Source organism: Vicugna pacos, chromosome 26 (assembly GCF_048564905.1).
Source record: "Vicugna pacos chromosome 26, VicPac4, whole genome shotgun sequence".
NCBI classification, from domain to species: Eukaryota; Metazoa; Chordata; class Mammalia; order Artiodactyla; family Camelidae; genus Vicugna; species Vicugna pacos.
The window spans coordinates 8,282,231-8,858,946 of NC_133012.1; the positions used below are offsets into that span (position 1 = coordinate 8,282,231).

The 576,716-nt window shown below is 41.5% G+C and overlaps 4 protein-coding genes and 1 non-coding gene across 9 annotated transcripts in view; 3 read left to right on the top strand and 2 right to left on the bottom strand.

Moving 5' to 3' along the window:
* Nucleotides 1-520,825: 520,825 nt before the first annotated feature.
* Nucleotides 520,826-526,615, top strand: DUSP26 (dual specificity phosphatase 26). Its single transcript, XM_072950614.1, has 4 exons — nucleotides 520,826-521,068; nucleotides 523,032-523,312; nucleotides 524,699-524,913; nucleotides 525,816-526,615. The coding sequence occupies exons 1-4, from the start codon at nucleotides 520,943-520,945 to the stop codon at nucleotides 526,013-526,015; spliced, it is 822 nt and encodes a 273-aa protein (XP_072806715.1). The 5' UTR covers nucleotides 520,826-520,942; the 3' UTR covers nucleotides 526,016-526,615.
* Nucleotides 526,616-538,066: 11,451 nt separating this feature from the next.
* On the top strand, nucleotides 538,067-552,649 carry RNF122 (ring finger protein 122). Of its 2 annotated transcripts, none has more exons than XM_031691513.2 (6): nucleotides 538,067-538,493; nucleotides 543,691-543,847; nucleotides 548,686-548,731; nucleotides 548,998-549,039; nucleotides 550,455-550,537; nucleotides 551,578-552,649. In XM_031691513.2, exons 1-6 carry the CDS (start codon nucleotides 538,469-538,471, stop codon nucleotides 551,690-551,692), a joined length of 468 nt encoding a protein of 155 aa, XP_031547373.1. In that variant the 5' UTR covers nucleotides 538,067-538,468; the 3' UTR covers nucleotides 551,693-552,649. The 2 variants fall into 2 exon arrangements, with proteins under 2 accessions (XP_031547373.1, XP_031547374.1); XM_031691514.2 differs by having other exon boundaries at nucleotides 550,458-550,537.
* A 14,203-nt stretch (nucleotides 552,650-566,852) lies between these two features.
* On the bottom strand, nucleotides 566,853-566,956 carry LOC116285761 (small nucleolar RNA U13). Its single transcript, XR_004195460.1, has one exon. It is a non-coding gene; the product is annotated as a small nucleolar RNA U13 (small nucleolar RNA).
* A 16-nt stretch (nucleotides 566,957-566,972) lies between these two features.
* TTI2 (TELO2 interacting protein 2) overlaps nucleotides 566,973-576,716 on the top strand; it is a 10,740-nt gene continuing 996 nt past the window's right edge. The window contains exons 1-9 of one of the 4 annotated variants that reach the window (XR_004195416.2): nucleotides 567,191-567,358; nucleotides 567,656-568,368; nucleotides 569,472-569,658; nucleotides 570,238-570,330; nucleotides 571,734-571,921; nucleotides 572,000-572,143; nucleotides 573,855-574,017; nucleotides 574,765-574,947; nucleotides 576,585-576,716. The exon at nucleotides 576,585-576,716 is cut by the window's right edge and continues 996 nt beyond it. Coding sequence is in view for 2 of the 4 variants with exons in the window: in XM_072950295.1 (XP_072806396.1) it covers nucleotides 567,722-568,368; nucleotides 569,472-569,658; nucleotides 570,238-570,330; nucleotides 571,734-571,921; nucleotides 572,000-572,143; nucleotides 573,855-574,017; nucleotides 574,765-574,869 (1,527 nt within the window). In the remaining 2 variants the exon portion in view is untranslated. Of the gene's footprint in view, nucleotides 566,988-567,190; nucleotides 568,369-569,471; nucleotides 569,659-570,237; nucleotides 570,331-571,733; nucleotides 571,922-571,999; nucleotides 572,144-573,854; nucleotides 574,018-574,764; nucleotides 575,100-576,584 lie in introns of those variants that run through there. The other 3 variants (XR_012064407.1, XM_072950295.1, XM_072950294.1) reach the window with 3 other exon arrangements.
* Nucleotides 575,321-576,716, bottom strand: part of MAK16 (MAK16 homolog) — an 8,986-nt gene continuing 7,590 nt past the window's right edge. The window contains exons 8-10 of the mRNA XM_006201139.4: nucleotides 576,556-576,666; nucleotides 575,749-575,814; nucleotides 575,321-575,597 (exon numbers count right to left, since the gene is read on the bottom strand). Of these exons, the coding sequence (XP_006201201.1) occupies nucleotides 575,403-575,597; nucleotides 575,749-575,814; nucleotides 576,556-576,666 (372 nt within the window). The 3' untranslated portion in view covers nucleotides 575,321-575,402. The remainder of the gene's footprint in view (nucleotides 575,598-575,748; nucleotides 575,815-576,555; nucleotides 576,667-576,716) is intronic.

Consider the following 576,716-nt stretch of genomic DNA (forward strand, 5'->3'; position numbering starts at 1 on the left):
AAAGAAACAGCTATGTCTGATTAATGCATAAGATACTGCACCACGGTTCTGCCAAAACCTCATTTCAAGACTCAGTATTGTACGTTTGCAGGGAGCAAACATTCAGTACAGCTGTCCTCTTTGTAACTTGTCATACAAAAGAATCAACAAAGTCCATGACTGTCGGGAAGGCTGTAAGCTGAGATAATTGCTCTCCTTTGCACCCGCCTCAACCCCTGCCATCACTGTGCAGCGGGAAGGGCTAAATATTGTGATTTACTTCCGTGACAGTGTGTCTTTTCAAAACGATTCCCTTTTATGCTCACCTGAAGGGCTTGAACATTTCAGCAGAGGCTGAGGAGTGGTGGAGGCATCTAAGGAGAAGTCCTTCATGCCACTGAAGTCCTAGGATCAGCAATGCACACCTGACACTATGGAAGGTCCTTCATGGAGAGCTGCAGTTTAATACTCTAACACGGAGACAAGCGTTTTCATTCCTCTCTCTTTTCCTGAATGAAGGAGAGGCGATAGGTGACTGCTGGGGTACACAGACGCAGAGGGAAAATGACCGCACCACTTACAATAAGAAGAAGTGTGGAGGACGGGCAGCATGGTTCAAAGTGACTCATTCAATTTGGACATAAGGTATTTAAGGACAAAAAAAAGTACATGAAAAGTTGGGTTTAGCTAGGTTTGGAGAGTTCAGAGTTAGTGTGCCCCAAAAGACAAAGGGGTATTCTATGTAACCAAGTGTGTACTAGAAATGACTGATGTAGCAATTAGACAAGAAATTAAAAATTACTGGGTCTGATTCCTTATCTATAAACCACTTGAGGACCATGGGGTTCCTCTTTTCTGTCATTTCTAGGCTGAATTCAGAGATCCTTTCCAGAGTTGTTGACAGGACATATACCAAGTTCCAACTCTGATGTCCAACTTATGTTTCTAATACATACAGAATATTTGTTGAAGGAAACAAAGTCCTGGAGTTCTCTTCCAAGTCCATACTTCTCAAACGGGAAATGAAAGGAAAAGGCTTTTTTCAGAAGCTGCCCAGATAGATATTAAGTTCTTGCATTTATGTTGCTGACCTACATTCCTGAAATACACGGACACCCAAGAAACAGAGGCTTTTCCTCTGAGTCTCTGTTTTTCAAATTGGGGTTCAGAGGGTTCTCAATCTAAATATGACCACTAAAGAATAAATCTCAATAATCTCTAGTGTACTACAATGGCAGCCACCCTGCAAAGCAGATAGCCATGCAATCTTCTAAGTCTAAAAGGAAAAAGGTGAATCAAGTTAAACAACGAGAATGTAGTATATATGTTAACTACTGTGTAAGGAAGTCTCTGTTTCAGCCAGTTATCTTGGTTCTCTTTGGACAACAGCCTGGTCTCATCCCTGGTCCCTGCTGGCTTCTGGGGGTGCAGCTGGCTAAGTACAAGCCAATACTTGATTATGAAGCAGTGCCTGGCAGTTGATTAACTCCAGGGAGTGTTTGTGGCTTCTCTGACCCTCTAGGATGCAAAACTTTCCATCCACAAGTTTATTGGGTTTCGTTTCTTGATTCACTTCTAAACAGTGCTTTCACTGAGGAGTCTCGGTTGGCGGAGGTAGGGATGAGCTAGCAAAACTCCAGCAGCTGAAATTACATCCCACACAAGCACATGCGACACTGTGATATGTACAGCATATACATACAGGGCAAGGGTCCTCAGCATCAAATGCTACACAGGACCCGTGGCCTGGGACTTGGAGGACCTATGGACAGATCTCAAGTTTACATCACTAAAGAAATCCCTGCTCAATGTAGTTTGTTAAATAGTCGTTTCCTCATGTTGTAAGTTAATCTGTATCAATGCAAATGATTTATAAAATACAACAGCAGATAATAATATTAACCTATAACCCAACCATTGAACACTGATGATTATTACTCCATTCTTTATTCTAGGTCAGAATTTCCAAAAGTGAGTTGTATGAATCTAGTATCCTGATGGATGTAAGTAGGCATTATGGATTAATAAGCGCTATAGAAAGAAATTAAGTGGGTAAGTACGCTTAGAAAATGTCAAGTTACACAAAAAGTAAACTGATCCTTAATAGATTAACACATTTTATAATTTCCCAAAGGTAAATCAAGTAGGCTTGGGAGAATATATACATATTCTTTTTCCCAGACCTGTTTGATCATATATATCTGACTGGACTAGTGTTTCACAGAGATGGGCCTTTGTGGGGGATGGGGTGGTGAATAGAAAAAAATATGCTATGGCTCTCTGTTGGTATGTAGGGATTTTGTGTGTGCACGTATGTGTGTGTGCGGGGGGGTGGTGTTCTTGAAATTATTCTGAATATAAGTGGATCTTCTTCAAATGCAAAGTGACACACTTGTTTTCATAAATAAGGAAAAAATGTATTCCATAAATGTATTTGCAAATTGCTGTAACTTTTTTTCCTTATCGCCTTCTGACCGAATCTTCAAGAAGAGTAGGAAGCAAGTTGATGTCTCAAGACAGTTGTCTCAGGATTGCACAAGTTTCACTTCCAAACCATAAAATAAAATCTGAGAACTCTTCACTATAGGCAATGATTCAGTTTTGCAGGTAAAGTATATAGTATGGAAATCAAAGTTCAAAGCTTTACTAGAATCAGTAAAAATCAGAGTGAGAAGCAAGGATGATATGAAGTAAGATTATTTTTAAACTTCTCTTTAGTCAAATAAATCCCCATCTATACTTACATTTTTATATATAGATCTATAATTTTAAAAACAACCTGCTTAATATATAAATGAAAGGATATATATATATATATATTATATATATATATAAATTTATCAAAGGAGCATCACATAATTCCACAGGAATTGCAAAAATTCTTAAAGTTAAAATAAGGGGGGAAAAAAGGAAAAAGAGAGGAAGGGAAAGAGAGAGAAAGAAGGAAAGGGTAAGAGAAAAACACACTACAGTTGGTGAAACAGAAGACAGAAGAGAATTCTTGATGAAGTATAAATTGGCCGGCTTCTAGTGAACATTGCAAACCAAATAGCCCTTTAAATGCTCCTCAAGATTCCTTTAGCTTCAGATTCTAAATCAGCCTGAACACGGTGTTCTGGAAACAAGCCTGCTCCTGCTGATGTGTTCTCTTGCATCTGGTTTTACTTCCTTATCTGGAGCAAGAACAAACAAACAAACCACTTAATCTCCATCCCCTGAGTATCATTATTCAGCTTTCTGTAGAATGGATCAAAAAGTGTTGCCAATTCCATCTTTCTTTCCACTGTTCCTTAACTGCAGATGCTTCAGTCTCATCATGAGGAGCTCCCTTATGGCTCCAAACCAGTCCGTCGTCAAGTACCAACCAAAGCAATACAGAAAATGGGTAGAAACACCTGTTTTGTGGGTCTATTTTGATTTGCAGAAGTATCTTACAGAAGGAAGTAACTAGCATATTGTGATGTCAGAGCAACAGGATAATTCATTCAATTCCCAAATGTAGCCCGTGAAGGCTTGCTGAAGACCTAAATTATATTGTTGAAAATTTATTCCTTCAGTTTGATTTTTTTAAAATCCCTGATGCACCACGATTACCTTAAAAGCTAGTGTAGTTAAAAAGACACACTGTGTAGTGAATGGGGGACATGTGTCCCATCTTCAGTTGGACCAGCATATAACTATGTAATCTTAACTTTTTTCTCACTGAATCTCACTAATTTCTTTTCACTGAATCTCACTAATTTCTTCTCTGTGTATTATAAGGATTAGATTTCATGATTTCAAACTTTGACATTCTGAGAAGATACTAAATCTCAAATTATTTTTAGTCAGTTATGCTTTGGTGTATGGATGAGTATCAGGTTCATTGTTGAAAAAAAAAAGATTTATCGAGGCAGGAAGAACTAGAATTTTGTATGTTTCGTGTGAGGACTGGGGACAAAGGTACAAGTGACAAAACTGAGGGCACTGAGGCAAGTTTTACAGCATCGTTTTGTTTTTACTGATGATACAACTTAGAAAAAAAAATTTTTAAGTTCAATTAAGTCTTTCATTGCAAACTCTTAGTTCTTTACCAAATTGGCCAATTTCATTACATTCTGTGACATGCTTTGAGATGGGAGTGGGAGGAATTTATTACCAAGATTCAAATTTATAAAACTGTATCATTGCTTTGTTGTGTGCTTTGCCTTGTTTTACTAATGTTTCTCCCAAGTTTCCTATCTAAAGGAACAGGCCCCAAAAAGCCACATGTCACCTCTTTCTTCCATAGAATTTCCTGACTATAAATTTGCCTATTTAAGTTTTTGTTGCTATGCCTCTGAAAGTTATGGAACCTTAAGCTGATCTAATTCAAACCCCACCTAAATTAAAAAACAAATCTCTTCTGCTACCTTCATGACAGGTCCATGCTGGGTAAAAAGTCTCACTGCATCCATTTAGTCCTGGAAACTAAGGGCTTATTATATTGCAAAGTGGTCTATTCTCATTTTGGGTATTTTTACAGTGTTAATTCTTTCTCTCACTAAGTTGAAGAGGGGGTTCAACCTTTACGTTTGTGGATCCCATCCCCTACAAGAACATGATTATAAAGCTAGTCTCTGTTCCCATCACTATTATTTCAATATGTGAAGTCATCTATCATACTTAACCTAATTTTCCCCCCTAAACCTGCACTGTCCAATACAGTAGCCACCAGTCCATGTGGCTATGATGGCTAGTTTAATGTGTCAACTTACTTAGGCTTTTGTCCCCAGTTATATAATCAAATACTAATGTAGGTGTTGCTGGGAAGGTATTTTGCAGATGTGGTTAACCGCTACAATCAGCTGAATTTAGTAAAGGCGGTTATCCTTGTTAATATCGGTGGATCTTATGCAATCAGTCGAAAGATTTTTAACCCTGAACCCTGAACAAGAAGAGATTCTGCCTGTGGAACTTTATCTCCTGCTCAAGGTTTGCCCAGGAGTTTCCAGGCAGCCCTCCCCAACGGGTTTCGGACTTGCCTAGCAAGACCCCATCATCATGTAAGCCAATTCATTGCAATAAATTAGTTTTTCTCTATGTATACATATACATGTAACCAGTTCTGTTTCTCTGGTGGAATCCTGATTAATACAGTAGCTAGTTACATTTTAATTTAAATGAATTAAAATTAAATAAGATTTAAAGGTCAAAGTGGCCACATTTCACATTTCAGGTGTTCCACACCCATTTGAGACTAAGGTCTACTGTACTGGACAGCACAGAACATTTCCATCATGGCAGAAGGCTCTGATACACTGCACTTGCCTAAACCAAGATTTTTTCAGTTCCTTCAATCGTTTCTATTTAACATGCTGACTTAATATCACACTACATTATCTTATCATAGTTTTAATATCGCTGTTAAAATATTATACTGGCAATTGAACATTATATCCTCCAAATGAAATCTGATCAGCTCAGCATATAGGGGAATCCCCATCCCTTAAACTGGATATTATGGAAATGGTTCCCAAAGCCATCTACATCTAGACAGTCATGCGTGCTTTCCCATCCATTACAGAAACATTTGTTCCACATGTCCCTCTACCTTACCCGTAAACAATTTTATTGTGTAAATAAAACTGATCAATACAGAGGAGGCAGAGGAGAGAATACTTAACTTCAACAGCTGCAGTGCTGAGATATTTGCATTGGAAGATTAAGACTGACTCATAAACACAGAATAATAATAATAATAATAATGATGTAAGAGTAAGAAAGAAGAGAAAGAATTAAGGGAAACATTGAAGACTACAGAGTAAAAAACAGAGAAGAGAATGAGGGTGAGAGATGGAAGGAAGAGAATCTTCTAAGCAAGTTAAGACTCTAAGAAGGCTGGAGAGAGAGGGGAATTAAGGGGAAGAAGACTATAGGAGGGTGGTGGTTGCTTTTTGACATAAATCCTCTTTAATGTTGACCTAGAAATGTATGTAAGGACTGGGCTTATTTTAAATCACTTCTAATTGTTTAAGTATTTTTATTTTTTAAATTTGCTTTTTAATGAAATATTGCCCTCTCCCTGAATTATGGACACTGAGAATTTATTCTATATGTATTATATTCCCATTATTCTGGTCTTAGATTATAGTTGAATTTATAGCAGTTGCATCTCTTTGCTCATTTATATTGAGTCTGTAGTCAATAAAAATGCTTTTACCATGAAATGCTATTAAGTCTGGTCACTCCCTCCTTTACTTAGGTAACTGATTGCCAGTGTATATATAGAAATTTACATTTTCTGTTAAATTTGCTACTATGAATTTTGTCCAATAATACCAGTGTGTCAAGAAATTTTTAGCAGTTTCTCTGATAGCTCATATTTCATTTCTCTCTCACAATTAGAATGCCTTTAGCTTCAAGTAACAGCTACCCATCTGAAATTTACTTGAACAAGGAAAATTACTCATTCGTGTATCATTAAAGTAGAGATAGAGTTGACTTCAAAGATCATTGACCCAGGGGTTATACAATGTCATCAGTGTTTCAGGTCTGTCCTTTCTTTCCCATATGCTTTCTATAGCTTCATCATGAAACAATGCACCTTCATGGTCACATAGTGGCTTCCAGGCACGTTCAGAGCTACTGTTTTCTTGATCACATTAAACAGGGTAAGTGTAGCTCTCATGGAGCTTCTATTTTAATAGGGGAAGCACTGATTCAATAAATGAGTTCAGGTTGTAGCATATTCGATTGTGATACATATGGGGGAAATAAAGCAAGGAAGAAGAAGAGAAAGTATCAGGATGTAGTGGGGTGATTATGACTTAAACAGGATGGTAAGAAAAAAACCTCAGTGGGTAGGAAGCAACCATCTGAAGGGGTAAGATAGAAAGGTATGGGAGGAACTCTCATTCCACACCTAGGGAACAACACAGCAGAGGGAAGAGTTCAGAAAGCAGAAAGGAGGCTTGTGTGGGTGGAGCTAAGTTAGAATGATGAGGGAGGGAGGTCAGAGACAGTGCCAAGGGAGAAGGGAGCAATCGCGGTGGGCTAAGATAATGGACCATTTTAATGGTCTTGAATTGTATTCTGATAGACATGAGAAACACTGGAGAATCCAAGGCTGTGAAGTGAAATAGTTTAAATTATGTCTTCAAAAATATTTTTCTGGCTACTGTGTTTGACAGTAACTTTTAGAAGGATGAAGGAAGAAGTTGGAAACCACTCTGAAGACCATTGTTGAAGACCATTGTGAGAATTCAGGCGAGAAACAGTGGTAGAAACAGAATGGTGATGGTGTGTGTGTTGTGAAGAGGCCAGATTCTGGATACATTTTGGAGGCAGCAATCACAAGATCTGCTGGCCGATTCGATGTGGATGTTAGGAGAAAAGGAAGCCTGCACACCTAGAATGACTGAGATGCTACTTGCCAAAAAGAGAAGGAACACAGGAAATTTAGGTTTAGGGGAAAAAGCAAAAGTGTGGTTTTGGGCACACTGAGTTTGAGATATCTATTAGACACTAAAACAGAGGTACCTATAAGTAACATAACATGCAAGCCTGCAATTCAGAGGAGTGATCCATAGAGATAAAAATTGGGGAATTCATCAGAGTATAGATTGGATAAGATCACCAAGTGCAGACAGAAGGGAAAAGCAACCCAAGGTCTGAGACCTGCAAGCACACTTAATTTTAGAGGTTAGGGACCTGAAGAGGAGCCAGTGAAGGAGACTGAGAAGAGGTGGTGGTAGAGGAGGAAACTGGGGGGCAGTTGTGCACCGGAAGGCAAAGAGAACGGTTTCCCGGGGGAAAGGAGGAATTAGGTTTGCCAAATACTCTGATAGGTCAGGCTGATGAACAGATCTGGTCTGCTCATCAGAAAGGATGATGATCCGATGAAAGTCTGCCTGGAATATGTTCCAGAGGAGAACAGATGAGAAAGAACCGAAGGCAATGAGTTTAGACAACTCTTGTCAACAGTACTGCTGAAAGGGAAGCAGAGAAAGGGGGCAGCAGCTGAAGGGAGCAGAGTCAAGAATGCATTGTTGTTGTTCTCACTTCCCCTCTTAGTCCCCAAGTCCTCTGTTGCCCCCCCCACCTCCCTCTCCCCACTGGGAACCACTAGTTTGTTCTCCGGATCTGTGAGTCTGCTTCTTTTCTGTTGTATTCACTAGTTTGTTGTATTTTTTTAGATTCCACATATAAGTGATATAATTCAGTTTTTGCTTTTCTCTGACTTAATTATTTTTAAATTGTCTGCTATACATCCTTTATACTATTATAACCCATATTAGTAAATTTGATTATATATAGATATATATATCTCCCCAGAAATCAGACTGTTACGTATTCACCAGGGTACCACTAACTCTAGGCCCAAGATGTAATTCTGGATGAGAAGACCTGGGAGCGGGTCCTGACTCAGCCACTGGTTTATGGAATTTGGAAAATCACTTAACTTCTTGGTTTCAGGTATCCCTTCCATTAAACGAAGATATCAGTCTGATACTCCTGCTTGCTAGGGTTGCTGTGGGGAACAAGTGAAGAAATGGAGGTAAATGTTCTTTCAAAATTAGAGTGGACAGGGAATCCACAGTCCTTGGCTTGGTGGAGCTTCCATTTCTGTGCATTCAGTGAAGGTTCTTGGAGTGTGTCAGCAGGAGGCCATCCAGAGGGTCCTAATCCAAGCCCTTCACTTTACAAATAATGAGAGAAAACCACTGCATCAGTCGTCTGGGTCTGTGCGTGAGTGTGGGCCTGGGGTGTGTATATACCCATTTTTGCATTTTGAGCCTCATTAACTTCTAGAGCTCATTCAATAATATAAAATAATTGATAAAATAGCATATTCCAACTATTCAACATATAAACCAAGAAACAGCAGCCTGGCACATCACAGGCTGGGTGCTCTATTTAGCTAAGAGTATTTAAGAAATAACTTCACTAATAGAACTTTTTAAAAGTTAAGACAGTAGGGTTGCTCTTTCACGATCTTGGACACCAGAAAAATTTAATATTTCAATGATAAGAAACAAAGTGCACATAAGAGTTATTTGATTCAAGGTAAATCTCTCTTCCCAACTTCAGTCTGAATATTAAAATCTCTTTCAATTTTAGGATTCAACACTCATAGTGATTTAGCTTGTCTGATTCAAAAGATTTTTCTTTGTCTTTGCCTTGTAAAAGTCTTTTACCCTCTACAATTTTGCAAGTAGACATTAATTCTTAGGTGCACAATAATTCAGTGCCTGCTTGAAAGGGAAAAAAATCTGCATCGACCAGCCGATGTACATTGTATGACTTTGCACCTGATGCGTCCTGAATTTTGCTGCAATCTTTTTAAACACCTCGACTATGAGGCTACTCGATCTCACTGAAATACAGGCACATCCATACCTCACAGAGACTACATTATCTCCTGGTCAGCACGGATTGATGAATGAATTAAATGTGTGTGAATATGAATGAGCTAACTGATGATGTTAAAAAAAAAAAAGCTTCCTGCTGCTTTTGCATGGTTCATTTCAATAGTTACACACACACACACACACACACACACACACACACACACACACACACACACACACACACACACACACACACACACACACACACAACTGGCATAAATCCCAGAGTTGCTACTTTGTCCAAAGTAACAAACTCCTCAGACTAGTAGTCATAAATTCTCTTGTTATTAGTAAGTGATTTTCATTAGCCATCTATCCAATTCTTTAAAGAAGGATTGCCCCACAAACCCCTCCCCGCCCCCTGCCAAATAAAAACCACATCTAGTGTCGTTTCCTGCTTATTTAATTTCTTTTGCCTATTTGGAGCTAAGAGTCTAGTCATTGCATGAACATGCTGGGAGCTGATTACACTACAGGCTTTCTTCTCCTCTAATGATTTCAGGTAATATAGAGGCAGGAGAGAGTATGATTAATGACAGAGAATCATTTCAACACTTCAGAGTTTATTAATCAAGTGTTTGATGCACTGGGGCTGTAACCGGAATGCCAAATTGCAGGTGCTCCTGTGCCATTTCTTAATGAATCTTAACACACGTAAATCCGCCGTACGTGAAGATGTAATTATAAAATGATGATAGAATGACTCAGGGCCAATTTGAGGTCTGCTCATTGGCTGTCAGAGTTTATTCCTCATTCGCTCAGGCTTCACTCAGCGCTGGGGCCCTGGGAAAAGAGCTAATCCGTGTTCAAGCTCCTGGGAAGTTTCCCATCTTGTTTGTGTTTTCCCCCTTTAACCTGAGTCATGGAGGAATACTGGCACTCAAACCAAACTGAGTGCAGAGCAAGTAGTGAGGGTAGTGGAAAGTAAGTCACAAGGAGGAGATTATGATTAAATAATTTGCCTTCTTGTTCATGGACTTGCTCTTGTCAGTAAGAAAAATTTATAAATCTGTGACAGTTCCATCATGTATGCTAAAGTACTCCCATGGAAAAAGGTCTCCCCAGGGGATCTCCCCATCTGTCTCCAACCAAGCTATTTTCAGTTTATTCGATTTTGTGGTGATCGGGGTAGATATGCTCAAATCCCTTGTTATTTCACATCACAGAAAAGTAATTTTGAATTTCCATTGATTTTCCCAATTGTGGGGAGTAAAAATATCATAAAGCCCCAGTCTTCACAAGTCTTGCCTCATCTAACCCTAGAGACGATGCCAGCTTCACTGTAGGGGAAGCCAGTTTAAAGATGCTCAAATCTCAAAGCAAAAATCAAGTTTCACTCTAAGACTGTCTTAACCCAATATATTTGCTGGATTTCCAATATTATCAGAATTTTCTTTTCCTTCTTTAGTTTGCAGGTGTGGGTGGAGGGGATAGGAGCAGCAAATTTCTACCCAAATATTTTTGTTTGAAAAAAGTAAAACTGAAGTTCTGACCTAAGACTACACCTGAAGCTCATAATAAAATGTCCCATTACTTTACATCCTTTGCAGGAATACCTGATCAATGACAATAGACTTTGATGCTTCAACTATGAATAGTCTCAAAATTAAAAATCAGATGTCACTACAGCATGCTATACCTGCAGATAAATTTAGCTTCTCTGGTGAACTGGTTACTAAGAAAATGCCTGCCTCTGTAGCGGACCATGATGTGTCTGGAGTTCCATTCTGTACAGGGATAGAAAGAGATCCTACAGAGTCTTGGAATACAGGGTTACGGATTTTCAGGGTTTCAGTTCCATACGTAGGTTGAGGATGTCCAAATAGCTGACAACATAATAAGGCAGGGGGAAAAAATTTAATGAAATCAGCTGTTTATTTATTATAATTTGAAAAGAAAAGCTTGTCTTGCTCTTAGCATTAAGTCTCTACACCATCCCTATTTCCTCGGTAGCCCTATTCTTCTCAAGCTGTTACAAAAGGATCTTTCCTTGGCAGGTGCCGGCAAAGACACCTTCTATCTGTACCAGTCCTTAAGAAGAACTCAGGCCAGGTTCCCAGCATCCAGTATTTGCCATTGAGCTTCCATTGTGTCCGTCAGACACAAAGTGAGACTGAGCTTACTCCCAAGAGTTGTCTGAATTCCTCTTGTAAACAGATCCCTGATGGATCTATAAATCCTTTAGAAGAGTGGTATCCGAATTTTTTAATTATAAATTCCTAACTGCAAAAAGTTTTAAGCATTCAGTGTATGTGTATATTTATTTGCTTATTTATAAATGATATAAATACATTGTTGAAAATGTACATTAAAATACACTGTAAGGTAGAAATTTAGTGGAATGAGATTGAAGGTACCTGCAAATAGCAGGTGTAGTGTCTTGCTCCTGTTTCCCTCCCTCACAGTGGACCATCGGGGTGGCCCCAGGGTGATAATCCTGCATGTGGAGACCCTCAACACAGCGCACATTTTGGAGCAGAGAGCCCTGCGAAAACAGAACTGAGCCAAGAGCACTGCAAGGGAGACACTCCTTTCAGTTAATGTCGGGTTTGCTGCTTTAGAAATATGACTGTTGCTCTCTGTATGTGCTTCCTTTCCTGAGTGTACTTTTCTTCCCACACGGTCTGTTTGTCTCATCTTTACCCCTTCCCACCTAAATATCCAGTGCAAATACACAGAATCCCTTCCCTTGGAAAGCCAAGTTACGCTCAGCCCCTGTACCTCTGCGTCAGGAGCCCTGAGGACCGCACTTCCTTTTTGGCCGACTTAACAACATAAACACCCCTTTAATTCACACCGAGCTCCTGTAGGAGGTGATAAAAAGGAAGATGTGCGACATCTGCCTGGGCTTCCCAGCTGAACCTCACGAGCAGCTGTTGCAGCAGGGCTGGAAGGACCGCTTCTGAACAAAAGTGCTGTGAACAGCATTTCTACAGCCCCTCGGAGACCGTGGAGGTGGTGTGCCAGCACTGGCTATTTCATGGCTGCATTATCCAGTGTGAGAATTATTCAGTTTCACGATTCCTTTTCTCTCCTGTTGCCTCCCTCACGTCACTTACATTTTCCCCTTACCAACGGGTGGCTGGAGGATGGGAAATAAAATCCTAATCAGACAGTGTGACTGCTTTGCATTACCTGAGAAAGTCTAATCTTAAGCCGCTCATTCGCAGTGTGTGCAAAACTCTGTGCTAAATTATATGCTTAATTTGCCTAATAAAAATTAAGTAGAATAATCACAAAAATGTGTGATGCACACCTAGGCTACATTAAGAAAGATGTACCTGAAAAAAAAATGAGTTTCTCCCATAGATAAGAACTAGGAAAACCACTTTAACAGAAACTTAACTTGGTTAACGATTTCACTGGATGCAGAGATTTACTTCAAACAATGCAAATTTCTTAAACTATTTTTTGGTCGACAAGTAGGTCCCTTGATGGTTTGCAGGAGACCTGCGGCCTCTGGTCTTCTTGCTTGGGTATCTTTCCTTTCTCTCCTCTTTATCCTCATCTTTCAGCAGCAAAAACAAAAACCTCTCCCTTCTTTCTTGAGAGTAATTTTGTTCTTTTTACCACTTAGCCCCACACTTGGGTAGCTGATGACTCTGTTAAAGCTCTGCTACTTCAATGTGGAAAAAACTCACCAAGTCGAAACCAGAGAGACCCCAGAGTTTCACGGTTTCTCCTCCAGATCTCCCTCCTCCCCATCTCGCCTGTGGCCATCACCATGGTGGCTTCTCAGAGGCTCTGCTGAGGACAAGCCCAGGGCCACTGGAGTAGCTTTTGATTGTCTTCTTTTTTATGGATCAACAAGTGACAACGTTCTCTTCTTCATCATCTTGACCTTCTGCATCATGGCCCATGTGCTGGAACTTTGCTGTGTACTGTAGTAGATATGTGTGTGATCTATTCGGTGAGAATCCACTTATTTTGTTCTACTTCATTCACATACTCTGGCCACTTCTTCAGTCTGAAGTGAGACAAGAGGGTGTGTGGACAATTCAACTTAAACCTCCGGTGCTTTGCTGAAAGGTGTTCCAGGATGACACCACCACACATTTATCTGTGTTCAAAACTGTGTCTAGACTTTACCAAATGTCTTTTTCACATTTCCAATTTTCCATAAAATTTAATCATATAATCTATACAATAATCCTGTCAGGGAAAGGTTATTTCTTTCCCCAGTCCACTGATTAAAAATCATGTTATCAGGAAACTTAAGCTACATAATACATCATGGAATTCATAAGTAATTATACCAGGGCCCGAGTCCAGATTTCCCCCCTTTATTTGTTAATACTATACTATTCTGCAAACGTAACCCCAATCTCTAACTCCACCTTTTTTCTTCAGGTAACTCACTCTGCCATCCCAAACTTTGGGAAGAAAGAAGAATGAATTCCCAAGTCAGACATAAACTGAACGCAGGAATAAACAAGTCAAAGCTACCTAAGTGATGAAGCCCCGCCTTCGGGGCTGATTAGATCAACAACGGCACGAGAAAGGCTCAGGCTATGAGGGCTCGCCCAGGGCTGGGCTCTTCCTCAAGCCACCTTTCTGTGTTAAAACAGGACATTCATGGAACAGGTTTTAGCGAGTCAGCTCAACCGCAGTGCCCGGGACGGAATCTGTGTCCCTGTGATGAAGCATCAGCTTGAGTGGGGCACCGCAGGTGGGCGCCTGCAGCCCCTGCGGGAGCGTGAAGCTATGCTGTCTCCTGATGGCCTCTCTCCAGTCTCACAGCAACCCCCAGAGAACAGACTCGTGTATGTGGGGGTGTCCTGCCAAGCACCAAGGCTTGGTAGCAATCACACAGACATCTTTTTAGAGGGGTGTGAATTCTCAGGGGGAAATCAGAGCAGTTGGTTAGTGCACAGAAGGAACTGGGGGGGGGGGAATGGAAAGGATAACATTTGTCAGAGCTCAGAGAATCCTCGGATTCTCCTTTTTATGAGCCAGAGTGAGGAATCTGCACAGAATGAAGCAAAAATCAATGCTGTGCTGTTAACTCACAGCCAGACTTGAGCTGTGTAGAGTCAGGAAGCAGGGGAATCTGAATCATTTCTGCTCTTTTTGATATCCTCAGCTGCCAAAGCGGGTCACTACTGATCTCATCCTCACTTCCATTTGTAGGTACTCTGAAGATTAATGTTTATCAAAACATGAGTGAGCTCACGCTGGGAAGACGACCTTTTTAAAAGAATGCATCGTATTAGCACTTGGCTGAAATTATCACACGTTTTTCAAAATTTATGAAATTACTTTTTAAAAATGCATTTGCATTATTCTTAGATTCTGAAGCCTCTTATATCCTAGTCACTGTGAGTGACTCTTCTATTTGGTCTCTCAGTTACCTTGTTATCAGTGAGCTTCATTACCCGACCTCAAATATTAAAATGGCTGGTGTACAGAGCTCTGTGTGCTAATAGTATGTCAGTGTTTTAACGGAATACCTTCTAAGTAAGACAAAGAAAAATTGATGCAGTATTTTACCAAGTGAAAAGTTAATCTCTCCTTAGAGTTGACATGGCCAGAAAATGAAAATAGATTCAAGATGCTTTGGCTCAATGGTGTTCACATTGTGTTTCTCATGGTCCTAGGTTTTCTTGAAAATGCCGTTGGGATTTCCTTACATGTGAAGAATGAGGTTAAGAAGTCAGGAATGCTAATCTCATTTCAAAACAAATATATTCTTACTTTTACCAGTCTACAGAAATGGGTCCTTTGAAAGGTTTCAATTGGTAAAATGAGTTCCAACGCTTAACAAAGTTGAAAACACCAATATGGCTAAATCCCTCCATGACAGCTACACAAAGAACCAAAAGGAAGCTAATTCATTGTCTTTGTCATCGTCGGTTTCTGATGCAAAACCTTTGATAGCTCTATATTGCCTAATTAATTAGGCTCAAGTTTCCAATGAAAGCTTTCAAAGATATTCACTGCCTCTTCAACTCTATCTACCATGTTCCCTTACCCTTATCTTCCCACCGGCCTGGGCTTCTCACCACTGGGCTTCTTATTGACCCACTTCCCTCTTTCTGTCTTTACTCATATTCCTATATTTCCTCAGCTTGCAAAGGACCGCCAGGGAGGTGTCTCTGCTGGTCAGCCTCCAGCTCTTCCTTTATTCCCAGTTTCCATGTTACTTCTGCATCATACTTGTCTGCACATTTCCAGCAAGCTGCATTCCTTCCTCCCACTGAACTTCTGCAGCATTCTTCACATCTTCAATGGCATCTCATAATCTGTTGTATTAATCTTTTTTTTTAATTTGTCTTATTTTTAACTCATTCTTTTTTCATTCATTTATTTTATTTCAATTCATTTCATCCACTTCAAAATTAGTCTCTGCTTCACTATATGTCTCCCAGAACCTTGCACACAAATGGTGCTCAGCCAATTTAGGTTGAAATTAAGGCATAATATTGGCCTGGGTGGATCATTTTTTTGCAGGATTGAATTTGGCTTTCCTTCTATCATTGAGAAAATTTAATATTTCCCGATTATGCAGCCACTTATCAGTCTTCTTGATACAACGAATGTTCTCTTTCTACTTTCACTGGAATTGCAATGCCACTCATATAGGAACTAGAAATAATCATTATCTATAAATACATACTCATCTCCTACTATTCTCAGCCACCCTCACTGTTCTGGACACCCTGGCCTCATTGCTATTCTGTGAACGGAAACACAAAACATTTATTTTTGCCTCAGGGCCTTTGCAATTTTCCTCTCTGCGTGGTTGTTTTTCACCCCCAGTTCAGCCAAATCACCGCTCTTGCAACACAGCCTCCAAGAGGCTTTTGCTAACACCTTATTTCAAAAGACACCTTGTTATTCTCCATCCCCATTATGCTGGCTTCTTTTACTTAACCTTATACGATATCATATGCTTATACTGATTTATTGTCCGACCTAGCTAGAACTTAAGCTCCATGAAGGCAAGGACTCAGCCTTGTTTACTGACAGAACTTCAGCACCTGACATAAAAGGAGAACTCCATGAATATTTATTAAGTAAATGGAGAACTAAAGAAATGAACAGACGCAGACCACCAGAGGGGTGGTGTGCTTTTGCAGAACCCTAGACTAGAAGAGAGAAGATCTGAATTCCAGTCCCTGTCCTGTCATTAACTAAAAAGTGAACTAAGTTCATGCTCTCATTTTACTCTTTTAAAAATTATATTTCCTTTTATAAACACTGAGACAATTAGACCAAATTAGATAAAAAAATTTTTTTCAAATCTAATTTTCTATTCGTTTGCTATCAATTGCTGCTGCTTCAGCTAGGTTCACAATGAAAACTTGGAGGCTGCTGGCGTACACCGGGGGAAGTCATCTTTCAGAAAGAATTGTGACGTAGACAAGAAGTGACCAGAATTCACCCAGGGGCTGTTGATATGTGTGGAGCAGCTTAATGAAATGACAGCTCTTGTTTTCTAAAGCAGCTAATGGACTTGACAAGAATCACGGTTTCCACGCAAGGACACTAGCAGTCCAAATAACGACTCTTCAACGCACTGGCCAGGACTGTCATATCCTTCAAACGCATTTGTTAGGAGCTACATTGGGTCAAATGTTGAATAAATTCAATAATCTTTTCACTAAGTGCATTAGTAGTGCCCAGCTATGATCCTGCTGGATTGTATTAGTTGCGCTTAAGCAATTAGAAATAGGGCAATTGTTTCAAGAAAGTGGGAGGGAATGGGAAACTGGAACTAACTGGTTGCTTTTCTGGACTGGGATGGGGTAACTGAACTAACTGGGATGCAAAGCCAATTACAAAATCCATTTAAGTGTAACAAATGAAGGTCTGAGAGACTACACTACTAATTAAGGTCAGGGACATTAAATTTAAAACGGCGACCATTTAGCCTTAGCCCAGCGATGCATATCTGTTGCCAAGTAAATTGGCAATAGAATTTTGGGAAGAAGACCTTGCTAGAACTCTGAAGCACTAACATGAGGCTAGAGCAGGAAGCGTGAAACCAAGGAGTCTAACTTTCCATGGCTTCTTGACTTCCTGGCTGATTCTCAGCATCAGGGATTTCTGACCACGCACGTTACTACTGGCTATAGGTCAAGGACTTGAAAGAAAGCAGACACCAAGCAAAGCAGAATTAAATAAGAACTGGAATCCAGACTCAGGGCTGGCTCTGTGTTTTCAGGATCCTGGGGTATTGCTACCAGGCTTCAAGGTACAAGGTTTCTAAATATGGCTAACTTGATTTCCAAATCTCTTTCCTGTGAGCATCGAACCTTACTCAGCACACACTGTTCTGCTGCTCTGAATTTCGTCTTCTTGGCACTCCGAGACATCACACATTCTCTAGGGACCACAGAGTCACATGCTATAACAGCTTCCTACCCTCCAAATAACTAACACTTCTCCCATCCTTTCCCTACTGTATCCTCACCCATTCTATTTACTTATAGATTACTATGAGTGAATGGGTATGTTACTGTAGGTAATAGATTACTTCCCCATTCTATTCCATTTGCTCAAGAGGCAAACGGAGGCTCTTTCTTCTGTGATGGCACGACACTAATATGCAGATATGAGTCCTGATAATTTGTGAGACGTTAATATGTTTTTTAGGGAGACAAACACAAAGCCTTAATACAAATAACATCAAACACATATCAAACTTCATGGCAAGAGGCAAATGAGAAGGCCATTTATTCTAGAACCTTCTTTGTTACCCATCATTAAGTCTGAAGCCCAAAAATACAGTTATTCTGACCATTGTGAGACAGTGCTCTTTCCTGTAACTCATACTGACACTTGACCAACACAGAATAGCAGACGTTTAGAATATTAGATTTTTAGACTTCCTGGCAGGGTTGAGGGAAGAGCAAACGTTTCAGTGCCCCTCAGATCACCTTCATTGCCTGTGTTAATCTGTGGTAAGAACAACACTATCACTGGCACCCAGAAGCATGAGATATGGGAAACAGTTACACATCATTACAAGCATAGTCTTCTTAAAGACTTCACATGCCTCAAGTCACACCAGACGTCTAGCAGGAAAGCAACCTGCTAGAAGGAAGTATGGCTTTGGGGATCAGCTGGCCCCTTACACGCTGGCCTCATCCTTCTCTTGAACAGCTGTTTATTCTTGGTTTCTTTATATGTGGTGATAATAATACCTGAATTTCAGCAATGTTGTGAGAATTAAAGATTTTATATATATACAGGCATACTTACAAACACAGGTATTTGACAATGATTCTGGCATGTAAGTAGGTAGTCAGGGAAGTAGTTACTGCTTTTTATTTTTCTTAACGTACAAGGAGAGTGCTTTCTTATTTATCATGAAGGGTAAATTATCTGAGTAGCCACCAAACTAAAAATGCAGCCTTTTCCAGGTCACATACTTGCACCGTATCACAATAACTTAGTGAAAAGTTCAGTCTGTGAGAATTTGGACCTGCCAGAAAAGATACTAACGCTTCGAATGGCACTCGGTGCCAAATCAGGTGCTCTTTCCACCACGCACGTATGTGCGCATGCATACACACACACACAGAAATTTTAAGTCCTAAGATTTTGCAAATTGGAGAGAAACGCAACATGCCCCTCCTCAACCACGTGTAGGAGTAACTTCACTCCACGGCTCCAGAGGACCCTCCAGGATGGTTCTCCCAGCTGCACAGCCCTCTGCTGCCAGTTAGCATCCGAAGTTTCTCCTTTCACGAGCACCAGACTACAGGTTGATGGGGGAGAGGCAGGGTTTCCATTTCTGTTTCCATAATTTTATTCCCCACTACACGACCATGCAAGGCTGTGTGGGTACCAATGACTATACTGAAGAATTGGGGTGACCTGGGTGAACTGTGACGAAGAAGGAAAATTCAAACTGTTTGCCATGCTTTTCTCTTGGTTCAAAGAAAACACCTGAGAAGCTGACGCCTTGCTGGGGTGTTCTCCTGAGTACAGCCATCATACAGTGTTCTCAGGCAATTTGTCCCAGGACCCCCTGAGGATACCAAACACCACAAGTCCCACATATAAGATGGTGTGGTACAGTTGGCCGTCCGTATCTGCAGGTTCCACACCCACGGGTCAACCCTGCACTCAAAACTCGAGAATCCAGAGGGTGGATTGTACACTCATCTCCCTAACCTGGCTCCCTGGCTCTAAGGAGTCCCTTCTCTCTGAGAGCGGTTCCTCCTTTTAATCTGCACCATGCAAATTAATACTCATCTTCTGGGAATTCTATCCCTTATCCAGAGGGTACTGATGGATCCCCCAGGTTTGGGTTAGTAAGTCAAGGTAATTAACTGGGGGAAGTCAGGCTTCATGTTTTGTCATAGCTGGCATAGCTCAAGCCTCCAGAACGGCTCAGAGGAGAGCCTTGCCCTGTTCAGTGGCCCCAGCACACTCTAGGCTTGACACAGAAACACTGAGTCTGATCCTCCACTGACATCTCTTCACCTGTCTGAGTTGTGGGCACACCTTTTCATCTTCCTAACTGTCCAGTGAGTAACTAAGTCAAGTGCAAAGGCATGCCAACAAAGACACACGCGGTTCCCAGAATACATAGTAGTTATCAGTGAAATAGTAATTATCAGTAATATATATGTCTTTGTAACTGTCATACGTTTCCAGGTGCCTCTCTACACAATGGTGTGAATATTTCACGTATTTGTGCACAAATAATTTCACCCTTTAAGACTTCTGTGCCTTACTTCTCCCAATAGCCACTCCTTTGGGTACAAAAGACCTAGTCAAAGATTTGAAATTATTCCCTGATAGGTTTATATTACGCTCTTTGCCATGGACATGCATGAACTTCAATTTCCGTTTTGCATAAGGGTGAAGAGATTTTTTTTCAGTTGGAGGAGTACTTAAAGAAGTGAGTTTCCTTTCAAAAATCTGCTTACATGACCTTTTCTCTCTAGGTTGACTTCTTCTTATAGACTCTTCTCTAGAAAATTGCTTTTTCCAGATCTAGGATCTAGCTCAAAGCCAACCTGTTGCTTACACTGAAATCTTTTCCCTTTAAATGTTATTGGTATGCACATTGGAATAAGCTACAGCAGAAAATAAAGCAGAGTCTTTGTCCTATAAGGGACCAAGCTTTTAGTCAAAGACTGAAAGAAATAAAGGGGTTTCCTGGCTTGTTTAAAATGGGCCCCACAATATCTAGCTCAAATGCCTTCCAAATCCCCTTTGAGTGCTTTTTAATCCCTACTAACGTGCAGCACCAAATCAAAGATTATACATCTTCTTCCATCTACCTATTTGCCTGGCCCATCGCCCTGGATGCCCTAGGTACTATTCGAGTCAGAGCTATTAGAGGGGGACAGCCATCTGAGCAGCAGTCAGGAGGGTGGGGGAGACACTTAGCCTAATGCTTGTCTTCTAGACGTGAAGCCCTGACTTCTGCAGTTAACAAGACAGACGGTTGTATTGAGCAAGGAGGAGAACGCTTTCCAATTCAGTTAAACATCTATTTCCACAACATATATAATTGAATTACATATCTGATTAAATCAGAAAATGGGAAAATCTTTGCATATACAGCACCCTGTGCTGACTACCTTCATGTGAGCTCACTTGCTACCTCACTGCCAGCTTTAATATGGCAATTAGTGCTGGCAAAACTCTATTTGCTTATAGACCTAATTAGAGATCAAGAGAGTGGCTCACTTCTGATAATTGCATGGCTGTGGCCCATCTATCAGCCATTGTTAAATTGTTGTTATATTAATGTAAAGCTTATAATCACTGCTGTTCCAAATTGAATAAAATGTTCTTGCCAATTCTCCAAAGCAATTAATTTACATAAAAGCCTCTGGAACCAAAATTAAAATGATATACATCTTTGCAAAGTCTTCCGTTAAAACAAAGCTAAGTAATAAGGAACTCATACATCTTGTTCCCCTGCATTTTTGTTTACTGGAGTTAATGGCCAAACAATCATTAAAATGTGTCTCAAACTAATTAAAATTGTTATGCTCATACCTCATTTACTATGTACTCTAATTTATTACTCAGAGCATTAATATTTTAAATTCCCGTGCCAGAGTCCAAGGAGATTCTAGGCAGCAGAACAGGTCAGCAGTCCCTCTTCCTTCCAGGAATCTGCACAGAAATCACATTAATCTCATGCAGAACTGATGATATAGGTAAACTTGCCTGTTTTGTTCCTTCTGCTTAGACTAAATAAATAAAATAAAACACAGCCATGCATCATCAGAAGATCTACAAGGACTGCAAGCAAGAAATAGTCCATGATAGATGCTACACTTATATCAATTCCAAAATAGGGAAAAACAGAATTTGTTACATGCTGTGTGCTAGGCACCTCCCCATGAAGACGAGCAGAGGCAGATAGACTGGAGTGATTTTAGGGGTCTTCAGAGCTTCGTCATAAATACACAGCTGGAGTGATCATTTACAGCAGAGTCAGGTAAGAGAATTAAGTCTGTGCTGTGTGACAGCAAGAAGTCATATTAATAATGCAATGCACTCTGATAATTTATCATTATTAGTCCAGTTATGTTGTTACTCAGTTACTAATATCTGCCATTTATTTAGAGACTACTCTGAGGCAGTGTCTCTTACATAATTTACCTACTTTATACAACAATACTGTTATTGCTGCCATTTTAATGTTTGATGAGGAACCAAAGCTCTGACATATTAAGTAGCTGGCCCAAGGTCACAACCGTAGGTGACAGAACAGGAAATTAAACATGTGTGTGTTATGTTTCTAACATCCATGTTCTTTCCATTAGACCCCGAGGGTCATTCTAAATAACTTTGTTTCTTCTGGCGCTGATGGGTAAGTATTTCTTCCTCACATATCTCCTGCATGACTCACATCCACAGTTTGTGTTCTTTAGTTTTTTTCTCGTTATCTCTGTACCATCACATCACCGTAATGCAGATCTGAAACTGGCCCCTTGAACAGATCGAACAGAAGCAGAAATCTTCCACTGTGAAAATAGCTGCTAGGAACCCGAGCCTGTTAAAAGCAGACTATTTAGTAAATTCCTCACTTACCTTGCAGTCAAGTTTCACTGCTCAGTGGACTGAGTAGTATTTCAGACTAACTTAAGGGAAAATAAAATACTGGTTATTTTGGCAAGATGGGGGATAAAAGGCACATTCTTTTTGAAACTTATTTCTGATTTTTGACCTTTCGACTTTTGTACTAAGTAGCAGTCTGAATGGGAACAAATCAATCCCTCTTAGGGCCTATTTTCATCATCTGTGAAAAAACAGGATGCTGCACAGGAAATTCAAAAAGCATCCTTGCGGCTCTATTATCTGTGATTTTATTTAGAAGAACCTGAATCTAGACAATGACCATAACTTGGAGCTCACAAGTTGAAAAAGGCATCATAAATGTGCTCTGGAGTGTAGTTCAAAGGATATTGGAAACTGAAAATTCCTGTGCTAATGGGCAGCCATATATATATTTTTTTAATATCTTTAAGAACACAATCATTTGGTCAAAGAAAAGGTGTCCCTGTATGTGTGTGCACGTGCCTGGGTGTGCACACACGTATGCGTGTGTAATCCCAGCACATCGGACAGGTCTAACACAAATAGGTGTGGGGGCTAGGCTGTCCAAGTGGAGAGGATCTGGGAGTTCCATTCCCTTGACTCCCCCCTTATCTCTACAACATGAAACTCTGCAGAAACCCACGTCTCTGAAGACCACAGCTTAAAAAACACTTCAGTGGCAAATTATTCCAATGGGAGGGGGGAAAAGGGAGGCATCTAAAGAAATAGAAATGTCTGAAGCTCCTTCAGGAGCTCTCTGTAAGTTCAGGTTACCAAAAAAATGAAAGAAGTGAAAAGAGTAATTTAAATGAAACCAAGGAGAAATAGAAACAAGTGATATAGTGCTGTAACAAGGGAGTCAAACATGAAGTGCACCAGGACCGAAGACAACATAACTGACTTTGTATACAGTGCTCAGAGAGGGAATGAAAGGGAGAACTCACCGCTGGTGGGGGATGGACACTTTGGAGGAATGCTATGGTTGTTCAGAAAAAGAGAGGATATTTCCAAGTGTGGCAAATCTGTGACGAGAATCAGAATAAAACCAAGCACTGGTTGCTTGAAAAGACACTGAAAAGTAGCCATGGACAAAATAACCTTTGTGAAGAGATACAAAGAGTTTACGAGATTTGGCCTTGCAGAGACTTAGGGAAGCGATGAAAGGTGTTCCAGGCAACAGAAAAGGCTGCCAAAGGAAAGAAAGAAAGAGAAAGAAGATAATGTGCATCTGGGAACAGCATAGCTCTGTTTCTTTGAAGCAAAAGCTGAAAAGAAGTGGCAGGTATATTTATTCATTCAACAATTAAGTCCTGTAACACCTCCTATGCGTTCTAGGTATTGGGGATACACTAGTGGACTAACAGACAAAGGCCACTGACATTATTATTCTGTGAGGTGACAGATATTAAGCAAGATGCTACACAAGATAAAAATACAGATTATAGTAAAATAAAGAAAGAGAACTAAAAAATAGAAACATGAAAAGTTGGGGTGAGAGTTGAACGGGAGCCTCATTGAGAAGGTGAATTTTGAATCAAAATCTGAACTGTACACATATTGGATATGTGAGTTAAAAGCATCCTCATCAGAGGGAGGAAAAAAAAACCACCTGTGCCAAGGTCCTAGAATGAGAGCAAGACAGAAGTAGGAGGATAATATGATTGGACAGTGAGTGAAGGGGAGCTTAGTATGAGATGAGAGGAACAAAGTGACCAGAGACCAATTCATGTAGGGCCTGTGGAAGGCAGCAAGTGCACTAATTTTTACTTTGAGACAAGTAAGAAGCCATTGGATGGTTTTAACCAGAAGAGTTTGAATCAGTCTGTGTTTTCAAATGATAGATCTACTGTGTTGAGAAAAGATAGCAGGAGACAAGAACTGAAACAGGGAGATCAGGTAGGAAGCTAGACCAATAATCCAAAAGAGAAACTATGGTGAATGGGCCAAGACGATGGTGGGGAAGGAAGTGATCAGATTTCAGATGTATGCTGGAGGTGAAATGTGCAAAAGAAGAAAGGTATCAAATTGGACTCCTATGTTTTTAGCGTTGGCAACAAAAAGAAAGATGAACAAGTGACACGGGAACACAGAGAGAGGAACCACTTTTTGTTTCATGTTGCTATGCTTTTTGACGGGAAATACCAGGAACTCAACTTTGGATGTATTAATTTTTATGTGAGTATGAGACATCAAGCAGAGGTGTTAACCAGCCAGTTAGCTATATCAGACTGAAGTTTAGGGAGAGGTCTAGATTTGAGATGTAAATGCAATATAAGTGGTTTGTAAAACCATGAAATTGTAGGTGTAAGTGGAGAAGAAAAGTGGAGAAGAAAAGAGAGCAAAGACTCAGGCCTGGAGCTCTCCACCATCTGGAAGCTGGAGACAAAGAAACACCAGTGAAAATAATCTAAGAAAGAGAGACCAGAAACATGGAAGAAAAATCAGTAGAGTGTAGAAGCCAACAGAAGAATGTGTTTCAAGAAGGAGGAAGTAGTCAACTATTTCCAATACTTTTGACAGATCAAGTTAAATGAATACTGAAAAGTGACCACAGCATCTAGCAATGCAAGTGTGGTGACATGGTTGGGCAAAAACCTGACTGGGGTGTGCTCAAGAGAACGTGTGAAGAGAAAAATAGGGACAATGCATGTAGACCCTTTTAAGAGGGTCCAGAAGGAAGAGAAGTAATGGGGCAGTTGCTGGAAGAGGAAGTGGGATCCAAATATGATTTTCCTTCTTTTTTTTTTTTTTTACATTTCCTAAGGTGAAAAAATATAAGCATCTTCATGTGGGGATGAGAATCACTCAAAGCATGATTAGAAGGAGAAGACAAAACCAAGTTGAGAAGATATTAAGTATTAGGCTGATACTTTCGAGTCTTGTATCATATAGGAAGTGAGGATACACTGAAGTCAGTAGGCATAGTATGTTGAAAACTGATGCAAAATCAGAAATGTTAAAAGTCAAGTCAGTGGGTATTATGGCCTAAATTAGATTCAAAGTAAAGAAAACGCAGAGATGGAAGGTGATTTAAATGATGTTACAAAACCAGAATCCAGCAGAGACAACAATAATGCGAGCTGGGAGTAAAAAAGAGTGAAAAGTTCAAGTGAAGTGAAAATTTTCATTTCCAAGTGATTAAGAGAAGAACAGTAGTATTCACTGAAACAGGGAAATTGGGGGAAAGTGGGGCAAGGACCGGGTTACCTGGCTAAGCTAGGCAAGTATTGCTTTGCTCACAGGACACAGTGGAAAATAAAGACTGTGTTGAAGAGAATTAACTTAAGAAAACTCTTGGGCTGTTCTGAATGTTGAAAAATCATAAAAGGTTAATAAACCAAATTAAAATAAAAATATAGCCAATATTTTGGGCTCATTTCCTTTTAATGTGATTTTGAAGGCAATGAGTGATGAGCAGGAGCTCAAGAATCCTTGAATACGTTCTTAACAAGCTAAGTCATTACACAGAAAACAACATAATACTTTCTTAACATCCTGCAATATCATCTAAGAAGTAAAAATATGCCATAACTGAAAACGTTGGAGAATTTATACCTTGACATTTTGATTCCAGTAGATACAACCAGTTTTATTGTGTCTGAGATATGAAGAAGCCATTATCAGAAACGAGAGAGTAATCAAGACGACCTGAAACCTTGAGAAGTCTCAGACAACAGGTGTAAATTATCACTACCCAAGACTTGCTCCTGCATGCCTTCGCCTCAGGCCTGTGTCCACCCCTGACCCATGGTTCCTGTCTACCACTAATACCTCTGCCAGGCACTGAGCACCTCCTTCTCTCTACCCCAACTACTTTCATTTAGTCTTTCCCAGCCCACTGAGTCTGGGTACCAGCCTGGCTGGTCATCTTTAACCCCATGGAGGGATGGTTTCACATGAGTTTAGGCAGTTCCCTATATTCTTCTTTTCTTATTTGTATGAATATTCCTGTTCAGATTTGTAAGTGCCTTCATTTTGTTTGGGCTGAACTTAAATGTTTCCTAGGGCTGAAACAGTTATTGCTTGATTATCTCTTGTGTATAATTCCCCACCACCACCACCTTTTTCTCTTTTCTCTACTTGCCTTTCTCAGTAGGGACTTCTAGGGAGCTAAACTGTGTTTGCCTTAAGTGTGACTGGCTCCAGTTAAGACTTCACAGGACCCCCTGATGTTCACTCACTTTCACCTGGTGCCTCTAAATCATTCTGAGTGACCTTTGGTACAACTTCCGTCCCCTGCTCTAGTCTCATCCAAGAAGACAGCAGCGTCAGCTCTCCAGGTGTCAGCCCGCAGTTCAATAACACAGATCAACTTCTACTGCAGCTCAATCGTCTCCATATGTATAAATACAAACGAAGAAGAACTGCGGCCACCTCTCCTTAACATGCTCACTCCTGACCTTTCACGTTTTCACAAGTCAACATTTGCAAAGGCAATAGTACAAAAGGAAGAAAAAATAGGAGGGAAGAAAGTATAACCTAGCATTTTCCCTTCGCCAGAGAAGTATAATTACTTACAGGAACAGCTGACCTTTCTCAAGAAGGACATCTTCAGACAGGTGGTGTTCCTGTTAATCATGAATCATCATTCTGCGCCTAGCTTCCAGCCTTCCCTCCTCACAAGTATGAAGGTAACACAGTAACACAGGGACATGCCAAATTCTCTTAGAATTGTTGGATGCTAGCGCTGAACAAGCATTTAGAGGTCATCCCGTGCACAGAGTTACTCATTTCAATAACAAACATGACTTGAGAACCTTTATGTGTGTGTGTTTGTGGGCGAGGGAGGGGATCTGCCTGGCAATGTGCTAGAGGATGTGAATATACAGATGAAAAAAAATGTTCTGTCCTCTTGAATACATACTATCTGGAGAGGTTAAGTGACTCAGTGGAGGTTGTATGTTTAGTGGCTGTCCTATGAGATACCCTGATCCCTAGTGTTTCACACTCCACATCCTTCTTCCTTCAAGACGGATCTATTACCCTTCCAACTCCAAGGGGACTAATAACGTCTTCTCCGATGCTCCTACTGAATCATCATTACATCATCCTTACTCATCCTTGTGCCTGCCACTGGCTGCAGTGTCATGAACATGGCACATGTTTATACTTCTTGTTAAATATGCGTATGTTTCCCCTGGGTGTAGACACAACATAACCTATGTTGATGGACTTGTGTATATGGCGACAGTGGGGATGGAGGAAATATGTCATTATGGAGGATTGGTGTACTGTTCCCAGTGATTTCAGGGTTCAGTGATTCAGAGGTCAGAAAAGGTTAAAACTGAGTCATTGACACACCAACAAAAGATAGTCTTTTCAAACTTGCTTGGTCCCCGTCTGCTTTGTGGCTTTTAACCAACTAATATTTGCATCGCTTCTCAAACCATATAGGAAAGTAAATAATGTTTGAGAAGCACTGTTTTCTTGGCTCACAGATCGAATACATTTTCCCATACCACTTATGATACTGACAGATAAAAAAGACAGTTTTAGCCTCCTTATTATAAAGGTATATAAGGTTTCCTACACACGTATTTATGGAATTTAAAGTGTAGCAAAAATAAGTGACCAAAGATAATCAGAAACCATCGAGAACACAAACATGGATAGTTCTGATTGATAACAATTTCACTCAACTTTTAAGGTTTTCATCAAGAAAGTTTGGTGAAAACATAAATGATTTTATTTTCTATAAGTGAGACTATCATAGCTTAAAAGAGTTTGTCAGGATGTTCACCACAAATCAAACTAGTTTTCAGGGAGTACAGTTGCTAATAAAAGTAGAAGAGTATAACTTACTAAAAACACACAGAAATACAAAATTCTGAAGATTTTTTAATAGAAAAAATTAGATTAAAAATGAAACCCTCAGAAAGATATCTTAAGCAAATTCTATATGCTTATTGTGGTAGTTAAAATAAATAGAATCTAGGCCTAACAGAATGTTGCTGTTTTGAGCCATCTGAGATTCATTTGTCCTTTTTTTTTAAATGTAGAGTATCTTACTTTTAATCTAAATCCCCATCTTTCCCACATGAAGCCTATGCACCTCAAGACCAAGTAATTTTGATATTTCCGCTTCTTGGTTCAGAGACATTCATACAACCTAAACTGGTTCAATGGGATGGAAACGACCTTCCATGGAAATTTTCTCTCTTCCCTGCAGGAGACAGTGAGGGAGCAGCTTCCTATGTAGCTATTTTAAGAAAACCACAGGGAAAGGCTGAAGAGAATGGTATCAACTTCTGGGAGCAGAACTAATACTAGGGAACAGACCAGCCAAGTCCCGGTAAGTTTGTGGAGAAGCCACATTAAGATTCCCCTGAAGTCAGACCTATCCCCTCAGTTATTAGGTATATTTGAGTCCCAGACTATTGATTGATTGATTAAGTCAAACTGAGATGTACTTTCTGATGCTTGCCAAAGTATTATTACTAATGCTTAGGGTCACCTCAGCCTAAAAGCTGGCCCTTGGCATGTCTAAAACTCAGTTTTATCCTAGTACCTAGAGGTAATAAATTCTTAGAGAATTTTAAATTAGAATTACAATGAATTGTTTCTCAATAATAAATTATCAAAAGCAGCAGATGTCTGTTCCTTAGGGAATGACATTTCCTCCCTGTCCAGTCCCCGAGCTGTTGGCGTGTGCCTGGGGGGCTCTGGCGGGAGGGCTGGACCTGGAGTGAGCAGGGACCTGAAGTGAGCAGGGGCTGCGCTGGCAGCTGCTGCCTGGGTGGGAGGTGGGGCTGCACCCGGAGAGACTAGAACCAGAGCCCAGGGTGAGCCAGGGCTGCTGCTTTGCTCAGTGGCTGTCACGACCCTATCTGAGGTTGGGGTGAGGCCGGAGGGGTGGAGCAGAAGCCCTGAGAGTGCTGGGTTTCTCCCTGGGTGTGTTGGCGATTTCCGCCATGGTTGGGGGTGGGTATGGTGAAGCCCAGTGGCCTGGGGCTGCGCTTAGCGTGGGTTTCACGTTTTCCCCAGGTTTGCACCTTGGTTAGAGACTGACTTGGTGCTCGCTAGACCTTAGAAGGAAGCAGTGCCAGAGCAAGAGAGGCTGGGGCAGGAGCCCGGTGCAGGCTGGGGGGCATGCTGGCATGGTTCTGGCCCTCCTGCCAAACCACCAGGCAGTGTTCAACCTGTTGCCTCTATGCCGTGGCTGGGAGAAAGCAAGTCTGTGCACGAGCCCTTCAAGAGTGGAGTCTTGGTTTCCTACAGCTTCTGGTAAGCCCTGCTGGTTCTTCCTCTTCCAGTGTTGGACCCCAGAGCGGGGGTACCTACTATGTGACCCAAATCCCTTGCTCCCCAGGGAGGACGCCTGATCCTGTGATAGCCCCTCCTATTCTGGGCTCCCCACTAGGGATGTGGGTCCTGACTTGATCACTTCTCCTCCCTTCCTACCAGACTCAGGGATCTTTCTTTACCACCTTGGTTGTAGAAGAGCTGCCCTGCTAGTCTTCAGCTCACCGTCAGAGCGCTGTTCTATATGCAGTTGTGGTTTGATGTGTTCCTGGAGGTAGGAGAGCGCAGCCTCTTCCTCCTCAGCCATCTTGATCCTGTCCCTCAATCCTGTTTGTCTTGATTTATCATTTTTCCCCCTAAAGCATCTTTACAGGTTAATTTTAAAATGGGTTATTTTTCCAGAGACATAAGCTCACTCATGACATGACTTTTTAAAAAATAATTTAATTTTCTGAATATAGTTTTAATTAATGCTCGGGCTACTTTGCTGATATAATAGTTCCACATACAGACCATGCTTTTTCACTGACTACAATTAAAAAATTTTTACATACTCTCAGTTCACAGGCAGTACACGTCTTGTCTGACACACAGCTTTGTAAGTAGAACCTGGCATTTTTGTGAGCAGAACTGGAGTCGAGCCCTGTCTTGCATGTGTTATTTCAACTGCTTATGTCTTAAGTTTTTTCACTGGGAAATAATCAATAATAAAAAAATTACCTTACAGTCCTTTTAGGAAGACTAAATGCAGTAAGGCATTCAAAGTGCTTAGCTTAGTCCTCAACATACGGTAAACATTCACATGGGAAATTTTCACTCTTAGTGTCACACCTGGGACTGATTATTATGCATCGATACTTAATCAGAGATTCTTGATGAAAAAAGTATGCTGGTTCAATATGATTGTTTATATTCTATGAAGCAAAGCAATTATTCTAATATAAATGAACTTAACATACAGCCACAGCGACAACCCACAGATAAAAACGGAGCGTAGCAATTGCGCTCCTACAGATTCCGTAACCGGAAATACTTCTCAAAGCCAAACCCTGAAACTGGACTGATAATCATTCTTAGAGGCACTAGGAATAGCGCCTTATTTTCTGTTTCTGGTTGTAAAAAGCAACCAAAAGAAATGATGAAAAAACAACACTGGAAACAACAGTGTTTTTCACGCATGTAGGATGTGGCCTGGATTCAAATCCAAGTCCTGTAGCTTTTCACATGTGTGATATTAAACACTTTCTTCCCTTCTTTGTACCCCACTTCCTTCAGTTACAAAACAGAGAAATATCAGTATCTATATCATCACAATGTTATGAAACTTAAATGAGTTATTCCTAACAAAGCATCCTCAATGAGCCCAGAGAGTATTAAATGTCACTAGTTACTATTAACTTTCACAACAATTGTTTTAAATACTGAAAACAAGCATTATAATTGTCACTTTATAGAAAAAGAAACTGACTTTAGAGTAACTTCTTTACCAAAATTGCAGTACTTATTTTGTGATGGTGCTAGGATTCGAATACAAACCTTCAAACTCCTAAACCAGTAATGTTAATGCAGTAATATATTGTCTATCCGTTGGTGTAAAAAAAAAAAAAAAGGCACTGAGAACAGAGCTAATGGGTAGAGAACTTATTCAGGGTTTACCACCACGTACCAGAGTGCCACAGCCATTGTTAAAAATAATGAAATACTTCCACACTGGTTGATAAATAGCCACTGTCCTGAGCTCCTCCAGTGGCCTCCCCAGCCCTGCCTCTCAGAGACCCTGAGCCTTTCACAGTCAGAATTAAAGGATGAATGTCTACTAGGGGAGCCTTTACATGCTGTTTGCTGCCTCCTCCTCTGTTCTGATTATTTGGTGCAGGCTCCTGTTTTTAATATTTTTAAAATCATCACTGGATGTTAAAGTCCTCGCAGAAATATTATGAGGACCAAAGGCAGTTACATTTACGATGGTGACGACAAACTAGAAAGATGCAGGAAAGAAAGATGAGCTCCCTTGATCTAGTCTAGACAAAGAGCCACAGTCTCATCACACAAGCCTGAGCATCCCTGAAGGGTATGCTAGTGTTAACTTCAACTCTTTATATTACAATACCACTTGGGTTATCTTTAGAGATCATCAAAAGTTTTCATGAACTTGAAGTCAACTGAGAATAAAATTATCACTCTACAATTCCTGTCAACATTCCATCTATCTATCTACCTATCTATCTATCTATCTACCTACCTACCTACCTGCTTACCTATCTAACCATCAGGTCAATTTCTCTCCGTCCCAGTGTCCAGAAATGAGCAGCCTGGTGATAGTGCAGCAAATAAATGCCTGCCTGATAGAGAAGGTGAGGGCAGGGTGGCTTCAAGTTAGAAATAAGTTGTTAACGTCAAGGTGCTTAAAAGAGGTGCTATGGGGTAGGGAGATGCCAGAGAACACATTACTCTCCTTTTCAGAGACCAAGACAGAGTTCGAGGCTTTATAGTTGAATTCAATGAATTTGGTTTTGAAGACATCACCTCTCCTCAAGAATCATAATGCAGAATTATCTGCGTTACATTTCTAGGCAATTTCCATGATAGAGAGAAATATTTTTTTTGTTGACAGATTAAAAAAATAAACTACAGAGCATTCTATCTATAGTAAAATGCTTTTTTCCAAAGCTCCAAATTTTGTTCTGTTATTTATATTTCTAATTTCATTTTTCCATTTTAACATGTTTAACCATATGACATCTTTGCCTCACTAAAGAATGGAGTAAAATATAGAAAAATACAGCATAGTAATGCAGGAAAACGCATAGTTCTCGTAACTAAGAAAACAGGTCACTTAAAACGTAATTCAGTGCGCAGTATACCAGAGACACGCTGGGTGTCGGCTGCAATGTGCGCACTGCAGTTCACCCATACCCGTTAGAGTTCATTCAAATCTAACTATCTTTCCCTTAAATATAATTATTGTTCTACTTTAGAAAGAAAACAACATAAACATTTTGGAAACTGGGTCCTTTGTCAAACTTTTAAAGGTTTTAATGTGAAAGGCTGTGCTTCAGGAAATGGTAAGAAAACAGAAAAGAGATTAAAATCCTTGTGAGGAATGGAGAAGAGAAACTGAATGTGCATAAAACTACATACTTGAAAGTCTGTATTGACCACCTTCTGTATTATATTTCATTATATACAATAGAATAAATTTGTCTTAGGCTATGCTGACATAGCACAAACACCACTAGCTCAACAGCAAATATTATTGAGATTTTTTCCACGTACACATAACTGTTTGATAACGTTTATTGAATTAACTAGTTACTTTAGTATTGTGTAGACAAAAGCTTCATGGCACAGACATGGAGACATGATTTTCAACTTGTGTTAGTGGTGTTTGATGACAAGAAGCAGAGGCAAATTAAAAAAAAAAAAACTTGCCATTATATACACATCCAATCATCAGCCCTTCATGGCGGAATCTGTTTTCCTCAAACCTAATAGGACATGAGGATCCTAGAAACAGGAACCGGCAGACATCTATTTCTAGTATCTAAAGGGCTACGCCGAAGTCCACGGAAGCTGTTTACAGTCTTTGGGGAAATGATGAGTAGGGCAAACAGGCAGTCTGCTGCTGACGGCACAACCCATTACCACCAAGGCCGCCTTACAATGACACGGTTCAAAAGCAGCAGACCAACCTCTTCCGAAAGAAAACAGGTGTGGCTACATAATGTGGTCAACAGATAAACTGAGCACAGTAGACTTTAATCATATTGTTTCATCTCTACCTCTGTAGAGTCATTTGAAATAGGAGCAAGAGCAAAACCACTCCTGGCTTTTGTAGACGACATCCCAATATGCACACGTATCATGCTGCTAAATGCATGCCAGGTTCTTTAGAGGCCAGTGTATTTGCAAACTCATTTTCTTCCCGACTCTGACTTCACAGTAGGAAGTGCAATTTTCGTATACAATGCAGGAGACATTGGAACTATAATTTAGAAGATTTTCAAAACGGGGCACAATGTCACCTGTCTCAGATAATTTCCTCTTAAGAAGCAAATCCCATTTTTTTGAGTAATTCATCCCTGTTTCCTTTTCTTCTTGAGTAAATGAAAAAGGTGGAAATAAAGCACATTATCTCCCCATCTGCCTCAACCCTGTCAATCTTGCCACCCGCTACAATTGCTTTTCACACCACCCTACATGCACTAGAGGGACAGCCATTAAGACACGGCCACACGTTGGAAGCCAAGGCTGCTCCAGCCCACAGCTGAACTTAATAAAACTGTTAATGTCAGAGCCTGCCGGCCAGCTTCCCAGGAATACCACTTGCTCAGAATCCTTCCATTCCAGCCATGCATGTGGCATTTCATTCTTCTCCCCATGCAGAACCATGCCATCTGCTATGAGACACAGATACACCACATGCCAGGTGACATTTTCCTTTAAATTTCTTCCCTCTTTTTTTTTTTAATTTACAGAGAGCAAGGCAGAGAGCAAGAAGAGATCTGAGTACTACCTAGGCATCCCCCCTACCCCCCAATCTCTTGATATTTATTATATTCTGGCTCTGCGTTTGAACGGTTGGTGAGTAATTTATGGGCAGGCTTCCTTAGAAATAAGTCTGTAAGATATGTAATACAAAGCTCTGAGCACTGGCACTCTAATAAACCAAGGGGTAACTGTGGAGTTGAATTTTTAAAAAAAAAAGGAAGAGGAAAGAGTCATTAAATCAATAATACTGAGGTCTGATAGAGCTGTACGCAGTCAATAACATCATAAACTTTTATACTGACTTCAGCATGGGAACATGCTAGTATTATCTGTGGCAAGTGATGGCAGAAGAATTTAGATCTGATACATTTGATCTAACAGAAAAAGAGATGGGAGGTTTTGGAGATGCATCATACTTTTTGTCCATTTTAGATAAGGACTGGATTTTACGTGCTTAGAGGGCAATGCATTTAAAGTCACTCACAGACTGTGGTGGGGGTCAAAGGAAAATATGGAAGAGTTTACTTGTTTAAAAACTAGAGATTAATCCTTTTCTCCACGTTCAAATCATGGCTATAATACGTTGTTCCTTTTAGGGGCTTCTATAAAGAAATCTTAAACTATAGATTTGGAGTGTTTGTATATACCAGAGAAGTAAACTACAAGATTCACACGTAGGATGCCAGTAGCTTCCCTTGTGGAAGGAAGCATGTTCAGTGAGGCACCTGGACCCGTCTTAAGAGTCAGATCAGCTACACTGTGACCCATGTTATTTGGTGCCTACCGTAAGACTAGCTCACTATTATTTGGTCTAGCTAGGAATGCTGGCAGTAGGACATCCAGACAACTTCAGATTGAAGTACATGCAATGAGCATGGCACTCAAGCCTCAATACAATCAGAATTTTCTCCATACACAGTTATCTGGTCAATTGTTTAAACATACACAAACTATTTCACAGTTTACTACTCCTGAAATTGACCAATAAATAATAGAGCTATACTTAATAGGTTCTTAATTATGTCATATGTCCTTTTATTAACTATTAATTCCCTCCTTGACTTCATACATTCAGTCACTCATTCACCTCACTTACTAAAATTCACCCTAAAGCTACTGACGACCTCCTGTAACTAAATTCCATAAAGTTGACTTTGGCAAACAGATGGATTCCTTGAAGACATCAAGCTGCTCATGTCACTGCTAACTGACTCCTGCCTTCTCCTGTCCTCCACCTTCCATCCCGGGCTAAATACTCACACACTGATGTCTTACGATTTTTGCCTCTGGTCTACACACAACCCTCCAGCCCACCTCCCATCAGAGGACCTCTTGCTCCTCCTGCTCAACACTCTAGTCTCACCAGCCTCCCCTCATTTCCTTGTGTTTGTCATGGTCCCTCCACCTTTGCACATGTGTCTCCTCTTCTGACTTCATTTCGTTTTCTCCTTCTGACAAGGTGCCCTCATGGCTTCTGTTACTTCTTAGCTGTAGCATTTATCGCATCTTTAGATTTGTACTAATTCTTTGGTAATTGAAGAAACTTGTTCTTTTGAACTAGTCTACACTTTCTGAAGACCTGAAAGAAATCTATTTCTCTGACCTTTGAGTCTCTAGCATCTAGCACAACATTTGGTACACACTAAGTACATAACAAAAATCTGCTCCATGAATGAATGGAGATGAATCTGCTTTGCTCCTTCTGGACTCTTATTCCACTACTGTTCATTAAGTGCTGCAAGGAAGTTTAGAGAATGGACTTGAGATCAGGATGCAGAAAAAAATAGCTTTTGACTCTCCCATAAAAATGTATATTTTGCCTTTTCCAAAAAGAGGTTAACAAGACAGTTATGGTCACTATACTCAAAGAATGTAGGTTCTAACATGATGATAGACAATATTTGAACAAGTAAAGGCAAAATAAGGTAAACAAAATTAGAGATGGTGATAGGTGCCAAAGAGGAAAAATCATAAGAGAATGAGATGAAGAAGACCAGAAGAGTCCTTGGGGTGGTCAGGGAAAGCATCTCTGAGAGATCTCTGACAAGAGCAAGCTGAGACACTCAGGAGGAAGAGAAATGATCTGCACAGAGAACGAAGTGGGAGAGCACCCCAGGCAGAAAGAACAGCATATGTATAGGCCCTAAAGTAACAACTGACCCGCCATCTTCCAGAAATAGAAAGAGGTTTAATAAACTAAGCATAGTGTGGCAAAATGAGATCGAAGATGGTCAGGGCTCTGCAGACCACCAGAAGGAGTTTAGATTTTGTTTTAAATACAATGATGGCTATTGTAGGGTTTTAAACAGGCAGTGCCATCCTCTGGTTTATATATTGCTTTGGCATGAAGAATGGATTGGAGTGGGCAAAAGCAGATAAAACAGGCCAACTAGAAGGTCGAGGAGTTGCTGAAATGACATAGTGTGGAGGAGGAGATGGCAACAGAGACGGTATAATGTGGACAAATTTGAAATATATATTAAAGGTAGAAATAAGAGGACTTGCTAATGGCTATTCGTGTTGGGAGGCACAAAGCACGCAATTAAGGATGACACAAGGTTTCCAGCTTCAACACCTGGCTATTTGCTGAGATGGGAAGCTTGCAGGAGAGAAGGAGGGGAGGAAGACCAAGTAAGACAGATGAGAGTAGGAATTAGGGGGTCAGTCTTTTCTGAAAAAGATACTTTGCCTTTCTGCTCATAAACGTCTCTACAAAGCTGTCACTATGCATTTGTATCATCCAGTTAAAATTACAGATCTTTATCCTATCTTAGTTACTGGAAAATGGGATTTTTACCTTTCTCAAGGTTGACTATGTCATCGGTAGAGTCTAAACCTCATACGAACACTGGATTCAGTGAAGTTCTCTCAACATAAAAGGTCAGTGTCTGCCCCAAGTCTGAAACACCTGCAGGAAACATCACTGTAACAGGCCCACTGGAGGGAGGAGTGGAAAGCTAGCAGGTAAAAGATGGGAGGTGTCCTCCACTAATTAAAAAAGAGAGTCCATTTAGTGATGGAGCAGAGAAGCGAGCTCCAGCTGACCAAAGCTTGTAGCATCGAAAGAGCGTCCTAAGTTTTCTGTAAGATGAACATGGGCTGTAATAGCATCTAGTCAATATAATTCAATTACAGAAAAAGGGCTCCAACAGGGTAGCAGTGCATGAAGAGCACTGGTGCAAATGTTTGAAAGACAAAAGCAATGGCAAAACTAGAAGTCTAGAAATGCAATGCCCCTTGTATAAAAAACAAACAAAAAAACAAAAACAAACAAACAAAACACCAGAATCAGAAAAAGCCCCTTTGAAAAGCACAAACTAAAGACATCACCATTTCCCACAGCTGTTGTTTGCAACCCAATGGGGAGGACACAGGAGACAGCAGGTGAGTATTCCGCCTTCCTTTTGACTAATGCCTTCTCACTTTCTCCTGTCAAAACAGAGGCCCTCGAGTAATTAACTGAATCCACAATATAATAAATTTTAGACAGCAGTTACTCTTTTAAGACCAATTGCTTTTGATTTTTGATAAGACACAGAGCCCTTTTAAAAGGCAATGAAACCAGGGACTCTCTCCTCAGGAAAAATGCATTTAGAATTACACACATTTACTTATGTGCAATTTCTGGGTCCTCACAGCACTCCTTCCTTCCTCCAGATTGATCTTGCAGGAATATAAGGATATCAGGTCAAGAGCTCCTCTGGTTTTAACTTAAATGAAAATGATTTGATAATAAAAATTGGGATCTGAGGTCAGTCTGGTAACAATATGTAGGTTTCCTCTGTTGAGTTAGCAGCTAGGGCAGACCCTCCTCAGCTCTTCTGTGGCTGTAAAAGGCAAAGTGTTTCCTCAGGTCTCTTTCAGTCTCTGGGCTTCCCAATATTTCAAGAATTTTCTGATGCTGCTGCAAATGAAGTTTGGTCTCAATAGCCATCATACTACCTTTCCAAGTATAATCACAACTAGCATTTATCACACGCTTCCTGTGGTTGGGCAAACTCACACCAACCTATGAAGTAAGTAGTGCTTTTCGCTCCACCTTACAGCTGAAGAAACTTCAGTAAAAGAACTTTCCCCAGTGTTAACCATGTAATATTCTCCTCAGAACACAGAAGACTATAATTTCCAGTATCCTGGCATGTTGCTTGGGTCATTTTTCTGGTTCTGTTGAATGGAATGTGAATGGAATCATGTTCTTCCCTTGTCCCTAAAATGTTCCGTGTGATGTTTTACGTTTTGCTACACAACTCATCAGTGAGATGAATGCAGATATTCAGCAGAGCACCTACGTGATGCCAGAAGTCATTACATGGAAGAGGCACGGATCCCTTAGTCACACCTGGGGTAAAGACACCCTGGAAAGCCACCCAATCAGGAACATCTGAGCTGGATTTTATACGAGGTAGAAAAAAAATACACTTTTATTGTGTTAAGCTACTAAAACTGTAAGGGGATTGGTTACAGCAGTGTATATTAATAGCCCTGATTAAAATAATTATACAAAATCATTTGACAGAATGAGATTAAAATCCAAGTTATCTTACTTCAAAGCACTCAAGTTTAATGGCAACACGATGCAGAACCCTAAGTGTTAAGCACTTAGGCGTTTGATAAAGACACAATAATTGATTAGTTGCTTAAGAACCACAGATTTTTAAGGAGAGCTAAGAAGCACCTGTTCTGGAAATTTGTGAGTAGAATAAAATAGCAGAATATTTGGGCAATGTGAGCTTAGAAGTGAAAGGACAAAGAATGCTTTGAGAGTGTTTGCCCAGCCCCTGTCGTAATCATAAGACGTGTTGGCTGTAAAATCCCCTCTTATACTTAGCTGGAAAACTGCAAACAAAACAAATTGAAAGCTTGAAAAGAAATCGTGATCATTTCCACAGAACGGGTCTCTGAACCTTTAGGATAAAAAGAGCTTTCTGTGAGAATTAAGATAATTACTGAAGGAAGATTGACAGAAATTGTTACACCAGCATGAGTGAAATCTGGAGCTGTGTTAATGAGAACTGGGACCTGGAAAGATAGGGAAGAAAATCTTGATGGTATATAAGAGAAATAAGTGGCTATCACTTCAGATGGAATGCTATTAGGTCCTGGACTCTTCAAGGAGGTTTAAAAAAAAGTATGAAAAAAAAAAAGAAGTTGTCTGAATAAAAGGAAAGAGGAAAAAAAATAAAGGATCTGGGGTTGAACTCTACTCTGTATCCTGGGAAACGGAAAATGAACAGATGGCCATAAAAATTGCAGAGATTTACAAATATGAGAAAAACAAAGAATTTTATGACTATAAAATGGATCAAGTTGGCTCTTCATACTGAGAGATGTTAAAACAGAATGATTCAAGAGAACAGTTGGCAGTGAAAGGAATAGTAGGTAACCTCTGTGTTAATAGCTAAAGTCTAGTTCCAGATGACAAAATGATTCTGGTTTTCTACATTAGATCAGTGAAACATACTGTTAGAATGATTTCTTTGTACATTGGTCAAAAAGAGAATGGAGCGATGACATTATAGCCTCCTCTTTGCTGAGAAGGTAAAGCAATTTCTACTGAAAATGGGCTCTATTCTTACCTTAGAGACTGGTCAACACATGGGAAGGAGAGACCAAAGGCCTCCCTCCAGTACCCTTCTGCTGTTACCCTCTGCTCCAAGTTAGTCTTGGAGAGGGAGGCAGTGTTATCATGTATTACTTGTTAGCTCTTTCTTCAGAGATGAATCTCTTGTGAAATTATGTATTTCCTCTTGTTTTTAAGATTCTCTCCTTATTTTAACTTTTGACACTTTACCTATTACGTGTCACATTGTGGGTCCCTTTGGCTTCATCTTTCATGATACTTTTTGGGTTTCCTGGATCTGGGTGTCTGTTTCTTTCCTCAAGTTAGGTTAGTGAAGTTTTCAGACATTATTTCTTCAGAGAAGCTTTCTGCCTTTTTCTCTTTCTCTTCTCCTCTTGGGACCTCTACACTGTGAATTCTGGTACAGTTAAGGGTGTCCCATAATTCCCTTAAGAAATCTTCACTATTTTTCACTCTGTTTTCTTTTTGCTCCTCTGCATGAATTCCACTGTGTCGTCTTCAAGTTCATTGATCCTTTCTCCCACTTGATCTAGTCTATAAAAATTCTATTGAATCTTTCAGTTTAGGTGTATTTTTCAGATCTGTGATTTCTGCTTGACATTTCAACCGCATGGAGGGTTGATGCTTCTAACCCCTGTGTTGTTCAAGGGTCAACTTATACACACATACATGTATGTAAGATGTAGTTACTGATTGTCTCTCCTGCTTAGATTCCAAGGAAATGAGATTTACATGTTATTAGGAAATAGAACACTGATGACCAAGGGACACAGCATTGACACAGTTATTAACTGTTTCCTGAGGTGATATCATCTGGGAGGAAGTACCTATTAAAGGAAGCTTTAGCACTAGACTGCTATTGACAATTCAAAATAAAGTGCTTTTATCTGTGTTTAAAAGAAAAGATTATAATAAGCTAAAATTTTGGAATTCTTGTGTTAAGCCCACCAGCTGGTCAAACACCAGCAAACTATAAAATACTTTCTTCTCTTTAATAGCCAAAGGCTAATGCAGTAAAAAAAAACAAAAAACAAAAAACAAAAAAAACCCCACAGATTCAAAATCTCATCATTGGGTTGCTGAATTATACAGTGAGTTGAATTCACAGTCTCACTAGCCCTCTTATCTAAATATGAGAGAGCATTAGTTGCCAAAGAATGCAATACTAAAACTTGGTTTGGGGTTATGTGGTTAGATTCAGATGACTCTGGATTACTCAAATCCTATGAAATTATAATATCCAAGGACCATTCCTTGACGGAAGAACTAGCCCGCATCTATTCTCCTGACTTAGTGAGAGACCATGAAATACGCCCACAAGAGGCAAGAGCATACTGACAGTTCCAAAACCCCATCTTTATCAACTCTCTTTGCTCCCAGATGTATCTATAACTCAAGACAGGTCTCCAACTGGAAAATATCTAATAGGTCTTCATAATCATAATGGGAAGATATAGGGAGTTAACATCAAGAAGAAACTATTTTAGGCATTTTTCACTTTTTTAAATAGAAGTATAGTTGATTTACAATATTGTGTTAATTTTTCATTTTTTAAGTCACCTATTCATTTGAGACGTATTACTGAGTGCCTACTCTGTGTTAGGTAGTGTTCTAAACACCTGGCATAGGGAAGTAAATGAGATGAACACAATCCTTGTTCTCTACTTGAAGAGAGCAGCCCATAAGAAGATCTGGAGGAAGAGCATCTTGGCAGAGGGAGAATTTACAGAGGTCCAGAAATGGAAATTAACTTCGCTCTATTAGGAAGGCCAATGTGTCTAGGACAGAAAGGACCCAGCTGAGAGTAATAGAAAACAGAATCAGAGAAGTAGGAAAGACTTCAGGCAATACAGGACTTTGTGGATCATCATAAAGACTTTGGATTTTGTGCAATCATAATATGACAACGATGGCTATTGATTATGTGAGAGTATGCTTTACAATCTCATAATTAACATAACTATAACTACAACTATACGGGGCTTTTTATGTGTAAATCAATAAAAGAAACAGCCCTGATTACAAATACAAGAATGTCTGAGCCCACCCCAGAATCTCCAGGAATGAGGTTTGCCATTAGTATCTTTCATCAGCTCTGCAGGTAATTCTAATATGTAGCCATGGTTGAGAAACATTCCCACAGAGAAAATATGATGAAGTATCTGAAGAATATCTTTTTCATAGACTGGAGAAGAAGGAATAGCTCCTGATTTCCATTCCCAGCCTCGACACTAACAACCTGGTTCGGTTTATCTCTGAGACCAAGTGTTTCAGTCATCTTACAAATGGGCACTACTGCCACAGTGGCCTGTTGATACTGAAATGACAACTAATAAACCCCTTGCTCTTGGCAATTAGTTCCTGGGGTTTCTAAAATATTTATAAAGCATGTATCATTTCTTGATGTTATACATAATAGAGTATTTGCCCTAAAGGAACTTACATCCCAAAATAGATAAATTTAATAAGAAGCTCAAAAACTCCAGGGAAGTATTTTCATTATTTATTAGAATCGCAGTTTTCTTTTCCTCCAAAGAGCTTAAGGTGCATTACCTATTCTCTTACTTGGTGAGAGGATGGACAAACCATTCTTGATGACTAATTTTAAGTAATTTGTTTATATTTACATTTAGGATCTACCTGCTTTTCTTCTTTCTTTTTCCTTCTTCATTTTTTTTTTTTTTTGGCCTGGAGTGCCTAAAAATTCTCACTTAACTATTATTTCAATTAAGTTGAAGAAGCAGAACTTTGACAATGGCTTAATTTTCATGGCCGTCAAATCCTCAGGCATTAGAAATGAGATTCTGCAACTCTAGGATATAGACTTGAAGCTGACTTCTGGTTGGAAGATTACAATATGTCTGCATGTAATGCTCAGCATTTATACTAATATTACCTAGAAGACAATGCTGCTTTTTCTGTCTCCCTAAGAGTCACTGGGAGAGAAAACGTCTTTTTTTCTAACTTATAATCTCGGAACACAATAAAAATCCTCACTATTCTGTTTCACTACCAGAGAGAAGTTAAAAACATCTAGAAGATCTTTCTTTGCCCTGATTTAAGTAGAATCAACCAAATGTAACTGCATTGAGAAGGAGATGAGGTGTGTCTTGCTCACTATTCTAGCCCTCAGCACCAGCAATTTATGAGCCAAAAATAAGGCTCCCCATAGGTTTCAGTTGAAAAAATAGGAGCAGTTTAACAGACATTTTAATGTATGCCTTGAGGAAATTAATGCCGTCTCAACAACAGATTCATATACCCTGGTAAAAAAAAAAATCAGTTATACAAAGGCATGAATCCAAGAAAACAATGTGGAATATGGACAAGATCATGGCTTGAGCACAGTGTGTGTAGCAGGGAAAAGCCTGAAGATATGACTGCAAGGAAAGGCAACGACTTAAGCATTTGGGCCATTGTAGATAATCTGCATTCTATTCCACAGATCAAAGACGATCGTTAGAGCATTTTAAGGTTGGAGTGACCAAGATTACACTTACATTTTAGAAGGATCACTCCTGTTAACTCTCTGGAAGGATAAACTGAACCAGGACATAGGGAAACTACCAGGAGATAAAAGATGAGCCTGACTAAAGACAGCATGCGTGGGATATTAGACATATTCAAGAGATATGAAGGTGTTAGCACAAAATGGTTTAGTTACTGTTTGCATGTAAACATTTGGGGGACAAGAGGAAGTCTCGGATGACCATTAGACTTACAGCATATAAGGGAAGGGGCCGGAGTTGCCATAATTCTAAAAAGGAAAAAGATGAGAAGCAGCAGACACAGGTGGGGGAGGCATATGGTAAATTAAACCTCAACTATATGCCCACGTGGTGTCTACATAGCACACTGCAGTAAGCAAATGGAAGTGACTACCATTATGGAAAGCCTATCAGACACCAAGCATTACTCTATTGTGAATCCTACCTAATTTATACCTTATAATTAATCATGATAAAATTATTCCCTCAGGGCCAGTGCTCTCAGTTTTTAAATATTTAATTAAGGCCAGTGCAAAAATAATGTTGAATGTCAGAGTCACAATAAGAATTCACATCTATCTGAATCTAAATCCCATATTTCTACTCCTTTCCAATGCTTCCATGAAATTTAGGAGATAGGTCAAGATTGGAAATATTTATTTGGGAATAACCCAGCTATATGCAGTAGTTACAGCCACAGAATAAGTATTTTATGCAGGAGAATCCGTACAGTGACACTCGTACTGGTTAATTACTGGTGAGACCAAAATGTCTGTGACATTGTCGTCCTCACCTTTTCCTGTGATCCCCTGTATCTCAGTACTATTTCTTCTCTCCCGATCCATTCTCACTGCTTGCTAGATTAATTTTTCTAAAGTACGAACCAAATCACGCCACACACTGGCTTAAGTATCCATTTATTCAACAGCTATTTGATGATCCACGGTAGACCTTCTAGATAAAAAGTCAAAATTTCTGCCCTCAAGGAGGTCACAGTCTATTGGGGAAAACATCCAAGCAAGAGGGCAATTTAAACATAGTGTAACTGTCAAAACAGAGGTTAAGTCCATGGCTCTACAGCAGCACATAAAAAAAGTATCTAAACCACGCTGTCATTGTAAGGGTGGACGTCTCGGGGGGAAAGGTGCTCTATGAGCTCTGTTTAGAAAGACAGGGAGGACATAGGCAGAGAGGACTTAACTGCAAAGCAAGGAAGTACGATGCCTTTAATAAACTTAAGAAATTGACAGACTAGGTAGTGAAAAAGGAAATAAGCTGTGGACGAAATCAACTGACAGATCATAAAGGGTCTTATGAGGTTAGCTCAGGAGTTTGCATTTTATCCTGAAAGAAATGAGAAACTGTAGGAAGTTGTGTAACAGAGTGTTTTGAACAGATCTACATTTCAGAAAACTAAACTCACTCAGATGAGTAGGAAAGCGTTAGATGAGCCTAGGGACAAGGGTGTCAGTCAGGGGCTACAGAAACAGTCCCAGTAGAAACTGATGACATTGATGATTGCTCCAAACGAATTCCTTAGCCTAGAATTCAACATACCCGACATTCTGGCTCTAATCCACCTTCCCAACCTTCTGTCCTCTTTCCAATAGACTATGCTTCCATTAAAAACCATCTGGGTATCATGCTCTGTATTCTTAACCCTAGACCCCAGTTCACACTATCTTTATGGCCTAGCATGCTGTACGGAAGGTTGCTGATGATCAACACACATTGAGAGGATTAATTTTTTTTTTAAGTAGATACTTCTAAAATTAGGTTCAGATACTACTTTGGCTATAAAATACAGCCAAAGTAACATCTGAACTTGAAATCTTACCCAAGTGTTTTCAGAATTCTTTCCCTAAAAGCTAAAATAGTTTGAGAATTTAATTGCTGTGTTCAACCTTTTTAAAAGTGACATCAATGAACTGGTGGTACTCTAGTCACCATTGGACAAATAAATTTCTTTGCTTCCTACTAACTGGTGGAAGTGTCAAAAATGATGCCAATTCTGGTTAAATGTCATGAATAAATTCATGAAGTGTGACTGTCTTTCTGATTCCCGCACATCAAATTCCCACTAATTGTGAAGTCAGACTACTCTCTCAGCTCTTGCAGCTACAGGATTATTATTTTCCAATTTCTTGTCAGATATCAATATGACTTAGCAAACTCCAGCAATCGGTGCACTGTTTGGCCCTTTTAAATGATCTTTGAGATTCAAGGTGGTTAAGAGGAACTTCAAAACGAGGGTACAAATTGAAAGTGTTTTGAGGAAATGGTTCAGAGATATGTTTTATGCCGGGAAGTAATAAATACATGGATAAACAAACAAACAAACAAATAAATCTTTCCAAGACCAAACTTCATTTTCATATGGCTGCAGAAATTATAGCATAGCTAATAAAATGAGGGTGCCATACACCTACTACAATATAGTACAAATCATGAATTATACAGCAGCCAAAAATGAGAAACTGCAATGTAATCACACCTATACGGAAATAAATAAAACATACAAGCAAAGTAGCAATCATGTTGTTTCTATTAATAAAATGGGCATGCACAGGGGGCTCCTCAGAAAATGAATGTAGTATGTGAACAGTAATTATTATTTTAGAACTTCACTGCAACTATGAAATAACTGCTAATTAACAAGTAATTAGAGCTGCAAGTTCTTTGCAAGGTAAAGCAGTGTTTGTAAAATACTCATATACACTGAATGAGTCTCTTAGAATGAAAGGGTAAATTGGATCTTAATAGACTTTTTTTTTGGATTGGATATAGTAGCACTTTTTAGAGTTTCTCTTTATCAGAATTCTTGATGGAAGAAAGTCTGATGTTTTGTTAGGGTTTTGTATGTCTGTGCATCTGTTTATATTATTGAGGGTGAAGGATAAGGGTGTGTGATTTTTGTGATTTTTATATAATAAATATACACTTGATCTTAGTCTTGATTCTGGCACAGTGCCCCTAAAACCCTTGAAATTTCCTAAGTGATAAGAGTTACAAAAGTGGTTTGCAATTCATCACAACCCGCTTTCAACCATTACTGAGTTTATGTTAATGAGGTGACTTTCAGAAAGCCCCTAAGTATGGGTGCTGAACGCCAGGGGAACCATGTGATTAGAAGGTTGAAACTTTCATCAGAGCTGGAGATTGAATTTAATCACCAATGGTCAATGATGTGATCAATCGTGCCTATGTAATGAAGCCCCCATAAAACCCAAAAGGATGAGTTTTAGAGAGCTTCTGGGTTGCTGCACATGTGGAGGTGCTGGGACAGTGGTGCACTCAGAAAGGACATGGAAGTTCAGTGTCCTTTTCCCCACACCTTGCCCCATGCATCTCCTTCATCTGGCTGTTTCTGAGCTATATCCTTTTACAGTAAGTCAGTAATATAGTAAGTAAACTGTTTTCCTGAGTTCTGTGAGCCATTCTAGCAAATCAAACCCAAGAAGGGGGTGGATTTTTATAGCCCACTGGCTATAAGCACAGGTGACCCCCTGGATTGGGACTGGCACCTGAAGTGGAAAGGGGAGGATTAGCCTTGTAGACACTGATGCTACCTCCAGGTAGATGGTGTCAGAACTGAGTTAAACTGCAGGACACCCAGCTGGTGACATGGAATTTCTTGGTGTGGGGAAACATACACGCACACATATCTGGTGATGAAAAGTGTCAGAAGTATTGAGTGTGAGCAATAAAGGAAACACAGGAGGATGTGAGGTTTCCTTTACCAGGTGTAAACTGGAAATGTTAAAAACATTTTTTTTCTCGAGAAATCAGGCAAAGTTCACTTCGTCTTATCTTCCATCCTTTTGGGGCATCCATTTGTTAAGGAAGATGGTTTCATGTGATGAATAATAATTGCCTTACATATATGGCTCACCTCTTGCCTTTAGGGTCCTTAAAAACAATGCAAAGAGCCTGCTGCTGTTTGATGTGATGAATGATATGCCCTACATTTTTCCTTATGCCCAACCACCCTACCCAACCCAAAAATCAACTTTGGAATTGTATATTTAAAATACTTCGGTCAAAAACGTTTTAGAAATGGAGGCGTTCAACTGGAATCTGGAAAAGACAAGAGTTATCAACCCTCCAGCACTACATCCAAAAGTCTATCCCTGATGGGCTGTATACTGCAGCCAAATCTTGTCTCTGTGATTTCCCTTGTGGTCAAAATATTTCAATGGCTTCTGAAACAATCAATGCACCACTTATGTGACTCACTTTTCACCTTTATTAATCTGTCCCACAAGTAAGGGCAGGGTTGGGCTAAAGGAACTTATTACATTTATTGGCCAGAATTAAATTAGTCACTGAGACTTTTAAAGAGGCCACAATATTTTGTGATCCATGATGACCAGACCAGATTTCAGTTCTTAAAAAGTATGGCTGTCTGGGAGAAAAAGCAGTGAAGGCACTTTATCCCAAAGGCTTTCTGGAAACATGGAGTTTGTTCCTTCAGATCTCAGCGTTTAGACTTAAAGTCCTTTTGTCTACCACCCAACTGATAACGTGGCAACTGTCATGCAGTAACTTGCATAGTAGTTCCATCAGTTTAATTAGATGCAAACCAGGAAGCAGTGTCAGTACAGTCTCACTGTCTGATAAATAGATTATTATTTTTTTATATGTCTCACATCTTCTTCTCACAGTATTTTGCAAACAATATAAAGAATTGCTTGCAAATTCCCTAAGGATCTACTCAAAATGTCCAGCTCAATGACTAGTTAGCAGCTAGAGATCTATGTCTTTTAATCCACATAAATTCTAAATAATGTGCTCTAAAAATCTGGTATTTTCAGCAGATCTGCTGGAATTAAGATCATCTTAAACATTAGTATTGTTTTTATGCCTTGATCTACCTACCCTAGGCTCTAAAGTCACCCAGAAATTAATAGACAATTAGGCTTTATTAAGCAAGGTTTGACATTTGTTAAGAAAATATTTTACTGAAATTAAATATCCTGCATCGTAAGTGTACAATTTGGTATATTTTCCAAAATTAATTACAATGATGTATTCAGAGCAAAGATTCAAAAAGAGGAGTCTATGACCGTTTCCCAGTCATTAAACTCCTTAAGATGACTGATACCATGACTTTCATCATCATGGATTAGTTTTGCCTGTTTTTGAATGTTGTATCCATATTATATTTTCTCTTTTGTGTCTGAAGTTTTCCAGTCTATGTGATGCTTGTAAGATTCATCTGTGTTGATGTATACAGTAGTTCATTCATTCTCATTGCTGAATTCTTAAATATCCCATTGGAGGAATGGGCAATAATATTGTATATTTTGCTGATGATGAAAATCCACCAGTTCAGTGGGCGGGAGGTGTTACTGCCTGGTAATCAACGCTCAAGCTTGTCATTTTGTTCATGTATGTATGTGTTTCTAAAAGTATACACTTGGGATTGGAATTGCCAGGTGATAGTGTTTGCGTATGTTTAGTGATAACAGACACTGACAGTTTTCCAAAGTGATTGTACCAATTTACACTCTAGCTAGAGTGTTCTTTCGTAGTGTGACATCTTTGTTACCTAACTGTAGTGTTTAGTTCATTTGCACTTACTGTAATTAGTGATACATGAGAGTATATATCTACTATCTGCTTCCCTTTGCTCTTCTTTCTTGCCTCCTTTTGGGTTAATCGTTTCTGTTAATTACTCAACTTTTCCTCTGTACCAGCTTATTAATTATATAACAGCTTAAAATATGTATATTTTATTGCAAGCTAATATAAATTTAAGATTTTTATCAGTTTAGTTATTTAGAGCACATTGTAAAAGAGCTAGTTTTCCTATTTGAGCCTTACTTTTGTCAATTAGCTTTCCCCAGCTCTTACTTCGGTTTCACAGGTAGCACCATTTAATCTTATTTAGTTGTCTCACAAAACCATGGCCATGAAAACCAATTAAAGAAAAGTATATTCATTGATAAGCAAAGTGCAGTCAGCCCTCGGTATCTGCAGGTTCCACACCTGTGGATCCAGCCAACCCCAGATTGCAGACACGGAGAGCCACCTGTAAGGGACTTGAGCACCCACAGATTTTGGTATCCAAGGGGAGTCCTGGAACTAACCCCTGCACATACCAAAGAATGACAGGCATCTCTAGGACAAAAAAGAATAACCTCAAAATGTGAAGCCAGTAGATGTGTCTGTGAATTAATATATTTTTAAGATTCAAGCATGAAAACCTGTGAAAAGCATATTTCAATTCTCTTTATTTTCTTTATGGGCACAGGGCTTCAATCAAAAGGAAGATTAGGATATAAGTAAAAAGATCTTCTTTATTGTCATTAAAATTATCTATTTCCTCACCCAATGTTTCCTTCTTTACTATTATTTCCTTGACACCTCTCCTCTTTTTCCCTTACAGATACATTTTTGTTTATCTCTCACATAACTTGAATTTGTTTCTCCTTAATGTGTATTAGAATTACACTCATCTTGCAAAATCTGGCTCGAATTCTTAATCATTCCAACTTAAAGATATTATTCTCACATCTGAATTTTGAACCTATTTACTATCTGCAACACACTTGTTAATAATCACATACTGCCTTTACATCTGACTCTCTTCTTCCCCAGATGTACTCTGACTGATGGGAAAACAGCTAATATTTAATGTTTCCTTTGTTCATCCTCACACATCTCACAGAATGCAGGGAACACCAACAGGGACTTATTAAACATTAGAAGTGTTTGAATGACTTTGTATCTATCAAAAAGAATCAGCAAAAGTTCAGAACTTCAGAACTACAAAGCACCTGAAGGTGCACATTTCATCTGAAGGCCTATTAATAAGATCAGTCTTACCAATATTTACCAACACTATTTCCCTCCTTCTAAGATTTTGATTAGTATTCTCTGTTAATTATAATGTTTGTGTTGTTTTCTGAACAACTTTTATATCCTATGTTAATTTTTATATCCCTGATTTATTATTTTTTATGGTCATTTAAAAAAAATTAAGTTATTTATCCAGCTTTGTTCTCATGTGGAAACAGAAATTCTTTGGGTAACTTTTAACTGAAATCACCATGACTCTCTGCATGCTGCTTTCACTTTGTTTACCTTTGTCTTTTTTTTCTCTCCTAAGAATCATTTAGCTCAAACACAATTTTTAATTTCCCAGGAGCTTGTGCTTGTTTTCATTTCCTGTTTTTCTCTTTTTGCATCTCTGTGAATGGAAAGAGAAATGACCTGACAAAGACTGTTCAGTGCAGAAGAGTGAAACAGCCCTAAAATGTCAGAGGTGGGGGAAGGACATTTGTTTCAGGAAATAGTAGCAACTTAGCTATAAGGCTTTAAGAAGAATTTCCCAAGGAACCAGAAGGTAAGACACAGAGGATCTCGACCAGCCCCAACATCACGGCAACACCTTTACCTGCAGCTGTCATGGTTCATTAGAATGCACTTTAACAGGCACATTCTCTCTGTTTATTTGGGGATGGAGGTAAGTGAACCTGTGTAAAATATGGCCTTTATTTTCTAAAACACATACAGTATGAGTTACTTACTAGGGTTTTTCTAAGAAGAAAATACATCAGTGTGGAGTGAACTAAAAATTGCTACATAGTCAGTAGAAAAAAAGACGTTCATTTGTGTAGAATCTGCCTCTCACTGCTTATTTCAAGGGTCTCGGAGAGTAAGCCACCAATATTAATAGCTTTAAAGAGCAGAAAAAAGAAACAGAAAATATCTCTCATTTGATTCCATAAACATTGCTATGGAAGCTGTTCCTCTGTCTTTAGTCTCATAAGGTATTTTCTTTTGCAACTTTTTTTTTCTATATTCTATTGCATCCTATCCAACCTTCCGCTATGTATTCAGAAAGAAAACTATTTCAGAACTAGTTTTCTTTGAGAAGAAATAGGGAAAGAATATGATTGAGGTTGGAAGAAAGCAGTAGTCAGGAAAAAGAGAAGGAGAAGGATGAAAGAGAAAGCAAGTAAGAGTGAGGAGAGATGGGAGGATTCCAGGAACGATGGATGCCTCTCAGAAGTCCAGGAAAGACAGCAGGATGAGAGGCACCAGAACACCTGGTCACAGACTCCAGCAAAGCCTCTCTCCACGCTCCCCTTAAGGAATTAGGAATCAGGCATCCTGGGTTCTCCAGCAATCACAGGTGTTGAAATCCGAATGCAAGTTATTTCTACTGCAGATACAGTGCATTTATCCTACAGTAGTCTACCTCCTGTAACGTAGTATTGGTCCAAAGAAATAAAGGGTACCAGTGTGGTTTCAAAAACAAGAAGTGGATGCCTTTGGAAATATGTCAAAGGAAACTCTAATGCAGTAAAAAGTCAAATAAATAGCAAATTCAAAGAATTCATGACTAACAGGATTTCAGAGCCTGTACATAGTCAGAAAAATGTCAAATTATTTCAAGAAGAAAATTTGTTGCAGCTAAAATTTCTAACCGATACTGTAAAATAACTTTAAAATAAAATAGAACATACAACTTTTTATATTCCTTCATTATTTCATTGAATTATTTTTCAACCTCCAATGTGGAGGTTTCCCCTTAGTTGTGAACATTTCCCCAGCATGTTTTCTACTTCAGCAATTACGGTGAAGGGGAGGGGCCTACGGACCCAAGTATCTGATACTAATACAGAAATGGGATGTTGTAACTTTAACTTGATGTTAGGGTCTTAGGATATTCTATTACAGACTCCTGTGAAGAAATGACTTTAGGAAAACTGTCTATGAAATTAACAAATCAGGACATTCTTTTCTTCTTAATAAATGATCAAGGACATTACACAAAGAGTTAATGATCTCCATCCACACTTGACAAGCACACAAGTGCTTTCCAGAACTTGATCAGGTTCTCAGAGAAAGAAAAAAAACAGCCAAAGTTAAGACCTGATATTTAATTCCTCTTAACAAATTCTTTTCATACTTGTTAAAAGGTCCGGTAATAGAATCTTTCTAAAACTTCATGAATAAAAAAAAGTACCCCAAGAAACTGAGGAATGAAATGTTTGAGGGTGACACGCTTAGGAATAAGCAACATTCTTGGGTGCATGAAGATAAGTGTGGTCATACAATCCTCTGGACCTTTACAGAAAATGGAATCCCTTTAACTCTGGAACCCAGATGTCCTGGCAACTGCCCCAAGAGCTCCAGAAAATTCAGCCAAGCATGACAGAAGAGGTAGTCTCCTAGCAATGTCTTGACAAACAGCTAAATAAAGCAACAGTCTGAGCTCACTGGCAACAGGGTGGTCAACCCATTGCTCAGTTCTACCCTGGTTTTAGCACTGAACTTCAGCAAGAAATCCTGGTATTCAGAGATAGGTTCAAACATTTGTGGGGTGGGAAATACAAACAAAAGTGGACATTTCAAAAAGTAGGGGCTGAAAGCAATACTGTTTTTACTGCCAAATGAATAAAGTATAGACTACCTTCTGCAGTCGCTGTCACTCATTTTTCCTCTGACTGGTGATGTTGGCACTCATGCTGTGTCATTCCGAGTGATATGACTTAAGTGTGCAGCTTAAGTATGTTGTAATCGTGAAAATTAACAGTCCATCTTTGACTTCGCCTGAGGACAAACTGTTCTGCTTTTTATCCAGATGGTGCTAGTTTAATTTTTAACACTGTAAAAATTGTGACCACATTTTCGAAGAGGTCAGATAATGACAATGAAAATAATGACAATATCAATGCTAGCACGACCTAGACGTCACCAGAAAAGAGGGTTAAATAGCTGTGTTAACTTAACGACAGGTTAAAGGATTAGGAAGGGAAATAATCAAAAACAAAGCATTCTGTCAGTATGCCAAAAAGAATTTTGGATTGGGCATGGTGGGGAAAGCCATATGAAAGCAAATATGGAGACTGAATCTCTTAGGTTAAGCATAACATAGGCAGGTATTTCTGAATCAATACATTTTAAAATCACCCCAAATAAAACCAATGCTGTCTTGAAAGTAGCAGACCCTTGATGATCTTGGGCGCACCACAGGGATGCATGCACAATATCCTGTCATTCCCTTAATTTCTCCATGAAACTGAGTAAAGTTACAGTTCCTGATTCAGATATTGCAACTAATATGTGCACAAACAACTGCCAAAATTTTGATACAGAAGTGTTAGCCCCTTACAGTGTGGAGGTGGTTCTGTCAGATCTTACCAACCATCACATTTTATGCCACATATCAAGGAAAAACTGAATCACAGCAATGACGAAAACAAAATGTTCTCTCTACCTCTTGAGCAACATGTTTTGAAAAACCGAGTCTCAAATACACTTGACTTCTCTGAAGAAACATAAGAATATCCTATAATTGGCAGAGAGAAATACGTATCTTTTAAAAAATTAAATATTGATAACATGTGTAATTAGTCTTGCTGTCCTATTTTTAAAATATATGAAAAATAAGCCATGAAACCAGGGGATAAAAAGAAACATTATAAAATATTGTTACGATCTTTCACACACAGATTTAATTAATCATACCATTAATTGTGCTAATTATCACTGTTAAATATTCCCTTTTTTGTTTAAATAAAAGCATTGATATAACAGAAAAGCAAATAATACAGTATAATATAAATTTCATATGAACACCTATTTTACATAAATTTACAATGGAGTCATAACTTACATGTATATAATTATTTATTACATATTATATCACTTGTTTGTTTGGTATGGCTATCTCCCAGGTTGGCTTTCTGAAAAGCTGGTCACCTTATTGGTAGAGAAATGGAATCCAGGTTTGAAGGAAAAGAAGATGCATCAGTCAGCTTTTGCAATGTGAACAAACAATCCCAAAATATCAATGGCTTAGAATAACAAAGGTTTACCCCCTGCAGGCCTTAACCAATGTGCTTTGGCTGAATCTCTGCTGTCCCTTCCTCTTCATTCTGGAGACAAGGCTGATGAAACAGCTCCCACCCAGACATGCTGCTCTGGTTACGACAGAAAGACAGTAAGATGTGACATGCACCCCCTTGTGCTGACGTTTTATTGGCTAAGCTGGTCATGTTGCACTAGCAAATCACATGACTAAACTAGATACCAATGGACTGGGAGTGTATAATCCTCCCATAGGGTGAAGCAGAGTACTTGAGAAAATTAACACGATTTCCTAAGCATTCTCACTTGGTCACAAGTATTTCCTTCCCTCCTTCTCCTTCCAAAAGACACTAACCCCTTCCCAAGGTAAACAACATCTAGCACCAACTAGATAGCTCTGCTCTTTGCCTTCTTTACTTTGAGACTGAGGCTGAAAGAGAAGCCCATATATGGGGCCAGCTGCTCTTCTGATAGAGCATTGGTAGAACGATGCTATGGCTTTCAAACCTTCTGCTTACATATGACATGTATCACCCTGCTTGCATTTTACTGACCAGTCCACGTCCCATCACTGCACCTGACATGAGCTGGGGGATGGTACCATCCCCTTGGTTACCAAGCAGGGCAACAGATACATGGAAATGATAGATAACCTTCCCAGTAGGAGAAAGGGAGACCACAAGGCAGAAGGAAAGAATCTGCAATAGAGTAGAAGACAGAATATAGTGTGATCCTACGAGCCACTGGAGCAACAGCCCTTTTACCAGGTGCTTGAAGTTTTGGTTTTAGGTGGAGAAAGGATTGATCAAGACAGCCGTGAGTTTAAAACAGAGTTTCCATCAAAACATCCCAGACATTAGAGCAACAGGCACACCTCAAATCAATATTGTCTGTACAGTGCCTGTAATTCACAAGCTGCTTTTCTTCCTAAGACTGAACAGAGTTTTACGAGTATTATCTCATTTATTTTTTCAAGGTTATTTAAAATAATATGTGCAGATAATTGATAAATTTAAACATCCTTAATGAGAGCAGCACAGAACTCTACGAATACGAGGATACCTTTAAGCATTACAAAGAATGTGTCTTTTAGGTCCACAGTGAGTGTAACAATAAATAACAAGCATTAAAAGCTTGCCCACAAATGCCATAAACTATTTGAATCAATCAGGGATGCTTTGTTACCTCCATTACTAAATGTTTTCTGAAATTTATCCTCCATACATGAAAATCTGACACAGGATTTTAAAATAAGTGTTTGAAACGAGGTTTGAAATAAATGTTAAAAGGACAAAGCTCATGATAGGCTATACCAGATAAATATTTAAAAATCAATAATTTCTTATATACCTATAGCTAGAAGATGGAATTGGAAAAATAATATTCCATTTGCAAAACCATTATAAACTATAAGGAGAGACTGAACATTAAATGTATTGTCAAATGGAACTGACTTGTATCCCAATTCTGCCACTTACAGTGTGTCTCTTATCAAAATATTAAGCTTTCTATGTTTCAATTTCCCTCACTTGTAAAATGCAGATAACACTAGTACTTATTTTATAAGATTGCTGCAGGGAATAAGTACCAAAACTTCCAGAAAGCTTGCTGTCTGTACAGTACAATTCAAAGGAACTGGTATGTGTCATCGCAATAAATCCTAACGATGGCTCTAGAAGGTAGATAATATCATCAATGCTTTTTTCTTCACATAAGTAGTATGAGACCACAGAATGCCAAGTAGCTTGCAAAGGGTCACTTGCGGTAGGATGTTAACCTGGGCTATCTGACTCAAGAACACTGACAACTGCATACCATTCACTGACATTTATTGAGGGGTTACTGCGATCTTGGGCTACATCACTGAACAAAATAAAGACCTATGATCTCAAGGACGTCACATGCTAGCCAGCGGAAGGAGATACAAAACATAAACAATACATGGGTGATACAGCATACTGGAAGTCAAAAGTGCTACGGAAAAAACTGAAAAGATAGACTCAAGAGGAAAGAGAGAATGGCAGGAGGTGTGGAATAAGCCTCACTGAGAAGCTGAGATTTGAGAAAAGACTTAAAAAATATGAGGACTTAGCAAAGCAGACACTGGAGGAAGAGCATTCTAGGCAAAGGGGACTAGAGCAGAGGGCCTGTGGAAGGGTCACACTGACAGCAGGGACAAGGACAGACGTGGCAAAAGTGGGCTGAGCGAGCAGGACGGTAGTGGGAGACGGAGACGCAAGCCTAGAAGAGCCAGTTCTTGATGAGCTTTTACACGTATTTTGACTTTTACTCTAAAATGGAGAGGCATGGCAGTATGTTAAACAAAGAATGACAAAGATCTAACTTCTATTTTAAAATTTCACGCCAGTTGCTGTGTTGAGAAGGGATTATAGGGGAGCAGCCCCAAAGAGTTCTGGGGAAATAGTATCCAAAACAAGGGGAAAAACAAGTCAAATGCGCTGAATCAGAGAGGAGTGGGTTGTGTTGGGGGCCAGAGAAAGGCTGGTGTGTCCGGGTTCAGTGAGGTGAAGCCTGAGAGACCCTGTTAGCCCTGGGCAGGGAGTCTGGATGTTTCTCAGAGGGTTGGCTACAAGCTCTGGTGACTCTCACCATTTGGGGTGAACAGTTGGGGTGCAAAATGGGTTGCAGGGAGGCCAGTTAGGAAGCCGCTGCAATGATCTGGGTAAAAAGCAGTGTTGCCTAGGACCAGGCTTACAGCAAGGATGACAAAAACAAGTGGCAGGATCTCAGGCATATTTTAGAGGACTTGTTAGAGGAGTGGGTGAATGAAGAGAATGCCTGTGAAAGATGTAGAACACTTAGAATGTCTGACCTCAGAAAGGTGCTGAGAGAAGAAGGGAAATAAGAGACTTGGGGAAGGTCAGAAGACAACCGAAACTAATACGTTTTATGAGCATGCCAGTTTTTAGATGCATAATAGACTTTGTGCAGAAATGTTGGGGAGGCAGTCGGATATTCAACCTGGAAGCCAGAAGAAAAATTACAGCTACAGCTTAAGATTTGTGAGTAGGGTTTCCAGGTTTAGTAACCCAGAAACTAAAACAGAACAGAATGTCCAGTTAGTTTTGAATTTCAGATTTATTTCACAATCAATCAATATTTTCTTATTAGAATCAGTATTTTCACAATCAGTATTTTCTTAGTAGAAGTGTCTCATGTAATATTTGGGACATACTCATAATAAAAAATATTTGTGGCTTTTCTGAAATTCAAATTTAACTGAATGTCCTGTACTTAGTCTCACAATCTCTCTGTGAGTCATTAGTATATATTTATTTGCTTAATAGTATTATACTTATTTTTGTCTTAAAACACCTTCAAGAGAAATTATGGTACTGATACGGACAGAAAGTTGAAAAAAAAAAGATGCTGATAATTTAAAATCTTAAAACTTTTGAGGATTCAAAGACATTGAATTTTTTAAAGATATATTTTTGCCCATTAAAAAGTTAAAAATCATTTACTGTCATCAGGGGCTTGGGTGATGGAAACCTATATATCTGGTTAATATGACCATATTAAATATTCCTAAGAGTAATTTGGAAATATGTATCAAAATCAGTTGAAAGCTGTTAGGAATTCCAGAAGAGTCTACCTCAAATGAAAATTTTATCTGATATAAAAGGACTTGACTTGCCACCGGCATTCAATAAGGTGCAAATATCACTGGGGAAAGCAATACAAAAGTGGTATTGTCCTGTGATAACCATTTTCCAGAATGGCCAGTTAATAACAGCATCCCATAGGTTAATGACATGATACATATGTTTTAATAAAGAAAGCAGCCCTGAGAACAGTTTGGAGAACAAATCCTATCAGGGTCAAGAGGATGCTTTGTAACCAAGGAAGTGTGAGGAGGACCAGCACACCCAGATGCATGGGCTAGCAACGAACAGGACAACAAAACAGAATGGGCGGAACATTTTGAAATGTAGATGCCACCACAACCTTGGCTTCTGATCATCCCACTTCGAAGAAAAATAAGAAAGAAAACTGTACCTCAAAGGAAGAGGGCATGACTGAGAAAAGGCATCCAGTTCAATCCAGGCAGGTCACCAAGGTGACGTGGGAAGGGCTTTCCATCTCTACCCGCTCTGGAATTTGCGCTCCAGCTCTCGGTACCAACCGCACAATAATGAAAACATTGGTTGAGCTGATGTTCAGCAGAACTCAATAGCAGATGCAATCAAGGAAGGGGCCCAGGGGAGAACCCACCTAGGACCTCCTGTTCTCACATCTGTTAATATGATAAATGAGTTTTTGGCATCAGTTCCTTCTTTTTCCCTTCACACTCCACAATACATCCAGAAGAATTTCCTAATTGCCTCTGTACATTAGATCTTTCTAATGATAACAGCATTAACTCAGGCTCACTTTTATTTGGGGCCAAATTATCATCATTGTACCATACGGAATTAATTAAAATGTGGCCAGAAAGACTGCTGTGAACGACAGAGGCAGAGTTTTGATTCTAAAAACCTGCAGGATTCATCAGCGAGATGGGAAGAGCAGCCTTCAGTCGCGCATCGGAGCCCTGGCTGATATTTCAAGTGCTGTTTGTACAGGAGGGCACAGTGGGCTAGGGGAAGGGGACAGTGAAGACAGAGGAAACGTGGGTAAGAAATTGAGATAACAGTTTTAGAAACAAGCTTGGGCTGTTCAAGTTGGGAGCATCATTTGCTGTAATTGCATATGTTCGGCATTTAATATCTCTAGAGAGGTTTAGCTTCAGTTGCGACTTCTCAAATTTAATGAAGCGAAACTCTCTCAGGCCACTGCAAGACATATCGAAGGATGAAAGCCAGTAATTTACGGCTTTAGTGACCTTATTACGGTGTACTTCGTGCTTGGCTGCTCTTCACTCTTCTCTGGGCCGTTATCAAAGGCTCGGTGGAATACTGGCCATTAGCTACATGCAGACCAAGGGGCTTTGCCTTCAAGGGCTGGGAGCGGTGGGTGAGGGAGAGATTGAATATTTTATCCTAACTCCTAAGGGAAAATCAAAATAACAACAGGCTCTTTGAAACACTAATATGCATGTGAATGGTGGTGATGAGGCAAAGTCTCCAATAACAAACAAGTCTTGGTGCAAAGGCTTCTCAAAGATGAGCTAATTACACTGACAGCCCAAATAACAATGACTATTCTCCACAAGCTGATGAATAGCTCCTGATTTTGAGATGCCTAACCTACATCTGTGCTATGGAGATGGAAATAACAACGGGACAGAAAACACCGTCATGTTTGCCAGATGCCAGCGGCTCACAGTTGGAGGATGGAGGCGGTCAGGTTCTCTCACATGGGTGGGTCTTATTGCCAGAAATTAGCTCCATGGAAGAAGACGCACTTCAACACAGGTGCAAGCAGGCACACATTCACTCACCAGATAGATACACAGAGTCCCTGCCGCGTGCTGGGCAAATTTCTAGATCAGGAGTTGGCAAACTTTTTCTGTAAAGGGCCAGATAGTAAATATTTTAGGTTTTGTGGATCACCTATGGTGTCTGTCACATATTCTTTAGTTTTTTATTTTTTAACATTTTAAAAATATGAAAACAATTCTTAATTTCAGAGATCAAGCAAAAATGATAAGCTACAGTCTGCTGATTCTTGTTCTGGGTCCTTGACCAAAACTCCATAACCAAAATAAAACAGCCACAGAAAAATAACCCTGTCCTCTAGAGGCATGGAGGAAGGAATGCAACAGAAACACATCGTTAATATCATAAAACATAGACTAAAAGGTGATCAGTGCGAGAGCACAAAGGAAAAAGTAGACCTGGGTGTGGTGGGAGGATGATATTAGGGAAAAAGAAATACTTGGAAGAAAAAGACTTTCTTTGAGTTGAGATTTCATGATTTGAGTTCTTGATGAGGAGAGTACCCGTATCTGAATTTTCGTGCTTCAGAAGAGGTGATATGGTTCATGGAAATCTCAGGTATTTTAGAGCCAACGAGCTTGAATTTAATGTCTCTGTCACTTAGGAGTGCTATGACCATGAGAAAGCGGTTTAGCACTGTTGGACTTTTGTCTCCACATTTGGAAAGTGGGAGCCTTCGTGTACGTTCTGCCATCTTGCAAGTTTGCTGTGATGCTCGACTGAGCTAAGTGTGACAGTGCTTTGTCAGTGGTCAAGCAAAAGACAGATTCTCGTGACATCCTTATCAGAGCTGCAGCTACTACAAAGGTAGGGTTTTTGTTGTTCTTTATTTTTTTTTTTTTGCTTATGAATTTCATGGAAATAGTTTGGAACAAATGATAAGAATATAGTTTTATGTTTCTATGATAAAGACAAGGCTATAAGAAAAGAGTGGCTCATGAGTTAACAGAAAAGGTGTTCTACGTGAACTGATTTGAGTGACGCCATCTAATAGTCCCATTTAACATAAAATATTCTTTTACAAGGACTATTAAAGTGCCCACAATCCGAAGTGTTAATCACATTCCCTCGACTGAGTGGAGTCATGTGAAATCATGAAGGCTCCCATAAACATGAAGAATCTGGCTTGTGATGGTTAATGCTGCGTATTGCGATCTGTTGTTAGAGAACAATCAACTTCTTAACTAAAGCAGGGCTGGCCTCCTGGAAAGAAGATTCATCCAAGCATGGCACATTGGGTTGGAAGACAGAAGCTCAGGGACATCCAACAGAGTGTTTGCACAATTGGGTGTAAGAATTAGCAGGGCAGCAATGTAAGCACTGTGGGCAAGACCGGAAGTTCACTGGGCACCCTTGGCTAGTGATAGAGGCAGGAAGGTGGATACCAAAAGGAATGCATATAGACTCCAGACATGGCTGTGACCTTTTATCTATTTTTCATGTAATGCCAGTCTTGGGAACCTAGCAAAAATAAGGTGTGAGTTAAAGAAAAACCTGCTGTAGGCTTCATGGAATTTTGTTAACTCTTAATCACCCATATAACCCTTGAAACTGAAAAATAAACAGATGTTGTATCTTCTTCCTTCCATTTAGCAGGTAATACAGAGTTTTCCTGTGTAGACTCTGCTAGCTTTATCTTAAAAGATTAACAAAGACAGACTCTAAAAGATAAAATGCTTTAAAGTCATTTTCCTTGAGGGGGTCCCTATGATGGACTCCACAGTCCATTTGAAGGGGAGAAAAATCTACCACCAAATTCATTAACGGCAAGCACACCCTATAAATGCCACGGCATCCATGACCTGAGGGCATGTTAAAAGGAACAGCTTTCTGAAAGGACACTGAAAGAGCATACCTGAAACTCAGCCTACAATGAAGCCATTAAATAAATAAGGATCTCTTCTTTGCAGTTAATCAAAAGAGACCTCTCTCCTCTACATCACACACACACACACACACACACACACACACACACACACACACACACACACAGAAAAAAAAAACTGACTTAAAAGCTATTCTTTTAAGAAGCAATGAAAGATAAGGTTTACTTTCAGAGACTTCCTCTGACAACCTGTTACAAAACTATTCCCTTTAACTCTGCCTGAGGCAATTTCATTTCTAAAGATTTCTTCCTATATAATTAAAGAACCACTGCCACTCTCTGGCAAGCTCTACCAAATGTACTGAAAAAAAAAAAACCCATAAAAGAAACCCCCAAAATTTCTAACTCCATTTTAACTGGCATTTGGCTATGTTTCCTCTCTTGTCATCACTGACTAGCAGGATATTTCCATGTAAACAGAAGCTGTCTAGGTTCTAATCAGCCTGCCCCCTCCCTGTGGTGACTCACTAAGATACACCAGCACCATGATGAATCCTCTCTGCTCTGCTGTGTCCCAGGCTCTCCTGTGGCCACAGCTGTGAAGCTGGGTTGTCTAAAGAGAGGGCTGGTGAAGGGCAGGTCCTTGGCCTCATCTTTGAATCCACTGGCCAACAAACTACGGCAGGGTCACAGACTTTGAACATATTTTTGAAATTACAATATCCAGGGGGAGGGTATAACTCTAGTGGTAGAGAGCATACCTAGCATGTATGAGGTCCTGGGTTCAATCCCCAGTACTTCCATTAAAATAAATAAGTAAATAAATAAACCTAATTACTTTCCCCCACAAAAAATTTTTAATGAAATTACAATATCCATTTGAAACAGCTCCTCTTATCCACTTTCTAGTGTTCATACAGTCTTTGGCACGTTGAAAGAAACCAACAAGCATGTATTGAATAAATATTAAGTGATCTGTTTCTTTTTGATTTGGGAACTCAAGTTCAGCAAGGTTAACCAACTTAATATCAGATGAAAACAGATCTGGGCATTTATGTTCAACCCAACCTGTATCATAGACTACATCTGGTGAAAGGTTTTAGTTAACAAAGAAAATGGATTTATTAAATACACTCACTTGCCAATGGATTTGTCAAATACATACTTTAGATATCAGAGATATAAAACTGCCAAAGGAATCTGCATAAAATAATCAGCTTTACCAGATAGAATTGACATACTTTCAGTCAAAACAAGAAATCTGAGATTTAGTTGGCCTGTGCAGCTAATTACAGCAGGAGAATATCTCAAATAATAAGAGCCCACAAGCCCAACTTGTTATGAGGATCCAGAGAACTTGGATGGGGACTCAACAGCTAAATAAAATTCTTATGAATCTGTCAGTTGTCATTGGGAATAAAGACTTGTAAGTGATCACGCAGCTTCCTGGTGAAGAGGCAGCATCATTTGTGGATATGAGGGAAAACAGAGTGAAAAGTCAATGAGTCAGTAGATCTAGATTTCTAATTATAACTTGACTGCTAACCAACCAGTGAACTCAGGTCACTTCGCAGCTGTGATTGCTTTTCTTCAGTTTTCTCGGGCAAGTAGGTATGTTTGTTCTGGGGACAACATAAAAGCAAGTCTATGAAATCATTTTTAAGCTTTTAAAAGTATCGTATTAGCTTAGGTGCTGTAAAAGAGTGTGATTATTTAGTAAAGGTCTGGGAGGAAAGGCTGAATTTTATTACAGACTTCATCTATCATGCCTCCCAGCTTTGCCTGCTAGAAGTAGGGGCAGCCAAGGGGAGACGGTCAGTGGCGCTGCGCTCTTCCTTGACGCGACTGAGTCATCTGCACAAAGATCTGATGAACCATGGGTACCATGGCAATGGGGAAAATGGGTTATATTGACTGATTCCTAATTTTAAAAAGAACAAAAATATTTGACTGCCATTACATTTGATAGCTTCTAGTCAAAGGTACTATGGAATACTGATTATTCTTTCCATAATGAGGCTTCCTCTCAGCACTGGCAGCTGAAAGGTGAAGAAGGGAAGAATCTGATTAACAGTCTTGAGTGACCACTGTGTGTATGATTTCAGGCTGTGGCTGGCGGGGGGCGGGGCTGAAGAAATGCACACATCAGAAACAAAAATGACACATTTTTCCAAATAATCTAGAAAATTTTTTTTCTCAGTGAGAAAATGTGTCAGCTTTGATTTTTAAGTAATTTCTTAGCTGACCAGGTACATTTAAAAAAAACACAACATTCTGCTTCCTCTTCCTCCTAAAGTCAACTTCTCATTTTAAATACCAGTACTCTATCCAGATGCCCAGACTGGGATTCACCACAATTTCTCCCTCTCCTTCAGCCCTTTCTTCAGCTGTATCATACAATCTAGCTGAATATACCTCCAGATTACGCCTTAATCTAGACCTGCTTTTTGTCTACAGAGCCTTAGGTAAGGTCTTCATTACGGACAATAGCCTGCAGGTTGTCCTGCCTTTTATTCATCCTCAATGTAGGAAATTTTCTTCATTGACTTGTCATAGAATTTAGTTTTCTCATACATAATTTTTATCAATCAATTCCCAGCTTATAACTATATAAGCAGAGTTTTTCTATTTAAAATACAGAAAGCTGAAATCAGACTTCAAAGAAAGCCAGATACAAAATCCCAGCTTTTCTAGAGTGAATCAGAAACTGCATCACAGAATCACCAAGTAACCTAACAAAGTGCTTAGTGCAGAAACACCTAGGACTTCATTAGACGCTTGTTGATCACATTCTTTGAAAATGAGGGTTGTGCCCACGTTGCCAGTGAAGGCTCTACTCTACCTCTTTGTTAACTCACAGCCAGAACTTTGGTTCTGTGGTTAAAGCAATATGTCCTTATGTTTAAAGGATTGAAAACTCTGTGCATTCAAGGACAAAGCAAGTAAAGCAAAAGAAGAAAGCCGCTGGGAACAGGGAGGAGACTGTGGAGCACTGGTTAATCCACGCCCTCTGTAAAGGCTTTCGCTGCTACATGCTATGTGAGAGTGCACACAGTAACCGCTGTCCGTTCTTCTGCTTTTTTCCATAGGAACCGGAAGTTCCTCATTTTGGGTGAAATCTCCAAATCTGAAATGTTGACAATTACCTTTATTTTTTTTTAAACTCCTGTGGAAACAAAACCCTGATCCCTGTTCCAAAGTTTACGTATCTTACTTAAAATAAGAACTGAAATCAGGGATGACAATAGCTGCACATTGCACAATGCATGTTTCCTCAAAAAAATAAAAAAGCATGTAGATCAAATACATATAATCAAATCAAATTCTAAGTGCATCAGAGACATTTGTGATTTAAAGGAATCCTGTGATTAATCTTTTTTGTCTTATAAAGCATTATTCCCAATTTTGTTCTGATAAATTATTATTGAAAGAATAGAAAGAGACAAAGAAAAAAGGCAATGGAGTCATAAAAATACGTATCATATAGTAGTTTTGCTATATATGATTTTTTTGGACAAAATCATCTATATCTGTTCCTACTTTATAACATTTTTGCAAAAATTACATCAGGTAATGTATTTAATGCAGTTTAAGTGAAAAATTAAAGAATATAAACATTTAGAGAAACGCTTGATTAAAGGTAGATATTACTCTTATAAAATAGGGCAATTCTGTGGTTTGTACAAGGAATATTTTATATAAACTTTAATAAATTTCAATTTTAGGGAGATTTGAGCACAAGAGAAAAGACAGCTTAGGTATATTATTACTGTTTTTAGATACTGAAGTATGCACAAAGCTGACAATTTCTTTCAACTTAATTCTGTTCCCCAGTCTTGATCTTGAGGCTATGAGAAGATTGTCAGAGTTTAGTCAAACATAACTAATGTCCTTGATCTAAAGGTTATTAAATACCATAGCAGGTCATCACTGTCTCGAGAGACCTTTAAAAATTGGATGGACAATTTCGTCTTGTAGGAATTAGGTGTTGACTGACCAAGACAGGACAAAGACAAGCCAGCTGCCCTCCTATGATTCCTTCCTTCTGATGATTTTGATTGACCACTACAAGATCTTGAACAAAAACACCTGGCACTTCTGTGACTTCATCTGACTTCTCAGCAGCAAAGAGGGACTGATAATGCACTATTACTTGTAACCTCATAGGAATTAGAAGACAGAGAAAAGACATGAAATGACTTCATAAGAGGCCCTAGAGCACTTTGGAGATGGGTACCTTGACAACACAGTGTCATGCCATCCAAAATGAATGTTGGTATTGAATCACAGAATTCTGGCTACTGTTATGTGAAACTTAGTCTGTGGCACTAAAACAGTTCCTTAGCTCATAGACATGTAAAAACTCTTCTCATAGCTTTTAAAGATATTCATAGCAGTTTTTTGTTCTAATTTACATGTTTATGTATTGTCTTGACTACTTGACTGTGTTTATTAAGGAAAGTGTGTACATTCAGGGTCATAAAATACATTGACAGTTTTGTAAAATATCTTTACAAGACAAATGTGCTTATATCCATATGTATATAGCTAAAATCAGGTGATAAGAGGAAAAGAACTGGCTTAGGATTTCCTAAATAAGAACTACACATCAAACTTCTGCTTCTCTATAGGATAAAAATATCACAAGAGAATGTACTATAAGCCAAATAAGCTACAAAAACATAAACCATTGATGTTTGAACCCCACTAGAAAGTTGAGGTGCAATCATCAGAGAATGCAAATCAAAACCACAATGAGATACCATCTCACCACTGTTGGAATGGCTATTCTCAAAAAGAGAAAAGATAAGTCTTGATGAGACTGTGAAGAAAAGGAACACTTGGGTACTGTTGGTACCAATGTAAATTGATGCCCCCACTATGGAAAACAGTATGAAGGTTTCTCAAAAGATTAAAAGTGAAACTACCATGTGATCCACTTTTGGGTTTATATCTAAAGGAAATGAAACCAAGATCTCAAAGAGGTATTTTCACCTCCATATTTATCACAATAGCCAAGACAGGGAAACAACCTAAATGTCCATTGATAGATGGAAACTTAAAGAAAATGTGATATACATGCATACAATAGACTATTATCCAGCCATGAGAAAGGATGAAATCTTGCCGTCTGTGACAACATGGATGACCTTAAGGGTGTTATGCTAAGTGAAATAAGTCAAACAGAAAAAGACAAGCACTGTATGATCTCACTTATATGTGAAATATAACAAAGCCAAACTCATGGAAACAGAGTAGAATGATGGTTGTCAGGGGCGGGGTGGGGAAACTGGGCAGATGTTGATCAAAGACACCAACTTTTAGTTTTAAGATGAAGAAGTCTAGGGGCTCCTACATAAAGCATAGTGACTATAGTTAACAATACTGCATTATATATTATATACTTGAAAGTTGCTAAGAGGGTAAAACTTAAATGTTCTCACCAATGGAGGGGGTACTATAACATGTGAGGCAATGCATGAGTTAACCAACCTTACTTTGGTAATCATTTCACATGTATATATGTATGTATACATATATGTGTGTGTGTATCAAATCATGTTGTACACTTTAAACTTACACAATGTTATATCTCTATTATATCTCAATAAAGCTGGGGGAAAATAAAAATGCTAAAAAACACATCAGAAACTTAAAGTTCCTTCAATGTGTTTAAAGCACACTCAACACAGCAGAAGAAAGAATGAACTTAAAGAAAGGGCAATAGAAATTAGCCAAACTAACACATAAAAAGAAAGAATAAAACAATCAGAAGAAAGCATCAGAAATCAGTGGGACAATATCAAATAGTCCAATCCATCAAAGCACATATATATATATATATTTGATGTATTAGAAAGAGAGAAAAGAAAGGATGGTACGCTAGTGATAACTGAAGAGATAATGACTGAGCATTTTCAAAAATTGTCAAAAGGTATCAATACACAAAGTAAGATAAGTAAATGAAGCAGGACAAATATAAAGAAAAAGACATTTTTTAAAATAAAACATAAATACAAAACAGAAACAGACTCATAGACATAGAATACAAACTTCTGGTTGCCAAGGGGGCATGGGGTGGGAAGGGACAGACTGGGATTTCAAAATTTGACAGGCATATGTAGAATAGATAAACAAGATTATACTGTATAGCACAGGAAAATATATACAAGATCTTGTGGTAGCTCACAGCAGAAAAAAAATGTGACAATGAATATATGTATGTTCATGTATAACTGAAAAATTGTGCTCTACATTGAAATTTGACACAACATTGTAAAATGACTATAATTCAATAAAAAAGTTGTAAAATAAAATAAATTTTCCAGAAAAAAAAATTGAATAAATAAATAAATAAAAGTATTTACAATCCTTAAAAAAAAAGACACTTAGGCACATCAGAGTCAAACTGCAGAAAACCAAAGAAAAAAGAAAATCTGAAGAAAAAGGCAGTTAAGACAAACAGGTGAACAAATACATACAGTTAACATACAGTGAACCAAGATATGAATAATTGTTGACTCCTTTTCAGAAGCAGTGGAGGACAGAAGAAAAATATGACATCTCTAAGATATTGGAGAATTCTTCTAACTCAAAATTCTGTATGCAAAAAAAGGGCCCTCAAAAATCAAAGCTGAATGAAAATGTATTCAGAAAGTCAATGGCTGACAGATCTGTCTCCTGTAGACCTGCACTACAAGAAATGCTAGCAGATCTCCAGGCCCAAGGGAAGTAACAACAGATGAAAGTCTGAATCTGTAGGAAGTAATGAAGAGATCTAGTATGTACATTAAATATAAAACACATTTCTCATTCTCTGCACAGATAGATACATACATACATAAATTGATACACAGATACTTTGACACATTGATAAGTACATAGCTGCATAGATTAATCCTTGTAACTAAATTCTTAAATTTATTTAAAAAGCCATTAACCATTTAAAGCAAAAATGAAAACAACATGTAATGTTGTTTGTAGTAGGTATGTAGAAGTAACATATAGGGCAACAAAAGTATAAATGGCTAAAAAGTTTATACTATTGAAGTGGTAAATGGTATAAGAAAATTTATTTGATCAAAAAAGGTAAAAGGAAAGGTGTCACAGAGGAACAAAGAACGGATAAGACAAATATAAAGCAAATATCCAGATGGTGGACTTAAATTTAACTGTGTCAAAAACTGCATTAAATATCAAGGTACTAATTGCTCCTATTGAAAGTCAAAGATTGACAGACTGAATGAAAAAAAAGAGAAATAACCAAGCATATGCTGTTTACAGTAAGCACACCTTAAATATGAGACAGATTGAATTACAGGGTGGAAAAATATGTACAATGCTAGTTCTAAGCCTATTACCAAGACAGAAGAAGCTACCAGACAGAAGGAGGGACTTTCTATAATGGTAAAGGGGAATATTCATCAAAAATACATGACAATTATAATTGTTGATGCACCAAATAACGGAGCTTTAAAATCAATAAAGCAGAACTGACAAATCTAAAGAGAGAAGTAGGTGAATCCACAATTTTACTCGAAGACTTTAACATTATTGAGTAACTGATAAAACAAGAAGAAACACAAAACAGTAAAAATATGGAGAATTTGAACAACATAGTCAACCAATTAGATCTAGTTGATATTTATAGAAGATCACACCCACTAACTTCAAAATAATCGTATATTGCAAGTGGAGCATTAACCATAATATTCTGGACCATTAAGAAGCCTCAATATTTTTCAAAGAATCAGTTATTTGAAAAATTTCCAAATATTTGGAAATTGATCAAAAACACTTTTGAATAATCTATAGATCAAAAAATCCCAACAAAAATTTTAAAATATTTTGAACTGAATGAAAATGAAAGTACAACATACTGAAGTTTATAGACAGCTAAAGCAGCTCCTAGAAGAAAAATTTTACCTTTAGGAGCATATATAATTAAAGAAGACAGGTAGAAAAATCATGGAAATGTGACTTAAAAAAAAAAACACCTAGAACTAAAAACAAATCAAAACCACAGTAGAAAATGAAAAGGATACAAGTGTAAATAATTGAAATAGAAAATCTGCAAACAACAGAGAAAATTGGCAAAGTAAAAACTAGCCTAACAAGATTGATCAATAAAAAAGAAAAGAAAAATTAAGAACCAGGAATAAAAAAGGGTCTATCACACAAAGTACCACAGATATTATACATAAGATATGAGCATTTATAAACAACTTTTTGCCAGTAAATTTGAAAACTTAAATAAAATGAACATTTAACTAACCAAAACTAAAATAAAAGTAAAAATCTTAACACTCTATCAAAGAAATTATATATATAATAAAGAAAACTCTAGATGTCTTTACATATTAAATTCTAAAAAAATATATAAATGAGAAATAATGCACAAACGTAAAAGAAAGAATGATGATACAGTTCCTGACTCACTTAATAAGCCAAGCATAAATCGAATGCCATTAGAAGGAAAGAAAATTGCAGATAAATACCTCTCATTAAATAATAGAAAATAAAGTCCAGCAGTTACTGAAAAACTAATACATCATGATCAATGAGATGTATCGCAGGAATGCTTATTTGGTTTAACATCTGCAAATTAGTCAATGTAAATTACTGCGCTAAAAGAATAAAAGAGATTGTGATCTTCAGAAGTGATGGGGAAAAAATCATTTGGCCAAATTCAATTACCGTTCATGATAAAAACTCTCAGCCAACTAAAAATAGAAGAGGATTTCTTTAATCTTATAAGATGTACCTACAAGAAACTTAACAGTTAATATCAAAATTAATGGTGAAACAATCAACAATTCTTCTCTAAGACTGAGAATAAGACAAGGATGTCTACTCTGACTGCTTCTATTTAACCCTGTGGGGCAGGCCCTAGCCAGTGCAATAAGCCAAGTTAAGAAATAAATGTCATAAAGATTGAAAAGAAGTGGAATTGTCTTTATTCTCAGATGAAATTTTTGCATACATGCAAAACAGAATGGAATTTAATTACACAATCATTTCCAACACTAATACGGAAACTTAGCAAGTAAACAGGATACGAAGGCAATATTAAATAAAATTATATTCCTACATATTGGCAACACAGAACTGAAAGTGAAATTTAAAAAGTAATGCTATTTGTAATATAGTCAAAGAACATTAAACACTTTGGAATAAATACAATGAAATATTTATGACCTCCACACTGACAATGATAATAGCTGCTAGAAGAAAATAAAGAAACCTGACATAAATAAAAAGGATGTATCATATCATATGTTAGAAGACTCAGTGTTGGCAAAATACTCATTCTTCTCAAAATGATCTTTCAATTCAGTGCAATTCCAATCAAAATTCTGTACTAGAATTCTTTTGGAAAAGAACACAAAGTCTGAACAGAACAGAGTTGGAGGATTTTCAATATCCAATTTCATGACTAACTATAAAGTTACAGTAATCAAAACAGTGTTGTATCAGCATAAATTATTCTGATTAATCAAAGGAAGACAATAGAGTCCAGATAGGCTCACTAATATTAATTGATTCCAACCAAAGTAGTGGGTCATTTCAGTAGGACAAGACCATTTTTTCAGCAAATAGTGCTAGAGCAATGGAATATTTTTAAGGGAAAAAAATGGACTTTAAATATATTTCAACTGTTAAAGGATAATTAATTTTTTTATGGACAATAGAGCTAAATATAAAAGCTAGAACCACAAACCTTCCAGAAGAAAATACAGAATACCCTTGTGACCTTAGGTTGGGAAAATATCCTGTAGGTAAGTCACAAAATACTAACCACAAAAGAAAAAAAATGATAATTTGGACTTCTCCAAAATTAAAAATTTCTTCTCATCAAAGACATTGTTAGAAAATGAATAAGCAACCCCGGGTCCAGCTCATGTGGGACAACGGCAGTCACATCCTCTCAATTACCTCCTCCAACAGTGAAAAAACCAGGAAATCTCAACTAGGTTATCTGGGGTGCAGAATCATTCAAATCAATTGAAAATTGTTCAGCAGTTTCTCATAAACAAACAGCTACCATATGACCTAGCAATTCAACTCCTAGGTAAACATAAAAGAAATTACAACATAAGTTTTGTATACAAACATCTTGTAAATAGACTTTATACACAATAGTTCCAAACTGTAAACAACCCCAATATCCACCAATAAAGAAAAGGACTGACAAATTGCTGCATAATCATAGAATAAAATACTATGAAGCAAAAAAAAAAAAAAAAGAACATTACTTACACACACAACATGGATGAATCTGAAAATGTTATGTTCAGCAACCAAACCCAAGCACAATAGAAGACATACTGTTATGCATCTGTTTAAATTACAACCATGAACAGGTAAAATAATTCACGGAGACATCAGAAAGTGGTTGCCTCTGGGTTGGGAGAAGCGGAAACAGAGAGACAATGTTAGGCAAATTAACTAAAAACAGGCACAAAGGGCCTTCTGGGGATGATGGGAACCTTCTATACCTTGTCTGGTGCAGTAATTTCATGGGTGTATACTTTACGGTACATACAGTTGTCAAAATCATCAAACTGAACACTGATTATCTGGGCACTTTTCGTATGGAACTTGTATCTCAATAAATACACAGAAATAAACCTGAAGGAAAGAAAGAATTCTGATGAAATTGAAGAAATTCAGGAGTAGCGATACCCTCAGATAATATTATTCATACCACCCCGTGGAAAAGTGAACTCTCACACATAAACACTCATCTGCTCTGTGGGAGGCTTGCAGTGGGAGAACATATTGTACAGACAGGCTTGCAAGCGGCTGTGTTTATTTTCGGTTTAAGACAATGAGACAATAACAGGCTGTGAATCTCAGATGAGGAAAATTATTGTGGGAAGAGCTGTTAGGTATGTGAGAAATGGTAAGTGGGACGGGCTTCCAGAAATGAACAGTCTGAGTGTCTCTGCAACATAAGGGGACAGGGGTCCAATGGTCTTTTGAGCACATGTCGATTTGCACGATCCACAGATTCAAGCTCCATCCTCTGAATAAGCTTAAACAATACTTGGGCCAAACTTCCTGTGCACGGGGAAGAGAAACCTCCCTGGAACATACATTCACCCCACCTGATGGAGCTGTAAACTCCGGGATGGCCAGTTGTAACATGAAGAAAAATGACATTTACAGTCATCAGCATTTGCATTCATTATCAGTAGAAGAAGTATAGTCCTGGTGTTACTAGCTAGACCAACCAGCAATTTGGGGGAACCACTGAGATTTAAGCATTTTTTAAATATAAAGAGATCAAGCCATCAGTGAACTGTGGCCAACTTGCTGTGATGATGTCCTGTGTCAAATAAAAGAACTGATCAATGGTTTAGAAAACTAACACTGAACCCTTCTGCTACTTTTTATGGAAAGACAAGAAATCATATACTTTAGTCAATAATCAATTATACTATTTAAAAAATTTTTAAGTGCATTTATATTTTTCCAGTTTTACTGAGGTATAATTAACATACAACACTGTGTAAGTTTAGGGTGTACAAGGTAATGATTTGACTTACACCATCAAGACCACCACAGTAAGTGAACATCCATTCTCTCATACAGACACAAAACAGAAGAAAAAGAAAATGATTCCTTGTAATGAGAACTCAGTATTTACTCTATTATCAACTTTTATATGTACCATAAGCCATATTAGTTATATGTATTATGTTGTACATTACATCCCTGGTACTAATTTATCTAATAACTGGGAGTTATACCTTTTGATCGCCTTTTGTCTAATTCCCTCACCCCCAACCCCACCTCTGGTAACCACAAACCTGATATTTTTTCTCTATGAGCTTGTTTGTGTGTTTGTTTTTGAATTATAATTGACCTACAACACTGTATTAGTTTCTGTTATACAACATAGTGATTCGACATTTCTCTACATTTCAAATTGAAAACCACTATAAGTCTAGTTATGATCTGTCACCCTACAAACACATTACATAGTTATGGACTATGTTCCCCACACTGTACTTTTCATACCTATGACTCATTTACTCTGCAGAAGTGCTTATATATTATTATCTCAGTTTTTCTTATTCCAAATCTCTGAGGAGTATAGAATTTGAACAGGCCTGAGCTTTGGTCTTCTCACTCATGAATGGAGATGAAAGGTTTGTCCAGCTCACACAGTAGCCTATGGAGCCCTAAACCCTACTGCCTCCCAATACTATAACTCAACTGATGTCATTCCATTCTTATCTATAGATTTTTTTTAATAGAAATCCAGCCCCAAGGGTGGGGTAAAGTACAAACTCTTAGCATCAATGCTAGTAGAGACAAGTGCTTAGAAGAACCTTCTATAATCTCACCAAAAAACTGTATGTAGCCAGAGATGTAAAGAAAGCAGCAGCCTGCAATTTCAGACCATCCATCAAAAAGAAAAAAAAAATCATGTTTGTGGGGAAAGTAGATGACTGAAAGGATCATAACTCACTGAATGAGATTCAGGACTTGATTCCAGGAAGAAATACTCCTGTCACACTGTGGGTGGTACTGACAGCCATTTGCGGCGTCATTAGGCTCAGTTTGACCCTAACGTTTTTGTCTCATTCTCTCTGGGCGGAACATAAAATCGTAACTTTTATTGTTAGTTATTTATTTTGAATTTATTTTGGATTTTCCTTCCTGGAAAAAATCCTTCCAAGTTTACATCCATAAAGAATTCAAGAGAATAGATCTTTGTAAACACGGCAGACGCTTGCTAGGACACGGGGCAAGACTTTGTGGGCAGGAAAAGTGCATGACAAGCAGTAGGGAGCCCAAGGTCGTTCTGATGGGGTATGTCCAGGTGGGGCATCCAGTGGGGGGGCTGTGTGCAGCCTAGACAAAGGGGTGCATATTTGCAGTGGTAGAAGCCTAGATGGAAAGTCTATGGAAAGGGGACAGCTAGGCAGCCCAGGAGGATAATTTCAGGTGAGGAACTAACATATGAATTCTACAAATCTTTATGGAAAATACAGCGTGTGCCAGACACAGAGCTTGGTGCTAGAAAAGCAGTTGTGAAGAGGGCCAACACGAAGTATGAATGATCACATTTGACTTCATAATTTGAGAGATAAATGGACATGCTGGGAGTGTGGACATGTAGAAACACGGAGATAGGAGCTTATATACTTTTTTTTTCCTTTTTAAAATTTTCTCTGTTCTGGGTTTTTCTGTTTGGCTTAGTTTTAATTTCAGAAACTCTGAATGACTCTATTGAAATTCTATTTTGAAAATCCGTATCACCTGTCCCTAATTTCAGAATACCATCCATCTGTTTCTTTAAGAAACATGAAAAAACATTAGTTTAATTACATGCTGCTTCCTTCAGCAATTTTCTTTAGCGGTACGTGGGATTAGAACTATTTTTTCCTGCTGCTCTGTAGCATTCTTCATACTATTGTACCCGCCTCACGTCCAGAGGTCCCATCTCATTAGATGCTACAGCTCTGTGTGCAGCGTTGGCATTATTATGATTGGAACATTATTTATTCCTATTAAACAAAAGGTGGTTTTTATGTAAGTGTTAAAACATTATTGCTTTTTGACTCCCTGGATCCATCAAACACCAGCTTGCACTATATGGCCTGGCAGGAAGGAATCATACGTTACCATTCAGCCCTGATGTACACGGAAAATGAAACTGGTACTGGTTGTCTTTAAATACAGAAACATGCTCCTTTGTCATGGCTGCTTTGTTTTGTTTTTTACCCCCCAGAACACCAGCTAGAAGGAAGTAAACAGAGAGATTTCCTAAATCCCGTGCATGGAAGGAAAGTGGACAAAAAGCTCTCAGAAACCTAAGCCTCACTCTACAGCCCTGAGACAGCAGGTCAGGAGACAGAACTTGTGGGCTTTGCAAAGGCTTTGGAAAAATCTAAGAAAGAAAGAAAAAAAAAGATGTTGAATTAATATCAATAGGACATGGCCAGAGAGGAGCAGAAGAGGTCTGTCTCTAATCCTCAGTCCAAGCAAACTGGTTGTCTTCCCCTGACCCCAAAGATAACTTCAAAGGAGCGAGGGCATCATTTTCCCTCGGGTTTTCCTTGGGGTTTTTTTCCCTTAAATGTAATTCTAAAAACAACCAACCAGTTTTCATGGTCTTTTTGTTATTTATATATGTTTATCTGGTTGTCAGGAATAACTAATCCTGTCACAAATAACTACAGAAAGCAGCCTTAGTGTAGTGCCATCAGGAGACGGATCAGTCTTCCTGTGCCACTGAATGACATCCAGTGTGACATTATGTGGTCCCCAATCACAGCATCAGCTCAGCTGGGACAATGCAAATTCTCAGGCCCTAGAACTACTGCATCAGAATCTCTAGAAGGGGGTCCAACATTTAACACTTTGTCCTGTAGGTATTCTGCTAAAAGTTCAAGTATGAGGACCACCGACGTAAGCAATAGATGTCTTTTGTGACTCAGTTTCCTTACCTACAAAATAATGGAATTCATCTAGATGACATTTTAGGTGAATCTTACTCTAATACAAGTTGGTTTATCCAGTTAAAAATATTATGATTTTGTAATATTTTTAACTGGATAAAGATCTTTATTTTTCTGTGTGCCTAGGCAGCCTGCTACCTAAAAAGTTCTGGGTTTTTTTTGTTTTTGTTTTTGTTTTTAATCTGTATCTCTGCATTCTACTCCCACACACCCCAAGAAATCAGTCCTGGAGGGAGACTGACGATTCAGGAAAAGGAGCAGTGCGTTCCATTACTGCTTCCCTGAAGAACTACTGTAATTTAGATCTCCCTTTCTGATTTCTTATCACCATTTGAATAAATTTATCCTGGCTTCTTTTTAAAGGAAAAAAAAGTGGTATTTTCTCCAGTTTTTAGAGAAGTACCTACTGATTATAAAGTGCTGAGAAAATTCAGAGGAGCAGGCACACACACATATGCATATAAAACTCATCCATAATTACAATTTTATCTCTCAGAATTAACCACTGCTAACATTTTGGCGTTTATGCTACCAGACATCTTACATAGACACACACACACACAAAATCACCCCTTATGCCATCATGTAATCACTTAGACTTAATCACTGTTATAATTAAAAATAGAATTTGTACAATTCTACATGCATACACACACACTTTATGAAACTTGAAAGCATACTCAAAATATTAAGTTGCTACTTACTTTTTTCCACTTACAACATACTATGAACATGTTCTAAAGCCTTTATGAGTTTCCTTAAGAAAAATGATGTAAACAGAATGCAATTTAATTTCCTGTTGTCTTCAGTTTTTCACTATTATTACTATCGCTGTGATTAACATTTTTAACAAGTTATTTGCACACTCAAATGTCTTTCTTAGCATGAAATCCAGATATTGGATTACTGGTTAAAGTTATGCACATTTAAAATGCATTTGAACAAAAGTGCATTCTGAATAAAATGTATCAATATATATTCCTAACAAAAATTAGAATTTCATTTTCCCCACTCTAACACCAGGTATTTTCTTTCTTCTTCTACTCTTGAATAACTGATAATTGAAAACATATAAAATTGTAGTTTAAATTGCATTTAAAGAATTACTAGTGAGATTATGCTTTTTGCCCAAATTTTTCATTGTTGCTTTGTATTTCTTCTTTGATAAATTGCCTTTTCACGTCCCTGCAGTATGACCCAGTTTTACTTTATTTTTCATGGTTAATTTTGTTACACAAACTAACAAAATATTGGTAGCAATAAACATAGCTCTATGAGACAAAAAGACTTAACAGTTAATGGACCATCTAGGAACCTACTTTCTACCTTTGAATGAGGGACTTGGGGCTCCTCTGCCTACTTGGTGTCATAGATGGGTGAAAAGAAACGAGTTTTAAAGTTTCTACTAGAGAAAATGGCATTTAGGGATTTCTATTCTAATACTTTAAACTGAGTATATTTTCTTATTTTCTATTAGAGGGTAGCTCTCTAATCTTTCCTCCAGCAAACAAGCAAACATGACCTAGAACCTCTTGGGAAACACTCTAGAAATCTCAATTCCTGAGTTCTGTTTGTTTCATGCTGTTCCCTTAACATTTTCAGGTTGCCTATCTAGCTCCTTTCCTTTTGAGAATATGTGTTCATGGACATACTGTACCCAAAAGGGAGAGATGAGAAGAAGTGAAGATGATTTTTCCCTCTCCTTGTACTATGCTTCTGCTATTTCTCATTCTTGAATTATGGTGCAGTTGTGCCATGAGAAGTGATTCCTGGTTCCATTTTTTTCTTGGATTTCCTTATCACAAGACTACGGGATCAAATATTTAAGGCCCTGTATATTGCATGAATAATAGCACAGTCGATGAGATACAATGACCTTTTCAGTATTCTGTATTGTGACTAGCTATAGTCAATCCATTCATTTCACTCTTTTACGGCCTCCCTGGGCTTGAGAGCCAAGAGTGAATGGCCATCCGAATCAAAATATGATGTGCCAAAAGGTCAAAATAGTAAAGTACACTAGTATATTTCATAGAATATATTAAGGCATTAAAATCCTAATATCTTGCCCTAGTGCCAGAATCTGTAATGGGAAAAGAAAATGACAGTTTAGGAATTTGCCCTTGTGAGAACTGGCACAAATCCAAATGTGTAATGACTATTTCTCATCTTAATTACAGGGAAATTTTATTTCCTATATTCAAAAGCCTATATATGCTATTACATTTTTAAAAGCATATGTGTTAGGGGTTTGTTGACACATATAATCTCACCACAGAAGGTGAGAGAGCTTGTCTCCTCTGTAGCTCCTGCCATCTGGTACATTATTTTCTACAGTTGCCCACATCTTTCTAATTTCATCTCACTCTTTAAAAAAAAAAAAAAAGCATGCATATGTGTACCTGAAGATAGATAAACAAAGATAGGTAGAAAGAACGATAGATGACACCATTGCCTTTTGCCTTTCTTATTTCTTTCCTTCGCTTTTTATATATGGTAAAAAGGTTTAAACTTAAGTTCACAAATGGTACTTGTATACTATGCCCTAAGGTCAGAATACTAGCTTAAGGATATTGTTGTTTTTATTTCTTTTTTCTAATCAGGTGAAAATTGAAATCTCAGCATGGGTTTTATTTTTTCACTTTTTTTGGGGGGGAAGGGGTTAGGTTTATTTATTTTATTATTTAGAGGAGGTACTGGGGAAGGAACCCAGGACCTCCTGCATGCTAAGCATGCGCTCTACCACTAGAGCTATACCCTCCCGGCTTCAACATGTTTTTCTATAGAATTATTTCAACCAAAAATGTTGTCAAGTTTTGAGCCAATTCTACAATAGTTTAAGAAAAAAATTATCTTTCAAGTTGATTTATAAAATTAACTCAGAACAAAAAATTTGCTACCAGATTTCATGCTGAAACTTATATTGGATCAGGAAAGTATGGTTGCTAGCTGTGTGTGTGTGTGTGTGTGTGTGTGTGTGTGTGTGTGTGTGTGTGTGTGTGTGTGTGTGTTCTTCCCCTTAACACAATGGGAAAAAATTTTTATTAATGAGAAGAAATATACTTGCTTTATTTTTTTCTTTAGAGTCAAATGTTCATGTACTGAATTCCATTTGAAATAGCAAGGGAGGGCAGAGGAAAGAGATTCAAAATTATAATTAAAAAAGGAAAATACTATTCAGCTTTTCCTACCCAGACTCAAGGTCAGTATTCTGCTTAAATAATCTATAATTAAAGGATTATGCCTAGTTTCAAATTTTAATTTTTAAGTTCCATCAACTTTGAAGCTACTATGGGAAATACTAGTCTGAACCAAGATTATGTCAAGAACTAGATAAACTATGTTTTTTCTAACACATTTAATAAAGAACTTGTTTATTGATAATAAATTTTAAAACTCAGAGCTTTTACTATGTACATACGTAAGAACAGAAGAAAAATAAACATCTTTAGGTTGTTAAGATAAGATCATGAGCTTTTTTCTTGATGCCATTTAGAGTGTTTTGAAGAACAGCAAGCATTTATTATCACTAAGGACAATATCAAATTATCCAGCTGCCCTGAGCTTTCCCAACTTCTCTTTGCAGTCCCTTCTCACTCTCAACTGTATAGTTAATTAGCCCATTTTCTGCTGTCATCCTTGTTGCCGACCACTTGCTTGCTCCCTTGGAAACTGAGCAAAGAAAAAGGTAGTGGAAAAAGTACTTCAGTTTTGTTACTTTCCCTAGCATATACAGATGAAGCTGCACAGAAATGCCATATGTTTCCACAGTTGGCCTTTTCTTAGAATGTGTATGCTAACTTACCTAACAGTGAAGTGACAGTGACCGCAGCAGGAGAAAAGAAAAAAAAAGGAGGAGGAGGAAAAGAAGAAGAGAAATAAATATGAAATCCTCAAGGATAAGCCTAAACTCCACATTTCTGAAAAGGAATATAGGAATTTAAAATAGTTGCCAACTCTTCAACAATGCTCCCAAAGTGGGTCCTTGTGGTTTATCATGTGACCTCATATAATTTATTTTGTACTGTTAGGAAATAGGATAATAAAAATTTTCAGATAACTGATGAATACTCCTTGATTACCACACATAAAAAAATCATCTTGCATGAAATCTTTAGATAAACTCACTTCAGTTTCCAATCCTTTAAACAAATTATTCTTTGAACAATGACTTTTTTTTTAAACTTAAAATGGTCCCTGTGAACAAGTAGTGAGGCAATAATACCTTTGGGGAGTATTTTTAAATGATCCCAGACTTCTGGATTTTGAAGTTCTCATACTTGAGATTTATAGAGATACTATCTTCCTACTTAAACTCACTAAAGGGGACGTTTTCTTCCACCATATGGTTGACGTCCTCTCATTTTCTTTACCTCTTTGGTCTTGGTTCTCTGCCAGTGATTGAGTCTCTGATATACAGACTTGTGAAGAATTACCATACAGTCCAAACTTCCAGGTAGACATATAATTTAATATCTCTTAAAGTGTGTTCCTTAAGTATTTGTTCAACATTTGTCTAGACAGCTGCCAGACGATGCCTTTGGGGAGGACAGAGAAAGTAAAATGCTGATAGCAGAGCTCATCTCTTTCTTCCAGTATCCTTACCCGTTCAGTTTGCCCCCACCCCCAATTTTTGTACCTCATTCAGCAAATATTTTTCTTTTGCTTTTTATAATAGAAAAATGGGGCAAATTACATGTCCAGATATCCATTCTTTACATTTAACAACTGTTAACATTTTGCCATATTTGCATCCTCTCTTTTATTTGCTGATGAATTTTTAAAGCAAATCACAGACAGTCGGCCATTTTAGTTCTGTATATTTTGACATGAACCTTCATAAAATAAGGACATTTCCCTGTGCAAACACAAAGCCATTATTACACATAAGATGATTAAAAATATTTTTAAATGTCACATGACAGCTTGTACTTAATCAGACCCATGTTCCTTAGATGGTAGCTTGGATCATCTGTTTTCACTCGAGCTCACAGTTTAAAATGTTTCTCTAATGCCAGTTCAAGCCTCTCAGATTTGTCCTCTCAACCACATGGAGTGCTTCTTCTGAGAATAATTCTGATGAATGAGACTCTCTATTACATTAGATCCCCAATAATATTTCAGTGTAGCAGTCACCCTTGACCTTTGTCTTTGTTATTCCAGACTCTGGAGGTTTTAAAGGAGAAGCCCTAATTGTGCCTTGGGGTGAGAAATCATCAGAACTCAGCACCACAGCTGGAGTTCAGGAGACTAAGAAACGAAGCAAGGGTGAAGACAAACATTGTGCTCGAGCTTGTAAAGTTGGAAGAAAGCTAAGCCATTTAATATCAGTGAAAGTGACTCTTGCACATGAAATTCAAGGCTTTGTAATTCCACTGCTTAAATAAACTACAATATGGATCTTAGATTTTTGGTAAAAATGACTTTAGCATCCTCTGTTTTTTTGAGCAATTTGCTCTTCCATTCTTTCTCTTTGGCAGTAGTTTCAGTGTTTTTACTGGAGTTGAACCCTTGTGCACCAAATGCTAACTGTAGGCATTAAAAGCAGCCATGAATCAAGGCTGAGACGGAACATATCTTCAGGGCTCTGCCCCCTAAGATGTGCGGTGGGAATGAAAATTGCAGTTATTACACACACTTCTTCCCGAAGGGAACATGAATCTGGAGGAGCAGAAACTGCCACCAAGACTCACAAGTAGAAGATAAAATGTCTTTTTCATCTACAGGACAAAAGCTGATGTTCAGACTAAAGATTTCCAAGAGGTCTGCTAATCAAAATAACTATAGAACTATAAGCATTTGTGGTGATGATATTAAAGCCTATGTTTTACTGATGACAAATAGGAGATATTTTTCCTTTGAGAATTAAATACTCCACTGTGCTGATTTTCAACCACAGGGTTACCTTATTTACCAAAGATCAGTGGAAAAGGAATTGTGAGAGGAAGGGGTAATACATCTAGATGGCAGAATATTGAACATAATTTGCAGCCTGACTTAAACAGTGCAGAAGCCAAAATAAATGAATGACCACTATGATGAGGATGCATGCCCTCATGAACATTGCCCCATCAGAAAAGTCAAGATGAAAAATCCATTGTGTATTATTCTACAGAAATTCAAACGGGATCAGCATTGCCCTGACTGTGTTCAAAACTAGTTGTGTAAAATTGAAAAAGTTACTAAAACTTTCTAAAATTTCAGCTTTGTCATTTATAAAATGTGAATACTACCAAAAAAGTGGTTGTGAGGATTAAGTAAATGTAAGCGAAGGTCTTTAATAATACATTAGCTGCTATCCACATGGTTTCTTTTTGGGGGGTAGGAGTGGGGGTAAATTTGATATTTTAGCACTGAAACAAACATACCTTAATGCCTCACTGTGGCAGCCAGCCTCCAAGATGATGCTAATGACTCCTACCTTCTGGTGACCACGGCCTTGTGTAGCCACTTCCACAATGAGTGAAGTCACTGTATAACCACTAGGACATTGTGGAAATGGTAGTGTATGACTCCCAAGGCTAGATCATAAAAGACATCATGGCTTCTACCTTATTTTCCCTTGAATCACTCTGGGAAGGTCAAGTACCATATTGTGAGGATGCTCAAGCAGCCCTATGGAGAGACCCAGGTGGCAAGGAATTAAGACCTCTTCCTGACACCATGTGAGCAAGTCATCTTGGAAGTGAATCTCTCACACCCTAGTCACACCTTCAGATGACTGCACCCTGGGTCAAATTTCTGAGTAAAATTCCATTAAAGACTCTGATCCAAATTCACACAACTAAGCCACTCCTAAGTTCCTGACTCACAGAAATTGCAAGATAATAAATGTTTGTTGTTTTAAATCACTATGTTGGAGTAATTTGTTCAGTAGGAATAAGTAACTAACATACCGCCAACCTTATGCTAGACTGGAAATGAATAAGATCCATGTGATCTTGTTATAATACAGTCAAAATTGTGTATCAAGATGTGTTCAGGTTCATCGAGTCCCAGTTTCATTAAAGGAGATTCTGATTAATACATGGTAGGACCCTTTTAGGAATAAACTATCAAATTTAAGTAGAGGAAGTAGGAGGACTGAGATCTAGGAACGTACAGGGATTGGAAGTAAGTAAAGCTGAAAGATAATGCAGGAAAGAATCTGGAAAATAACTGATTAGTAAAAATTTTAATGACAAGATTCCTTCCTATTAGAGCCTATGATGTCATATATAGGCTAGGCAACCAAATTCATCCATTTAAGAGGATTCTGCGACAAAGGATAAGACAAAGTTTACACGTGGCTTAGTGAAGTGACATGTCCTCATTGACTCTGCTCCCTTTGGGATATGTTCCATGTTTCTGCAACTCTGCCTGGGCACCAGACAAACCAGTGGGCTCCACCCACTACTGATACTGAACGAAGGCAGCCTGTGCATCTTCTGCAGAGTCCCTCCCTTATCCCAATACTCTGTCAAGTGAAAGACCAGAATGACACTCTCTCTTTACCCATGAGCTAAGACACCTGGAGGCTCATAGGAGTTTAAGTGCATTGGACACCAGTTAGTTGACTAAAAGAGATTTTTTTTTTTAAAAGACTTTACGTTTTAAAGCAGTTTTAAATTCACAGGAAAATTGAGAGGAAGGTACGGAGCTTTCCCATTTATCCCCTACCCTGACACATGCATAGCTTCCCCCATTATCAACAGTCCCCACCAGAGTGATACAGTATTTGATCGTATCATTGTTCCTTTTTTGGCCATTCTAATAGGTGTATAGTGGTATCGCTGTTGTTTTAATTTGCATTTCCCTGAATGACAGACGATAGGAAGCATCTTTTCATATGCTTATTTGCCGTCTGTGTATCTCCTTCGGCGAGGTGTCTGGTAAGGTCTTTGGATCATTTTTTAATTGGATTGTTGGCTTTCTTATTGTTGAGTTTTAAGAGTTCATTGTCTATTTTCAGTACAGTCCTTTATCAGATGTGTTTTTTGCAAATACTTTCTCCCAGTCCGCAGTTTGTCTTCTCATTCTCTTGACACTCTGTTTTGCAGATCAAAAGTTTTTCATTTTAATAAAGTCCAGCTTATCAATTATTTCTTCCATTGATTTTGTCTTTGGTGTTAAAACTAAAAACCATCACCATATCCATGGTTATCTAGATTTTCTCACATGTTATCTTCCAGGAGATTAACAGTTTTGCATGTTACATTTAGATCAAGATCCACTTGAGTGAATTTTGGTGATGCATGTAAGGTCTGTGTCTAAATTAGTTTTCTTTTCTTTTTTTTTTTTTGAATGTTGATGTCCAGTTGTTCCAACACCACTTGTTGAGGACATGGTCTTTGCTCCTTTGTCAAGTATCAGTTTACTACACTTATGGATATGGAGGGCCAACTATAGACTTGAGGCCCATACATGTATCATTATATTAGGAAATTGCCCTTGGAAGTTCTTTTAGTGCCGTTTAGGTACTTACTCAAAGGCAAGTTCAGTGCTACAGGGAAACAGTAAAAGATTCTTGATACTTCAGTGCAGTTTACTAAATTTCACCAGGGCTCTTGCTGGTAATGAATCACATAGGTATTACTTAGCAACTGGAATCAATCAAATTAGAGAATGGACGAGCAAAGATACTCAGTGGCTCTTGAAACTTCGCGTGAAAGTCAAAGCAATTTGCCTGCTAACTTATTGCTGATTTATAAGGAGAACAGCTTCTCAATATTCTTTATCAACTCAGTTTTAACCAAACACACGCCAGTAAATTTAATAGTCCCCAGGGTTTAAATATCTGTCTGATAAGCCAATAGTAAAGTAGCACCTTTGCAGCTTTAAGTCTGTAAACACAGTTATATGAGAAAATATTGCCTTTAATTTTTAAAAATTATGATATTGAAACAGCTGTCATTTTAACACCATAATACTGTATGACTTGTTCCTTGCCTCTTCTTCCTGTCCCTCCCTCTCTCTCTTTTTCCACTAAATATGGTGTTTAATATATTTAAATATGATGGTTCGATCAGCCTATCATAAGCAGAATTATGATTTCAGACTAATTTTGCATTAACCCCCCAAAGCCCAGTAAAGTAAGTAAGTAGACATTAGGTAGACAGATACATAAGTAAGTAGGTAGCCAGGTAGGTAGACAGACAAAAGCAAGCAAAATGCTTCCCTCCTTCTCTACCCCATAGTAGCAGTGCCTGTGCACAACTAGACCCTGCTATCTGTCTTACACAGATGAGAATCAAGTGGACATAGTGAGCATCTTGCAGCTCCCTCCCTTGCACTGGCTTGTTTTACCCAGGACTCCCCAGGTATCACAGTCCTGACTAACATTACCACGACATAGCACCATCACTTCAGTGTCTTTCAAATTTGTCAGAAGGAAAAAAAAAAATCTTGGTTATTTGTTAAAAATTATAAATTCTGGTCCCCAAACAGAATCTACTACATAAGATTTTTTTTTAGGGTAAATTTTTATAATCTGTATGTGTGACAGAAATTCCAGATAATTCTAATTTTTCAGGAAAGATTGGGAAATGTTGATTAATTGTTTCATTTTATTTAAAATACATCTAAACATCTATCTGAACTAGGAGTTATGAGCTAGAAAACACCTCAATTATTACAAATGAGAAAACTGAGACTTAAGAGACATTAAATGACTTGGTGAAGGTCACGCAGCTTGAACCCATGTATTCTGGTTCCATTTTTGTCGTACTTCTCCACCAAATACTTCCTTCCTCCACTACTGGCCACATGACTGGTAGTCAAGAAAAACATTCTGGATAAAACCAAAAGTAAAAAATAACCTTTTCTTATAACCCACTGAGTCTCTCTGCTACCTCCTAGGACCTCCATTTCTTGCACAGATTTCTTGAGACTTCTGAGTTGCTGAAGCCTTCTTCTGCAGTCTCCTACTATAACTACCTTGCCTTCCTCTTGAAGGGTCCAGGCTCAATATTGTCCCTTCTTGCCAGGCTTCTCCATCCCTTAAAACCATTTTTTAGCAACTATGGTCAATGACTTCAGATGGCCAACAAGCCAGTATTTCAAGGCTGAGATAAAGGATCTGAAACTCTCTGAGCATGTAATGAAACCAGAGCTAGAAAACTGGACTCTCATGGTCTGAGAAAAAAACATTTCATCTATTTCAGTTTCCCACGTGAATTACTTTAATCTGATCAGAGATTCTAGAGATAGAAGAACTTAGACAATCTGATCAAGCCCTCGAGGAGGAAGGGAAATAAAATACTAAAAGGTAATTTAGTAATTCAAGTGAAATTGTACAAGTGAAATACATAAAGAAATATGTTTAAGGGTATGATGCCTTTTTTGTCCCTTGCCAAAGTTGGACTCTCCCTTTCCTAGCCCATGCAGACCAGGAAGTAGCTAACTTTCTTTTTTGTACAAATTCTATGACAAACTTTGACTGAGTGCTTTATATAAATTATATTTTATTGAACCTCAAAACAACCTTTCAAACTAAATATAGCAATCTCCAAATGCTTCATGAGGAAACTGACTCACAGGTTAAAAGCCTGTTACTTTTTGCAAAAAAAAAAAAAAAAAAAAGAAAAAGAATAGAAAAGAAAACTCACATTTAGAGTTTTTTTTTAAATTACAAAATATACCCTTGGCCCCTTCTCAAGAAGTTGTCACTTTACAGCCCCACTTTTCAAAATGTACAAATGCCTCTAAAAAACACTTGGAACAAACAGATGCTAGAAAACAGAGCGCATTTGTATACAAAGCTAAGAAGAGCTAATAAGGAAGGTAGTAACAGATAAAGGGTGAGAGATTCATATACAAAGACAGTTCAAGAGGCCAGAACAATGACCAGAATCCCAGAGTGAAATGCTGACCTATCTTAAAAATACACTTAGAAAGTAGCACAGCAGATGCACAAATGCTAGATAAGGAAATACTTGTCAGTCAAAACGTACAGAGTGTTTATTACTTGCCAGGTACATGTATAGGCCCTGGGAATACAGCACCTAACATTTGCAGGACCTTATATTTTAGTGGGGAGTGTGGGGGTAAAAAATGCAATAAACACATAGAATAAAAAAAAAAGCTAATTTCAGGAACTGATGAGGACAATAAAAAAACATAAAATAGGGTCATGTGATAACAAGTGCCTGAGAGAGCCCCTAGGGTGATGAGGGAAGACATCTGATGAAGAGGTAATATTTGCATTGAGTCTTGAATAAGAAGCAGGCAGATGTGCAAAAATACAGGAAGAAGAAGGTGGTCCTGGAAGAAGAAACTGTTAAGTGCACAGGCTGAGACAAAAGATCTTGGAAACACAAGGAACAGAAATTGTGTCACTGTGGATGCTGTATCATACACAACGGAGAGAATGAATACAGGTACAGTTGAAGACGTATTCAGAGGCTAGATCATGTAGAGCCTTGTAGCTCACAGCAAAATTTTATTCTAGATATAGTGAAATGCCCTTGCAAGGTTTTATATTCAGTAAGAACATGCACTGATTTACTTTTGAAAATACCACCAAGGCTGTTTTGTGGAGAGGATCTATAGGGAGATGAGAGTGGACCTGGGAGAGATGTAAGACAGCTCCTGCTAGATTTCTGTAGGGACACTTCCTATCTTGCAGTAGAAATGAAAAGTGGCAAAATTTCAGTTACATTTTGGCAGGAGCACTAGCAGGACTTAACCCACAGACTGGGTCTAGAATAATTAAAGAAGAGAAGAATCAAGAATTACTAACTCCTAGACTTACAAGGGTTGGGTGTATCGTCTAATTGCATAAGGAAATCTCAAAAAGTCCTAGCTGTGGAGAGGGAGGCAGCAGCTAGATGTCCTATGAAAGGTGTGTGTGTGGGGGGGAAACAGATGTCAATATATGACAGCAATGGAAATGAGAGCTAAAAAAGTCTGATGAGTTGAATCTGAAAAAGGCTATTGCTTTTATGGCAGAAGGAGAAGAAATGGTTTCCAAGTAACAACAGGGAATAGGAAAAACACTTGAGTTGTGTGGAGTGTAAAAGAAAAAGGTCTCCATTCAAGGGGTGCCAGAGATGCAGTATCTTCAGTGCAGTCGTGTTTCAGTTTAGCAAGAGGATAAAAGGACCCTTCAAAGAAGGAGTTGAGAATAGAATGGAGTGTGCTTGTGATTGAGACTCCAAAAGATGCTGAAGAATTTGAGCAGGATGAGGAGTTAGGATCAGATGAGTGAAGGTAAACAAATGCAGGGGCATAACCACTTGTATCATGGTGCTTGGTACTGAAACCTGGATTTCTGTGGACTCCCAAGCGATGTAGATATAGTGGATTAATTCTGGAAATCAGAAAACGGATCAAAGACTTTGAAGCAGGTGCTCACGGCCCTTGGGGGAAGATCAGCTCAGCAAAACATGAAATAACTTCAGACTGAGAATCTGGCTTTGCCCCTGAGTAGATGGGCTGACTCACCGATGAATAGAGGCAACTGGATGATACAATTTAATTTGAGAAATATGTGAAAGTATGAAGGTTTTGACTAACTACTATACCAATAAAAGCTGAAAAATGACTTCACAAAAGAGGAAAAAGTGCATTCTTTGCATCAATAAAAATTTACTGTCCAGAAAAATTCTAATACCCACTAGTAGTAGAATGTATCTGGAGCAACACAGCTAATTCTAGGCCCATCCTTAAAGAGTAACATTAGTGATGGAAGTCTATCCCCAGATCCCTAAGGTCTGGTGGAAAGGAGGAAGCAGTTGTGAACATGATGAATGATAAAGAGATTGTCACAGTCCTGAACAAGCCATGTATCAATCAATAAAAATTACAACTTCAGTGGATACAGGCATCCAGGCTCCTCTGGACATAACAGTACCCTTTAAGAAAGTAAAGGACAGATTGCTTGGGAAATCTGATCTCTCCTTCTAAAATTATCTTTCTAAAAATATAACCTATGGGTCTTGTGTTTCAGAATAACCTAGGAAGGTTATTAAAAGTGTATGTGCCCAAGTCTCATGCCAGACCCATTTAATCAAAATCACTGAGACTGGATCCAGAAATCTGTACATTTTAACATGCTATTATCTCCTCTCCCTCAATTTAATCCCAGGAAGGTTCAAAAAGATCATTAAAATGCTAGTAGGAGATGTCTGACAGGTGGTAGACTTGGTTCACTGTGATACACTGGATAAAAGTTAAGCTTATCTTGACTCACTGATGGATCCAGTACCCAAACAGCGCCTGCACAGAATGCGTGCTCAGTAAATCTCTGGTGAATTAATGACTGAAGGAATGAATGGTCTCCCTAGTCTACATTTAAGCCCTCTGTCCCCTCAATTCCAAATTGGTATATTACTATTGATTAAACACCTGTTTCTCAGTCTCTACCCAGAGATTTCCCAGCCAAACCAACCTGTTCTAGAAAGGAGCTTCCCTGTGACTGAGCTCCTGCCCACTTAACCTTCCCTCAACCTACTTTTATATTTGATGTCTGACCTTATTATTCTAAGCTGACTGACTAAGAAAGGGTCAGCCCTTTTAACTGATTGTCCAAACTCCATGCCTATCCAAATCGCTGGTCTGGGATTTAGCCAGTCATAAATTGGTCAGGACAGCGTCACCTGGCCTGAGAAATCCTCAGGGCTTCAATAAAACCATGGTTAAACACGGCCAAGTCATGCCCACCTACAGCAAAAGCATAAGCACAATTTGCCAAGGCTTAATGCGGTCATTCATTTCAAATAGCTGAAAAACCACCCCATGAGAAAGAAAATAGTTATTCTGAGTTTTCCTAAGGACAGATTTAGGACTAGTGGGAATAAGTTACAGAAAGAATATTTTGATTCTAAATAAAGGAGAGCAATCTAAAATTAATCTCCTTATTACAGCATCAGTATTTAACTGTCTTAAAGTAGCCAGCTCCCTTTTACTAAGAGAATTCACAGAGAAGCAAAATAATTTATCTAGAACAGAATTATAAGGCTTGAAAAGACTATAGAGCTCAATTTAATTTACTATTCCAACCTCATCCTTTCATAAGTGTGGAACCTACGGTCTAGAAAAATTGAGATCTGTCTAAATCTTTATAGCTTATTAAACTTAGCAGTATGAACATAACCTAACCTTAGAGCTTTGTCCACATATCTCTTCAAATTGTAGAAGCGGTACCTGATTTGCTTTATATGATTCCAAATGTCTTAGCTAAATTCTAACACTAATAACCCTATATTTTGAACTCGTCCTTTTTCCTTTTGTTTATATCCAGAATTTTATACTTAATTAATTTTACATGGAAATGAAGTGAATCATGACTCTCGATTTGCATATTTACAAATTGAAAAAAAAATCGAAAACAAGTCTGCCTGAAAACAGCTCATGACAACCTGTTATTTACTGACAAAGAAGTAGCTCTCTCTTTTTGGCAGGTGAAACAAATTAAATGGCATCCACCTTCTTGTTGTGTTGAATAGGATCCTCCCCTTGGGCCTGAGAATATGATTTTCCCAACAACAGAAAAAGGAAATAACATTTACGGAATGTCTGCTTGTAGGTGCTTTGTATGTGTAATCGCATCTAATTTCATTTAATCCATACAATATCTCTATGAAATGGATATTACAGCCATTTTACAGATGAGGAAATTGTATCTCAAAATGGTTTTATGCTGTATTCAAAGCCCTATCGCTGATATATGGTAGAAGAAAATTTGAAATGAGGCCTTAGTTAGGGACACCAACTGTTCCAATCTGCTCAGGACTGGGGACTTTCCCAGGATGTGGGACTTACATCGTTAAAGCTAGGAAAGTCCCAGGCAAACAGAGACAGTTGCTCACCCCAGTTAGTCCAAAACCCAGTGAAAGGAGAAGGAAGTTCCTAACCAAGCTCATCAAACGCCCATGACTCAACTGAGGGTCAGGGAGGGATGGAGTTATGATAGAGCATGTTACACATACAGATTTCTGGATCCAGTCTCTGTGATTTTGATTGAGTGGGTCTGGAATCCTAAATTATCCTGATACACATGGTTCGTAAATTACGTTTTGGGAAACATCATCCTAGAAGGAAGGATGAGACTTCCTAAGCAATCCATCCTTCATCCACTTGAAGGGTCCTATTATATACGAGCCTGGACACCTATATTTTCTGGCATCGTGAGTAATGTTTGATTTAAAGATCATCATCACCCAGAAAGTCTCTGCTCCAGTTGTGTTTGGCAGTAAGTGGATAAATACAGCCTTCTCCTGAGGAAAAGATGGAAAAAAGATGGAAAGTCACTCTGTGGTCTTCGCAGCCAAAGACCAAGGTTGAGAGACACCAGATACTCACAAAAGCCATTAATGAAACATCACAGTGATCCCTTCAGGCTTCATGTGTATAAGCAGCACGGTGGGGATCAAACATAACACGCACATTCTCATATCCTACAGCCTGAGAGTCTGGTTTAACTGGTCTGAGGTAAGTAAGGCCCAGTGTGATGGTTAATTTTGTGTGTCACTTTGACTGTGCCTCAGGGTTCCCAGAATAAACATTATTTCTGGCATGTCTGTGAGAGTATTTCTGCATGAGATTAGTGTCTGAATCAGTCAACTGAGTAGACTGTCCTCCCTGATGTCGGTGGGCATCACCCAATCCACTGAGGACCTGAACAGGAAGGAAAGGGAACACTGACTCTCTCTTCATGAACACACGGGTTGAGAGATCAGTCTTCTGCCCTTGGACTGGGGCTTACAACATCAGTGCTCCTGGCTCTCAGACCTTGGGACTCATACGGGAATTTTTCATCACTGGCTTTCCTCGGTCTCCATCTCACAGACAGTAAATCATGGGTCGTCTCAGCCTCCACAACAAAATAAGCCAACTCCTTATAATAAATCTCACATGTTACATAATTTATATAGAATAATGTAAATGTATACATGTATTTTATATGTGTGTGTGTATACACACACACACACACACGTATATATTCTTACTGGTTCTACTCCTCTGAAGAACCTTGATTAATACATTTAATACACCCCAAAATATTTGTTTTATATGCCCCTTCGTCCCCCAACTAGTTGATTCTGATGCCTTCTTGATTTCCTGAGCTAAACCATAACCTTCATTCTTTGCTTTTTCTGTACCTAACATTATACTAGACACTGGCTGGGTGAGGGGAGTTTGGATAATACCAGATTTTATAAACGCAGATTGTAAACAAGTTAAAGACATCTTTAACCTAGATGACTAAAGATTCAGTCCTGTGCCTATTTTGTTGTTGTTGGTGGTGGTGAAAAACTTCATTCTGAAATTGTCTCAAAAGAAAAGTATCTGGATGGGAAAGAAAAATTTAGATTAGGCATTCTACTGATTTCTTCTCCTTGTCATTTGTATTTTAGTGCTAACTTTCTAAAGTCTTTTACACAAAACAGTTTTAAATTCCATACAAGGCAAATTGAGCAAATTTCATTTCAGAATTGCAGTTATGTTGACACACCGTAATCTTATTAGCAATAAAAGGATATTACCTATAATTGAATAGCTCTGCAATTAGCAAATTTCAGAGCCAGGGAACACCGTCATTCTTCAGTTTTACATTTGTTTTTACCCACAGCAGGAAATGTCTGAATTAGCAACAAAACTATTACCATGTTCTTGCTCCACTAAATGAAAAAATAACTTAATAAAAAATTGCTTCACCCAGAATAAATATTAACTACAGTTCATGCAGATAAGCTTAATTTTAGCAATTAGGACTGTGTTATACTCATCCTTTGATAAATAATGTATGCATTTATTTCAAGCAACATAACATATGTCACCCCAAAATCTGATTGGGTAAAATCCTGTGTTGACAATAAAGGTAGAGCTTCCATTTATTTAAACAAATATATCTATGGGAAAAATAATTAAAGTATTCATCCAGAGAAGTTATATTTGATGTCTCCATGACAGCTGTATAATTGGGTCATTCTAATATTGTAACACAGACACATACAACTGTTTCTTTTAAAGTGGATTTAGTTATGTTCCAGGGCTCAACATCACCCATGGAACAAATTACATTAAAATTACAATTAACTTCTGCTCAACTGTCAGCAGAAATCGATGTTGCTGTGTACATACTGCCTTTTCCTCACTTTTATTAAGCCCCTTTCAATTATGAGGAAACATAAATTGGAAGGATGTCGCTATGTCATCTACAGTATTAAAATGTACGAGGAACATTGACCCTGGCCTCCAGAGATTATGAGAAAAGCCATTTATATGCACAGCTGTACAAATTGCCTGAGTTTAATGCTAAATTCCGTGGAAAATCATCTTTGCTGCTGTGCATCTGAGGAAGGACAAGGTTTAAATATTTAATGTGTTCCCTTACCAGACAAGCCCAGTCAGCAGTGAATTAGTGAACCGGCCAGGACAGGGAGCTCCTTTTGGGAGTGACAGGGTTTGCCTTTAAATGCAAGGAGTGACCTGAGTTCACACTTGGCTGGAAACAGCAGCCAGGGGAGAGCCAGCAGGGTTAGTCACCTTGCCCTCACCCACGCTGTCGCCTCTAACATGACTCCCACGACTCTGAGCTGATTCCTCAGATCCTATCGCCAATCGCTTCCTGAAGGTTGGCTACAGCAGCATCGCTTCATCTCCACCAAACCTGTCTTCATAGACGTGATCTGGTCTTGAAAACCTATTTTGGGCATATCACTGAAAGAGCACTACTTCATATTAAAAACAAAAACAAAACAAATGAACCTGGCCATGCATGGAAGTCTTATGTCAGAATGTGGCTGTGGGGGTGCCTGATATGGCTTGAGTTCCGCTGGACCATTTACTGGCTGACTCTGTCAGTTTACTTACCTTCCACGTGCCTCATCTTCCTCACATCTAAATTAGGGAAATAGCCTTTTTATTTGACGAGAGGAGATGATCATCATCTCTTCACAGGCTTGTTTTGAGGTAAAAGGTTTAGTAAATCAAATATAGTAAGTATGAAAAAAAAATTAGCTATTTTCAAGAGACATTATAACTTAAAGTTGGGATCTGTTGTTTAATTACCACACACTGTCCTCTTTGTATTGAGCTGAAATCTGTCTCCTTGTCAACTTTACCTCTTACCCCACTGCAGATTCTCCAAAGACAAAATTAGATGCCAAGGAGTTAGTGAGTCTCCTGTCATAAAATGTGTTCAAGCAGAAGCTTGTATTAATGTTGCAGGGAGTATTTAAGCTCTGAAGGTACAGTTGCACCAAGTCAGCTCCTAAATGGAAGGGCAAAAGGACATAAGAAAAATGGAGGTGGGGTGGAGTGTGTGCAAGTACCGGACAGGTATCAGAATCACTAGGCAACATTTTCAAAACGTTCCCCCAAGGTCTCATCTTGGGAGACAGGGAGAGGGGTGAAAAAGTGAGAAGACAAACTAGCCCTCTTCTCCAACCCTGTTTTGAAAATTACAAGACCAACGGTAATTCTGAATTACTCAGGCTGAGTGACATCCTGAGTCAGGACTGGAGACGTTTTATCTAAATTGGTGAGTCTCAACCCTGTACACATTAAAGCCACCTGGGGAGCTTTTTAAAAGTACTAATGATCAGGCCTCACCCCAGATCAGTTCAATCAAAATATCTGGGAGATGGGCCAAGGCACTGAAGCTTTTAAAAAGCTCCCCAGGTAATTCTAATGTGCAGCCAAAGTTGAGAACCAATGTTGTATAGAAACTACCCAGATAACCTTAAATGTTCCGTTTTAATCTGCAAACCTATGACTTGTAGCATTTCAAAACTAAACAAATGCAAATCTCCAAAATAGTAATTATTATATAGATTGGGATATGTATTGAGATGCTGCATCATCATCATCATCATCATCAAATGTCAGTTTTCACTTGAATAGTGAATAAGCTCATTTAACTCTAAACAGTCCTAACGGCTGTGTTTCGGGAAGGTTAGCTGACTTGAGCAAGATTCCACAGTTAATAAGAGGCCATGCTGGAACTCAAGTCCAGTTCTTCACATTCTTGACTTAGGTCTGTTTTCATTTTTCACCATCAGCTAGTTTCCCAGGTCCTCTAGTGCCTAATTCTGTTTACATGAACAGATCATACTCCTCGACAGAAGTGTTACTATCGGTTATCACTCTAAATCCATCTCTAGTTTCTAATATATACTTTCAAACCAAACACCCTTTATGTTTACTTTTGTTGACAAACTGTGGTCTCACAGGATGGCGACTAGTTAAGAGTTCAGTGAATCAAGGCTTTGATTCTCCTTACAGTAATTTCGTATGCAATAATTTTTAATGCAATGCAGTAATCAACCTACCTGTTTTTTTTTTCAGCAAGAAGCAACACTCTCTTATTCCAACACACATAGATCAGACTTTTTTTTTAATATAGCGGATAATGAGAATTTCAATAGCCAAGTCATGGTGCTAAAATTGAGTTTTACATTTCTCAATTGCTTGTATCAGTAATTAAAGTGGTTACAACCCTTAAAAACATACAGAACATCCATGTCCAGGATGATGGAGTAGATGAACTTTCCCTTATTCCTCCCACTAAGTACAACTAAAATCCTTGATTATAAGTACAACAAATAGAGAAGATTCTGAAAGGTAAAGAGCAGGATGAAGACTGGCTAGGGGACTTGGGACCTGATGAATGAGTAACACAGTGGTGAACTCCTGGGTTTTCTTTTTGCCTCATATATCCCAGCTTGAAGCTAAAGAAGCCAGTGGCTGGAAACACCTACAGGCACAGACCAAAAAAGACAAAGCAAAGGCTAATCTCTTCAGCCAGAAGACCAGGAAATGGGCAGTGCACAGGACAAGAAGTGGGCAAAATAACTGCCCTGCTCTCCCAATACCCTGGAAAACAAAGCCGTGCCCTCCTCCCACCCGTACCAGGAAAGGCCACCCACACCAAACTGTAATCACACATTCCACTCCCCACCCCCAGGATGACATCAGCAAGGCCAAAGAAGGAAGAAGGGACCTTGGTCCCCACTAGATGACAACAAGGGCCCCACCACTGCAGTGTCAGCGGAGACCACATGGGGAGCCTGGACATCCACCCTCATGTGGCAGTGACAAGATGACCCTCACCTCTTTGCTCAGGTGTCATCAGAGGAGACCTAGTAGAGACAGGACAACCCTATAACCCAGTAGCAACAAGGCCACACCTCCCCACGATCTCTGGGGTCTCTTACTACATAGCTGCAGTCATCAAAACCATGTTATTGGTCAAGACATACATATATATAAATTAATGGAACAGAAGGGAGAACATAGAAATGAACCCACACAAATATACGCTACTGATTTCAACAAGGATGCAAAGAAATTCAATGGAGAAAAGACAACCTTTTCAAAAAATGGTGGTGGAGCAACTAGACATTCACAGGGAAAATATACTCAGTCTAAGACTTATATCTTATACAAAGATTAACTCAAAATGGATGATGAACTCAAATGTAAAATGTTATATTACAAAACTTTCAGGGAAACAACATTGGAGAAAATCTTTGGAATCCATGACAAACAAAGAGTTCTTAGACTTGGCAGCAAAAGCATGATTGATATAAAGAAAAACCAGTACGTTTGACCTCATGCAAATTAAAAATTTTGCTCTGCAAAAGATCTTGTTAAAAGGATGAAAAGACAAGGTACACTCTGGAAAAAAATATTTGAAAACTATATCCAACAAAGACCAGCATCTACAATATATAAAGAGCTGTCAAAACTGAACATTAAAAACAAACGTTCCAATTAGACTTTGTTGGAAAGATACAAACAGACATGTCTCTAAAGAAGATATACAGATATTCATGTCAAACAAGCACTTGAAAAGATGTTCATCATTATCCATGAGGGAAATGCAAATTAAAACCATAATGAGATATCTACTACACACATACCAAAATAGCTAAAACAAAATATGCTGATAATTTGGAAAAACTGGATCCCTCATACATTGCTAATGGGAATGTAATACAGTAGAACCAGTTTGGGAGACAGTTTGAAGGTTTCTTAAAAAACAAAATATACAACTATAAAATGATCCAACAATTGCACCCTGGAGTATTTGTACCCCTGGGTATTTTTCCCAAATAAAAAACAATGTTCACACAAAAATCTGTATGTGAATGTTCACAGTAGTTGTAATCCCCCTAAGCTGGAAACAATCCAGATATTCCTTAAAGGATGGATGGTTAAACAGACTGTAATACACTCAACAAAAAGGAAAAAACTATTGATCCACGTCACCTGGATGAAACTCCAGAGAATTGGGCTAAGTTAACAACAGTCTCAAAACCTTACATATTGTATGAGTCCATTATTTAACATTCCCCAAAGTATGTAAGTGTAAAAATGGAGAACAGATATAGAAATGGCTGTCATGGGTTATAAAGATGGCTAAGGTTGGGGGGGAGAGGGAGTGTGGCTTTAAAAAGCAACAGGAGGGACACCTGTGGTGACAGAAACATTCTGAATCTTGGCAGCATCAGTATCAATATGCTGCTTATGTTATATACCACAGTTTTGTAAGATGTTAGCATTGGGGAAACTTCTAAAAGGATACACGATGTTTCTCTATGTTGTTTCTTAGAGCTGCATATGAACGTATAATGATCTCAAAATACATAGTTCAACTGAGTTATATAAATTTTTCCTCAATTTGAGCTTCATATTGAATTAATCAACCTTGAATTTATAGTTCATGTGTATAATGTTTCAAAACTGATAAAGATATGAAAACTTCTATAGTGTTTACTGTATCTGTCCCACTATTTGGCAGCCTGGGATGAAACATCTTCATGTTCAGTGGGTCTTGGGGATTGCAAGAAATATTTAACACTGCTCAAACCAAGAAAGCAAAGCAAAACAAAATAGCTACTCACGTCACTGCCATTTTTTTTCTCTAGTGGCAATTCTCACCCTTTTCCTTCAAGTGCTGAGTCTTACAATCATACTAACAGATTGCAAAAGGGACAAATATTTACCTCGACATTTACTGAGTTTATACTATAGTTAAGGAACTGAACTTGGTTCTGTGTCTGTAAAAAGAAGGATCACATAAGGATCCATTCAGAACCTACACAGAATCAATGAAATTTTCTAGGCTGGCATAATGTTCAGAATTCTGTTTTCATATTTTCTATTTTTGTAAAAATATAATGGTATTGAGTTAATGTTTATTGAGCTATTTCTGTATGTCAAGTATCACTTTAATTGCTTTACAAGTATTAATCATTCAACCCTATAAGCAACTCTAAAGATGAAACTATTTTTATAAACATTTTACAGCTAATGAAAGTGAGACATAGAGGGATTATTAACTTGCCTAGGATCATACAGCTAATAAACTTAAAAGCATAATTATAATCCAAAACTATCTGGTCCCAAAGACTACACTATTAACCACTAATAATGTATAATATTTATCAAATCACAACATAATATAAGATTTTTGCCATATCTGTAAGAATCAAAAAACAATCTTAAAAGATAATTATAAGCTGTTGAAGTGATATTACCCATCAGTCTGTTGCATACAGGTTAACCATCTTAAATCAGAGTCACTAGGGAGGGATATGAAAACCTTAGGAAAAAATAAGTAAAATGAGCCACAGTTTTTTCACTGGTAATATGAGCTAACAGAAACATATAATCCAAGCTCCAAATGGTTAATAGCTTGGAAAACTGGTGGCCAAACTGGAACTCAACGTGGGTCTTTTCTGTTCCTAATGTGTTTCTGTTAAGCCAGTATTCCTCTCCTAGCAAAGGAAATGTGACACAGTGGAATGACTACTGTTAGGGCATCTGGCACTGGACACTCCACCTTGTCCCTTAAAGCCGTAAGGTATCAAAGCTGAAAGGTGGACCACGATTACACTGGGAAAGAGGAGTATACCTTTTTGTGATACTATGTGCAAGGGTCTAGGAATAGTACACTTGTGCCCCAAAGTAATACAAAGATTAGGAAAACGTCATTTGATTCCTCTTTAAGACTATGTCTATCCCTAATCTTGCTTCCCCCAGGTGAGTTTGTCCAAGAGGTTTTTAGGGCCTCATGCAAATGAGCTTCTGCCCTGGCTGCTCCTTCAGTGCACCAGACACGTGAAGTCAGTGCTGATTACCAGACTTAAGCTGCACACTGTCAATGTCATGTCCCAAAACTGTAAGACGAACATGTTCAGTGTATCATGAAAAGTCTGTCTATCTATTTTGCCATCCATCTACAAAACTAAAAGTTCTAACATCTTGACTTACAGCCTTCTGAATTATTATGAATCCTAAAGAAAATCTACAGAAAAAAAACACAAGGCAAACTTGTTATATTCAATTCAATGTATATGAATATACATATATATGTCTGAGATTTCATTTTCTCTCACATTTCATTTATTGTCTAAAATATTAGTATGTTGAACTTAATTTTTTTGTAAAAAAAAAAGAGAAAAGGGTCAAGAACTCAGAGATCCAAGCAAAATTCATAATGAGACTTTTGCATAATGAAATCTGTAATTCCAGGAGACAGTGATTTGCAGAGATAGGGAGCTATGCATCTTATGCTGTGGGCGTTTTTCTTTCATGTATTGGGCTATGTACAGGCAGATACAAATTCATTGTTCTGCAGGTCAGAGATGAGATTCTTGCAGAATGCATCCTGATTAAAAATGAAGTGTTGAACTGACAATCATTGAGCTGCCCAGATAGTCTTCACCAGTTTCTCCTGGAACACAGAGGTCCCGTTTAGTCAGTACCTAAACTTACTGACTTCATAATCGAGATCCATTTCAATTTTTCAAAGCCTTTCTGAGAAGGAGGCCCACTCACCACCTTTATCTTTGTAATGACATTGCTCAGTGCTAACAGAGACCCATGGAAGACTGGACCTTGGTTAAGATCAGCCTGGATCAGCATGATTATACTGGTCAGTATCAAGCATTAATGAGAGGTGCAAAGATCAGACTGCCCATGCAACAGCCCTGGTCACTAGTTGAACATAAACAAAGCACCACAGCTCAATCTGAACTATAAAACTGTTACTGTGCCATGTTTGGCTCCGATCCTGGCTCTCTACTAAGGCTGGAATAGCTCATGAAAGCTAGTTACCATTAAATGTTAAGCCCTCACTGTCCAGGGCAAGAATAGACTATTTCAACATGAGAGTCACTAGGTAGTTTCCCTTGACAATGAAAATGAATGCCTTATTCCAAATTTCTAGAGCAGTTACTTAATTAAATGCAGCTCCAACAAAGAACCAGGGAACCCATAGAGAGGAACACTTCTCAGACTTATATTGTCAGCACACACCTCCCTTCAATCGTGATTTAATCACATTCCAAAGCATTTCTTTTTAATTTGTATACCGAGAGATACGATATATGAAACAAATAACTCAAGGCTGAGTACAATATTCCAAGACCCAATGTAATTTATACAGAAAGCTGGATATTTATTACTGATGCTAGAGGTTATTAAGTTATCTGAAAAGTGTAGACTTTATTTCTGTTTTCAAGAAATAGAGATTTATATTGCTTATTTATTCCCAGCTGTTGAATATCTGAGTTGTGCTCAGAAAAGAGATTAAAAATATTTGATGATACCACTGGCCGACATAGCAGCAACCTGGGGAATTTCACCCAATTTTTATACAGAAAATGTTTCTGAGTGAGTGTGTATATGTACATACTTGTATTTATACGTCTGATTGTGAGTGTCAGACCCAATAAAAGACATGTCTTGACAGCCTATCATGAAATATTCCATTGTTTCATTTTCTTTTTGAACTATGAAAAACTCAGTGTTTCAAGATACTTTAATTTTTTTTCCATTGGAACAGTACAAATCCTCATAGAAGCCCTGACCACTGGACTGTCCCTGGGCACAGACTGCCTTACAGCCTTGCTATAAACTATCTGTGTGCTCTTAACATTGGTATCTCTATTTTCTCATTTGTAAAAATGAGAAGTTGGACTTTCAGAATCTCATTATCCCATGTTTATAAATTGAACTATAACAGATTGGGAGTCATTCCTGCATAGCCTTCCTTTCAGACATGGAGAAGGTGTATTTGAAAGACTGGTACCCATTCCATGTATCAGGTTTCTCATTAACACATACAATTAATCACTTCACAGAATTCTAAATACAAGACCTACTAAGGTTGCTTGTTGGTGTGCCTGTGCAATCTCGGGAATCACAGACCTGACAATGACTAAAACCAAAAGACAGTTTTACAACATGTATTTATTCTTGAAATGGAAAGAGCTCCAGGTTATACATCAATCTTTTCAATCTCTTGGGTAGTAACACTGCCAGCACAGGATTATGGAAATAATGATATATACTATAAGGATAGATCACTGTCTGTAGACAGAGACAGGCATCTATATTTCTGTCCAAAACTTGACTTGAGCGTGCTTAAAGATGTTTGGAAACACCTGAGAGGATGAGCATGTGTTCAGAAGTCTTGGCAGAGATTTAATCTTGCCTCTGGTTTGTGCTGTGACTGCAGGTAAGCTATGTCCTCACTTAGAGTGCCCATAACCAGAAAAGTAAAGGGGTCCTGAGGGTGTGGAAAGAGCCCAGGGTCAAGAGCCAGAGGTCTTGGGATCTAGTCCCAAATCTAACACAAACAAGTTCTATGCTGAAGAGCAAGTCATTATACATTCTTTAACCACAGAATTAGGTGAAAATGTGGTATATTCATTTTCAAACTAAAATTAGATTATCTCAAATACTGTCTGATATATCCTCTTTTGTACCATCATTGTCTCTTATGTGTGAGGTCTTGCAAAGATTAATGGGTTGAGTCCTATAAAAAATGTCTCTAAAGTGGATTCTAAACCAAAGTACAGAGAACAACTATTGCTTCCAGATCCTCCCCTTCTCCTTGCAGGGCCCATTTTGCTTGATGTCTTCCTTACTTTTTGGGCCACTTCACCACTCTAGGCCTGCTCAGGCCAGTGGTGCATGAACGCTTCAGGACTTCCCAACCCCTTCCTCTAAAAAAGTTTACTTTTCCACTTTTCATTATATAGGTTCAATGTTTAGTGAACAAAGCCAGTTACATAAACTAATTCCTCATATATTTCAGGAGGGGCCCTCTGAAGTCAGTATCTTAAACAAAGAGAAAGGGTCAAAGAAGGGGACTTTCAGACAATATTAAGAACTAGCAAAGTATATATGCTGATGCTTTTTCATGTCCCTTAATTTAACTGTAACTTCATATTATGTACAGCATTTTACTATTTAAAAGTGTTTTTACATATATTACCCATTAGTTAAACAAGTTATTTCCTAATATGTACTTATTACTAGAAATGACTGAGGCTGAGGAAGATTATGACTTGCCCATTTTCCTACAACCACTGAGAATAAAAAGTTACATTCCGGTTGGTTCTGTTTTATCTTGATCTCATGTGTTTTCCTTGAAATATTGCTGCTTCTCTGATAAGAAGGTGCTGGGAACATCCAGGTCAAGGATACAGAGAATATTTTTTTAAAACCTCACTCCTCTTCAGGATCAAGATGGCAGAATAGATGGATGTGGAGCTCATCTCCCCTCACAAATATATCAAAAATACATCTACATGTGGACCAGTTCTCACAGAATACCTACTGAACTCTGGCAGGAGATCTCATACAATCAAAACTACAAGAAGGATCACCACATAACTGGGTAGGACAGGAGGAAAAAAAAAAAGAGAATTGGGACTGGACCAGTACCCTGGGAGGAAGCTGTCAAAGAGGAAAGGTTCCCTCACCCTGGGAAGTCCCTTCACCAGCGGGTAGATCAGCTGGGACAGAAAGGAGCTTCAGAGACTCAGAGGAGAGCACAGAAGCCGGGTTTTGGTAGGCAGAACAAAGAGAGACTGGCACAGAGGATCCACGACATCTTGTTGCACTCCCCAGCCCAAGACGCGTGCCTGCTGGTGTGAGAAGCGGCTGAGTACTGAAACTTGGGCTTCAGAGGACAGAAACAAGGAGAGGACTGGGGTTGGTTACATAGAGACAGCCTGAAAAGGCTGGAGTGTGGTACAGATCGCAACTGGGAGTATGTGCAAAAAAGCCCCATTGTTAATGCAGTGAAGGGAGGGGTGGGACCCCTGGCATAGCAGACCCCCTCTCAGTGTGCTCACAGCCAGCGCAGCTCCACCTCTAAGAGCTCTAGGAGTGCTCAAGTGCTGGCAGGCTGCCCCCGAGTGGAGGCAGGGCTAAAATTGAGCCCATTTCCAGGCTCACATTGACTGGCAGATTGACACTGCCTGTGCTTTTGTAAGCTCAGTGCCTTCAGGACATCCAAGCAGATTACTGGTGTGCAACTGGGGCAGGTGTGGCATTAGCAGTGAGCATGTGCATGCAGTAGTGCTGCAGTCTGGGATGACTCCAGAGCTCCCATGGAGGCACAGTGGATCCCAAACAAGATGAACCTAAACAGACCTACACCAAGACATATTATAATTAAAATGGCCAAAGTTGAAGATAAAGAGAAGATTCTAAGAGCAGCAAGAGAAAAACAAAGACTTAGTTACAAGGGAACACCCATAAGGCTATCAGCTGATTTCTCTACAGAAACATTGCTGGCCAGAAGGAAGTGGCAAAATACATTCAAAGTCCTGAAAGAGAAAAACTTGCAGCCTAGGATACTCCACCCAGCAAGATTATCATTTAGAATAGGAGAGATAAAGAATTTCTCAGACAGCAGAAACTAAAATAATATAGCAAAGCTAAACCTAACCTAAAATAAATATTGAAAGACCTTCTCCAAATAGAAAAGAATCTATATAAAAAAGAAAATCAGTTGGAAATGTGATGATAACTACACTAAACAGCAAAAGAATAAACATGAAGATGTAAAAGAGGACAACAAAATCATAAAATGTGAGGGAAGGGAGTAGGAAAATGTAGGGGTTTTTTTTTGTTTGTTTTTTGTTTTTGACAGAATCTGTTGGAGCCTATACAACTGCCAGTCTAAACAAGCAGATACAGTCATGGGTTAACATACCTGGAAAACAGTAAAACCACAAATCAGAGACATACAATACAGTCACAAAGACTAAAACGAAAAGAACTCAAGCATTATACAAAAGGAAATCATCAAGCCACAAGAGGAAAAGCAAACAAACAAAAGGAACAGAGCAATCCACAATTAAAAAAAAAAAGGACCCTGGAAACAGAGCCATTTTCCCCTTTCCTAGTAGCCATGGAGGCTACATGGATGGACATAATTCATAAGGGTATGGAAACACTAAAATATGATCATGTAATGAACATCCAAACTTTGTTCAGTAGACTATCATGGGCTTTACCCTTCAGTCATTCATAACCTCCTGGCCCCCTGTAACTTGTGCCTTCTTCATAAAATAATCAGAACTTTCTATTTTCAGAATATTCTTATTGAGCAAAGTGTTAGCTTTAACACTCAGTAATCTTAGGTGAAGGCCAGAATGGTGCATTGGATGCCCTAATATGAGAGGCAGTATTTTCAGATAATATCTGACTCTTTAACCAACTCTTAACTGTTCTCTGTCTTTGGTGACAGTGGAAGAGAGTAGTAGTGTGAACTTTGGGCTCTAGAAAAAAAAACTAGTTTTCAAATCTCTTTTCTGCCATTTATTTACAAACTCGGCTACCATGGACAAGTTACATAATACCTTTATGTCCAAATACTTTAGACAATAACCTTTGTCCTCATTACAGATGTTACAAGATTCTAATGAGTTGGTAAACAATGAAATGTTTATAATAATCTACAAAATATACAAAAATATAAAGTTTTGATAGACCTGGAGCACAAATATCATGATGATGACAGTAACACCCCATGACGGGGCCATTTGCCATTTGACAGATAGTAGATTTTCAACCCTCCCTATTATTTAGAATAATTCTGAACCTGACCCATTTAGAAAGCATATTGTCTATGACATGGTATTTCATGCTGTGTGTCTCACTCCTGCTGAAATAAAAATAAATGAAGTAGGAAACAGGAAGCTATGGGAGGGATTTTCCCCCTAAATTTCTTATTTTTCTTTATTTTCTTCTGAATTGTTTCTCACTCATACTAAGACCTAATTTCCCTATCAGTGCTGATGGCTTAAGTATATTGATTCTGACTCTCCTCTGGTGTCTACTGAGATACAACTCAAACAGATCTAGAGGAATGCGAAAATGATTCCCCAAACTGAAATCAGCAAAACATTCATAGCAGTAAAAAGAAAGCTGGTGGGAGAAAAAAAGAAAACAAACATAATTGAGGCAGGGAAATAAGGAATTGTCCCTTTCCCCTATTTTAGTCCTGCCTTCATAATTCTGTCCAATGGATGGATAAATGCCTATAAATATATATATATATTATATATAGTGTTTAATAAACATACACTTAATGCATATACAAATAAACTTAAAACTTACTTTATGCAAAATGGCTGTTTGTATATCTAATCTTTCTGATACTGAAAATTGGAGGAGTAAAGGATTATTTTTTTGCAGCATGATTCAAAACAAAAATAAATTAGGGCTAGATAGTTAGCTCAGGGATTTGAAGAAAGTCTGTTTGTATGGTTATTAATGCTGTGGTTGGTTTCTACCATAGTATTGCTTGTGATTATTTTATTTTAATTATTCAGCTTCCCAGATATTTTGGAAAGGCTTCATAAATAAGTGAATATATTTTCCATTTTAGCCTTTGATACTGTCCTTGGAAATAGGGAAAGTCTTGATTCACAAAGTCGCCTAACAATCTCCCACCATTCTTTGTACCTTAAGATATCCCATAAGTTTAACGCCTTTTATTCCATCTCATCAAAGGTGTAAGTGGTATTTTGCTGGGTCACAGAGACGATGTCCCTATTATGTTCTCTCATCAGATCACTGACACCATAAACTATAACGGCTTCTTCAGATCTATTAATGGATCTGGCATCAGCGTATATTGGGGAAGTCCTTAATCCTATAAATGGTTGCTAATAACTTACATTTACACAGATCATTTTCATCTCAATCTTACTGTGATATATACACAGAAAGTGTGGATCCATCTACTGCTGCAACGACAGTCGTTTCTAAAATGGAATGTGACAGCTGGATAGCTACTGCTCTGTCAAAGGGCCAGAGGTGAGCACTGTATTTAACATGAGCTGAATTAGGTGTCGGAAACAGCTCTCACTTTTAAGCGAGAATTAAAACAGGTCAGTGTGACCAATATTTCTTATTTTTATAAGGCAACTGAATTTGCCATTCCCCATTTTTCTGGTGCCTTTCTTGGGCCTGGGGTGATGCCTGAAAAAAATGCTGTATCAGACAGCAAGAACTTTCATCTACAGCATCTAGAAGCAATGTCATCAAAGAGTTAAGAGAGTGAAAGTTGAGAAACAAAGCCAGAATTCTAAACCATAGAACAGAACCAACCATCAGGAGGACAGAGCAGGCAAGAGTCAATCCAGGAAAAGAAAACAGCTCAGAAAGTTTTAATTTGCAGGAGGTCAAGGTGAAGAGTTTAGGATGCCAGTCATGAACAAGAGAGCATGAGACTTTGCTGGCTGCTCGTTCTATGGTGCCTGAATACAACAGTGCTCCTTCTGTGACCTGCAGCCATAAATAACAGAGACATTCACCTGAACGGATAAATCAGATGGTCAATGATTAGTTTCTAATTTTAGCATGGCTACTGTGTTTGATGTGACGAAAATACACTGACATCAATGTATCCTAGTAATCAATTTATATGAACTACGCATAGTTAAATTTTTCACTTATAAATAAATATGCAGTGGTTATTCTAATCTCCTCTATGAGCACAGAGAAAACGTCAGACCTCTGATTAAAATCAAATACAAACATACCTTGAGTTTTCTAAACATATTACAGCTAACCCACAACAATGCTTCTCTGTAAAGAACACTGGACTTGAAAGAAGAAGACTGGATTTTGAGCCTCAGCCCTCTCATTTCACAGCTATGTGATTTGCACTGTGATTTTAGGACTCAACATTCTCATATGCAAAGTGAAGACATCAATATCTAACAGATTATTAAATCAGCAATCAAATGAATTAATGTGCATAAAAGATCTCTGGAAAAATTAAGACACCATGTAAGTGGCTTGACTAGGGACATATTCCTTTACCTCACCTCAGAGAATTGACATATATGACCTTAAATACTAGAAAGAACCTGAAGTAGAATAAGTAGATAAGCCGCTTCTGAATTATCAAAAGAAAAGTACTTTCTTGAATATGCTCTTTACTGGTGGGATCCTTTAATATTTATACTACCAATCTTGAAAGATTAAATTACTGATATATACCACATAACGTTTTAGAGCTGGAATACATGTGAGACCTCTTGACCTTTAAAAATTTATATGAATGCTAGTGAGAATATTTAAAATATATAATGGTCTATTATAAAACTACTTGGTCTATCTTCCTGTCTGATTCATTAAGCAGATGTTGACCGAAAAGAGATCAAGCTCAAGGGATATTATTCTGATTAACAATATTAACAATAAGAAAGGTTCTCAAGGATTGATTACTTAGAAAGTTCTAGGACAAAACTGTATAAACAATGGAAATTTCCAACATTGAGAACTCTTACAATATAGTGAGCTTCTATCCACCTACTTAATTGCATTTCCTTTCATAATCCTTTTATGTTGAAGACTCTCCCTCCATCCAGCATAACTTAATGGGGTTATGTCCTGAGGAGCAAGTGCAGCTCAAGCACTAACTTCATTAGTTGCCTGACTCTACCTGTCAGGAGTTCTGGCTCCAGACCAATTCAAGGTAAATTTATACTGGGAAATAAGGCTACAAATAAGGTTACAAGTAAACATATTTGGAGAAGAGACTGGTGTCTAAAGCTCTTTTATATGAAAATGTGATCATACATGATTGTTTTGAGGGTTCTTAAGCATCCATAAAATTCTTAATCAACTATATACCCAAACTAGCTTGGCAATTGCTCTGGGAGATAAGATAAATAAGCTTTCTTCTTCCTTACCAAAAACACAGAGGTGAGCAGGCATAAAGAACTCCTACTAACTCACCCCACAACACAATACCCTCTGTCAAAGTTCACCTAATCACGGTCATAATAACATCAGCCTTGGGAACTACACAAGAGCCAGTTCTAATACAGTCTATAATTTTGTTCCTAAGAACCACATCTACATTGCACATTTAAATTTTATACTGATGGATAACTGATTGTGAACTGTTTTTTTCTTAGCTGATCATTATTATCTCTCATTTTTCGTAGTGAATTATTTTGAATACAAGAAGATATACACAAAAATCAGAGATGACATATGTTAGGATGGCACTCAGTCATTGCTCATACAGTACACCTTTGAGAATGTAAGGGCAACAGTCATGAACTGAGATTGTGCGGACACCTAGGGAAGTCGGTGTAGGTGTCCCTGGTGCTAACAAGTTCAGCTCCAAAGACTTAATGCGCACCTAAAAACTATCTCATTGCACAGCCATACAGTGTCCATATCTATATCATCTATATCTATATTGTATATATCAACAAGGCAATTCAAAGGCTTTTTTAAAAATACAACCTGTCTAATGACTCAAAATCTTATATACACTGCGAAATCAAATGTTCACCATGTACTGCCCATAATAGACAATATGAAGTGTCGTAGAGTTTTCCATTTTTTGGTTCTGATGGGCTTTTAATGAGTATATTTGTAAAATAAATTCTCAGATTCATTTACTTGCTTGGAATTATTTTTTTTGGTAAAGTATTCATTTGAGGAACAATGATGACTTACTTCTAAAGAGCCTAAATCCTTCTCTCCTGAAAGCGTAATGCTGCATTTTAAAAATCAATCTCAGAAGGTTGTACAAATAAGAAGAATAATGTTTCTTCCACTTTTGATGGTATCCCCTCCTACTGAATAAAACAGGCAATCATAAGCTAAAAGAAATGAAGCAAATCTATTGGACAAGGTAATTATCGTCTTTGTATCCACATTTCTGTTTCTGTAAGGATGGTTAATATTAAGAACATCCGTAAGGATTATAAGGGTATGTGAGTTATAAAAACACCTTCCACATAAGGTACTTGTGAAGACTGAGGCTCGTGTCTTTTTTTTTTTCAGTGAAGTATAGTTGATTTACAACATTGTGTTAATTTCTGTCATGTCTTTTTCATTTTATTGCAATAAAATATACATAACGTTTACCACTTTAACCATTTTTAAGTAGATAACTTAGCGGCATTCAGTACATTCACCATGTTGGGTAACCATCAACCTATCCATTTTCAGAACTCATGTCTCTTTTGATGCTTAACTATCCTTATGCATTGAACTGAGCAAAGCCCATGATTTTCAGGGTCCCCATGTTCAAACCCAGCCTTCTTAGATTTGCGACAGAAAATGATCAGCATCATGATCATCATCACAATGATTGTCACCTGAAGTCATCCCAGAAGTGACAGAAGTGGGTACAGAATGTAGATCTTACAATATTCAGTCCTCTTGTTTCTCTACAGCTCCTTACTTTACTATAGCTATCCTCGCTGTAACAGCTTGTCACAGAGGCTTTAAATTCAGCTGGGAGAGAAGTAATCTGAAGGTCTGACCAATTGCTTTAATGCCCAAAGCACTTTTTAAGTAAATATTCTTTCCTGAGAAGAGTGTTGAGAAAGGAGAAACAAAAGGGACCTCAATCACTGAGAATTCTGGTTTTCATCTAAGAGAGAAATACATTTAAATAGTGAATACTCTGTAAAATTTAATTCCATGAAGAAATATCAGGCTACTTTCCTAAAAGACATGTGTATAATAAAAGCACAGTTTATTCATGGCTTCTGGGTCCCTGTCAGTGTGGTACCGCTTAAAGCCAGATGTGTTACCTTCACACGGGTGCACGGGAGCTGAGAAGAACCTCGCTATACTTAACATTAGCAGCACAGACTTGTCTTCCAAATAACCCCTGTGTTTTATGAATTCACTTGTGTTTTTCTCTCCTCTGATATCTTTTCTTATTCTCTTTGACCTAACTCTAGTACTTTATTATAGTCTGACTAAAGAAATATTGATTCATTTTTTAATCAATTGTAAAAATATAAAAAGCATTTCTCAGCATTTCAGACAAGTTACAGTATACTGCAAATATGAGCGTTTAATCCTGTATCATTTTAAAATAGACTTATTTTATTATTTTCTTAAATTTACAAATAGTGAGATTCATCCTTTTTTGGCATATAGTTCCATGAGTTTCCATGCATGCGTAGACTTTTTATAACCGCCACTACAGACAGGAGAGAGAGTATTTCCAACACCCCAAAGAATTCCACATGCTCCCCTTTGTATTCAGAGCCTCTCCCAACTCTTCATTCTGACAGCCACTGACTTGCTTTCTCTCCCTACATTTTGCCTTTTCCCAAATGTAAGTGGATTCATTTTTAATAAAAAGAGTACAATATTTTATTTACTAAAACATTTCACTAAAAGGGTGACACCACTTAAAAATTTCCTATAATCTGTAATACATCTTGCTCAATAATGAATAATGAATGGGTGATACTTTGGTCAGATATTAAATCTATTTTTGTTTATTTATACTAAATTTTTTAAAAATAATAATTATCGGACATTAGAATGGAAACAAGCTTTTGGTGTCTCTGGCACTAATTCTGAGTATTCGTTTTTAAATCAGCCTGGAATTTCAAAGTAATTTTTGTATGAAGTTTATTTTCAATGCCTATCAGATGCAAAAATAATTCTGGCGGTACAAGGGCAACTTTTCATAGTGACAATTATTACGAGCACAGACTTGTGATTATTAAACCTCAAAATGAAAAAAAAAATGGGATGCTCTATACGTACCAGTCTCTTTGTGTTACTCTGTCATGAATTCATGGGAGGAAGTTTAGATATGGGAACCATCTGATCTCCACCAATAAGTAAGTTCTTCACAGCTACCTATTTCCAGAAATACCTTATCACATGTAAATTCAGAATTTTAATTAGACAATCCAATCCAAAATAATGTCTAGTTGAAATACTATGTCCTAATTCCCTGGTCAGAATGTTTTTTTGTGAATCCTTGTGCTACTTTGATAATGACCACCTCATGGATTTCCTTTAAAATGATTTCATTAAAATCATTTATTAAATTTTTGCCTGGTAGTGTATATACACACTGAGGTCAGGAAGTATCTTGCTCATTATTATGTCTTCAAATTGTAAATGTGGATAAATTACTGAATGAAAGAATACCAAAACTAAATGAGGTTGTCACAGAACACTGCAGTTGATGTGGAGTTGCCAAAATTATATAATATAACTCAGGCCAACAGGAGTTAAAAATGATCCAAGAACCCACGGGAATGCCTTCAAGGCCAGGAAGAGAAGGAAACAAAGGTCAATTTACTCTAGAAAAGCTCACTGCAATCCAAGCTGAGCAAAGCACAAAACACAGTCCTAAATTCCACAGACTGAATGTTTGTGAATTTGGATCAACCGAGATTCTAAGAAAGATGTGTTATTCTCTTAAGTCTTAAAGAACAAGATAGCAAAGCAAAGCAGGAACTCTTCCTCCTAGGGGAGAATCTGAAATGAGCATGCCTGTCCTTTGAAGGATTGTCCTTCCCAACTCTATGGAAATATTAAAATACACCAAAATGTTTGAAAACCTTTTTTCAAATTAGAAAATTTCATTAGTGGTCACTTTTAAAGAAATTATTTTCTTTTCTGTGATAACATAAATAAATTTTTTTAAGTTTCTCTCCTTTTATATAAAAAGAAAATGTGAAATAGAAACTTTATTATATGGTAGCTAACTCTTCCAAAGCCAAGTATTTGACTTAAAATCTGGGAAACTGCCTAATAAGTATGTTGGAGGAATATATATTGTCACTCTCCTGAATTCAAATAGTTTCCAACATCACTGAAGGGCTGGCAGTATTCAATGTCCCTTTCTGCTATGTTTTTTTTTTTTTCTATTTCTCTGGGGAACATCTCCACTCATAACTTAAAGAAAGTTTGAGAATGTTCAAGAAGGAGTGAATAAATAAATAAATAAATCTGCAATATTATTTCAGAGAAGAGTGACTGGTAGAACTGGCATTGAAGCATTCCATATTTATTTCATAGCAAATTTGCAAGTCAAACATAGTTGACTTTCTTTTTTTTTACCCTTGCCATTTCTGTTGCTGGAAAACCACTTGGGATTCAGAACTCCATCTGTGTTCTTCCAGTTTCCTTCATTGTCATTGGTAATGAAGAGTTTGCAATAATTTTTCAGGAGGACTACTTTGTTCACTGATTTGTGAAATAGAATGGAATCTAGATCCGTTTACGCCCGGCTACCTGGATCTTCAGGGGCTATAATGTAACAAACATATTAAAACCTGCTTATGATAGTAAAAATAAAAAAAGAATGATATTCAGACAGAAGCTACTTCTGAGTGAGATGGAATCACTCTGACAACTTTCTTCTCTTTGACAATGGAAGGGAGAAATTTTCCTTAGTATTAATACACACTAATAAAAAAGTGTTCAGGTTCACATCCATGATTCTGAAATATGTCCATCTTAGACACAAATGCCAAAAGAACGGATGACACTGTTTTGTTCTTGCCTTAGTTCGTCTTTCAAAATGAAAGACAGGTTTTATTACAAAGCACGAAAAAGAGATCCCATCTTTAAACATGATTAAAAATGAGAGCTGGGCTTAATATATTCACGGGGGTCAGCCGAGCCCTCATAACTTTATTTCCCAGCAATGTTTTCATAGGTTCACTATATCCTAGGGTTTACAGCAGAGATCTAAGCAGGAAAGCCTTTGAATTCAGAATGAGCACTCTCTGTTCAGAGGTGAGGCTGCTCACAGGGGTTCGGTGACCCTGCAAACTAATTCCTCAGCAGCAAACCTTTCTAAAGGAAGCCTGTGATTAAATTGATGGAATGGCAATTGGTGGTTTGATTAAAGTGGGAGGGCAGGGGGGAAAGAGGAGACTCTGTCTCTTGAAACAGAGAAAAATTCTCTAATTCTAATTGACCCAGTCTTTGCTCAAAAGCTGGGCACTTTATTCTTTATGTGAAGAGACTGAGATTCAGTGACAGAGAACCAATTACCTGTCTCTCCCATCCATATAGAAGGACAGAGAGAACAGAGAGCATGTAAATGGTTTTTTCATATGGCTTTCTTGGAAATCATAAAATGAGACACCAATACAAAAAAAATCTAACTACCTCCCCTCTCATCTGTACCTACATGTATCTATGTATTCCACCAAAGTTACCTGTAATCTTGGCTCAGTGAATCACAGCTCCAGCTACACCTTAGAACTATCTGAGAAGCATTGTAAAATTCCACAACCCAATCGCCATACCCGGAGGTTCTGATCTAATTGCTCTCGGGTGACGTGAGATATCAGTGTGTGTGTATGTGCACATATGCACATACACACAGGTTTTTAAGGCTCCTCGTGTGTTTAAAAAACAAGCAGCCAAATCTTATATCCAGCAGGCTTCATTCAAGCCCTTACTACAATTTTATCCACCTCTACACTAAAAATAAGAGACAACTTCTGTCCTGGTGAATAGTACCACCTGTGAGTTCCTTGAAGTCTGTGGTGTCTTTTTCATCTAAATGCCTCCCGCAGTATCTTAGCCAGAAGCTGAAACAATTTTTTCAATAAATAAAAATGTATCATCAAGTAGGGAGGGGCAACATGGGGGTAGGGGATTAAGAGGTACAAACTATTAGATATAAAATAAGCTACAAGGATATACTGTACAACATGGGAAAGACAGCCCATATTTTACAATAACAATAAATGAGAGTACAACCTTTAAAAATTTTTTGAAATAAAAATGTGTCATTTTTTCAATAGGCCAAGTAACTCTCTAATAATGGATTTATACTAGACAAAAATACCTAAACCAGTTTGGATTTTTTTAATGGGACGTCTTCCCCAAATGGACCATATTATTTATATTTTTCAATAAAAATCATCAATTCTTGTGTTTACCACTTAAATTTTTTTTTAAGTGGCTTTGGAGAATATAAGGCTGCCGGCAAATGCGCTGCTGATACAAATTATCTGCCGGCAGAACCCCAACTCATCTTCAGTCCATCAATACCAAGAGCCTTCAGCAACTTAGCAAGGTGGTCTCCAATACTCAATGCAGACAGCAGGTGGACTATTAAACCAACACGAGTAATCCATGCACATCCTCAGTGTGGCTTGTGCTTGTGAGGTACACTGCTGCTATATCTAGTATTCCTTCAGAGACAACGCGCTTAAGCCATCTTTCCATAAAAAGAACCCAAACTCCCTAAGCAAATACCATGCCCTATAAACTGCATTATAAAATAATGACAGTAATTATCATTATCCTAACAGTGACCTTTGATTTTTCACGGTAGAATAAAGTCATGCGTGTCCCCTGTCCCCTGCGAGAATCATTCATCTTCAAACAACAATCATAACAGACACAGAAGTGAAACCTTTCTATTCAGTGAATTTATTCAATGAACTAATGGACAGATATCAGTAACACGGAAGCACAATAAATGAGAATGGGATGCTGTTAGAAAGAGACAATAAACGAATCATCGGGGGCTGATAACTATAGAACATACAAATATGGAGATAGCAGGTTGTTAGCTTTTAGTCATTTTTCCTCATAGAAATCCCCAAAGGCTGAGAAGCTACAATCACTGAGAGCACTGAAGGGGGCAGACAAGGCTGGGCGTTAAAGAGCTGGGTCTGGTTCAACAGACTACAAGAGAGCTGCTGAATATCCAGCCTTTCAACTCCACTTGGAGCAGACAGGCAATCATGCCTGCATTATCTTCCTAGGAAACAGGGGGAGTTATTTCCTGAAAAAAATTAGACTAGAGAGATTTCAGACTTGGAGCTACAGGCAGAAAATGGTACAGAAGAGATGCTGGCCTGAAGACAGAATGATTAAGGGAAAGCCTGTATATTTAATGGTGAGGTCCTCAGCTTTCTTTCCCCACCAAGTTCCAGGAGAGCCACAGCCTGGTTTAAACTTTCCCTCCTCCCACAGTGCCCCCAGGCAGAGTTTGGAGAACTCATCTGAAGAAACTAAATAATTAAGTTTTATCCAGCTCAAGAAAGCTGAATCTAAGTCAATAGCTGGGAAAGCCAGGCAACAAGTCATTTTATGCTAATGAACCCCAACAAGGCTGCAAAATTGAGGCCTGGTTGTCTCAGATAGTGAGGGTACAGTATGAAGGAATAAGAAGATTCATGGAAGGTGTATGTGAAGCAGTTGGATACCCCAAAATCCCCCTACTCTACTGTGGTTGGCAGAATCCTAAAATGGCCCCCCAGAGCCTCATTCTGTGGGATACATGCCCTATATAATCCTTTCCTCTTGAGTTTGGGAAGAACTCCTTGATGGTGTCACTTTATATGGTAAAGGTCACTCTAGTGATGATATTTTATTATTTAAGACTCCACAATCACTAACTGGAGAGAGGTCCTCTGCTGGCTTGAAGAAGCAGCTGTCACATTATGAGAAGGCCCTGAGGCTAGAACTTGCAGGTGGCCTCTAAGAGCTGAGAGTAACCCCCTTCCCAGGTAACAGCCAACAAGGAAACAGGACACATCCAAACTAGGTAATTACAGAGATTTCAATACAATGGCCAGTTAAAAACATGTGGACATTAGAGAAATGAACAAAGGACAGGGCAGTACTCCAGGGCTGGCAACAGTCGTGAGGCACGGCCACTCATAGCACTAAGGGGAGGGAGTGGACATCGGATCTCTGAGGGTAGATGTATAAAAACGGTCTGGGAGGAGCCTTGGCCTTCAGTGGAAGGATGCAGTCAACCTGAGACAAGCCAGCATGGAAAGATCCTGGAGAACGTAAACTCAGACCTCATTCTTCTCTCTCCTCCAAATCTCCTGATAGTATCTGCCACAGAGTGACACTGAGAGCCAGAGGTGAAAGATGTTTACTGGTGTAAACATACAGGTCAGCTTTCTAGGAAAGCTGTCAGGAAGGAAAAGGTAGAATGGGATATTGAGGGACAGACTGAACACATCCAGCAAAGTCCACAGCGTGTCCCTAAGCATATTTGCCCCCTGCCCAGGTGACAGATGTGTCCTCCTTATGCAGGGGATAGGCAAAGTCCTGACAGATTCTGTGTCATCATAGCATGATACAACTTTGGGTACATTCCTACGATTGTATTCTTAAATAAGTCAGTAGGTGAAAAGGGGAAAAAGAAATAATTAATAAGCATAGCCGTCCCTATTTCTAGAACAAATCACAAGGTCTAAGTTGATTATCACAGATAATTATTTCCCCACCCTTTTCACCATCTACGGGCAATATTTTCAAAGGGTAATGGGAACATTTCCGTAACTTAAGCACACAGTCCACTCATTTACAACAACTATTAAGTAAAGATTTTATTCCGGGTAATCTCGTATCCAGCTAAAATTTAAGTGTGCTGCTGAGAAAGGGAGGGAAAATAAATATCTTTCCTAATATCATTATATTTGGACTCTCAACAGGATTGTGTTACAGTATTTATCTGATTAAAAAAAAAAAAAGGAAAAAAAGCAATATCCTGAAGCACCTGGCCCTCAGGCAAGGACCATGCCACCACGACGCGCCAGCCCAGCGGCCGGGGTAAACTCACCACCACCGCCCCCTGGCGGGCTGACCCTTGACTCTGCGACGCCGGGCCCAGCAACAGGGGAAGCGCGCGCGCAGCCGCCGCCGCCGCCATCTTGCTGGCTGACCCTTGACCCTGAGCGAGCGCCGGCGCTCCGAGCGCGGACGCATGCGCAAGGCTCAGTATATACGTGATTCAGATCTTGTTGTTTTGAACTGGGTAAAAACTGACCCTAAAAGATTTAGTGAAAGGATGGATGCCCAAGATAAACTAGGTAAACTATTGAAAAGGAAGGAGAATGAAGGGGAAGTCATCTTATCAGATAGCAGAACTTAGTATAAAGCCGTTAAAATAACACAGTTATGGTATTGGCGGAGGCATAGGGAAGCTGTCAGTAGACCAGAACAGAAAATCCAGAAGTAGCTCCTAGTATTTTTTTAATTAAAGTATAGTTGATTTATAATATTGTGTTAGTTTCAGGTATAGTACAAAGTGATTCAGTTATATATATTTTTCATATTATTTTCCATTATAGGTTATTGCAAGATATTGAATATAGTTCCCTGTGTTATACAGTAAATCCTCATTGCTTGTCTATTTTATATATAATAGTGAGTAGTGTGTATCTGTCAATCTCTCATTCCTGCTTTATCTCTTCCCTCCTCCCTTTTCCCTTTGGTAACCATGAGTTGTTTATTTTCTTTCCCCATGTCTGTGAATCTGTTTCTGTTTTGTATATAGGTTAATTTGTATTATTTTTTAGATTCCACATATAAGTGATATCATAATATTTCCCTTTCTCTGCCTGACTTACTTTTTAAAATTTAATATATGACAAAGTTTGTAGTTTATCTTAGAGGTTTTAGGGTATATTATTTAATAAATGGTACTTCTACAAATGTCTACACAAGCATAAAAAATATATTTGGATTTTATTTTACATTATAGGTAAAAATAAACTCCAGAAAGGATTATGAAATAATGCACAAACTAAAATGTTATGAGCAATTAGAAAGCTACATGAGCCACCTAAGTGCATAAGAGGCCTCCTTAACGAAGACCAGACACTCAGAAGCTCTATAAAAAAGAAAAGATATATTCAACTGCATAGAAGTGGAATAAAAATGTTGCAAGATATATCAGAGACAAGATCAATAGAAAATTGATCCATTGGAAAAAATATATTTGTAACCTCAGATGACAGAGGATTGTCTCTATTTACTTAAATAAATACATATATGAATGCCTATTTATATGTTTGAAAATGAGCTATAAAAACTGCAAGGATACATGCTGAACTCTTAACAGTAGTAACCTCTGTGGGGAATAAAATTTTGTGCTATTGATACACACACGCTAAATATATATCAGTGTGTAAATCTGAGTTGAGTTTTTCATAAGGAGAATAGATGCATACTTTAAATTACCTGCATATTAAAATAATAATAATAATAATAACAACAACAACAACATAAGAAATGACATACCGAGTTCTTAAAATGCACAAGATATTTTGTATTGGTGTCAGCAGAATAATGCCCTGCCCTCTGTTCCCTGAAAGATGTTCACATACTAAAGACTGAAATCTGTGAATATATTGTTACATGACAAAGGGAAATTAGGTTGCTAATCTTCTGACTTTAAAGTAAGGAGAGTTTTGTGGATTATCTTGGTGAGGCATGGGGGCGGGGCAATATAATCAGGATGGTCCTTAAAATCAGGAGGTAGAAGACTTAATGTCAGAACCATGCCATGTGAAAAGACTCAACTTGCCATTTCTGGCTCTGAAGATGGTGAGAGGGGCCATGAGCCAGGAAATGTGGATGTCCTCCAGAAGCTGGAAAAGGCAAGGAAGCAGATTCTCTGATAGATGTTCTAGAAGAAATGTAGCCCTGCTGACATCTTGATTTTAGCCAGCAGGACCCATTTCAGACTTCTGAACTATAAGATAATCAGTGTGGGTTGTTTTAAGCCACTAAGTTTGTGGTAATTTGTTCCAGCAATAAGGAAGTTGTGCAATATGCATTGCCTCATTTAGAATTTACAGGAACCCTAGAAGACATATACAACCGTGGGACTTAGTTTACATAGGAGGAAACCACAGCTCAGAAGACCTGTTTAAGGTAACACAGCAGGTAAGAGCTGTGGACAAGACTTGAATTAGTCCCATAGGAATCTAGAGTTTGTGCTTCTCTCTGCCATTTTGTGTTCTCTGTCCTTTAATATCTCTCTCTCTCTCTTTCTCTCTCTCTCTCTCTCCCTGTCTCTCTCCTCCTCTCTCTAACCTATCACCCAATGCACTGGCTGGGGACTTGGCCACCGCAGATATTTAGTACGTCAGTAAAAGTACAGGTTTGAGGTCAGACAAATCTTCACTTGAATCCAATTACTAGCTGTGTGGATGAAAACAAATTATTCAATTTGAGCCTGTTTCCTTATCTATAAAAGAGGAGAAATAATTTCTGCCTTGTAGAGTAAGTATTCAGTGAAATAATGTATGAAAAATGTCCAACAAAGAGCCTTGTATAGATTTTGTTTTTAATAAATATTATTTATAGTTGGTAAGGACTATTACTTTGTTCTAATGACTCTGGGAAGCCTGTTTTTTTCCTCTAGATGAGGTTTTAAGTTTTGTTTATACCTTTTTCATATCTGTCAGCTCCTGATGCAGAGATGGTGGTTAGTGCCTGTGGCACAGAATTATAACTACAAACTAGGGAACTATTAACTGAGTACAAGTGTAGGAGAAGTGACTTTTAGTGGGGTGCGCACCAGTGATCCATAATATGAACTCAGTCAGTAGCAGAGGTGAACTGTTAGTAATATATATGCATCCCATGGGATCATATCACAGAGGAACAAAAGAACAACCAAAACCTCCTTCTATTTAAATCTGGTCACTATGCTGTGGGAACTTAGAAAAGGGGGCATCTCTATCAGAATCCAGATTATGTTGGCCTTTATCTTCTGATTATGGGCCCTCAGACTGCGTTTTCTCATACTATCATTTATCTTTCATTCAATCAACATACTCTATTGGTCTAGATCCCTTCATAAGCTTCAGAGTCTCTTAAAAAATTCCCTTCAGTTTTTAAAAACAGAATTTTTTTTTTCAAAAATTTCCAAAATGTTTCTAATCTTTTTCTTTTCAAATAGCTATTTTCAAATATAATTCTTGATGATTCTCAGCAAAAGATCATTGATATTTCTTTTAGGGGGTCCCTCCAGTTCTGGGTTATCCAGTACGATATCCGATGCCAAGACACAGTCAATCTGGATTCACTGAATGAATGAACTGTCAAGTAAGGGTGGGGCAACAGTTGTTGTTATCAGCAGCTCTTTCATGGAAATAGACTCCTCCCATAGTTGAAAGGGAAGTAAGTCAGTTGAGTACCTGTCCCCAAGGGACCTCATCCTAAGTGGTCCAACAGTCTTAGACGGTCTTAGCCATTTGTACAGATGCCCACAAAGCCTTATAAGAGAAAACTGAGACAGGAAATAAAAAACCTCCCTGGGAATTTTGATCCATTCTAAAAGACTCAGAGGTACTAAGATGTTCGCATTGCTAATGGCTTTTTCAAAATGTGTTGACACCCGAGTAGGTTTAGAAGAACAGCGTTTACATGTGGGAAATACCATTACTACTTAGCTACTGTGATTCTGGGTTTTTTTTCCTGTGGTATTTGTACTTGTATCACCCCTCATTCAAACAGCCTTTGTCCTGCTTCTTGTTTCAGATTTTCTGAACCAGCTGCAGAGACAGCAGAAGAAGCAGGATAACTGAGTAGAATGGAATATTTATAGTGATAACGATTTGTTAAGATCATCATTATTAACCATAACATGGGGCTTTCTTAATCACACCAATGACTGCTGTAATTCCTAATGATACAGTATCATTTGTAGTCTAACACTCTAGAGTGCTTCCTACATGTCTCAAAGCTAAGAAAACACAAATCTACAGAGGCGTTTATGACATGTTCCTCATCTTTGTGTAGTTCAAGCTGCATTTACCCACATTTTAAAATCTGCTGTACAAAATGTATGAATGAACACAGAATCATAGCTTTGAAGAAGACTTCCAAAAAAAAATTTTATCCAGTCCACCACTTTAAATAGTTAAACACCCAAACCATCAAAGACCTATGACCGTAATTTCCATTTAAAAAGTCACCAGGGTTGGAGTCTCCACAACACCTTAAATAGACTGTTTTGGTACTTGATCACCATTTGGCCATCGAGTTTTGCTATAAGTCGAGTGAGTTAGAAGAAATGACACACACACACATATTATTCAGTAGTATATCCATTCCTTTGTGAGGATTAAAAAAAATATTTCATATCCCCTTCATCCCACTGAAACCACATAACAGAATTCACTTTTTGAGACAACACAGGACTTTCTCAACTGCCTTAACTCTTTCTCACAATATGATCACTGACTTTAAATCCTTTGGAGATTCTTTGGTCCCTAAGTGCAAATTCCATTATTTGCATTTAAGGGCAAAGGCAACAAATCAGATACTGGGAAAGGAGAAATAGAAATGAGGAATTCTACCCACAACTGTAGTTTAGTTCTATTGATTCTCAAACATTAAGCAGGTACTACTGCTTAAATTCAGAATCATTTCATACACCAAATCTTGAACAGGAAGGTGAGCTTGTAATTAACCTGAATGTTATTAACCTTCATTTTTTTTCTTTAACTGAAAGTTCATCAACAGAATAATGTTTCACCAAAGAAACCTGAAAGAGCCTGAGGCATTTAGGTAACCTCATGAAAAACAAACACATGAACTACAGAAACAGGAAAAAGACAGAGTAAAAACTAAACTGGTCCAACCTCATGGAGAACTGGGATTGCATCATTACTCTCCAGTAGCTCTACTTGAGTATCTTGCCCATACAAAGACTGGCCCATAAGAATAATTTCTTACTCAAGAGGCTTCTCCTTATGTGTGACTCAGTGTCTCTGTATTTCTTCTTCTGTCCTTATCCCAATTTTCTCTCCACTTCTCCAGTGTTTCTATGGCCACTTTCTACAATCTCCACTGCTTTTCTCCTCTATTCAAAATTCCACCAAAAAGAATACCCAACTGAATCAGTAGACACCATCCAGTAAGGAGGAGTACTATTCCCGTGCCGCACACCTCGCAGACCCAGCTTTTCCATACGTCCCAGACTCCTCTTCCAAAACTGTGGTTAGAGTAGCAGAATCACATGACAGACAGGACACCCTAGGTGTCAGGACTATGACCTCTTATCTCAAATGCAGTTGTAAGTGTGACAAGCACTTGGTGCCATCAAGTGCCCAGTAAAAAAGAAAAATCTTCTTACCAACTTAAATAAAATCTTTCTGAGCATAGTGACTTCTGTAGTCCTGTGTGATATACCATGGAGGATGCAACACATTAATGTACTTGCAATGCACCAGTATGTTCTACTGCATTTTGTATAGAGCTTTACCAGAGCATAGTCATTTTATTTAATAACCTTAGGGATGACCTATAAAGAACACTTTGCTGAGTCCTGTGTGAAGGTGATCGTGAGAAAGGGCGATGTAAAAAAATAAGGAATATTGGTATCTGTCCTTACCCCAAAAGCAGCTCATTACACAGTCAGTTAGACACAAATATCATGCAAATATAAATAATGTAAGGGAGTTAATAGCATTGGGAAAGAAAAGAAGTGCAGACTCTCTGGCAGCTTCCAAAGCTTCTACTGTGCTGACGTTCCGACTGGAGCTGTTGTCGGGAGCAGGGGTGGTGGCAGTGAGTGCTGCTCTACAATTGAAAGCCATTTCCAGCTTCAAGGGACAAAACCTTCCAATGCTAAGGTCTGAAAGGTGGAGGGATGAACCTGCTGTAGAGTAGACCAGGTAAAAGCACTGGGGCTGATTTTCAATCACCACCTGGATCTCTACCTGTTGGTAAAGTGTCCTCTTCGGTCTGGAAAAGTCTCTCCAGGTGGAGAGAACGTTTTTAAACCACATGAAAAGATTCATGCTTTCAAGATGTGGAAATTTTCAGTGGTTGCCATTCATTTATGTATTTACTTGTTCAACTAACTTTCATTGCAGATCTAATACATGTTGAATTATATAAAAGGTGAATCATATGTAATCTTTGCCCTACAAGATGTATAAAAAGATAATTGCAGCACATTTTATTATATTTTTATATATAGCAATATAATGAAATTTTTATTCAAAATGCTACAGACACTCAGAGGAGGAGGCTGTGTTGCTGGGTAAGAATATCAGGAAAAGTGGGAAAGTCAACCTTCACAGATAAGTAAAAGTGCTATAGATAAGAGTCAGTGAAGAGCTTATTGTGGGAAGAGGCAACAGACTGCAAAAAATGTACACTCGTGAAAATATGATGGTTTTAAGATTATTGAGCTTTTCTCTGAGATCAGAGGGTCAGAAGAGACAGCTAGACTGAAGAAATGAATCAGTAATCACCACAGAATGCTCTAAATAATGCTCCCATAGGCAAATTAACTGATTGTATTTATCTTGTATATATCTTGATCATTATATTTTAATGTGAATTTTATTTTCCAAAAATACATTTTTACTGCACTCCAACTAACATAGTGTGTAGAACTACTTGATAGTAAGACTTTTGATCTCACTGAAATTTCAGCCTTTTCATTTACTAGCTGACTAATATTAGCAAGTTACTTAACGTTTTTAAGGCGGTTTCATAGAGAGAGAGGATCATAAGACTACATAAGGCTGTTTTAAAGATTAAATTGATAATACGCATGATTATTGGTTATGTGGTAAGTACTCAGTGAATGTGGCTATAATGAAGTTTCTAGGGTAGTGGTTTTCCAGGTTAGCCATGAAAGTTTCCTCAAATTTTAGACGCCCCTTATGTAAGATGGATGAACTAAGCTGCTCTGTTTGAAGCAGAAGTGGAGCGCTGAAGCCTGCCTGGTCCCACACTCTCCCAACCTCACTTCCGCCCAGGTAACCCCTGAAGGGCTCTTCAGATCACAACGTGAAACCTACTGTACCGTCATACAGCTGCCTTTCTTCAAACCAGATTATTGAGTAAACAGATGAATTGATCTCTATCCAGAGTTCTCTTTTCTAAGATTTATTTTCCTTTATCTGTGCTTTTGAGCATCAGCATCCAAAACATCAAAACATTCTTTTCTCTTTAATGTAGGCACAGTGTGTCACTGAAATCCTACGGTGAGTCTCAGGCTTTCCTACTTTATGTTCCTTAAATCAGTCATTGTGATAAAGTATCATTCAAGTATTTTAATTGCATATACATTCATGATACTTTCAAGCAAGTCAGAAAAGCCTTCCCCTTGTGTGGACCTCCTTTGGGAGGAAATGTTCCCATGACATTGCGGCTTGGCAAGCCAATGGCACCTATAAGCAGATTAGAAAAGGCAGTTCTTTGCCTGACAAACCCAGACCTGAGCTGTGCATGACTTGGTGGACTGAGCAGTGGGGTTCAGTCCTCATCTGGCCTCTTGGCTGGGGTCTTGGTTTAGTGAACTCCTCACATGATGACCCATGAAAGCCCTATTTACATGTTGCTATTTCTAGTTCCAAGTCTAATTTATCCAAAGATATTTTGCAAATAAGAGTTCAAATTTATTCTCAAGCCGCATTTTTTAGATTCCAAGCATAGGCAATGTTTTAAAGCTATTTTTGTGCCATTGATGATTATATTAGGGGCTTCCTCATGTATCCATTTTTCCCTTGAAACAACCTCAGTAGTATCATTTCAAATCCCAAACAACGGCTTGGTCCAGAGGCTAAGCAATGAAGTACCAACATTGGTAGGCAGAGGGAGAGAAATACACTTCTTAGTGCTAACTCTGCTTTATAAGACTAAGCTTTGCAATTGTTGAGCATTGGCTATTTTCAGGCTTACCTTTAGGAAAGATGTCCCATTACTGTAGGTACAAACATATGAGAAAATAGAAAATAGTCTCTGCATAACAAATGAATATGAGACCTTTGATAGTGGAAAGCTTTAAAATTCTATTTTCCAGAGGTTTGTGAGCCTGAAGCATTAGAATAGGAATGGCAGCTAACAGTAGTTAAGGCTCTCACTAGGCACGATCGAGATCCGGGTTTGAAAACACAGGTTAGACCAAAGTTCGCCATCTGAATTCAAACTGCCTGGGCCCTGGTATCCTCATTTGTAAAATAAAGATGTTAGCTCCCTCACCCAATTGTTATGGGGAATAAATAAGATAACCTGTATGACAGTGCCTACAGCTGAAGAAATATAGCTTCTTTCTAAATAATTTATTATTTAGAATAATTTAATCTAAATTTCATCTTTATTCACTTTGTAGCCTGGAGCACCTGATCTGGAACAGTGCTGCCCGACACAATTTTCTGCAGTGTTGGAAATATTCTGTGTCCGCGCTATCCAATATGGCAGGCACACTGCCTGGGGCTACTGGATGTGCGAAACGTGGTCCGTATGACTAGGAACTGAATTTTTTAATTGCTTAATTTTAATTAATTGAAATTCAAATTTCAATAGACACAAGTGGTTACGAGCTACTGTTTGGGACAGAGCAACCCTGGAACAGAATTTGACCCCAACAGAGTGGCCTCATTATAGCTTAGTAATTTTTTTAGCAGTAAGTTTCTAAAAAGGATATTTATTTCTGCAAACACTTTTAGGGCAGGAGGTTCTTAAACTGGAATCAAAGGGCAACACGAACACCTAAAATTACATGATCATCATGTTAAGTGCAAAGTGCATTTTTCTGGGAAGAGGATTCATACCTACCATTGGATCTAGACAGAGGATGTCTCATGGAAAATGTAATAATACTACTACTAGTAATTTGGTAACATATATCAACAGTCATGAAAATGTTAATAAATTGCAAATAACTCGTGCACATACTGCAGGACTTTTTTTCTTCATTTAAACAATTTCTTTTAGCTAAATTCCTAGAGGTAGGATTTTTGAATTTAGGTTGATCATAGGAGCACTGAGATAATGAAAGCATAAAAGTAACTAAGACATAGACATTATTATACTTATAATTAGACAATTAGGTTTGATAAAATCTGACATGTCAATCGACTGAAATATAATGAAGCTGTTAAAAATTAATCAGTATAGTGATGTGGAATTCCTGAGCCAATCTGAATTTTTTTTTTCTAATATAAAGCCTTTTCTGTTCTCTTCTATGTTTTTATGGAACTCTGTCCCTCTATTCTAACATTTATCAAGAAGCAGCTTGTTTATTATTTTCCTCTCTAGATATCAAGGTCTCCAGAGCTAGATGATGTCTTTTCTTTTCTTTTTTTTTTTTGATATAAAATTCATGTTTTCTTACTTAAAATGTATTTATCCATTTCTTCAAGAAAAAATAGAAAATAAAATGGCATGCAGACCCCAAATATAATTATATAAAATTATATAAGTATGTTGATCCAGGTTAGATGGGAACAAAGAAATAAAAATAATTCTTACAGCATAATCAGAGCCTTATGGATGCTGTTTCAAATGATTTTCTTACAAGGAAGTGTTTTTTCATGCAAAATGGTATAAATGAGATTTAGATGATCCATATTTCTTCCACATAAAGATAAGCATTGTTAATGTGGTCTATTTTCAAACTTTTCTTTGCCTTTTTAAAAAACATTGTTGAGATTATTACACCTATAATAATTGTTTATTTTCCCCACATTTTTCACTTTAACGTTACCTTTTAACAGTTTATTACTAGATCCACATAAACAGTCTCACCTGAGTGATTTGTCGCATTGAAGAGAGGGGAGCAGGGCAAATCAAACTCCTAGAAGAGATAAGGGACCAAGAACAAGGATCTTGTTCATGGAGAGAACAAAGAGGTGATAGCCTCTTTCAAGCAGCTGAATTTGTTTTGTTCTTTGGTTTTGTTTTGTTTTCAAGCAAAATGGCCAGTCCCTAAGCCAGACACACACATGTAGGTAGAAGGACAGAAAACAAATAGCTGGGTTGGAAATCAGAAGTTTTAGACAGAACTCCTGAAAGACAACTCTTGGGAAAAGAGGAGGCGGAACAACCTAGAGGGTGTGTAGTGTTTGTTGTCTAAGCCAACCTGACCGTGTTAAGGAAAAAGGTGACGAACCATGATTTCATCTATGTCCATAAATCACAAGTACAAAATACACTTATGGCAGGGGTGGGGTGTCTCACTAAACTACAGAGTAAGATAATTTCTAACAAATGGAGAAAAAAACATCAAGAGGTTTTGGCCTTCCCAGGAGAAAAAAATAAATCCCCTAATTAAGAGATAGATTCTTGTACCAGAAAACTCCTTTGTGATCTGCTCTTTCCATATTTGGGAAAAAAGGTTTCCTACTCTCATCCCCGCCCACAAAGACCTCAATTCAAATGAAGACATGGAGCTCCTTTACATGGTACCAAGGGAAATTCCCATTTAGATGAAGTCAGCTATTTCCTCTGATATGGTTGCTTCAAAGACATAAAAACTAGAATACTCTGTCCCCAGACAGAGTGCTCTGAACAACCATAGAAAAATGGCATTCCGTTGGTGCTATTCAGTGCATTTTCCATGATGAGAGGTTTAGTCTACACCTGTCCTGCCCATACAGTAGCCCCCTAACCACTTACGGCTCCTGAACACTTTATATGAGGCTCATGTGTTCAGGAACGGAATTTTTAAAACTTAAGTTGAATTTAAATTAAATTTAAACAGTCACATGTGACCAGCGGCCACCATATTGGACAGCACAACTGTAACCAGTGCCTTTGTGCTTATTACTGAAGCTGCGGCTTTCTCTGATCTAAGTCAGAACAGACCCAGGTATACTGATCCAGTCAAATCCGAGCCCATGATAAATAACGGCCTTTAACCAGTCTTACCCACTGCTGAGGCTCGCATGTGTGAACAGCATAATGACTGTGCCTGATGTAAGTAGACATCATACTGCTAAAATCCAGGCATGCATCAGCTCTGTGCATAGAGCTTTCATGTTTGAAAACAGAAATTCTCAGAACCATAGGACCTTTCCCCAACTTCCCTTCCCTAGGTTGGGCATATAGTCACTAATACTGAAGACAAATTATTTGGTCTTTGACTCCTATTGTTCAATATAGCTAATGAGAAATATATATTATGAGACATAAGTATGAATTTTGTATCTGAAAAGAGAAACTGAAGTCTTAAATCACGTCTGAGTTTTCAACTGCAAATAGTTTGGTAACCTAGGAACAAGTATTTTAAGTATACTCATAAACCCAAGACCACTCTTTTTTTTTTTTTTATTTCGCAGCTCTAGCTGATCAGCCCTGTTAAGCAGTCTCTCATGATAAGACACATTATTTGCTTTCTGCTTGTCTTTCTTCCTTGGCTTAACCATCAGAATAAATGGAATAAAAGATTCAGGGTGATGAAATCAGTGAGATGAAACTAAAATGTGCTGTGAGTTACTAAGTAGAAAGGATGAACTTCAGGAAAACACTTGAATAGATGAGAAATTAAGAAGGTCAAATTAAGCTTATTGAAAGATGTATCTACAGAGTCATTGCTTCCTCGTCTCATAACTACTGGCTCTAAGGAAAATTCAGCCCAGGGATCTTTTTCTTCCTTTGGCTTCTTGCTATCTGCCTTCCAACAGAACTAGCTCAGCTCTGAATGATGCCAGGGCTTTTGTGGATGAAGGAGAGCTTTTGGAAGGCTGCATTTTTTAAAATGTGGTTTTCCTAGAACCTGAACCGATTAGGGAAGTAAATGAGAGACAAACTGCTGCAGGGCTCTGAATAGGAAATGATCTGTGAGTAAATTGAACAAGCTGGGAGACAGTAAATAGGCAATTAACATTCATTTTGGCAAATCTGCACCTGTTGGAGACAAAACTACAAAGGGAAACATGAAGGAGAATGACGGAGAAGACCTGTCAAACATCATGGTATCGAAAGATGCTAAATCCTGAGCTTCATGAAATCAAGAGTGTAAATTATATGAAGCTGCAAATTTGGCCAGGAATCAAGAAAGATTTAATCCACAGTGAAATCTCGTCTTAGCCAACTTTTCTCTGCCTAAATGTGCCTGAAAAGTTGTAGTGGATTCAGTGCAGCTGATGGTATTGTTTTAGATGACTGCTATCCTTGGGGGTTCAGGAAGTCTTGACAGATCTTGTTCGGCACAGGATTGTTCACAGAGAAAGTTATTTAAGGACTCCCTTCATTCTCTTTCCCATCTACTGTCTCCTTTCCATTTGGGAAGACCTCTACCATCATCCTGCAAAGACTCACTGCCCGACAGGAGCCTGTATGGCCAGGCCATACAAGATGGCTTTTCTCTTGTTCTCTGTATATCCCCTGCTCAGCCAGTCCCTGCTTGACTCACGTAACTACCCAATTCTCTTTATCACAGAGCTTAATCAGTAACTACCTACAAACTTGTTCCATGCCCCAGCCGCTGGTGTCCGTGGTAACTGATGAGCCAACCTGACGTCAATTCCGCCTATAAATGGTAGCCTGCTTCTCCCTGAGTAGTGAAGGCTACTGTCATGCCATGCTTGTCATATGCTGCGCATGGTGGGGTCCTGCTCCAGGACCTTTTGCTTCAGATGTGAAAGATCCCCTGTCCAAAAAACCACTGATGTCTTTGTCACTGTCTCCAAGCTCCTTCTTTGGTCTTGAGGCTGGGCAGGTGCAGGGCTTGCAGGCCTGCGTAACGCAGCCCAGCACAGCCCTCTGGAAATGTTAGGGTCATGCTTTGGAGTCCACTAACTCTGCTTCCCTGGGAAGTGTGCCATGTCCCACATCTGTATGTCCTTTCTCTTAGAATTCTTTGTTTACCACCTAAATTTTAAATGTCTCTAATAAATCCAACCCTGGGATCTGTAAGTCTTGGCTCCATTTTAACTGGGCCTTCTGGAAATGATCCCCTAAGACAAACATAAAATAAATTGTTGGAAGTCTATTCCCCATGGCTGGCCTTTGAAAAAGATATTCTTATGCAGGTGCATGTTTGGCTTTTGTTAATTACATGGATTAGGGAAGCAACTGCCTTTGCATGAGGAAGTCATGTGATGGAGGCATCCTAACTGTGAAGGACCCAAGATAATAAGATGGTTTATTAGGAATTGTCTCATGTAGAGACAATTTAGACAACTGAACATCTTTCTAATTCTGAAATTATTGAAGATGCAGAGAAGGAAAAAAAAGAAAGACAAAAAAGAGGCAGAGGAATGAGCTGGAATTACTTTCGATGACTTTGTTTTAATATCAAATATCTCAAGCTATTTTCAATAGAATATTGACATCCTGGGAGATGCTAGCAGGTATTCTCCACAATCAACTAACTTTCAGGAAGTTGTCTATGCTATCCTTGAGAATTCATAGTGCATAGCCCAGTGAAATTCATTAAAACTACACCATATCTCAACACTATTAGCTTCACAAAAGACTTCATTGTTCCACAGAGCACAGTTTGGATAATTCTGATTTAATTCATAGTTTGGGGCACAATTTTATCCACTCTCTTGCTGGGGCATCAAATTGAGTGTCTCCAAAAAAAAAAAGCAACTAAACACTTTAGCCCAAATCTTGGCTACTTTAAATACTAAATGCCTGCTCTCTTTTACCCCAATAAGCAACTCCATTTCTAGCCTGAGCAGTGTTTCTATATCTTTGTGTCTTTGTGTAGCTGTCTTCTTGCAAAGACACACAAAGGGACCGGCCCTACCCCAGTATGACATCATCAAAAGAATTACATCTGCAACAACTCAACCCTATGTCTAGATAAGGTCACATTCTGAGTTACTGTGAGTCGGGACTTCAGCATATCGCTTTACGGCGGACACAAGCCAACACCTCCCTCCGGTCAAGATTCTTCAATGACTCCCACTGCACTTAGGATAAAATCCAAACCCTTTTGCCCCTTTCTGTCTCTCCAGCCTCATCTCCCACCCACACTCTGAATTTCAGTTGTAAAGAACTGCCTATTCTTTCTCCGCATATGTTGTATTATCTCTTGCTTTGTCACATGCTGTAATAACTACAAGTTCCATTTATATTACACTGCTGCATGTCAGGTACATGTTAGTATAACAATTTTTTACAATAACACTGTAAAGTAGGTAATTCCATTTGTTCCCATTTTTCAGAGGAGGAAATTACACTCAGAGAAATTAAGTAAATTACCCAAGGCCACAGGGATGAGAATCCAGGTAACCTGAAACCAGACGCCTAGTTATTAATACTGCTCTATATGATCTTTCTGGTAGAAGGCAGAGGGAGAGCCCACCAAAGGAAGCACCCTGCTCATGCTTCAGTATTCAGCTCAGTAGTTCCTTCTTTCAGTTGCTTCTTCTCCCTCCAAAATCCCTGTCTGCCCTTCACCTACTTCCCATCTGATTTGACCTCTGATGTCTGACCCCCAATCACACTCGGCAACCGTCTACCCTCAACAGTTCCCGGGCCCCACGTTATTCAGTCTCTGCATGGAGTACCTTTAAAAAAACACAGCCCCACAACCCAAAGTAATTAAAAACAAACTCCATTTTTCACTTGTGACTTGTGAAGAACACAAAAGCAGATCCAATTAATAACCCACAATCCTGCAATGCCTCCATCCTGAACAACCTCCGTCTCTCGTTTCCCAGAGCAATGGTAGGGCCACTCATTCAATTCCCCAATTAAAAAGAAAGAAAAAAAAAAGAAAAACCCAGTACCCAGAGCACATGACTTATTTTCTCTTTGTTCACCGCATTTTATCTTTATCCATATTTTATCTTGCTGGTTTTCTGGTGTTTGTTTATGTTTCTACTGCAGACAGGAATTCTTCAAGGGATCAGTGTCATGTTAATAAATCCTATTCCACCACACCTCTCCTAAAGCACTTGGCATTTATATATTATCTGCCACGACCCAAGCATCCTTTATTCCAATACTTTCCCTCATGTGGGAAAACTCAAATGACCATTAACTCTCTTCATAATTAATTTTAAAACTGCAGTGTTTCAGTCAATGCAAATCTAAGCCCAAGTATCAAGCTGGTAATATTGATAATAACACACTTATAATTACTTATTTAAGTTGGCTATAAAATCTATTATCACACTAATAAAATGTATAAAACTCCTTAACCAATCAGGAACGTGGAGCAGCTGCAATCTCTGCACCTGCCATTTCACAGTTGTTCAGAGACTCTGTAAATTAAACGTGTAAAAGGAGTTACACCAAGGGCTGGGGAGCTATATTTGCATAAAATCATGGTGTATTTTTAGATTAAGCACTAAGTTTTCATGCAAGGCCTTGGGATACAAGGACAGAAGTAGAGATCCATTCCTCCAAACCAGTGTTTAGCACAAACACATAGCGGGAAGACTGAATCACTGCCTGATAATGACCTGCTCATCAGCTCTTAATTCACAGGTATTACTCCCCACCCCTACCCCGATCATGTGCACCTCACAGAACTGGACGTCCACGTTCTATGTCATATAAATAGTGATATTTATAAGGATAGTACTCCTTTGGGGGAGGGGATAAGTATCTCGTATCACTGGATAAAGCACATGAGGCAAAGCCTGATACAAAGTCATCACTATATTATTAGAATGAATAAACCCACATGTCTATCCAAGACAGAAGGAAAGAGATTCCAAGAACAACAAAGGAGGAAGGAGACGCCAAGCCCAGAGTCAGGGAAGGGCCTCAGTGAATCTGGGAGGAAGATTCAAGTGCGGACAGGAGCCAGCTGAGCATCCTGGTCCCCAGGTTGTGCTGATGGGCGATAAGGGGGCAGCCTCTGAGCTGAAGCTCTGAGCAGAATCTCTGTTCTTGCTCTTTCTAGTCCTCACTGGCTCCCTTTGGGGGCCAAATGGCCAAATGGGGTGGTTAAAAGGCCAGTATTGCCTGAATCTTAGTCCCGCTTGGGCCACCCAAACCCCCTCACCTACCCCCCTGTGCTCCTGCATCCTTCCCTCTGCACACATCATTGCTCTGCATCAATTATCTACCCCTTGCTCACTCTGTTCTGAATGCCTTCACTCTGGCTTCTTTCATTCCCCACTACCACCATCTGTTCCTGGATTCTGACTTTTCTTCCACCCATTTTCCTTATCCATCCATATAAATTTCTTGTTTATCACAGATTACCGATTAAGCAGAACTTCTGTGTAGCAATTTTTCTTATCATTTGCATGCGAAATGGTCACATTTTATTTGAGAGATGAAATCCTGAAGGCCACACTTAATTTGAAATATGCATTTGTGAAACTAATCCTGTCAAGTGATGGCAAATAGCTCTGTTTACCAGCAAAAGTGGCACTGCCATGTGGCAGTCACAATGTCAAGACAGCTTGTTCTGCCTGCCAACTTTGGAATTTTGTGATTCTGGAAAAAAAATTTCAATTCAAGGCATTTGCATAATTTGGTATTATGTTCACAAAAGTCAGACTTCATTCATATTTTAATTTCACAACTTTGGATTTGCATTTTTCACAATTACATTTATCTGACTATACATTGCATGGTGAAAGGGCTATTCATTTCAGAGGTAAATTAAAGGGGTAAAATGGAGCCTTCAACAAACATCCAGAAAGTCTAAGAAAGATGAGAGCTCACGGCTGTCTGTCCAGTTATCTGAGATGGGCAAGCTGTTGTTTTATGCAGAGACCAATTACATGGCTCTGGGAGTGACTCAGCAAACAAGTGAGAAACAAGTACCTACCAACCTGCAGGATGACACCCAGAAGAGCAGGCAGTGTGACTCCTGAGAGAAACAGTCCCTATTTTTATGTAAAAAAAAAAAAAATCAATAGAAATTTTCTGCAATTTCAAAATTTCTATGGGCTCAAATGAATAAAAAATTCCTTTCAAAAACAACAAGAATTAAGCTTTTGAAATAAGCAAACTACTCCTATCCTGGTCTAAAAAAAAAAAAAGGAAGGAGAGAAACAAACAAAACAGTGGTTTGTGATCTCAGCAGGATAATCATTCAGCTTTTGCATAAGGAGCAAAGGACTCTTCTATTACTTTTTAAATTATTCTTCCAAAGTTATCAACAATCGTCACAATTAAATTTGAGACTTATGAAACCAAAGGAGTCTTTTCCTCCCTTCTTTCCTGCTCAGAAGTAACACAGTCAATTCAAAAGTTAGAACCACACAAGCAATAATGACCCTGTCTTCTTAGCCTCCAATCATTGCTAATTTTTATCCAACTATTTTTATAGGTTCTGTGGTATTCAAAGATGAGCAGGGCATTCTCCTGGTTATAAATAATCTATGCAAACATATATAACTGTAGTATACAACTAAGTTCCTATATTTTAAGATACTACTTTGTACCTCTCACCTCATTCAGTACAGAAAAAGTTAAGAGGGATAGAGGGAATAGAAGAAACCCAAGAAGGAATTTAGAAACATTAGGAGGAAAATTTAGAAAGCTGAGCCAGAAATTTTAGTATACAATTTATAAAACAGTTTCACATCATTACATCAAATTTATTTTCACTATAAATCTTGAGAGAAATAGAATGGTAGGATTTTACATTTTAACTGTAAAATTGGGAGCGACTTTGCCAAACTCATGGGACGAGAAGAACAGAGGTCAGATTCAAATCCAAAGCTGAACTTCAAACTCCATTCTCCTTTGTTACTTTGTACAGGTCTTTTAGGACAACGGCAATGTGGGGCAAGGAAGCAGAAGGACTTGGGCCATTTATGATGGAAGAAACCGAATTTCCAAAGGTGTAGGGATTTCTAACACGTGGGCAATTTGGCGAGATGAAGGAACTGAAGATGAGCCTGGAAAGGTAAGTCAGGACCAAGTCACAGTTATCCATTTAATTTCACTTGGTAAGCAAGAGCAGGTGTTCCATCCACAAACATACAACATCAGTGTTGTGGGGTAACCTATTACATGTCAGAAATCATATTAGGCATGAGAGACATGGAGGAAAAATACTTGATCCTTGTCATCAAGATGCTAATAGAATAGTGGAGAGATATATCTAGAAATATTTACAATACTGAGTAAATTTCCATAATGAGCACAACTATAAGGTGTGAAAAGAGCCCAGGGACATGATCTGCTAAATCTATCTTAAAATGTTGAAATTTTTTGAACAAAAGATATTAACCTGGTCATAATGTGTGAAAAACAAAACACAGATGGCACACTAGTGACCTATATACTGGCGTTTAATTTAGTCCAGGGAAGGTTTATGGAGGACCTGGGAAGAGTTGGGGGGGGGAGTAGAGAATTGAAAAGAAGAAATAGATCTGAGACTGTCAAGAAAAAACCTAAAGCATTTGGAGCCATCTGTGAGTAGAGCAACAGGGAAAAAACTGGAAGGTCCCAGGGAAAAACAGAATCTCAGAAAAGAGCAGAATCAACGGAAGAAATAAAGAGTTTGCTTCTGAATATTGTTGAGCTTGAGGCAGGAATTCCTTGCAGGGATTTCCATGGGACATTTGGAAATGCTGATGCAGAGTGCAGGAGGGAAGTTCAAAGTGCAGGTGTCCATGTGAGTGTCCCCCTTAAACTGTAAAATGGAATGTTACCATCAAGGGAGACCTTGCAAAGAAAATACGCTGAGAACAGAAACCGAAGTAAGAACGGACGTCAGCAACAGGAATGAAAACCACGTTCAGTATTTTCTGAGACAGTAGGTATATTTCAAACCAGAGGTGACCAACTTTTTCAAATATTATGGTGATGCCAGACATGTAAGACAAGTTTCAAAAGTAATGTAATTTAGTGAGTACAGGGCTATAAATGACCTATTTATAGAAAGGCAGTTTCAGCTGAACCATGGGAGCCAGATACCGAGGGATGAAAGACCCAAGGGTAGGGGAAAAAACCAGCTGCTCTTAAGTGAAATAAAAATAGCCCTAAACCATGCATACTGACTATACGTTTCTCAAGACATGCAGGAAAAAACAACAATAAAAGAGTTGCTTCCACACCACTGGATATCACGGGAGAGAAGGACCCAAAGCAAGAAGGCCACCTGTCTATGGCCAGGTCTTCATTCCACCAGAGTCCACGGACAAGGGGCTGAGCCAGTGGCAGACGGAAGCTAAAAAATGGCTAGAGAAGTAGTGAGGGAATTTTGCTAGAGAAGAATTTTTACCTTTGCATTTTTAAAAAAAAATCTATTCCTAAAATATTGTGCCCCCCAAATTTTAGTTTCCTGGTGAATAGCTCTGGTGGCTTGACCTTATTTTTTTTTTTATGGGTAGTTTGAATGGGTAATAAATTAAAGAATAGTCTTGTTCTGTTGTTGTTTTTCATTTGTTTTGTTGTTGTTTGAGGGGAGAACTGTCTCTTTGTTTTTGGAGACTAAGAGGAAGTGACCTTTGTTAGTAGGAGGGGAGGGTCTTTGAAGAATGAACTGTTCAAGATTAAAGAGAAGGGAAAAGTGGTGCGTTGAGGCCAGCAAGAGAGCAAGCTGGAGGGAATGGAATTAAATGTATGAAGGAAGGTGTCCAACTCTGAAGAGAGGAAGCAAGAAGAAAACAAGAAAAATGATGTGAAGATACTGGGAGATTTGATACAGAGAACAAAGTTGCAGGGATGTGTATCAAGAAACCTTAATGTTGGTCCTGGAAGAGTCAAGACTGACTGCAACATTATCTGACATACATTTCAAAAATTTTCTCCTAGAAGAAATAAAAGCAAGAATAAACAAATGGGACCTAATGAAACTTACAAGCTTCTGCAGAGCAAAGGAAACCAGAGATAAAACAAGAAGAAAACCTACGGAATGGGAGAAAATTTTTGCAAGTGAAACCGACAAAGGCTTGATCTCCAAACTATATAAGCAGCTCATACGACTCAATAAGAAAAAAATTAACAACCCAATCCAAAAATGGGCAGAAGACCTAAACAAGCAATTCGCCAAGGAAGACATACAAATGATCAAAAAACACATGAAAAAATGTTCAATATCACTAATTATCAGAGAAATGCAAATCAAAACTACAATGAGGTATCACCTCACACCAGTCAGAATGGCCGTCATTCAAAAATCCAAAAATGACAAATGCTGGAGAGGCTGTGGAGAAAGGGGAACCCTCCTACACTGCTGGTGGGAATGCAGTTTGGTGCAGCCACTATGGAAAACAGTGTGGAGATTCCTCAAAAGACTAGGAATAGACTTACCATATGACCCAGGAATCCCACTCCTGGGCTTGTACCCAGAAGGAAATCTACTTCAGGATGACACCTGCACCCCAATGTTCATAGCAGCACTATTTACAATAGCCAAAACATGGAAACAACCTAAATGTCCATCAACAGGTGACTGGATAAAGAAGATGTGGTATATTTATACAATGGAATACTACTCAGCCATAAAAACCGACAACATAATGCCATTTGCAGCAACATGGATGCTCCTAGAGAATGTCATTCTAAGTGAAGTAAGCCAGAAAGAGAAAGAAAAATACCATATGAGATCGCTCATATGTGGAATCTAAAAAACAGAAACAAACAAACAAACAAAAACAAAGCATAAATACAGGACAGAAATGGACTCATGGACAGAGAATACAGACTTGTGGTTACCGGGGGGGGCGGGGTAGAGGGTGGGAAGGGATAGACTGGGATTTCAAAATTGTAGAACAGATAAACAAGATTACACTGTATAGCACAGGGAAATATACACAAAATGTTATGATAAATCACAGAGAAAAAAATGTGACAATGAGTGTGTATATGTCCATGTATGACTGAAAAATTGTACTGAACACTGGAATTTGACACAACACTGTAAAATGATTATGAATCAATAAAAATGTAAAAAAAAAAAAAAAAAAAAAAAAAAAAAGAGCTCCTGGCAAGACTGACTGCAAAGAGATCGAGTAACAGTGAAAAGTCAGGGCTTGAGGTCTTCAAAGAGGTTTAAGACCGTCACTGAAGTGAGGCCAGAGCAGCATCGAGGGCCCTTAGAAGAGGCTCAGTTGAGTCTCTGATTGCACTCTTCAGCTGAAGGCGAAGAGATAAAGAATCAATGTACCACGTTCTGAATCCCAGGAATTTTGTGATTTGTTTATTCTGTCCTGTTTTTTTCTCCCCCCAGAATCTTCAGGGACCTAATATTTTAAAGCCCATATCAGACTTCCAATACAAAGTAATCCAACAAAACACTCTTGCATCTGTGTTGCAAATTTTTGTTTCCCTACAGAACTCATTCAGAAAGGCAGTGGTAACTAATGATAGAGTTGCTCGACACAAGGTTCCCATAAATCTTCATTTTTTCAAAAACATAGTATCTGCAAAGCATAACATCGAGACATAGTAAAACGAGGTCTGCCTGTACAGGCATTTGAATTGTGAAGTCATACATTTCACATCCATGGTAAAGAAAGCGAGTGAAAAGTGCAGGTGAGGAAGGCATCTGATTTTATTTCAAACATCTGTATACTGACAGAAATTTAATCGATAATGTTTATTCAGGAACTGGGTATCAGGTTGGAAGAGCAGTTTAAATTTAAGAAATTGTACGTTTTACCATTTATACCTATCTGTTCTTGATGAGAAATAGAGATCTGTTCTGTAAGCAAGAGAAATGTGATGATGGGTAACTACATCAAGGACCAAATTTTAAAATGTATACCTTGTCACTTGTCCAGCATAAAAACTATCCATTGGATTCATTAGAAATTTGTACTTAGATGCTGGATGAAAAAAATAAACTAAAATATAGAGGTGAGTGGGAAACATACTAAAAGTCAGTGGTTTTACATACATACTCGTTTAATCCTTAAAATTTATGTTTCATAATCTTTCTCAGATCTTACAAAGTGCCATCTATTTTTCTAAACTACAAGAATAGCTACCTCTGTAGGACAACACTGTAAGACAACGACATGATTTATGTTTCTCTCCTCAATCCTTACTCCTACCTCCTTCTTCCTAGTATATCACAGTCAACAAAAAATCTTAAGTAAATACTTTTGGCTAGAAAGAAAAAACACATAGACACACACACACACATATAAATATATGAAAAAAATTAGAAAAACAAAGAACCATGAGAAAAAAAATTAGAAAAAAATATGATTAGGAAATTTACAAAAAAAGAAATACAATTCAGGCACTAAACACTTAAAAAATTCAATTTTACTAGTAATTAGGGATATAATATAAAATGACAAGAGGCAACATTTTTCCATTCTAGTTTAGCAAATATATTTATAATATCCAGTATTGGCAAGTATGTGGGAAAAATGGTATTCTAAACTGTGGAAGAACAATTACACATACATGCATACAGTATACTATAATGTGTATAATAACATACTGTTTACTTTAAAAAACTAAACTATGTATGCATGTTTGTATATAATACATAGATGTGAATTTATCTAAATGTGTATGAAAAGTATGGAGTGAGAGACATTGTATGCTTATATGGCTAAATATATTAATGAAGTGAGTCCTGAGACGGTTGAGGTGACGGGAGGGGAGGGCGAGCTAAAATGACAATTTATTGTTTTCTACATATCAGAGTGCTGGAATTTTTAACAGGCAGATACCCATGTACTACACGTAATATCTGAGAAAATTGTATCTTAAAAAATAATTTGATGGGGACACACAGAGAGAACTGAAACCCAGAGACTGTTCAAATGAATAGCCAGTTCTGCCCTCGCTGCCTTGAGTAAGCAAACCTTCTCTCTCCTTGCTGATCTGCTTAATTAGAACGGGAGGCGACAGCAAGAGGAAGGGAGGTTTGCTCTCTACATGGGTCACACAGTAGGAATTACTGTTTGGAGGCACCAACAAACAGAATGGTCCTGAATCCTAAGAGGTCCATGGTGCTGGAACCATGTGATTTATTATTCAGTTAAAACCTCTAAAGAGGGAAATAAGACCTCGTTGTCAACTCTGATTTATATTCTCTCATTTTGCAATTCAATGAGCGAGTCAGGTGGGTTGCCAAAAACTGGTTATGGATTTCACCCAAAGACGTGTAATTGTATTTGTATTCAGAGTTTCAGCTTCATGCGCTTTGTATGATTTTATTTTTAGCCCTTTTCTTTTATTTAATTTTTATGTATGCATTTTCTTCACCCACTCAGACCAGAATGACAGGAGGTAGCTGCTTAATATTTAAGCCATTTTTCATGCATCCCTTTGGTTCAGCGCCGGGGCCTCCCCGGCACTGCTCTAGAAACAGGGGAGCTGCTTGTAATTCCCACGCTCTCCTTAACACCAAATCCATGCTGAGCTACTCAGCCACTGCCAGTCTCATCCATAGAAGGTACATTTTTACTCCCTACATCTGGTAACAAGGGAAGTAAAGATCAGAACATATTTGACTTTAGATGTAATTTAGATTTTACTTTTTTCTTTTTTTAACAAACAGAATGATTCAGTCTTCTGCTAGAATTACACTGCCTGCAGGGATGATTTCCTCAAGTTCCGCATCAGCACTGATGCTCTGTATCCTTCGGAAGGAGTGTTGGTGAAGGGACCTGGGGACTAGGAAGTGGGAATGTAGAAGGATGCGCTGGCGAAACCAAAAAGTCTACATCTTCTTGAGAAATAGGTCCCCACGAAATATATTTAACAATGCAAATCTTCATACCCTTTTACCAGTAAAGCTATTCTGTAAATTCTTTACAAAAGGGGAAAAAAATGTGGGAAATAAATCATGCACTAAGATGACCATCAGGCAGTATTTATAATAAAGAACTGGAAACCATAAAGCTGTCCAATAGTAGGATGATGATTTCATAAAATGTTTATGTTTAGTCTTACGGTGCTACATTGAGATTAAAATGAATGGTAATGAAAAAGATTTAGCAACATGAAAAACAGTTATGTTAACAGTGAGAAAGGAAGATACACTGTGATTAAAGCCCTCCCCACCCCACCTCCCCGAATGTATGGGAAAGAGACCAAGGGGAAATGGAATAATAACAATAAGAGGAAAAAGAAAAAACACCGTAATCTTATTTTTCAGATTTTTATTGTATGCCTATACTTTTTGATTAAAAACATTTATAAACTAAGAAGACATATGTATTTTAAAATGTTTAGTTTCTTTTAAGCAAGCAGGAAGCTGGAGTAAGGTCCAAATATCCTTATAGCAAATCTATAAAAATTCTATACAACTCCATATCCCCATTCTCCCTGCTCCTGTCTCCAACACACACACACACACACACACACACACACACACACACACACACACACACACATACACACCCCTCCTGAACAGGAAGATAGGAACTGCAGGCATCTGGGTGTCTTTCTAGTCGGTGGGTGCATTTCTGGTGGGGGGACATCCATTAAGAGATCTTACGCTTCCATACCCCTTTTTTCAGAAATAATCACCTCTCACAGCCTTACTCTTACTGGCAAAATCCAGCATTATAACCATGTGAAGTGGTGACGCCAATGTATATATTTTCACTCTAAAAAAAAAAAAAAAAAACACAAACAAACAGTAAACCAGGACCAGCCAAGGTATTTTCTTATCAGCAGACCTTGAATCATCTATCAAAAGGCACTAAAATGTTTATAAGATTATAGAGACTAATCCATGGGTTTCAAGGTTGCTCAAATGTCCACCAAAGGTAATCCTTTGCCCTTTTGAATCTTTATTGAGAAAGATGCTATACCAACCTCTCCATCACCACACACACACACATGCATGCACACTCCCCATTCAAAGTTTCCTGAGTAACCTGAATAATGGGGCGGCTAAGAGACTCTCCCCAGCTCTTAATTAAAAATAAAAGTGGTACCAACAACTGGAAACTAAAACGGACGACTGTGAGCAGTAGTGCACTGAATGAATACGCAACTGTCCTCATTTTCTTGGATCCCCGCATCAATTATGTGAGTGAGGAACTACTTTATAAACCTGATTTTACTGCTGGAGAAACTGAGATTTAGAAAAGATAATTAAGTATAAGGCCCCATCACTGTGAAATGTCGTAGGTGTGATTCACAGGAACCTACAGCTCAGGCACCATCCCTGCCCTAACTGCCCTTCACTCCCACTAAGTTACGCTCTTTATCAGAGCTGTCATGTTTCATTCGGCAGGTTGTACACTGCACAACTCTAAGAAGCGTAATTTGCTTTACGGTCTGTGTGAATGATACTCCCCAGGGCTGGGCAGTGCACGGCCTGCACAATTTTATGTGCTCCTATATGATCCATCCCTCTGTATGCTTCTCTTTCATTGCCTATCAGCTCAGCGCATCACTTTCAAAGAGTTTTCTCCAACTACTCCAATGCATGCCATGCTTTTCTTCTAAGAGGTCAGTTGACATGGACACAATAAAATGAATTTTGAGCTCTTGGTCAGCAGAGGTTTTCTTATATCTCTTTAGTAGCATCTTCAATAGCAAACCCAGTACTGGCCACAGAACAGGGACTTAATAAATGCATGTTAACTGATTATATGGTCTTCTAGGAAAACTGTAAATCACAGAAAGGAATCTTCAGGAGGACATTAGGAAATGTTTTGTAATAGGTGTTAAACATATTTTAGACCATAAATTGGAATGCAGCATAGTAGGTGGCTGTTCTGCAAATGAGCAAGGGCACCTACTTAGTATCTTTGCTGATGAAAATTTGAACTAAAGTTCATTTGCTCCAGGTCTGTAGAGAAGAAGAAATGAAATGATTTGCACTTATATGAATATTCAATTTTGCGATCTCCTGGCCCAACCATGATGCAAATTACTGACAGTTTTAGAAATGATTTAAGAGTATGATTATCAAAATTCCTAGAATAAATCAAACACAGCGAGAAGAATAAAAATAAGATTGTAAATTCTGCTTGCTGCTTTCATATCGTTGCTTTTTTCTTTGCAGATCTCTGCCCAATTCAATGTACCTGTAAATGTGAGTCCCCATATACAGGTGGTAAAACTAAGATTCAGAGAGAGGTGATTTGTTCAAGATGAGTGGTGAAATAGCGGGGAGAACACTGTAATTCAGCTTTTTGTGACTCTGAAGCAGATGTTTTGAAAAGAAATGAAATGAGGGGTGTGATACATCTAGGTTCTCCCATTTTCTCTTAGCACAGTGGCCGAGGCTAAGCCCATTGCAAGAGGAACAGAATATACAGAATATAATCACTACTGCCGAGAAGTGAAAAATACATCCTTTGTTGCATGCATCACTGTACACGCACCCACGCACATACACACACTAACACAAGCACGCATTCACACCCAAACTCATTAAAACAAGAAGTAGAGTAGTTAAGATGTACCAGCCAATACATACAGCCTTCCAACTAACAACTGGCTTCACTTAAGAAAATTAATGGATGTAAAGCCCCGCATTTATCTCCAGGACACGAGCTCGCAGTCCAGACATTGCACGCCACTACGCTAGACGCCAAGAAGGAGAGGAAGGGTGAGAGCAGAAGACATGGCCACAGCTCTACACTTCCCTGTGGCAAACTACAGCTCTTAAAGATCTGTGTGGCAAGTGTGCCCTTCCCAGGAGCAGGTAAGTCTGAGCCCTGCAAGCCTGCTTCTTCGGTTTCCATAACTTTCCCACCGCTCAGAGCATTACGGCTGTTAATGAAGGAAAGAGACTTCTGGAACCAGCGCAAATCATTTCGTTGGAGATAGTATAACTACCAGTAATTTTCAGATCAATTTACATGATATTCCACTTATTTTATGCAGCTCCTCATGGCTCATCCACTCAACTGCACTCATAACATGGGCCCTTACAAGTAAAAGTTTTCATGTTCTCGGAGCTCATATTTCCAATGGGGATATATGGAGACATCCTATGGGGTCAAATGCTTAACCGCCCTTTTGCTGCAACCGAGTGTCCCACTGAGAGTCTTCACTTCAGATGGGGCATAAGACAGGTATGGACACAGACCCAGTCTTTTCTTGCCACCTCAGTTTTACCTCCATATAATTAACATTTCTTCTGTAAACCTCGGCCACAGCCCTGTGATCTAGGCAAGAAATGGAATCACGAGTACTGCTGGATTCTAAATAAGGAAGCCTTTTTCAAGCTTTGCCTTTTGAAACACCAGTGGAAATCCAGGAGCCAATGCATTTGTGGCAAAAAACTGTTTTGCTACTTACAGTTGAGATTTGTTTTATTGATTCATTTATTCATTTAATAGATATTAAGAATACTTTACTGGGTTCTAGGCTAACTCTTGCAGGTAGGAAGATAAAAGGCACTGTGTTCTACTTCATGAAGTGACCATGCAAAGGAGATGTGATCTGTGATCAAGATTAAGACACGAAGCACTCATGAACAGGCAATGCCTCCTGGCCATGAGCAAAGAAAGCCATAATTTATGCAATTTCCACTATTCTGTTCCAATTGTCTTTCCTATATTATTCTTCAAAAAAATGTATATAAAGTAGATATCTCCATATTATACATGACAACAAAAGCAAATCTTCCAACATTACACATATAATACCAGACATGGGGTCCAAATATGAAAATATATTACTCTAACACCATTGCCATTTCCAGAATTTTTCCTCCAGTTTAAGTGTCATATGATCACTTTTCTCCATCCTTTATTTCCTGATACATTATCATATCCTTTCTGCTTACTTGCTGAAGATTTTCCAGTTAAGCTGAGTCTGATTAGGGCTGGGGGGCAGGGTCATAGTGAGAAGAGGCAGAGGAGAATGAAGCTTGAGGAATGAGGTGTAGATCTAAAAACTAACCTGGGTTTCCAGGGCTTATTTCTAATCAGTCCAGGATCATTCGTCTGACAATGAAAAAACACCTGTCTTTCCATTTCTTCTTTAGCACTGGATTCCTTGTCCATTTCACACTCGTGCTCTTGTGGGCATATATCAGTTCTCTGTTGCCACAAGCCTCTCCAGACCTTAGAGGCTTAAACCTCATGGGTCGTAACTTAGGCTGGGCTCCACAGGCTCCCCCAGCGTTTGGTAATTGGCTGACCTAGGATGACCTCATCCGAGATGCGGGGATGACTTGGCTTGACTCCTTGTGACTCATCCTCCGACACGCTGACTTGAAGGTCCCCCCAGCTAAGGGAGAGGAGCAAGAGCAGAAGGGGAAAAGGGCAAGCCCTTCTTCAAGCCCCTGCTTTCACTGCAGCTGTTAACGTCCTGTTGGTCAAAGCAAGTCACGTGGCCAAACTCAGAATAAAGAGGAGGCGAAAACTCTGCCTCTTAATAGAAGGAAATACAGTCACGTTGCAAAGGGCATGGATGCAAAGAGGGAAGATTTGGGGCCGCCTACCCCAGGGGTAAACAAATGACCTTCTGACCAGGAAGGTATACATTTTCTAGGTTTCGTGAATTTGTTAAATTGAGCAAATATTCTTTTTCTGTGCTCAAGGAAAGCAGAATAAAAGGAAACTTGAAGAGAATATAGTGTACTCTGTCATTCTACTGATCAACCTCTCCTTGAAATTCCACATCAATGTTTTGATTTATTATCATGGAACCGTCATTCTCTGTTTTACCCAAGAAGTTAAACCAAAGGTTCAGTTACCAAACTTTTGCAATTCTTTAAACACAACGTATCTTAAAGAATAACATAATTATAAATAAATAATCATATAAGTATAATTGATAGTGTAAATAAATATTATTAATATAGTTATTAAGCAATTCATTATAATTAGGTATTAAATAATTTATTGCAATTTATTAAGTCCTTACTATATGCCAAACCCTATAAGTGACATTTTCTTATTTAGTGAAGTACACATTAGTTTCCCAATTTTACAGATGAAGAAGCCGAAACACAAAGCTAAGTTTAAACTCAAGCCTGTGTAATTCCAAAGCACCTTCTCCAGTTGATGTATTTTCTTTTTACCCTTGACTCCACCAAATTCCTCACATTAAAGTTCGGGCAGTGTCATCCTGTTGTTATTCATTTAGTCTTTCATTTTTCTAAACCAACTCACGTAACAGCCCCTAGATTGATGGGAGACAACTGATATGTCTGATGATCAGTCTCCTGCACTTGATCCAAGAATGGCTCCCTACCCCTGTGGCTTTGTTCCAGATTTTACAAGTGATGGTTTGAAGTCTCAGGAACTTCCCAGGTGAAATTTGAAACTGGCCCTCATACAAGGAGGGCACAGAGAGAGACTGGAGAAAGAGGCAGACCACTCAGGACTGACGGGTGGCAGATTTAATAAACTAAGGAGCTTACAGACGAGGCTTGTTTTGGGTGGCCGCAAGACAAGTCAACCTCTGCACCTGCTAGAATCTTCAGAGTCTATATAGAAGACATAACGGGGTTAAGTCACATGTCCCATCCAGATGGTCTCAGTAACACATTGCTCTCTCAAGGTTGAGTCCCTGAAACAGCTGCTAATTCAGGAACAGTCGGCAGAAGGTACTTTCCAAGGACCAGGGAGTGGGTGAGGAGTCTCCGACTGCCTGTGTCCACATATCAGTTCAAAGAGCAGTCACATTCTTTCAATGACCTCTTCCAACAAGGCATTTTATTCCTTCCCCAAAATCATCATCTTAACTATAAATCTCCCCTATCCCTAAGATCCAAACTGAAAAATATCCATTCAGATATTATTTCACTCCATACCGCTCACCATCCTATCAGGGTTTTTCTTGAATTACTCTTTGCCCATCTTCTTTTTCCCATAAGGATACTGTCCTCTGAAAAGCCCTACCTATCTTTCAGGGCATATTTTACGAAGAACATTCTGATCTATTTTTATGGCTTAGACTCACAGAAAATCAGTTTGAACCTTATCAGGAAGCACTGAGTACTGATAAATAGTCCAGGTCAAGAATGATTCAGTCCACTTACGGAACATCGCAGCTCCTCTACAAGGTGTAAAAAAAAAAAAAATGGAAGAGGAAAGGACACGAGAAAAAAGTTTCGTGAATCATCTCTGCATAAGTGGTTGGATATGGCAAAACAGAGTTTTATTTTTCCTTTGAAATGTCTCTTTATTCAAAGATAGAGGGCCCAGCAGCCTGTCACCCTTTTCCAAAATGAGTCGACAGGAAAGAGAAGAGTCAGGGGAAGTCTCTAATGGTGTCCCAAATTAGCACCAGGGAAAAACAAACAGGTCCTCTTGTTATGAATTGTTAATGGCCTGTTTACTGCTGAAGCTGTCACAGAAAATAAGAAAGTCTGGTAAGTCAATAATTTATTTCAGACTGTGGGATTAATTAGGAGGACAATTAAATAATTGTGCGAAAGCAAAAAATATGTTGGGACATTTTGTTTCCAGAACTCGGGAGGTTTATGTGGGCTTGGATACGGCATGAGGGAAAAAAGAAGTTAAAGGCGGAAAGGGAGTAAACTTTCTAGGTGTTTCTTTATTATAAGATGTTGATAAAGTTCACTTTCCATCAATTTCTTCAAGGAAATATCAATCAAACAGGAGGCAGCAGTAAGCTGCCTTAATCCCTAAGAATATTTGAATGCTTTTACATTTCATGTACGATTAGGTGGGCAAATATGCAGTGGCTGCAATTTGTTTTTGCTCCATTTTGAAATTACACGATGAATAAGTGATCCTTCATTTTCCCATCTGCCACATGAATCTAGCAACAGTAGATTGAAATGAAAAGTAAAACTATTTTAAGTATATTTTAAAGCAACTGTCTAAATTTAGAGACTTCAAGTCAGTTCACAGACTTTTTTATTTTCAGGAATAATAAGATTTAAATGGAAATATTGCTCTGTTACTGCCTGCTCTTGTGGAGAAGAATCCAGAAAAAGAAGTCAGCCCTAGAAAGTCCTTCATGCTGAGACACGATTTGGATACTTTTAAAGACAAAAAAAGCAAAATCACCACCATCACCATCATCATCAGGGAAGGAAATCTTCGACTTTCCTATTGCTGCCTGTCTACAACTCTGGATTTTTTTCACTGGTCACCCCTCAAGCGCAAGAGCAGAAGAGGTCTCCAGCTGCTGGTACGGGCACTCACAAGAGGACCTCAGGACTAGAGGAACGCTGAGGAAACAGGCAAAAGAGAAACGCAGTTCTTCAAACTGATGTGATGCTTGTTTCCCATTTCCTCAGCACATGGTGGGCATGAGGCTGGCAGGGAAGGAAACTGGAGTTCAAATGCCAGGCAGGTGCCATGATAGGCTCAGACTCCCTCCTGAGCAGGATGGTCTTGGCAACTGGAAAGCTGAGAAGTAAGGCTACTACTGCTCATAGGATCCAGAAACCCCAGCTGTGAGATGAGAAGGATACAGAGACTAGGAGCCTACAAGCTTGGAGAGGGTCCCTGGCCCATCCTGAACATACACTTTAACATACACTTCTGGACCAGTTCCTCTTCTCTTCTTTAAATGATTGATAGATAGACAGACAGACAGATGAATTTATATCTTTATATACACATATATAAAGATACACACATGCATAATGTATTTACAGATGCAAATCCTCTTCGTTAGGCTGACAGAGTGTTTTTTCCTCATAAATTACTACTGGATTATTTCCATTATTATCTACACAAGTTGAAGAAACAAATATTTGCTGAAAGTCAGTCAACAATGAGAGAGAGAGAGAGAGAGTCAGGAGCTGTTTTCTGAGTTCGGTTCTTTCTTTGTCAGGCTCTGGTGGGGAAATGGGATGGAGACGGGAACTTTCCACAAGGCCAGCTGTCTGCTGAGCCCTCCCCCTGAGCACTGGAAGCATCAGGGCACTTAAGAGGGATCAAATCAGCTGGAAGCCACCCAGCAAAACTGCATGATTTAGAGTTTCACTTGCCTGAAGTGACTGGACCGGATGATCTTTCTCACTCCCCTTAAGGCTCTGCTTCTGTAGTCACTGACGTTGCCTGCTTTGGAATCCAGCACGTCCTTAGGCCTGGCCCATTTTGGTAGGAGCCATGTCCATTCAGCAGAGCTCACAGCTGTAGTTTTATGAGCTGGTAGCTCTTGGAAGTTTGCTGGCAGGTGCGTGCTGGTCTGTGATGTAAGTTATCATCAGTCTTTTCTGAGAAGACTAACAATTATTTTAGATTATTTCCTTCTTTCTTATTTTTGCATTGAGAAGCCCTTTCTTGTATTAAGAACACCTTTTGATAGACTACTTTAGGCTATTCATTGTTATTTTTCAAAAATCCATATTTAACAATTATAGAATGGCACCACTGGTTCTAGCACTCCTATCTTTCTTTCTTTTTTCTTTCTTTTTTTTTAATGCATTTGGTCTGTGATGTTTCAAAGATTCGGAACCACTTTGCAGGGAGACTTCTGTGGTTACTCGGATTAAAAACAAGAACAGAGACTGTTGCTGATGCGTTCATTCAAAAGCACTCACTGATCATCTGCTACACGTCAGTCACTGTTCTGGGCATTTGAGATCCATCAGTTACCAGAATGTCAGATAAAAAGACCTGTGGTCTTAGAGTGTATCTTCTTATTGGGAAGAGATAGATAATAAACAGCAAATATGATTTTTAAATAATTAGGCTGTACATTACAGGAACCAGAGGTTGTTCTACCTGGATCCAATCCATTTTGGACTCAGCCCCTCCCTCTGCCAGACTCTGGCTCCCTAGGCTCAATTAATTTGGGGTGAATAAGGCAAAGCTCAATTCTTTAATATGTTCTTTTATAATACAGAAGATAAAACAGGATGTTATTTCCTTCTCTAGGTTACGAGTTCTTAGCTTATAAGAACTAAAAAACAGGTTTTTTTTTTTTTTAACTCTTTTAAGTTTTCGTAACAGAGGTGTTGAAATGCACTTGTTTTGCAGCCTCTGTACTTAGGGCATCCGTGTTTCCCTTTTTTCCTTTTCCCTGACTATGGTAAACTTAGCCCCACACCTAGAGCTTGGTCCTCTCATCCCACAGTCCAGTCCAAGCAGCTGACTTACCACGAACCAGGGAGCAGCTCTGAGACCGTGTGGACCTGACAACACACAGACCAGCAAGCTGCAGCATGGGCACCACCAAACTGCTCGGCTCAGTCCAAGAGTATGAGCACTTTAAAGCTTCCCTTGGTTTTCAGAGACCACGAAGGGGGCTCTGGACATGCATATTAAGAACCCAGTTCAAAGTCCAAGTGGAAGAATGTTTAGGAAATAGATGAGCTCTCCTTGGATCCGGTTCTGTTCCTGAGTCAAGTTTTCGGAGGTGCATAAATGGTTATGCTTTCCTCTCAGATTGCTGCACAGGTGGGAGATCACAGAGAGAGGATGCAAATGAGCTGGCAGTTTAGAGCAAATTAAAAACCAGTGTCAGATATTAACATGCAAAATGCCAATACTGCATATGTACAACGATGAACGGAATACTGAACGGGGTTGTTATTTGTATTTGACTGTCAGCTCATGTCAGTGGGCATCTCACAAGCTGGGACAGGAGAGGAGACAATAAGGGATGCTATTCCCATTGTTGGGCCCATGAAACCCATCAGGTTCCTGCTTCTGGTGCAGACAGATTATAGGTTAGAAAGAGAAGCAGCACCACTGAAGGAGACCTTAACAAACGGAAAAGGGGGAGAGCCAGATTTCACATGCAAGGGGCGCTTGGGGGAAATAAAACCTTCTGGCAGTTTGGTTGTGTTTATTCCAAAATGTTTGCGGGGAAAACAGAGTGTATTTGCATTTTGTAAGCGAATGATGATAATAATAGGTTTCTGAAAGATATAAATCAGGGAAGATTCAATAAAAACAGAAAAATTTGAATATGCATGTTCTGACCCTCTCCCACGCTCAGAAGCAGCTGCTCCCGGATGACCCGAGTGAGTAGGGTAGGGAAGAGTGTGTAGTATTTTCAAGTTCTATGCAGGGAATGACCAGGGCCCCCGCCTGTTGCCAGGTTGGCTTTCTGGCTGGGGAGAGCAGAGATCTCTGATGCTGTCCATGAGGCCGCCCTCCCCCTCCGCCCTCCCCCTCCGCCCTCCTTGGCTTCCCAGTCTCTCCAGCTGCCTGACCACCGCTTGGACACGTGATGACGGGGCTCTTGCACACCCTCCTCCCCGGCTCCCACCACCCAGGCAAAGAACAGAGCTTACTAGTCCGTAAACCTCAGCTAGCTCTCAAACATGATGTGGATATAATAACTACTCTGTATCGACTTGAGTCAATAAACCTACCATTATTCCAGTCAATCTGTTGATCCAGTTTGATCAAAATGACGTACAGGCACTTCTAGAAAATTCTTTGACATAGATTGAGATTTCTCTGACCTCTCAAAAGGAAAATGTTTACAAAAGCTGGTTTGGTTCACTGATTCTTTAAGTCCACAAATATTTATTAAATGTGCAGGCACTACCCCAGGTGAACAATCTCTCTTTTTCTCACCTAAGTTAGCTGTAATGACTCACAGTTGCTTGAAAATAGTCCATTTCCCCCAAACAAACCGACCGGGACCATGTATTGCTCTTTGATCTTCGGTAGTTTTATACACTGATAATCTCCCCACCCCCTCATGGGTGGTCACCAGACAATGAGATTCTGTCCGATAGTAAGTATACACGGGCCTCAGGACTTGCCGCTGGCGTGGGTACAGACAGTAAGTCCAGCAGCTTCATTTGGAAGGAGATCACGGATGTGTCATTGTTCAAACGCCTCTTAAAAATTTGCTTTAAATAAGTTTTTGTGTTTTTGTTCAAAGTAATACGTAAACACAGTTTGAAAAATAAAATCATAATGAAGGTTCACCTAATGAAAATCAACCATCCGTTGCCACTGCCTTTCCCATTCTGAGTCCTGCTCCCCAGAGAACCGTTTTTATCTGTCTCTGCGTTTCCTTTATGTGCTGGTGCTCCCTGACACGAATCTAAATAGCATGTCTGGATGGCTCTTTTCACTCACTCACTCGTTCATTCTAGAAGCACGTGTTCATCGTGTGCCAGCACTTTTCTAGGACTAGACATTAAGAAGTGTTTAAAATATCACACTCATTTGATCCATTTTTGAAAATAAATTACATCCTCTTATCTACTGATGAAATTCTGCTCATTCTCTTTGTTATAAAGGATTTGTCCCTTTTTGTAGAAAAATACAACTTTAAGGGGCTCTGAAGAAAGAGAACAGATGAGCATTGCACTCAGTTTACTTCCTCCAACAGAGATGTCCTAACCTTCTCTTTATGGAAACTCCTTGGATGCATACGAACGTGGACAGAGATGAGCTCACTTTATGCTCCAGGAACCAGGGCGAGGTTGCCTCAGCTGTGCTGAAGAAAACACAGCATGGTGGGAAAGCACTGGGCTGGGAGCCGGGAAACCTGGGCTCCAACCCCTCATCTCACGTCAACAACCACGACATTCACAGTCCTCGGCAAACAGAGCACGCTAACGTGGCTGTTTGTTTGTTTGTTTGTTTATTGAAGTGTAGTTGATTTACAATACTGTGTTAGTTTCAGGGGTACTGCAATGTGATTCAGATATATATATATATTCACTTTCAGATTCTTTTCCATTACAGGTTACTACAAGATTTTGAATACAGTTCCCTGCGCTACACAGTAAATCTTTGTTGTTTATCTATTTTATATACAGTAGTGTGTATCTGTTAACCCCAAACTCCTAACGTATCCCTCCCCTGCCCTTCCCCCTTTGGTAACCATAAGTTTGTTTTCTATGTCTGTGGGTCTGCATCTGTTTTGTAAACAAGCTCATTTGCATTCTATTTAGACTCCACATGTAAGTGATGCACGACGTAGCTCACTTAGTAGAACATGGTTATTTATCACTGTCTTCAATGCAGTTAACACGTATTTAGCTCATTCTCTTTGCCAAACGCTGTGGATGCTGGACAGATTTTCTCATTTAAAGTGGGCACTAATTAACATCACCCCATTTTTCAGATGAAAGAAGTGAGGCCTAGAGACGCAGTATAACTCTTCCAAGGTTTCAGAAGAGAACTGGGACTTAAACCCAAGCCTGTTTCTAGAACCCGTGTTTCTCTATTCTCCTCTTAGTTAAGTCAGTTTGATAAACATTACTTAAATGTCGCTGTTTGCCAGGCCCTGTGCTCTGCTACCAGGTCCTCGACACGGAGATGAATGAGGCACATCAGATGTTCACATCCTCAGGGCCTCACGTCTGATTCAAGCCCCATCTGCTGGAGACTTCCAGGTGGGCTCCAACTCCCGACTCACGACTTGCAGACAGCTTCTCCCCTCAGGCACATGCCCTGTCCCCTGACACTGAATGTTGTCCTTGCTTGTAGGAGGCTGGGTCATGTGGGAGTTCCCATCCAGGACACCCTTCAACCGCTGGAGGGCAGAAGCTGACAATTCTGGGAGGCTTCATGTAGGCTTCTCAGGAGGTCCCTGGGGAGTCGGACCCCCATTGTCCACAGCAGCAACCTCTAAATCACATTCTTAGACTGGCTTTTTCTTTTTTTCTGTTTCACTCTCCTCTGCCCCTTATTCCTGTTCCCTGGGATCACCTTTGTCTAAGGATCACTTTCAAGGAAATCCGAGTCAAGCTGTATGCCAGGGGTAACCCAGTATATTGTAGTAAGTGCTAAGATCAGAGTGAGGTGGAAACATAAAGTGAGGGGTACTCGGCCAAGTGAAGACGGACGGCAGTCAGAGGAGCCTACTGGGGGAGGTGGCGCTGGGGGAGAAATGCAGTTACCTATTCTCCTCCAAGTAGAACAAAATGGGCAGAACAGAACAGAGTGTGACACGTGGGCATTCACGTATGTTTTCACGATGATTTACTGGATAACACACATGCTAGGGACACAGCGTTAAAAAAAAAACAACGGCCCTGTCCTGGCGGGGCTCATAGGAGGACACACAGTCTAAGGTATAGGTTTCCCCTCAACACACACACACATCACTAAGAAATTATCCAACACCAGCTGGATGTCCTACCATCCAGCTCAATTCTGACACATCTACCTGGAGACAGAGTCAGATTTCACAGGTCGGAGGCTCAGTCCCACAAGCCCATTCCCACTGCAGATGCCAATTAAAAGCCCTGATGGTTACCTGGGCTTCTGAGTAACTGTTTAAATTAGAAGTTCCCATGACCCACTTCTTGGGTTCAATTAATTTGCTAGAGCAGCTCACAGAACTCCTGAAACTAGGTAACTTACTAGATTACTGGCTGATTACAAAGAACATCAAAAATAATGGGACCTGTAGGACAAGGTCCCCAAACAAAGGGGCTTCTGCCCTTGTGGAGTTTGGGGATCAGCAGCACATGGAGGCATCCTGCTTCACCAACCCTAAAGCTCTATGAACCCTGGTCCTGCTGGGTTTTCATGGAGGCTTCACTACACAGGCACAACTGGTTAAGTCATTGGCCAGTGCTGGTTGTACTCGGCCTCCTCCCCTCCCTGAAAATCAGGGACTGGAAGTTTCAGCCGTCTGTTCATGGTTGGTTCCCCTGGTGACCAGTCCCCATTTTCAGGGGATTTTTGAAAGTCACCTCATTAGCAGAAACCCAGTTGTGGTGGAAAGGGGCTTGTAGAGAATAACAAAGCATCCATTTCACCTTTTGGCTCTGAAACAATTTCAGGAACTGAGGACAAGGAGACCAAATATCATCACAACAGGGGCTCCCACCATGGCTCTAATAACTCAGGACAGGCCACAGGTCTGGGGAGCTGTGAGCCAGGAGGCATGGAGGAAGATGAAATATGCATTTCTTTGAGTCACAAAATGACAAGGGCAGAGAAGGCTGAGGATGCTGTTTCGGAGAAGCTGGTCCAAGACGGCATCTCCAAGGAAGAGTATTTGATTTAAGAGCCAGATGAAGCGAGGGCACCAATGCATTCCTGGGGGAAGGGTGTGGTGGGCGGCCAGGACCATGGGAGGCGTGTGCAGGAAATGCAGTCGGCTTGGAGCACAGCCAGCGAGGAGAGAGAAGGACAGTCAGCCAAGACTTGGTAGGGCCTTCAAGTTCACCTAAGGTCACTGTCCATGCTAAGGGCTTTAACATAATACTTTGTCACTCGTTCTGAGATTGAGTTCCCTCATAAATCTAGGACGTTGTAAGTTTACAAGGTCCTTTACAATTCTGACATCCCACGCACCTACATTTAAGCCCCAGGTCGGCAAAATGGAAATAAGCTTTTCATGACATCCAGGCCTGACTCCTGGCCCTGCCACTCCCTGGCCCTCCCTGGAGGGACCATAACATCGGCACATCAGGTCTGCCGTCTGTTACACTGGAGATAGTAACAGTCATCTTATGTGACTGTTCTAAGTATCACAACAATTGCATGTAAAAATGTCTGGGCCTGTTTTTTAAAAAGGCAGATTCTGCTATTATTATCATCAATGATGAAAATACTCAGTACTGTGTTTTCATTTGGATAAAGAAAAAAATTTTTGACCCTGAGAAAAACCTCCTCTTTGAGATCTGCCTGCCTACAGGACCACAGCGCCTGAGAATCTAGGGTCTCTCCCATGGATGTATATTCTTCTTCCTTCGGCTTGAAGTTTTAAGCTGCTTACAACATGTGGAATTCAAAGCTGCAGGCACACGACTGTCAGAACTGTCAGGAAGATTAACAACAGGTATTTGAAAAGAAAACAACAGGCATTTAAGGAGCTGTTCTTGGAGTATGATTTATGAAGGTTTTCATGACAGGACCATGGTTTTGATGAGAAAACAGTACGCATTCCATGAAACTCCACTACATGGGTGTTTTGATAAACAAGTTGCTTTGGACCAGTAAATGCTATTCGTACACCTGAAGCATCCTTGAGCATCAACAGTCAAAGGAAACACCAGCGATGTGGAGGCAGCCCCGAGGTCCACTCTAACAGAATAAACTTTTTGTGTCCCCCATTTTATATGTCATTTAAACCCCAGGTGACCCTTCATTTATGTTTTACAGAGATTATCAATTTATCAGCCTCAAGCCATGCCTTGTAGAAAGTACCCAGTTATTTTATTAAGTGTGGCTGTAAAATAATTGATATATTAAAGATAAAAAAGCCTCATAAAATCGCATTTAATATATGAAGGCACAAGAAAAAGAAACGCTTTAGAGTTACAGTTCACCACGATGATCCTAAGAGTTACTCAGTCATTAGAAAGGCTTAGGTCCCACCAGATTCTCTTCAGGATATATTTCACATGACAATGACTTGGTGCCATTAGGAGGAATTACACGCACAAATCTATAATTTGCACAGTATTTGATGCTGGTGGTAATTGTTGACAGCTACCTCACTCTTTCATTTTTACTTCTTCTTTGAGCTCTGTTTTATTTTGTTTTGCTTTTTTTCTGAGAGCCTTATGGGTAATCAGCCAACTTGAACCAATCTGGAGATGGTGTGCTGTGGCAAGAGGTTTATCCATCATTCTTTTCCACCACATAGCACTGCATTTCCATCAAGAGCTTACCTTACCCGAGCCTAAGGCTTCAGCTGTCCTCTGGTTCTGCCATTTTATTCATCTCCTACCTTCCGCTCCAGAGAAGCAGTTACAACATAAACCAGGTGCGCCCGCTGGAATAACTTGATTGAGAAGATTATATCTAAACAAGGATCAGCTATTATGTTTCATCAAGCCACATTTTTGCTCTATTTCATAGAAACAGCAGGTGAGTTAGACTGGTTGCTCGCTAAAGAAAAACACATTAAGAAGGCTTAAACCTCAAGCAAGCTTGGCTATGCAAGTGTCGTGGTGATAAAAATCTAACCCGTAGGACATTTCCACAGCTATAATCTAGATGATTGAAATGAACATTACTATTTTAGGTTTAACACAGAGGATTTCGAGCCTCGAGAGATGCTTTTGAATCCCCCAGACAGTACCCAGAACCACTGAAAAATGTCTCTACACGTTGTGTAGCTACATGGAATCCGATGAAAATATTTAGAACATACGTCTTCTGCAGTGGGTTTTTGGCTGCTGCAGATACATCAAAATGACTGTGCTTGGGCAAAATGGGAGAAAAGAAGGGAAGTGACAGTTTAAAGAAGATTAAAAAACCTACCAACTTTTAGGAAGATTAAAAAAGAGAGAGCCAGGAGGATCATTTATAAAAGGAAGGATGTAAATTCTTTACAACCTGATTGGTTTTCCCTGGAATTTGCTTGCTTTAATGAAACTGTTATTCCTGAAGGACTGAAAGCCCTTTTTTCAAATGTGAATAAAGCAGTACTGGGGGCTGACATATTGTTAGTCTTTGGCCTCAGGAGACTATCTCTGAAGACCTAATTAGGTTACAAACATGTGAAATGAGTTTAGTAATCCCTGCGAGGGAGGTTTCAGGGTGGCTGATTTCTGAGTGCTGGGATGGCGAACACTTCCCAGAGCGTTCTTTGTGAACTCTATAAATCACGGCTTCTCTGCCTTTCATACAACAACTAAGTTATCATCAAAGACTTGTTTTAATCAGATGACCTTTTCTACAGTGAAAAAATTAAAGACGTCTTGGGGTTTTCATTGACTTACTTTACGATAGAGTTAACTGACAAAGTCTGCACACTTCCTAAGTCTCTTTTTTTAAATAATTTTCCTGTCAAATGGAATAACGAGCCTGATTTATGTTTTTTTAAATCAATCATCCGAAGGAATTAAAGAGCAAACTCTTTAATTTAATGAAATGCTGTTTGAGCTTTCTGAACCAAAGCTTTGCTTGCTAGCAGTCTATAGTGGTGAACTGAGGATCGCCCGTTATCAGCTCAATAAAGTCAGAGGTAGCATGAGAGACAGAAAACAGAATGGCCTTGGGGGATCACAGGGGAGCAAGCCACAAACTTTTTGAGTTTGTCGTAACTGTGCAGTGGAAATTATAATATGTAGCTCATTTTGTGGTTTCTCAAATTAAATGAGATAGCATAAGAGAAACCATTTTGTCAAAGAGAAAGCATTACACAAGTAGAAGGTATTGTCATATGTACAAAGCCATACAAATTCCTCAATGGCCAGTACATATATTATTAGTAGTTAAATAATTCACTAAAGTATTGACTGATAAGATCACAGATTTTATTACAATTGGATCAATTATAGGCAGAAAGAGAGCATTTGATACTGGCCACCCAGGTTCAAATGCATGTCCTCATTCACCAGGAAATGAGAGTATAGCCACCACTGGAAACCCCTGTAGTGAAAGGGGTGTGGTCTGCTCATAACAGGTGCAGCGCAGCAGCCCAGCTGGTCACATGACTCAGTATTACAAATAAGAGAAATGTTCTGACAGAGTTGGTGTTCACATGAACACTCAGAAAAACTGGACCATAAGCTTCAGAAGGACAGGCATCTTTGTCTATTTTATTTACTATTTAACCCCAATAGCCTGGAAAATTTCATATATATACACATATGTGTTGTATACAGATATGTTGATTGTGAGAGTGAAATAAAGAAAAAAAATGGACTGAAATCATCTCATAACTTCAGACTGAATTTCACTTGTCTAGATCTTTGGAAGCAAAGAGACTTCAAAAAGCCAGCTCAGTGGTGTTCCAGGTAGGAACCAGAGCTGGGTAATCCACACTGAATTCATCCTTCCTCTGATTGGATTGAGTTGGGTCCACTGTAAGGCAAGTTCCTGTTCTGTGCAGGGTTCCAGTTGGTCCCCTCAGAAGCAGCTCTGCCAGCACAGATATATTTGCATTCCTGCTCAAGAAATTCCCGGTATATTCTGCTATAGCACAGCTGACCATGGACTCTACTTCCCTGGCCAAGCTCATTTCTGAACAAGAACAGAAGTAGTTCTTTGGAGCAGGGAAACGTGGTTAAGGAAACTTCCTTTAAAAGGCAGCTGGTACCTATTATGCAGAGGTTTCAAATCCACCTAATAGATTGTGTCGATGAGAAAGTCAATCAAAAAAATGAATGATGCACCAATTGGGTGCAAGACACACCACTGGACCCCGTGTATTCAAACAGAAGACAGAGCCCCTGCATTTTAAGGAGCTTAAAACTTTCACTGGATAGATACTCTCTGTACAGCCGGCACCTCCTGATAATAGATGTATAAGAGAAGGCAGTGGGGGTTACGTGGGGCTCAGTTTGTCAGGTAAGACTTCAAGACAGACATGGAATTTCAGCTGTCTCTGAAAGATGGGGAAGAGGAACGGAAAGTACATTCTACTAAAGGAGAATATAATAAACAGAGACAAAAAAGGTGGAAAAGTACGAGATGCATTTGGTAAGGTACAAGAACAATCCATGGAATCAGGGACTATAAGAAAACACAGCCAGAGACAAGGCTGGGAAAAATCTGAATTAACATGCTTTTGACTTGAAGCATTATAGCAAAATGCATGTACGTACCAGGCAGGGACACAAATCTCTGAATAAGGCAAAAAACAGGGTGTGGCAACCTTCAAGGAACTGGACAGGGCGTTTCCAAATTAATACAATGAATGAAAGTTTTAAAATCTATTTTTAAAGTGCTGAATTGCACCCCCCCTCAAATTAGGTCTTCCTAACAGCCACCATTTTGCAACCAGTAAGTAAAGAACAAGAACTATACATAAAAAGAAGCAGGTTGAAATAAATAAAATAGAAATGTTTAGTATAATAAGAGTTAACGTGTATATTTACACAAATCAAAGCAAGTCCCCTCTGTTACCAGAAAAAGGAAGTACAAATCCATTTTCCAGCAATAAAGTTATTAGTTTAGGTAGACATACCTAGGTCCCTAGACTTTTAGTAAGCTGGAGAGCTGTGGCCTGCAGTTTAGCATGCAAGGGAGTCACCAGGAGAGCCTAGTAAAACACAGAGGGCTCAGCACCATCGCCAGAGTTTCTGACTTAGTAGCTCTAAGGTGGGGCGTGAGAACTTGGATTTGAAGCCAGTTTCCAGGGGTACTGATGCTCTGGGATGGAGATTACACTTTGAGAACCGGTGGTCTAGAACAAGCCACAGCATCCAGGCACTACTGCTACTGTAATTTGCCTTCTCAGGGGCACCAGCAAATAACATTTCTCAAACCTGAGTGTTCCTTGGATGACTTCCAGATATTGTTCTTTTGTGGTAGAGTCACAACTTCGGTTAGACCTCCTTTATGTATGAGGACTGGAGACACATTCTAAGGAGAACACTGGACTTGGCAAGTGGAAGCAGAAAGCCCTCTCTCCCAGGGCACATCCCATTAAGTGGATTTTCACAACATAAAAATCTTACCCCCAGCTTGGCTGCTCTTAAAGCACATTGTTTAGATTTATTTGGCAACATAGAACAGCTACACTCGAGGTATCTGCCAGATAGTTCAGTCTTAACCTCACTCAATATCTGTTTTTAGAAAGCGGAAAGAAATGATTATCTTCCAGCGTTGTCTGACGGAGATGCAGTCCACACATTCCTCTCTAGCTAATGTGTACGTTGGTGGCAATAGTGGGATGTTACTGTCAAGTGTGGAATATACTGGAAGTTATTTATTAGTAATGAGAGTTAAGAGTGAAATTTGCAAATGATTTATTTAAAACAAATAATTAGAGCAGATGCAGGGTTATTCCTCCAACATCATTCTCACTAATTTGTATTCTGAAATGTTCTTTCAAGTGAGAGACGAAGCCTGGGGATTTCTGAAAATTAATTTACATGCATCTTCAGCAGTGGATCCATCATGAATGTATCATCTGCCCAGTATCAAAAGAAAAAGTTCAAACTATCACCTAGGTGCTCTTAAATATGTCCCTCACTGGAATCACTTGGAATGCTTGTTAAGATGTGGGTTCCATTCAAGACTTCTTGAATAAGAATCTCTTGGGAAGGTGGGGTCTGGGTATCTGCACATCATGAGCTATTCAGTTGCTCCTAAAGTCCATTAAAGTATGAGAACACTCCTACCTGGACCCCCCAAGTCTGGGCCCCGACCGAGCTGCACAAGAGACATCCTCGTCCTACTTTGCAGGCCTTTCCGAGAAATAGCTGGTTGATCAACCTTTGCGTCTACTCTAAAGCAGCTGAGAAGGAGTCCTGTGTGATAGTAAATATTATATCACTCACTTGTGATGATCCTCAGGAAAATAAAAAGTTCTATTTTAAGTATTAATGATTGTTATTCTCTTGCTTTGCATTTGCTTAACGACAATAAATCATAGTACAAAAGAAGGGTTCTCCCTATATCCTGTATTTTATTTTGGAAATCAAAAAAGAGAGAGAGAGAGAGAGATTTAACTGTTGAGAAACTCTATAGCCAGAAAAGTAAAACAATTCTAAAAATGTTAAAAGAAAAATAAATGTTTCTGGCAATATATGCGTCTATACATAACCAGTACAGAATTTCTGAAACTGACCTCCCCTTTCTTAATACCCACCCTCCTGAATATGTACATATGATACTGCAAGAAAAATTTAGCTGTTGTGGCCAAACTTCCAGCTGCCTTAGACAAAAAGAACTGATTTGAGAACTGATCTTTCCAGGAAGTAGGAAAAGGCCAATACTGCAGGAATGGGCTGCAGTACTAAATTTGCCTCGAGGCATGGACCAGAGAAAAGACAAAATTTCAAGACTAAAACTCTTTTTTTTCTGGCAAATGTTTAAATAAAGAAGCTGAAGTAGCCAAGAGGACTTAGGAGTGAAGCTTTCATAGGGGAGGTAGGACAATCATGGCACATGTTCCTGGAGTGGGTTATCATGAGGACAGAATGAGTTGACAAGTGAAGTGATTTTTAAAAATCTGCTGTCCACTAGTGTAACCTCACCTGTGAGTAGTTCAGAAGCAGCTTTGCTGAAGGCTCTTAGTTTGTAAGAGATAACAGTAAACAGTGATCTCTTGTTTCAGACTCAGTGGTCTGATCCTAATACACCCTTCCACATCAAACGGCGGCATTATTAGAAGTCATTGTACCCCACGTCTATTCCTGATCTGAGCAACTTCCACATTTCTCTCACTTTTTTGTCTGTAAAAGAGAGTACAGTTGTCACCGGGATTTAGATTTGACCTATGTGCAATCAATATATAATTAAAAAGTAGAACAAAAGAGTAAAATCTTTAAAAACATTAAGGTAGGGGTATGGTAATCAAAGGATTACCAACAATTAGGCTAAAAGGAAATAATGTTGATATATATATATGATTAGGGTTTTTACATCATTTAGAAAGTTGGGTAATTGAAAGGGTTTGCCCAAGTTTTTGACTGTTAGGATTAAAATACCCTTTAAATTGAAATTAAATATTGATTTGGCTTAATAGTAATTGCTAAATTCCCTACTTCAGTTTGACTTTATACAATTTATGACCACCATCTCTGCCTCAAATTTCCTTCTAATGAAGTGAGAGCAATAATTTACAACACGAGTCTTTAAGGTCTCTCCTAGCTGTGTGATCACACACATTTCAAGCACAGGTACATGATTCCGTGTGATTCATAAATAGAAATATTAAAATCAGGATTTCCCTGTTGTTAATATGCCAAGTCTGCATATTATATGCTTACATATTTATTATTTCTACTCCCTTCCTGTCAACACACACTAGAATGGATGCAGCTATAAGAACAGGGACTTTAACCATCCTGTTTAACTGCTAAATCACCAGTGCCCAGAATAGTACCTGGGCATGAAAGATACTCTATAAATATTTCTTGAATAAATTAGTAAGAAGCAGGCAGAGCACGTATAAATCAGACTGTAGTGCTGTTGGCAGTGAGTGAAATCCAGGAAATAAAGAACAAGGAACTAGAAGAAGCTGAGGAAGGGAGCCAAGGAGACAAGTGCCAATCGTAGCTTATTACCCTATTAGAATAGAATTCCTCAATAATTGAGAATTAGTAATATGTCTAAGAATATTGGTCATCGGACTCTTAACTTTGCTGAATTTCACACGGAAGGAACAGAACAACAAAATCGATTCCTGACAGGCATCCCTAATACATTTTCTCAAATTATTTTCCCCACCTCTCTTCTTGACGCTGACACAATCCATCAGTGACATTTAGTGAGCATCACCCCCCTCTTGCTTTGCCGGGCTCTTCTACCCCATCTCTGGCTGTCGCTTCTACTGAATGAGAAGCACAGGGGAGAGGACTCTCTGAGGAGCCGCCTGTCAGAACTGTCCATTGGGGCATCAGTTTTGAAGACTGAAGGCAAAGGCTGAAGGAAAATGCTAACAGAAGGTGTGAGATAAGGCTGAGTTTTCTCAATCTCAAATCAATGCTGTAGAATATGAACTATCTTTAAAATCAAACACTGGAATCCAACTGGTTAAGACCTTAAGAAATATTGTCAGAAGTTTCTGGAACTCATTCTCTAGATCACTCCTCCTTTGCACCCCTTCTTTGGAGCTTTCTTTGTCTTGGGAGAGAAACATACATTTTCCTTTATCAGTCCCTACATTAATTAGGTAATGGTAAACCAGAATAAATAACAAAATAAATAAAAAGTATCCCTTCCCCATGTTTCACAGCACTAAAAACACAGGCTAAGTCTGTGTCATATGTTAAACTTTATCTAATAATTCTGCATTATTTACTAGAGTTACAAAGCAGAGAGAGATTATATGGCTATGATTATTAAACCCACCAAAAGACCAAAATGATAACTTCGAACAAAAGTCAAAATATCTGCCGTCGCTAGCACATGCACTCTAAAAACAGCTAGCCATCACTCAACGTAACATTAAAAAAATCATAAGCTGGGGTATATTCTGCATGAGAAAGGGAATTCGAGGGAAACTCCTATCCCCCAGGAGCAAGGGTCGTCAAGAAGTCCTGAGCTTAAAGTGGAACTTGCCCACGGTCCTCTTAGCCTACTTTAGGAAGATAGAGAAGGAGCCACTTATCTTCCCCTTCCATCCCCCAAAACTCAGAATCTCTGTTTACCTACCTGCCTAGAACCACTAGGATTAATCTCATTGTGCCCTTTATTGTGGCTTAGGCCAGAGATCACACGGAGTATAAGAAATTTTAGGTCCCTATTTCTCCCTACTCTAATCCTCCTATGACTCCACACTCCTACATTCTGGCCCCATCTTGAGTGCCTCACCATGTCTGAAATTCTTCCACCTTTGCCCTCTAGAACTCACAATTTCTCAAAAGGAAGAACTGCATTCTTAAATTCTTCTATGAAAATTCCTTTCATCTTCTTGCTTAAAAAGAAGACTGATTCTCTCCTGCAAATATTGCTTCTCCAAAGCCCCCTGAACTAGTAAAACCCCAGCCCCAATCCTTTACCATCAGTCATACTATTCATACTCTTCCTTGTTTCAACCATCTTTGGGTCACCCATCCTCACTGTGTTGGTCCAGCCTGGGTATAACACTCTCCAACATCATTCCTATCTTCTATCAAGGGGATACTTAGATGATTCCTCCCCAGTTCTAGCCTCTTGTGATTTCTTCAGGAAACTTCTTCTTTCAGGCACCAAATTACATCCTATCTCTTTTGCGTAAAGACACGGCTCCAGAAAAAAAAAATCCCTTCTGTCTTGCCTGGATCAATACATCTATCTTTACTAGCCGATCACCAACAACCTACAAATATCAAGCTTTCTAAAAATCTGCTCTTTACTTCCAATTACCTTTCCATCTGCTGCCCCATCCCTCTACTCTAATTTAGAGCAAAACTTGTCTTGTATGGTCTATACCTGAAATATGTAATTTTTCTTATTTTCCCTTTTATTTAATCCAAGTAGGTTTTTATCCCGTCACTGAAAGTGCTCACGTCATGGTCACCAGTGACCTCAATATTGTTAAATTCAAAGATCAAAATTCACTTTTGAGCTTATTATACCTACTAGAACATTTGGTCCAAGTCATTATCCCCTCATCCTTGAACATTTCTCGTTGGCTTCCTGGACTACATCACTCTTGTTTTTCCCTCTCATCTCATCAGTCACTCCTATAGAGGATCTGCTGGTTCCTCCACAGAGTTCTGCCCTTTTGTGTGACTTTGGCTTAATCCCTAACCCCCTTCTTTTATCTGCTTACATTCCCTCCCTCAGTGATCCAACTCTCTCGTGTATACTCTGAAGACTCTCTAATTAATGTCTTGAGGCTAGACCTCTCCACTAAGCTTCTGAACTCCGGATTTATGTTTCTCACAGCCTACTCAACACCTTCAACAGGATATCTATTAAGTAAATTAACTTCAACATGTGCGCAAATGAAAAATGAACCCCTGGCCTTGTTCACTCGCTTTCCAGATCCCCTGACACTCTACTCCTCCCCCACGCCCGTGAACTGTTATTCTTCCAGTTGCTTGAACCAAAAAATGTATTATTTTCCTGACCTCTCTTTCTCTCAACCGCACATCATATCTGTTAGCAAATTCTCTTGCTTCTATGGAGCAAATTAATGATACACTGCGCTACATTAAAATAAAGAAATTCTCTTTACGGAATGCATCACTAAGAGAGTGAAAGGCAAATCACATAGGGGAAGAAGACATCTGTAATATTTATCTGACAAAAGATTCATAGTTAGAAAATATAAAGAACTCCTACAAATCAATACGAGAAAGATACATAACAAAACAGAAAAAAAAGGGACAGGCTTGATCAAGCCCTTCAGAAAAGGGTATCAAAATGGCCAATCGCTGTTGAAAGATGTTCTCTTGTTGCTGATCAAGGAAATGTAAGTTAAAACCAAATGAAATCCCACTAAGTAGTCAGTGGAAAAGCTTAAAAACAAACAAACAAATTACCATTAAAAAGTGTGGGGAGGATATAAACCACTGGGAACCTTAATGCTAGTAAGAGTGTGATTTAGTAAACACTTTAGAAGTTGTTTGGAAGTGTTCCCTAAAGTATGACAAATGTATTGTGTTAGAAATCAGGATTATATCTTACAGTGGGGAGAGGAGGTGGGTAGTGATGGGTAGGGCGTGTACCTGAATGCTGGCAATGTTCAATCTCTTTTGACTGAAAGTTACAGAAATGTGTCCACTTGTGCGAAATTGCATCAGCTATATACCTACAATTTCCGGGATTTCTGTGTTTATACTGGAATAAAATTATTTAATTTAGAATATTTATATTATCAAAAAGCAGAAACCCAAACAGTAAGTGTAATAGATGAGAGAAGAGGGAACATATGACTGTGGCCATACTAAAAACTCCAACGTGGCTGGCTTATTTCTTTACGTTTCGTTTTGTTTTTTGTTGTTTTTTATTCAGAAGAAAGATCCATGGAACTTTCGCTCCATGTTTAATGTTCTATCAGTTTATCTTCCTACAGAGATTTTCATAAAAATATGATTTGACCTGATATTATCTACAACTGTCTAGAACATATTTTTTTACAGTACTTGAATTTTAGCTTACCATAGATGTGAGACATAATCTTAGATTCCATGATTTGTAACTGATATCCAGCCAATAAGAGAAAAACATCTATGTTACAAGTCATGTTTATCTGAACGTAAAGCATGCCAAGTTTTCTTAGGATCCAATTAAACTAGAAGTGCTGTCAGGGATTGTTTTAGAAATTACTTACCCTGTATCACTTACTTTTTTAAAGTTATTTAAGTTATACAAAAGAATTTCAAACAATTTATGAGTTTATAAAGCAAAAAAGTCCATTTCTAAATGTATTTATTCAAAAATGTATCTTTATTTTTACATTTATTTTTAACATTTGCCTTTATTTATTATTTACATAACAAGATTCTACTGGAGTCAAGGCATTGTTCTGAAACTTGGTTTTTGTCACTTAACAATATGGCTTAATGATTTTGTCAGTACGTAACTCGATCTCATTCTAACTATTGCGCACTGGTTCAGGGTTTTTGCCTTTTAAGCTTTAGTAGGTAACACCAAACTGTTCTCTGAAATTTACTCCACTAGCCCATTTTCCAACTAAGATTGTGAGAGCCTCTGAGATGGCTGTCCGCGATCCTCTCTGTATCCTGGTAGTCACTCACGTGTGTAATCCTCTCCCTGTGGGCTGGACTTACTGACTCCCTTTCAACAAATAGAACATTCCAGTAATGGGGTGTTATAAACGACTGTGATTTCCATATTGCCCTCTCACTCTCTCGCCTTCTCTCTGTCTTTTCTGCTGGGAGAATCAAGACACCATTTCCCCCTTTGGGGACAACCATGTACCTTGGCAAGGAACTGAGACCCTCAGTCCAATAATTCACAGGGGATTGAAGGGCCTTAACCATGTGAGTGAGAACTGAATCCTTCAGTCCACTTAAGACTTGTTCAGTTTTGAGATGACTGTAGCCCCGGCCAACAGTTGAGAAACTCATGAGAGACCTTGAGCCACAAACAACCATCAAGCACCTCCCAGATTCCTAACCACAGAAACTACGTAGTAATAAATGTCTCTTGTTTAAAATGGCTAAGTTTTAGGACAATTTGTTACATACTAAGCTTTAATTATAACACCTTGCTGGCCCTTGATTTTCATTTAGTTTTCTGATAATCGAACGTGACCGCTAGTGATGCTGGCGTCTATATTCGTGTGTATGAGCATGTGTGCATGCAAATTGCTTCTTCGAGTCCTTTGCTCATTTCTCTATTAACCTGTTTGTCTTTCCTTGTTGATTTGTAAGATTTCTAATGTGTTAAATGATTAATACTTTGTTTTTCTTAGATGGCACATGTATTTTTTTCTATCCTTGTAACAATATATAATTTATAATTCATGTGCAGTCAACGATACAGATTATTTCCCTTGTCACTTCTGCATTTGTTTTATAATTAGAAAATCATTGCAGTTCCAATTTTTTTTTTAACATTTCCTGCATTTTCTTCTAAAAGCTTTAGGATCTGTTCTTTATTTAGCTCTTGAACCCATCTGCAGAAAGCTGTGTTTTAATGAGGTTATGGAGAGAGCTAAATGAAATTTTCCAAATGGATAACCAGTTGTCAAAGTATCAGTGTGAAGTATTTCATTGTTTACCTCCTAGTTCATATGTCAAATTTTGGATAAGTTGAATCCTCATAAAAACATAAATATTTCTGAACTTCATATTCTGTACCATCATTTATATTACTGCTTCCTATAATAACCAATCTGTTTAAATTGCTGTAATTCTATAGTATGTTTTGATATTTGGTAGGATTAGTCTCTAGTTGGTCTTCTCTTCAAATATTATCTTAACTTTTTGTGCACAGCTTTTCCATAATACATTTACAAATCATCATAGATTTTAATTTTCAGATTAATCTTAATATGAAGAGTAATTTGGGGAGAGTTTAACTATTTCAAATACTAATTCCTTCACCAGAGACATAATGTAACTTTCTCCTTTTTTGAGGGGATGCTTTATGACCTTCGGTAAATTTCTATAGTTTTTTAAAATAGGTTTTATGAGTTTCTTGCCACACCTAATCATAAGTATTTAATGAGTTCTATGGCTATTCTAAATGGGATCCATTTTTCTATTACATTTTAAATTGGTCATTGCTAGTGTATAAGAAAGCTATTGATTTTTCAATATTGATTTTTTTATCTGGCTAATTTTCTGGACTCTTACTGGTTCTGATAGTTTTTCCATTGATTCTTGTTGATTTTTTGGGGGGTAGACAATCAATTTGTCTTTTGTTTTATATATACATATGTGTGTGTGTGTGTATATATATATACACACACACATACATACACACACACAGACATAATATTCTTTTACTTTTGTTTCATTGCATAGTCTGTTATCTCCAAAAATATCAATATTAGTTGAATTCCTGGGACTCTTTTCTAATTTTTGAATTACTGTAGATTCATTTTTGCATTAGTTTTCTTGGTGTGACTGTGACAAATGACCACACACTTTGTGACGTAAAACATGAATGCATTATTGTACAGTTCTGGAGGTCAGGTACCGAATGAGTCTTGCAAGGTACTGGTAGGGCTGGTTCCTTCTGGAGGCTCCAAGGGAAAATCTGCTTGTTGCCTCCACTGGCCTCTGCAGGCTGCCTGCATCCCTCGGCTCAAGGCTCCATGTCGCTCAAAGCTCTTGCTTCCATCATCACACTGTCTTCTCTCTTTAACCTCCTATCACCCAGATCACTCAGGATAATCTTCCCATCTCAAGATTCTTAACTTAATTACATCTGCAGAGTCACTTTTACCATGTAAGGTAACATATTCACAGGTTGCAGGGGTTATTTTCTTGTTTTGGAGGGAGGTATATTATTCAAGCTATCGCACTTAAAATATTTCACTATTATCTATGACGTTTTCTTAAGGCTTCTGGTAGGTTTTTAAAGCCAAGTTTTTAAAGTTTATTTCTATAATTAGCTTACTAAGAAGTTTTTTTTTTCTGAGTCAATAACTACTATTATAATGAATCAAATGATTTATCCATTCATAGTGAGATGTTTATTCACTTTTCTCCTTTAATTTGTTAATGTTCTAATTACATTAATGCACATGCCTCATAATTTGAAATATTTCTGCATTCTCAGCATACACCTTTTGAGCATAATGTATTAGTAGTCTGCTAATACATTCCTGAAATTAATTTGGTAATAGTTTATTTATGACTTTGTGTATCTGTTTTCATCAATTTTTTTCTATGCACTATTTTTGTTTAATTTTGTTATCAGAGTTGTATTACATCTATAGAACACTTTGAAAAAGATTCTATTACTTTCTGTTAATCAAAAAAACACATATTACAAGGAAATTATATCTTCCTTATGGGTGTAGTTAGCCTCACCTAGACTCTGACCCTTTTTCACTTTGTCATGATGTAAGCTTTCCATACTTTTCCCATGTACTAGCAACATTTTCTTCCATTCCTTAGATGAACTTTGATAATTTCTTTCACTAGAAAATGACTTTTATTACGGTGCTTAATTTTTAACATAAACCATATTTAAGTGGGCACTATATTTAGAATGCCACTTATTTTCTCATCCCTACTGTTATTTGTTTGTATTTTTATTGGTGAAAGTTACCCATTTGTCAATTTTATGATAATTTTAAAGTTTATTTTTAGTTTTATTGATCACATCTCCTTTCTTTCTGGTTTCCATGTATTAGTTTCTAATTCTCCTTAACTTTGTTTTGTTCCAACCACTCCTTCCCCTAGCTTCTTACTTTTGTATACATAATTTATTAGTTTCAAATATTTATTTTAAAATATATGCATTGTGTTCTTATTTTTCAGCTCAGTACAATTTGGACAGATACTACAGTTCTTGATTTGTGTTTCTCTTACTGTCTTTAAGCATCAAAATAGTTGTTAATTTCTGTTTAGATTTGTCTTTATTTCACAATTTATTTAGAAGAAATTTTTTTTCAGTTTCACCTGCATAGACCTTTTAAGCTTCTAATTTTATTGCATTAAATTTACAGAATATGGACTGTATTATTTCTGCTTCAGGAATTAATTGGAATTTCTCTTAATGCATGATTCTTGGCCTATTTTTATATGCCCTATTTGTTCTTGAAAAGGCTACGTGTTCCCTATTTTTTCAATGCCAAGTTCCTTTCTTTCTTTCATTGTATCTATTATATCACGCATATTAACTGCATGCATAAATTCTAACATTAAACCTAAAATGTCTATTAAAAGAAAAAAGTTCTCATATCAAATAAAAATGCATAGTCTATAAGAAATGTTAAATTAAAAAGAAGTGGGAAAGATACGCCAGAGAGAGCAAGAAAAAGACAGGGCAGAATGTATAGTATTGATAAAAATAAATAGGATTAAAAAGATTTTATTGAGAAAACATGTATTTCACAAATAAAGATATAAATTTTAGAAATATCTATGCACCTGATAGTACATCATTTAAACACATTCAAAATGTTGTTAATATAAGGGAATTAGAGCTTAACACATTTTTCTTACTTCCTGAAAAAACCAGGAGGTCAATAAACTATAAAAAGATATATTTGGCAAGCTTCAACACTTTTTCAAGACAAACACACACAACAAGGAAGAGAAGAAAACTTCCTCAACATGTTAAGTACAGTGTTAAAAAAAAAAAAACAGCAACAACAAAAAACTACACCTAACATCATGCGTAATGTTGAAAACCAATGAATCCCTAAATTGAAAGTAAGAAAAGGGTATTTACTCTTACTACTTCTATTCAGTAGTGTTTTAAAAGCCCTATTCAGTTCAATAAGGCAAGCCAAACAAATAAAATCACATAGTTGGAAGGAAGGAAGGAAGGAAGGGAATGAAGGAAAGAAGGAGAGAGGGAGTAAGTGTGGAGGAAAGAAGGAAAGAAAAAAAGGAAGAGAAGAAAGAAGAAAATAAAGAGAGAAAAGAAAACATTTTTACTTGCACTTGACATAATTGCCTATGTGGAAAATCTACAGATTTACAATAAAAATTCTATTGAAAGTAATACATGAATTTAGCAACTTTACCAGAACAATACAGAAAAAAATCAATGGATTTCTATATCAGCAACAAATAACTAAAAATGCAGCTTCTAAATGGCATTCATGAGCACTCAAAAAGCAAAAAAATTAAAATGTTTATGAATAACTTTGACAAAATTGGGGAATATCTCTACACTGAAAACTACAAACTACCACTGAGAAGTTAAAGAATATCTAAATAAATAGAGGAAAATGCCATTTTCATAACTGTAAAACAATATTGTTTAGATGTTCATTCTCCCAAAAAATCTATAGATTAACCATAATAACAATCCAACACCAGGAAGATTTTTGCTAGATATTGAAAAGCTGACAGGATCACAGAACAGCCAAAGCAATTTGAAAGCGAAGAATAAAAACAGAGGGTTTTTATTAGTTACCTGATGTAAGGACTTACAATAAAACTCTTGCAATCAACAATATGGTATTGATGTAAAGATAGACTTCTAAATCAATGGAAAAGGAGAGAGGTTCAGAATACACTCGCACATAATGGTGATTGATGTCACCAAAGACATCACCATAACTGAATAATTTTTTCAATAATCTTCAAATGATCTTTTTAATAAATGATGTTGGGAAGATGGGATAAACACATGGAAGAAAATGAACCTTGATGCCAACTTTACATCATACATAAAAATTATTCAGAAGGAAGAAGAAAATCTTTTCTAACCTTTGTGTTGTACTTCAGTAAGCATAGGTCTAAATGTTAAGGGTCACAACTTCAGGCAGTAATAGAACTTATTTTTTATATCAGTCTTTTCCCCTTTGGTTCATTTCTAGCTTAAGAAACCCTAAGTCATTTTGCAGTTCCAGACCATGATGGAACAGATGCATTTGTCCCTCTAAGGACAACTAAAAACCCTGAACAGTATATAGAAACAATCAGAAGACTACTCTGAAAGGTGGAGAGAGGGTGCATACCATTTGCTATCTTAAGACCCAAGGAATGACACAGTGTGAATTTCCCGATTTTTCTTTTGGCCTCATATATCCCAGACTGTGTGTTGTAGAGGCTAGCAATCTGGAAACAGCAACAAAAGCAGAAAACAAGAGCCTGATAAAAAAGCCAGCATTTCAGCCAAAGTATAGGAAAGAGGAAACCTAACGAGACAGAGAAATTTTAGACAATAAGCCACACTACATTTGACACCACATAAGAAAAGCTGCCCCATCCCCACCCCACCAGCAAAGGCCATGTGGTGATCCTAGACTCCCACCCTCTTCAAACTGTAACAGGGTGCTCTAACCCTGCACCGAGATGGTATCAGGCAGAAAAGGCTGACAGGAGCCAAGACATTCATCCTCACCCAGGGAATTACGACTTCCATTCTCACCCAGCAGTAACAAGTCCTCATTGTGGTGGTGTCACTGAGGAGGCCAAGTTGGAAGCTGGAAGTTTCAACATTATCCAGAAGAAGTAAAACTTCCCCTCAACTTACAGTGTCAATAGCGCTTACAGGAGGAACAGCAATGAGGCATCTTTCCTCATCCTCACCAGGGATGTGTCAGGCTAGTGGGGAGCATGAAATCCCACCTCTGGCCAGCAGGAGGCACTCCTCTGTCTCTGGAGATGTCAAAGGAGGTCTAGTAGGGAACCTGGATTTCCACGCCACCTGGAAGTAGTAAGGTGGCACCTCACCTTTCTCCACCATCACGGTGTCAGAAGAAGCTTCCTAAAATGGAAGGTGTAAATGATATCCAGGATCTTACCACAACTCAGATGTCAGGATATCACCCAAAATCACCTCTGCTTTCTAAAACCAGGATAATCGCAAATGAGAAAAGACAAAGATACCAACACCAGATGATACAGATTTTTTAACTACCTAGCATGAATTTTAAAGCATCCATCATAAAAATGCTTCCACAAGCAATTAACTACAAACATGAAACAAATGAAAAGACACATCCCATGTCCTGTATCATTGCTGCATCACTAAGATCAAATTGAGGCATGGCAGAGATGGGGGGTTAGGAAGGAGAAGTAACTTCAGAAAAATCATCCTTGTTTAACTGCTAATGAAGATACATCAGTATTTGTGGCTAAATGAAATGTCTATTGCCTGTTCTCTTTAAGTCTTGCTAAATAAACAAAATGGAATAAGAGAGGAAAAGAAAACTTGGGAATGATGAAATAATATAAAGAAAGCAGAAAATATGAACAGCACAACTTAACACTGGAAGAACAAAGTAAGGATTAGTAAATCATATGTTTTTACTGTTACATTAGTTTTATTTAGTTACAAATTTCATGAATCTTCAAGAGTGTGTTACACTAAAGAGCAGTGTGAAATAGCATCTAAAAATTCTATACCCTTTGAATATTGCAAATCCTGGCACTATATACTGACAGACTTTCGTGTCATTGAAAACTGTAACCACATTATGAAACACTGCTAATTTATCTATCTGTGCAGCTTGGATCTGTGTCTGTTTGATTAATCTTTACCTATTTTAAATTTTTAATTTTTTCCTCACTCTCTGCTTCTTCTCTACCAAACAAACAGAGCCTTCAGCTCCTTACTCCTTTTTGAGTCAATGGGGTCAGAACTAAGAGTAATTAAGAGGTGAAAAAATAACTATTTCTAGACACTATTTGTGAAACCACAGAAATCTCCAAAAGAGAGGAAATTACCAATCAAGGATTTCTCCCAATCTCAGGCTGACTCCATTCAGCTTTGAAATGGTCTGAATTCTGTGACCTCTTTCTTAGGCAGAGTTGGTCCCTTGAAACAGAAATACTTTTTAGGAAAAATCTAAAATTTTATTAAAAGTGCCTGAGGACATGTTTTGATATTCACAAAGAAAGTCGCTATTTAATTTCTTATTTAAAAGTCTCTCACTTGGTTTCTTTTTTCACTTGTAAGAAAGATGGGACGGGGGATGTAAGTTCTGGTCAGCTGATGCAGAGATGCAGCCGATCCCTTAGAAGCGTGACCGTACAAGTGCTTACTCCAGGCACCTCATCTTGGGGGCTATATTCTAAAAAGATTCTCATAACGATTAAAGAATGACATGAAAGGCAGTTAAGCTCCTTCTCCTGCCTTTTGTCCCTCTTGCAGTGATGACACCACCCCCAACCTAGTTGTCCTAGACAAAAACCTGGTTTTTCAATCACCAAGTTGTTGGATCCACTTCTGATACATCCTTCAATGTTTCTTCTCCCAACACTGTTCCCCCTGTCAATAATCTCTTACTTAAAATACATCCTCACTGTGATCTCCGCACCCTCGGTTCACTAGCTCACCCCAGTTCAGTCTTCACTGCAGCCAGAGTAACCCTTCTGAAACGTGTGCATTATGTCTCCACTAAAAATGACCCAAGGCTCCCCTGTGCCAAAAATACAAAGTCCAAATTCTTATGTATGCCTTTTGCAATTTATTTTCCTGAAGACAGAAAGAAGTTAAACTTCTCTCTGAAATTTTACATAAGTAGGAAAAAACAAGGACTCTATAATTTCCTATCATTTTAACCTTCATTAAAGCCATTGACATCATGAGATGGTACATTCACAACTACATGGATAAACACACTCCAGGAACTCCAGAAGACAAAGGATTTGAAAATATAAACTAAATCCTCTTCCAAACATCTTTAAAAGTCAGGTCCTCCACACTCCATATACACATTTCTTTCATCTCAATGACTACTCTACCAAAATCTCGGAAGAGTAACATCTCTGAGTTGTATGCTGACAGAAACCATTTCACTAGATGAGAAGAAATCCTCCCAAACTCTCAAGCTTCATACAGTGTTTAGTTTTGCAAATTGTATGTTTATTACAGTCAGAAATTACACATATAAAGTTATGCAGTCGTGAATAAGTTTATGCCACACCATCGATATGCTGCCCTGTTCCTCTTTAAGTAACTGCAATTCAACAAGTAGAATATTTATTTCTACCTATGCATTCACCAGAAAGAAAAAAAAACTATGTTTAAATTTCCACAGCATAGAACTGTTGCTATTATGTGCAACTCTAAACATGCTCCCAGGACTCAAGTATAAAGGACATTGCTTTCCGAGTTTCTACAGAGGTGGAAGAATTTGTATAGGATACTTGTTACTAATATCTATGCGGGAACTCCCCACCCAATAATTTAATTCTTCCCTTTCAAAGACCACAGTGTCCACCAACACATACCTTACTTCCAAAGCACATGGCATCCCATTTACAAGGACTAAGATGAGAAACGTCTTGCAAATATTTGATGAGTAGACAGAAGGAAACCTCCCTTTTTCCTCTTGGTCAGTAAACAAACCCAGAGAGAATAGCTTTCCAGCAGGTTGAAGATTCTCTGGCAGATCATTAATCCCAGAAAAATCTCTCCAAACTTACTGATGCGTGGATTCCATTTTCAAATTTCTCATTAGTTCCTCTTTATGGATTAAATGCTGATGTTCACGAATGAATGCACACAGCTTCAGCTGATGGATGTAATTGGGTTGTAATGGATTTTAGCTGCTGTTCCTTCTGATCTAGCCAATTTGAAATGCAGTACCAATGTATTCTCCCCACCTCTCGGTAGGGAATGAGAAATTGAAACCTACAAGATGAAATTTATCAACTTTCATAAAGTCAGCTTCAACCATCATAAAACTGTTAAACTTCTCATTATCATTCTACCGCCGTTACTTCTCGAACTCTGGTCTGGCAGTCAAAATATTAAAGTGTATTTGGAATAAGTAGAGTTGATCCTCCAATGTTCTGTGTGTCCTCAACATTGATTTAGGTGTTGTAAATATTACCAAGTGAAGATGACATTAACACAGCAAAATTTAACACCAGACACGTAAAATGACAAGAAAAGATTTAAAGGTTGCAAAACCTTATGCAATTTCATATTTAAAAACATGATTTGCAGCTACACTAGGTTCAATAACAGAGATTACATGTTTCAAAGTCTCAAAAATTGCTACTGAGCTCTGCTTCTGGTGTTGTATTCCTGCGTGTTTTAGTGCTGGGACATCTAGTGATGAATGAGACCCAGACTGGGGAGAACCCAAGTTGTTAGCGGTCACAGTCACCTTCATTCTACACTGTTTATATGTGTGTGTGTTTTTCAAGTCCCAATCAGCATTTTCCTGTGGTTATGTACTCATGAGCACTACAGAACTTAACCGAGCCCAAAGAGAGTGAACTTTCCTCTTATCACTAATAGTGTAAAATGGAAGACAGAGTGAAACAGCTATTCTATTAAGAATTTTCAGTGAAGAGTATTACGGAAAAACAATCCTCTCTTCCTGTCTTTCTCAAATCCTCCGTTTAAATGAATGCAGAAATTCAAGGTTCTCATACAATTCTAAAGTTTACTTAAATAATGCAAATAACACTGTAAAACACGGCCAGACATTTACACACCACTTCTATTTTATTCTACAGAGACAACTTATCACTGATAAAACCAGAGGACATAGGCTAGAGAGAGAAAAATATATTATCTGCTTCTTATGAGCTATGTCTCTGAACATTTTCTTTGTACTTATGAAGCCATAAAAATACAACTATTCTTTGGGTTCATAAAAGTTAGCCAGCTGAAGTGGCATACCTGGGAGCAAACAGCAATCGTTAATGTCTTATTTGCTTTTCATAAATAATACTAATTAGCATATACATGTCACTTAGCACCTTCAAAACACTTGACAAACATTAAGTAATTAATTAATTAAAGAGAGAAATCATGATCAGCTTAATTGGAATCTCCCCAAGGACACTCAATACTTCTTGTTTCAAACAGGTTTTGAAATAACAAGAATAACCTTTCTTGTGATATTTGACTGCCAGTTCCAGCCCGGAAAGTACCAGGGTGCATGACAATTAGATGTTTTTAAAAAGGTCAATTGGATTTTGTGTAACCTCCAAAATGAGAGGTAAATTTTTTTCTGATATTTCTCTCTCTCTCTCTCTCTCTTTCTCAATTCCTTTCCCTCCTTATACACACACACACACACACACACAACTAGTTTAATCTGCCAAACAAAAATCCTGTCTCCCTCTCAAAAGACCATATCCAGAACCAACTTTATGACTAATGATGTTATATTAACAGCCAACCAAACCTACATAGGAAGGCATCATTTTGAAGAAAAAATAATTGTATTCCCTCCTGTAAATTAATACTAAAACCAGTAATTACCTTTGAAGACAACCTCTTCCTTTTCTCCCCAGAGAAGAAGAATGAACTCAGACCAGTAATTTGCTTTTCTGCAAAGGGGAGGCCTTTCTACTGACAAAAAGTAGAATTCAATTTCTTGATCATTCATTGTTTTTATTTGTACCTGAGCTAAAGATTTAAAAGGGAATAATCTTTCTTACTGATAAGAACCTCATTTTGAACATGATAAAATCTCAAAGAAAAAATGATATATGAATTTTTATAGCCATTCTATAAACCTTATGTTGGTGAACTGCCCTAGTGTCGTCTCAGCTCCACCAGGCGACTCACTGAAGCAGTGCACAAGAAAGGTGAACCCATCAGCACCGTCTTCCCTTCATTCTAGACTCTTCCCTCTCATCAACAAAAGACTTGAAAGAGAAGAGAGTACAGTAGGTCTGTGATGCATGTAACCAGCATTCTTTAATCCAATCATCATTCAGACACGGTTAGGAATTGCCTTTGTAGGCAGTATTTTCACTACTGAGAAAAAAAAAAAACCAATTCAATACTAAATATTCACCAATTATTTTTTATTAAAAAACTAGTATTAGCTAGCTTGACCACCCATCCCATTATTGACACTTGGTGAAACTGGTCTTGACTACTTCTGAAAATCAACTCCCTTGCTCAGAAGGTGAATGTGCATTATAATTAGGTTAAAATGATTAGAAGAAAAATGTGCCCAGCGCTCTGAGAACAATTCCAAAAGAGGATTTCAAAAACAAACTGATAATATATAGTATTTTGACATGCTTATATTTTGGTAATTTCATTAAAAAAGGAACTAAGTCATTTAGAGAGGTTGCATATATACTTACAATAATAATGCTTTCTTTCAAAAGGTCATATAATTTTATTTCTCAAGCTGATAATCTACAATTTGCACGTTATTTCTGTCATACGTGATTCCGTTTCACCTCTGAGATGACGAGGTTTGTTTTACACAAACCGGTTCCACATACAAGGCTTTAGGCCACATAAAGAATCACTTACCCCGAATCTCATCACCCAGTTGCCTGGGTCAGGAGAGGTGAGGAGAGACTCCACACCTTTTATCTGGAGCTTTAAAAACAAAGCTAGTTTACTAAGTTCATTACATGGAAAATGCAACTCAATTCTATTTGATTTTTCTAAATTTAAAAATAGATCTGGAGTGGTCTGTTTAGGTTTCCAGGGTGCTTTCTGCATCCTTTAAAAGTAGCAATGCAAAAAGAAAGGAAGGAAGGAAGGAAGGAAGGAAGGAAGGAAGGAAGGAAGGAAGGAAGGAAGGAAGAAAGGAAGAAAGGAAGAAAGAAAGAAAGGAAGAAAGAAAGGAAGAAAGGAAGGAAGGAAGGAAGGAAGGAAGGAAGGAAGGAAGGAAGGAAGAAAGAAAGAAAGAAAGAAAGAAAGAAAGAAAGAAAGAAAGAAAGAAAGAAAGAAAGAAAGAAAGAAAGAAAGAAAAAAGACTTATCTCCAGTCCATTATAGATGTACCTTAACAAAGAATATAAAGCTGAGGTATAAAGGTAGAGATAAAAGTGATGGTGAGTCTACAGGGGTCAACGTATCAAACAGAGATGTTCCTAATGTTTTCATCAATGATTTGAACTTGAAATGGTCAATGTTATTAAGATAAATTATTAGGAAAATGGTAAGGAGCACTAAGAGCAAAGGGAAAGAACAGAAAAGGAAGATCTGACATAACTAGCATGGTTTTTCGTTGTTGTTTTGTCTTTGTTTTCAATCTTTCAAACCTCTTTTGAGCATAACCATAAAATTGTTCAAAGAATGAAATAAGAGGAAAGATGGATGAGTGCATTCAAAAAGTTAACAACGGTAAGTGAGAATAACATATTATATGCTTTTTTCCCTGACTTTTTTTTGTTCTTCTATTTTCTAAAGACAGATTGTTTTATGTTGGATAGGTTTCTCTACTTTGTAACTAATCTGTTAATCCAGACTTGACCAATCTCTGCACAACAGTGGTTAGTATTTCCTGAGTATCCAGTGAATACTCACCCATCTGTATAGACTAAATTGTTAGCTTGTATTGCTGGGAATCAGGTCTTCATTTTTTTTTCTGCTCCCAAATTTGTAATGTAAGAAATCCTAAAATTAATTACCTTATTTCATCCAATACAGTGTCTAACTTTCATAGCTTTATTATCTTTATTATAAGGCTCTTCAATTCCACTTCAAAGGCTGTTAAAAGATTGGCATCAATACTTAATTGCACAGCAAGGACAGTGGATTAAACTCTTTTCATGCTCCTCAGCACTGAACCAGATTTTATCTGTCCAGATTATGCAAAATTAATCAAGTCTTTGAGATAGCAGTGAGATGCTGTTTCCTTCAGTGGAGAAGAATGATTCAAAGGAACAGCACTGATCTTTTACTGTATTTATAGAGTGAAAATGTAAGGAGAATCCAGAGGGGCAGCAGAATCCCTCACTCTCCTTCCTCCTGCCTTTCTATTGATTTGTGGACAATCTCTAAGAAAAACCTTTTATAGGCAGGAACAAGCAGAATCTCATTCAGGTTTCAAGAAAGTTCTCAAAGTAATACAGCACCAATAGTGAGAACACTGTTTGGTGACTGCACTGGACAATTCAGTTGCTTGCATCATGTTTGCCACCACGTACGTCGCTGTGCCTGATAAACATATTATACATCTAGTAGCACCTGGCCAATGCAACCTCTCACACCTTTTCCAACGAATGCCATCCCCTCAATCTCTTTCCCTTTCTCTCTCTTACACACACACTCACATACACATTCACACTGTAAACGAAAAATGCTGCAAACCATATCAGTAAACAAAGAATGCTGAAGCCATCAAGTCATCAGCTGCTGCCGCCACCCCCCAGTGAAGACAAGCCTGCAGCCCGGCCTCTGCATCCACTCACAATGGTGCACTCTGAGGGGACTCAGAATAAGAAAGGACAGGATACTGGCCCTAGAGAGCTAGGTGCTCGTCAAAGGAGTGAATTCAATGAACCCAAATGTCTGCTTCCTCCCATACATAGAAAAGCGCTAAATTCTTTAACTTGAGATGCGGGTTTTCTTTAGTGAACAAGTAATCTTTTAATGTTCCAACTACCTGGTCTTTGTTGTAAAGCTCCTATACATCCTGGCTCCTCCCCTACCTCTTCGGAGGAGTCCCTCAGTGCAATCTGAGAGGCCGTCATCCTGGGCTCGAAGGGGTTCGAGTCCTCAGGAATGTCTGCCAAATAAAACATAACTCTCAACTTTTAGGCTGTGCATTTATTTCAGTTGACAACACACACTCACACAACACAATTCCACTCTTCATATTGAGCTGCAACTCTCATTTCCTGAACTACTAAGATATTGATTGATAGACAGACAGACAGATAGAGTGATTATGATTAGAGAAGAAAGGAAAACTCACCAAAAGACACAAGCAAAAGTGCTTGGCATTATTGTTTTCATTGTATATTATTAATTTAATTGTCTGCTTTATTCTTGACCCCTTAACATATGGCTGCCTTTAATCCAGAATGCCAGTCAGTACAGAAACTTAGAGGAAGGGATTGGAGCATTTTGGTCCAAATCCTGTCTTCAGAATCAGAGAATGCCAATGTACAGCAAACTGATCTGTTCTCATGAAGATTATTTTCTAGTGAGGGAAGACAGAGAACAATCACTAAAGAAAATAAATAAAGTAAAAAATCTAAATGTGTAGGAAAACAGAACAAGTAAAGGGGATTGGGAGTGCCAAGTGCTGCCTCATGAGAAAATGCCAGTGTGTGGTCCTGCAAAAAAAGTCAAAGAGGGAGCCATTGGATATTTGAGGGGAGCAAACTGTGGGCAGCAGGTCTGCCACGGAGAGTTGTGCATGTTTGGTGCACGACCTGAACAACCCGACACAGGATTTCTGAGGCTGAGAAGGCAGCAAGTGCACACTGGGTGGGAGGTGGGGTGTGGAAAAGCACACCTCACAGGTTCATGAGAAGAAATATCACTGCGGCTGGAAGAGAGAGGGCTAAATGGATAATAGAGAGGCACAAGATGAGAGAGGGAATAGGAGCCCAAGTGAATCTGGGTTTCCCTTTTATAATCCATCCTGACTGGTTTTACATGAGGACCTCGTGGGTAGTAGGCATGCTTAGAAATAAAGCTTATCTAGAGGGGATCTCGCTGACAGCCCATCACGGGGCTCACAGTCGTCATCAGTTTTTTACAGGTACATTCATGACTCCAGAAGATCAAAAGACAACGGAATGGTGTGAAATGAGCACATAGTTTTATATCAGACTGTTTTGAATTTGACTCCATCATTTACTAGATACAGAACTACAGGTTAATTTCTTAATTTGCTGTCAACTCAATTCAGTAAACACATCAGTTCTTACTGATTAATCTAATCTAACAGGACTCCCTCCCCCAAAAAGTGTTTAAGCTCAAGCAAGCAGCTTACTGTCTAAATCAGGAGTCGGCAGACTTTTTCTATAAAGGATCAGACAGTACATATTTTAGACTCAGTGGGCCATTTGGTCTTTTTTGGAACGACCTAACTCTGCCACTGTAGCGCAAAAGCAGACAGAGACAATATGAAATGAACAGGCATTGCTGTCTTCCAACAAAACTTAATCTACAGAAACAGGCAAAGGGTGGATTTTGCCCATGTTGTGTAGTTTTCAACCCCTGATCTGGAGCGTCATTATCCATACAATTTTCTGTGATGATGGAAGTGTTCTACACCTGCATTGTCTGACACAGCAGCCAACAGCCTTATGCGGCTCTTTAACTCATGACATGTGACGAGCTGACTGAGGAACTACATTTAGGTATTATTTAATTTTAATTAATTTTAATTTAAATAGCCACATGACACTAATGGCTACTATACTGAACAGTGCTGGTCTAAAGGAAAAGACAGGCATAGGAAAATACAAAGACTATGTTAAAAATGACAAAAGTCCTACTGCTTGCAAGGAAGAAGTAAATAGCGCTGACTGGGAGTTTAATTGAAGGCTTCATACACTAAGTGGCATTTCAAATGAGTCTTGAGAAATGAGACTTTTTTGGTAGACTTTCTTTCCTAATCTTGCTTACGAAACCAAAATAGAAATAACAAAAGCAGCCATGGGGACTCTTTCCAACATAATTCTGCTTCTAGCAAAGAAACTTCCTAATTGAGAAGTCTCTTCTACTTACAGACAGTTGTTAGGCACTCTTCTGTTTTCCAAGATTACCATGGTACAACGGAAGAGTGCAGGCTTTTGGGACTGGGCAGAACTGATTTGTTCTGGATCTAACTATCATGTGAGTTCAGATCACCCCTTTCTCATTTTAAGCAGCAGTCTTCTCATCTTCAAGATGGAAAAGATACTATTGACTCTTCGGTCATTTGCAAAATTAAAGATGATTCAATTATAGTGCTTAAGATCATGCTAAGAACTTGGGATCTGGTTACTGAGTTATTATTTAATTATTGTTACACCATAAATATCATTTCAATCAATTCTCACAACTCTGTATGAGTAAGGAAGTGTAGGCATTATCTCCATTTTTTTTTTTAGTGGGAGAGTTATTTCTGTATAACATGGATCTTGCCCAAGACCACATAGCTCATAAATGGTAAAACCAAGTTCAGAAGCCCCAGCATTTCTCATACCTATTCCAGTTTTTTTTCCACTACCTGTTCTTAACCCCATTTTCAAGACAAATCAATGAAATATTCAGAATATTCAGAACGTCAGTTCTGGACAATCTGCTATCTCCATGGGTTATAAGAGATTCAGGCTGATGGGGTTTCATCCAACTGGTCACTTACGTTTACCCCTCAGATTTCCTGTGTTGACATGAACTCTATGCAGACTCCATTTTATTATTTAAATAATATTACAGCATATCGCCATCTGTATAATTGTTCATTAGTGTCATTGTCTAGAGCAATGAATCTTGATATTCAGAAGCATCATGTAAACCAAACCAAACGTGCTAACACCTAGGGTTTTATATCTTAAGCCTTCTTGACATGGGTTCGTGCTATGTCCCGCCCATTCTAACAGCTTATGTTTAATTTTTGTTTTCAAAGTGAAGCCACAAATCGCCCAAAATATAAAGAATTTCATTTTATGCCATCTCTAACCCCACCTTGCATCTTAACATTCATAACCACGGACACTGAGCAACACAATAGTCTTTCATATTTCCAAACAAAAAAGTAATAAAATGACATAGGTAAGTGTGAGCATGTGTTTTCTTTCCTAACATCAAAGCAGAACTTAGATTAATAATGATAAGCACTATAGAACGTACCTATGCTGAAAAGCAGGAAATCTTTGTGTTTGATTATTCTGCCCCTTCATTGTACCCATTTTAAAAGTCTTTGTCAAACAGGATTTTCCAGCTCCAACTCAACCTTGTGCATCCCTCTGAGTGTGTATGAAACGAAACTACCAGGTAATCTCTGAAGTATTTACCTACATCTTACTGAAAATGATGATGTTGCAAGAAGAAGGAAATGATGCCTAGCTCAGGGATCAAACCAATTGTATGACCCTTCTATTTCCAAACTTGACCCCAGAACTCCTCCATTATTTTCCTTCTTGTAACCAGATAAGGTATAGCTACATGTTCCTGCATCTGTCTGATGTTGGCTTGATAACTCTGCATGGGATGTGAGATTGGGACCCAACTCACCATGCCGGAAGAGTCCAACCCACACTGATTTCCCCTTGTACTCAATCCTACATGCGTTAGCCCAAGATGAAGCACTCAGACAGCACATATCAATGCTGGGCTCCCAACCAGACTGCGTTTAACATTCCGCCAGAAGGGACATGAGTCCATGACACATAGCTTCTTCTGGTGCCAAGTTCGGCATAACTTCTCAATTATACATGAATCTGAAGGACTGAATTCGTACTTTGATGACTTTGAAGAGTGGCTGCGCCTTTCCAAATTTCTCTGGAATGCTCCATGTACCTGGATGATTAATCAGGTGGACGAGCCTCAAAGTCTACTCTCGGCGTGAACGCTATTACCTCATTAGTATTCTTACCCCTAAAAGACCTTGCTACATTGAGCTGAGCCAACAGTCTTCACAGACACTGATGTTTCATTCACACGGTAGTTTAGGAGGCTTTGTTTCTCTGTTCATGGCTGAGAATAAAACTTTAAAGGAAAACATCTCCACAGGAAGTCTAGCATTGCTTAGGAATGGCTAATCTGTGGCTGCCAGAAAACATTGCTTGATTATCAGTTTGAATTTTCTTTTGCTCCTTAGTTTCATCCCATTAAGTATTTATTTTATTCCCATGGACCACCCCAGCCTGTTGCTCTCCCTCCTGGCTGCCTCTATCTCTTTCAAATACTGGGCAAGCTTCAGATTTTGATTGATCCCCCTTTTTTTTTCTCCTCCTCAAGTGCTAACTTCTATCTTGAATGGACTCCTGTCTGTTGTTCTTTGAGATTAAATCAATGAATATATTACAAAAGCTAAAGAACTCTTTAACAAGCTCCTCTGCCCCTCCCTTCACCTTCTTTCAAAGGATTTTTTTCCATTTCATCACTTTCCTTCCAAAAGTACCATATACCTTAATTAAATTATTACAATTCTTTTGAGATTATGAATAAATCTTCATTTGTTTTCTTTATTAGCATTCAATCTGCTTCTGTTAATTGTGTAAATGTTCCCCGTAGGCAGCAAAGCAATATAACTCAAATGAAGCAGGGCTTTTTGTTAAGGATAGTCAATTTGATTAACATCACCGTCAATATGACGAATGGAAGCATTTTGGAACAAGTTGCCCAGTCACTTGAAATTGACAATATAATGTGTGTGTCATTAGGACTAGAACAATAAATTCAACAATGCATCACAGCATTGATCAGGAATGCTCCTTGGTTTGGGATAAAATAATGATTCCGTGCATTTACATAATATCATTCATTCTTGGATTCAATGCTTATAAATAGGCTTTATCATCTTGATGCTTAAATGACGTGGAAACAAGTGAACTTCATCAGTGCTGAAGGAGTACAATGGCAATTCTGGGATCTAGATTCAGTGCTTGGAGGGATAGAAATTGATTTCCCCTCTATGGCTAACATGATAAAGTTAATAAGGAAGGATTTATAACAAATATATGTAAATGTTCACAGGAACCACTTAAAATGCAAACCAAGAAACTACAGACTTTCAGCTATAGACTTTCTCTGTGTCAACCAAATGCTTGCCAAGACTCAACAGTGGATAAATGTCTGATTAATAAATTCTCTTGTGAAAAAGGAGAAGTGGATAGAGGAAAATGTACCTAAGGATTGGATTAGGAGTGCTACAAAAATAAACTTTCTTCTGGATCCTACTTTTTATTAATGGATCCCTTATGTCTTCCATAAACTAAGGTACCAGAGCTTAGGAATGCAAAAATAAAGAATAATTTCTGGTTTTGTTCAGTGTTTTTGTGTGTGTGTGGCTGTTGTTGTTTTGTGTAACATTTTTTTAAAAATTTTTTAAACAAGCTTGGGACACAATTTTGTTTCCAGGGAAAGATAAGGTAATTTATAAAGATAAAATGCCATCAAATGAAGCATCAATAAAAGGGAGAGAGACAAAAAGACAAGACGTTTTTGTGAATCATTTATTTACCCGACACAAAGATGAAATTACTATAACTATGGAACAGAGAAGCAGCAACTAAATTAATCTGTTCTTAGTGAAAGAAAAACATTAATATAATAAATATATTCAGACTTTATGTGTGAAATCTAACTACATCTTTCCCAGTTTTCCTACAAATGAGCAAACTGAATCCTTAAAATTAATGAGTTCATATAAATCGACATCACATTATTATCAAGCAATAGCTGTTCTTCATCCAAACTCTCTTGGTTTTATCAGTAATTATTACGACATCCAGATTTCTCCGTTATCATTTTATTTTCACTATATTCTATTCACCACCTCTAGGACTTACTGTTAGACTCTCTGAAGAAACTATCATGTATTTCTGTTTTGATAAACTGCCATATGCAAACCAAATATAGACAACTTACTTTTTAAGAGATCCAGAATTAATGTAAGTTGTAAAAGAAAAAATTCTGTTGTAGACTAAGAAATTGGTTCCAGGCTATAAATTCTAGGAGGTAAATGCAGCTTTTAGTGCGAAGATAAATTATATACAAATGCAGAACAAGCATCTTCTGGGGAAAGAGAAGTTTTAAAGTACTTTGGGGGGAAAAAAAAGTAAAACAACCTAAGTCAAAATCTCGGAATAGTCTTTCTTCTAATCACAAGTTTCCTCAACAGCTACTTTATTTTCCCCCTATTTCTTCAATGGAGTAAAAAAATGCTAAAAATTAAGTAAAATAAATGAACGAATATAACAGAACAGAAACAGATTCATAGATACAGAGAACAAAGCAGTGGTTACCAGAGGGGAGAGGGGTGGGGGGTGGGGCAAGATAAGGAAAGGGATTAAGAGGTACAAACTACTATGTATAAAATAAAGACACAAGACATAATGTATATGTATACAGTGCACAGGAAATACAACCAGTATTTTATAATAACTTTAAAGGGAGTATAAGCTATAAAAATGTTGACTCACCATGCTGTACACCTGAAACTAACATAGTATTAAAAATCAACTCTACTTCAATTTTTAAAAATTGCGGAATATTGTTGAAAAAAAGAGAGAGAGAGAGAGAGAGAGAGGGAGACAAGCCTATCAGAAAAGAAAACAATGTATGTTGAATAGTAGACAAAAGAAGCAAACTTGAAATGTTCCAAGCAAATTTGAAATGATCCCCAAGAATCACTATGCTGTACACCAGAAATTAACACATCGTGAACCAACTAACTTCAATTTAAAAAAAGAAGAAAACAATAAAACTGTGATTCAAAACAGTTCAACACTGATATGCCTATATTCTAAGGTAACCATATTTCTTTATATCTTGTTCTAAATTATATCATCTAAATTACAGGTGATAATAGTCAATATACTTTATGCTATTTTTAAATGCTGTCTTTTTTAAAAAATCTACTTACTTGTTTTACACATTCTTCCAGAGTATGAGACACCTGTGTGATTTTCTTGTTTAATTTTAAAACACATGAAAATACCAAAGTGCATGTCCTCTTTTGATTTACTTAACACTATATATGGAATGAATGAATTGCATATCTATCTATATGGAAGGCATAAATCATCTGATGATGTAAACCAAGACATTGTTTACCTGGTAGCATTGCATCTTTATTTCACCCAGAGTAACTGGGAGAAGAATAAAGGCTATGATTTAACTGGTTTGGGATTGAAAGAGTATCTTTGTAGATGTTAATGCCACAGACTGCATCAGGACTTGATCTGCACTGTTACAATGTTTTCATGTTCCTTGAACGAACTTGGGGCATTATCACTTTTTGCCCCATGCACACATTTGATATCACCCTTGTATGGAACATTTAGAGTTCCTAAGAACAAACACCCCCAAAATGAGCTATCCCTGAAAAGGGAGGGAGAAGAGATCATTTGCCCTGCTTTCTGCATTTCTTTTCACCAAAAACCCCTCTCCCTTGGTGACAGCCTTTACTCTCCACACTCACATAAGTGATGGGACTCAATGCCAAATCTAGGTGTTTTATTACCCCATCCTCCTCCTGGGTTCTTGACCCTTTGCCCTGAACCTCCACCCAGAGGAAGGATAGCAGGCCAGTGATCTTTCCTTTCTGTCTTTTTCAGAAGCTCCTTGCTGTCAGCACACTTGCTCATCTCTTTAGTCCAAATGTGCCCCTTACAAAAATATCCACTGACCCTGACCTTTGAAAAGGGCAAAAAGGGTTTTTAACTAGAGCTAAAGGGAGGAGATGAAAGGCTTGGCAGTCTCCATGGAACCCAAGGATACTCAGATTTCTCAAGGTGCAGCCCCCCTCCCTTCTTTTGCCAAATCATCGTGCTTTTTAAAAAACTAGAGCGAGGAAATCTGAAGCGAAGATAAGGAAAATAGTTCTCAAAGGGTAAATTATAGCCCATAAAGGGGGAAGTAAAACTTGTCACCTTTCAACCTAACTCTCCTTGGCAGAAGTAGCCTTTAAGAATTCCCTTTAAATGAGTTCTGGACTTCTGTGGGCTCTCAGCAATACAGTTTCCTTTGTTCAGGAATGATTAAGTTTCCCAGTTTAGCAAAGGAAAGTTTTTTTCTTAGTATTATTTTTCATGTTTTTCTCTTCTTATCCCTAAAACAAATTCTTTCTTCAAAACCTCACTCTCCAAAGAACTGAACTACTTCCAATAGTGTATTTACGACTACCATGATGCTTACCTAAACTATTTCTCTCTCTCTCTCTCTCTCTCCCACACACACACACACACACAGAAGTCACATATCAATTAAAGAGCATGTTTAACTGCACCTTTCCTTTCAAGATCAGTGCATGACTTTTGATGCAATATTTAATAAGCAGCAATATGGCAAAAGATGGCTGACTTTTAGAAACTGGAAAACCACACACAGGCAGAGTCTCCTTCCCCTCTCATTATCTTTTGCCCGCACGCGTGTGTGTGTGTGTTTAATTAAATACTCCGGGTTTGGATGATCTGCAGATGTTTGACACAATACCCGTTCGTCAGAAACGCCTTACACTTATCACATCTTGAAGATGGACTTATCAGCTCTTTCTTTCCACTGCATGTCTCAGATTAATACGCATTGTGAGAGGACTTATTTGACAGGTTCAGAAGGGTTGAGCGGCAAGGAGATAACATTACGAATCCCACAAGAATTAGTAAAAAGAGGCAGCGTGGCTGCACTAAGTCATAGTCAATAGTTAGTTTGAATGAGTACATGTGCCATTATCTCACAAGCACATAAAAGGAGAGGGGAAAAGATAAGGGAGCTGTATTTCCCACCTGTTGGCACATCTGTGGGCTTATTCTAATCCCCATATCTCTCCATGCCCTTCATGAGAGCTTATTCATTTGGCTCCAGTGGGCCTGCTGAGCATGGGTATTTTATATGACTGCTAATGAGACAGCAATCCTATCTTTTTCAGGTTCACAACAACCCCAGTCCACAAAATATCACAGATGCCCCATGCCATTCGTACTGGGCAGGTGGCAAACCATTTCCCCTCTGGGTCTGTGTTGTCTTTCTCACTTGATAGCTCCATCTGCCCCTGCCGTGGACCTGCCAGGACCACCATGTAGAGCGGTGAGATGGAGAGGCCTCCACCAATCATTGCCACTCCCGTGCGTGCTTTCCCCACCCTCTTCCTACTACAGACGCCGGGCAGGAGAAATCTCCTGAGTCCACCTCCGATCCACACCACCTTCCCACCACCCTTTCTCCGGGCGTCCACACTGTGCCCAGCTGTGTTCAGAGACATCAGAGGAAAGGTTGAGGCAACATCCTAAAACTAATGCAGACAGTAGCGACAGCCTTGGTCAGGGTCATCTAGAGCCACCCTCCATCACTTGCAAAATTTCATTTTCCTCCAAAATGCTTTGCCATTGGTGCTTGCTGAAGAGAGATGCCTTTTTTTTTTTATTTTGGTTTGTTTTTATGAAAAGTGCAAAGTTAACAGAAATGTTTTTTGGAATAGGAAATATGGTACATTTGGCCCTAGAGGAAGAGGAACATAGGCCACCTGCTACATACACTAGAACTATGCCTTTATGATGAATTGGTTTTGGTTTTAAAGGATTGATGGGCAGAGGTCAGGCCACCCCAAATTGTGCCCTATCAATGTATTGGTTATTTTAAGTTAAAGTTACTTAAGAAACTGCTTGTGCCGGAAAGACACCCTGATCCTCCTTTGTCCCCCTGAAGACAGGAAATAAATCTCTCATGTGGAAGGTCCCTTCTCTGCTCCAGGAGGTAGCAAGACATCCTTATCACCAGAGATGGGATTCAGGATCTAGAAGGTTGTACAAACAAATCTTGTTACTGCTTTACTAATTTACTACCCCAAGCTCAAACTTCTTTGTCTTGTCAGTTTTTCACAAATTTATTGTTTCTTTGTCTAAAGTGTATAAAAGCTGATTGCTTTGGTCACTTCTTTGGGCCTCATATCTTTGTATGTGTGAAATTGTATTAAATTTGTTTTTCTCCTGTTAATTTCTTTTTTTTTTTTGATACAGGACTGTCTCAACCAAGAACTGGAAGGGTAGAGGGGAAATTATTTTTCTTGCCCTACAGAGTCAGTGTTTTGTTTTGATTTTCACACAGTTCTGTTTCTAGATTGTGGCCTCTACTATTAGTTTTCTTTATGTTCTGTTCTTTTCTCATTGGAAAAAAGCTATTTTTTATATAAATCAGGGAACTCTAGAATCTACTTTTGTCAGCATGCTAAGATGAAGAACATGAGGTAGAAAAAAGGGAGGCAGAAGCTTCCTATGAAACACTTCAAATGAGAAGTATTCCCTTTGCTCCCTCTTCAGCTAGACTTTTGACCTGACATGTACACTGTCTATCATGACACCGATGCACCATGGATACAAAGGTTGTCATTGACTTATAAGGTCCTTGTCCTTGACCTGTAAGGTCCTACAAGATATGTTGGGGTCTGGTCTCAATGCTCCTCAGGGTTCGTGTTGCATAATTTTTATTTTATCCAAAGAACACAAGAAGATCTTTGGAGGTGAAGGAGTTGTGTGTGTCCTGGGAGATGTCAAGTCATAAGCATGGTGTGTCTGAACCCTTAATGGAAACACTTGGATTCCAGTTGGGAGAACATAGGCAAAGTCATTCTTCACTTCCTTGAAGGTCACACAAACCCAGAGGACGTTTGAACAAGATTCGTTATCAGAAAACTGTCTGTAAAGGGGAAAGAGAGGAGTCACAGAAGATGAGAGAGTACCAGGTATCAAAAGGACAAATGATCCCGTTTTGGAGACTTGGAGTGGTCTGGCAGAGGAGCATGGTACCTGTGACCAGCCCTTCCATGCTGATATTCTCCTTACTTTCTTGTCACTTTTGGGGACAATGCCATCCATTCTTATGCCTCCTCTGTAATCACTATCACAGGGTGACTCTCTGTGCCCTGGAGCAATGGGCAAGTGTTGCATACAGGGGCCAGCAGATATTTGGTCTTGTCCAACATGTGCGTAAGATATTTAATCTACGCCAAAAAGTCTTTGATATTTGGTCCAAAACCATTGGGCATGGACCAAATATGCTCATGGATGTTTTGGATAGGACTAAATTTCAAGGACATCTCAACATGGACCAAACGTCTTAAGGACAGGCGATGGAAGCTGAGTCAGCATTTGAAGGATGAGTAAGACGTAAAGTGTCAAGAAGAATCGCCAACCAGCAATGGAAGCCATGGGCAGCTTTCCTTAAACTAGAATTTACAAGTTTCAACGGGATTTCTTGCTATGTCAGTGATGACTTATCTTAAGAGTTGGAAGAGAAATAATGCCTACTTTGCCATTTTATTTTTACTTTGAAAGTGAATAGGACACCCCTAGTGACCGCAAAATATCTAGATGGTTTCCCTAGCTCAGTTAAGAGCCTCCCCATCCTGGGAAAAAGAAAAGCTAACTGGAGACTTGAGGAGACTGTTATAAAAAAAAATCCACCTGGGGAGAATTTATCCAGCAATGACAGGTTGTGTGAAGATGATGTGAGACTGTCAGACACTTTTATGATCCTTTCCTTCGGTCTGGCTTATGTACCTTTTGAAGGAGCACACGGTTTGATAGGGAGGCAGCCTTGAAATCAACTGGCAGAGCAGAGAAAACATTAATAGGATCTGCAGCCACAGGACACTCTGCTACAGTGAGATTTGTTGTAGGACAGAAGTGACAGCTCTATAACAACATCTTATTGATATGGGTTTCCAGAGCATGGATAGAAAAAAAGAAAAAAGAATAGATACTCTGGCAGAAAGTGTTTGCAGCATGACTTAGGGGCTTTGATGGAACAAACTGGGTTCCCAATAAAGTAGTACAAGAGGGAAAATAAAGATGCTGCGGCAGTAAAGAAAAATCATGGGGCAAACAGCATACCTTGGAGCGTTGCACCTCAACCCCATTTTTAGCAACAGAATAGCTATCACACGCCCAGCACAGCTGAGACTCCTGGTTTTCCCGTCTGAAGCATCAATAGGTGTCTTACGCTAGGGTGACTTTACAGAGATGGTCTGATGCTAACAGATTCATGTGAGATGAAATCTATCTGACTGCACAGGTGAAATTCATAGAAACAAACACGGCACTTAGTCATCCTGCTTACAAGAAGTTTCATAATAATATTAAGTAAAAAATCAGTTTCAAAATTACCGTCAAAATTCATTGATTTGTTATTCTGGAGTGTACAGACTGGTTTTCAGTTGAATTGCTTAATTTCTTTTAAGCCTCAAGTTCACAGATCTTGAAATACTGATCTGATTGTTTCAAAAATGGTGAAACTTTACATAGCACCATCAGGTCAAACTGCATAAATCAATGCAGGATATTTTTCCTAATGAGTTACAATCACTGTTCAGAATAGCCTTGATTTGGTGCATTACTATATGTATTTTTTCACCTCTAGGGACAGTTTGGATGCTAATCTAAATTTTTCAAGGCAGGAAATGAGGTGTCTGGTCTGGTAAAGAGAGTCGTTCATCAGAGTTACAGTTCTTCCTGGCTGAGGATGTAAACGGAAACATCTAAATAGTTTAAGAAAGCTGATCTTCTGATAACCCTGGAAAAGATGTCATAACACTAACATAAACCATCATTGACTCTCCATTCCCAGGACTTAAGTACTTCAGGGTTAGTGATCTCTAGATAGGTTCTAGTTTTATGAAAAGATGTAAAACATTAATGTCTCTTTTGTTCTGATCCCTGATGATGCCTGTGTGTTTGCAGAGAGGGAGAGAGTCCCATTAGGAAAAAAGGCAGCGTCTGGTTCCATTTCTTTCTTGGCTAATCTTTTTCTCATTTGAAGGGTTTTTTTTTTTCCTTTCTTAATGCAGTATATCCTACTTGTCTAGCTTTGAAGGGCGTTGCTAGGTTTAATTTGTGACATCACACTTATTGCTAAATCTTGTGCGCTTCAAACAAGGTAATTCTAGACGCTATAGGAGACAAAAAGAATTACGAGTCTCAGTTGTTATCTTCAAGCAACTTGTCCTAAACTTGAAGAGAAAGCATATGTCATTATTTTACCTCTTGCTTGGGGGTTTTGGCATAGAAAGATAACTAAAAATAAATGTAGTTTATGTACTCTGGAGCCAGACACCCCACTCCGTTACTTACTGTCTGAGTGACCTTGGTCCTGTGCCTTAGCAACCACAACTATGCATGGTGTTAGTTAGTAGTGCAATATACGTTTTTGTAAGTATTAAATTAGTAAATATACATAAAGTGATAAGAATGGCACTTACAGACATACACCCATTAACTATTATTATTCATGTATTTATTCAGCAAATGTGTGTAAGTACCAATTTGTGCTGGGCAGGCAGAAGTGACACGTGATTCCCCTCCCTCATGGAATGTGCAATCTTGAGAAGACAGACTCAGTAAAAATATATGAATAAGGAAGTGTCGGAGTGGCGAGCGCTATGATACAAGCAGGATAATCGGATAGCAAATACCCTAGGAGAGGGCTGCCTTAGGTCAGTCAGCAGAGGATTCCCTGAAGAATTATGTGGAGTGAATGACTCAGAGATGCCAGCCACATGACAGCCACAAGTAAGGTAGGTAACTCAAAAGGAAGGGAGACCTTTGAGACTCGGAATGATCGGATGACGGCTTCCTCCGTGTTTAGAGGAACGTTTAGAGTATCTGAGAGAAGAATGGTTTCTGTAGGTAAAGGAGTGGTGACAAATGTGAAGGTTCAGAGGTGGGCAACTCTAGGCACACAGTGTGCTAAATGGGCTTTACTGTGTCTGTCTGTCTGTCTGTGTCTGTCTGCAACGCATGGTGTGCAGAAGAGGAGGAGATGAGGGGAACAGATAAACTGAACCAGACTATAGAGGGCACTGGACCTCAGAATCGTCTTCAAATGTCACTCTGCATAAAAGTGGGGTTATTCATGGTTTATGAGATGGAGAAATAAATCACTGGACTCTGGTTCAATTGGTCCCCATCTCAGTGACTACCTCCTGGGGTTGGAGGGGGTGGTGCTCTTGTGAAATATTCATTAACTAAGTGACTGATGGATTGGTTGATTGGTTATTTCATTTATTGCACAAGACCTGGAAAACTAAATGCTGAATAAATTTTTAGGGAATAAAAGAACTAAGGGATGATGGCACATAGTAGTGATAACAACAATGTACAAATCCGGAGGCAAGAAAACAGCAGTACTCTGCTAATGTGGAAGGCACCCAAGATGACAAGTGGAAGATGAACGAGGTGTCAAGCCTGAGTGACGAGTTCATAATAACAGGAAAACACCAAGGGGGACTTGGTTTGAAGGAGAAAAGATAAGGATACCTGTTTAAGATGTATCCACATACATTTTATGCATACATATTGTGATGTACAATGTGTTGGAACACAGAACTAAGGTGAGCAGTAGAGCCGAAGTATATAGTATTTGTTTAATCAAAGAAGTAACTATTCATCTCTCTTGATTTCTCTCATCATTATGGATGTGTTATCCATTATCATGATTTTTAAAATTATTCAATTTAACAAATATTTGGTTGAACCACCACTAAACACCATGCTAAGATGAATAAAATATAGTTTCGGCACCTCTCCTAGAAGGGATAGAAGAAAAGGGAACCAACAAAGCACACACGCACATGCACACGCACACACACATGCGCACACGCACGCACACGTGCACACACACACACGCACGCACACACATACACATGCAGTTGGTTAAAGGATCCAGGAAAATCTAATACAATGAAAGTAAAATTTTTCAAGAAAAGCTCTCCCAATCATTTAGCAAAACATTCCATGGAGAATAAAAGTTCAAAAACTCCCTTCAGACTTGTCAATGGGAGATCATCATTGACTGACGGGGCGAATTTAGTGGAATACTGGGGATAGAAGGCAAAGTGCATCTATTGTCGCCTCAGCCTTCACTCTCTTGGGTTTTCAAGAAAATCTATCAGTTGGCAAAAAAAAAATCACGTTAGTTCTTTCTATAAGTGCTGACAATAAATGACTAAACCATATTCATAACCATTAAATTGCCATATTCTACTTTTAAAAAATAAGACAACTAAAAGCATTTAGAAGACAATCAGACAGCTACAGTGGCACCTCCCCCACAAATAAAATAGTGTCAAATAAAACTTCTAAATTCATATAATAATGTGTAATTAACGATATACGACAACTGCATTCTCTGATATCTCACGCCAGTGGAGTTGCTCCAAAAAGATGGAATGAGAAAATAAACTATAGGAGAGTTTTTTAAGGGTAATTTTCATTTACTTTATGTTAAGAGGCAAATTTAATAATAAATAAGAAAGAAAAGGACAAGGGTTATCAGGGTCAAGTTAAACATTTTCCTTTGACAAGATTATTTTGACATGGCTGAATGGATTGGCCACCGGACTCTGAGCAGCCCTGTTAGATGAATCACAGTATCACTGGCAAGAACAAGCCCTATTTGTTAAGCTCCTTTCCTCCTCAAGACTTTAATTCTGCTTGGGATTGAGAAAACGGAGATGGAAAGAAAGCCTAACCTAACCCTGATCACTATATATTTTCTTTTCCTCTTTTTAAATTTTTTTTTCAATTCAGTGAGAAAGTATCCACAGCAAAAATACAAAACAATAAAAAAAAACCCAAAACCTTTCCTCACAGTACCAAAAAAATCAATAATCAATCTTGCTAGAAGAAATCCAACAACATTTTTAGTTCTCTTACAGATTAAAAAGACTGTATGGATAATAAAAAAGCCATGTGCCCAATCTTTTATGTACTCTGGAGGAAAGTATCTTTACTATTGCATAAAGCCTCTTGACCTACTCATGCCCCTTAGCCAAAAAAAATCTCTTCCTTCTCTGACTTCTTTCGAATTTTACATTTCAACTAGAAAGCGAGAACTTCTGGTTAAAAACATGGAGGATTGAATACGTGAGAGGTTTTTCTCTGCTCCTTTCAGAAATCCCACTTACAGGAGAGTAAAGATAAACCCACAACACACAGAGAAAGGGGAGGGAACCATCAGGGGATAAAGACATGTGGACAAATGAATCACACAGCAGAAGTTTCTAAAGGCTTATATAATGGAGTTCTAGATATCAAGGAAGGAAGGCAATTCTTTCAAAACTCTGATGGTAAACGGTTTTCAAACTGTAATTGCAAATGCTGCCAAATTGTCAATTAAACACAAGAGGAGCAGAATAAAACACTTTAATATACCCAAGTTTGAAAAAAAAAAAAACCTCCCTTCCTACTTTTTTTTCAAGGAAGTACTGGTGGGTGTCAAAACAAGAGAGTAAAGAATGAAAAAGGAAGACACTCAACTCAGGAAATAGGGGCTCCAACAAAGAATAAAGGCAAGGGCTTGAAGTCCCAGGGCAAAGGCTGTGTCAGGCTCCAGCATGAGTCTGCCAGGGCGCGGGGGAGGAGAGCTATCTGAGAGGTTTCCTGGAAAGTCGCAGAACTGTCACGACTTGAAGTATCCTAGTATTCGGGGAGGGTGTATTAATTTGCTAGGGCTGGCATAACAAAGGACTAAGGGCTACATGGCTGAAACAAAAAGAGAAAATAATTTTCTTAAAATTGTAGAAGCTAGAAGTCCAAGATCAAGTTGTTGGCAGTGCTGGTTTCTTCTGAGGGCTCCATCTTTGGTCTGCAGACAGCGGCCGGCCGTCTTGCTGCCTCTTCACATGGCCACATCCCTCTGAGCACGTGTGCCCTGATGTCTCTCTTCTTATAAAAACACCAGCTGTATTAACATTAGGGCCCCATCTTAAGGGCTTCATTTTAACTCATTCACCTCTTTAAAGACGTTATCTCCAAATATGGTTACATTCTGAGGTTCTGGAGGTTGGGATTTCAACGCATAAACTTTAGAAGGGCACAACTCAGCCCATAATAGAAGGGTTATAATTCCACTGGGAAATATGGAAAGGGAATGTAATGGAGGTATAATACATCAAACAGCTACAATAAGATAAAAGCTGAGTGTCAATCAAAACAACACTGTCATATAACCACAACGGAGAAGCAGATGAGGAGAATTAGGGAAGAACTAGTCTGTAAAAGAACATCCAGGTCAGAAGAATGATGTTGTTCTGTACTCAGCCTTGTAGTACTATTCGATGACTAAATTCTGCAAATATATTTTCTTGACAAACACCTTGCAATATTCTTTAAGCAGAATGGTAAGTATTATTTAAAAGGGGGGAAGATAGTGATTTGTGTAAACATGTCAGCTTTAATCTTAGATCATCAGCTCTGGAGGGCAGGTTCCAGTCTTCTTCGTCAGCATCTCACTTGTGTTTTTCACACACTACATAGCAAATCCATGACCAGAGCATACTATCACTCAAGAAAAGGTTCTGGAAGCAAAGGATGTAATGGTTTATTTCTCATAAGTCTTAGACCCCATTACCCAGTTAGTAGCTAATTATTGTAAACTGAGTATATTCAGTAAATACTGGCTAAATGAACAAGTTAATCAGAAGGAGAATGCTAGGAGATACTGATAACCATGTAGTAAACACTGTTGCAGCTTTAGTCAATCTCAAGTAGAAAATAATCCAGTGAACGAAAGAGTGAGTGGGAGAGAGGGAGGGGAGAGAGATAGAGAGGAGAGATACATCTATCAGTTTATTTAACAACTACACAACTAACCCAATGCAACAGACTGAACGTTTGTGTCCCTCCAAAATCGTATGTTGAAACCGAATCCCCCAAGAGTGATGGTATTTGGAGATGTGACTTTGGAAAGATGATTAAGTCATGAGGGTGGAGCCCTCATGAATGGGATTAGCGCCCTCCTAAAAGAGACCCCAGAGAGCTCCTTTGCCCCTCTCAACGTATTAAGGACACAGCAAGAAGACGGACATCTGTAAACCAACAAGCAGATTTTCACCAGACACAGAATCAACCAGCATCTTGAACTTGGACTTCCCAGCTTCCAGAACTTTGAGAAACAATTATTTGTTTTTATAATACCCTCCTCAATGGCATTTTATTACAGCAGCCCAAACGAACTAAAACAGCTGGACAATTCGACCTTTACCAAACTAAATCAATTCTCCATCCTTTGCTGTTTTGGTGTTCCTTTTCAGATCGCTTCTCTAGAAAATCAGAGGTCCCTTTGGCTAATAACACCAAAGTGGTACTAAGAATATTTTTACTCATTTAATATTGAAATAAATAGAAGTATCAATTCACTATGTTGTGTAACAGGAACTAACACAGTGTGGTTAGGTCAATTATACTTCAAAAACAACGCAAACAAACAAACTCATAGAAAAAGAGATCAGATGTGTAGTTACCAGAGGCAGGAGGTAGTGGGAGGGGGCATTGAATGAAGGCAGTCGAGGGTACAAACTCCCAGTTATAAGATAAATAAGTACTAGGGATGTAATGGGCAACATGATAAATACAATCGACATTGCGGTAAGTTATATATGATCATTGTTAAGAGTAAATTCTAAGAGTTCTTATCACAAGGAAATTTTTTTTCTATTTCTTTAATTTTGTATCTATATGAGGTGATGAATGTTTACTAAACTGTGATAATCACTTCATGATTCATGTAAGTCAAACCATGCCTCTGCACACCTTAAACTTACATAGTGCTGTATGTCGATAAAACTGGAAGGAAAACTAAATACTTAAAATCAATTTTCAACTAAATATAAAATAGATCCATTTCTGGTTGCTCCTTAACCATATTCCTGCCTCAGAGAAACTAAAACGATTGTCCCCACGTCAATCTGAGAATGCTTCCTGCTGTTTAGATTGCTCCCTTAGTGAAATAAAAAGTCCACGTAAACAGGCTGCTCATCATGGAGAAGACAGGGGAAGTGGGCATGAACTTGGAAAGCACTTGTCAGCTCCAGCTTACTTTGTGGCTGCAGAAAAAAGGCAACTGGGTGCATGGTAAAAGAGCCAAATGTGGACTGAAGACACCTGTCTTAATACTTGGAGGAAGGAAGGAAGAAGCAAAGGAGGGATGGCGGAAAGAAGAAAAGACAGAATCTTGGCAGTGAAGGAAATACCGAATAATCCGAAAAGGAGCACGAGTCAGAGCAGACGAGCAGCGCGCGGGCGGCCTGGCGCTGAGCGCGGAAGGTTTTCCTACAGACCAGGAAGGAGCTGGCTCTAGCAGTGAAGCAGGGCAGATGGCGAAGGCTAGTAAAGAGGCAGGGTTTCTCATCACTAAGATGAATTGCAAACTTCCCTCCTGTTTTTAGAAACTAGCCTCTAAGTTCATTTTTATTTTGAAGGAAAAAAATTAAAAACCCTCCTTTTATAGAGAAATGGCTGACAAGTGGAAAGACCACGGTATCCACCAAATCGAGCAACACATTCATCAATCAAATACACTTAGAAATAAAAACAACATATTAAAGCAAATTCAAGTTTTTCATTATACATAAAACTGGGGTGTTTCAAAGTTTTGGAACTAAAGTCATAATCTAATACTTGGTGTCAAATTAGTTTTTGCCATTATGTTATTAGCCTAAGTGTTCCAATTCATCTACAAAATGAAGGGATGTTTCCCCAAGTAACCTCAAGTCAATCTTCTTTCCATAAGTTGATTATACAACTGGATATGATTTAGCAGTGATCTTACCATAGCTTAAATCTATCCCAAAATACGGCATGCATGAACATTAGAAAATTGATATATTCATTTAAATGAGGAGCATTAATTCCTTAGTATTTATTTAAATAGGAAAAAACTTAGTGGCACACGTGCAGATTAGCGGAAATAGGAAATTATGTCTAAAAAGGCAATCCACATTCTTTCCAGGGATATCAGACCAAGGATTCAGACAAAAACATGATTTATTTTCTTTGTCAGAAATTACAAAATGTGCATTTGTTAGCAGATACTAATTGTACCAATGGGATTTGTCCAAACTGCTCTCATCTGGGATGCGGTTCATTCTTACTACATCAGCACATCTATTCTTTCTCTGAGGCCTAACTAGAAAAGCATATAATAAACTTTATTTCCACCCTTACGTGAAGGGAAGATAATGATACATGGGACTGGTAACATCGTGAGGATCTGTCAAGGAGAGATTATGTTACACTGCGCTATGTAGACAGTGGAGGCAGGTGCCCTGTGCTTGGGAAAATAATTCAAACACTCACGGAACAATTTAAGGGTAAGACAACAGATGATGATCGTATGCCATTTGGGGTAGTAGATGTTGACAATTAGGGAATGAGAAAGCACTCGGGAAGTTAGCAACTATACAATAAATACAAAGCATTTAAAATGAGTTAGAGAATGGAGAGACAAAGGAAAGTAAGGTTTCAAGTTCAAGGTTTAATGAACACTGTTAAGAAAACCCAAGGATGCTCCCTTCTCACCAACTTATCCGTCTATTTATCTGGGACCATACAGCCTTCAAAGATACTAATGACCCCAGAGATTTCCATTCCACTGTACACCTTTTAAAGAACTCTCATGTATGAGTGATAAGTCAGGATGCGTATTATTGTCACTACTGTCCATCCATGGGAAACAAGACACAGTCACATAAGGTGACTTTTTTTAATGGAGGGGCTGGGGATTGAACCAGGACCTCATGCGTGCTAACCACGCACTCTACCACTGAGCTAGAGCCCCCGACAAGGTGACTTTTTTATTTAACAGCACACAAAAGCGAAGTGTAAGGCCTTCTAGGTTCTAGCCATGCCTTGACATCAGCAAATCAAGACAGGGGGCCTAATGAGAGGGCATGAAGCTGACAGGGAAGACGATGTTACAGCACCCGATTGTCAGATGGGCTCCTGGGATGACGGTTAAAATCTTCTTGAAGAGATTATTTGGCATTTGTTCCACTGAGTGACGAGGAAGGGAGGAGGGGAAAGGACTAGGCGGCCAGTTATTAGGAGGGAGCTTCCCTTCTGGTTCAGTGAACGCGGCCTGTCCTAAATGCCATGCGCCTTCTTACGCAGCTACCCTTCTGTGCGGAGTGAATAGGGAGCCCTCCCACAGCTGCCCCACGTGCAAAACGGACAGAAAAGCTGCAAACAAAAACGATCAATTGAGGTGTAAACAACTTGCTTGCATTTATAGTGAGAATATGAAAAGCCAGCTGCCACTTGCGGAATGGTCTAACTGTACGGAGAAAACTGCATTGTGGACACACTTGACAGAGCAGTCACACGCAAGTAGATTGCTCCCCCTGGACCAGATTTTGTCCTAAGTAAAACTGCAAAATAATTTGCATTCATCCTCTTTGTCAGAGGAAACCAGCCAAACTCATAGTGGGAAAGAGTTCCTTTGTAAATGAATAAAATCCCCATTTCAAGAGAGACATGTATTTTTAAAATATAGTCAACCTGGTGGGCCTCTGGGCATCTCCTCTGCCTAAAATTGTCTGGTGTACTCTTCCTTCTGCATTCCATTTGCTGCCAAACAGGGTAAATCCATAAAGAATGCAGATCTGCTGAGAAGAATGGACTACAGTTCTCTCCCATGTGGCTATACTGGATCTGTGGACTCTAATGAGAGATGAAATGTATTTTTCCGTGAGTGAAAGTCACCAAAAATGACTTGAAGATGCACAGGGAACAAATATCCGTGGTAAGAAGATAACATGTTTATCAGGTCACTTTCTGACCATAACTAAGCTTTTTAGGAGAAGGGAAAGCCTGGAAAAACTCAAGGAGACAACTAGGGGTTACAGAATCCACTCATTAGAATACACAGCGTGTCATTTCAGGACCGTTTGCTGCACTCCACAGTGGTAACGCTTTTCCTTCCACCGAACAGATCCATCTCCGGAGCCCTCTTGGAACTGTCAATACGGTCATTATCAATTATGTAATGCAGGGGGGAGCAAAGATTAATAATTCAGAGCTAAGACATCACCATGATTTATACTCTGGCATGTAACTGTCTACAGCTAGCACTTGGAACCTGTCATTAAAAGGCATTAACTTGAGAAAATTAGAGTTCTGTATCGATCACCAAACACATATAGTTTATTGTGAAGTGATGCTTTAATTTATATTCCAAGCAAGGCTCTCGGCGAATATCATTTGTGTAGAGAAGACTGCATCCTGAAGCCACCTGGTACGTGACAGTAGCTCCAGGTAAGCATCCTCTCTAAGTAAGTGTGTTTCAGCAGCACGAGGCAGAAATTGAACCCAACCCTCATATGCAGGGCGGCATATGGTTAAGGCACAATTATTAACCAAGAAGATAAAATGTCAATTTGTCTTGAGTACGCAGAACTTGGATGAGTCAATGACTTGATGGGTGATCTGAAGGGAATATTACTTCTCCGCATTTCCTATCCTTGGGTAGACACACTGCCTCCCTGCTCTTTTGCTGCCCCTACCTCTCTGAAACTTGCCTCCCTTAATAAAATTAGAAGGAAATTATTAAGTTACTCGGCCCAGTCTCTGAGCTTCTGCCAGTGCATACTAAAGGACTGCAGCGGTGTGGTATGATTCCCTGGGGGAACTGGACGTGAGGGCACATTAACTCAGATAATCAGACTGTCAGCGCCAACCTTTAGAGAAAGCATCTGAGAGACCTAAGCTGAACTTCAGAGAAAATAAAAGGGCTTTTACAACCACTGCCTAATAGTAAGTTAGGTGGAAATCTCACAGAATGGAGGTAACAATGGGTTAACAATTGTTTTCAAAACTTAGCTGCATATTATAATTACCTGGGGAGATTTTATATAACATACTGATGTCTGAGTCTCATCTGGAGATTCCAATTTAATTGGTCTGGGATGAGGAACCAGGCAGTGGAAATGTTTTTAAGTTCCCTAAGTGACTCCAATGTGCAACCAATTTTAAGAAACACTGGTTGTGGAGTGTTCAAGTATAAATGAGTAAATTTAAGATAGAAAGAATGAAGCCACTGAAATGGCTAAGATTTGGTGTAAACATAAACACATGGAGAAAAAAATTGACCAGCAACTAGAAAATCAGTATATAACACAGACACATGGGTGCAAAATGTTGGATTGGTATTTATGTCCGTCTTGGCTGGTTGGCAGGAGAGTCCCAGAGGGGATGTGGTGGGAGGAGGAAGCCCCCGCATGCCTCCTCTACATATTCCATACTGTGACACCAAACAGCTGAGGTGAGTGGCGGACATGGGCTGAATTTGGTGGATATTAGACATGTCCTTCCTGGCTGTGAAATATTGGGAGAGGGTATAGGATAAATGTGAGATCAGAAAATCGGATTTTGCCACTCCAGGATTAGAACTGGAAAACCATTCCTCTATAACATCTTTGAGAAGCCAGGGGATTTCTGATGCATGTTTCACAGGGGCTGCTGAGGAAATGTTCACTATGTCCCATTCACCTTTTATCTGTGCACTCAGACCTGGAGGTAAACAAAGAGGAGGGGGTGATATGAGGGGAGCCTGTAGCCAGATACAGTGCAATTCGATAAAGGGACATTAAAAGTGTTTTTAAAGGCTTAAAACCTCAAAGATAAGCATCTGACAAAGAGCATTCAAGGCAAAGAACAATAGATTAGAGAGGTAGCTTTGATAAGTTTTCATGCTGAGAAAACAAGAAGAATAAATAAATAAACCATCTAGAAGGAGCCCAAAGACCTCTCAGCTTATGCATTATTAATAACCAAAGAGGAATAAAAAATAACTCATCTTGACAAATAGAATGATGGCAGCTTTGATGTTTCTTGTGCTAGTCAAGATGAATGAAGAATATGTATCTTCTATATACATAAAAATGCATACATTGGGATAAAATTTTATTAGGCAAGGCATTATTGCTATCTCTAGATCTAAATGGAGTCTAGTTTAAATGTTAGTAAACAATTCTAGGTGGATTTCAGGAAGCCTCTGAGCACTGTTTGTGGTTTAGGGGTTAGTATCACATAGACTTGTTCCTGAATAATATCTTGGGATGGCCGGTCTGATGGAACCTACCAGAAGGTTGAATTTTTCACCTTCCAACCCCATGTTCGGCCAACAGAGAACTTTCAGCACTTGCTAAACCACTGGAAATAAACAGATATCAAACTTTTCTTCACCTTCTCCTTTGGTGATAGTAGTAATGTGTTTGTTTCTTTTTTTAATCCAGAGTCTGTGGAGCCTTATTATCTGGGGGGAAAATGTAATGGAAGAAGAGAAAAGTCATGTCAACATGACCCCATCAAATAAGTACTGGCCATCATTTCTTGCGATTAGATTAAAGAAATCTCAGGGCACCTCAAAGCAATTTATAGAAAAGCACATTCCTATTTACCTGGGGAAAAGTGACTCAGGTTACAACTCCCAGATTCTGGTTTTACTGCCTTAAATTTGATTAATGGGGCATATTGCTTGGTATTAAGCTGCATCAAGGCAGGTGTAATGAGATGTGATTCTGACAGGGGCTTTGCTATTTCGGCAAGCCCTTTCAGAGAGCACTTGTCTGCAAGAAAATGTATTTAGCTTCAATTCCCTTCTAATCCCTTTCTCTTGGAATTGCATAGTTATATTCTCAAGACCCACTTCCACTTTGCGTGTACTTTCCTTTGTCTTCATTGTCAAATAACGTTCTAAATTGGCACCGATCCACTAGTCCAAGAGAGGAAGATCCCAATCTGGATTCTGTTATCATTCTGAAGGGCTTTCTTTGAGATCTGAAACTATTTAAAAGATAACTTCCAAACTTTAGCATTCCCACAGCCAACAGCGTCATGGCTAATATTTATTTATTGGACATATTACGTATCAGAAAAAAATTAAGCTCTTTATGTTCATCATCTTCTTTTATGCTCATGAGACCCCTGTGATAAAGTCTGGTAAGTATTTCTCGTACACTAACAAAACGGAGCTCGGAGAGGTTACATTATCTTGCCCACGGTCCTATAGCTGTTTAACAGTAGAGAGTAGCTTTCAATTTTTCTGTTCAGCACATTGTTCAGGATCTACTATGTGCTGGGAAATGCTCTAATTAGGAGTAAGAAGTACAGCAGTGAGAAAGATACGGAGATATCCTCATGGAGATTTTGGCACAGTGGGAAAGGAGGACATAGCAGAAAAGGTAAACACAAACAAAATATTGATAAATAGTGATGCCACGATGTCGTGGGATAAGTAAGGAATGAGAGGAAGTCCTTCTCCAGAGAAGATGGTCAGGAAAGGCTTTTCTATAGAGATGGCAAATGACCTGAGTCCTGAAGACAGTCAGCCAGCTCTGGAATGAATGGGGAGGGGGCAGAACTGGAACTCACAGGAGGGTGATCACTGCACTGCTCCATCTATGCTTCGACCCCCTTCAGAACAATCTGGGGCATTCACTTTTCTCATCTCACTCTAACCAATCTCCCAACCTCACCCCATATTTAAACGTTGCTCTATCTTCTTCTGCCCACATTAACTTCTCTTCAATCGAGGAAGGGGTGTCATCGTCACTCTTCAGTTTGTCTTCCCAGGGGTTCCACTTCAGCTCACATCCCGTGACTCCCCTGGGACCAAGCTCCTTGGCCCACTTTTTATCATCTGCATCTTCATCCATCCTCTCCTCCTGTCTTGATTCCTTTCTTGCAATGTACAAACATGCACAAGTTTCTCATACCTCAAAACAGCTCTCAGACTCCTCTTGCACATTTGTATTGTTTATTTTTGCACAGATGGATGTCTTGTATGCAGTCAGTAACCTACTCTATTCGGATAAATGCTGTCAGGAGGTTCTTCAGTCTCGAGAAGAAAAATCACCTTTCCTCTTTTCTCTTTTCCACTCACTTCTTTTCTTCATCAGCCTCCCACTTCGCTAGCCCCACCACCCTCCTATCCAGCTCATAAACAGTGTCAGCCATCTCACTCACCCTAGTGGTTGGCAAGGATTTACAATCCGAGTATTTGGGACTTCTTAAACAGGAAAATAAATTCAATTACTATCTTGAGATCCAGGTGGTAGGAAAACTTAAAAACTAATAAATCACAGTATTGTGTCTTTCTTTTCCCTCTCATACTCCTACTTGATTATTATGTCCTAAATTGATAAATTTGCCATCTATCATTGCTCTCAAGTTATAAATTGAGGGTTGCAAAAGCTTTGCACGTCGCCAGCAATCCAGCTTCTCAGAAACAAAGGACAAAAATCTGATTTGGAGAGAAATCTCTAAGGGATTAATTAACTCAGCAAAGACATTTACAGCACTGGGTAAAAGCTGGATGATAGACGGAAGGTTGAGTTCATTCCCTATGTGCCATTGGCGGAAAAAAAAAAGCAGTTAATCTAGTATATTAAGCAAATATTTAGGATGTAAGGAGAAGACAAGTGTTTTGTTTGTTCATTTGTTTTTCACTTTTCAACCAAAAGTTCAGCTTCTGTTTCTCCTTCCATCTGAAAAAAAAGGTAATATCTAAGAAGAGCTTTAAAAGGAGTGGGTTAGTGCTCATGTTGAGTTTGGTGCCTTAAGCTGATGTTCAGTGATTCTGCTCACACTTGCTGAACTGTAAAAACTTTCAATAAACACATGTGCCTTGGACTTCTGAGGATGATGGTATTTTCCTAGGTTACTCAGCCTTCTCAAGGCTGCAAGTAACTGATCTCAGGAGTTGTAAATACTTCCCCACGTTTCACGCCCTTCTCCTCTGAGTGTCTAGATTGTGGAAATTCATATTCAGAGGGGAGCAGAAGAAATTTTTCACATAAAGGAGGTAAATAATATGATGGCACCCATACATCTAGGGAGAGGAATATAAATTTGGTCTCAGAGAACTCATCTCTCCTTTCCTGTTTTTCTATTCATGTGTTATTTTTAAAAAGAAGATATCTTTACTTCCTCATCATTTGATAGTGATAAATATTTTAATTTACCCCCTACTTTTTTCCTTCTTTCAATATTTTCATTTTGACAATCTACAAGCTATCAACATAAAAATATAGGAATAAAACGAAACCTTAACATTTCCGAAAAACCCAATGATTGGCTGTGATGTCCATTTCTTATCATGTACACATGGGTGTGGAGATCTGTTTTAGACAAAAGGTTCATTCATTTTTGCTGCAGGACTATCACTCTAACCCCAAAATATATAATGTACACTATATCTTTGCAAATGCATAATATCTTTGCAAATAATATGCATCATTAAAGAAAACACAAAACAAGTAGGTGCATAGAGCTCCTTTAAAAATCCACTTGGGATGATTTAGAAGTGGTTTAGTCTAAAGTCAGAGGAATGAATGAAATAACCTGTTAATCCACCGACCTTGTTATTGAATTGTAAGACAGAAGAAAATATATTCGGATCACAGAAATGGCATTTTCTTGAGTGGGATGCTCGCCAAAGGGACGAAAGGCATGTTCTGATATTGTTGCAGTAAAATTAACATGTTTTGCTCTAACTTTAAAATCCTAAAGGATATTTTCTTTAAATTACGCTTTGATTATTGATTAGATGTAATATACTTAACAATTGAATGAACTGCTCTAGCAACAGGAGAAAGAAATCCAATCCGTTTGTTTATCTCCACCCTTTAAAACGTCCAATTGTTACTGCCATCTTCTACATCTATTTCATAATGTCCCAGTGACTAGAAAACATCAGAAAATATTTAAGAACGGAGTTTCAAGATGAAGATTTCTTTTTTCTTTAAATTGCCCCTTGAAGACCAGCAAGAATGTGTTTCTGTTCATGCTCTCTGTCTCTGTTTCTCTCCCTTTGTATTTCTCTATCTCTATTTCTGTCTCTGTCTCTCTCTCCTTTCCTCTTCCAGCCCCTCTGTTCCTATCCCTCACTCTCTCTTTGTCTCCACAAAGTATAAAGACTTTGGAGGACTCAAGACAGATTAAGTAGTATAATACAAAGCACTAGAAATAAACATGTGCATGTTTTCCTAATAGTTTTGATATACATAAAACCTTGGAAAATTCAGACGCGCACACACACACACACACACACACACACACGGTTTATGTTATCAAGTAATGGTAACTCAACCACTGGAAAAGTCCCCAGAGCCAATGAAGAGCTGTTTTTAATAATATAAGAAGTTTCCTGTGTATTTCTGTGGCTCAGTGGCCTTCAAGTGGAGCTCTCCACAGTAAATATGATTCAAAAGCTCAATCATTAATTCTATTTAGGCTTAATGTGTCATAATGCTAAGAAAATCAGGCCATTTTCCTCTCTGCTGGGGCACAAAAAGTGTATTAACTATTCCAGCCAGTACTGTGAATGATTTATTAATTCCGTTTTGGAAAGTGAAACTGTCAGCTCACATAAGCACATATTATAAACAGACGATCTCTCCGCACATTCTTATTCCTTCTCTTAGCTAAATGATTGACAATGCACTCCGCTGGTGAGATCTACTTCCCTTTCTCTCTCTCCTCTCTCCCTCCAGGTTCGCAAGCACACGCACGCGTGCAAGCGCACGCACACACACACACACACACACACTCAAATAATCTAGCAATGGCCTACGATCCCCTCTCATACTCGAGATAGTAGAACTATCTGTAAATACAAATTTAAAGCACCTGGAATGAAATGAAGGAATTTTTTCCAAACACAGACCTAAAAATTACTAAGCCAACTGAGATGAGATGTGTTGAAAAGAACATTCCTGTGGGACTCCAGTGAGCTGCATTCTAGGCCAGGATCTTCCAGCAAGCACAAATGGCCTTGGGCGAGTCACTTCACCTTGCCCTTATCTTCAAAGGGGAGGACTAAACGACCGCCACCATCTCTAACTCCCTGGGAACCTCTGTGGTGACAACAGTGGAACCTGATGACATGGTGAGAGGTGAGCCTCAAGCCAGCAGGACGATTCTCTGTGATTCTCCTCCATAGAAGGTGACGTAGTCCCTGACAGGGCTCAGTGCTCAACCCACTCCTCTGCGTAACACCATGGGGCAAACGTGTATTATCTAACCTTAGAATCCTGATGCTGGGCCGACATCAGAAAGAGGGTGTGTGCGTGCGTGTGTGTCCTTGAGGTTAACCCCACAAACCTCTCAGAATCAATTTTTAACCAAGGCTCTTCAGTCCCAGAACACTGCTCGTGTTCTAGGGTTCGGAAACCGCTTTCATTATCTCTTTCTGTAAGCCCTTCAACCCCTTCTTCAACTCATTTTTACATACAGAGAAGCTTGGCTTTATTCTCACAGGAACTCCGAGAATCAAAATACAGAGGTTATTCTAATCATGTGATGGTGATTCACCTCCTAAGATAGTCAATACGTAATAAACAATACATAATATATCAGTGAAATCAAGGGATAATTTTCAAAATCAGACAGCTGTTTGTAATTTTGCATCTTGTGGAAAGTACACTCACCTGTTTCCTAACCAAATTATGCTCAATAGGAAATGTTTATCCTTGCTCCTAACTAAAACTTTTTATAGGAAGTATGCCCGTTTCCGGCTCAGACAAAAACCTCAGGTGTCAAGCAGTTAAAGGTAAGATCAGGAAGGAATGGTGAGGGAAGGGGCAGAACTAAACTGGATTTTATAAAAGCAGAAAAAGAACACAAATGGTTTAATATGTATTCCTAGCAAAAGCTGTACCATGATGTTTTCTGTGCAAAAGATATTTTATAAAATTATGTCCCACAATATCTATTAACATTTTCCTGCCTGGGGCACTCTTTATAGGTCTCGTCCTCAAAACTACTTACATATTTACTTCCCAATATTGCAAATGCAAATAATATAGTCAGTTTCAGTATGACTAAGACCTCTTTTAATAACATAGGAGCTGTGTTAGAATTTAGTTTCCTAAAGTTAAATACAAGATTTTTTACTTTGTGCTTTAAATAGGCTATATTTTTTAAATTAAGGTTATATTTGAATTAATTATTATATCCATGCCTGTTATAGGTAAAAGTACATCTCCCAAAAAATCCATGTGTTGAAGTTTTGCCAGCATCTGTGAATGTGACCTTATCTGGAAATAGGGTCTTTGCAGATGTTCAAGTTAAGATGATGTCATTAGGGTGGGCTCTTATCCAATAGGACTGTGTTCTTATAAAGAGGAAATTTAGACATAAAGACAGATGAGCACGTGGAGAATGCCGCATGCAGATGAAGGCAGAGATGAAGTGATGTATCTACAAGCCAAGGAATACCAAATATTGCCAGCCAACCGCCCAAAGCTAGGAGAGAAACCTGGGACAGATTCTCCCTCACAGCCTTCGGACAGAACCAATCCAGCTGATACCTTGATCTTGGACTTCCAGCCTCCAGAACTGTGAGATAATAAATATCTGTTGTTTAAGCCACCCAGTTTGCAGTATTTTGTTTACAGCGGCTCTAGGAAACTAATTCAATGCCTGTATTTATTATTTGCATGTGGTTTTTTTTTTTTATTCCAACATGAGAAAGCTTCAGATGTTCAAAATGAGAAACACAGCTTGCAGAGACGGGCTTTGATAACTGGCTGAACTTGAGCTGAAATGAAGGGATGTCCCTTTTGTGGGCCACATCTTTTGCTGTTATCTCTATTGCTTTAGGTTCAGCCGATCAAATTGTGATGATAGCATTGTGCCCATGGACTCTAACCAAAAAAATTCAAATGAACTCCCAACTAGAGAATGAACAGATCCCTCCCAATCCATTTTCTTTCCCTCTTTGTTCTCTCCTCCATGCTCTTTCCCTTTTTCAGTTGATCCTTCAAATTCTTTTCTGCTCTAACCAGATTTTGGCAATTTGCTTCAGGAGGAATTAGCCCCAGTGTCTCCCAGGCAGCTGGTCAGTGTCTCAGACACACTGCCACTTTCTCCCAGGCCTAGTGTACAGAATGCAGAATGAGGGAGCGGACGGGCGGAAGGAGGCCTGGGTCTGAGCCCAGCTCTCGATTTGAGCCTTTTCAAATAGGGCGGGTGTTCTTCCTGAATCCCTTGAACCCTCCTCCAGACTGCTTCCTGTTTCAGAGGCTAAGAGAACAGGCCCGCAGGTCACCTGTGTTGTGTTCTCTGTCACTTCCTCAGACACCTGATGGGTGACTCCGTAATAATACCACTGCAGACCCTTCTCTATTCCTCAGACAGAAAACAGATAATTCAACGCATGTTTCTATCATTATTCTCTATGTACACAGGGTTGTGAGTAGTGAATTAACAACCCAAAGATCCCGCTCATAATAAAGAAAAACTGCGTAAGAATTGACTTGTATCTCCTGCCATTGTGCTTAAACTGCTACGTTTTTCTATTTGCTTTTTAGTCTCAGGCAGGAGCAGCCCAGGAAGAGCAAATGAACAGTCTGAAGATGAGAAGATTGTTTTACCCCCAAAGCCTCTGCATCCAGGACCCTGACACACCAAGGTGGACAGATTTGTATGGGTTTTCAGAGCCCCTTCATAATCTGTCTATTCCCTGAAAAGGAAGAAAAATCCCACAAGCCAATAATACATTTTGATTCTCATCTAAACCTACTGGGTCAGCAAAACTGAGCCGTAAATTTCCCTATAACTCTGTCTCAGGAGATTTCCAGTATTTCTGAATGGGCCAGAAATCAGTGCAAATGGCCTCTCTCTTGCCATATTTTGGCATTTGGGCTAAAAGAAAGGGAGGGAGGGAAGCATAGATTTATTTGGAGCTTTTACCACCGTTTTTCATTAAGCTGCACTGGCCTGAGGACCTGATGACATGGGGCTCCTGGGGCTTGGCCTTATGGCCTGTGAACCGTCAGGGAGCTGCAGGAGCTGGGCTCCACCTCCCGGGTCCCCATAACAACCCTGGGCGTGGAGATGGCATCAACTCACCCCCCAGGAAAGTGGGGCCCATCTAACTCCTCTAGAAACAGCTGTAAACGTGACTTCCTAGGGAGAAGATGGGAACACAAAGTTACTGTGCCCCCTCTAAGACTTCTGCACCCTTAGGAAACTTGCTGGAGTCACTTTCCTGGAAAGAATAAGTGACAAGGCTAAAGCTGTCACTGGTATTTACTCTCAAAGAAACAGACCACGGAGGTGGGATAGGCGGGGAGATGCTTTCGCAACGCATCTTTGGGGCAGAGTCCCCTTAGCATACACGGGCAAATATTTTTTGAGTCACCTCAAATCACTGTGTCAGCATCTTTCTGATGGCCCAATTTTCCAAGAAATTAGGTAACTGAAGCGAGAATGATGGGCCATTCAGACCATCTTCCAGGAAGTGATATGTGAATGGCTGCATGAGTCCCAGGGCTCCTCTGGGCATCTGGTTAACTGTTGACCCCGCAGAAGGCTGGAGGATTGAGTGACCCACCTAGAAGGAGTCTGGGCTCATGGTACCTTGCCTGGAAGATACTGCCACCCTGGCAGTTGGAGACTTGGCAGAGGCACTTAGAAAAAGTCATGACAAGAGCTCCAAAGATCTGGAGGGATGAGGGGGGCGGTTCCCAGGCACAGACCAGAATCAGGCTCACTTGCCCACGTCTAACAGGGGTACTGCTTTGGGCTAACCTATTAAAGTGATGTGATTCAAACTTGTGCTGCCCGAAAGAGAATTTTCCAAATAGTGTTTGATTACACGAATCAGCATGATATAATAGTGAAAAAGGGAAAATCACTTTTATTTGTTCAAAATATATTATCTGAGTGTTATTCAAATATTTAAACAGCCATGTTTTTGTACACACCCATATACTGTTTTATTGTTTGAGACAATAACTACTTGCACAAATGACTACACATGATTAGACTCTTTGCAATATGTGCTTCACAAAGTAAAAATGAAATGGCTGAATCATATCAAATATTTGAACAACGTATGTTGATGTGTAAAGTGTTGCTGGAAAATGGGTCATTTTTACAGAAGTTCGAAAATGCTGCAATGGTTCTTTCTGTTGCTACAGTTTCAAAATTGGTTTATAATATTACATGGTCAGTTTTGGTGTTCACATAAACATTTTTGCTTGTCCATTTCAACGGAGAGAGAGAAAATGTAAAGAACTTCCACTTTTAGCACAATGGCCAACTAATATAAAGCAGTGTAAAAGGCTGGAAAATATATGATAGACATCTTTGTAAACACATATTTGAGGAATCAGGACATAAAGGAAATAAAAGACATCTCAGAGGACAAATAAAGAAGATACTGGAAACTGTAAACAGGAGCCTGATAACTCTGCTGGAGTGGAGGAGGGGGCAGTAACAGATTCAGGAACAAGGGGGCTTAAGTTTTAGTGCCCAAGAGTGTCAAGAGGCAGTTTTCTTGAGATTGGGCAAGGCAAAGTGAGAACTGAAACTCTCCCACGGAAAAACCAGGACTGAAGAACTATGCTCTCAATGAAAAGGTGAACTGTGAAAAACAACAACAACAACAACAAAAAAACATGTACTCACCAGCACAGGAAACTGTAAACAAGATTTCCTGCCTTGTCCTGGACACTCAGTGTAAAAACAAACCAAACCAAACCAGAAATTCTTCCAAATGTCTATAACCACAGATTTGCCCTTACGTGAGTACAAGGTTTGAATGATCTTCATTCTTCCTCCCAAACCATCACCCCTGTTTCCTCCCTCGAAGCCTCTCGATTTGGAGTCTCATCAGTACCACATTCACTCATCTCTTCTTTGAGTCATATCCACACTCCGGATTGTCCTGTGATGTCTTAAATATCCTAGCCACTGGCTCACTGTCATGTTCTCCAACAGTGTCAACACCGACCCTAGTTCTTAGTGACTACAAACAAAGCACAGCTAATCTTTCCAATATAATGCCAGTGCAGCAGTACAATTCTTTCATTTTCTTCCTTTAATAATCTTTTCCCTCTACCCTGCCTCAGCCACCAACTCCCATATTCTTATTATATATCGTCTTGTTTGTGAATGAGGAAATGATGCAGACTTCAGAACGAACACAAAGGACTGTAAACGTAACCACTGTAGATTGAAAGGTTTGTGTCCTCCCAGAATTCAAATATTGAAACCTAATCCCTGATGCGATGGTATTTGGATGGAGGTCCTTTGGGAGATAATTCAGCCATGACAGCAGAGCCCTCGTGAATGGGATTAATGCCCTCATAAGAGACTCCAAAGTGTCCCCTCACCACTTTCACCAAATGAGGATGAAGTAAAAGGTGGCTGTTTATGAAAATCAGAAAAGGTGCCTCACCAGATACCAAATCTGCTGGCTCCTTGATCTTGAACTTCCCAGTCTCCAGAACTGGGGGAATAAATTTTTGTTGTTTATAAGCCACCCAATCGATGGTATTTTTATTGTAGTAATCCAGGTGGACTAAGACAGTAACTTAATTCATAGATGCACTGACTCAATGTTATTTAGGTTAGTCTGTAAATTCAATGCCATTCACAATTACAATAGGATTTTTCATGGAAGTTGAGCAACTATGAGGCAAGAAAAATCATGACATAGTAATCCTGCAATTCGGTGAAAAAGCAGCCAGAATAATTTATCTAATGACATATTAAATTATCGTAAAGCTATAATTACTAAGACAATGTAGAATCAGCACAGGAGTATAGAAATAGACTAATGGACTAGAGAATTCAGAATCAAGACCTATACAAACAAAGAGGTGCATGAAAGAGGCAGCAATACAGATTAGTAGAGAAAGGATAGGCTATTCAACAAAAATGTGCCAAGATATTTGGTTAACCACACGGGAGAAAAAATGATTATTTTATCATACCATAAATATATGTAAAATGAAGCCTTAATTGTGAAATGCAAAATTTTAGAAGAAAATGTTGGAGCATATCTTTATATGCTCAGGCTATGGAAGGGAACTGCTTCATTTCGCCTTTCCTTTAAAAGCCTCTGTCTATTGCCAGCAAGTAGGTCATCTTCTACCTCCATTGTTCTTACCAAGTAAACTTTCTAGACTCTTGGCTCTAGACTCATCTGCCTTCTCCCTTCACTCCTTGCATATAAAGAACAGGTTATTTATATATTTTTTTCATGTTCTGTTTTGCATCCGTGAAATACTCATATTCTATTTTCCATCCACACACCCATAAAACAGATTGGATGATAAAGAACCCTCCTTAATTTCCTTGCAATATAAACAGCATAAAGCTTAAAATAAAATTCCACAACTGAAATTTGAAAAAAAAAATTCCCTGACCAAAAAAATCCAAAAAACAGAAAAGTAAACTACTGTAAAGAAATAAACTCATAGCAATAAGACAGAAACAATTGTACATAAGCACCGTACTTTAGTTTATAAGTTGTTTCCCATGGAGACATAGGCTAAAGATTCTGGAATCACTATACAGTACACCATAATTGAACAGCTAAGTCAATGAATGGTAGATGGTGGAGTCCAGATTTCTCACTGTTGGAGGTGAAGTTTTCAGATAAATAAGGGGACAGAGCTTGAACAAACAACGTGAGAATGGATTAGAGTTAGAGACATCAGTATGAACTCATGTTTAACTTAATATAGAGAGAGATAATTACATATAGAAATATTTACAGATATGTGTGTATATGTGTATATATATATAATTATTTGTGTTAGTAAATACACCTTTATTTCCTGGCACAGTCAGCTAAAGGGACCAGAAGCAACAACACCCCAGTAACAGTGAGCACACCTGCCACCCAGATCTTGGTTTCCAGTTCAGTTCTCCAATAACAGTAACCAGGTCTCCTTAGAGAAATCGCTAACTTTAAGACTGTAGCAGAAAATTTACAAGATGAGCCTGGAGCATCTTATAGTGCCAGAAAGTAAGGAGGTGCTCAAAAAATCTATCTACAATGATAGTAGTATGTCAAAGGGACACAAAGAACCAAATGAAAGATCTCCCAACGGCCAGAGCAGAAACAATTTAAGTGACAAAATAAATAAAGGAATAACGTATTATAACTCAAATATGAAATAAGTACCCTTGAGTTCGTGCCAATATAAACGATTGAATAAATCCATAAATGAGAGAGAACAGACAAATATCCCATGTAGAATTCCAAGTAATTTATGTACACACTCCACCCTCAAGGAGACGAAGCATAAATCCTTAGGTGAGGGCTGCACATAGTGACTTCCCTTCAAACAATACACGAAAATCAGCGGCGCGGAGGAGAGCAATTTTACAGTGGGTAAAGCCGACAAGTACTAACCCAGTCAGGTGACCAATGCTACATCAACAGTGATAATTCACTGATAACTCAGGATGCTTGCAAGTACCCTTGATGTGATATAATGAGAATGACACTTTACCTCTGTACTCTACCTCTGAAAGTACCTCTGTACTTTCCAAAAACCCATAACTCCAGCCCAATTGTGAGAAAAATCACCAAATATTAATCTGAGGGCCAAATACATGATCAAAATACATGACCAGTATTCTTCATTAGGTACTAATTGGATAAATGATCTTTAACATCACTTGGAATCATGAAATCACATGACCACAAAAGATGAAACCAAACTACTCACAATCTCACCACAGGAGTGTGATCCTCCAGCAATCTCTTACTCACCTAGGAATACTCAGTCCCAGCCAGCCACACGTCTGCAGTCGTGGGATGTCACAGCTGTATGCGTCCTGGAAGATTATGCAGTGTGCGATCCACATTTCCTAAATAGGATGCATAAATAAGAAATCGTGGACTTTAGTGCCTTGGAGTGATTTTAGGTAAAGAAATATTCATTGTATCAATAATAAGAACCATGCAATTCAGGGGGAGGGTACAGCTCAGTGGTAGAATGTGTGCCTAGAATGTTCAAACCCCAGCATCTCCATTAAAAATAAATAAATAAATAAGCCTGATTACCTCCACCCACCAAAACAAAGAAAAGAAAAAGAAAAGAACCATGCATTTCAATGTGTATTCCTAACCATGAATTCAAGGGGAAAGAAGAGCAAATATTTGCTCTTTATATTTCAGTGTCCATGGCAATACCCAGTACCATATAAACAACAACAACAACAACAAAAACCAAGGAGGGACAAATCTTACAGAATTAAACCACATCAACTCTCTAAGCTCAGTTATGAGATTCTTTCCCTCTGTTTCCTGAGAGAAGAAGTAAGATTTACAAAGAAAATAATTTGACCACTTAAATTTGTCAACTATTGTTGTTATTAGAAATTGTGTTTGTTCACTTAGGTTACAAAATATGTTTTAAAAGAATTAAATTTTCTCACTTAAGCTGTAAAAAGAATTCCCCAGCCTTGTATAAATGTGCCTTCTTCTGTGTATATTATGTGGCTTCTCTTGCTAGCCGAAACAAGCCAGCAGACAACCAAACGAACAAGCCGTTGCATTCTTTCCTTGGAGAATTGCAAACTACAACCAGTTCAAATCCAGACATAATATTAAGTCTTGTGTTTTTTCACCAAAGAGGAAAAAACAGTATTTTCTACATTCATCGAAGGCTTACTATGAGCCAATCACTGTTCTAAGCATTTTATTGCTACTTTTTAAATTTAATCATCACAGCAACTCTATAGAGCAGGTTTGATAATGATTCCTGCATAAAAGTAAATAAACTGGGGAACGGAAAATATAAGTAACTTGTTCTAAGTCATATATCTAGTAAGTGATAGTCAGAACCAGACATTCTAATTCTAAAGAATAAGTCTTGAGACTGTATGTGAATAACTTCTTTGGGCCAGTCCAACTGTAAGGATGAGAAAGCTACATGGGACAAAAACAGAGTCTTGCTGAAGTTTAAGTTCGTGATCCTCCTTGCTTTCTCTTCTCCAAGCAAACACGTCAAACATTGGTGCAACTCTGAATGCACACTCACTTGATGAAATAATATAGTAATGAGCATTATAAACATGGAAAGGAATGAGTAATTTGCTATTGACAAGTTTCTGATGATTAATTGAGACATTTGAAAATAAATGTCTTCTTCCTCCAGTCATCCTATGAGATTTTACCAGATTGATTTTCTTATGGAACAAATTAATCTTAACAGTACCCTAGTCAAATGCCACAGCCTTCCCAGCTTGTTGAAAGGCTACTGAACAAGTGCATCCTTCTTTGTTAAGGATTCAAAATCTCCACATACTGACTCAAATCTACCTCTCGACTGATCACTCACTTATTAGTCGCATTACTGACAATCCAAACTGGGAGTCACTCTCCAAACAAGATTTTCAGTCTCCCATTTCTACTCCATCACTTGTGGCAGACCCTCTATGCAAAATATCTCCTCTTAATTTCCATTTGGAGAAATAGCTTGAGCCCTTCGATGTCCAGTCAGACTTCATGGAGCCTGATTAGATGTCTGAAAACAGAAGTGGTTCCTCCCTCTTCCTAAGTCTCACAGAACTGTGCTCATACTTACTTTATGTCACTTGCGTATTACCCAGATTAAGATATGTGAATATCACCCACCTAGAGACAGGCTCTTTGAAGTAATGAACTGTGGCTATTTATATACCCGGTAGCCCTAAGTTCACTACCTAATTCATTGTAATTGTTCTATAAATATCCATGAGGAAATGGATGCACTATCACTGTCATCTCAATTTATCTGATGAATAATTCTACATTAGGGGCTAGGGAGAGAGACTGAAAAATACGGAATAAAAAAACTGCTGACTGTCTTCATATGCCTTGTAGCATAGTGATAATCTTTCTTTTTCTAAAAAATCAACTTTAAATTAACTACTAATATTGCTCATAGTTGTCAATGTCATTAATTCCCAATGTGAAAATAAGAAAACATGTGAATATAAATTGAAGACAAGTGAGGCTTTCTATAAATAAATGGTAAAATGCAATTGAAGACTAACATATTAGCAGGGGAAAAATAATGCAATTTAAAGTTTTTAGTGGGTCTTACCTTAGGCAGTCTTTCTGCCTTATATTAATATGAAAAGTGTTCAGCCAGTATTTGTAAGTAAACTAGTTTTATTCAGTTAGAGCATATAATACCATCTACTTTTATTGTCATTTTGATTTAAAATTCAGATGGAGTGCTTTGACAGCAGATTTTTTTTTCATCTTACAAGTTCATGTTTATAGTGGAAAAATCAGAAATTGTGAACAAAGAAGTTCAAGAAAAGAAAGGCATCATTGGGCCTATTACACAAAGAGAATTTCTGGACACATTTTATTGTGTATTCATACATTATATATGTATTATGTGTATCATATACGTAAAGACTAGGATCACACTACAAATATGGTTTTGTAAATTGTTTTTCTCACATAACACATGAACATTGTCCCATATTGCTAACATATAGATTGGTATTATAACTCCAATGGCTGAATGTTTACTAATCACTTTTTGTATACTTAAAAGACTCACAGTTTCTATTATAAACAACACAGCAATGAACATCCTGTCTATACATCTTTGCATATTTTTCTAAATATGTCCTTAAGAAAAATAACTTGATGTGGAATTGCTGACTGAGTATATATGAACATTTTAATGACATATTTGAAAGACTGCTAGAGCCCCCTGGAAAGACTGCACTAACTTAACACCCATGAACAGATATAAACTAAGATGGCATAGTAACTCTAAATGCAATATGTGTTTATTGAAAGAAGAAAATAATCTCTCACAGCTACTTTAATTTGGGCACAGTCGTCTAGCCAAGTTAATAGCGTGAGTGCCTCTAATTATGAAGGACAAGGCTTGAATCAGACCCTTCAGCTTCCAAGTCGCAGGAACTGTTGCCAAGTGGCATTTTCATACTTCAACCCAGACTTTAATTAACCCTACCACAAAAGATGCCCTGTTTTTTTTTTAAATCAAATAACAGCAACAAAGCAAGCCACGAACTGGAAGCTTGCCTCACAGCCAATTTCATTTCCATAAGACCAGTGTGAACTCTTTCCCAGTCTTTGTCTGTGTTCTTACACCTTTGTGCTTCTGAGACTTCTTGTTTTACATGAGTCTCATCCTTGGAACTTGCTCTGTCGGAGAGAGGGATATGATTAAAAGAAAACTTGGCCCCTCCATCTTGTTGGCTGTGTACCTTTCCTGGTGATGTCTCTCTACCTCACTTAATGATCTGCTCCTAGCAGGTGGGAGAGGGCATGGATAAGCCATGCCACCGTGGGATTCAAGGAACAGAACCTGTCAATATAATTGGCACCCTATCTGTCAGAGGATCTCTCAGGAACTGACAAGTAAGAGACACATAATTACCAAGCACGATTTTCTCCTTGAAAGTAAAACAGAACTTAATAAACATAATGTCCACAGAGTGCAGAGACAAAAGCAGCTCTCCTGGTGCCCTTCTGAGTATTACACAGCCGCCTGCTGCCCCATGCATCCTGTAATAAAGTGACCTCTCAAACAAGGATGCATGATTTATTACATTTTTCAAGTTGCCATAAAGTAGACTTGCCAGTTGTACCTACTGCTGAGTGGCTAACTGAAGTCTAAATTTGGGGAAGCTAACTATGCATTCATATTTTATTTCTTTTCCTTAAGCTGCAGGCTTTCTTTGGACTCAAACTTACCCCTACACTTCCTAAAATTATAAGAAGGGGAAAAAAAAAAACAGTGGAAATGCTCTATGCAAGGCAGAAGTGGGCATTGACGTATCTTAGTAATGTCCATCGTGGGTAAAAAAAAAAAACTGTATTGAAATAAGCAAGAATTGGTCATTAAAATGTAAACAGGACCAAATTAATGATACATGAAGTCAGATCTAAGTTCCACTTCTTAGCTGTGTGATTTTGGGAAAGTTACTCATCTTTACAATTCAATTTCCTCCTTTGTGAAAAGGAATGATAACAGGTAAAGATTAAGTAAGAAACTAGATGGGGAAAAATATCTGAGTAATTTATGCCAGTCTATATTCACTTATTGTGAACTTCTCTTTGGCTTCTGATGATTGATTCTGTTTTTCTCTTTAATATTAATTTCCCATAGGTTATATATTCACACAGTACAACATGAGAACGCAAAGAGCACACAGTGAAAATTATCTCTCCAGTCCTAAACTCCAGACACCCACTCTTCTTCCTCTTGGTCAACAGAATTTTATCACTTTCTTTTTATATCGTTCCAAAGGCATTTCACACATGTACAAGGAATTAACTCTCTGAATACCCATGCATACATACATTTAATCTTATCCCATGTTACATAACTATTAAGATACCAATGCAATCGTTTGCACCTTGATTTTTTTCAATTATTATGGAGGTCTTTCTGTATCAGGACATAAAAAAATTCTTGTTCCTTGACATCACTGCATAGTATTCCATTGTACCACCATTGATGGGTATTTAGTTTGTTTCTAATATTTTGCTACTTCAGAAAATATTATTTTGTATATAGTTAAATATGTCATTTCATAAATGCAAATTATATTATCTTTATATACATACATTCTTACAGATAGAGCTGTTGGTTCAAAGGGCATTTAGTTATTTTGCATTTGTTACTGAGAGAGCTTTTTTTCAGATTGCTCCCCTCTGGAAATTACAATTTATACTCCTATCCAAAGTATCTGAGAGTGCCTGTTCCCCCAACCTCTTTTCAACAGTGATATATATGCCAAACTGGTGGTGAAACTGGTATCGCAGTGTAATTCTGATTTGTATTTATCATATTATGGGTAAGGTTGGGCATCTCTTCATATATTTGAGTCACTCATATTTCCTTTCTGTGAACTGTCTTTTGCTTGTTTTTTTTCTTTTGGGTTACTGGAGTTTGTTATTAGAAAATCAATATTAGAAAAATTAGTCCCTGCAAGTGTGTTTTCATGATTTGTCACATCTTTTGACTTTTGCATATTGTGGGTTTTGCATCTAGAGGATGGCAGGGATGATGGTAATGTTGATTATCTACTGAGTTTACCAGTCTTTTTCCTTATGGTTTGTTTTATTTTTCATATATAAACGTTCACATATATACTTACATATACATAATTCTTCTATGGTATCTTCTAAAAAATCAAGCTTCAGTTTTTCACATTAAATCTATGATCCATTTGTGAATTTTTGGTGTACGTTGTGAGGTTGAGATCCAAATTCATTTTATTTTTTCCAAATGGCCAAATAACCTCATACCATTAACTGAATCCTAGTTGATTCTAAGGGTTATTTCCCATTTAATACCAATGCACATAGCTTGAATCTGGAAGCGTCTATCAAATAGAAGAAAAGCATACAAAGGTGGACAAAGCAATTGGCTGAGAGCCCCAGACCCCAGGAAATAGGCTTGGTCTTAACTCTGACTTCATTGATTCATCAAGTAGTCTTGTCTCTGCTTTCAGGGTCATACATATATGAATGTTTTAAACACTGAGGCCAGACTGATATTTCTAGAAGACAAAGATGATTATTTTCCTGCCGAAAATCTGCCAATCGTTCCACAACACGTATAGGGTGAAGTCTGGACTTTTAATAGGTAGTCCCCTTCCTGTGCAACCGTTCCAGCCACCTGTTACATTACCTCACTGATACTGAATTTTCAGTTTACATTCTAGCAAACTGAATTATGTACCACATGCCTCCAAGAAGAATACATACTCTCTCAGGGAAAGGGCCAAGGCCTTATCTGCCACAGCTGAATATGTGGTAGGTATTAAAAGATACATTATTGAACTAAAGTTGGTTCTCTTGTTAACAACACATGATAACATTCTGTCCAGCTCTCCTAGCCAACCTCTCTAAGCATCACATTCTATACTTGCAGAAAGGGGTTGGGTAATTCTGCCTGCCTCCTACCTGTCTTACAAGGGAAAATACTGGCTAAAATATTTATTTATAGCCTTGCAGTGTTAAGACAACTACATGAAATTCCAGAATCATACCTAGAGATTAACAAGGAAAGACTGGTCCCTTAGATTTACTTTTAATATCTCATACATATAGTGAGATGATTATTTCTCAGTCTCCTAGTGCTGCATAATACGGACAGAAAGAATCACTTTTCAGATCAGATGAATATGCAGATACCCTCAAATAGACATTATCAGTAGCCTAATGGGTTGCAGAACCACCACAGAAATGTAGCAACTACAACTCAGACATTCTGAACTAAAAATTTGCATGAACTTTCTGGATTGCTGCTTCCAGGCAACCTCAGAAGGATGGGACCTCGTATCCTATCTGCAGGTCATCAGATACCATTCCTTCTTTAGATGAAGAGGCAGGGATGCTGAAGATTTTACCCTCCTGCTGATCTGTGGGCGCTTTTAACTGAAGGACGGGACAGTGTGCAGAGACCCGCTTCTGTAGGACAGATGGCCACATGGTCCCCGCCGGCACAGCTGAGAGCACACGTTACTGCCAGCTAACATGGGCTGCAGGGGAAGTTCATGAGCTGTTATTCCAGGGACTCCTGCTCAAAGGGCTGTCACCTTTTCACTCTATGTCTGGGTTTCCATTCTAGTTACAGCTGCCCGTTAGTGAACTTCTCCACAATTCACCAAATTCGCTTGATATCCACCATCTCCAGTCAGAGAGAAAAACGCTCCAATGATTGAGCTAATACGCTGTGTTTACATCTATTGCCAACTGGCATCAGACTCAACTGACATATGCAGGAAAACCACCAGGCCAGAGGGGCTCCACGCGAGCTTGATTCTTGCCGTAACAAAACCAGTAAGCCAAATCATGGGCTTTCTAGAGGGAAAAGAGGAAGGGAAAGAAAAGGCACAAAAAATTGTTGTGCCATCTTCTTCATAATTATTGCTGATCCTTAATTTAAAATAGTAAAATCCAAAGTTTAAACCTTTAGTTCTTAGATTTCAACTTTTCATCTGGATCAGATTACATCAGTCTCTTAGTGAAGCCTCCTCAATGAGCTCCCATTGCAATTAGATGAAAATGCAAAATCCTCATCATGACTAATTCCCCTAAATGGCCTGCGTCATTTTGAACTCTTCTTCCCATTTCCTGCACTCCAGCACCACTGGAGTATTCCAAGAGTAGGTACTGCTTCCTTCCTCTGTTCCCAGCACCTGTTCCTTGTACTTCCTGTAACTTTTTCTAATAATTCAGGACTCAACTCACATTTCATTTGAGCTTTCTCTGAGCCTCTGTCTAAAAACTGCCCTCTTCCTTGTGTCCCCAGTTGTTCTCTCTCTGTCACTTTCTGTATTTCATGTCCCTAATGCCATTTGTCTCTGTCTCTATCACACACACACACACACACACACACACCACCAGCAGACCCAGAGTGGACACTCACTGATATGAAATCGATGAAATCAATGCATCACTAACAAAAATTTTTGATAATCTTAGACAAACATGGATTTTCAAGATATAAAATAAGTATGCACAGAGTCATGATATATTTGAAAAGGAGAGGAGGGCTCTTTGAAAGAGCACAGAGCCTACTGATTAGAGCTGAAGTGACCACTGCACCCTGCGCCAAGCATCTCACTCCCCTTCTCATCTTTTTAGCTTTCCCTTTCGGAAAGCCCATAACCAAAAAGAAGTTGGTAAGAAACAAAATGCAATAATTAGAGTATTAAATGTATTCTTAAAATATTCAACTTTTTCACAAAGGTCATTGCTCTGAAAAAATAAAAGCTGTATGTAAAAACAAACTGTAGTTTCAAAAATCCAATGTTTTTCTATTCTAACAGTGATTTGTATTCTAATGTCTTCTCATTGTAAAGCATGTCAAACCCTAGCCACTCTTTTTAGTTCCAAGGGTGAAAACAGAGTTCTGCTCTTTCCAATGATGTGTTTGATCACCGTGATTTTGAAAGAGGATTTGTTTTTCAAATTAAATGTAGCAGGTCAGTGAGCCTATAATGTGGTCCTTTAGAAGCCAGAAAGAAAATAGAAACGGACATGTTATTAATGGCTGAAAATTAGGCCATTCTGTCTGTCTGGGGAAATTCCTCTAATTCAAACACTCAAACCCATACTCATATCAGGGTGATAAATCACAGACAGGTCCTGAGAACATGAGGAAGCATCATATCAACAAGCAGTCCATGGAGGAAGGAGGAGCCACGATGACCTGAGCAGGCTCCTGGTTGACTTTGGTCCAGGGTCTTGACGGTTACACTTTACCGTAACATTCTGTCTTCCTTCCTCTCACCAAGGTGTGTAAGTGAGGACAATGACCCCTTGCTATACACATGAGCAGGGACTCTTAAAGAGAAGGCAGAGTAAATCATCAAAACACTGCCAGATGTGAAAGCAGGAGACACGGGTTCAAATCCCGGCTCTAGTCACTAGTAGATGAGCGGCCCAGGGCAAGTGATTTAACTTCAGTCTGTCTCTGCAGATACATATCATGCAGGGTTCTGAAGAGAACGAAATATGAGAATAAAAAATACTTAACACACAGTCTAACAGATAGGTTGTCAATAAAAGTGTAATAGGGAAGAACAAATCTGACTCCATATTGGATCTGCTTCTTTAACTTTAACCTTCGTGTTCTATTGCTTTTGCTGCAAGATAACCACTAAAGGGATGTTGCCTATAGCTTAAAGTTACGTGATGGCCCATGCCCAGAAAGCCTGCCTCCCACGCCTGAACAGTAAGCTAAAATATCTTTGTTTAAGCTCACAGGAAACATCCTGATCAGGCCAACTTATGAATAGTGGCAGGAAAGAAATGAACACAGCCCCTGCAGGGTCTGGCCACAATCAGGGAATATTTGCAACAACTTACTGCCCTTTGAAAAATGTCTCCAAATTGACAACAGGTTTAATGCAATTTTACCAAAATCTCAACAAGATTTTTTGTCTCTAGGTTACTACAAAATATAAACACATGAAAAGGCAAAGAAACTAAAATAACTACAGTAATTTTGAAAAATGAGACTAAGTTCTAGGCAATGAGTCTACCTAATTTAAAGACATTACATTATACAGCCACAGTGATCAAGACTGTGTTTATATTGGCAGAAGGATAGACATATAGACTAACTGAAGACAGAAGTAGACTCATTCAAATAAACCAAACTGAGTTTTTCACAAACTGCAAAAGCAGTTTAATGGATGAAAAAAGGCCTCAAATGGTGCTGGAGTAACTGGAAAGTTTGCCGTTGAGAACATCCACTGAGGGTTTTGTTTTTTTTTTCAAGTTAATGTGTTTTCAGTTCCAAAATTTCCATTTTTAAAAAAAAACATATTTTCTATTTCTTTGCTGAAAATTTTTATTTCTTTGCTGAGACCTATTTTTCATTTGTTTCAAGTGTGTTTGTAATTGTTCACTGATGCATTTTTTATGATGTCGACTTTAAAATCTGTCCGAGAACTCTATCATCTCTATGATCTTGGCATTGGCATCTGTTGGTGATGGTGGTCATGGTATTTTCATTTAGTTTGACATTTTTCTGGTTCTTGGTAAGACAAACGATTTTTCACTGAAACCAGGAGATTTTGAGTATTATGTTATGAGACTCTGGATCTTATTTAAACCTTCTTTCTATTTTATCTGGCTTCCTCTGACATGGCCCCACCAAGGGAACTGGCAGGCCCTGCTTCATCCCTGCCAGGTGGTCATAGAAGTCCAGGTTCCCTACTCAGTTCTCACTGACATCTGTGCTGGGCACTCACCATTACTGCTCGATAAGGCAGGAGTTCTGGCTCCCCAGGGAACCTCCACTGACCCCATGGTTGGGCACAGGGTGGCCTTACTACCCCTTGGTGGTGGTAAAAGGCCTGAGTCTCCACTAGGTATCCTCTGACATACTCCCAGCACATGGGGGCAGAGACACCTCATCACTGCTGGGAGTGAGGGCGATCCAGGCTCCCCACGAGGTCTCTGCTGACATCTGGGGGGAGGGGAGGGCTCGTTATTACCTTGTGGGGATGGAAGTCTCAGCTCAGTCTTCCCAGACACCGCCATGGGGAGTGATTGTGGTTCCTCGTTATAGCCAGATGAGGGTGGAAGTCTAGGATCCCACTCGGCCTTTGTAGATGGGGGAAGATGTGGACACGCCTTTAGTGTGGTGTTTGGCTGGGGCAGAGTTGTTTTATCTAAAAGTGTTCTCTTTTGCTAGACTGCCCCTTTGTTGGCCCTTTGGCTAGAGAGAGCGGCTTTGCTTGGAGCTTTTTCGTCTGTTATCATTGACATTTCCACGTTGCTGACTTCTTCAATCCGAAGTCCGAGTACAGAAGGCAAAAAGAATCTAAGGGAATTCACTAATATGTCAGTCCTTGGGCCCCTAGGACCCTAGCATATCTGCCTTCTTCTTTCCATCTTTCAGAGTTGCCTTATGATATAATATCATATGTATCATATACAATATATCACATATAATAATATGTTATATATGCAATATATTCTCAATATAATATACTATCGTAATACATATCACCGCATATATAATATTATCACAGTACATAATATTATAATATATAATCATATAATATAATGTGTTAAAATAATATTACATTATCTGTACTATATATTTTGGGGGGTTTTTAGTTATCCTTGAAAGGATAAGGAACGTACATGTGCTCCATCTTTCCAGAAGTTTAAGTCTTCACTGAGTTTTTAATTTTTGTTTTTATATTCTGTGCAAACATTTTATTGTCTTTATTTTCTCTAATTGTTAATGACTATTCTTTTCTTGCATTTTTAATCTATTTAAAATTTTTGATTATTTTTAAATTTTTATCTTTTCAGATTATTTTACTCTCTCGAGTCCTTAGAATACTAATCCTGCAGTTCACTGTGTCTGCTGAATCCCTGCATTCTAGTCCATTTCCTCTTCTGGTCTGTAATTTTTGAATGAGTGGTTGTCTTCAGCCTGAGTATTTCTTTCCTGAGTGAATCCCTCTCCTCCCATATGATAAAAGTCGAGAGCAGTTTCGTTTTGCTTCTGTTGGGCACCTCTGAGGATTCACCTGTCCAGCATCAGTATTTACATTTTTAACTCACCAGCTTAGAATTCCTGTCTGTCCGTGGAGCATGAATTGGTATTCCATACCCGGGGATAGTGTGAGCTCCGAGCTTTAGTTCTTAATTGGAGATTTCATGCTGTTGTTCTTACCCAAAACATAAAGGAGGTAGGTGTCCGTGCCGTTTCTTGGGACTTAGGATGTTTTCTTATTCAGCTAACAAACTCAGAAGCTCTTCGGGGAGCCCAGCTTTTTCGCTGGTGCCTGTTTCCAGCAACGAGTCTCATACGGACCTACAGCTACATCTCTTACTCTATATGCACATTAAAATCTCAGCCCCTAGCCACCAAGTCCTACATCTATTCATACACCTTTGGACCAGCTTGACATTCCTTATGTGTCTGGGTGTAAATATTTCTGTCACCTTGGGATTGCGTTAATGTGTGCTGAAGCCAGCTCATACAGGCTGGCAAGAGTTGATGGGTACATTTTCTGAAATTCGTAAGCTGATCATGATAAACATGCTGGTTAAAACAAGCATTTCTAAGTGTTTCTAATGTTAGAGGTTCTCCATTAGTTCAGAATGCCGTGATGCGGAGATGAGAATTTTGTCACTGATTTAACAGTCAGAAATGACGTAGAAAATAATTTCACTTTTCATCCAGGGAAATAGCCTTCCCCCCACCTACCCCACACTCCCACGTCCCACTGACAGAGATGAGAAAACGAAGGCGCCATGAGATTAACTAGCAAGAGTCGGTGCCAGTGTTTTCCTCCCTCTCTCTGACACCACCGCTCTTTCTCCTACTTCATCCTGTGGTCTTGCCTGTACCTGTGTAGGTAAGAGATCATTTCTGCACTTTTCTTTTAAAATAAGCTCCAAAAAAAAAAAATGATGGAGATGCTGTGCCTCCTGCTTCCAGGTGGCAAGGAAATGGAAAGAAAGCACTGCCACGTGCTGCCCAGGCTCTGGTGTCTCCCTGGGGATGCCTCTGGCTGGACCAGTCAGAAAGACATCTTCCCAGACTCCACCAGAAGACACTAACACTTGGCAAGCAGCCCTCATGCCAAAGACAGTTTCTAGAAGTCACCTTCACCAAAGCCAAACAGATGTCGTTTTGAGCCACTTCTGTTTTTTCTCATTTTCTATCTTACCCTCCCCTCTCTCTTCATCTCTTCTTAATTGCACTGTCCCATTATTTTTTATTGTTGTTGTTACTATCACTATTATCATCATCATTATTATTTTGCTAAAGCAGTAACCATTGAAATGCCAATCCAAACGTCCACTACCATGCCACACGAAGCCACTGTTTCCCAAGGGCTATATTTTGTAAAGAAATCGCAGGTTTCTAATTGTTAGCAGGACATGTATCTTACCAAGGAATTAGAAAAGTTAGTGGTGAGACGTATTTGAAGAGCGTACAGTCATCCCTCTTTATCTACAGGACGACAGGTTCTAAGACTCCCAGTGGATGCCTGAAACCGCAGACAGTACTGGTCTATTGCTCACTTTTTTTCCTATACATACATATCCATGATAAAGCTTAACTTGTAAATTAGGCACAGTAAGAGATTAAAAACAATAACAATAAAATAGTAAAAGTATGATCATATACTGTAATAAAAGTGATGCAAATATGGTCTTCCTCTCCTCAAAATATCTTGTAGAATTTATTGCCTTTTCCCTCTTAACTAAGCCCTTATCACTCACTGTGGCCATAACTTCTGCAGTTTGAGGTGCTGTCTCAAAACTAGCACGTATTTTTTTCTGCTTCTTCACGATTTCACAGATGGAAGACTATTTCCTACCATGGGTCTCGGCAACCTTGACTTTTTTTTTTTTTAATTTTCTTAGTAAGTAAAGAACTTTCACCTTTTCACGTAAAGGAAGCATTTTACGGCTTCTCTTTGTCACAGTGAAATTGCCATCATCACGACTCCTGCTCTTTAGGGCTTTTATATATTAATTAAAATTAGGGTCACTTGAACAGAAACACTACAGGAGCAACAGTGGATCTGATACCTGATATGGGCTGCAAAGTGACTAATGGGAGGGATCTGCTGGACAAAGGGATGATTCACAGCCGGGAGGGACAGAGCTGGTGGCGTGAGATTTCATCACACCACTCGGAACAACCCACATTTTAAAATTTCTAAGTTGCTTATTCCTGGGAGTTTCCATTAAATATTTTCAGACCACAGTTGACCGTGGATAACTGAAACCATGGATAAGAGGAGACTCCTGTACAGAAAACCAAAAACCAGAGAAACCGTACCATTGTTAGTGGTACATGGCTATCCTTATTATAGATAAGCCTTAAATAGCTATAGGTTTGTGGCTGCTTTGACCCACAGAGTGAAGGGACGCTATGTGACTTGTGGAGCCAGGTGACAAGAGGCCACACAGTAACCACCTGGTTCTCCTGGAACGTGGAGAGAAGCCAAGGATCAAGTGAGACGCCTGTCTACCCTGAGAATGTCATGCCGCAGAGTCTACCTGTAAGCTCTCTGGTCCACAGCCCCCAGCCAGCAGTCAGGGTCCACGGCTAGTTCACGCGTGAGCCATGCTGTAGGTCTAAACTGGCCAAGGCTTCCAGTGACACTGGCCCCACCTGGCACCTAACTGCGACTGCATGGGAGACCCCAAGTGAAAATTACCCAGTCGAGCCCTCCTCAGATTCCCAACCCACAAAACTGTGAGCAAAATTAAATGATTATTTTTAGCTGCTAAGTTTGGGAATAAATAGTTACACAGCAACAGCACCCAGAACTCCATTATATGGGACTGACACACGGCAAAAAAACCAAGTGGTATGGGTGAGGGGATCTGTTATCCTACTGGTAGATTCTGACATCAAAATGACCCCTTAAAATACATTGGCACAGGTGCAGGGTTATCACAGTCCCGAAGGTGGGAAGTTGCCTGGCCCCTTACCCACAAGCCCACCGTTCCCCAGTGGGATTCTCCCCCACTTCTAAGAAAGCTCCTTTGAATAGCATATTGTACCTTCTCCTTCCGGAGCAAGGCCAAGATTTAGAACCGTACAGACCCTTCTCCAAAGTAACTTGGAGCTGAAGACCCTACAGTAGTATAGAATCTGGTCTCCTCTGATTTGCACTTGTCTTGAAAGTTCTATCTGTTACAGCACCCAAAACAGTTGGATCCCCTAAGCTAGAGTGAAAGGGAATTTTTGATTCACATCCTCAAAGTATCTGGCTTATATTTCCATAAAAATCTATTTGAAGAGTTCTCTTGGGATGCAAGGACCCGTGGAGTAAAAAAGAAAAGACTAAATGTCATGCAGAGATGCACTGATGTTTGCATTTTAAATGTCACCCAATGGAATGAAATTTTGAGACTTCATATTTTTAGGTCACTTTCCCATGACCCAGAGCTACTGGCGACAAAATGACAGAGGTTGAGGACAAAGAACTGGGGCTATTTGGTGTTTCCCCTGCTGCTTTTTCTTGTGTGCTAAGTTCCCCGATCCCTCACTAGGGGATTTCTAAAAGCACTTCGCTAAAGTAACAGATCCATGCTAAACATTCTAATGGCGGGTGATATTTTTGCACATTTTCCCACTAATGGAAGTAACCTTAGCAAAGGACATGTCATCATGGTTTGGACGTATTAATCCTGAAGTGGATGGTGCAGATCATCTATGAGGTCAGGGAGAGCTAGGCTCTAACAGTAACTCAGTAACAGGATTTTGGACAAATTACCTAATTATTTTATGTTCCAGTTTCCTCATCTACAGAATATGAGCAACGCTATTTATCTTGAGGGACCAAAATAAGACAGTGTAGGTAAGAGCATCCCGTACAGTGTTGGACATAGAGTAACTGTTCACTAAATGCGTGCATCAGAGCTGTCATGTAAAACCAATGCCAAGTTTCACATCAGTCTAGTTACGCGTGCAGTCATGGAACAATCATACCCTACTCCTTGCCTTTGTGTAACCAATGATAAAACAAGATTTTAAAGGGTATTATAATTCAAACGCAAAATTAAGTGAAAGCATTTTTTAAATGTAAGGTGCCCTACAAATGGAAAGGGGGCTAATGGTGATAGTGATCTGTGATCATGATCATAACTGTGAAAATTGATGATAATAATGATATTTATTTGGGAATTATTTGGGAATCTTCTACAGGAGTCTCAGCAAGTTTCTTAAATGCCCTTGTGAAGGAAGCCTTTGGGTGCTATGAAATAAAAACATGAAAGCCAGGATCTACTTTGAACAAAAATAAAGAGGCAAAGTTTGTTGTTACATCTGCAGGTACCCAGGCTTCACAAACACACCACCTGCTTTGCTCTATTTTCCCCTTTTCTCACCACGCCCGCTCTGCACCCACACAAGCTCCAAGGCACACACATTTCTCACCATGTTCTAAGGCTCTTCTGCCTGTGTTACACTGGAGTGGAACTTAATTTGTGAATTTCTAGGTGTGATGTAACATGAGACATTGTGGTGCTTTGGTGGTGTGTGAAATTTGTGAGCTGAAGATCCCAAAAGGCACTTTGTTAGCTGGGTATTGAAGTGGAGGGAAGGTGGCAGAAAGTGGAGATGACATTTTGAGACGTTTAGATGAGGAGGAAAAGGGAGAGAGTGGAGAGTAACGGAAGGGAGTCCTTTTCCCGGCGAATGCTGAACAGTCAGTGAAGTAACCCAAGGGGTCCTCCTGAGTCCAATGATGGCAAAACCGTGAACTGCCTGCAAGAATATTTCACCTCTGAGCCTGCATCCTCATCTATGAAACAGGAATAATTATACACAGTGGTGTGTGGATACATGTTAAACAATCAACTCTCTCCAGAAAAAAGCTTTGATTTGTAATTTGTAATTTTGGCAACGTCAGTAGGTTTACAATGACCAATTTCAAGCTGCCTATGTGACTTTATTGAATGCAGAATTGGGAGGAGATGTGCCATCGATAATGTTACATGGTATTTCCACTGTGTGGAAAAATAGCTTTAAACAACCTGGAAAGCATAGATTATAGTAAAGTGTAGTAAAATAACTAGGAAGAGTTTGAGTTTTCATGACCATTGTTTTTAATATAATTTATTTCAAGTGAAGTTTCTATCATTTTTAAGAATGTCTGTATTTCACAACCTGCTCTCAAAATTCTTGAAAATGTAATGACCTGCTCTTGCTAGCTGGTATGGGCCCGTGCCAGCATGTCACTGATTATATTTGCTTAAAGGGCCTTTTTGAGAATTATCATGCCACATTTTAATTTAAACATTAAACAAATCACATTTTAAGTTATTACTTTGTATCTTTCAAATTTAGCAAACTCCGATAACCTTATCAGTGATTCTGGATGATAAAGCAATCGATGCTACTCAGATGCTAATTGTACTGTTAAGTCCCAATGCCTGCCCTGTTATCAGAGATCATGGCAGGAGCTTTAGCAGCTGCAGAGGCCATTGGAAAGTGTGACAGTGGTGGCATCAACAGCAACCAAGGGGTGTCGGGGAGGAATAAATCACGGTGGTCCATATCCAAATTCCATCTGTCGACATATTATACGCTTTGGGTCCTCGTGGGAATCTAAACAAGGAGGGAAAAGAGCTGGCAGTTCTGGTGATCTGGCTGGTGAAATAGAGCTATGAGGTCACTGTGAATGAATTTTTTCCATTGGGTCTAGAAAGGCTTCTAGAGTTCTCTCTCTCAGGCAGGTGGATTGAAGACACCTGTTGTCAAATGTAAGGTGGAAAATAAGAAATAAATCACAGAAATAATGATAAGGAGAAAGAACACGTAAGAAGGGAAGAGAGGACAGACAGAAAGTTGGAGAAAGAGAGAAAGAGACGGAGAGATTGATTTATTTAGTTTCAATCCCGAGCCTAAAATCTGGCTAAGTGTATTAAATGGAAGGAATCTTTTGCAGAAATCGTGTTTCCAGGAACATTCTTCTGAGTTAAATTATATCTTACACAAAAATAAAATATGAAATATGAAAAAAAATAAGCAATAACAAAGATCCAAAAGATAAGGAACAGTGAAAGATACTGAGTAAATTCAGAAGACACCTCTCATCCTTTGCGATTGATTCTAACAGAGAAAGTCTTTCCTTGGGCAGGAAGAGATAATATTCCAATTTTTATATTTTAAGAAACGGACTAAGCCTTTTAAGACAAAAGGCAAAAGCTACGACAAATGTTATAAGCAAGTGTTGAGCAAAAAGTACACGCCAAGTGTTAATGTCAACGTACTCCTTTTCTTACCATCCAGACACTTCCCTGAGTCTTGAAGAACCATAACCTGTATGTTGACGGGTAGGAATATCTCAGGCTAAGTTAACACAGCAGAGCTGCATCACCCAGGCAGCTGGAGGCAGATGGAGTGGATTGTAAAGCTCAGTCCGTGCCTACTTTTATTCCCCACAGAAAATGTGTGCACTTAAATTTAAAGGTCTAGATGGATCCGGAAGACAGGTAAGGCTGGGAAAGAGCAAGAAATGGGAAGACTTAAACATAGAGGGAAACTATATTCTAGAAATTAGGTCCAGGTGACTACTCTTAACGTAGTGTGCATATTCCCACATGTTCGCTTGTTCACATGCTCTCAGGATGCAGTGGTTCAAGCCATCAGTTGGGAGTGGACACACGATGCCTTCCTTTTGGATAATAAAAAGAGAAGACTTCCCTCATTTCTCTGAGTAATGAAAAGCGAGAACATCCCAAGTTGCTCCTGTGTCATGAGGATTGAAGCAGAAGAACTCAAAGTGACTAAAAAATATGGGGGGGGGGAATGTGGTAGAAGCACAGTGTGCTGTTGCCATGAATTATTCTGAGCTATTGCTCTAAGAACATCCCTCCGCTTTTTAAAATCAGTTTTCTTTTGAAATATTAAAAAAATTCATTCAATAACTAACTCCATATACGTGCTGAGAATGATGGCAAAATCTATAACTACAAAAAAGAACTATGTAGGAAGACATACAAATGATCAATAGGCACATGAAAAAATGCTCAATATCACTAATTATCAGAGAAACGCAAATCAAAACTACAATGAGGTTATCACCTCACACCAGTCAGAATGGCCATCATTCAAAAATCCACAAATGACAAATGCTGGAGAGACTGTGGAGAAAGGAAACCCTCCTTCACTGCCGGTGGGAATGCAATTTGGTGCAGCCACTGTGGAAAACAGTATGGAGATTCCTCAAAAGACTAGGAATAGACTTACCGTATGACCCAGGAATCCCACTCCTGGGCATAATTTCCGAAGGAACCCTACTTCAAAATGACACTTGCACCACAATGTTCATAGCAGCACTATTTACAATAGCCAAGACGTGGAGACAGCCTAAATGTCCATCAACAGATGACTGGATAAAGAAGTAGTATATTTATACAATGGAATACTATTCAGCCATAAAAACTGACAACATAACACCATTTGCAGCAATATGGATGCTCCTGGAGAATGTCATTCTAAGTGTAATAAGCCAGAAAGAGAAAGAAAAATCCCATATGAGATTGCTCATATGTGGAATCTAAAAAAAAAACAAAAAACAAAAAAAAAAAACACAAGCAAACAAAAAAATCACATAAATACAAAACAGAAATAGACTCATAGACATAGAATACAAACTTGTGGTTGCCAAGGGGGCAGGGGGTGGGAAGGGATAGACTGGGATTTCAAAATGTAGAATAGATAAGCACGATTCTACTGTATAGCACAGGGAAATATACACAAGGTCTTATGGTAGCTCACAGAGAAAAAAATGTGACAATATATATATGTTCATGTATAACTGAAAAATTGTGCTCTACACTGGAATTTGACACAATGTTGTAAAATTATTATAAATCAATAAAAAATGTTAAAAAACAAAAACAATCCACAAACTTGCAAACAGGAAAAAAAATGTTGACATACAATTCAGAAAAGTTGACTCAAAATAATTAATAATTAATTAATTAAAAAAATAAAAAAGAACTATGTTATGAGGGAGAAATGCGTAAGATAATGAAGAAGAAATGAAGCAATTACTTGTCAAGGGTGTTAAAGGTACAGAGTGTCCACCTACTATGGAGCAGGAGGATCCAAACCTCCAGTGTTTTGGTGTTTGTCCTTTTACTCTGTTCTTAATTTCTCTCCTCTCTCCAAGCTTATACTTCAGAGGCGCCAAGGAGACCACATGCTTTTCTTTCATTTGTGAACAGACATCACCAATGAAGCAAGAATGAGATTATTGTTTCCACACCCCGCCCCACACAACAGCTAGCTTATTTCTAAGCAATAATACCCTCCTGTTTTCTTCTACATTTTTTTTCCTCTCCTGCTTTCACTTTTCAGAAACTTGTAATTTGGTCCCAGTTTTACAACTCTGGCAAACATCAGAACCTAGTGAGTGAAAAGAATCCTCGCTTTGGTCTCTGACTCTGGGTTTAATGTATCATTTCTTCAAAGAAGGGATGGTGGAAGAAACGTGTTACCTTTAGATCACGAGCAAACCGAACCTAGCAAATAATATCTCCAAGAAAGAAAATATTTGGTCAGCTCTGAGTCGGACTCACTAATTACTATAGCGCCGTCCTATAATGATCTAGCTTGTTAAGGCTTACAGTTGGATAAATACTGCAGGGCAAGTCATGTCTCCCAAAATAGAGCTGATTTATACACTAACCAAAGTCTAGCACACTTTTCCCCTTGACTCTGTCTCTTGCTGAATACACACAGTGCATTTGCTGCTGTCCAGGCAAGAATAGAGTGTGGTTCCAGCTCTGTGGGACTTTCCAAGGCTCTCAAGGGTCAGGCTTACCAAACTTGGAAGCTGAACGCAGAAAAGTACCGAGAGAACAGGTTCTTATCAGAGTCTTCGTCCTGAGTCTGACATGCCATCTTCCCTACGGTGATCCTACTCTCCGGTACTGCCAGAGGAAAGAAATTTTTGCAAATATTCCAATATTCTGAATATAATAAAACTGAAGTCTCCAGGTGATGCAGGGGATTCCTGGACCATTCCTGTCTCAATGGGCCACACTTTGGAGAAGGAGTCGTGTCTGAGAGCTTTCTAGTTTGAGCTGGGTCTCTGTGGAGATTAGTGCTCTCAGAGTATACGATTTTAAAGAAGTCTGAGATTTTAAGAGCCAGGAATGTGGAGTTGGCTGACCCTGGTTTCAGTCTCAAATCTAACACCTGGATACTAACTGTATGACCCTGAGCAAATCACTTATTCTTTTGGAACCTCCGTTTTCTCATCCATAGAACAGGAATGATGTTTCCTATCTCATAAGGCTATTTCAAGGGCTGGATGAATCTGTGAGATAATTCATAATTTGCAAAACATTTTCCTTATTGTTATCAGCAAGAACAACAACACTGGAGAAAGCCTGCTATACAGCCGTTGTCAAATGTATTTCTTATTTCAAGCTTTGAGGAGTGGTAACAAATTCCCAGATGGCATGGTATCTGCCTCCAAAAAAAAAAAAAAAAGGTCAGTTAATCAGAATATGGCTGGTGTTCATACCAGCAGAAAGAATGTCTGTTTTTGCCTCCCTGGCTGCCTGATACCGATAATGTCACCATTACAGCTAGCAAAGATCAAAGCCTTAAGCTAGCAGTGCTGCCCAGGGCACCTGCAGATTATTACTCAGTCACACTTTAAGTCGAGCTGGTTTCAGATCCTGTACCAGAGGAAGTGCTGCCGACAGACGTGCAGCAGGGTACGAGGGCCAGAGCCCCCGCCAAGGTGCAGTGAGGACAAAGGATCCTCCAGGCCCCACGAAGTACTGTCCTGAGACACCCAAACTCTTGTCCCAGAGGAGGACGTGAACAGTGACAACCTGGAGGCCATGGAGCCTCGTTCCTGGCCACCCCCACATCCCACAGAGGAGCTGGCCCTGCCCCTGGGACAGCTGAGAAGGTTCCTCAAATGATGACCTCAGCACTTGTGCCCTGAGAGGTTCAGAACAGTCCTGACTGGCTAGGACCCCGGCAGGTGTGAGGCAGAGGACAGAACGCTCAATTAATTAAAAGGTTTTCTCAGCAACCGATCTTTGGGGGCAGAAGCTCTTGCTCTGACCTTGGCCGGGCGGCTGCATTATCAGGCCCTCTTCTTCCCCTGGTGAGGAAGCTACACGGGAGGAGGACCGTCTCTGTCGTCAGAATGGTGCTGTCAGAGCCAGGGCCCAGCCGAGCTGCACTGAAGCCGGAGGCAAAAGAAAAATCAGTAACACTGAGCATGTCTATATTAAAAATTCTGATAATCGGTTCACCTTGGATCTTTCTATACATTAATTTTGCTTTCTAAAACGATTGCATTAAAATATTATTTGACATAAAAACTGGATATTTTTGGCAGCCCCTTGTGAATGCCTCACTCGCCTATCCTGGTCACAGCCCTGACTCAGGCTCTGTCCTCAGGGGAGAAAGCAGGTGATGACACTCAGGCATGGGGACCTCCCACTGCAACTCACTGTGATGGCTAATTTTGCGTGTCACCTTGACTGCACCCTGGGGAGCACAGATTCAGCGTCATTTCTGGTTGTGTCTGTGAGGGTCTTTTTGGATGATATTAGATTTGAGCAGTGGACTCAGTGAAGCAGACTGCCCTCCCCAATACGATCACCCTCCTAATCCCTGTTGAGGGCCTGAGTAGAACAAAAAGCAGAGGAAGGAAGAGTTTGCCCTTTCCCTTCCTGCCTGCCTGCTGGCCCTGAGGCATTGCTCCATCCTGCCTTTGAACTGGGTTTACACCTCTGGTTCCCCTGCTTTTCGGGCCTTCGGACTTGGACTGGAATTACACCGCCAGCTTGCAGACGGCAGACCATGGGACGTCTCAGCCTCCACAAGTGCGGGAGCCAATTTCTCATAGTAAATCTCCTTTTACATATGTATATATAATATTATATTACTTCATATGTTATTTTGTATATATAGGTATATATATATGTATAATTACACATATTATATACATAGTAGTATACATGTATATGTGTGTATTTATGTCTATACTTCCTATTGGTTCTTTTTCTCTGGAGAAGCCTGGCTAATGTAACCACCTTCCAGATTCCAGGGGACAAAGAGCACTTCCTCAAAGGGCCAAACCAGGTTGGAATGACAAGGATGGTGCCCCATCTTGGGGAGAGCAAGGGATTAAACTCAGTCAGTGTTCCAGCCAGACACATGGCCAAGCAAGAAGCCTGAATTCCTCTCACTCCAGCTGGTCCTTGTCCCAGCCATGCCCGAGAGCAGCAGCCTGGTCCTAGGGCTCACTTCATGACAGGAATTAACACACCATATTGCTGTCCCCTTCTAACCACACAGAGGCAGCAAACTGCGAATGAAAAGTATCACTTGAAAGATATACCTTATTTCAAAAACTGCACATGTTGACAAACTCTAATCTCTTCTAGCCCCTGCCAGGAGAAGGGGCTCGGATAATACATGCACAGCCACATCTCTTGCTGTGTTAATTTTCTCATTTCAGAAGCAAAGAAGCGGGCTGCAACAATTCTGGTTTCCTCTAAAGGAGACTCCAAGCCCAGTTCAGCTGTGGAGACAAAACTATTAATGTATCTAAACTATTTAATTCCTTGTACAGACATCCAAGGAGCAGGGGGTGGGGGAAGAAGGAGACTTAGATCCCATCTGGTCCCTTGTCCCAAACCTCTCCTCCCTGACTTTCTCCTTTTTTTTCACTATGTTCTGTCTTTTATTCCTCTCTCTGCAGCTCCAAGAGTCTAATTTGTGGAAAGGCAGAAAGTACACGTTGTACCAGGCTCGGGCACTTGAGCTGCCAGATCTGATTTCCCTGGTAGATGTGGTAGATTGAGGAAAGAACAACTGTGGCTGAAGATTAGATTTATTTTTCTGCGTGTGTTCCAACCCCTGGCACGGTACGCAGCAGTCCACGGCTAAGCGACCATCTCCAGCAGGACAGAGACAATTTTATTGGCTCCCCGAGTGGGGAGACAGAATTTCTCAGAGTCAGGTCAGATCCTCCCTGCTGGCTTGTCAGCTCCTCCAGCACCTCTCACAAGAAGTCCTGTACGTCCTTGAAGAAAACACTGGGAAGAAGGCAGTGGGATATCCCTGGGAGGCAGAACTTGCTGGACAGAGCACAGAAGGACTTCGCCTGAATGTTACCTTGGTTTTCTGTAACTCCTGACTCCATCATCATAGATTCCACTGGCCAAAGGGTTTCACAAGTTAATACAATAGTTACTCTACTCAAGAGCCGCTTTCTAGAAGTAGCCTTCCCATTCTCCATTCCCATCATTTTGCTCTTTAAGAATAATTGTTTTTGGCAGTCAGTAACACATTAGTGTGTGATGCCATACCAACGTCTTCCAGGTTGGAAGGAAAGCAGAATGTGGAATGGAGGAAACAAGGGTGCATTTGGTGCCAAATCAAGTGGAAAGGAGGAGAGAGAATCAGCTTTGTTACTGTTCACCATCAGGCACTGTGCTGGGGGAAAGGGGTAGGGGGCGGCACGTGGCAAAATAAATTAAAAATTTAAAAAAAACGAACAGGGTCCCTCCTCCAGGAGAGACTGAACGTCAAACAGAATTTTTAAAAGAAGAGGAAAAATTTTTAAAGCAAAATCCACTGGAGAGTAAATAAACCTGAGATGGTGTCTGCTCTATGGATCTAGTGTAAGGTCTCCTTTTATTTGCATCTGCTCCTTGATACAAGTTTTCTTGCTAAAATCATCCCCTATTTTGGCTTGTTTATACTCAAATCTTATAATATCTTAGACTTTTCAAAAATCTGAACTCATCCCAGGGGCTTTGGGCCCTGTTTCCTTTCCTGCACCCCCCTGCTCCTTCCAGCAGGAGGGAGGAGCTGCAGCCTGGCTCACAGAAGAATCCCTGCAGTGCCCACTCCTGTCTCTGAATCTGGAGTAGCTTTGCCTCCTGCCAAAGTTAAACTGATTTTGGATCCAGATACTATATCCAAGAATTATACCTGAACACCAACTCCATGGCCCACATTTATCTGATTTGGTACATATCCAAAGGCTGAAGACTAAAGAAAGGACACAGTCCAGAGCCTTAAATACCAAATGCTGTAGCCTATAAATAAAAGGACACAATTATATTGGTTTCAGTATCTCATTTTATAAGTTGAACACGCTTTCCCAGAAGACACAGGGCTTTTTATATACTTTTCCACTATTATTTTATGCATCAGATTTAAACCCAATTTGTGATGCCCGGATTCCTATTCAGTTTCCATCTTTTGAAATCAAATACCCATTAGAGAATTCTCCCATCCCTCCCAAGGGGTTGGAGTGGAAATGGATAAATGAACTTTAAAGATAATTGGCTTCCAAAATGCCCTTCTGTCCCTCCTTCTCTATTTCCTGACAAGCCCTCTGGGGATTGTACGGTAAACAACTTGGGGTTCTTTGGGTACACGATGCGGGTCAGAGAGCCAGCCTGTGGAAACCCATTTCTTGGGAATGAGGTGCCCTGCCACTTGGCTGCTACACGGTGGTAGAAGTTTACTAGCTCTACTCCGATGCCTGCTCCTGACCTTATTCTGCTGAGTTCCTCTCAATCACATTCCGTTGCACCCCGCTGGAGTTGCTCACTCCTGCAGCTTAAACCGTGTATTTGGATGCTCAAGACAAAAGATCTCGCCATCGTTTATTTAGCAGGATGCACGTTCCCACCTGCTGCTGTTTAAGGTGGTGGCGTCAGTCGTTCACAATCCGTTTTCAGGAAACCCCCGGAACACCCAACTTATTCACTTAACAAGTATGTGTTGATCACTAGTAATTGAGGCATCAGTCCAGTGGCTGAGGACGCCGCAGAGTAAAAGCAAATAATACCTGTGCCATTAAAGAGCTTGTATTCTCGCAGAGGGTGTCAGAAAATAACCAAGCCAACAAGGAAATACACAGTAATTTCGGGTTATGCGAAGTGCTGGAACTAAAATGAACGGGGTTCTGTGCTAGATAAGTGTTCTCTGTGAGAGAGAGTAACAGAGGGTCCCATTTCAGATCTGGTCGTGAATGGAGCCCCCTCTGGAAAGGTAAACTTTCAACTGAGATGTAAAACACTTCAAATATACATATAAACCCACGCGTCATGCAACAGCCAGGGGAAGGCAACTTCAGACAAACAAGTGCAAAGGATAAGTGGATAAAGCTAAGAAAAGCTGAGAGTGCCCGGGCAGGACACGTTGGCTTCTCTGGCTGGGCCACTGCGAGCTATAAGAACGCATAGGTAGACAGCGGCTAGGCCCTACAGGGCTTTGCCGTAACGAGCAGTTTGGAAATTATTCTAAATATAATGAGAAAATATTATACCAGATGAGTGACTACCAGCACATTCCCACGTTGGCTGAAAACAGTACTGCAACTCAACGTGTCTATAGCCAGGCCCAGGGGAGCGCCCATCGCAGAGTTCTGGCTTCCTCTCCACCTGCAGGGCTCCCACTGAAATCAGTAAAAGAGGCACAAAAGGGAGAGAAGTTGTGACACATGTGTGTCATTTTCCCTTCCGCCTGTTCAGCCAGCTTGTCAAATGTGGCCAAACGTCTCTAAAACAGCATCATTTTTCAGTGCTGAATATCATAGAGTATCCCCTTAACCTTGACCAATTCTGACTGCTTTAGGGTATGTGTTATTGAATAATATTGTCAATGCTAATAAAAAAAAAAGTTGCTGTTTAATTAGCAGGGAAGAAGCCAGCATTTGCAGTGAGATAATAAAGGAATCGAATAAAAGTTCACGATGACCATAACAGGAGATGGCTGTCCCCAGGTGCTTCCAATTCTAAATACTGCTATCGGCAGGCTGCCAGGTCACTGCCAAGCAAGAGGAAACACACCTCTGCTGGACACCTGGAGGAAAGGCCAGCTACAAACGGAGAGGAGCAGACCTGCAGTAAGAATACATTAAACTTTTTTATTGTAATTTCTACCAGCAGATACTTCCCAGAGGAGAAGGAAAAACAGAAACTGAGTAGCACAGGAGTTGAGTTTGGGCTTTGGACTAAGACAGAACCAGGTCTATGCCCTCACTTCCCCTGCACTTGCTAGCAATGTGACCTTCTCACTTTACATTGCTCATCTTCTCAGCAAAGAGCACCTCCATACTTCCAGGTGGTTGGAGTTACCCTTACTTCCTCCCTTTATATTCCACAAGCAGTCTGTCAATAAATCCTGTTAGGTTGTACCTTTGAAACACACACAGAACCAAGCTATGCACCACCACCTCCACTGCTGCTACCCTCATCCAAGCCGCCAGCATCTCCTGCCAGATTTGTGCAATAGTTTCCTAACTGAGCTCCCATCCAGGCCTTTCTGAGCACCACCGCCAGGACAACCTGGTAAAAGAGTTCAGGGAGGTGTAAATTAATTCACCCTGCTTGGCATGTGGGCTGGACTTACTGACTCACTTCCAAAGAGCAGAGTGGGAAAATGGACAAATCATAACTTTGCAGTGGAGAAACCTGGCAGACACTGCCTTAACCGAGGGATCAAGGCTCACATCACCAAGTGATGACTCGTGTGGATGTCACCTACCCTCTGATACGTCATCACGTGAAGAGCACTTCACCTCTGTGGCACCTTTCCCCCAAAGTCACAAGTGCAGTCAAATCATTAGAAAACACTGGACAATACCAAATTGAAGGACACTCTACAAAAAAACATGACCAGTACTCTTCAAAACTCTCAAGGTCAGGAGAAATGAGCTAAGACTGAGAAACCGTCACAGACTGGGGAGGACTAAAGAGACATGATGACCATGATGACCAAACGCAACATGGTATCCTGGAAGGAATCCTGCAGCAGAAAAGGAACATTAGTGGTGAAATCGGGGAAGTCTAGTTCAAGTCTGTAATTTAGACAATAGTAACTTACGTACCAGTGTTAATGTCCTAGCCAGGGGATGTTAACAACAGGGGAAACAAGGAGAATGGTATGTAGGAACACCGTGCCATCTCTGCAACTTTTCCGTAAATTTTAAATTATTTCAAAATTTAAAAAAAAAATTTTAAAAAACAAAGAAAAGTCGGATCATCATTCCTTTACTCAAAACTCTCAAAAGGCTTCCCCTTTTACTTACTGAATCAGCTGGTCCTCAATCACCTCTCTGACCTGATGAGTTCATTCTCATCACACTGGCCCCTGCATGGTCCTCAGACTCTTCTGACATACTCCCAACTTCAGGACTTGACATTTGCTTTTTCCACTTCCTGAAATGCTCTTCCTCCAGATGTCTGCATGATTGGCCGCCTGTTTCTTTAGGTCTCCATTCTAATGTCACTTTCTTGGTGGGACCTTTCCTGACCACCCACCTAAAACTGCAGTCTCCCTCTGATATTTTCTAACACGCATTCCTGAATAATTTTTCTCCTTAACCCTTACTACATTTACCATACTATACGTTTTATTTATTTTGTTTGCCCTTTGCCTCTCTTACTAAAATGTACGCTCCAAGAGACAGAGACTTCTGACTGCTATGTTCAAAGCTATCTACCCAACCCCTGGCCAGTAACTTCCTACATATCATATTATGATCCTCCATATATATTTTTCTCAGAATTAAAATGACCTTAGGTATTTACTTAACTCAGAGTCTGTTTTCACATATGTAAAATTAGGATAACAGCATAATTCCTGCACAATAGGTTTCTTGTGAGGTATAAGTGTGATAAAGAATCTACTGTTTTGTAAAATGCTTAACATGGAAAATATCCAAGAAATTATACATTATCATTGGTTACATTTCCATTACTGTTATTACTTCTATCCTTAATTACTATTTTCATTTTGATCGTTTCCAAGTACATTGAATTAGGAGTGTCCTGAAGACTGTAACCTGTGTTTACACTTGATGCACACAAGTCCTCTCCTTTGGGAAAAATCCATAGCTCTTTCTTCCCATTAAAATAAATGATTTTCTGTCTATTTCTCTAACAGAAGGTCTACTTTTTATTTGTTTGCATGCTTGCCTGTTTCATTTATTTTTTTTACGTTGGTGAAAAGGACTGAGAAACACAAGTTTTAGGTTGAAACCCTAGGTTTTATTTCTAGATCCGAAAAGAATCTGAGTCATTCTTCACAGGGTATCCTCCCCTAGGAAATCTCTGAGCTCCTTTTCAGAATGGCAATAATAATACCCACTCTGATTTCTGAAAATGAGCTCAAACTAGTTTGTGTCTTTCCACATCTATTTCACACATAACTGCATATTAGGCACTCTCTAGCGTGGAGTGGCTTATAATCCAGTCTAGAGCCATATATGGGTGAAAAAGAGAATAAATTTCATGTTATCATACAAACAAGATGTGACACAGGCTATAGGCGTCTGTCCTGAGAAAAGACAAAAGAAGAAAAATATCACCATGAGAGTCAGAAACACTTTGTGTCTGTGAATCGCTTTTAGGTCCTTGGAAAACAGTCATGTGTGACAGGATGATTGTGATCTCTCTTCTTAGCCCTTGATAATTATGATAATGATAAACATGCTCATTATTAGTATTCTTATTATTAAAGGGCAGGGGTAGAGAAAAATAAATCATTATATTATATCTGTTATTAGTCACAAAATGATTATAGTATTTTATTATTATTATTATTATTATTATTATTATATTATTATTATTATTATTATTATTATTATTATTATTATTATTATTATATTAAAAACTACGCATCAGACCCGGGGCTAATCGCAATGTATGCCATGCTCTCCTGTAACACTCAACAAGGTTATAAGACAGGTACTATTGTGACACTCGTTTTTAAGATAAAGAAACTGGCATTCAGCAGGGTGAAGTAATGTGATGCCCGAGAGAACTGCTAAAAGATGCACAGGCAGCACTAGCACTGGACCCGCTCAGGCTCCCAAGCCTGCTCTCCACCCCTTCCCCTGTGCTGGAGGGTCCGAAGCTGAGACCGAGTGCTTGGAGCACAACTACTTACACATGCTGACTGGGATTAGGCTTACATTTATTCCGCTGAGGTCACAAATCTTATTGTCCAGGTACACACGTCAAGTCTGATCAGGAACAACTGGAGCTTGGAATTGAATTTCCTGTGCTCTTTTGCCCTGAACAGCTTGCAGGTTAAAGCTAAACGTATGTGTTATCCATCTCCGCAGCTGGCCTCCAGGAACATTTATTGGCCAAAAAGTTAAATAGCACAGGAGACATTCTTGTTCAAATCAGACTCTTTTGTCTTCTTTTGTCAGACTCATGGTGACATTCAGGGAACTATGCACCAAGCAAGGTGAAGGTCTCTTTCCAGAGATCTTCTCTGGGAAGGAAGAAAGAGATCTCTAGATAGAAGCATGACCTTATAGCTTTGCTAGTCCTCTTACTGTTTTGGGAGAAGAAACTGAGAAACATGGTGAAACTCATCTGTGGATGGACAGCAGACACAACCAGAATTATGCTGCATGAATGATGAATGTGGGTCTGGAGTTTCCAGCTACCTCCTGCAGAATGGAAATGCTGGTCCACAGCTCCAAGTGCTAGGTGACTGATGGATGAGCCGAGAGAGGCCTCGGGCAGGGTCAAGAGTTAGTTACGGCAGCAGAGTTCTCTGTGTGTGCTCAGGACCGATGATGGTCAGCCCAGAAACCTACACTCTCTGACCCACATTGGCCCCCACTTTTTGAAGACTGATTTCACGCCGGTTAATTTTATCCTTGCGGGTCTAAAGAGAGCACAAGAATGAAGAAGAAATCCTAACAACGAGAGCAAGAGAAACCAGTTATCAGGGCATTCAACACACCATTACATGTCATAAGGATGGCAGAGAGAAGACAGAACGACCTAACTGGCTTCTGCCTTTTCTGTCAAGGTTAATTATTTAAAACCTACAGAAGGTGGGGAAAGAAAACAAGATTGAGAAGAAATTATACCCCAAACTAGAATAATGCCTTGTAACAGGATGTAAGTTGGTCTCATTTCTTGGAGGAACCTCCCAGGGTTTAGATGAGATCCTGGAAATGACGCTGATGACCTCTGTTTACGGCGAACTTCGGCATCAATCCCACATGGCATGACTTTTCCCATAAGTTTTGCACCAATTCTCAGTATGAGATATAAAGACCTAGAAATGTTACGTTATTACTCTATTTCCAGAATAAATATGGCGTTTATTAATGAAGAAGTAAAGTGTGACAGCAGAGGGTGCCTAGGCTGCTTATCGGGAATCATCACCCTTTTCCATAAACACAACCTGTCCAAGTCAAGCCATTCCCTTCTGCTTGGTGGTGGTGGACTTATTACTACAAAACGGTGGCAGGACTTCTGTGTACAAACAAACCTCTTGCTGAGATGAAGAGGAACAGTGTCTCTCAAAATGTTTTTGTGGAAAAGAGAAAGGCACTTGTGAATGATAAATCACTAAGTTAAATTTATTAGCAGATAAATGTCAGCCTGGAATGCCTATGTCTTATTGGGCTCGACGTGGTTTGTGTGTGTGTGTGTGTGGTTTTTCTTTTCCCCCCAAATCAATGGCTTTGAAAAAGGCATCTTTTGTCTAATTTTCATTTGAAACAAAATTGAAAGTTAAATGAATATAAAGTATCGAGAAAAAGTTTCCAGAAGGTCTGACATGTTTGTAAAAAGTAAAATCGTGAATTAAAAAGCAATCATCAAGCTAAGAAAAACATTTATGAGAATTGTAACAGGAAAAAGGGTGATATTCTTCCTAACATGTAAAGTTTTCCTACAAGTTAATAAGAAAAATATGAAAACACCAATAAGCACAAGTGTATAATTCACAAAGAAAAAAGGTAACAAATTTTTTTAAGAAATATGTTCAACCACACCAAGAAAACAGTGAAAACAGCAAAATACTCCATTTACCTACTAAAACAGCAAATCTTGATAAACTAGTGGTTACTAGAAAGGAGGAGAGAGAGGAGGGGGAAAATAGGTGAAGGGGATTAAGAGGTACAGACTACTAGGTATAAAATAAGTCAGTTACAAGGATGCAGTGTACACCACAGGGACTACAGTCGATTGGCCAAACTTTGTCCCATGGGATGTTATCGCCTTCATGTATCTGTGACTGCTGGCTCTTTGAGCAGTCACTGGAGAAGTCAGACCTCATGCCCCATGGCACATCATCTGAGTGGAACCAGAGTCTCTGTTGCCCCAGCTGGGTTGAGTCTGAGTACTGGAGGGGCTGAGTCTTTCGCCATAGTGGGAACAATGGAGGCAGTGCTGGAGACCAGCCTGGACTGGGACAGGCAGAGACAGCTAGACACGTCATGAGATGAGTCAACTGCATCAAGACTCGGTAGAACAAGTGGCAGAGGGACCAGGGAGCAGGTGGAGCCAAGCAAAAACGGAAAGCCATACAACTTGGATATGATACAACTTATGTCATGATTTTGAGATCATAAATCTATTTAACTGCACCAGCTAGAAAGTCTGTGTCCTGGACAAATCACATACTCATCCCTCTGTGACTCACTGAAGTCAAACCGTAGATGGAGCAACGTGTTCAGTTCCAGTCAACCTAATATCAGGGGAGAGATGAGCACAAGACCAGACCATAAAAGGACAAATAGAGCCATAGGGAGGAAGAGTCTGGGAAACATGCTCTTTGAGGAACTTTTGAAGGCACTGTGATTACATGCCAAGGAGAGGAAGGAGGGGTGGGAGGACAATTACTGATCTCTAAATTCTTATCAGCTGCTCTATTACAGGGTCACTCGGATATTCAACTGAGAAGTCTGGAACTATGAATCTAAAGACTGGCTACTTAAATACAAATAAGATCATAACTGAAACTTTGTACCCTTTGACAAACACCTTTTCATTCCCCCCACCTCCCAGGCCCTGGCAACCACCATTCTACTCTCTGCTTTTATGAGTTCAACTTTTGAGATGAGGCTTAATCAGCTTAATTGTGTGGTAATCATTTCACAATATAGACCCGTATCAAAACATCACATTGTACACCTTACTTTTTTATTTGTCAATTATACCTCAATAAAGCTGAAAAAATACAAATAGTATCAACAAAATGTGTTTCTTATTCAGAGATGCTCATAATATTTCTACTATTGCTGTCTGGTTTTGTTGTTTTTTTTTTTAAGCAACAGTTACCTCTGCCAACGTATATTGCCCTTTCCAGAAAAAAAGACAGAAATACTAAAATGGTAAAAATAAAAACACTCATAAATAAGAATAACAACAATAAACAATATGACTGTTTTGCACACATACAGTGTGCTAGAGGTGCAAATAATATTCACAGCCTGTGTTTTCTGGTTTTCACAACAGTCCTGGCTGAAGCAAAAGAGCTGAAACTTGCAGTGACATAAAAAGAATGATTCTGGATTATGAGGATAGCAAAACAGACCACAGCTCAAGAATGAGAAAAGTACAGTCATTACTTGCTTTGTGCTGAGCTTAGAGGCAGCAATTTCTTTCTTCTTGGGTTAAGGGTGAGAACCTCAAATCCTCCATTTCCTGTCCAGCTCTCATCGGCTGTCAGCTGCAATGCCCGTACTGAACAATTAGGTATTTCTCACATTTCTAAGTGACATCAGTCATGTTTGATAGGACGGTGTCTACAGTTTCATTCAGGTACTGGTCATCCATCCCTCCATCTCAGCCATTTTTCTGGCCCCATCAAGACTTGAATTGCTCCTCTTGACAGATCTCCAGAGCTTAGCATCTTATCCACCTCTTGTCTGACGCTTCAGGGGAAATTTTTCCAAATCTGCTTTACCCCAAATTCAGGAGGTGTGGTGTTGGCCAGCCTGGCCTCAAACTTGAATTATTCAAATTAAGCCAATTACCTTTGCTTTCCTTTTTAAGTGATACATGATTATAATGACTGGAGATCACTTAACTCGCCATGTTTAAAATTTTACAAGACATCATCTCCAAGACACGATGTGCTCTGACTAACCTAGGAATAATTGCCTTTAAATACTCGACTCATAGGCCACTACTCAGACACTACCTCTTATTAGGACCCCATTTCTGGAAGGATAACACCCCAAATCATATGCCTGGCACCCCAAGTCTTCCACCATTTGATCCCAGAACTCCTTACTGCTGCTCCTTTATCCGCAGCTTCCACATCACCCAGACTGAAATCTGTCCCTCATCACTAGATTAGCCCTTCCATCCCTGTGCCTGTGTTTGTGCCCTCCCTCTTCCCCACGATGCTGTCTTCCTCCCGTGCTTTCTAAGTTCTACCAATCCTGCAAACATCAGAACTGAAATCTCCTTCAGTTTTCCACACTTGATTCCTTTACCCCACAATGATTTCTCCCTTTTCAGAGATTTTACAACATTTATTCTGGGAGCCATCCATATAATACAATGGTAAAGTTTTGTTTTGTTTTGCAAAGTAATTTTTTTATGTATGTATGTTTCATTTTTGTCCACTACATTAACACGTGTTTCCTTACAATCTTTAGAAACCCTAGCACATATTTGTCATTTGTTATATAGTGTTAAATTTAGAATTATTCAGGTGTTTGCTTATAATTTATGATGCCAAAATTTCATATATATTATATATGTATATTACATATATATATATATATACACATACATACATATATATATATATATATATATATATATATATATATAAGTATATTTAAATATGGAGTAATGAAGGTCTTTGGGAATGAGAGAGAGAGGAAAAATTCCTGGATTGAAAAATTATTTACCAAATAAGCTAGGTCTCATTTATTTCATCTATATCATATTATTTAATTTAACTCCCACTGTAAATCATAGATTTAAATATTAACCTGTTCACACCTCAGTTTCCCCATCTGTAAAATAAAGATAAGCAATCTGTCTCTCATTACATGACCAGTACATGATGGGGCAAAGATCTGAACCAACTGTCCCCACTCTCTCCATTATGTCATTCTGCCTCCCAGGGGACTTAGGAGACCCAAAGTCTAAAACTACATTTGGCCACCAACCTTCTGTGTGACGTGAGTCAAGTCACTTCACATCCTTGACTCTCAGTTTTCTGAGTTCTAAAATAAAGAATTCTAGACAACAACAATGGCTTTAAAAATTTTTAGAACATGGCCAACAGTAAGAAATAATACTTTAAACTGCAACACTATATATACACCTATCCGTATACAAGCACGTATACAAATACATATTTATACGTACATAATAATTTTGTTAACATTTTACTCTGTGAATGGAATCTATGCTCTATTTTTTCACTCTATTTTACTTCACTTTTTTTAAATGCTTATCTACAATCCACTAGACTGATTTCACAACTGGATCAGAACCCAACCATAAAATAAAAGACTCTGAAATCCCTTCTTGCTGAATAGTCTAGACTCTGACCTGCAGCTGAGTGAGAACTGCAGGCTAGAATTCTGGTCCAAGGACTCACCTACCTATAAAAGCACAGGTCAGCTAACTGACGGAGCCTCAGGCCATGAGCTTTTATGCAAGTTCAACTGTCAACATCTCCTATGAACTAGGGCATACCACCTGCATCTAAACCTTTATCTATAAACTGAGAAGAGTGAAAACTCTCACTGACCTCACAGAATAGCCACAGGGAAAACTCAGAATGTCCACACAGCCCTTCTGAAATGCCAGATGACCCCTTTGGAAGTACCTCTTTCAATGCAGCAAGAAATCTATAGCAGAAACCATCATAAAAGCAATATAGAAAAAACACCGTCTGGAGCTCATCAATTTTTGACCTCTGGATCTTTGACAAAATCTGGGAAGATGTTTTTGTAGTACACCTGTCCTCAAAAATACATGATTCCTTTATATTAAATGGAGGGGAGAGGTGGAGAAATGGGGAGAGGTGGTTCTTATTTCAGAAAACATATACAGAATCTCATTAAAAAATATACTATTAAATCGATTATCAATTTTGAAGATCATTCTAATATTTCACAGAAAAGCAGGTAATTTCTTCAGTTTAATTCAGTTTATTGGCTCCAGAGGAAGTGGGCTACAACTGAAGGTAGAGTTTCCTATTATACATGGTGCTCAAGCAAAGGATGGGTAACCACCTGGCTAAGATGTAGTGGAGAGCACCGATGCATGCAGTGGTGAGGGACTAGGTGTTCATTAAGGCCACTGATCCATTTGGCAAAGATGTATTTAACATCGTCTGTCTTATGCCAATCGCAAAGGCAACCCCAATTATTCCCCTTCCTACATTCATTTCTTTTGCCATGTGACTTTGCATCTATTTCCATCAAAGAATAAAGTCTTCCCTCTTCCCACCTCCTTGAATCTGGGCTGGTCTTGTGACTTATTTTTGGCTAGTAGGATATGGTAGATACAACCTTGTACCACTTCTGACCTCAGGTTTCAAGAAATCTTGTTCTCTTGCAACCCTGATCAGCTACCATGAGAAAAACCTGGACCAGCCTGGGTGATGAGTGATAATCACCCATCACACTAGCCAATCATCATCCAGCCACATGACAGGAAACCGAAATCATTCTAGACCAGCCAACCGGTCCCCTCTGGCAGCCGGATGACCACAGACACATGAACAAGACTCATGGAGATCAGCAGAACTTTACCTACACCAGAAGAACTAACAGACTTGGGTACGACTATAAATACAGTTTACCCTTGAACAACAAGGGTTTGAACTGCTTAGATCCACTTACACACAAATTGTTTTCAATTAATATATTGAGAAATTTCTTTGAGACTTGTGACAATTTGAAAAAACTCACAGATGAACCACATAGCCTAGAAACATGGAAAAATTAAGAAACAGTTATGTATATAGATAGTCATATAACATACAGACTATGTGTTAGTCAACTGTCTGTGTTATGAAGGCTTCCAGTCAACAGTAGGCTATTAGTAATGAAGTTTGGGGAGAGCTGAAAGTTATACACAGACCTGCAACTGCGCAGGGTATCGGACCACCTAACCTCCACACTGTTCAAGGGCCAATTGTACTTACTGTTTTAAGCCACTGAGTTTTGGGGATTTTGATAGACAGCAATAGCTACCAAATCAAGACACTGGGCTAGACAACATGGGACCCTAAAGTGCCTTCCTATCCTGAGAGTAAATGATTTTTGTAAATTCCCAGGGCATATCACCTTTTCTGAGAAGGTACCACCAATGTGTGTATATTTATATCTTCACAATTTTTAAATGGATTGAACATGAACTATAGACAGAATATTCATGCATTCTTTCTGCAGACCAGTGAGCATGAGCACCTGCTGTAGAGACCCCAGCTCTGGACGGCTTCAGGCCTTCTGTGTTTCTCCTGTGGTCCCAGCCCCCAGGAAGAGCAGGCTGCCATTTCCTCTCACTCCTCCCCCCAGCCCTGCAGGCTGCTTTACCATCCTGGAGGTTCCTCATCCTCCCTGCTGTGCTGGATTCTGCCAGCTTTGCCTCCACTTAAGAAGCATCAGTGCATGTCCACGCTGCCCTGGAAGGAGCCTGGGGCCGGGAGAGGCAGGTCAGCTGTGGTCAGACTAGTACACTTGAGCCTCGGATGCTGTGTGCTTGGCTCTGAAGGGCTTAGGAAGCTATGCCTTTTAAATCAAACTAGAAATTCACTCTTTTATTCTCCCTATTTTCTGCCCAGCCAGCAACATCAAAATATTCCCCTAAATGGGCTCTGTGCTATGGCAGCAGAGACAGAGCCGTCAATGGGAGACAGAGCCGTCAATGGGAGACAGAAACGAACCTGATGCCCTCTTGAGCTCTCCCACTCAGGCACCGTGAGACAGCGCCAGGGCCCTCAGGCCTCCCTCCTCCTCCTCGTTTCCCGGTTCCTGGCCTCCTAGCATAACCTTATCATCCAGACGCTCTCCAACACTGACTTTTCATGAAATGATGAGGAATTAGATCAATCCTCACTCGGATATAGAAATAGTATCCTTCAGTGAGTCTCCTTGCTATGTCTAAATATGAAAAAATACTTAATATTTTCAGGCAGGGAGAAAGGAGGAAGAAGTGGACAGGATGGACAAATAAACTTTGCACTTTAAATGAATTCAGATCCGCTTGATATGTCTCATATGCTCTGTAAAGGACAGAGCTTGTATGATAAACTTGTTACCAGCCACCTTCCTGCCACTGCCTTTCATGAGTTTGGAAATCAGTCTCAGTGGTATTCTCTGTGTTGAAAGCAGAGTTTCATGCAGTATTTTACAAGCTGAATAGTTCTAAGCTCCTGAATAAAGGCAGGAGAAGTCAAGAGCAATGGGACAGACTATCTGTTCATTCATGCAACAAATAATTGTTAAGCACCAATCACATACAAACACACTGTAAGGGCTATTCACGTCAGAGAACCAAGCTCCAGAAACTGGGAAAAAAGGACCCACCCACTCTCCATTCTCCATGAAGCGAGCTCTTGGCAAGGAATACTTACAATACAGACCAGGAAAGGAGCATATTTCCTCGGCTTAATAGAACCAGTCTTAGTTTACAAGTAAAAATATTAATAATAACCAGAGTAAACATCTATACTGTGTAGCTGTATGACAGGCACTGCTCTAAGAAGTCACATTATGTTTATTAACTAAACATCAGACCTTGTTCTAAATGCTTTTGGTGGATCACTCATGTGACCATGACAACGACTGTATGAGGTATGAGGTAAATCTTCACATCACACACATATAATACACAAGAAACTAAGGTGTGGAGAGGCTAGTAAATTCCCCGTGCCCACCTTCTTGGTGAATTTACGAATGGAGCCAGGTATCTTGCACTCTGCAGCACGCTACATCCCGCAGCCCCCATTCTAGGTCTACTTGACCTGGAGAGAGTCAAAAATGTGGGAATAGGAGAAATACTATTTTTCCTATAGATCGTAAAGAAGGGATTTCAAGAGGAAATTAATCCTCCTCATCCTACCAGTAGAGACACGACTGACTCTAAAGAGTCTAATCAAAAGCCCACAACAGCTTAGAGAAACAGACACTTTCGATTCTCCACCCACTACAACATTCACAAAACCAGAACTAAGTCCCCATCTTCACCTTCCTCCTCGCTCACCTCGGGGGAGTGGCTGACAGGAAGAATGAGTAGAAGCAGTCATTGTGAGGAGGAAAAAAAAAATCGCTGATATCTGCAATGGACGTAGTATTTTGAAAAACTTTTTTTCTGTCCAAGATCCAGTTAGTATGTGTCAGAGCTAGAAATTCTCAGGAGCTCAGAACACTGCACTATGCTGCCTCCCAAACATGAAAATTAAATAAACACCCTTTCCAGCCCAAGAGTTGAGGAGGAGCAAGACACAAGCAGACCAGAGTTAAGAGATTTTCCTGTCTGTGTCCTGGAATGGGGGCGGGGCAGTTACTAAGCAAGGGTCACGCCAGCGTGGAGGAGGAAGGGTCCTCTCCCAGTCCCTGTTGAAGTTTCTTGTCAGTCATCACCTCAAAGGCCTCCCCACACACCAAGCTAGGAGTGTCTTCATCAGGTAAAGAACACTGTGTAAAACAGAGCTGAGAAAAGAGAAGGGATCTGAATCTACCTCCACAGAATCTCCTTCAGCCCGCATATGGTATGGCATCCATGGAATTCAGAAATCCCTGTGTGTTCTTGTCCTCTGGAATGATTCTGAAGGCAGTAAGAGAAAGAAAACACAGCTGCTGAGGTCCAGAACTGAACTGGCGTTCACAACCAGACCTCAGTGTGATCACAAGCTGGTCTGAGTCACAGTCAAGCCAGTTTCTTCTACTTTTGGATACAGATGATCTCCCAGAATATCGTGTCAAGCGAGATGTCTCTGAGACCACGATAAAGCAAGAAAAAACAAAGGTCACTGTACAGCACAAAACACCCAACACCCCCCTGTCGCTAAATGAGCGACTGCCACTCCTTTACCATTGTAGTCTAATGCTTGCTGGTCGTCTCTTTCCTATAGACAAGATTTCCTGCAATACTCAATCACTGGCTTGCCTTTGTTCTCTGACAACACCCAACTAGAAGAAGCCTCTGCTTCCTTAGACTCTCCTCCAAATTACCCAATAAAAAGCCCAATTCCTGTAACAGATTCTTTCAAGCACCCTTTTACTGAGACACTTCATGGTTTCCTCACCACAATGAGAAATATATCCAACTTTTTCATCTACAAGTGCATTCCTGCTTGTGTCTAGCTGACAGACACTGACGGTAGGCAAGGATGGTTGGCAAGATCTCCAGAGAGTTGCCATATTTAGGGGTGAAGTGGTTTATCAGTTACCTTTTGCTATATAACAACATCAAGAAAAAAACACAAAAAAAACCCTCAATGGCACAAAACAGTAAGTGTTTATTGCTCATGAATATGGTGATCAGGTAGACTGCCAAGTTGGGCTGCACTGGCTCAGATTTCTGGGCTAGCCTGACTCTGGCTGACCCAGGCTGGGCTGGGCTGGGCTGGGTTTATTAGTCACTTCAGCTTTGTCCCAAGTATGTCTCATCTCCCAGCAGGCTAGCCTTTCCATCATCTCACGGGGATGACAGGGGCACACTGGAGCAGTAGGAAACACACACGGTCCCTTGAGGGTCTAGGCTCAGCAGAACTGTCACGTCACTCTGCCACAATGAAGAAGAGAACCTGCCTTTACAAGTCTCTAAGACAAGCCACAAAATTATATCAGATTTAGGGAAGAGCTGGGGAGCTGTGGGGAACAGACCCCACCTCCTTAGTGAATCCCAGCGGGCAAGTAACACAAAGCCATAATTCACTAAAGCCAGAAGATGCTTCTCCAAGGATTCAAGCCTTCTATTCTACCCCAAGTCTGTGTACGTCTCTGCCCCGTATTCTTAGGTACTTTCTCACAGTGAGGAGTCCAAGCAACTGAGAGACAAAATATTTATTTTCTAAACAGAATTGGCATTACCTAAGGGAAAGATTTAAATGATTAGTATGGACCAAGTATTATATAGGATTGGAACAAACTTTTCTTTTGTCCACCTTAACCAGCAGTGTGGAATCAAGATAAGGCCTGAATAGGCAACATATGGAAGGCACATTTTCTCTGCACATCAGAGTTACACTGTGTGTAAATTTGTGACTGCTGATACAGTTGACATTAAAAATGGGACTTTTTCATGAAGTCTAAAATGCCTGAGGACATCATCCACAGGACTCTCTACCATATGCACCCCCATCTCTGGCCTAGAAGACGATACTGGAGAATGATGAACATTTTCTCCATCTGTCTGATTGGACACATTTTCTTTAAACTCTGGGATCTGTCCTAGTTTATGGCGTTCTCTCTTTTATTTTTCAAATGAAATTAGTTTATAAATACTTCACAGGCTATTGTGTGAATCAAATTAGATAGCAGATGTGGAAGTATTTTGAAAGTTCAAAATGTTAATAAAACGCAAAGCTATTGGACATGCAGTTTCTATAATAACAATCTGTGTGCTAATAGGCACTGCCTTCTCATTACCGAGGTGACTGGTGAGGTGGAAACAGCATTAGACCCAGTGAGGAGTCTCATGTTCAAATTCCATCTCTGACGCCACCTAACTGCTATGACTGCAAGACCCTCGCCCACTCCAGACCTCGGTACTCTCATTAGTAAAGTAAGGAGGTAGGACTGGATGATTTCTAGGTCCTTTTGAGCTCTAAATAACCTTTCTGGTTAACATATTTTCCAACACAATTTTTAATTATTTGAAGAAGAAAAGTGATTAACTTTATATATATGGAAGCTCCCCTAGAAGCCTGCTTTTCAAGCAATTGCAAAATAATCCTTATTTTAAAGGATCTGTGAGCTCTTCAAGAGACTTAATATATGGATAAGTGATGTCTTAAACTTCACCTTTTTAAACTGAACTACTAATATTTCTTCTCCTCAAATATGTTCCACTCATAGTTATCTCATTTTGATGACTGACAACTTCAGTCTTCAAATTGTTGGTCAAACCATCAATCTATCTTGTCATTTCCTCACAGAAAACCCATATCTAATTCATCAGCAAATCTGTCTACTCCACCTTCAAAAGACACCCCAAGTCTGCCCACTTCTCACCATCCTGATCAAAGTTGCCGTCATGTCTGCCATTCCTACCTCACTGGTTTCCTTGCCCCTGCCCTTGCCCTCCTACACTTTCTTCTCATCACTGAAGTGACGTCTTTATAATATGTCAGATTTTTCCATTCCTCTTCTCCAAATACCATCAGTAAATGTCTGTCTAACCAAGATGAGAAAATCAAAGCCCTTCCAATGTCCTTCAAGTGCCTGCATGATGTGCCCATCCACATTCCTCTCTGGATTCAGCTCTTTTTTACTTTTCCCCAACTCACTGAACTCCAGCCACATTGGCCTTCTTGCTATTTATCAAATAAGCCAGGCATGCTTCCGCCTGAAGGTCTGTGCACTGGCAATTTCCCCTACCTGGAATGCTTTTCCTTCAATAGCCACACGGTACCAAGTGGTTAAGAAATGGTTGAGCGGCAGGAGAGACGGTCAGTAAGGAAACGAGCCCAGAGGGGTTTAGACAATCTGTTACCCATAGCACGGCCGGCAGCGCACACGTGATGCTGACGTCAGTTCCCTTGCTCATCCAAGTCCCAGGAAAGCAATTAGCACAGCATCTGGTTGATGAGTACACACGTGTCTGTGTCACGGATGAGGAACACTCAGTTTAGGAGATGCCTAGCGTTTCATGGGGACTGCTGTAAAATTCGCCTGCTCTCCCCTCCAGGGAGCGATGTTACCTCAGTACTGTGGGATATAAACAAATCTTCTCTGGAGAGAGGAGGAAGACTTTGCTATCCTAGAAATTCTCCACAGAGGGAGATAGTATCCAGATTTACTATGCAGATAAGGAAGTGAATCTGCCCAACTCAGGGGGACAGGCTATCTCTAGCTTCCATGCCTGTTTGCTATTCTAACGTCCTTGAAAAGAAAGTCCAAGGTGTGTGGAAACACCATGCAGAATTTTCTCCCAACACATGGCTCTCCTCTCCTTTGAGTCTATTTCCGAGTATCAACTTCTCAGAGAGATCTACCCCAAACATTCTATTTGCTGCTGCAATACCCACTTGGCACTCTCTATCCCCCTGTGTTATTTCACCCCAGAGGACTTAGCTGCTTCCTAACATGGGGTTGACCCTTGAACAACATGGGTCTGAAATACACGTGTCCACTTAAATGTAGATTATTTCCATAAATATATCGGAAAAAAATTCAGAGACTTAGAATAATTTGAAAAAACTCACAGATGAACCACATGGCCTGGAAATATGGGAAAAAATTAGAAAAAGGTGGGTCATGAATGCATAAAATATATATAGATATACACATGACATACAAAATATGTGTTGATTGACTTTATGTTATCAGGCTTCTGGTCAACAGTAGGCTATCAGTGAAGTTTTGGGAAAGTCAAAAGTTACATACAGATTTTCAACTGCACAAGGAGGCAATGCCCCTAATCCTCATGTTTTTCAAGGGTAATTATATACAGATTTATGACCTGCCTCCTCCCACTTGGAGAATGCACATTCCACGAGAGCAGAAATTTTATGTTTTATTCACTATTATACCCAGCATCTACAACTGCTGACTCCTAATAAGCACTTAATAAATTATTCTCAAATCTGACTCAGACTATAAAGTATTAAGCACATTAGATTAGTCTTCCTTGCAATACTTGGCACAAAATTCCAGCCTTCTGAAGAACTAGAGCCCCAAATTAAAAAGTAGGTTTTAAAGGGAAAAAAAAATCTTAAGTTTACCAATGTCTGGAGGCCCAACCTGCCTTCCAAAGAGCCTACTGCAGGGAAAAGAGACGACTGACAGTAGCCGGCCACCACATCATTAACTTCACTGTGGTGCTCACACTGGGCCATGTTTCCCCTGGGTTGTTCCTCGCCAACCACCGAGAATAATGGAAGACTAGAAGCAGGCAATTCCTGCCCAATGTGGGGTTCCTCTGATGGGCAAATTTGGCTCAGAGACTCCCCATCAGTCTGGGCAAGGTTTTCATAGACCCGCACTGCAATTTGTGGCTTTTTACCCCCTCCCCTCTCCTCTCCCCTTTTCACAGCTGTCACCCCTCCCTATATTGTGCTTGGGGCACTCCTTAATTCCTCCTGTTCCCTCATCCTTTACCCTTCACAGACCTTCGCCAGAAGAAAGCTCTTGCACCTCTAATCCTTTTTTCATGCCTGCTTCTTGAAAGACCCGAACTAGCTCACAAAGACACAACAGGTCTGTCCTTGGTGGGAAAACACCACTCAGGGACAGAGTTGTTTTCATTAGGAAGTGCAGCTAACTAGAGCTGAAGCCTTCATTTATTTGGGGGACTAATTCCAAGCATGGCATTCTTGCTTCCTGACTTTATCACAGGATGCAAAGTGGTTTTTCTTTCTGTCTGTAGTATGTGATGTGATTATTCCTTATCTAATGGGGCAAGGTATAAGTTCTGCTTTCTCAGAAGCAAAAAATACAGATAAAAAGTTCACTGCCCTGGGAACCTGCACACTGGTCCCAACTTACTGTTTAATCAAGACTACAGTCTCTGGCAAATCCACTGAATATATCTAGCCCCCAAATATCAAATGCAAAATCCCCACTGTAAGAGATGGCATATCAAAGGAACCGTTCCCAGTCGATTCTGCAACCTACTAGGAGGCAATGGTAAATTAATCATTTGATGATATCAAGGCCGTATCATTTTGTTTAGCATCCCAAAGGGAAAATAGAAAAAACGTTTTAAAGCAAATTGTCGCAGTGGTCATTTCTACATTGTAGTTCCCTGAAATGCACACACATGAGTCGGGGGGTTGGGGAGGGGGAGGCAGGTATTTCTCAACACAGTTTCCTCTCTGACTCCTAGTGATGCTCATGTGCACAGAAAACCAAGCAGGAAACCCCTGAATTCAGTCATCAAGTGTTCTGACCCCACACCAGCAGATCCTGTCATCGCATTAGGTCTAAACCAGCATTCAAACTGCATTTTCTGTTGAACACCCTCCCAAGCCTCAGTATGAGGCCTTCAGAACCGGTGTACTCAAGCCTTTGTGTGAGCGGGGTTGTCTTTCCTTCCTCATCCAGTCCGCAGTGCACTGTCGGAGTGCATCCTGCTGGCAGCAAGACAGGGGTCCCGAGAGAGGACATGCTGGGCTCTGTATGTTTACCTTCTTATCCTTTGTGTCAACCAGTTATGTTTCTAAAACATTTCCAATCCCCTAGCTTCGCAGAAAACAAATAACTCTGCACAGCCCCCCTCTTCCTTCATCCCCCATAAATAATCACCCAGATGGATGAGGACGGCCGCAAAGACAGAGTCTGAATGCTGACGAGGGCGGTGTGGCCAACTTCAGCTCCACCTGGGAGAAGCATTTTGCAGCTGAGCCAGGAGACTTCTCCCGAGTGATGGGAACAACAGCGAGGCAGCAACACCCCTTCAGGTCAAAGTCCTGACTGGGTCAGGAAGAGCTCAGGGAAGAGCTCAGGGCTTGCTTAGTGTCCGAGCTCAGTGAAATATTTCATGTCTGACTTACAAGAGCTAAGACAACTATCTGCCGGGCCTCAGCGTCTTCGTTTGTTATGAAGCATGCTGGCGTGGTGATTACACGCGTGGCTTTTCAAGCCAACTTGCTTAGTTTTGAATCTGAGTTTTGCTACTCAGTAACCATAACCTTGGATAAATTACTTCATTTCTCTATTAGGCAGCTTATACTTCTTTATGCTGCACAAGGAAGGACCTTCCGAAGTCTCAGTCGCTAGTCAACATGAAGACCTGTTTCTCACTCATGTCACATTGTGGCTGTGGCTCAGCTGTGGTCCTGAGGCTCTGTGGCTCCACTCCATGTGGCTTTCTAATCGAGGGATCCAGGCTGAGATCCAGCCTGTGTCTTGGCCTCACAGCAGATTATAACAAAGCAATGACCAGCCATAGGATGGCTCTTAGAGCAAATAATTGAAAAGAGCCTATGGTCCCTTCCACTGATATTTCGTTGGCCTAAGTGATAATATATCGATGTGCAAAGAAGTCTGTTCCTAACATAGGAAGAACAAGCTAGTCAGGTAGCCAAGAGCAGGGGTCCACAATCCTCTTACACGAAGGGGATAAACAACTGTGTACAGAATATAATCCACCTTCTGCATATCACTTTCTTCACCTGTAAAATAAAACTGATAATAATCATGCTCGTTTCATAAGGCTGTTAGAAAGATTAAACGAGTTTTCCTATGAAAAAACATGTAAAATGGTACCTGGAATAGGGGAAACCCTCATTAAATGTTAGTTATTATGATCTTTCCAAGAGGAATAATATAATTTTTTTTCTCACTCACAGAGATGTTTGAGGATCCTGTCATTAATGGGGTTTTTTAAATAGATACTATGCCAGATAAGGTAAGTCACATTAAACATCATACAAAAGTCAGAAATTTTATTACATCAATTGCAGGCAACAATGTAGATGTGTACCCTCCACTCATCTCCATGGAGACGTTCAGTGAGAGGAGTTCATAGAGGATTATTCACAGCAGCCAGCATATCTCCTGGAGACATCGTCATCATCAGTAGCAGAATGTATCATCCGTGGAGCCCCCATTCTGCATGAAGGATGATACTCAGCACAGGAGGAGCAAAGAGGAATAAGAGCCAGCCCTCCACATGCCTACAGCCCAGCAGGAGAGACCTTCTTTATTTATGCACCTTAACTAAGTGCACCCGGTGGGGGCTCCCTGGATGGTGATGCAAGTCCCAGGTGCCACAGGCGGCTTCGGGGGGGAATGACCCTGAGGCCTGCAGGTTGGGACAGACTTTTCAGAAAAAAAAAATTGAAAAGATACTTGATCTAGGCCTTTCAGAAGAGTAGGATTTGGGTAACCAGACCAGAGAAGGAAAGGAAAAAGAGAAAAGGAAAACAGATGGAAGAGAGAACTTCCCCGTCTTCAGGAGAATCGGAAACCCTGAGACTGTGCAAAAGATGACAGCTGAGACAGTGGCGGGAAAAGGTGAATGAAACCAAAGCAGGCGCCCGGCTGCCAGCAGCAAGTGGGGTTTTCTCCTGGACCCGCGATTCCTTTGGGAACGTTTCACCTTCTGTCCATGTGCTTCATCCCTCTCTCAAGACCTCATCTTTCTCCCTACGTCTGTCTTTATATGAGCTTATGTAACATGTGAAATACATTTTAACGCAGTTGCTTTAATAATACTTATCACGTCAACATCGATAATGTGTCTTTTATAGACACATGAGAATCCTTATGACACCCAGTGAATTATTTAACATGACCCCCAAAATCACCTCTAAAGGGGCCAAGCCAGGACTCAGACCTAGGCATCTTTGCCCCAGAGCTTGCGCTCTTTTCCATAACACTATACACTTTCCCTTTAAAAGTATGTGTGTGTGTGTCCACGTGTGTGTGTCCGTGTGTGTCGACACACGCATGTGCTGGCATGTGTGTACATGGGTCTTTGTATCCACCTGCTTCAGTGTGTGCCTGGTGCCACAGGGAACTGCTTTCAATTGATCACGTGATTCTTCCCACTTGGCAAACGTTTGTGCATCAAATCCTGGTTCCTAGCTCTGTTGGCTGATTACAGGTCAGTTCCTGACCCTGAGGAACACGGGGAACTGTGAGAGCAATTTCCCTCTTAGTTTATTTTAAAGCAACTGATGATTGTGCATCACGGTCACATCTTGGAGCATAATGAGCCTATGGGATGCAGGCAAGGGCAGCGGAGTGCAGGCAGCCTGCGTGGAAGGCAGAGAGAACTGTCAGGCCTCAGGTGTCTCATCAGAGACACCAGTGAATACCCCAATGATACGTGTGTCAGTGGCACAATCTCTCCAGTGAGAGCAGTTTAGTAACAGCCAAGTCATTCTTGCTGTCACACAGCTGCCCTGGGCTCATACCTGGCCCTTTAATATGAACCCAAGATCAGATGGGAGAAGCCCTGAAAGTCGTTTTTAATATGATTCCTTTATTCCCCATCTCCCTCACCAAGTTCTCGGTGCACATAGGTGCACGCACACGCACACACACACACGCAGACACAGTATTCCGTAGATTTCTTCACCTCATGAAGCCAGTAAGGTCATGACTCTGTATGCCCCAGATCTTGTCATACAGCACCTGACTTCTAATTGGAATGCAATGGAAATCTGGGAATGGGAGAAAGCAAAGAGGGGAAAACTACCCAGGCTACAGAATTTGAGAAAAAAATTAAAAATCCAGTGCCTGAGCTACAGTGAGATTTTTAATATAATTTCAAACTCCTCTGCTCACGCAATTTTCTCTCCCTCTCCCTTAGACCACTGCAAACCTGCCCGTTTGTTTTAATTTGGATTAGCATGAAAGCAGAGCCCAGCGCAAGGAGGCCTGAAAGGCAGTGTGTCTGGTAGGTGAACCAACAGAGGCAGAGTGAGAATCTGGAGAGAGTGAACAACACAAAAGGGGGTGAGGCTAATATAAGGATGATATATCAAGGTCACTCCTGTGGGCAACGGGAACTTGATGTTGCTGGGACTTTCTGAGAAATGTGCTTGTATGAAAAGTATCAACCAGAAAGACAATGGAGCTCCATTGTCCCACTGGGTAACAATCGTCCCAAGCGATGTTAACCCTGAAAGCAAGTCCAGGTTTTCAGACAAACCAGAAAGGCTGAGTGGGCTCCTTCCAGCATCCCACATGACAACAGCAGAAAAGTCCTGGGGCAGAAAGCAAGAACTCCACAGTGCAGCTGAAGCTCAGTTAGGTCATATAAGACATAAATTTAGCAAGGAAGTCTATCAAAGACGTCTAACCACAGTCTACCCCTTGAATGACTGGGTTCCACTCATCCCTACATAAGTTACTGCCATTGAAGACCTTCAGGATGGTAGGCAGCAAACTCAACCTTCACAAAAGACTCAAGATGGGAGGGTATAGCTCAGTGGTAGAGTGTGTGTTTAAAATGCCCAAGGTCCTGGGTTCAATCCCTAGTACCACTTATTAAAATTAAAAAAAAGACTCAACATGAAATGGTTAGCAAAACAAGCTACAGTCTTTGCTGCTGCAACTGGTTCCAAATCCATAACACATTCATCGTCTATTTCCACCATCCATTCCAAATATTCCTCACACTCAGCCAGAACATCAAGGGATTTAAGAGTGTTCCTTGTTAGCGTAACACAAACCTTTATTCCTGAGGAATGTCAGCCCTTGATTGCCTTAGATGTACCGGGTCATGATTGCTCCAGTTGCTCATTCATCATTCTCATCAAGCATGGAAACACCAAAGGACACCCCAATGAGCCACGGAGTTTCAGAGTATCCTCTCTGCCACTATATACAGTAACAAGGCTAGGTTCTCTCAATAACCAGGGTCAGTTACATCCCAGTGGAAACCTTCCTCATCCCCTTGTGTAAATGTTTTCTTCAGTGGGAACCAGGACCTCCAAACCAAGAATGTCTAAGAATGCATGGATGGAAAAGACAAATCCCACAAGAGGGTCACTGGGGACGATTGTGAGAGGGACCAGTTCAACTTTTACATCTTGATTCCGTGACCTATGTTTCTAACTACTGGGGACACAGTATCAGGTGCCAGTTGTTTGTTCAGTGCAGATACCGAATCTTGGAGGAGAGCACTCCAACCCCACAGGGTCTGTCCCCAAGCTGTCACCTGAACTGACGTTTTAATAGGTCATTTCATTATTCCATGAGGCCAGTGGATTCTGTTTGATACGGAATACGGTGAGATCAGTGATTTTCATGGTCATGTACACCTGTCACATTCCTGGAACAGGAGAAATGGTTTAAAAAGCCTATCCCTAGGAAAATTAAATGTGGTCAGGTTGAGTATAAGAGAAAGTATGAGTGATCCTAAGAGTATATAATAATCAGATGAAACAGAAACTGGGTCCCTAAATGTATGAATGACACGATAGACTCAGTTAAGTCAAACAACAAAAGCACTTCTGGTATTGGAATGAAGTAAGAGAATAAAAAAGAAATGTTAAAAAAGGCTTTTCAGAGCACACCTAACACCCACATCTTGGTTTCTAGCCCTACTTTCCAATAAAAAGAACCAGGGCACTTTGGAGAAATGGCGAATTTTAGGGCTGCAGCAGAAAATTCACAAGATGATCGGGGAGCATCTTGTAATGTAACACACAAATGTAATGTAACACAGTGATGGAGCTATGTCAGAAAACCCTAGAAAGCAACTGTGAGAGCTCCCAATGGCCAAAGAAGAAACTGTGCAAGAAAAATAAAATAGCATTGGATTGTAACTCAAAGGAGAATAAATATCCCTGAGTCTTTGGTGACATAAATAAATGGTTGAACAAAGAAACAAGTGGGACAGAACAGACAAATCTCCCGTGCAGAAGAACCCCAAGTAACTCATCTAGACACTCTGCCCTCAAGTAGAAAAAGCATAACTCCCCCTTCCTCCCATGCAGCCTGCCCATAAGGACTTCCTTCCAAGGAGTAAAGTACGGAAAGTAGGAAAAAGAGGAACTTCATAGCGGAAAAATCTGATAAAGGAGCCTAAGGCAGTACTGATCACTAAACACATGTGGTGCCCTGGGTGGTATCCTGAAACACAGGCAGACACTGAGGACATCTGAATAAAGGATGGACTTTAGTTAATAATAATGGCCCATGATTGGTTCATTAATGGTAACAAATGCCCCAGATGAGTGTGAGCTGTTAGTAACAGGGGAATCTGGCTGTGGGGTATATGAGAAGTCTCCATACTATACTCAAAAATTTTCTGTAAATCCAAAATTGTTAATAAAATGGTTTCCTTAGTGGGGCGATACAGCTCAGCGGCAGAGAGCGTGCTTAGCATGCATGAGGTCCTGGGTTCATTCCCCAGTACCTCCACTAAAAAATAAAAAAGTTTGTTTACAGAAAATATATTTTTAAGAAGTTTTTCACCAGGGAGGACAGAAATGGGAGGAAAAGCACTTGCATTTGGCAAAGGAGAATAAGTGAGGACAAAATCACCTTTGCTGGGTTTCCCCCTAAAAGCAGAGTGTGGACCAAGACTTATATGACAGCAGTTTATTTGGGAGGTGGTCCTGTGGTGCAGGAGCTAGGCACCGGAGAGAGCGAGGCAGATAAGTAGGAAAAGGAAAAGAAATGTCATAGTGATTGCTGAGAGAACTGCTTTGGGCAATAGAGTCTTCATTCCCAACAAGGACTTCCTGAAAAACATAAGCTCTCACCAAAGTATCTACCTGAGACAGAGACCAAGGGAGTATTTCCCTCCGGTCCCCATCTCCTCTTTGTCAAGTGTTACCAGAGGTGGGATTAATGTTCTCATGCTTCTAGTTCTGCACGTACACCAGAATGGTCCAGGGGAGCCCCTGCAGGCATAAAACATGGTGGTGGTTAAGAATCCCCAGGGGAAAAAGGAGAAGGTTGGCAGTGCAGCGGAAGTGAAATCCTGAAAGTTTACAATGGCAGCAGCTGGTTCCTGCAGCAACAACCAGAGCAAAGACATGGGCCAGGAAGATACAGACAGAGGATTAAAAAAAATTCCAATACACCGGCATTAAAGTTCCAGCTAAAATATCTCTCTTGGTCTCCTGGGCTGTTCAGGGTGTTCAGGGAGCTAGGACATTCTGCCAAGCAGTTCATGAGGGACATTTTCAAGCAGGAGGTGATGGTACCTTCTTTCTCTTGGAGATTTGTTGCTGTTCCGAAGACCACAGGAAAACTCACTCTCTCTTCTTGTTTCAAAGTATCCCATCTTCTTTACTTGCCCCCTGAATTCCTAGTCCCCATGTGAGGATGCCCTTCATGGAACAGAGATAACCAGTAATCAAAGACCCTAATGAAAAACTGAAGGTTTCACCCCAGCTCTGCTTACCACTCTCCTCCCAGGCTCTTTGTGAAAATTTGCCGCTCACAGGCACCTCTCTCCTTCCCTCTTAACTGTTGCACTTCGGCAGTGTGCTTCCTCCAAGAATCCTTTAGGTTTTCCCGTTGCACAATTAATGACCTCTTCAAAATAAAGCCTCAGTCTGGGAATCACAAACATAATTGGTGTACCTTATTACTTGGCTTTTCCAGGCTTCCCAGCTCTGAGAACTTCTGTCTTCACTTAGATCACAGACCTTGGGCTCACCCTGCAAGATCATATGACCCCTTCCAGTGCCAGGCCCTCAGCCTGCCACAGTAACTGCCTTTTGATATCAACAAGGATGATTTTTGGAGGCTCTCACAAGCTTAACTTGGAAAGTTCACTCTTCTTGTGGTTTCTGTAATCATTATACCAAAAAGACAAGCCGCTCTTTAGTTTTCAGTCTCTGCACCATGAAAGCCAAGACTTCCCAAGTTTGAGGTATGTCAGTCAGGGGTCACTTAGAAACCCAACTTAACAAGATTGCTTCCCTCACTGTGTGAGCTATTGAATTCTTTTTAGCTCTGTTCTGCAGCTGACTGATTGGTAGACAGAACTGTTTCAAGGTTATCTCTGAAGGACTGTATATATCCACGTGCAGCATGCTCACTGGAAGTCACATGCGGCAGAATTATGGTTTAGTTTTTCACCCAGGCAGATATGAAAAATGTACGTACCTCTATGTTCTTTGTTTTTTGTTTTTTTTTTTACTTCGGCATCATATGTTTTATATTTTCCACATTGCTATTAATTATGTACCCTGATCTTTTTCGGATTTTTTTTTCTTTAGCTGTTTGCACCTTAAATGCTGGTGTTTTGCAGAGTCATAATTCCTGTTCTGTTTTCTTTCTCCCTTGACTTACCTCCTTTCTCCCTGTATGTGCCCAGATACTTCCATGACTTTAAGTCCCACAATATCTGATGACTCGAAATCATGATCTCCCACCAGACCTCTCTCCTGAGCTATACAGTGGTACCCACCTTCCTAGCTGGATGCTGTATACTCACTGTGCCTCATGTGAAGCCCAGTTTACAATGGACAGAGCACCTTTACACGCTGCGCCGACACTGTACACCAGCCTCGAACACCTCTCCCACCACTGCTGTCACCATCACATTTGTCGGCGTCCCCTGCTCCTCTTATGGTAGCGGGCACACTAGTATTCACCAGTATCTGGTTCTCCTATGGGTCCATGCACGTGGAAGGTCACAGGCCCCCACCCATAAGTGACAAGTATGGCCATGCTATGGAAATGTGAGCAGATTAACGTGTGTCTGCCCCTTCTATGAAAACAGATTCAAGAGCCAGTGTGTGATTCTCCATGTTCTGTAGATGCAGGGTTATGTGGAAATGGTGGCATCACAGTAAACTCACTCAGTCTGGGTTTAAGTGACTAACATGCACAAATCCCCCTGCCAAACTGCCTAGGCAAGAAACAGGCATTTGCTCTTTGAAGCCTCTGTGACTTGGAGGTTTTTGTTAGCACATTACGACCAGCCTTTCCCGACTGATGCACCTTTTCTTGTTAATGGGACCCACTTAGCTGAGCAATCAAGCATCGTTAACTCTTCCCCTTCCTTGATTTTTCTATATCCCGATTGTTAAGCCCCAATAGTTCTCCTCTTAAACAGCCCTTAAATCAGTTTTCGCCTTTTTATTCTATCTGCTACTATCCCTTTACTCACATGTTTACAGAACTTCCTAAATGGGTTTACTGTGTCCCCCAGTTCCCTCCTACACGGATATCCTTCACATGTCTGCTGAGGTACTTCAAAATAAAAATCTGATTTGTCTACCCATATTTTTTTTTAATTCCTGGAAAATCTTTGTTTAGGCTTCCTTTGAATATAGTAATCCAGTTTAAGGAATTAGTTTTTGAGAATATCAGCTTCATTTTGTGAACAGCCATGGCGATCTTAGACGCATCTGAAAGCTTATGCAAAAGACAAGAAACCCAATCCAAGAAGAAGAGCAGCTCCTCCCAGACCAAACACTCCATGAGATAGAACTGCTCATCTCAGGTATCACTTCCGTCAAGAGGTGGGGAGGACAAGCCAAAGGGAACACAGGGCAAGAAGATGATAGGACAGAAACCCTCCCCAGATCGTTCAGTATCTAGGATTTACAAAAATCTTTCCCAGAGTAAGTCTAAAAACCAGTCCCTAAGTCCATCCTCGAAGCTCACTCTGTTTTCCTCATCATTCTTCCGACTCTGTAGTTAACCACTCACTGTGAAAGCAACAAGCCAGTACTATTAACCCTGATTTTTTAAAAGCCTTTTAAAAAAAAATGAGACAGAGAATGACCATTTAACTAGACCAATTCTGCACATCAATAGCCCGGCAAGATCGCTCCCAGGGATTCTGGTTAGCGGCTCATTTCTCCTTCCATGGGGACGGACTCTTGCTGCTCACCATTCATTTTTGATGTAGACCTGTGAGTTTAGAGAAAAGCACTGCCCAAAAATAATCTTACTAAGCACTATTTTTATTAGTTCTTTTATCCCAATGAGAGCTTCCCTAGGGAAACCAGGCTACATTTCGAAGGCACTAATGTGGAATATGCTGTGCCCTCCCCTATCTGCACGGCGCCCCAGGGCCTCCCCTGGAGCTGTGTTTAGGCTCAGATTTACCTCCAGGGGAAACGTCTAATGTTTGGTGCCCTGGGGGATCCACCCACTATTACTCTCACCTTAGACAGAAATAGCCAAGTGACAGGCAAAAGAAAGGAAACTAGTGCTGATGCAGTCTCTGTGTAAACCACAAACTGCTGAGATTGTATTTTTCTAAGAAAAAATCTGATAATAATAAAGTAATATTAATAATTAGTTTATTGTTATTTTAAGGTAAATTCTCCCAAAGTCAAGATGCGCTTAGGCACCTAAAGATGGCTTTTCCGTCCCTTTAATCTAATGATTGAGTAAGTTTTCCAAAGTTGGCAGCCATTGGAATCATACAGATACATTTTTTTCCCAAATGAGTATTTTTGAAGGCATAGATCTTAAAGATAGGGGTCCCCACTGAAAATTTCCCTCAGGAGGAAGGGTTTTTTCTTCCCTAGCTCCCCTCCCTCAACACCTCAACACTTCCCAACCTGTCCTCCCACAGGAACCCCCCAAACACCTGTTTTGGGGGGAGAGAGAGAATTTAAAAGATTAAATCTACCAGGAAAAAAAAAATGCTCTGGGAAGGGCCCTTCAGATGTGCCTCGTTCCTCTGGGACACACAGAGCTAATGGAGGTCACCCGGAAGGCGGCTGCTGCAATCCCAGGAGATGCTCCGGCCCGGCGCCCAGACTCGGGTGCATGGAATCAAAGAGCTCTGGCCAGGGGAGCACAAGCCTCCACAGCCCTGAGCACCACCAGTGACACCCTGTGCTTTAGAAGCCTTTGTCACTGGCTTGTATGACAGACTACCGTCTGAGTGATGAATTGGGGACAAGCTTCTATTACTGATAGGAGAAGGAAATTAACACTCATGTGCCTGTGACGTGCCTCCCTCTAGTCCGCCTTGCCTTTGAGCACTTGGAAAGTGACCACGGCAGCAATGAGGGAGACCTTTCCGTGCTACGGGAAACACTGCACACGCGTCCGGCACACAGGGTCCCCCAGCCACCCCTTAGAGCTCTCTTCTAATCACCAAGTGCCATCTTACGTGCAGTGTCGGCAACGGTTGTTGCCTCTAGTTGCCACTTTGGTCTCATTCCTTTTCTCATGTGTATCTTTGGATGGAACACTAAGGCGGAACAGTGGAAGCTGGCAGCCCACAAGAGATAGAGCCATTTGGAAAATCTGGGCATGAGGAATTTGGAGATAATTACGAAGGAGACGGAGTAGAGGTAAGAGATGAGATGGAGACCTGAGTGATGATAGGTAACTTGGGCAACCCACAGGAGATAAACCCGAGGGCTGAACACCGTCCTGCTGCAACACGGACAGCCCCAGCCTCTCCTCTGCTCGTCCCTCTCCTCCTCTTGTTTACTTCATTGGGCCCCCCTGGCTTTCTCTCGATTTCTTCAATATATACCAAGTCAGTCTCACCTCGGTGTCTCTGCACGTCTGGTTCTCTGTGCTTGAAATGCCCTTGTCCCCACACCTGTGTCATCTCATTTCCACCCATCTTTTGGGTCTCAGATTAAAAGCCACTTCCTCCAAGAGGCCTTCCCTGAACCCCTAATCAGAACAAAACCCCCTCAGGGGCCCTGTGCGTTTTCACAGTCATCACAGCTTAAATGATGCGTGTATCCTCTACCCACAGCCACGCCATCGCACATGTGACGTCCGCCTCCTCACCACCCTACTAGCTGCACGAGGGGAAGGCGATCTGTCTGCTTTGCTAACGACCAGGGCGCTGTAAAAGCGCAGTGCTGGGCATGTGTTAGGGGGAGTCGGGGTCGCTGCTGCAGGAAGGAGGGTAAACACTCAAAGGCGGAACTAATAACCCAGAAAAGCGTCAAAGGGGGCGCTCCTGGCCAGGAAGAGTCGGCAGGCTTGGCTTGCTTAGGATGGTCGCTGTGAGAATACCCCAAGCTATGGGTTTACCCCTTCACTCTTCTCCACTAGGGTAGCGCCTCCGTGTCCTGAGGGCCCCAGGAGGAGGGGGCAGCATGGAGGGCGGGGGCAGGAGAGGGAACTGGCGGCTCATTGACTCAGCTTTTGAGATGCTTGTTGTGTTCATGCTAAGGAGTTATTTTTAGGAACAAAATCCTGCATTTTTGTCACATCTTAGGCTTCCTGACAGGCTATTCTATGCCCTTTTCTGGCACGCTCACACCTGAGACACGATCCTGTTCTGGCTGTAGCTGGATTTTCTTTTTTTCAATGTTTCAGCAATAGGTTTTATAGACTCATTCAAGGTTCACATCCATTCAGCACCACAATGTTGTCTTTACGTTAGCTGGACTGACTCAAAATTAGTCATTTCTGTTCTATCAATACTCAAGTTTTTCAAAACTGTGAAATGACAGAAAAATGATTTAATTAAAAATAAGTAAAAGGCAGGCACATGTGTACCTTATTGCATAAACATAAAACCTGGTTTTGGTTCTTGTAGATTTCCCAATCTGCTAAATCTTAGTCTTGATCATAGACTATGCACTGCATTTTCAACGAGATTGACATTTGATATTTACAACCATTCTATGTATTACGCAGGGCCAGTGCTTCTATGCCTCTTTCAGATTAGCATAATGAACTCAGGATATTTAAAATGTCAGTGGTCACATAGCTAGTCAACAGAACTGAGGAAATACAACTTTGTCCTTCAGATTCTGAACTCAGTGCCTTTTAGACAGCAGTATGTAATCACCGGTGCTAGAATTAAATGATTTCCTTTATCAACACTCTCCTACGCATTTCTTCACGCACCATGTACATCTTAGGCTTTGGCAATACGGCTGGGTGTGTATGGGTGGGAAGAGGCTGTGAGGAGCGAAGGAAGAAATAGAAATAAAAAGGTAAAAGAAGTGGCAATCGTTCTGTAATGTGTAGGAACATGGAATCACTACACGGTGCACTTGGACCAAACGTCGTGTTGTAGGTCAACTATACTTCAGTAAATTAATAATAAATTTTTTTTAATTTTAAAAGGTAAGAGAAGTGAATGGAAGGATGGTGGTTCAGAGACTTAGAATTGGAGAGGAGAATTTAGAGCTTCCAAAAGAAAAAGAGTATGATTGCTGTTCCCCTCAAGTACAGGCAGTACGCACACTAGTTCCAGCAGTATGAGTATTTTACAGGCAGTGGCTTCTTGATATCTTGAGAACTGTTGAAGCTAGAATGTTCCGATGAGCCAAGAATAGCGTACGGCATTTCTGGATCCCGGTTCTTACTCTGTCACTAGACATGTGTATTCCCCTTCTAAGATTTTCTATTTCTAACAAAAAGAAAGGGAAGATCCTTTTTTTTTCCTCCTCAGGTAATGTAGACATTAACAAAATGTTTTGAGCAAAGCTAGCAAGTCTTTAACATCACTATTGTATCAGTGACTTAATACTAAGCCCAAGCCATGAAACCATCAAATTATTCAACCTGTCTTGTGTTCATCTCAAGAGAACTTATCACAAAGTCTGTGATGCCCTTGAAGAGCTTTTCTGTTGAAGTGGGTTGTGCCAATTATCTACTTTTGTCTTTGGAGGCAATTGCTCAGTGAGAGAAAGAGAATGGCGGTGGGAAAAGGTTCCATTTGTCTGTTTTACTGTTTTTGAATTATGAAAACGATAGTTGCCACTGAAAAGGTGTGAGAGGGATACATTAGTGAGAAAATAAAATAAATACAAAACTAACATCAGACTGTACGAAACTGCAGCCATCTTAGTTCATACGCTTCTCAGGAACACTCAGGAGGAGGATTGGTCTAGCGTTAGCGAAGTTCAGAGGTCACCATCACCTTTCCTCTTGGGAAACGCTTTAGAAATAGTCCTGAGGGTGGCTCACAAAGGTTCGTAAGCACGGATTTACAGATGGGAAGTGCACATTCCGTGTTTCTGATCCTTCTGATTTGGGATGAAGGACAAGCCAGAAGGTCCCTCTGGGGAGGTGATCGGACACATCCCTGGAAGAAACCACCCTGGACACACAACTTCTTTCGATAAGCTTTACTTTACAGTATCTGTTGTCCTGTATTGGCCACAGATTTGGTGATGCTATTAAAGAAACTTGTCAACCCAGTGTGTGACTCTAAGCAAAGTAAGGACCACTTGGGATTTATTAATGCTGATTTCACACTGGGCGAGCGAGCTAGCAGGAGGTGTCAACCTGCGTTTGTCTCTATTCCATGACTGGATAAATGTATGTTACTTCCTATTTACAGAAAATGGTACTTGGCCTGCTCCTGTGCTGCTAAAATGGATAAGGATGAGTGGTGCAGACAGCTCTGTCAACGGCACTGGGAGCCATCTAAATGGTTTCTACAAATGCCCACCTACACTGGACAAGGTCAAAAGCATCAAGGAGGTGCCATCTCATTAGGACTGAAACGCACCTGGCTCCAAGCCCCACACAACAGTCCCTGATGCTAAAATTAGTCCTAGAGATGACTGAGTACTTCCTCTTTCCATCTCACATTTGGTCCCATTAAGCCCAGAGGACAGTTAATAAAGGAAGAAAAATTAGTCTAACTGAATTAATTGAGCTCAAGTAGAAGGGAGGATGAACACTGCCATTCATTCCATTTCCTAAAGAACAGTGGGGCTTTTTTTTGCCCGTAATGCTGAGTGCCTGTACTCTTGTTTAATTCTTTCTTAGCCTTCTGGTGCCCTGCCCGCCCTGCCACCAGAGGAGGAAGTGCAGAAGTAGGTTTCTGCTTCCATTCCTTCAAGAGAAACGGGTGCTATGTAGACCTAGCAAATGAAGACAAGCACGAGCGCGAGTGCGTGCGCGCGAGCACACACACACCCGTCACGGTCACGTGAACAGAACCAGGATGGCTAATGGTTCATGAAATGCTATCAATGAAACCTTCATGGTGATTTTCTCTGTAGCGATCGGTTACCAGGCAGTTTTGAGTTAATGTTTATGAGCCCCTCCCCATGCCCCTGCTGTAAAATAGCATTCTCTGAACATACTGTTATCAGAAGAACAAGTTTATCCTCACGCTTACTTAGGATAAGAAAAAAAAACAAAGTTTAGGACTGGAAGAGAATTAGAGACCATTTAGTTCAACTCTTTTTCTGAAAAACCCAGGACCAGTGAGGTTCAGAGACTTACCCAGGCGACCTGCCAATTCTTGACCAAGCACTGGTCAGATTCTAGGTCTTCTGAAAGTTGTAACGTTGCTCTTTTTACTGGACTTCACTCGCTGTATTCGTTGGAGCTCCTCATCGTTCCCCTTAAATACAAAAATACTTCTATAACCCTAGTGTCTATAGTGGGCATAAGAATTATCTAAGGTCATTAATAAAAACTCAGATTCTAGAGATTTGCCCCCCAGATATTCTGATGGAGTAGGTGATACCCCCCTAAAAAAAACTAGTTTAAAAATCTATTTTTAATAAGCCCATGGACGATTCTAATGCAGTCTGACCATGAAACCCACGATGAGAAACACAGTTCTACAAGACTGATTACAACACTGATCAATGGATTGAGAAACAACAAGATTCTTTTTCTATTTTATGAAAGGCACTTAAATAACTTCTCCCTGCATTGACCTCACTACCTGAATAGAAGCATTTTTTTATCTTCTCAATGAAACTATAATTAGAAAGATTTCAAAGGACTTATAGTCCTATCTTGTCTGCTTCTTTCCAGATTCTATGCCGTCAACTCATGCCTATTTTTTTAAGGTCATCTTCTGGTGCTAAAATGAGATTTCAATCTTTATAATCAAATCAAGCTTCCTAAGACACGTATATCTCCTATGACACTTAATACTCTTAACTTTGTGATGAGGCAGCAACAGCACAGATACGTGGCTGCTCAGAGAGGGAAGAATACTCTCAGTCAGGGGAAGACTGCAAAGTGCATCGCAGACACACTGAACTGAGAACACGTCAGGAAGGGCAAAGGGGAAGTCGTGTTTATTGACCGTGTATAATGGATCAGGTAGTATTTTATTTACATAGTAGAAAAAGGGAAACAAAGATGGTAGCACCATTCCTCTGGGAAGAAAGAACATATCTTTGTTTAGCTCCACTGTGTAATGATGAACAATTTAGATAGTGTGAAAACGGTCCACTTGTGCACACTCCAGATAAGCTAGGAGTGAGCTGTCAAGGAAAACTGTGAATGACTTTGAAACAGGAAAAAAAAAAAAAATCAGGGAGAGGAGACCTGTCTGGCATACTCTTCCAGGTTATCTCCTCCTTTTATTGTCTTTGAGGGTTTATTTTTTTTAACTCTGTAATTTGCAGAATATTGACAGTAATGCAAATAATCCTTGCCTATAGACATGTAAATTCTGTGCAGAAGACAGTTTCTTACTGCGCCGTGAATGTTGACCAATGTCACCATTATATACGTGTGATTCTTTGAATTTTCCTTTGAACCAGCTGTAACATGCCTTCCGTGTTACTTGTCTTCCATTAAATCGTGAGATAAATAAACCATTTGTTATGTTGTTTAACTTACTAAAATTGTGATTTTTAACATTAAATATACATATATTCTTTCACAAAACCAAGGAAAGAAAACTGATCTGCATAGGAAAGTAAGATTTTTTTAGTGTCTCGAGGTAGATGGGGGGGGGAGGAGAGGGAGAAAAGAGTCAGAGTTAGTAAATCATGACAAGAAGATAAAGCTTTACGTGAAGGGACCAGCAAACTGTCCCATGGCAGGGATAACCTAGAGACTTAGAGAGTCTGGAAGAGCTAATGCTTTTGATTGGCTGTGCTTTTTTTTCCCCCTCTCCCACTCATTACTCCCAAACCTTTAATACATTCTCCTGCTCACACAGCATGTGTACTGGTCAGGGCCATTTAACAAGAAACAGGGCAGGCAGAGAAGGCAGAGCTGAGGTTGGCAATGCAGCAGAACCAGAGGTTAAAGCCAGAAGAGCCCAGGCAAGACAAGAAAATTCTCCAAAACCTGCAAGATATCTGGAGGGATGCTGGGCTAGCCAACATATGATGGATGGGTGATCCAGTAACATTTATTTGTGTTGTTTTTTAAATTAATAGGCTTTGTTTTTTAAAAGCAGTCTTTGGCTCACAGCGAAATTAAGCAGAGAGCACAGGTCCCCATGCACCTCTGTCTCCTGCACACACAACCTCCCTCACTACGGACAACCTGCACCACACTGGTTTATTTGTTACAACTGATGAACCTACAATGCACATCGTTATCACCCAAGGTCCATAGTTTACCTTAGGGTTCAGTCTTGCTCTTGTACATTCTACAGGTTTTGACAAGTGTATGATGACACATTTTCACCACTGCAGTATTTAATGATGAATTTTAAAGGATGAGTTAATACCAACTGAATGACTTCGCTGACATCCAGGTACCACAGTCCACATCTTCCCTTAAGCAACCAGACAAGGTAGGTCTTATCAACTCTATTTCATACAAGAGGCAGCTGAGGCTCAGGGAAGTCAACTGACTTGCTCAAGCTCCACAGCTAGTAAGTGATGGAGCTGTTTACGTTGGTCTGACTCCAGCATCCCCACTCTTGCCATTATTTTGTGCCACCTCCTGAAGTATCTGAAGTGCTTGTGGAAATGGTACCAGGGAAACTACTTTGTTTTGCTTTACTGAGGTACTAAGCAAGTGAAGCTCCAGCCAAAACACCCAGCAACATCCAGAGGACCAGAGAGAAAGTGCACCTAACGAGTGGGTGAGTCCTCAGTCAGCAGGCTTCAGTCTACAGTGTCGCCGAGGGAAGGTATGTGGGCACATTTTAAGCACTTTTTGGAGCCTTTCAAGGAAAAGAAATGGGTTTATAATTGCAGTGCTCAGGCTCTGAGCTCCTTATATGCAAAGGATTAAGTCCTCACACCTTTCAGGATGAATGACAATTTACCAGTAAAGAGAGACATATTAGACTTGTCATAGGCAGATTTTGTAATAATCAGGGTTGCATTTGCAAGAGAATCAAGGTTCCACATTGTCAGTTTCAGCTTTTCTAGTTAAATTAACTTCTCCGCCAATACATCCTTCTGGGAGGAAGTGAAGGAAGGGTGGGGGAAAGGATATATTCAGATGAAGGAAACGTGCTACTAAATTGATCTGGGTTTATTTGTTATAAGTAAGAATAAAAACACAGATCAAAACACATCTGAACGTATCTGAGAACCCAAGCTCTTCTCTGTTTCTCTTGTAAATTGCTGCCACTGCTCTCTCTCCCTCTCTCACACAATGTCACCCTCCTCTGGTCCAGAAGGATTCTCACTCTTCCCTTTCTGCTTTTTCATCCTTTCCCCTCCAGAGTATCTGTCCAAACAGCAGCGGCCACCTCCTCAAGGAAATCTGCCCTAACCACCTCGCTTAACCTAGACCCGCATTTTTCCCCACAGCTCCTTCTCTTGCATCGCTCGTTGACTCTTTCTTACTTATCTTTATTTTTCTTATCACAGACTAAACTTACATTACATCTGGCTGTGTCTTTTAATGGTCTGTCCCCTGCCCACCCAGCCACAGACACACAAGCACCATGAGGGGCATTTTCTGAGCTGTTCATTGCTATCTGCCCACCATCCAGCACAGCTGCTCAGGCACAGGTAGTGCTCCCTGAGTACTTGTTGAGACAATGAATGACTACAGTACATAAGGACAGGGCTTGAGGAGGCAGAGGCCACGGGTAGAGCTGTCTCTGGTTTTTCCGTTTCCCCAATGCAGTCATCACCCTGGACAAAGCAGCCAGTTTCAAGTCTGCCATACTCACCTGCCCCTAGAAGGACTGTGAGGTCGTGCGTTTGTGATGTCTCATTACACCAACTGAGGTTTGACAAGACTGTTTTTTACCCTTTGACAGACCCACAAGCTACTTTACCTCTGACCAGTTAAGTTTGCTTAGAAACCACTGGCAAACAAAGAAAACACAAGGGTGCCCCCAAAGCCTGTGAGAAATGGATGGGTTTACAAGCAAGGGAAAGCCTTCTTAGTTACAAGTTTTGTAGACTGGAATTCAGAATTACAAAATTGAATTCAGACTACTCAGAACTGTTCTGGCCACAGTCTGTCTTGTCTAAGTTATATCTGTGTTTCCAATCCTTTGAGATTCAGAGGACGTTCTCTCCCTCCCCAAACCCGTTTCCAGCCTTCAGTCAGCACGTAGCACCCTGATGAGTCCTGTTCCAGCTCTGGGCAGTGTTGTTGCACTTCTGTGGGTTATTGCTGTGGACGTACAGATGTACGGTGTCTCAGCACCTTAGAAAGGGGGGTTGGGATGGGGTCTCTTTAGAGACATTGGTGAAACTACCTTGATCCTTCCAATAGGGTTCTCTTGGCCAAGGCATCCATCATATTACCTTCCTTAACCCATTTCTCTCAGTCCCATGTCCAGTGCATGCAAGCAGGTGAGGGAAGGAATGTTACAAACAATGGAGAGTTCATGAACTCTACCATCACAGCCCAGAAATTAAACCATGACTTTGGAAGTTTCTAGATGTGTAGTCTTGAGAAAATTAAATTTTCCAGGTTTTAGGAAATTAATCTCCCATGTTGAAGAAGTGACAATTATATTACAGGATTACAAAAACACATTGATACACATAATAAATTACACATAGTAGTAACTGAAAAAAAATTTTTACATCTTTCCCCAGTGGCTGAAGTTGAATGTGCCTGTTTATGAAACTCACCCCCACCCTCAAAATAGCTTTGAAGTGAGCATCTTGGCTTCCTCTCCCCATATGCTCTCTCTGGGGTAGGTACTATCTTTCCTGAAGCTAGTGGCTATTCAGAAGCCAAAAAGCTATTCAAAAAAGTCAAAAAGATGGTATTTACAAGGTACTTGTCACATGATACGAATTTTTTGGATATTCTCTTGGCTGACCCCAATTTCAGAAGCTAACTTCCAGGAAAGCTGTAATCTATGGGACTCCTATAAACTAATGGAAAAAATTTCCTATTCCTAAACTTCAAAAACTAAAATCTACAAGTCAGACTGCAAACAACTTGCAAGAACTATAACTTCTGCTACAAAATCATGTAGGTCCATTTAAACTCTATCAGAAAAGATTTTAAACAATTATAATAATTATACTTATAGCATTATAGCATACTGACCAAAATAATACTCCCAGTGTTTCTAAAAATAACGTGATGATAATGCCATACGTGTGGTATACAAGATAATCTTCATGATGAGAGCTGCAAGAATACCCTCCTTTTAATTTTGGAGGGGAAAAACATTTCTTAAATGGGATGCACACTGTTTCTACTTATAAATTTCTTGAGAGGTTGTAGAAAGAAAAACACCAAGATTTCAAAAAGGCTTTCAAGACAGAGCATGAAACAGTGTGTTTGGCAAAGTCAGTCCTCAACTAAATACTGAAGGAATGATAAGAGTCAGCAAAAATTTAAGGGCATGACTGCTGAACTATGGAAATGCCTGTGGCATCCTATACCTGGGCCTGATTCCAGTCTGAATACAGAGTAAAACCAGCATTACCTGGACCCACAGGACTCTCATTCTCCTACCCTGCATGCTGCTGCATGTTCATTAAGGCTCCTCGGGGGCTGACAATCTCTAACTCCATGAAATTTCCATAGGAACTTTCAGAATATTGGTAAATATGAATTATTTCTTTTCTCCTCCTTGGACTGAAGGCATATTATGGCTGCAGGCTCCGCCTTTCCTCATCAAATGTTGGTGGAGATTAACTTTTTTTTTAATGTAGATATTATACACTCATAGGGAAAGTGAATGTTCCTGTTTCTCCCTCAAGTTTCCTATAGATAAAATGGAAATATCTTAAAAAATCACTCAATGAGCTTTTTAAATGCTCCCTTCCATATCACAAATTCTAATCTCTCTCTCGTCCTCCAAAACAAGTTTTCTGTTTCTAAAACTCTTTTGTTGTAAAGTTGACCTCGTCATCATCCCCTTCCTGTAAACTGCGTCTCTGCTGAATTCTCTGCCTTGTTTAATAACACCTTTATATCCTAATCACTTGTGCAAATCTGCCAGTGATCTTCAACAGCTTTCTCTTCTTCATCCATTGCGTACAGGGTACTCAACAAGCCCTGATGATTCTGTTCTCTGTAACACTTCTGCTCTGGACTGTACTCTTGGGGGTTTTCTGTTTGCTTGTTTGTTTATTTTTGTTTCAGCTTAGGCTACTTCAATAGCTTCCTAATTAGTCTCACAAACTCTCCACAATTGCCTCTCTTGCCCATCGTATTGTAACTGAGCAGGACCCTGTGGGGCTTTCCCAGGACAGACTCCCTATGCCCTCTGCCTGTCTATTGTTTGTAGAAACCTATAGTCTCCCAGGCCTGCCCTGAGTCACAAAATCCTGTCTCAAGAATTAAATGATTGAAAGGATGTGAACATGTAATGATAAAAATAGCAGTTGGACTAGAAGAACTGGTAAGAATTTAAACAGTAAATCAGCCAGTGGCAGTCACAGAATCTTTATTTCCTCCTTGAAGTACCTAGATAATAGCATCCCATTCACATTTCCTGAGTTGTTTTACAGATGCAAAACCCCCCACCAAACGGAAGAAGTTAACTACTTGAAGACTGTGAGCACACCACCTCCAGATCTACTGGAGCTTGGATTGAAATTGTTAACCCCTGTGACACCTCCCTGTTACCTCATCATCAACCAATCAGAGAATTGTTCATGAGCTGATCACACACCTTGCAACTCCCCTCTCTCATCTGGCCTTTAGAAATGCTTCTCTGAAACCCATTGGGGAACTTAAGTCTTTTAAGCACAACCTGCACCTTGCGTGGCCCTTGCAAAAAAAAACACTTTATATGCTCCAAACTCTGACATTTTTGTCTGTTTGGCCTCATCGTGTGTCAGGCACACAAACTTGGATTTGACAGCTATTTCCCATCCTTTATCAACCAACCATATAAATCAAGATAGTTCATTTCCCTCCTCAAGAACTGCACAGCTTCCTCATTGCCTCTAGAATAAAACCCAAGTTCTTATCATGGGTGTTAAAATATCCGATTGCAAATTATCATTCTAGTCTTGGCCCTCTCTACATAATGCTCTGTGCCCTATGCTCTAATCAGTTTCAAAACGGACCCTTAACTTGTGTGTCTTCGTATTTTTGCTCCTGCTGCATCCTCAATTCTCAAGTCTTTTTTAAAATCCTTCTTATTCTTCAAGACCCAATTCAGTTACCACTATGCCTTTGGATTAGCTAACCCCATGTCAGAAAAAAACTGCCTCTTCATTCGGATGCCTTTAGCTTATTTGTACATTTACTTAGCACTTATTTCTTTCCCCTCCCATGCTATCTACAAAGGCAACAGAAGAGCTTTTAAGAGGCAGATAATGACATTAGAAAGGCATGGGTTACAACAGCAGCTTCACCCTTTTCTAGCTGGGTGACCTTGGGCAACATATTCCATTTAAACTGTCTCAACCTCTTTTCATCATCTCTAAAATGTAGCTAATGGGAGCTACTCCACATAACTATTCTGAGGATTAGAGAAATCTGTATGCTTATAAACATCTGCTACAGTGTAAAGAAGAGGTGTCAGAAAGAAATACTTTCTCCAGATAATTTTCACTAAATAACCTCCTCTAATATTTTCCTTCTGGAGAAATAAAAAGCAGCAACTTCAAAAATCTGAGACAACAACTCAACGACAACACAATTGTCTGAATTTTGTAGATGCGCTGGGTTAGTTCCGCGGATTGTTTCCTCCTTCATTCACGCGGAAGGACACAGGAAATACCCTTCAGGCCCCTTCAGGACGCCCTGAAGGGCACGAGTTTATCTCCTAGCAGAGACTGGTATAAACCTCACACTAGGTGTTTATATATTTATTTACTCTTCCTCACCCTTGCCCTCTGGATTCTAAACTCCTTCAGGATATAAATATTACTTTACTCATTCCTGGATAACCTCAGCGCCTAAATGAAGTTCTGAAGTTAATAATGTTGAACTGAGTTGAATTCAATTTAATGGAACTGAAGCTAATCAAATCTCTGCTAACTAAATGTGGGCATCAGAAAGAGAAAAATATGCTATTTGAGATTCATTTCCTTCCGGCTCTGTTCTATCTCCTTGACCTCCTGCTCTCTGTGTCTATTAGCACAGGTGCACCTCACAGCCTCCCTTTTCCTTTTCTTCCACTAGCGTCCATCTGCTGCTTCAGCTGTATATCACATCCTTCCTGAGAGGAGCTGCTTTCCCTAGTGATTTCGCTTTGGTATACTCTCCTCCTTCATGATGGACGCATTTGTACAATCTGTAGAGCGTTTCATTAGTGAAGATGCGTATCCTAGCAAGGGGGCGTGTTTATTACTCATATTTGTCATCAGGCTGGAACTGCAATCGTTTTTCTCATTTGGGCTCTTCTGTGCCTCCTCAATTTGTCTTCCGTTTACTCATCTCCCTTCAAAAACAGCCTGACTGCAGTAACAATTGTTTGGATTTGTAACAGATGAGTTGGGCCTTCTGATGTCTGCATCATTTCACGAGGAAGGGGAAACATGCACCAGTGCCTCCCAGCCAGTGGACTTCCAATTGTTTCCTCTCCTCTCATCACCAGACAACACCAGGCGCTTCCCAAAATGAGTCCACAGCAGGTTTGCTGACCTATTAAACCATCTCCTGAAAGCAATCATTAAACTCATCCATCTGCTCTGTCAGTATGCATTCCTCTGCCTCCCCCGGTGAAATTAAGAAGATTGAAACCGAGGGTAATTGTAATCCTATTATCAATAACAGCTCTTTCATTACACATTATCGTCAAAGTATTACTTCTGTGATCAGCTTGAAAGTTAGTGGATAGTAGCAGGATTTTTAAAATCATTTTTTCTTAAATCGGTGTCTAAGAACCACCTGAAAAGTCTAACTAGCACACGAAATTCTGATCCTCACCTACCCCAGAATAGAATGGGGCTGGGAATCTGCATCTTAACATATTGTCCAGATGACCCTAAGGCAGGGAGTCTGCATACACTATATATTAACACTGCTAGGAAGTATAAGTATCCACCAGGTGTCAAAACAACTATAAAATGTAGGGGAAAAAAATCATAAGACAGTGGATAAAATGACTGGGTTTTCAGCCAGTTATATGTTAGATTATGAAGACTAGAGTCAGTGTCTGAATTTCAAGACTGTGTAAAGGAGTAGCTGAGACAAATTTTCATTTCTGCATTTTGGTGCTTCAACCACCACCAGTATTAAACAGTGGCTCTGGTATGAGTATCTATTGCTGCATAACAAACTAACCCAAAATGTAGCGGCTTAACATTTGCAGCAACCATGGGTGGACCTAGAGATTATTATACTAAGAAAAGTAAGTCAGACAGGGAAGGCCAAATACCATAAGGTAACACTTACACGTGAAATCTGAAAAATGATACAAAGGAATTTATTTACAAAACAAAAATAGACTCACAGACATAGAAAACAAATTTACAGTTACCAAAGGGGAAGAGGGGTAGGGATAAATTGAGAATTTGGAATCAGAAGATACACACTACTACTATGTATAAAACAGATAGACAAGAACCTACTGTATAGCACAGGGAACAATATTCAATATCTTGTAATAACCTATAATGAGAAAGAATTTGAAATATATATATAAATAAAACTGAATCACTTTGCTGTACACTTGAAACATTATAAATCAACTATATATCAATTTTTAAAAAGGAAGGAAAAAATTCTAAAAAAACGTAGTTGCTTAAAACAACGATTATTTCACAGTTTCTGTGGGTTACGAATTGAGGAAAGATTACAGTGACACAACATTCTAGTTTGCCTAGGACTCAGGGGGTTCCTGGGACATGGGATTTTCAGTGCTAAAACCAAAAAAGTTCTAGGCAAGCCAGGATGAGCTAATCACCTTGGGCTTAGCTAAGTGGTTCAGGCACAATGTGTCTCAGGTAGATGTAGCCAGATTTCAGTAGGGTCTACTGACTGGGGCTAAACGATCTGCTTCCAAGATGGTGCACTTACATCGCTATGGGACAGATGCCTCCAGCTACTGGCAGAAGACTTCAGTTTCTCACTTACATGGTCCTCTCCGTGAGTGGGCACATGATTAGCCTCACAATACGGAAGCTAACATCACCCAGACCCAGCAATAGAAGAAAGGGATCAGGGAGGAAGCTGCAAGCCTTTTTATGACCTCGCCTTCAAAGCCACACATCAGTATTTGTGCTTTATTGGATTTGTTAGAGGACAGTCACTAAGTCCAGCCCACAGTAGAGGGAGATTAAGGGAGGAATGTCAAAGAGTCTTTGACATTTAAATTTTAAACTATATTTAAACTATCACGGCTCCCAATGTTTTCTTCAAATTCAGAACCTTCCTAGGAGCTGATTTAGTAGCTACTCCTGCCATCTAACACCGAAAGACCTTCAAGTTAGAAAAAAATAAACTCCTCTTGACTTTTCTTTTGGTAGCTGTACTACAGCTGACCTTTCTGGCATTAAAAATTATATTCTTGTTGCTTTAATAAAAAAGAATAAACTTTAATGCTATTTTACTCAAAGAAAGCTCATATTTCTAAGGTAAATGCCAGTAGGTTTCCTTCATAGCACAGGTTAAGGTGGAAACTTGGCAAGTTTATAATTAATCCAAACAATGTGTTCAATCAAACCAGAAAATTGCTGTCCCAAATTTACTGTGTCTTATTTTTATTTTCATTTTATTTTTTGTTGAATTAGTAGCTAAGTAGAAAATGGATGCCAGACTTTAACAAATTAGCTATGTGATCATATGCAAATAAGATGAAGAAATTTGTCTAAAAGTTCTTTAAGATCATTTCTGTTTGTAATATTGAAAAACTGTCTGAATCACTAGGAAGTTTGCTAGACATTAAGACAGAATGGACTGAGCCTTTTTCCCTCTCACTTGAACCTGGAAGAGTGGAGCATCTGTTGGTGTGCTAGTCAGTTCCATTCATGAGCTGCTATAACAGTCCATTCGCTCCTTTGGGAAAAACAGTATCTAAGGGATAATTCAATGTCTGATGACTGAATAAGTAATGCATCATCAAAACATATGACTCCAGGGACATAACATTCAAAAAAGCAGACCATCTTTGAAAACAAAAGATCCCTGAGAAGTGTGACACATTCACATATACTAGAAATCTTCCTAGTTATCCAAATCCTGGAGGCTACAGAAAAGCATGCAAAGTACCATCTCCTTTGTCCATTACCCATTTTCCATGCGCAATGTTACCAACTGATCTGTCATACGTATCAACTCAATTCATGAATAAACTTCTCTCCGCATGTTCCCAGACAGTCATAATCTTTACCTAACGGTGAAACTAATAGCCTTAAACATAACTTACTTTCTTCTTCCATTCTTGTTTTCCTTCTCCTTCATGTTTATAAAATTTAACTAATTTAGTACAGTCTACTACAATTAGTTGGGTTTCTTTTTTCCTTTCAATAATTCCTCTAAAAATGCAGTGACTTCTTTTCTCTAACATAAAAGAGCTTTTAATACATACAGATACCAACAAATAGTTCTAAATCATGTCCTAAGATTATAAAATAAACATTCTTATATTTATAATAGGAAATCACTACATTCTGGCAACTGCACTCATTTCATAAAATGCTTTCCCACATGTTGCCTTATTTAAATCCTTACAACAAATCTGAAGCTGATGAGTCAAGTATGTTTATCCCTATTTTACAAATGAAGAAATCGAGGCTCAAGGAATTTCTGATGTCTACCAGGTCACACCATCTTGAGTTTAGAAACTACAGGTACATACTCTAGACTCACTTGAATATGCAACCTTTCTATGTCTTGAGCTCCTTTTCAAAATGCTACGTATACCTACAGTATTTATATCTCATACACAAACACAATTCTTCATAAAAGCAGGGGAACATAAATCCTCTCAACTGCAGATAAAGAACAAATAACTTTGAGAGAGCTGTTACTAAGCAGAGTAACATGAATCAACAGTCAATGACAGAACACGACATATTCTTTTAGCTAATATACAAAAAGGAAGTTCAGAGAAGTCTAATGCAAAAATGAACAGTCCAAGCTGCAAAATATTCCTGGACTCTAATTCCCTAATCCTCCCTACTGTGTTACATCCTTGGCGGTGCGTGGCGGTCTAACTCTTCTGCCTTAATCACAGCGTAACTCAATGTGCTATATCAGTTATCTTCAACATATGCCACACGTACAGGTGCCTCAAGCCCAGGTACTTACAACATGATGATATTTATTCATGCAAATTCAAATATGCAAGGTCAGATAAAAATAACATTTTTAACGACAAGCATGTTTAAACCACACCGTTCAAAACACAAGCGAACCACTTCATCTAGTACAGAAGCTAAAGAAACAGAAATTCATTTCAACACTAGAGGGAAACCCTGGCTGTGCATTGGATTTATTAGGACAGTGTAATCTGCATAGACTCATAGAGTGTGTTCTTTATGGGGAATCTGAGGGATTCTTCTAGGGTAGTTGTAACTACAAATATACATAAACCATGACTTTGGAGCCTAACTACAAAGGGAGAGAACAGGTGACGGGGAAGGGGATGGGCAGACAGTAGTTAGAGACAGTGTCTGCCCTCCTACTAGCTAAGCTTGCCTCTAAGAAACAAATCTAACCTGGCCCCATAAGCAACACAGAAGGAACCCGGGTAGCTCAGACGGGTAATGGCGCCCATCGTCCCAGTTGGATGGACTCTCATAAAGAAGGCTTGACCCTGGTGTATCAACACACACACTTGACTTTGTCTTTTGACAGAACTACCGTCAGCTAGCTTTCTCTTTATTGGGTAGCGGATAAGAAAGGAGCATATGGAGTTACACAGGAGGACTCCAAAAAAACTGCAAAGATCAAGGAGTCATGTTTTCAAAGAGTTTCCTATAAGATATCTTACACACTCTTCTCTTCTCTGCTCCCCACCTCCATCCTATTCCCTTTTGCTTGCTTGAAAAGACAATCATTGCATTAAGTGATTAAGTGTTTCTTTTCTTCTGACTCATAGTTCGGATGACCATGGCATGCATTTCAATTAGCTTTTCTTCCTGTGTGAAAGGAAAAAAAGAAAAACAAAAAGCAGACCTTGGAGAACAGGATTTGAGAAACTTTTCAATGTCAGCATGCAGTTTTTTTCCCCCAACGAGGCCAGGGGGTGGGGGTGGGGGGCAAAACTGCGGAAAATGATGAATGGGTCCAAGATTCAAATGCTCCTTAAATAAGCAGTTTCTATACTAATACCCTCTTTGACATCTTCTGTCAAACTAGATAAACATTCTACATAGAAAGATTATTTGTAGTTAGAAACCTTAGTTCCAAGTTCCAGCTACTAGCTGTGATATTTTGAGCCAATCGCAAAAGACTTTCTAAAGCCCTGTTTCCTCATCTATAAAATGAGGAAATATTAATACTGCCTCGTAAGCTGGCTATGAGGATTAAATGAATTCTGTATATGAAATTGCTTTGTAAACTATAAAATGCTACTTATGAAAGACAATCAAACAGCAGTAAAGACCGGGGATTCCCCAGCTGGGCTGCCTGGGTGGGAGATGTCACTCCACCACTTCCTAGCTGTGTGATTGGGGAATCCTTGACCCCTTAGTGTCTCAATTTCCCTTCTGTAAAATGCAGGCGTCACGATACTGTAACGGTTCACTCACTATTTAGACTAGTGCCTGGCACACTGCAAGCACTACTTACATGACGGCTACTGTTGTTATGCAATTGTTTTTGTTGAGTAAAAATAGTGACAGCAATGTGAGTAAAGAGAAGAGATAAGCGATAGAAAGGAAATGATGGTGCTGCCCAAAGTCAAGTCTCTCTTAAAAAAGGAAATAAACAGTGTGTGTAAATAATCCCACAGACTTGGAATTTAAAAGTAAGGTCCAATTATGTAAAGGACTGCTTTGCAGGAAGGAAGGAATGTTCTCCAGCTAGAGCACAGCCTAGTTCTTTAACACCAATTGTTCAGCATCATTTTCTCCGGAGTACATCTCAGTACCCACTTTGAGGACTGCCTTGTCTCACCAGGGGAGGAAGGACCACAGGACTCTTAGGTTATGCTGATGAGACCAGTGAATGATTGGGTCAATGCACCTCCTGCTACTCAGCACGGGATGGGAGGACGGGCCCCATTTTCATGAGCTGGCAATCTCCAAGAAGCACACGATTTAAAAGGGTGAAGACAACATATATGTAAAGGCTCCCAGGGTGCTTTAGATGTAGATGTTTGTCTTAAGGAGTAAAGAGTTCAACTTTTCCTGCTTCTGAAAATAGGTGATTTCCCCAGCAATTCCTCTCCTGTGCTTTGGGATAAACCTAACCCCAGAGGAAGAAGATGGGTGCTGGGTAATCAGGACACCAGCAGGGGCAGCAGTTGTAATATTTTCATTTATTGTGCTCCTGTGATGTTCCCGCATTATGATAAGTGATTTTTCATGCCTTATCTCATTTAATTCTCCTGAACAGCCCATGGAAACAGGAGTTTAGAACAGAACTAAGGTTTGCAGAAGTAAGCAACTTGTCCAAGGTCACAGAGGTACAAATTATTGAATCCAAGATCCAAGGCCACTTCTACTTGACTCCAGAAAAAAGTCTCTTAAACCCATATTTTACATCAAAGTTAGAAAGTCCTTGTTTCTCACATACAAGAGGCTAATGCAGGCACCATTCTGGTTAGGGAATCAACAACGTGAATTTCATACCCACTGTTGCAAAAATCGGTGGAATGAGTGAGTCCCTATGGGAATCTGTTTTGGTTTTGTGGTTGGTGTTGTTTTTAATTGATAACATGGGGGAGGGGATCATAAATAAATAAATGTTTTCTCCCCTTTGCTGAGAGCTGAAAATCCAAAGATACAAAATGAACATTCAAGGAAGAGAAGACAAGAGAAAGGAAAGCTAAGGCCCTGCTTGCTGCAGGCAGGAACAATCCAAACCGGGTAGGTTGATCCCAACAGCACCCGAGTAAGCCCGGGTCCCTTCAGCAGTGGCCGAGGCCCAAGCTGTGCTGAGGGGCCTGGGCTGCTGCTTCCCCGGCAACTGGCTCTAATGCAGGAAGCGAGTTTCATTAATAATCATTAGCGTGAAGCGTACAGGTGCTACAGCAGATGTTGCCTGGCAGGAAAATTGGCGGCATCTGAGAACACAAACCAGGAGGTAACTTTTCATCATGGGAAAATTCTCAGAAGACGTCCAGCCTAATTCAAAATGCGTTCACTCTCCCAGCTTTCACATGTGCTGGGATCTTTACCTCCTCTGACTCTCTCAGGAGTAAGATGCTCCCAGTACCCTCCAACTTACCCCATCCAACCCTTTATCCCACCATGTTACGTTTGTCTGTTTACATGCAATCCTCTCTTACTAGATTGGTACTCCTTTGAGGACAGGAGGCATGTTTCTTTCATCTTTGAATCTCTAGGACCCAGCACATGATAGCTGCTCCGTTATTGTTGAATGAGTGAGTGAGCAAATGCATGAATAAACCAACAAACGGATGAATGGGTGGATGGGTGGGTGGTGAGGGAGTAGGTGAAAAGAGTAGCATACAAGTATAGTTTTTCGATTAACTTTCACCCTCAGAACCAACACCCTCAAAAATGGCCTTGGGTACCATCTACTTTCACAAGCATATCACCTTACCTTTAGAAGACACTTTATTACTTTGCAATGTGTTTGCATACCCATAACCCAGTTTAATCCTCAAAACAGTCTTTTAGGACACAGTGAGAAAATGTGATTTATCCATTTCAAAAACAAGGGAAACAGCTCACAAAGGATAAGTGACTTTCCCAACGCCAAGCAGTAAGTTACGTGGCAGAGCTGGATTTCAACCCAAGTTTCCTGATGACAACCATGTGGGCTCTTCCCGCCACCACACCCCTCCCCTCCCAGGCATCACTGCCCTGCCACTAGAGAAGCAGCCGTCACTCAGGATGGGGCTCTATTCTCTGTGACCACCAGCCAAGATGTCAAGCTGAACAGACTTCTGTGTATTTACAGCACAGAACACAGACTCCTTAAGCTCTCCTGCCTGTTTGTTCTCTATTACTGTTAGTAGCATTTCTGTTCTCCCAGAATTGGTGACTAGAGACTAAAGCTGAAGACAAAGAGGCAAGCGGTGCCCCATATGGTACTGAGATTCCTCAGTGGTGGGACCAGGCTGTTCCCTGTAAGGGAAAGGAAAGAGGTGTTCTACACTCTTCGGAGCCAAGTGCCCTAGTAAAGATGAGAGGTGACTGCAAGAAGAAGAAAATGGCATGATACCCATTTTCTCATCTCATATAAATAGAGAACTGGTCCTGTTGCTCTACACCTAGTTAAACATGGGAAGCTTCATGGATGGAGATGTCAAGACATCAAGAAGGAACAGGTGTATTGCAGTTACATTCCCACATTTGATACAGTAGGAATGAGAGGGTTCCCTACAGGTCAAGTGGAAAACTAACAAGACAGCCTGGTTTGAGCTATGTAGCTGGACAGAGGGTAAAAGGACTGACAACTAGCACCCACTTGGCAGTTCCTCAAAATGTTAAATGTAGATTTACCCTATGAACTGCCAATTCCATACTTAGGTACATACCCCCAAAACTCAGAACAGAGGCTTAGGCAGATACTTGTGCACCAATGTTCATAACAGAACTATTCACAAAAATCAAAGATGAAAACAAGCCAAGTATCCATCAAGAGACAAGTGGATTAAGTATATAAATACAGTGTAATCATTCAGCCATAAAAAGGAATGGCATTCTGATAGATGCCATGGCATGGAGGAGCCCTTTAAACATTGTGCCAGATGAAATATGCCTGAAACAAAAGGACAAATATTTTATGATTCCACTGACATGAGATGTCCAGAATTAGCAAATTAATGGAGACATAAAGTACAGTAGAGGTACCAGGGGAGAGTTATTGCTTAATGAATGCAGAGCTTCCATATGGAAATGTTTTGAAAATAGTGGTAATGGTTATGAATATAATTAACACCACATTTTTAATGGTGTATTTTGTGTTACATATATTTTATATATAATATATATATATTTTAGCCAGCCTTTGTCAGCTGCCTGGAAAAGAGGCTCATGAGCAAAGTGGCAGAGAGAGAGAGCTATGCGTGGGACCAACAGCAGAGACTCCCACTTACCAAGGCTGATCTAGCTGCTGTCGCCTCTGAATGTCTATCGCGGAAGCAAGAGAGACACAAACTGGGATTGGCACGATTCCTTGAGATCAACTGGCCACATGGTGGCAAGTCGGCTACAATGGGTGCCTTTCAATCTCAAAGAGTCTGTGATACATTCTCACAACAACAGATACTTTCTCTGGATATGGGTTTGCCTTTCCTGCTGGCAGAGCCTCAGCCAGCACCACCATCCAGAGGCAAACAGAATCAGAGCATCATAGAACCACACACAATGTAGCATTAACCAAGGGACCCATGAAGGAGGATCTGGGGAGTGCCATGACCACAGGATTCCCTGGTCGTATCAGACCATCAGGAAGCAGCTGGCTTGACATAGTATTGGAATGTTCTGCCTCCCCACTTCCTACCAACCTGAGTATAAGCCTGACATATAATGATAACAGGGAAATCTTTGAATGAGATATGACAGTCCAGTTCAAAATGGACAGTCTTTTAGTAACTGAAAGTATCTGAAAGTTATGGAATCTGACCAAAATGAATTGGATCTGCTCCCCAGAGGGAAGGGAGATTTGGTACAGAATGGTTGGGACTGGTCATCATAGAAAAATAAAATCATTTCATATTTGTCCCTTTCTTAATTGAGAGTGCTTAACAAGCAGGATGCATTTGTTGTTTTCTACCCATTATCAGCGAGGCTCATTCTGGGGAGGGCACAGATGTTGAGCCCACACTGTACAACTTGGTGTCCACAGATTGACAGTCACCAAAGGTTTCCTTTTTTCCTAATGGCTGCTGAATTATTCACATCCCCAAGTGCTTTCTAAGCCTGGACTGTAATTATTAAGAGTCCTTTCTGCAACACCCATCCTCTCTCCCTCCATAAAGGAACCTTCTTCCCTATTGTCTTCCTCATTTACAATTCATCCTCCTAATCATCACAGCTTTGTCAGGACTCAAGTGCCCTGGACTCTTTCTATATAAATCTCTCTTCAATTATGGGAGAGAGGAGCAGCAGCTGACTCACTTCAAAGATTCACTCTTAAAAAAAAAAAATCATTGTTTCCTGATTGAAAAACACTTTAAATAAAGTGTCCCAAATATACTTAACTGCTCTTTCATTTTAATTTAATACTAGGAGGTCCAGGGGGAAAAAAAACCATAATTGAGCTTTAACAATATGCCTTTGAAAGGTTAGAAATTTTCAAGTAGCTTTATATTGCTAAAGAGTTTGGAAATCTCACTGAATGAGAATTCATTTGTTTGTTATTGTTTCCCACCTTACAGAGAATATCTCTATATATGTATGTATATGTGTGTATATATATATTATATGGACAATCTCTGCATTGTATTATATATACATATATGTATGTTTGTAATACACACTCAAAGAGACATACCTCACAGAAACAAATAAATAAATTTTGAACAAATAATATGAATAAACAGTCTTTGAGCAATCTTCAACCAAAGAAGCCTAGAAAAATCAGCACACATAAACTCTGTCTTCCCTCCTGTTACTATGATCAGGCAGTTCCTGCTTCTCCTTCCACATCTGCACAAGATCCCATCTGCCCCCTCCCACAAGGACATGTAACCTATCTCTTACATCATCCATTTTCACCTCTATTGTATTTTTCCAATTAGCATAAAGCACCTTATTGCTTCTCCAGTAAGAGATAACGACAATAATAAATCTTTTCTTAGTCCCTTCTCCCCTTCCAGCTGCTGTCCCATTTCTCAGCTCCCCTTTACATTAAAAGTCCTTGGAAGAGTTATTTCTATGTTTAATTTGTCTCACTCCACTCTTTCTTAAACTCATTCCACTTAGGCTTTGGACACCAAAACTCCACTGTCAAGGTCACCAGTGACCTCCATATTGTCAGATCTTGGGTCAATGATTAGTTCTCATCTTAATTGACTCACCAGCAGCATTTAACACAGTTGTTCACTACTTCCTCTTAGATACACTTTTTACTTTTAATTTTCTTCCAGGGCATCATATAGTTCTGATTCTTCCCCAGACTCTGACCACACTTTCCTAATATTCTTTGTAAACTCTTGTTTTCTTCCTAACTCTTGGCTTTAAGTTTCATCCAGATGCCGGTCACTCCCAATTATTTCTAAAAGTCTCCAACCTAGTCATCTCTAAACTTTGTATCCTTCACCGACTAGACAGATGCCTACTAGACAGCTCAAACTTAACGTGTCAAGATTTGAAATCCTGATCTTTCCCCCAACACCTGCTCCATCAGCAGTCTTCCCAGCTCAGGTTATGGCAATCCCAACTTTCCACTGCTTGGAATCACCTTTGACTCCTCTCGTTCACATTCCATTGACTATTTCTACCTCCCTGGTCCCAGCCGCCATCATTACTCCCTAGATCATTACCACGGCCTCCTGATTGGTCTTCCTGCTTCCAACTTTTTCCTCTTTAGCATCTGCACTCAACACAGCAGCCAGAGTGACCCTTTTAAGATGTAAGTCAGATCGTTGATGATCAGCTCCAAACCCTCCAGTGGCTTTTCACTGCATCATAGTAAAAGCCAGTCTTCACAGACCTTACAAGATGCACAACTCCCACCTCTCTGACTCACCTCCTCCTACCCTCCCACCTGTCTGTCCTGATCCAGGCACAGAGGCCTCCTTGCTCTTCCCACTCAAGGCCTTCTCACTGCCTAGAACACCCTCCCTTGTGTGTCCACACAGCTCACTCCTTTATTCTTTCAAGTCTTCACCCAAATACCAGACTTTTACTGAAACTCCCCTCTCCAATTTCCTTCCCCTTTATTCTACCTTATTTTCTTACATCAATTATCATCTTCTGATACGTGAAATAATTTACTTTTTAATTATATTATTTGTCTCTTTTTAAATAGAATATAAGCTCTAAGAGAACAAAGAATTTTTTGTTTTGTTTTGTTTCTCTACTATCCTACCTTCAGTGCCTAGAAATGTACCTATCACTTAATAAGTGTTTAAAGAAAATATGCTGAATAAATTAAAGATTCATCTCAACAATCCCTCGCTGAGCACTTACTTTGTGGAAAGCACATGCCAGGCACTGATGAGAAGATATTGGGATGAACAGAACCTGGCCCCAAAGAGTTTCTTATTGTCAAGTATTAATAGAATTAACCATGCAAAGACTTCCCAGGAGGCATGACTGTTAGAGCCCTAAAGAGATTTCTTTTTATCCATTTTACCTCATGTACAAATTTGCTGATGCTTGAAATTTCATAACTAAGGCTCAATCACTCCACAGCTCTGTGACCTTGAGCAAATGATTTGAGATTTACAAGTCTCAGATTTTTCATTTGTAAAGTGGGGTAGCAGCGCCCATCTCATAGGGTTGTTGTGAGGACTAAATGAGACAGTTCTCATAAAAAGGCTCAGTACAGTCCCAAACATGCAGTAAGCATGAGTTTATGTTAGCTATGATATCTGTTCACGTCACTCAAAATCCTTATCCTGCTTAAAAAGCAAAATCTTCTCACAGAAGTACTGAAAAGTTCTGAACACCAAATAGAGCAACTGCTAAAACCACGATACAGAGCTGTCTTTTAGGCAAGAAGAGAGAGAAATAATCATACGCATCATACATATCACCACCCAGAAAAGGGAGGATGTTTGTTCATGACTAAGCTCCACATCAAAGGATTCACCCAGGACCAGAACAGGTGCAAGAAAAGGAAAATCAGAGAAGGAAAGGATCCAGCCTCCCTAGGCAGAAGCATGGCCACTTTCAGATATGTCCTCAGTGACTGCTGTCTCCTACTTCTTTCTCTAAAATTAGGATTAAATGGAAGTAAATAAATACGATAGGCATTACATTACTTTAAAAAAAAAAAAAGCCGATTCTGCAAACATTTTTGAGCCACTAACACGTGCTGGCTTCTTTCATATACTTTATATGATTTCATTCTCAGAACACCTCTGAACGTTCTATATTATCTTTATTTCTGTAGTCGGGGAAATAAAGGCTCAGTGATGTTAAATTGTCCAGAACCATCAAGTTTGAAGTAATGGAGAGATCTGAGATTCAAAGCTAAGATTCTCAGTCTAAACCTTAATACCACTCTATCTTACTTCTAGCAGAGTCAGAGAGCTATAAAGAAAAATGCACAATCCACCCTGGACAAATCCCTTACAAAGGGCCGAGAAAAGATTCACAGTGATTCACAGGAGCCGATCATATGCATCTCTTTCCAACTCCTAGTTCAGCGCCTTTACATGGGTGGCTTGAACTCAGCCATCACGGGAATAGTTATACTACTGAACTCAGCAAAAGCTACAGATCAGGGCTTTCTTTTCCCAGTGAGCCAATTCAGCAGCACACACGGCAGAAAGAACCCGTGGGCACTCATCCCTGGAATCCAAGAATGCCTGATACCAATGTCTGAGAGCCAGCCACAGATTTTAAACGACCAGACATCCACCCAGTCCACACTCAAAGTGTGCCAGGCTCCTCCTGCCCAGTGAAGCTTCCTGCCATCCACATAACGCTGAGAGCAAATACATCAGGTCCCTTCCTGAGATCTGGTCCCAACAGGAACAGGGGACAGAACTGAGGATCCTGGCTTGCTGAGACTCATTTGTGTGGCAAACAGCCTCAAAAGGGGACCCTGGGGCCACAGCTTATCCTGCCTCAGTGCTGCCTGTGGCTGGCTCTGGCCGCACAAATGGCAGTATAGGTAGTCACAGCCTGGTGTGACCTGAGAGGAAGGACCCAAACTCATGCCTCCTACACCTTCATCCAACAGTCCTTTCATTACACCTTTTTTTCTCCTATTTTATCAGTGGAAAAACCAAAGCATGACTAAGCGTATTCACTGAGGCCAATTAAAACACATACAGGTTTAGTCCAAAAAATGGGACATGGTGGTCCCAAAACTTGGAAGTTTCTGGCAAAATGAACCCACTTCACTTTCTCTTCTGGGTAATAGAGGAAATGCTCCTCCCCAACCTAGCAGAAACCTTCTGGCTTTTGCTGGATAAATGAACAGAGAATCTTTTCCAGAGACACTATCCAACCCAGCCTGGAGATACAAACAGAATGTGCTTTGTTGGGTGGGGCAGGGAAGGGACAGGGTTGCAGTTTTCCAAGTTGCTGCTTCTTAAGACACTGAGGGGGAAGTGAGTGTCACAAGAGGTTAGCTGGTTAAAACTGGCTGGGGACGTATTTCTTCCTGACACTGAGTATTATTCAAATGACAGCAGATATGACTGAAGGCATTTATCACACTCCCAGACTTGCCTTAATCTCCTGCAAAGGGAAGCTGTGGCTCAGGGAGCGGGGCAGGGGGGATAACGAGGCAGCAGCCTGGGCTGCTGGAGTGGGGCATTGATTTTAGGTGCCGAAAATAGAACGTGCTACAGTTTCCAGCCGGCTGCCCCGTGTCTAGAAGTGGATTATCGGCCGAACAGCAAGAGCACAGGAGATGTTTCCAGGCAATCAGACTGGCTTACACGTGGGGCATCAATCTCCAGAAATATGCCGTGTTGAGTAATCAAAATGGCTTCGTCTTTGAATAAAGCCTGTGGTCTCTAAGGCAGCATTCGCACTTTCAAAGAGCAATAATGACTTCTGTTTGCAGGACATGTTCCAGGAATTAGCACCTGGCTCGGGTTAATGGTATAAAGCACAGCGTCTCCTAACTGGTCATTAATCCCAAGTAAATACCCAGCAACTCAATTTCTGTGGCTTTAGGATAAACCTGAAATCAAATGAACTAGTCAGACCAAGCAGATTTAAAGCCGGCAAAACTAATGACCACAATGGCCTCCCACTCTGGGTACAGTAGGGCAGAAGCTAATCTAAAAAGCTTTTATCCTTTCACGGTGTTCAAAATGCTGATTTCCAAGTGAGCGCTTGCCTCCCTTACTGAATGGAAGTAAGTCACCCACCTACAGTCAGGGAGGAGTGAGCTGTGAGCTGTTTCTCTAGTTAGTGATGATGGATTTCAAACTGATTCACTCACCTTCTCAGATGACATGCGTCTGTGACCAGGCACTCAGCCAGGTTACCCAGGGGTAGGGGCTGGGTGGGCTCTCGCACTGTGTCCACAAGGTCCACATGGCTACCCACTGAAGCTCAGACAGACACGCTTGATCTTTAAGGAATGCATCCCTTGTAGCTCTGTAACTCTCTGCAGTCACCATGCCTGATAATTTTCAGACTGTATTCTATGACTTTAGGGTTTCCGAGTGGTGCATTTTGGACTTTGGGAGGGTGTGGGGACACAGCACCCAGGGATCTGACTCTGGGTTTATGCTTCAAGGAATCTATGCTTTTGCCTGGTTTACAGACTGAAAGTCTTTATAAAAGTTCTTTAATAAAAATAGTTCTGCTATTAAAACTGCAGTTCAAAAACATTTGATTCTAGTCAACTTTCTCATCTTATGCATGAGGAAATGGCTTCCCCACATTTCATGGTTTTGACAGTCCTCCACGCATGTAAAGTTCAGTCGTGCCCCTCTCTCTCAGTTCCAATCCCTTTTATTACCTGTTACACTCTCTTGGAAATTTATAGCACTGCCTAATTTTGCTAATTGCCATTTTCTCCAAAAAGCTGTATCCTCCTCAAGGGCAGGATAACAATGAACATTTCTTATCCTACTCACACCTAGCTCAATATTTTATACAGATTAAAAATCAATGATCGATGACAACAGTATTGAAGGTGCTGGTGAAAGAAATACAAGCTCTAACAGTAGCTAGTTTTGTTTCGGTTTTTGTTGGCTTGAGGGGTTGTCTACATGCATTGTCTTTTTTTCTTAACGTTGTCACAAAGTATTGAGAAGCTGCTGACATTTGGTAAATGACTTAGGGACCTCAGAATCCATCTCTACTTAATGATCTCAAGGTAGATATCATTGCTCCAGACTTCACATCCAGGCTTACAATTGGCAGGAGGCAGGCAGGAAAGAGAAAAGATGTGTCAAAAAAAGATGTTCCTCTTTTTAAGTTACTCTCCCACCCCTCAAAAAAATTTCTTATAGATCTCTGTCACAAACTGGAAAGGTTTGAAAATTTACCCTACTTATAAACTAACACCTTAACCTGTCAAGGTTCATGGATGTTGGAAGAAAAACATGAGACTCTTGGGTCAGAGATAAAGAACTTCAATGCAGATCAAGGAGCATGAGTGAGTATCAGTATATTTATGCAAGACCCTTTTGTCCCTGTCCCACAGGGGGTGCCACCAATGGGCGCAGACAGATGCCTGCACAAGGCGTTGGTTGTTTTACAAGAAAGGAACCCTGAGATTAAGGGACCCCACTCTTTTGTAATGGGCAGCAAACATGCCCGCATTTGCTCCAGAAGGAAACACTATCTCTACCTTCCAAGAAGAATCACTTTATATTCTTGAAAAAGTAATCCAGAAAAAAAAAAGGGGGGGGGCCACCAGTGTCTCTCTTTCTAAGACATGCAGAACCTTGAGAAACCCCAACTGTCTCTCAGCAAAGTCTCTTAAGCCAAGATCACGACCTATGGCTATAATCTGCCTGTATTTAAACTTGATATAAAATAAAATAATTAACCTTTGATGGCACAAGGGGAATGATATTACATTTAAAAAAGAAATAAATCTGATCTGAGCTCACTGGACAGCTTTGAAGTAAATAACAATTTGCATAGTTATAATAATGTAAATTCTGTTCATTTGTTTTCAACTTTTATGATTAACCCATAGCAAAATCATGAAGACTTCACTGTGGTTACTGGAAAGATAGAAAATGTCACCAACAAGGATCCTTCTGGAATGGTTTACTGAGCTGATGTAGAGATTTACATATACCATCAGTTCAAACCACTTGAGAAAGTTGAATAAAACATAACAATTACAGTTTTAGAAAATATAACCAAACTTGTCACCAAGAAAGGAAAATCCTCAGGTGCTGGAAACAAAAGGAGCTGGAAGTCACAACAGTGAGTATGAACTGAAAACAAAATGTCTCGCAGTATTTTGAAAACTAGAACAGGCCTTCAGAACAAGGGCACGGGATGCTGTCTGACTTTTACAGAGAGGGAAGTCCAGGCTATAACCTTTAAGAGCAGAGGGACTCAGAGCTGCACTACATACTTGAAGCTAAGAGTCACAAAGACGTATCCTATCTGTAAAACAGGGACCACAAGAACCCCACTCGACACTGAGGGACGTGACAAGGAAGACTTCCACCCATTCAGGTCCGTGTTCAGGAAGAGTCTGAATCCAGGCCAGTCCATTTGCAGGAGTGGGATTTGAATTCACACACTCAAAGGATACACGGATTCCAAGAGAAGGAATTCAGATTAAAACCTGATCCAGATCTTATCAGAGACCAGTACAAAACCACACTGTCAAGGTGCATCTAGAGATAAGATTTAGAGCCATCACTTCCATGGAGAACGGCCATCACTGAATCTGGGTTCATGACCAAATATTATAAGTAACATCAGGAAATGAAGTATAATCAGAAACAATCAGGAATGCAAGCAGATGGAAGAACATGCAGCCTAAAAGTTAAAAACAGTGAACCATTATGAAAGAAGCTTTGAAAGTATTATGTTTAAAATGTTTAGAGAGAATAGAAAACTAAGGCAAGTACAGGACAGTATGAAAAAAGTGGCAGACTTCTAAGAACCAAAGGAAATTCCATAAACAAACAGTACAGTCAGTGAACTTACAATAACATAGAAGGATTTAACAGCACAGACAAATGTAAAATTAATGAACGGAAGAAAAATCTCAGAAAATCATCCATAATTCAGCACAGAGAAAAAGAGGTGGAAAATAATAATGATAATTAAGACTTGTTGGCTAGAAAGGTGTAACACACATCAAATAAGCATTCCTAGTAGGATAAAAAATAGAGATAAAGGGAGAACTTGTATTCAAAGAGCTAATTTAAAAGAATTTTCCAGGATTTAAAAAAGATACATTAGAAGAAGCACACCAAATCCTCTGCAGAATAAATAAAAATACACCTATGCCCAGCCAAATTACAGTGAAACTTTGAAGAACATCAAACACAAAGAAAAAAATTGCAAAAACACTGTATTTGTTTTGAAACAGGGTTAGTTGCAAAATAAAGAAAGAAAGATACAATGGCTTTAAAAAGATTGGAATTCATTTTCTTTTCTTATGTAATGGTCTCAATTACCTCTGTCCAAAAGAAGTAAAGTGCAAGCCACATATATAATTTTAAATGTTCTAATCATCACATTTTAAAAAGTGTAAAAAAGGTAATAAGAATGTGTCCTTGAACCAAATCTGGACTATTCACAAGAGAGAGGGGTCACAGCTCTTTAAAATCCTGCCCAAAAGGTTTCAGTGGGAACACAGGAGAGCAGCAATCTGGTTAAAACACAAGAGAATCAGGTACTGAGGGGTGTGTGGCAGCCTGAGAAACAGAACATACCACCTCTGTTTGCGGAGCTGCCAGAACTGTAAGCTCTGCAGAACCGAGAGAGGCAGCTCTAAACACTGGTTGCGCCCTGAGAGCTTGATCGAGCCCAGCCACGTAAGGCTTGCCTTATCCCTTCATCTCTTAGTCCCCTAGGTCCCCAACCAGGGGCCCAAAATAGAATATGTTGCTAGATTGTGAAGGAGGTGAGTGAGAGATAAAGGAAACCAACCTGAAGATGGGCTGCAACCAACTACACACCCAGGGAAAGGAAAGGAGGGCCTTGAATGGAAGACTGAAGAAGACTGGTTCACGTCTTGGGTCAGATGCGTTCCAGTTACCAAGGAAAAGCAGTTTGTGCTTTTTGACTCATGACCATATGACTGTTGGTTACCTAAGAATGAGCAGAAAAATTATGGGATGTGCCAAACTGTCCCTCTAGGGACAAAGAAAAATAACTCACCCATGGGGGGAAAATGTTAACGCATCAGTGTTGATTTAAAATATAGAATTGCGTTTTGATTACATTCTGAGTGCTCTGCATTCACCAGGTATGTTTGCAAAAATCGAGGGATCATCTCTTTGAAGTCCCTAGAATGTTAGAACCCAGAATATCAGCATTACAACTGAGACCATTCAATAGTCATCAGTTTTTCCATAAATGCTGCCTACTTTGGACTGAGTGCTGTATTAGAAGCTTCTACCTATGTTGTGTCTTTTGTCGTCCTGGCAATATGCATTCTCCAGTGATGCGAGAGGCCAGGACCCTTTGGCACACGCAGTCTCACTTAATCCCCTCAAACGCACTGCGATGTAGACAGGGCAGGGTTGTTGTGCCCACATTTATCCAAAGAAAATAAAGCTAGAGGAGTTAGACAAACTTCCCCAAACCACTGCGCTAGTGAACGTCGGAGCCTCCCTTCCCCGTCAGGGCACCTGACCCCCTCTCCTGGGTTCTGTCCAAAACACTCAGCTTCGTTATCGCCCGCTTCACGTGCTTTCTGCCAATGTTCTGTGTGACAAGAGCTGACTGTACTCGTTTCATCTACCTTACGAGCCTTCAGTTCTACCTTTCATCCCTCCTTCTCTGCCTCCTTGTGGCCTGTTTGATCAGCATCAGTGCAGAGGTTCCAGCCCTCATCTGAGAAGTGATTGTGATGAAAAAGTTTGTGGAGACTATATTTTCCTCTTCATTTGGTTATATAAGTGTTTTCTTTGTTTTTTTTCCCCCAACCCATATTTGGATAATAATTATTTCAAAGGACTGCTTTCAAAGAAGGCAGGCATCTAACACAGTGAAAATTCTTAGAAAGTAATCATTTCAATTCTAGGATATGTCAGTCACCTCTGAGCTAGTAAACTCCTCAGCTCTGCATTTTTCCAGTGCATTGTCTGAAATGGATAACGCATTCGTTTGCCTGGGTTGCTTTAACAGAGGATCAAAGACTCGGTGGCTTAAACAGTAGAAACGCGTTTTCGCACAGCGCTGAAGGCGGGACGTCCGAGAGTGAGGTGCCGCTGTCGGAGATCGTTTTTGGTGAGGCCTCTCATCCTGCCATGTAGACGGCCACCTTCTTGCTGTGTCCTGCACAGCCTTTCGTCTGTGCGTGCAGAGACAGAGACAGAGATGGAGGGAGACCTCTTTCATGTCTCTTCCTCTTCTAATAAGGACACGAGCCCTACTGATTAAGGTCCCAGCCTTACAACCTCATTTAACGTTTACTACCTCCTCATGGGCTTGATCTCCAAACATAGTCACGTTGGGAGTTACAACTTCAATATATTAATTTAATGGGGAAACAATTCAGTCATAATAGGTAGCAACTGACCCCCAGTCCCTAATGCATAGTAAAGCCAAGCAAATACACCAAAGATACTCAGAAAACGGGCTCATCAAGGAGGAAAAGGGGTCTCTCTTACATCTGTTTTCAGATACAAGAGAGAGAAAGAGGAGGCCTAAGTGCTTTGGGTACAATCTCACCATAACTCTGTAATACTTCAAACCTCCTTTACTGTCTGGGAAGAGCCTTTCTTCCCTCCAAATCTCTCCAACCCAAATGGCTTCCATTAAAAGACAGAACGACCTCAGAGACAAATAGGTAGACTCTGGACACAAATTTATTACCCACGTTGCAGTCTACTAGGTGCTGCTGCGTAACTGGGACTAGTCACACGATGTCTCTCAGCCTCATTTTTTTCTTCTTTAAGAGGGATGCTGAGGGTATCTATTTGACAGCGCTGGCCGTGAAGACTGAGTCAGTGTGGTTTTCTCTAATCACCTTTCCCACCGTTTCCCCCAGAAACAGTCCTAGAACTGAGTGCCTCTAGCATCACTCTACACTAGTACTTAATTGATCTGCATGGTGATTCTTCTAAAACAATACTTCACACCTCTTGAGGTTCGTAAGATGTTGACTCTGGAAACAGTAAGAAGAGGGAGGAGTGATTCATCATGTGTACCACTCACCACCAACAGAGGGGCGCTTTGCAGAAAATAAACAGAAGCCCCTCTCCAACTAGGATTACTTTATTTCATTAAAAAAAAAAAGTTTCACAAGGGGCAAGAGCTTTTCATATCTTGTTATCATTGTCTCCAGTGCCTAACACAGATTGGAAATATGTTAAAGAAAAAATTCTTGAAGGAAGGAAGGAAGGAGAGAAGAAGGGAGAAAAGTAGGAAGACAGAGATCTTTTTATTTCAGACAGTTCATATCTAACGTAAAATCAAATGAGACACAAAACAGTCAGCCCTGAGTCCCTCATCTAGCTCCCTGTAGATGATGTTCTTTTACCAAACAAATTACTAATTATGTTTAAGTAAGATTTTTTTTTCACCAAGGTGGAGCCATTTTACAAAGTAAGATTTCCAATTTCTGGTCCAACCTGTAAAGTGCTTGGAAATCATTACTCACATTTTCACAACAAGGAAAATTTTAAACAAACTGAAAATCAACAACTCTTCTTAGATCCATCAGAAAATTGAAGTCACAGGGGAAGATGCTGCCCCCGCGAACCGGAGATAGGCAGGCAGATCCAGAGAATCACAGCTCTGCAGAGCAGAAGTCTAGGAGCAGAAGCCACAGCAGAAGCCAGTATTGGTAGGAAACTTTTAAAAAGTGTAACTGACCAATTACTGGAGGCTCAGTACAGACTAATTTGAGAGTCCAGTCAAAGGTAGGCCTCAACACTTTAGTGAGTTTTACCTCCAGGATAGGAGCTGTGTCATGTATTCAGTGATTACAGCCTACGGATCAGTGAAATGAAGGACAGGAATGTTATAAATGACAAGAAGGATATGCTAAGAAAAGAGAGAAAATGGAATCATATAAAATGCTTGATCAAAATCAAGGCAGAGAAAGTGTGGAAGAAATAAAACGAAGATCAAGGGCAACAAACAGAATATAGTACAAATATTGTAGATGTCAAGCCAACTATCTCAGTAGACACTTTAAACATGAATGGTCAAAATACTTCAATTAAAAGACAGAGACTGTCAGAGTAGATTAAAAAAAAAAAGACTCAGCTATATATTGTCTATAGGAAACCCCTTTAAAGATGTAGATAGATTAAAAGTAAATGGGAAATTTTAAAAAAAGTAAATGGATGGAGTAGGGGAAGATATAGCTCAGCGGCAGGATGCGTGCTTGTGCACGAGGTCCTGGGTTCAATCCCTAGTACCTCCATTAAAATAAATAAATAAACCTAATTACCCACAGAAAAAAAATTTTTTTTTAAGTAAAGTGATGGCAAAAGATATACCATGCTGATACTAATCAAATGAAAACTGAAGTATATTAATTCCACACAAAGCAAGATAGTACGAGAAAAGAATTTCACCAGCTTCTATCAGATCATGGTCTAGACCTACTTAAACATCAGACCATTTCAAATTCTAATCCTTAGAAAGAAATTCTAGTGAATTTCATATTAAGATTGTTTTCTTAACCCTACCATGTCCTGATGTTTTTTTTTTTCTGCTCACCTAAAAGTGCTTTTTAGACTCAGAGTGCCAAGACAGACATCCTGGATGGTTTGTACTGATTCCCCATGACATGGATCATCGTTCAATTTCCAAACCAATCAGGATTACAACTTCCAGAAATTTTCCAAAACGTTCCACTTTTCTACCTGGTAAATAGCTAATCCAGGATTAACCAGGAGAAACATGGCTCATATTGCCACCAGGTTGTAACTAACACATAGGCTAGAGTCTCTTTCCCCAGAATCTGAAGCCTGCTCAAAACTTTTAACCTCATGCAACTACTGGGCATCTCAGTCAGCCACATTCAGCTGATGTTCAGAACCTGTCAAGCTGACTACAGAGAAATCAGATCAAGGCTGGGTCCTGGTTTTGTGAGGCTAAAGCTTTTACAACTTTGAAGACCCCTTTCAAGAAAAAAGAACAAAAAATTAGGGTACACAAATATATGGAAAAAGAAATCATAACAAATTACAAATTTTTAAAAACTGGCCAGTGCCAAAAACATGACAAAAATCCAGAAAATAACATATTTTCATGAACTCGTCTTGTGACACACAACTATATTTTCCCCACGATTTTGACTGCTTACTCTTTGATCACCTCTTCATATGATAATAATGTTAGAAAAATAATTTTCTGCAAAGAGAATAGAAAACATAATTGACTCTTTCATTTAGCTTTGCTTGCTCAAAATTTCCTTTGATTACCAATAGCTTAGAAAGATTTCAGCGTCACAACTCGGTATTAGTGATGCCATGCATATTTTAGGATTGCCAAGTATGGAAAGACCTCTTTAGAGATTCTTTCATATTGAATTTGTGAGATCTCAGGACATTTTAAATTTTCCTGTGTAGTGACTAACTTAAATTCTCTTTTAAGTGACAACCCGTCTAATTAACCAGTTTGCCCTGGAGGCAGCACAGAAGGTGGGAGTATTCCTGGAAGCCAGGCTGGCAGTAACTTAACTATGTGTGGAAGGGACAGAAAATCACAGAAATGTAGCTCATTAAGCCCAAACTAAATATATCCTCAACTCAACTTCCCTTAAGGGAGATCCTTAAAATGCCCGAGGGTCACTGGGGAGAGCGGGTCATTGGGAAAGTCAGACTGGAAAAAGGCCAACTGCAGTTTAAAATAGCTTCCTTTTGCAAATCTTACAGAGCCTATAACCATGTGAACACATAGCTGGGACCTCTCTCAGGGCCTTGGCTTTATTAGCTCAACGGTTATCCTCCTCAAGGTCAGAATTCAGGGAAATGTTGTTTTCGTGAAGACGGAATAATGTGGGTGTGTGTTTCTGCATGGTCAAGAGGCTGAGGGTGGGAGTCAGGGACCTGCCTGCAGGGGAGTATCTTTATTTTCTTTAAAACATCCAGGTCTACAGTTTTTTCTTCCTATTCATAACCTTCCCAAACTCTCCCCTTTGGAGTCTTTTGAAATCCTCCCTTCTTGTTTCGCCTTTATTAGAGGAGAGCAATGAGTTTTCTTTTAAAATGTAGACTGTTGATTTCCAACTGATGGGGGTTGGTGGGGGGAGTGCAAACAATGGAAAGAAAAGGTCAAAGAGTCCCTCAGGTGAGCCACAAAGCTATTTACGTGTTTTTTAAACTCCATGTTTAAGAACTGGCTGAAAAGCGACAGTTCAGAATGGTTGAGTGGGAGGGAATGAAAAATTGCAATTCTGTAACAGGGCTCGGGCTTCACACCCTGCCTGTCAGTGATTTACAGAATTAGACAGCAACTCAGAGCGGGAGAAATTGGCAAATCCTGGCACTGAAAAAAGGCAAGATCGCAGTCATGATGGGAAATGACAAACAGGAACCGTGAGATGGAAGGATTCGCAGGGACAGTTATAGATCACAAGTGTGGCCACTGGATGTGAATTGCAGGAGGAAAGGGAGCAGAAAAAGACCTCAAGTTGGAATCCTCCATGGTGGGAGCCAACCAACAGCAAAGAATAAGCAAGAGCCATGCCCTAACTTCTATGTGAGAGAGATGCTCTGGTGGGGAAGAGAGAGGCAGCAAAGCAAAAGACAACGTCTATTCATGAGTGACTACGTTAGCATCCCAGCACAGGAGCGAGGACCCTTGCTGCAAAAAACAAAATAGCTAAAATCAAACCCCCAAGATGCCCATCCTTCCACTGTCACATTCTTCTCAGATTCGGTAAATAAATTCACCTTCCCTAACTTCTGTTTTAATAAATGCTTAATAGCTTTACTGAGATCTGAACTTCACAACAGGTAGACCTCAGAGATACCATGGGTTCAGTTCCACAATAAAGCGAGTATCGCAAAAAAGCCAGTCACCTGGATTTTTTGGTTTCCCAGTGCATAGAAAAGTAGTGCTTACACTATACTGCAGCCTATTACGTGTGCAATAGCATTAGGTCTAAAAAAAAATGTATACTCCCTAGTTAAAAAATACTCAAACTCCTGTGTACAAAAAAAATAAACAACAAGGTTCTACTGTAGAGCACAGGGAACTATATTCAATAGCTTGTAATAACCTATAATGAAAAAGAAAAAAAAATATATATATATATGACTGAATCACTATGCTGTACACCGAAAACTAACACAACATTGTAAATCGACTATACTTCAATTAAAAAAAAAAAACACTTTACTGCTAAAAAAGAAAATGCTATCATCTGAGCCTTCAGTAAGTTGTAATTTTTTTTGGTGAGGAAGGTTTGAAATGTAAGAATAACCAATATGCGACACAGAGACACGAAGTGACCAAACACTGTTGGGAAAATGGTGCTGATAGACTTGCCCAATGCAGGGTTGCCACAGACCTTCAATTTGTGAAAAAAATGCAATCAATATCTGCAAAGCTCAATAAAATGCAGTAGGCTTGTATTCAGTAGACTCCCCAAAGTTACACAATCTATAATCTAGGAAAGATATTTTAATAGTTAAAAAGGCAAGATTTAATGAGGTGGTGATAAGTGTTTTTTTTTTTTCTTTCTCCTCCTTTCCTCCAAGCTTTGTTAGAAGTATGGAGATTCACACTCCAAAGAGAGACTTGTTTCATGGGATGACAATTTTCAGGGTTCTAAAATGAAAAATAAAATTACTTAAGGAGCCTGATTTCAGCATCGTTAAAACCTGCTAGGGAAGGCAATTTAGAAGTTTTCCAGTCACCAAATGCCACACTGACCCAGATTCAGAGTGGAGTAGGCGCCTGTGTGTCACCAGGCAGTTTGAGTGCTGATTGAACAGACTCTTTTTCATTTTTTTAAACTGTCATTTCTTTAAAAAAAAAAAAGCCCCAGGGCATGCAAAGAGTAAAATATACCCATCATTAAAATATTTAAATTCACCAGCAGCAGTGATTAATAAAACATCCCAATGAAACAGTTTACAAAAAGTGGTCTCCACTTGTCTTGCCTAAAATAGCACTCTCAACCCAGCCAGCTCATTTTCCCCAGTCTTCACCCTCCAAAAGTTACCTGCAATTCAACAGAAACATACAAAGCACCTATTCCAGAAAAGGCACTATACAGTTGGAGAGATGATCACATGTAGTTCTCACACTCAGTGTATTTATAATTAATAATAGAGATGTTATATCCTGATCTATATCATTTATTTGTCCCCAAAGTCTATAAGAGTAAAATCATAAACCAGGACCATTAGCCAAACAGGCAGATTTTTGTTTAACCCACTCAGTTTTTCAAAAATATTTGAGCTATTTATTTGCCAATATTGTTAAAACCAAGTAATTTCACACACAAGCGCACACAAACACACACACACACACACACACACACACACACACACGATTGGGCTCATTTCATGCCCAGAACTAAGCAGTAGCTACCTATTAGATGAAGAACTCAGGGGCTTGCCATGGTCTTTTTCGTTCCCATTTTTTTAATACTCAACAGCCTCCTTTATTTAGAGTACCAGGTTGGTTCATGCACATATTTAAATTGGCAAACTGAGCTACAAAGATGCCAACAAAATGCAGCGGGAATCCACAGAATGGACAGGCAGTTGGTGGGCAGGAGGAGATGGGGGCCATATGGGAAAAGCATCATATGAATCAGAAATTGATGGCCAGGCAGGATTGTACAGGTGGAAATAGAGGAAAAGGGCATTCCTAAAAGAATGAACCACATCAGTAACATGATGGAGATAAGGAAAGGCAAAGACTGACCAGGAGTCTGGTATGGTTGTGTGACCCAGAGATTCGATAAGAAAAGAAACGGCTGGAATGGTGGGCATCAGCCAGAGAGGAGAAAGCCTCAGCCACAGCTTGGTAAGTTTTCAGAGCAGAGAAGCTCTGAAATCAGAACTGTGCTTTACGATAACTTTCCTATTAAACTCTCATAACCTACAAGAATCCCTTGAGTTACAGAGACTACCATCCCCAAATAACAGAATCCTGTCCTTAATTGTATTCTGTGTCCCTTCTGCAGTATGAACTCATCAATAACATCACACTCAACCGACAGTTCAGGACGCAAGGAATCACTTTCCTCCAGGGTACGGATGGAATATAGGGGAGGATATTGAACTTCCTGTCAGAAGACCAGGGCTCTCTTATCAAAGCTCTGCCACTTACTATGCGCTCTTGGGCAAATGGCCAACCTTCTGTGACATTTCCTGCAAAATGCTGATAATGGTAACCTTCCTCATAAGGCCACTGTCAGAATTAAATGAAACAAAGAATACAGTACTTGAAAGTACTTGGCAAAGAACACAATGTAATGCAAATAAAAGTTGTGTTATTATTGTAGACATTGGGTTGTCTGGAATCTAATCTTTTCCTAGAGAAATTATTTGCCTTTAGTGCTCCCCAGTAAGACTGTTTGTCTCTTATGCTTTCTGTCCAAGCCTTGGCCCCTTTATTTTATTAGTATGGCCTTTGATGGGTCCTACTGAGTTGGTACTCTTGATGACATCCCAGGATTTGGAAAAACCGCTGGTCTCAGTTGATTTCCAATAACTTAAGCCCATTTTCCTTCCTCCCAATGACGTACCTTTACACTCAAATTCATTCTTTATAAGCGTCTAGTATAATTTAAAATGCAAAGCCGCTCTTTTCTTTATTCCTCTGGTTTTATCAACATAATTCTTGCTATTGTTAGTAGTACTCAAATTTCTCTAACTTATTTTCAGATACCTAAGATAAAGTGCTGGATAAAAACTATTCCAATAAATGAATACACAAAACCACCAAAGATCTGAAAAACAGTTTTTGGAAGACAGAAGGTAAGCAGAGAGATAAGGTGAAGGTCAGGATGCCAGTGCTATATTTGCCCAGAGGGGAGTTCCTGGTGCCACAAACTTTGTGCGTCAGTGGGTAGTGTTGGCCACAGGAAGTGGAGGGTGGCAAAGTAGAGGTGTAGAGCTCAAGGAGGCTTTGGGGTGACCCTCCTCATATACAGCTGGGGCCCCAGATGGTGCTCTGTCAAGTTAAGGGTGAACTAGACCTAAACAGTTCCTATTCTTCCCCTAACCAATGGAGATTCAGAGAGGACTGTCCTGGGGGTGGGCCTGAAGGGGAGAGGAAAAGCAGAAGGCAAAGGAAAGGAAGACCTCTCCAGTGGCTGCCCGGTGGCCTTGGGAAAGCACACAACGATGCTGGGGATGCTGGGTGTCAAACCCGCAGGATGCGGATGCAGAGCCGCCCCACCCCTGAGCCTGGTCCACAGCAGTTGAATCCGGAGGCTCCTACGAGTACCTGGCAGGAACAAAACAAAGCCTCTCTCCTCTCACAAATAACTGTTCAAGAATAAGAAGCAGCAAGCAGTTATATAATTATCATTCATACAGGAAAACAAGACTGCACAAGCATGAACAAAACCACAGACAGAAGAAACAGCCCTAGCAACAATTCTGTATATTTGAACTATCAGTCTAGTAGGGGGTGACATGCACAGACACAACCACACTTCAAAACAGAGCAACTTTCAAACTGAGAGAGGTACAGAATGTCACTTAGGATGGGAGAACACTGCCTTCTATGCAGGGAGACTCTGCACCAAAATCACAGATCCACCATCTGTGTTGTCCCAGGACAGAGGGTGCTAATAGGTCAAATGGCAATAAAAAGAAAGAGAACATTGAGCCAGGTGGAGCTAAGAGGAAGGGTTATGCTCAACCACTTACTAGTGCCATTAATGTTTCTGAGTCTCAGTTTCCTCATCTATAAAAGGGACAATGACTATTTGGGGGGGGCTGAAAATTAAATGAGCTGCCTTAAATAACAGTGACATAATTATACTGAAGTAGAGGTGCTGAATAATTCACTTGCTTTATTAGAATTTTTCAGGCAAGAGTAAAAGCCCATCTCTTAGTGCTATTACATAGGGTGCTGTTTTAAAAAGTGAGGTGAAATAAACCTTCCTGCACCAACTATAAAATCCCACCCAGTTCCTGGAAACCAAAAGAGGACAAACTCAAGATGGCACCCAAGTTATGCAGGAAACACCAAAGAGTACAGTGAAGCTCATAAATTCTAATCTTAGAAACTATGAACAAACCAATTTCCTGGTGGATAGCTTTATACCTAAAAAAAAAAAATGCTTGTGGTAAGAAAAAACAGAAGCAATCTCAGAAAGACTCAAGTCTCTGGCAAGTTTAGGTGGCCAGGAAACTTGCAGAGCACTGAGAGAAGAGTACTCCAAACTGATCAGCCCAACCAAAGTCCAAGCCTTCATCCCAACTGTAGTAACCAATCGGGGGAGGACACAGCCACGTGATGGCAGAGCCTCCTCCACTCATAATCGCCATCACTGTCTGTTGGAGGACAAAGAGTGAGCAGCAATGAAGATAAGGCAGCCTGAGTCACTTCTAGACAGTGCCCTTATAAATATGCTTCAGTTGTCCAGAATAATTGCTTCCAATAAATGCCAAGCATGCAGTTCTGACAGGGATGTCCTTATGAGTTGTAAAGAATAGATGCCTCCTTGTATTTCCATCTTTAAATCAAGCCAACAAGTCAGGTTATTTTTCAGGAAATCATTCCATGTGTTCCCCTCAAAGCCACGTTTGAAAGCCCCAGGGACCGATGGTTTTAATTAAGCTGGCTTCATATTTTCCACCAACAAGGTAGGACTTCCGTCTCCTCCCCTACCCTCTTTCACCCAAAGCCACTCTTCCTTTTGCATTCTTTACCTTGGGAAAAGCCACCACTATTCCTCTGACAGAGCTGGAACCTGAGAGTCATCCTCTAAAATATACTTTGTTCTAAAACATCCACAGGTAACTGGCTACCTCTCCTGACAACCTGGATTCTGAAGATCTTGAATCTGTGACTGTGTCTCCATTGACATGGTCACTGCCCACTCAGGCCATCAGAGGTTCACACCTGGGCTACATACAGAAGTCTCACCACCCTTTAGTCCCACCTTTCCCCAGAGACTGACTATTAGAAGACAGAGATTTGATCAAATCACTTACTTAAAATCGTCTTACTTAAAATATTCCTGGGGCCAAACACCTGCAAGAAGAAATCTAACCTTTTCAGCAATTTATCCAAGAACTTTCACTCATCACTTTGCCCTTTTACCGTCTCTGCCCATATAGATCCTCCAGGTGCTCTGGGCCGATCAAAACACCTGCCAGTCGGTCATGAGGCCAGGATCGGTCATCCTCCAAGTCTGCATGGTTCCTCTCCCTGGAAAGCTTTTCTATGCGTTCCGTTCTCACCAGCCCAGCTGGTCAACGTCTACTCATCCTTCGTGACTCAACTGAAACATCAAATCATTGGGAGGCCTTTTGCCACCTTCCCTCTATCCTCACACAGAATTACGTTGAAACCTCGATGATCCCCCAGGGACCTGTGGTTTTATTTAGGCTGGCTTCATCTTTTCGTTCTTCCTCAGTCTCAGTACTACTGACATTCTGGGCTGGATAATCTAGCCGTGGGGCTGTCCCACACATTGTACAATGTTCAGCAGCATCCATGGCCTCTACCCAGTAGAAACCAGTAGCGCCCCCCAACCCACCAAGTTTTAACAACCAAAAATGTCTCCAGATATTGCCAAATATTCCTTAGGGACCAAAGTCATTTCCACTGAGAACCACTGCTACAGTGTCATACAGACATCGCTCCTCAGCTCTGCTGGAATTGCAGCTTGTTTGACCGTGCTTCCCTAAAACCTCCTTGGTGACAGAAAGTATCTTTTTCTCATCAAGTGTAACACCAGCGGCTTACAACAGTGTCCATCACATAACAGGTGCTGGATGACTATCTGCAGTGAATGAAAATAAATGAATAAGCACATGTCAAACAGTCCTCAGGTGGTACTGCTCTAAATTCTCAGATATACCTCCAAGAAATCCAAGATGAGAGCACGCAGTCATGGGCCAAGAAAACAGTGCTGTAACTGAGAATTCCGAGCTCTCAGAACCACAGACTGAATGGAAAGGGACTTTAGAGATCAATTAGCTCCATCACCAATGTTCTGGATTTGAGAAAATAGAGGCACAGACAGACATAGCGGCTCTGTATCTGCCACAGAGTATATGCAACAGAAACACATGAGTTTCCCATTGACCTAGCAAAGCTCTTTGCTCCTCTGTTCCTACAAACGATCTAACTTGTCATATGAACTTCATCTTGCTAATGTACACAATCTTTCAGCAGGTCTCTGAATCCATCCTGACAGCACAGCTGAGATTTCTCTTTCTGCAGTCATTCTGAGATGTATCTGAAACCTCAGATAAAACTTTAGCTGCCTTGGGGCCGATCACTTCACACTGGTAAACTATTTGATGGCACTCCCATTTCAAACCGTCTTGTTCTGAGTTCTTCTCCCCAACAGCACATCCTAGTTTAAACACGATACTTCAGGATACTGAAGATGAGAGGCAAGCACTGATCATAACTCCATAACCCTTCTCAAGACACTAATGCTCAGCCGGAAGAACATAAACCAATCTAAACAAAGCTGTAAAGTGTCCATTCAACTGGAGATTCCCACCCCCACATCTATAACAATGATCTTCTGCTTTGAGCAGTTCACTTCTCACCGCAAGCTGTGAGAACAGCTCAGTTTCTGCCCTTCCAGTACCCAACACTGCAGACCAAAGCTAGACTGTAAGAGTGATATAGTTTCAAACTTAAAATGGACAGGTAGCACCATTAGGCATTTTCAAGGCCATATAGTTCATATTCTGGTAGCTGTGGGGGTGAGGTGACCCTAGCACTCACAAAGTGCTGAGAACAGAGCCGCTTAACCGAGACATTGGTCCACGGAATGGTGACATCTTTTATTTCATCTCCTCTGGTGTAAAAACTTCCCCTCCTGTGCAACCAAAAAAGACAGAGATTGTCTTTCATTTCTGCTCATACGGGCTCTTTGAAATGGGAGGAGAGGGCTTGTTACCTAGAGGGCTTGACTGAGAGGAGATAACATATTTCCTCTTCTTGATTTTTTGGGAGGAGTGAAAAAAAAGGGTGGACAAGTATGGCTGTAGAAACACAAGTGCCTTCTGAAAAAAGAATATGTAAAGAAATGTGGAACTAAAGGAGACTCTCAGACTCTGCATGGCTCCACGATGTTGAAGACAAAGGCAGGTGATGCGGGACATTTCAAATCACTGGGGTTTTGCCCAAGTCCTGAAGTGAGCCCCATGGCCCTGCTGAGACAAGGCCACCTCAGTCAGCACTCTAGAAAATGTCAGAGAAGGATTCACTAATAGCCATGGTGCACAATAAAGCATACAACTGATCTGGGAGAAGTCCATGGTGTTGATATTTCTGAAACAGTCCCTTTTTTCCAAACATTTGCCATCTTTCTAATATTAATCCTTGTGGTTCTAAAGTTGCCTTTAATTTAAAGGAGATCTCCACCTGTGATGATTTAGTACATGATGCATTTTTATATTCTCATATTTGAAAATCCTTGGAACCACCTGGCATTAGAGCCAATCCTACTGAGGCAGGAAATTAACACCTTAATTAATACCTTAGCAAGATAGAAAGTGAAATATTGCCCATCTCCCAACAGAATGATAGAATTCTGTTAGATGTTTGTTTCCCTTCTTTGGATTAGTCATGCATGTATCATTATATCTTCAGTGTGTTTTTGGTTTATTGATTGACTTTCCCTGATGCTCAGTTATTCTTGCTCAAATGAGGACAAATAGATTGAGATGTGTGTTTGTTGTGTGATATGATTATATAAGATCCTTCTGTAGCATGGCTGATTTAAGCTCAGACTTTAGGTAATTACAAAGCTCAAGTAATTACATTTTATAATACCTGGGAGAGAGGAGTTACTAACCTATTTCTAGGGTTTGAAATCTGAAGAGTAGTGATTATTTATTTGCATGCTTTTATTGTTATTTTACATCCTAATATTGTATATATAATTGTAACTCTAATTTTCTTGCTATGTTCAGCAAGATTACTTTATTTTGTCCAAGGTGATCCTAAGCATTATTTTAGTAGATTGGAGTTCATATCATCATTTCTAAATATCTATGATATTACCTTATCATGCCTTAAAAATTAATTTGTATCCACAGTAATGGGCTCCTCGTCTCTCAGAAGTCTCTATTTTAGGACATGGCTATCTTTGCTTTATTAAAGAATTTAAAACCTTAACTATAGATGTAGGCAGAAGGAGCAAAGTTTTAGACAGGGTAAGATCAGGAGTTCCGTTTCACACATTAAGTGCCTCCTTCTCCAACTTTGCTTTCTTATTCAGCCTCTTCTCTTTCAACTCCACATATCTCCAGGACCTCAGTTATTATCTGTCCACTGATAAGTGCTGAATGTATATTTAAGTTCAGATCTCTTGCTTTTATGTACACACTTCTACATCCCATTTGGATAACCAATGGGCACTTCATAGTCAACATATGTAAAACTAAACACATCTCCTCTTTGGCTTCCAAACTCCCTGTGCTCTGTAGCTCAGCGAATGACATATTAATACACTCACTTGTCCAAAGCAAAAAACTAGGAGTCACCTTTGAGTCATCTTCCCCTTACCCCACACCCAAGAAATCCCAGGTCTTGTCAATTCTCCCTCTTTGATATTTCTCTAATTTATCCTATTTCTATTGCCACTGGGTTCAAGCCACCATCATCTCTTGCCCTATCTGCTAATTGGTTTCCCTTCCTTCACTCTGACAACCTCCAGTTCAGCCTTCGCAGTATAACCAGTCAAATCCCCTAAAAAGCAAATCGAATCTGCCCACTCTACTTCAAATTCCTTCTCTTGTTCTCTGGATAAAGTCCCTTAACAATTCAGACTCTGATTTCCCTCCCTGCCTCAAACATCACCGCTCTCCACCTTTCACTCTATGCCTTAAACATATTGTACCATGCGTAGTTCCCCAAAAACCATGACTCCTCTTTCTTCAGGGTTTATGGACAACTGTTCCCTTCACTTTGAAAACATACAAACAAAAAGGTAGTCTTCAAATAGGCGCAAGAGAACCCCCACGCCCATAGCTCTACATGTGAGCTCAGCACAGAGGAAGCAAGCAACCTGGGAAGGGGTTTGACTGCATACTTTCCCACCTGCTGCCTGAAGGTTCAGCTCCTTAAGAGCCTCTAATCTAGGTTATGACTATGATCCTCCCTAAAGCCCAAAAGAGCCTATGGGCACTTCTCCGACATCCTCCCACAAGCTCATTCCAACAACAAACCACGTCACCAGCATCTCCCTGGAAGAGGCTTGTCCACACGACTAGTGCCCCAACTTTTACGGCTGCTACCTGAGCGATGGTCCCTTGCTTATCTTTGAAAGCCAACAGAGCTTAGCATTCATGAGCCCCAAAGACCACAGTAAATGAAACAAACAAACAAAAAGCAGTTTTCAAATAGGTGTACTTCCTGCAGCTATCCTCCCCAGGTTCAACACAGACAGAGCAAGTGAAAACACCCATCCCCAGTTTCTCCCCAGAAGGGAACTGACTACACGATTTCCCAGCTGCAGCCTGAGGCTGCATCTCCTAATAAGCCTACATGTAGAAGTTATTAGGACCCTCCAGGAGCCTGATAAAACTGGTAGTCAAGTCCCCTGCTGTCTCTGCTCAGCTCCAACAGTAAAACAAAGCCTCTAGCTTCCTCCTGGAAGGAACCTGTCAACATATCTAGCACCCCAACTGTTACAGCTGCCACCCAAGGGACAGGTTCCCAAATCATCTAGCTCTGGGAGCTGACAAGCCTTGGCAATCATGAGTCCCCCAGGACCACATAAAACAAAGAAACAGTTCTAGTTGGGTGCACAAGCACTCCCAATGACTCTTCAATCTAGCTCAGCGCAGAATGAGTAAGCAGAAAAACCCAACTCCTGCTTTGTTCCTGATACAGACTAGACTACAAATCTAACATTCTGACTTTCCCAGCTGCAGCCCGAAACCTGGGCCTCCAATTAGGGAGGTGAAGGGGCAGACAATTAGTAGTCCTCCAGGAGCCTAAACAGACATTTGAGCACTTCCCATGCCTTTGGGATACTGATGGGTCTAGGCACCCCCTCAGCTACTGGGAGACACTAAGAACAAAGAAAGCAGCTTGGACAATCACAAAGTGCTTCAGTCAGGCTGAGTGAGGAGGTTCATCTCCCACACGAGACCAGTCTCTCAATACTGGGATAGGTGACTATTTTTATCAAATGTGCAGAAATTGACACAGAGAGTCAAGCAAAATGAAGAAAGAGAGAATATGTTCCAAATAAGAGAATAAGCTAAATCTTTAAAAGCAACCTTAATGAAACGCTGATAAGTGATTTACCCAACAGAGAGTTCAAAATAATGGTCATAAAAGTGCTCACCAGTTTAGGCCAGCAAGGTAGCAAGGCACAAACAAAGTGAGAACTTAAACAAAGAGATAGGAAATATTTTACAGAAATAAGAAAGCTGACGAATACAATAATTGAGCCAAAAAATTTTTTCCATAGAAGGCTTCAACAGCAGACTAAATCAAGCAGAAGAAATGATCAGCAAACTTGAAAATAGACAAGTGGAATACATCCAATCAGAGGAACAAAAGGGGAAAAGAATGAAAAAGAGGGAAGACCATTTAAGGAACTTATGGGACATCAAAAAGAGGATCAAAACATGCATTATAGGGATCCCAGAAGGAAAAGACAGAGAGGAGCAGAAAGCCTATTCAAAGAAATAATGGCAGAAAATGACTCCAACTTGGGAGAAGAAACAGACATCCAGAAGCAGGAAGCCCAAAGAAGATCAAATAAGATGAATCCATCAGCGCCATTAACCATAAAGAGACACATTATAGTCAAACTGTCAAGTTAAAGACAATAAGAGAATATTAAAAGCAGCAAGAGAAAAATAATTTATTAAGGACAAGGATACCAATATAACCTAGCAATGAAATTTTCAGTAGAAACTTTGCAGTACAGAAGTGGATGGGATGTTATATTCAAGGTGCTGAAAGGAAAAAAAAAAAAATCAACCAAAAAAAAACCCAAAAAATCTACCAGCAGAGTTGCCTTTCAGAATTGAAGGAAAGATAAAGAGTTTCCCAGGTAAACAAAAGCAGAAAGAGTCATCACCATTTTCTGCTTTTATTTATCTCGGAAACTCTTTATCTCTGCAAGAAATGTTAAAAGAAGTCTTTCAAGCTGAAATGAAAGGCTGCTATTTAGTAACATGAAAACGTATGATTGTATAAAACTCACTGGCAAAGGTAAATATGTAGTTAAATTTAGAATTCTCTAATAAGTTCATGGTGGTTGGTAGATCACCTAAAACTCCAGTATAAGGATTAACAGACAAAGCATTAAAAGTAACATAACCACAGTAACTTGTTAATAGACACACAGCATAAAAGATATAAATTGTGACATCAGAAACATAAAATGGGAGGCTGTAAAAATGTAGAGTTTTGTATTGTTCAAAGTTAAGCTGTTATCAGTAAAATACGCTATTATAACTATAAGATGTTCTATGTAAGCTCCACTGTAACTGCAAAGCAAAAGTGTATCATAGATACATAAAAAATACAGAGAAATGTTGATCTAGTAAGATCTTGTGGTAGCTCACAGCAAAAAAAAAAATGTGACAATGAATATATGTATGTTCATGTATAACTGAAAAATTGTGCTCTACACTGGAGTTTGACACAACATTGTAAAATGACTATAACTCAATAGAAAAATGTAAAAAAATTAAGTAAAATAAAGTAAAATCTTTCCCAAAAAAACCAAAAAAACAAAAACAGAGAAATGAATCACGCACATCACCAGGGGGAGCCATCAAATGACAAATGAAGAGAGGAAGAAAGGAACAGAGGGACTACTAAACAGCCAGAAAACACCAAACAAAATGGCAGTAGGTCGTCTATACTCATCAATAATTACTTTAATGTAAATGGATTCATTTCTGCAATCAAATACAAAGAGTGGCTGAATGGATGAAAAAGGAAGACCTAGCTACGTGCTGCCTGTAAGAGATCACTTCAGCAGTAAGGACACACATAGACTGAAAATGAAAGAATGGAAAAAGACATTCCACACAAATGGAAACCAAAAGAAAGCTAAGGTAGCTATATTTATATCGGACAAAATAGAATTTAAGCCAAAAAACTGTAACAAGAGACAAAGCAGGTCATTATATAATGATGAAGGGACCAATTCATCGAGAGTTAACAATTAGAAATATTCATACACCCACTGTCAGAGTACCTAACTATATAAAGCAAATAGTAGAAGATCTGAAGGGAGAAAGAGACAGGAATAAAGTATCATAGGATATCGCAATTTCAACAGTGGATAGATCATTCAGGCAGGAAACCAATAAGAAAACATTGGACTTAAACTATACATGAGACCAGGCAGAACTAACAGATATATTTAGAACATTCCATCCAACAGCAGCAGAGTACACATTCTTCTCAAATACACATGGGGGAGGGTATAGCTCAGTGGTAGAGTGCATGCTTAGCATGCACGAGGTCCTGGATTCAATCCCCACTATCTCCATTAAAAAAAAAAAAGTGAACAAATACACATGAAACATTCTCTGGGAGAGAGCATATGTTAGAACACAGCACGATGCAGCAGTCAATATATTTAAAGGAAACTAAGTCATTATCTCAAAGAGATACACGTACTGCCATGTTCACTGCACCGATACTAACAATAGCCAAGACATGGGAACAGCCTAAGAGTCCATCAAAGGATGAATCAATACAGAAAATGTGGTATATAATGGAATATTAGTCTTCAAAAAAGAAAGAAATCCTACCATTTGAGACAATGTGGATGAACGTGGAGACCACTGTGCTGAGTGAAATAAGCCAGACAGGAAAGACAAAGTGGTCTCACTCACATGTGGAATCTAATTCTTAGAAAGTCAGATTCAGAGTAACACAGAGTAGCATGGAGGTTGTCAGGGACTGAGGGGTGGGGGAAATAGAGACAGTTTAGTAAAACAGTACAAACTTTCAATCAGAAGATGAATAAGGTCTGAGTATAACAAGGTGACTATAGTTCATAATAGTTATAATGTAACTTAAATTTGCTAAGAGAGTAGAACTTGTGTTCTCACCAAAAACAAAACAAAACAAAACAAGTAAACAACATGCGAATATGTGAAGCAGATGGACGTGTTAACTCAATGGTGGGAATCCTCTCACAATGAACACATATATCAAATCACGTACACTTTAAATACATGACAATTTTGTCAATTAACACTTCAGTGAAGAGGAAAAAGAAAAACAAAAAGTAGGCAAACTCTCTCTCCAAACCCCTAAGAAATTCTATTACTTTTGAATGATTTCTTCATTTGAGTTGTGAAATCAATAGTATTTTGATGTCAACTGTCTCCTCTCTGGTCTCTTTCTAAACAGGGATTGTCAATTGTCTTTCACATAAATAACTGGCCTTTTGTCCACATAATTGTTTTTTATTGATATATCAGGAGAGGCAAAACAAAAGGCTGCGTCCAAAACAAAGCTGTAAGAATTTCCCCTCATTCACTTTGCGTAATCCCTAATCAGAAGGTTACATCCTGGTTTTTGCTACAAGCTACTACTAGCTACTCGGGGCTCCACCTCCAAACTCTGAGCTGTGACTTTAGCTGACAGTCGGATTCTCATCCGGGCCGTGTGTTCAGTTGGTTAGAAAGCGCTGATGATAAAGCCAAAGGCCAATTCCTGCAGGAAGCAGAGTTTCACCCAGAGAAATCCCGTTGCACAGTCACAGATGGCAACCTCTCCCTAGCCACTGCTCTCTGAAGTGCCTGTCCCTGCCATCAAGAAGGAGGTCAGGGGGAGGGTACAGCTCAGGGGCAGAGTGTGTGCTTAGCAATGTACCAGGTCCTGGGGTTCAATCCCCAGTACCTCCATTAAAAAAAAAAAAGTAAATTAATAAATAAACCTAATTACCTCCCAACCGAAAAAAAAAAAGGAAGACAAGGGAAATCAGCGTCAGAGTGAAGCACAGCTCCCCATACAAAGCAGAAAGTGCTGGTCATGTCTTCTCAGTCAACAGTGATTATAACAGTCTTCAGCCACTGCAAACTCGCTTTGTGCTAGACGCTGTATTAAACGCTTTTCATATATTATTTTATTTTATCTCCACAACCCTGTGAGGTTATCATCCCAACTTAACCTTAAGAAAACCAAGACGACTTAAGCTGCCAAAGTCAGAATGACAGAGCTGCAAACTGACCCCATGCCTCCCTTGGGCCTCCCAGAACCCACGTGCTTAACCCGCAACACACCCTTTGCAGTATAAGGACCCCAGGGCAGTGGGAAACAAGGAAACTTAGGACTTTATCTCGGTTCTGCTCAGACTTTCTGCGCGACCCGTTGAATGAAGCCTTGTCCATTCAGTTCCAGAGGGGAATGGATCCCACGCTGGGAGCACACTAGGATACCACTGCTTTGGGCATCCACTCACATTGCTGTTTCAGTCCTGATGTCTCTGGTCTCATCTTTTCTCACTCCTGAATATTCTCTTAGGCTTCCTCTGCGTGAAAAACCAACGGGACACGCTTCTCTCTCAATCTGAACTTACCGGTTATCTCCACTTCCACCCAGTCCTGCCCTCCTGCACATCTCATCCTGAGAACAAAGTGGGCAAGACAGTTTCTCCAAGTATCAGTTCGCTTATCTACTGAGTAAGAGATTTGGACGAGATTACCCCAATGCACTTTTGAGCTCCTATGCATTATCATTGAGAAAATGATCACAAGAATTCTTACCAGGGAAGTCTTCCCTTCCCGGGTGAGAATTACACATTTCAGTCCTAACTCTCAGGTTTTACTTGATGCCAGCAGTTGAATATTTGTCTGCCTATCTGTGAAGTACATAGTAAAAATGAAGTTCCAAAAAAGGGACCGATATTCCAACCCACCCAAATCATGTTTTATTTTTTATCCAAATTTTTGAAACAACCCCTATTATTATACTTTAAGGGAATGTCTTCTGCCCTCAGTGAATGCTCCCCAGGAACATAAAATGGAACTAAAAAAATGAAGCAAAGGGAATCAATTTGGAGCAATTCTGATTTTATATGATTGTACTTAATCAATTTTTTTCTACTCATTATTGCACATTCAAGTCAAAGTTTTGGCCAAAAGGGGGAAAATGCTAGAAGGGATTAATTTTCCCTTGTTCTGCTGATGGAACAATTTTCCACTTGTCATTCTGAACGTCTCAAGGGAGGCAGCATTTTCCAATCATAATCAAGCAGAAGCAGAACTGATTGGGGTACAGGGGAAGGGGTACAGGACACCCGCTGTCTCTTCAGACCTCCCCCTTCCACATCACTCTAACTTTCAAGTGCATCTGAGAGACCTGGAGTCCCCTTGGGAACTTCCTCACAGCCGACTGGAGACAGGATCTGGACCTCCTCTTTCAACGTGAGAAGCAGTGACTTTAAAGACACTGACTCTATCAAGCTGCTGGCTGTGTGGGCTTTGTCCAAATGATGTGCTATCACTGAACCTAAGTGTGTGTCTTTAGAACGAGAGTGATGCCGATATGGCAATTAAATGAGATGATGGTCATGGACGTGCTTTACAGGCAGTAAGGCAGAATGGTCAAGAGCCTGGCCGCTGGACTAGCTTCCTAAATTCGACTCCCACCCTTTATAAATTACATATATAAGCTTCAGTGATTTGCCCAAATGCTCTAAGCCACAGGCTCCTTGTCTGTTGGATGGGAGTAAGAGCTGCACCTCCCACTTGGGTAGTTGAGAAGATGGCGTGATGCTGTCAGTGCCCGGCATACAGGCAAAGGTCAGTGAGTGTTAGCTATTATTAATGCCAGCACAGAACTGGGAAATGAGCTCTTAGGACTAGATGAGCCAGTAGGACTTCTGCAGGTGTTTGTGCATCCTTAGCGTGCATATTAAGCAGCAAGGAGGAGAGGAAAAGGGAGAGGGAAGAGAAAATAAGCATATCGTTGGACAGAGCAAAGCAGGAGAAATCCGAAGAGTAAATCGCTCTTAATTGATGTGCTTGGCCAAGGATCAAGAAAATAAAACACTTCTTGTATCTAACGAGGCTCACAGTATCAACTTGTTCATTTCCCACTCCCTGGCCTCGACCTTCTCCCTCTTAGCTCAGTGGATTTTATTCATAGTTCATTCTTGAAAACAATCAACTGAGGAAATTTAGATGGTGTCTCTGTGAGTTTTTAACAGTGCAGCAGGGTCATAAAAACAGAGTGGTTCTATCTATATGGAAATGCAGATTTCAAATATATCCATTCTAATAATCAAATTATAAGGGAAATGGTCCTCTAATAGGGAGCTAATAAAAGTTGATTCTTAAGGCTGCCTGGAGCTGTAAGCAATAAGGAACAGATTTATAACATGAAGCTTCGCTGTTTTCTTCTTCAACAGTGCCCACCCCACCCTCGCCCCGACAACCCACCCATACTATAAGATCCAGGCCAGTAACCAGAAGGACCAAGCTTGGATTAGAAGGAAATTGATTAAGCAGAGTTCTCATTTGACCAAATATTTCCCCACCATCCACCCATACACACACACACACACTCTCTCTCTCTCTCTCTCTCTCTCTCTCTCTCTCTCTCTCACTGTTCAAAAAAAAAAAATTCATGTAAAGGGTTTGCCTAAAGATGCCAAATTGACTTCCCTGTTTGACTGGAATTTTTCCCTTCCTTACATTGCACAAATGTTCCCTGGGGGACTATAGATTAGCCATCGAGACTGTGCCTGGATAATGAGGAGACTGCTAACGGGGTACAGGAAAGCAAATTTGGCATAACCAACCTTTATGTAATACCCGGGAAGGGAGAGGCAGATTTTTTTAACCTCTTCATTATCTAGACGCACTCCCTGAGAATGTGGCATTTTAGACCTAAACTAGCTTAAGAAGCTGTGCATCTGTTGCTGCAGAGAAAGCAAGCATGAGAGGAGAGAGATGAAAATAGATCCCTGTCTCCAGGGTTCTACCGAATTGTTTCCCAGAAGGGGAAAAATAATAACCAGCCACACACCTCTGGCTGTGACCAAACACAGATTTTTCTCACTACTTTATTGTCATGCTGATAGTAAGTCACAACAGCCTGAGTGGCAGTGCATAGCTGGGGCAGGCAAACAGGGACACCAATCAGCCCTGCCACCCAGCTGAGTTTCCTAAATGACCAGGAAAAGATTCTTCCACAAGGCCACCTGGATAAAACCTCGTCAGCCAGGGAAACAGACCTTCCCCGACTCCCACTTGTCACCATGTTCAAACCCCTCATCACAACCAAGGAGGAAAATACCATAGGGGGAAATCCCACAGGATCCTCTGGGGACTGTGTGTTGTAACACATGGCGTAGAGTTAATACACTAACCATGGACTCAAGCAATAATGCTGCGAGCTGTTGTTACCAGGAGGCAGGGATGGCATTCACCATGTAGGGTAAGAACGTTAAGACACTATTATCAATGTACTTAGGCGCCAAAGAGAACACAGGCATATGCGTTGGGTTATTTCGAGGATAATACCGTCCTGATAAATATTTTAGACCGGTACAAAATTTTCTTGTTTTTGGTTTTGAATTTGGGCTGGGCCCACATTTTCCAAATCTCCTGCAGACTCAACCACTTCTTTTATCTCACACCGGGCCAGGTCCACAAACTGATGTTAAGAATTTAGGTTTGAGACCCTGGAAGAGACAGACTACAAGTAGGCATCTTTCCAAGAACAGCTGGTCCTCCATGTTTGTGGGTTCTGCATCTGCAGATTCAACCAGCTGCAGACAGAAAATATTCCGGGAAAAAAAAATTCCATAAAGTTCCAAAAAGCAAAACTTGAATTTGCTGCCCTAAGTAACTATTTACATAGTATTGACATTGTATTTACAACTATTTATAAAGCACTTACATAGTATTAGGCATTGTAAGGAATGTAGAGATGATTGAAGTATGCGGGAGGATGTGTGTAGGTTACACGCAAAGGTTACACTAGTTTATACAACGGACCTGAGCATCTGCGGATTCTGGTATCTGCAGGGGGTCTTGGAAGAACCAACCCCCACAGATACAGAGGGATGACCAGGGGACTGTACATTTAAGACCCGCTCCATCTTCCATTGAAAGCCACTGGTGAAAGATTTAAGATTAGAGATTGCTTTCAACAAGTACAAGAGTAAAGATTAAGGCTGAGTCATCAAAGCCTGAAGCAAGAAGTCATGTGATATCTACAGGTGGACATCCAGGCCTGCACAACAGTAGCCCCTTCGCCCAAGTGGCTTTGGAGCACTTAAAATGTGGCTACTCGAAATAAAGATGTGCTGTAGCACAAAATAAACACACACCAGATTTTAAAGATTTAGTATCCAAAAAATGTAAAATAGCTCATGAATAATCTTTATACAGATTACATGCTGAAATGAAAATATTTGGGGCACACTGGGCTAGCCATAATATATTATTCAAATTAATTTTACCTGTGAATTTTCTTTTTACTGTGGCTACCAGCGAATTTAAAGCTACATTTGTGGTTCACATCATGTTTCCACGGACAGCACTGGTCTAGAGGGAACTTTAACTGCTCCCTTAGGTGCACAGATTTGTTAGTACTTTTTGGAATTTCCTTAGCAAAAAGGAACCAGAGACTCATATCAGTGTATAACTTATAGCTTACAATATATGTGTGTGTGGTTAGCCGCATATAGTAATCAGCATACAGAATGGATTCAGGCATTCTTAAAGAGTTTTTTTTTAATATTCTGCAATTAGTATATGTAGATCCTCCCATTGGATGGACTCTACTGGACTAATTAATTAGTAATCATTACAGAATCCTAACTAACGAAGCTCACTTAATCATCATAGAGGACATGCCATCCTTATTTTTGTGGGTTCTCTGGACACTGACCTCGCAACAGACCTCTGCCCTGGAAACAACCTCCCCCATGACCACTCTGCAGAAGCAACCTTGATGGAAGGGAAGAAGCACTAAACGCCAGTCTGCAGATGGAGGTTGGCATCCCAGCTCTGCACTCTAACCGTGTGGTCCAAGACACCTCAACCGACAGCTCTGAGGCTCAGTGTCTCAAATATAAAAAAAGTTGGGGTGGCAATGTCTACCCCATCAGGATTCTATGAGGATGACAAGGGACAAAGTGTGAGAGGGTGCTTTGTAGACTGCACATTTTTACTTAAGAGCTTGATGTTATTAACATGAGTTGGACGTTTTAGTCACACCTTCCTCTAGAAGCAGAGCCCAGAGCATGCCTGTGATCACAGCCCCCAGATGATAGCACTTCTCTTGCAAGCTGTATGCGCTCTGGCAGCCAGTCTGCAAGACTGTGTCTGCGCACCACCCGACAAAAGCTGCTAAAGAGTTTGAAGCCACTATAAGGTAACCAGTTGTTCTGTCTTCAGTGTCAGACAACTGAAGAGATTCAATTTTTACTGAGTTGGACAATTTTGGAGGCGTTCTCCAGGTTCTGTGGGTTGTTTTGACATCGCTCAGCAAGCCTGCTTGTCCCCATTCAGTGAACCAGAGGATCTGCCTCAGAGTAAAGCACTGCAGACCACGCCACATGCCCTCCTCTCCTGCCTGCTTTCAGTCTTTCCAGCTTTGGCTCTTCTGCTCTATCCCTGTTCTCCAGGCTCCTTCCATTATAAAAAGAAAATCATCGACAGATAATGAGAGGTTGCTCCTTCCCAGCTTCTTTACTGCAAACAGTTGTTTCCTGAGACAGTAAACATCTCTCAGTGGAGATGCAAGGGATTTTATAATTCAAGTTTTTAAAACATAAGGTTTACGTGGGTGCTTCTTGCTGTTTCCTATGTGTCTACTAGTTATAACAAGTTATCCTTTACTGATTATTTTTCTAGATTAATGAATTTATTGTTAACTACATTATTCAAAGCACTCTGACAGACCCCACAAGTCATAAGAAAGAAGCGTGAAGCAGGTCCCTGATCTCTCCCCTGTGGACCCGTGTAGACTCCTCTTTCCCTTCTCTACTGTCATGGCCCTCAACACCTTAAGGACATCAGTTTGATTGCTTGACAGATGATCACTTGCCTCCTACCCATAAACTTATCCAATTACTAATTTTCACGTGTACAGGGATCTTCTGGTGTGGCCACAGGTGTTCCGCTTTTTGGAAGTCTTTCCTGAGCCTTGTAAGAAGCTGGGTAATCTTACACAAGTTACTTAACCTCTCTGTGCCTTCAGATGCTTCGTGAAACAGAGATAGCAGCAGCATCTACCCCCAAAAATTGCTGTGAGAATTAAACATTTCCTAGCCCATTATAAGCATTCAATAAACATCAGACACACCTGCAGTATCAGTGGAATCTACCCCAAAACTCTACCAGACGCCCCTTCTCTACAGCTACTATACTCTGTTTATCTCTAACGTAGCAAGGCTTACTCTATTATAATAGCCTGTATACTTGTCTACCAAATTAAAAATAACATGATTTATTAAGAGCCTGTTATATATCCTAGGGACTTTGCTCATATTAGCTCATTTCATCCACCCCGGGCCCTATGTGGTATAGACAGTCATTGTCATTTATTGAGCTGAAGAAGGTACGACTTAGGCAGAGTCAGATACCCACAGGCAGTCACTGAGTAAACAAGAGAAGTAGGACTTGAGTCCAAAGACCCTGCTCTCAACCACTGACCACAGTCAACCACCTCCCTTAAGAGCCCAGTCCACCATGTCTGTGGGCCACAGTGACTCGCACAAGCCTGACACATAAGTTTGCACTGCTCTCTGAATTCATTAATCTAACACCTTTCCAGGGAAAGGCATAAACATTTTTGTGTTGCAACCAAATGTATTAAGGCACACAAAAATGATGTGACTGTCCTACGGATCTGTGGGTGGCTTTTCAAAGGGTTAAGCGGACCTAGCTCTCTCGTTTTAGAAGTGTTGTCATTTCCTCTTCAGGAAGGAAAAGACATAACAAGAATAAATTGTAGGCAGATGTCTCATTTCTCCAATTTATTATTCTGGGGTGAAAATACTGAGTGACATAATGCATCACAGGACTGTCATGACTCAGCAGAGGACAATACATCAAGCACGCATGGCTCTTAGAAAAACTACCACACAGGCCTTAGCTAATGATGGATTAAGTTATTGGGATGTTTTAAAGTTATTAACATTATGGGGGATGGGAGAAATGATTTAGGGGAGAACATATATTCCTTAGCAGAAAGTAATATGCGTTTCAGATCAGGTTGAGTGTAGGATTCCTGAAAAATCACAGAATAAAGATAACCTGCAACAATAAATGTAATGTGTGGCGGTGGGGGGTGGTTTTTCCCAACAAAGAGTTTCTAAAGTGAAGACTTCAGGGTTTACAGAAGGAAGGGAGCAGCAGACAAACAGGTCCGTGGGCTAGGCGAAGAAAAGTGTGTGAAGGGCCTTGAACAATGTGACAAGGAGTTTGACCTTCATCCAACAGACAGCAGAGAGTCACATCAGCTTTTGAGGGGAGGAACATTACACCACGGTGACACATAATTCTAGATCAAGTAACGGGAGCTGGAAAAAGAAATTTAGAGGCACCGGGAATACAAAGGAGGGAACAGATGTATAGGAGGAAGAAGCAACAGGACGTAAGGGCTGCTTGGATGAAAGAAAAAAGGAGAACAAGACTGCGGATGGAAGACAGGAAGAGAAACAGAAACAGGCTTGAGAGAGAAGGGGAGCTGGTGACGTGCTGGGTCGAGGTGGGAGGTGGGCAGTAGGACCCCAGACAGTGGGAGAAAAGCACTCAGTTACTAGTCCCTAAGTGTGGTAGAGTCTCCAGTCTTAGACTCGGGAAGAAAGATAATCCCTTCAGTCTCTGACCTTGTAAGTTACTTTGCCACATTCATGGCCAGATCAATGAGCATTTGTTGCTGGTGTTGGAGACATTAGACGAGGATTTGGGCACTAATCCGATACTACCTGTTGGTACCATTTGCACCTTTGTGTTCTGTGGTTATTTATTTACTTTTTATTTGTTTAGGGCTTGCTCCCACCAATGAAGTAATCTCCTACAGGCATGGTTGCTTTTTGTATCCCTCAGAGAAAAGGGCATGGCTCCTAGTTTCTGCCAGGTGCTCTGAAAATAACCACTACTTAATTGATTACTTGGTTGACTTACCTTCCCTCTGAGACTCCCCCTCCTCCCACCTCCACCAACTCTCTATCACATCAGCCTCCCCTTGGTCCCTAGATGTCTTTCCTGGAGCCAAGCAGAATTAGCAGATGTGTCAAACTAAATTGCTTTTCTTTCTTTCTTTTTGTCTAATTGAGGTAGCTGTTCTTATTGTTACCAATTTAAAATACTGTTCTATTGTCACACTTTCTGTAACACTAAACACTTACGGCATTCCAAATTGACCCACCAATTTTCTTCTGCAAACCAACAAACAGGCTCTGTGACCTCAGTAGAACATGACTTTAGCATCAAGCTCTGCTGTCCTCAAAAGAAAAATGAACTGCAAAGTTTGGGAACAAGTACCTAACAATCGTCTGCCCTGCTTCAAGTGGAGTAGTGGGCAGGGGGGCAGGAGGGGGGTGAACAAAACCACAGTGGGAGGCAGCCCAGGAATAGACTGTGCGGGATGATCTGAAGGCTTTCTAAATGCTAATTCCCCAGGTTACATCAGACTTGGGGCAATCTGATGCCTTACTCAATCCTCACTGAAATAAAATATCATCTTCCTCTTAAGTCCTCCCTCTGAACTTACATTACACATGTTCTTCAAGGAGAAAAAGAGGCCCTGACAGCAACCCTCTTAAATTCCCCCATTGATGGGAGGCAGTGATGAACAGTATAAAACTTCAAAAAGACTTAGATTCAAATCTCAGCTCTACCAGTGAGGTTTGTGTGAACCTAAACCTCGTTTTTCTAACAGTCAACATGGAGATAAGATCCTTTACCTTCAGAGTTGAGTACCTAATGAGTACCCACATGCTGTCTGACATGGAGCAGGAACCTAAGAATTTAATTTGAATTTTTTTTTAATTGAAGTACAGTCAGTTACAATGTGTCGATTTCTGGTGTACAGCACAGTGTCCCAGTCATGCATATACATATATATATATATATATATATTCATTTTCATATTCTTTTTCATTGAAGGTTATTATAAGATGTTGAATATAGTTCCCTGTGTTATACAACAGAAACTTTTTTTTTAATCTATTTGTATATATAGTGGCTAATATTCGCAAATCTCAAACTCCCTAATTTATCCCTTCCCACCCACGTTCCCTCAATAATTATGATTGTTTACTATGTCTGCAAGTCTATTTCTGTTTTGTAGATGAGTTAACTAGTGTTCTCTTTTTACTGTTTTTAGATTCCACATATGAGGGATTTCATATGGTATTTTTCTTTCTCTTTCTGGCTTACTTCACTTAGAATGATGATCTATAGGTCCATCCATGTTGCTGCAAATGGCATTATTTGCTCTTTCTTATGGCTGAGTAGTATTCCGTTGTATAAATATACCACAACTTCTTTATCCAGTCATCTATCGATGGACATTTAGGTTGCTTCCATGTCTTGGCTATTGTATATAGTGCTGCTATGAACACTGGGATGCATGTGTCTTTTGAAATTAGAGAGGAACCTAAGAATGTAAAACTAAAATCATTATTATCCAGAAGATACTATTATTATCTGAGCATTGAGCAACCAATATCCCCACTGTGCTATAGGGCTGGAAAAGAAATACAGATCTGGAGTCAAGGAAGCAGGGTCTCTCTCTCTCTCTCTCTCTCTCTCTCTCTGTCTCTCTCACTCTGTCCTGGAATAAATAGCCCACTAGAGATGTGTGCTGGGCAATCTGACTAAAGGCATTAAGGCATGGAATCTGCCTGGCATAGGAGGGAAAGCTACTTCTTCCTTCTCTACTTGGGTTTTTCTTGTTGAAATCCAAATTATTAAGGTCACATGGCTCTACTCGAAGGAACACGACTCCTCTCAAGTTATCTTTTCTTGTTTTCTCCTTGTTCTTCCATTAGCTATGGAATCCAATGTTCCACTCAGGGCCAACCTGCTACACTGCTGCTTTCTACAGCCTCTTAGGACTTCTGGTCACCTGCTCTGCCTCGGATGGATACACCTAAGCTGCCTCAGATATCAAGGTCTTATTTTAAAATAATAAAATAGATAAGCTACTTGATACATATTACTGGTAATCATTACAACACTCTGAGACTAAATTATCAGTGTCTCCCTCTTGCCCATGAGGAAGCTGAGACAGAAAGGGCAGGTAACACAGGCTCAAAGAGCTGGACAGCCAGGCAGTGGGGAGCACAGAAGCAAATGCTGTCCACCTGCAGGGATCCCACTCCTTCCACTTGGAGAAGCGGCACATGGCAGCCCGCAGATTGCTTGGTTGAGCTGTACAATCCTGGCCTTATGCTGTTTTTCAACAAATATGAATTCATTTCCAAGATTTTTTAAAAAGGTAGATTTGTTTTAAAAATCTAATTTTTCATTTTCTCTTAAAAAAAAATCATAGGAACTGACAATCCCAGGCTTGTTTTCCTCTGGGTAATGAGTTATCTGTTGGAGCTGAGGAGCGACTACTCCCTTCAGACAGACAGGATGTGCAACTTCCAGCTGGCCACAGTCCCCGCCACTCCCTTATGCCTTCCCACACCTCACTCTCCTCACTCTTTAGGCACCTGGCCCTGGAGACAGCTGACTTTGTCCCCCGTGTTGCCGAGTCCTGTTCCTAGGAGAGAGCACATCTTCCTCTCTGTTGTGGGTCTCAGGAGGCAGCTGGTTTCAATCTCTACACCTGAACCTTGTGTCTCCCTCATCCTTCTTCCTCCTGCTGCAATGTCCTCCTGGTTTTGTCTGTTGATCTGACTTCTGACCCATCCCTGGCCCTAACTCACCATAATGGAGATGTTCTAAGCCTCTTGTTTGCCCACAGTCAGGTTCTAACTCTAACTTGTGTTGATCATCCAGGTGAGACTGAGGTCTGACCTGAATTACTCACTAGGTCCGCTCTCTCATTCAATTTGGACTACTCCCATCCCACCAACCCAGTCCAAGACTTCTCTGCCATTTCGCTCTGTTCTGTCCTACCTGCCCCACACTGTCAGTGAGCCAGTGGCTGGCCGACACAGAAGTACTTTCTATTTGCCATCCATCCATCCATCCTTCCTGCTCCCCTCCCATCATCCTGGCTCTCCCAGCACTGTCCTCACCACAGAGCTGAGAGAGGGGGACATAAAGACAAGAAAGGATTGATCAATGTTCCCTGAATAGTACAAGACGAGGAAATTTTTAAAAAGCCCTCTAGACCTCATGCATCAAGGATATTTCATAGGGAACTTGACAGAGACTTGTAAAATACATTTCATATAAGAAAGAAGTTGAAAAGGGCGAAAAAAAAAAAAAAGCCCACGCTACAACCCTGACAAGGAGAAAAAGAAAAAGGTGTACATACACCGAAATATTAGGACTGAAAACCCTACTGAGAGCAACGCTGGCTCTGACCTTTATGCCTCCCTAAATGAAAAGCAAGCTCCTCCTCCTCCCTCGTCCCCAACTTTGTCAAGCGTGATGGATGACATGACTTTTGCTAAGGACACTGCTGAAATGTTCCCACATATAAAACGAGAGCTCACCAAGCGCTTATCTGCAGAAGAAAAGACACGCTATTGTAAAAGACAGACATCTGGCAATTAAAGAGAGAAAAGTGGAAGGGAACACAGTGGCTGGCAGCATGACCTGCCACCTACCTGATGTCCCCATCATGCTTTACCTGCTTTACCGTGACAGTCCCTGTCTTTAAATTTCTAGGGCAACAGTCAAAGACACCAGGACACTTTCCCCACCACGCTCCAAACAAACTCCCATCTTTAAAAAAGAAGCCAGTCAACTCCTTTTCTAACCTATCCCATCCTGTGTATTCATTTTCCAGCCCTGCATTTCCCCTCCTACCTTACAGCCAACTCCTCATCTTCACCCACCTAAATCCTGCCCAACCACAACTCCGATTCCATGTCATTTCTCAGCTATCCCAACCTACTATGCCTTCTCCCCTCTCTAAATTCTATAACACATACAACCTGCGCCCACATCAGTCACCAACTGGAATGTAAGTATCTTAGAATCAAAGGCCTGCCATTTTATCCCTACCACCATGGCTAACACTTAATAGGTGTTCAATCAATATTGGAAAGAATAGGACACTCTGCTGTATTTTCCCTTACTTATTTCATTTCATATATACTTCTTTTAACTCCAGTAAGATTTTAATTTCCTTGAGGTCAGGGATCATGACTTACTGTATTTCTTTGGCAGTCTAGATGGTACCCATTCCACCGTAGGGAATAAATATTTACTTGACAGAGTTGGTGGATTGATTTAAAGGAACCGAAAGCTTTCAAAACAAGTTACCAGTTGCAGTACCAGAAATCTCTTACTCGAATAGGAAATATCCCTTTATGGCTAAAACAAAAGTGTGCAGGCTATGGACAGTCCCAAAGTTCTCCAGTGTCGTAATTTCACTAAGCTCCAGGGTAAAGCCCCAAGTTTGCCTCTGGGATGTTCAAATATCACGTCAAAATAAGCGACTGGCATCTGAGCAGCCATCCCGTGGCTCTTACTTCAGAGTTCTCCAAGCTTATCCTCAAAGGGAAGGGCTCATCACACTTAATCAGTTCACATGTCAAAAGACAGTTTTGTTTTTTAAATGCTTTTGCTATGAGTTCCACCTGGGACTTGCAAATCCATACGAGATCTTGATTTGCACATCATTGTTGGTTGCAAGAGTCGGATGAGGGCTCAGCTGTCAGCAGGAAGTGAAGCAGGATGTCAGCCTGCTCCTCCTCCCTCCCTCCCCTTCCTCCTGGAACCTCCTGGGCACATTCAGGGGGAAAGCAGTGGAGACAAGCAGATAGGATTTGAAGGCCTGAGATAAAAACGCACGTGGAAAAAGAAAGACTGTCATTAGGTTGTTAGGTTGTTTTCCTGTCTGTAATAAGTGCTCTAAGACCATCAGCTTTAAGTAATAAGTTTTTGAAAACCAAAAATTTTGGAGACAGTTATGTATAAGCAAATCATTTGTGTGCACAAAACTCTGTATTTTCTCGTGCAAACAGCATTTTCACATGCAAATGGGGCTGTGAGAGCGTTAGCTAATTGAGCAGGGCATGGAATTCAATGCGTTTCGCAAGCACAAGTGGGAAGTGATACTGGTATAGCTACAGAGAATCTGGAAGAGAGTGGCTGGCAGTCAGCAGCACCGTTTGCCCACAACTGGATGGCTCCGGCTCCTTGGATGGGTGTACCTCTCTTGAGAGGTGGAGTAGAAAACTGTCTGCACTGAATACACAGTACTTTCAAGCAAGTTACTGGTCAGCTGACCACTGCCAACTGTCCTCACATCCACTAGGTTTACTCCAGGCTCACTCCCACATGCCATCCAGGTTAGCACTTCGGCATGACTTGGAAGAAATGGTCCAATGGGCTGCACTGCTGGGTGCACGTAACTATTCAAAGCCCCTGTGTCATCCTAGAATCTGCATTAAACCGGAAGTCGGTGTCATCCTAGAATCTGCATTAAACCGGAAGTTGGCAGCACACTGTAGCTGGGCACTTGAGGAGAGTGTAATGACAGTGCCATTTACAAAGAAGTGGGCAGGGATCAGGAAGTCAACAAGGGTGTGTGTAGTCCCTTAGGACTAGTGAGTGGCTGCAATCTCCAGACCTGAAGGGACAGGAGAATGCGTCAGTTCACAGAACCTGGACAGACAGCCATACAAAGAGGACCACCTAACAGGAGCTGTGACCTTTCAGCTGATGAAGGCAGCCAGCCCATCATGACCCCCAAGGAGAAAGACAGATGGATCAATACTCTGATTTCATTCCTCCCTCTCCCTCTGATGTCTTGCCAGCATCCCCCATCGACCAAACCCAGCTGGAAGGCAGAAGGCCCGGACATCTCTCCAATCTGGCTGTACTCATCAACCTCCCAGGCACAGGGCAGGGCTTAGGATCGTGGTGGAGGACCAACCAAAGACATCCCGCACAGGTTCCCTGGAGCCAAAGAATCTGCAGGCATCTTCCTTTATCTCAGATTTCAGTACTTCTAGGCCTTGGGCTCCTGGATGTCTCTGAGAGCTACATCACAATTATACCCTGCCTAGCCCTGTTCCCCAGCCTCCATGGAAACGTTCATGATTAACACAGTTGTCTTAAACCTATAAGAATTATCCTTAAGACATCCATAAATTTATGGTTAAGGGACGCATCAGCGGTTGTGGATTTGATCTGCTTAGTTTATTGCCTAATCACAGACCAAAGCCATTGCCTGTGTACAGAAGCCAAATACGAACAGAGAGCTCTTCTAACTCCTCCCCTCTACACGGTAGGCTTTCCAACTACTCCTTTTCTCATTTCACTCCTTTTAAATGTCTGTGTTGAGAATAATCACCATCACACAGCTCAGATTTCAGTGTTCAGCAGTTATTTATTGTGTGCTCCTGTTTCTCCCTCCCTGCCTAAACTACAGGCTCCCTGAAGGCAGAGGATGTATATGATACTTACTCAAACTAACTGCTATATAAAAAATAATCAACAAAGCCCTACTGCACAGCACAGGGAGCTGTATTCAATATCTTGTAATAACCTATAATGAAAAAGAATAAATATATACACATATATATATCACTGAATCACTATGCTGTACACCAGAAACTAACACAACACTGTAAATCAACTATATTTCAACTTTAAAAACCCCTCTATTAGGGCTTCAAAAAGTACTTCTCTAATTTATTAACTCCCGGGAATTTGCAATTCTGGTACACAGGATTTACAGCAGTTTCTTTGCACCTGGAACTCTGACAAATTCTAGGCTACCTGAGAGCAAAAACCAAACGTGTTTCATCTCAGGCCCTTTGGCAAGGCAGAGCACAGGGCTTTTCCACACAGTGGTAATTACTCTTCAAGGTTACTGGGAGGAAGACAGCAGAAAGGAGAGAGGAGGGTTAGCTAAACGTGTTCCTTGTTTGTAAAGACACTCCCTGCATTAGGCACGTGGGTGGCTGTTAGATACAAAGTAAGCAGTTGCTGGAAAGCACCTTGATCCATAGCTGAACCTACATAGATGCTATGAAGATGACTGGCCCCTGGGTATTCAGAATACTGTCTTCATCCTTCGTTTTATAGACGGTTCTGCACATCTTTATGCCAACTGGATTTGGGTGACGCTGTGATTCAGATATGCAAGTCCTAGGAGCCGTAAAGAGATCTCAAATACATCTACAAACCTCTTTGAGAGACTGTGCAATAAAGAAAACTCCCTGACAAATTAGCCACAACCTCAGAATACAAAGCTAACAACACATCAGCTCACCGCTCCACCCAGCAAACACGGGGAGAACAGTGTTAGGCTGAAACTAATCAATCTAACACTTAGGATCTGGAAATTTTAAGGAAAAAAAATGATTTCCTAAGGAAGATAATTTTTTAAAGATTTTCATTAAGACATAGCTTCATCTCTTCATTCCATTTTGGCCCCAGCAATGCAGTCTCTGAACTAAACAGCAGCACTGAGATCTGACTTCTCCTGAGGCACAAGACATGTCAACACAGCCAGTACACCTTCAAGAAAACTATACTTGAAGGCAAAGTTTTTGAGGAGGGTGGCAAAGAACAATTAATACGGCGATCGTTCACCCAGAGACAATCAGCATTTCATGCAACTGTATTCATTTCAATATACTCAATAAATTAACCATACAGCCAAGGGGGCTTTTGTTTGTCTACCTTGGCAAGACTTCATGGAAACAAACTATAAACCAGAAAGCAGACATTTTGGTCAAGCCCATAAGTCATAAGTGATTATTACTCTAACAGAAGGTCCATGCAACCTGAATAGGACACAGACACCGTCACTTCCCACAATTTAACAATGCAAACCGGATGGGCCCCACTCTGTAGGAAGAAATGTTTTCAGTGTTGGGAATGCAAGAGTTAACAAAACGGACAAGGAGCCCCAGAGTTCTTCCTCCAGTCTGCACAGGTGGCTCTGTGTTTCCACACAGCAAGGTTCACAGACCCAAGTGTGCTCATCCTACCTCTGCTCCGTCCACCAGAACCACGGCACCCGCAGCTCTAATCCTCCGAGACAAGCTCCGAGGTGGACCCTCTCTTGCTGCCCACTTTGACAATTCAGTACCAAATCCCCAGTCCTGCTCCATCGCACCCAGGACCTGCAGGGCCCCTGACACAGGCACCAGATCTTGCTGCCCCTTCTGGGCAAGTGTGCAGGTTTATTACGTGAACTGGAAGGCTTCTATTGCTATTGTTTTTGCTGTTGTTGTCTGGAGAAGAGCGACGCAAGGATCAAGGTAATGGGCGAGGCCGCGTGAGCAAACTAAAGCATTAGTCCTGCACTGTCCAGTATGGTAGCCCTTAGCCACATGCGACTATTTAATTTCAACATAAATTAAAATGAGATAAAATATAACATTTAGTTCTTCAGTCGCACTAGCCATGCTTCTGGTCCTGAACAGCCACACATGGCTAGTGGCTGTCCTATGGGACAGCATAGATATAGAACATTTCTATCACCATAGAAAGTTCTTTTAGACAGGGTTACACTCTAGTATGCTAATAACCCTTCTAACAACGTATCCTCCTGGCTCAAATTCCATTGCAATTTATACAGATAACAGTTTATGTTCTGCCTGTCATCTTTTTCCTTCACTGTGTCTCAAAAGACCATCCTGTTTATGAGCAGCTAATGCTTTTACACATTCCTCTGTATGAAGTTTGTTCTTAATATTACCTTGGATACTAATTAAATGAGATTTGAAAGTGAGAACACACTGGCACTGTTAAGGTTAATGGCTTAATCCTTTAGCCCAGGAGACAACTTCAAGAGCTTGTTTGAACGATTTTTATTGAAGCACAGGGAATGCTCTGTTTCATTATCCATGAGCATTGTCTATGCTGCTCCCCTTGGGAAATGTGCCAATATATCCTTTGAGTAACCGATACTCAGAAAATATTCCAGATCTTTGCACTTCTTATTACAAGAGTCAACTGCTAATAAAAGAAAGCCCATTATTCTTCCAGATAATTCTAGAATCATCAAGATCCAGACTTCAGTTTTAATCTTTTTCTTAGAAATTCACTTAAACAGTTAATTATTGTTTATTTAGGAAGAATATAGGTAAAAGATAAAAAAAAGTCCATAGAGCACCAAAAAATAACTTCACTGGTTGCCAGGGGATAGGGGGTAGGGGAAATAGGGACAGCTGGTAAACGGATACAAACTTTCAGTTATAAGATGAATAAGATTTGCAGATCTAACATATAAGATGGTGACTATAGTTAATAACACTGTAGCACACAGCTGAAATTTACTAAGAGAGCAGAACTTCAATACTCACTCACACACACACACTGACACACAAAGATTGTAAACCACCTCAATAATTGCATGGTGAAAAGATTCTATTTAACACATTGGTTAAATGAAATGCTATTAAAATAGTTTAAAAGCAAATTTATAAGTTGATTGTTATAGTAATTGCAACTCTTGCATTTACATGATTCGAAAATTTCCAAACAAAGATTTAAGGGCTCAAGGTAGGCAAGGAGTGTTGGATCAATAGTTCGGCATTAAAAAAGATCTGTTTTTGAGTGTCTTACAATGCCTTCTCTTATTGTTCTTTTCTTTTCAAAACTTTGCTTACACATGGGTATATTAATCATGCTGAAAATCTCAGATGCTTTCTAAGGTATGACTTGTAATATGGACAAGTGCAATGGTCCAGATAGCAGAGAATAGGAAAAACTGAGAATTGTGGTGGATTAGAAGGTGTGTGTCTGAACCAAACATGAATAACCCAAGCTTGCTGCACTGGCTGCCAATTTGTGACCTCTACATCTCAAAGTATCCATTCATTGTCCTGTATGTATCAGTCTTGTTCTGCAATTAATTAGTATCTATGTTTCTTGAAAACAGGCATCACATCTTATCCATCTCTTATAGCCTTCATTGTGTCTAGCAGAGAGATAGGTACATCAAATGCTCACCAAGAATTACTAATTGTTGGTTAACGTCACAGGCAGAATAATGTCCCTCCCAAAGATGTCCATATTCTAAACCCCAGAACCTGTGAACATGTTATGCTACATGGCAAAGGCAAATTAAAGTTGACCTTAAAATAGGCGGATTATCCTGGATTATCCATGTGCCCAATGTAATCACAGAGGTCTTTAAAAGGGGAGGACAGAGAAAGAAAAGGGGTCATAATCAGAGAAGGAGGTTATAGACATAGAAGCAGAGGTACCAGTGATGTCATGTGAGAAATTCTTGACCAGCTGTTAGTGACTTGGAAGATAGAGGAAGAGGACCACAAACTAAGGAATGCAGATGTCCTCTGGAAACTGGAAAAGGCAAGGAAGTGAGTTCTCCTCTGGAGCCTCTGGGAAGGAACAGAGCTCCAATGACATCTAATTTTGGCCCAGTTAAAACTCATGTCGGACTTCAAACCTATAGAATTGTAAGACAGTAAATCTGTGTTGTGTTAAGCCACTGCAACTGTGAGAATTTATTACAGCAGCCATGAAAAACTAATACAGATGAGATGATTTTTTTCTCTTTGACTTTTTAAAGGGGTGAAAGTCAATTCATTATACTTACTGCTCCTTACCACCACCAATATTCAATTGTTTATGATGAGCACAAGGTTGACAGAGATATACGCCAAAAGAAAATCTGGAATTTTATCCAAAGTAAGAGCCACTTCACCATTTTTAAATGATGTCTTGTGTCCTACCTCCAGTGATTTACTTATTTAAGAGAATTAATTGCCCATTTAAAGTTTCCTTGTGGTAGAAACGTGATACCATGTAAACATTTGTTTGTGACCATCTCTCTGCCCAGGCCAAGCACCAGCTTTACACATCAGATTACATCACTGATAATTTTTAGGTAAAATTGGAAAAGCCATAATTAGCAGACTAATTATTGACCAACAGTTCTACTGGATTTGTCCCCAAAGCAAATTTCTCCTCTGCTCTGGGTTCAAGGTAATTAGCCTTTTTTTTTTTTTTAAATTGATCAGAAATCCTTGAAGTGTTTCTGCAGACTCCAAATAGTCACTCACTGGTATGACGATTTTCACTGGAAAGCTGAAATCTCAGAGCAGGGAAGGGAGCTTGGCAGACCTGGTTGTACTATATTATCTTCTTAGCTTTCCTGAAGAGAAGAGGGAACAGATAAACTAAAAGGGAACTGGTTTCCCCCCAAGACAGCTATTTCAAAGAAAGAAAAACCTGATTGTTAAATTCAATACTGAGGAAGGAATGTCCTCACAGGTGGCAGGCATATGGTCCTAGCTGATGTCTAAGATCTCTTGTAGCAGAAAAATTCTTAGGAGACTACCTCTGATCATCAGAAAATAATTCATTTCGTGACATCATTCTAGCAGCCCATACCGTCCCTCCACCTCACCCTCCCACAGCCCTAGCTCTCACCCCATACCTCACCCCATCAGGGCTGGAACCACTTCACATTTCTACTAGTTCAGGAGTCTTATCTTAGTTCCTTTATCCCTGCTCACACTTCTAAATATCACCCCTTCTTTGGATAAAATCTACCAGGCACCTGGCTGATAAAAATCTGTAACCTAAACTCATAGGATTATAATAACTAGCCGGTCCTCTATTACCTGCGTAGATTCCCTCTGGATAACTTCCTCTGGTCTAACCCAATCAGCAGCCAGAAGGCAAGAGAGCTGGGTGACTCAGGCCACAGAAATCAGCCTCCCATAGCAAAGAGCAGGGCAGGAAAGTAATGAATGGATTCAAGAAAGTAGAAATTAAACAAAGAATAACTAGCACAGAATTCCTTTGTCAAGGCAACCAAGAGTCACAAATTTCCACTCTGGATCTCTCCTCAAACCCTAACTGATCTTGGTTAAATTTCTACTGCGTTTGAGGCACATCTTTCTTTGAAATAACAAGAATATAAAGATTCTGCAATTGCCTCCTCTTTTTTTTTTTTTTCTGTTTTTCTTCAAGGCCTTACTGAATGGCTACCTTCTCCTGGATTTCTTAAGTCCTTTTATTTCTACTACATACATAAGCCTGATGCCTCCCTTCATCTATGTAATAGATTCCCCTGCACATCCTGACTGTCTAGCCAACACTGACAGCTACATTTGGAAAATGGTAAGCATGCAATAAATATTAACCTTTCTTATTTTCATTCATTTTCTAAGAAATCCATGTCTGATTAAATAAGAAAAGGCTTTGGGGATAACAAGGACATTTATAGACTTAAAAAAAAGCATATTATCTGGTTAACATAATTAAGATTTTAAACCTAACTCCAGTTTATGGAGAAACAGAGGAGATAGAGAAAAAAGTTAGACAACGTTGTGAAAAAGCAATCAGACAAATTAAGAATGTGGATCACTTTACAGGAAAACTACTTAGCTTTTGTAACAAGTCGGGGTGTGGGGGGTGGCAGGGGGGCCAAAAGGAAATGCAGTAGACTTTCCACAACAGCATTGAGTTAACTTTTTCTATAAAATATCAGATAGTAAGATATTAAGCTTTGGGGGCCATGTTATGTCTGTTGCAACTACTCAACTCCAAAAAAACACAGATAATACTTAAATGAATGGCAGGACCATGTTCTGATAAAATTTATTTACAAAATGGGCTGCAGATCAGACTTGGCCTGCTACTGACCCTTGTTCAAAGAGTATACGTCGGGGAGGATAAAGCTCAGTGATAAAGCACATGCTTAGCAATGCATGAGGTCCTGAGTTCAATCCCCAGTACCTCCTCTAAAAATAAATAATAAAACCTAATTACATCCCCCCTGCCAAAAAAAATATAACAAAGTAATAGAATAATGAATAAAATTTTAAAATAAATAAATAAAGAGTATAAGAAATACAACAATTTAACAAGCAAAAATAAAATGGGCACTTATAATTCAAAAGTTTTCAACAAGGTATGGGAATGGGGAAGGAAAATGAGGGAAGTCAGAGGAGTCAGGGGGACTGGGAAGCCGGCAGAGAAACGAGACCTTGTCGGAGGACGGGCACACATGCACAGTAACACCACCCATTGACTGAATTTTTTTTTTAATTTCTTTGTCTAGTGGTCTTGCTTTTCCACTGCTTTCAAAACTATGATGCCCGCAAGGAAGCAAAGACTGCATTTGAGGGTCTGAAGAGTCACAACTTGGGAGACACAGATTCAGGTAAAACCAAGAGTGTTCCTGGGAAGAGGAAGTCAGGGGCTTGTACTTTGTACGATACTGGGTTTTGGTCCAAACAAAATTGGATCAGAAAAGCCAATAAATTCACTTAAAGAATCCTCCTTTTTTTTTTTTTTTAAGATTTCTAAATCGACTTAGGCAACTTTGAATGATGGTATTTACATAATAAAATTGGAGACAAGACTGAACAAACCACAAAAAAATTTCTAACGCAAAATTAAAATTTCAAGTTCACAGATTTACATTATGCCCAAAAAAGTACAGAAACAAAATTGTATTTATACAAGTTTCATAATAAAATAATGAAAAAGACCATTGGGGGATGTCCCAAAGCCAAAGTCCTCCACTGGAAGAGTCCTGTGATGTTGCCAGAATAAATGTGCCTTCACACCATTGCTGTCCTCCCTGCATACGAACACGGAGCAGCCCACAGAAATGTGGGTTTGACATACATGCGACAGTGGAACAAGAGGGGCAACATCTGGGGGTCACCATTATGCTGCCCAATAAAAGATCTCAGTGGCATGTTTTTACCTTGTTTTCCTCGCTCTTCCCCCAAGACCATCAGCACCACCAAAACACACCGCAGATCTTTGAGATAAGGCAGATGAAGGAAGTATCAGTGAGGTGGCGTTCGAGAGGTGCCTGGAAGACCTTCTTGCACTCATCCAAATGTCTCTAATCATCGACTCGCCTCATGAAACCCCATTAACCCAAGGTGAAAACAGACCTACTTCCACATGAGTAATGGGGATGTGCCGGCCTTCTCTCAGGGCTATTTACTTTTTATGGCCGATCTCTCAGTGAACTAAGGAATAGTCAATGGAGAAGATCTTTCAAAAAGCAATGACTACAGCCCTGGGCTCAGGTCTGCATTGCCACAAAGGCACCACCTGATCTTGGGGGTGTTAAGTAACACCTGCGGGACTCGTCAGGGGCTCAGCGCTGAGTTAACAAAACTAAGTTCCCGGCATCCTGTTCACTTGCGGGGTTAGAGTCACTGCCCTTTGGGAGCTCGGTTGTGATAGAGCTTTGAATCGAGTGTTCTCCATGCTATTCTCAGCTTTAAAATGATATTATTTCACAGCTTTTCTTAAAAATGAATTTTAACTCGTTGCTGGGAAAGCTGTATAGAGCATGTCGCCTTAAATCATCCAGGGATTAGATAATTCTGTAGGTTTTGGGTAATTAAGATTTGTTATCATTAAATCAAGGTTCTCCAGAAATTAGCCATAAATTCTTAAGGAGTAATTAGGTCTTTGTTCATTTCTCACTACTATATACTGAATTGGCTGAAATTTCTAGAACCAGGCTTATATCACCAAGGCTGGAGGGTTCTACCCATCATGGAATGGTTTTCAGCTGGGCCTGAATTCAAGATCTTTCATTTCTTCCCTCTCAAACTTCCCTAACACCTAAGATACTGCCTCTGGCAAGACTTTCCTATCCATACCCAACTGCAGTTCAGCGTGGGGAACGTTCTCACAACCAAGTTACTGCAGCGTGTGGGAAGGTATCCATGCCCCTTCTTTTAACAGTGATTGGGTCTCACTGCCAGCTCCAAAAGCCCATCTTAGGATCTGCCTCCTCATGTAACTCTTGGCATCAACAGTTCAGAAACAGACTCTGACATAAAGATTTGCCGGCAGGAAGCCGACTGGGGAGTGTCCTCAAGGACCAGCACGGGTGGGAGGGAAAGGAGGGAAGAGTGAGGGGCCGCACCCCAGCGCAGTCACAGCAAACCTCACCAATCCAACGGTGAGCTCTAGAGCTGGAAAGGCCCTTCCAAAATGCCCTGTGCTGAGACAAGGGGCCAACAGCGGTACATCCCTGCACCACCCAGGAACTGGCTGTGGGCTGCCTCTGGGAAGGGGCCTTGTGCTTGGGAGTAACGATCCTCTTGGGCTGAGCACAACTCTCAGGGAGGAACTCAGAGGAGAGCTATGAGCTGTCCACACTCCCTGAAGCCGGGGGAATGAATGTCTCATTTCTGCGGGGGATCTAGAAGGTGCCGCAGTATCTAATCCACAGAACCCTGCTGTAGTGCACAAAACAGTGGTCCCCCAAGATGACCCCAGCCCTGGATCTGTGAACATGTGACCATTCATGGCATCAGGTTCTCTACATGTGTGATTAAGGCTAAGAACTCTAAGATGGAAAGATTCTCCTGGATTATCCATCTGGGCCCAACCTAACCATGAGAGCCTTTAAAAGAGCCTTCCCTGGTGGAGGTCAGGGTCAGACCAGTTTTGAAAATGGAGGCAGAGGCGACAAGCCAAAGAATATGAGCAGACTCTAGAAGCTGGCAAAGTCAAGCACTAGATTCTTCCCCAGAGCCTCCAGAAGGAATCACAGCCCTGCCCTGGACTGCAGTCCAGTGATACCTGTGTTGGACTTCCAACCTATGGAATTTTAAGATAAACAAACTTTTGTGGTTTTAGGCCACTAACTTTGTTGCAGCTTTGACTGTAGAGGGCGCCTGACTGTCAGTCTTTGCATAAATACCTCAAGTGTAGAAGGACCTGCTTTGCCAGCAGATTGGAGAACTAGTTTTCATTTCATCTTTTACCCTGTCATCTGGACAAACGGCCCCGTATACAAGATAAATGAAAACACCTTTATCTAATACAACCTTAAGCTATTCAGGGCTCTTGCACAGCCTCTTCCCTAGACCTGGGCACCATGTTTCCATCATAAGGGAGTGCCTTCCTGCCCCCACCCTGCCATCTATCTTTGGACCTAATTTTAGCCTCTGAAAACCACTGTATAAAATACTGGGTGGTAATTATCAAGAAATTGAATCATATTTAATTTTCCAAGGAAATCTACAACAGTAGTGGGATCAAGGATCTAAGTTCACCGTTTATATCCTAGAGCAGAGTTTCTCAATGGCACTAGCGGCATGTTGGGCCAGACAGCTACTGGTTGGGGATGGGGGCACTCCATGCATTGTAGAGTGCCGAGCAGCACCCCTCGCCTCCACCCACAAGACGCCAGCACCAACTTCACAGGCCAGCTCCCCTGCCCCTAGTCACGACAATCAAAGATGTCTCCAGGCATTGCCAAATGTCCCCTGGGGGACAAATTACTCCCCTCCCTTCCTTGTGAACCACTGTCCTACAGAGAGAGAATTATACAATATGGAACTGACAAGGGCTTTAGATATTTTTCACTCATGCAACCTAACTTTTAAGAATAGAAAGCACTTCTGAAAGAGGTCACGTGACTTGCCCAAGTTAGTGGCATAGTCGGTGGCTACATAGAAATCCGTCATCTCCCTGGAGCACTAGAATAGACCATTTGAAAACTAAACATTTTTTATACAAATGTTAATTAGTTTCCAGAGCTTCATTCACATATGCAGACAATTCAAATAAAGCCCCACAAGTTGACCCAGTTTTCTTATCCTTCCGTGTTTTTTAAGGGTTTCATTCTTCAGAACTTTTGTGGCTAAAATTGCCTCTAATAATGGTTGTCAAGAAAGTATTTCTGCTAATTAGCAGGGGTGACATGACAGAGACACATGGAGCCAAGTAGCTAACTCCCACTACACCAATCTCCCTCCCTTCCCTTGGGCTGAAAGCCTTTCTTAGTCTTTGCACACGGGGGATGGAGGATGGGGACCGAGAAGTCTTTCCTTTCTGGGCAAGGAGGTCATTCCTCCAGCTTCCTCAGAGACTGGATCATTCGTAAGCTGTCAGTTGCCAGGGTTTGGTTGGTTTTGTTAATGTGTAGTTCCGTTTTTACTGAATAGACAAGTAACATCAATAGCAGGCAGAGAGATTTCTAGGTGGCTCCGATCTGAATTCTTACTTGTATTTAAAGGCATAACAATGTCAGTAGAATTAATTAAATTGCTTTCACTGTTTCTCCTCCATCACTCACTCATACACTCCTGTGTTAACACACACTGAGATCAGCAGAGTACACATTTACATGTGCACCCACCTACACAGGAAGAAAAATATGCTGATTTTTTTTTCATTCCTATCTTTTATCTGTGGTTTTTGGATCACTTTGAAAGCATATTTAAAGAATACACGGATTGTGAGACAAACCAGGCTTTCTCAAAATGATGAACACTAACTACCCCGAGGGGTCTGCTTCAGTCCTCTAAAAACATGGGAGTTTACTAACTGATTAACCAACAACACAATAATGTTTTGATCTATAATGCAAGAAAACCAGAATGCCACATCCTAATCTATGTATCTGGCATAACTAGCCTCTCACTGGGAGGGGCATCTGATCCCGGGGAGGGACAGCATCATGCAGTGGTACGGCTGGGCTCCTGTTTGAATCAACTTTCCAGGCTCAACAACTGTGTGGCATTAGGCAAGCCTCTACTTATTGAACTGGGCTGAGGAGCTGCTGGGAGACATGTCGTTTCACGTAGCAGGTGTCAGGCGCCCAGGAGACGCCGAGTAACAACGCAACCCCGCGCCGCATTTTCACATTCAGACCCCACTGAAAGGGAAATGCTTGTGAATGATCATATCTAATATATATTGATCACTGACAACATGGCTGCTGTGATGATAAGTGTCTTTCAACTTTTTCATCATTTGATGCTCACAGCGGTGCTATGAGGCAAGGATGGTTATATGTCCTGAGAGAAAGAACACTATTTCTAAAAAGAGGAAACTGGCTATATTTGTCTGAAGGTTGACAACTTATTCTCCAGTTTCTTTATTTTAATCACTCTACACATTAGAAGTATCAGAATCCACAGAGTTTTTAGACCTGTATTCATGGAGCAGAAAGGAACCTCAGAAGGTCCCCTTCTTACCATGGCTCAGCTTTCGATTTTTCAATTTTATGGTGCTGGGAAAAGCTATGCACATTCAGTAGAGACCCTGCTTCGAATTTTGATCTTTTCCCAGACTAGCAACACTCCCGCTTATGGTGCTGGCCAGCTCCCCATCCCGAGAGTGAACACTCACAACCATTCTGTATCCCACTTTGGTACAGCATTCAATCAATGGCATGAGATGTCCAACACTGTATTAGAATACAGGCCTGAGGTCAGGTCATTCCGCCCAGCTGTAGGCTAACCAAGTGTCCTGAGCAGGTCTAAGGGAGGCCAGGCTAAGCTATGATGTCGGTACCTTAGGTGTATCAAATGCATTTTCCACTTATGATATTTTCAACTTAACAATGGTTTATCTGGACATAACCCATCATAAGGAAGATCTGTTAGAGAGGTTAAGTAACCAATACCACTCCACATTTTACAGTGTAGGAATGAGATCCAAATTGCTGGAAAGCTTTCTACATGACCAGAGAGCTGGAGGGACACAGGGCAGGACCCACTCTCAGATTTTCAGTCATCACCTGACCCAGCGCTGTTTCTACGACACCACGCCATCAATCTATAGCCGATACTGGCTTATCTTTCCATCTCTGGTCCCTGTCCCATTCCCACATGGGTGAATCACTGGAATGAGTGTTGGGTGGTGGTGGCATGGGCAGGGCGTTCCTTTTGACATATCCGATGGTTGGTAAAAAGGATTAAGAAGGTTTGAACTCAGAGAAGTGAAAAGGAGCTTTGAAAAAAATAAAATACCTATATCAATAATGTTGTTTTCCACCTATGGGAACTTTCAGAGTCCAACACGAACTCAAATTTGGAACATTTGCACGGGCACTGCGCAACCATAACTGGTCCCCAGGTCCTCTTTCAACCTGAAAACCAGGGATGAGGACTAGAAAAGCCTTTCCTCCTTATGTCCTTTCCTGCCTTTTATGGTTGGGCAACTGGGCTTTCGTCTCTAGCAAATTGGGGAGAGACCCAGAAACTCTCTCAGTGGGAACAAAGGCAGCTAAAGGACAACTAATGAGGCTGCCTTTCACACGACAAGCTTCACATTTCACTTTTCTTTCCCCTTTCTTCACGCTTTGCTTCATCTGGGAAGAAAACCTATTTTTAAAAGCACCAAACCCCCTTTCCGTCAGGGAGCTTAGCTGGATTGATAAATAAGAGGAGTCATCTTAATGGGGGTGCTGTCAGCAAACTCCTTCTTTCAAACAAATACATGTGAGAAAGGGGAGCGTGCGAGAAGCCCCTGGGTTCTGCAAGAGGAAAGAGACAGAAGATCCGTCTCCACAGCAGTGTTGGGCTGGACTCGGCCCAAAGGAACCGCCCTCATTACTGGAAAGGCTTGTTAATTAGCGTATCAGAGCTAATCTGATTGCGTCCCCCTAAAATGCAGAGGGAATGGTTTTCACACGCCTCTGGGCTGTGCCTGGCTGTACCCCGTTCCCAGGCCTTCCCATTTCCTATCTGTTTTCTGCTGGGCTCCAGGTGTTGCCGTCTGCTCCAACACGTCTGGTGACCACACATTTGCTGGGTTTAAATAAGAATCAGACTGCTCGTGTTCATCTTCATGCAGACAGCGCAACTCGTCAAACTCAAAAATGCCCATCGGGTGTAAAGGATTTAGGGAGTGCAGAGGGTTGAGGGAGGGGAACAAGAGGCTGGCGTGGCAGAGGAGCCTCGGAGCGAAACCACTCTGATCAATCAACAGCAAGACAGAACGGGTGCCCACCTCCCCCTCCAACAAAGTGGTGCCCGGCTCGCCTGCTTCCACGGAGGGTGGCCAGGCCACTGAGTCCCACCCAGATAAAAGCAGAAGCCTGGTCTATTCCATCACAAGCAGGAGCGTTACCATTCACTTCCAAACCGGACGCCCTGTGAGCCTGCCTGTAAAGGCTGGATTCCTGGCTCCAGTCTGGTGAGAGACAAAGGCAGCAAGAGTTAAGCCACTAAGACCCTCAGGATGGACTCCTGGGCCAAAGATTTTTCCATTGAACCATCCTTCCTTTTTGAGGTAGTCCTATTACCTCTATTTTACCTGAACCATTTGATAATACATTAGAAAGAGAACAGGTTCTGGAATCTGAGTTCAAATTCCAGCTCAGTTGCTTCCTGGAAGCTGAGATTTCCTTCTCAAATGGAGATAGTAAGACCTACTTCATAAGGATTAAATGTAATTTGTTTCAGCCCTTGGTACAAAGTAGGGAGTCAGTGAAAATCAGGTCCCTCCTTAGCAATGAAGTTTTTGGGTTTTTTTTAATAAGTTGAATGATCTTTACCAGAGTTTTAGAAAATCAACTCTGGTAATAATGTGAAAAATCGATCTGAGAAGCAGAAGTTGGCATCAGAGACCAGTTAAGAGACTATGGCATTAAGGAACAGTGAAGGGTCCTCCCAGAGACACTGGGAAATCTAAATGAACTTAGTGGTAGGAAATTAGATGGACGAGGACATTTGGATTAGCCAACGAATCACCAGAGGGCTAGGCAAAGTCGCACCATGCAAATGTAGATAAAGCTTAATTGTGGTTGGGGAAATTTCTAAATTGAATCACGACTACATATTTCAATTCAGCATGAAAGATTTTCATGGTGGCCACTGCACTTTGCAGTACCAGAGAATCTTAGACTTCCTGTGCTCATTAATATCACTCTCCTGTGGGTACCAGCTGACAGTGACCGATGAGGAGAAAGTCTACGAGACCAGGTTGTATACCATAGCATCGGTAAAACTGAGAATACAGCAAGTAATTGGAAGAATTCAGCTAGATCTGGGTCGTGCAATCCTGTAAGAGACTCCCTAGCTTTAAACCTTCCCAAAGTTTCCAATTACCTACAGAAATGCTTCTCACATGGTGGTTCTTGGATCTCTTGCATCTAAAGCACCTGAAATATTAAAAAGGCATATTCTCATTCAGGCCTCACTCATGGCCCCCTGAACTGTCATCTCAGTGAATAAGACATAGGAGTTAGCACTGTAAACCCTGCCTCCCTCTCCCCAACCCTGTGATCCTGAACCACACTCAAGTTTAAGAACCGCTAGCCTGAAAAACAAACTCCTGCTTCTCAGCACAGTGCTCACAAACTCCGTCGTAAACTTGCCCCAGCTACCTTTTTTCCCTCATTAGTCTTCCCCACCGGGCCTATGTTCTAGCATACGGAATGAATAACCATTTCTGAACCTACCAAACTTCTCCCCAGCCTCACAACTCCACGTTTATGGCTGCCTTTGTCTAGACAGCTTCCTCCCTGACTATCTTGTAACATTCCATTCCTCTCCATAAATGGCAGATCCTACATTAACCTTTGAAAACCATTGAGAAATCAGTATCCAAAGCTTTTGCTGGATCTTTGAAGCGGATCTTCTGGGGATACGTCAGTAAATGCCACACCCCCGAGGGACGAAGAGGGAAAGTGGTTGAGTCTGGCTTGGGCTTCGCGCTATCAGACAGACCCAGCTGTGAGCTAGCAGTCCTGACTCCCCCGAGCAGAATGATAGGGGCTCAACGGCATATGATAGGCTTTCATTAGACGTCTGAATGAATGATTAGACGAGATGAATTGTCTTGATTCCCTCATTTCATTTTGGCTAATCCGAACAGTTTTTGTGCCTGTTCAAATTACAGCCAATTCAGTAAAAAGCCCAAGTCAAACAGTCTAAATGTTTTGAATACTAAACAATGGGTTGATTGAATAGATATTTTCACCCTTCAACTGAGTAGTTTTGCTGGGAAGAGCCATGGCCTAACACAGAATACAAGACTGGCCTTCTGTCTTGGCCAAACAGCCAAAGCAGGTGCAGTCCAGATCGATGGACAGTTCCAAATGGGTCTGGATTATTGATACAGGTGGACTGGCCTACCATGCCCCCAGCCCAGGCAAGCAGGTGAGACCATAAGAAAAACACTGCCTGCACCTGTCCCCATGGTTATGCCACAGTTTTGTGCCCGCCAAATGTGACGAGGCCAAGAGGTAAGGAATTCTGCTCTTTCTCAGAGGATGCTGTCCGAGGGCAAATTTTCTACAGCACACAGGCTGCTGCTGGCATCCCAGGTTTTTAGACACAATGGCAAAACAGAACAATGGGTCTTCAGCACACTTCCTTTATTCTTCCCTGCGGCCGTGGCTTTTACAATGACCACAGGCTTCCCTTCAAGCTCTGCTTTTCCCTGACACTATCTTAGATCCAAAGTTACTTTTGACTTTTACCCATCAGTGAAAACATATCCCTTCAAAGACATAGCTCTCAGGAGACAATCTGATTAGGCTGTTGGTAATGTAAGGCTCTCCCGTATGTGGTCTCTACCCACACTGTCTTAGCGTGAACGTCATCCTCTCATTGAACCTTCCCTGACCACCCCACCTAAGGGTGCTGCACCCTACTCCCACCCTCCATCACGTGCCCTGTTATTTCATGGCCCTTCTACCTTTGTTCAATTGTTTATTTACTTCTTTATTGCTTACCTCTTTCAGTATATTATAAGCTCTGTGAGGAGAGGCAGTATGAGCTACTTACTGCTCTGTTCACAGCTGCTAATATAAATGCCAGGCACACAGAAGGGACTTAGTAAATATTTGCTGACTGACTAGGTGATTGGCATAACTATCTCAAGAAGGACTTATATTTTGGAAAAGTAGCTTCGTAACAACCCAGACCAAGTAATGGTTAATGAGCAAAGGAAATGACCCTCTTTACATCTCTTCCTTTTGCTGTTGTACCTACACCACACATTTGTATAATTTTTTTAGTTTGCACTGTTCACAACCATGGACTTATGCACACACGTGCACACAAACACACAGTCAATGTGAACTAAGTTGCGTCTAGAACAAAGTTCACAGAGCAGGCAGAGGCGAGGTCTATCCAGTGGGCTGCTGGACTGGGCCACAGCTGATCTGTTATTTCCTTTGTCTTCCACCCCACTCCTGTTGTCTGAGCCAGATTAATCACGGAGTGGTCCAAATGGGTTGTAGAGATGGCTGGAACTACTACAAAACTCCTGGTTTGGCCCTTGTACATATCACATAAGTGGACACAAGCGAAAGAGTAATGGGAAAAAACTCCTTTAAGTTCTTACTCTGCCTATTAGTGTTTACTATCATTCAACCCTGATAATACAGAAGTAAAATATTAATGCACCCACTTAACACTAATGTCCACAATGATAATGTACGCCTTTGTAGCCAATTTAGCGCCTGGAGAACTGAAAGTTATAAACATCATTTCTTAGTTTTGTTTTATGATAATTGGTAGCGGTTGGCATTAAATCATAACAACCCAGCTTTAAGACAGCATCGAGAAGCACCAGACCTCAACGAGAGATGTCCTAAGGGTACAAATATGCTGGCGTTACATGATGAAAAACTCATTAAATAAGACAAACCTGCGTCTGCCTCCTCCCCCCGTGTACACACACACACACACACACACACACACACACACACACACACACACAGCTCAGGAAACAGACAACTAAGCGTGTTAAGGAAATCTAAAACCATGGCTAACAATGACAAATCCCAGAGCTATCGTCTTCTGCTCGGCTGGAAATCACCACGCTGTGCGGGGAATAAACAGCCCCATCGCACAGACAGATGAAGAGCCTATCTGGAGCGAACAGCTCAGAAAAACAGAGAAAGGGGGGAACACCGGCAATCTTTATCTCCAGTGAACAAAATGAGCTTCTTAAAGATGGCAGGCAGAAAAAAGAAGCTTCTACGACCAGCCCAGCAGGGAAAAGAGAAAGCGCACCGCGTTTCTCCAGGCCAATCCCTGCCAAGCCCTGGCACAGCCTCGCTCGGCGCCCTCCAGCGGTCAGCCAGGGTATTGGCGCTGGGCTAGGGGCGGTACCCGGAGCTGTGACTCTGGAAGGGTGGTCTCCAGACCTCCAGGGAACTTCTCTGAAATGCAGTTTCTCAGACCCCACCCTGGACTTACAAAATCAGAAATGCTGCTGAGTAATCTGTTTTAACAAGGCCTCCGAGTGATTTTATGCATGCATGCTAGAATGGGAGAAGCACTGCTCTGAGCAGTGGTGGGTGGGTCAGAGGCCTGCTTCTCCACCCCCCACCCCCCGACTCCCCACTCCCCATAACTCCAAGAGGCATGTCAGCCCCTCAGCACTTCAGATGGCCCCTTACTATAGACAGAATTGTGTCCCCCAAAATTCATATGTTGAAGCCCTAAATTCTGGTACCTCAGAATATGACTGTATTTGGAGATAGGTCTTTAAAGAGGTAATTAAGTTAAAATGAGATCATTAGGTGGGCCTTAATCCAATCTGTCTGGTATCCTTATAAAAAGAGGAGATCAGTACAAAGGAGAGACACCGGGCAGGCACGCACGCAGAGGAAGGACCACATGACGACACAGCGAGAAGGCAGCCATCTACAAGCCCAGGAGAGAGGCCTCAGGAACACCAGGCCTGCCAAACCCTTGGTCTTGGACTTCCAGCTCCAGGACAGTGAGAAAATAAATGTCTGTTGTTTAAACCACCCAGTCTGGGGTGTTTTGTTACGGCAGCCCTAACACATTGATGCAGCCCTCTTCCCTCATGTTCGCCCAGCTCGGCAGGGAGCCCATCACGGTGCTGCCATGGGTTTTGCTAAGGGCTTCTGTCGCTGTGCCATGTGACAATAGCTTCAATTCTTCCTTCTCTTGCCAACAAGAGATGTCTTATCCATCTTTGAGTCCCCAGTGCATCGTGCATGCCTTGCTCTGAGTAACCACCCAATTAATATAAGGAAGAATAATCATGGCTTGGAGAATTACTAAGTTTGGCTTCATGATCTATCCACGTCTCCTTTTATGTGACAGAGTTATCTGTGAGAGTAAAATTTACAAAGATGCAAAGTAGCTTTGAGACTGAAAGGTCAATGTACTCTTTGCCTGTGACGGCTTTCAGAGTTACTATGTAAGGTTCCACGATCTACTCATATACCCTCATCTACAGCTAGTGCTCACCTCTGCAGGTTTAAAATCATACAACAGGGATATACATTCAAGGCAGACAGGTCACTGCAATTCAGTTTTCCAGAAAAAAGAATCTGGAAGGAAATTTAACTGAATCAGGATGCTCAACTCCCTCTACACTATCAGATGCATTTATTCTAAGTATATCCATACAATCATCAACTTCACATTTTTAGGCTTTTACACTCATTGGGTCTTATTCATAATGATTGCCATCTTTGTACTTTTCTCTAGTAAGTGAAATTAGCATTCTCTCATGAACTGTAAATGCTAAATTACTAATAACTTCCCTGGGGTTTTCTTCACATGATGATGCCTTCAATGATTTCATCATAGTTCAGCGTATTAAAATACCACAATTTATACTCTTACGCATAATAATTTCCATAAGGCTTGATCTAAAAATGGTAGATATATTTTTAAATAGCTCAGTAAAAGCTTCGATAAACTTGAATCAAGTGACAAGTTCTAAAGAAATAGCCTCTCTTTTTTTAAGGAATTGATATCACGAGCAGAAACTTATCATTCTTAGAAAATTCAAAATTTTGTAACAAAGAACTGAATGTCTAAAGTCTCAGACAAAAAAATGCAATTACAAAGTCATTCTGAAAGAACTTGCACGTGTTAATTACCATCAGCAAGGGCCATAAAGCATGAAATGTCACACTTTGACAGACCAGTTCCAGGTAGAAAGCACCATATAATCTAATATTTTTTCCATTGGAAAAGTAAGAAAACAATTTTCAATAAACCAAAGAAAATGACTTCTCTTTTTCTCAACCATTTTATGAACTCAAGGGAACGAAGATGCACTAAAAGAGGTAGCAGCAAACAAAAAAATCCCACAACTTACATATAGCACATGATCAGGGAACACAGGGACGCTTATTTGCCTACAGTTTCAAAAACACAGCTCTGCTATATTTAAAATCCCTGTGAGACCAAACTTCTACATACATTCTAGTTTAGGGGAAAAGAAAATTTTGGAAAAATCAAGAGTCAACATTGCCAGAATAGTTCATATAAAGCTAAGATCCCAAGAAGGACCATTTAGACAATTCCATCTTTTCCACATTTTCCACTAAGGGGGAAAAATGTGTATATCTTCTTTTCTGGAAACAGGAGAATAGTAGAAAAATAAAATTTTGTCTTTCATTCAGTCATTCTTCCATTCATTTATTCAATATTTATTCATTTAGAACCCGTTCGGTGTCAGGTACTGCGCTAGGTGTCAGAGATTCAACGGTGAACAAAATAGAAGCAAACCCTGCTCCAAGGGCATTTAAAGTCTAGATGGAGGATTAAAGGATCGCCTCCTCTTTATACCTGCAAAGAAGGGGGTGTTCTTGGGGCTCTGAGGGCACTCTGGTAGTGCAGCCTAACTAGGAGGAGAGGGAAGATGTTCCTGAGGAAGAAACACAGAAATTGCCATCTCAGGGGATGGGGTGGGAGCCAAGGCCTGGGTGAGCCATCCCCTAAGGACCAGTGCTCTTCACTACAGGAGACCCAATGACGAATGGAAAGAGGGAGCATGAAGGAGAGCTCAGGAGGCTGTCACAGTCCACGCCTGGGAACGGTGCTACATCATCTTAGTCCACGTGCCATGGAACAGCACGTAGGCATCAGGCCTATCTGACTACAAAGGTGTGATACTGAGACTTATAACAGAAGTAGTGTACATTTGGTCTTCATCCTGTTCCTGGAACAGGGCTCCTAAAACCCTCGGGATTTCCTGTGATATGAGAGATAAAGGTATCTGTTGTTACTTTCTGAAAGCACCGAGGTATGGAGGCTGGTTGCCAGTGGAACTGACCACTTGACTAGAGAGTGTTAGGACTTCCAAGTCCTGCCTCCAACCTCTGGGGAGGGGAGAGAGGCTGGAAATTGACAAGTTCAATCACCAATGGCCAATGATTTTACTAAACTGTATCTACGTAATAAGGCCTTCATAAAAACTCAAAAGGACAGGGTTTGGAGAGCTCCCAGGTTGATGAATGTGTGGAGATTCAGGGAGATTCTTAAGTTTTGGTTTTCTCACTAAATACTGGAACAAGAGACAATCATTAAGATAAAGTATACTAATAGTGAACATGACCCACCACTGAATTTTCAATATGTAAACACATATACAAAAGGTGATTAAAGCAATGCAGCTTTTTTTAAAAGAAGCATCAAAACATCACCATCTAATGAATATGTTTCCCTTTAAAGTGATGAGTAGGCGTGTACTTATTCTAGTAAAGCTATCACGGCTCAAAACATTCTTAAAATCTTAATTTAAAATTGGCTTTAGAGCATCAGACCCATTCTTTCATTCTTTCAAAAATCTTCAATGGTTGAAAATGCCATACAATAGTGATTGTTTTTTTTGGAAGCTACCATAAGGCATGAAGTCGAATAACTTTTATCCAAGAGGAATAATCAGAATCAGGGTGTGGCTATAACAGGAAAAGGTTAATTTTTTGTAGCTCATGAAATGATAAGTGATAGGGAAAAAAGTGGTGCCTTTATAAGTTGAGAAACATTAGACACAGAACTCTCCACAAGGGAAAATAAGCCATCATGGGCCCCCCTAGAACTCAGCATTAAGAAGCTACAGGATATTGAGTTTTTGGAGAAGCAAGCAAAATCTTTCATTTTTGAATGCCTAGTGCCCAGCACAGTGAATAATATATAGTAATTACCCAACAAATGTTTAAAGGACAAAGCCATAACAAATTGGTTCCATTATCTTGCTGGAAGACAATAATTATGCCTGCAAATATATAAAAGCAATGCAGATAGCATTCTGAATATTTCTATACCATGATATCATTTGTTTGTCATTCCTGGAGTCCCTTTTAGGAACTCAAATTCCCAACCTTATCTTTTAATTTAGAAATGATCATAATTTTAAAATATTAAAAGTACAAAGAATAACATAACGATCACCAATTTTTTAGACTCAAAAAAGTATAGCTGATAGTCACTAATGGTATATATATTAGGCAAGAGAAAACAAAAAAAAAAGACCCTAAATGCACTTAGAAAAATGGTGTCCTTTCCTATCTGGCTGTCTCTGTAACTTTCCTTTTTTTTTTTTTTTTTTTTTTGATTTGTATATTCTCCTGACTCTTCAAATTACATCTTTAAAACTTTGCTTTTACTCTGGGCCTCTACCTGGCTCTTGGAAAGACTTCTGTAATTTGGTGTTAATGGCATATTTGGGGCTGTAATCTCCATCTCACTTATCTGGAGTACATTTTTCTCCCAAAGTTCTCTTTCTTCCCATTCGGCCCAAGCTGTAAATAATAATAATTTCCTCCAAATTCCCACCTTGACGGCTCTTTTATGCACTCCATCTTACTCCCAGCTAAGTCTCCCAACCAGACCCTTCAGAACAAAAACAACAAAAAGCCTCTCGTTCTAAGAGAGAATCAAGCCTTTTTGCTATGTTATTTTACTGTATTTAGGTATTATGTTTATCATGTTCTAATGTTCCATGCTTCTTGGCATCAAAGAACATTGCTTTATTGTGACATTTTCAAATGAAAACTACATGACAGTAACAGTTTCCAAAGAACTCTCATTTACCTTGGCAACATTTACGAGTAGTTGGGGGAAAATACATAAAACCACCGCTTTGAGCAAAACGCTACAATGATTATTTAGCAAACAAGCTCGCATATTAGAACGGTAGAGGGAAGATTGCTTCTGCGGGCTAAATTACACTTTACACACAGGCGCTGCTGAATGGCTTTCTACAGAGGTTACATTTAAATTACAGCTCTTGCTAAGCAAACCTCTCACGGTTTGTGTGTGAATTTGAATTTTGCATCTAACAGGCGGCATGTTTATGGAAAAAAAGTCAAATCGATAGACTGCTAAATTGCTACAACATTTGTAAGGGACAAAAATGGCTGTAGTGTCGGATAATGAAGAAGCTTTGAGAGAGGTCCCACTTACTGTCCAGTAAGAAAGTGGTTTGGCAATTCTGGACCACAGTGAGTGATCTACCTTTGGCTTCATTCAGAAGCATCCGAAACTTGTTCCAGTGCTTTCTCTTTAGAAATACGATCTGATACCTTGTGCTTGGAGATTCTGAAACTGGAAAAGCACACCGTATGACTTCTGGTTTTATTCTAATTTCTGGAAATGAGGCAAATCTATATGAGCTAATTCAGGGAAATAGGCTATTAGGCAGTAGAAAGAGGCAAATCAGATAAGAGGACGACATTGGGGGGGAAATGATCTAAGGGAAGGGCATTCGATGTCTTCAGAACCTGCCAAGCTTCCAAGCAGTTCTGGAGAACAAGGGAGTTTACTGCAGCAGAATGCATCTTATTTGCATTAGCATGGATGCATCCTTTATAAAGAGAAGAGGCAAAATGGCCTTCACCTTCCCGTGTAACTCCAAGACTGTGTGCTGCTCCTGCTGATACGTTATGCATTTTGCTATCAATAGTCCTCGGGAATGTTATGATCTTTGATTTCTTAAAATTTACCACTCTTCTGCACGTTGGAAATCCAAGTCGAGTTTCTGCTGCAGTAAGCACAGGTGTACCATGGGGCAGTGTGGTGGCAGTGAAGTTTCAGTCTCCTCACCAGAGAACAAACGTTTCTCCTGGTCCCCAGTCCTCCCTGCGTGAGCACGATGAGGAAGCAGCAACTGCTGGCTGACGCTCTCTACAGCGCAGGAAAGAGCCCAGAAGCAAATCACTGGGGAAGACCAAGCTGTAAAACTTCTGCCATTTGATGGTCTAGAAGATCCCCAGGTGCAGCCAACTACCCTTCTATACCTGTGCGTGTGAGTTTTCAATTTTAAAAGTGGTCTGCAGGATTGCATTTCTATAACATTCTTCAAATGACAAAATTACAGAGATGGAGAAGAGCTGAGCTGTATTCCCAGGGTGTAGAGGGTAAAAGGAAGGAGGGGGAAGGAGGGCTCTGTGGCTATAAAAGGACCCTTGTGGTGATGGAACTGTTCTGTCCTGAGTGTAGTGGTGGTCACACGAATCTACATGTGTGATAAAACTGCACAGAACTTCTTATGGATTGAATTGTGTTCCCTTACTCCCTAAGGTATGCTGAAGTCCTAACCCTCAGGACCTCAGAATGTGACCTTATTTGGAAATAGAGACACTATAGTTGTAATGAAGAGGAGGGCATTCTGGAGCAGGGTGGGTCCCTAACTCAGTATGACTGGTGTCCTCCTCGTGAGAAGAGGGAAATCTGAACACACACACACAGAAGGAAGGTGAGGTGAATTGAAGATGCACAGGGAGAAGAGGGGTACGTGATGACAGAGGCTGCACTGATGCTGCCACAAACCAAGAAATGCCCAGGGTACCAGAAGCTGGAAGAGGCAAGGAAGGACCCTCCCCTAGAGGCACTGGAGGGAGCATGCCCCGCCTCCCCAAAACCTTGATTTTGGATGTCTAGCCTCCAGAACTATGAGAGAATAAATTTCTATTATTTTAAGACACCAAATTTGTGATACTTTGTTATGGCTGCCCTGGGGCATTAAAACAACTAAATCCACACACGTACACACATGAGTGCCTTTAAAACTGGTGAAATCTGATAAGGTCAGTGGATTGTATCAGGGCCAACTTCCTGGTTGTGAAATTGTACCATAATTGTGCAAGAGTTATGATGGGGGAAAAGTGAAGATATCTCCACATTATTTCTTACAACTGTCTCAAAACAAAAGTATAAAGATATACTCTCACTTCAAACACACTGGCTCCTCAGCACAGCCTCAGGAAGTAGGCCAGGGAGCTAAATCAAGCCCAGCTTGAAAATGAGAAAATTAGGGCTCAGACAAATTAAGCAAATTTCCAAAATTCATAAGGATGCTGAGAATTTCAGTGCTTGAATCATAGCAGTCCATCTCGTTTTACTATGCTAAGATTTTCACGTGCATCATTCAATTGCTTAAATACACTCAGCTTGACAAAGATTTCAAGCTGAGCAGGGGAAACTTCACAAGGTCACAGAACCAATTTTGACAGTGGAGGAAGTGGGGGGAAAACTTGGGAGAAGAGGTGTAACGCACGCTGCCTTTTTTCCCAGGGAAGGGAGATCTGAGTTATATTATATTATATTATATTATATTATATTATATTATATTATATTATATTATATTAATTATATTATATTATATTATATTATATTATATTATATTATAGGAGGGATGCTGAGGAGAGAGCTGGTTCCAAGGCTGGTCAGAGAGAGGACGCATCATATCCTGCGAGATCAATTTCCTTTTACAATAGAAATGAGGGGAAAGCTGACAGCCATGGGCACAGGTCATGTAAAAACGCCTCAGAAAATGCTGGCCAGATTAAGACAGGAAGCTGTGAAAAAAAATTTTAAAAAAGAAGAAGAAGGAAAAGGAGGAGGAGGAGGAGGAGAAAGATGAATCGAAGCATCTAGAGTTTATCCACCACCAAACCCCAGAGCACCCGCTATCACTTCTTAATTTCATTCAAAAGTGTCAGAAACCTGGAGCGACTTGTCAGCCTTGCTACCTGCGCTAGGCAGCTTTCGGGCAGGGCTCTCAGCGCAGAGGATACAGAAAACAGCAGCTGCTGGACCACAGTTCTGGAGAAAAGTAACTCAAGGGATGAAGACTCTCCAGGTTCTTGCCTGGGTTTCACAGGAAAATGGGAGAAAATGTACCAAACTATGTTTAGAATCATGTGTGGATCATAAGTGGTACAAAAAAGACTACAACAGTGCTGGGTATGTAGAGCTTTGTTTTGTTTTGTTTTGTTTTTTAATTCCCAAGAAGTTTGATGGATTTGAAAAGCCCAGATCAGATGTTCTAGAGCAAATAGATCACAAAGAGGAGCGTGGTTAAATACTTCTCCCAAGGTAGAAAAGATTACCAGTTTTCATAAACTTGGGTTTGAGAAAGTCTTTTTGGTCCCTTGGGTTTCTGTAGCCCCATCCAACCACTCTCCTGGAAGTGGGGGTTCCTCTGGCTGACAAGTCGGCTCTGCCGGCCAGCTCTCGACTCCAGGCAGAGCAGAGGAACTGTTTAAGTGCACCTGGCAAGTACTGAGCTGGCCGTGGACATCCAGAAGGGATTCCTGGAGACATCTGTTTTCTCCCTTTGAGGAAGCCCCTTTATTTTCTTGTAATTGTATCTGATGAGAGGAAATGAGGAAGTAAATGGAGCAGAAGCCAATCGGAGTCTTAGCTTGCTGGCTTATTGCCCACTGACTTATAGGCTACCTGCCCTGAGACCAATATAATTACGAAGCAATTATCCTATGTTCCTCCAGCCAGGGAGAGTTGGGGGGGGGCGGTGCACAGAGATCCAAGGACATATTATGTCCTGCTGTTTAAGTTTACAAAGACTGTGTAAATTCAGATAGTCATAGTTGCAGCATTAAGAAAGAAGCTGGACAATGACACATTTCACTGAGAACTCAGCTGTCATTGTGTTTGCTACACAAGTATTTCTCAAAATTTAATGGGCAAGTGGATCACCTGGAGAGTTTGTTGGGTAAATTTTGATTCAGAAGGTATGGGGTAGGGTCTAAAATTCTGTGTTTCTTCTTTTTTGACTGTAAGTTTTTTTTTTAATTTTAATACCTTTATTGAGATATAATTGACATACATTGTATGTATTTAATGTGTACAACTTGATGTTTTGAAACATATATGTTGTTAAATAATCACTACCCTTGAGCTAGTTAATATGGCTGTCGCTTCCACACAGTTGTCATTTTCTTTTGTCTTTTTTTTGTGATGAGAAGGTTTCATTTAAGATCTACCCTCAGCAAATTTCAAGCACTGCATAATATGTTATTGTTAACTATAGTCATCATGCTGCCACATCAGATCTCAAAAACTTACTCGTCTTATCGACAACATAACGCCATTTGCAGCAACATGGATATTCCTGGAGAAAGTCATTCTAAGTGAAGTAAGCCAGAAAGAGAAAGAAAAATACCATATGAGATCACTCATATGTGGAATCTAAAAAAAAAAAGAACATAAATAAAAAACCAGAAGCAAACTTATAGACATAGAATACAAACTTGTGGTTGCCAAGGGGGAAGGGAGTGGGAAGGGACAGATTGGGAGTTCAAAATTTATAGATACTGACAGGCATATGCAGAATAGATAAACAAGATCATACTGTATAGCACAGGGAAATACATACAAGATCTTGTGGTAGCTCACAGCAAAAAAAATGTGACAATGAATATATGTATGTTCATGTATAACTGAAAACTTGTGCTCTACACTGGAATTTGACACAATACTGTAAAATGACTATAACTCAATAAAATAATGTTTAAAAAAAAAACTTAGTCTTACATGACTGAAATTTTGTACCTTTGACCAACATCTCCGCCATTTCCCTCTCCTCTACCCCTAGTTCCTGGCAATCACCATTCTATTCTGTTTCTCTGAGTTAGATTCCGCATATAAACGAGGTCACGTAGTATTTGTCTTTCTGGGTCCAACTTTTTTTTTTTTTAGCATAAGGTTCATCCATGTTGCTTTAATGGCAGGATTTCCTTCTTCAGAAAGGATGAATAATATTCCATTTTGTGTGTGTGTGTGTGTGTGTGTCTGTGTGTGTAGACAGAGAGGGGAGGTGGGAAGGAGAGAGAGACGAACAGAGAAAGAGAAAGAGAACGAGGGGAGCAAAGATGGCAAGATGTGAGCAGTTCTTGACTCCAGTGGCCCACGCACACCACACTGACTCCATCCATCCCTCTATCGGAAGAAGTCTAAGCTGCTCCCAGAGCTCGGCCGTGGTCCACAGGGCTGCAACGGCTGGTGCTGCTGACTCTCAAACGACACTGCGCACCGAGCCAAGCACAGAGCCACTGGTTACAGAGGGCTGTGTGAGTCTTCTCATTCTCAGCCAGGTTTTGTTTGTTTCCACAATTTTAACATAAACATGAAACAATGTCCTCAACTATTCCCAACATGACTTTTATAACTATTTTATTTTTAAAAAGATCCAAACAAGGTTTAGGCATTGCATTGGTTATTATTAGAACAGTCCCTCAACGTTATGGTTTTTGGTTTTTTTTTAATTTTCCATGATACTGACTTTTTGAAAAGTTCAGACCAATTGTCTTTGAGGATTCTGCATAGGCTATATTTGCCTAATCGTTTCCTCATGGTGTCCCTGAATTTTGACTTTAATTGAAAATTATGCCTAGATGCTTAAAGGATTCACTCAGGTCAAATATTTTTAACAAGTTAAATGTTTTTGGCAAGTAGCCCTCATAGGTGTTGCATTCTTCACACTGCATCACATCGAGAAGTTCACAAAGTCAGGTCATCCCACTATTAATGACATGAACTTCGTTCACTTGGTAGCAGTAATAGCCTGGATTTCTCTAATATAAAAGTGTATTTCTTCCTTTGCAATTTGGCAGTCAGTAATTAATCTGTAAGGTGATGCTTCCACCATTTATGACTATCCTGCTTTGAAAAAACATTTCATCTAATGGCTTTAGCATTGACTGCAGACACTTATCTGGGTCAGTGGATCATGTATTTCATTAGGGATTGAAAATGGTGATTTTCTAAATAGACACAGTGAACAGAGTAGTGATTACTAAAAGGGAATGGGGATAAGGGGAGGGTGAAATGGGTAGGGGGTGTCAACTGTATGGTGATGGACAGAAACTAAACTTCCAATGGTGAGCACCTTGTGCTGTACACAGAAGTTGAAACACAATGTTACGCACATATATAATGTTATTATATAATGTTATAAACCAATGTTACCTCAATAAATAAATTCATTAGGAAAATAAACACAAAATACATAAATAATTGTTAAAAAAACATCAAACAAAAGAAAAAGCAAATAGTGATTTTCTAATTGTATCATTCCTTCTGCATTTATGAACCGTTATTCCCCTACAGTAGTCAGTCTCTCCCCGCCCCACACGGTACGGCCCTATCACAATGGACTCATGACACTGTGTTCATGCAATACATTGAAACTGATCATAGTCATTACTCTTTTCAATGTTCAAATTGTCCTAAGTTTGCCCAGTGAAAGCCCCTTCAAGCTGACTTTCATGTCTCTTAGACATCACCTCATTTGTTTTTGAGTGTTTCCTTATTTTCTGGCACAAGAGGTCCTAAGCTCACCTTGTTTTTCGAAGCCCAGACCTGGAACCAGCCATGTCTCATGTAAGTCACATCATGTTTTTTAGTACTAATAAACTGACATGCATAAAACACTGCACCCAGACAATCAGAGAGTGCCCATTTATATTAAGTGGTGGGGGAGTCCCAAATACAACACGATTCTCTTCTCATAAGATATAAAACAACTAAGACAAAGATATATGGTTTAGGTATACATACAGATGCACAGATGTAATAAAACTATACAAAAAGGGAAAAAAGACATGGGATTCAGAGTGATGGTTCCCGAAAGTGCAGGGAGAAAGGAAGACAGAGGATGGAGAGGCTGTGTCATTAAGTGAAGACGGGCAAGGTCCCAGTTTTCATTTGGAATGGTAGTTTAAGAGAGCCTTTTATACTAAATCAGTAATCTAACAAAAAATTGTGAGCTGATGGTATGTCATGAACCAAAGACTATGATCAATCCACTTTTATGCATTTGAGATCTAGAGAAAACAGAGAATACATAAAAGAGGCTTCCACTCCCTGAAAGCGAGTAAAAGCACAATATCCAAAGAAAGGAGAAGAGAGATTAATAAAGATAAAGACAGACATTAATGAAATAAAATAACAACAAAATGAAAACAGTAGGAAAGATCAATGGGGAAGAAAAGCTTGTTCTTTGAAAAGATCAATAGCAGAGACAATCCTCTGGAGAAAACGATCAAGAAAACAAGAAAGGCCAGAATCTGCCAGGACAAGTACTAAATATGCAATAAGTCAGAATCTGTCTCACAAAAAAATGCTATTCAGATTTTCTGTTCTATAGAGCCCTAGGGTAGAGAAAGGAAAAAAATAAAAGGAGACATTTTTCTGGAGTCAATAATCATAATTCTCGCTCCACTGTTAGACAGCCATTTTTTAAGTGGTTTGCAAACACTTTGCATATCTTTATATGCATATCATTCTTTAAGCCCTGGATTTTAAATCAGACTTTATGGCACCATGATCATCTGAGAAACCACACGTGCCAGCTTTGAGTCCCCGAGCATCTGGTTTGCACTCAGAAGAAATGAAGGGAAGAAGTTCTAGGGACCTGTTGGAGGAGTTCCAAGCATCCCTTGTCATTACATTTCCTTTTCCTTGTTTGTAATGCAAACAGGAAGTTGAAATCATAATTGTTTTACCTCTGCCCATTAAAATATGCTATTAAAAATCATCTTAATGAATAGATATGACTATCTGGTGACAACTGCTCTGACCTCCTGTCTAACAGCTCCGTTTATGTCTTGTTTGATGAAAGTTCTCTGCATCTGCAAAGCAAAAGGGCAAACTGATTTATGAACAAGACTTATTGTCACAGCGGCAGATTTGTATAATGAGAAATATATTAAATCTAATGAAGGGAGAGCGTGCCTACCAAGGCAGCAAGTCTGCGTTGTGATTAAGTGATTCAATATCCCGCAGTGGATTAATTTAGACAATGCACCGGGGTATGTAGCCACTGCCAGACCCTTTTGCTCTAATGACAAATGCTAAGCAATGCTGCCTATTTGTGCATATGTATTGCATTTTTAAGGTGGGATGATAAAGCAAGGTGTCACCCTCAGGCCTCTACATTAACAAGATGAATCCCAAAGATGCAAACATCGTACTGATAGAGAGCCAGGAAGATCTATCAACGATGTCATCTTTTAATATCTGCTTACAGTAAAGCATTTCCTATAAAAGAGACACATCCTTTTTACCTTTTCGACGAAGACCAGTTTACAGGATCTGACAAACACTAAATGCGACCCACGTTAATTCCCTCTCTGGGCCTCAGCAGGGCCCAAGTCAGACACAGGACGATCAATCACGGGCTCCAGCTTTCAAACAGAAGGATGCCAGCTATTATTTCATTGTCTACAGTTACACACCCAATACAATAAGCGGTGTCACTGAAGAGATTTGAAAGCAGCGGTGATTCTGTCAGGGCTCAGCTGTCACTTCTGCAGTTTGGAGCAAGTCCGGTTTCCAGTCATTTCTCACCATTGCGACTATATGAAGCAAAACCCTGGACCCTTCCTTTAGAAAGAGTTGAATTCTGCATGAAAAATAGCATGATTCCAACACAATGCCCTTGGGATACAAACGGATGCTCAAAAGCCACACCACAGAGAGGAAAATGGGCTGTCTTAGGCCCTCAGTGCCACATGGAAAAAAATATTCAGCAGTCTAAGAGTCTGCAAGTAACAGATTCAAACACTCTAACCTTTTTTTTCCCCACCCCTTGATTTTCCTCTAGGAGAAAAACATCTCAGGAGTACTAGCACCAGAATTCAAACACTAGAAGAAAATCAAAATTTCCTTGGTGTCCAGCAGGCTTAATAAGAGAAGCAGAATTTCCATTGCCTTGGGTATCCATTCTAATGACTCAAGAACAGAGAGAATTACAACTCTGGGTTCCTCTCTTTATTATAAAGAACTAAAGGAAAGAAAGAAAATGCAACTTTTACATGAGGCAGATGGCAAAAAAAAAAACAAAAAAGCTGTTGCACGCACCAAAAAAAAGGCTCAGAGTAGGTCCCAATTTCCACTTTGGATTCCTCTAGACTCTGGGATTCCTCCAAGCTTAATGAAACCATAGGAACTGTCTGATGTGGGCAACACAGACAACTTAGATCCGGGGACAGGTGAGCTGACATTGGGTCCTATTCTGCAACATACTACCTACGTTACCCTGACTGTGCTAGTCCTTAAGGAATTATGATTCCTAATAATTTCATCATTCTGAGATACTTATGCTAATGTAATAAGACAAGAGAACACATTTGTTTATTAACAATTTCTCACTGAAGGAAGGTGGGTCCTTGCACTCAAGCAGCCTTTCCCATGAGGAATGTGGTAGAGGAGGACATGCAAATGAGGAAATGGAAGCAGGAAAAGAGACAAATCGCTCTGCACAAGCAAGCTGTGAGAGATGGAGAGGCCTTGGGGAAGATCGCGGCAGGCACTCGCAGAAACACAGCGGCTCTGTGTCATGTCTGGTGTGGAAAAGAGAAAAGAGACTTTACGAAGAGGCAGCTGATACAGATGACAAGAGTTGCCATGGGTGGACCTGCAGGCTGAGAAATGTGAAAGACAGATCTGCAGGCTGAAGGGTAATGACACTACATGGAAACTTGGGATCTACACAGAGGAGTGAAAAGCACTAGAAACGGTCGAAGTGTGGTCTTCCCCCATTTTTAAAAGACCCTTAAAACATAGCTGAAAAGCAAAAATGATCACATTAAGTGGTGGGGTATGCACTATCTGTAGAAGAAACACGTGACAACCATAGCACAAAAGCCACGTCAATGGAAATCCCACACCAACTCCATACAAGAGAATGCTAAAAATAAAACAAGGTACCTACTGTTACATGCAACAAACACGTACATTTTCAAACACAGTATGCTGGGCCAAAGAAGCCAACCCAAAGAGCACTCACTGCACAGAATTCTAAAATAGGCTACCACTGATGTATAGTGATAGAAAACCAATCAGGATTGGCGAGGGGCGGGACTAGCACGGGGATTAACTGCAGAGAAGCCCGAGGTTGTAACATTTTGAGGTAATGGATGCTCTCTATTGATCTGAGTGGTAGTTTCATGGATGCATGCTTTTGTCAAAATTCATTGAACTGCATACTTAAAACGGGTTCATGTTGTTGCATGTAAATAATTCAATAAATTTGATTTTTTTTAGAGTTCCTAGAAGACCCAGAATCCCCAATCCCATTTTTCAGCAGGGGAAGTTGAAGACCAGAGAGATTAAATGGCCTCACCAATGTCTCATTACCCCTTCAAGCATCACTGAGACTGGTCCCTGAAACCTTAATAGAGAGCACATTGCTTTTTACAACCAGGCATGGAACAAGAGAAAAAGGATAAATGGATCAGTTACCCTGGTCTTTTTTTTTTTTTTTTTTGGTATAGGGATGGAGAGGATTAATTTGGTACAAACTGTCTTCAGCAGATAATTCCCCACGTTACCTCTTCCTCCCTGAGTCCCTAAAAGACCCCATTCAAGGAGATCTTCCTGGAAAGAGAGAAGAACCTCACATTTCATGTTCAGAGTCATTTATTTCCTGTTTTGAAATTTATTTCAAAACAAGCCTTCTCACGTGCTAAAATATTGGAGTACAGTATATTGATGGCTTCAACTTGTTTCAAAATGATTCAGCAAAAACAAACAACATACATATCTATACATACGTGGAAGGGGGAGGGTAAAAATGTCAAGACAGTAACAATCTATAGACTTGAATATTATTTTAAACAAAATGTTGGAAGTGGCCAGGACAGCAGAAGGGAGTTTATTCATGAGAGACCTAAGCTCATTGCAAAAGAAGGAAGGGGTAGAAAGAGTATAAGGTTAAAGAGGAGGAGGATATGACGGGGGGGGGGGGAGGTGGAGGCAGAAGAAGAGGAAGAAAAACATGGAGGGAGGGAGGGAGGGAGGCATCCTCCCTGCAGAGCCGAAATGCCCTCATTCTCCTACTAAGCCTTTGCATTGCGCTCACACTTCTTCCTATAAATCGTGGCCGCAGACACCACGTGATTAGATAAGATCGTCTGTTTTCCTGGAGGAGACTGGCTTGTCAAATCTTAAATTGCAGAATCACCCAGGGTCACCTCTGAGCTCTTTTCGGAGGTAACTAAAGAAACGCTTTGGTGCTTAGCCAAGTAGATTGAGAAGATGCTTAGCTCCTTGACTCGGACAGGTGCACCCTTTTTGGATGTCTGTGGGCAGCCTGCCGTGCTGCCTGTGGGAGCCAGGCCCTCACACCTCACCACGGCTGTGTGACAGCCCATCTCGGAGCCGGTACCAGACAGGCTTACTGAGAAAGGCCGGCCCTGCCAATCATCACCTTTGCCCTTTAGGCCCCCGCCCAGCCCTCTTTCTGGGAAACAAAAGAAAATGAAAGAAAACTCCTCTTAAACAATAGGGCTGCCCAGGGAGAGTCTGGAATAGGAAGGCTGGAGAAGCCAAACATTGATAAACTTAATTAAATTTCTAATGAAAACAGAGGCAGCCTGTAGTGATTACTCTCTGTAACTGAGACTAATATTCCAATTAGGCTAATTCATCCCCTGATGCTCTAAACATAGTTATAGGCTTAATCCATACTTCTTCCCTCTCGTCAACAATAGATTTCCATCATTTTTGGAAGCTCTGGTTTCAGGATAAAAAGCGAGGGCTCTCTGCCTCCTCTGAGCGACGCGTGCAGGGCAGAAGTCAGCCTGGTGCCCTCACCGCTGCACGGCTGGTTTTCTCTCTCCTCCCTTCTCTGAGATTCCAGAATTTTTCTGCACCTCTCAAAAGCCCCATCTGAAATATCCTTAATCTGGTTTTTCTTCTCATTGCCTAGTTCGTCCTCCTCCAAAATTTAAAAATAAAATCAATGAGACAGAGAAAGGGTTTCATTCTTTCTCCCACACTAAAGTGAGGACAAACAGCTCTCAACCATGGCTGAGTATTAATACAGTAGAGCCATGTGTCCTCATGGGATGCCTGAGGTTCAAGGTACCCCAATGGCTGCCACCGAACAGATCTCCACGGTGAGCCGAGGCGGGAAGGGTAGGCACGGACCCAGGCAGCCCAAGTTTGCATCCCTGCACCTTCACTTACTACCAGGAGAAGCTACTCAATTTTTTCAAGCCCACATTTCCACAATGTGTAAAATGAGAATAAGAAGAATTTTCTCAGGTTCTGTGAGTAGGGCTACTTTTTGCTGCTTTATTACTATCGGTCTAGGACAGTGAAAAGCACTTTACATATATTATTTCATTTAATCTTCTCAAAACCCCTTTGAGAAAAAGAAATCTCACCTTACTGAAAAGAAGTAATTTGCCCACATGGATGAAGAAAATCACCTGCCGTATCAGTAAACAAAGGATGTTGCTGCCATCAAGCCATCAGAAACCGCAGCTGACCCCAACTGTGCACCCTGAGGGGACTCAGGGTGGAGAATAGCAGGATGCTGAACTTAGACAGCTAAGATGCACATCAAAGGAATAGTTTCACAGAGCCCAGACTCTTGCATCTTCCCATACATAGAAAAGAGCTAAACTCATTAACTTCAGATGTCTGGTTTTCTTAAATTAACAGTAATCTTGATGTTCCGGCTACCTAGGTTTTGTTACAAAACTTCCTATAGATCCTGGCTCCTCCCTCACCTCTTGGGAGCAGCCCTTCAAAGCTCTCAAAGAGGCTGCCTTCTGCAAGTCCTCAGCAAGTCCACCAAACAAAACATCATTCTCAGCTTTTAAGTTGTGCATTTTTTTCAGTTCAAAGGCAGAGCCAAGATGAAAACCCGAGTCTGTCTGATTCCCAGATCTGCCTCCCCAGATCAACACCTCACTTTATGCCAAAACTGCAGAGTATTTTTAAAAGCAGTTTCATTATCTTCAATTAAATACATTTACTTGAACTAATCATTTTTAAGTTGTCAAACAGGAATCTCCCTCAATCTACTTTAATGAACACATAAAAGTCATTTGTAATGAGCACATTGTTTATATGTCAATGGTATTACGAAGTGCTTGGGAAAGGTTTGTTTTCTTAATTAGATTAAGCAGGCTTTCTGCAATCTTCTTTACTTTATTGATTTACTTAATGAACCTTTTTTTTTTGCATAGATAGTACAAATGTAAATTTCAGCTTGGCCTGTAAACAAATTATCTTAAATTCTGAATCAGTAGGGCCTTAATCAATGAGGCTTTACTCTATATCACCAGTGAGGCACAAAGATTTATTACATTAAAATAGTCACAATGAGGACAATTCTCCACATGTGGCTGAGGAAGACGGCCTTGCTCAGGTCACTGGAGAAGGAACTGCTTCTCTCCCACGTTCGATCAGGTTACCTGAGGTGGCCACAGCGTTGTCACAAAAGGGCTCAGTTGGAAGCAAAAGGGAGGCAATAAGAAATGAGGGAAACAAGGAATGAGCGAGGCCCTTGGAGAAGGAAGGGTTAAAGGCAGAGCTGAAATCTGGCAAGTGCCCAGTCTAGGTCCTTCCAGGCAGGGAGAGGAAGACTGTATGGAGATGGTGGTTCTGGCCACAGTGTTAAGCCCTACAGTTAAAGCAAAGCTCTAAAAGATCAGATCAGCAGGTGGTCAGAAGCCAAGTAGCAAGGCAAGAAAGTCACTGAGACTGCAGCTGGCGTAACTGAAGTGGCCTCAGTGAGGCCACAGCAAAGGGGTGGAGGTGTGAAGACGGTAGTGCTGGGGTGGCCCGGCTGCAGCGGCTCCCAGGAGTGGCCAGCTGCGGCTTCTGTGATTCCAAACTAGTATCTCACTTGGGCAGACCCACCTTCTGGGAAACCTTAGCGGCACCTGGTGCAGATCCAAAGCGGGTGACCTCAGCCACCCGCCTCTTCTCACCTCTAGGACATTGTCTAAAGGCTAAGCCAGACCACTGCCTTGGGACACTCGTAGTAAACGGGCAGGAGTCCAGTTACACCGAGACAGAAAAAGCTATGTTAAAAGATACGCATTATTTTTTTAAATTGAAGTATAGTTGATTCACAATGGTGTGTTAGTTTCAGGTGTACAGCAAAGTGATTCATTTACACATATACATACATATTCTTTTGAAAATTTTTTAAAAATAAAAAATAAAAAGATAGGCATTAATTAATACTAGTCAACTATAGCTTGGTTGTTTCCTTTGTGCCTAGTAGTATGCTAAGCATTTCATAAGCATTATTTAATCTTTGCCACCACCCAAATGTATAAGTACGACTGAATTATTTTAGATATGAGGAAGCTAAAGCTTGGAAATTTCACACAATTTTTTTTTCGCAGGGGGAGGTAATTAGGTTCATTTGTTTAATTATTTACTTAATGGAGGTATGGGGATTGAACCCGGGACCTCATACATGCCAAGCATGTGCTCTACCACTTGAGCTATACCCTCCCCAAGCTTGGAAATTTCAAATAACTTCCCTAAGGCTATACCACCAGTAAGCAGCAGAACAAGAGTGGGTCTGCCTTGGAGACTGACACCAGAGCCCAAGGTGAACCACACAGCGATGTGATACTGAGGAGAAAGAAGGAATCTAGAAGTCAGAGACCCTCAGCCACAGTTGTGGAGCCAGTGAATAACCATGAGCAGCCACATCCGACTTCAGGAATCCAGAGCATTAAGGGAAGACTTGCGTTGTCCTCGGACAATTGTGGTCAGGGAATCATGAACGGCAAGCAACTGGTATGATCCAGAGTGAAAAGTGTGACCTAATCTGACAAAGCGCTGTTTGTCTCAAGGCAGGACCCTGTGTCCAAATGAGGACTGACCTAGACTGAAGCAGGAAAGTGCTACCTGTGCCCAAATCATCCAGCTGAAGCCAACGGGGACAAAACAGGATTACGGGGAGTCCCTACAGGTGGCGCCAAAGAGCCTCTTTCTACAGCTGAAAAAGGAGCGGCCACCGCCACTGCCAACGTAAACACCGCCATCCCTTGGAGATATAAACTGCTTTCGAAGGGGTTCTTGTAAGTAGTGGCAGAGAACATGTGTACCAGTGTTACCCTGCCCTGGGCTCAAATCCCTGTTCTGCCAGTAGTCATTAGCTATGTGAATCTCGGACAAGCAACCTGACCTCTTAAAGCTCTGTACTCCCACCTGTAAAATAGTGGTACTAAAAATAGTAGGTGACCTCCTAAAGTTGTCATAAGGCTTCAAATAAATCACATATACAAAATGCTTAGCCAAGTGCCTGGTCCACAGTGCTCATAAATGCTAGCGATCACTATTGTTTATGCTCTTAAAAACTATCACAGTCACAGTTTCATCTGAATTGGGGAAATCTGGTACCAGGCTCAGCATACAAATGCGAAGAGCATGTACAAGACATCAAAATTTTCTTGGCTCTGGCTCTATTCTGTTTCTCCAGTAAGTGTTATTTCCACGCAGAGGAAATAGCCTGCTGGTGACCATTCACTGTTTCATCCGCCCACGTGGGAAAGGGCAACAGTAGGGACATCCTTCACTGAATTTTGAAACTTTTTCCACAACTAAGCACAATGACCTTATGTTCCACATGGTCTCTCGGCAGAGATGCTGAGGAGACACAAGAGAGCAACCCAAGTTACCTTTCAGGAATTCTGAGCCCTTTACCTCCTTAGTACTCACAACCTAGAAGAATTTTGAACAAGTCCCTAAGGTGTGTCAGTTGACAAATAAATAACTGGTTTATGTGTAGCTATTTTAAGGTTGAACATGCACTCTCTAACATATTATATAAACTCCTTGAGGACTAAAACTTTGATGGATGCTCTCTTCACTTTCCCTAGAGCATCTAGAATGGTGGTGTGTGCATTAAAATGTGCCCAATAAATAATTATAAATTCATTATTAGACGGGCTCAGTACTCAGAAAACAAATGCAGTTTCAGCCAGATGGAGGGGACCTGTGAATCCTTTGTTTGTCCATCCCTAATAGGATGTTTGTCCACCCCTAATCTCTAGGTAATGTGTGGGGGTAATTAGGAACTTTTTTAAGGGAATAAGCAGGAATGACTGGGGTGCTTTTCCAATGCCTGTCCACCTGCTCTAGAGAATAATGTACCACCAAAGGATGCCGAGCCAGCATGAAGCTAGAGCCCTCCAGGCCTGGAGCACGCAGGTGCTGATTCAAGTGCGACTTCTCTGCACCTCAGAGCAACCACCCTTGTGGCTCAGAAAAGAGAGAACTGTATGTATCTCTGAGCGCTGATCGAAAAACCAGCTCCAGGGATCTCTGAGTACAAGATAAGACCACGACAGCCAGCAACTCGAAAGGCAGTAGAATCTCTTTGCCTGGATGTGGGTTTAGAACTGCTGGCTGCAATGAGGAAGGATTGATGGGCGCTGGGGACCCCTTCCAAGCCCAACGTGCTGACTGTATTATCCTCCCACTTACCGTAGACTACAGAGGACAGTCTGGCACCAAAAGCAAAGTATCACATAAAATTAAGCACCTGAGAGTTGAAATGTTTAAAAGAGCCATTTGGCAACTTCTACTCTTTGCTCGTTGACAGTGTAAACGTTGCTTGGCAAGTTGAAAAGCTATACCAAACAAACCCCATCTCTGGCAATTAGAAGCACTTAAATAAGCTAATATAATCAATTATGCCTTTTAATTTGCCAGGCAGCATCTACAGGGTTTTATTTTCTGCTGCTACACCTTCCAAATTATCTTCAGGTGGTGTTCGGAATCTGATGGAAAGATGTATTGCAGTTGTACTGATATTATCTCTGCTGAATTCCCCATACACACTTCCCCTAGACCAACACCCCCTGTACCCCATACCTAGAGGTGAAACAATTGTACAGTGGAGAAAAGTCATAAGCTGTTTACCTAATTCTTTTCTTTTGCAACGTTCATATCCTCCTGCCAGTCTTCCCACAAAGTCACAGAAAAATCAGTTGCAATAATACTAGAATCCAAAGACAGAAAAATACTATTTAAAGGAAACATATAATGCAAAATGAGGTCTAAATAGAGAAATAAATTAAAAGACTAAGTCTCTTATTGTGGCCTGATATCATTTGAAAAGAAAGTTTCCTGGTCGAAAAAAAAAAATTAGATGTAGGATTTCGGTCAGCTTAAAGTAGATACACTGACCTATTTGATGTCTTTGAGCAAAACGTCAAAGTGCAAATACTAATTTTTATTATCATATTTAAAATGTCATCATGGTTTAGGAGAGAATGTATAGGATGTGGAGAAAGGAAAACTGTCCCCCACTAAAGAGGAACTACTCCTTAACAAAAGGACAAGGTCCACAAATAACTCTTCCGGTATCTGGAAAGCACTAGAAACACATGTAATAAACAGTGCTACTTCCCTCTGTGTCATCAACAAGGAGCCATACAAGTGTAAAGAGCAGCCATCCTCTTAGAAAAGTATAACCAGACAGTGTCAGAATGGCAGACGTCCCTGGTAACATTAAAATTATTGAACACAGGAAAAAGAGTTAAGAATTCATGGGTGTTTTTCCAGTTCTCTCCACAGACTGGAAAGGACCCCTATATTTAGTATATGTAAGTATTGCATTCAGTCCACCCAACAGATAATTTACTGAATAAGAAAGAGGTCCAACCCTCTGGAGCCCATACAGTCAGTCTGCATCATCCTCAAAAGATTTCCCAACTGTCCTCACTCAGATGGGATTAGTTATGAAAATGTAGCTTGTTCAGCTTTATTTACAACTGACAAAACTTGAACACTACCAAGATGTCCTTCAGGGAGTGAATGGATAAACTGGGGCACATCCAGACAGTGGAATATTATTCAGCACTAACAAGAAATGAGCTACTCAGCCAAGACGAGACATGGAAGAACCTCAAATGCGTATTAGTAAGCTAAAGAAGCTGATCAGAAAAGGCTACATCCTGCATGATTCTAACTATATGACATTCTGGAAAAGGCAAAACTAGGTAGACAGTAAGAAGATCAGTGGCTGCCAGGGATGGAGGAAGGAGGCAGGGATGAACAGGCAGAGCTCAGAGGATTCTTAGGGCAGTAAACTATTCTGCATGGGAGTGGAATGATGAATACCCGTCACTATGCATTTGTCCAAACCTGTGGAATGTACGACACCACGAGTGAACCCTAAGGTAAACCATGGACTTTGAGTGATTGTGATGTGTCAATGTAGATTCGTCAGTTATAATAAATGTTCTACTCTGGTGGGGAATGTCGATAATGGGGGAGGCTGTGCATATGTGGGGACAGGAGATATATGAGAAATCTCTGTACCTTCCTCTTAATTTTGCTGTGAACCTAAAACTGCTCTTTGAAAAGATAAAGTCTTTATGTTGAAAACAAACTTATGGTTACCAGAGGGGAAGGGAGGTGGGGGAGGGATAAATTAGGAGTTTGGGATTAGCAGATACTAACTACTATATGTAAAGTAGATAAACAACAAAGTCCTACTGTTTAGCACAGGTGACCTTATTCAATATCTTGCAATAACCTATAATGAAAAGGAAAATGAAAAAGAATATATATGTATAACTGAATCACTATACTGTACATCAGAAACTAACACAACATTATAAGTCAGCTATACTTCAATTTAAAAAAAGTTAAAATCTTAAAAAAAAAAAACCGGTAGCTTGTTAAACTGTTCAGCACCTTGACAGGAAGAAGGAAGTGTTCTACAAATCAAACCTCAGAGCTCAGTTAAAAGCAGCTTCAGGGGTCGGGGTGGGGCGGGTCTGAAGGTCCAAAACCTGTGTTCTAGTGTGAGCTTGCTGCTCCTGACCATGTGACCTTGCAAAGTTACTCCAACCATTCTCGAGTTTGTCATTGTTAGAGCCCTTCCAACTCATAGTTTTCGATTAATCAGTGGGATTTGGATCACTGGAAAGCTATAGTTCATTTTCCAATTTACTTAGCTGTTGCTTTTATTTTCACTGAAATCAGTCTTTTTTTTTCAGTTGGATTAGCCCATCTCCCAGAGTCACATGACATTCTGAATATACTGATGAAATCAAGTTTCTGAACCTAACGGTGGAACACTGGGCAGCAATCAGAGTCAGGATGGAGGAGTTCACAAGAAATCCCAGCAGGAAGGAAAACAAAGAAGAGCTAAAAGCTCGAGAACGTCCTGCATTAGGCAGGGAAATTTAGGAGCCTTTAACCTAAGTCATACACTGTATGATATACATTTACAGGCACGCCTCGGAGTTGTCGCAGGTTCAGTTCCAGACCACCACAATAAAGAGAACATGGCACTAAAGGTAGTCACATGAATATCTGGGTTTCCCTGGGGATAGAAAAGTTATATTTACACTGTACGTGCAATAAAGCAAAACACAGTAAAATGACGTCTGCCTGTAATCTGATGGTCCGAATGTCTGTAGCTCCTCCAACTTCGATGTTGAAATGCTAACCCTCCAAAATGATAGTATTAGGAGATGAGCTTTTGGGAAGGTGCTTAGGTCATGAGGGTGGAGCTCTCATGAATGGGTGTAGCCTTTTAAAAGAGGCTCCAGAGAACTCCCTGGCCCCTTCTACCTTCTGAGGACACAGCAAGAAGGCACCCCCTGTGAACCAGGAATAGGCGTCACCATAACACGACCGTTCTGGCGCCTTGATCTTGGACTTCCCAGCCCCCCGGAACTGTGAGAAATAAATTTCTGTTGTTTATAAGTTACCCAGTCTGTGGTATTTTGTTACAGCAGCCCGAAAGAACTAAAACACATAATAAATACATAATCTTTTCTGAAGATGATAATACATATATGAGAAACCTAAAAATTGAGAAAAAATAAAGAAAAGAAAAAAAATCATTTGTTCCACCCATAGATAATCACTATTAACATTTTCCTATACACGCATAATCTTTGTTAAATTTTTCTTTATCTCTCTTTGATGGGGGAGGTAATCAGGTTTATTTATTTTAATGGAGGGACTGGAGATAGAACCCAGGACCTCGTGCATGCTAGGCACACACTCTACCACTGAGCCATACCCTCCCCTCACCTTACATCCAGGATCTTTTAGCTATCTAGAGGTATATCTGCTTAAAAAAAAAAAATGCGATCTGCTCTATTGACGCTTTTCTTTTTCATTTAATAAAATATCAGGAGCATTTTCCCACAGCCTTAAAAAATTCTTCGAGATCATTATTTTTAATGATCACACAGTATTCTGGATAGAAATGTACTGTAATTTATTTAACCAACCCCCTATTGTTTGACATTTAGGTTGTTTTGACCGTTGGCTATTGTAAAAAAAAAATACTGTGATAAATATCATCATACATAAATCTTTGGGCACATCTCTGATTATTGCCTTAAGATAAATTCCCAGGCATAGAATTACTGGGTCAAAGGGTATGAGTATGTTTAAGGCCTTTGATACTTATTGCCAAATTGCTCTCCAAGAAGCTGTTCAAGTTTACAGGCTCATCAGCCATGTAGAGAAGTGCACAAAATTTTTAATAAATGCTTGGAATGGCTAAAGAGCCCCAGACACTTATGACAGAGGAAATGCATTATTTTAAATGTCAGGCAACCCACACCACCTACCTTATTCTCACATGGGATTAATTCCAGGGGAACTTGGTTCCAAGTACATTATTTTATTGGGTGCTTACTTTAAACAATGACACAAGTGGATTATCAAAAAAGCTGATCTAAGGTATGTGAGATTTTGAAAATGCACTGGCCATTCTTACAATTTTGTGCCTTGAGTTTTTCCGTCCCTGAACATATTTTGCTTTTATAAAGAAAATTGAACAGAAACAGACTCACAGACATAGTAAACAAACTTATGGTTACTGGGGAGAAAGAGGGTAGGAAGGGATAAATTGGGAGTTCAAGACTTGCAAATACTAACTACTATATATAAAATAGATTTAAAAAACAAATTTCTTCTGTATAGCACAGGAACTACATTCGCTATATTATAGTAACCTATAATGAAAACGAATATGAAAATGAATATATGTATGTCTATGTATGACTGGAACATTATGCTGTACACCAGAAATTGACACATTGTCACTGCCTACACTTCAATTTTTAAAAAAAGAAAATTGATAGGAAAAAAATATTTCTAATTGGCTGGAAATATTCCATAGCTAAATCTTCTCCAGAGAAGGATATACATCTGTTTTCATGTAAATCACCGAGGTCAAAGCAATACCTTGCAACTCGTTCATTCTCTCACCATTCTGGCTAGTTGAAACAAATCCAATGGGAAGATCCCCACTTTCCAAGTAAAGAAACTGAAACCCAGAAATGCCAACTGACTTTGCTAAAATAGTGACACTGCCATAAAACGCAAACTTCTTTATTGTGGTATTATATTGTAGCAGATTCTACTACAATTTAAAAAAAAAAAAGGGAACCCAACACATAGCAATACCTGTGTTACACATATCTCAACAAAGGAAGGTCTTTTCCAAGGTGATGGACAGCTGGCAGGAGCAGATGGCCAGGAGGAGAATGTGCCAGCCGAGGGCTTGGAAGGACAGATGGGTCGCAATGCCCTGAGTCTCTTGACCACATGCTCAGTGATCCATGGGCTGTAAGAGCCTTGAAGAGGTGGCTACTGTCACCTGGCCTGGGGTTTGCAACTATAGAGCCACACACACCCCAAACGCACAGATCAGAGGTATTATTGGCCAGAAATTGGGTGTCTAATTGGAAATGGGCCTGGTTCTTTGCAAGAGCCTAAGAAAAACAATTCAATTAAAGCTGATAGAACTTTGATCACAGCGCTGCCTTTGCTTGTGGATTGCTGCCTGTCTCGGCATACAAAACCCTAGCTATTTCTCCATGTTCATCTCAAATATGGTTGCCTCCCAGAGTCCCCAGCCAGAAATGATCTCAGCCACCCCTGGGGTCTCAGAGTCCTTCACCTCCATACCTCAAAATACTTAATACTCCCTACCTCGTATTAACATGACTATTTGCACACCATATCCTGGCCTCAAAGAGCTGGCAGTCTAGCGAAGGAGAAGGTTGCTTCATTTTTCTCGCACGCCCAATAGCATTTTGCATAGAAGGTTAGAGGAGAAGTACTTTAATAAATGCTTACAGAATAACTGAATGAATGAAAATGTATATGTAGTCATTTCCTGCCAATTCTATTGCATAGTTCAGATAATAATCAACAACTCTCTTCAACTTTTCAAAGTTGCCTCACTGAGTCAGCAATAAATTATTATCTCCACATAGATTTCCTCTAAAACACAAAGCTGAGTTAGTCCAGCTTTAAATGTTTTGTTTTTACACATTTATGAAAGGGACACCAAAGGGAAAGATAAAAAAATGATTGCTAGCATATTGCCCTAACAAAGTCACCATTCTGGGACGTCTTCTTCATTAAGGTCCTAAAACAGCTAGGTTTCCAGCTTTTTAAATATTAATTAAGTTTCCCATACTTGTCCAGGAGGGCCCAAGTGTGATAGCTCAGTTGAGAGATAGTCTTGATGGTAAAAAATAAAGATAATGTCCATGCTAAAATTCTTCTAGAAACAGCTACTAACATCCGTCCTTTCTCTTTGGTAGGAGAGCTTTCCTGTGGCTTAGGAGAGATTTATCCCTTCAGTGGGAGCCAAAAAGCTCAGAGTAGATATCTACAGAGACAGTAAACAAAACAATATTTCATTTTCAAACCACAGGATCTTTTTGAATAATCTTTAAGTAAGAACTTCATAGTTTATTATTACAAATGAAATATGTTTCTAAAGGGAAACAATTCAGAGCCTGTTAAACACCTGGCCAAGCGTTCAGCCGACAGGAGTATACAGACAGAGGTCTGGCCAAAAAGAAATCCAAAAGCAGTCGTCATAATGCATGCAACCCCGTGCACAGTGTGTTAGAAGAAATGTGCGTGTAGCTCAGTACCCAGGGTTCATGGGACCAGAGATGCTGGATTAGTTCCCAGGAGATGCCAGTGCAGAGCTACGACAGATGAGCTGAGTATAAGCAAAAGGCTGAGCACAGATTTTTGTAGCAGAAAAGTTGTGTTTGCAGCTCTCCCCTGTAACAATAACCTGGTGTGAGCAAGGTATACGATACAGAATAGACCAATAGAATATGTTTTACACGATGGGCACTCAGGCTGAGCATGAAGATTTTGGAAAGCTGCTGAAGCCACAGGAGCCCTAGTCAGAAAACCAGCTAAATCCAACATCTCCTGTAACATTAAGCCAAAGGAAAAGCTACTCTATAACCACAATCCTTGTGTGTGCTGAGGAAAAGCCATATGGCTTATACAAACGAAGGACGAGTCTTCAGGAGATAGGGGTTCAATTCCCGGTTCTGTTACTAACAGGGATACCTTCTCATCTATTAAAGTGAATCTGGGTGAATTATGAGTGTGTTACGGCGGGAAACCTTGCTGAGTGCACCAGCTAGTCCCTTACGCGCTCAAGATCACTGCAACCGAAAATATTATTGCTGAAATCATCTTTGGGAGATGATGTATGATTCGAGGTTTTCTTTAGTTCCTTTGCTAGAAAATGGTGGAATGGCTTATAACTAACAGCTGCCCAGACAACTGAAATCAGAACAGTTTTCTCTGAAATAATAATGGAAAAAGTAGTTTGATATTGAAAGGAAACCTAATTATGCTGCCAGTCTAATGATACAGCTCTAGTTTCTTAATCCAGAGGTGTCCAAACTCTAATTCAGGGAACTCTATTGTTTCAGGGAAACTTGCCTAAATTACAGGGTAGAAGCTTCTAGAAATTACTGATTTTTCCCATACAATAAATTTAAGTGAAGGTATATGATCAATTTTTTAATACTGTATGGATTTGAATAGATATGTTTGTGTATATATGCAAATATGATAATTATTGATATTGTAAAAACATAATTTTAGTAATTTTTTATTTATGTCACCTGTCATGGTTTAAGAGCAGTTACATTTGAATATCTGTCAATTTCTCATTTATTTACCACTACTTTAGAATATCTGAGAATTTCTCATTTATTTACTGCAAACTTAGCCTTAAATATTTGGATGCTGTGTTAGTTGTTGCAAAAAGATTAATAAGTTTTATTACCAGTGTAAGGGTGGTAAACACCATTATTAATATAAACAATTTATTTTGGTCTCATGTAATGCTCTTTGTTTTGAATTCACTCCATTCAAATATTAATAGTTATGAGCCCTAGGTTTTGTGACTGTTACTCGTTTTTGGTTTGGAGGTTCGTCTCGTTGCTATTGCCCATTTTTACATGTGTGTATTCCTCTGCTAGATATGGCTTTGCCTATTGATTCATATTTGATGTTCTGGAATTATTTTATTTAAATCTGCCCCCCTCTTATGATCTGATACATTTTGTTTTATTAAGTAAATGTATTCCTTTTATACTCATCTTTATAGGAAACATGTTGTTGAGTATTTTTTATCTTATTTTTTTGTGACTGGTTCTGTTTCCATACTTCGACAATTTGCTATGTTTTTCTCATAGTCTCTGTTTTCTTACTGTTAATTTTTGGCTCCATTCTGATAATTCAAAAGATTTGTTGTCTGTCTCTGCTTCAAGTTCTTTATAAGTTTAAATTATATGCCTCAACCTCGATGGTATTGAATTATCAACTCTGTACAGTGTCTTTCGGCTTCCAAGCATGACAGATAAGGAAATCAGAGCCCTCTCCTGTACTCCTCACTCCCCTCTTCCCTGACTCCCTGCAGATTTCCTGTTTATGTTATTATCATCTTATATTGTCAAAGTTTGTATCAGTTACATCCTCTTCTGTAACCAAAACCTCCATCGTTTTTTTTTAAACTTCCTCACGTACTTACACAGATGCACTGCCTATCCACAGATCTTCCATTCGGCTGCTTCCCCATCCCTGAATCCCTTATTTAATTTCCTTTACTGGCTGCTGGGTTCCTTCATGAATTGTTTCAAGAGGATTTATGAGCATTACATTCCTCAATCACTTGCATGTTGAAGAATTCTTTCTTTTCCCTTGAAAGACAAGTGGGTATAGGATAAAATTCTCCTTTTTACTCCTATAGAAATCCGTAGGTATTTATCCACTCTGTTTTAAAATAAAGTGATGGAGTGGAGTAAGCTGAATTCAGCCTCACATCCCATCCCTTGCTTTGTTTACCTGGATTTCTACAGGGTTTCTCTTCCCTTGAAGTTAACTAAGTTAATCAGGTTACATCTCAACATCTATTATCCTATAGTATTTTTCTTTTCTTGGAACAGTGTGCTCTTTAGGACAATGGATTCTTGAGTTTTATTAGATTGGTATATTTTTCTGTCGTTAAAATAATTATTAATATATTGAATTCTACTTTGTTTTACGTATCTGTTTCCTCTTTGGAATCATTTTCATCTCTTGGTTCTTCTCCATTGGTTTTACGTGATCTTCTCAAACATCTTTTCCATACCTCAGACTCCATCTGTCCTACTCACTACTTTTAACACAGCCCTCAATTCCGGTAAAATGTTTATAGCTGTTTTCAATTCCTTTCCTGAACTCTACCATCCACTTTTTGATTTATTTGGGTTTTGTTTTTGTTTTTGTTTTGCTTTGTTTTACTTTATCATTGAATTCCTACATCTTTTTATTTCAGTTGTTTTTTTTCAAAATTCAGAGTCTTATTTTTATTTTCTCTCACATAAATACTAGTTCTATAATCTTAAGCAAACCAATTGCATAAGAATAGTTTTCTCATCTCTGTAACAAAAAACAGTAATATCTCCCTATTTTTTCTATTTGACCAAGTTGTTGTGAATATCAAAAAAAGAGGATGCTCTTAACCTATAAAGTACTTTACAAACACAATCTTTATCCACAAATGGCACACGATTATCACATCGTAGTACATCTGCTCCTGACCACTGTAAAGGTTACAGAACAACAACAGACATTACTGGCCACCATTTATTATGAACTTATTATGTGTAACACACCGTATGTATCACACAGGTTAGGTCATTTAATCTTGCCAACAATGCAAAGAAATCAGTATTGAGATGGATACAGTACACATTTTTTTTAATGGAAGTACTGGGAATTGAACCCAGGACCTTGCGTATCCTTGGCAAGCACTCTACCACTGAGCTATACCCTCTCCACCAATATACATTTTTATAGACAGGATTACTGAGATTTAGAGAGTTTAAGTAATTTGCCCAAGGTCACAGTGTTTGTAAATAACAGAGCTGGGATTCAAATGATTGCATCCAATACCAAGGGCATGTTCTTCCCTCACTCTAAGCCTAGATAAAGAAAAGCAAACAGACAAACAAAAAATTAATTTCAAATTCCATATTCATTATAACCTCCCTCTGGTACCCTCAAATTTGTTAAGTGGCATTTATCCATGTATCTGAGGTCTTTTTTTTTTTTCCCAATAGACGTTTTGGAGCAGCTTTAGGTTCACAGAAAAACTGAGTGGAAGGTTCAGAGATTTCGCACACTCCCTCTGCCCCCCTCCCCCCTACACCATCAACACCTCCCACCAGAGGGGTCGGGTTGTTACAGCTGATGAACCTACACTGGCACATCCTGATCACTCCAAGTCCACAGTTTACATTAGCTTTTCTAAGTCTCTATTTTCTTCCATTTCCTGATTCATTCTCATCCCTTTCATCTATCTTCCCATGGAATATCAGGATTGGGAGATAGTGGCAGTAAAAGGAAGAGTAAAAAAGTTCTCTTTCTACCCTTCTGTCCTGCTGCTGCTTACATCCATGCCATCCAACTGTTACATTTGGAGTGCGTTATTTCTATTTGAATGGTCTCTTGCCTACACGTATGTCACCATTTTCAAAGGCTCTCATGCCCATTACGTCACTGAGGTCTCATCATATCTCATTGCTAAGTTCAAGGAAGCCTGCTTCCCCATGTCTTGTGCTCAGTAGGGAAGGAGATGAGTTGTGGACACTATCCTCTGTAGACCAGCATTTCCTCTTCTTCCAGAGTTAAGAATTCACCCCTCAGCCTTAATTTAAAAGCTTCTAATTCATTAACAGTGAGATTTTCAAAATGAGGTTTGGTATGAGATGCTTAATAACTAAAATGTCCTAACGATCTTTCCCCCTTAGGACCTAGCTTCTCCGCTAGGATTACAGGGAGCCACACTCAGACCCCACAGGGCAGAAATTCGAACTCAGATGTCAGAATAACACTGACAACACTGCAGTCCTGAGCAGCACTGTACAGTTTACAAAACACAACCACATGCACCATTTCACCTCCCCCAGCAACACCTTCGCAGGGGCCCTGGGCCCGCCTGTAATTAACGAGAACCGCGAGCCGCGGTTCCCCTGTCTCACCTTGGAGGGGGCAGCGTTAGTCTAACCCAGACTGGGGCCTCTGGCCACAGGCTGTACATTATGCGGGAATAATGATGCAATTAATTCCTACATTAGCTGACACATCATTCCTTAGAGTAAAAATTTCCAAGTTGAAACCTTAAAAAAAAAAAGTTGAAAAGGCAAAGCTGAGGGCCAGCTGAAAAGACTGTACAAGGGGTCTTAATTCATTCCCAGCTTCTGCCTATTATGTTGACAAACACACGACTTTAATCTCTCCCTACCAGACCTCATACACGGTGGTCAAGAGGCCACTTTATTAGAGTTTCTTTTTTTCATCCTCTGGTTGTTGAGAAACGTAATGGGTATGAATACCTCACAGCCAGTATTAAAAGGACATACTGGCAGGAAAAAAAAATTATATAGTCAGTCTTGCTAAATTAGTTTACCTAAAATTGTATGTGTGAGTGATTTTAATCAAAATCTAATTTCCCCTCTTTTTAGAGTAACTGAAATGAGATTTTTCTAATTTACTTTTTGCGGTTCAAGTTTCTCATAATTCTTCTATGGTCGTGACAGCACGGTGAACACGTCTGCTGCTACAAAGCATTAAAAAAAATTAGATTTTCAAATTGATGTACTAAATTAAAAATGTTTAATGCTTCCCATCAAAAGGCACAGGCGTATGCACAGGGCCTCCAGTGCAGTGAAAGGCGCGGTATTTTTTTCATCTGTTTCTTTAATTCACAACCCAGGGCAACTGCACTGTGAAAATTAACAAGCTATAAGTAAAGGAACCCTTGTAAGCAGTGTCCTCTCAGAAGCCTCCTTTTAATTTCCTTTCACCCCTCGACATGATGACCTTAAGGATGTCATAATACAAATGATGATGGTGCCTTGGGTTTGTTTTTTGGTTTATTTGCTTGTTGTGTGAGGCAGGGGGTTTGTTTTTGTTTTTGTTTTTTTCCCTTCCGCCCCAGTTGGAGTTTGCCAGATGTTATTAGGGCTTGTGAGCCTCTGAATAATTGTAACTCTCAGGCTTGACTAGCTAATTCCAATGATTTAGAAAATCATATTACTTCTGTAAATTGGCTCCAGTTGTTATATTAAAATCCAAGCATCTGTCCCTAGTAGAGGTTTGCTGCCTAGATGGGAACGAGGCTGGGCACATCTCAGGAAGCACATAGCCAGACTTCCCAGACTCAGAAGATGGCTCCAAAGGTGAAGAAGGCATGGGAAAGGTTTATGGTTTGGTTCTCAACCTCAGTATGAATAAAATTCTCCCCAAGTAGTATGTGAGAGTTCAGGTCCGCATCTTGCTGTGAAACTGAAGTTCTTTCATTTCTGAGATACTGATGGGTAAGGCCCAGTTCTCAAACACTACCGACTTACCTGCTTTTGTAAAACACAGGCACGAGTTCCAACTAAGGACAAGGCAGCTACTCCTATTTGCCCCTCTCTCCAACAGCCCTGGCATGGAGAGTTAGTGAAGCTGGGCCTCCAGAAGAGGAGTGGATGGGCCTACGGCCACCCAATAAATCCCGACAAAGCCAAGTTGAGGACTTAGATAACCTGGTGCCCCGTCCGGTACTGCCTCACCCCCATGGAAATACTCTCCTACCCAGTGAAGGAGTCTCTTGGTGTCTGGGTTGGTTCGTAGCAAAATCATCAGCCCTGACCCCACAACCAAGCATCACACACATGTTAGCATTTGATGCTGAGTGACCTCAGCCATCCCCTCTGAGTCACGAAAGGGGAAAGAAGGGAGAAGGCAAAACTACGGTTCCTCCAACTGCTGGATGACCAGAGCCTTCAACGCACTTTTCTAAAACCAATCAGTAGCCCTAATTTGTTTTTTCTCTCCTCTCTCTCCCATCCACACTTCATTAAACCTATCAATTCCCCATTCTTTTTCCCCAGCTCACTTCACTCCCTTAGGTGAAACTCAACTTTAATGGGCTGTCTGGGTAAGCAAAGGCCTCCTACATAGAAGCTACCCGAGACATTAACCTTCTAGGAAATATGGTCTTAACCCATCTCTGGACTAAATGTCTTCAGAAAGCACCTACCTACAAACACTAATGGTGGGGGTTTTGATTGCTGCCGACCAGGGGAAGAACCACTGAAGTCATCTTGGCCTCGAGGTACACTGGGTTTGCTTCGCTGTCAGCAGGTCAAGCAACGGGTCATAAACGTGCGTGCCACCTCTTTATAACAATACTGAAAGCAATGCATTATCCAGAGAGGCGAGCATAGCTTCCATCTTCACGGAATGTAGGCGAGACATCTTAGCTCACTGGATTTTCTCCCTTCATGTGGTCTATCAGTTGATGCTGCCTTGAGCCAGAATCCTCCTTATCCTTTGCCCCCAACCCACTACCAACAACTAAGTTTAATTTTTTGTGTAAAAAAAAATACATTATTCTTTCTCCCTATTCACTCGTTCTGGGGTTCAATATATCATTAGGCTATTTTATGGTTTCTAATAATTTTGTAAATTATCTGTTTTATGGAAGCTGCAGTTAAGCCAGGTGATATTGTCTTGAGGTCACTTCTTCGTTGGCATAGTTGCAGCCTAGTGAAAAGCGTGCCTTTTGCTGTCACCAGTGCTGAGAAGGTGACACCTTCTATAGAGTGTGGTAGATACTGAAGCCTGAGGACAAAGGAAAAATTCAGTTCCCCTAGGAAACAGAAATAGAATTATAAAGGAATTAGCCTCCTCTATTAGGTTGTGAGCAAGCTCCTAAGAGTAGGCCTGTGTCTTATGCATCTGTGTTTAATCCTCTACAGTTTATTCATGGTAGGTAGTCAATAAATAGATACTGACTTAAGAATTCAAAGACCTGGTTGTCGGTGACCATCAGTTATCATGTCTGAAACTGTGAGGCTTTGCCCTATAGAGACTGGCATTTCCTCAAGTGTACTGAGGAGTTCTAGAATTAAGAAGTCCCAGGGGACAAGAAGACAGGAAGCCTACTAAGGTTCTAACAGGCACAAGACAGACAGATCTAGAGGATAAGGACACAGGAGCGAAAGGGATGGCCAGTGACTCACTGAGTAAAAGGGATTCAACTCCAAGGAACCTCTTGGAGTTTTCAACATAAGCTTGCACTTCAAGCTGCACCAGACAAGGAAGCGAAACTTCTAAATCAATAGTATAAATACGGAGACAACTCCTGCAGAGATGTCGGTATCCCAGAGCTTAGTAATGATGTTTACATGGATGGAATATGTAACCAGGAAAATTTTATAAATACCAACTCATCATCATTCAACACACCGTAAACACTTGTCTTTAAGGGCCTGATAGTAGAGAAAACTGAGTTCAGTTCTGCCTTTGTACCAACAGATTTTACAGAGGGCATCACGTGAGTAAGAGTGTGGTGACAAAGGTACTTGTGAAACCACTTAAGGGAACAAACTGTCTTTAAGCACTTTAGGGGCTCACACTGATGTATGAACAATAAAAGTTAATTACATATCATTCCGATGCATTCACACAAAGATCTATATTTGGCAAAACATCCTGGCAGCATTTTGTTAGCCTAGCATATTTACTGTGCCCATTTGAAAGTAATAAAAATGGCATTTCTGAAAAAGCATCCCATAATTCAAACTATTCACTGCCCCCTCTGAGTGCAAACCAGGGAGATTTCACTGTAAATCTTAAGAAAACTCCCTCCCTTATAAAATGCTACTGACTGGTGCTTTAAGTAATGCAAGTGCAGGAGCTGCGAAGCATTACCTAATCGTAGTCTTAGGCTGTGAGAACTGGTCAGGCAAACTCTAACCCCTACATGACGCTGAATAAGTAATTTCAAACAAGTTAAGTATCTTGCCCAAAGTCAAACAATAAGTTGGAGAACTGGGACTTGAACCCTTGTACCTCCTCCTTCCCAAACTCTACTGATCAGAAGACTGCGGATCTCGCACTTTGTGCTGTCATCTCTTAACAAACAGTTTTGGAACAACAGAGACTCCCGCTGACGGCAGTGTTCTAACTGCACAATGACATTGGCGGTCTCTGTTCTATTCTCCCACTGAACAGCTAGACATAGTGTATTTCTCCTTTTCTAAAGCAGAGCTGGTGCTTCTAAACCCTCCATGAGCCTGTTTTGTGGACGAGTCCAACCATACAGAGGAAACTTCCTCCCTTACTTGATAGTTACATGGGGAGATAATGTGTTTTTTTTCCAACTGAGCCCCAAAGCAATCAGTTGACAAGTCCAGAGTAGACTCCTGCGGTAAAGTGAAACATAAAGACTCTCTGGGTAGCAGGTGTTTCCCTTTCAATGACAGCTTAACAGGTGAAGTGTTGAGCGGAGCACCGTCGTTTCTCCCTGCTGTTTGCATTGGGCTGAGAGCCAGCACAAACCTGCCTCGGTGACATTTCAGGTCAGACCATTATGTCAGGAATTTCCCACACAGCCAGCGGAGGGAGGGAGAGAGAGCTGTGCCCTGCACTCGTGTAACTAGACTCAGAAAAGGAGGAGCCAGGGCAAAGGAGGGCATTCTTGGGGCTGTGGTCCATGATGAAGACTTTAAGGCGCAGAAGAGAGTGAAGGGTGGGCTTTGCCTGAAAATGTTGGCCCATCTACATGTTTGGAATTAAAAAAAAAAGTTATATGGTGGCCTGAAGGGATGAATGCCCCATCATTCCTTCATTCACTAGATTGATGTCATTAAGCTCCTTCAAGTGGCAAAGAACCTGACGGGAAGCGAGTGGGAAGCTCATGTGCCTTAGCTTCTATCTTCGGCACACTTGTAATCTGGAAGAGTGGGGAAAATACATACCAATAACTTTTAAGCACAGTAAAATATAACCTAAATAGGAAGCACTTTCCTAATTTAAAGGCAGCAGAGGATAGTTTTCCAATGGGGGCTGGGAGTTACAGGAAAGAATTAAAGAAAAAATTGATTTGCTTAAGGAGTAGAATTTAATAGATTAGGGGAAATAAAAGAACTTTCCAAGTTAGCAACCAGGATAAACCAAAGATTAGCACAGGTCGTGGAATACACAGGGAGAAAGGGGAACCTGTTCTAACTGGAAGAAGGCTCTTCATAGGAGAGTCATGAATGTTAAGTCTGAAACTAGAGGCTTGGCGAAAATGGTGAGGTGCCTCATACATCTGATGAAAAGTGCTTGCTTTCCTTGCAAGATACTGAACATTTTGATTGAAAGACTGATGAATTTCTGTCATGTTCACTTTGAGAGGCTGTCAAAATGTTCAGATGCTAACTTCCAGCCAGTTGAAATTCATGAACTTAGCTGAATTCCTACCCAAGACAAGCAGAGGAGAAAGGAAGAAACAAGAGAGGATGGAAAGGAATAGTAAAAGAGAAGGGCAGGAGGGGGAAAGGAGAGGGAGTCAGTTAAATTCATAATGAATCAGAAGGGGGAAAGTACAGGAGACAAGTGGTGGGAAAGGTAAGAATGATGCAGGGCTAACTTTGGGTAACAGGAAGACGCTTAAATGAATGGCATTTCAGGGAAAAGGTCGGCTCAAGAATCCAGGCTCCAAAACACTGAAGCCCAAAAGAAACTGCCAAAGACAGATACAGCGAATGATACCCAAGCTCTAGAGTAGCAAGCAGGCAGGATTGGGACTCAGAATGGCAAGAGAAGGAATGGCCAAAAGTTCTCTGAGACAACAGTAAGAGAAGGTCTGATGCCTAAGAGTCTATGCTTCAGCCACAGTATAACAGAGCCCAGTTTAGATGCCTGATAACATGTCAACAGTTGGTTGGACAGATTGGAAAGAAGAGAAAAAAACAGAGGAGTAAAATAAATTTAGTGAGCTCAATTCATCAACTCCCTTAGTATCCAGAAGAGATGAGATGAAAATGTAAAACAGGCAACAGCAACGTTAATGGAAAATAAGCAGCCAAGTGCAAGGAAGAACCATGTCTGTAAGGTATTCTTCACACAACTGGTCAACTCACTGGATGTAGGAAAAATGGAAGCAGGGTGGGGGACTACAGTCTGGAATGGGTGAGATGATGCTGATTGGCATTGATTTAAAAAAAAATAAGCAGATCAAAAATAAGAGCTAGTTTTTTAAAAAAAAGTAAGAGCTAGCTTGTAAGGGGAAAATGACAAATTTGGTGTGAGTCATAGTCAGTCTGAGAGGTCGGCAAAATGTTCAGATGCTAACTTCAACCAATTGAAATTCATGAATTTAGCTCAGGAAAGAAAATTTGTTATTCGAAATATATAGACTTAAAAAGCATTCATACATTGGTCATGGTTGAAACCAGCGGTTATGGAGAGAGACAAAAGAAAATGAATAATCACACAAATTCAGAGAATACAGTTTCTAAGTCAGCACATGGGAACCACAGTGAGGTGACCATCAAGACTGGATAAATAAGGCTGTTAATATAATACCATATATTGACATGACATAGATCCAAGAAGACAGATCTTCAAATCTTAAAAGGATAGGATGATTCCTAAAATAATCTACATCCCCGACTTGTACAACAATCTTGGCACAAAAATAAATGATCAACTAATACTAGGCTGTTGAGGATGAGTAAGAATTGATTTTAATTAGACTGAAAATCCATGTCTAAGGAACGAAGGTATCGATGAGAAGTTGGACAGATGGGACGAGGAGCAATGAAAAGGCAGGCGTTGGATGTGCACATTCAGGACTTTTGATCCTTCTCTATGCCTTGGGCAGATTGATGCAGGCTGCGGAAATGAACAAATATGGATATTTCAGGTACAAACTACCAGGACTGATCCACACAACTTGAATCTCAAATGCATTATTCTAAGTAGAAAAAGCCAGGCCCTAAAGGTTACATACAGTTTGATTGCAATTATATGACATTATGGAAAAGGCAAAACTAAGTAGAGGGACAGAAACCTAAGTAGGTTTCCAGGAGCTAGAGGTTGAGGGTGCAGGGACTTAACCACAAAGGAGCACAAGGAAATCTGCAGTGACGAACTGTCCTGTCTCTCGATGATGGTGGTGGGTACACTACTGTATGCATCACAGACCCGTACGCCAAACTTAGCCAATGTACCTCAACAACCATGTATGTAAAAGACAGGGAGACAGATAAGGAGACACAGAGGCAAAACTGTGTCTGGCACATAGTAATACAGCAAGTGCTTTAGAAATATTTGTTAAATAAAAAATTAAACTTTCTTTTTTTGACATGTCCCATATAATACAACCCTATTGTCTAAAACAAATGGTAGAATTGTTATTTCCTAAGTTCTAAAAGGATAATTACTAAGGGAGATTATTACAAAAGTAATTCATATTCTTTATGAGAAAAACAGAAGAGATAAATTAGTAGCAGAAAAAACAATCACCCATAATTCTATCATCTAAATATAAACAAAGCTGAAAACTAATTCATAGCCTGCCAGACTTTTTCCTATACATGAAAAAATATGTTTTTAGTTACACAGTGGTTTCATATCACACATTTTGTTTTGAAACTACTTTTTCACTTAGCAATATATTCTGAAAAAAATACAGATCTGCATGACCAATGTACAAGATTGATAATTTACACAACCAAGTCTCTGTGAAAGAACATTACTCCAATTTTGGTAGGGTGAGCCAAATGGTGTGGAATAGTCCTGGTATATTCAACACATCTGTATACACATATTATTTCTTCTTGGTAAACTCCTAGAATGGGAATTATTGTACTGAAAAAATGTACATTATACAGTTTTTCGTTCACACTGCCCAACTGCTCTCCAGAAGATTCTATAGTTTATTTACAGCAGCCGTGAATGAGAGATAGTTGGGGCTGTGTTTCAGTGGTCCTTTGCTTTGAAGACCTGGCCCATCTTTTTCTCCTAACTACTCTGGAGATCATAAATGTTCACTTCTTTTATTAAAAGATTATTAAGTCAATCTTAAGCACTATGAAAAGATGCTGAATTTTGGGGGTTATCAAGTGATGTAAAACGTAATCAGGAAGGTAAAATCAACCTGAGTATATAAAGCTACTTCTGGATGTTGGGAGGGTATCAGCTACACTACCGCTGGCTACCTTTACTGGGAAGTCTGGGGAGAAGTGACTTCTTTTAGCGACGGAGGATGTTCCCTAGGAAAATGGTAGTGTTCTAGTATGAGCGTCTCCAGGACAGTCATGACGCTTTCCAGTCTTGTTTCACTCTTTAGCATATTTATAACTGGTCTTGAGTTATACTCATCCCAGTGGCCTTTCCCTTGGGGGCAGGGCCCTAAATCAATGACTGACTACGTCCTCTATGGTAGACAAACGAATATTGTCCGCATTTCCTTGGTCTATTTAAATCAAATATTTTAGAAGCCAATGAAGAAGCACCACCCACTACAATCTCCCTGAAGCTACAAACAAGCAAACAAAAATCTGAATTTCATTCTCCACAAAGGATCTGTTCTTTACTTTGTAAATCTCAGGTTTTATCACTGTACTGCAGTCCCTCACTAAATCCTAAAATGTTTTTGCAAGACACCTCTAGGCTCATTTCAGGTAAGTCTTGATCAAGAAGTGAAAGGCAACTGAGTTTTCAACAACTCGGAAGACCAGAAAGAGTAAGTAAAAATGAATGTATACTTTCCTCAGACAGAAAAATTGGGCCACTTCAGGGAAGTGACCTACACAACTGCTAGCCTGCAATTTTCTAAGAGAAGGCTCACAAGACCTTAAATTACTTTCCTTGAAATCTGAACTTCCCAAATAATTAGATCCTAATTCATCCTACATTAATATAATTCAGAAGATTTATTTGTTAATTACCCCACAGAAATGGAAATAGTAACCTGATAAGAGTGTTTGTGCAATACATTCATTAATTACACAGTGCAATGAGGATTGTTTTTCAGTTAATATATATTGGCATCCAGCTCTGTGCCAGGCATTGTTTTAGGTGGTGAGGACACCTGCATGCCCCTGCAAGAACTCTCCGTTGTCATGGAAGGCTGAGGAGCAGTCCCTCTGAGACGGTGACCAGACAGAAAGCAAAATGAGTACCTCTCTTCCCTGGCTGGTCACTCGCCCCGCAGCAGCGCCTTGATAACTGAAACATTCTAACTCTACACGCTCTGGGAAAATGAAATAAAATATCTAAAACACTTCAGCTGTTTTGACAGTGATGGTGCCAGAATGATTGAAATTGTAGTAGACATCTCTTAAGTGATTAGAACCAGTGATTTATCCTAGTTGCTCAACGGTCTCCTGAGATGGGGGTGAACGGGATGACATTTGAGGGGCCGATCCCATATAAGGGTACCTAAAAACCTGCTTCCGTGGGCCTTGGAAAACTGCCAAGCCTCTTGTGCCTTCTACAAAGAGTCCTGCAGGAGAAGCAATGCCTTAACCTGCCTTCGCTCCACCTTCATTGAGACCGGTTGAGAAATCTGAGCTCAGTGCCCTTGGGATTATCACAAGGATAAATGACCATGGGGTGGGGAAAAGAGAGAGGGATGCCTCACAGTGACTTTCCAGGGGGCAAGTCTGAGGGGAAAATTATCATTGTTTGTACTACTTTTTCCAACAGTTCAAGGTTTCATCACTGCCTTCTGTTTTCTTTTCATTACAGTATTTCCCTCCAAGATACTTATTCACAGCATGTTTGTCTTAAGACTTATTAAGTCTTAGAGCTAAAAGATGTCTAGGAGCTCACCTTAGCTAAATCCCTTATTTTACACAGGTGTTTCCTGGCCTGCCCCAATAGTGACTGAGGGAAGCAACATGGCTAGTCACGGAGAGAAATGGGGAGCCCTCCATCTCCTGAACTTCTAACTGGGCTCTTCCAACAGCACACATGACCTCTGTTTCACTGTTCCCACTTTCAGATCTGATGGTACCCACAAAACCTTAAGGGAACTATACCTTAACTTCTTCAAAGAGTGCTACTTATATAATTGTAGATCTGTTACCATTACTCAAAAAGGTCACCTTCAAATTCCTACACCGAATCTTCAGTGTCAATCAAAAAGCAAGTTGTTAATAACAAGTTTAGGATAAAATTGACCTTTTGTGGGGGTCAAAATCTCACACTTTAAGAATGCTAACATCTTGAATCAGCACTCCTGGGGTCCAGTAATTTACATAGCTTAAAAATGCTTAAACTTTAAAAAAAAGTAAATACCAAAAGTACATTCACTCCAGTTTTCATTGTATTGTGAAATTTAACACATATCTTGGAATGATCTGAAGATGTGTGAATCATGCTACTTGCTCCCAGGAACTCAGGAGCCAATAGAGAAGCTGTGTATAAAAATAGAGAGATAATACATCTAGGATTTCCAAGAAAGAAGAGGGGTCTTTTTACTGGGGTGATAAGAAAATGCTTCCTGGCAGAGGTACCATTTACACAGGGCCTTAAAGAATAAGATTTGGGTAGCAGATACACTGATGAATGGGTCATTTTAGATAAGGAGAAGGGCCTGGTAATTGGAAATTGCAGGGTTGGCTAACAAGAGAGAAGTATTCTAGAAGACTGTTATTGGACATACTCAAGCGCACTGTGGGAAAAAAGACTCCAATTCATAATAAGACACTTTGTGGAGGGCATCAAAGGCCAAGCTTTGGAGTTCTTTTGGTGCTTTTGTTTTTGTTTTTCTAATTCGGTGGGCATTTCTGGAAGGTGAGGATATATTTACAGAACTATTTGTTCCATTTACAAAGTCTTGCCCCAGTGGAGTTTGCATCCTGCTTGTGGTTTCATTGCTTTATTGACCAGCTAGCAATTACCTCATTATGTTTGCGTGGACAGGAATCAGAGAGTCTGCATTCTACTCTGGTGGAGTTGGAAGCTGATCCAAACGTGGTGCCCTATTATAAACACTCCTTCGGTTCCAGGAGTTGAACTTCGGCCATCCTGACCTGGCAGGAAAGCTTTGGGAGTTAACAGGTTAGGTTTCATCATTTAATTGAATTTCATTTTTATAACCTTCCCAATATTGTTGTGGTTGTGACTGTCATCACTTTAAACAATTAGAATAAAATATTCCAAATCTGTGATATCCAGAACCTCAGCCTAGAGTTTCAGAAGGCTCACCCTCTCAACTTTATGTCTGAGGACTTCTAGGACCCTAATGAAGAGACAGGCTTATCTGAACATTTTCTGGGCACCCATCCTGTTCCCCAGGGAGCTGACAGTCGAAGGGTAACCCTTTGTGTGGGTGGCAGAGTTCTGGCATATACATCCATGTCTTATCACTGTTTCTTCACCATTCTAATGAAATCCCTGAAATGACTCACCCTAGTTATTGGCACATGCATTATCTTTATATGAACCATAAGAAATGCACCCACACACCAGTCTTCCAGATTCAGTCTCCCTCCAGTCTCAGCTCTGCTTGGACATGGGCAGAAACCTCTTTGTCCTTCTTCAGATTTGGTCTTAGACTGTAAGCCCCCTTGCTGGGCAGGGGGTGATACTAGGTTTTCCCCCACTTTGCAACAATTCTATTGGCTCCTCCTCCTCTTAGACCTCTTTTCCTTAGCTGCCCAGCACAGTGTGAGGCCACTGGAGCTGAAACATCTGAAAAACACTCCCTGCAGAGAGCTAAGCAAGTCATAGTCTATCTACTTGCTGAAGAAGGCTTTGGCCAACTCAAGTTCAGCAAGAATAAAACTATTCAAGCTACATCTTCAAAGGAAGAGCAGCATTTTTCACCATGTTCTAATTGTTCTTAATCAAAGTACATTCGTCCCACACAGATACCAACTTTCATCTGCTTAGTTATGATTTAACTTAAATTTTGGAATGTTACAGAATAACAAGATGTTTAAATCCTGTTTACTTCCATTTGGTACATATTAAGTTTCTCTGGTATCAGTTACTGCAATGCCAAATTCTGAGTAGGTTACAAACTAAATCTGAGATGACTCCTATATCCTGAACCAGACTGAAGATCATATATTGTTTCCTCCCTAAATCGGTGCTAGAATAGTCTAGCCAGTTATTTTCAACTCCAGGGTGCAAAGTAATAGCAGTTCTTTTTACGGATATGTGATGTGAACTATTGACAAAATTACCCTATAATTACTATGTGGAGTCAAGGTAATTACAGAGCAATTGTCCTATAATTATTGGATTTTGTATCTGATTTATAAACTGCAGTATGAATTACATGGTAATTAATACTGGGTCTTCCTGGCATAATTTAGTTATTATTCATTAGTTCATTAGTAAATCCTGTATTCACACAAATCAGTGTGTTTCAACAATAGCAATCACTATTTAAACCTCTAAGACGTGGGAATCTGACTCATGTATTAAATAACTCAAAAAAAAAAAACAAACACTGAAAAACACCCAGTATATAGCTATAAATGCTTTGACAAAATTAACCAAAGAAGTGCTCAAACGTGATCTTAATCCGAATGACAATGTTTAGGAAATACACACCCATACCCACCCACACACATATATATTTATACTTATATTTATTTATTCCTGTAATCTACCACCAGTACATCTGTTCCTACCAAGCTGATGAATGTGGGGTGTTGCTTACTACAAAGCCAATGAGTTTTAAAAAAAAAAATTCTATCAAACATCACTCAAAATGCTTTCATACAGTTGTCTTCAACCTTGGCAGCACGTTATAATCACCTGGGGAGCTTTAAAATATTGGTATCTGGATCCACCCCCAGAGATTCTGACTTCATTGGTCTGGGGCAGAGCTGAGGCATTAGAAGTTTTAAAAGTTCCTCCAGTGACTATAAATGTACAACCCATGTGGTTTTTATTTGCAGCCCATGTTGGGCGCCACTGGCTTTGAGATGTCCCTAGAGACAAGACCTACAGGTTGCTTAATATTTGAAATTTCTAAAACATTGAAGTTAATTTTTGTTCTACAGTCCACATTTTTGGACAATAGAGTCAAAGAATTTTAAACACATCACTACTGGTAATAAAGCTTATGTGGTTTGCCTACCTTGCTGAACGTGTTCTATAGCATATGTTGATTATTTATTTTAAAAAATTTATCAAAGTATCCACGTACATATTTTAAAAAGTCAAGTAGTGCCATGGGGCTTATAATGGAAATCAACTGTTCCCCACTCCAATACCTAATCCCTAGAGACAATCAATGTTAACTCTTTTACCTGTATCTAAATAATACACTGCTATACTTGATTTTACAGTTTGATACTTTATCATTTGATGTCCGGTTCTACCAACTCATTTCCCCCACCACACACACCGCACCCTCTACCAACCTCCTGAAACACTTAAACCACAGTGTCGGTTAAATCAATAGCAAATGCATACATAATTATGACAGTAAATAGCTTTGACATCTGTAACTCGCACTACAATACTGTTGGTAGTTGTCTCATGGAGAGGTGTATCTGTTCGCTATTCCATGTACCTATCAGTAATTCCTCCCCTCAAATAGGCAACATAATTCTCAAACATGTTTAACAATGAAAAGGTAACAATTCAGTCCTGGGTATCAGAAACTATTTTAAGCACTCCACATGTGTTAATTTAATCCTCACCTCAACCCTATGTGGTAGCACTATTATTTTTTCATTTTGCAAAACAGAGAACTGAATTAAATAATTTGGCTACATGGATAATAAGTGATGAAACCAAGTTGAAACCCAGGCATTCTGGATTTTGAAGGCTGAGCTCTTAACACAACACAAGCAAATGAAGAACCATCAAGCCTCATCCAGCCCTGCCTGGAGCTGCTCCGATCTGGAACAGTTGCTTTTCGAAATTCTGCCCTGTTGTCTACCTGGGACTTCCTTATACCCTTATCACGGGAATACCCCTCGCCCCTTGCCTACGGGCGTCTTGTTTCCCGGACCTCGTGTCATAGTCTTTCTCATGCTGAACCCTGTTTTACTAGAACACAATCTCTAATAAATCCCTGATAAAAAGAAAAGGGAGGTAAAAGTTTTCAGACATGAGTATCTAAAATATCTTTACTTTGCCTGCACACTTTGCTAACAATTTGGCCAGTAGATTGGTTTCCTCTTGCTAATGTAACATATTATAGCAAATGGAGTGGCTTAAAACACAAATGTACTATTACAGTTCCGGAGGTCAGAAGTCTAAAATAAATCCTCAGGTCTGTTTCCCTCTGAAGATCTTTTCCTTGTCCATTCCAGCTTCCAGAAGCTTCCTACATCCTTTGGGTTCCTTGCCCATCCCAGCTTCCAGAAGCTTCCTATATCAGTGTCTTCAAAGCCAGCAGCTAGATCTTCAAACTCCTTTCTCTCTGTCCATGTGCCTCCTCTCCACACCATCCTCCCACCTTCCCTTGATGCTCTGGAGAGGCCCAAGACCCATCCGACTCCTGATCTCATGTCTGTGACCTGGTTTTTTAGCTCTTCAGAAACTTTCAGGAACTTCTCTTTATGACTCTTCAGCCCACAACAAATGCTAAGGTGCAAGATTTCTTCATTAATTATAATCAGTACTTAGTAGACCCTTCGTTTATGAAAACTCGTGCTTTTCAGTTCAGAGAAATTTTGTTAAATGGTTTCCTTAATATCCCCTCTACATTTTCTCTTTTCTGTTTCATTCCAGTATTCTTACATTTGAAGTCAGGGCTCTTAAATTGAGCCCCTAATTTTTATCATTTGGTCATTTCATACATGCTGGGAGTTTTCTTCAACTTTATCTTCCAACTCTTCAACTGATTTTTTTTTCATTTCTGCTATTATATTGTTACATTGCAAGAGTTCTGCCTGGTTCTCTTATGTTGTTTTTCTGGTTTGTTATTGTTGTAATGTTGTTGCTTTTGGTGAGGCTATCCTATTTTTGTTTTATGGATAGGATATCTGCTTTTACAGATCTGAGAATATGGGTCATATCTATGCTGGTTGCTGTGTGTGTGTGTGTGTGTGTGTGTGTGCGTGTTTAATGCAGGTACTGGGGATAGAACCCATTTGTGTATGCTAAGCTCTACTGCTAAGCTATTACCCTCCTTCTTGTTTTATTTTTAAATTTTTTTTGTTCTCTGCATTGTTTCTGTACTCTCAAATTTACTTTTATTTACATTGGTTGATTTTTGACACTGTCATGTTTGGGGCTTTTCTTGATTATGCAGTGATCCTTGACTTAATGGAATCCTTAGGATTGAGGCACCGAGCAGCTAAATGGAACTTCTTTGTGTGAGAAGGTGGAGAGTTAATAAGTGAACCCCATTACCATCCGTCAGGGTCTGACCTTCTCACTGGGGGGCATCCAGCAACAAGGGATGAGGACAGGTACATTCTTCCTCTTTCAGTGGTACTTCACAGCCAGTGGAGGGTGGCGGGTATTGGGAGTGGGTAGAGGAAGAGACAGAATACAGATTCACCAACCGTTGATAACTGTTGGATAAGTAGTACCTAGAGATTTATTATATTATTCTCTCTACTTTTGTAAAAGTTTGAAAGTTTCCACAATAAAAAAAAAAGATAACAGTTAACAAAATAAAATGAAAAATATCAAAAGGATACCCCTGGAAGCAGCACAAAACCAAGAGCTAAACTTTATCACAGGCCCACATCTAGCTGCAAGGAAGTCCAGATAATGCACTCATTAATTAGTCCTGAGTCCACGTGTCCAGTTACAAAGAGCTTTATTTTATCACATAGGAAGAAAAGGAGATTCAACACTGGGGAGACCACTGACAGCCTCTGCTATCATCACATATGGAAGATTTGTGGCCCAAAGTTAGTAACTAAGATCTGTCTTGTAACACCCTCCATAAAATGAAAATGGCGATACTGTTAGGCATGTATATAATATAATGTAACAACAGAACAGTTGGAGCCAGAGTACCTGACTGGTAGTAGACACCTGATAGAGTTAATTTCCTTTCCCAACTGCTTCTGATTTTTTTTCTCAACTGACTCTGAAGACCAAATGTCACATACATATACACACATGAACAGAATTTTGATGATACAAATTACATCACAAGTATAAGACAGTACTTATCCTCAGTGAACTAGAAACCTTGATCCAAGAGCAATTCTGTGTATCAAGGTGAATGCTATCTGAGCTTTCACTCCTTACCTTTAACAGGGGTTCTCAGCCATTGGCGTGCATAAGGATCTTCAAGGTGCTTGTAACACACAGATTCTCAGCTCCCAGGCTAGACTACGAAACCAGAATTTTACCGGGTTCCAGGAATCTGTATTTTCACAAGTAACTTTAACAAGTAACCAAGGCAGTTGGTCTCCAGCAGACGGGGGACAGGAAAAGATGGGCAGCACCTGCTGTGAGACACTTTGAACATGCCAGTAGGAGAATGCAGTTCATTGGTCTTCAGATTTTTTCTCCTGGGAATTTTTTTTTCTATGCGCTGTTTCTTTCCCAGGAAAACTCTAGCACAGCCTTGGGAGAGCAAGTGCAAACACATTACATGGCCCCTGGATTGACATTTACCTCTGCAAAAGCACTGGTCTCCAGACCACACTTAAAGTAACAAGGCTTTAAAATCAAAATACAGCCTTTTAACCCGATTGCATCCAAAACTCGCTGGGAATGACCTCACCATTGACCCTGGTTCACCACTTCCTTAATTTTCACAGAGAAGGTGTTGTATGGGGTGGAGCCCTGTGAGGCAGCTAGAGGGTGTGAAGTGACAAGAAGGGAAGAGAGGTAACATTGTAATTTAGAAATTGTTTATAAGCACAAAGAAGAGTCCTTAAGTTAATTGTTTAGCAAAAGAGACCATGGAAATTCTCCTTCATACTCCTCGCAGTGCCAGGAATCATTCCACCCCAAGGAGCATCTGACACAGCAGGTCCACCTGTCACACCTGCTTCCTTTCCCTTCGTGTTCTCATCACTTTGCAGAGAGGAAGAAAGCCATCTAACCTGGTGATTCGGGATGAGGTGCTCGGCAAACAGCATCTTGCTTCACATCAAGTGATTTCTCCCTAAGAAATCATCATAGTTATAACAGCAAGACAATTAGGGGAGCAGTGAAAAGGAGGTAATTAATACTGCTTCCAACTCTTCCCATCTAACAAGAATGGGGGTTTCTATGCTGGAACAGTCAAAAGAGCTTTAGATCCCAGTGGGTACAGCAGTGATGGTGTCTTTCACAGTATGTGTGATGTATCCGTGTGGGTGCTGGTGTGGGTGTGTACATTTTAATTGCTTATTATAAATCAAAAGTAATTGGGTGCTTAGTCTCCTCACCACTTTGCAGACCTGTGGGAAGTGTTTATTGCATGAGGATTCATTTTGTTTCGCTGCAAATGAGCATTAACATGCAGGAAGAAGCTGATCAGACAAAAGGTGGGTAAGCCCCACAGGACACAGCAGTACCAAAGCGTCAGTGCCCCCAGTGACAGTACAAGGGCTGTGAAACCTCAACTCGGAGGACACCTGAGCTACCAAAAATGTGCTTTGCAAAGCACACATCCATACACGCGTACACAAACACACACACACACACACACACACACACATTAGAAAGAATGTTTTAAATAAGGCATTGCTTTATGGGCATAATTCTAATTGTGAATATCCTTTACTATATTGTCTTTTCCTATTCATTGGGAAAAGTCTATTTCTTTCTCTCTATCCTGAGTAGTGTTAAAAAAATCCAGACTATATAGGACAGTCTATAGGCAATTTGGTGCAAAATAAGATCATTTGCTTTTTTGATGCCCCATTTTCCCTTGTGGCGCCAACATTAGACATTTAATTGGCAAAGAATTTCAAACAATACAAAGAAAAAATAAAAAGAACCCTAGGATTGAATCCCCTGGAATATCAATGTTTTCATTCATCTGACTTTTAATTATAAGCCAGGGCTTTGATGCCACAGGTAGACTGTTTTCATCATTAGGTCCTGAACTCAGGAGTGAGCATGTTCCTACCACTGGTGCTGTTTCAGGACATCACAACCCACCAAGAATCATATCTATTTAACTAGCTTCCTCTAATCATTTCCCTGATATCAGCTGTCTCTCTCTCTCTCTCTCTCTCTCTGGATGTGCATGTATATAACACACCCCCACCCATGTCTTCTCTAGTTCCCCAATTTCACATACTCTTCCATCCAACCTTTATAATCTCTTACCACCCTTAAACATACAATATATACTCAGAGAGTCCTGAGCAATGGAACAGATTCCAGGTGTACCTTATGGAAAGCAGTCTCATTTCTATATAGTCATATTTTCAAATTTTTTTTCCCAGCTTTGTTAATATATAATTAACATACAACATTGTGTAAGTTTAAGATGTACAACATGGTAATTTGATATACATAGATATTATGAAATGATGACCACAATAAGGTTAGTTAACACCTCTATCATTTCATGTAATTACCTCTGTCGGTGTGTTTGTGGGGGAACATTTATGATCTACTCTCCTAGCAACTTGCAAGTATCTATCAGTCACATTTGTGATGTCTCATTGGCCAAAGCAAGCCAGTAGCTAAGTTCAGAGTCCATGTGCAAGAGAAATACATACGTGCTTGGACATCAGAAGGTGTGACTCACCAGAAGTCATTACTTAACAATCTACCACATGGCCCAATATCATATAGTTCCCCAAAGATACTGGATATCGTCCCTCCTTATAAAGGACGAGGTGTCTGAATATGGACAGTCTAAAACCTCTTGCACTGTGTGTCCTGTAGGGCATACTTTACCCTGAAGACAGGTTTAACAAATGAAATATACTCCTGAGTTACTAAAAATGATCGACTACTTCCTTAACACAAGACATACGTACTTCCTGCAGCAAACAAAAATGAGAGAGAACAAACAAGAGAAATCTGGAGAAGACATTTCAGGGGGGATTCCTTTTCCTTGTCAGCTAATGTTTCCTGTTCACGTGTTCTCCCTGGGACCCTGACTGACTCCTGTGACTCTGTGTGGACTGGTCTGAGATTTGCAGAGGTCCTGCTCCAGCTTTTCCTCTCTATCCAGGGTCCTTACTCTAGAATGTAGGAATAAGTCATCATCAAGGGGAAAAAAACCTCTGAGGGTAATGAAAACAGACGAATGAGGCTCCAATTTCCAAGGAAAGAGGAAACAAAGAAATCTGGGAGAATAAAGCCATTGAGTGGTACCTGGGGGAGGTCCTGCAGGAGCAGGGAGGCATCCTATTGGATGGCTCTCGGCCTGAGTTCTGCCTCAAGGGATGCACGTGAATTGCTTTGCGCCTCTCTCCCCTTCTTGGTTGTTCCCTAAGAACCAAGGGATGTTCCATGGCCTAATAAATTACTTGAAATTTATCCAAAAAGGAAACTTCATAAACTGAACCAAACTGTTCCATTTTAAATGAACATAAACAATAATGTGGACATCATTTATAAATATTTGAATGTTAACCCCAGGAAGGGAAGTTTTCCTTGGCTAAATTCTTGAGGCTGCCGCGTTAACAGACTCCCTGCCATGACCTTCTTTGCAAGTCCATCCAAAACACAGCGGTTGTAAAGATGTTGTAAAACCAACATCTTCCAATGCAACACAAGACGGAGCACCAAGGAGAACCGCCATGAATGTGGTTCAGATGAAAGTCGCTCCCCAGAAGTAGCCCACAGGAGCAAAACTTTTCTTCCTGCCAAATCTCAGGTCCCAAACACAAGTAAGTAGAGCCAGGAACTTGGGCTCAAAGCCTGTTTTAATGGACTGGGCCATCAATTCCTATAATCAGATCCTAGTCACTACTAAGTAAGTATTAAACCAAGGTTAGACTCCCTTAGAGGTATTAATATGTTCTACAGAATAAGACTAAATCTCTGTGTTAATAGAAAGTAAGAATCGAATGGAAAATTCCCAGGTGGTCTGGACCATCGAGAGTAACTATATTGTATGATGAGGTTTGACATTAAAGGAACTAGGGTGAATCAATCAAGCCAAATATTTTAGCTCTGCAATACCAATGTATGGTTGACAGAGTCGACTCTGGATAAAGCCCTGAATTAATATTTAACCTACACTTAAGCCTCACAATATTTAGAGCTTGGGGTCCATATTTGTTCCAGCCACATCAAAATACGGCCACTAAAGACCTGAAACCTACTTTTGCGGCACCATCTGGGCCCAGGAACAGTGAGCACCAGCCCACGCCACAGGTCTCCAGCCTCACTTTCCACGCACCTATGAACCTGCTCTGCTTAGTCCCGAAGGATGAGATATCGGCATTCAGCACCACACAAGGGCAAAAGCGGTCACTTACATACTACCCGCCCTCACCTGAATGAAGCGTCTAGTGGAGCCAAGACCTTACAAGACTGAGGAGAAGATCCCGTAAGACTATGATGAATAGCACAGGAAATGCAGGGACTGAGCAGGGAGAGGAAGGAAGGAGCAAGGAAATGAACATACGAGCAAAAGAAAGAAATGATACAACCAAAATTTTAAATTCTCAGTTCACAGCGGAGTCAGAAAACCTATAGCTTCTGTGCCCTAAATCGTCACGTTTTCTGGCCACAGGGCTGGCATCAGCACAAATGTTTGCGTCTTTCCCTTCACGTACCAGTTTTCTAAATGATAAGTGGATTCACTGGCATCCTTCCATGATGACCAGTTATGCTTGTTTTCTCAGGATTATGATGACCTCGTGGTTAAACCCCTGGATTTAACTATATGAGTATTTAAATTCACCATAGTTACCCTTACTGATGTTCACATATTCCAATTTTGGCCAAACTCAAGTTGTTTCCTGAAACCTTTTGGCAAAATCCTAGCGGTTTATCATAGCTGCCTTGCTATCTGCCCAGACAAGATTTTCCCAACTTAATTTCATGTAATTTCCTTTCCCAGACATCTTCCCAAGGATCATGGATCCCTTTTAGTGGAAGTGATACTTATAAAGACATCCGTCTGCACCCTGCTACGGAACTGATCAATCCCTATAAATCACTTCCATGGACAGAACTAAGAAAAGAAATTTAAGACAAAATACATCATGGTTTATACTCATTTCAATACCACTTTGAATTCAGACCTCAGAGTTCTTACTTAATATTTTTAAGTGTACATCTCTATTTTCTTTCTCTCACACAAAGAATTAACAGTTTTCAACGACATCAGGAATGATAGAATTAGATTATCCACATAATCACTTTTTAAATGTATTCCACAATTTACACAGTACTCACAAGCGTAACAGTACCAAAACTATTGCCAATAATCTAAAAAGTATGATCATTTTTTTTTACAGTTGTTTTTGTTTATATGGTATATGCCACTAGAAATGCACAGTCAAATCGCCGTGTTTTAAAGTCCCTTGGAAGAGCTAGAAATTTATCAGGCACTGTGACTCAAAACCTGACCCCTAACTTACCCCCAAATCTGTATCCCATCAGTCAGGACCTGCATTTCTTCACCCACTTAAGACAGGTGATCAGAGCCTTTAAACAGGACAACTTCTGAGATTTCCCCTCACTTCTAACTTTATACAACCCTAAAACCACAAGTACAGGTCCCACAAAAGGTGTGTGGATGGCAAATCTATGTTGTGATCACTGCAGTTACACAAGCCAATTCTTAGCTCCAACGGTTTCCAAGACTGATGAAATTTCACTTGTTTTCCTGAGAAACAAACTGACTCATCCAAAAATGCCAAGCTTCAGAAAAAGCCATTGAAGTTCCCCCAACAATAAACCCCTTTCTTCCTTTCTTCCTTCTCAGTAGTTTGACTTCTAAGAGCATCTAGTGATGATTTCAAGAATGTGCCGCCTTCCCTGTCATCTCTTTTTCTATTAATAAGATAATACGATACGGTGTTTTTAAATTTATTGAGTGATGTCACACAGTTTTGAACCAGTTTACACTCCACCAGAAATGGATGAGAGATCCTGTCTCATTTCTCCACATCCTCACAAATGTTTGGTAGAGAGAGACCTTTCATTAACTTTTTGCCAATCTGGTAGATATGACATGAAGTTCCATTGCGTTTTCAATTTGCATTTTACGGAATACTAATGAGATTTAGCATCTTTTCATATGTTTATGGGCTATGGGTTACCTCTTCTCTGAAATTTATATTCATGTCTCTTGCCCATTTTAAATTTTAGTTGTTTTCCTATTGCTTAATGAATCATAGGAGGTTTTTATATGTTCAGGATACTAAATCTTTGTCAGTTACATTTGTTTCAAATATCTTTTCTCAGTTTATGGTTTGTCTCTTTATGGTGTTCTTTTGATGAACAGAAGTTCCTATTTTTAATGTAGTTGAATTTATCAACCTTTTCTTTTATGTTTCTGCTTTTTCTTAAATAGTCATCTAGTGAAAGAAGTCATTCACAGCCAGAGCTCATAAAGATATTCTCTATTTTCTTCTCAAATGTTCATAGTTTTGACTTTCTTAACATTCATATTCATCTTTAATTCAAAAGGCATGTATTATTGTGCATGGTCTGAAGTACAGATCTAATTTTATTTTGTCCATATGGATAATGGTTTGCTAGACCATTTTTCTTCCTTGTGGTCTGCAGGGCAGCTTCTGTTGTATGTCAAGTTCCAGCATAATCATGGGCCTGCTTCTGGTCTAATTACCCCATTCCACGGGTCTACTTGTCAATCTCTACACTCAGTGCCACACTGTCTAAAGAGCTCTAGCTTTACAAGAAATTTTACCTGTTAGGTAAAGGCTCTCATCCCCCACACACATATCTTTTGCCACTTTTTCAGGAGTGTCTTAGCTATTTTCGACCCTTGGCTAATCTGTATAAATTTTAGAATCATATTTTCAAACTCCATGGAAACATTGAGATTTTTATTGAAATTTACTGAATCTATGTAAATTCAATCTGGAAATCAAATTTAATCCAATCTGGGAATAACTGACATCTTTACGATATTAAATCTTTCCATCCAAGAACATTGTTATTATATAATTTAGAAAACACTAAACAACACCTTGTTTACTACCTATTCATAGGTATATACTAATTAAAAGTATAAAGGAAAGAAATTTAAAGCATAAAGAATAGCCAGGAAATGATTAAGTCAACATACAGTGGTGGTCCGGGAGGGTGAGAGAGGGATGTGTGATGAGGCTTTCCCAGAAGAGAAAGCACGAAGGCATTTCTAAGGGAATAGTTTATTTCTTAACCTAAGTGATGGGTAGAGGGATGTTTATTCTAATACCATTCCTTAAGCTGGACATAAACATTTCACAAACCTTTTTCTATACATGCCATGTTTCAAAGATAAGACATCTAATAAAGGATATATTTGCCAAACGAACTGACTTAGGAAAAAAGTGTTAAAATTTTTAATTTTTCCTTCACATTATACAAACCTGCAGGAATCGTTAGTCCAACATTTTCAAAAATAGCGAAGTCCCTCTATGTACCATGGGGAAAAGGGTTTCTTTGTTAAAAAAGAAAAAAAAGATTTTGACACTCAAATTCGACTGCCAGCATTTCAGAGTGTACTATCTCTTTGTGAACTTGACTCACTCCTCTTGTTCTACGTGCAACCTAGTAAAAGTTCAAACTGACCTGGGTACACATTCATTCATTCACATATTTGTGAAACATGCATACTTCATTGTGCTAGGGGGCTGGAAAATACAAGAAGAGAAATACGAACATTCCTGAAAACAAGAAGGATTTATGAAGTAAAATGAAATAAGACCAATGTTCAAAAAACTATAGTGTCTGATTGAAGAAGTAGAAGTAATAATAATAACAATAACAAACACAAAACTGTAAGGGGATCCAAAGGAGGGCGAGCTGCTATCTGGTTGAAAGAGAGGGGGCTGGGAGATAGTCACAAATTGTTACTTCTTGGCTTAAAAAAACATGCAAGAAAATGTGCATCAGTTTCAGCCCTTTTTCTCATCCTCCAAGTTCCTGTCTGGTTAAAAGAGGCCAACAGCTGGATCCATGATCCCTGGGCCCATTCTCTTCTGGCTCCAAACTGTGTTGGCTTGGAGTTTTCAAACTAGAATTCCATCTCCAGTCCAACCCTACCGTGACAGAAAACCACACTGCCTTAGGAACTGCAAATGTAGCACATTTTGAGAGGGCAAAGAGACTGCTTTCCGACAAAGGGCTTTTACCTGCCCAAAAGCCTGGAGCCAACCCTGCATAATTTATATACACCTCTGAGAACAAGCCTGAAAAGAAGCCAGTGCTAACTGACTGAACTGACCATTCAGCTGGTTGCTTTGGTTTCATGGAAACCTGTTCACGCATTCAACAAATTCATTGAGGAGGGTCGGTGGGGGGATATATTTTAAAAATGAGTATCTGACATTATGTTGCCTATTCCATGCTGTCCACTGCCTCCCCGATCCTCTCCCCAGACTCTAACTAGCTGTCTGACTAAATTTTTCTGTTTTCAATTAGTTTCACTGGTTCTTTGTTTACACAACTCATTAATATCCCAGAGTCGGTAGAAAGTGCGTTCAGTTGCCAAAGGGGCTTAAAATATTCCTAAGAGATAGGAACGTGATGGCAGAAAGAGCATGCATGCTACACAAGGGGGCCTACAAAGCTAAGGTCATTTTGCTCACTTCATATCCCGGAGCCAAAGCCTTCCATGGAACACACGCGGCCATCACTGACATTTCCAAAATGGCGACACTACTGATATGAAGGGCCCTTCTGTTCTGAAGGTGCTGGTGATTTTTAAGCCTGGGCACAGACTGAAGGCTGCATTCTTGGCCCGGCAGAGCTGCATTTGCACTTATTAATGCAAGGGTTTGTAATAATTAAAGGCTGCATTCTTGGCCCGGCAGAGCTGCATTTGCACTTATTAATGCAAGGGTTTGTAATAATTAAATTCAGGACCAGCAGCAACGGCTGCCATGAGAAACTTATGTCCCAAATGTATATCCTGAAGGAGACTCCAATTGCCTACTGAAAGGATTAGTAGATCCATATACTATCCTGAATCCTGGGCACTGTTTCAACCTTCCCCAAATTGTGTGAATCTGTAATAAAGGATGGTCTGAGATGCTGGCAGAGTAGGCATGAGTTAGGAAAGTAAGAGCAGATGAAAATGTATCTTGTCTCTTTGAAGCAGTTTTTTCTTTAGGATGTTTTTTATACAACCATTTATGGGATCACATCGCCCCACTGTGCTGGGCATGCCTTTAAGAAGTTGTTTCCCAGGGATTTTAACACACACTGTGGAGCTGACACATGGGGTTGGGCCTCCACCATAACCTGTGATGGTTAATTGTATGTGTCATCTTGAGGGATGTGAAATCAAATCCCTCAAGTGTTTGATTCTTTTTTAAATTTTAATTCTCCTCCTTAATTTGCTTAAGTCTTTACCTTGCTGGTTCAACCCACTTCTACAAATCATGAAGCAATTGAAACTTACAGTCACCAAGAAACAGGGTCTAAGCCTTATCACTGAGCCTACACCAATGATATGATCCAGCAATTCTGCTCCTAGGTGGGTACCCAAGAGGCATGAAAAAGTATGTCCACACAAATACTTGTATACAAATGTTCATAGCAGCATCATTCGTAAGAGCCAAAAAATGGAAACAACCCAAATGTCTACCAACTGATGAATGGATAAATAAGTGTGATGTATCCATAAAATGCAGTATCACTTGGCAACAAAAAGCATGAAGTACTGATGTGTGCTACAACAAAGATAAACCTTGGAAACATTATGTTAAGTGAAAAAAGTCAGGCACAAAAGACGGTATATTATAGGACCCTATCTATATGAAATGTCCAGACTAGGCAAATTTGGAGACAGAAATTAAACTAACAATTGCCAGGGACTGAGGAGTAACTTCTTGTAGATACGGGGTTCTTTTTGGAGTGATGACAATGTTCCAAAACTGACGTGGCGATAGCTGCCCAATTCTGTGAATAGGAGTGGATTGTATGGTATGGGAATTCTATCTCTATAAACCTGTATTTTTCAAAAAGTCATCTCAGGAGCATAAACTTCATTACACTTTGGATATTCTTTTGAATTATGAGTTGGGGAAACACTGCAGGAGAGGGCTGGAGAATGTTAAATCGGCATTGATTTAATGGAAGTGCAAGTTTGAAGCAATACACTTCTGAAGTGTCCTGACATCTCCAAAACCTTTCTTCCTTAACTGTTCACTCAGAAAAGTTCACAATCACTTATACAGCATCAGATATAGAGAGCTGTCCAGAAATACTTGAAAGCCCCTTAATTTAAGACATTTCCAGACCTAGAAGGAAGACCGTTGTGCTATATGGCTGTGAATTCTGAGTGCCCTCTCGGCTACAACCACAGCTTGGGAGCAGTTTCGGTCGCCCTGGCATCCCATGATTTTGACAGATGCACCCTCTTAACACAATGTCTCCCCGCCAGTGTCCAACATTCAACTGTTGATATCCTCTCGTCCTCAAACCAGAACTGGCTACGTCTCCCAAGAAAATATTATAAGAATGCCTTTTCCATTGATTTACTACTTTCAATTCTCACCCAAAAGTCAGAATCAAAATTTGTTGCATAACTTGTAGCCACCCTAAGTAGTCAGGTGCGTATTTAAGAAGGTATATTGATCCCACTGAACTTCTAATGTCAGTGCACTTGCCCTGAGAGTCAAGAATCCCAAGATCTTTTTGCCATTGCCCCAAAGACTCAATTTAATTTTCAGTAGTCAATGTCCCACCCCGCCTTATACCTTACAAGGATTCCTACTGAGAGAATAAATTGAATTACCATTTTCACTTAGCATACTGAACACTTTTGCAAAGCAAGTGAAATTATTGCAAGACTAGGTCCTTTTAAAAATGTTTAAATGGAGGAAAGGATGTAATGTTCCTGTCTAGCCAGCAACATTTGATTTTACCAAAATTCAGGAAATATTGTCGTATTGACTATCTGCGGAAATAGTCACACATAAAATAGGTGACAGGTGCAAGAGAGGTCTTTCTCTCCATCCTCCTACCCCACTAAATCTGGGTAGTGGCTGAAGTTAACTGTCCCAGAAAGACTTTGCCATCTGAAGTGTGGGTGCACCCATCACCCCAAGAGCCAGAGGAAGAGGGCACAGTGGCCTCCACAGAAATAGACCTTAGAAGAAAGCAGCTTTCAGAAATGAGACGGGGCAAGCCAAGAAAACCAAGTACCAAGGGTCTTGCTGATGAATCCTGGCAAGGAAGAGTAGTCCTTGCTGGCAACAACAGGCTCAAATGAGAGTTAATAAAACTCAGAATATATATTGCCCATTTGCATTTAGTGCACGTTAAACTTCCTTGCATACAAAAGATAATGACAGATGGAAAACGAGTGCTGAACGCTGCAGGTCTGTTAGTGGGGAACGGGCGAGATGCCAGCTCCCCAGTTAAATGAAAGAGGCAACTCCGTGCAGGTCAGAGGGACAGGGGACGCAGTGGATCCAGGACCTCTGGGACTGTAGTGAAATTGACATTTTCTAAAACCAGGAAGGTAAACCCACTACCAAGAATCTACGACGGCAGTGGAGACTGAGGAGGCCCACAGAAATTGGATGCAAGTCCCTTGATCCTCAAATAGACTTGAGATGGTCCGTGTAGCTTGACTTGACATCTCATGGACCACCTTCTGCACAATTTTCAATCTGGGCCAGGTTGTCTACTAGATGCAAAGTTTCTTGAAACCCAAAAAGGGTCGCAGCAGGGCTGGTACTTAGGGGTAAGAGAAAGGTAAGAGTCCATCAAAGGGGGTCACATTCCCAAGAAACCCATGCTGCTCCACGGAGAGCCTGCTGTTATGACCTTTTTCATGTGGGTCCTTTGTGACACCTCTCAGTTCCCACCTAAAATGTGCTGTTGACTAAGTCACCGACTTCTTGACAGCCCAGAAGCCCTTTCTTAGGCAAACCTCCTCATACTCTCTCACCAATGTCCCACATCACCTGTTCTGAAGAAACATTGATTTTCGCAAGAGCACAAAAACATCCAGCTGCATTAGCGATGCTGAGCTGATGGAGGAGTGGAGGCTGTTGACCCACTGAGTTCTTCCCTGTTTTCTCTAACGTGAAGCCCACGTCACTCTCCAAAGTACCCTTTCTCTGAAGCAGCTGCCCCAGACACGGTGAAGCCAGGACAGTGGGGGAAGAATTTCTTTAAGCCCTCAGGCAAACCTCTCAGCACGCTCTCTCTCCTTCTGCAGCTGCACTGGAAAAGAGCACCTATGCAGGGATTAGCATGTGGAGCCCTGTGACCTCAGCCCTGCTCCATCACTTTCCTGCCCAGCTGTCCCCTCCCAGAGCAGCGCCTGCTGGAGACACATCACCCTCTTCTTAGACTGCTTGCAAGCTTCTGCACAGCTGGGACCAGAGCTGCAGCCTCCTTGCCACAGCTGAAGAGAACAAAAGCTTCCAGAGGCTGGAAATAATGAGTTCCCCATCCTTCCCACCACCCCCCACCCATCCTTACCAGTCCCACCCCCTTTCCTCCTCCAAGAGGAAAATCACTGAGAAGCTTCTCTCACCGCCAGGCCTTTATTTATTTATTTCCTTACAGGGTAATGGCGTGGTTTCCCTTGCTTTTCAGGAGCTAAAACGCTTTGGCAGCCAAGAATGAAAGTGTTTGTCTTAATTCTGCCCTCTCGGCATCAGCCGATGCAGAAAATGGCTTGCCGTTTCCTCTGCCACCGCCACCACGGCTGTTGTGGTGGCAAAGATAAACAGCCCATCAGTGCGGAGCTGAAAAGAAATATAGAAAAGGGGATGGGAGTAGTTTAATTACTTTGAATGGTTTTTTGTGTTCTGTGTGATTGCTTCCTATGATACAGTAGTTTCTCATTCTCCACGCAAGCTCTGTGTTTCTATTCATAAGAATAAGATTGAAGCAGGAAATTGGCTTTCAAGAGTGGAGGGGGTGCTGAGAGGTCGGCTGTTTCCATCAGAGGGAAGCTGATGCAGGGGTGTTCCCACCGAGGCTGAGCTGAGCTGGGAGCTGGGCCGGCTGGGGAACCTTTGTGTCCCCTTCCTTGCCCGGTCCTGTGAATGGGGATGACTTGGTCACTGGGAAAGTTATCCGCTGGGGCAAAAAACAGCACCTTACAGGGCTTAGGACAGGTCAGAGCAGGGCTGAGGACAGGCCATAAGCAAAGCCAGGGTCATTCTGGGGCTGTGCCCTGTCTACCTGGGAAGTGGGGGAAATTGCGTGTGTGTGTGTGTGTGTGTGTGTGCGCGCGCATGTCTCTACAATTCCAAGTCACCTCCCATAGGATAGCTTTTAGTCTCAGGGCTGAAACCCAGGAGATTGGTCTTCTTTTTCCTCTAGGCCACCTTTCCTTACTTTCCATCCCCAACAGTTGAGAACTTGTGGTTCATAATAATAACAAATAAAGCCACCTCTATACATGACATAACTATATGATCAAAATCAAAAAGAGATGCCTAACCCTTGGTCACAAAGAATCAAGGGTTCTTATTTTATGCAACCAATATGACCCTTAGTCAAATTCATCTACTTTTTCCAAATAAATTGAATCACCTTCTAAGATAAAAAATAACATGAGTCCACTAAAGGAGATTAACGAATACAGGAAGTCCTATGATAAATCCATTTGTAATACAAATAAGATATATTTCTGTAAATTCTACTCTTTAGGTACTGGATTTTCTTAAATTGCAGTAAATCTGAGCTGGGAATCTCTGAGTTATGGACTGAGATTTACAAGCCCATCCAGAAAATTGAGTGCCCATTATGTGCAGAGCATTCTCCAACAAGGGGGCGAAGTTTGGAAAGGAGGAATTACTGGCATCTCTCCTCATGAGTTTACATGAGTTACAATGACGAGGAAGGTAGAACCAGCAGGTACCTGGAACCTTCACACTAGCAGGCAGACAGGGCAGTGCCATGTGGTGAGCCCTGAAGACAAACTATGCAATCTTTAAGGTAACAGACAGACGATAACTCCTACCATTGTTATTACAAGATGCTCATAAATGTGGAGATCAAAAGTTTGGGGAATAAATTATTTTATGCTCAAATGCTTCAGAGCAAAAGAGCCAAGACACTAAGCTCTGAAATACCATCTTTCTAGACTCTGAAATGCAAAGGAGGAAAGGATCGCTTCAAATCCAGAATCCCAAACAGCACAGGCAAATGTGCCAATCACCTAAAGCCAGCTAAGACAGGAGGAGAGCTGGAGAGAATTCACCAGGGGAAACTTCTCCAGGACAATATAACACAGTAAAACTGCTCACCGGTTCCAGCAGAAATGTGCCCACAGGGGTACTGCAGGAAGGAGAACATGAGAAACTCAGGAAAGAGGTTAAAAACTATAAAACAAAATGAAATGAGAAAGAAGTGAACCAAAACTGTGGGAGGAGAGACAATAAAAAATGAACAGGCTATAGGTGGGGACAGGAAGACTTGCTCTCCGTGGTCCTTTACTCCCCCCTCTTCTCCAAATAACCCTCCCTCGAGCGTCCTCGCCTGCAAGCGCGTTTCTGGGTACCCTCGTGCTGCTCCCGGCTGAGTTCAATATCTATTCACATCCATGGTTAATTTTCAACCCCATTCCTTCCTCTGGGAAGAGAAGACCCAAAGAGGGAGGAGGATCAAACTGACAGAGCTGTAGCCTTTATGCAAAAGGTGGGTTCAGAATCACAAGGACCAGCTGCAGCCCAAGCAGACACCTAAAAGCAGTCAACTGTGGAAAAGGCCCTTTGCAAAGTCGTCTTCCCCGTGGGGCAGTCATGATTTCCAGGGCTCCACAATATTTACTCTTTGTGTCACTGTAATAAGAGGAAGAAGTGCGAGGGAAACATGACTTTGGGGCTCTGAGTATCTCAGCTGGAAATTTATATATACGATTAGAGTGTTAGCCTCAGGGTCCCGGGCCACGCGATGGTAACAGACTAGGAAGTCTTGATGTAGGGGCCACATAGCAGGTTGATGGAAGTGAGAAAAGGAGCAAGCAGCAGGAAAGGTCAGGAGGGGGCAGCAAAAAATTCAGCCCATCAAGGTGACACTGATGGATGTGGGAGACAGGAAGTGACACCACACAATGCACAACCAGGAACAACTTCATCAGCATGGCAGGCACGCAGGGAACGGAGAAGCACTGAAGCCAGGAATTGTCTACTTTACAATTTCACCCTTGATCCTTTCTGACCATGAACTTTTGACCACATGTGGATAACAAAAACAAAAAACAAAACAAAAGCCATAGTTGTCCATTTGATCTTATGCAAGATGAGAACCTGGAAAGAATTCTTTCAGTCTCAGAGTCCAATTCTAATCCAGGTCTCTCTTTAACTAATAATATGACCTTGGGCAAGTCACCTTATTTCTTTAAGCCTAACTTTCTTCATCCTTCAATAAAGGTGGCCTCTAACCTTCTCTGATTCCATAATTACTTTCATCCTTTACTTTAGATCTTTCTAGACGAGTGTCATATAGTCTAGGTGAAGAAAACAAACGTGTAGAGCAAAGTCCTGAATAAGTAAATGAACACCCCCAAGGGCTGTTCTCCTTGTTAAATAGCCTGAAGGGAAGGTTTCGTAAACCAACTGGAGATCCAAGGTCCTGGGGTATCAGTTGCCTGGAAATGTGAAAAGCAGAACAGGAGCATTGTCTGAAGCCATAAAATCTTCAATAACATGAATAAGGTGAAAACAGATTTATTTGCCAAATCTCAAAATACTAAGATGAGAGAACACCCTCTGAAACTTCACCCAAAGAGAAATAAACTCACCAAATGCATTATACCAGCAGGTGGTACAGGGAGGAAACAAATGTATAAATGGTTTCAAACACAGTTTAGGTTGTTTTATGAACGGCCAAGTCATGACAGACTAGAACATTACAGAGAGCTGGAAACATTTAAGGTTGACGTCTGGGAAAAGAATAAAGCTGTCTTCATCCCTAAGGACCTTCGAAGTCAGGTTAGGGAAAAAAAAATCAGTTTGATGTTCTGCTGAGAGTGTGGCAAGTCTTTGTTTTAGTGAAATGAAAGTAACATCATCACAAGGAAGAAAAGAAGATGCTCTGGATGAAAGACAACTAAAGATTAGGCAGAGCCATGATGCAGCAATGATGGTGGGCGCCTGGTCCAGCCCGGCCATCGTCTGCTTTGTTTATATCTTTGAGGGAGGTTGACTTGTGATAAATTCTAACTGGGGTAACACCAGTCCAGGTTGTATTAGACACTGGCTCTACTCAAGAGATTCTAAGAGAAAATACCCATGTTGGTCTAAATTATTATTTATTTCAGTTGTTGAATGTAAGCCTGTGAATGATGTCCTATGGTTACTCTTGAAAAAGTGGGGGGTCATCCAATCTTTGGAGCCACCACAATCACCATTCAACACAACCACTTGTGTATTGTACGACATCCCAGTCCCACTGCTGGAAAACAAAGAATTCAACCCTCATTTTCTGAGACACGTGTTACAGTCTCATCCCAGGTCTCTGTACAAGTAGATGTTCTTAGGTTGAAAACATGTTAATGGGTGTTCTGCCTAGGTAAGGATTTTTGAAATGGGCCCTGAGTACATTTATCTTTCTCCTTGCATTTTAATCAGCCTGTCATTTCATTATCTGCATTCTGTGTTGGCTGTTTGGGATCATTAGGCAAAACCTAGCTATCGCTGCATATTACTCAGTACGTTTGCTCTAATAAGCTTTCGTAAATAAAACCCGAAGAGATGAAAAAGGCCAGTGGCTGATTACATGCAACCAATTTGGTCTCATTAGGTTCTTATAAGGAGAAAAAGTAAATATAATCGTTATAAATCATACAGCTATAACAGAGATGCCTGGCAAAATTCATTAGTTAAGATAATAAGAGTGAAGACCATTTAAACGTGCGTAACAGTTTGGTTTATGAAGCCATTAAGGACTATTCCATCCATTATAAACTTTTACAAAACTCAAAGATGTAATCAGGCTGAGGAAATCATATATTCTTCCAGGATTCCCTAAGGTTTGGGCTTAATAAATTGCTATTAAGACAATGATAAAAACTAATGCTTGTCTTGAATCTTTCATTCAAAGACCCCCTGAGTGACTCATAAAACATTAATTTATTTTCCCTTGATGACCAAGGCCTAAAGTTTATTCAACCTATTTTACAGAGGGTACCATTAAGGCTCAAACAGATAAAATGATAAACTAAAAACAAAAACAAATTTTAAAAAACAACTACAACAAAATTGAAAGCAAGCAAAGATATGCCCCAAGGTTATTGCTTCTCAAGTCAAAGTCAGGCCAGAATTTTCATTAAAAAAAAAAAAAAAAAAAAAAGACTGGTGCCTCTTTTATTACTTTGCCCGAAGCACATCTTGATTTGATTCTTGGGTGGCAAGTGAGGCAAATGTTGATAGCTAGACTTGAAAACTGCTTCCCAACTGAAGAATCTGTTCAGGATAAAAATAACACGGCTGTGTAGGGAAAGCAGAACTTGGAGGCAGACAGCCTGGCTTTAAGACCTGGCTCTGCTCCTTAACTGTGAACTTGAGCAAGTCACTGAATGGACCTGGGATCCTCCCAGGGGAAGGGGGGACAGCAACGCTGTGAGCAGGGAAGGAGATGACTAACACCAAAGACGGAAAGACTATGCAAACTTTACAGTGCTGCCCAAATGTTCCCTATTTTCCCTGTATCGTTCCCTCTTGTTCCTTACAATCGCCCCTCCGTATCGCAGGGGATCGGCTCCAGGGGCCTCCCCGGATACTAAAATCCTCAGATGCTCAAGTCTTTTACATAAAATAGCGAAGTACAGTGAGTATGATCGGCCCTCGCATCCACGATGTGACATCCCTGGACGTGAAATCCGCGAGTACCAAGGGTGGGCTGTACACACTATGATGTTGTCAGAGTTAGTCCGCGTACTATATATGCTATGATGTTGTGAGGATAAGACCCCCATTTCCAGAAATGCCTATCATATTTTTTGCAAACACCTGTACGGTTGCCCTCAAGTCTTCGCCTAAGGGGTCAGTAGAGTGTCCCGTCTCAGCACTAGGCAAACCGAGGCGATCTCAGTGAAGGAGCTCTCCCTCCTCCACCTCAACTTCACTACCTCTCACTAGGTATCCGAATGCAATTCTCATACTTGGCCCACACCTGTCAGCCTGGGAGGAAATGGGTTTCTAGACTTCCAGAACGAATGGAAGGGGAGAGGCATTCAGCTTTCCTCCCACCCACCCTTCCGCCTTTCTGCCCCGTCACATCACCACCGACCTGCTCCTTTCCGCCCCGACTTCCACTACTGACCGGTGTCTCGCGGTCCAAGGAGCGAATCTACCACCGCCCTTTTCCAATAGCACCCCCATCACCGTGTGACTATTAGCAGCAACAAGGAAGGGAGGAATTGGGAGGGTTAGGATAGGGGTGGGGGAGTTAAAATGGAGAGAGGCATGTACTATCTTGGGCAGTTAAGCTCTCAAATGAATTATCCCTGAGCTTAATATGTGCACACATAGCAAAGGAACGAAAAGAACCACTGATTTTAAATAAATCATATGAGGTTAAACAACATGTAAAGTCCTTTGGGCTGCACGGAGCAGTTGTGCCTAGGTGGAGAGGACTGTGATGTTGGGAGGTGGGGAGTTGTGGAGGGGAGCGGTAGGAAGAAGGAGTTGTATTTTATGCTTTTCTTTTTCTCTTTTTCTTCCCCCTCCATCTTAAATAGCTGGGGTGTAGCTACAAAGTGAAGTGCTTCTTACAATAAGTACAACAGTGCCACCTAGAGGCCAGGAGGCAACAGCCCTTCCAGCCCGCGAGAGGCCAGGGCTGAGACGGATTATCCCCGTCGCCTGGCACTGCCCTAAAGAGGCTTCCTCCGGCTGGGCTAGATGGCTGCTTCACCGGCAGTCCGCAGACAAGACTTGGACGAACTGCTTGCAAAGCCAAGGATACAAGGGCCGTCTTTGCTGACAAGAGGCAGAACCCTGCAGCTCCTCCTGAGTAAAGTTCCAAAACACAAAAGCAGAAAAGACCTTCTGGATTGTAGCCCCCAAGACTCCCCCACCCCCATCAAAATGCAAATTACCTGGAGTTCTTCCTTCCTGTGTCCTATTCTTCGCGTGTAAAGATAATTCATGCAAATTTTATGCATTTTGCTCTGAGGCATCTGATTAGACAGATTAGCTCATCGACTCAGTAACCCTCTATTTTATTCTTCTAAAAAGAAGGTTTTGTCAGTTAGAAACCTCTCACTCTTAATAGGCCTCAGGCTCAGCGTGTTTGTGTACGAGCAAGAGCTCACAGATATGCCTGCGTGCAGACTACACAAACACCTGCATTTTGTGTCCGTATCACCGTGTGCTTGCATTTGGGGGTGTTCACGTGCCTTGATGTCCAAAGTCCAGCATAAATACGTGGCACCACTGTACCCAAAGTGCACTTTTCCATGAACAAAACGGAAAGGAAAAGTTAGCTCACAAAGGTCCAAAAAGTATGAACATCTGATTGGCATAAGGGCTGAACAAAGGAAACCAAAGAGAAAAAGAGAGATATGTTTCCTCCTTTGTTCTGAAAATGAATGCCAATTCTTGTTGGCTCACTGCCAGCTTGCATTCCAGAAGAAAAGAAAATTCACTTATCAGGGAAAGATAAACCAGAGACAGGAGGCTAACAAGCTCTCAGATTGACAAAAGCATCGTGGGTTGCCATGGAAAGAGATCTTTTAAACTGTGAGGGTCATTATCCCCTGCCTCTAAAAATCCACCAGGTGTGCCAGCCTAGGATCTCATTAGACAAACAAGATTCCTCGGAGCAGCATCTGCGATGACCCCCCCCCCCGACACTCTTCCTGCCTTGAAGAGTCTGCCAATTCCCAAAAGCCATCCAGATGTATATGAGTCACCCACTGTACGAAGCTCCCTGAAACAGACACAGCTCTGCCAGCATGCAGCAGTGAGGAAGAACGCTTTCAGGTCAGAGGGTACAAACTCGGATACCTGCCTGTGCCATTTGACAGCGGCCAGTTAGCCGGGGGGGTGGTAGCAAGTTGAAGAACTCCACTTGCCTCTCTAAAAAGAACAGCCATCACTCAAGTTCTGCCACTTGTCGCCTTGAGGAAATGCCGGAACAGCATTGCTAGACTGTTTTTAAGAGAAGCCTGAGATCGGAACGTGTATGTGAAATCTCCCGATTTTTCAATGTTTGGCAGCAACTCAAAAAAATTTAAACTCTTTTATTGAGCCAAACAAAACTTTGCCAAGGGCCTAATTTGACCTCGAAAATGCCAGGGCCACCCTTGCCTGGGGGCATTCGCAGCCCTGAAGAATCTATATTCCAACCACACCCAACTACTGTGCCTCTCCCAGACGGAGGCAGAAACTTTCACACTTGCTGCCTTTGCTTAGGCAGCTTCACCTGTCTGAGTTGGGCTTTCCTCCAGTCTCTGCTTGTCAAAATCCCGTATCAAGGTTCAACTCAAATGTCAATTTGTTTGTGAAGCCTGCCAGAATCGGTGCAGTCAAAATTAATCATTCCAGGAACACTTGGTTTTTATCTCTGTTCTTGCACTTTCCAGATCAGCCATTCAGGAGGGGTGAAGCAGTGTTGGTGTGAGTCCCAGTCGTGAGTCCCCGAGACCTCGTACTGTCTCCAGCACGTCCGCTCTCTCTGCCCAATGCCCAGGAGGGAGCCTGTGCTGATGGTTGGTTTGAATTTATATTGGGGAAATTATTAAATGAGAAGCAATACATGCAGTTCATTGACAAACAAACAAACAAAAAAAAAACTGAAAAACTCGGGGCACTCCAAAGATAATTAACTCAATCCCTGTCTTACCTTAATCCTGTCTTGTGATCGGCTAACAAAACCCAGGTACTTCTGAAATCGGGTCAGCATCGTGGTGATTAAATCAACAGCTGTTTGAATTGGGTGCATCTCTCTGCCAGACCCCAGGGATATGTTATTATTACTATGTATATTACGACCTCCTAGAGGACAGTGCCTTTTTTTTTTTTTTACGTTTGCATCCTATGCATCCACAACATTTTCTGGCACCGAGAAAGGATTCATTAAAATATTGGTAGTTTACCATCAAAACAGGTCCGTGATGAGCACCTCCTTCATGCAAAGAGCAGCACACTCTGTGGTGGGATGTGTGCAATGTCCTCCAACAGCTACAATCCAGGTGGGAAGCAAAGCATATTCACATAGGGGGGAAAAGCACCATCAACCTATAGTAAATGCTGGGAAGTATTTCTTGAGCTCCAGCCGCCTGGTTTTGCCTCTTGCTAAGTGCTGGAAATTCAAAGAGAGCAAGCAGCAGTGTTCACCCTCGGTGTGGGCTGAGCAGTCAGAAAAAGTGCAATCTATGATCACAGGAAGCAAGAAGCTAGTGAGTTTTGGATGGAAATTGATGCCCTATTGTTTTAACATTAGAAATGTTAATGGGGGCAGGGTATCAAATAAATTGAAATATTGCTAAAGGGAAAATATTCTAAAATGATGCTACGCCAAGATCCTGGTGGCCTTTCTGGGATCTAGGGGTGTAAAAATCACTAGCTCTCAACCTTGGGATCATGCCCAGTTAAGACCGACACTGAAGCTTCAAGGCAGCAGTGAGTCAGAGGGTCGTGAGGTCCGAGAGGAAGGACAGCTCTGCCTGGTGTCTGCTGTTGCCTCTGACTCTGTCCACTCCAGGCACAGAGATGCTGAAGGAAGGATGAGTGAGCAAAGCCCCTGCTAGCCTAGCATCATCCTGCTCCTGCCCTTCCTGTCTCCCAAACACTGCTGTCCATCTGTCTTAGTCCACTCAGGCCGCTATTATAAAAATACCCTAACCTGGTAACTTATAAACAACAGCAGTTTCTTCCTCACAGTCTGGAGGCCGGGGAGTCCATGGTCAAAGCACCGGCACATTTGGTGTCTGGTGAGAACATTCTTCCTCACTGACAGCCATGCTCTCCCTGCACCCTCACACGGCTGGGGGAGGAGGGACATGCTAGCTCTCTGGGGCCTTTTCTTATAAAGGCAGTAATCCCAACCATGAGGGCTCCACCCTCGTGACCTGATCACCTCCCAAAGGCCCCACCTGCTAACTCTCACCTTGGAGGTTAGGATTTCAACACATGACTTTGGGGAGGACACAAACATTCAGACCACAGCAGTACAGGAACGCCCTTCACTCTCAGGGATCACCTCTGTCCACCCCAAACTTCACAATCCCTGTGTACAGCTTCCCTGCTGTGAGGAGGGAGAGGATACCAACCATGGCCGTTGTTCACCCTTCCTGTTGCCCAGCCTGATGTGGTCAGTTGGTCAGGGAAAGCAATGAAAAGGGGGAGGAACAGTCCCAGTTTCAGTGTAAGCCTTTCTCCTCCAAGAGGGGAAACTGATGGCATGACACCTAGCCGTGACCCCTAGCCGAGAACAATCCATCTGTGACCCCTCGGAGTGTATAGCTGATAACCACCCTATAAAGCAGAGAAAATCCAGTGAAGGAAATAAGAAAGAAAGGGGGGAGAAAAAAAGGAGGGAGGAAGAGGGATCCCGTACAACAGGTAAAAATTAAAGTAAGAAGGATTTATTGAGAGAATCTGAGGTGGACCTGAAATTTAAGACCTAGAGTTGCTGGAAATAAATGTAGAAAAATGAGAAGAAGGTGGGGAGGGAAGAATTAAATAGAATCAAATCCCCCAAGCCCATGCTCTGCCAATAATTTATTTTTTAAAAAAAGACAAAGCAGAAGGAGATCAGAAGATGGGAGAAAAATAATCAACACAAGTGGAGGTGTCAACCTGAACAGCTTTCAAACTGAAACAAAGAATTTATATGATTAGCTGCAATTACATGGAGATGTAAAAACATCTTGGGCAAATGGTACCCAGCAAACTCCAGGGCTTCGGGGTGCCTCATGTGTAGTTTAGTCTTTTGATATTTATTATACATTCTGCCAGCAAGATGTTTGTCATATCTGATGTGTTTTGCCAAGTCCTTTATTTGGGATGCTTCTTGATTTAAACATTTTTAGCTGCAGCGGTTTTTTTTTTTAATCATGAGTGTATTGTTTCGAAAGCAACTACTTTATGTGCAACCAAAGCAAAATTAAAGCCCAATCCAGATTCATCTGAGATCATCCTATGAGCAAGGGGCACAGCGGGAAAGGGCAGAAAACTGCCCCTGAGGACTGAAATATGAACAGATCTCAGATTTGTCTTAAGAAATGCAGTGAGTGGGTGACCTTTGCTGATGTCGGCGGATGCTGTTGATTGGAAACAGCAAATTGCAACTTCATCCGCGTTCATCAGAAAACGAGGCCTGGTTACTCCTCCCACCCTGAGATGGAGCCTCTGCAATCAGCCAGCCTCCTGAGTGTCCTACAGTTCGGATAAGCGGCACGTGAATGACTTTCAAGGAAGAAATGTAATGTCTGGCCACCTGACTGTTTTCCTGAGGAAGCAGCACCATCCCTGGCTTGGAGTTTCAGAAGAAACAGAACTCAGACTGACCTAACCTGGAGCCATTTCTAGGATGACATCTCCCTCCAAAGCCCACTCTTCAGGGACAGGAGCAAATCCATCTGTTCCCTGAGGTCACTGTTGCTGGTTTCCAGTTATCACTTAACCCCTGCAGGCCTTCGCCACCCAAAAATGATAGGAAAAGACGAAGTCAAGTTCTTTGTGGCAACGCAGACATACAACAGTCAGAGAGTAGAGAACCAGCCCCTAAAGACTGGGTGCTGGGCCACCTCAATTTTTCAAACCCACAAACAGGCGCTGGGTTGTTTCCTTCTCAGAGTGCTCCATTCCTCGCATATTTAAGTTGATCTGGTACAGTCATTGTTCAGAGAGGAAACATGTAGTACAACCAACGCAGTCATTTTTACAGCAGACGAACTATGGGCTCAAAGAGCGATGCGGTCTCTTTTGCAGTTGTTGGTGGAGTTGCCTCATTCTGAGTCATTACGGCGGCTGTCCGTCAGAGGGGATCTCCCCGCAGGCTGTCCCTGGGCACCAGCGCTGGGCGGCCTGGCTCTATAGCAGCTGCAAGACTGTGGTTCGGGGAGCCACTTCAGATCCAGCTTGCCTGCCTTCTAGAAAGTTCATAGCCAACCAGGCTGCAGTTATCAGGACAGGTCTTAAAACCGCAGGCAAGGAAGGAGAGAGAGAAGCCATCCAGGAAAAGAATTTCAGGTAGTCCTCTGCCCAAAGTGAAGGCAGGAGCTGCTGCCTGTAGGTTTGGGAGGGCGGGTCCTGCCAGCTGCTGCAGTTGGCTCAAGGAGACTGGTAAAACCAGGAAGGGGGTGAAGCGAGGAAGCCTGAGGTCCGGCCCAGCACGTCTCCTCCCAGCATCGATTTATCCTCCTTCTGCCTGACCGTCCACCTCAAGACACTGTTGTTAATTTACTCCCTCGTTTTGTCACCCTCCTGCGCAAAACCTCTTCGTCATCCCACTGCCTTCAGCACCAAGACCAAATCCCTAATTGTAGTTCTAAAGAACTGGCAGGATGGCTCCAGCCAGACTTTTCTTGCCTTCACACTCTGGTGTTCCCACTCCATGCCAGACACCTCCTGTCCACCCCGCACACCCACCATCTGCCCCATCTCCCTGGCTCTTGTGCTGGGAGCTGGCCCTGAGGGAGTTCAGCCATTTCCCAAGGATGGTGGCACCTGCAGTGTACCCAGTTGTGTACTAAGAGTGATGGAGGATGCAAACCCACAGGACATCACTTGTCCCAGGTGACCCAGCACAGCAAGGTGGAAAAGGGCTCTGACATACCATCTAGCACTCTCAAACATCAAGCAGCAACTTCACTTTTTAAGGAGGTAGATGGATGGATTTCTATCCAACAAAAAACTATGGCAACACTGAGGACACTGCAGATTCACTTAATAATCCATCCGACCCTCCTTTGCTCTGCCATTCAGTCAGTCACCCCTTCAGTGTTGACATGCCATTGGATGGAGAGAGTACCATGACAGGAGAGCAAATAAAGAGGCTCCCGTAGCTGACGGGTCTCTTTCTTCTTTATAATCTTCCCTTTGTCTTAACTTTTTTAAGCATGGCATGCACACAGGGCCAAAAAAAAAAGAAAAACAATCTGCGTGTGGATTTGGCAGTGGTTCTCCCTCCCTTGAGAACTGAGCTTATACACCTAGTTTATTACCTTCTCATGCTCCTCAACACTGCTTAAAGCCATATAATATCTTTCTGGTGGGTAGATGAGTAGCAGCTCTCTCTCATCTGTCAATCAACTCCATTTCCCCCTTGAATCAAGGCAGTTAACTTCGTACCCTTCTGACAGTTAAGACAAGGGAGTTTCTTCTTGCTCCCTGCCCGGGACTGCATGGAGGGAGGGAAGAGGAGAAAGAGGCTGTGCCCCGGGCAGTACCCCCCCACCCCCCGGCCATCCGGGTGAGCCACTGGAACAGGGATGGTCAGCACACACGCCCGCAGCAGCACTAGCTAGGATCTGGCCACTGCAGAGAAAAACCACAGCAGCTCTAGGATTTCACCCACAGCTAGAGACTGACCAAGGCAAAAATGACATTGCATTGGGGTGATCCAGACAGACCCCAGACTGCAATGGGTTGAAGAACAAGACGGCAGTGAAGGAGTGAAGGAAAAACAGAGACACATTAAGGATAAAACCATCTTCCTTTCTGGGAAAAGGCACCCACCCTGTGCTGGAGAAATGTCTGATCATCTTTAACTTTTTTACAGTGATTATAAAACATTGGCTATATTCCCTGTGTTGTACAATATATCCTTGTAGCTCACTGTATACATAGTTGTTCATACCTCTTAGTCCCCTTCCCCTGTCGTGCCCCTCCCCCTTCCTTCTCCCCACTGGTAACCACTAGTTTGTTCTCCATATTTATGAGTCTGTTTCTTTGTTCATTATACACACTAGTCTCTTCTGTTTTTTACATTCCATATAGAAGTGATAACATACAGTATGTGTCGGTCTCTGTTTGACACCCTGGCACCCCAGACCCTTCCCATAAAACTTCCCCATACCTTCTCCCTGGTGGACACAAAGTTCTAAAGGCGCTAGCCTACTGTGGTCCTCTTTGTCTGACAAAGCAATCAAAGCTGTTTCTTTTCTACTTCACCCAAAACTCTGTCTCCAAGACTCAATTCAATATCGGTGCACAGGGGCCAACATTTCAAAAACACACTTACTATGTGCCAAGCAATGCTGATAGAAACAATGTCCCTGGTTACAGTCTAGTTGGGGACAATCAATAAACAAATGTGTAATAGACCTGGCTGTACATGCTATAGAGAAAACGAATAATAGTTAAAGGTGCGAAGAGTCACAGGAGTGGGTGATATTATATTTAGGGTAATTACAGATGGTCTTACTGATAATATCTTGAAGGAATACTTGAAGAAAGTGAGACAGCAAACCATATGGATGGCTGGAGAGGAGATCCAGGCAGAGAAAAGAGCAATTGTGAAGACTTGAGGCAGGATTATCTCTGCTTCTTTGTGTCACAGCAAAGAGACTAATGTGGCTGGAGGGGAGGGAGGGAGGAAGGGAATGTGGCTGGTGGGGAGGGAGGGAGGGGGGAGTGTGTCAGGTGGGGAGGGAGGGAGGGAGTGTGTCAGGTGGGGAGGGAGGAAGGTAGTGTGGCTGGTGGGGAAGGAGTGAGGGAAGACAGAGAGGATATTTGAGGAGTGTTAGTGGGCCAAATTGCCTTGGGAGGTTTCGATTTTATTCTGAGTGAGAAGGAAACCCTGGCTGGTTTAGAACAGAGAGGGGTGTGACCTGACTGAAGGTTTAAAAGGACACTCTGTTTGCTTTGTGCGAAACCCGCAGTGGAAGGCAAGAGCAGAAGCAGGAGACCAGCTGCGAGACTGATGTTCTGGTCCCACTGGGTTTCCAGGCTTCACAGATCGGAGATAATAAATACATTTCTGAGTTCTGTTAGGATCTCCCATGCTGGAGTGATGGCTGAATGTGGCAAAAGGATGGCCAGGGGAGAAATCCTTCAAGTCATCCCTCACCAGGGGATTATGAGCTGCTTCACACCCAGCTGGAGACCCGGGGCATGAGGAACAGAAGGGGAAGGAGGAGCAAATCCATCTGGCAGTTTTGCTGTCCAGCCCCTTGAGAATCCATCTCTGACTCCTCCCCTCCCCAGGCAGACCCTGGGAAGGGTGGTGGCTGGTAAACTGGTGCTGGTGAGATGAAAAGGATACGGTGGGAAAGGAGTCACCACCAAATACCAAAGCAAGACAGATGGCTCAACATCATCGACGTTTATCGCAGGGCAGAGCCAGATCCAGTCTTTTAAGGAGCAGGGGCTCTGCTCTCGTGGGTGAAACAGATTGAAATAAACCTCAGGAGGAGTGACCCTCAGGATCAGAGGAGGGAGTTAGTATCTGCAGCCTGCTATCTACTTGGGAGCCGGATTTCACCAAAAAGGCACATGGAAACACCAAAAACTGCCTAGTTCTGCAAAGTTCAAATTTTCCATCTTTCCATTTCCATCTTCCCTCACATTTCAGTGCTCCCAGAGCCCCTTCACCTAATGGCTAACATCAGATGAAACTTGGTGGGAAACAGAAATGGCCATTCTCTTGGCAACTGGGTCCAAGCCTGTAGCTTTCTCTCCACCTTTCCAGATCCCTCACTCTGTACAAATACGAGTCTGCTTCTTTCTCTCCTCTCTTGTCTCCATTTCTAGCCCTGAAAGTCAGCTGCAGTTTCCAAATATGGAAGAAATGTCACTGACAAGAGAAACAATGATGGGCCACAAGCACCAAACCCATCTTTTCCACCCCCACCCCATGAGGGCAGGAGTGGGCAGTTCAGGTTGCAAAGGGAAGACTGAGCTTTTGCAAGATACAGTAGAACATGCTGGCCAAGAATACGGGCCCAGGAGTCCGGGGCGGCGGGGGGGGTCTTCCCTTGGGCCCAGCCTGAACCACTTACTAGCAGTGTAATCTTGGACTAATGACTTAACCTCACGAAGCCTCAGTGTTGCATTCATAAAATGGTAATACTGCTACTCTTCCCATAGGCTTTTGTGTGGATTAAATGAGAAATTACATAGAGACTGCTTTTGGCATAGTATCTGACACACTGTAAGAAGTGGGAGATATCATTATCATTCACATTATTTAATATAATAAGGAGGGAGGCTGGTATCCAGCTGCCTCTGCACAGAACTCCCATAAATGAGTGATTGCACAGCCTGGGAATATTGATTGGCAGGTGCAGGCAGTGTTCAGAGTGGGTTTGCTGGCAGGGGGTTAGGGAGTGAAATTTATCTTCTCACTGTGAAGTTTGTTTAAAAATAATATAAAAGCACATTTGGTGATGTGGTGGCACGTACATGTAGGATCCCAGTACCCAGCATTTTCCTCCGGTTTCCTGCCACACACTCAGTGTGGGTGGGGGTGGCAGATGGCAGAGGGAAGGGTCCACACACGCCCCCACAGCGGCATCGCACAGGCACCAGGGCCTTCCCCTCACCTCGCCCTCCATCCTTCTCTGATTCTCGCCAGGTGGGCAGAAACGCCACTACTCATTAGAGTAAATACCTCAAGATCCTTTTAAAAAATGGTTCACAGAATGATCCTCCAGGATTTACTTCTGATGGTCAAATTAGAGAGTTGGAATCTTAAATGAAAAGGCTGAAAGGACTTGAGGGCAGAGTACTGGAGAAATAAAGAAGTTCGGACACTGACTCGAGGGACTGTGGCCTTCCTGAGGCCTCCCTTTCATAATCCAGGTCCTTGTCAGGCCATCAGGCCGCCCAGCTCCTAGCCTCACCACCCCTCACCATGTTCTCTCATCTTTAAAAATGAAAACACTTTCTGGGTCAATGTTTCTCAAGTGAGACACCGACTTCAGAATCACCGGGGGAGTGTGTTTGAAAATGCGGAATGCCGTGTCCCCTTGGAATCACTGGAGACCAAGAAGATGGATCCCCAGAATCTGCATTTGTAACAGCCCCTTCCCGTCAAGTTTGAGAACCACCAGCCTACGAGAGATCTCTGAGACACACAGCCGCTGGTTCCGACCAGCTCTGCCACCCAGGAGGAGGAGGGCTCTGCCAGGATTTGTCTTTCCACCTGGGGCATCTGCAATCTGCAAGAGGTGGGAATGATGGTGAGCAGAGGAAGACGCAGACCTAACATCTCAGGCATCCTTGGCAAAGTGCACCTCCGTCTCCCCTGCTGGGCTCTCCCAGCCAGGACCTCCCCATGGGTCACAGAAGCTGGCTGGCTCTGGCAGCCACAGTGACTACAGAACTCGAGTCCAGCTCTTAATATAAGCAGACCACAGAGAGATTTACAGAGCCTTCGTCTTGTGTCAGTCTCTCACACGTATACCCTGTTCATCATCCAGACAATCCTGTGAGGAAGGGACCACTTTATCCTGGTTTAACCATGACAACACTGCAGCACAGTAAGGTTCAGTAACGTGTCCACAGTCGCCCAGCTAAGAAGCAGAGAAGGCCGGATCTGAACCCAGGTAATAAGACATAGCAATCCCAGCGCTGGGGTTGTAAGCATCAGTTTTAAGGGAGAGTCTTAAAGGGTCACACACTCTTACACTTCATCTGTGAAATAAGGAGAATTGAATTCACAGACCCCAACTATTCCTTCCAACCTTAAAAGTCAATTAAATTGAACAAACTTTGATGACCCCTCCCCGCATTGCCCAGGTCAGTGGATCTCTACGCAGGGAGGGCAATCTGGAAATGTGCAGGAACATTTTAGGTTGTCACAATGGTTGCCAGTGATTGGGTTCTTGTCACAGAAAGAATTCAGAGATAAAACATGGAGGTTAAGAAAGTAAAGTGGGGATCTATTAAAGGATGGAGAGTACACTCTCAAGGGGAGAGCGGGCAGGCTCAGGGGAGAAGCTGCCCTGAGTTTCTCTGGCAAGTTGGTTACATAGAGTGTAAAATGAACGGGCGGAATAGTCATCGGGGAGGGGAAGATTTGGGGTCGTATTCCCTGATTTTCATCCCAGCTCCACCTTCCCAAAGGGAGGAGAAATTTTTGTCTGCATTGGAAGTGTCATGGCATTGGTGCATGATGGCGACTTCTAATCTGCAAGGCTAATTTTATTGTAGTGAGGGCATAATGAGCAAAAGGTTACATTTGGACATGAGATTTCTGCCTTTCCCCACCCTTCTCTGTCAGCCTCCAGGCCACTTGTCACCCCAAAATGTGCTCTCTGATGAGTCCAGAGGTTCCTGCCTTTCTCTGTCTGCCCAAGGACCTCCATTGTTCACATGATGTATGGTGTCCTGCCTTTTGGCCCGTGAATCCTTTTCTCTGCTCATATCTAGCAATCTGCCTGTTGTAACACAACGACTGGGGTCTAAGGGTATGTAGAACCTGCAACTGCTACATGGTCCGCAGCTCTCAAAACAGGTCCACATAAAAGAGAACTGCCCTCTCGGTACAAAGAGCAGCCACAAGAAACTCCTGCAGGCAATGGAGATGCAGTGTCCAGTTAAAGAGTTCTCACAGGGCCCCCTCAAGACAGGGAGGAACACTGAGTAATCAGAGTCTTGCCCAGCCCTCTCTAACACAATTTCAACAGTCTGACCACTCTTCTTAAGAGAGACTGTTTATGAGAACTTCGGTAATTTCAGATAAGGTTATCCCTAGCAGGAAAAAAAAAAACAAACCACACTGGCATTTGGGTGTCATCTCATCATCTCCCCAAATTATACTGAATGTGTTTTTGTCAATTACATAAGCAACTTCAGACCAAAGCAGTTTATCTGCAGTGTGCGTGATCTATGTGGTGTAACCAGCCCATGAGAGATTGCAATAGCATAAACAAAGCCAGAATTAAAATATGTTCCTTCCACGAGTCTGTACCCAGTAATGGTGATATTAATCACCATTATCATTATAGTCACCCTCCTCGGCATCATCAGAATCAATTCAGCAACTGTTTCTCTTGGTGACGACTCCTTATTACAACACGGTATTAATTGTATCCGAGTTGATTTTCTGCTCCTACTGCTGAACAGCTGTGTGGGAGTAAATATCCCTCAGTGACACACCCGCTCAGACTGCCAGGACTCAAGAAATTGATCCAGATGTGAGCAGCAGGATGAGGGGCAGCTGCAGAACAAAATACACCGGTGTCCGTGCTCAGCTTAGGGATCAGGGTTCAGGTTTATGAATTCTGAGATTTGCTCGCAAATACATTAAGCCATCCAAGAGTTAAAAGCTTGAGTTTTGCTTTTTGTTAGCTTAATATAGGTCAGAAACATTTCATCCTAAAGAACTTTTGTCTGGCTCCTTCTTAAAAAAGAAAAAAAATGCAACCACCATCAAGAGAATAACCACATGGATTCCCTAAACATCTGATTAAAAACTATAACTATCTCAAATTTCGATCGTGGTTATTGGGGAACAAAGCTGTCTCAGCACTTTGATTTTTGTTTTTAAGTACATTTCAAAGCACTTTAGTTTGTGACTTCCACAAATTAGAGCTCTCACGCTTTTTTCCCTAGACAGACCAAGGCAATTACATTTCAAAGCAACAGCTATTTCTGTCCTTCCCTGTAGAGTCTCCAACTGGCTGGTCAAAGTGCCAGAAGACCTGTTGATCTATCTCTTTCGTTGCTTTGTATCAGTTCCTTGCCTCTGGGCATCACACACTCGTTTATTCTACACTGTTTTGTCTTAAAGATCCAGTGTGGAGTTAAGATTCAGGTTGCTCAGTTCTCCTCTTAACTGCTTGTTTGTTCACATGACTCTGGTGAGGTTACCTGGGACACCATTTCTTCATCTATTGAAAATGGGAAGAATAGCCAGTCTTTCCACTGCTCGCCAGATGAGCAACAGTGAGGAGAGACCACAGGGCTGAGAGCGACAAGCGCTATCAAGTCCTCTAGGACAGTCATATGTGGTACACAGCAGAAGCTTCACAGTGCCTCCTTTGGATCTACTTTACCCCTTCTAAACAATTCCCCTAGGTAAGACCCTAATGATGGGCTCACATGTTTTTCTGTAAGAATGCAGTCTGCTTCAATACTTACAGTAACGAAAAGTTGTAACCAATCGAAATATCAATAGAAGCGTAGTAAGTGAATTACGGTACACACATACAATGAAATATTCTGCAGCCATTAGATTAAAGTTTTCAAAGATTCTGTAATGCCCTGGAAAACTTTCAAACTAGTTTTAAATAATAGGTTAAAAATTACTCAGTTCAAATGTTTTCAGAATTTAGCTCACACACATACTGGTAATCATCGTGTGTCTGTCTGTCTGTCTGTCTGTCTGTGTGTGTGTGTGTGTGTGTGTGTGTGTGTAACATACATGTGTAGAGAGGGAGGGGAGGGAAAGAGAGAAAAAATACAGTTAAAATATTAGTAATTGTTTATCACTTGATGGGCTCTTTTATGATTTATATTCTTTCAAGTTTCTAATTTTCCAAATTTTCTAGTAAGAATGTGTTTTTACTTTTACAATCAAGAAAAATTCCTATTATTTTAAAAGTTTCATTGGTAAGTGAAACTATTAAAATTATACTTGAAAAGAGTTTTAAGATGTGGGAAAATGCCTATTTTAAAAGTCAGGGTAAATTCTTATCGTGTTTGTTCCCAGAGGATAAATTCTTTTGACTGCAACTCTATCCAAAGCTATGGATGAGAAAAAGTAAACACATTAATATGTTAACTTTGGTTATTTCTGAGTGACAGGATTGGGGTGATTTTAACGTTTTCCTTAAATTTCTCTGAACTAGAACATAGCAAAAAACAAAGATGCTTTTTCAAGAATTAAAAATATAGGATACTGGCAAAAAAGGACATTTAAAAAATATTTAAAATATTAAAAATACTTTAAAAAACTTTTGTATACCCAGTTACATGAATATAGATATAATACATTTATTTTTAATTAAAATTTTTATGGAAGTATACTTGATTTACAATATTGTATTAGTTTCAGGTGTGCAGCAAAGTTACTTGGATATACATGTATATATATATTCTTTTTTTAATTATTTTCCATTATAGGTTATTACAAGATATTGAATATAGTTCCCTGTGCTCTACAGGAAATCCTTATTGTTTACTTATATATGGTAGTGTGTATCTCTTCATCCCAAGCTCCTAATTTATCCCTCCCCATATAATACACGTATTTTAACACATGGAGTAGGGAGGGACTTTCCTTATTCTAAAACAAGTAAAACATGGCCAAGCAAAATCTCTCCATAGCCCAGGATAGTACGTAGAACCAGCTGTTGCCTGAACAGCCATCCAGTGTCCAGCCTAGACTCGGAGCCCTGTAACCGTGGATGCCAGGGAAGCCGTGGGCTGTTGCTCCTCACTCCGTCAGGACAGGGAGAGACTGGTGAGGCTGCCGAGTGAGAAGGGGAGTGTTCAAAAGTTTCATCTCGAGATCCAGCATCAGCTATTCCAAAGCCTGTTTATAACAGCCTCTTAATATTCCCTCATACCAATGGTGTGGAAAATCAAGCTGTGATTAATTAAACGTATGATTCCGAATGAAATACACATCACTTCTTGGCTTTGAGAAATGTTGCAGAATGGAACAGTCATTTCAAGAAACACATTTTAAAAAAAATAATAATTGCATCCTGGGGACATGTGAGTCATTTCCCACACACTGTAAAATGGACTAGTTCCTCCAACCCATAATCCACGACATACATACATACCTTTGTACCTAAACTGCACATTTTAGGTAAATGAGTATAACCTATTCATCTTTTGTCAAATACATGCATTTTGAAAGGAGAAGGGAAAATGCAAACTCTATTAAAATCATTAAAATTGAATTTTAAGTTTAATAAGCATTTTGGAGCTTTTCTTTTTTCTGTAGGGAGAGTGGGGAATTAAAAAAAAAAAAGATCTTTGGGATTTTGCCCCTATCTGGACTATAGCAAAGGGCTTGGACTCATCGTTTATTATCTCCTAAGTCCTGTTCAGCCTTTGCCTGGCTCTTGAGGTCTCAGTGTCTCCTTCCTGAGCACAGAGAAGACTGGCGGTTCCATACGTGACTGGAGGTGCTGTCTACCCAAAGCATATGTGTTTAATCAACTCTAATACCCCTACAGTCCAGAGGAAGTGAAATGCTAGGCACTGGGAATAATTATCATTTCCATTACATTAGCAAGGTTTGCTGGTGTGCCAGAGGGGTGGGGCTCTCTCCATCACTATGCTAAGGCTGGGTGGAAGCTTCTGGAGGAGCCGTGGGTGACTGTTCAATCTGGAACTGAAATGCACACACCGACTGTCTTCCTCCTGGTCCTCCTGTTCTTCCTCCCTTCATTTCCCCCCTTACCTTGGGGGTCACCAAGTCTGCTGTGATCAACGAAGAAAGTGGCTGCGTTTTCTCATTTTCATCAGCGCATCCTTAATAAGACTCTTGGTTAAGAGAAGGAAATCAAAATCAGTGGCCTTTACCACTCAGTGAATTATTGGCGGGCTTGTAGGCAGTTCAAATAAGGAAGCTGCAGAGAGAGCACTGGGACCCCCAGCCAAGGGACCAGCTGCTTCTGAGCCAGGCTGGGATCCCCAACTCTGCACCACCTCTCAGAACCCACATGCATGGACCCAGCTCCCACAGTCTCTCCAAGAGCCACATTTGGAGGGGGTGTCTGAGAGCCCTGGAGAAGGCACAGAGGACTGAGTTCTTTTCTGTCCCTTGCTACCCATGCAAACCATGTGAGCTATTTGACTTCTCTGAGTGTTGATCTCCTCTTGTGTTAAGTGGGAATGTGCCCTTTCTGCTTGTGGTACTACAGAGAAGGTCAAAGGAGGTATATTTGTGAAGGCTCTTTGTACGCAAAAGCACTAGGATAATAAGATGTGATGTAAAGGAGTACTGAAATTTTAGATTAGTTGACCTTTGAACTGTGTGGGTCCACTTATACGTGGATTTTTTTCAACAGTAAATACTACAATACTACACAATCTGCACTTGGTTGAACCTGCAAATGCCCAACTGCGGATAAGGAGGGCCAACTATAAAGTTAAACTTGGATCCCCCCTTGTGTGGAGGGTCTGCACCCCAACCCCAAGCTGTTCAAAGATCAACCATATATTTACTTATTTGTTTGTTTGTTTGTTTATATCTCCAATCTTGGCAGGGTGGAGGAATACGCACCTCTCAGTTACACTGCAGGAATGAGGACAAACAGGTTTAAATTTTGCTATTTACCAACATGTATCAAAAAGCATTCAATACACACATACCTCTTGACCCCAAAAACTACTGCATTGCTCTCATTTAAGTGTCAATCACAGCATGTCAGAGGGCGTGTGGACTTGTAGCATGTGCAGGAATTACTTTGGTTGAAGCCTTTCCCTGTTCTTCAAACTTAGTATTATTACCCAACTCGATACTTGTCAGAGTAATTTTAGTGCTGATAATGTTGTCAGTGACATCTGTATTCCAGTAATTTCACATAAAAATAAAATGCATAATTTTTAAAGCTACTTATGACTTTTCACTCACTTCTATATAGAAAATAATCAATAAAATGGTCACATGTAAATGTCTGCATATGTGTGCAACATGTATGTATAAAAAGTTCAGAAAATACAATAGCAGATTGCAAGGTTGTCCGTGGGAGACAGCACGAAATCTTTTTCTTTAATCTGAACAGCTGTAGTTTTTAATGTGTTTTACAATGAATACATTTGCTTTTGTATATAAAATGTCACTTTTTAGAATACAGCGTAAATCCATATGTGATTAGTAACCTGTGTAACACTAATATCGAGAATGCAGAATAGGAAAATCAACAAGAGCACAACAAAATCAGTGCGAGAACTGGAAGAGTGGGATGATTTGGTGGTGGCAGGGGGCGGGCACTGCCGTCCTGAAGGAAAAGTAGGGGTTCAAGTTCAGCGTCAAAGAGGAGAGTGACATGTTCAGGATGCAAGAGAAGAAAACATCCTGGCAGGGAATCTATGGGTAATAACACCTGATAAGGAGGACAGAAGCAGAACAGAGAACCTTAAACGTCATCCTATCAGCAGTGGGGGCCACCGGCACGGTGAAGCCTGAATGTTTAATTTTGAAATGTATATATTCCTAAGACATAGGCACATCTCTTTGGGCGTTAAAGTAAGATTCCAGAGATGCAGGATTTATGAGTGATGAACAGAAAGGACTCAGACTACGGGAACCACTTGGGCTCCTCTCTGAAGGAGAAGAGGACTGCTACGCTCTCTATTTCAGTGATCTATTGCTATACATCAAACCACTCCAAAACTTAGCTTAAAACAACAATTTATCATCTTCCATGATTCTGCACCCAGGGCTGGGCTCAGCAGGAGTTCTTCTGCTCCATGTGGTGTCTGCTAGGGCTGAAATGCCCAAGACGGCTTCATCACCCCCGTACCAGTGGCCTCAATTCAGCCAGAGACAGCATCTGAGCCTTGTCCAGAGCTAGGGACTGGCCAGGTGTGAAAAGTTGTGAAGGGTCTGAGACTGTCCCTGCTTGCAAGCTAACAGATTAGTCTGTCCCAGCCCCAGAGATGCTGGCAGAAGTCCCAAGTGAGCAGCAGAGGACTCATTCCTCGTGGCACAGGAAGCAGCATGAGCTTCGTGTTTGCATGGGCACCCCACGTTCCCCTCAGTGGCCGTGCGGAGTGACTGGGGCTGCTCATCTGGGTTTGTGCCATGGCCGAGGGACCCTGAGCTTAGGAAACTCCCAATCTCATAAGGGGGCTGCCCAAAAACATGCCCAAATTTGTCCTGGAAGGAAAAATTATCTTTATCATTCTAGTCAGGAAACAAATCTGCCCTGTGCCCAAGAAGGGGACCCCATCTCTATCCTCCGAGCAGCTTTGTTATACAAACATCCTTGAAAAGATAGTTCAAAACCAAAGCAACTACAGACATGGATTTGCTGGCACTCCCAACACCAGATACTTTCTTTCTCTACATGACCTCTCCACAGGGTGGCTTCCTTGCAGCCTGGTGGTCTCAAGAGAGGCAGATCTCTCACAATGTGGCTGGTTTCCAAAAGGGTGGAGTTGGAGGCTGCCTACAGGTATGACACTCCTTGTAGAGCATGCTGCTGGCCCAGGTCCCTCCCGAAGCCAGACCAGATGTAAGGGGCGGGGAAACCGACCCCACCTCTACACACATGTGCTACAGGGAGGCAAAGAACTGACAGTGGTCATGGATCATGCCTGTTTGCCAAACTCCCTCCCAAGAGAGAGCAGTGATTTCAACATTACGGGAAGGAAGCACTTCATGTGTGTATGAACATTTTAAAAAATAATTCTCCAGGAGACCGTTATTCTAAGTGAAGTAAGCCAGAAAGAGAAAGACAAATACCATATGATATCATTCATGTGTGGAATCTTAAAAAAAAAAAAAAGACACAAATGAACTTACTCACAAAACAGAAACAGACTCAGACACAGAAAACAAACTTATGGTTACGAGCAGGGAAAGTGGGTGGGAAGGGATAAACTGGGAGCTTGAGATTTACAGATACTGACTACTATATATAAAATAGATACACAAGTTTCTTCTGTAGAGCACAATGAACTATATTCAATCTCTTGTAGTAAACTATAATAAAAAAGAACATGAAAATATGTATGAAAATATGCATGACTGAAACATCATGCTGTATACCAGAAATTGACAGAAATTGACACATTATAAACTGATTATAATTCAATTAAAAATAATAATAATAATTCTGAAGGAAAGTAAGAAATGAAGAACAGGAAAGCTGGGTGAGAAATGAAATATTGCTCAAAGTACACCCTGAACAGAAAAATTTTAAGAGGTTGCATGTAACTGTGCCAAGGTTAATCCAGTGCCTGCTCACCACCAAGAGTCCTATGGCTTTGATTCCTTCTTTTGGGGGGGGGGGTAATTAGGTTTACTTATTTATTTACTTTTTCTAAGAGGAGGTACTGGGGATTGAACCCATGACCCTGTGCATGCTAAACATGCACTTTACCACTTTGAGCTATACCATCCCCTTCTGATTTCTTCTTCGATAGAGACTTTGCTCCATCTACAGAAAGTCTACTTGGCCTGTATTTATATTTTAAGTTTTTGCCATTTCCATTGGTTCTGTGCCAATATAGTGCACCTCTCCTGGTGTTCCCCAGCCGGGAGTCAATGCTCCCCAAAGGGGGTTCTCTGGGAATTCTAAGAGAGCCTCCTGGATACGGGACCCTCCAGGCTAGGACCAGTGTGGACTAGTGGATGCCAAAGCTGGCTAAGCATCAGAAGCATCCGTGTGGATTTCAAAATGCATTTCCCCAAATGCAGCCCCAGATCCGCTGAGTCAGAGTCTCTGAAGACGAAGCCCAGAAACCGACAAGCCCCCACGTGATGATCATGCACCCAGTCTGGCTTCTTCTGAGCACCCAAACCCGGGAAGTTCTAATTTGGCTGACTTCTGCCCAACCACTTTGTCACCATCACAAGAGCCCTCCTACCTTCTTCCCTGTCATCACCCATCACAGTTGCAGTTTCCTCCTCTCAGATCTAAACTTCCACGGCGGGGCAGCACCTCAGGAGAGAGCCGTACGACTCTAGGTCTCCGTGAAATGAGGAAAAAAGCCATCACAAGAATCTCAGTTCTTCAATAAATGAACCCACTGCCATGATTGTCGGCTCTTTGTTGGTGGAGAATGACAAGCAGTATTAGCTTCCAGGAAGCTCAGGGATATCGCAAGTTTAAAACGTGAGGTGCTTGGCAATCTCTGCTCAGTCTCCCTCCAAGATCTCGCAGGTGGGTTTTCAAGTACAATAATATTACAGGTCAAAAGGCAAGTAAAGGCTAACTACTTGTCCTCAACCAGTTCACTACTGTCATTTTTCAAGAAAATATTTTTACTCATCTTTTGAACAAATGTATCTTAAACACTATATTTCTAAACGAAACAAGAAAGCCTTATATTGTTCATTTCTGTCATGCCCTGAAGAAATCATAGTCTGAGATAAAAATCATAAACTCATCTCCTGAAGGCTGGCTGTAGTCCTTAGACATGCTTTGTTGGGTTACCAAACGCTTTTTTAAATTATGCTACTTTCTTGAATTCAAAAAAAAAAAAATCCAGATTTCTGGCATGTCCTGAGAAGCAGGGGACTTGGGGTTCCTGGCTCACTCCCGAAGGCCACAGCCATCTGAGCTGAATAGAAATTTCCGCTATCAGTGTGACATGTGCTCTCCAATCTGCCACACCTCCCACCCCTCCATATGGTCCTGTAAGAGATTAGTTAATTTCTTGGTCCCTGAGGCATCTGGCTTTGCCTCCTGTGTTAAACAATGGGATCTCAGCAGAAATCAATACACAAGATGTCTGGGAAGGTATTCTGAAAGGACCAAACAACAGAAGAGTGTCAGGACTAAGGGAAATTAAAGGCAAAAAAAAAACCTCAAAAATAAAAAAAACTTAAGGGAGCAAGACAGCAGAGAGTAACAGTCACAGACCAATAGTCAAAAGATCTGGGTTCTAATCCCAGCTCTGCTTCTCAGCTAAGAGAGACTCCGGCCACATGAGGAGTGTCTCTGTGCTTCTGAGTCCTCCCCTGTGACCCGAAGGAAGTAAGCAAACTAATGTCTTAGCGTCCTATAGATCCAAGACTGGGGTCAGCGAAATACAGCCCTAGGGCCAGATTGGGCCAGCTGCCTGTTTTCACACAGCCCACTAGCCAAGAATGGTTTTTACATCTTTTAATGATTGAGGGAAAAAACCAAATGAAAAATGTTTCATGGTACAGGAAAATATATGAAATCCTAATTTCAGCAGCCATAAACAAAGCTGTATTGGAACACGGCCACGTGTTCCAAAATGTTCACTCATTTCCATAGTGTCTGTGACAGCTCTCACCCGCCACAGCAGAGCTGAAGAGTCACCGCAGAGACTATGGCTCCACAAAGCCTAAAGGATTTACTAGCTGGCTCTTTACAGGAAAAGTTTGCTAACCCTGGTCTAAGACATCATTCCAAGTTGCTCCATTAATATATCAGACACCACCAGAGTAGTCCTCGTTTGTATTAATAGAAAGCATTCTTTGTAAAAGAAGTTGAAGGGATAAGGTGACTATTTCAGGGGCAGGATGCTTTAAAGCATGATCAAAGCATTTACACAGGCCTTTTTCCCCTGGAAGTAGTAAGAGCAGAGCTGTCACCTACTGAACATACACGCTGTTCCAGGCACGCCACAGGTTATTACGTTGTTAGGACTCTCTGCAAATCACTGAAGCACGTTTCATCACCTCTCTTTTTAAGGTAAGTAAACCAAAGCTTAAGAAATGTAAATAATATTTCCAAGGTCAAGCAGCCAAGAAGTCGCCAAGGGAAAATTCAAACCTCTGTCTGTCTGACTCCAATGCCCAATTCATGATAAACGTCATCATGTACGAATCCAGTGTCCATACCCAGAGAGACAGGCTTAAAGATAAATCGGAATTAACACCATACTCTGCTCCATCCAAATTTTCTTTTCTCATCATCAACCCCATCCCATAGCCCTAATTCTAAAAACCCTACACATAATAGATCCTCCTGATTTATTTTCCCCTTAAATCTCATCTGTCTCCTTCAGAAATCCTAGCACAGAAGCCGAGGATACCCAGCGTTGCTCAATTGGATGGTTGGATGGTGGGATGCCTAGTGCTAATGAAGTACAATCTCATCAGCCACTGATGTGCTCAGCCAGTACCTTAATATGGACCTAGAAGTCCTCCGTTTACTGCATTCTTGCCATTCTTTCTTTCTTTGTTCATTTTTGCTTTTTTTTTAAAGCAGTTTCTTTTTTTTTTTTTTTTTTTTTTAGTCTTTTTTAAATGGAGGTGCAGGGGATTGAACCCAGGGCCTCGTGCATGCTAAGCCTGTGCTCTACCCCAGAGCTATACCCCCCATTCTTGATGGCTGTTCATTTTCATCCTTAATACTCCCACTTTCATACTGGCAATATTTTTTCCACTTTTGAAGTTAAATCAGACTTTCTGGGATGAAGAGAAACTCATCAAGCAGTACGTTTGTGAGTTTAAGCAAAAATAAAGCACAAATAAAAGAAAGGAGAAAGAAAAAGAGTGGAGACAGAGCAAGGGTGTCAGGAGTGAGAAGAGATGAGAAACAGACATGCCGTGGAGCAGACAGACAGAGAGATGGATGGAGGCAAGGAAGAAAAGAAGAAGGATGGTCCATGGAGGAGACAGAAGGAAGAGAGAAAAAGAAAACAAAGAGAAGAAATGAGAGAGCGAGTCATTTTTCCCAGAGGAGAAAGAAAACATCCAACCACCCTATTTCCCTAACCCTTTTCCCAGCTGGGTCCATCTGCAACAGTACCAATTTGAATCCAAATAATGTCTGAGATTTGGGATTCACTGGTAAACTAGCTCCGATTCCCTAATCCCAGCACCGGATGTTCGGGGGTGTTGGGATTTGGAGGTAATTAATTCAGCCACCTGTAACATTCATTCAGCTGTTGTTACCTTTTCATCTTAGTGCAAAGTTACTTGCAGCTGCTGAGAATGGCTTTCCCCAGCTCTGAAAAGCTGTGTCTTAGTCTTCAGAGCCAATCCCTCTAGCCAAGTGCAGATCTTGAACTTTGTGTAGGGTTCCTATAGAACTAATAGTTTCCTATACTCTCTAAACTTGCGTATTTGTGACCTCTTTACTGTGCTGGCCACATGCCCATCTGGCTACGGAAAACAGAAAGAAAAACCTGAATTAGATAAAGACGGTGTGATTTTAGTTTCTCAAACATAAGCGCTCATTACGTCGTGAGAGAGCAGATTCAAAATAATTCCACAAAGAGAATCTGGGGCTGACCTGCTGGCACTCCATCAGCTTGCCTTCACACGGACGTAGAAGCCTGCTCGTCAAGAAAGCGACCTCCTCACTAGGTGTCTCCTCAGACTTCCACTGTCACGTCCAAGTGCAGGGTTCAGAGGCACCAATCTGCAAACAGTGAGGACAGCCATTAGGGAGTTTAAAAATACTAAACCTCTTCCCTTCTCGTATTACCTGAAAGCTTTAACAGGGACAGTATACGGGGAGCTTTGTTTAAAGAACAGCAACTAAAATCACTCAGAGTATTTGCTCAGCGCGGGCTAGGACCTGCTAATACATGGGGGTCTTTGTGAACCAGAAAAGACATCAAGTGCTCTACCATTTTGATCCTACTTTGTCGTCCCCCCGAAAAAACCCTTTCATAGCAGATGTTTTCTACTTATTTTATAGTTAAGAGAATTGAAACTAAAATTAAACTTGTGGAAGAGCTGGAGTTAAAACCCCACGTCCCTGACTTCAAGCCCATCGGTCTTTCCACCATATCACCGTCCTCCTAATTTTAGAAATAATTTGTTCCAAGAATACAGATTCCCTCTGGTTTGTAAAGTGTGTGTCTGACCAACAAGCAGTTTAGGAAATCTCAATCCATCTCCTCCCACCTTTGAAAAATAAGGCCATAATGTAAAAATCTGATTAAGCAGAATCTGTAACATCCCATTAGAAGTTGAAGGACATTAAAAATGGTGGCCACTAGTAAGCATGCTGGCATTGCTACCTGCATTTCAAAGGATCTCTTGAGAGAAAGAAAAAGGTCAGTCCAGCACAATTATCTTGAACAGCAGTTAAAATTTTTAACTACTCCAGTATGTTGGTAGTGAGATTTAATCTCGGTGTAAGGATACCGTTATCAACCACTGGGATTTATCATGCACACAAAGCAATTTAGACCCACATGGTTCTTGCCTTTAAGAATATTTCTCAAATGGAATTCCCCTCCACGGGTCCTCATTTGTATGGGTGGAATTTCTTGCTAAGAAAACAAAATGTCTTTCAAAATCCCAGGTTGTTACCAACTTGTCATATTGGAAAGATAATACAATTTCAGCTGCATATTCCCTCTCCAGTCAAAAGCTAATGAGATAATGAGTTCCGTTTAATTTCCTGGTGAGGACACCGTTTTCAAATCGCAAAGGCCCCTGACAATCCTGGCGTTTCTCACTGCCTCCATTCTCGGTGCCTTCATTTTCAAAGGAAAAATAAAAGATGCAAGTTCCAATTTTAGCATAATCTTTCCCCAATTTGTATGTCATCTTAGCCTATATTTTATTCATGTATCTTGTCCCACTGTCCACCTTTTCATTTAAAATATATATATTTAAGGGTATGTATGTAGAGAGAGACAGATGGGGAGAGAGAGAAACAGAGAGGCAGAGAGACAGAAACCTGCAATGGACAAAATATTGTGCAAGGAACTAAGATTACAAAGCTGGGGGAGGGTATAGCTCAGTGGTAGTGTGTGCTTAGCATGCAGGAGGTAGTGGGTTCAACCCTAGTACCTCCACTAAAATAAACAAATAAACAAAAAAATAAACCTAACACCCCCCCCCCGCCAAAAAAACCAAAGCTGAATGAAGAGCCTGTTCTTAGGGTGTTTACCCTAGGGCAGAAAAGTAACTGAACCACCGTAAGCATCCTGTACTGAGGAACGGGGTGCAGCCATGGACGTACGGCTGGGAAGCGAAAGTGGACGAGTATCTTGCAGCCTGATAAGGAATTTGAAACCTATGTAAAGATTTTGTACTTTATGGTCCAAAACAGTAACCAGAGATTTTTCAACAAGGGAGCAACAGCGTCGAAGGTGTACTTGGGGAAGAAAACTGGCAGCAGTGATTCGAGTAACAAAGAGTGAAGTCAGGGAAACTCGGCAAGGGAAACGTCAAAGACAAAATAGAAGGTGGGAGAACCCCAATCAGGGCACAGGGAACGGAGATGAGAGACAGGGGTGTGCAGGCGACACCCTCCCTCTTTCTAAGAGATCTCCTGTGAGCGCCTCCCTTCTCTAATCCTCTGCCCTTTCAACAGTTTCCCAGCTCTTGTGCACACTTTGGCTCAGAGCTAAAAACAAGGATCCCTGCACTCATTTGAATCTCTTCTTATTTTTGAAAATGAAGACTGGCAGATAATAATATCTCATCTGCTCAATCCCCAGAGCACCAGCTGGTGGACTCTACAGGGTGACCTGGAACAAGCAAGACAGTGTGGATGACTGTGTCTGCCGCTGATTGAGTCTAACTCCAGGTTCCAGAAGCTGCACCAGCCAGCTGGAGTGCTGTCACCTTCCAGCAGACACTCCACGTCCATCTTCATCTGCACTGAAAGGCAGAGGCTCACACCTTTCTTCAGAATGATGAGCAAAGATGCCTGCAATAACCGAATTGGATGCTTTTGGGGGGTGGCATGTCTCCTTAATCATTCCATCTGTATCAGTTCTTCATTCTCTCTCTTGATCGTGGCAGAAGGGGCTCCATGACATGCATACCTTCCAGTCCTGAGAATTTCTCCCAATTCCCGTTTTGAATTAATTTTCTGAATTGGTAACGCCAAGTCTTCAGGATAATTTAGGGCGAGGGTCTCCAGGCAACAGAGTGGAATTCAGTGACACACTACATGTTTCCAGGTCACCCCTCCTCCCTGTGGTTTCTGGGGGGATTTCTCGGGAGAGGCGAGCACAGCCTGATAAGGGAACTCTTCCTGCACTCTTACAACCCAAGATCTTAACTATTTTTGTCACATCTTTATTGAGCAATAATTCAGGTACCATGAAATTCATCGTGTAAAAGCATACAACTCAGCAGTCTTTAGTGTATTCACAAAGTGTAGACTTTCTGTTACATCTGCTGGAGGAACGAAAAACCCCAAAGCTGTCCAGAAGCTCCAAGGCCCCTGAAAAAGCTGGAGGGAATGTTTATAAGCCATTCCCAGGGATTGATGGGTTTATTACTCTGTTGCTTCCCCAAGACTCTCCTAGGTTGATGCAGCTCAAAGAAATACCTGTTAATACCTGCTAACTATAATACGGGGGCCCAGAGGAGAGAGACCTGACTCACTGAGAGTGGTGTGAAACAGTAATCTTATGTCAGAGGCCATGACTTACTCACTGTATAACCCGCTCCAATCTCTATTTCCACTTTGCAAAATGGGGGAAATCATGCCTGCATCACCCGCCTCACAGGAACGTGAGGACCCAAGTGACAAGGTGTGTGACAGCACTTTGTAAGCTGTGAACAGCTCCACTAATGATAGTCATGGTGGTTATTTTTAAAAACTACCCCAATAGCAAAACTTTACAAGGCTCATAATTTCTTGGAAAAACCAAAGGCCATATCATTTCCTTTGCCCTTTTCCTCACTGTCATCCAGAAAGTGTTGATTTGGAAAAAGAAAGAAAGTCATAGTATTGGCTGTGTGACATTTGTCATGACTTTTTACATCCTTACATCCAAGGCTGGTAATTTAGAGGCCATTGTGGTGGGTTGAATTGTGTTCCACAACGAAGAGATGTGGAGGTCCAACCCCCCTACCCCAGGACCTCAGAACGTGACTTATTTGGAAATAGGGCCTTTGTAGATGTAATTAGTTAAGATGAGGTTACGCTGGAATAGTGTGGGCTGTTACTACAAGTATGACTGGTGTCCTTATAAGAAGATGGTGTGAAGATATAAAAAAAGGATACCATGTGAAAACGGAGGTAGAGACTGAAGCTACGCCTCTCTGCCCATCTCAGCTCTTGTGTTCAGAAGAAAAAAGAAACACTGAACAGGTTACCGATGTCTTCTCCCTACTCCATGCTTTTGAGAGCATGTACATGCGTATGTGTATGTGTATGTGTGTTTAATAAACTCAATGATATAGGTAAAGTTCTTAGGCCTATTTAAAATAAAAATACTGTATTTCTTGATGGTAATGTTATTTCAGACCATCCTGATTCTGACATTTTCTGAATTGGTTTTAAAAGGCTATACTTATTCAAACAATAAATGAAAATGCAATTAAGATATTTCCCAATAACACTGAGGTTTTTAAGGTTACAAACAATATTATAATATAATCATATCTCTATTTTTAAAGATAAATGGGTTTTCTCTGTGAATAGAAAAGGAGATTGTGAGAATACAAAATAACCTAATTACTAAGATTTTTTTTTTAACAATTCTTATCGCTGGGTGGTTGAATTGTGGGAGAGCGGAATTGTTTGCTTTTTGTTGTCTTTATTACCTAAATTATACATAAATAACATGTTTTATTCTAAAGAAAGTATTTTTTTCAATAGGACAATGTCTCCTCAAACAATCTTGCTAGGGGTTTTTAAATCTTGTACCTATATTTGTTGTCAGCCTTCAGCATTTACCAAATGCAGCAATCCACAGATATTTTTAAAGAGTCCATTCTTGTAAAATAAGGTGTTCTCAGGAGTCAGTTGAGTAAATATTCCCCAAAATACATGGGATAAACCAAGAAAGAAGATGTATCTTGATCCAGGAAACACTACATCCCACCCAGGAGAGAAATGGCAGAAAGGCCACAGAGAGACCCAAGTGGAGCTGGACAGGACTAGTCTCCAGGAGAGGGCACACTGACACAGGGTGGGAGAAGGAACGTCATGGACAAACATGTTACCATGTTTGGAATTTGAAAGTTCTCAGAAATAGAACTGAAACTCAGTAAGAGCTAAAATTGTGGTTACAGAATAGACTGTAAATGTTATAAACACTGACATAGTAAAGATGGTAGTTGGGAAGTTGGGAGGAGAGGGGAGGTGCTGAAAACTGTTCAGAGTGTTCATTTCTTCATCTTTGTAGCAAGGAGCCATTCAATCCCGTCAGAAATGGAAGCACGGAGGTATAAAACACACACACGAGTTTCCACTTCTTAATTTTGTCCTAGTCTTTCCTCATAACCTTAGAAAGACCCTTTAAAAACCTAAAAACTGTTCAGGTGAAGAAACATAGATGTAAGTTCAGCAATGCCTATAAACTCACTTGCTTCATTTTCCTTCTGTTGACTTCATATAAAACTAAAGTTAATCCATTAATCAAAAAGCCACATAATGGTCTGATCTTAGCTTATGACATTATTCCTTTTCTATCTGTCTACGTGGGCAGTGTCTATGAATAGAAGGGTGAACACTTAATGTGACTGTGGGGAAAGTCTAGGTGCCAGAATTTGGGTGCCAGAATTTTTGCTCTTTTTCTATGTTTCTCTAATTTGGCAAAAAGGGGAAAAATAAAGAATTCATCAAAAATAAGAGGTATGCCTATACTGAGTCAATTTGATTCTTTCATCACCAAGGGTTGACTTAATCTAGAGCATTTGCTCACAATGTCCACCGAGGGAGAAGTGAAGGTTTGAGTAGTGAAACCCACTACATAGAAAAATCATTCTTTTCACTGCAGTGAATTTGAGATATTGGGCCTTCTCCCTAGTCTGCTGCCTGTTGGCCACTGGCACATAGTACTCAGTCTCCATAAAGATCGGGAGAAGACGAGGGAAAGTCCTTAGTCATGCCTAGTTTCAAATTTTAAAACAGCCTCTTGGTATTGATAGCCTCATGGAATTTGATGGATGATTATATTATGAATCAGAAATTGGCTTAAAAGATGAACAATTAGGAAGAAGAAAAAAAATGTGCACTCCTAGAAAGGCAAGGAGTAAGGCTTATTGAGGAAACAGGACAGGAAGTTCAGTTCTCAAGGTAACAACCAAGATGTTTACCCTCTTCCCAGCACCTCTAGAAGAGGGGCTCTTTTCATAAATCTCTTGATAAATTGTGCCTGCATTTCTGAATTCTGATGGTCAGAGATTTGGGCTAGACAATTAAAATCTGGGTCTTTAGCTTCAGGGAAGCCATTTCTGTCTTCCTTCACACACTCAGAACATTATCAAAGGCGTTCTTAGAATTTTCTCCTCTGCACCAGCTATGTTCCTTTAATCATTTTTGCAAAAGCTTTATTTTCCGTGTAGCCAAACACCTAACACAGGTGATGCTGGCCAGTAAATAAAAATTGGACAAGTTCACTTTCTATCTTATCAACTGAATGAAACCTTGCAGGTGCCGGCAAGAGCAAATGTGGTCTGTGACTTTTATCCCCAAATTTACCCCAGTGCACATCAGGTGTTGGAATTCCAAAATAGGAACCAACACAGGGACACTTCCTCAGAGTGTTTATTTGAAACCCACCCCTCCAAGCCACTGAGTTCAGTATTGCTACCTAAACTTCTTAAATGTTTACTATTCCCACATGAAATTGAGAGTATCTGTCCCTTGTCTCCTGGACTAGAATAGGGAAAGATACTAAGTATGAGTTGGAAAAAAATCTGTGAATGGCCTATAGGTGTTTAGTAAATACAAACATTCGAACAAGTAAGCATTAAACATGACAGAATCACTGGGTAAAAGAGCTCTGGATTTGGTGTCGCGTAGCCCTGGGTTCTAATTTCCCCTCTGCCAGGATCTGTGCTCTGCTGGCCAAACTGTTTCACCTTTCTGTGTCTGCGTTCTCGTATTTGTAAAAAGGAGCCTTCAACGTGCCTTCCAATTCTAGCTTATAAATTCTGATCCAACTAAACCAGGCCAGGAATGAAGAAGACATTTCTGGTAGGGAGGTAGTCCATCCTGAGGAGGACACTGGGATAGCTGGTGACAGAGGGACCAAGTCAGTGCCACCACTGCTGAGGGGCTGGTCAGGCAGGACTCAGGGCACTCACCAGTCCCAAACGCCCCAGCAGTAAACCACAAAGAATGAGAGGCATCCTAATGAAATGAGGAGCCCAGATTAATACTTTCGGTTCACATTGGCACCCAAAACAAATATTTTCTTGTAGGCTTTACTACAAAAGTGGTCACCTCAGGGTTGGAGGACTGCTCTTTATTTATTCATCTGAAAAGGACCCTGGCTTCTTCAGAATAAGAAATAGAATCCTTTTGCAGCTACAGTCCTGCCCCCTGTGCCCTCTGTTAGAGGTGAGGCGCATGGGCTGAATTTGAGTTTCAGTGAAATCTAGGATCACAGAAGTTATGCTTTTAATTGTTCTTGTTTATTCGAAAAGAATGAAATCATTAACTTGGCATATTTTATAAGGAAATCTAGCCAGAGTCATATCATGGGGAAAAAAATGAAGAGAAAAAAAAAGAATGAAATCATTTAATACCAAACGCCACTCTATGTCCACCACACCCACGTATTCCTCATCTCAATCCACAGCACACTCACAGGCACACACGTCACCACCTCTCTCTCTCGTATTTCTTAAAGATGCTTATTTACATTCTCAAAAAATTGTGCATCAGATTCTATCCTAGACCTCGGAAAAATCCATTTGACTTTCATATGACCACTGCTCCCTCATCTGCTGTTGTTATCAGGTCAACCTGAAGAATAAAGGCTGGACATGGAAATTGTAACTAAAAGGGTCCAGCCTAGCCGGCGAACCGTGGTTACTCTGCTCAGCAGAATCTCCCACAGGGAGACACACGCAGTAACCTGTTAGGCAATGACAAAGAGTACCTGTTGTAATACGATCAGTGGAAGGGCTGGTGTTTAATTCCCAGAGGCACATCTGGAATAGGTATGGATTGAGATAACTAGAGGGAAATTTTCAGAAAGAAACCTGCAATTCTGTGCCAGTCTTAACACTTACAATGTAGAGTTCGAAGTATTCATGGTTTATATTAGATCTGTTCTCAAGACTCCAAAGGCAAAATAGCTCAAAGTCTAAGAGTTGGGGCTGATTATATTAAACTTCACATCAGCCAGAGGCACTCTGTTTTTCCTTATTTGTTTGTTATTTATTTATACGTGGCCTCGTCCTGAAAAAGAATTTGCCACTGACTGGGACAATTTGCACAAGACCAGCCAATCTCAGCCACAAGATGCTCTTGGACAAATAGTCTCCCAGCCTCTGGTTCTTCAAGCTCATCTTCATGGTCACTGCAGACCCCACAGCAGACAGGAAGCCACACAGACCCAGAAATCTCTTCCATTTCTGCTCCAATCTCTTCTTTAGACTCTTGCATGTACAAGATCCAAAGGACTCCCTCCAGTCCCAGGATCTGGTGTTTGTGCCTGATCTCTACAAGACTCGGATCCTGACTTTTCTCTTTCCTTCTGGTTCTCAGCATCTTCTGATCCTTCAGCCGGAAAGATCCACCCAACTCTAATTCACAGAACCCAGCACTCAACACAGTCTTTTGGCTTCTGTCTTTTGAGTCAACTCCACTCACCCAGAGAAGGGAACGTGAGGCCAAGACTGGATGTGCTGGCATCAGAGAGACACGTCTAGGCTCAGTTGGACCCAGCTCCAAACTTCAGTCTCTCTCCCTCTATCTTGGACGTGGGCCCTGGCCCAGGCCTCGAGTTGGAGATAACATCTGCTCTGCCTACACCCAAGTGTGTTGTATTGATCCAATCTAACCAAATGAGGAATGGGAATGTATGTTAAAACCTTAAAAGATAAAACAAATGTAAATGACTATGATGATCCCAAACCTTGGATTTTTCATTTTGATTCATTTTAAATTTGTCACACTGAATATCAGAAAAAAAGTTCTTCTGTTGGAAAAAAAGAAAATACTGAGTTTGAGTCATTATTCTGTCACTAAAGTGCTGTGATTTCGAGTTAAGTTCCTTGACCTCTCTGAACCTCAGTGTCATCATCTGTGGTCCTAGTCAATGTTTTTTTTTTTTTCTTTTAAACAAGGAACAGAAGAAGCCCTCTTTGACTTGAGGAGGAGAAGGGAAGTAAGAGAACACCAGGCTATTTCACAGAACTCAGGGACAGGAAGTTCGGTCAGGCCTCACGAGCAACGAGGACCGGGAAACACAAAGTCCTCGGGAACCCAGACAGTCTAAATCGCTTCACCTCCTTTTGACGTCAGGAGTTATCACATCTGTGTGTCTTTACAGACTGGCTTTCTCAGCATCTCTCTGCATATGGTATATGTGACGGCCACCACTCCAGCCAACTCGTATCCAGTGTGTCTGTGCCCACAGTTAAAGGACTCCCTTTATGGTGGGAACCAGGCACATAATTATTTAAGCCAATCAATTCCTTCTGGGAGCACCCCAACTCTTTATACTACAAAGTCAGCCTCCCACAGCGCCTGGGTGTTCACTCTGCTCCCAAGTACAACCTCCATATGGCCCTGCGTGCTGCAGTGTTCCCCTCCCCAGGGCGGTGAGTATTCATGACTATTCAACTGCTGTCCCTCTCATCTGCCCAGTGTCCCATGTCATGTCTTTGGCCATCCCCGAAATTTTAGGACGGGAATCCCTCCATCAGCAATAAGGTCAAGAGAAGGCAATTAAAGCAAGCCACGCCAGAAATGAGAGGCAACACCAACTGAGCAGAGGCCGGTGAAATACAGTAATGAAATATGGGACAAGAACAAAGCTGAGAACAAACAGGGAAAACTAATCACCCATGATTTATAAGTGTGTGTGTATATGAGTGTATGAGTGTGTGAGTGTGCGAGTGTGCATGTGTGCGTGTGTGTGTGTGGAAGCAGGCACATTACCTCCATCAACCTAGGGAAGCTGGGATAAAGAAAAACATTCAAATGAGGTAGGAATGAGTAATTGACGATCATAACTGTGATTATAAGGCGTAATTACAATTAGCAGCACAAGAGTGCTAATCATGAAAATAATTACACATCAGCTTTCCTCCTAAAGAAGAGAGAATGTAATTAAGTGGCCCAAAGGCAGCGAAGCAAACACATCTCTGGGTGATAGAGGTATGGGGTGAAGGGCTGATGTTCTAAGAGGTAAAGCTTTCTCAGTGTTTGAAAGGAATCCACCAATTTCTTGCACCACAATATGGGAAAGTAGGTAAGAACAAAGCATGGCGTGAGATTTCTTTTCAAACAAAGCAAACCCAAACTTAAGGTCTGAGGCAGAAGAATGCAGTGATTAAAAGCCAGACAGGCTTAGGCAGGAAGGTATAACTCATGCTTAGCATGCATGAAGTCCTGGGTTCAAGCCCCAGTACCTCCATTAAAAAAATAAAATTAAATAAGTAAATAAACCTAATTACCTCCCGCCTCCGAAAAAAAAAAAGCCAGACAGACTCAAACATCAGTCACCTACTCTGTGACTATAGACAAGGTCTATCTCTGCTCTCCATGCCTGTTTCCTCCGCAGTGAAATCATCATGCCCGCCCCACCCCCTGAGCTACTGTAAGGAAACAGAGCTTGTAAAACCCTTACATCAGTGCCTTACCCATAGTACGCTCTCAGTGAAGGCCAGCTTTTGTTACATAACAGAGAAAGGACAAAAAGGGAAAAAAGACAGGTCTGAGAAAAGTGTAACCCTGTCTTGCTGAGTTTGTCCACTTTAATGCCTGTCTGAATTCAAAGAGAACCTGGCTCCTAACATTTCTTTCTTATACCTCCGAGTGTCTTGTCTTTTTACCAAAGAGTTCCTACTGTTGATTTCCCTTAAGTCACCTGATGTTAAGGGGTGAGATCAGGTATGTTTCTTGGGGATGTGGTAACAAGTGGCTTAGAGAGAACAGTCAGCCTAGAGCTGGTAGGTTTTTGCCTCCTCAGATGCTGGCTGTCAAGCTACCCCCATTTCATTCATCTCCTCACCCATTCATTCATTTATTGTCTTTATGTTTTGCAGTAAAGACAATGTCGTAAGAGGCATGCCAACCATGTGTACAGCAGGGTGTCAGAGACACATACTATGAGTTTACTGTGTGTTAAACAGGAAGTCTTCCTCTTTGTTTCAGCTGAGCCTTGAAGCTCAGAGATACCACATTCTTAAGTGAATACCTTGCATAAACTTCAAAGAAAGTGGGATAGAGTTCTTGCATCGATGACTTCAATCTTTCATCCCTTCTCATATCCACACTCTGGCATCCAGGGCTCTGCCACTCTGACTCAGGGCTTTGGCACCTGGCTACGTGACTAGCCTTGGTACCTGGGATATTAGCAAACATGACACAAGCATGACAGAAGCAGAGACTTAAAAAGCACTTCGGTAACTGGACTTGCTCACAATCCTGCTCCTCTGTCATTGCCATGAGAACCTGTCCCAGTAAAGCTGCTTTCTGGAGGATGAAAGAGACAGACAGCAGTCCCCCCAGCCAAGCTCAGCCCAGATACGGAAACGGCAAGTCAACCCCCGATATGTGAGCAAGCTCAGATCAACAGAACCCTAGCCCGCCACCCCAAGTACATACACAACAAATACGCACACCATTGTACATCATGGAGGGTTTGCAGCTGTTACACAGAATTACTGTGACAATAAATAGCTGATCAATTTTATAACACTGAGAGAGCTCCTAAGCCCATCACCCACACCAAGGAAGTAAAAGTGGAAGAGGAGAGACTTATAAGGAAAATTCCTGTTAAGAAAATCCTACTGTGTGCCCCACCCCTAGGCCAAGGAAGAAGGATCTCAACGGGACCACTCAGAGAACTGCGGTTTAGGGATACGGGCAAGAGGTGTGCTGGCTGGCTGTTGACAGGTAAGCTGAAGGGGCGAGCTCCAACCACAGCCACGTGCAAGCCCAGAATCTGTTAGAGCAAAGGATGTGTGAGCAGCTTCCTCGTACTAGAGCCGGGCTGCTCCACCTGGGCACAACTGACATGTGCCCTGGGAGACAAAATCACCCCCATTCAGAATCACTGCACCAGAGAGGTGCTAGCTGGGGGTATTGCTGAATACCCATGGGCTTTTGGAGGAGTAAGTCACCAGCCAGAATACAGGTATCTCCAGCTGCAGTAAGGGAACAGCTGGTGAGAGACCGCCAGCTACTGGGAGGTGAAGCACCTCCAAAGGACCAACCAGAGCCGCCTAAGATAGGAAGATCCCATCTTAAATACCTGCTAAGCTCAGGAAGCTTGAAGCCAGCTTCCAACAGTGTCCATTAAATAAATTTCTGCATCCCTGGTCCATATGACTTCTCATCTCTAACCTGGAGCGGTCAGAAATAACAGGGAGTCAGACAGAAGCGGGAAACGGAGGAGAAGCTAACCACACCCTTCTTCTGCCGCAGTTTCCCTCTGGGATTGGCTGGGGCTAGTGGCAGGAGAGAAGTCTCAAATGTGAGTTAGAATTGACTTACTGGTTACTATAAGGCCACAGACATTCTACTTTCTGAAAGCAGACTGTTTGTTATTGAAGGGAATTGTTGGATGTTATACTACCTTGAGAGTGACCAGAAAAGCCATGGGAATGCCCGAGCTGTTATCTAGTGACAGGAGAACCAGCTGCTGTGAATAGGTTTAAAGGGGCAGCCACGGGGGATGCTGCTTTATGGTTAATTTCCATTAATCTCCATTGTTCAGAGGACCAGATACACATGTCATCTGGTGGAATCTCTTGTTCCAACAAGATCATGATCCATTCCATTTCTGCCAAGCCCCATCATTTCTAGCACACTCCTAGCATTCTCTTCTTGCAAAACACCCCCCCACACACATGTCCCCATGCATGTACAACAGCACCAATCAACACAACCACCCACAATAACAACAGCTGAACACCACAATGCTAAACACTGGCTGCTTGGGGCATTTGCTTGAGTCATGCCAGGCCCCTCAGTACGCTGAACAGTGATGCTGGGTTTAACCAGGCAGTGCTTGCAAAGACTGCCCCTCTTGGGTGGCCGGCTCTGGGCCTATGCTATGGGCAGTGGCTTCATTTGTATTCTTCCCCCACCCCTGCTCCTTGTGGGGAGGTCATAGGGCCACAAGTCATCAGTCAGCAAGGCAGGCCCTCTCCCGCCTCGTGCTCCCAGGGGGCAAGTGCCATGAATCACAGACATGTCCTCCCCTGGGAGCTCAGGTGACAAGGTCCTGTAATTTATCTCACATGAAATGAGCTGGATTATTGGATGAGGCAGGAGGAAAGCAGTCCATTAATTCTCAGAGATAGCTCTTGGCTCTTGAGGGTTTTACTCTGAGCTCACATCAGAGACACCCCGCCTCTGCCTCCTTTGTTGAACCCTCATGGCTTGACTTGCACTCCCTGGTAGCTTGAAGCTAAAACAAGACATAAGACCACTCTTTATGCAGGGAGAATGAAGGGGTCACTCAGCCTTTCGTGCTTGATCATTAATCCCCTTGTTCTTGCCATCCCACTGCTCCAAGCCAACTCCCACTCTCCTATAAAAGATCATTTCATTTGACATCATAAGCCCCACCCATAAAAGGAAAAACAGATAAACTAAACCTCATTAAAACAAAAACGCTTTACTCTGGGGGAAAAAACCCACCTGTAAAGATGACCAGACAAGCTACAGACTGGGAGGAAATGTCTGCACCACATATTCAACAATGGACTCATCTAGAATACATAAAGGACTCTCCAAACTCAACAATAAAAAATAAACAATCCAGTTAGGAAACATGCATCACACATAAACAGACATTTCACTGAAAGGGATCTATAGACGGCCAATAAGCACATGGAAACATGATCAACATCATTAGCCATCAGGGAAATGCAAACTAAAACCATAATATCATTACACACCTCCCAGAATGGTTAAAATGAAAAATAATGATAATACCAAATGCTCGTGAAGATGAGAGAAATGGGATCACTCATACATTTCTGGTGGGGCTGTAACATGGTCAGCAACTGTGGAAAACAGTTTGTCAGCTTCTTAGAAACAAACATGTACTTACTGTATGACCCAACACTGTACTCTTGTGCATTTATCCCAGAGAAATGAAAACTCACGTTCAAAAAAGAAAAAAAAATCTGTCCATGAATGTTCATAGAAACTTTATTTATAATAGTCAAAAACTAAAAACAACTAAAATGTCCTTCAACAAGTGAATGGTTAAACAGTGGTCCATCCTCATCACAGAATACTACAAAGCAGTAAAGACAAATAAACTATTTTATTGATTTGTGTAACAGCTTAGATGGATCTCAAGGGCATTCTGTTGAGTAAAATAAAAGTCAGTCTCAAAAGGCTGTATGACTGCTTTTCCTTGACAGTCTTGAAGTGACAATATTATAGAGACAGATAACAAAGGAATGGTTGCCAGAGGTTAGGGCTGAGAGAGGCCTGGCAGTGGCTATAAAGCAACAGTGGTGATGGAAAATCCCATATCTTGATTGTGGTCATGGTTACACAGATGTGCACATGTGATAAAATCACACAGAACTATATGCATACATGTATGCACACAAATGAGTGTATGTAAAACTACTGAAATAAGCTTTGTGGATTGGTATTTGCACCAATGTCAGTTTCCTGATTGTGATATTATGCTCCAGCTTTGCAAGATGTTACTGTCAGGGGGAAAAAATAGGACTTATCTGTAATTTTTTTTTTTGGCAACTTTCTATAAATCTCTAGTGATTTACAAAAAAAAGCTTTGGTAGGGGAGGGTATACCCAGTGGTAGAGTGTGTGCTTAGCATGAACAAGGTTCTGGGTTCAATCCCCAGGACCTCCATTATAAAACAAACAAACAAACCTAATTACCTTCCCCCCCAAAAAATTTGATTCTTATTTTTATAAAGATAATTTCCTTTCCAATCACACTAAAGACAGGTTCAGAGATAATTCCATTGGATTTGTTTATTATTCACGTTATAATTTGGATTCAGCCACAGAACTTCCTTCCCTAGAAACTCATCTTACTCTTTCTCTGTCTAAGCATTTTGGTCTCCCGTGGTAAATTACAAGGAGAAGGGTCTTGTAAACCAGGAGGTAAGCATTATTAATATTAGTAGTTGCTTCTTCCTTCTGCAGTCTCTGAAGGATGAAGTTTCATCCTGTAAGAGGACAGGATGTCTGTGAGAAAGATCCTCTGTGCTGAGTCACAGAGAAGGAAATTAGAGTTAATATAAATGTAAATTCTGCTTGCTTTCCAAAAGAAGAAATAAGTGCTTCTCCACCATGACAGGCCCAGCATTAGAAAAACAGCAAGAATATCATATAAGAAGGGCTACTGAGATGAGGCTAGCTAGCCCTGGAGTTTATCTTCCCAGGTCCAAACCCCAGCCCTACCTGTTCCAATTCTGTGACAGCAGCCACGTTACTTCACATCTCTGTGCCTCTGTCTTATCCTCTCTGAAATAGGAATAAAAATGCCCCCTTCCCCATATGTTTGTCACATAGATTGATGACATACAAAGACAGAGCCAGGGCCTGGTACAGTACATGCCCTGTAAATGCTGGGGCTGAAGCTTCCCACAGCAAAAAAATAAAAATGTCAGGAGGAAGAAGTTGGCCACAACCAACTATGAATCCCCTCATACAGGGGACTCTGCCCAGATTCTCCCCCTGTGACCCCCGCTTCACCCCAGGAGTCACCATGTTCCAGACCTTTCCCTCCCTTCCCCTTTTCAAAAGCTTACTCTAGGTAGGACCCATTTCCTCCCAATATAAATGGATGGTAACTGGAGAAGTAGGACCTTGAGCAGGTGTGGGTTGTACCCTGTGATGTAGGCCCCGCAGCGCACAGAGGGAAACTGAAGGGATCGTCTCAATTCTGACCCTTCCAGATGCGGCCGTAGGACCCAGGCTGGTCACTCTAGCTCCCAGGCTAGTGTCCTCACAGGAAATGGGAAATGGGAGGGCAGACCAGATCAGACATCTGCAAGCTCCTTCTGTAACGGACCAGAAGGTAAACATCTCAGGCTTTGGGGCTATGTGGCCTCTTGTAATGTCTCAACTCAGCCACTGTAGCAAGAAAGCAGCCATAGGCAGCCTGATGGGCCTGTCTGAGTTCTAATAAATGTTTATCCACAAACACAAGTTTGTCCCACCAGCTACAGTCTGTTGACCGTGGCCTAGATCAGGGGTTCCAAATCATTCCCCTACCAGGAATCCGCGTCATCAGGCATCTCCTTGTGGGTGCCGTAACGAGAAACACTGTACTGTTTCTAATCCACTAATACACTGCGTGGAGTCTGGGTAGAATCAGTTCTGCAGTTTAATTATAAGTATGCTATGTATGTATTTATACAATAATAACACACACACACACACACATATATAACAGGAGTTTTCTAGTTCCGTACAAGAACCAGTGTTAACACACTAGGTTCATATATTTCTAACCAAAATGATAAAACCCGAGATTCTAATTAACCTCTTTGACCTTAACATGGATAAATACAGGTACAGGAAACCACGTACAAATCTCTAACAAAAACTTCAAGGCAGCCTAGAGGTCCGAGGGTCCCCCTGAGGCAGACCCTTTGTCGCACTTTCTCTAAAGCTGAAACGTTGGTTTGCGGCTGACGGCGGCTCTGAGTTGGTCTCATCCCATTTCTGGGCCTCCACTGCTGTCTTGTGAAGAGAAAGAGGTAGGTGGTCTCTACAGCCTTACTGGCCTTGTGGTTCTGTGCTTCGAAGACCCTGACCCTTCAAATGTGTTTGCTGATGTGGGAGACAGCTCCCCCAGGTAACAGGATTATAAATACCACCAGAACACAGATCTCCTTCCTAAAGACCCTTCAGGATGATTTCTGAAGCCTGTTACGTATCAAGCCACAGGATTCAACCCCTGAGAAGGAACAGGAACATTTCAGAAGAAGCTGGTTTATATGAATTCCTCCAATTATACCACAAGGCCTTGTCCGGTCCCCCAAGCCTTCAGATTCAAAGCATTTCCCTGAATGAGCCCAAATCTCTGATCCCTTGGAAAGTCCACTGATTTTTTTTATGAGACTGCAGACTCCCTCCTGCCTGAAAGGGAGTTCATGGAAACACATTACCTCAAATACAATAAACAAAAATGCAGTCCTGTGTCTCCCCATCTGTCATCTCCTTCTTAGCATCCTGGTTGGGAAAATCTGGGTTGAAAGCCTGAAGGCCCAAAGGGAGGCCTGGAGCAGTGGACATACCTGTTGGGGGTGGGGGGTGAACCCTGGTGTGCTGGTAGCCTGACAGCACAGCCCTGTGCACAAGATGCAGTGTGAAAACACCGCAGGACTGCCTTCTTAATACACCTGACACGCGAACATTCAGGAAAAATTGGAGTCTCAGTCAAATCCCACCTCCCCATGTGTACCGCCCCCCACAGTCTTCTTTTCTGCCAGCCCTAAGACACTTTGCAAATTCTCTTTCCTATTTGTTTAGTGGCCTTGTTCCTCCTGATTTTTATGCCTCTAACAGAGGTCAGGAAACTTTTACCGTAAAGGGCCAGAGAATAAATATGTTAGGCTTTGTGGGATAAATGGTGTCTGTCACAACTATTCAGCTCTGCCGTTGTGGCATGAAACCAGCCACAGACAACAGGGGACAAATGGGTGACACTGAGCTCCAATCAACTTTATTTACAGAAACAGGTGGCCGGCTGGATTTAGCCCACCGGCTATAGTCTGTGAACACCTGCTCTATAATAATACTTAATGGGTTTTTCCCCCTAGAAAAAGCCTATGCGGGAGGCACCTTTATTATCTCCACTTGACAGGTGAGGAATCCAAGGCACAAAGACATGAAACACTTGCCCAGGTCACACAGGTAGTGAGCACCAGTGCAGGACACACACTGAGGAGTCCACCGCCTAGACCCCTAAACACGGTCTCATGACCAACCATCTCCCTGGGCAGTGCATCACGGACACCTGTCAGTCCTCCCCAAGGGCCCTCCGACCTCTCCCAGGGAGCTGCAGCCACCGATGGTCTGGCCATTCTGCCGACTGTGCAGGGCTGCCCCTGAGCGACCCCCGCCAGACAAGGAAGAGCTATCTATGTATGCTTCACAGAGCTCTGTGTCATCTCTGGGGGTGGGTCCACTGACAAGAAGAATAAATGGATGGTTTCCACCTCTGTAGTAGGAGCTTCACGGCTAACAACGTCCCCTTCGGTGACCTGGGCTAGCAAATAACCCAGAAACCGAGAAATCATAACCCAGCTTGGCTTGTGGGTGTGGAACCTGTTCATCCCATACTGAAGTCCTCTCTCTCCCATCCCCAGAATCAGTTTGCTTCATTTGCCCGTAAGCATTTTCTCCATCCCTGATAGGACCACTTATGTAAAAGTCTTTTATACTGATTTATCTTGAGAGGATCAGAAACGTGTTAATTCTTTTCCTTTCTCTAACAGAGGTACGAGGGCACTATTACTAGGGATTGCACCCAGGACCTCGGGCACACAAAGCATGCACACTGCCACTGAGCTATTTCCCTCCTCCAGAAACGTGTTAATTCTTACAAGAACCACTCTGTGCAGTACTCTTCTCTGTGGCTAGTTATGTCGAGTGCCATGGCTGCCTCTGGAAACCAGTAACTGTAAGCCACCCAACGGACTGCTGTTTGAAAATCTCCCTCCCAAGCTATCACTTGAAAATGCCTGGCTTGGGGCTGGCTCACAGGGGCTGCTTTTAACTGCTGCAGCCACCTTTCTGCATCTTTTAAGTGCAGCGTCTTTCTCCCGGCATCACTCTGATGCATTTTCCAGAGGCCCAGCTCTCTCTTCCGGGGGCTCCACCCATACTTCAACACTATGATTTTTTAATTAGCCCTGTGAAACACAGACTGAAAATCAAACGCCAAAAAGAAACTGGGACTCATGGAGTGAAATAGCCTGGATGTCTACCTGGATGTAGGGGCTGAATCCTGATTTCCAGCATGGCCAGTCAGGCAGCCAAGAACACGTTTTGCCACCAGCATCTGCCTGTGTTTCACAAGCTGCTGTTTGGAAGTTGACTATACAAGGCCTAAGTCTAGATGATCAGGCCTTTGGGGATAAGTGTGCCAGTGATGGTAACTCCAGCGGTCCTATCAGGGATTTCCATGCCCCTCAAAATTCAGAACCAATATCTCCTGTGGTTCTGGGTGCCCATACCAGGGTTAAATACATTTGTACAACTCAGGTTCAGTCTGAGACCACAGACAGCCTTTACCCATTCTTCAAGGAAGAACCACTTTAAGCTCTGATTCTGCTCTTTACCTCAAACATAGTGCCCCCCTAGGAAACCGTCACAGAAGTCATCCTTGACAAAGACTTAGAAAATTCCTAAATACCTGCAAAATAATGCAAAAGTTTCAAAAAGACACCAAGGGAAGTCCTTCAAGGGCAATCTTTATTCCACAAATACTGCCCAGTTTCTGAAGAGCTATCAGCTGTGAGAGAGACAGCTATATTGTTTAGATTCATAGACAGATGGATGGATAGAGAGATAATAGACAGATACATACCACATACATGCATACACAGATGATAGATAGATACATATATACTTATATAGATGATTGCTGCATAGATAATAGATACATACACGCATATGTGACAGATGACAGATACATACATGCATACATACATACACAGATAACAGACAGCAGACACATACACACATATTCACATACATAGATAAATGGTTAATAGACCCACACACAGATATATATAATTTGTATGAATTATCTGAAGGCAATGTACAAATGTTTTCAGCTCTAACAGGAAGAGGAAAAAACGTGGCATGAACTCCCAGTTCTCCTGGGGACTGAGAAAAAGCTAAATAGTCCCTTCTCTGGGTCCTAATACACAATTACAACAAATTCAATATAACCTGCATCAATTAAGCTCCTTCCATGTACCCGGCTCCATGCTAAGAGATGAATGAGCATAGTGCCTGCCTGAAACATTTCCAGTCTAGCAGAGAAGAAGGACACAGCAACGAATAGCCATAATATAAGGCAGACTATAATAAGCACTGTAATAAAGATCCAAAAGTGCAGAAAAATAGTAGGGTTGTTTGCTTTGTTTTTCCAAGGACCATGAATTTTAAAAATTTACCGAGGCATTCAGTGAGGGCAAGGGCTAATTGGCAATCTTCAGAGCTTAGAAACAACAAATGAAATGAAAACAGGATTTCTCTTTCCCCAAAATAAAACATACTGAATTATGACTGCAGATACCTTCTCAGCACTCCTAGAAATGATCTAAACATCTCTTCTTCATTTACAGCCTGAAAAACTCTGTAATCATAGGTCACAGTCTGGAGAAGACACTAAAATAAAAGATCACCATCGCTTCACCCATCATTCTTCTGTCTCTGCCTCAGCCTCCCAGGTCATTAAAGTCTGCATTTCTGGATTTCTGCAGCAAGAAAAGCTTTTGCCTATAGACCAACCTGAAATGTGTCAGCATACCAGCCTTCCGCTAACTCTGGAAGGCGTTTACTCCTCACACCCATCCACTCCACAAACATGTGCTAAGTGCTCGCCACGCGCCTTATGCTGTGTCAGACTCTGGGGTCACGAGAAAAATGAGACATGGTCCACGGCCTCGATGAGCTCACAGCCTAGCGAGGGAGGAGGGAACAAACAGGTACAAAGAAGGACATCTGAAAGTGATACATGCACTACTGGGTTTATGTCCATAGCACTACATGAGACCCAAATGCCACTCACTCTGCACACAAGGCTAAAGAAAGAAGGCAGAAAATTGTCAGGCGTTTTAGAAAGAGTCAAGCAGTCCAGCCCTTGAGGTTTGGTTTCCTAACTCGCCTCTTACCTCTAGTCTCCTTTCTAATTCTTCTCTCATCCTGCCACCAGTTAATGTTCCTAAAGTTTCAGTCCAATTGTTTTAACCCCTGCTCAAAGACGTGCAACGCCTTGATTATCAAGGAGAATCCAGACTCCTTAGCGTGGCACCCAAGTGCTCCAAACCCCAGCCTCCTCCTGCTGTGCCAGCCTTGTTTCTCTAGTCAATAAATACCTAGTAAGTGTCAGGCACTGTTCTGGGCATGAGAGATACTGGGGAAAACAAGACCGTTAAGATTCCTAGTTCCATTAGGTATAAAATAAGCTACAAAGATATACTGTACAACACGGGGAATATAGCAAATATTTCATAAGAGCTATAAATACAGTATAACCTTTAAAAATTATGAATCACTATACTGTACACCTATAATGTATAAAATATTATACATCAACTATACTTCAATTTTTTTAAATGTCAACAAAAAAAATTTTTTTAAACTAAGATTCCTAAGCTCACACTAGAATAGTAGAAGGGAGATAAATGAAGCAAGTAAGCAACAATTTTAAATGGTGATAAGTGCTATGAAGAACAAGGAAGCCAAGTGACACAAGACGGCAGGGGAGCTACGTTAGAATGGGTAATTAGGTGCCATTTAAGCTGAGAGGTGAATAACAAGGGACAAGCCACGTTACCCTCTAGGGGGTGAAGGTGTCAAACAGAGGAACCAGCCAAGACAAAGGCCTGGTAGAACCATAAAGAGGGCTAGATCACCCAGTACATGGGGAAGGGTGGTGTGAGACGAGGGTGGGGAAAGGACACACCTGGACCACTCAGGCCTTGCAGGCAAGGTGAGGAATTAGGAATTACTCCCTGTCTGATGAGAAGCCATTAGTACATTTTAAGCAAGGAAGCAAACTAATGTGATATCCCACTTAAATGGGTCAGTTTGGCTACTCTGAATACAAGGGATTGAACTGGGACAAGAGATGAGGCCAAGAGCCCAGTTGGAAGCTCTTGCTCAGTTCAAGTTAAGAGATGATGGTGGCTTGGACCAAAGTGGGAGCAAGAGAGATGGAGAGAGATGAGCTGAGTCTTGGTGCACAGGGGATGTAGATCAACAAAATGTACTCTTGGATCACACGTGGGAGACAGGGGACAAGATGAAAGACATCAGGGATGACTTCAATGTGCTTGGCTTGAGCAAGGAGGCTGCCAGTGGTGCCTTTTAGCGAGTTCCTTCTGTATCCTTTTATTTGTCCCTCAAGTCCCCAAACACGCTAGAGTCAAACTAGACCACATGTCACCTCTTGAGCACAACCTACTCTTTTCCAGTGTGTTTCATTGTCCATTTCCTTTATCTCCACATTTTGAGACCCTAGACAAAGTTCAAGACTCAAAGCCAATGATCTACTTCCTGAATTCGTCTCCTGAAATTCCCTCTTCTCCTAGTCATGGTGCTTTTTGTACTTCAGTTACCCCATGTGTTCCATTCCACCTCATATTAGTATACTTAATAGTCATATAATATTAACGTTACATATTAAACTAATATTACTGTGTCCACAAATGCCACCTCCACCTGCTAACCACAAACCCCATCTGTGACCTGCTTTTCTTCATCTCTGTACCCTCCGTAAATCTCTGCATCCACAAACATTTGCTCAAAGAGGTAAAGATGGTGCAGGTAACATTGCCATCTAATCCTTGTTCAGTTCCTCAGACCTAGACTGCCTTGTGATAATTCTTAAGGAGATTCGGGAGATCATTCTATTTTCCGGATGAGAGAGTCAAGTTTGAATAACTTACCTAAGAGACACAAGCGTGCCAGGATTAGAATTCATTTCCTCGGAGTCTTACAACATCACAGAGAGCCACGTGGATTCCTTCTATTTCCTCTTTAGACCCCTTCAACAACTCTGCATCAAGCCTAAAATGCCAATTCCAAGACCCCACACTATTTTATGAAACACTAAAAAAGAAAAAATGAGGGCAATTGAACTGTGACACCTGCCCAAATACCATCCATTACAAGGGCATCCTGATTCCAGAGATGTTACAATGTGAGGGGGGAAAGTGTGTCTTAAAACTCTCCATTTTATAAGTGAGGAAACTAAAGCTCAGGGAGGGTAAGCACCAGTCCAACATCAGACACAGGCAGGTGGAAGTTAGGGGACAAACTCAGGTCACTTGGCTGCAAGAACTGTAGTCTTTGCATATTAGCAGTGCATCCTCCTCTGTGTCTCTTGGGTTTTTCTAAAGAGGCACAATCACAGCAAGTGAATCAAAGAAACAGAGATCAAATGTGGAGCCCAGGCTGCATCCGTGCTCTACACTCCTGCCCTCACCCAAAGCCCACAACTTACTGGCCTTTATTGAAATTAGGAGGGGAGATGTCTGGATGAGCGCCTTCGCGGTGGGGGGCACTGCCCAGAATTGTCAGGGATAATGGCAATTTATGTTTTCTTCCACACCTGCTCTCTTCCCTGCTGTAGTCAACTGCTAACACAGCCTCTCTCCAGGGGAAGACGAGGGAGGGGCCGAAAGGAGGGAAAGGAAACAGCTCTTCTTCACCGCAGCTCAGCAAAATTGCATCTGCCCTCTTTTGCATAGAGCAATAAAGTGCTACAGAAAATGCAGCATGGATTTTTAATTTTCTCCTTGTCACTGGGTGCCGTAATCACATAATTAACCAAGTGGTAGAGATAGTCATTTATAGCAAATGGGCAAAACCACCACAGAGGGGAGCTACCCAGGGACCAAAGAGGTGACATCTGCCTCTCAAAAAGGCATCTGTGGACTGAGCTTCACCATCCCTTGGCTATTTGGGAGCCAACACCCAAAGAATGCAGCATTACTGTAAAGGCAGGGCAGGGAGTTGGTCCTTCAAGACAAATGAACTGCTGTCAGCTCAGTGGTTTGAAAGACCCTGAAATGATGGGGCGGGGCCAGGAACCCAGGGTCAGGGGCCCCTCCCTCGGCCCAGGATGCCCCTCCTGCCTGCTGGACTTCTGCTCTTCCTTCAAGCACAGCCCAGGTGTTTTCTCTAGAGGAGCCTTTCCTTCCTTCCACTGCCAACGACCTCACCTGGGGCCCAAAGCCCCTCATTTCTACCACTAGTATAGCATTTCTCACAGCCCATCTTGGAAACAAATAACAACAAAAACGAATTATATACATAGTGCTAATATATATACTGCTGCCATATATATGTATATGACTACTATAGGTACATATATGAATAATATATAACGTATGTAATTTTACATACACACACACACACAACCACCTCCAGATTGTGGGCAGAAACTAACAGAATGCTGTTAAGGCCCAGAAAGGGTCTTGCTTACCTGCTTTCTCTCCAAGACAGGCCCCTCCCCCCATGAGCACGGCGACTGCAAAGATGGTACAAATATCCACTTGCTAAGATCCAGGGATGAGACCCAGAGATGGGGTTCAGAGGGTTGGTTTTGACCGACACCAGCAAGCTCTCCTGTCCGCCACCACCCCAACACCCCAACTTGGTTTTGCCGTGGAAGCCTTAAGTCCCAGCCTCACCTTCTCCACAGAAGGCTCCCCTTTAAAAGGCAACACCCCTGGCAAAGGTAGCGTTTGACTTACTGTGCCGCAAACCTCGACGTAAATCGATGTATCATGTTTTCTTCCCTCGAATGAGCAGCCTAAAGAGCAGCGAACACTTCCCCCCTCGCGGGAGGGAGTGGGGCCACAGAGAGGGAAACGGGGAGGAGGCGGCACTGAGTCACCTGCGAGGTACTAAGTCCTCACGGAGCCCATCCTTCAGACCAGAAGTCCCTTTCTTCTTTCATTCTTCCGCTCCAGCCTCGGAAAACAGGTGTCATCATCGTCATCACCAGCACCAAGACCAGCACCAGCACCACCCCCATCATCACCATCATCATTATTATTCTCACTTCACAAATGACAAAGAAAGCTTCAGTAATTGGCCCAAAGTCTAAGTGGAGTTGCTGGAATTCAACTCTGGGCCTGTCTGAAGTGAAACTCAGCCTTTCCCTGCACCAAGGATGGATGCAAAGTGTGGAACTGTTTTCCCTTTTCACCACCCCCATCTCACTCCAGGGCCTCAAATGGACCTTATGCTTTTGCCTCTTCCTCTCTGTCTCTAAGGAGTGATTCTAACAATGTCTCCATTACTTAGAGATGAGACGCAGCTCGGGGAGGAAAGACAAATCTATTCACTCAAAATCACACAAATCATGGTGAAATAGCCTTAAGTCTCCTTCAAGAGTGTCTGACACTGGGAAGGGACAGGAGTGTAACTTCCCACGTGTGCCTGCAGCACGTGGGGGCAGGGCGGGGAGCAGAGGGGGCACAGGGACAGAGGGGGCTCCCAGAGTGCCTGAAATCACCCCTGCCTCTGAGGCCAATCTCGACGACAGAGACAATTTGGATCCTCAGAACCAATGATAAAAATGTCTTAGGCATCTAGTAATATTTCTCAACTTCCTTAATTCTGTGTTAGGGAGAAAAAATAGAATTTTTTTTTTTTACCCTTCTAAGTTCTCAGCAGGGGCTCCTAGAACAGAAGACAGATTAGCAAGAGAAAATCATACAAGTGTATTTAATACAAGCTTCTTGTGACACAGGAGCCTTCAGAAGGAAATGGAGACTCCAGGCACGGTTAAGCCTGACCGCTTCTGTGCTAGATTTGATGAGGAGAGTTGTGGGGAAACGTGGCAGGAGAGAAAGGGGTGTGAGCTAAGAGGAGGAAAGTGGAGGAAAGTCAGCAAGGCCTGCTGCTCCCATCCCTGGCAGCACCCCTCCATCTTCAGAGGTAAGCAATCCCTTTCCTCTGGGTGGACGGAGGGCACCTGTTACGTGAGGCCCTGATGACCTGCTTCAAGGGAAGGTGAGAAGTGCCTTCCTGTGCCTGCTGTTTCTCAAATTCCTTCAGCTTGAAATATTCAGTAAGCCAAGGTGTGACATCTGGGTGTATGTTTCCTGAGCCCGGTCACTGGCCACCTGATCTGATAAGCGTACAATCTCACAGACCCTCAGAGGAGGAAATACAGGGCTTCCCTGCTGAGTATTCCCATCAGCCAAGAAGTTTCAGTGGAGCCAGAACAACAGGTAGAGCGTATGTCTTTCAAATAGAAACTGCAGTCCAATATTACACCTGCCTCCCCACCCCTGTCCTCTATTGACAGAACCATCACTGCCGGCTGACGCCGGGATCAGGGTGGCTCAGAATGCCCCGACCTGAAGACATCACCTCTCATGTTGGCACACCGCAGCTCCATATATTGTGGGGATCATGCAAATCAGAACATTTCAAGAATGTGTGACTTGGAGGGTCTGTCTAGACGGGAGAAAGTCTCGGAGTACCTGATGGAGAGCAGCGGTTCTCAAAGGGTGGTCCCCGCAACAGCAGCAGCAGCAGCAGCACCTGGGAACTCATCAGGCATGCATATTCTTGGATCCCACCCGGTTCTACTGAATCAGAAATTCCGAGATGGGGCCCAGCTCTCTGTATTTTAAGGAGCCCTCTAGGTAATTCTAATGTTCACCAGAATTTGAGGACCACTTGCACAGTAGGCTGAAGGATGGAGAGAAATGACAAATGCCATCATTTTCTTAATAGCTATTTCCTTCAGTTGAGACTTCAGCAATAATTCAGACGAGAGAGCCATGCAGCGTGGGGCCACCAGCCTGACAAAGGCCAACCTACCCTCATGTAAGGCTCCCTGTCTTACGGCACACAGAGCCCTGGTCCAGGGGCCCTGGCGAAATGGAACAAACGCAGCAAATTTACACAGTGCCTTTGACTGCCCTGGATTTTAATTTCCCAGGCATGTCCTTGAGGCCAGCTTCACTGAGAACAAACTCTCTCTAAAACGAGAGAAAAGAAAGCGATTCCTTCCTCCCTACCCCAACCCTTTGCCTTGCATTTGTTTTCTCCCATCCTAGCCTGCTGGCTTTAATTAGGAGAAGCGAAGGCAGCATGCAGGCTGGAGACAGCAGGCGATCTGAGCACAAAAATGTGTTCAATAAACAGCTTTGGATAATCAGAGGTCACCGTGTCTCTTGTGTCTGCATCCGCGTCCTCCTCCGCCTTCCTCCTGGCGTCTCCTTCCCCATCTTGTTTGTCTTACCATTTACACCTCATTAGTTACAAGGAAGCCACCAGCTCAGAGTCCTGTTGCTATGGGCTTAGGAGGGGGTCCGTCTTCACGAGAGGTTGAGAAGCGGGAGGAGGGAAGTCAGAATAAATGCAATTATATTGCATGTTCACAATCAGCTATAATTAGGCATCTTACAAACACCTACTATACAAATAAATGCATTACAATGACAAAATAGGGCCTATCTGAATGCATTTATACTCTGGGCGACAGAGGGTAATTTTCTGAACTCAAGAGGAATCTGCTATGTTAAAAGGAAAAAAAAGCGGTAAGTGCCTATTACTAGGTGAAAGAAGCCATCCGAAGGGGCCACATGCCTTAGAAGTCCAACCCTATGAGATGTGGAAAAGGTAAAACTGTGGAGACAGTCAAAAGATCAGTAGTTTTTAAGAGGGAGGGGGAAGAGAGGAACGAACAGGTAGAGCAGAGGATTTGCAGGGCAGTGGAACTATGCTGTATGATATCATAATGATGGACACATGTCATTCATACATATGTCCAAATCCATGAAACGTACACCACCAGGAGTGAACCCTAGTGTCAACTAAGACTTCAGGTGATGATGACGTGCCAATGTAGGTTCACTGACTGTAACAAATGTACCACTGTGGGCTACTGGATGTGTGTGTGGACAGGGAGTACAAGGAAACTCTGTATTTTCTGCTCAATTTTGCTGTGAACATAAAACTGCTCTTAAAAAATAAAGTTTATTAATAAAACATAAAAGTATTCAACTTGGACTCAAAAGATATGGACTCTAACTCTATCAAGGTCTTGGTTGCAGGCTGGCTGTGCCAAGTTAGACCAGTTACTTGGCTTCTCTGGGCCTCAGTGACACCATCTACAAAATGAGAGTGGTCATTTCTTCCAGACAGAAATGTTGCAGTGGTTAAAATGAAGTAATAAGCATAGGAACACAGCCAATGTTTCTTTAGCTAATAATAATGGGAGAATAATATGCAGAATGTGGGGCAGAGACGGGAGACTAGGATTCTAGACTGCTGTTCTGAAGGAGGCACCACCTGTGTTATCACCTGCTTTGAGATGTAAGTTTCTTCCTCCACCACTGAAAAACATTTGCCCCACTGGCCTGCTAGGAACTTGAGACTCAAACAATAGCAACTCCTCAGAGTAGCATATTTGGTTTTTAGGACACTTCAAAGGGCAAAAATAAAATAAAATTAAATAAAGAATGATAGCATCACAGCAGAAATGAATGAGTTACATTATCCACTTAAAAAGCAAAGTCCCAAGAGAACAGAATACAGAATATGTAAGTTGTGATAAAGGGGGTTGGCAGAAAAATCTAAAAATACCTAGAAGCTTGAGGCATTGCCTGGGAAGGCAGACACCCTTACAAGGTCAGAATGAGTAGTCAGAAGAGAGTTTTTAAGGTGAGGGCACAAAACTAAGAGAAGAAATCAATCAAAAAGCAACCAGCCAATATCCTGAGCATCTATATACTGTGCCAGCCTTTGTTCTGGGTATTTGGAATACATCACTGAGCCACACAGGGATTCGTGGGATTTACATTCTGGTGAATCTAAGGGACAGACGAAAAAAAAAGGTAAATAAATAAACATAATAAGTGAGTAATACAACAAGGTCCTACTGTATAGCACAGGGAACTATATTCAGCTTCCTGTAATAAACCATAACAGAAAAGAATATGAAAAAGAATCTGTATATGTATAACTGAATCAGTTTGCTGTACAGGAGAAACTAACACAATGTTCTAAATCAACTATACTTCAATTTAAAAAAAAAGAAATAACTTCATATAGTATATCGAAAGGTAATATATTCCATAGAAAAAAAGAGGTAAAGCATGGTTGGGGGAAAAAAGGGGGAGCGGTTGCATTTTAAATAGGACGATCAGGGACATGCTAATTGGAAAGGTGACATTTGAGTAAAACATGGAGGGAGGTGAGGGGGTGAGCCACCCAGCTCTCAATGGAGGGGAACTTTCCGGACAAAGGGATGACTAGAGCGAAGGTCCAGATGGGAGAATTCTGGGCGGTTCCAGGAATAATAAGACCAGTACAGCTGGAGGTGAATCAGTAAGGAGGAGACTGGAGGAAACTGGAGGAGAGGAGATGAGAGACCTGAAGGGGGCAAATCACACAGGGCCTCCCGGGCCACTTAAGGATCTTGGTTTCACTTTTTTTTTTTTTCAATTGAAGTATAGTCAGTTTACAGTGTTGTGTCAATTTCTAGCGTACAGCACAATAGTTCAGTCATACATATGCATACATATATTCATTTTCATATTCTTTTTCATTATAGGTTACTACAAGATATTGAATATAGTTCCCTGTGCTCTACAGAAGAAACTTGTTGTTTATCTATTTTATATACTGTAGTTAGTGGTTTTACTCTTGAAATAGAGAGCTATTGGCAGGTTGTGAGCCAAAAACATGGCACGATCTGGATTATGATCAAATGGACCACTTTGGCTACTATGCGAAGAAGACTCGAGCCTACAGGGACCAAGGTAGAAGCAGATGAGCTTCTGGGAGAACCTTGCATTGAACTTGTCAGGAAAGTGCTGACTGTAGCTGAACCAGGGTGAACAGCAGTGGAGGCGTGAGGGTCTTAGATCCCGTCTAGATGCTGAGGGTGGAACCACCAGGATCACTGGATGGAGAGAAGGTACCAGGCTTTGTCCCTGAGCTACCAGAAGGATGAAGCGGCTGTCAACTGAGATGGGGAGGCTGCCACTGAGCAGGTTTGGGGGAAGATCAGGAGTTTGGGGCAAAGTGGTTAAGTGGAGGAGTGGGCAGAGAGGGGATGCCGCAAGCACAGACCTCGCACCTCCCACGTCTCCCCGTAGCTTGGCCTGGGTGTAAGACAGAACACATGGTTTACCAGTGCCGTCTGCCTTCAGGCCACACCCAGGAGGAATCGCTCTGAAGCATTCCCTAAGCCCTCAGTGTCCCCCACACAGTGGAACAGAGACCTAAAGACACAGAGACGGAAGGAAGCTTGAATGTATTTGGTTCCCCTCCATACCAGTGTTTCCCCCATGCTCACCCCCACCACCTCTGCCTCCACTCCAACAGTGCTGCTGAATCCAAGTTCATGTGTCTGACATGCAATGAGGCCCAACAAACTGAAACATCAGAGTCTGGAGCAGAGAAAGGTGTATTGCAGAGCCGGGCAAGGGAAATGGGCGGTTCATGCTCTAAAAGGCCAAACTCCTCGATGGTTTTGGGGGAAGAACTTTTATAGGCAAAATTTATGGGCAGGGGTGACCTCCGCTGATTGACTGGTGGGGAGGCAACAGGGTGGTGGTCCAGGAATCTCAATCATCTGATTCCAACCAGTCTGGGTCCACATCCTTGTGCTCAGCCTGAAGTGACCATCCTCCACCTGCGTGGGGGACTGAGTTCCTGTAGTACTCAGAGATCTATATCAGATTGTGATGCACATCCCTGCAGCCCCCAAGGAGGGAACTGGACCAGGCCCCATCACTGCACTATTGTTTCTTTCTGCATTCCCTCACTCTTCTAATTAGTAACTGTTTGAATCTGTCCTTTGGAACTCCAGGACACTGAAAGCCTTTTGTCCTACAAACAAGAAACAGGGGATGCAGAAAGGCTTTTGTACTTGGCAGGCCCCACAGGGTCCTGCTTGGTTTCAATAGGATGGCCAAGAGTCCCCTGAAGTCACATTCAATTAGGTTGTGAGTCATCTGGTCCACCCCCTAGGAAGCAAGGCTAGTTATCATCTCCTTAAAGAATCCTCCTGTGCTCACCATGCCCACTCACTCACCCCCACAAGATGTGTTCACGGGAGGAGATCTAATAAATCAACTCCCAGGAAAGTGTAAATGAATCAAAGAAGAAACAAGTGAAAACACTCCCCCCTTAGGGATGCTAGAACTTGAAAGGAGCCTGCACCCTAAACCAAGAGAGAAAGTAATGAAGTGTCAGTCAGCAGACCAAGGGAATGTAAGGCAACGGCCTTGGACTCAGATTACTCAGCAGCCACCTCCTGAGAAACTCGTAGGGCTGCCTGCACAACTCAGAGTCATTTCCCTGAAAGTTCCAGTCTCACCCATCCCAAAAGGAGGAAATGGGGTCCCCTGGGGGTAAGCATGCTTCCTCCCTGCCTGTGCGTGATTCTTTTTGTGGGGAGCACCCTTCCCCTGCCCCTGCCTGCTAGGCAGGGACTCTTCTGTGACTCTGCTCCAATAAACAGTTGGCTGGTGACGGCCTCATTCCTTTGCCCCTTGACTGTGAGACCCCAGCAGACACGATGTGTGTGCACATGCATGCATGCATGTGTGTCGCCTGCACACTGACTTTCTTAAACTCTAGTTGCTCAGGGTTGGCTAGGCAACAGCAGGGCCACTGAAGCAAGAAGGGAGCCCTCTTGCCCTGAACCAGCTGGAGCCCTGCCCAGGGTCTCTCAGGCACCAGCCACTCACTCAGCGGAGGCTGACAGCCACCTCCAGCAACAATCACAGCTCCTCCACATTTTTTTTGAGGCTATAACGTTAAATCAACCAATCGGGTGTGCCACTCACAGAAGCTGCCTCACTTAAGAGGTGTGAGGGAAGCGATCACCACGTAAGCTCCTTCTCCATGCAGTTTTATTTGAGTCCAGTTCACTCTGTGAAGCCATTACAAATCAGCCCTTAGGAAAGTCTTTCCTCCCTCTGTGGCTCTGCACTGCACTTGGCTACTCCATAACTCCCAGACAAGCCACATACAACCTGAAATGCACCCACACAGAAGTAGGCTGCCTAGGGAGGAGGAAGCATCCTCCCACAGATACACAGGAAGATGCACACCCCCAGGGCGCAGGACCACCAGCATCACCACAGTCCCTCTGACCAGGTCACGTGCCTCAGACCCCACCCTGAGGAAATGACATGCCAGGAGAGACGATCAATCAATAATGTCCCCTCTTGATTAACAGATACGCATTACTGTTGCAGCAAAGTGTGTTATAGCTTAGTTGTAACAGCAACCTGGATCGGGGCGAGAGACCAATCAGCACTCGGAGAGTTGGAGAACTGAGGTTTATTATGCCATTGGGCCCAGAGAAGTTAACACTCCAAAGCTCTGGACCCCGTCTGCAGGTTTACACAGACTTTTACAGGCTACCAGTCTAGACTTTGTAACATTTTGTAACATCATATGCAAATAAGGTATAACAAAGGTGACTAATTAGGAACAAGCTTTGTAGAAATGGACCAATCAGGAGTGAGGGAAATGGACCAATCAGGAGTCAGCTCCAAGCAAATGAAGCACTACAAATGGACCAATCAGGAGTTAGCTCAGGGAACCAATAAAATCTTAGGGGTAAGTTCCGCTTTCCTAGAAATAAGCCATTTCAGAGTTTAAAAAGTAAGATAATGCCACAGGACCACGGAACTGAATGATTCTGGCAGGAGGGTAGTGGCCCTGCCTGGGGGTCCTGCGGGTTTTTTTCATGGGGCTTCCCACCTCACTACTAAATGCAAAATAGGGAAACAAGTATAGCACATGGAACTGCATTCAGTATCTTGTAATAAGCTATAATGGAAAAAAATCTGAAAGTGTGCGTGTGTGTGTGTGTGTGAGAATGTATATGGATAACTGAATCACTTTGCTGTCCACCTGAAATTGATATGGTGAATGAACTACACTTCAATAAAAAGTAAAATGATAAAAAAAAAAAAGTCCCCTCTTGCAAGCAGGCTGGCCACAGTAGATGAAAGGGCAGTGCTTTTGTTTGTCTGCATTTTGTTTTCAATAAAAAAGAAATAGGTAAACCACAATAGTCCAGTGTCCTGAACTATTTCAGGCTGCACTTTCTTTATTTTAGCCCCATCTTCTTTCTCTACAACTTTTTAGTGGTAACTAATCTTGAACCTCATGTTTTCTCCTCCCAAGCCCACTTTAATTTCTTACTCGCATTCTCCTGCCAGTCCATTCCACTCACCCAATACACCCACTGCACTTAAGACAAGCTCAGCAGCCTGCTAGAAGAGCCCAGAGACTGCCAGACCCTGTGAAGTCCTCTTGATTAATTTCACTGAGGCACTAGGGGGTGCCTCACTAAAACTAAGTGATAAGTAAAAAGATGGAAACCCAGGAAAAAATGCATAGGCAGAAAGAAGTCAGACGCAAAGACATGCCTAAGGAAACACCACACAAATAAGCCATAGGCACACATCTCTGCCCCAAAATTAAAAACCCCAGTGCTTCACTCCATGCAGTGAGCCCCATCCGTGCCTGAAAGTAGGTAAATGGCATGCTCAGTATTCTAGCGTCCATATTTAATTTGTTGACACGCAAGACATCAGCCACATCTCTTTGAACCGGAGACATCAATATGATTTAAACGGCTGCCACTTAACGTGGTGTAGAGGAATCAATTGTGCCCTGAAAACAGAAGACAAGGAGGAACTCCATCCCGCCGGTTTCCTGGGAAATAATGAGCCCTATTAATAGCTGTTAACACGAATCAGCGGATCATTCCTCTGCCAGCGGCTGTCGGGCTGGGCCCTGCAGTCAACCAGTAAAGAGAAAGAAAACTGACGGTTCAGGGAAAGTCCCAGCAGGGGAAGGGGGCGAGGCCCGCGGCCCTGTCCTAACCTGAGCCAGCTACCGCCTCTGAGGAGGAAGAGGAGGATTCAGCACAGCAACGAGGTCCCGGAAGGGATGGGCACCAGTTAGAGCCATAAATGTCAACCAGAAAGCCCCCTATGAGGGCTTCCAGCCAAGAAAGGCGCCCCAAAGGGCAGGGCTCCTGCCCCCTCAAGATGGAGAATTAAAAGATCTGCTAGTATCATGCTAATTAAAGGGTTTGTGAGGCTGGGTCTAACCTGTCAGAAGACTACCAGGTTATGTTTGGGGTACAGCTTAAGTTTTGAGAGTATACCCTGCCCCCCCCCCGCCCAGGTACGTGACTGCACAGGTGTATTTCTCCTCTCCATTTCTACCAGTTTAAAATATACTCACGAGGCTGGGAAGGGAGGAGGGTCTAGCTCGGTGGTAGAGTGCCTTGCTTATTAGCATGCATGAGGTCCTGCATTCAATCCCCAAAACTTCTATTTAAATAAATAAATAAACCTAATTACCCCCTAAAAAAATTTTTTTAAAACACAGCATCACAACGCAACCATACTTCAATAAACAAACTAAAAATTAAAAAAAAAATAGAATATACTCACACAAAAGATTTTGCAACATCCATGCCAAAGGATAAACAGCCTTAATAATTAAAGAGCTTCTAAGCTCCTGCAAATCACAAATAAACACAAGATCTCATTAATAATAACTAACACTTACAAAAGCCTAAGAGCTTTAAATTATCTCCCTTAATTCTCTCAGATACTTTTGGAGGTTTATTTGACATACATCCACTTGACAGGTGGAAAAAACCGAGCCTCAGATAGTTTAAGTAACTTGCTCAAGATCTCACAACTAGCACGTGATGAAACAGTGATTCAGAGCCAAGTCCCTCTGTTCCAAGTCTGTACTTTTACACTATGTCATCTCAATTTTTCACAGGCAGCCCACAAAGGAAGAAATACAAGTGACCAAAAAACATTAAAAAAAAAAAAAAGTCAGTATAAGTAACCAAAGAGTCAAGTCCAAAAGAACAATGATGTATGTATTTATTTTTTCGCTCATCAGGTAGACAAAGATTAAGATCAACAAAGCCTAGTGATAATGAGTTTATGGAAACACTGACTCACTGTGCTGTTGAGAATGTAAGTTATGGAAGTTACCTTCCATCCTGGAAGGTAGTTTTTTCAAAATATATAAAAATGTAATTTATGCATGCTCCTTGAAAATCTCCACTCCCAGGAATTACCTTTATGGGATATTTAAATGAGTAAGACAAGACAAAAAGGCATTAATCACAGTATTGGTTTTAAGAGCTAAATACTGTAAACAACATAAATGTCCATTTATAAGAATTGCTTAAGTAAATTATGAAACATCCACACAATAGAATATTACTCAGTCACCTAAAATAATGGTGTTGATATATATTTACTGACACAAAGATATCTATGAAAAATTGTCCAGTCAAAAAAGCAATTACAAAAACATATATAAAAATATAAATATTTATCATGCATACTCGCAAAGCAAATTTTCTGGAAGGATGTTTGTGAAAATGGTGTTAGTGTTGATTTTTAGGTTATGAGATTTCCAGGAGCTTTTACTTTCTTCTACTTTCTTTTGTGTATTTTTATGTACTGTTGACTCTCTTTGAATAAGATCTATTGTCTTTATAACAATAAGGTTATTCCCTCCCCCCAAAAAGAACCACACATACATCTTTTGGATCGTGAGCTCCAGCCCCCTATCAAACAACAGGTGCTCTTGAGCGTTTCATTAAATAAAAATTTGGGAAGATGCAGGTAGGGTGTGAGGCTCTTAGTGTTTGTGATGAAATGGAAAGGCCTAATTATGTCCAGCATGATTCATTATTCCATACAGACTCCTCAGGGGACCAAAACCCTTTTTACTGTCATCACTCCCTCATATGCCAAAACAACAAAAGGGCACTTCTGAAAAAGAAATGGCAGTGGGTAAATCAGAAGGAGGAGACAGTGAGCAGCCAGAATTCAACCCGGCGAGCATTTCCTGGGCACCTGTGCTCTGCCAGGCTCTGTACTATGGACAAGGGACAATGCTGTCCCCACCTTCAAACACTTCAGTCTGTCACAGGATTCAGGCACATAAACCATGCAGGATGGTGTAGGGCAGGGAGCAGGCAATTGACACATGTTTAACAAATGTTTCAAAGGCAGTGAAAGTACCACTTCACACTCATTAGGATGGCTATCATCAAAAACGACTGTTGGTGAGGAGAAACTGGAACTCCTGGGCATCGCTAATGGGGATGTAAGACAGCGCAGCCACTATGGAAAGCTGTTTGGTGGTTCCTCAAAAACTAAACATAGATTTACCATATGATCCAGCAATTTCACTTGTAGGATCTAGCAAATCCACTCTCAAAAAACTGAAAGTCAGGACTCAAACACGCAGACACCGATGACCACAGCAGTGTTATTTATCATAGCCAAAAAGATGGAAACAACCCAAGTCCCCATCAACAGGAAAATAGATAAACAAAATGTGATACATACACACACACGGATATTCCACAGCCTTAAAAAGACAGAAAATTCTGATACATGCTGTAACATAAATAAACTTGGACGACATTATGCTAAGTAAATATGCCAGGCACAAAAGGACAAATACTGTATGATTCCACTTCTATGAGGTACTTAGGATAGGCAAATTCATAAAGACAGAAAGAATAATAGAGGCTACTGGGGGCTGAAGGGAATGGGGAATTTAGAACTTAAGGGGTACAGAATTTCTGTTTGGGATGATGAAAATTTTCTGGAGAGGGATGGTGGTGACAGTTACACAACAGTGTGATTGTACTTAACGCCACTCAACTGTAGATTTTAAAATGGTTAAGATGGTCGATTTTATGTTGTTTATATTTTGCCACAATTTTTTGTAAAAAAGCTATCATGTGTAACTGTGTGACTACACAGATACGAGAACGAAAGTCAACGTGCAAAAGTGAAAAGAGTCGAGGCGTAGAGATGGGGGCTGTGGTCCACATTTTTCCTTTATTATTTCATTTTATGACCTTTTTATTGTTTTGCCATAACAAATGAGGACAAAAGAAAAAGGATTCTATTCCCTTTGTCAACACTTATCCAAGTTTCCCCGATGACTACTTACCTGTAATCCCTGCCCCCACCAGCTTCCAAGATGCTCAGAAGCCCTGTACCGTTAAGCCCTGGGGGCCTGGAGGGTAGCACTTGCTTCTAGCAATGACAGAAGCTTGCACAGAACTGGAGGATGCTCCAAGACCCCTTCAGGGTAAAGAACTGCCGTCTTCTATAGATTTGTGACTCAATGCTCCAGAGGACACTGAGGGCAGGGAAGGGTCATCAAGTTGTGTTTGGCCTTGGGCTCTGATTCAAAGGCTGCAGCTCCCAAGGTCCTCACCTTTCCCATTCTGAAAGAAAAGGCACTGACTCCAGATGCTTGCAGCCCTGGTTTTGATTTGCTCTGAAGTAGGCTGAATTAGTGCAAGGACATTGTTTCTCTGAGCAGGGTTCCCCCAACAGCCTCTCCAGATAGGAGCAGGCCATAAACTCTTTCAGCTGCTAAGCTCATAACTAGACCAAGGAGAGAAACTGGGAATGGAGGTTGATTTTATGCCCTCACACAATCTCTCCCAGTCTATCAACCTGTAGACCCAAACAGTATTAGCACCCCTGACATACATCAGAAGCCACAACCTATAAACAGGAGGAACAGAATCAGGGAGACATCTCAATTTCATTCTGCAGACAGAAGGCCACTCTCATAGACAGAGAACATTTAACCCCGTAGTGACATGGGCTAAGCCTGATTCTTCCAGCATCAGGACCCCTGTTTCCCAGGTGGAGGCACTCATGTGGGTGTGCAGCTGGAGTACACACGAGGGTACCTGGCCAAGCAGGGGGAGGAGGTGACCTCCAGCACCAGGCCCACTCACCCGGTCCCGTCCTTGGCATGTGGACAGCTGCCTGGGGGAAGGAAACACCTGTCTCATGAACACACGGTGATCTGCTTCCAAGCCACAATCCTGTGCCAGCCCTGGGGGCCTTTCCAAATGCACTACCTGTGCAGAACAAGAAAGCCATCCTGCACGTGTCTATGTTCCGGGGTGAACAGCACAGAAATCTGCCTAGAGATTTCTGGTCAGGATGGCGGAGTGGTAGGACCACGAGCTCGACTCTCCTCATGACTACAACAAAACCACAACTGACAGCTAAATACCATGGGGAAAAAAGCCTGGAACCTAGCAGAAAAGATCTTCTGCAACTGAAACATAAAGAGGGAACCACAGCGGGACAGTGGGAGGGGGTGCTTGCGATATAATTGGGCCCCATACCCCAGGGTGGGTGACCCACGAGCTGAAGAATAGTTAAGCTGCAGAGGCCCTCGCACAGGAGTGAGAGTTCTGAGCCCCAAGTCAGTCTCCCCAGCCTGGGGTTCCAGCACTGGGAGGAGGAGACCCCAGGACATCTGGTTTTGAAGGGCAGAGGGGCTTAGCTCCAGGAGCCCTAAGGGACAGGGGAAATAGAGACTTCACTCTCTTGGGAAGCACACACAGAATCTCGCCTGCGCCCGATCTGAGGGCAGAGGCAGTGATTTCATAGAACCTGGGCCAGATCTGCCTGCTGGTTTTGGAAGGTCTCCTGGCACGTTAGGGGGTGTCTGTGGCTCCCCTGGGGACATAAAAGCTGCTGGCAGACATTTGAGGAATGTTCATCTATATGAGCTTTCCTAGAAGCTGACATCTTGCCTGGGTCATTAGCACCAAGACCTGGCCCCATCCAACAGCCTGTAGGCTTAAGGGCTGGGAAGCCTTTCCAGTATGGAATCATACTGGGTAGGAACGCAGCATCCCCCTACCCCATCAGCAGACTTCCTGAGCCCAGGGCCACCTCTAGACACACTCAAAGGCATGGCCCTACCCAGCAGAGGGCCAGGACCAAGCTTCACCCAGCAGTGGGCAGGCACCAATTCGTCCTGCCAGGAAACCTGCACAAGTCTCTAGTCCGTCCTCACCCAGCAGGGGGCAGATACCAGAAATAAGAGGCTAACAATCCCAAAGCCTGTGCAAGGAATCCACAAACACAGGTCAGACTCTATACTGGGACCAGCTGGACCCTGGCCCTTGGGTGACAAGAGAGGAGTGTACTGCTGGGACGCACAGGACACCTCCCACAGAGGGTCACCTCTCCAAGGTCGAGAAACGTAACGAACCTACATAAAAATACAAATAGAAATTTAGACAATATGAGGCGGCAGAGATAAAATTCAGGCCAAGGCACAAGATAAAATCTCAAAAGAAGAAATAAGTGATGAAGAGACTGGCAATCTATCCAAGAGTTTAGAGTTATGATTGTGAAGATGTTCAGAGAACTCAGGAGGAATATAGACACACAGACAGAGCTTTTCAGCAAAGACTTGTTAAATATAAAGAATACCCAAACAGAGTTGAAGAATAAAATCACTGAAATGAATAACACACTAGAAGGAACCAAGAATAGACTAAATGAGGCAGAAGAATGGATCAATGAGCTAGAAGATTAGTGGAAATCACTAGCGCAGAACAGGAAAAAGAATGAAAAGAAATGAGGATAGTTTAAGAGAACTCTGCGACAACATGAAGTGCACTAATATTCACATTATACGGGTCCCAGAAAGAGAAGAGAGAGAGAGAAAAGACCTGAAAAAATAGTTGTAGGGTAATAGCTGAAAACTTCCCTAACTTGGGAAAGGAAACAATCACCCAAGTCCAGAAAGCGCAGAGTCCCACACAGGATTAACCCAGAGAGGAACACATCGAGGCACATAGTCATCAAATTGACAAAAATTAAGGATAAGGAGAAAATATTAAAATCAGCAAGAGAAAAGCAACAAATAGTATACAAGGGAACTCCAATAAGGTTATCAGTTGCTTTTTCAGCAGAAACTCTACAGACCAGTAGGAGTGGCACGATACATTTAAAGTGATTAAAGAGAAAAACCTTCCAACCAGGAAGACTCTGTCCAGCAAGGCTCTCCTTCATATTTGATGAAGAACTCAAAAGCTTCACAGATAAACAAAAGCTAAAAGAATTCAGCACCACTAAACCAGCTTTACAACAAATGTTAAGGGAACTTCTCTAGTTGATGGGTCCAGTCACGCTTGCTATGGACTCCATACCAGCCTCTGGGAAGCCAGCTGAACGAGATACACTAACCTGATTAGCACCTGGAGACTGCCCACTAGGAATGGAGAGGGGAAGGCAGAAGCGGGCCTAGAACCCAGCCGTCCAGTTTCCCACCCCTAACGCTTTCTCTCTCCTCTCCCCCTCACTCACTTCCTCGCATAGCCCAGGCCTCCAGGCCTCCAGCCCTCCGTCAGCTCGGGCCCTGCCCCGGCTTCTGCAGAGACCGCAGAGCGCAGAGAACATGCGGCCGAGAACTGCGCGTCCAGCCTGGACGCCCCAGTGTCTGACTCCCAGTTCGCGCACCTGCGCCCTGGCCGCCCACGGACCCGCGTCATACCTACGAGCGCAGCTCCCGGCCAGGGCCTCGCTCAGTCACACGCAGGAGCCAGTTCCGTGTAGTGACAGAAGTCCCTGGCCCAGCTGAGGAAGGGAGCTCGTGTTGGGAATCACGTCAGCACGAAAAACACTCGGTCACACTCGGCTCTCACACACCAGGGCTGGCTGGCTGTTCCTTAAATGCCAAGACGCACGCTGAGGCACGCTGAGGCACGCTGAGGCACGCTGACGCACGGCGACGCACTCCCAGTGCACACACACCAGCCCTGGGTGGAGCCCCCAGAAGCCCCCGCGGTCCAAGGCTGCAAAGTAGACAGAGGGGCCTGTCCCAGGCCCTCCCCTTTCCCAGGCCCCGCCCACTCCACAGACTTGAGTCCCGCCCGAGGGTCCTGAAGGGCTGGCCTTGCTTAGGGTGGGTGGCGCAAGGTGTGCCAGACTTCTGTGCTTCCTCCATCCCCATCCAGGAAAACCGGCCGAAATCTTCCTAATCTTCTCCCTGCCACCCACTCCCCTTCACCATTTCCCTGGAATCAAAAAGCAGTGAAATAATTTCGAAAATATGTCGTCTTGTATACAACATGGTTAACTTGGTTTTCTCTGGGAAGAAAAAAAAAGTATCCTTACAATTTTAAAAATAAAATGATGCCAAAGCCTCTACCTGTGATGTGATCGTCCGTTGAAGTCCACCAAAAAATGAATTAACTGACTACTGAAATGAATTAAATTTTAAATAAGAGAAATAACTTTTTGACTAAGGGAGTAAAACTTGGAAGTCTGTTATTTAGCCAAAAAAATTTAAAAAAGAAAAAGAAAAAGGAATCGCCTAAAAACAGCATCAATTGTCCAGGTAGATAAGCCTAGCATTTTATTTTATTTTACCTTTATCCTACTCTATTCTAGTCCATTCTATTCCAAAAATTCTTTAGACAACGACAAACTTCCCTAGGCTTCATTTAATTTTAGGTCCCACCATCAATGGTTCTTCCCTTTGTAAGATGTTCAGTAGTTCTCCCTTGCAAATGCTAGTCCTTCTCCTTTCTCTCTGACTGTCCCCATCGGATCCTCCTGCACTGGGCACCTTCTTTCAGAGCCTCATCGTCCTTGCCTCACACTTCCTCCCTCTGGCCTGAGTGACACCTTTGAGGATAATGTCATCATGGTCCTAACCAGACCCTCTGTCTGAATTCACAATATTAGAACTCTGTAACAGAGCCCTGAAACTATATAATTCAGGAAAGTGTCTCAAATGATTAATTCAAATTTCTGAAATTAAAAATCCAGTTTCTGTAAGGGGTCATGGGCTTCATCTGATGCAATTTTATCTATTAAAAATAAAATGAAGCCACAACACTGTAAAATGATTATGAATCAATAAAAATGTTAAAAAAAAAATAAAAAAAAATAAAATGAAGCATGACCTAGCATCCCTACTCCTGAGTGTACATACGAAAAAACCCAAAAACACTAATTTGAGGAGATACATGCACCCCAATGGTCATAGCAATATTGCTTACAATTGCCAAGATATGAAAGCAAACTAAGTGTCCATCAATAGATGAATGGGTAAAGAAGATGGGATACACACACACACACACACACACACACACACACACACACACACACACTGGAATACTACTCAGTTATGAAAAGGAACAAAATTTTACCATTTGCAGCAACATGGACGGACTTGGAGGGCATTACGCCAAGTGAAATAAGTCAGACAGAGAAAGACACATACTGTGTGATATCACTTATATGTGGAATCTAAAAAATACAACAAACTAGTGAATATAACAAAAAAAAAAGAAGTGAAACAAGATATAGAGAACAAACTCATGGTTACCAGTGGGGAGGAGGGTAGAGACAACATAGGAGTAAGAGAGCAGGAAGTAGAATCTACTGGGCATAAGATAGACTCAAGGATGCATTGTACAACATGGGAATATAGCCAATATTTTGTAGTAACTATAAATAGAAAGTAATCTTTAAAATTTTTATATTAAAAAAAAAGAAAATGAAGCAACTGAGGCTGGAAATATTAAGTGACTTACCCCAAATCAGTCAAGTGTTTGTGCAAATCTAGGAATAGAGTGCAGCCTTTGCAATCTGTCCCTCTCCAAAATATGCATTTATCCATCTACCAAAGAGAGACCAAACTCCTGTATAGAGAAATTATCTCTGATATTCTCAAGAAACAGACTGTGATAACGATGGTATTTTGCTTTCATGCACGACTGTTGGTGCATAGCCCTCAGGGGCCCTTGCTAGAGACCATAGTAAGGAAAGAGCTATTGAATATGGACTTGAGTCCACTGGCTGGGTTCAAATCCCTCCTCTACCATTTCCTCGCCTTGTGACCTTGGGCAAGTGCTTCAGTTCCCTGATCTGTAAAATGGGAACAGTAATGGTCTGATCCCATAGTGTTGAAGCAAGGACTGAATGAGATAATTTAGGGAAGAAGCGTTTAACACAGTACTGACACAAAACTTAAAAGAGGTCCTTCTGCCTTCTAATAGCCTCCCAATCCCAACATGTATGATAACAAATCTATTTTATACACATGCCAAGACCATGTGGGTCATGCTAATGTGAGAGCCAAAGATTTTTGTCTGATTTTCATGACCACTGGCATCATGCAGTGCATTCACAAATGTTCCAGGAAGAAAACATGCACTGGGCACAGCCAATAAATATAAAAATTGCTATGTCAAGTTCATTTAAAAACCACATGGTAATTCCCTAGTAATTCTGGGGTAATTGCATATTAATTACCATCTTGTTATAGCATCAATGAGCCATACATTTGATGTGGGAACCTGAGCAGAGATTAAATGCTAAAATGGACTTTCTCCAACTGCTGCAGGAAATGATCCCTGATCATTCCATATCACCAAGGCTTTTTGGAAGAGCCTCCTACGTTAGCACTTTTTTTTTAAGAGCTCAGTAATTGCCCAAAGCATCTTCCAACCAAAGTTTCTTCTAGTGTAGTTATGTAAAGAGTAGCCAGTAACATCTACCACCTGTAACCAACTGTTCTCCCCGAAACCACTGGATCAAAGTCTTTTGTGATGACAAGCTCCAGCCTACTGGTCTCTTCATCTGGGGTGATGGTTTAAGTAGCTGCAAGTGTCTTGGTCCTTGCCTCCACCTCTTTCCTGGGCCTTTAGAAACTGATTTGTCCACATTTCCTGCATTGAATTATGAATCCAAAAAGTAAGTCATGTGATCCCAGCTGAATTTCTTGGGAGAGGAATTATGTATAACAAGACGGTTGGCAAGGTTATATCACTCTGTGAAAGCTGTAATTTCCCTGCAATTGATTTCCTAAAGATAACTCACTGTTTGCGTGTGGTGAAAGCTAATTTAACAGGAAAGATGAGTCTCTTCAGAGCACCTTGATTGGCAATTGTGATAAATTCCTATAATTACTATTGACTCAGAGGAGGATTTTCATTTGTTAAGATATTGCTGAAACGACAGCTCGGTGGTGGTTTTAAAAAGAGGAAATGGGAATACCACATGCTGTTCCCATCTTTACAAAAGAAAAGGTCAGGGGACCAACACAGTTACAGATTTCAGAAAATTCGTGAAGACCCCAATGAATCTCAGAGATCCCACATCCTCCTTGTCATTTCTGAGTTGACAGCAAATCCTTACAAAGACCATAGTTTTTAGGCCCAAAGAGTCTGGCTTACTCTCCTAAGAAAGAAACAAAGTCAGGGGTGAGGGTGTAGCTCAGTGGTGGAGCATGTGATTAGCATGAACAAGGTCCTGGATTCAATCTCCAGTATCTCCATTAAAAAATAAATAAATAAAAACTTTAAAGAAGAATTATTTTTTAAAAAGGCAACCTAAGGAATGGAAGAAAATATTTGCAAAACGTACATCTGATGGAGTTAATATCCAAAAGATACAAGGAACTTCGACAGCTCAACAACAAAAAAAACAAACTTAAAAATGGGCAAAGGACTTGAATAGACAATTTTCCACAGAAGATATATGAATGGCCAACCAGCATATAAAAGATGTTCAACATCACTAATCATAAGAGAAATACAAATCAAAACCACAATGAGATTATCACCTCATACTCATTAGGATGGTCATTTTTAAAAGAACAGAAAATCATAAGTGTTGACAAAGATGTGAAAAAATTTGATCTCTTATTGGTGGGAATATAAAATGGTGCAGCCATTATGGAAAACAGTATGGAGGTCTCTAAAAAGTTAAAAATTAAATTACCATATGATCCTGCAATCCCATTTCTGGGTATATATCTAAGAGAAATCAAAGCAAGATATCGAAGAGATATCTACACACCCATATTTATCTCAGCATTATTCACAATAGCCAAGAGGTGGAAGCAACCCAAATGTCTATCAACAGATGAATGGATAAAGAAGATATGGTGTATACATACAATGGACTATTACTCAGCCTTAAAAAAGAAGAAAATCCTGTTAACATGCATTGACATGGGTGAACTTCAAGGACATTGAAAAATAAGCCAGTCACAAAAGGACAAATACCATACAATTTCACTAATATGAATTATCTCAAGTAGCCAAAATCATAGACAAAGTAGAAAAGGCTGGAGTTGGGGGTAGCAAATTAGCGTTTAGTGAGTTTTGAGTTTCAGTGTTGCAAGATAGAAAAGTTGCAGATACCTGTTGTGCTACACTGTGAATATACTTAACAGTACTGGATATACACTTAAAAATGGTTAAAACAGTAAAGTTAATGTGCTCTGTTTTTACCCTCCCCCCCAAAAATGTTTACATACCATTAATGCCCCTTATCAAAGGCTTTTGACATTTCAGATGGGGTTTTTTTAAGAGTTCATTGTTAGGAATATTAACAGAATACAAGCAAACATGATACTTTGCCTCCTGGTCCCACAAATACAACCTTAACGTGTTAAGAGCCTCAAATGAAATTTTACTTAACTACAAACTGAACCCACTACAAAATGACAAAATACGATTTTTTGCTTGTTTCTCTTGGACACGTTTTTTTTTTAATTTTTAATTGTGGTAAAAACATAATACAAAATTTACCATCTTAACAATTTCTGAGTGTACTGTTCAGTAGTGTTAAGTATACTCACATTGATGTGTGGCAGACCTCCAGATATTTTTCATCTTGCAAAACAAATTCCACATCTGTTAACTCCCCATTTCTCCCTTTCCCTCTGCCCTGGCAACCACCACTTTACTTCCTATTTCTTTGAATTTGACTAACTCTAGATACCTCATAGAAGTGGAATCACACAATATCTGCATAGATAACAAAATACAATTTTTAAAGTATGAGAAACATTGTATTGCATCAGTCTTTAAGGAATTCACACTTTAAGCATTCCAAGGGATACCAAACCAAAAAACTATTCAGAAACCAGAAAATAACCAAGATTATCAAATCCTGAAAAATTTCTAGAGGTTGCTTAATTTCTTTGTGCCTCAATTTCCTCATCTATAAAACAGAGATAATAATAGTACATTCCTCAGAGCATTATGATGAGAATTAAATGTATTAATACATGTAAAGCATTTGGACCAGTGGCTGGCACAGAGTAGGCACTCAATAAATATTAAATATCATTATTTTGACATGTATTCTACTACAGTTGATAATACATCGTAATTAAGACACAATGTAGGGGAGGGTATAGCTCAGTGGTAGAGTGTGTGCCTAGTACGCATGGGGTCCTGGGTTCAATCCCCAGTATGTCCAGTAAAAGCATGTAAATAAATACCTGATGATCCCCTTCCCTCAAAGAAACAACAACAAAAAAAGAGTTAATTAAAAATGTGAAAATCAATGACAGCTCAAAAAAATTAAAATTATTTTTAAAAAGACACAATAGTTACTCTCAAGGAGCTCATAATCTAAGAATTTAAATGTCCTGCACAAAACTCAGAACATGGTAGAAACTTACCAGTTGTTATTGTTTAATATTAAATTTAATAATTAAAATATGAGTAGAATCAAGCAAATAAAATATATAAAAGAATAACTTCTCTGGCTGAAATCTAAGAGTGTGGCTTTAGCCAACAGTGACTATTCTCAGACTGTAATCTCACCAAGACATCGCACTAACATTATTTTGTAAATATAATTAAAAGCAGCTCTATTGTCACTGAGGGCAAGAATTTAACAAATTCTTATCTCTGATTTTGAAATAGCCACCCAGGAGCTTATAACACAGCTACCTTATTTGCCTGCTCTAGAGACAGATTGAAAATTTAAAATGATTGTAAAGCAATAAGAGTGGTCTTTCTCCTCCTAATGAAATTCTAAAAAGCTACGGTCTCTTGAACTGCAAACAAGCATTTCTGCCTTGGCAGATTGTTCACACACAGTCAGCCAACCATAGCTGAGCAGGGGTTGTGGCCAGCAATGCTGCCACCTGCTGTACGGAAGTGAAATTGCTCTCCTTAGAGAGAAAATTAAAGCATTAATAGGTGCTGTGGCAAACTGGTGCTCCTCGGTTTAGGTAAATAGCTCCATTATCCTTGAAGTAGGTTACCCTTCCACTTACCTGAACTCACCTGGCTGGTTTGATAATGCACCCCTTTACTGACACTGTTTTACTAACTTCGCTCCTTATACAGCAAATTGGCTTTCTGCTTTCTTCCATTTCGTTTTCTCAAAATGAACTACTTAATACTGAAACACTGCAGTGTCAGAATTTACAGTGATGAACCCCGTCGCCTCGTGTCTCAACACAGCCTGTGTACAAGGGAGCAAGACAACTAGCAAATCTCTTCTTCCCAGAACATAAACATGCACTCATCACATATCTCCTCTCACGTTTGTAGACGTGTACCCAGGCATGCTGACGAGGAGACTGTTTTTTAATATGTCAGCATAAAAAATTCTTAGTTAAATACAGGATGTCCAGACCCTCTGTTACCCTGAAATGAACACATACTGATCTAATTACAATTAAGGGAAACAGAAGCAGTCAGATTTCAGAAAAGTTCTGACATAAGCCAAGGTGATCTTCAACACTCTGTTCACCTTTTGGGGGGCGGGGTGTACTTTACCTTTTCTCCTGCTTTCCATACCCACAATTTTTTTTTAAATTTTTTGATGGAGTTACTGGGGATTGAACCCGGGACCTCATGCATGCTAGGCATGCACTCCACCACTGAACTATACCCTCCTCCTGTGCCTACAACTTTTTGATGAGCTTTAGTTGTCCAAGTTATCCTCTTGAGATGTTCAATGAAGCTTAGTGTAAGACCTGGGACCTCCCAGACTCAGGACCTTTCCTGAGTCCTCCTCAAGCACCACCCACCATCACCCCAACAAAACTTACAATCCCGGTTTTCTGTTCCTGAGTGATCTGGTTAGTTCTGGCAAATCACATTAACTGAAAGCCAAGTGACTGTGGCTAACTGCTTAATGTATTAACTACCCCCAAATATTTGCATGTTGACAGAGGCTGCTGTCAGCCCAACACTTAATTAAAAGCATGAATAATTGGCAGGATTTTAGGCACCATGAATATTGACAGAGCCAGTAAGAGAGGCTATAAAGATGGGTCAGAAGAGGACAACCTTTAAGTCATAGTATACAGACAGCAGCCAACTGCTCCACCTATGTCTAGAGGTTCTTATACACATACACACACACGCACACACACACACACCCCTCTTTATGCTGTATACCCGTATACATATACATACCCCCACCTCCACACATGCAAAGACTCCCCCAAGGAAAGGACGTGCCATCCACCGGTAAACAGAAACACCCTAAGTGTCTCTCGGCACCATTCACACAAGAGAAGAGGAGCAGGACCCGGTCCAGGGCTCACATGCTCTTTCCACGACCCCAGAGCCGCCTTCCACCCACACCGTGGCCCAGGTAGCAAAGTGGGCAGAATTTAGGGGAAAACAGACATCATCTTGGCATGAACCATCAGTTGCGTGCCTTCATCATTTGGGGTTAACGTTCCGTAGCTTTTTCTCCGACTTTCCTTGCTGAAAGCAGGAACTTGTCCCTACATGTCAATGGTCCCTTTTGAAAGACTTAGACTTAGTTGAAGCTACCCCTATTAAAGAGAAAAAAAGAAAGAAAAAAGAAAAGAAACAAAAAAACGATCCAAACTTTCCTAGGCAAACAATGTAGAAGTAGTCTTTGCCAGATGAGTTTTCCTTACAGCTCCAGCAGAGGTCAAATTAAATGAATGGCATCTCTTATCAAATTAATAGTGCAGTGAGTCATTTCCGAGTTTGCTTTCCTAAGCTCAGAGATTGATGTTATTGGCATATTATCACTTAATATTTGTCCCTGGTAAGTAACCACTTGCTCACCAACCTGGAATAGATGAGGATAAGATTCTTATAAACTCGATTATGCAGTTATAATAAAATCATGTGCTCTGAGCTTTAACCAAGGGGTCCCTAGGGCCCCAGAAGAAAGCATCAGTCTGTGGGCAGAAATATTTCAGGCGGCAACGGCATGAACCAGAAAAAAATATAAAGTCCAAGGTGCGGATCTGGGCTGTAATCTCTAACATTATTTACTTACTGTTTCCATTGCTGCTGATTTCAGTAAGAGCAGGAGAATCAATTTCCATTTATTATACAGCAGCATTTTTCGTGTGGGGAACACAAAGAGAAAGGAACAAAATGCTTGGCTTCAAAACACTTAGCCTTGGTGTGGTAACCTATTTCTCCAGTCCCCATCAGGCTAAATGTAAAATTCCAGACTCATACCCCACGGTCATGGTAAATAATGGGCTCATAGCGCCCACCAGAGAAATCACAGCCCGCTGATAACATTTCTCCTTCACGGGTGCCCCATATTTTAAAATTCAGCCTTGGCTGGAAAATGTAGCTGAAGCCAAAGGCTACGAAACCTAATTAGCAGGATAATGAGAACCCTTGAAAAGAATTGGAAGACTGTTGAATGGGAGCTTTGAAAAGACAAAGTATTCAAGGAGATATTCCATCTTGTCATACTCCAGGAAAAGCTCAGCGAACCTTCACGTACGACATAGAAAATTTAAGCATAAAGTTGAGTTTCTGTCTGATGTTTGCTAAGAATGGCAAAGAACTTTTCTGTATTGTTGAAAGATTTGTTTTAATAGTTCCAAAGGCTGTTGACTTACAATTCTGACCCTATGAATATCCATTATAGGAGACTATATGTGTTTAGTTGTTTGCTACAGTCAACGGTTAGGTCACTAATGTTGTAAACTATTTTTGTCACAGAAGGCTTATTTTAACCATCCACTTTGTGACAACTTACTCAGTTCCTATGACCTCACTCTGGCTACTTCATTTGTGTATAAGTGAATCAGCATGTCTTGTGACTAAAAGAAAAATCATCTCTTTTTAGGCTTTTCCCCCTCCAGTTTTTTTGAAAACAAATCTTTTGTATTCTTAAAGTTTTATCTCTAAAAGAGATTTTGAATTATTTATATTTAAAATTTTCTATTATTTTTGTTTTTCATCATAGCCTGTATCACTATTTTGGTAATGTTCCCTTTAGTCCTCAAACTAACTAAAAGGAATCACTCATCCCAAAAGACCAGGTAAATCAAATACTTGTTGAACACTAAGAAGATAGTGTCTGAACATTTGTCATGATAAAAATTAATGTTTTGGGGTTTTTTTGGTTTTTTGTTTGTTTGTTTTGTCAGCTGACACAATGTTAAGCTTTGTCAGTAGAGAGACGAAGATGGAGAAACACTTCAGGAGGAAGGGGTTTCATCAGGCATCTGAGCCCAGGCAGCATCTCTGGGGCATCGCTCCTGCAGTGCACGCCGGTCAGCAGCACCCCGAGGCCAAGAGCATCCCCAGGACTGGCCCCCGCTGCAGTCACGCAGTTTTGCAGCAGGTTGCCTCCAGCCCCTGCAGTGCTTGCCACACAGTAGCCAGGAACACCCACCCGATTTCTCCTCCGTGCAGTTTTGTAGCAGAGTGTCTGTAGTGAGACACCTCCCTGTGAACAGCTTTGCCCAGCATCCCCGAGGGTGAATTTCTGGCAAACTCTAGAGGATAGATTTCCAGCAAGTTACACTGTCAAGGGACCGCACTGACTTCTCTGCCAGCCAGTGAGCCCCAGCGCTGCCCTCTCCACCAAGGTCTGAATCCAAACCCTTGAGGAGGGCAAGACCGCTCCTTGGGCATCCTCTCTCAGGGCTAGGGGCATGGCCACTCCTTACATCTGCCACTCCTATATTCTTTAGAGTTCTCTTTCCTTTTCACTAACCAATATACCATGTTACTCCAATATCCTATCAAAAGCCATCATTCTCTATATTCAATTTTCCAGCTCAAATTAGTGTGTGATTTCTCTCTCCTGATTAGACCCTGATCGTTAGATCACCTTCTCAAACATCAGTGCAAAAAAACCCTCATACATGTCCCCCTATGGACTTGAAATTTTATTTCAGCATTGTAGAGCCGGCTGGCGCTCTCAGAAGCCAGTCTAAATTTCATAAAAACCCCCACCCCTGGGCTCTCTGCGTGCCTGAAGCCGATTGACAGCTTAACCTCCATTCCCCACTGCAGGACCCTTGCATACCTGCATTTCTGCAAGATAAAAACATCTCCTGATGTGTGTTTACCCTAACAAAACTAATTGCCCCAGGAAATAGCCTAGGCAGATAGTTCTCACCCACTGCCCTTTTTGGGGTCATAAAATCCTATTGTTCAGAGGAGTCCCTGACAGATCTCACACCCAATCAGGTACCTGTGCACAAATTGATCACGCAGCCCCCTCTCCCAGTAAAAGACCCTGCACGTTCACCCTCGGTGCTCACGCAGGCACCTCTCACCTGTGTGACCCACAGTGCTCTGTAGCAGTTAATCTATTAAACTTTCCCTTTGTTCTTAAATCCTCGTGGTCTTTGGTAGATTCTTTTATATGCCCACGCAAGCACCAGCCTTGGGTCCCACAACAGGCATATTTACCCCCACACAGATTTCCAGATCATGGGTAAAAATTTAACTAGGGACTTCCTGGCTGCTCTTTTGAGTAGCTACACCTGTCTCTGCCTGCAGCAGCAGGGCACGCTGGTAGCTGTGCCCCACCCGACCACGAACATCTGACAACTCAGCTTTCCAGTTTGTCTTTGTGAAATGACGGGAAGTTGGTACATTATTTTTCTAAACTGCATGTCTCTGCCTATTGTCTCTTCATACATTTGTTGGCCCTTCAGCGTTTCCTCTTCTGCAAATTGCCTTTTCATATCTTTTGCCCATTTCTTTTATTGGTGTCTATGATGCTTCACTATCGAATTGTAGAAGTGCTTTATAATCCTAGAGAAACTGAACGCCCCTGTCAGTTTTAGATACGGTAAATATCTTCTCTCCGTCTTTCCTTTCTCTGCAATCTTTGCCTAGATGTACTTTATTGAAAAATAAATCTTTTTGATGTAACAGAGTTTTGTTCACACGTCCTGCTCACCCCCAAGTATTCCGCCACGTAGCTGCCTCTGACATATAGTTTTACTTCCGTAGTTAGGTTTTGAATACCCTAAAACTCACTTTTGATTACGATATGAGAAGTGATCCAGATTGTTTTGTTTGGGGGGGGGAGGGTATAGCTCAAGTGGTAGAGCGCTTGCTTAGCATGCATGAGGTCCTGGGTTCAAGCCCCAGTACCTCCTCTAAAAATAAATAAACCTAGTTACCTCCCCCCACCAAAATAAAATAATAATAATAATTAAATAATAAATAAAACAGAAAGCTATTAAAATAAATAAATAAATAAAAACAGATTGTTTTGTTCTAGTTAGTGAGCCAAAAAATAAATATTCTAAAGGAAAGAAGAATATGATTGTCAGCCTTTGTGGGGGAACCAAAAAGTAAATTCCTTACAGTGAAAAGGAATTGTCAGGACTAACACACATAAAATGAGACAGTGTATCACAAAATAATCTATTCCATATCATTATGATAATTGCTACAATGCTGATTATGACTACGATAATTATTGGAATACCAGAATAAAGCACTAAGCCTGTAATCCTCACGGCAATCGTCTGACTGTGACTTTGAATAGCATTATTCTGCTCAAGAGAAATTTCATCTTTCTAGCCATCACCCAGTTGTTGCGGATAATTGTTCGGTTTAGTTGGGTTGCCTTGAATTCATTTTTCTTTTTTTTTTTTTTTAAGCAATAGTATCTGAGAATATCTCTATTCTCGGGAATACAAACCTCCTCTATTCAGGATGCATGGTATGGATGGGATCCACCCTCAAACAAGAGTAGAATATGTAAGTAAGGCTGGACAGTCACAGCTCCCAAATTCTCTAGTTCAGGGATTGGTCAGTGAGAACATATGACCCGGGTCTGGCCTATTGACCAACTTCATTCTCCTGCCAAAGTGATTGGTTCAGTCATCTCACATTGGTCCAATCACAGTTAATCCTAGGATTTATGCAGGCATTACCGGAGACTCTCCCCCACCCCACCTTTTTTTCTGTTGAACTTAACCTTGGGTAGATACTGCCCTGCAGTTGCCAGAAACTACTGCATGAAGCCTGCCGATAAAGCAGGTTATAAAGCCAAGAGATGCAGAAGGAACTAACTTCTGATGACGTTACCTTAAGCCAGCTTTCCCCTGGGAGTTTTCAGCTAGATGAGCCAATAAAGTCTCCCTTTGGCTGAAGTCAGTTTGAGATGGGTTTTGTGTTAGCTACGGTCTAATTTACCACTTAGATGTAAATTGGGGGCCTAACTTCCCAATCTTGCCGGCTGAGAAATAGCACGTTGAGAAGCGGTTCGGCAGAGGGAGGCACTCAGCACTCTCTGGGAGTGAATTCTAATCGACGGCCTAACGGGACCCACCTTCACCTCCCCGGACCCTCCGTCTGGGGCAGAGTGGTCCCAGGCTTGGACTGGGGAGAAGTTCCCCTTGGTGTTGAAACTTCTCTTCCTCTTCTCCATCTCCCCTCCCTTGTTTGAAAATAAAAGAGTGAAACAGCCACTGCCAAGAAAGACATTAAATAAAGCGAAATAGAAAAAAAAAAACAAAGAGAGGGAAATCAAAGGGAGAAATGTGGTGCAGCCAGCAAAGGCTTCATCAGGCTCACAACAAAGACAAGCTCAATTTCTTTCTTACTGACGTGAACGAGCTTGATGTGCGTCCAGCAGAAAAGCCAGGCAAATCTGCTTGCTCTTACTTGGGGTGGGGGTGGGGGGTCCCAGGATCTCTGCAGCTGCTTACAAATTGTTTAATTCCACAAAAGGTCATCTTTCTTGATTGGTTTTCATTCCTTTCAATGTCCCACCAATCAAGTGCTGGCCAAGAAGTTGGTTGCCTGACCGTCCTGATCCCCCAGGTCAGCAGCTGTAACCTCAGCCCGGAACTGGTCTGCCCTCCCTCGCAGTGAAAACCCTTCCTCCAGGAGCCGCTCTGTAATTAGAAACCCTAGGGCCCCAGTGGATATTTCCTGAATGAGTAAGTGTTACTGAATAAACTCTGTGCACAGCACTAGAGTAGGGGCTGGGCATGAAACAAAGAAACGTAACTCAAGGGAACAGCTAATACAATGTAAAAACATAAGTACAGTCAGGAGCCGGGCTGAGATTCAAACTCCCATCTTTATATCCAGAGTTCCTTATTCCATCAACAGGATGTCTGTCTGGGACAGAAAGTGGGGAAAGAAAAGAGGGATGGAGCAAAGAGATAAAAAGAAAGAGAGGTTTGGGAGGAAGAATTAAACATGGGATTATTTGTTGGTTTTCTCCCATATGGCAAGCATTAAACCAGACAGCTCACGTTATATGTTACCCAATTTACTCCTTACAACCATCAGCAAGGTAGCCATTACTAAGTCTACTTTTACTGATAAGGATTCCGAGAGGTTAAAGAATTTCCCCAAGGTTATAAGACTTCTAAGTGTCAGAGCCAGAGCTAAAACATGGTTCCACTCAGTTTTAAAATCTGTACCCCTCCAATGCCAGGTAAGACCATCTCTTCACACTCCAGTGCACCAGAAACCTAAATTTTATCTTTGTTTTATGACATTGTGTCCATTTTTTAAGTTTTAGAAATGTTGATATAAATATGATTTAATCATAGAGAAATAGAAATGTGCTTTCCCTTTCCATGCCTAAAAGCAGGGCGTGCATTTCCCTTGTGAAGGTGCCCCCTCTGCATCACTGGAGGTGGCAATGGAGATGAGTCTGCGTAAACAAACTTCTGAAATAATCCTTATCTCCCATTAGTTCCCCCACAGGCTTCCTAGCCACTTCCCATTAACTTATCTATCATCCTCCAAAGTCTAAATCTTTTCTTTGTTAAAAAATATTATGTAAGCCTCCAGGTCTGACCACTTCTTTGAGTTTCACATCTTTGCTGCAAACCCCTGGGCAAAAAAAGAAAATAAACATTTTATTAAATTTTATGTAATTTTTTAAATGTTAATTAATTTATGTTTATTTTTATTTAGTTATTTTATATCTGGCTTTTTTATATCTAGTAATAGCCCCCAGAAATATGTGAACACCATCCTTAACACGATTAAGGATTGGCTAAGAATTCTTTTTTCTTGTGTTGAGAACTTTCAAGATCTACTCTTTTAGTAAATTTCAAGTATACAATACAGTATGAACCAGGGAAAGGCCATGAAATGAGAATTAAAAGTAGAGCCCTGGGGAATTCAAATATTTCAGTGGCAGTATAGGAAAAGAGACCACTGGAGAAAAATGAGAAGTGACAGAGGGAAGACAGGCCGTCACCAAGGTGGTGAAGGGTTTCTAAGTTCCTGGAAACTGAATTCCTTCTGCAATGTCTACACGTTTGTTATTTCTGATTGGTTACCACCAATGGTCAGTGTATTCATTTGCTAAGGTTTCCGTGACAAAGTCCCGCAGACCAGGGGCTTAGACAGAAATGTAGTATCTCACAGCTCTGGAGGCGGGAAGAGCAAGTTCAGGGTGCCAGCAGGTCTGGTTCCTTCTGAGGACTGAGGGAGGGTCTGACACAGGCTTCTCTCCTTGGCTGGTGGACGGCCACCTTCATGGGCACATGACATTTTCCCCGTATGCGTTTCTGTATCCAAATGTCCTTTTTCCTAAGGACTTAATAAAAGGTCGCCTTTTGTTAAAGGGCCACCCCACACCAGTAGGACTGCATCTTAACTAATTACATCTGCAAGGACCCCATTTCCAAGGAAGGTCATATTCGAAACTACTAGAGTTTGGGGGGAACATAATTCAATCTGTAAGAGGCAACGATAAAACCCTTAAAAGACCTGTCTTGCTTTCAAGAAACTAGAAACTGGAGAGCTGCTCTTTCCCTCAACAGCCTTCCTTGTCCAGAAAAGAACTCCCAGTAGTGAATTTCAGCCGCTAACCAAGGAGAGTGGTGACCTCAGTCCTCCTTGCACACCAAGCCGGGAACTGATGTCCCTGGTCCACTGGTACCACAAGCGCACAGAACACGATTCGAATGAACAGGTTCTGTAGAGACACAAACAGCTACGAGGGTTCTTGGCCAAGTGGAATTCACCGTCTGAGCTGAAGACCTGTCACGTCCCTAAGCTCCTTCTCCCAGAGACCAAACAGAACGTGTGCTGCTTATTTCTGGCAAAGCCTGTCCTCGGCTGCTTATCCATCATGAGGAGGCTGGGTGGAAAGGGCAGCTGGGTGACGACGCTGTCCCCGCTTGAGGTGGCCCCAGGAGTCAGCAGCCAACAGGGAAGACCGCTGCTTCGGGGCACCTTGGATGACTCGGCTAGAACTCTGCCTGCGCTCAACACCTGTCTTCCTTCGACCTTTCTGATTTTAATAAAAGCCACGCTCCCTCCCCTACTGCCAGGAACAGTGCCTCTTCCTCCTCCTCCTGGGGGACTCCTTGCTCTCCAGAAAGGTCACCCTTTCACAGTCAGACAGCGTTAGCGATCAGCTGGTGCCTTCTGCCCTTTGCTAAAGTAAATGATCATTGTTCACTGGGGTAGGATTTACTGTCTCCCCAGCTCGCTCTTTGTCTCCCATCCTTGGGGGTCTTTTCATTTTCTTTATGAACTGGTGCCCTTCTCCTGCGCCCACCCCCACTCCCACCCCGCCTCCTTCCTACACACACACACACACACACACGCACACACACACACGTTCACATGTTCTTGCCCATAAAGGCTCACTATGGCAGCTCAGGAAGGAGGGGCCGCAGCTGCAGACAACTTTTGTGTTCCCGCTGAAAGTCATCAATTGAAAAAGAATATGACAATGAATATATGTATGTTCATGTGTGACTGAAGCATGATGCTGCACACTAGAAATTGACACAACATCATAAACTGACTATACTTCAATAAAATATATGTATATATATATACAAAAAAAAAAGAATACAGTCCAGAGGTGGAGACAGACAGCCGTCAAATGATAAATTAGGATAAATTGGGAGTTTGGGATTAACAGATATAAACTGCCATATATAAAATAGATAAACAGTAAGGTCTTACTGTTTAGCACAGGGAATTATATTCAACAGCTTGTAATAACCTATAATGGAAAAATATGAAAAAGAATATATAAATATACAACTGAATCACTATGGTGTACTCCAGGAAATAACACAACATTGTAAATCAACTATACTTCAATTAAAAAAATTTTTTTAAGTCATTGATTGATTGTAATAGACACGGTGCAATATTCCAAGCCCCACCTTCTCCAGTCAAAGCTATTCTCAGCATCTCAGGCCCCGTGACTCGGCCACAGGCACAGGCAGTCTCAGGCCAGGCCTTCAGGGAATGCTCACGGGTTCTGTTCAGGTTCCTGGCAGCAGAGTGAAGCTCCCGGCTCAGTGATGTTCACAGGCACCCACAACCAAGCACAGCACTGGGTTGCGCAGGGTACGAAGTCTGGACAGCGCCTCCTGCACCCAGAGCTGAGGGCCTGGCCTAAAATCCACAGTGAAGACAACACAGGGGGCCGGGGAGGGAGGTGAGATTATGAAGGGCCCACCTGCACTCCTAGGGCCTCAGCTGAGCCCACTTCCAGGTGAACCCTGAGTCCAGGCTCCTGTCCAGCGCTGTCCCCTGACAAAATCTGGAAGGAGGTCAACACAGTATTTCCCCAACACCTTTTGCTCAAAAGCACCTTAGGGGCATAGACAACACTTCTGAGGTCCAGAAAGACATGGACAACTGCCAGCCCAGCCTGTGTTTCAGTGTCCTAGGGACTCACAAACACCAGGGGTCCAAACCTGAACCCCTATCCCCCCACACCATCCCACCTGCTTCCTCCCACCTGGTGGCATGCTCCCTCACACCCCACAGCTGTGGATCCTCCCCTAAACCCTCTCCATCCCACCTTATCAGGTCTTCCCCGTTGCCCATTCAGATGTCGGTAATAACCCCCCAAGACAGGATCCGAGGCAGTGGGGCTGGCATTCTGACTAATGAGACCTGTGCTCAGGACTGAATCCTCCCTCTAACCTGCCATGCGGTTTGGAACAAGGCAGTGAACTTGCTAGCCTCAGCTTCCCAACGTCTGAAATAGGATTCAATACCACCTTTGCAAGATGGTGGGAGGATTTAAGGAGGCCGCCTATTCAGAGACGTTTGCCAATCTCCTTGACTTCCGAATTCCACCCCAGTGCACTTCACGTGCCCGTCCATGGGAATAGTGCCCCCTGGGGGCAGACATCCCTTAAACAATAATACAGAACCTCAAACTTCCTTGAGATTTTAAAAAATTATTTCTTCATTTTACTTCATCTATGAGATCTAAGTGATTTTATGTAGAAAAAAAATTATGTTAGATCTTTGTGTCTTGAAAGGTCATATTATAAATTTTACTTTAATATAATTCTAACAATATATATTCATTTATTTAATAAATATGGATCAAGGTCCTGATGTGTGCCAGGTACTGGCTAACTTATAAAGACACATCTTAACTGGCTCTCATTCAGTAAGTGATATGTTGTTTAGTCTACCTTAAATTTTTTTTTATGTGGAAAAAATATCTTTATCATCAAAAATTTTGAACAGGTATCATATCACATTGATGACTGAATTTATACCAAAATATGTATTCAAAGCAACCTTATGTTAAGCCATCAATCCAGGTAAAAACTACCTGCACTCCCTAAACCTTTGAAGTCATTTATTTTGCACTAAAATATGAGGGGAGGGGGTTAATATTTGTAGGTTTTATTTCCAGTGGACAAGATGAAAGAAGGTGATATTTGCAAGTGTAGTTAACCCTCAAACAGTGTCGGGGGTTCGGGGCACCAACTCGCTCACAGTATAAAATCCATGTATAATTTATAGTCAGCAGTCTCTCTGCATCTGTGGTTCCTCTGTATTCACAGTTCCACCATATCCAAGGTTTCACATCCGTAGATTTAACCAACGGATCATGCAGTAGCTTCTACTGAAAAAAAATTGTCATGTAAATGGATCCACACAGTTCAAACCCATGTTGTTCAAGGGTCAACTGTCCTTCTGTGCAAATAACACATGTTGGGTGTGGCTAGCATGTTCTCCCACTTAATGAAGAGAAAATCTAGTGTGTCTCTACCACTCCATTTTCTCTTTTTAACCCAAATTTTAGGGCAGAGACATTGAATGTGCCACTGAAACATTTGATCGGCAGAAGATAACTCAAGCTGATGCTAAAGATCTCCTTGAAGGGAATTTGCAGAAATATTTTCCACTTCTACACCTAACTTGTTATAGTTTAAAATCTACGTTCCTTACACATCCTTTCTTCAACAATGGCACATTATAAGAATATAGTGCACAACGACAGAGGGTAAAAACCAAAGTATATAAAGATGACCATAGTAGCTACTGGTATGTAGCTGAGTGGAAACCCATCTGCCAAGCGGAAGAATCAGATGACACTCATTTAATACACACTCAGAAGTTCTCACGTTATTCTTTTTGTAAAGGGCAAAGAATGTTCAAATACTATTAGGTGGATTTGTTCGTAGAAAGCGAAACCCACTACTGCTGCCGTTAGCAAGGTGGTGGCTACAGAAGACCTGTGCAAACCAAGTACCCGGAGCACTTATAGCAGGTGGCGGAGCTCACGTTTCTTTCCAGCCCTTCAGTAAATGTCTTGAGCACATCCTGTGGCCAAAGAGATCATCCATTCCATCCATTACAAAATCCAAATGTGACACTGTTGCTCCTGCTTGAAACCTTCTGTTCTCTCTCCAGAGACTTGAAAATGAGATTCAAATCCCTCTGCAAGAAATTCCCAGAACCCCACCCAACCTAAGTGCAGCCAATGCACCTGCACTTTTTGTGGACATTATCTTCTGCAATTCTCTACCTTTGCTGGGGTGTGTCCCCGACTCCCTGGGGTGTTTCCCCTACTTTTCCACTCAGTTAACGCCTTCATAGCCTTCTTAAAGTTCAAAGTTCTCTCTTACCAGGAACCTCCCTGATCAAAATGTCTCCTTCCTCCACCCACTACATGGTTCCTTTTCTGAAAATGCATTCACGGACTGACTAGAATGCTTGCCTTCGCAATTAAGGTAACAGAGATGTGGTGAGGGATGCCTCCTTCCTCAGCTTCCCCTCACCCCCATTTAATTAGGGAACTCTGTGCAAAAACCTACCCCAGAATCTCAAAGGCTGAGAGCCACAGAGATTGTTCTTGTCACTACTTGTCAGTGGATGGTCAGCCGTGACTTTCCTCCTTGTCTTTGCGAGTCTAGGTCAAAGGAACAGTCCTCGCCTGGGACTTCTTTATTTCTTGGAGAGGGTGAGAATCATTCTGATGGTTCCTAAAGCTTCTCCCAGGACCTGGAACACTCCCTTTCCAGCCATATTGGCCAAATCAAACTATACACCTAAGCCTGATAACGGGGGAGGTGGGAAAGCGTCCTCCTCCCAAGTCGCCACGGTGAATCTCAGGACGACAGGCAGAGACGTAGACCCCTCTCGCAAGGATGGGGAGAGGAAGTGATCAGGAGCTGGCCGACAGCTCCTCCGTCCGCACTAGCAGGAACGAATCCCTGTGCTGGTGCTGAATCGTGTGGTGCTGAAAAGGCAGAGCCCATGGACGCCCACCTCTGGGTGAGCAGTAGCCCCAACCCCCATCTTCTCGTGCTGAGCCCCACAGACTTAACATATGTTTTCCAATCCCTTTTCAAAACAGCTGCCTTGATATTATTTCATAAGATTCTATTCCCTACTTCTCCCGAGACTTGCTGTGTGAAAGAATTCGTTGTTCCCATCCAGTGCCTCCTTGACAGTCTCTACCAAAACAAACCCACGAGCCCTTCTCTTCTTGCTAAGCATGAAAGTAAGCAGAGCAGGGACAAAAATGGCCAAGACTGGGGGGGTTGGAAAGACTCAGAGAGCCCCCTGGAGGCCCCAGACAACAACCTGACCGCCTTTCTTAGCAGATACGAGGAATTTTCCAAAATACCTTTCTGAACATGGATTCTCCTACCTTCTTCCATCTTTTGTCCTAAGGCCTAAAACATCAAAACAGTTGGGTTTGGTGTGAAGCTGATAAAGCTTCAGTGTCAGAATCGTATTATTTTCCTAGGCTCCTGTAACAAATTACCACGAACTTGGAAACTCAACATTACACTTATTTATTTTCTTACCATCCTGGAGGTCACGAGTCTGGAATCAGTGTTACTGGGCCCAAATCAAGGTGTGGGCAGGACCACACTCCCTCCAGAGGCTGTAGGGGACATAGGTGACATTCACAGGTTTCAGACCATTTTCAGCCTTCCACAAGGCCCGCACATACATGGGTTCTGCTCCATAACTGGGAGAGAGGTTGCTGGAGGCTTCCACAACAGGTGGGCCTGCTGGGCCTGAAACGGTGGAGGAACCCAAGAGGAGCACTGCCAGCGGGGGCTTGCAAAAGCAGAAGGGGCTTTTCTAAGTGATAGCCACCGAGAATCCCTAGGATCTCCGGTGCTGGAGGAAATGCTGGCTTCATTTTCTATCCACGCTGTAGAAATCATGGCATCATAACAAGAGCCAAGCCTGCAAAAACATTTCCAGTCGGCCATTGAGTTAAATTCATAAACATATGATTTATACTCTGGATTGTGGAATTGTTTCAATCACCGCTTTGTGATGATTCTTCTCAGGATGGTCCAGAGCACACTGCCTCCCAGTTGGCCAACCAAACCCTCGTTGAGATGCAGCTGTGCTGGGCTGGGCAGATGCAAACTGAGTCCCAGATCCTTGAGTTAATCAAGAGGAAGAGGGTGCTAGTGCGTGTGACCCAGCCAAGTGGGAGCCTTTTAAACAGCCCATGGACATTCCCCGAGGTCGGGGACTGCAGGCAGACCAGGGGAAAGATCAGGGAAAATGCATTCTACACTCCTCTCCACGCTCGGCTCAATTCAAGCAGCCTACAATGTGGGGAATGAAAAGAAGCCAGAACGGTCCCCTGATGGAGAGCTGATTGAGCCGACGCTGGTGAGTTGGATTAGAAGATGAAGGATGCTGAGGGAGAACCTTAGAAAGGAAGAGGGAAATGGGATCTCCCAGGCCCATCTTCACCATCAGAAACCCCGCTACACCTTCAAGCTATTCCCTAAGCACAAAGCCATCTGCCGAGAACTATGCAAATACGGCCCAAAAGAAGGCTATGCAGATCCAAACCTGACTGCCAAGGAGAAAACACATAGTCATGAGAATGTGTGTTGCCTGTGGTGTATTTGGATTCTGGGATGCCAACTTTGGAAGCAGCTGCATCTCCCAGGTTCCCCAAAGCCAGCAGGAGGCAGGCAGGATGATGGAGTGTGTGTCCAGTGGCCACAGGGGCTGTTCTGGTGGATGTCGCTGTGGCCAGCCTCTTGCATCACCCTGGTCTTTGAACTGTGATGAGGATGGGGACTACACAGTGGCTCTGCTCCCCTGAGAGTGATCTGCTCAGGTGCTCTGAACCCTGAGCCCGCCTCGGTCACCTCCACATCCACTTCCTGCATTTCTCCCAACACACACCCCTGCCCCACCCCACCTCCAGCAGTGGTTGTGGCCACTGATGCCTCAGAGCTGGATCCAGGACTTCAGGACAACTGGAACCCTGATCTCAATTCCATGTGTAAGACAAAAAGGATATCACAATTCCATACACTCATGACTCCTTCCTTTCCCCAAATCCAATGTCACAAACATGAAATTGAAAAACTAAACAAATGAAGAAACAGTGACCAAAAAGAAAGATAACTCCTGCCACCTTAGAGTACTTCACATGCAGGAAGACAGCAATCAAGGGACTTGGAGCAAAAAATGCAGCCTTGTGCTTCTAGATTCTTTCCACCAGGTGGCATGTGCTGGGAAAAAACCAAAATCAAAGATTTTCATAAGCGATTTGTACTTCCTTCCAAGGACAGGTAGGAACTTTGTTTTCCAGGACTGTGAGACTAAGCCCGGGAACAAAGGGTTTGAATTCAGGTCCAAGATTATGGAAGAATTTTTTTCTTTTTTCGGCCAGACTTCAGCTTTCTCTTTTCTCTCTGAAATTGTCAGTACTGAGCGAAGTTGAGATTCTCCCTCATCCTTCCTGATCAATAAATGGTTACGTTTTTCAGTGATAAGTCACCTGTGTTCTTCGTGACCTTAAGTTTGGTTGGCGGAACTATTGTCCACTCTTTTTTTTTTTTTTTGGTCCTTTTTCTTTGTCCACTCTTAGGATGTAAAAGGGTACTGCTTTTCAAGCACCCAAAACATTCATGCGTGAAACACAAAGTTGTGCCCAGAACGTTGGCTTACACCTTGCCATAGGAAAAGAGCTCAAGATTGCCTTGTATTGCACAGTGTTTAAAAATTTACAGAACAAGAAGGGACGTTGGGGTCAGAAGTCCTGAGTATTCATCCTGACTCCAACTCTTAATACTGTGTTTACTCAGCCATAAAAAAGAATGAAATATTGCCATTTGCAGCAACATAGAAGAACCTAGAGCTCAGCATACTAAGTGAAGTCAGTCAGACAGAAAGACAAATATTACATGATATCACTTATATGTGGAGTCTGAAAAAATAATACAAATGAACTTATCGACTAAACAGAAACAGAGTCACAGTCATAGAAAACAAACTTATGGTTACCGGGGGGAGTTGGGGAGAGGGATAAATTGGCAATTTGGGATTAACAGATACATACTACTATACATAAAATAGACAAACAACAGGGGTTTACTGTATAGCATGGAGCACTATATTCAATATCTTATAATAACCTATAATGGAAAAGAATCTGAAAAAGAATAATATATATATATATATATTTATGTGTATATATATGTATGTAGTCCCACAATCCAAACTCACTCAAATCTGACAGCAGAGTGGTTTGCCAAGTATTTCTCTCTACAAACAATTGCTTTTCACCTGTTTTATCTGCTCTAATCCAAGCCGCGGCCAACTCCTTCCCACTCCCCTAAGACATCCACACATCACCACCACAAAACCCCAAACAGAAGTGCACACTGACAAGTCCCGAAAAGAATTAACAAGTAAATGGCACCCAAGGGGAGGCTCTCTCAACACAGCCCGGACTGGGGGTTCAATTCCACAGAGCACAGACTTTGTTCCACATATAAAAAAGATTCATAACACTCAGTCCCTGTTTCTCAAGAAGTTAGCAACTGTCTTTGGACAAGAATCCGTCACTAAAAAGATCTCCCAGCTGCAGGATACTTTCCCCCACTGAACAAGACAAAATTAGGAACAAACTGTTATTGACATACTTTTCACATATTATCTTGTTTACATTTTATATCAACCTGGTGAAGTCCTTCTCAGTCTGACTTCGGCTTTCCCTCCTACCCTTTCTCACCAGTCTCTAACCAGCACTCCCTCCTCCAGCCAGGGGGAGCTGCCCGCAGTCACCTGGACCTACCAGTTATCTTTGGTATCCAATGGTCTATAAATGGCGTTTTCTGTGCCTAGACCTTCTGCCCCTGTCACTACCACCACCCTCAACATCCTTTGCACTGACGTCCACTCATCGTTCAGGTCCCGTCTCAGGCAGCTCTTCCTCCCGAAAACTTCCCATGCCACCCCCACACTCCCAAACTAAGTCAGCCACCTGTCCTTCCAGGTCCTGTGGGATCCAGTTACTATCTCAAAGGTGGCACTAACCAGACTCTTAAAATGATAGTCTGTGTCGACTTGCCTGTTCTCTCGACTAAGCTGAGAGGTCTGTACAGACAGGGACCATTTGCACACCGAGCTCTTCACTCGCTTAATGCACAAGATAATCATTATACACGATAACCACTCAACAAATATCCATTGAATGTCTATGACAGGTCTCATTTCCCCATATTTTAGAGGTGACGAAGCTGGAGCTAGTAAGATTTAGGACTGTGTTCAGAGACACACAGCTTGCAAGCAAAACACCCAGATTTGAGCCCCAGTCCTTCCAGCTCCCTAGTCCCCACTATAAGCAAATCCCTCTATCAAAGAGTATGAGAATTTGAATGAATCAAGAACTATCCAAAATGTCCCATTGGAGTCCTCAGTTCTTCTTTTATTTTACCGTAATTCTCCATCAGAACTCCCCCTCACTGTCTAGTGAAAATCCTTACAGCTCCTGTTTTCAGGCATAAATCAAAGACGAGGGCTGTATTTATAAGGTAAGGAGAAGGGAAGTTGAAAAAGAAAAAATAGATGGCAACTGCTTTTCCTAACGGTTTTCTTCCCTCTTTCAATTATATATGTTTTGAGACCCTGATGTCAGGTAAGGACTGAGAACTTTGCTGGAAACTTTCCCTGTTTGCTGGTATAGAAAAACGGCCAATGCAATGGACTGGTTGAGCTGCCCACCTTAGTCCTCCATGCTTGGAGCTCCTTAGGACCGTTAGGGTACCTAAGTAAGCCACGGTCACATTTCAGGATAAGAGATTTCCTGAGAACTGGGAGAATCCTCAGGCCTTGTCAGCCATGCTTCATTGTAAGGCGCCCACTGTGTAATGATGGCTTGCTGCATGACAAACTACTCCAAAATTGAAAGCTTACAACAGGAAGTTTTTATCAGCCCACAGCTTCTGTGCATTAGGAATTCAAATGTGACTCAGCAGATGCCTCCAGCACAGGGTCCCATGAGATTGTGGTCAGGATGTTGGCTGGGGTGGCAGTCATTGGAAGGTGTGACTGGGGCTGGAGGACCCACTCCTTAGATGGTTCACTCACCTGGCTGTTATCTGGAGGCCTCAGCTCCTTGCCCTTTGGGTATCTCCCTAGGGTTGCTGGAGTACCCTCCCTAAGGTTCTGGCACACCTAGCAATTCTCTGGCCCCAGCCGGGTGTTCTACCATTCAACTCAGTTCTGACTCTATCTATCTATCTACCTGGAGATAACGTCAGATTCCACAGGTGAAGGGCTCAGTCCCATCAACGGTCCCCATGTCAGATGCCAGTCTCAAGTCCCGTTTGTTACCTGTGCTTCTGGCCAGATGGCTAGAAATCAGAGATTCCCTTGACCTCCTCTTTTGAGTTCGACTAATTTGTTAGAACAACCTATGGAACTCAAGAAAACAGTTTACTCACTACTACAGGTTTATTACAGAGGATGTGACAGGACAGGAGTCCGCAGTCAGCTGAAGGGACGCCCACGGCCAAGTACGTGGGAAGGGGCAGAGAGCCGCCACACTCCCAGGGCCCCGCTGCCCCAGCACTCAGAGACACACCACCCTGAAGTTCTCTGAACCCTGATGTTTTGGGTGGTTATGGAGGCTTCATCGCATGGTTGATTAAATCATTGGCCACCGGTGATTGAACTCGCTCCCTCCAGCCCCTCTCCCCTCCCTGGAGATCTAGGGCAGGACTGAGAGTTTCAGCCCTCTCTAATCATATGGTTGGTGTCTGGGCTACCAGCCCCCATCCTTAAGTGACCTAGGGGCTTCCCAGAAGTCATCTCATTAACAGAACAAGACACTTTTTGTCACTCTCATCACGTAGGACATTCCAAGGGTTTTAGGAGCTCTGTGCCAGGAACTGGGATGAAGACCAAATATATATTTCTTATTATAAATCACAATATCGTACTCACAACATGACAGCTGGTTTCCCTCAAGCAAGTTATGCGAGAGAGCAAAGAGGAAGCTGCAACTCCTTTTAGGACCTACACTCAGAAGTCATGGGCCATCACTTCCATCACATCATAATTATTAAAAATTAGTAAGGACAGCCCATATTCAAGGGGAGGAGAATTAGGGTTCACTTCTTAAAGGGAATAGTATCAAAAATATGGATGGACAGCTTGAAAAACATTATGCATCTGTTTTAATACCACCACACCTATCAACTTAAGAAAGTATTAATTTAAAAACACAAACCTCTGAAAAAATGTTAAACACACACACACACACACACACACACACACACACACACAAGCACACAAGTGTCTTTCTTCCTCTTGGGGAGATCTTAGCTCTCTCAGTTAAGTGCCCCAACTGGTCCCAGGTCCTGAGACGTTCCCACACATCCGTTATTCTTGACCTTACCAGCGTTTATGAATGGTGTGAGCCCCCTTCCCAGTCCTAAGTCACTCATTCACTGAAGAGTAGAATGCTTACTGAGTACCCGCTCCATCCCAAGTCCGTGCAGCTGGAGGGGAGTGCAGAGGCAAAGGCAGTGAGGGCACGGGCCATTCTGATGACTTACTGTTTCCCTGGGTCTCTCCCCCATAAACACGTCATTAAACTTTTCTTTGGTTTTCTCCTGCTTATCTGTGTCCTGTCCATTCAATTCTTAGACCAGCCTGAAGAGCCTAAAAGGTAGAGGGCGATGTCTTCCTCCCCAGCAGGGCGAAGCGGAGAGTGTGAGAGCAGTCTGGAGGCTGTGAGGGTGGACCAAGTAAGAAATGAGGAGCCACCCACCGAGTGACAGTGGCAGTGAGGAAAGGTGATTTGAAAGACGGACAATAGAGAATTGGCAAAATTTAGTGACCTGTTGAGTCAGGTGAGGAGGGAGAAGGAACGAAGGAAGCCTGAATGTCTGGGTTTCGAGAATGAGGAAATGGAAAATGAGGGAGCTGCCTCCTGATGGGACAGGAAATAGAGCAGGAGCCGTGGGGAGCAGGAAGACATCAGTTCAGCTCGGAGCGCCTGGGGTTTGAGTGCTTGGGAGAGAAACGCTAATATGAAAAAGGCCCTCATTAGTTCGGGCTCACTGGGCTGAGGCTAATTTGGGTTAACAGAAAACTAAATCATAGACTTGCTGTGAAAAGTTAAGATTGTGTTTTCATTTTGTTTTGCTTTATTTTCTTTTTATTATGATGACTTTTTAAAAAATTTTTTTGCTTTATTTTGTTTTTATGTTTACTATCTCTTCTTTGACCTGCCTTCTTGAATCTTCTTTTGCAAATGTATAAAACTTTAGAATTGTTTGGATTGAAATAGTTATTTCCAAAATGCTTAAAGGGACCAGAAAGCTTTTCCTGCATTTTTTTTTTTTGGAGTGTCCCTTTCTAATTAGTTATGATGCAGTCACACAGTAAAATACTGTGCAATCATTTAAAAAGGTTTGTATTAAAAAATATTTAATAAATGGGGAAATGATCATGAAATATTCCCAAGTGAAAAAAAGAGCAGGTTACAAAATAGTATTTACAACAGAATTCTAATTTTAATAAAAAATATCTGTATATCTATACATGGGGGGAAAAATGGGAGGCAAAACAGCAAGATAACAGTCTGTGTCTGAGTGTTGGGATTTTGGAGTGATTTTTTTTTTACTTTCTTATGGTCCCTTTATGCATTTGCCAAATTCAAAATGATGAATACTAGAGTTTAAACATTAATATTGTTTTCCAAACATTTTGTCTTATTAATGTATTCTATACTTACAGAGGCAAATCTTAAACCTGAAAATAAATTCACCAAATCAGCAGAAGTTATCTTTGGATCATTGGGATAAGAGTAATATCCTTGTAGTTTTTGGCACCCCCCACCACACACACGGACTCATAAAGGACGTGTTTATAATTAGAAGCACATTTTGAAGTGGAAATAGATCTGTTTCCTTTTCCCTATCTCATCAAAGTTTGCTGTCAGGAAAGAACTTGATGTTGGTTGGTGAGAATTTGACATGTCTCGCCCCAGAGGTATTTATATCCCCATTATGTTCTCTGACTAGGAGGAAACCTGAGTTCTATAAAGTTCAGATGTCATGGGCTCATGTCCCCACCAGACTTTCATAAATAACACCGTTTTGTCCTCAAAGGAGGTTCCCTCTTGGTGATTCCTCCCTCTCCTGCCAGGGAGTTCTGTGTCCAAGGTTTCCTTCTTTGATCAGATTTCCTTCCTATTTTGGCCATTCCGTGTTCCATGTGAGATTCCTCCACTAGTAAATCCTGTTGGCGGCATGGAGCTACTTATAAGAAAAACCAGAGCAGCCTCCAGTGGCAGGAGAGGTGAACTCCTCCCAGGTCTTTTTTCTTTCTCCCAACCCCAAACCCCTGCTTTTTGCTTTTTGTTTCCATCCCAGTTCATTTACCCCATACAACAAATCCCAGATTTTCTGAGGCTACCCAGTTACAAGGATGCTGTCCCCTGATGTCCTATGCACCCTCTGCTGTGTCACACCACGCATTCTGATTCTCGGTTCAGAAAACCTGGTCCCCATGGGTGACCCCCTTACATGATCCCTTGTCCTCTTCTTGCTTATTTGTGTCCACTTCAGTGAGAGGGGACACACACACACATACACGCGAAAAATAAATAAAGGAATGAGTGAACCAATCAAGTCTCCCTGGGGGAGGGGTTAGTATGTGCTTTACAGCCACCGGAATAATAATAAAGGCTATTTGCTGAGTGATGACCGTGAACCGGTGTTGACACCTGCTTCATCTCATTCGATCCTCACAACCTATCAAGTCACAGGATAGGTGAGCAAATTAAGATTTAGAAACTTTAAGTAGCTTGTTCACATCACTTGTGCAGGCAGTCAGGATTCACACCCAGCACCTGAGGCCAAAGCCCTTGCTCTTACTTAAGGAAATATGCTCTCGGCCCTTGTGGGGTGATTATGGAGGAGAACGGGAAAGGTTCCTGAGCCCCATCCTTTCAGTTGAAAGTAACTCTTTCAATATGCATCGCATTCTGTAGGGGTATGTGTGTGTTATGAGCCCCACAACTGCTCTGTGGGGTCAACAGGTGGAGATATTTATCCAGGTGAGGAGCTCAAGCTCTATAAAATTAAGCGATTTGTGACGGGCAGCGGACAAAGGCCTAGAACTAATATTCCAACACTGCGTCCCTTTAGTTACTCCTGCACCCTTAGCTCTGAAATTCCCTCACTCAATACAAGACGTTCCGTTCCATCGCTGGAAGTCCTGGATGCCAACGGAACTTGAAGGAAATGACTCACTGGGAACAGCTGAGAGCGAAGGGCTTGCCTGCTTCCCTATCACCCATTTCCACTCCTTCCTATTCCCTTTACCCCCTTCCTCCCCTCTGTCCCCCTCAATTGCCTTCAAGCCATTTGGGATTATCTGTATATGACTGCCTCCCACTGTGATCTACAGCCCCCGCCCCATCCACACAGCTGCGATAGCCCCTGGGGCAAGTTCCCCAGCAGAACATTCCATGGACATAAATGATACCAACTTGGTTGCAGGGAAGAGGACAGCATTAGGTCAACATTTCTCAAGGGCACAAGGGAGGCACCTCCTTTGACAGTTCACCTAGCACGATAGATTGCGAAGTTTCTTGCCTTCCTGGAAATAATAGCGCTGAATCGACCCTCTGTGTGCCAACACAAGAATATTGTGATAAACCTAACAATAGCCAATATTTATTTACTGCTCTCCACCCGCCAGACACTGTTCTGATTGCTTTACACAGATGAATTCACTCATCAGTATCAACTCCTTCATTCAATGTCTTTTTGCAAGGCTGTAAAACACTGGCACCCCTGGCGGTATTGAGGGACGGGAGACTATTTGCCTGTTTTTCACTTCTTGGATTTTTTCCTTTTTCTGTTCCTTCATTGCTGTTAGGTTGTTAAATAACACTGACCCCAAATTTCTGATTTGTTTCCTTTAATTTCCTACAGACTTAGAAGGATAAGCCAACTGTGTTGCAATTATATCCAGGTAAGTAGGCTCTGATAAGGGCATGTATGTTAACAATAACACACGTGTCATACATACCTAGATAGAAATACACCCAGTCTCTTGGTTTCATTCATTTTAGGCACCAGAGCCCTTGTTTTTAAATTTTTGTGAAAGTAATCTCAAATTTATAGAAAAGCTGCAAGAATAATACAAGGAATTTTCATATACACTTCACCAACGTTTCGCTGACTCTAGCTGGAGGTATCCCAATGAATTCATGGGATGTAATTTCTCAGGATCACTGGTAAAAAATGTGGCCATCGTAAGTGCTTAGTCTGTCACACGTTTAAGCTCCCCCCATGGATAATTTGAGATTCAGCTAAATTAATGTTTGTTACCTATTTTGAAACTGCAATCAGAAGTATGGAAAAGCCCTAAAAATACCAATGAAACCATCAACCTGGCATACTATAGAAGTTAACTTAAACCGTTTCAGATTGAAGAAAATTAATTCTGGCTTAAAGCTATACTATTTATTTATACATTGGAAGTATGTACTGCTGGGAACATTGCGTAACAGACGTGCACTGTTAGAAGTCCTTTTTATCTACTCTTATGCTCTAATATGGAAGCATATCTGACCTCATCGAGGATGAAGGATATTCTGATACACTGGGGAGAAAAAAAAAAAAAAACCCTCTGAATTTCTCTCCAATCTTCCCCTCTGTAGCCAAATTACAGACGATTTACACTTTTTTCTCAGATCGTACTTCCTAAACTCTGGAAATCTGCGTTGTGAAAATGAATACAGAAGATTGACAGGTAAGCACTGTGCCCTACACACAATAGACCTTCAGTGGTTAAGCTCATGCTGAATTAAACACTTGGCTGATTTAAATTAAATGCTGAATTAAACACCAGGTGGGGGTTGAGTGTTGGTGAGAAAAATGTGAAGTTGGTCTTCCTCATGTTCTGTCTCAATCCCACTCTCCTTCATGCAACCCAGCACCAGACATAGCTTTTAACTTTTTATTCATTCTTTCTTTCTTTCTTTCAATATTTGGGTTGCCAGTCTATCTTAGGAGAATGAGATTAACAGATACAAACTAGGGTACATAACGTATAAGTAACAAGGATTTACTGCATAGCACAGGAAATTATATCCAATATCTTGTAATAACCTAGAATGGAGTATAACCTGCAAAAAGTTTTAAAAATTTTAAAACTGGGAGGAAAAAAACACTGTATTACGACAATAAATGATGATTAAAGTAATAACAGTAAATAAATAATAAATGATGATTTGAGTCTTATCATTCCTACCCAGTTGAAAACGTTTACTAAATATAAAATTATACTTTAAAAGTACAGTGCCATTTCTAATGTGTTATAATATTGAAGTACCCAGCACCATTTATGAGTGTTCGTGTCACAATGCTTAAAGACTGCTCACAGCTTTTGACATAATTCTAAGTTTACAGAAAATGCAGGAGTAAAGGGGAAAAAAATGATACTATGATAGAAACACACCCAGTATGTGGGACATCCTTGAAGGCAACTGGCTTGGTGTGCCTTATAAGCCAACGCAATGGGGAGGTGGGGGGTGGGACAGGGTGTTGAAAAGGCAGAACCACCAAATGTAATCCGTGAGCCTTGGCTGGGTCACTGGTTAAAAAGTAAGCCATAAAAACTTCTCCTCAACTGGAGAAAATTGAATATGGGCTGCATATTAAAAAAATGTTAAAGAATTACTGTCAGTCTACCCAGATGTCACAAAGGCCGTGTGGTTCTATACAAGAATGTGCTTATTTTTAGGAGAGACATGAAATATTTAGGTTTAAAGTATTTTGAGGTCTGCAAATTAGTTATGTAAATGTAAATATATAATTATACATAACTTTATATATCATCTGTATAGTAACTATATAGATACAAAATAAGAGCAGGATATAAGAATTGAAACACACACATATTTATATAAATACATGTTCATAGTATCTACATCCATACACAAATAGAAAAGGTAGACGTGGCGAAATGTTCACGATTGTTAAATCTAGATGGCGGAGAGATAGTATTTATCCCACTGTATTTTCAAATTTCCTGTAAGTTTGAAATTTTTTGGCATAAAACATTGTTAAGAAAAATACGACAGGAAGCCTCTACATACCAGAAACCGGGAAGAGTGTCAAGAGGGAGCTGAAGCCAAGAGTTCCACAGGGGGACCAAGACCACAGTGGAGCCAAGAGCAGATTCCGACTTCCATGAGCTGGGTTTTCAGTACCTAAGCAGAGACAGGAGCTGAGACCCAGACACATCCGCTCCTGCAGAGAAATGGTTTAGGGCCAGGAGTTGGGAGGAAACTTTCGGCCGGTGAACAGAAACTGCCACCTCACATCTGAAGTCAGAGTGAATTGTAACCGAGCAGGACCCCGTGGGGCCTTCCAGGGTCAGACCCCTCCCCCAAGTCCTCTGCTGCAGCTCTTCTCTGATGACAGTATTTTATGTATCTTTCCTGAGGTTTTCAGATGCTAAAAATCACCATCAAAGGGAAGTTAACTACTTGATGATCCAGAGCACGTGGCCCCCAGGCTTTCTGGCACCTAGGGGTCAAGTGTTGACCGCCTGTTACCCCATCATCAACCAGAGGACTGTGCAAGAACTGATCACGCACCCTGTGACCCCCTCTCCCTCACCTGGCCTTTAAATATGCTTTGCTGAGACCCTTCAGGGAGTTCGGGGTTTTTTTGGGCATGAGACACCCCGTCTTCGAGATGGAACTTGAAGTTCTAAAGTCAGGCAAAAAATCATTTCCAAGTCAAGGCAAATTTTACATTTTTTGACATCCAGGCACTTAGACATTTACTACTAATAGTCCCTTACAGAAAGAACTACTCAATAAGAAAAATTAATAAATAAATAAACTTAGAGGGGATGAACAGGATAAAGAAGCAAGAGTAGGCAAAAGAATTGTTAAAATAAGCTTGTAAGTCTAAATAAATATTGCATGTGGGAAAAACTTAGACTATCAATCATATTTTGTGTTTTCAAAAGCCAGCTGGCATTCCCAGTTAAAGATAGCATATTAAAAACAAGCATTTAATTCTGCTTCCTCCTGAAACCCCACAAAAATGACAGTTGAAAGATTAAAAACACACACACACACACAAAATCCACCAGAATGAAAAGAATAGGAACTATTTCAATAGCAACATACTATTGGATGCTAAAGAGCAGAAGGCAAGTCAGTCGAGGAACACAGAAGGCTAAGAAACTAGCAACTCTAGGTCTCTCTGGAAGTGGGAAGAGGAACTGAAAACATAGCCTGGTTTGGAAGTTTGTTTAAATTAAACTCCGAAGACCTCCTATCACTGCAGTCGGGCAGCTGCTCCTTCCCTCCCCAGCATAGGACTGAAGGCTTATTCTCAGAAGTGAAAGACAGGGTCTCTCCTTTGGGGGAATAGCAGGCGTATTTGAGCATGGTGGTACCATATTGAGGAGAGAGGATGTCCAGGGAACAGGGCTTCCAGAGACAAAAGGAATTCACAGCCTAGGAGCAAAAGTACATGGATCCCGGGGTAATAGCTCTGCATGACTGTAGAGCAGCCTACCCAGGGACGAGGCAGAAGGCTCCAGAAGACTTAAGGAAAAAAATGACACTGAGAAAAACAACTGATATGTTTACTGACAGGAAATTTAAGCAATTGGGGAAAAGCGTGGGGTTGAGTTAATGAGGGACCCACTGAAAATTAAGCAACAAAACAAAAATTAATTATGAACTGAAGGGAAAACAGAAAGTCATGCAAGAAAAAAAGTAATCATAGCAAACAACATGGTACAATGGTGAACAATGACTGTACAGCTGTAATATCTTAAATGCTGAATACTTACACAACAGAATTATGATATCACTGTATGTATAAGAAAAATGCATGGAGAGGGAATGTTTACATATATCTTGGGTGTATGAGATAAAAGAGAAATAAACCCTCAGCATTCATAGTGAGCAATTAATAGGGAATGCCCAAAACTGAAAAAAATCAAGAAACAGCAATATGAACATATTGAGAGATGCAAAAATTTTAATACCTGAACTTGTTCAATATGTTTGCTTGGGATGGATATGAATGGAGGAAAATAGAGGGTTGCTATTTTTGTTATAAGTATTGCAGAATGCATTGATTCTTTAAACTGTGTACATTATGAGACTGATGACTATTAAAACAAAAAAAATTTTAAGCTGGACTCAAAGTAGTGGATAATAATAATAAAGAAGATGGAAGAGAAAGTATTTCTGAGGGAAATTACAGTCAAAATACTTGTCTTATTCAGGGAGAGCATAAAAGTACCGATTAAATTTAAACTTTAACTTTCAAATCAACACAGCTCAGTATTGTGAATAAGGAACATTAGATAAATCCAACCAAAGAAGGAAAGGAGAAAAGAAGAAAAAGAAAGTATCACAGATAGAAAACACAGATAAGAGAGTGGAAAACATTTAAAAAACACTAGTAAACACAATACGTATAAAAAGAGTCACTAATTAAAATATAGATTAATTTTTAAATCTAGCTATAAATAGTATGAGTTATACTTAGAAGAAATACATAATTCCAACAAAGATTTTTTTTTAATTTTTACAGAAACTACCTACTGACTAAAAAAAAATTTAATAATAACAATAAGTTTTTAAAACCCTGTAAAATCTGTGTGTCCAGTAACACAGACTGGCACCACCCCTACCCCCCAAATTGACAGAATTAGAAGAAATTAACAAGCCCACAAACATGTGGGGGATTTGAATCCCTCCCTCAAAAGTTGGTAAAACAAGATCAAAAATTAAGAATTTTTTTAAAAATTAGAATTTAGAATGTTTAAAACCTATAAAGATGGGAAATAAAGATGGAAATTTGTATCCCCAAACAGAGATCAAACATCCTCTCCAAGCATTTGTGGACCGTTTACTAAAATGTGCCACGTGTGAAGCCACTAAGGAAGTTTCAACCAATTTCATCGAACCGATGTTTTAAATTAGTTCATACTGATGCAGGAAGTGTAGACGGTTTAAAGCACAAGATAATCTTATTCCGAATTTACCTCTTTTAATAGTTCCAAATTTCCTTTAGGATTTTCTCAAAATATTCAGACATTGTTTTCCTTTTCTATTTTTCTCCTTTTTTTGTAATAGTGACATTTACTGTATATTCCTTTCATATCCTGTTTTGTTGCAAATAATCATCCACTTCAGGACCACTATCGTCTCTCCAGAGTTTCTTGTCATTGCAAAACCAAGCTAATGGAAGGGGTATGCTCCTTGGGGTAAATGTGGGCTTCTTAGAAGAAATGCACATTCACCCTGATAAGAAAGTGGCTACGCAATGCTTTGGAGAGGTGGAGAAGGAAGGGTTTAGAGCTGAAGCAAAAGCCAGATTCTCACTGTATGGAAAGATACACTGGCCCTCCTCCCCAGTTCAGAGCCTGCAGGAGCCCTGGCGGGGAAACTCTGCCCATGAACCCCTCCCTGGTTGACGCCTGGGGAGGGGACAGGCACACGAGCGGGTTTCTGGGGGAGAGAAGGTGCTAACCTGGGGCGGACAGGGGCTGGAAGGAAGGAGATCTGGAAGAGTCACCCAGTATGCTTACGGGGCACACTTACAGGAAAGACCTGGAGGCTTTCTCTGCTCCGCTTCCCCGCACCTCACTCCCATCGCTAAATAAAGTCACACCTGCTGGTCCCCTGTGCCTGGAACCTTTAGGTGAAACTGCTGTTTAAACCTGCAGCTTCCGGGGAGGACCAGCCCCGGACAGACGGGCGTGGCGGGGCTGATGGCGTGGTTGGGAGGAAGCCTGGCTCCTCTCGGTCTGCATTCCTCCACTCAGCGGGAAGGACGCCAGAGCAGCGGGAGACACCCCGGGGAAATCAGGGCCGCTTCTCCCAACCTCCAGATCCTGCCACCGGCGAGCCTGGCACACGGTAGGGCTTGATGCAGTTTAACTATCACTGCGGTTTTTCTTTAAGCGTACTACAGTGGCTTGAGACCCAGGCTTTGGTTTTAAAGAGTTCTAGGTTTAAACCCATGCCCAAATCCCACTTAGGAGCTGTTCGGCTGCTGCGGAATGGATTTCCCACCACCAAACCTGTTTCCTCAGCTGTAGAGTGGATTTAGTAATACCTACTTCATAGGATTAAATTAGCTCATATGTGAAAAGCATTTAACACAGCGCCACAGAGACCATAGTTAAATGACAGCAGTTAGAATTACCATTTAACATCTATTTGTTGGTCTTTCTGGCATGTCTTTCCCCTCTCACTACACTTATTGAACTTCTTCTCCCTCTTTCTCTACGTAATTAGAGAATCAGGTAGCCCTGGGCTTGGACCCCTGCCCCACCATTTACTAGCTGTGGGTGAGTTAACTAATCTGGCCAAGTGTCGGTCTCCATGTGTCTCGATGAGGATAATAATACCCACCTAAAAGGAGGGGGAGGGAATTAAAGGAGCTGATAAATGTGAAGGTCTAAGGAATGACAGATAATAAATCATCAATGCACCCTTCTCTTTCCTTCCTCCCATTCCCTGTCCCACCTTCTCTATTACCTTCTCCTTGCTAACTCTTTCCTCCATTCTTCCCCCCTTCTCTCCATCCTTAGTTGAGCTTCTTTGAAACATAATAAACCTCTTGGTAACAAAGAAAAGTGTGAAGCCGCTTGAGTTGTACGTTGACCCCTGGAAATGGTCCTGGTGAAGATGTTGATCCATGGACAATTTCTGTGGTTCACCATCTGCCCATCTTGTCCACGGTATGCTTTATTAAAGGATATTTTCCCAGCTTTGAGAAAAGAACAATTCAGGATTGAAACAGAAGTCTTGCTAAAGATTGAGATGATGTTCATCACTTAGAACATCTCAACCCACCAATCCCTAAAGACGCTGTCACTTCAGATGAGGTTAGTGTGTGATATGTGCTCTTTCACAATTTGATTTGTGACCTGTTTTTCCCTGAGTTTTTCCTGGATCTATAAACTTCCAAATTTCCCAGGTCAGTTCTTTGTTTTAAATGATGAGGAGTGCATTTCTGCATGTAAATTGCCATACCGAGAAGGCACAAGGAAAATGGAAAGGAATCAAGTTTGCTTTTCTAGAGAGGAAAATGTTAGGGAGGGTAATTAATCTTCGATGACAGCCTGTGATGGAACCTCCCCTACAGCACGGAAGTGACCTGGGGTTATGTCACTTTGGCCAGGACTTTCTCTGACTCAGATTTCAAAGCTTGATCTACCATCCCTCTGGGAATGTAGTCAGTCCTGATTTCAGCTACAGTTGATACCATCTTCTCATCCTATGCCTGCCTGCCCTTGTCTACTTCCTCCCTTCCTCCTGCCAGACCACTCTCCTGGAGCCCAAGTCTTCCTGGTTCTCAAAGCATCACCGGATAACATTCATTATTGCCCCCTATTCCCCCATCATACAGTGAAGTAGGCACTGGGGACCACAACACAGTCCTTACCTTCAGCATATTTACAATGTTGGAGTGGACAAGGTGCTTAAGGTTTAAAGGCAAATGAAGCTAAATACGACCAAGAAGCAGCACATGAATTTCTTCAGGGTTCAGAGAAAAGGACGTTCAGGAGGAGCTGAGCTGGTGGAAGTGGCTCCCTGGTGGAAATCCCCTGTGCCTTCTCCATTAAGGGGGTGAGGGTGGGGTCTATTTAGAAAGCTCTTAAGGACTTGAACTTCCCAGCCGCAGGCAGCCAGGATGTGACACTTAGCTTTGGCAATGCCTAGCCAGAGCCCTGGGCCAGTTACTTAGCCTTTCTGTGCCTGTATATCCTCCTCCATAAAATGGGTACAAAATAACAATACGACCTCCCTCCTAGACTTGTGGTGAGGATAAAGAGAGTTATGATAGAGGGAGCGCATGGTGTATAGTAACTGCTAATCAGAGGTACAGGCAACAGTTGTGTGCCACTGTGTTCCTGAGAATGAGACATGCAGCGAATGAGTGGGCATCATCCGCGTGTCTATGTAATTAACCAGCGCTGCCTGGGGAGGAGCGTGTGTGCTTAAGGCACCTTCTGGGACGACTTACATAACGTCAGCTTTAGGCAAAGTGCCTGTAATTGGCGCAGCTCCGAAAAGACACATACACACGAGCATGCCTGCAAGGCGGAGCCGCAGGGGATGCGGGCTGCGTGGCCCACGCCTGCCTCCACTCGGGCCACCGGGTGTGAGACTGTGTCCCGGCGTGTGGCGCACACACACATACACACGCACACACAGAAACGAGCCCCGCTTCGACGTGCTTGTCATGGCTTAAAAATAGATGCTGATCCGTCAGCCAGTCTGGCAGTGGCAGCCGCGGCGGCGGCGGCGGCGGGAGAGTCATGGCCGTGGGGCTGCCGGCGCCTGTGGTCTGCCTCCGGGACTGAGACCCGCGCCGCCTCCCGAGGTAGCGGGGCCGCGGCGGGTGGGCGAGGCGCGGGGACCGGGGCTGCGGGCAGCGAGGGGCCGGGAAGGGGCCCGGGAGCCAGCCGGCTGCGCCCTCCGGGGCCCCCTCCCTCCCTGCCTCCCTCCGCCCCGCGCGCCGGGCTGTCTGGTTGGGGAGGGCTGGGCGACAGCCATGAACCTGTTACAACTGTCCGCTGCCGCGGACTGAGGGAGGCGGCCGGCGGCCGGGGCCCCCGAAAGCGCGCGGGTGGGGCTGGAGAGTGCGCAGGGGTGTATCCCGGGACGGAAGGGGGAGAACGGGAGTCTCACGGAGCGCCTGCTGCGCCTGGTCTGCTTCCCGCGTCCTTTTCGCCATTCAGCATCACCCAGGCAGCAGAATCTGTTTGCAGAAAAGGTTGTTTTGGAACCGGGTGGTGGGGTCTTTAGGCCTGCGGAGAAAAGGTAGACGGTGATGTTGATGGTGGTGGTGGTGATTGCTGTAGTGCTATGTTTCTGTGCTCCCATCTGACCAGCCATTGACAAAAACCTCTCTCCCTAAACTCCCGAAGCTCCAGTCTCCCCTCACCAGTCCTGGTCCTGGTGCCCCTGCTCTTCATGCCCTATGAGCGCTGGGTCTCCTGGCCCTGGGGGTTGTGGAGACAGACCCTGGCTGAGAGTGTGGGGTGGAGAAACAGGGGGTGGGCAGGACAAAGATGGCCTCTCACTGTTGACTTTGCCTTGAGTCCCTGGGGCAGAAGACAGGGAAGGGAGTGTGTGTGTGTCGGGGGGGGCGGGGGGGGGGTTCTTCAGGCCAGCTCAGCTTTTCAGAGGGGCAGGACCACAGTGTGAGAGGAGGAGGAAAAGGGAGAGGGGGCAGGGGAGGGGGGAGGGGAAGAGGAAGGGGAGGAGGAGGGCTGGGGCTCTTGCCACAGTCCCCTTTTCCTTAAGTTCCCAGAGCAAGTCTCAAAGGCTGGCCCTTCCCAGCTCTGCGGCTCAACCGGTGGTCCCACTTTCAGGAGATCCCACTGTCCACAGACAGCCAGAGGCACACCTGCTGAGCCCCCTCCTTGCTGACCCCATGCAGAGTCACTTGACTCCACCTACAACACAGATGCCAATTCCAGACTCTGAGCCCCTGGGCCTGGCTGTACCCCCTGTTCCTTCCCTTTCCTTCCTCCTACAGCCCCCCACCCTCCACCTCTTCCCACCCGTACACACAGACACACGCACGCATACACACACACACACACACACACACACACAATACTCCAGCCCTGCCTGGACTCAGAGATGCTCACGTGCTCACTGGCCAGAGCGGGAGGGGGCTTTGCCTGTTGCGCACATAGACTGGCTCTGTCTTCCATGAGCCTGTGCCGTGCCTTTAGCAAGTATTTTTCAAAAACTTACTCTTCTCTTTGTTGCTACTCCCCATGCACCTCGTCCCCCAGCACACACTTCTCATGGCAGGCTTATCTCTGAGGCAGGGCAGGACAGGAATGGGTTAAAGTCACGCATCTCTCTGGCACTGAGGAGGCAGGCTGGGCTGTGTCAGGGCCCCAGCTGCGGCTGTCCTTCTGTTCATTCTCTCTGGTTGGGTCCAAAGCCACCCCCAAGCCCCAGCCCAGCTCCCCCGCCTCTCTGCCTGCAGCCCCAGGCAGATGAGACCCAGATTTGGGCAGGCAAGAGCTCCAGCAGTGAACATGGCCACCCAAATGCCAAACGTCTGTGTGCTGGGAGTGGGGGTGGGGTGGTGGAGCAGACACCCAGCAGCATGTGACTCTCCCACCTCCTGGCCTGGAAGAGCCAAAGAGCAGGGAGAGGGAGCTGCCACAGCTCCAAGGAGAAGATCATCTGAGGCCCCAGCGGGGCCAGACCTCACCTTCCCGCCCTGGAGCATCTTCTCCCAGGGCCCAGCCCCACTGGCTGAAAGCAAAGCAACTGCTCTGGCCTCACTCTGGTGTGTCTCACATCCCTGCCTCTTCCAGACACAGCTACCTGGGGACGGACCCCTCATCACTGCTGCCACTGTTCCTGCCACCTCTAAGATGTGCCCAGGTAACTGGCTCTGGGCTTCAGTGACATTTATGGCCCGCTTCTCCCGGAGTGGCTCCAGGTCGCCTGTTCGCACTAGAGGGGCCCTGGAGGAGATGCCAAGCATCCAGCACCCCTTCCTCAATGTCTTTGAGTTGGAGAGGCTTCTCTACACGGGCAAGACTGCCTGTAACCACGCGGACGAGGTCTGGCCTGGCCTCTACCTCGGAGACCAGTACGTACCTGGCAGGCTGGGGCCACGGCTGAGTGTGCATGCACGCGCGTGTATGTACTTGTGTGTGTGTGCAAAAAGAAAGGAGAGGGTGGCAGAGAGGCGCAGAGTTATGCCATTGGTTCCATGTTGAGGATTGGAGTTGGGTGGTCAGAGAGTGGAGGCTGGAGAGTTTGGGGGAGTTTGGAGAGGATTATTGACTCCCCAGTTCTGGACAGACAAACTGTTCAAGTAATAATGTCATTCATTTAGCAAAATGGCTCATTGAGTGCGGCGCTATGTACTGGACATAATAGATGCCTTCTCTGACTGTCCGTCTACTGTGCTCTGAAAAAAAGGCCATTGTCGGGGCCAGGAGCAGCGGGCAGTAAGGCTAAGGCTGGACCAGGTGCAGCTCAGGGTGTGCGGAGTTCTGCGGGATGGGGCGGTGGAGACAGGAGCAGCAAAGGAAGAGTCGTCCCCGCTTGAATCTCCCAAGGGCTTTGTGGCTACAGGGAGTTTTCCAGATGCATTTTCTCTCTTAATCTTCACGACAGCCCTGTGACGTAGGGACCACTATCCCCACAGCCCTGTGAGGAGTCTGGAGCTCAGAGAAGCTGGGACTGGCCCAAGGTCCCACTGGTCGAAAGTAGCAGAGCCAAGACGTGGAGGTTCAAGTTTAGCGCTCCTCCTGCTTGAGGCGGGGCCACTGGACAGATATGACCATGCTGGCCAGGAGGTGGCCACCCCTGAGCTGAGGGGTACAGGCCACAGGACACTGAAGGTGGTGTCGTACATCAGGGTAACCATGAATGGGGAATAACTGGTGAAACACAAGGAGATCCTGGGTGTCTGAGAGAGTCTAACGTAAATGCGGGAATGGGATGTGGGAGCAAGGGTCCATCATGTCAACTGGAAGTTAATAGGGACGTCAAACATGAGAGGGTCCAGCCACCCAGCCGATGTCCACGTCCCCTCTGCCACACCCAGGACTATCCATTAACCTCCTCTCTCTACCTGAATAGCCTGGTGTGAAGAAAATCCCCCTCTCCCAAGGCGCTCCGATCTTTCTTCGGCTATATTCCACCGTTGGTCCTTCCTTATGTGGAGTTCAGATCAGTCAGTCCTGCCGTGGATCAAGCGAAGCCCCACCGCCTCGGAGCATCAGTCCAATATCTTACTACAGCTGATCTCCACTCCTCCCTTCATCTTCTCTCCTCCAGGCAACACCTCCCCAGGACTTCCCACCCTGGCTCCAGGAGAAGACTCTGGGTCATTGCCCACCCTGGTTCCTCCCTGAGTCCTGGAGCCAACGATGCTGGCCACGCAGTGGTCAGGGGACAGGCAAGGGTTTCTGGCCGCACTGCCCCGCCTCCCCACCCTCTCTCTAACCTCTGCTCCTCCATGCAGGGAAATAGCCAGCAACCACCGGGAGCTGCGCCGCCTGGGCATCACCCACGTCCTCAACGCCTCTCACAGCAGGTGGAGAGGCACCCCTGAGGCCTACGAGGGGCTGGGCATCCGCTACCTGGGAGTGGAGGCCCACGACTCGCCAGCCTTCGACATGAGCATCCACTTTCAGGCAGCCGCAGACTTCATCCACCGGGCGCTGAGCCAGCCGGGAGGTAGGCGGGGAAGCAAGGAGGGGAGAAGGGCCAACGTTTGAGTTAGAGAAAGGCCCAAGGGTCCGGGGGTGGAGCAAGAGAGACTTTTTAATGACATGACAAAATGCTCAGGAATGAAAAGTATTGTCTCAGCCACCTTTTCAAGGCAAGACATAAAAAGACAAGAAGGCAATAATCACACATGTTAAGAGAGCTAGTTGCACCTGGGTGTTAAGATTTTGGGTGATGTATTTTTCAGTGTTGGGCTTCTTAACATATTTCTCTACTTTCCAGTTATTTCTGCCTCGAGCACGTCTTGCTTTAGAGGTCAGAAAAATATGTATATATAAATAAAAACTCTGTTAAGCACCCCACCCAAAATGGTTGATAGAAACAGAATGGGGGGGCGGGTACAGGTCAAGCGGTAGAGCGCATGCTTAGCAAGCGTGAGGTCCTGGGTTCAATCCCTGGTACCTCCTCTAAAATAAATAAATAAGTGAAATAAAATAACCTAATTACCTCCCCTCGCAAAAAAAAAAAAAAAAAAAAAAAGAAAAAGAAACAGCAAGATGGAAGGGAGGGGGGACTGAGGTTGCACTGGGTTAGACACAAAGGGTTTCCCTTGGATGCACTCAGCTATATCTGCTGAAGCCCTGCTCGGTGCACGGCTCGGTTGTACACTAGGGGTGAGTCTCTCCCTTTGAGCCCTTTTGGGGTTTACGTGGCCCCTATCTCATCCTGCTGAGGCTCCCCCGTTGGCCAGGGGTCTGGATTCTTACCACCACTAGTCTGCCCCCCACCACCGTGTCCATGCATCACTACGTGCCTGCCTTCCTTCTCACCTGTCTACTGAGCCCTCTCCCTCGCCTCCTCCAACCACCCCCGCAAACAGTCCCCCAGCCGTCCCTTGTGTCTGTTCACAGGGAGGATCCTGGTGCACTGCGCTGTGGGCGTCAGCCGGTCGGCCACCTTGGTGCTGGCCTACCTCATGCTCTACCACCGCCTCAGCCTCGTGGATGCCATCAAGAAGGTCAAGGACCACCGAGGCATCATCCCCAACCGGGGCTTCTTGAGGCAGCTCCTGGCCCTGGACCGCAGGCTGCGGCAGGGTTTGGAGGCCTGAGGGGAGGGAGAGGGAGGTCCCTGGTCCCCAGGAGGAGAGAGGAGGCCCAGGGGGCAGGTAGGGGGAGGTCTGGCTAAACCCTGCTCTCCGGTGGGCAGGAGAGTGAGAGGGCTGAGACAGGACCCCAGGCCACTGTTGCTGTTTGTCAGGAGGGGGTGGGGGGTGAGGTTGGGCAGCGTGATGAGCACCCAGGCGGGAGCTGACCAGGGAAGGCAGCTGCACTGTGGGTAGAAATGGGTCCTGGGATCCTGACGCCGCTGGATTCCAGCCAGGGTGCTCCCGGGGAGTCACAGCCCCGTCCCCTCTTTGTGCTCAAGTGTTCCCCTCCGTCGTGTATCAGAACAAAGGGGCCATCTCTGTCCTGTGCCTATGTGGGGAGTCAGGGATGCAGCAAGCACGCGTGTGATGGTGTGGAGTTGTGCCGAGACGGTAGGGTAGACAGACGGTGAAGAGATGGTGTGAAAAGCTGAGGGAGAAACCCACAGACTTGTTACTCCAAACACAGGAGGAAGAGGTGTGGGAGGCTTGGCACTGTGCCCGAGGGTGCTGGTCGTGGCCCAAAACTGCAGAGGTGCATGGCTGGGAGTCTTTAGATAATCACTCGCTTACTGGATCCAAGTGTCTCCAGGAAAAATAAAGATGGTGAATACAAAGTGGGCCTCCTGAATCACTGGCAGCTTGTGTGAGGTCTGCACCCCTCTCCTGAGGACCTCACCTTGCTGGCGACAGCTCCAGTTTCTGACTCCCTCGTAAGGGTCATAAGCTGCCATCAGCCTTTAAACCTCCACTGGTTCTTAGGAGTCAGATTTCACACTCCTGCTGCGAGCGAAATCTTGAACTTGTTATTTCCAGCTATGGCCACACGGGGGCAGCAGAGGACAAAAATTCAGGTTTTGCGAACACTTGGTGGTGTGACTCAGAGAGCACAACTTTCACCTCCCAAGCATAAAATTGGTCTCTGTTCACAAGGTTAGGTGTGCAAGAAATATAACTTTATTTTTTCAAAGTCAACCTAATTTCTATATCCAGCCTCCATTCTAGTGGGAGAGCAGAATATTAACTTAAATCATCCCAGCCTTAAATTCTACATTCACAGGTTTGGGTTTTGCTCGGTCGCAAGAAATTGGGGGGGGGGGGTACAGAGAGGTGATATGCCTGCTTCCTCCTCTCATCTTTACAGGTTTGCCTCCCAGGAGTGTAACATAACCTCCTCAGTACATTTAGACAAAGAACAGGTTCAACCACCAGAAAAAATAGTATGGTCTTTCTGTTACCCCAGCTCCCAAGCTGCCAGCCACCATATCTGTCCTCTTAAAAAGATGTGTTTTCAGGACAGAATATATGCCCAAGTGGGAGAAAAGAATGAGATATAAGAGGAAATTTTTAAAAACAGGGGAACATCACTTAATAGATCTAAAGCATCCCCAAAGTACAGAAACTCAGAATCTCAAAGCCAGAAGTTGCCTCTATAGGTGATCCATTTCCACTCTCCAACAAGGCATAAAGAAATCACCTTTTCAGTATGTTTGATGATAGGCATTTATTTGCTTGCACATCTTTTAAAAATTTTTTTTTAGGCGGGGAAGTAATTTGGTTTTTAGCGGAGTTACTGGGGATTAGACCCAGGACCTCATGTATGCTATCCCTCCCCCTTCTTGCTCTGTGTTTCAAGCCAGCTCTGGGGCCTCTCCTGTGTCCCCTCACTTTCAGCCTAATGACTCTGATGGTTTCCAAGGGTCTGCATTTGTCATAGTTCAAGTTTCCACCTAAGCCTGGCCAGTATTGACATCTCTTTCTAATTGTGGCAACTAGAACTTGTCTCTGTGCTTCAGGCTAGACCTGTGCGGTAAGGGACCAGCGAGAGCTGTTGGCTGGTACCTCCAATTTTTATTACTGTTAAGGGACAATTTTATCTTTTGGGGGGGGACACCGTTTTATGAATAGTGAATCCCAGTCAGTATCGCTACTCTGTAAATGAGGCGCTGAAACAGCAGAGGGAACACATGAGGGATTGTACATAACAGACAAAACCTTTAAATTTTCTTACTGCATTTATACGACCAATGCGTATTTTAGCAAAGCTGAATTCCTTATTAAGCAAACATTTTTGTATAAGCTGCCTTCTCTTCTATGTTTCTGTGCCTTTATCTTTCGTTTGACTTACAGCAATTGTGCCTGGATAGCTTTATCTTCTGCTCCTGTCTCCTGAGCTTTCTTAAGATCAGTCAGTGCTTGGTCCTGTTCTTTTAATCCTTGGCATCCTTGCGTAGAGTGAGGGCTTCGCTAGGAATGTTGACTCTAATTAAACCGCACTGATTCCCTGTCAGAACCGCGGGCAGGGGGACTTACGCATAACTAAAATGAACCCAGAAATAACTTGGGCTCTTAGAAGGATGGACTATACCTATGATCTGGGTATATGATCTCGACCGGGGTAGACTACAATAGAGGTGTCACCTCCTTTGTTCTAGTAAGTATATTACTACTAATGTAACCCAACCCACAGCCACAGACCTATTTTTGTTGTCTGAATGTACCTCAGCTAAATCCCCCCAGACTCCTTTCAAATTGAAGGACTTAAGATTTTAGCTCTAACTTCTAGGACAGAAGTATAGCTACCAAAGTATATTTAACCAAATAACAGCCTCCAGATTTTCCTCCCAGAGCAGATAGTAAATTTTTTTATTATTTAACAAAGCCACATTATGACTCTGCCCAGACACTCCTCTGTCTTTACAGATATTAAGTCATTTAATCCTCGTTAAAAACCCCGTGAAGTGGTGTCATTGTCATTGCTTAGAAACAAGGAAACTGAGGTTAAGTAATTCTCCCAAGGACACACGAATAGTGAGCAGCTTGAAGAGCTGGGATTCAAACCCAGGTTCTCTGGCTCCAGAACACGTGCACAAGTATCAGACTGCCACGCATCTACCTCCACCATGTAAGGGGGTGTGTGTGTCTTGGGGACCCACATGGGTCATGGGAGGAAGGAAGGGGCACAGCCCGGTGGCCACACAGAATCGGTCCTCCTGTCCTCCAAGGGGGTGGAGGGTGACACCTGTCACAGGGAGGTCTCACTCTCACTTGCCAAAACTGGCATCCGGTTCTAGAGCAGTTGACTAGTTGGACCTAAGCAAAGGCCCTGAAAATGAACAGGAATAAATAGGCTCTCGTTCGATGCAGCCTGTGCCTCCAGCCGGCTGAGCCTTTGGGGAGCTGCGACGCAAGCCCATCTGGCCAACCTGTCCTGCCTGCCCCGGCCTTGGCTGCCCCCTGAGGTTGACTCAAACCCTCAGGGCAGGCCCTGGGGCCTGGGGAAAGGGAGGGATGTTTGCCCAGGCCCTCACCCTGTAATTAATCCCAGCTGAGAAGTTTGCCAGGGAGGGCGGTGAGCAAACACTGCTGTGTGTGGGCCCCGGGCAGCACACGGAGCTGGCAGCAGACTGCCGCTGCCTGCAGAGGGCGCCGCGGGGCTGCGCCGAAGGGCCCCACTCAAACAGGTCCCTTGGAAAAGGGAGCCCTCGTACACTGCTGGTAGGAGTGTAAATTGGTGCAGCCACTGTGGAAGCCAGTATGGAGGTTTCTCAATAAACCAAAAATAGAACCACCATATGACCCAGCAATTCCACTCCTGGGTATTTATCTGAGAAAAATGAAAGCACTAATTCAGAAAGATACACGCACCCCAGAGTTCATACCAGAACTATTTACAATAGCCAGGATATGGAGGCAACCCAAATATCCATGGATGGGTGACTGGATAAAGAAGATGTGGCGAACATATATATACACACAGCAGAGTACTACTCAGCCACCCACAAAAAAGAATGAAATGTTGCCATTTGCAACAACATGGATGGACCTGGAGGGTATTATGCCAAGTAAGTTAGTCAGACAAATGCTATATGATCACTTACACATTGAATCTAAAAAATGAAACAAACTAGTGGATATAACAAAACAGAAGCAGACACAGATATAAAAAACAAACTAGTGGTTACCAGTGGGAACCGGGAAGGAGGGGGAGCAAGACAGGAGTGAGGGAAGAAGAGGTATGAACTGCTATGTATAAAATAAGTTACAAGGATATATTGTCCAGCATAGGGAACATAGACAATAGTTTATTATAACTATAAATGGAATATAACCTTTAAAAATTGTGCATCACTATGTTGTATACCTGAAACTTACATAATATTGTAAACCAACTATACTTCAATTAAAAAAAAAAGCAAATAGAGGGGGGAAAAAAGAAAAAAAAAAAAAACAGATCCCTTAAGGAAAAGGAAGCCTGAATGGAGAAAGAGTGGGCCAGGTTACAGGAAAGATAAACCCTGTTTACCATAGGTTTGTATCCTCAGAACTTTTCTGAGGAAGGAGGAGGAGCAAAACATGGAGAAGTTTAGGGAAGAGCCCTGTTCATGCCCTAAACCCTGTGAATTTGTGCCCTCCTGTGGCAAAGGGGATTTAGATGTGATTAGATGCAGATGTGATTAGAACTGCAGCCTTGCAGTGGGGCGGTTTCACTGGCGGATCCGGTGGGTCTAATTACATGGGCCCTTAGAAGCAGAAAGTCTTTTCAAACTGTGGTGAGAGATTCGATGTGAGAACTGGACCCTGTGATGTCTTTGAAGACAAGGATGAGGGGGTGGTTGTGAACTGCGGGACGTTAGCACCTCTAGAAGCTGGAAAAGGCAAGGAAATGGATTCTCCCCTCCATCTTCCAGAGAAGAAGGCAGCCCAGGTGACGACTTGATTTTAGCCCAGTGAGACCCAAGTCAGACTTCCGATCTGCAAAACTGTAAGATAATAACTTGCATTGTTTCAGCTATTACGTTTCTGGTGATTTGTTACAACAGCAACAGGAAACTGGTCAAAGCCCCTTGATGCGCTGTGAAGACCCTTCCCCGTGAACACTGAGCCACCAATTTAAAATGCCAGGGTTAATCTTTATGTTGATTTTAAAAACCAAGAACTAGGGACACACACCCCAGGGAGGAAGATTGGGCAAGAGCTCTACATAGGAGAGCAGAACTCACCAGCAGAAGGCATCCTGTCTTCTGTGCCAAGTTTCAATAACTGGGAAACGCTGACACAATGCTGGGATTTCCAATCTCTCTTAGGGTTTTGAAAGGGACAGTGAGCTAATGTTTGCTGACAGCCCGAGTCGGGGCCATCTCCCTGAGACAAGGACACGCCTGGCACTAGCCACCACTATTTTCTTCCACTGCACCTGCCTTACTCCTTAAGATCATTTGCCTCCAACTCTGGGGTGAATCAACCCTGCACCACTGCATCCTAACTGTGAGGAAGCAGGACCCTGTGGGGCCCCCCAGGGTCAGACCCCTCCCCCACATCCTCTGCTGTGGCTCCCCCCTGCAGCACCCAGATAATATTAGCATCTTATGTATATATTTCCTGAGTTTTTCAGTTGCTTGAAACCACCACCAAAGGGAAGAAATTAACTACTTGATGAACAAGGGCAAGTGGCCCCCAGGCCTTCTGGCACCTGTGGGTTGATAGTGTTGACCTCCCTGTTACCCCAGCATCAACCAGAGGACTGTGCAAGAGCTGATCACACACCCTGTGACCCTCCTCCCTCACCCGGCCGTTAAACATGCTCTGCTGACACCCTCTGGGGAGTTCGGCATTTTCTTGGGCATGCGCCACCCTGTCCTCCTTGCTCCACCTTACAATAAATCTTTCTCTGCTCCAAACTCATGTTTCAGTTTGTTTGGCCTCATGGTGCAGCGGGCACACGAACCTGCCTTCAGGAACATAACATCCTACCCAGAAATAGAAGACAGTCCTGAGCCTAAGAGGCCAGGGCAACCCACTGGCCCTCGGCTCCTCCCAACCCCCACCCTGCTCCCAGCCATTCTTAGAAGGTTGGTTGTGGGCGATGGTTAGCGGCCTTCAGAATGGGCTGGAATTGGTCCTTAAGCCCTCTGCCAAATTCCCCCGCAGCATCTGAAGCTGGCCTGGGAGAAGGCGGCTGGCCCCGTAGTCTCCCAGGAAGGAACCTCGGGAAGCGGGGAGGGGACTGTTTATCAGCTCAGGAGCCAGCTTCCAGTGGTCCTTGGACTGAAAGAAAGGAACCCCCTTCCCCCTGGGTAGCTTTCCCTGCGGCAGTTTGCATTCTGGAGGATTCTGAGAATAACTGGGGTAGGGGGAAATTAGAGCAGGGAGGCCTCTCTCCCCTCGGTCCCTGGAGCTCACCCACAAACGGGGTCCGGGCTCAGCAGGTCCACATTCTCTGTCTAGAACCTGCAAGGAGCCTGAGCTCCTAATCCAGCTGAAGCCAGTGGCAGCCCAGAAGAGGACAAGAGGGTTAGCAAAATTATTAGCCCGGGGAGGGAGACAGTGTGCTCCGAGATATTCCACATCTGTATCCCCAAGACGGGTGGCACAGGAGGCTCCCTGTGGTGTACTGGCATCTCAGAACACTGCTTCCCAGATCCACTGGATGGCACCTAGTCCCTTGGTCCAGGGACGGGGGGCCCTCCCTTGCTTTAGGAGAAAGGAGAGATATGTCACAAGATCAGAAAAAGGATGAAAGGAAGTGAGGTGAGCCTGGAGACCCAAGGCAGAGGCTCATTCCATTTGCCTCTGTCAATACACGTGGGTACAAGCTCCCAGAGACCAGGCAAGATGTGGCTGTGATCCAGCCCAGTGCTGGGAACACAGGTGAGTGATCACAGCCTCAAAAATACCAGACCTGGAAGGCAGCCAGGGGCTCTCATTCGGTGACTTTCTGATCTGTGCAACACACAAGTCCAGTGCTTCAAATAGCTTTTCATGGTGGAGGAGGGGGGGCGAGGGCGGAGAGAAAAACCCCACGTGATTCAAACAGACCAGCTCTGTTTTTGTTTCTCTTATCCATACAGTGTCTGTTTTTAAATATTATTTAATAAACAAAACTCTGCTTTTAAAAAAGGCGGGGGGGGGGTTGAAAACCACCAAGTTTATCCAATCCTTCACTTTATACGTGAGAAAATGGAGCCCTTGGAGAGGTGTAGCTAGGAGTCACAGAGAAGGTGCCAACCCGGGGACTGGGATGTGGGGACACCGCTGGGTGTCCATCCTCCAGATTCCATTCTCCACTTCCTCCTGCTACTCTACACCTGCCCTGATCATCCAGCCAGAGTCCATTCTTCAGTCTCCTTGGTAAATAGGTGTGACCTGTGACTGAGCTCTCACCAGCGGAATGGGAACAAAAGTAAAGCTTGAATTCCAACAAGGAAAATGCTGTCTTTCCACTCTTCTGTACCCTCCCTGTGGTTGGAACATAAGCTATGTAACTGGTAAGTCAACTTCTCCCATATGAACAAGGAACACATGTTAGGACCCAGCCAAACAGCGAGAGGAAACGGCCCCGGGTCTCTGGATGACTCCAGGAAGCAGGACCACCTCCTTTCTTTGGAATATTCCTTAGGACAGAAATAAACTACACTGTCGGAGCCTCGGTACTTTTTACGTCCCTCTGTTACAGTGGCTGTATTATTATCTATTGCTAAATAACAAATTATCGCCAAACTCAGCAGCTTAGAACAGCATTTGTTGTCTCAGTTCCTGGAGGTCAGGAGGTCAGGAGCAGCTTAACTGTGTGGTTTTGCCTCGTGGTCTCTCAGTGTGTTGGCAGAACCTGTGGTCACTCCAGGCGTGATTAAAGCGAGGATATCCACTCCAAGGCCGCCCTCACGGCTGTTACCAGAGACCTCTGTGGCCCCCCATGTGGCTTCTCCAAAGGTGAGTGTCTCTGTAGCACAGCTCCTGGCTTCCCCAGAGCAAAGGATTGGATGAGGGGTTGGTGGAGAAAGAAATGGGAAAATGCAGTACATTTTTACGACTCAGTCTCCAAAATCAATCGCTGTCACCTCCACTTCATTCTGCTTGTTAGAAGAGTCCAGGGAGTGGGATTGAGACCCCCATACTTGAAGGGAGGAGGGGTAAAAAATGTGTGGGCACCTTCTCAAACCCCCCACAGTAGCTTATCCTGCATCCGAGCAACATAAAGGTGTTTTTCTCTCCTCCTCTTCTTCATTCTCCAATCTCCACTCTCGCACATAGGATGGCTCAGCACTGACACGGAGAATTAATGGGCTTCATTCTGGAAATCCAGTCACAGCAGGACTCTGCAGGAGTCCTGGGAAACCAGGTTAGCCTGAACCCCAGAGCTTCTGTGTCCTTCCAGCCTCCCCTGGTACTTGGGAAGATCATCGGGGAGGCTTCTGAGATGCTTAGGGAGACGTCCGGGGCATCACGCCAGAACGGACCCAGACTCTACAGAGAGAGAGGAAGCTTCGTCTCCCTGGTCATGCCAGTGCCTTATTCTATTGGATTTCCCAGGTGGGTTGGGAGCTGGGGGTGGGGACGGGGAAACTGCTGCTTCACTTCCCTAGAGAACCACAGCCAGGACCTGGGCGTTGCTAAGAAGACTATAAACACCTTCGGCCAAGAGTTGCATTAATCATCTCCTAAAAGCATCCTGGTGCTGAGACCTCCAGGGTATCTGAACAGAGGAATAAAATGAGTGAAGGGCCTCCTTTGCCTAAATATACAATGAACAACTCTAATGCCTTCAAAGAACTGCCTGTTCTTATGAAAATTGTTCTCTTGAGAAATGAAAAACTTTGGGGAAATGGTATGACAATTTGCCTAATTTTGAAGTAGGACAAGTTTATTTGGAGTTAATTATCACTTCTTACAACCAAACACGGTGAGCATTCTCTCTTATATTTTAGGGCTGGATTTGGGGGGCCCAGGGAAGAGAGAGGCTCTTAGGAAAGGTAAAATGATGGGGTTAAGGTTTCTGGTCTCATGCTCCGCTGGAGAATTAGCTCTCTCTCCAAAATGTGTTTCTCTAGTGCTAACAAGGCCTGAAGATGAGGGGGCTTTGGAAGCATGTGAGCGGACGCTGATGTGGGGCCGTGGAAATGAAGAGAATCCCTGACTCCTTAGACATTTTCCTGGAGAGTTAGTATTCCCTTTCTCTCTTCCTGTGGAAGATTTAGAAACGTAATTCTACTTCAGACTTCTCACATGGCTTCGGATCTATAACCCATCATCTACTTTACTGTTTCAGTGTCTAACTCATCAAATAACCAGACTTGTCTTCCTGATTCACAAGACGCTGGGCATAAGAAGCATCATGGGTTGGGTTTCGGGGACAGGTGAGTTCTCTAAATTGTGTTGACGTGACGTGAGAAATCAACTTGTCTTTGATAGGACCCTTCAATCTAGGAAAACTCTGGACTGAATCAACCTTTTCAAAGATGCCCAGGACCAAAGTCGTTCCTTCAACTTATATCTCCCAGCCTAAGCCGTCACTGGAGGCACAGCTACAGTGGCCAGGAGGGATGAGGGTGGGAGATTGGGAATGGATGCCCCATGAACAGTGGTAGAAATTTCATGTCTGAAGGATAGTGATGGGGGAAGGAGAGTGTGTCTTTGGCATTAGGATGACAGGCAAAGGTCAAGACTAAAAAGATTTGGACATTTAGGCTGTTTTCATGTTTTGGCTATTGTAAATAGTGCTGCTATGAACATTGGGGTGCAGGTGTCATCCTGAAGTAGATTTCCTTCTGGATACAAGCCCAGGAGTGGGATTCCTGGGTCATATGGTAAGTCTATTCCTAGTCTTTTGAGGAATCTCCACACTGTTTTCCATAGTGGCTGCACCAAACTGCATTCCCACCAGCAGTGTAGGAGGGTTCCCCTTTCTCCACAGCCTCTCCAGCAATCAACAGGTGACTGGATAAAGAAGATGTGGTATATTTATACAATGGAATACTACTCAGCCATAAAAACCGACAACATAATGCCATTTGCAGCAACATGGATGCTCCTAGAGAATGTCATTCTAAGTGAAGTAAGCCAGAAAGAGAAAGAAAAATACCATATGAGATCGCTCATATGTGGAATCTAAAAAACAAAAACAAAAACAAACAAACAAACAAAAACAAAGCATAAATACAGGACAGAAATAGACTCATGGACAGAGAATACAGACTTGTGGTTACCAGGGTGGTGGAGGGTGGGAAGGGATAGACTGGGATTTCAAAATTGTAGAATAGATAAACAAGATTACACTGTATAGCACAGGGAAATATACACAAAATGTTATGATAACTCACAGAGAAAAAAATGTGACAATGAGTGTGTATATGTCCATGAATGACTGAAAAATTGTGAACACTGGAATTTGACACAACATTGTAAAATGATTATAAATCAATAAAAAATGTTAAATAAAAAAGACTAAAAAGATTTGAATGCCACATCCTAGAGTTTGACTTTGCCCTGTAAACACCAGGAAACAATAGATGTTGTTAAGCAAGAGAAACAAATGATGAGATTTATGTTTCAGAAAGATGAGAGAGAGGATGGAGCTGAGAGTAAGAGCAGAGCATTATTTCTCTCAGCATAACTGCATGAGAATTTGGGGGCACAAGGGATGTTAAATGAACACTTCTGGGGACTGCCCTTTAATTACTGAATCAGCATCTCTGGGTTTGAGACCTGGGGTGGGGGGCAGTCTGTATATGACAACTGTCACATAACTATCCTTGCAGACTCTGAAGTCTAAGACATCTAGAGTCTGAGAAAACGGAAGCTTTGTAATTGTCTAATTAGGAGATGAAATCAGTTGGATCTGTACATGATGCCCTTCCAGAGAAGCTCATAAAGAAAAGCAATTACTTTCAGACAATTACGTAATTAAGTGCTAAACTATTTGTTGCAGACTGCTGCGTATTCTTGGGCAAGTCATTTGCTACCTTAACCGTCATGCTTTTAAATGACAAAGTACTCATCTGCATAGTCTTATTTGTGTGTTACAAACTTTGAAGAGTTAGGGAAAATATTTATCACCTTCTATTGAGAGAGTAAGTTTAATATGAAGATTAGGTTGAATCATTCTTATGTAAATGTTTTCCTGCTTGCTTACTGTTTGTCTCCTCATGCAGTGTAAATTCCAGGACATCGGACTGGAGGACATTGATGGGTTGCCAGTGAAACAGTGCTTGGCACAAAGTAGGTTCACGGTGAATCCGTTCTGGATAAATGAAAGACAAAGACAGACAAATAAAAGAAAAAAGAAAAAGAAGCAGAGGAAGAGAGGAAGGAAAGGAAAAGGGAAAGGAAGGAAGGAAGGAAGAAAGAAAAGAAAGAAAGAAAGAAAGAAAGAAAGAAAGAAAGAAAGAAAGAAAGAAAGAAAGAAAGAAAGAAAGAAAAGTTCTCAAAGTTTTCAAAGTGTATGCAACATCAGGTAAAGAAATTACCACACTGAACAGTGAATCAAGAGATTCAGCCTTTCTCCCAGCTACTGTTTATTCAACACCTGCGCGGTGCTAGATGCAGAAGATACTGCCCTTAGGGTATTGCCAATGTCGATGTCTGGGTTTGACTCTGCTACTCAAGAGTTTAGAGCCCTGACAAGTCTGTCGTATGCTTAAGCTTCAGACCTTAGTTCCTTGTTTGTAAAACTGGGGGGAATTGGTGGTGGGGGCGGCTCGCCAAAACATGAGATGACAGCTGAAGCGCTTTCCAGATCTCACTTTTGTAATTCATCGGCTTTACCTCCTGGCTTCAGTGCCCCCAGTTCGGAAGTGAGCAAAGGAACGTGCGAACCGCCACCCAGGACCGAGTCCTTGCCTTCCGGCCAGAAATGTAACCCCTCCCCAGAACTGGCTTCTCAAAGAGCTATAGAAGTGCTAAACAGTAACAGATCTGGAGGCAGAAAACACTGTGACACTAATTGTTCGGTTTCCTCCGGGTCCCCGGCGGAGGAGGCTGGCCCCGGCTGCCCAGGGCTGCTTCGGCCGGCCACCCCACGGCGCAGCGCGCGCCTCTTTTGACTTAAGTATCCCGAGGACTGGAAAGGTGAAGAGGGAGGCGTCCAGGGGGCCAAGACGCTGCCCGCTCGGATCCGGGCGGACCTGCAAATAATACCCGGGGCCGGGAGGAAGGCTCCCATTGGCCGGAGGGCGGGTGATGGGCGGGGGGCGGAGTTTCGGGGGCGGGGAGTATAAGGGAGGGTGTGTGCGCACCCCGTGTCAGTTTCGGCGTCCCTGGAAGCTCACCTCTGCGCCGCCGCTTCTGGGTCACTCCTCCTCTGCCTACCGGGCGCCCCCACCTGGCCCTACGGCGCCCCGCAGCTCCCCGAGCCCCGGGGCCCTCCTTGCCTTTTCTCCGCGGTGCTTGGATCCGGGGGACTTTCTGTTTGTTTGTTTGTTTGTTTGTTTGTTTTCTTCTCTTTCCTCTTTGTTGCTCTACAACCCTTCTCGCCGAAGCCCCCGGCTCCGGAGGGAGTTCGACTTGCGGAGGAAGTTGGCTGCCGCGCCCCGCACCGGCCCCTCCTGCGGCCCCGCGAGCGGGCGCGCCCACCCCGCCTGCCCGACCCGCTCGCTGCCTGCGTTCGTTCGCTAGAGGAAGCCAGCCGAGAGTTCATTGATGCACCCATTCCAGTGGTGTAACGGTGAGTCCCGGGCCGGGAGGGAGAGGGACGCGGGGCTGGCCGGAGACGCGAGGTGGGGGGCGCCACGGTTCAGGTCGGAGGGCTCGTCCTCCCTCTCCAGCCAAGTTTCTCCTGAAATGCGACGGCCTCGGAGGCGTCCTGGCGCCCAACTCTGCTCTGCACAGCGCGGAATTTGAAAAAAAAAAAATCCAGGTTTAACTAAAGGGCTGAGAAAGCGCTGTGAGCGGGCGGCGGGCGGGGGGCGTGGGAGCCGAGGGGTTCCCGGCCTTTGTGTGGCGATTTCGCTCTCCTACCCGCTTCCCTTGCCTTTGTGAGCTCAAACTGTTCTTTGTTGTGGTTGTCGGAGGAGAATTAAATCCGCGCTCGGGCTTGGATCTCCTAGAGGGAGCTCAAGTTCCCGGCCTGAAAGTTTGCAGGCTATTTTAAATATGTATACAATGCAGCGTGCGGGACGGGGCGCGGCGGCGGCTTCCTCTGCGCCTTTGTTGGCTTCACAGGGGGCTTTGTGTCTGTGGAGGACGCCGGATTAGAGCGTGGCTTTATTGGATTGATAAAGCCTTGCAGATATCTGGGCGCCCGGCTACCTTTGAGTGCTGGGCTGGCCTGGGGAGCCAAGGCAAGACCGCAGGACTAGCTCCTGTGCCTCGGTGTTGGCCGCGCCTCCAGACCCAGTCACCCCTCCCACCCCGGCCTGGGTGATGCTAAATTCCTCTCACCTCGGGCTTTAAGCGGTTCAGGTGATACAGGTTGGACTTGGGTCTGATTCCCCGCCCAGGCTTCCTGAGAGGATGGCTCTTCTGAGCGGGTCAGTTAAGAACCTTGGCTGGTAATACCTTCCAATGGCCCTAGGACCTTGATCGCGCTGTCCTAAAGCTTGGAGAGTTTCTGGAGGAGAGGGGTGGGGTGCGAGGGACAAAAACAGCTGACCTTATGGCTGAGGCTGTTAGGCTGGCTAGTTAGAAAAAAAGAAAAATCCATTCTTGAGAGCAGACTCTTGCCAGATCTTGCATTAATTATTTCAGAAGGCTTTTGTTTTAAGCAGGGTTTGGGCAGCATGTGTGTGAGTGGTCCCCATCCCCCTCTTCCTCTTGCTGGTAGGATCTAATTTCCTGAAAATGAACCAAGCTGTGTGTGATAGGCAGCATTGCTGGAGTGGGGGCGGAGGATGGAGGGGGGTGAGGAAGGACAGTGCATCCCAGCATCTGGGAAAGATTCCCGTTGGCTGGGAAGGGGACGCATTTCCCAGATCCACTGGTCTTTCTTGGCCGGCCCTTCTCTTGACGTCATTCCAGCTCCCAGCCTGCAAGCCGGGAGATGAGACATTCTGATGTCAAGGCTTTCATAGGTTGGCTGAAACAATGGAACAGACTTCAGGAGGAGAACCAAGGTGGCTGCCAGTAACCCTGGCCTTTCGTCTGGGGCAGCCCTCTTTCATATGAGATTTTTAGACCCTCAAAGGACTTGCTGCTTTATCTTTTCACTTCTTAAAGGGCCTGAGAGATCATTCTTCTTTGACTCTAATGAGGAAGCCATCCCTTCCCCAACACCTTAGCGAAAAATAGCTGGAGCCCCTCTTTCCTGGGCTTGGTGTTCGGTCCTCATAAGTTTTAGAGGAAAAACTACTCCACTGTCCGCTTTTAGCCAAATGTATATTTTTTCCATTTCTTTTTACTCAGAATACAAGCAAATGGGCCGACTCCTCTTGACTGTGAAGCTCTTCCTACCCACACCTCTTTATCACAGAAAAGTCCCCAACTCACTGACTCAGTCCTGAAGCCCCAGGGAAAGCTTCTCTCGGCAAGATAAGACGGTCAAGATAAACTGATACACTGCTGAGGCCAGAGTGAATACGTGTGTACTGTGTGCATTAACTCTGGCCATTGCTGGGCGAGCTCTCAGAACAGGAAACCAAATGAGGCTCTTTGGAACCCTAAAGATGCCAGGATCCAGGCAGAGAGAGCCAAATTGTAAGAGAGAGTTAGACCCTCTTACAGCATCGAATACTGCTGAGACGAGGGTGGGGGAGATGTGCCTGGTGGGGAGGAAGGCTCCTGGCATTGAGGACAGAGTTCCTGGAAGGGAAGCCCAAAGGCCCTTTTCCAGAGTGGACTGAAGGTTGTCCCTCCCTAGCGAGTCCACCGTGATGCCTTCATGGAAAATTGATCTCCTTTGGCCCACAGAGATCAAATATTTGAGTGGAGGGTGAAGGGGTGAAAACTTTCTAACCCATGCTGGAGGCTAGAAGCGAGGGCTTAGCAAAGTTTAGGAGCATTTTTTTCCAACTTATTCTAAAGGATTTACAGGAGGGAGGGTATATCTCAGTGGTGGAGTGAATGCTTAACATGCCTGAGGTCCTGGGTTCAATTCCCAGGACCTCCACATGAATAAATAAACAAATAAACCTAATTACCCACCCCATAAATAAATAAAGGACTGTTAATTTAAAAAAAAAAGTCTTTTAGGAGAAGAACTTCTTTTACTTTTTGTTTCTCCATAATGTCAGTGTATAAATCATGCCATCAGTAATGCTTGTTGGTCGACCAGTCATCTATTAACTGAGGGCAGTTTCTGGGGAATTTTCCCAAATTTCAGTCTCTTTACTTTGAAGTGGGAGCTCTTGCCAAGATTACTGGTTTGTCTTGAGAAAACCAGGAGTTTTTTTAAAAAAATCTGTTCACCAGTTATTGAAAACAAGTGAAACCTGAGCGAGGGTAAGACACTGGAGAATGTACCAATGTCCAAGTCACTGTCCTCAGACCTGCCTCCCAGCATTCAGGCTTGTGAGAAAGAACTCTCTCCATCTCTGGTCTCAGGATTGCGTAGAGTCCCGCCTCTACTGTGGTGCTTCATTTGTGTTTTGTAAAACCTTTGTGTCTGTCTTCTTCCCTAGACAATAAAATCATCTAGTCTTTCTAATTTGCTTTTTAATCGTCAATATCTGTCACGATACTTGTCATATAATCAATGCTTAATGCATGTTTGAGTTAAATTAAATTGATGTTAAGAATGATTGGGCAACGTAAGATAAGCCAGTGGATGTACCGGAGCCAGAACACATGATGCAGGCCATGTGACTACAGAATTTGGAGGGGGGGTGGCAGGGAGAGGTCACTGGAATAGCACAAAGACCAGGCTTGGTGGACTTCAGAAGGGAGAGGGAGTTTCAGGTAGGGAAAGCTGCAGGAACAAAGGCGTGGAGGTAAGTGAAGACGGGGTTGGGCAAGAAATAGGGGACTGGCCCACATGGGGTGATCCTGGAGAGTACTGGGCGGGGACCTGGCACATGCGTGTTTAGGAGGACTCGAAGCCAGTCCTGAGTTTGGAAAATACACCATAGGAACCAAGTGGGAGGAAATGTCAGACACGTGAGCTAAATTAGGTGAGGGACTAGACATCATTTAGGCATCTGGAATAAGGGCTTGGAGTAGAATTGGGCCCCAAATCTGTTTGGAACAGGGACTTGGCAATAGAGCTGGCACAGAATCTGAAAGAGGTTTGAAGGGAGGCTCAGAGTACTGGTCACTAGATTGATCTAAGGGATGAAGAGGCATGAGATTCATGATGTCAGAGATGACTTCGAGTCTCTGAAGTCAGTCTTCTGCTGAGTTGCAGTAGCCTCGCTGTTACGATGTCGAATTCCAAAGTGTATTCGTGGGTTTCTGGCTCCTAACCACGATGTTAGGAAAGTACTTAAAAACCATGTTGATGGCTTGAGTCCCAAGGTCTTTGAAGCCAGGCCCTCTTAGCTGTTTGACTGTAGACACATTATTGAGTGATTGAGTCTTTTTCATCCCCAGTGGAGGGGGCCGGATAACATTTCACTGTGGCACTACTACAGAGGTTGAATTCATAGCATGAGGATGTGCCTGGGCGGCAGCAGGTGGAAGGTAAAGTCTAGCCTTGTCCCAGCACTTTCTGAAATCTAGGTGTTTGATGCTTACCTTTTGGACCACTGATAATTTTGCCTACAAGCAGGAAAAAATACTCAACTGGTTTGTTGTTAAATCTTCTCTTTTTTTTTTTCTTCCCTTATGTAGTTAATGCATTACAGAAAATATTACTAACTCCCAGGACCAGTAGTCCCAGGATAGCAACTGCCTCCAGAATTGGTTAATCCAGCAACTCAGCTGACAAAATCTTTCCTTCTTTCTCCTCTTTCCTGGTCCTCTGGGCACCAGATTTATGTTGAACTTCTCTCTTTCCAGTTGTAACTTGGCTGCCACCATTTCAGATGTTTTGTGGGAGATGTGACCCCCCCCAAAAAAGAGAAATCTTTTCTTTTCCCTTTCTCTTTGTTTCTTTGGCCAGAACCTTCTCACACACCTACCTCAGCACCAAACCTTGGCATGGGCAAGGTGATTACCACCTTCAGACCAAATGGGATTTACTCCTGAGTCACGTGAGAAAAAGAAGCATCTCTCGGCTAGCCAATGCTTCCCACACTGAGTGGACTTTGTTAAAACATAGATTCTGATTCATTTTGGTCAGGAGGGGGTGGGCCTGAGACTCTGCATTTCTAACAAGCTCCCGCGGATGCCACCACCACTGTGGGACTGCCCTGCAAGGCTTTGAGTAGAAAGGGGAAGGTGGCCAAGAAAAGTTAGCTGCAGCTCCCCGCCCCCACCCCCCTGCCACTTTCTGAAATGCTGGCCCAGCCTTGGAGTGAACAATTTCTATTCTGGTCCTAGTGCAACTTGGCTTCTGGAGCAGGTGGCTTAATAATGACAAGTGACCTTTGCAGTTTACAAAGCATATTTTTTTTTAACACCATCATTTCACTCCTCTCTGCATGTTGCTGTTTTCCTTTGACAAAGGGAAGCTTTTAGAGAGGTGATTTCTTAAAGGTCGCATAGCTAGGGAGAAGCAGAGTTTCCTCCCCTAAGGCTCTTCATCTTGCTCTTGCTCCATATGGGCTTCTCACTGATGGAAGTGAGTTCCCTGCTTTCCGTCCATTGAATCCTTGGTCCCCTAGATGCGGATGCCATTTTAAGTACTGTGTATAGTATCCCATTTCACAGATTGGTTAAGTAATTTACCCAAGATCACATAGCTAGTAAGTGTTAGAACTAGAGTATAAATGTAAACCCCTGGACCAGAGGTTTGCCACATCTCCCTCCATCCTTGCGGACATAGACCCATCGACCCCAGTGGAACGTTTCCCACTATCATAACACGTTTCCTCCCCCATTGCTTGCAGGGTGTTTCTGCGGCCTGGGACTGGTGAGCACCAACAAGTCCTGCTCGATGCCACCCATCAGTTTCCAAGATCTTCCCCTCAACATCTACATGGTCATCTTTGGCACGGGCATCTTTGTCTTCATGCTCAGCCTCATTTTCTGCTGCTATTTCATCAGGTGAGTGGTTCACTGGCTGAGCTGGGGTGGAGGGCATCCAGGAGGCGGTGGCCAGGGGTAGGGTGGGCCGAGCAAGGCTCCCATAGCAGAGTCACCAGCCTCCAGCGGGGGCCTCTGCTTTGAGGGCAGGACTTAGCCTGCCGTTCGCTGGGCCCGTGAGACCTGGCGTCTCTGTTTACATTAGCCTATCAAGTTGTTCGAGAGCGTATGAGGTCAGCATGGCGTTGGGCTGCATCCCAGTTACTGTAAGGTTGCCTAGAATGACTGTCTGACCAAATAATATCACTGGTGGTCCCTTAACCGCTCCCTCCACCATGTGCACCCTCTGGGTAGCTAGGGATTGGTGGGCGTCATTATGCCCGTGGACTGTTCTTCTGCCCCCCTGGGAAAGCCTGTTGTCAACTCTCCAGATGCTGACATTTGCAGGCTGGTGTCTATGGAGCTGCTTGTTTGTTCTGCCTCGCCAGCTCTTATTTTTGGGAGAGAAAAACCTAAATCCATCACTTATTCTTGCTATGTAGAGTTCCAGGGAAGGACTTGAGCTTGGCAGGGCCAGCCAAGCTCCAGGAACTGTTTCTTCACTTCTTGTTGAAAGATACGGGAACTGGTGGCTGTCGTTTTCTATCAAGAATGTGGGGCATGCCTGGTATTCAGAGTGGAAAAAAGAAATAGTGTTTCTGACGGGGGCACACTATTGGTATTAACAATTCCTCATTGTATAGGACTGTCCTGTGCCCAGAGAACGTTGAACATCTCTGACAGTAGAATGTGCTTGTGGTTCGTGGAGCCGTTGTAATAACTAACCAACACACACACACACAAACGCACACACACACACACACACACACACACACACACACGCTACCAAAAGACTGGGTAGACATCAGCTGGGGTCTAGGCTAGGGTCTGAACAAGTCACCTAAGAAGATTAAGACGAAGGCAAAAGGAGTTCCCCACTGAGATGTCCTGGTGGGTTTGAGTGTCTCACCTGGCAGGAGGCTGGAGGGAAGGTGAACAGCCTTCCGGATTCCTAGGACTGCAGGAGCTCTCTCTTAAGAAGGGGAAATGTCCTTGGGCCCTGCTCCCCAGTGGCCCCCAGCCCACTGCCCTGGGCCTCTTGTTTCTCAGCATTTAAAAAGTCCCTAGGACTGGAACTTTCCACTTACAGGTCTTTGCAGAGAAGATCATGGTTTGTTTCCCCTCCTGTGCAACTGAGTCTAAAATTTGCATCTGGTTATTAAGTGGGGGGGGGTGAGGGTAGATTTCTGGTGTCTTGCCACCCCCTCCCCTTTCCCCAAGCCTAGGTTTTCTTCCTTAAACTCTTCTGTCCTCCTGACCACTAACTACGCCCATCTCCTTACCCACCCCCGTCTCCCCAGATTAAGCAATTTATGCGGTTCCCCAGAGACTGGAGATACCAAGGATTTACGTGTGATGCTGGGAAGAGGCTGTTCAGTGTTAAGCCTGCTTTGTAAATGAGGAAATTCACGCTCAGACAGTTACTCTGTCGAAGGTCATATATTGAGGAATACGGAGAGGTGGGCTAGTCTGGGGACCCGTTAGCTAGAGTTTTTCAGATTCCACACTTTGGCCTTCTCTGATTCTTATTCCTTGAGTGGGAAGTGGAGGAACAGCAGTGGTCACCCCCTTACCGCTGGAGATCGGGGCCCTGCAGGACAGGCTGCGAGCTGGGCATAGCTGATTTGTTTTGTGTTTGGCTGGGGGGAAAGAACAGAGCTGCAACCACACGATACCAAAAGCTTCCCCCCTGCAGGGCGGCAGCACCACCTGTCCCTCTGGCAGTGATCTGCCCCCTGGTCCTGCAGCCCTTTGTTCTGCAGCATCCCACCCCCGCCCCTGGCCTGTTTGACCCTGGAGTTTCATGGTGCCCCGGGCCTGCTGTTCTGTGGCAGCCTGTGAGTGTCTAAATATAGAAAGACACACAAGCACAGAAGCCACTTCCTCTCCCAGCTTCTCGGTTTCCTCCTCAGCCAAAATAGGCCCATGACACCCCACCCCACCCCCACCCCGACCTGATGAGCTCATCGGCCAAGGCCAGCCCCCTCTCCCCAGCACCCCCTTGCTCAGTCTCCCTGCCGCTCCCATCCAGAGCCGACCTCTGCCCCGCACAGGATGGAGGGGCCCGTGAAGTCCAAACAGGCAGGAAAGGGACAATTCTTCTCAGGACCTGGCTGCATTGTTTGTTGCAAAAGGGAGAAGCACTGGGGAGCCCACTGGCAGCAGCTAGAAATGGTCTCATTGAAATCAGGGTATTTTTAGTTGCTTTGCTTACCCGGCAGCTGAGAAGGCCACCTGTCCCAAGTTGCTGGCGCTCCACCCCCGCTGGGATGGCCCAGAGCTCTGCTTTTTGCTTTTGTTTCCCTTGCAACCCTTTGGCCCCATTTCCTTGCCATCAGTACCTTCCTGATATGGAAGTCTGTGCAGAGGGAACCCAGAGTGTGGCTCTGAAGCCCTTTGCTGTGCAGATAGATAGTCCTGGCTGCTAAGAGTCTGGCTTCTGGAGGATCCTTGGGTGAGAGCCTTAAAGGGAACCAGGCAGACAGAAGGGACGAGGGTGGGGAAGGAGGGCACCCCGGGCATCCCACGGTACAGCAAGCAGAGGGGCACTGAACGTGCAATAGAAGTGTAGCCACGTTGCAGGCAAGGCGGGCAAGACTCAAAAGACGTGTGACGTCCCCTCACTCTGAGTCAAGAAGCATGCTCCTCACCACTTCCTTACTTACCCCGTACACACCTGGCGACAGTGGCAGTGTCCCCCTCCGAAGGCGGCTGTGATCCCCTGACAGTGAGATCGCTTTCTTCCTTCCCCAGGTGAACTCAGCATCAGGCAGGTAGCACTTGATCATTTAAGCTTTGGGTGAGCCCTTCCCTGCCCGTGTCATTTGGAAGTGGGGGCGCAGATGCATCTGTATTTATGAAGGGGCCACGTAAAGGGTGGAACTGCAGGAGCCCTGCTTAGGCTCTTAGTCCAACTCGTCAATGACCCAAAACCCTCCACCGAGCGAGAGGGCAGGGGTTGGGCTGCCCCGCCTCAGCCCCATGGCAGGAGGACACCTGGGCTGCAGCTCCTAAGAGGCTCCAGGCACAAGGGGCCCCACCAGGTCCCCTGACCTCCTGTTAGGAGCCATGGAGGTGGCTGCAACAGATCTCATCTGTTCCCTGACTGCTTTGGGCTTCCCTCTTCCCTGCCTTGTACCTTCCCCCATTCTGGAGGCTGTTTCAGCATCGCTGCATTGCCCACGGAGCGTCTGCCCTCACCGCCTCTGACTGAGGCTTGTGATGGGAGGTTCTTTTCCTCTAACTCAGGCCAGCCATCTTTTTCTGCAAAAGGTCGGGTAGGTTAGGCTTGCAGGTCATGTGACCCCTGTCTGCTCTACCCAGCTCTGCTGTGCAGAAGCAGCAGCCAGAGACAACACACCGACTACAAGTGTGGCTGTGCTCCAGTAAAATTTTATGGGCTTTGAAAGTTGAGTTTCATATCATGTTCACATGATATGAAATAGCCTGTCAATGTCTGCTTTCAGCCACTTAAGAACACATACCATTCTTAGCTGGTAGGTTCTAGAAAACAAATGATCAACTGGACTTGGCTCTCGGGAGGCTGCAGTTTACTGCACCTGATCTAACCTGGTGGTTTTCTGATGTTTCCTTCCAATAACCCAGATCTTTGGTTGAAATGACCTGTGGGAGAGAAGCCCCCTCCATCTCCCACGTACAGGAGGTGGTCAAGCTCCCTGCACGATTTGGAAGGTTTCTCTTACTGAGAATAAAAGACAAAAACAAAAACAAAAACAAAAAACTGTACGCCCAGTGCGTGATCACGGTCCCAGCCATTTGCGTAGTAAGCCATTCAGAGACCTGGAGGCTTGTTGGGGAAAGGCGGTTTCCTCAAACCAGATCACATTCTCAGGACTGTGATGTGTTCCTGCTGATGGTGAAGCAGGCCACAGTGTGTGCGGCAGAGCTCGGCCTCCGTCATCAGGTTGTCTTTTTGGTTAGAATCCAGGCTCTGCTGCCAGCGAGCGCTGAAGCTCTGGCCAGTCACTTGACTTCTTTGGACTTCATGTTCCTCATCGGGAAAAAGGAGTCTCTCCCTCTTGAGGTGGTTTGGAATCCACAGGACCGTGTATGAATCTGTTAGCCCTGGGATCATCGCAGACCACATCCTTGGTACCTACTGTGCTACGGCCGCTGGTAACAGCACGCTCTGGCCATTGTGTCTGGCTATTGAGAGTTCGGCTGTGTGCAGGCCACCAGCTTGAAACAAAAAGAGGAAAACAAAGAAGGAACTGCCCGTGTTGGCCTGGCACCAGGGCGGGGGGAAGTGTGTGCTTTGCTTCCAGAATACTTGTGTTCTCTGGGTAGAAAATTCCCCAGGATCTGGAGGCTTTCTCCTGCTACCCTGGCTTGATGGAAATAGCCCTTTTAAGACTAGCTCGCTTCTGGACACTCAGGAAGCTGACTTGTTGATCTGTGCATCTGGGGAGCAGGAAGTGCCCCACTGAGAAACAGTGGAGAGAGTAAGTGAGCTATTGCGGGGGTGCTCTGCCAGACAGCTCCCAAGTCTGGCTGCTGGCAGTGAATTTTGAGGAAGTTGAAGTTGAGTTAAGAGTCTGGGACCTTAATCCACTCTGGTGACCTGCACCATGTCCATAATCATAATCCATGTGTCTACGGGACAAGACATAGTTCCTCCTCACAGCGGGGAACATGCCTCCCCGTCCCCAGAAGGATGCCCCAGGCAGCCAGGCCTCCTCTCCTGCTTTGAATGGCTGTTTGTGCAGACACTGTAACCCCTTTCTTTCTCGCTCCCGCAGCAAACTCCGGAACCAGGCGCAGAGTGAACGATATGGATATAAAGAGGTAAAGTCCACATCTTGCCCTGAACTTCCTCCCCTCCTAATTGCCCTGCTAGAGGTGGACTTGGGGGGAGCAGGTTAAGCTGGCCGGGCCTCCTCTGAGGCTAACTCCTATCATGTCTGCAAGTCTGGCTTGGCCCAAAGCCCCCCTCCTTCATGGGAGGGTGAGGGGGGCACTCCAGTCAGGGCTGGGGGCTCCCTTCCTCGGCTGATACCACCTGGCCCCTGTGGTTGGTTTCTTTTGACACCGTACCCCCTCTTTCTTCCCAGGTGGTGCTTAAAGGTGATGCCAAGAAGTTACAGTTATACGGGGTGAGTGCTCAGGGACAGCACGCAGGGGGCCCAGTGTGTAAGGCACACAACACCGTCTCCCGCTCTCAGCCCAGACCTTTGCAGGAATCTTTTTAGGCCCTGCCTTAGTTATCTCCTTGGACCAAGTAAAGGAAACTCACCCAGGAGGTGATCAGTATGCAGAATCCATCATGTCTGGAACTGGTGCAGACAGAGAACAAAAGGCTCACAGAAGGGCTTGGATAGGTGGTGACCTGTGGCCCCAGGAAGCCCGCTAGGCATGATGTTATGGGAGAGGATGGTCACACCACTCGATGCTGTTTCAGGAACTTCTCCCCCTGTTCAGACCCCATGTCTCGGTCTGAAAGGAGCTCCTTTGTATATGCTCCGCCCTAGGGACTGTGGGTCTGACTCATGTCCAGCCCTGCAGTTCCTCCCTATTTCCCTCCATTCCCCATCACACCAACTCCTTGGGCCCCCTCAGCTCTGACTCTTTTAGGAATAGACCATTTCTTGTCCTTTCTTACCTATGCCTTGAGGTCCCCTGAGTCATTTCCCAAGGCGTCCTTCCATCACCATGGAGACTCCTGCAGGGAGCAAGTGTGTGGTCGTCTGGGCATGGGGCAAGTCACAGGTCTCACTAGACATGAGACTGCCTGGACACAGCCTTATTTCACCCCTCTTTTTGGTGTCCACTCTTACGGTGTTTGCTATCATGATGTCCGTGGGTTCCGACATTTGCTAAGCTCTCCTCCAGAATAATAATTCAGCTGAGCTTGAAGGGGCTGCTACACTGGGATGCGAGGCTGGATTTAAAGAATGTAAAACCATGTGCCAGACCCCCATCCTGATCTCCAGTTATTGATAAGTGCCCCCTCTCCAAAGGTACTATGCTAGAAAGGATTAAAACCCATCCTTGCCCAGTGGAAGTGTCTGAGGACAGAAATGCTGTCTGCCCCACCCAGGGTGGGGGCCCTTAACCACTTTATGGCTGTCTGAGCACTTGAAATGTGCCCAGTGTGACTGAGGAACTAAATGTTTAATTTCACCTTATCTTGATCAATTTAAATCTAAAACGGGGGCGGGGGGGTTTAGCTCAGTGGTAGAGCATGTGCTTAGCATGCATGAGGTCCTGGGTTCAATCCCCATTACCTCCGTTACATAAATAAAGAAGCCTAATTATTCACCCCTCCCCAAATTAAGTAAATAAAGAATGACAGCTGATTAAAAAAAAAATCTAAAACAGTCCCATGTGGTTAATGTCTGGCTACCATACTGTCAGTGCAATTTTATAAAAATCTGACTAGGGTTTCTCTGGCTGTTAAGGAGACTGTGTTAGATTCATTCTCTGGGGTGGGGATGAGGTGGCGGGTATTCAGGACGGCTGAGCAAGGTCCTCCCCACCTCCCCTCACACGGCCCCCTTTCTTTCCGCAGCAGACCTGCGCGGTCTGTCTGGAAGACTTCAAGGGGAAGGATGAGCTGGGTGTGCTCCCGTGCCAACACGCCTTCCACCGCAAGTGAGTGTCCACAGTGAGGGGGTGTGTCCAGGCATGCCTTTTATTTTTTCATTTTTATTTATTTTTTATTTCTTTATTGAAGTATAGTTGATTTACAGTGTAAATTTACACTGTAATCACGCAAAGTGATTCAGTTATATATATATATTCTTTTTCAGATTCTTTTCTATTATAGGTACAAGATGTTGAATATAGTTCCCATTTGGTTCCCTATGCTGTACAGGAGGTCCTTGTTGTTTATTTTATATATAGTAGTCTGTATCTGTTAATCCCAAATTCCAAATTTATCCCTCCCCTCACCTTTCCCCTTTGGTAATTATGTTTGTTTTCTATGTCTGTGAGACAGTAAATCATTGTTTAGATTCCATATATAAGTGATATATGGTATTTGTCTTTCTCTGTCCAACTTAGTGTGATAATCTCTAGGTCCATCCACGTTGCTGTAAATGGGATTATTTTATTCTTTTTATGGCTGAGTAGTATTCCATTTATTTATATGTATGCACACCACATCTTCTTTATCCCTGCATCTGTTGATGGACATTTATTTAGGCTCACCAACAGTCTCTCCTTTGGGCTTAAGGAAAGTCTTAAGAGGAAAAGGACCTGTGGGTTGTCCCATTTTCTCCTTTGCTTCTGTGTCGTCATTTCCAGCAAAAGTGGTTCCAAATTCAGGGAAGTAACATCAGTAAGAAAATACGTGAGAGGGTTCTTTGGTCATTGCGTTTCTTAGAACATCGTTGCTTTCCTTCTGCGTTCAAAGCATATTCTAGTTTCCAGGGAAAGCATGGCCTCTTGGGGCTGTCAGCACCAGGGATGTCTTTTAAAAGAAGTAAGCAGGGAGCACCCTCCATACCCCAGCCCTTCCCATCTGCCCCTAACCCATGAAGCCCCACATCCCCTCTGGACACCAAGCAAACAGCGGTTAGACTGGGGCAAGGGTAGAGATGGTCTTGTTCTGAGAAGCAGCTGGGCTCTGAAAAGACAGCTGGAGCAGGTTGGTATCTTCTTAGGGAAAAACGGATCGTCTTTGCCCACAGGTGTCTGGTAAAGTGGCTGGAGGTCCGCTGTGTCTGCCCCATGTGCAACAAGCCCATTGCTGGTCCCTCGGAGGCCGCTCAGAGCATCGGGATCCTATTGGATGAGCTGGTGTGACGGCTGCCCCTGTACTAAGGCCTGGAGAAGACCTCTAGTCTCGTGGGGGGCCTGGTCCTTCCACACGGCTGTGGTGAACAAGACTGCTGGGTGGGGACAGCCATGCTCGCCTGGAGCGGAGGGGGAGCAGGGCTGGTCTTCCAGCATCAGGGTGAGACCAGACTTGGCCCACCTCTGCCTCCTGCAGCCTTCTTCCCTGCTTACTCAGTTCTGACGGCCTCACCCATCAAGACCACTGCATCCTGGTACTGGACTGTCTCCCTGCCTTGTCCCCGCTCTGGGGAAAGCAATCCACTCCTATTTGGCCAAGAAGTGGAGCACACCCCCTGCGGGTTGCCCTGAGGGAGACAAGCTGCCCTGATCTGGAAGAAGGGATGAGATGGGCTCTGTCCCTCCTGTGACCTCCCGGCCCCTCCCCACTCCTTCCAGAGGAAGGTCAGAAGGGAAGAAAAGATGGAGGAACCAGGTGCCTCCAGGGGAACTGAGGGAGGCTCTAGAGGAAACCGGGAAGAGCCGGGACTAGAGAAGGAAAGTCAATGTTTACATGAGACCTGTGGAAACAAAGGCTGGCCGGCCGGCCTGCTGACTGCAGGGTGGTGGGGGCGGCCCCTCTGCCTGCGAGCATCCGAGGTGCTACCTGTCCCCTCTTCCTCTGTCAGTCTCAGAGCTTCCCATTCCGTGGGTGCCCCCCTCCAGAGGAAGGGCTTCTACACCCAAATGAATTCCCAGGGGTTTTTCCTAAAGGAGCAAAATGGGGCTTGGGGAGGAGGGGGCCGGAAGGTCAAGGTCGCAACGGACACCCTCTTCCCCTTTGTAAATAGTATTTTTGTACTTCATCCTCACCATCTCAGGTTTTATACATGGAATCCCCCAAACGGAAGGGGTAGGGGGTTTTCTGTTTCTCCCCCAAATGGCTGAGGGTGGGAGAAAGGTTATGTATTTAAAGAAAATTAAATTTAATAACAAGTTTCTCTAACCTTTTGCCTGTGGTTGTGGCCTGTGTCTGCTGGCCCTTTTCTGCCAGTAGGGAGAACCGAGTTCTCACTTCCCCATGCTCAGAGCAGACACACGTGCACAGAGCTTCCTAATCCTTGAAGAGATGGAATTAGATTATTATCTGGTCAGCGTAAGTTAGGACTAACATCAGTGCGCTTTAAGACCTGACTGAGCCAGGCTCATTCACTAGATTTCTACAATTTTAAAGAAAGTTGATGTATGCTATCACAGCGTTCCGGCTACCAAGACTGGTAATTAATAGAATTCACCTGGTAATTCAAGAAGTTGAGCTCTAAACACAACTAAAGGTCCAGGTTGCTACCGCTGAGGTTTGATCGCTTTCACGTATTACTTTTCTCTCACCTGCTAGCTGACAATCACTGACACATCCCACTCTCAACACCGCATCTAAAAGTGATGCATTGTTAACTTTTTTATGCTCTTGTCCGCACCCGTGCCCTCCAACTTTGCTCTGTCAGTGTCTCAAAGAAGGTGCTGAATCAATGGGCTTGCAGAATGGATGGAGAGGGCCGGGAACGGTTCTCGTGGCCATCGTAAGCATGGAGCAGCAGGGCTGTGGTGCATCCCCGGGAGCGAGCCTCGGGTGCTCTGCCCAGAGGCGCATCTCTTGAGCAAAGTCTAGTGTAGCGGTGGGTTACAGACCTGCAGGAGGTGCCCAGGTGCCCAGGCACCCAGAGGAGCCAGGCCTGAAGGGGAGGAGTGATGCTCTCCCAGCCCTGCAGCTGTGGAGGCTGTCAGCACAGCTGATGCTCACGGCTGAGCAAGACCCGAGGGGCAGCTGGGGCACCTGACAGTCCTAGTGAAGTCGCCGGCACCTGTCTTGGTGTTCTTTGCCACCCCCAACCCCCGCTCCCTGCCACCAACCCTCAGGGCGGGACCTCTTTACTGGGGGCATCACTTCCTCCTCTAGGTCTGCCCACTTGCTTACACGTGGGGAATAAAATGCATTTCCCCTACCCCAGCACAACAAAGAGCTCTCCCTCCAGCTCCTGCTGGATGCACCACTGGAATGAGATGGGACACAGGTGGTCTCCAGGTGGGGCTTTAACCTCTGCAGTTCCTACTTCACCACCTCCCTTCCTCTCAAGGAAAACTCATCAGCATTGGTGTATTGTTCTTAAAACGTAGCTACTAAAATGTCCATGTTGCAAATTTGAGTGGTATTGTCCTAAAGTCAAACTGATGGTTGAAAATGCCTTGTATTACCTTCACTGCTCCAGTGCAGCTGGGTAGAATGGTATTCCAGCACAGAGACAGGAAAGCTGGCTGTTTGTTAGCTGATCAGATAGAAATTGGCAGTAGCTGATCACCAGTTAGTCACAAGTCCCAAATTCGTAGTCCTAAGTGTGGACTTGGTACTCAGTTCAGAGTTTGCAGAGCAACTGGTGCGTGGGCCAGGCCCTGTGCCAGGAGCTGGAAGACGGGGCAGCCCTTGCCTGCAGAAAGGGCACGAGCATGTTGGATTTGGGTGGGAAGCTGGGAGGACAGAGAGACCCTCAGCTCAGCTGGTGTGGAAGGGGCAGCAGGGAGGCCTGCAGGGAAGTGGCACCCGAGCTGGGGCTTGAGAGTCAGGTAGACAACAAAGAGCAAACAACTGGGTGTGAAGTGGAGGAGGGGAAAGGCTAGGGTGAGGTCCTGTGCGCTGCCAGGAGCCTGGGACTTGATGGGGGGAACCCTAAAGTTTCTCTTAAAACCTGGGCACCAGTTGGGAGCTAAGCCAATGGTTTTCTTGTCTGTGCACAAAATATTCATGAGCAACGACTGTGCTTAGTACACTCCCATGACTGGAGAATGTGCGCTCTAAACGCTTTTCAGAGGGTAGAAAGCCAGGTGATAATCACACATACCCAGGTTCGGACCTCAGTGAGCCTGTCTACGGCGACCGTAGCCATCAATCCATCAAAAGATAATGAGTACTTCCCACATTCTTTCACAAAATGCATTTTGCTTTCCTTTCTGTGTATGCCCCTCGGAGTCTGGGGTCAGGAAAAGTGTTGAAAAGCAAATAAATGGGCTCACTCATAATGACACAGGTTAAGCATCAGAACCAAGGCGCAAACTCAGATCATGCAGATCTAAGCGTCCTTGGCTTCCGAGCCCCACACAGCTTTGGCGACAGACAGCTAGCTCTCTGTGAAGTACTCAAAACAGCAGGTGCTGTTGGCTCCTGGGCTGACGCAGTTGTGGAGGACAGAAACCCCAGATAACTGTCGAGTGATTCGTGTGCTCACCCTTTTCCTACATTATGGATTTTTTTTGAAACTCTGCAGCGGACGACTTCCTTTCAACAGTCTTACGTAGATCCACCATTTACAAAATGAGCAATTAAAGTCGGGGCAAGAAACCGAGAGCAGAACTGAAAATCACTGACTGAAATAGATTGGGACAACGGGTACGTTGAATAATTACACCTCCCGTGGCCCCTTCTCGCCCGTCAATTCTTCCACCTCCACAGCTTTTCCTGCTCTCACTTGGGCCTTTGATGCCTCCCCAGTGGTGCCATGTTTTCCCCGTAAGGCTCACCCAATCTCTGCCTTCCATTCTACCACCTGTCTCCCTGGGCATCGGAATAACATCTTGAGTGCCCGTGACCGCATCACTCACAGGGGAAAGTTCTGTGAAAGCCACATGCACAGGTTCAGAGGGACAGATGTGACCAAATTGGAGATGAGAAGGACAAACTGATGACCAGTCATGCAAGCTTGTACAGACAAAGCTGTCCATGGGGAAAGAGCCAAGCTGCTTACCTGTTTCGCCCCAGGCCAACAGCAGTGCTGGGCTCCTACTGAGCCTATTCTAAAAAGGCTCATGTGCCTTTAGTTCCTTCCCCTTTAACCTGGCAGACTCTAGACCGGGAGGACATCACCGATGCCACCTTTGTGCTCTGGCATGGCCCTTGATTCTGTCTCCATGTGACAGTCTCAGCTGCAAACTAGTACCTGTGCTCTGCAGCGAGGGGCAAACTCAGCACCAGAATGCTTGTGAGCGTTCTGCATGGTTCTCATCCCCTCTTCACCGGTGCTGCAGCTGCACATTTTTCTTATCCATCTTCTCTCCTCTCCTCATTCCTTTTTTCCCCACTTTTCCTTCCTTTACCCATTTTCTTCATCCCATTTCATTCTCAGATCTGACGGAGAGCCCCAAAGCCACTGTAGAACCCTCCTGATGGGCCATCCTTGTCATGAATGGTTCAAAAGATACACCAGTTATGGAGGGTTTACACGCACATGAGTGTGTAAACAACCCCACTGCCCAGCTCTGCATTTCTAAATATTTAATATTATATAGATTCATTAAGTCTTAGGGAGGTGGCTGATATCCTCAAAGGCAGGAACAGAATCCAAGGTGACACTAATGCGTTAAGGACACGGTCAACGGGAGAGAAGACAATAAATCCCAACCCCAGAGAAGAGAAAACCAGATTCACTCCAGTGGGACAAATCCGGAAGCACAGTGGGTGCCACGTTGGGCACAAGTCAGAAAAAGTCCAAGCAAATCCAAAATGCAACAGCATGACTATCCCAGCCAGGGAGTCATCCTCCAGGCCCTCCTCAGGGTTGAGCAAATCTCTACTGGGTTATTTTACTTAAATTTTATGTCTGCAGAAAAACAGAGAAGGTATTTAAAAAAAAAAGTATCACAAGGAAGAAATTGAAGCATTTTAAAAGTGGACGGATAAAGACTGCCAATATTACATTATAGGCATGTATCTCCATCACAAACGCAGACATTCCAGGAATGTCCTGTTGCCTCCTCTTTAAGTTGTCTTTGACCCTGAGCCACCAACCTTCTCCCCATCTGTAGTGCTTGCCTTCCTCCCCAAATTATTCACCAGTTAGATTCTTACACAGATCAATCCTCTCCCTCCAGCCTTCTGAAAACCATATTTAACCATGGAGATGTCTGTTCTCTGGTCCCCAGAGACCCCCCCATCCATCACTGTTGGTGCCCAGTTAATAGCGTGGAAAGCTCACTGAGATGTCAACAGTCCAGCTTGTCCATGTCCCACACGGCTGCCTCCACTGGTAACATCTCCTGGGGGCTACCTAGAGGCTAAGATGCAGGTCCCCACTAACCTTGGGACCCGCCACCTTTATCCTCTTCAGGTTACAAGAGTGACAAGTTCAGGTCACAAGTGTTAGCTGGAGTATGAGCCCTTTGCTGTGTTTGTTTCACCCCATATTTATCCATCTAGCCTTAATCAAGTCATTTTTCAACGTATTTCAAAGCAAGCTTCAAATACCAGTACACTTCTTATATTAAGTAATTAAATTTTACAGCCAACTTTTTTTTTTAGACAAGTGAACTGAGTGTAACCAGAAATCTGCCTTGAATATGAAGATGAGCATTTTCTGATAAGTTGTGGATAAATTTTGAAGAATGGCTCTGACTTCAGGCTGGTTTGAGAAATAACTCAGATCTGAAATCATTTCATATTTAAAATGTGATCACAGTGGTAAAAGGTCATTCACTGCTTCGGGCAACTTTGAACCTTGCTAAGGTGTATGTTGGGTGACAAGGTCGAAAGAAAGGAGAGAAATAAACACATCAAGAGTGTAAGACACCCTCCCCTTACTGCACACATTAACATTTCTTGCACAATCACCCATGGGATATTCTCATTTTGGACTTTTTCCACACCCTAACTTTAGCAAGCTAGTATTGTCTTTTAAGCACCACTTAAAGCAAACTTTTTGAAAAAAGGAAGACTGCCGAGGAGAGGGGGATCCACATTTCTTTGTGGTTGGGATGCAATGTCCTCAATTTAATTATCCTGCAAAGAAGCAGGCTCCCTCTTTATTGTATGCTGAGGCGAGAGCAAAGACAGTACCCCAGTAAATTCATTACACATTTGTAAGATTAAAAACTTATACGCTCAGACCGAGAAACAGGCGCGGCATTACGGGCTTTGTGTGTTCTGGCAATGGTGCACACGGAAGTGAATAATTGCCTTGGGCGTGCCAGGTGGACTTCATTATTTCAAGGAATTCTGTGTTTGAGTTTTTAATGACTAAAAAAGCCTTTAAAATGAGATCTAAGGACTTTTTCACCTTTTAATTTGTATACTTTGAGACACTAAAATCTTCCTATAAAATCCGTTTTTCTTAAAGTGAGCCATGCCTATAAAAGAAAATAAATTAGAGGCAATTTCTTTAACGTCTGGTTTACAAAGAGAAATGCATGAAGCTAGCACAGATCAAGAAAGAGCCGGTTTGAATGATTTTTGTTCATAGCTCTTAGTTTTAAAAAGAGTGAGGGCTCAGTATTTGAGAAACGAAAGGTTCACTGGCAAGAGTCAGCGATGAACTATGGCTGTGTTTCAGGAAATCAGGGGTCCTCTCCCTTCTGTTCCTCGTTAAGAGGTTAATTTGTACAGTGGAATAAACAAAGCCAGTGTTGGAATCCAAAGAATAGGTTTTAAACCCCGCTCTGCCTCTAATTAGCTGGGAGGCCCTGGCCTGGGTCCTTACTCCCTCTGAGCCTCGCTTTTCTCCTCTGTAAAATGGTAATGGTAGTAACTGCCTCAGAGTGTGTTTAAGAAGCGTACACAAAAGAATGCATAACAAAGGCTCAAAGTCATGTTCAAATAGAAGCTAGTTTTGTTTCTAAAGTCAAGTCCCCAGATAAGGGGACTAAATGACAAGTCCGTAAGAAGTAAGAAAGCGTGCGTATTTTCACCCCCTCTCTCCCCGTTGTCGTCCTAATTAATACAGCATCCTTTGCCAAGCAAGCATATCCTACATCACAGGAGCTGCATTCATTTTGCATAAAAAAGGATTTACTAAAAAAAAAAAAGAGAGAAAAAGAAGATTTGCTTTACTTCACTGGGCATAGCTGATACCCACTGGAGATGCCATTTGCAGAGAAGTCTGATATGGATACTTGTACTTAGAGTCAAATACTGAAAAGTACATATTTCAAACCTTTCCTATTTATCCAACAGCCAGCACATATTGAGTGTCTACTACGACGTGCCAGCCACTGTGCCCCATGCCCGACACACAAAACCAGCATGGTCCCTACTCCTGAGACGTGTATGGTCTAACGGGAAAGACAGAGACTAAACAAACACAACACACACACGTGTCAACCGTGGAAAAGTATGCAGTGCCTTCCGAAATTAAACCCGGTGCAGTGAGGGGTGGGTGGAGGGGTGCGTGCAGGAAAGGCCTTTCTGAGCAAGAGGCATTTAAGCTGAGACCAGAAGAATGTCAAGAGTTGGAGAAAGACCAGACAGAAGAGCACATGTGAGAACTCAGAGGCAAAACAGAGCTTGGATTGTTGGGGAACAAATCCCATGCGGCTGGAGCTCCGTGAGGGGGAGGGCAGTGCAAAGTGATTCTGAAGGGACACAGGGGTCAGGTCATGTAAGGGCCACGGTGAGGAGTTTTGATTTACGAGTAATAATGGGATTTAAGAAGTGATGGTAGGGGAGGGTGTAGCTCAGGGGTAGAGCGTGTGCTTGGTGTGCATGAGGTTCTAGGTTCAATCCCCAGTCCCTCCATTAAAAAATAAATAAACAATCCTAATAACCTTCCCCCACAAACACACAAAAATGTAATAAAGTAATAAAAATGTTTTAAAAAGTATAGCCTGAAATTATACATCTAAATTAGACATATCAATATAAAGTCATGATTTAGAACACATCTATCACAGGGCTGTCTGCTGAGCCTGCAAGCTAAAGTCAGTTAAAAACTCAGGAGCAACGGCATTCTGCTTAACAGCATTTCTCCTTCTCAGGAACCAGGGCTCTCTGGAGAAATGGCTGCTTCAATCCTGCCATTCTAGAAAACGAGGAAGCATCCAAAACTCATATCAAAAAGATACGGGGGCTAAAATGAAGACCCCCATTGGGTGACCCATGCATGGAGGGACGGAGCACATGGAAATCCCTGTGCCTTCTGCTAGTCTTGCTGTGAAATGAAAACTGCTTTAAAAAACAAAGTGTATTAAAAATTTTTTTAAACACTCCCTCTGGCAATCTGAGTGTGAAAAGGAATAATGTCAATGGAATAAAACTCATTAAATCTATAAAAATTTCTTGAGATCAAATGAAACTAATGAGAACAACAAAATAGCAGGTATTCACTGAAGGCCACCAGAGTACTCAGCTCATTATGTAAAAATTGCTAAACAAACAGGAAGCATGGGACGTTTATCCTGCTTTTCCTGCACAAACTGTATTTCAGGCTGATCACATAACTAGTTGAGGGAAAGTTCTACCTAAAGCAGAGCTCCAGGTAGAAGATGCAAAAAGAAATGCAGGCACATCTTAGAGATATCGGGGGTTTAATTCCAGACCACTGCAATAAAGCGAATATCAAAATAAAGTAAGTAACACAATTTTTCTGGTTTCCCAGTGCATCTAAAAGTTGTGTTTATACTATCCTGGAGTCTATTAAGTGTGCAACAGAATTCTATCTGAAAAAAAAATGTATATACCTTAATTTAAAAAATGTTATTGCTAAAAAATGCTAACCATCATCTGAGCCTTCAGTGGCTCATGATCTCTCTGCTGGTAAAGGGTCTTACCTCCACGCTGATGGCTGCTGACTGACCAGGGTGATGGCTGCCGAAGGCGGGGTGGCTGTGGCAATTTCTTACACCAAGACAACAATGAAGTTGACTGCACAAAGTGCCTTCCTTCCGTGAACCATCTCTCTGCAGCATATGCACTGCTGTTGGACAGCATTCTACCCACACAAGTACCTTTTTCAAAACTGGAGTCTGTCCTCTCGAACTCTGCCGCTACTTTGCCAACTAAGTTTATGGAATATTATAAATTCTTCATTGTCATTTCAACAACCTTCACAGCATCTTCACCAGGAGTAGATGCCATCTCAAGAAACCACTTTCTTTACTCATCTGTAAGCAGCAACCCCTCATCCATTGAAGTTTTTTCACGAGATTGCTTTAATGCAGTCACATCTTTGGGCCCCACCTCTAACTCTTCGAGAATGACCAAAATGTGATGCAGAGACACGAAGTGAGCAAATGCTATTAGAAAAATGGTGCCATTGATCCAAGGTTGCCACAAACCTTCAGTTTACAGGAAAAAAGTACTACCTTCAAAGTGCAGTAAAATGAAGCACATCAAAATATAGTCTGCCTGTAATAAAATTAGAAAATCGCCATTTTGTAACCCCTAACAAAGCAATGGAATCAAGCAAAGTCATCTATGGCTGCTAAAGCCACCAGGGGAGAGACTAAGGAACTTATCAGATAGTGAGTTCCTTATAAGATAAGGAAGTTTATATCAGGTAGTCCTTCCTTATCAAGGACAGTGGGAAACTGTGCCTCCTGTGATACAGCCCCGCTCCCCCAGTCTGATCCGGATAATCCTGCCTCTGGATCTTACTAGCTCCTCACAGGAACTGGGGGAGATCGAGGAACAAATTAAATGACACCAGGAAGACGCCATCTACCAAATCCAGCATCTCAGTCCTTTTACAGGACAAACAGCCTTGTTTCTTTACTGGAACGTCTTTTTAAAAAAAGACAAGGGAGCTATTATAAAGTTTAAAAAACATAAAGGAGATACAACCAGGTGCCAATTTTCCGTAGTAACAAGAACTCTAAGTGAATGACAGGTGGGGAACTGGAGACAACTAGTACTGGGTTGTTGTTTTCCTCTTAAAGACACTTTGCTAAGCAGAGAAACAGGGTGCTGGAGGGGTTAAGGTTCAGGGAGAACATTTTAACCGTGGGCTAGAGCCAGGCTTTTGGAAACGAATGGAATGACTGAGTAGGGAACATGGTAAGCGGATGCCATAGGAATGAGGTCCCCCAGGAAAAACAAGTAAGCAGGATGCACGCCCCTTGCGGAAGGAGCAGCTCTAAGGTAAGATGTTCTTAGAGCAGACACTACCTTAATAAGAAAAAAAAGAGTTGAAATATTAAGCTGATAGCACAGACACAAAAAGGAAGCTAAGAGAACCCAGAATTGTAAGAGGGAGAAAGGTATATTGGAGAGGCAGTGGGCGCATATCACAGTGAAAGCCGGCTCATTTAGTCAAATTTTCAACATGGCTATGACTTCTTTTATTTTGATGGATATTCCATGTTGACAAGATTCTTCTGTTTCTAGCTCTCTATACTGTGTCAAAGGATTTCGGTTCATTAAGAGCCATTTGGTGCTTGTTCTACAAATTTTATGAACATGTGAACCTTCAAAATAATTAGTATATTCTTTAGCTCAATAAGTTATAATCATAATCAGTATTAAAAAATTTTATAGCCTCATATGCAAAAGGATATAGGGGTCGTCTCATTCTCCACAGGTACTCAAGGGCCATGAATGTTGTACTGTCATTTTTCTGTTTGGCCTATAATCAGAAAAGGACCTTTGCTGCAAGCAGTAATTACCTAACAGTGTGTTTCAAAATCCTCTTATCAACCATGTGTAGACCATATGAACCCTGGAAGACGCAGCTGGAACATAGTCAAACTGTAATCACATCAGTTTTCACTCTTAAGAGAATGAAAGGGAGCAAACATTTCTTTTTTAATTTTATCTCACTTCTGTTTTTCCTTATGAAGAGGTTTTCACCCTAAATCGTTGACCATAAGATCTTTGAAAAACCGAGAGGTATTGCTAAATGTTTAGCCACAAAATCTCTGGAATTTACTGCATTCTTCCATTTCTCCCTAAAAGAAATATTTTAAAAGATTTAAGCTCTTTATACATAACCACATTCATACATGTGATTTTGCATAAGTACATAGGTATAATCACCTATACACTTTGTAAAAAGATGTGGTCACAAACAATGCCAATAAAGATATATTCTTGTGAACAACAACAAAAAAGATGTCATTTTTTTCTTTCTGTTTTTTTTGGTTTTGCTTAGCTAAGCTTCTCCGCCCTCCTCTTGTCCATCTCTCTCCCACATCAGCACCCAAGGTCATCTGCACTGAGAACTTGGGATGTGCCCTCCCATACGTCTTCCATACTCAAGTATTCTTAGACCTACACATATGCATGTATCTACACACACAGGCATTCATTTCTCAAAGCACTGTCTCATAACTGAGAGCTCATAGCATCTCTTGCATCTTACACTCACCATTGAACAACACCTTATAGAAACCCCTCCTGGTCCTCTGGTTTAGCTCTACTTCATTCTTTTAATAAATGGATGGAGGATTCCCCAGTGGGGATGTGCCCTTGACGAGCCTTCACTTTGTTTTCAGGTTTTTGCCCAATGAACAGTCACACAAGAAATTACTTGTTTATCCTTGGGGTCTTAAACCCATATCCTAGGTAGAGTTAGTTATATCTGATAGGGTCTCAAGAGTACAGTGGCCACTGAACTTACTTATTCTTTCAAGGGATGTTGCCAGATTGCTTTCCAAAAGCTGGAGGAAGAGGAAGAGTCAAAGAGAGGAAGGCAAACGTGGATAAAATGCCTGCTCCATGAATTTAAGTTGCGTGCACTGAATGAGGGGACAGGTACCAGTTATTATCAGTTCTTTTCCTAAAGACTGTGGGCTCCACAGGTCACTGCCTGGTCCTCTGTTGGGGTAGGGGGCAGTCTCGAGGTACACAGTGGGAGTGATGTTCCGGAATTGTGTACCTGGAGGGTCCAAACAGGGCAGAGGCAGGAAGAGCAAAGGCTTGGAAGTCAAAGGGACCCAGCCTTAATCGCATCCTTACCACTTTCCGCTGTGATATCTTGGGCAAGTTACCCAACTTCTCAGAGCTTCAGTTTCCTCATCTGCAGGATGGAGATAATGACACCAGCCTCCTCGGGTGTCCGTGAGGAGGAAACAAGAGACAGGAGGCCCTGAGCCGAGTGTCTGATGCGCCTTAAAGGTGCCCTTAGTCCTCAACTGCCTTTATGACAGCTCTGGCCCACAAGTACCATCACCCTGTCCCCCAGTAGATGAAAACCTGCTGAAGGCTGGAGCTGCATTGAATTCATAGTCTTGCATCTTTATAGAACCAATCTGTCACTTGCTTTTCTCTCCTACCAACTACCGTAAGGTCTTTTGCTCAGTTAAATCAGCATGGATTAAAAATAAGAGCAAGAACAGTAATTTTTTGTTATGGAAAATTTCAGACTTACATTAAAATAAAGAACACCCATGATCCACTATCCAGATTCAACATTGTCAGTATGTTGATAATCTTTCTTAATCCATCTCTTGATCACTTCTTCCCATCACCCCTCTTTATGGAGTATTTTGAAGTGAATCCTGGATATCATATCATATCAATTGTTAATACTTGAGTGAATTTCTAGTAGCATCTACACTTGGATCACCTAAGGAAACAACTCTTTATTTTGAAAATCGGTAAAAGGAAAAAAATCAAGCATTTATTCTGCTATATATTCTGGGGTCCCCAAGTAGTTAGTAAGGGCAATGAATGCCACGGAACTAGTAGAATTGGAAAGTGACTATTCACAGGTCTGATGAAACACTGGGACTAGGCAGCAGGTCACCCATGGCTATTAGAATTACGAAGCGGAACATGGAGGGGAAACTTAAAACAATGACTGGATCAAACTAATCAACCCTGAACCCACTGACTTATCTTAAAATTGTAACTGAAAGTGAGATAACCAGATACCATGTGCCTCTTGATGCAATGCAGTCGGAAGTACACAACGTCTATGAAAAAAAAATATGATGTGTATATATCTGATATGTTTCAATCCTTTAGTAATTATTCTTTTTTAAGCCCAAATTGTTCCATCTTTGACTAAAAGGTGCCCCTTCATCATTGGTCTTGGGTATTTTTTTTTGACATAAGCTCAGTAATACTTGATAACTACCTTGCATTCTGTCATAATAAAATGCCCCAAGCTCATCTCACACAATCCTTGCCCCAGTTCTAAAAATCAGTCATTTTCTAAAGGAGTCCTGGTTCCTTTTAGTGGGCAATGGTATTGAGATTATGAATCTGGACACTAGGGCTGCTCACAGCCATTGGATTGTCATTGCTTCTTGGCCTTTTCAGTGGACACAGCTAAGACGTTAATTAATAATGACTCCATACTACCATGGCCAATCCAAATTTTTGATTATAGAATTTGCACCTAACTTCATTGATTTGATACCTGTATCTCTTTTATCTTGCACTGAAGACCCAGGTTTCTAACAACGTTAAGATAATTTCTTACTTGCTATTTTACATACACATATGTAAAATAAACATCATATATGCAACAACATCTAACTATCAGTATTATTACTAACAAATATTATTGCTCAGTGCAGGTTGATTTCTTTGCCGTTTAGTCCTTAGGATATGTTACATTAAGAATATACAGTCAAAATAGTGAGTTTTGGAATCAGTTTCTTCTATTTTCATGCATAACTTGGGTTTCCAAAGTAACCTGAAATATACTTTGATTCATGGCTTTTTTTTCTTTTAGGAAATGCTTTGTTATTTTCTTTTAAAACATAATTACATAAAATAGTTACATGATGCCAAAGTCAAAACTTTGTAAAGTAAGATAGAGGACATGAAAGAAGTCTGGTCTCCAAACCCATTTATTTTCACCTTGTTCTTTTCTTATATGTAACCATTCTTAATCAGTCTAATTTATACTTCCACTGTTGCCTCTTTAAAATGAAAGCAAACGCACCCATCTTTCTCAGAAGGGAGGCAACACATACATGGTCTCAGCCTCGTTTTTTCTCACTGAACAGTATATCCTAGGGTTCCACGATCTCCACAGAGAAGGTCTTCATTCCTTTGTACAGCCTGCACAGAACCACATTGTGTGGATGGACCCTGGCTTATTCAGCCAGTCCTCTGTGGGTGGGCACGTGGGTCCAACAAACATTTACTGCATGACTAAACTGTGCCAGGCACTGGAGATAAAGACATGGTCTCTGGCCTCAGGAAACTCAAGAGTGTAGAGGGGGTGACCTCTTGCAATACAAGTACTTTCCTCATAAGGGAGTGAGATCTTGGATCCACGCAGCACAAGGGGCACGTGGATCAGGGCAGACAGGGTCCCACACAGGAGGGATACAGTAACAGCCTGCGGATTGGCGGCCTGCTCCCACAGGGGCCTTGATATGGGAGAATCCCCTTGGGAGGAGTTTCAGTGTTTGAAATTGCTTAGAAAATCGTGAGTGCCACCAATTGGTCAGAGAAGGAAAGGCCAAATGAAAGAGGTAGAGAGGAAGGGTCCTAACCATCAGATTCCCCTGAAAAGAGGAAAACGTAGGTTGATGCAGAAGCCATGGTTTAACAGTAAAAATTAACACCTGTATAGAACGTACCACTGACCAGAGTTTGCTCTAAGTAGCTTACACATATTTAACTTCTTTATTTCTTATAACAGTTCTAAGAAGTAGGGACTATTATTACCCACATTTTACCGTTGAAAAAAAAGTAAGGCACAGAGAGGTTACGGAACTTTTGCACAAGATCACAGAGCGAGTGAGACAGGTTTGGCGCAAGGAAGGAATCGCAGATAGGACACACACACACACCCCACCCACCCCGGAAAACTCCACAACGTCTTTCTCTGGACGCCTGTGGGCTCGGAGGCGTGAGGAATCCGAAAGCCTGGAGGCGACCTGCTGGATGCAAGGTGGAAACTAAGTCGGCCTGCGGGGCTGCGTGTGAGCAGCGGGCCTCCCGCCGACCGCCGCTCTCTGGGGAGCAGCGGGCTCTGACCCCTCGGGTGCCCGCCTCCCACTCCCGCCTTGGCGCCAAAACTTTCCTCGGACTCCTAAGACGCGGGAGAAGCTCTACGAGGTCACCTGCAAGCTGCTAAGGACAGCCAGGCACCGTGACCCGCCCCCGTCCACAATCATCCACCAGGGAACCCGCAGCGGGAGGAACGGGCTACGACTAGGGGTGCACGGGGCCGTGGCTCCTCCCGCCACCCGGACACAGCTGCCGCTCGGCCCCGGAGCGGCGGCCGGCGAGCACCCGGCGTCCCAAAGCACACTCCGGTGCCCAGGATACTCCCGCCCGCCGTTTAACGACTCTTGAGAAGTCTATGGCTACACACGCGAAGACAATAGTTACAGGATAAAAAAACCGAACTCTACACAGAAGCCTGATGACAAACACAACGGAAGGCAAATACTATATCCCAAAGATTACCCAGGATCTAAACACAATTAACTCCTCAGAGTGCTGTAGAATTAAATGGATCCTCCAAGTTCACGTCAGACGGGTAATGTGCCGACGTCGTAACAAGGTTCGAGGGAGGCACACGTCACACAGTCGCGTGAACACCCAATCATCACGCTTATGAACTACAAAAGGATCAACGGTACCTGCTCGGTAGTGAGTCCCCAGGTAAGGCCCACCGACTTTACAGAAAGGGTGACAGATATAGTACATATTTTTTCAGGTTTGACTCATAAAACCCTGTACATTTTATAACTATCATCGATACTGCGTGATATTTACTTTGTTTCTACCTTAACAAGTGAAAACAGGAACAAACTAGCGAGGGGATTATTATCCATGCAAATATACTCTCCATAGCGCCACCCTTTTTGGTACCCGGATCGCTATTGCTTTACGATAGCAGGTCGTGAAATGACGGAGCGTTGCCGCGGTAATGGCGGAAGCTAGATTGTGCTTTCCGGCAACGACGTAAACTAGTTCGGACCCTGATAGGCGCAGACGTGTCGGAAGAGCTGCAGATGCCGGAAGAGCTCCAGGTACTGGCGGCCGTGTTCTTGTCGTGCTTTGAGAGTTCATTTCTTAAACTCGTTAGGGCTTTTTGTTTTTCTCATTCTTCAGAAAGGCAAGAGTAATTTCTCCCTCTACTGTCGGGAATCTGAGATTCTGTTACCCCCAGAGAGACGCTTTTCTGCATCTTTTCCTTTCACACATTTTATTCTTCTGCTGGAGGGACTCCCTCCTGGTCCTTCGAGAAGTCTCGCCGCTTTATTTGGTTTTAGTTCTGTTCTTTAAGGGAATTCCAGCCCCCAGGTGATCTTTATTTCTCTCTTTAGAGGATCCCCGCCCGCCTCCATCCTCGTCCCCGGGGATACTAGCCCATCACCGCAGCGGTCTGAGGGATGGAGCTTACCGGCTCTCGGGAATCCCTATCTCGAGAAGGCTCTTCCTTGCCTGGAGAGTGGTCTTCCTCCGCCCTCGGACAGGCCTTCTCCCAGATCTTACACCAACTTACTGGCCAGGAATCCCGGCGGAGCAAGGCCAGAAATGCAGCTCTTCAGGACCTCAGTGCTCTACTAGAAGCCACAGAGTGTGATACATTATTTGAGGGGAGTGACGCCTCGCTCCGTGGAATGCCCCAGCTGCTGGGGCAGGTGGCAGAAGCCCTGGAGAAGTATGCAGCCCCACCCAGGGAGTCAGAGGGGAGAGGTGAGCGTCACTCTGAAGTGGCTGAGAAAGCGGCTGCAGTTGGGTTGCTGTTTCTTAAGCTACTGAGGAAAGTTGAGGCCGCCAAGAATTCCTTGGTTTGCCCTGCTTGGAAGACAGGCCTCCGTCACTTGGCAGGACCCATCTATATTTTTGCCGTCACACACAGTTTGGAGCAACCGTGGACCAGCTCGAGCCCTCAGGACGTTGCTGAACAGGTGCTCGCCTTACTGCTTCAAGTTACTGAGTGTGGTTCCGTGGCAGGATTCCTCCGCGGAGAAAAGGAAGATGAGAAAGGGAGATTTCCGACGATAATGGGGCTTCTCAAATCCGATTTGAATAAGTGAGTATACCTGCGGTCAGGGCCGTTGATTTGCGCTTCAGCCTAATGTTTTAGAATGTTAGCTCAAAGGAACCTTGTTTCTTCATCAGTAAAATAAAGGTTTTGTGACAGCAGATCTCTTAAAGCCTAGAAAGGTTGTAATTTGCTATAAATGACTTAACTAGATAGTGGCGAATTCAACATTAGAACCGAGGTCTTCAGACTCCATTTTGAAGTGCTCTTTCCGGTCCTCCTGACAGCTGCCCTGGAAATTGGAAGTTCTGTGCCATTTATGTAGACTTCACCTTTCTTAAATTAGGTGGGATTGGGGATTCCAAAAGGATTTAAACTTACGATTTGACTTCAAACTTACGGATCTTGAAATTAATTGCTAGTTATTAGATAGAGGTAGTTATGGGACATGGAAGCAACGTTTGGGAGGAAAAAAAAAGCCCTTTAGACTGCTGTCAGCTGAAGTATTTTCTGGGCGTTTCCACTTGCTATTCTGCATGTTAGTTTTTGTGATACTGGAGTGATGAGGAAAAAATGAATACATAGCCGTCATTTTACCAGGAACTTGGAGTTAAAAGGCTTAGTTTGGAGGCAGTCTGGTGCTTCTTTTTATTGCTTCTGAACAGGACCAGGTCAGACAGCTGCTCTGAACCCTCAGGTTCTTTACTTGTTGTATAAAGATATCGTTACTTATTAAGCAGTATTTGAAGACGGGTTGAGTATTGTGTGTAAACTCACTTTGTAAGCTATTAGTTCTGTTTCAATCTTGATTCATTTGCTCCCTTATATGAAATAATGTTACTGAAGATGTTTCCTTTACTCCTCTCTCCCTCCTCAACACATTATCACTGTAACCATTGCCACAGATGCTTTATAGCCCCGGCTGTATATATGGCTGCGTCTCATTAACTGTGCTTTAGACCCGGAGCCCCAGGTGATTGTTAATTGTATTTAATGTAAGCTCTGTAAGTTATTTTGGTCCTAATCTTAAAATGTATATTATAACATCTAGCATTATCTTATGTGGGATGTATTTTTTCCAAGTACAAGAAAACACTTCGAGTTTGAACCGGACACCGTGTCATTTACTGTGGTTTCACATGCCCACCTAGGGAATCCTGGAAGAATAACCCTGCCACCAAACATGTTTTCTCATGGACTCTGCGAAAGGTCACCCGACCCTGGCTGAGCCAACATCTGGAAAGGACACTTCCCCCATCACTGCTTATCTCAGACGACTATCAAACTGAGAACAAAATCCTGGGGGTTCGCTGCCTCCATCACCTCGTGCTTAACGTGGTAAGCCCTCTCTGCTCTCCGGCACCCGATGGATGCACGAGTTGGGTCATCATTGCTGGTCCTCCTTCGTGATGTCACTTTTATTGTTGCCTCTGTTTATGTCTTTTATTAACTTGCTTTCTATTACTGCTGTTATGTGACAGAATTCACTAATTTATATTTTTCTATGCCAGCCTATTTGGTTGTATCTCATAGGTAATATATAGAAAACACATGGACCATTGTCAAACTGAATAACTAGACTCTTGAGTAATTAACAGTTGCTTTTTTTTTTTTTAATGCAAGTATTGGTAATTGAACCCAGGCCCTGGTGCATGCTAAGCATGTGAGCTGCCACTGAGCTACACCCCTAATGATTGACTTTCAAGCAGCAAAAAATTTAGAAACTGAAAGATTATACCCCAATGTGCAAGCTATTACTCAGGGAAATTTTTTTAAACTATGCGTTATGGAGCTTTTAAAATACACACAGGAGAGAGAGTGGTATGAGGAATTCCATGTACCATCTTCAGTCTCAAAACTTTCCAACATTTTGCCAAGCTTGGGAAACTTGTAACTGGGTCATTTGTCTGATTGCAGCCAGCCGCTGATCTGCTCCAGTACAACCGGGCCCAGGTGGTATACCACGCCCTTTTCAACCACCTGTACACACCGGAGCACCACCTCATTCAGGTCAGTGTAAGGTTTGTTCTTAACTGTGAGTCTGAGCTCTCAAGTTTGAGTAGAAGGTGGCATTATGTGAATAAGAATAGTTGATAGACATTTTTCTGTCCTGGAAAGTGTGGGTGATAACTGAGAGCCACTGACAAGGTGAAAATATGGGGCAGCAGATGACCAGGGAAAACATCTCAGTACCAAGCAGGCATCCACAGGCCCGAGTCGGCACAGGAAAGCCAGTGTTTTGTCTTCATCTGGGTCAATTAGAGATCATTTGGGGGCAGCTTAATGTCTGAAAAAGTTCTCTGTTTATTAATTTAAGTGTCCTTCATCTGGGCTGTTTTATATCAACACACACCTGGAACTCCTTATATGCTGGGTATTTTAGTGTCATTTATTCCTTCATTCCTTCATGTAGGTTCCAAGAGCGAGTCAGACAGGGTTTCTGGCTTTAAGAAACTCTCTGGAGAGACATTTATGTAAATATATGTACTTTATATGTAAATGGAGTACAGTGATAATCTAACCAGGTTTGAGGGTATTGAGGTGGTTTTAGGGGGATTCAGGAAGAAGGTGATATTTGCTAATAAAGGATGAATAGAGCTTCCTGGGGGGTGAGGAGAACATTCTGAAGACAAAACAAACAAGTTATATAAAATTAGAAGTAGAAATAACCTTGTTTCTTAATTTATACCTACTCTCCTTCCCCTTACCACTTTTTAAAAAAATATTATTTTTGGTTTTGAGAATCCAGACTGTACTAACAGCCAAAAAGTTGAGATGGCAGTTTAAAAAAAAAGAAAGAAAGAAAAAGATAAAACAAAGATCCCAGGAGAGCTAAAAGTGATTGCCTAGACGCTGAAACTTCAGATACCAAATTGGATACAAATAGGACCATCTTATACAATGAAAAGAATATGAAAAGGAATATGTGTATGTGTATGGATGACTGAAACATTATGTTGTGTACCAGAAATTGACACATTGTAAACTGACTAGACTTCAATTAAAAAAAAAAAAAGGAAAAAACCCTAAATAAGACCATCTTAGATTCTATTTGGGAGTGGTTTTATTGTAAATACTTGTAAATATCATGTAAACTTAGGAATTTAGTGACAGTAGACTCCTAAATTTGGGGTTAAAGTTCCAGCTCTGCCATTCTTCCCATCTTATAGATTAGCGAAGTACAGTCCTGAGGGTAAGGTATTAACTTGAGACTCAAATCGATAAAGGATGTTAAAAAAAAAGTTTGAAAATATAAAGTAATAAGTTACACTTAATGTATTATTACTAGAATCTTTTCGAATTCTATGACATGGACCCCAAGGGTGGTAGATTAATGGAATTTGGTAGAAAAACCATTGAGGGTTGTGAATACAAATCGGTGAGCCATAGTTACTTCCTATTGCTGCCTCCAGGCTGTGCTCCCGTGTCTGCTGGATTTATTCCCCATCCTGGAGAAAGCCCTGCACTGGAAGGGAGGTGCGGCCCGACCCACCACACACTGTGACGAGGTCCTGCAGCTGGTCCTGACCCACATGGAGCCCGAGCACCGCCTCCTCCTGCGCAGGACCTACGCGAGAAACCTGCCAGCTTTTGTGAAGAGGTGCGTCCTTGGGCTGCTGGGTGTGGCCTCCTCCTCGCCTTCACGTCTTTGGCATCACGTCATCTCTTTTGTTTTTAGGTTGGGGATCCTAACTGTCCGGCACTTGAAGAGGCTGGAGCGAGTCATCGTTGGTTATCTGGAGGTTTATGATGGACCTGAGGAGGAGGCTAGATTGAAGATGCTGGAAACCCTGAAACTTCTCATGCAGTACACTTGGCCCAGGTATCACAGCCAGCAGACAGGTGTGCTAAGATGGGCAAAACTCAGCCGATATTCTCTTCAGAGCTTGCCCAGCTGCACGTAGTGTTAAGTACGTAGTGCAAAGTTTTAGGGACGTGCTGTATATCTGAATACCTCCCATTTTTACACACCAGTTGGATTTTGAACTGTGGAAGTGGTATTGAAAAGATAAAATACACCCACTTCCCTCAGGTGTACATCTCTGCACTTATAATGCATATTGGAATTTTAAAGGCCATTTAGAATTGCTACAATAGACATGCTTAACTTTGTTCCCCCTAAGGTTTCTTAAACCTGATTGAGAACAGCATTTCATAGCACATGACTGAACACCTGTGGTCAGGAGAACACTGACTTAGGATATGAGTGCTCAGTCCAGCTCAGGCTTGAGGTAGGTGTCATGAGCAGTAAGCTGGGACTCCCAACATGTGGAGTCCACAAAAGGCTTTCTTGCGTGAAATAACAGGGCTTAGTTCAGCGAGAGAGCAGTGCCTTGGCACATGTGTGTCCCTGTTCTGGACCGTATTCTCTCATCTCCTTATAATGTACCCCCCAGTCTTTCCCTTCATCACGTTTGTAACCAGGTTGCATTTACTTACTTACTTTCTCCTCTCCTGAACTACAAGCTTCAGCAGGATGGACGACCACTTGAGTACACTGAGAATTCCAAAACTTACTCAGCACCTGGTATTAAGTACACAGATATTTGGAAAATGACTAGAGCAGATGGATGAGTGAAATTGAACCAGACTAAGAGCTCAGCAGGCAGATGGAGGGAGCTTGGAAAACGAGTGTTACGTGTGGAGGGGAAACAGCAGACTGGCCTGAGGACAGGCAGAGGGCTGGACAGCACACAGGTTACAGGAAATTGCTTAGTATTTTTAGATCAAGGTATGGATGCAAACTTTTGCTAGTCACATTTCTGTCCAAAAATAGGGTGATTTTATTTTCACACCACAAGGTAAATTATTTTTCAATTTCCATTATGGCTTTTTAGGGGTTTTTTTTTATTGTGGTTAAAAAATACATGAAATTTACCATTTTAAAGTGTACAAATCAGTGGCATTAAGTGCATTTACAATTTTGTGTAATCACCACCACAGTCCATTTCCAGAACTTTTTCATCAACACAAACTTTTAGAAAGGCCAACTAGAAGTAACTAGACTGGGCTTAACTGGTGGTAACTTATGATCTAGAATTAAAATGACAAAAAATTCAAATTGACACTTGAGTTCCAGAAGCCAACCTTATTTCCCTCACTCTATTTTTAACCTGAGGGCCCAAGACAACATCAGAGCTAGAGGTTGAGGGCCATGTCCTGATCTCTGGCCAAAAGTATGGGTCCCTGGAAAGAGGGGAAGTCCCACTTCTCCCTTTTCAGGAGGGGCTGTGTCCTAACAGTAGAGGCACGCTTCTGGAGGAAACCAGGGATTCTTGGGCAGGCCAGAGTGTGTGTGTGTATATGTGTGTGCAGTGTTTTTGTGCTGAAGAGAGAAACGGGGCTTGAAGTTAAGAAATCTGGAGTCTGGTCTCTAGTGCTGCTTGTAGCTCTGTGGTCTTTAAGTCATTAAACTCTGACTTCAGTTCCTTCACTTATGAGATGAGGACTTTATACTAGTTGGCCTTTGAAGTCTCTTTCAGTTTTAATATCCTGATTCAGAGTATGAACATAATTTTTCTTCTTGATTCCAGAGTTTCCTGCAGACTTGTGGTCTTCCTGAAGGCTCTCTTGAAACTGATATGTGACGTAGCAAGGGATTCAAGCCTCACACCCGAGCCTGTTAAGAACGCTTTGTTAGAAGAGGCCACAGACTGCCTGATTCTCCTGGACCACTGCTCCCGAGGACAGGTGAAGGTAAGGGACGGTCTGCAGCCCAGTTTCCGTTAGGCCTTGTTATCCTTAGATAATTCTTGTGATTTTGATTTACTGTTTACGTGCCTAAGTCTGTAAATGAACATGGGAAGTTCAGCTCTCTACCTCTGAGCCTCCTAGCCTTCAACAGAGTTTAATCAATACTTTATTCTTCCTTCAAGGCTACTCAGAACTGTTTAGGCCAAAAGGCAAGAGAATCAGTGTTATGTCTTGGGAGCTAGGACAGAGAATGGGCAAAAGGATCATGATCAAAAGTTTGTAAAATCCACATGGGGATTCTTCCTCTGGTCTCATATCCCACAGAAGTTAACTGTTCCAAGCCATAGTGTATAATAGTTATGTGTCCGCTGAATAAACTATTGTCTCATTTCTTACCCCATTTAGAAATCTTAAATTGAAAGCCGTAAGGCAGCATAAAGAGAAATTCATATCCTAAAAATATTTAGGGGTAGTATGGTTTATTATTAATTTATTCAAATTATTTCATCTTGGATCTGTAATCTCAGGCGGTTTTCAAGCCCGAGATCCAATCTGCTTCACCTTGGCTCGTATTGAGTTGCTTCTTTGTGAGCCAGCAGAACATTTCTGAACATGCCAACACTTTCTAAAGTTATACCTGTTCTGTGTTCCGTGTCATCTAATCTCTCCTCCTTCTGAGTATGGTACCAAGAAAAAGCAGTCAAGGTAAAGGGGAAAAAACCACAAAGCCTGTTTGATTTCATGTTTCAGGGTCTCCTGGCTAACATCCCCCAAAGCTGTGAAGACAGTAAGGTGGTGAGCTGTATCCAAAAAGTGCAGCGGGTTACTGAAGGCGCTCCCTGTGACGGAACTTAAGACTTGTATTATTTTCCTCAAGAGGAGAGGATTTTCTTCTCTTCCAGCTGTTTTAAATGGAATTATTTAAGGAAAAAGGTATTTTTACACTAAACATTGTAACTTAGATCTTTTTCCGTCTTTCCTTTTACTCCCATAGAAGTAGGGGAAGGAGAACAAGAAAAAATGGAAGTCTGGACATTTCTAAACAAAGACGGAGGTGCGGGTGGGAGGACACCAAGGAGACAGGGGTGAGCAGCGTTTACAACTCAGAAATATTTACAGCCACACACTCATCTGCTAAGCTTCTTGGGCTCATGCTGTTGCTTGGACACATGTGCCAAACCTATAAAAAGTACTCTGCCCACCACTCAGGCTTTTCTCCACTCCCTCCCAGATTTCCTGCCCCACAGAAGTAGCATAAATATTAAAACACAAATATTGTGTTAAAAACAAGATAAAGAGCGGAAACTGCAGGTACATATTTGTGTTTAAGATAAAAAAAGGAAGGAGTTCAAAACATTCAGGCCTGTTTCTAAACGTCTGGAGGGAGATCACGTGGTTTTGGCCTTGGCCCCGGGCTCCATCTCCTGCTCATATTCTATCTCGACGTATGCTCGTTTCCTCCGCAAAGGTCCTTTCAAGGGTGTTTTGCCTTTGTGTTTGGCATCAGGGGCCTTTTCTTCTTCCTCACTGGAGGATTTATCACCCTGATCTTCATCACTGCTGGCGTCCAGTTTATCCATATCCTAATACAGGGAGGGAAACAATGGGATAAGACACTAGATCCATTCCCCAAACTCCCGCCACTGTCCTCTCAATTCAGAGCTCAGACTGGTGTCCCTCCCCTCCCCTTTTTTTGGCTGAAGCCAAAGGATGACTTTTGACCCTGAACCTCACCTCAAAATCACTTATGTCACTCTCATCCACTTCATCATCTTCCACAAACTCTCTTTTCCCCACATCCTAAAATAAAACATACCTGTTAGGTTCAAGACAGGTAGTGAAAATTCAGCTAAGACATCCAGTTTTATTCTTCGATAAGTAAGTGGATCAATAACAGAGTCTACTCAATAGGCAACCAAAACTGACTGACTTCCAAGTTTAATACTTCTAAATTTAATATATTTTAGGGATATCAATTCTCATGCCTGATTTAAATCATTAGAGGTAAAATATCCTCATTTTAATTGGTTACAGTCATTCTATAGGAACAAACTATTCTATGTACCACATTCAAATAAAACTTAATTTCAAATATCAAAAAATAGTTCACCAACAGAAAAAGCACACCTGGGTATCTGTGTGAGTCTACTATGAATCTATTTTTTAAATCTGCCCTTTTCCTAAAAATACTATGACTTAAGTCCTTCTATATTAATAGTAAGATTAAATCCTTTGTAAATTTCAGTAGGTTCCTTAATGTTATATTCCATCAGCTGATAAGGAGTCTTCATTTGTCACCTCGCAGGAAAGTTTTTATAATGCTAATAAATAAGATTAAATTGTCAATGCAGGAATGAATAGTTTGTTGGCTGGACCTGGAAAACAAAGCAGTCACTACAGAAATTAGTAAAACATGATAGGAAGAAAACAGCAAATAATTATTTTTGGTTAGGGAACTAAAAATGGTATCCTCTCAATTACATAAAAAATAGATCTCACCCTATAGATTACTGCGTGACAAAGCAAAAACACAAAGCTTACTTCATCATCTTCATCATCTTTTTCCTCAGCATCTGAAGAGTCACTCTCTGCCTCCTGCTGTTCCAGGGCCTTGTCGAAGGCATGAATGGGGAAGTTGTAGATGTCTCCGTACTGAACAAAGTAAACACGGGTCAGCCTTAACGACACTCGGATCTTATGCT

Bases quoted from the DNA above. Each gene is read 5' to 3' on its own strand.
- DUSP26 (XM_072950614.1), top strand. From the start codon at position 520,943: ATGCTGATCCGTCAGCCAGTCTGGCAGTGGCAGCCGCGGCGGCGGCGG. The intron at 521,069-523,031 runs GTAGCGGGGCCG...TGCCTCTTCCAG, and splicing joins GACCCGCGCCGCCTCCCGAG to ACACAGCTACCTGGGGACGG. The intron at 523,313-524,698 runs GTACGTACCTGG...TCCTCCATGCAG, and splicing joins GGCCTCTACCTCGGAGACCA to GGAAATAGCCAGCAACCACC.
- RNF122 (XM_031691513.2), top strand. From the start codon at position 538,469: ATGCACCCATTCCAGTGGTGTAACG. The intron at 543,848-548,685 runs GTGAGTGGTTCA...TCGCTCCCGCAG, and splicing joins TTCTGCTGCTATTTCATCAG to CAAACTCCGGAACCAGGCGC. The intron at 550,538-551,577 runs GTGAGTGTCCAC...CTTTGCCCACAG, and splicing joins CAACACGCCTTCCACCGCAA to GTGTCTGGTAAAGTGGCTGG.